This window comes from Polypterus senegalus, chromosome 16 (assembly GCF_016835505.1).
Source record: "Polypterus senegalus isolate Bchr_013 chromosome 16, ASM1683550v1, whole genome shotgun sequence".
Lineage (NCBI taxonomy): Eukaryota > Metazoa > Chordata > Cladistia > Polypteriformes > Polypteridae > Polypterus > Polypterus senegalus.
Window position 1 is genome coordinate 15,168,010 of NC_053169.1, and position 552,491 is coordinate 15,720,500.

Below are 552,491 nucleotides of genomic sequence, written 5' to 3' on the forward strand. Positions count from 1 at the left end.
TTCTCTGTACCCTAATAAGCTTTCATATGACACTCAGACAGTGGGCTACAACTCGGCTTTCCACAGCAACTTTGATATGCGACTTCTTTTTTATTTCCGACACGTGCGATTTTGTGAACGTGAGCTTTCAAGTTTCTCCAACACGCTATATCACCCGATCAACTTCCTTTTGTTGATTACACCACGGTTTCATTAAACAAATAGTATGTTTTTCCTTTGCCGCCATTTGGTATTCGCTGAAATTCTTATATTTTCCCCGTGCTTTTCCCATTGTCTTTTCACAGAAGGCTGAGTTTAAGGGCGATTTATGTTGATTTCTGGGAGGAGTTGGGGCGTTACATAAAGCGTGTGCACGAGAGTTACTTTTCACGCTGATCGGGAGCGTAAGAACGTGGAAGTTGGAGTACGCGCAGATTCCTGCATCTGGATTTTTCTGTGTGTAAGCACATTTCGGCTTTTGTGCTTACGCCATGTTATAGTGCGAGTTCTACGCACGGCGTAATACATGAGGCCCCAGGTGATCCAGAATCTTTAGTGATACACACAAAACCAACGCACACTCGTCGTCACTGCTTTAAAAGCAACAATAAACACCCAAGCGAATGAATTATCAAACTAAAGAGACGGGACTTCTGCTACATCATACACGTCAACATCCACGATAGTGCACAACAATGTCACTGTGGCCTGAGACAGAACAGCGCCTGTGTGTGTAAAACGGAAGTAATTCAGTTACAGCGGCGAAGTCAATCCATTATCCACGTGCCCTGTACAACAAACATACTACTCAACGTCAAGCTCAAGGATGTCGGCGTCGGCTCTCCTTTGTCTTTGAGAAGCGTGCCGCTGCCGGCCCCCTTTGACAAGCGTGCTCCACACGACACGAGCACGACATCTACTTGTGTGGAGCGTGTGGCTATTAAAACACTCGCTTGTATTGTTGTAAGCTAAATGATTTAACTTTTCTATTACATGTAACTTGAATAATTGTCCGAATAACTGAGTGCAGTTTGGGGTTCTTCAAATCCAGTATGATTAGTCTGTTTCAACGACTCACGTATTGCGATTCAATCCCTGCCTGACGAACTTCGACTCTGTGTTTTGTAGAAAGTCTCTTCTTTCCGCGCATTGGACTGGCGCTCTAGCCTGACATTTTTTTTCTGTCTTGCGCCTGCTACTTGCTGTCATTCCCCGTGACCCTGTTCTTGATACGCGGGTTTAGAATGCGGTGATCGGCATTTGGAGTTTTTTTTTTTTTGTTTTGTTTTTTCTGTCCACCCTGGCCATCGGACCTTACTTATTCTATGTTAATTAATGTTGACTTATGTTTATTTTTTATTGTGTCTTCTATTTTTCTATTCATTTTGTAAAGCACTTTGAGCTACATTTTTTTGTATGAATATGTGCTATATAAATAAATGTTGATTGATTGATTGATGAGAGCTAAAGCGCGTGCAGAAGGAACTCCGAGTCCAGCTCAGGGCGGTGAAGGTGCAGTACAGGAGAAAGCTGGAGCAGAAGTTGCAGAATAACAGCATGAAGGAAGTGTGGGATGGGATGAAGATCATCACTCGCTGCAGCTCAAAGCAGGTGCCTCCATCGAGAGAGACATTGAGAAAGCAAACCAAATGAACAACTTCTTTAATAGGTTTGACCACCCTAACCTACTCTCACCTCAGAGTATTGCACCCTTCACTCATCCTCCTTCTGATACCAGCATAGGTGAGACATCCCCACCCACAATTACAGCAGCACAGGTGAGCAGAGAGCTGAGGAGACTTCGTGCCAGCAAAGCAGTGGGTCCAGATGGAGTATCGCCATGACTGTTGAAGGCCTGTGCGCTGGAGCTGGGGAGTCCTCTACAGCACATCTTCAACCTGAGCCTGGAACAGGGGAGAGTGACGAGGCTTTGGAAAACATCTTGTATCACCCCAGTCCCAAAGGTATCACGTCCTGGTGAGCTGAATGACTTCCGGCCTGTTGCTCTGACGTCACATGTGATGAAGACCATGGAGCGGCTGCCGCTTCACCGCCTGAGGCCACAGGTCCACCACGCCCTCGACCCTCTGAAGTTCGCATGCCAGGAGAAGGTGGGAGCGGAGGATGCCATCATCTACATGCTACACTGATCCCTCTCCCACTTGGACAGAGACAGCGGTGCTGTAAGAATTATGTTTCTGGACTTCTCTAGCGCCTTCAGCGCCATCCAACCTCTGCTCCTTAGGGACAAACTGACATAGATGGGAGTAGACTCACACCTGGTGGCATGGATCGTGGACTATCTTACAGACAGACCTCAGTATGTGCGTCTTGGGAACTGCAGGTCTGACATTGTGGTCAGCAACACAAGAGCGCCGCAGGTGACTGTACTTTCTCCAGTCCTGTTCAGCCAACATACATCAGACTTCCAATACAACTCAGAGTTCTGCCACGAGCAAAAGTTCTCTGACGACACTGCTATCGTGGGCTGCATCAGGAGTGGGCAGGAGGAGGAGTACAGGAAACTAATCAAGGACTTTGTTAAATGGTGCGACACCAGTTGTTTTGGCTCATTTTGTATCTCATTATTGTTTGGCTGCTAATGAAGGAAAAAGAAACAATTAAGTGGTATGAGAGTTCAAGAGAAGTTAATTAGCAGCAAAAACAGGTCACTCGTTAAGAAAAGGGTTAGAATGAAAACCTGCAGCCACGGTGGTCCTCCAGGACCAGACTTGGTGACCCCTGATCTAAGGTGACCTTGGATTTTAGGCTTTGATGTTACCTTTTTGTAATGGGCGCATGTATTTTAAAATGGACTGAAGTAGGCCTCCGTTTAAACCACAGCATCTCGGACTCAAAACTTGATAAAAGGACTTTGTTAAATTAGGAACCTAATCAAGGACTTTGTTAAATGGTGCAACTCAAACCACCTACAACTGAACACCAGCAAAACAAAGGAGGCCCAGGCACTTGCTAGACCCTGTGATCATCAGAGGTGACTGTGCAGAGGGTACAGACCTGTAAGTACCTGGGAGTGCAGCTGGATGATAAATTGGACTGGACTGCCAATACTGATGATCTGTGCAAGAGAGGACAGAGCCGACTATACTTCATTAGAAGACTGGCGTCCTTCAACATCTTCAATAAGATACTGTAGATGTTCTACCAGACAGGTGTGACGAGCGCCCTCTTCTATGCAGTGGGGAAGGGCAGCATAAAGAGGGATGCCTCACGCATGGACAAACTGGTGAGGAAGGCAGGCTCTATTGTAGGCACGATGCTGGACAGTTTGACAGGAGTCTGCTCAGCGCCCATCGCTCTGCCACGGATGTCAATCATGGAGAATCCACTGCATCCACTGAACAGGATCATCTCCAGACAGAGGAGCAGCTTCAGCGACAGACTGCTGTCACCATCCTGCTCCACTGACAGACTGAGGAGACCCCACACTATGCGACTCCTCAATTCCACCCGGGGGGGTAAACGTTAACATTATACAAAGTTATTGTCTGTTATACCTGCATTGTTATCACTCTTTAATTTAATATTGTTCTTTATCAGTATGCTGCTGCCGGAGTATGGGAATTTCCCCTTGGGATTTATAAAGTATCTATCTATCTATCATATAGTGCATTTCTTCTATCTATCTATCTATCTATCTGAAGACATGCCAGTTTCTTTTCTTTCAGTTTGTTTACTGCTGGATTCTTTTTCTTTTATACTATTATTTGTCTTACTTTTAATTTTTATGCCATTCAATTTTACTGCCAGTGATGCTATACAGGGTGTCCATATAGTCCGTGTGCAATTTAAAATAGTTGTAACTTTGTAAATATATGTGATACAATTAGTAAAGAGGTTTAGAAAGCTTGATGTATCTAGCTTTTTTTTTTTGTCTTTAGAAGTTTTATTTTTGCTGTGTTTGGGAACTGAAAATCTACACGGGTCTGTTAAATGTGAAAGAGATTCGCCCAAAGTTAATGTGTGGTGTGCTTTGAGGAAAAAAATTGAGTCATCGGGCCATTCTTGTTTGATGGGCATGTTGTTAATGGTGAGAGCTATTTATTTAAAAATGCTGTAAAATGACTTTATTCCTTAATTTGAACAATTAGGACTGATAGACAATACCGTGTTTCAACAAGATGGTGCCCCTTGTCACTTTGCTTTGCACGTTTAACAGTTTCTACACGAGAAACTCGCTAACAGATGGATTGGAAGAGGTGGACCATTTTTTTGGCCTCCTCCACGTTCGCCAGATTTGACTCCATTGGATTTCTTTTTATGGGGACGTGTGAAGACGAATGTTTATTCAATGATAACTGATGTGATTGGTGGTATTACTGAAAATCAGCTTGAAAATGAACTACAGCATCGCAATGATGGTGGACATGTTGAAAATTAACAAGAACAATACAAAATGTAAGTGTTTCTTCTTTCTAATCCTTTTTTCAGATTCTATCACATATACTTACAAAGTTACAACTATTTTAAATTGCACACGGACTTTATGGACACCCTGTATTTCAACCTTGTATGTAAACCCAATGTAGGATTGCGCCTGGGGAAACTGGCTGTTTAGTTTATTCTTTTGTTTTTTTCATATGTAAAAAATGAAAGAATATATGTTGTGTTCTTGCACAATTGCTTGTTGTATGGTTTCCCATTGCAACCGTCATTATCGGGGTTATAAACGGCCGTAATAAATGATTTGTATTTTATACCCCTGGAAATGCTCTGGCCAGAATGATTAGTTAATTTTGAACCCACCTTTCCGTATTTTGAATGCCCTTGTCATTTTATATTTTAATTTTCATTGTTTCTCTTGGTCACCAAAACTTTAGACGGCCACGCCTCTTAAAAGGGAGGGTTTTTTGGAGGCGTGGTTTTCTTTGGCCGGTGAGAGATTCCCGCGTCTCCCCGATCTTTTCGCAAGCCTTCGAGAAACAAACGAAAGAACTCGGAGAGGGATTAGTGAGAAACGCACGTGTGAGACTCCCACTGTTCGTTATCGAGAAACCGTGCCCTTTTTGTCAACATGCGGCCGTAATCGGGGGCGACTGGCATCCCTTCCAGGCTTTCTTTCTTGCCTGTATGCCCCCGTATTTAACGTTGCGTCATATTCCGGATGACCGAATAACAATCTCATGTGCGTCATTCAGGACGTACTGTAGTTTGCATTCTCCATCCGTGGTGTACTTTGCTAATTTAATATCCTTCCGGATGTTTCACGCGTGTCTGTTTAAAGTTAACCGACGCCTCTAATTTGGGCCGACGGGAGTGCGCTTGCTTGTGTAACCCAGCGCGTCCTTCTGCGCTCTTAAAATTAAACGGCGATGCCTCGCGGGAAAACATTTTTGGTTTCTAGGAGAACTACTTCTATGAAGGCGGATAGATAGAATATTTATTTATTTTCAGTAAATAAATTATAACAGATTTGTGGAATTCCAATAGGTTCAGGATCTTCAATGGTCCTTGCTGCGCAATAGCACTGTTTGGATTTTCTTTATATGTTAGTATCCTGCCAGCGTACTGGAATTGAAGATCTCTGTTTTCTGCAGATTTTAGAAACATTTTCAAAGCCCAAGGACCCAATTTCATATGCAAATGACTTTATCCAAACTTAAATGTTCTTTGTCAAGCCACTCAACCCAGGAAAGTGCCATTATGGGACCGTTATTTTTAAGAGTGTTTCGGGTCCTGCGATTGAATCCTGTATTATAGGTTTTTATTATTTTTTTTTTGTTTGACAAATAAGAATGCAGTGTTCAGGTAATGGCTGGAGGATTACTTCATTATTTATTAATCTGCCCAGGTATCCGCTCACACAATTTGGGCCACAGACAGGCAGACATTATCCCCCAGAGGTTTGGAGCATGCGCTGATAGAGCGTTGCCGCACCCAACAAACCCGAGCGCAGCGGGTGGACACTTCAACACCACACTGGAACGGTGTGTGTGTGGTTTTTTTTTTTGGTTTTTTGGGTGCCAATCCTGCCACCAACTCCCAAGTTTTCCCGGTAAATTGGAGGAGTGGCTTGCAGGGCTCCACGCAAATTAACGTCATATCCAGCCTTACTTATGGACCCACCGTTCTGTCGTTTACGAGATTCGAACCGGTAACCTTCTGTTTTTTTTTTTTTTTTTTTTTTGATGGCCGGCGCAGATCCCTAGCCTCACTCCGGGTAGCACTGGGTGCAAAGCTGGAATCAGCCATGCGTGAGGAACATCTTGGTCATGTAGCACACGAGCGAACTGCACCAGTTAAAAGTTGACCCAGTGGCTCAAGTGCCAGGCCGTGGGGTGTTGTGGTTGAGACTTTGGACTTCAGACCCTGAAGTTGTGGGTTCAGATCCTACCACTGACCTAGTGGGACCCTGAGCAGGTCACTTCACCTGCCTGTGCCCTAACCAATCGTATCTCTCAAATGTAGGTCGCCTTAAAAGACATCAGACAAATAATTTTTAATAATAAATTGATTAACTTTAAGTTAAATTAGGCCCCGTCACGTGACATTAAAAATATTTTTGAAAATAACTTTTCAGTGGGTTGGAAATGAAAATAACTTTGCATATAATCACGTCGAACTTATACAACTAAACTAGGAGAGAAAAGGGGAAAAAATATAAAAAAAAGAAAGCAGGAACAAAAAGAGAGAAAACAGAATTAAACTCCCCAATCAATACATACATAATAAATTACACTTTTAAAATGACCACCATCAAGATTAGTCACGTCAAATGTCGCAGTAGACACAATTAAGCTTTATGGAGTTGAGGGAATGATAACACCATTAACCTTGTCATTCCGATGTCAGATAGGCAAGCGTGTTGATAATAAAGCCGTGAGACACAACTACCGCCCATAGTGACAGCGCGACCGCCACCACGTGCACTCTTAAAAGTTCAGGTCTTTCCAGTCTTTGTGGTGTCTCGACACGGTTTTTCTCATCCCAGTGTTTTCCCGATCTAACACATGGGGTGAGTGGGGGTGCCCCTCGGTAAATCAAGAGCGATTGTCAAAGAGGAGGGTTGGGTCCCTTGGGGTCCCTCTCGATGCGCGATCATCAATGCTTTTTACTCCTTGGTAAATCGATCAAGATCGTCATGGCGGAAGTTTTTTGGGTTCTTCCAGGATCGGCCGCCATCCGTCTGAGGTGCTGTCGATCTGAAGGTTGCACGGTCGTCGGAGCTGGTTTTTTTTGGGGGTCGTCTGGTCCCACAGATTGCGAAACGCTACCATAGAGGGTCCATTTTTGGTTCCCAAAAGACCCATACGCATGAAGGTTCCAGTATTTATTTCGGGCTCCATACGTCAGTAAAGAAAGAGGACTTGACGGTAACAGATCTGTGACATGCCAATGACTTTAAGGACTTTAGTCCTCTAGTGTTTTAATGTTTTGTGTTCTCCTGGGTAGCGCACCATACATTAAAGCTTTCAGGTTTGGGTTTTCTTGTTTTACATATCAGGAAGTTTTTCAAAGCACAAAGAAAGCTGTTGATTTTTTTTCTCCTATTCTAAGACCGCCGTCAAAATGTTTTGTGGACCTGAGCAGATCGACTTCACTGAAACCTTCAACTTCTGTAGCTGCGTTTACCCTAAATGACCAAAATTTCTGAAGCTTCAGTTTGCTTCGTGGGATTCTGGCAATAGTGTGACAATGTTGAAATCATTCCACAGACCAACTATCTTCGCTTTAGTAAAAGTTCAAGGCAAAACGGTTCACACAAAAAAAAGAGAAAATGTTGGTATTGCAAAGTGAAGTCCTTCTTTTAAACAAGAAAATTAAGACAATTATTTTTCATGAATCTTGAAGAAAATGCTGTTTATGACTTTTATCTGCTTTCATTTCTCTAAGCTTGTTCCTACAGTCAAATCATTTCTAACGGTCATAAAACTGTATGCCATCCCATGTAAACTGTAAAGGAGTCTATCAGTCCATGCTGGCAATGAGACGAATTCCAGACTGACTCGCTCTATTACGGGTATAACCAAGAAGGTTCTGTTTCACGTTAGCTAGAGGGGTTAAAGGCTGTACCATTATCTATAGTTATGAAAGAAAATTCCATTCTATTCATCTGACCATCCATCCATTATCCAACCTGCTATATCCTAACTACAGAGTCACAGTGGGGTCTGCTGGAGCCAATCGCCAGCACAGGACGCAAGGCAGGAAACAAACCCTGGGCAGGGCACACATACCCCCACACCAAACACACACTAGGGACGATTTAGGATCACCAATGCATCTAACCTGCATGTCTTTGGACTGTGAGAGGAAATCCATGCAGACACCGGGAGAACATGCAAACTCCACTTAGGGAGGACCCGGGAAGCGAACCCAGACGGGTCTCCTTACTGTGAGGCAGCTGAAGTAGCTGCAGCCTTTCATTATTCCGTGTTATCTGCCTGGGTATCCATTCCACTCATTGTTAAATGACATTAAGATACAATTAAGGGGGCAAACTACAGATAAAGGGAAAGTTAAACGCAAGAGTGTTAAGCATGTAAAGCTATGATATACATTCAAATATTTCTAAATGTCTTATAAATAGGAACATCACAATGCTGTACTTTTTTTCTCAATGTAGAAAAAAGAAAGAAGAACAAGATCAGCCAATGAAATGAGATCAACCAGAGGTAAAATGACTGGCAAACTGTGAAACTGATTTGAACAAAAACCTGCAGCCATCCAAGGGATGGAGTTTGAGAGCCGAAGTTGACCACACCTTAAAGATTTTTGTTTTGGCCCAACATTTTTCAAAGCCCAAAGAACGCTTCACAGAGTGAACTATAGCTCGGGGATCCTGGCAACCCAGTAAAGTGTTATTTTAGAGCCAGTATTTTCAAGCTCTTTCGTCCTTACTGGTAAGTCTTGCCAATTGAAAAGGCGCTATATAAATATTTATTATTATTAGTCCCGGTGTAATCAGGGGGCCGCGGTCTCATCTCTGCTTTCAATTTTGAACGTCGCCCTCCGCTAATTATAAGTGCCTCTCAGATCTTGCGGCAAGGCGTATTTGTCCAGCTGCCCAATCCGATGTTTAAATGAGGACGAATCGCGAATGCAGCTGCCAAAGGGTCTCTTCGTAGTATTGAACCCCTTTCTATTTTACAAACTGTGCGGAAAGTATAATATGATATTCTAAAGATGGTTTACAAAACACAAAGCAGATATCCCAGTAAGTTGGCAATGCGCAATTTGTAGATAAGCCGTGTTGTGTGTGTGTGTGTGCGCGCGCGTGTTTGTGTGTGTCAGTCTGCGGACCGCGCGACTTGCTGTGCGGTTGACGTCTGGGTAGCCGCGAAGCTCCGAAACTGCAAAACGAGTCGTCGGGAGATTCGTTAAATCTCATAACGAGATCGCTACCCTCTTATTAAAGTGAGAGCCGAAGAGCAGGACCGGCACTCGGACGAGCTGCGCCGACGAGGCTACTGACTTCCCCTATCAGTGTATTTGAGTGAGTGAGTGAGTGAGTGGGAGGGTCAAACTCGATGACTAATAAGGAGAGGAAGCCAAGCGAGGGAGCCCATTCTTACTTTTTGATTTGCAGACGACTTTTGAATCACTGCTGCCGGCTAAACATTATGCACGTTTGCTCTTGGATTATAATAAAAGGCAAAGTTTGATTCTGAATGTGAGTATGAATTACTTGAGTAGAATGACGCTTTTTAAAATATGGTTTAACTTAAAACCTTGTAGTGTAACAAATCTTCATAAAAGGCATACCTTTATATTACAAAGAAGGTTTGCAGGTGTAATGGTATATATGGTTTAACCTAAAGTACTTTTAAAGAAGAGTTTTCTTACGTTTATAAAAGAAAAACTTTCTGTGTGATTTACTTTAATAGAATGACGCCTTTTAAAAGTGTTATCACCTAAAACCTTAAAGTGCGTGCCTTTTAGCAGAGCTTCATTACCTTTATATAATAAAGCTTGCAGCTTTAATGGTATATGGTTTAACCTAAAATCTTGTAGAAGAGTTTTATTGCCTTTATGTGATAAAGTTTGCAGTTGTAATATATTTTCTTTAACCTACAGTCTTGTAGTGTATGTCTTTTATAAGGGTTTTATTACCTTTTATACAACAAAGGAAGTTTCAGGTGTAATATGGCTATTCCATGTAAAACATACATTTGCTTAGTTCTAATGCAGTATAGTTTGCTAATGGCTATCATTGCATTATGTGCTAATTGGCTGTTTGGAATTTTAGTAAAACATTTTATTCTAGAATTCCTTATGACAAGAAAAAGGATTTGTGTGTTTTGGTACTAACAAACCTGCATATTATAATTGTAAAAGTGATATACCGGTGAAATTTTGCATCAAGACAGTTGCTGGGGGGGCGCTATGTATGGCAATCTTTAGGTTGGAAGCATACACTGATAGCAATCTTGAAACGTGTTTTAAATTCAGTAAATGCAAGTTCTACGACACTTAGAGGGTCTAATCAGTGTGATTTGCGTATTGCTCATAACTGCGTCAGTCAATGCTCATGTATTTATATTTTTCAAAAATAGTGCGGGCGGGCGCACGTTAAAAAAAAAAGTTGCCGGACGCGCCGCTATCGCTTTATGTGTGGCGCTGTGGGATTACCGAATAACACACCCGCCTTGACCCCCATTCCCCACCATTCCCCTACCGATCTCGGGTGTTGTGTAGGCATTTGGAGGTGGCGGCATTTAACACCGTTGGGCAGGACGCCAGGCCAACCCGTGACAAGTACAACAACACCGGGCTGACGGCGAGGCGACTTGCAACATTTAAGATACAATTGCTACTATTAATTAATTAATTTATTTATATATTTTGTTTCCTTCCCCGAATGAAGCACAGGCAGGTGAATTGACTTGCTCAGAGTCACACAGTGTCAGTAGCGGGATTTAAACCTACAATTTTAGGTCGTTTAGCCCAAAGCCCTAATCACCACGCCACACTGCCTTCCACGAAAGTAACGAACATGAATCTGTAAGTTCCATATATGTCATCTCTCATTTTGAATTAAAAAAAAAAAAAAAAAAAAAAAAACGGAATATCAAAAGGAAGACATCGATACTGCCATGTATTTACTTAGTAAAGGGGAAATGTACGTGTTAGGTTAAAAGCTGGCGCTTCAGTTCAGATTGATTTCAGCGAGGAATAATTAGCTAAAAAGGAAACTTATCCTTGGCCGGGGTAGGATGGTTAGACACGTTATTGGAATTTTTTGGCTTCTTTCCACATGAGCCCCCCATGTTAGGCTGGAGACTTCACGTGATCCTGCTAATCACCATTTATTAATGGGATCGGGTTTACACAGAGGAACTGAGACGGATTATATCACAGCGTGTTCGCGTTTCAGGTTCAAGTTCACCAGGCAGGTCAACAACTTCTGCATGTGACAAACTCGGCCAGACGGAGGATGACTAGGAATGACTGATAGCTTTTCAAGTTTGAACCGTGCTAAATTTGGTTAAGGGATTATTATTATTATTATTATTATTATAGTTGCGCAGTACTGCGGTTATTAAAGTGAAACTCGAAGTAAGTTTAAATCCATTGTTCTCTTTCAGCCGCAGGCGGCGTAGTGGTTAGCGTTGATGCCTCCGATCTTTTAAACACTGGGATCGCGGACCGCATCTGCAAGGGGTCCCGAGGGGGTTATGTTAGACGATAACTGCTAAAGAACTCGGTTTTACAGGTGAAAACACGGGTACCGATAAGTGATTATATTACAAATGCGATTCAAAGCCGAATTTAAATGTGCTGCAAATCAAGACGCATCCTGAAATCGGAACAGCCTCCTCATTTTAATATATGGGAATAAATTCCTATCACACTTAAAAATATTGGTCCATTTAATGGTACTTCACTGGGTTGTGTGTGGTTCCTCGCTTGACACTGAACCATTTCATACTGCGAGCGAGTTCTTTGCGTATTAATTTGTTCTATGGGCTTTGAAAAGGTTCATAATATGTGCACAAAATCCGTTTTCATTTCCGTATCTTTAATGTACAGCAAAGTAATCTATCTAGCAGGATACAACAGCGGAAGAAGACTTCGACCGTGTTACTGTATGCACTAAGAGGTCTTTTAAAATCAGGAATCCAGTTCATAAATTTATTGTTTTCTATTCATAAGAATGTATGGAACCTGTTACAGATCTAAATAAAAAGTTTCAGTTTTGGAACCTTCAGTGTCGATTGGGGTTTTTGGGAACCAAAAATGGTTTCCCCATGCAAGGCCGGCTAGGTGCATAGTACGAGTAGGGATGGGTGCCATGCCCTGGGGGGCGCCAAAGCGTTGTTTCACATGCGATCGCGTCGATCCCTACGGGGGACTAACAGCTTGTCGTTTTCAAATGCAATCGAGTCAAGGGGGTGTCAAAGCGGTCCAGGGACCCCCAAACCGATATCAATTACGGATCTAAAAAGGGAGTCGTATCTTTTTTTTTTTCGCTTGCAATCATCTCTGTCTATAGGGGTGCAGTGTACCCTTAAGCCGGCCCTGCCCCAATGGCATCGACCTTAACAATCACTCTTGACACTTATTTTCAAATGTATACTAACAAGAAATAGTAAAAGTTGCAACGGCGTCCTCGGTCGTTGTCTTTCTGTCTTCCTCTCAGCAAGAGGGACTCGGCATGAACTATTAAATAATAAAAAATCGTGCATTATTGTTTCATCAGGGCTTAGTTCTATTGCATTATTTCCTCACATTTTATTTCATCATGCGTGCGCACAACATGCCACATGTAACGCTAAGTGCTCTTTGATAGTAAAGATAGGCAGGTGGACAATAGCTTCTGTTTTTTAAATTCCCAAAATACAGGAATTTGCTTTTACAAAGTATGTCGTCAGATTATTTCAGATGTATCGTCAGGTATACAAAGCACACTGGAATTCATATTTGCACATGGCGATTCTAAATTGGCTCTGATGTTTGTGTGTTCGTCCTGCGATAGACTAGGGCCCTGTCCAGGGTTTCTTCGTGCCATGTGCCCAGTGCTGACTGGGACAGGCTCCAGCTGACCGCCCCACAGCCCTGGAAAATGACTGACTGACGCAGCAACTGTACTGGATTCCGAATCTCAATTCAACGGTTCCATAAAAATAACCTCACAAAATATAATCACTAGTAATGAGGGAGATAAGTTTCGCTTCTCGTACCGCCTCGCGAAGTTTACGCTAAAATTCATTGCACATTTTTTTTTTATCCAAAGCGGTTGATTTGAAAAAATAAAATAAAATAAAACACACGCTACAGCCACGATCTTCCGATTTCACCTTTACATGCGGCGCGCTGTCCTCCCATCAGCCTCCGCGCAATTCTTATGCCTGATGGGAATTGTAGTCTCTGTGTCGGCACTATTAAAAGGCGCCGTTTTGTTGAATAAAAGTTTGCATGTACTTCCCGATTCAATGGTGAATCTTTCTGGCGTGCTGAATGGGGCGTGGCGCTCCTGGATTATGGGTGGAGTTAAACATTTTATTACGTGAAGGAGATCCCGTTTTTAACTCAGCCCGTGTTTTAAAGCGCACCATTACACAAACAGGCAAGAGGCGGTGCTGTCCACTGGAGGGCGAGCTCGCGCCCTTGAATACCGGGTCTCCCCCATTTCCACTTCCATTTAAATGGAAGTTTGGTGACGCTGAAAATATTCGTCACACAGTTAACTTCAGATTCTGATTCGATTATGTTGAAAATGTCAAGACGATTTTAGCATGGCGTGTTTGTGGAAACTGCTGTGTAAAGATAAGTTCTGAAACAACTGCCTTGTGTTTTCTCTAAACAGGTTGCATTGTGCTTGCCTTTTTACGAGGTCAATTGTTTCTGGTCCAGCACTTGTCTCCATACACTTCAGAAACAGTCTGGCTTATGTCCAATGACAGCTGCCTTTAGAATTTTATTTATTTAAGCAGAATATTTTTGCACTCTTCTCAGTTTAGTCACAGGACCAGGTGTATTGATTTGATTTTGGAGACGTATGGTAGTTTTTGGTGGTGGGGGGTCGTGGGGGTGGGCTCAAGCCCATCTTAACAAGCACAGGGTGCAATGCAGGAACACACACTGGAGACAATTTAGCATCTCCAGTTTACCACCTGCATTGGACAATGGCAGCAAATTCACAGAGACACAGGGAGAACATGAAAACTCACACAAACAGCACAAACATACAGGCAGAAACTGTAATCCGAGGTGGGAATGTCATAATCCCATTGTGTGTGAGGTGCGTTAACAAACGAAAGGGTGATCACTGTGCCACCAAGCCTCCCATGAGCAGTTTTTGAGATGCTTAATTCACATTCTGTAAGAAATGAATAAATGATGATAACGGACAGCTCGTTTGCCCCACCGGAATGCATGCTGGGTGATGATGAGAAAGAAATAAACACGCCCACACCTCGATCTGTAAAAGTCGAAGTGCACACTGGCAATAAGCCACCTCATGTGCCAATCTGTCTGTCTGCGCAGCACGTCTACTTCATTTGACTCGACGCGTTTAGTTTCGAGTTAAATAATACTGAAGGTGGTTTACTTGATAGAATTTCCAGTTTATTATCCACAGTAAATATTATGTCTGTTAATACTCTTGATTGTTTATTAGTGTACAGTACTATCAGTTTTATTATATTCTAAAACAGGGTTGTCCAATTCCGGTCCTAGTGGGCTGCAGTGGCTGTCAGTTTTCATGCTAACCATCCTTTTAATCTAAGAGTGCAGATCGGATATTTGATCCTAAGACCCGTCTCGCTCGTGAGTGATTCTTTTCTGTCACGGAATCGGGCTTCACCTAGAAAAACCACACAGGGATGCAAATCCGTTCAGATGATTAAAAATGCATGCGGACATCCCGAGTTGTCGCGGCACATTAGGTGACATGCGGTTAAGCGCAGGGCAGAGTAAAATGGTGCTTGACAGATGAAAGCAAGCTAAAATACTGGCTTGAAATATTCATTCCCTCCCCGTGTACGCGACCGAATGTGAAGGTATTTGATTTGATGTTTTGAAAATAGCACTGACAATTCTAGAGGATTAGTTACGACACCACAAAATCCCTTTTGAAGAAGTAGTACAGTAAATAATGGGGAGGTGGAGCGTATCCTGCTTCTGTCGCCCTTCATGAAGCCGACATGTTCTCTTCGTGCTCCTTTGGGTTTCCTTTCCCATTGGGGAAAAAGCACCTACTGTGGACGCTCAATTTCTGTGTTTAACCCTTTAAACTCTGCCTAATTTTTTGCCATTTTCTGCTACTTTTAACTGGCTCTAGCTTCATCAACTTCATGTTTTGCCCTTCATAATAAAGGTCTGACGTTTCTCTTTCAGAATATTTAGAGAATTAGTTATGTCGTACACGTACTGTATGTTGCAAAAGTAAAGTTTTTACCTAAAAATGCACTTTGAACATCATTACTTACACATCTGAGGTGTCCACCTCTGGTCCTGGTGGGCCGCAGTGGCTGCAAGTTTTCATTCTAACCTTTTTACTAAATGGCCAGCAGTTTTTGGAATCCTAAAAACGGAAGGAAAAGAGTTGCAGAGCCAGAAAATTTGAAGAATAACCACAACCATAAAAAGCATCCAACTGCAATTCCCAAGGGCCTTTGCAGGCTCTGTCACTCAAACAAAATTGTAGCCCTGCCCCCTGGGGAACCACCCACAAAACACAAGCGACATGGTGAAGCAAACATCTACACATAGAAACCAAATGATAAAAGAAAATCATATAAATATCTATCTATATAATATATAATGTTTGGGCCAATTGGCACCTCAGGTGGGTTTCATGGCTTCATAATACACCCCAGCCTGCTTCTACCCTTTGGAGTCTGTCGCTGCCATTGTTCAATATGAGGACAAGAGGTGTGCCATTACGAGGCTGAAAAACAAGAATAAACCCATTGGAGACATCGGGAAAACCTGAGGATGACCAAAATGTCTGGAATATCATGAAGAAGAAAGCACACACTGGTGTGCTCAGGAATCACAAAGGGACTGCTAGGCCAAGGAAGACCTCCACTGCTGACGACTGAAGAATCCTCACTGTGGTAAAGCTAAAGCCCACGATGCCTGTGCGACAGATCAGAAACAGTCTTCAGGTGGCCGATGTGGACCTATCAGAGACGACTATCGGCAGAAGACGCCATGAACAGAAATACAGAGACCACACCGCAAGGTGCAGACCACAAAAACAGGGTGGCCAGATTACAGTTTGAGATAAAGGACCTCAAAGAGCCTGCACAATTCTGGGAAAAGATTTTGTGGACAGACGAGACAAAGATGAACCTCATCAGGGTGATGGCGAGAGCAAAGTGTGGAGATAACGACAAGGAACTGCCTGAGATCCCAAGCGGACCACCTCACCTGTTCAACTGTTCTGGCTTGGACATGTATGGCTGCCACAGGTCCTGGCACACTTGATGATGGAACTGCTGATGGCCGTCGCACAGTGAATTCTGAGGTGTGTAGAAACATCTGATCTGCACAAGTTTCCATCAATGTCTCCAAACTCACTGGATGGCACTTCATCCTACAACAAGATGATGAGCCAAACCGGCTGCTGAGGCAACACAGGAGTTTTACAAAGATAAAAAATGGAAAATTCTGGAATGGCCAAGCCAGTCGCCCGATTTCAATCCAACTGAGCAGGACTTCCATATGCTGAAGGGGACAAGGCCCCCAAAACAAGCAGGAGCTGAAGATGGCTGCATTAGCATCACAATCTATATATATATATATATATATATATATATATATATATATATATATATATATATATATATATATATATATATATATAAAGACAAGACACCCATGGAAAGCACGCCGGAAGGGGCGTGGATTCACTAAGCTGCCGACAAGTGAGACACCTATGGCGCACGCAGGAAGGAGCCACGCCCACCAACTCCAAGACCATTGGATACGATGACAACTCGCAGAGTCACGCCCACCAACTCGGACACGATGACACAGAAAAACCTGTGTCATTTATATTCGTCTGTTGTAGAGGCCCCATGCACCTCCGACCCACGCTGACTGTTCATAGAGGCATGTCTCTCGTGGAGGTGAATCGCCATATGCAGCGTGTAAAATGGTTTGCGAGGGGTATCCCATGGGATCCTTAAAACATTCCTTTACAACTGAGGTTAAAACACAATGAAGTGAGCAGTCTTTGAAAAACGAGTTTTCGGTTACGACGCACGACCGCGTGCAGCATAGCAAAGTGTTTTACACGCTACATACATCAATTCGCATCTGCGACAAACATGCGTCGTCTTAGATGCTCCTGCACTTTGTACACACCCCCCTCACACCTCGCTACTACCGTGGTCGGGTGTCATGGTGGATTATATATAGAAAGGCAGCCAAAACCGCACAGAGCAATGAAAAGTCTACATGAGTCACAGGTGCATCTGGACTGTGCAAAGACGACAACGACTCGAGTGACGAGTTGAAGGTGGGCACATGAGCAGGCAGTGTATACTGAACGAGAAATCAGCAGACTAGCATGACGGAGGGAGCGGAGTGGACGTCCTTCTCCTCTCCTCCCGTTCCACCCTGAGCGCCGCACGGACGATTTGTGTGTTGGTTCGTTCCGTGCATTGTTACATTGTTGCTTTTCTTGCTGATTTATTACATCACCGATTTTTTCAAATGTTACTTTTCTCCCTGTGTTTAAAAATCATTAAAAAACCGGCCTGATTATGCGGCGTATGGTACGCCGCGGGTTGGCTAGTAATATATAATACAATTTATTTTTTGTATAGCCCAAAATCACACAAGAAGTGCCGCAATGGGCTTTAACAGGCCTGCCTCTTGACTGCCCCCCCAGCCTTGACTCTCTAAGAAGACAAGGAAAAACTCCCAATAAAAACCCTTGTAGGGAAAAAATGGAAGAAAACTTGGGAAAGACAGTTCAAAAAGAGACCCCTTTCCAGATAGGCTGGGCATGCAGTGGGAGTCAAAAAGAAGGGAGTCATTACAATGCAATACACAGAACAGAACAACCCACTAATCTAATATATAAAGCAGAGTCGATGTACAGTATGTTTGTTTGTTTGTCCGCCATACAAATCTGCAAAGGGTGTCCGATCGGCACCAAACTGGGGATGGGGCTCCTTTGTGACCAGGATAAGGTCATGGGGTATTTTTGGTTCTGAAAAATGTTTCGTGGTGAACCGCAGGGCACCTTTTCAACGACACAACGTTCGGCACACGTTCCTGTACTTATCATCGACAAGGTGCCATCTAGCGGCAGCTTTGGTCCCTGCGAGTCTCTCTTTACCCATGTTTCTTTAAATTGCCAAGAGATGGCGGAAGTGTCTGAGTATGAGAAGGCCGACTGCTTTGATCGGGTGAAGGGGAACTGCCGTATGGATGTAAATAAAACATGAACAACCCAGTGTGCGTGACCGGCTGACACACCCGCGTTTCCGCACGTCACACTCCCACACACACTGATAGTGCTGTATTTCATTCACCAGCATCCGTTATATGGCAGCACGTTTTGAACTGAGACTCACCTTGAAAAGACAGTATCCTACCCTACCATTTTCCCCAAATGCAGCACCGGTTGTATGTCACTTCTCTCTGTAGTTGCCATCACCAGCGTCCGTTAGATGCCATCACGGTTCAACACAGACGCTCCTTACAAACAGTGCACCCCTCCCTGCCATTTTTCCCAGTTCGGTTTCAGTGCTACTCTTTCTCGCTGGCTTTCCATATTTGTGGTGCTATTTCTTCACTTTCCGACTCGCAGTATGATTTCAGTGTTGCTCTTTCTGACTGACTGGTGCTATTTGTTCATTTTCCGACATATTGTAAATAACGTAAATTCATCTCACTGTGGTGCTTATTCCGTACGTAATACCATATAACATATTATAATTGTCCTGCTTTTCGCTAATATACCCATGCCACCGAAAAAAAGACGTTGAATTGGAAGGTCCACTTCAGATGCCACAAGAAAGTCTATTTGAAGGGCATCTGAAACGCCACAGCAGACACCATCCAGAGTGGAGGAACTTACAACAAAATGTCAATCAGAAAAATGTTTCTTCTATTTCTGTGTTCTGTTTCTTTCATTTGGGAAATTCACCGGTTATAGATTCCTGGGCAACACCGGGTACTCCTGCAAGTTCAACATAAAAAATAAAAATTTTACAGGTAAGGACCAGAATTTAACAGTAGATGATATCCCATAGCAGTGGTAGCGCTGCTGCCTCGCAGTTAGGAGACTCGAGTTCGCTTCCCGGTTCCACCCTGCGTGGAGTTTGCATGTTCTCCCCGTGTCTGTGTGGGTTTCTTCCGGGCGCTCCGGTTTCCTCCCACAGTCCAAAGACATGCAGGTTAGGTGGATTGGTGGTTCTAAATTGGCCCTAGTGTGTGCTTGGTGTGTGGGTATGTGTGTCCTGCGGTGGGTTGGCACCCTGCCCCGGATTCGTTCCTGCCTTGTGCCCTGTGTTGGCGGGGATTGGCTCCAGCAGACCCCCGTGACCCTGTGTTCGGATTCAGCGGGTTGGAAAATGGATGGATGGATGGATGATATCCCATAATATGATTTGGATTTGTTTAGAGTCCTGGAGACCTCAGCCATCAAGCTGCCCCACCCCCCACCCCCCATTTGATCAGTGCTGGGCCACTTGGCGGCCGATGAATGGACCCCTCTACCCCACGATTCCTCCATTCCTCCATCAGGGATGACTTTACCTTAGGCAGGCAAAACAACTTGGCAGGTGGGCCGTGGCACCAAGTGCCACATTTGAGTACCGAATACAGTACAGAGTACAGTGAAGACCCTTGGCACCTGCTGATGTCTGTGAATCGCAGATGTCAAGCAGTCATTGCATTTGAGGGATACGCGACCAAGTGCTAAATGTGACAGTGGCTTTAACAGGCCTGCCATTGCTGTGTGTGCCCTGAAATTGGGGACGGACCGTACCATATAGAAGAAGTGTCATGTGACTGAAATGTCTGCAAATCCCCTTAAATTAAAGTGCACTTTAATCACGATGTCTGAATCTTTTGATTTGTAATTTTAAACTGTGGAGCAGAGGGGTCAATCAAGGAGAAGTGTGTCTTTGTCCCAGACATTAAGGAGGGCACAGCATTTAATTTGGAGCACAGGCGTAAATCAAAGTCTTTGCCCAGAAAATAAGGAGGGCACTGTACTGTATAGATAGATTTCCAGTGCTGCCTGATAGATAGATAGATAGATAGATACTTTATTAATCCCAAGGGGAAATTCACATAATCCAGCAGCAGTATACTGATACAAAGAAACAATATTAAATTAAATAGTAATAAAAATGAAAAAGAAAAAAAAAAGCCTGGCCAAGCTATCCTCTTTGTCTGGGGTCTCACCCTGTATTTGAATTCCTTTGTCTTATCGTAGCGACACTTCACACGATTGTTCCTCCAATGAGTGCGTGTTTTCTTGTCTATTACAGGACCAGTTGATACACACGGCTCCACACAGTTACAAAATTCTGAAAGCACACAGTCACCCACATGGGGTACAAGTGCCAGGACTGATGACAAAAATTTCTGTCAGGTGCACCATAGCAGACACTTACAGTGATGTGGATGTGTTGTGTTTAAATGGGGCCTTTAGAGTCCTCATTTCAGATGCCATTCTTGCTTATTGCCTTTGTGGAATTTGCCCGTCTGTGTAACCCACTTCATCCCAGAGATTTCTCTGTGTGCTTATTTGACACCTCTGATTTGACCCTCCAATGGAGTGGCACCCTGTCCAAAATTCATTCTCACCTTGTGGTCGCCTCTTCCCATGACCTGTTGATGGAGTTGTTAAATGGACTGGTCATTATTTATTTATTTAATGCGGTGTATTTTCTAACCTGCTTAATCCAGACAAAGGTCACGGAAGTTGCCGGAGCCCATCCCAGCTGGCACAGGGGGCAAGGCAGGAACAAACCTTCGACAGGACGCCAGTACATCCCAGGGTGCACCTGACTTGCATGTCTTTGGACTGTGGGAGGAAACGGGAGCACCGGGTCAAAATGCACAGAGACACGGGGAGAACACGCAAACTCCACTGAGGGCGGACCTGAGACGTTGAAGCCAGGTCTCCTTACTGCAAGTCAGCAGCATTACCACTGTGCCAACTTGCCACCCGCATTATTTCATTTTATCATAAAAAAATGATAGTGTGCCATGGTGCATTTAAGTTAATAGATTAAATCACATAAGACATTTAGGCATTGAGAAATCTGCTTCACCACTAAAGGGAAACGGAATAAAATAAAAAGAGGAAATGTACATAAATAGGATCAATAATTGGTTTGGGTACTGCAGGTACAGAGTTTGTAAAGAGATGCCAAATCATAGGATGAGCTTTGCTGGGTAAATGGACTTTTTAAATTGCCGTGTGGTGACCCATCCAGGGTTTGTTCCTGCCTTGCGTCTGATGCTCCAGCTCCTGTGACCCTGAATTGTATTAAGTGACCTTTACGCTAAAGTTAAAATATGTCGTCTATATAATCAAACACTAAAGGTCTGTGTATCCAGGCCCTCGGAGCAATATGATTGGTCAGTTGTGGCTTGAGCGCCTAATTGGTCAGTTGTGGCTTGAGCACCTGATTGGTCAGATGTGGCTTGAGCGCCTGATTGGTCAGATGTGGCTTGAGCGCCTGATTGGTCAGATGTGGCTTGAGTGATGTGAAGACAGTAAGTGTGAGTTGTATGAGGAGTCACCGCCTTCAAAGGCTGAAAGTATAAAACTGGATGAGGGGGATGGAAAGGAGCTTTGAAAATAAGAGAGAGACAGATTATTAATCCAAAGGGGAAATTCACCTACTCCAGCAGCAGCATACTGGTAAAAAACAATATTAAATTAAAGAGTGATAACAATGAAGGTATAACAGACAATAACTTTGTATAATGTTAACATTTACCCCCCCGGGTGGAACAGAAGAGTCGCATAGTGTGGGGTCTCCTCAGTCTGTCAGTGGAGCAGGACGGTGACAGCAGTCTGTCTGTGAAGCTGCTCCTCTGTCTGGAGATGATCCTGTTCAGTGGATGCAGTGGATTCTCCATGATTGACAGGAGCCTGCTCAGCGCCCGTCGCTCTGCCACAGATGGCAAACTGTCCAGCTCTGTGCCTACTATAGAGCCTGCCTTCCTCACCAGTTTGTCCAGGCGTGAGGCGTCCTTCTTCTTTATTCTGCCGCCCCAGCACACCACCACGTAGAAGAGGGCGCTCACCACAACCGTCTGATAGAATATCTGCAGCATCTTATTGCAGATGTTGAAGGACGCCAGTCTTCTAAGGAAGTATAGTCGGCTCTGTCCTCTCTTACACAGAGCATCAGTATTGGCAGTCCGGTCCAGTTTATCATCCAGCTGCACTCCCAGGTATTTATAGGTCTGCACTCTCTGTACAGTCACCTCTGATGATCACGGGGTCCATGAGGGGCCTGGGCCTCCTAAAATCCACCACCAGCTCCTTAGTTTTGCTGGTGTTCAGGTGTAGGTGGTTTGAGTCGCACCATTTAACAAAGTCCCTTAATTAGTTTCCTATACTCCGCCTCCTGCCCACTCCTGATGCAGCCCACCATAGCAGTGTCGTCAGCGAACTTTTGCACGTGGCAGGACTCCGACTTGTATTGGAAGTCTGATGTATGTTGGCTGAACAGGACCAGAGAAAGTCCAGTCCCCTGCGGTGCTCCTGACCACAATGTCAGACCTGCAGTTCTCGAGACGCACATACTGAGGTCTGTCTGTAAGATAGTCCACGATCCATGGCACCAGGTGTGAATCTACTCCCATCTCTGTCAGCTTGTCCATAAGGAGCAGAGGTTGGATGGTGTTGAAGGCCCTAGAGAAGTCCAGAAACATAATTCTTACAGCACCACTGCCTCTGTCCAAGTGGGAGAGGGATCGGTGTAGCATATAGATGATGGCATCCTCCGCTTCCACCTTCTCCTGGTATGCGAACTGCAGAGGGTCGAGGGCGTGGTGGACCTGTGGCCTCGGGTGGTGAAGCAGCAGCCGCTCCATGGTCTTCATCACATGTGACGTCAGAGCGACAAGCCAGAAGTTGTTCAGCTCACCAGGACGTGATACCATTGGGACTGGGGTGATGCAAGATGTTTTCCAAAGCCTCGGGACTCTCCTCTGTTCCAGGCTCAGGTTGAAGATGTGCTGTAGAGGACTCCCCAGTTCCAACGCACAGGCCTTCAGCAGTCATGGCGATACTCCATCTGGACCCGCTGCTTTTCTGGCACAAAGTCTGAGAAGCAGGCATTACAGGAACGTGGTCAAGACTGTGGAGCGCTTGGATACATGCGGATACTGAGGAATGGTGCTAAAGGTACACAAAGAGCAAGAGTTAGCAAATCATTTTTAAATTCTTCTGTTACCTGTCCGGTACCACAGCTAGTCTTAATGACCTGTTCATGTTTTAAAGTCACCTCCAATATCTATTGGGACTTTATGGGAGGAGTGGAGATCTTCTGTTTGATCTTTTTTAAGACTTAATCATATAGTTGCAAGTGTGGGGAGTACTCCATCTGGCAAAAAACAGTAGCTAGCCCTGGATGGGACCCCCTGCATATCTCTGGGCACACTCGAGCATCGTCTTAAATACGGTCATTTTTGCATAGCCCACAAATACTTCAAGCCAAAAAAAAACAATCCATCTGTTAAATATGAGTAGGTGGTCTTCAAACTGAATGCTGGATTTTTGAGCAATAATGCGACCCCTCATGCCACAGGAAAATGATCACCTGAGTAGATTTGTTAATCTATACTCTTCCATACATTAGTCACCAGAAGGAATGATTGGCTCAAACAAGAATAAAGCTTGGGGTGCCAACTCGGCCACCCACATTTACTCGATCAATTAAAAGCAACTCTCGAAACGAGAACTGCGGCCACCAGAATGAAATGGCTGGTATCCTAATGGCTGCTTTGTCTGCCATCATGGAGTTGAGGGGCTCCTAAGTGCTGCCTCCCTCCGGGTGGTCCTGTTTTCTTGGCCCAGGGAATAGAAGGGGCAGAGTCTGTTGCCCTCATTGGGCACTGTGGAGGAAAAAAAAGATGAGAAGGTTAGCAGCAGTGCCCCCTCTTGGCCCTGGGTGGGCTCCACACACCTGAGAAGAACTTGGAGGGTGACCCTCTGATGTGCATGTGTGACAATACAGAGCTCTGTTGTACCCCCCCAGTGACCCCCAAAAAGTAAGACGTGTGCCTGTTGGATTGTACTTTACTGGGTTGGGAGGGTCACTCTTGGAAACCATTGCTTGACAGAGCCATTTAATTCTGTGGACGGTCCTGTGCATGCAAAATAGTTTATTGGGGGCTTTGAAGCTCTTCCTAACGTGCGGACAAAACGGAAATCTTTACTGCATGGTAGGCTACCTGGCACATGGCTAGCAGAGTAAGAAAACCTGAACGTGGCCATTTCATTCTGTGCCTTAAAGTCGTGTTTAAAATGAATAACCCGCTGGTATTTTACAAGAATTCTGATCTGTTCGTGGTTAGCTACCAAACCTGTTGCAGATCTAAAATAATGCAAATTTTTTCTCAAACCTTCGTGTGGATGGTTCTCTGGCATTGCTCCCAAGAGCCACTTTGGTCTGTTTTTATTTTTAAGTGTGCAGCAGGTCGCACTCACATGCACAGGCAGGCTCGTTGATGCCGTCCAAAATTAAAATCGCCGGTTAATTTTAACCAGAGATGCCCAAACTAGGGCCCGCGGGCCAAAGTTGGCCCGTGGTAATGTTTGATTTGGCCCGCCACACCTTCCGAGAAGATGGGGGGGTTGGGGGGGGTGCCTTCGACACAGATCGTCATTTGTAGTTTGACATAACATTTTTGTTTTGTTTTATTGTTGAACTACAAAAGAGTACACTGATATTAAATGTTTAAATTAAATGTAAATTAATTAGATTTTTTTTTTTCGTGCATGCGCAATTCAAGGTGCAGCACCGCCTGCTTTGCGACACTCCACGTCAATTAACATCAACAAATTAACAAACGCAATAATGGAGGTATCAAGGCGGTGGCACACAGACAAGAGAAATTTTAAAAAGGTTTGGCAAGACGAGTTTTTATTCACTGAAGTCCAATCAAAGGCAGTATGTCTAGTTCTGTTTCTCACCCCACATGCAGGAAATTTAGCCCATTTTCCCTGTCTTGGAGAGGTAGGCATGGTGAAAGAGAAGGTCCATGAATATGATGCTGTTCTCAGCAACCTTATCCAGGAGTTTGACATTCGCTTTGAGGACTTCAGACACAACACTGCTGACTTTGAGTTGTTTGCTCAACCCTTCACCATCCGTGTGGATGCAGTCAGAGATGATCTTCAGATGGAACTAATTGATCTTCAGTGTGATTCAGAACTGAAACACAAGTTTACATCGCTTCCTTTGACAGACTTCTACAAATGTGTCCCAGCAAACAGGTACCCAAAGATGTGCAAGCAGGCACAAGTGATGCTGTCTCTGTTTGGCAGTACCTACCTCTGCGAGCAGACTTTCAGTCTGATGAACTTGAAACTCAGAAGCAAACTAACTGACTCTCACCTACAAACTATCTTGTCTTTGTCTGTAAGTCAGCTACAGCCCAGTCTTGAAAAACTTCTGAAAAATTAGGACCCGTTTCATATCTCTCATTAGTTCACGGACATTGCAACCGAATGGTTTTATTATTGCTTACAGCTTGACTAGTGTGTCTGGCATTGAACTGTATTGTACATTGAACACGTGCAGATTGTTTGTTTGTTTTTACTGTAATAAGTTCATTTAAATGCAAAACTTTACAAATAAAATTGCATTAGTTAATCAGATTAAAGTTTTTTTTATATATTTATTTTAAATATTATGAAATAAATAAGGGGAAACCATAGCAACTTTAATGTAATGCAGTTTGATATATGACGCAAAATTTACTTTTGGCCCATGGCACCTCAGTCAAGTTTGATTTTTGGCCCTTCATAGGAATAAGTTTGGGCACCCCTGAATTATTAACAAACGAATATGCAACTTCTGGAAGAAATGGTGCTAGTTTGGTCATTACTCCTAAGTACTGTTTATAAGGTTGGAGAAACCTGCAGTCAACTGAAACTGAGGAAGTCACTTGGTTGAGTGATGAAACGTATCGGGGAAGAAAACGATGTCCAGATGAACAGAATCAACTTTTTAGGATTATCGAGCATGCATCGAGACATTAAATCGTTAACAGTATTTTCAACTTCGTCTTCATTCTACTTTTCCTGGTGTTCCGTTTCTTTAATTGATTATTTACTAATCAGCGGGTCTGACACTGAAGTCGTTGCTGGGTGTCTGCTAAGCTGCCTGTTAATTGTCACTATTAGGGTTAAATCAGCGTTTCCCGATTCATTTTACCCTCGCACACCCTGTGACAGACGATCCCAATTTCGCACCCCCTTGGTTTGAGAAGAAGTATGAAAAAATATGAGGTTAACGCAGAAAAACAGATCACCAATTGAAGCTTTATGAATAACTAGCCTAATCAGGCCGCTTTTTAAATGATTTTTAAGCACAGAGGAAAAAATAAACATTTGAAAAATCCGTAATTTAATAAACCACCAAGAAAAGTAACATTGCAACAATGTACGCTACGAAGCAACATACAATTGTCCGTGACTGAAAACCGGAGGAGCGCCTTCTCCTTCCAAAGTGAAGGACGGGGTTGAACGGCGCTCGTTCAGTACGCGCTGCCCGCTTATGTGCCCGCCCGCAACTCCCTACCTGAGTCGCTTTCGTCTGTGTACAGTCCACACGCACCTGTGAGTCACGTTGACTGGTAATTTTCCAAACACCGCCTCCGTCGGTTTCCACGTTGACTTTTCATTGTTCTTTGCGGTTCTGGGTGCTTTTTTATATATAATCCACCAAGTCACCTGACCTTGGTGATGGGTTACAAAGGGCAGGAACGTAATCAGTGCGAGCGTATGACCCGCACGTACTGGGAATTTCTCGTTCGTGGGGAACAATTGCAAGCCACGGTCTCCATCACGAATGGGGTTAAATGGCTTACTCACGCCGGGTAGACACACGTTGATCCATTCAGTGTAGCGTGCGTGCAGTACCGGACATACAAGTGCATCACAGACCTGTTAATGCTCAATCTCACGTGGCTGAAAGCCACTTGTCCCTCTAAGAATTTGGACGCCGACCGCTTATTTGTTTGTATTAAAAGTGGTAACCCTACCTGTGACTCACGTAGACTTTTCATTGCTCTGTGCGGTTTTGGCTGCCTTTCTATATATAATCCACCAAGACACCCGACCACGGTGGGAGGGCGGTGTGTACAAAGTGCAGGAGCATCTAAGAAGACGCATGTTTGTCGCGGATGCGAATTGCTGTATGTAGCGTGTAAAACAGTTTGCTATGAGCAACAGTTTCGTCAATGACATTTCTCCAAAAAAACCCGACTGACAGAAACAAACAGTTACCTGAAGCAGGAATTTCTATAACATTGAAAGAAGTGTTGTTTCCATGAAATACATTTGAAGCGGCAGCCATGGAGGGCAAAAGAATAGTCAACGTGGCTCACAGCTGGGTTTGGACCGCAGCACAGACCAAAGCGAGTGAGTGCGTGTTTGATGAGCTGTTTGATTTGGCGGGCAGTGGTCTTGCGTTCCTGAGCACGTGGGAGGAGGGGTAGAGTTTGTGGGCGGGGCTTCGTTGTTCCTTTCGCATGGTTTTTCATGGTGGACGCGGTCGGGTGTCGAAACCGAAAAGAATAATGAAAAGTCAAGCGTGGCTTAGGCGTGCATGTGGACTCCTAGCACAGACGAAAGGGGCTAACTGGGTGGTCGGTGAGTTTTTGCGTCCGGGCACATGGGCAGGCAGTGTGAATGTCTAGAGATCGAGGGTAGACGCGGGCCGGTGAAAAAGGAGTGTTGGTGGGCAGGAAAAGTCTTCCGTGTTCCTGCAGGAGCATCTAAGATGACGCATGTTTGTCGCGGATGGGAATTGCTGTATGTAGTGTGTAAAACAGCTTGCTATGGTGCAAGCGGTCATGCGTCGTAACCGAAAACTCGTAGACTGCTTACTTCATTGTGTTTTAACCTCAGTTGTAAAGGATTGTTTTAAAGATCCCATGAGATACCCCTCGCAAACCGTTTCATACGCTGCATATGGCGATTCACCTCCGCGAGAAACATGCCTCTATGAACAGTCAACGTAGCTCAGAGGTGCATGACATGCACATGACATTAACCTGACCTGCACCGCATGTGGCCTCCACGACAGACGAATATAAATGACGCCACTTTTTCTGTGTCCTCGCGTCCGACTTGGTGGGCGTGGACCTGCGAGTTGTCGTCATATCCAATGGGCTTGGAGTTGGTGGGCGTGGCTCCTTCCTGCGTGCGCCATAGGTGTCTCACTTGTCGGCTGCTTAGTGAATCCACGCCCCTTCCGGCGTGCTTTTCATGGTTGTCTTGCCTTAGTGAATTATATATATAGATGGATAGTTTATTCTCTATTAATAATTGTTGTGGTAAAGCCATACTCGGTGTAATTCTCCTTCCATTTTCTAATTTTTTCACGACTAGCCATGATTAAATGAACGGTAAAAAAGTAAGAGCGAAGCGACGGTGACTTATTGAGGCAGGCAGGCTAGAGCACAATAGCACGCGGGCTCGATGTAGTGCACGTCAAGTCGATCTAAAATGCGCAATCAGATTCGAAAAAACATATCTTTTCAATTTCTATTTGGATATAAGTAGGTTCTATTTAGTCAACAGAAATATCTTTGGTAGGAATGGAAGTTGAATTTAGTCTTTAAATTTCTATGGTGAAGAAAAATTTATGCAATGATGACTAAATTTAACTTGCATTCCTACCAAAGATATTTCTGTCGACTAAATAAAAATTAATTATATTTAAAATTTAAATAGAACTTGAACAGATACGATAGTTCATCGTACCCACGCAGCACTAAGTGCACGTAAGAGCGGGAGTCATCCATTTTAAAAAGCAGCGTATTGCACTGATACGAAATAGCCTGCCCATTTAATTATTTAGGAATGGATAGATAAATTAAGATTTTGTACAAATAATGTTTTTCATTTTTCTTCCTCGATGGATTCTGCGAGCACACCCAATCAGGAAGCGCTGGGTTAAATGAAGGGAGCAAACTACACAGGAAAACAACAAAAGAGAGTTAAGCATTTATAGCTTTAGAAAAAAATAGAAATGTTTACTGTCTTTTTCTGAATGCAGAATAAGAGAAGAGTAAAAAAGAGTAAAAAAAAAAAAAAAAAAGACCAGCTAATTAAATGAGATCATTTGTTATCGATTATTATCAGCGATTTGTGAATCTGGTTGGAACAAAAACCTGCAGCCACAGGGGGTCGGTCCCCAATCCCGAGCTTGGGAACCCCTGCTATAGCACATTTCTTACACATGATGCAACTCAAAGAAATTGATGTCAAATAAGTAATGTGACAGATAGGGGGCACTGTCGTCCCCTTGAACCCTCAGACCAGACACCAGATAAAAGTCCAATAATTTGACTTTAATATTTTCAAATGTGCACAAAGCACCCTCCACCACACAATACTCATAAACTAATAAACAATACAATTCTCAATAATCAATACTACAATAACAATCCTCCTCTCCCAGACGCGTTGTTCACTTCCTCCCAACTCGGCTCCACCCTGGGATCTCCCACAGTCCTTTTTAAAGTCCTTGACCCAGAAGTGTTTCTCTCTCTCTCTCTCTCTCTCTCTCTCTCTGTCCATGTGACTGGTAGCACTTCCGGGTCAGATTAAAAACTCCCTTTCTTCAACCTAGAAGCACGTCATTTCCTCTGTCCACGTGACTAGGGCGTACTTCCGGGTTGTCGGGAAAATCATCGTTTCCTTCTTGCAGCGCCTTCTAGTGGTCCCCATGGTATCCAGCAGGGCTGTAAATATAAACTCCATTGACCATGATTCCCTGCTGGCATTTGGGGCACCTACATGCTGCAGGGAGGGCTCCATCTGACGGTCTTGGGGGTATTGACCGGGATGACTGGCTGGCCATATATTACAGTAATTACATGCAAAGGAAAACAAATTAAAACTAGATCAGTAAAATAATGCATAAATAGTATGCAAAAAGTGAATAATGCACAATTGCATAAGACAGATATATAATTTTAAATATAGAATTGTTTTTTTGTAAGTTTCTAAATGATGGTCCAATGATAAGGCCAGCTGGCTAGGGTGGACAAAAAGAAAAACTCCCAAAATAAAAAAAAAAAACACTCTGTGGGGGTTCCAGCCCCAAAAGACCACCCAGCTCTCCCTCACTGGGCATTCTGCCGAACGTAAATATTCTCAAGTTGTTCTTTATTGTTTTATTTTAAGGCCTTATCTTAGAGAGAAAAAGACGCAGTGAGTCTCACAGCAGGTTGGAGTATCTGCTTTTATTCAAACATCACAGGGGGGCTACACAGGACTTTGATTGGGTGCCACCACAGAAAAACTGGAAGAGAAAGCCGAGAAGAGTCAAGATTGACAGAGATTGCAAGTTATTTGAAGTGTACGATAATTCTGTACATGTTGAGTTTAATGTGGAGAGAACTAAATTGTAGTTTATGGAAAGGTCAGTCAGTCATTGTTCAAATTTCTACCACAACCATGGGACGGCAGGGACCCGGGATTGCGGAAGGTCGGCTGCGTTTGTCAGTAGGGCGACTCCTCTGCTGCACAGCCCATATGGGATAAGCAGTGCCAGTGAGGAAGAAGGCATCCATTTTTTTTATTTTTAGTAAAGACAGTTTCCTGGCAGTTGCTTTTAACCTCATTAGTCAGTCAGTCATCGTCCAACCCGCCAAATCCTAACTACAGGGTCACGGGGATCCGCTGGAGCCAATCCCAGCTAGCACAGGGCATGAGGCAGGAACAAACCGCGGGCAGGACGCCAGCCCACCGCAGGGTTTATGGAAAGGTAAAAATCCAAAAAGTACTTTTTAATAATTACACTTTGTTTTTTGTTTTTAACTCTATTTATTAAGAATTTCAAAAACAAATGACATCACTTTTCTACATAGTCGCCTTCCTTTGCAATTCGATTTTCCCAGCGTCGTACCATTTACAACGTTCACCATTTACAACAAAAATATAAAAGTGCGGAATCTTTTTGAACGTCCCTCGTAATAGTAATATATTCATATAGCACCTTTTTAGGAGCTTTTTAAAATGATCTACAGTGTTAACCTGGCCTATCTCTATTGGTCACGTATTCCAGGTTTTTGGTACACAAAAGCAGAAGGCCGCCTCACCACTTTTATGATTTGGCTTTTGGAATCGTAAGCAGACCACCAGTAGAAGATGTTAGGTTATGACTTGGAATGCAGGGGGACAGACCCTCCAAAATACAAGATGGAGCAAGATCATCAAAATCTGTCTAAACCATTTGTAGTATTTGAAAGTCAATTCTAAAATTAACGGGCAACCAGTGTACTGATGCTAAGACTGGTGTCAAGGGCATTCTTAGCAGTTTGGGGGCCCTACACGGTTCAGAAATGTGCAGGCCCCGTTTGGGCGGGGGGTTCCAGGGGGGCGAAGACCCCCTATAGCTCAGGAAGGTGTCCTAATGAAATGTCTGGAAAAGGCCTTAGATGACCAGTAGGCCTACATGAACGCTTGTGTGTATGCAGAGTGGTAAAATATTGATTTTGTTCTGCATCTGGTAATGGCCGGTAATATAGGGATATTTCATGATTTTATGCGGATCTCTCTGAATGAATCCGAAACGAATCTCTAAAAATGTTGCGATAAAATTTAGGATGAGGAGGGTATCGTGACACACGAAATGTGGGACTGGCACAGACGGCCACAGTGCCAGGGGCATGACAGGGGCCCCAAGCCCACAGCCCGACAACAAAAAAAAAAATTGTAAGTCGGGGTCGGGGCCCTATGCGGATGCGTAGTTCGCGTACGCCTAAGAACATCCCTGCTGGTGTGATGTGCTCGGATTTTTGCTGCTGTATTCTGGGCTCGCTGCAACTGGTAGATGTCTTTACAGTATTAGATAGACCAGTTAAGGAGTGCACTACAGTATTCGAGTCGACTTAAAACAAAAGCGAGAACTAATTTCTTAGCATCTTTCAATGTTACATGAGGTCTAACTTTTCTAAAGTTCCTTTACATGGAAGAAATGCAGTGATATGGTGTGATTTAAGGTTTAATTAGGAGTCTGGACTAAGATGAAGCACTAAATACTCAAGAAAGAAACCGAAAGAAAGAAAGACGCTACATCAATTCAAGAATCCAATTAAGTAGGTTTAGAAAAGGGACTGATGGATGGACACAAAGCCAGCATTAGCTTACAAGGTGTTCACAGTGAACATTGCAGCAGTACCGTGACAAACTGTTCTAATCTACAAATCGACATATAGACATACATTGATAACAAGTGCAAACAGAATGGAGGATTTATTACGAAGCATCAAGCTGGAAAGCTCAAACATGGGACTGCTACTTAACACAAAGACGACAAAGCCATTGACTACTGCTTGATACGAGCAGGACACATTTGAGATGGACGGCGATGAATTGAAAGTTGTAAAGGGCTTCAACCTACTCGGATCTATGATCACTCAAGATGCAGCAATGACACCGGAAGTCAAATGGAAAACAGCTATGGGCAAATTAACAATGAAGTTACTGAACAAGGTCTTCAAATCAAGGAACATTTCACAATTGCTGAAGACGCGGCTCGTACGTAGTTTGGTCTTTTCTATGGTTACATACGGATGCGAAACCTGGACGATAAAGAAACAAGATAGAAGAGGAATCAACGCCTTCGAAATGTGGTGCTGGAGAAGGATGTTCTTCAATACCAGAAGAATGGACAAATAAATTTTGAAGCAAATGAGGCCGGATATATCACTCTAATCAAGGATCACCAAGCTACGACTTGCATACGTTGGACATATCATACAAAGAGAGAAATCACTGGAGAAGGATATCCTGGTTGGAAGAACAGAAGGAACAAGGCAAAGAGGAAGACCAGCAACCTGATAGCGCGACACAATCACAGTAACAGGCGGAGAAGACCCTGGTGGACCTATCTAGACCTGCACATGATCAATCTTCCAACAGATCGTTCATCAAGTCGCCATGACTCGGGATCGAGCTGAAGGCCGCTAATAAAATATATAGATAGATAGAGAGAGAAAATTCAATATCTGGTTTTCACGAATGAACTACTTAATGGATTTAGATCGTTTTTTTAATTTTTTTCTATCATTTGCTTGAACATTCCGGTTGATTTTGCGACTTCTCTCATCGCACTAAGTATCATAGTTTGCTTGCAGGGGCGATATATTTGTGCCAATCCTAGAGAGAGACACGGGGCTCCACATGTTGGAGTGCAACTTGCCTCCACTTTCCTAGCGCTACCCATTTCTTCAGTACATATTATCATCTACAGATTGTTAAGGAGTAACGTTTGACGTTTTTTGAGAGAGATCACAGCTACTTGTGCTTTAGAGGGTACCTGCTAATTCCCAGAGACGTCACAGCCACTTGCTCTTCTCCCCATGCAGGGGATGCTCTCCTGTCAGAGCTGAACACGATCAGATAGAGTGGCAATGTTTGACGTTGGAGTGTATCTACCTTCTGCTTGGCCAAAATAATTTTTTTTTTATTTTTTCAATTGAATTTTTTAAGTTTGTCCTGTTTCACTGCTGTGTGGAGTCACGGGGAACAGCTAGTAAGAAATAAATTTATAGAACTTGTATAAAGAATGCATGCTTCTATTCCTTAGACACTAGTCAGAAAAAAGGGTAGTCGGGTTTTGAGTTGAAGGAACACGGAAACAAGGACGATCATGTCCAGAGAAGTCGGACTTGCCGAGTCTTACCGGCGTGTTTTTCCCCCTAATGGCTTAGGCCCCCCTTCCTTTTACTTTGCAGTTTTCCAAAGTGAGCCTCTCCACTTAGAAGTAGCTTTGCATTTGATAGATTAGTGAGGCACGAGAGCAGGAACTATTTGAACTTTTCAGACTGTGTGGATCACATGTCGTTGGCTGTCATTTATCTTTCAGAGCTGCACCGTTATGCACAGCGTGTCGGCTTCTGTCTCTGTCAGGCGTAACTTAATCACAGTGTATCATTACCCACAAAACATTACTCACTGCTTAGTCGGGCGCATCGATGGATAGAATACAATATAATATAATAGATGTGTTATATTTCACATACAAAAATCAATGCTGCTTTTCATTACTGAAATGAATTAACTCTGGTGGGAGGAAAATAAAGGGCATCAGAGCTGCAGAAAATAACCCGCTCACGTCTCCTGTTCTGTCTCTCCTCTTTTCCACAGATATCTGGGAATACTGTTCACATGAGTCAAAGAAGAAATGAGACACTCTGTAGCTGTATGGGCAGTTTTGTTTTGGGTGGCAAATGTCAGTGATCTCAGCAATGGCATGGCAGTCACTGACAGAGCAGGTACAGTACTATTGCTGGCACAGACCGATGCTTGGCTTGGTCTGAAGTAGCTCTCTCTCTCTCTCTCTCTCTCTCTCTCTCTCTCTCTCCCTCCCTCCTCACCTACTCTTGACTATAAATTGTATTTGCCTTCATTTTCTTCCCTTGCAATGACACAACATTCACATACCCACTTAAACCAGTTCAGGGTCCCAAGGTACTGGTGTCAATAGCAGCACTGGGTAAAAAGCAAGAGCCAACCCTGGATGGGGCGCCGGTCCACCGCATCGCCCACTTAAACCCACCTTGCTTCTGGGATGAGTTGCTGCTGAATTAAATCATTAATGAAAACACTGGCAGAACTGACTGTTACTGGGATTCTGGCCCATTGGCTAAAAGTCTCAGTTGTAAAGCACAAGAAGGCCAGTTTAATGCTGCCTTAACACTCGACAAGTCAGTTAGCCTGTTTGTTCTCCAACACATTTACTGTATATACTCTGTGTGTGTGTGTGTGTGGATAAATATATAGATATAGATGTACTGTATATTGATAGATATTATAAATATATACTGTATATAAATACATATTAGTGTGTGTTATATGTATGATATATCTATATACTGTATTTAAATATTCTGTGTTTGTATAGATATATGTATATATATATATATAGATATATAGTGTAGCTATAGATAGATATTTAGGTATATATATTCGTGTGTGTGTATATTATATATTATACAGCATATAATACACACACAGTATATTTAGAATATCTATATGTGTATTTAGATATATTTATTTAGTGTGTGTATGTGTGCATAGATATATAGATATAGATGTACTGTATATTGACAGATGCATATACATATATTATAAATATATACTGTATATAAATACATATACATGTGTGTTATTAATGATATATCTATATACTGTATTTATATATACTGTGTTTGTGTATATATATATATATATATATATATATATATATATATATAGTGTAGCTATAGATATTTAGGTATATATTACGTATATGTGTGTGTATATTATATATAATACACACACACACAGTATATTTATAATATATATGTATGTGTGTGTGTATATATATATATATATATACAGTACAGGCCAACAGTTTGGACCCACCTCCTCATTCGATGTGTTTGCTTTATTTTCATGACCATTTCCAGCACTCCATCACTCTCCTTCTTGGTCAAATAGCCCTTACACAGCCTGGAGGTGTGTTTGAGGTCATTGTCCTGTTGAAAAATAAATGATCATCCAACTAACCCGACTTCTGCACAACACAACTGCTGGTCCAAACCCCATTGATAAAGCAAGAAATTCCACTAAATAACCCTGATAAGGCACACTTGTGAAGTGAAAATCATTTCAGGTGACTACCTGTTGAAGCTCATCGAGAGAATGCCAAGAGTGTGCAAAGCAGTAATCAGAGCAAAGGGTGGCTGTTGTGAAGAAACTAGAATAGAAAACATGTTTTCAGTCATTTCACCTTTTTTTGTTAAGTACAGAACTCCACATGTGTTCATTCATAGTTTTGATGCCTTCAGTCATGAAAATAAAGAAAACACATTGAATGAGGAGGTGGGTCCAAACTTTTGGCCTGTACTGTGTGTGTGTGTGTGTGTGTATGTGTGCATAGATATATAGATATAGATGTGTGTGTATATAAATATATACACACAGTATATTTATAATAAATATATATATATATATACTGTATATGTATATATGTATATGTATAATATATATATATATATATATGTATATATATATATATATATATATATATATATATATATATATATATATATATATATATATATATATATATATAATGTATTTAGATATATCTATTTAGTGTGTGTGTCCATATATAACCTGAACCCCAAACACGAAGACATATCCAAACCAGAGAGTCATGGGTTCAGAGAAAATATATTTTTATTAAGCAAAATATCTTTTCCAGATTTTTATCACCTGGTAAATCACTCATTACTCCTTTTATTTCCATTTCCACCTTCACTCCCTTGTCCACCTCTTCCTCTTCCTGACTCTGACTTTCCAGTTGAGGCAAATTGGCTGCTTTTCAAAAGGAACCCAGTAGTACATCCAATGCTGCAGGACTGCCACCTGGAAGCACTTCCAGGTCCAGTGGATCCTTTTCGTAATAAGGGGGGCTGCTTAGCAAAAACCACATGGTCCCATGCAGCCCTACAGGTATCCAAAACAGAAGGCATACCATTGCCACCCAGTGTACTGAGGGAACAAATAACCCCAGTAGAGAATCTCCTTCTGTTCTCCCCTCATAAATGGTCTCCAAACTGGGAAGTCAGGATGCCTATTCATCCATTTCCTTCCTTTACCAAGCCCTGTGGGCTGGTTATCAGCCAACCAGTGTCTTCTATCACAATAAATAAAATATAAGTGACTGGTTTAAAAGACCCCAAGGAGTCAGGGAGAGCATTGGGGCACCAACTGGGCAACCCCATTTAATTGGCAAGAAGAAAAAAAACTCTAAATGTAGGGCAAAAAATGTGGTCTACTTATATCAGCATGCTGAAGATTTCTCTTAGACAAAGTTTCTTTCACCGGCAACTTTGTCCTCAGTGAGGGTACAGTCAAAGTGAGACACCATCATCCTTGGACGGGTCTGCCCATTTTTTTATGGCGTCTGGAACAGAAAGGGCGGAGCCTGCTCTAGGCACCTTGGGCGGGGCTAGGCATCTTCTTTGGGCATCTTCTCAGAACTGTAGGTGAAAGATGTAATCAGCGACACGGCGCCCGCTCCTCATACTAGACTGGTGTCACCTCAGCAGAGCAAGGGAGATGCACAAGTGTGACTCGTATGATGTGTGAATACAGTATATGTATGCCTATATATTTATATGTATGAATATAAAATATATAAAAACAGTTAGTGCTCTGTAGGGGTCTGGTATAAGGGCTCAGGTGGATTGGTGGCTCTGAGGCTACGGATCTGCACTGGCAATCTGAAGGTTGCCGGTTCGATTCCCATAAATGCCAAAAGGGACTCTGCTCTGTTGGGCCCTTAACTTGCAATTGCTGAGCGGTATGAGTAGTGAGAAAAATGCTATATAAATGCAAATAATTATTATTATTATAGATAGTGATGTATGGGGTCCGGTATAAGAGCTCATTCCTCCATTAGAGGATACTCAGGTAAACACACTGCAGTATATATAATGTGTGCATACAGTATATGTATGTATATCTATATATTTATTTATGTGTATGTGTGCGTGTGTATAGAGATATAGATTATGGATATAAATATAGATAGTGATGTATGGGGGTCTGGTATAAGAGCTCATTCCTTCCAGTACCCTCTGCTGAACGCATTATGGAAATGGTTTTGGTGGCAAAGGCCATCAGATGGCAGGACCTCACCCAGTCTTCTGTGATCATCTAATCAATGGCAGTGAATGCCTGTGCAGTTCTGCTTTCATTTCTTATACATAAAATTAAAATAAGATTTTGCTTTTTGCTTGCTTTGCTATTCTTTTTCTTTGCTCCTCATCGTTGCAGTGCATATTTGGCCATTGAAGCATTTCAGCAATCTGCTGCTGCTCAAGTTACCAAGTTTAGAGCAGGAGGTCAGCGGGCCGCTCTTCAGAGTTTTTTAACACATGTGTCAGTATTTTCAGCACTTCTAATTACCTCTGCCGTACCCTTCTGGTTCAAAACCCAATTGTGCCAATTAACTCATTCTAATGATTGGCAGGATGTCATTTGCAGTTCCTTTCGTAGGCCACGTTAAACAAAAAGAAGTAGACGGTGAATCCCTCCATCCATCCATTTGTTCATTTTGGAATTTGCTTATTGAAGTTCAGGGATGTGGGTGTCCGATCATATCTCAGCAACTTTGGGTATATATAAATATCAAACCAGCCCCTAAACTGTGCATCGGACCATCCCGGAGTTCATTCAAAAGGCACAGGTTTAGAGCAACAGAATGTAATCTCAAGTATTTATTAATTTGATAGTCCATTCATCCATTTTGACAACCTGACTTGACCATTAACAAGTTATGAGAAGACAGGAGCCATCTTGGCATCATGGGAGGCAAAGCCGAAAAATAACCCCGGCTGGGACACAACTACAACCATTTGAACACTAAAAGTTATGAGATGCTTCCTGCTTTATGTCTGATTCTGCCAGCACAAGCTGAAGCTTCTCACAAGTGTAATGGAGAAGCCAAATGGATGAAGAGTGTGTTCTAATGATTAACTAACTGTGATTGTATTCAGTTGCTCCAAATTCATCCCATATAAATGAAGCTTCTTCTGGACTGCTGGTCAGGTTAGGGTTGATTCCTACCCCTCATGCTCATTGCTGCTGGGATTGACTCTGGCCAGTGTGGCCCTGAAATGAACAAAATGGGTCCAGTTAATTGACACCCAGAATGCTTTTATAGAGTAGCTGCAGTTGCTGGCTCCCCTCTCCTTCTTCTTGGGTGGGAGTTGATTTTTGCTTTGATCTGTTAAATTTGACTTGACTGAATGGAATGTATAGATATAACATAAAAGATGATGGGGCGGCATGGTGGTAGTGCAGCTGCCTCGCAGTTCGGAGACCCGTCTGGGTTCACTTCCCGGGTCCTCCCAGCGTGGAGTTTGCATGTTCTCTCCATGTCTGCGTGGGTTTCCTCCGGGCGCTCTGGTTTCCTCCCACAGTCCAAAGACAAGCGATTCTAAATTGGCCCTAGTGTGTGCTTGGTGTGTGGGTGTGTTGGTTGTGTGTCCTGCGGTGGGGTGGCACCCTGCCCGGGATTGGTTCCTGCCTTGTGCCCAGTGTCGGGCTGGGATTGGCTCCAGCAGACCCCCGTGACCCTGTGTTCGAATTCAGCGGGTTGGAAAATGATTGGTTGGTTGTGTGTCCTGTGGTTGGTTGGCACCCTGCCCAGGATTTGTTCCTGCCTTGCGTCCTGTGTTGGCTGGGAATGGCTCCAGCAGACCCCCCGTAACCCTGTAGTTAGGATGTAGCAGGTTGGAGAATATAATAATTGATATAAAAAATCAAGAAACAAAATCGGGAGTGATCTTCTCTAGAGTTTCTCTTATACTCAGATATTAGGATGGATATTTGAGGAGTAAACCACAAGACAATGATTCTGTTTTTATATGATGTACATTAAAGAACCATCAATAACAAATCAAATTAAAAATATATTGAACAATTAATATAAAAGTAAAGTTGAATAAATCGGACTCTGCATGAATAAAAGGTAAAGTACCACTTCAGGTTAACAGAAGTAGCCCAAAAGTTGATAGCAATGTACATTTTGTACCTAATACTTGTATGTAAAATTTGGTTGACCTAACTGAAAGCTAACTGAAGTTATCATGTTTATACACACACAGACACACACACACACATAAATGGTATCATTAATGGTATTTTTAGACTCGGGGTCTAAAATCTCGAAATGGAATAATCGAGGATTCCAATACTTTCCCTATACTTGGTATACAAGAAAGTGAGGGAGGTCTAAAATGTTGAGATTCATGACAATCCTGAAATCGAATCTTTGGACGATTCTAATATTTTCCCTATACTGGAATTCGTACACGAGAAAGTAAATGGATACCCAGAATCCATCCACTCAGGTAATGGGCCTGTCTAGTCCAATGTGGTGGTATGAAGAGCTGAAGCGTCTCCTGGTCTCATCAAAGCAAAGTAGGAATAATCACAAATATTAACTACCGTATATACTCGCGGATACGTTCTCCCACTTTTACCGTATAATTTCGGGTATTCTATAATGTCAGTCGTAAAAGTCGAATGCGGGAAACTCAAGCTATTGGTCCAAGAGATTACGATATGCTAACGCCAACCCGAGAGAGTAACCGCGGAGCAAACGGCCTTTTTTGCTCCTACGTATTGTGCCTACGTCAGCGTTTCTCAACCTTTAAGTATTTGTGACCCGAGTTTTCATAACAGTTTTAGTCGCACCCCCCCTAACATTTTTTTTGAAATGTAGATGCATATTTTATTATACCTACTTAACTTTTATCGACATTTATCTAAGTCTATATTTATTTTTCTAGTATCAGAATGTAGTTTAAGTTAATTTGTTTTGGTTTCAACAGATGTATTTTTCATATTTTTGATTCTTGTTTTCTTTTTTTTCACATCTTCGCGTTTTGTTACTTGCCTCCTAGGGCCCCCACAGGTTGGGAACCACTGGCCTACGTGACCACATTGTAATACCCGCACTATTCTGAAGCGACGTTTGCACTGATTTGTGTTTTTTGTAGCTCACACCCTCATACACCTTTATCATAAGAGCATCATATCTACGATGGAGTGTTCGATCAGAAGAAAATATGAAGCTGGTTTTAAATCAAAAGTCGATGAAGTAGCAACAGAAATTGTTAAGTGTGTTCCTGCAACAAAATTCAATGCATCTGAAAAACTGATTAGAGGTTGGAAGAGGCAAGAAGATGAAAAAAAAAAAAATTTAAAATTAAGTGTCGTATTTTTGAACGGGCGTATAAGTTTGGGGTGAAATTTTATGATCGATTTTTTCTTGTTTCAAGACCTGACTTATACATATGGTATCTATACAAAAGCTTGTGTTTATTATCTAGATCTGCTTAGTGCAATAGAGGGTGGCCAAAGATCAGTTTGATAGCATCCTCAAAAGTCAGGAATTAATTCCTAATTAAAATGATCTAATTATTATTAGGATTTACAACAATAACTTATCAAATGCCATCCATTTCTGAAATGATCACAGGGTTATTAGGGTTAGGGATAATCTACCCGAATCTAGGCATGCAAAGCGTGTAGAGCAAAGCTGCTATTGCTGCCAAAGGGGTTTCTACAAAGTACTGAATTTAGGCTCTGAATACTTTACTGAATGAGAAATTATAGTTTTTGATTTTTAATAAATTTCCTCAAAACCTGTTTACATTTTGTCGTTCTAAGATATCAAGTGTAAGTTAATGGATAAAAATATCAAATGCATCCATTTAAAAAGTACACAATGAGAAAATGTCTGAAAACGTTGTGAATCCACAGTAGGTTTGACAAACTGTACTTCAGCTAATGCATTAAAGATCTGGTATTAAGGAAGTAGGGTGGCACAGTGGTTAGTGGAACCAGTGATTTGGATTCCAATCCACTCCACTACTTGTGTGGATTCTGCATGTTCTCCATGTGCCCGCTGCAAAACCGAATGACGAGCAGGTTAAGTTAATGGGCACCTCTAAAACTGGAGCGGTGCGGCTGTGTGAGTGAGTGGGACTTTTGATGGCCTCCCTTTCCAGGCTTGGTTTCTGCTTGTCATATTTTGCTCATGTGAGTCTTGGATTCCCATCTAACCCCGAAAGTAAGAAATCAAGATGAATGATAATTATGGATCTGCCCCAAAAAAATACCCCTTTGATTTAAAGCCTGCTTGTCAATGCATCCCTCCTTACAGAACGCTCATTCATTTTAAGGAGTAGATGTGACATTTTATTTAATTTTACTATAGTGACAGTACTGAATATTCCAAGTCCATCAATGCAGTTTATTCATAAGCCTCATTCTTAATAATACTTTTCTAGTTCCTCCTTAGTTTTGTTAGTAAGGATTGCCCGCTTCAAAACATCCATTTCATATTTCAGCGTTGAAGAAGATGAAGAACGCGCTGACCTCTGGGCTCTCTTTAATTACATTTGCTGTCATTATTTTAAATGACATTCGCTGATTCCAAATCAGATTAACTTCAGACAGAAACAGACCGCCTGCCCTTAATGGAGATTACAGAATGAGAGAAGCCCCCGCTAGTGTGAGGAGATGGATTCCAGATTCAAGCACATTGGCCACCGAGAAATGTGAAACAAAATGATTTAATTATTACTGTCAGGACTAGCCCACCTTTTATGTAGGAAAATTAAAATTGCATAAAATGATGATTTATTTATTTACAGCACAGTCCAAAGACATGCAGGTTAGGTGCATTGCCGATCCTAAATTGTCCCTAGTGTGTGCTTGGTGTGTGTGCCCTGCGGTGGGTTGGCACCCTGCCCGGGATTTGTTTCTGCCTTGTGCACTGCGCTGGCTGGGATTGACTCTGGCAGACCCCCGTGACCCTGTAGTTAGGATATATAGCGGGTTGGATAATGACTGACTGACTGACTGACCTTCAGAAAGTATTCAGACCACTTCATTTTTCACATTTTATGTTGCAGCCTTGTGCTAAAACACTTACATTCAATTTTTCCCCTCATCAAGTTAACACTTAATACTCTAAAATAACAGAGTGAGATATATATATATATATATATATATATAGGGTCGCACAGTTGTAGCGCTGCTGCCTCGCAGTTCGGAGACCCGTCTAGGTTCACTTCCCGGGTCCTCCCAGCGTGGAGTTTGCATGTTCTCCCCGTGTCTGCGTGGGTTTCCTCCGGGCGCTCTGGTTTCCTCCCACAGTCCAAAGACATGGCGGTTAGGTGGATTGCCGATTCTAAATTGGCCCTAGTGTGTGTGCTTGGTGTGTGGGTGTGTCCTGTGGTGGGTTGGCACCCTGCCCAGGATTGGTTCCTGCCTTGTGCCCTGTGTTGGCTGGGATTGGCTCCAGCAGACCCCCGTGACCCTGTGTTCGGATTCAGCGGGTTGTAAAATGGATATATATATATATATATATATATATATATATATATATATATATATATATATATATTGTCAACGGCACCCGAGCACAGACAGGCAGACATCTTGTTTTTCGCAACCACCACACGTTTATTTACACTATTTACAGTTCTTTGGTCACAAAGACCCCCAAATAATGGTCACAAAGACCCAGTTCAGTGCACAAACCCCAAATAACACAAAGTCCTGGCCACAATGCCTTCTTCGGGCCGCTCCACTCTCCACTGCTTCGTCCTCCTTCCACCCGACTCCAGCCCTGAATGAAGGGAGACGGCCCTTTATAGCTGACCCGGATGAGCACCTGGTGTTCCCGGCATTCTTCACCACGCCCCAGCGTGGCGGAAGTGCCGGCTGTCCTCCCGCTGCTCTCCGGGCGGCGCGATAAATCTTCCCCAGCACTTCCTGGTGTGGCGGGAGTGCTGGGGAAACAAGTCCCAAGGCATTGGGGCCTCCTGGCGGTGACCACGGGCTCCTACAGGAAAGGCTTCCATGCCCTTGACCCGTGGTCCCCAAAGCAACCCGGAAGGCGAACCCCACGTGATCCAGGCAGGGCTCTGACCCTCTTCCGTCCCTCCTGGCGCCCCGGCCGGGTCATGGCCCCTGGCATCCCTGACAGTGCCCCACAGCCAGCAAAGACCACTCGTGGGAAAGAGCGACCCGCCCGCGAGGGCAGCAGAGCCCCGAAACGGGTCCCACTCGAGGATAGCCGGGGTCCGGCCCCGCACTCCTAGCAGGGACGGGGCGGAGACACAATCCGAGCACCAGCCCTTGGTGCATCCCTGGGCCTCGCACAGGTTGTGCTCCCCTTTACCGGCACCCGGGCCTCCTCGATCGGCACCCTCCGAGACCTCCAGCGCCTTTGTTCCGAGCCACTCGTTCCCCGTAGGCTCCTCCAGCTGTGAGCGCAGCTGCGCACCGGCAGAGAGATCATTCCGCTGACGGCCCGACATCAGAGGGCTGTTCCGCCACAAAGGGGTTCTTTCAGCCCGCCCGGGGTCCGTCCCTACAAAAGAGAACACAGGGCAGAACCGCTGCCAGCACCCAGCTCGTGCCATGCACGGCAGCGCCCTCCAATCACCCCGCACTTGCCTGATTGGCACCTCTCCGCGCTTCCGTGTCCCTCTCGATGATGGAGTCGCCGGCACCGCCTGCTCTCTCTCTGCCTGCCTCAGGGATTCCCTCTGCTCCCCCAGAGGGCAGCCAGCCATATGCGTGCACCCAGCAACGCGTCTCACCATATTGGAGGAAGCAGCACCCAGCCGCTTAATCCTCCCTTCGCTCTTGGACGCCTTGACGGTACGCGACTTTGTATTAACAAACACAAGCCCTTTCCCGTCTGCGTCCCTACAGTACAGCGCGAGGCCGCAGCCAACTCGGGGCGGAGGGCGCTAGGACCCGGGGCACTTAGCAGCCCGTGACCACTCAGCGCCTCTCGGACTCCCCTCGCGCGATACAGCCCATGGCGCCGCACTCCTGTCGGAGGGCTGCTTACTCGGAACGGATCATTATCATCACAGCCTTTTTCAACAGACCCTCCCGCATGCTGTACGGAGTCGGCTGCACTCACCGTCTCCGCTGTAACTCTCCGGCTGGAGATTCCAGCGTCGCGCCGTCCCGTTGGTGATCGAAACAGTCTCAGCGCCGCAAACGCCTTCCTCTCCAGTTCCAGCACCTCAGCCCGGAGGTTACAAAGCACCTGCAACACACGCTGCCCGGTGGGCTGAAGGGACACCCCCAGCTCCGCCAAAGCAGCCGGCAAAGACGGGAAGTGAAGCGGCCCGGAGCCTACCTTTCTGTCAGCCTCCAGCGCCGGCCACTTCCTGTGGGCCTTCTCCTCCGGCCCAATCGGGTCTCCCCTGCCCGTGATGGACATTCCTTGGTCCCGCCTCTGCAGTCATCGGCGGGCCCGCAAGACACACCGTCCAATCGCGTGCCTATCAGGGGGAGGGACTTCTGGTCCGCGGCCAACTTGCCTCCCCTTCTGCGGTCGCGACGTGCCCGCCGGCAGCCCTGCTGTTGCCAGCGCCGAGCTGCAGCGCCCTCCTCCACAGCCCTCGCGGCTGCCGCCACGCTGCCGGAGCCCTGCAGACCAGCATGCGCCTGCCACCGACGTGGATCCGGAGGTCCCTGCCTGCAAAAGAGAAAACACGCCCGGTCCGCATGGGCCGGCTGCCGCTAGGCAGGGAACTCACCTTCCCGGACTCGCCAAACCGAGGACACTTCCTCGGCGTGGCCTTTCTTGACGCCATGCGGTCCCGGGCGCCCCAGCAACGGCCTGCTCGTAGGAGATCGCTGCACTCGTTGTAGGCACGCCACCCGCCCGCATCAGGGAAACATGGCCTTCCTGCGGACCCCTGGCGGTCCGGGGTCCCTTTACCCGCGGGCTGTGTGCACGCAGCACCCGCGGCACGGGGGTGGGTTCCCTGCTGTGCCGGGCCGTCCACAACGAATTTGTTTGTTGCAGGTCCCCGCCTTGCAACAGGCGGAGCATCCTGCCGACTACGCCAGATGTCAACGGCACCCGAGCACAGACAGGCAGACATCTTGTTTTTCGCAACCACCACACGTTTATTTACACTATTTACAGTTCTTTGGTCACAAAGACCCCCAAATAATGGTCACAAAGACCCCCAAATAATGGTCACAAAGACCCAGTTCAGTGCACAAACCCCAAATAACACAAAGTCCTGGCCACAATGCCTTTCTTCGGGCCGCCTCCACTCTCCACTGCTTCGTCCTCCTTCCACCCGACTCCAGCTCTGAATGAAGGGAGACGGCCCCTTTATAGCTGACCCGGATGAGCACCTGGTGTTCCCGGCATTCTTCATAGCCACGCCCAGCGTGGCGGAAGTGCCGGCTGTCCTCCCGGCTGCTCTCGGGCGGCGAAATCTTCCCCCAGCACTTCCTGGTGTGGCAGGAGTGCTGGGGAAACAAGTCCCAAGGCATTGGGCGCCTCCTGGCGGTGACCCCGGCTCCTACAGGGAAAGGCTTCCATGCCCTTGACCCGTGGTCCCCAAAGCAACCCGAAGGCTAACCCCACGTGATCCAGGCAGGGCTCTGACCCTCTTCCGTCCCTCCTGGCATCCCGGCCGGGTCATGGCCCCTGGCATCCCTGACAATATATATATATATATAGATATAGATATAGATAGATATATAGATATAGATATATATAGATATATAGATATATATATAATAGATAGATATAGATAGATATAGATATAGATAGATATAGATATAGATAGATATAGATAGATATATATAGATATATATAGATAGATAGATATATATAAAAGGCACTAATATATATAAATATTGTGAAGGACAGCAGGGTCCCATGCCCGGCAGGGACGCCCCTGCTGCTTATGTTCTGGGGGAGCCACCATGGGCACTCCAGTACCTCCCCCGGGATGCTTGGTGGCAGCCTCCATGGCTGACGGTGATTCCCCAACCACCCGCAGGGCTCCGTGGGAGATGGAGTCCTCCACAGCCTGGTTGGGGGCTCGGATGGCCGCTAGGGGGAGCTGCATGGACTCAGCAGCCTGGCTGGACGAATCTTCAGCCCCACCCGGAGGTGCAATTAGGACAAGGTGGTCAAGCACCTGGAACACTTCCGGGTGGGTTATAGAAAGGGCCAGCCACCACCACTCAAGGGGCCAGGGTCGGGAGGACGAGGACTAAGCTTGAGGAGGAGTGGTGGAAGAGGAAGAAGGATTGTTGGTTGTGTTTGTTGTGCTTTGGGACTGTGTTTGGGCTGTGTGGCACGGGGAAGACGTGTCCCACAGCTGAAGAAACAATAAAAGTCTTTGTGTTTTTATACGTGCCTTCTTGTCTATCTGTGTCGGGTCAGACGCCTATATAGCGCCTTTGTTAATATATATATATATATAATATAGATAGAGAGATAAAAGGCACTAATAATAGATAAAAGGCACTAACATATACTCGCTTCGTTCGTCAGCCCCCTCGGCCTGCGCTACACACCATCCACTTCACGTCCCTGTCACTCGCTTGTATGGGTTTCCCTTTCACCAAACTCTTTTAATTCCCATAGATAGGCCTCTTCATTGGGAGGAATCACTACTTTTCCCTGATGGCAACACGAATTAGACGATCTACAAAATCTCAGACTTAAAGTTTAAAGCCTTACAATATCTACATACTTCTGTCATATCATCCATGTCCATATATTCCATCTCTTTTCGCTGTTCCGTTATTTCACCGTGTAATAATTTGTTTGTTTGCACTAATGTGATCATTTTTTGAAACTTTCGAATTTTCGTACTTCCATTTTCTCTAATCTTCTCTGCATGTGTATTGCGCCAACATTTTTGAATTCTTCACGATGTTCTACAGTAATCTCTCCTCGATCGCGGGGATTGCGTTCCAGACCCCCCCTCGATAGGTGAAAATTCGCAAAGTAAAAACCATATGTTTGTATGGTTATTTTTATATACTTTAAGCCCTTATAAACTCTCCCACACTCTTATAAACATTTCCTGCACAGTTATACAGCATAAACCTTTTGTGTTCTCTTAGATATTAGGTAAGATTCGTTGAAATTATGTATAAAAACACACTTTTTATATACAGAAAACCTAAATGTTATTTTAAAGATATCGAGCGTCTCCGCTATCACATACTGTATGTTACAGCCATTACGATAGACAGGCCACCTGTAATAAATACGTACAATGCAAGAAACATTGTATACAGTAAAATGCATGTATAATGTACTAAGTACTGTACGTAGAGAATTAATTATGGTTACTCACCAACAATGACACGACGACTAATCTGATAACGATGAGTTTAGTTTTACTGCACAACAACAGCTCTTCTAAAGGAGCCTCTTCATGGCGACTGTGTAGCACCGCCGTTGTTCTTCTTCCGGCAGTCTTCAATCCAAATCCCTAAAGCAGATTCCATCCAGACTACCGCCTTATTACGTCCACTTACAACTCGGTTTGCGCCCTGGTTAAAGGACACTGCGGCCGTAGATCTTATATTCTTTTCCTCCTTTTTAAATAAAAAGAATCATGGACTCATTGATGCCGTAATTACGTCCTACAGCGGTGTAGCTTTTCCCTTCCTTCAACATATCCAAAACTTTTACCTTTTTGGCAATCGTTAGCATCTTCCGTTGGTGCTTGGGCACGGCCCCTGAAGCAGTAGCAGGAGCAGATCGTTTTGGAGCCATAATGAAGGGCTTGACTACGCACAAAGATAAACACAACAGTTAACTCTTTACACAGCGAAACACGTTGATGCTGAATGAGCGAGACGAGACTTCCTGGTTAACGCAGCGGAATCGAATTCGGCGCTTCGTTGCTGAGCCAGTCAGCACACAGGAGCTTAACTGCTTGCTCTGATTGGGTAGCTTCTCAGCCATCCGCCAATAGCATCCCTTGTATAAAATCAACTGGGCAAACCAACTGAGGAAGCATGTACCGGAAATAAAATGACCCATTGTCTGCAGAAACCTGCGAAGCAGCGAAAAATCTGCATTATATATTTAGATATGCTTACATATAAAATCCAAGATAGAGTGAAGCTGCGAAAGTCGAAGTGCGATACAGCGAGGGATTACTGGACTTTGTCATCTACTCTTTGCCTTTTATTTCCGTGGTTAAATCTCTTGGCACAAAGTCTCATCTCGCGGGACATGAAAGTGTCTCTCTGAAAAAGTCACATATTGTCCCAGGCTAAAAAGTTTTGTCTCGCCCCAGGTGTTTTTTATTATAATAGATACAGTATAAATTGTAAAGGTGAGCCCAGACACAGACAGACGTAGGACACAGGTTCAAAGCACACAGGGCTTTTATTTTCTTTATTCCCCCCCTTGTGGAAACGTCAACCCCGTTCCCACAAGCACAACACCACAGTCCCAACACCAAAACACCTTTCTTTCTTTCTTTCTTTCTTTCTTTCTTTCTTTCTTTCTTTCTTTCTTTCTTTCTTTCTTTCTTTCTTTCTTTCTTTCTTTCTTTCTTTCTTTCTTTCTTTCTTTCTTTCTTTCTTTCTTTCTTTCTTTCTTCAGCCCTCCTATGGCAAGCTTTGTCTCCCTCCTCCCAACTCTGGCTCCCTTTATAAGCCATCTGGAAGTGCTTCAGGTGCTTGATTGCTCGTTTCTGGCTGCACTTCCCGGCGTGGCGGAAGAACTGCCCACACAGGCTCAGGAGCCACTGCAGTGCCCCCTTTAGGCACCACTGGACCCCAACAGGGCTGAAGAGAACTCCATTTCCCATGGGGCCCTGTGGGTATTCAAAGCACCGCTGCCATCCAGGGGGCTGCCATCTTGTGTCCTGGGGAGGTATTGTACAGCCCATGCCTATTCCCTCGGACCATATGCAGAAGAGGCGTGCCAGCTGGGCAAGGGCCCTGGCTGTCTGTCACAAGATATAGATATAGAAATAGATATATAGATAGACTAGCAAAATACCCAGAGCTGGGGCACAGTGGTGTAGTCGGCAGGATCCTCTACCTGGTACAAGGCAGCGACCTGCTATAAAACATTTTACTGTGGAACATGCCCAGGACACAGACAGACAGATATTGTTGTTTCTCCCAACACACGTTTATTCTCACACTACTATTTACAATATTTACAAGTTTAGTGCAGCAACCCAGTGCCTCCAGCACCGATTCCCCAAAAGTCCAGGCCTCTTACACAGTCACTCGTGCCTTTCTTCTGGCCGCCTCCAGTCCTCTCTCCAGCTCCGTCCACTTCCACCTGACTTCCGCTCTCGAATACAGGGAAGTGGCCCCTTTTATACCACCCTGGATGGGCTTCAGCTGCTTCCCGACACTCCTCCTTAGACACGCCCCCGTGTGGCGGAAGTGCCGGCTGCGCAACCGGAAGCCCTCCGGGTCTCCCCATTCTTCTTCTTCCCCCCAGCACTTCCTGGTGTGGCGGAAGTGCTGGGCTCCAGGGATCCTCAGGCACCGGGGCACCGTCTGGCGGTGGCCACGGGCCCCTACAGGGTTGGGCTTCTAAGCCCCCTACCTGAGGCCACCAACAAAACCAGGGCGGTCGCCCCCTCATGGTAGGGAGGAGGCACCAGCCCTCCTCCGGTCCTCTCGGTTGTCCCGGCTGGGCTCCACCCCCAGCATATATATATATAGTAACAAGAAGAGACACGAGGCATGCCAAGGTTTGGGGCAGCCACCCGTTTAATGCGGTTTCCTGGCTGCAAAAGCAAATGATTCATGTAAGTCAAGTTTACATGACAGAGTCCAAAACAGAACTGCCTCCCAGAGCAAAGGCGGGAGGCTTTATAGGCCGCTGGGCGGAAGTGACGTCGTCCTCGGGGTCGGGACCGGAAATGATGTGTCCCGCTTCGAGGTGGTGGCTCCTGGTGGGATTTCCCGGGAAAGGCCTGTAGGGAACTTAGAAAGAGCGTCAGCATAATGGGGCAGATGTATAATCAGTCCTCTCTAAGCCCTTCAGCTGCCTCCTATGCACACGTGTGTGACAATATATATATATATATATCTCGAGAGATAGATAAAGGCACTATATAATAGGGAGACAAAGAGATGGAAATTTAGACTGTAGATAGTAATAAGGGTTGATTTTTAATGCACTTTCTTTTTATCTCTTTATGCTTTTCAGGTCACACATGCCCAGTACTGAGGGCTGATGAAAACCAGTTTAAGCAAAGCCAGAAGACTCTGGAGCTGACTGGTGAGTATTTGTAGATTTACTAAAGATCTGGTTTGGCGTGTTGGCACGATGGGTCGTTCTGCTGCCTGAAGAGTGCAGGAGAGTCGAATCTCCTGTGAAACTCTGATGACTGCAATGCACTCCCTAAGAAGTTGGGACACTCGCGCATTCACCACTGTGTCCCATCACCACTTCTTTTCTTAAGGCCACCTATCAAGAGTTTGGGCACTGAAGACATGAGTTGATTAAGTTTGACAAGTAGGATTTCCCCCATTCTTCCGTCGTGCAGGTCTTCAATTGTACAGGTTTTTGTTGCCGTATTTTGAGCTTCTTAGTGTGCCACACAGGTCTGGACTGCCAGTCTCGTACCTGCACTCTCTACTTAAGTAGCCATGTTCTTGTAATCCGAGCACAAAGTGGTTCAGCATTGTCCTGCTGGAAAATGCTGGTACGACCCTTGAAAAGATGCCATCTTGATCGGCAGCATGTGCAGCTGCAATGAATGCTTTCTGCATTAATGGTGCCCTCACAGATTCCATGGGCAACAACGCACCCCCATGACATGACAGATGCTGCCTTTTGGGCCAGATGCTGATAGGCACTTGGATGGCCCAGTGCACATGATGATGGTTGTTTCTTCCAAACATGAAATGCTGACTTGTCAGACCACAAAACACCATCCCGCTGTGCGACTTCACCTCTGACGGCACTGAGCCCAGAGAAGTTGGCAGCACTTCTGGACGGCTACCAATGTATGGCTTCTGCGTTGCATAGTAAATGTTTAATTCACATCTATGGATTCAACGTTGAATGGTGTTGACTGACCAAGATTTACCAAAGTATTCCTGAGCCCATGTCGTGATGTCCATTATAGACCCATGACAGGTTTTAAAGCTGTTCTGAGGGATCAAAGATCACGTACATGCTGAACCAGTTGTCAACCTTGCACTTTATGCACCGAGATTTAACCGGATTCCTTGATTCTTTTGATGTCATTGTAGAGGGTGAAATCCCCAAATTCCTACCGATTAGTCTTTGTAGAACTTTGGTCTCAAAGTGCTGGATTACTCATAGACACATCTCTTAGTAAATTGATGAGCCTCCACTCACTTGCTCTTGGAGGACTAGGCCATTTCTGGAAGCTCCTGATATAACAGAACATGTTTGTTTCACATCACCTTGATATTAATACTCTGGCATGTCACCTCATTATTAGTCCTAAACGACTCCGCCCCGACTTTTTTTGTAACGTGTTGCATCCGTTTCAGAATAAATTTATATCATCACAAAACAATGCTGTGAAAACATGAAGTACCTTGTCTTTATATGCTGTTTGCGTGGGGAAGTGCATTTAAAAGTGAAGCCAGGAAGGAGTTGTGGGACTCTGGAACAAACTAACGGGACATGGAGTTGAAGCAAAACTTGACAACGTTCAAGAAGAATCTGGATGAGCGGTTGGGACAACTTTGCTATTTACTAAACCAGCGGGCCCGATGGACGGAATGGTCTCCCCATCGTTTGTCAAATTTCTTCTGTTCCCATGCGAGTCAAAGTAAATTTTTTCGGAATTGGATAGATATAACTAGTCTGTCTAAAGTTTGTCCAGAGACCACCTTGAATTTTAACAAGGAGTTAATAGAGCAGAGCAGGGAGACCAACTCCAGCCCACTTCGCCGCTGCTACAAATTAGCCGCCGGTGGCGTCAGTTACGGGAAGTTCATTTCATTTCATCCCATAGATCACGGGTGTCCAACTCCTGGTCCTGGTGGGCCGCAGTGGCTGCAGGTGTTCATTCAAACCATCTTCTTCATTAGTGAGCTGTTTTTAGCTGAAAATTAACTTGTTCTGCCTTAGTTTTAATTGACGTGACTCAGACCCCTTAGTCCATGGGTGACAAACTCCGATCATGGTGGGCCGCAGTGGCTCATTAGTGACCACTTTTTGCTGCTAATTAACTTCTTTTGCCTTAGTTTTAATTAACTTGACTCAGGCCCCTTAGCTGTTTTCTTTTTCCTTAATGAGCAGCCAAACAATAAGGGGACACACAACAAGCTGCTACGTCACTAGCCAACCTGAAATTAAAGAAAGGTGAAGGTCTCGGTCATGTTGATCTGCTCAGGTCACCAAAACATCTTGATGGTGGTCTTAGAAGAAACAGAATCTCAACAGTCTGCTGTGGCAGAATGAGAGCAGCGACAAGTCCTGATAGTGAATGACGGCTTTAATTAACAGCAAGAACTGGCTTCTCATTAAGGAACTGGTTGGAGTGAAATTGGCTGGAGTTTGAAATCACAGTTTAGCTGGTTATCTGTAGTCTCGTTTCACATCTCATTTCTGTTTGGCTGCCATTTAATGAAGAAACGAATCAATTCAGAGGACTGACTCCTTAAAAACAGGGCTATTAAAATGAAGGGAAAAGGAGTTAATTAGCAGTGAAAACTGATCACTGATTAGGAAAAGGGTTAGAATGAAAACCTGCAGCCACTGCGACCCACCAGGATGGGAGTTGGACACCTCTGCCATAGATGCTCCAATGGATTGCAATCTGACGACTGGAGATTCTGCTGTCTTATTCACTTCGAACAATTTCATGAATTTCCCATTTGCTTATTAGAGGATACCAGTGCAGTGAAAAAACACTCCAGATCAGCAATGATATTTAGATATGTGTTGTGTCATCGAGTGGGGGAAATGACACGGTCCAGGGAAACAAAGCCGGGTCGTCCCATTTCATTTCAACAAAATACAAATAAAACCAGTACGCAGTGGTGCAATCAGAATAGCTTGTGGTAAATGAAAAGAAAATTAGCCTTGCTAGGAAAAGGTTAGTCATCCTTTGGCGTATGTCTTGGTCAACTCAGTCCAATGACAGACCCCCTCTTTTCACAGAGCCCGGACGGAAGGGTTAGAGTCAGTTGTCCTCATGGGGCATCTTCTCAGTGCCCCCTTTCATCCCAGGGTGGTATGACACCCCACTGATGAGCCCAGAAGGTTCTCCTCCGACGTACATGCGTGACATTTGGTATTAAACATTGCTGTACTCGGCTCAAAGGACCTTATTAATTCCACAAAAAATGTTTTAATTGATGTGGTTCAGCAACGGGATCAGTCAGCGAGTCAAGAAGTTCTCTAAGGCAGGGGTGGCCAAGTACCATGGCTGCAGGTTTTCATTCTAACCCTTTTTTTTTTTTTTTTTTAATGAGTACCCCGTTTGTGCTACTAATTAACTTGTTCTGAATTCATTGTAATTGAATTGCTTTTTCAAGATTAGTTCCCCAATTTCTTCATCGTTCCCGTGAATTGCTTTGTTTCTTTCCTTAAATAGCACCTGTGAGAGCCGGCCCGACCACAGACTGACAGACAGACACCATTGTTAAGACCACCACACACAATTTATTTATAAGGTCCCACACGGCACACAGTGCTCCAGCACCAAACACCATTTTCTTGGGCCTCTCAGTGGTCCTCTTCGGGCCACCTTCTCTCACTCTTCACTCTCTGGAGCCTTGTCTGCTTCCTCCCGACTCCCACTCCTCGACTGTTGGAAGGCGGCCCCCTTTATGCTCACCCGGGTATGCTCCAGGTGCCCCTTGATGAACCTCCGCCGGCACTTCCTGGTGTGGCAGAAGTGCCACACAAGCACCCGGAAGCACTCCGGGTGACCCTGGAATTCCTTCTGCCAGCACTTCCTGGTGTGGCGGAAGTGCTGGCTTCCAGGGCTCTAGGATCTAGCAGGCACCCCCTGGTGGTGGCCACGGGCCCCTATAGGGTTGCGCGTCCCAGCTCAGCTCCCATGACCCCATAGCAACCAGGGTGGTTGTCCTCTTGTTGCCCAGGGCAGGTATAATCCCTCTCCCGGTCCTTCCAGGCGTCCCGGCTGGGCCTGCGACACACCCAAAAAGAAATGAAATATGAAGTGAGGGAGCCAACAGAAGACCAACTAAGTCAGGGCCTCAAACGCCAACCAATTTCACTCCAACCAGCTACTTAATGAGGCGCTGAGTCTTGTCGTTAATTAAACCCGTTCTTTAATTCCTTGGCTTTGTTGCTGCTCTCATTGTGCAATAGCAGACATTTCTGAAACTGTTGATTTTCTCTTTCTAAGAGCAGCGCTGTCAAAATGTTTTGTGGACCTGAGCAAGATATTCTCAGATATTGTAAGATATTGTATTATGGACACCAGTTGTTTTGGCTCACTTTCTATCTCATTATTGTTTGACTGCTAATGAAGGAAAAAGAAACAATTGAGGGGTCTGAGTCTTCAAGAGCAAGTCAGTTACAATTACAGTGGACCCTTGACTTACGAACTCAATTCGCTCACGAGGGCTGGTTGTACCTCAAGTTGGTTGTAAGTCAAGACTATTTTTCCCATAAGAAATAATGGAAATACCCATAATGCGCTCTGAACCTCCCACAGCAACACTTACTTAACCTTTTCATAATAAAAAAGGGTTGTGTAATGCGCATAATTTACCAAAACACCAATAATTTTTTTAATGTACTAACCAAAAACTTATAAAAAGTGCCTAGCCTACCAGAAACAACAATTTCATACTGTACTCACCATTTAATTTGACATCATTGGGCTGCAGGAAAGGAGGAGGAGGAGAAAGAAACGGAAGGTGGTTATTGTTTAGAAGGAGCCTCCTTATTTAAATCTTTTCTTTGTAAAATTGTCGAGATGGTGGATTTCAACATGCTGTACATATTAGCGAAATCGATCACACGAACACCACTCTCATATTTCCGTACAATTTCCTTCTTCGTTTCGATTGCGATCGCTGTTTCTCAAGTTAATAATGACAGTAGTCGAGCACTCTGTTCAAAGCTGGTCGTGTTGTGAACTGCTGTAATAATACACTCCAAAGCAAGCCGGTGCTGACTCAGCCTGATGACATCATCATGTGCCGCGCCAGCCTACTAGCTAACATCCCTTAACGATCGCTTTACCTTCGTTACCTTCTCTTCCTTCCTTGGCAATTATGCGTCTTGCTTGCCATGGTCTTAGTGAATTATATATACAGATAAATCACTGCACTGACCGAAATTACATCCACAAACACATGTATCTGGGCTCCGACTGACGCTTATGAACGCTCTCGGCTGGCTGTTTGCAATCGCACAAGCGGATACATGTGACCACATTCGGGTCGTAACGCAAGATGTTGGTCGTAAATCAAAACAAAAATTTTGGTCGTAGATCAAGTTGTTTGCATGTCAGGCCGGTCGTATATCAAGGGTCGACTGTAGTTCAAAAGAAGTTAATTAGCAGCAAAAAACAGGTCACTCATTAAGAAAAGGGTTAGAATGAAAACCTGCAGCCACGGTGGTCCTCCAGGACTGGAGTTGGGGACCCCTGATCTAAGGTGACCTTGGATTTTAGGCTTTGATGTTGCCTCTGTGTAATGGGTACATGTATTTTAAAATGGACTGAAGTAGGCCTCTGTTTAAACCACAGCATCTCAGACTCCATCTATCCATCCATTATCCAACCTGCTATATCCTAATTACAGGGTCATGGGGGGTCTGCTGGAGCCAATCCCTGCCAGCATAGGGCGCAAGGCAGGAAACAAACCCCAGGCAGGGCGCCAGCCAACTGCAGGGCACACACACACACACACACCAAATACAATTTAGGATTGCCAATGCACCTGACCTGCATGTCTTTGGACTGTGAGGAGGAAACCCACATGCAAACTCCACGCAGGGAGGACCCAGGAAGTGAATCTGAGTCTCCTAACTGTGAGGCAGCAGCGCCACCCACTGCACCACCGTGCCACCCATTTCAGACTCGAAACTTGATAAACAGCAAAGAATAATGCATTTATCCATCAGGTAAGTCAAGTGACTTTGGCAGAATTTGAACATTATAAGGGCTTAAAATAAACCAGGACTAGGCTAATTCTACTTAAATTAATCCACACTAAACAACTGACTTTCTGAGATGTTGCTTAAGTTTGGATTAACTAGTTCTAGACTACAGAGTCTCAGATTAAGGTAATCAAGGACAAGTGAGATCATCTTTTGGAAACCCGATTAGATTAATGGCATGCACATGTGGCTAAGGAGAGGTTGCTATAAAAACCTGGTATGGAATACTTGTAATTCATTAGTCTTAAGGAGTGTGTGGAACAGGAGTCATTACACTTAACCAAAAAATGGATAAAGACAAAAGAAAACGCTCAAAAACTTCAGTGAATTTGAGAAGACCCTTTTTAAACAAATTGTATCAAACTATCCTGTAATTGAAAACAAACAGCATGATTCAGGTACAGAAAACAAGAAGAAGAAAGCATGGATTTCCATATTGAATGAATTCAACTCAAATGAAAAAGTAACCAAACGGACACTCCAACAAGTTCAGGTATGATTTATTGTTGCCCCATTCTTACAAATCAGTAAATTATAAATGTTTTCATCAATGAAATGTAAAAAGAAAACAATATTATGTAGAACTCCAACTTCAGAGTGTATATTATCTTGTAAAGGTCCTGTGGAAAAACATAAAAATAAACCTGAAAAACAACTGCTGCTACGCGTCAAGAGCGTTTCAAGACAGGTGGGGACTTCCAGTTCCACCAGACACAGAGGAGTTGGGGACTTGTTGGCTGGGATTATTGAAAGTCAGCAACCCCTGGAAGGTATTCCAGATGATGACCATTTGGACAGTTCAGGTGAGGAATCTTTCAAAGACTCATTTGATAGGACATGTCTCATTTACAGTAACATGTGTTATCCCATCCAACATACAGTAATTAAATGCAAGTCATGTCTTGTAACAAAAATGACGTAATGACCTTTATTGTTGAAGTCAAATGTAATACTAGATTTTTCTTCCATACAAAGATGACCTGATCTTCACCCAGGACTTGGGGGGCGCAGGGAACAGTCAAGAGGCTCAAATGAATCCATCAGCAGCCAGCACCAACATGCAGCAGCATCCAGTCTCCTCGGTAGCATTAGTCAGCATCCAGCAGTCTCTAATCCAGGCAGCAGGTCAAGAGGGAAAAGGATGACCATTCATGAGAAACTTGCCATAGAGTTCCATGAATGTAAATTAAAATATTTAAAAGAAGAACATGAAGTCAAAATGAAAATTCTTCATCTTGAGTTGTCTATGAAAGAGAGAGAGATGAAGCAGCAGCAGTGTCAATTGTCTTTGGAACCAAACCTCAGTTAAATAAAAAACATTTCCTGAAATTTTTACCTGTCTATGCCAATCATTTATGTATCATTCAAGGCACATTTATGAGAAGTGCTGCAAAGCAAAAGCATCTCTGTAAGCAAGTCCATTTCTGTCATTGGCTAGCTCAGGGATGGGGACATGTTGGTCATCATCATCTTCAATATCAGGGTCTGGGCAGCCGCACGTTTAAGAAAATTATGAAGCACTGCTGTTGCAATAATAACAATGCAGCACCTCCTAGGTTCAAACCGCAGTGTATTTCGGAGACACTGGAAACGATTCTTCCATACACCAAACATGCGCTCTATTAGCCCTCTGGTGAGAATGTGAGCTTGGTTATAGCGCTGTTGCTCTGGTCTGACTGGATGGGGATAAGGGGTGAACAAGAAGTTTGTCTCGCATACCCACTGTCACCAAGTAGAATTCCAGAGTGTTGTCTTGCTTCAAACTGAGTATATAAAGAGGAGTTGTGGAAAATCCTTGAGTCATGAGTTGAACCTTTCCAGCGTGCAACAATATTGGAGAACTGCATAGTGGGAGTGCACACTCCTTGTACATTTATTGAAAACCAGTTTTTACGATTTCTGAATTCCTCAGCATCTGCTGTAGAGGGACACTTGATGGGAATGTGGCAGCCATCGATACAACCAATGACTCCAGGGAAGTTCCCATATTCATAGAAATCTACCTTGCAGGTGGCCTGTTCAGCAGCATTTGGGAACTTGATGAAATCCTTTTCAGTTCACATATAGCACTGCAGACTTTGTGTACTATTTTGCACACTGTTGATTCACCTACACCACACAAATCCCCAGTTTCCGATGGTAGGTTCCACATGCCAAAACCTTAAGGTAATTAATATTTGTAAGGAAGGAGAAATAGGGGTGCCTCTGACTAAGTCACCTGTAAGCTTGGGCTGCAGCAAACCAATTATTTCTGTTGCATTTTCCTTTGACATACGGAAACGGTCAAGAAAATGTAAATCATCAAAATCATTTAGTGGGTTGCTCCTGTCTTTTAGCAACCTTCTTTCTGGTCTTGGTGGTGGTCTCTTACTGTCATTGAAATAGTCAAGGTAATCCATTTTTTGCTACTGTGGACGTGAGCCTTGAGGCAAGCAGTTTTAATCTGAGGTTAAACCTGCTTCTGACCAGGTTTAATTTAAGACTTAATTTAGATCTGGATTAGGTCTAATTCTACTTTATAAGTATCAGTTTCTGACATTCACCTAAAATCAGTTGCAGCCACGCAAGTCGAGTTCCTAACCTAAGATCATACTTAAAAGGTTTAGTACCTTCTAAAGAATTATTCGGCATCCCACTTTCAAAATGGCCATGCAGCTAAATTATAAGAAGATAATCAAATTACAGAACTGCTTCTCATTCCAATGACCGAAGAAACAATTTCATGTGCTTTGTGAAGTCAATAAAGAAACATATTAGAATGATAATGCAATGAAGACTCTGCCACACCGCTTAGATGAACCCAGAACTACGTGTCACTCAGAAAAAGAGTCTTGGCATGGCCAAGCGGGTAAAGAATGGACTTGACATCATGGAAGAGTGACATGTCCTGTCGGAGTGTTCTTGCTGATTTTCTGCTCAGTGACTTTTTTTCTTGGACCTCTGCACACCCTTTTCGCTTTTCTTTTGTTACAGTTAAACAGGGATTACCCCAAACCCCTGCTCTGATCTGGTTCCCTGCCGCCAGTCACACTGGTTATAACCTACAATTTTTTTAATGTCATTTTTGTCTGGAGAAATTAGTCAGCAAATTAATCTTCCCACATATTTGTTGCCCAATATAAGGCAGGTGCTGTCACGGGTCAAGGATACGGTTATTCTGCTTGCATTTTATCAGCCTACCAATGCCATCACGTTATGGGGAATGTATTATCAAACCACTAATAAACTTGGAATCAAGTCATTCAATTACAGCAACTTTAAATGACGATCAATGAAAAATGTAAAAGCTCACGGCTGACAGCAGGTCCCTCTCTTTAACTGGTCTTGTCAGGATAAGACGGGCGTCAATGAAATCGATACAAACTCAGGTTTTCCAGCGTTCTGCTCACCATACAAATGGTTGATTTCTATTTATTTATATATTTTTTCTCTTTACAGGATTTGACCTGACAGAGAAGTTTTTACTGAGGAAGGCGAGTGGAGGAGATGATCGGCCGTCCTTTAGACTGGGAACCTCTCCGCTAATAAAGCCAACAGAGTAAGTGGATTCTGCGCTGGGATGTTTGATGCCTGTTTGCATGTGAATCGTCTTCATCAAAGATCCCTGAATTCATTCTTTGGGGTTTCCTGAAGTTTCAGAATTGTGCTGTTTTGAATCTTTCAGTGCTCAATCTGTTTCAGGTATCACTGGTTCCAAAAGCCTATGCTAGCAGTGATGGGTAAAAGACATGGTTGGGATGCCAGTCCATCACAGGGCACACACAATGGGAACATTTAGACTCTCCAATCATCCTAAAAGCAGGTCTTTAGGCTCAAATGCAGGATCCAGGCCTGCATGGGTTAAAATTAGACAAGAGGTCCTGATGGAAACCGGGCAACATAACGAAAATTTAATTTACGCACATGGCAAAAATAAAGTTATCTTAAAGGTTTAGTTATGGAATCTCACAACAATCCATCCCATTCCAGACATGTGAACTGTGGCATCTTCCAGCCAGCCATTAAGCTGTGATAACAGGAGTACACATTTTAGAAGCTCCTTATCTATGCTGTGAGCTCTTCTGCTGATGGCATCTCTAAGTACTTCTTGTTGACGTCAGATGAGCTTCCTTCACTCGGCCTCCCACCTTTGTACACCGCAGTGCCAGTATACGTCCACTACACTTCACTTATCCACAGTGCAAATCCTGCCAACTACGGCAAATGTTTTGGTGTGGATTAGGTTGCAAACAGCCCATTCTCTGCCAGTCTGGACAACTGCAGTATGGTAACTACCGGTGGCCAGTGATGAACCCACAATATCATAGGATGTTAATATTGTCTGATAAAAAATATTTGTGTGCCAGCTTTTGAAAATTCAATTCAAGTCAAATGGTTTTTATTGTCGTACCTTCTATACATAGTATTGCAGCTGTGAGGGATGGCCTCCATACCTACCTGGCCAAGATGCCCTTGCAATGGAAGAACGGGGGGTTTTTGGGGGGATTTGGGGGCGCACTGTCTCAACCGGAAAACGCTAGATGGTAGTGAATCCAGACTGGGTTTCCTGCATGGGTGCCCACCGGGCATGTCACGTATTGTACGTCCCTGTTGGGTCCCATGGGGGATACTGGGGGGAGCTGTGGGATTTGGAAGTCCCTACGCTGTAAGGTTCCAGCTTCAGCTGTAAATACTTCAGGGCCACAGCTTCACGTTACCAGAAGCACTTCCGGGTGCTAGGTAAAAGGAGCTGCCTGTCTCGTATCGATGAGCAAGAGTCGGGAAGAGGAGGACGACAGTGTTTGTGAGGAGTGGAGGAGGCACTGAAAGATGGATAGAAGGAAGAAGAGGGTTGCTGTGTGCTATATTGTGCTTTTTGTACTTTTGGCCGTGGTGGGAAACACTTGGTTTAAAGTGTTTCCCACAATATAAGAGTCTCTTTGCCTTTTATACTCCTGTCTTGCTTGTGTTGGGTGTCTAGGGAGCTGGAGTACCCCTTGGTGTCTATGCAGCATATGGTGGCACGACATAACATTACCTAGGACTGTGGTGCAACATATACACGCAGTAAACACTGGACAAGTGCAAGACAATTATTTATAGAATAGCATGTTCTTTACTTATTAGTTAAATGAATAGATAGTAATACATTGGAATGGTCATTAATAAATATATAATAACTAGACATAAAAACAACAGTTCTGCATGTAAGTAAGCTACCAGGAGCAGATCTGAGGGGAAGCCGGCAGCACAGAGTTCAGAGTTCTGGACAGTCAAGGTGCAGAAGCTGTTGCAGAATCTGGTAAAACTAGTTTAGATGCTCCAGAACCTTCTACCAGATGGGAGTTGGAGAATAAGACCATAGGAAGGGTTCGGCCGTCATCCAGGCTTTATGGATGCAGTGCTTGATAAAGCACGAAGTATCATAGTTCGCTTGCAGGATCGATTTATTCGTGTGAATCCGAGGCAGAGGGGAGGGGGAAGCATTACATTGTGAAACAAAACTTAACTGCTTCAAGCTACAAAGGGTTAAAAGCTATTTTGTTATAACAGCAGGTTCTTCATACAGGCGTCAGTCATAAGACAGGCTGCAGTAAGCTGACCTAAGACAACTTCTTTATTTAGAACACGTCCTCCTTTAGACACAGGAAAGATGATTTTTCCTTCTTTAGGGCCCCATCTGCAATGTACACAAAATAGAACCGGTTAGCCGTTTTTGTGCAATATAAAATGAAATGTATTGGTAAATTAAATTTTGCTTTTTTTTCTAAAGGGAAGGGGGAGGCGAAATTATAAAAAGTGGAACTTTGCTCTTCTGTCTTGCAACATGGAATCCATGTACTCATCTGTGACTGAATAAAGACTGATTGATTGAACTATTCCTGTCTTCCTCGGGAGTTACTTCTACAATGTCAAGAGTGAGGAGCCGGGCGATGCCCTCCACACTCACGCACCGGCCTCCATTCGTATTGGTCTACCTCTGGCCACGTTTTGGAGAGCACCTTACCTCTGCTTAACTAGCGATGCCTGTTTGTTTATTGATTTTTTTTTTTTGTCCTGTTTTACTACAACGTGGGGGACGGTTAGTCTTGTATATAAATGTCTACGCGTGGAAATGTGTGTGTCTGTCTGTTTGGCCTGGAAGTGAGAGGTGGAGTCGGGGTAAGGGCTCCACCTCTGAGAACATAGAAGGTAACTTAGTCGCTAATATCACAAGAGAGGTGAGCAGGTCGGCCAATTGAAATCTCCAAAGAAAGACAGTCGCTTAGCCGCTAATGCACAAACGAGGCAAACACGTCGACAAAACGAAACCTCCAAAGACTTACAGTCACTTAGCCGCTAATGCACAAGTGAGGTGAATACATCGACCAAATGGTATCCCTTTTATTTTTCCTCCCGTTGCTAATAGAGAAGCGAGGTGAGCATGTTGGCAAAACGAAACCTCCGAATAAAAGACGGTCGCTTAGCCACTAATACACAAACGAGGCGAGCACGCCGACAAAATGAAACCTCCAAAGAAAGACAGTTGCTTAGCCGCTAATGCATAAGCAAGGTGAACACATTGACAAAACGAAACCTCCAAAGAAAGAAACACTCACTTAGCAGTTAATACAGAAGCAAGACGAACACATCGACAAAACGGTATCCCTTTTACTTTTCCTCCCGTCACTAATACAGAAGCAAGGTGAGCACATCGACAAAACGAAACCTCAGGAGAAAGACAGTCGTTTAGCCGCTAATGCACAAACCAGGCGAACACGTTGACAAAACAAAACCTCCAAAGACATACAGTCACGTAGCCGCTAATGCACAAGTGATCGACAAAACAAAACCTCCGAAGAAAGACACTCTCTTAGCCGTTAATACAGAAGCAAGACAAACACTGACAAAACGGTATCCCTTTTACTTTTTCTCCCGTCGCTAATACAGAAGCGAGGTGAGCACGTCGGCACAACGAAACCTTTGAAGAAAGACAGTTGCTTAGTCGCAAATACACAAATGAGGCGAACACGTCGACAAAACGAAACCTCCAAAGACATACAGTCACTTAGCCGCTAATGCACAAGTGAGGCGAATACATCGACAAAATGGTATCCCTTTTATTTTTCCTCCGGTTGCTAATACAGAAGCGAGGTGAGCATGTCGGCAAAACGAAACCTCCGAATAAAAGACTTTCGCTTAGCCACTAATACACAAACGAGGCGAGCACGTCGACAAAATGAAACCTCCAAAGAAAGACAGTCGCTTAGCCGCTAATGCACAAGTGAGGCGAATACATTGACAAAACGAAACCTCCAAAGAAAGAAACACTCGCTTAGCAGTTAATACAGAAGCGAGGCGAACACATCGACAAAACGGTATCCCTTTTACTTTTCCTCCCGTCACTAATACAGAAGCGAGGTGAGCACATCGACAAAACGAAACCTCAGGAGAAAGACAGTCGCTTAGCCGCTAATGCACAAACCAGGCGAACACGTTGACAAAACAAAACCTCCAAAGACATACAGTCACGTAGCCGCTAATGCACAAGTGAGGCAAACACATCGACAAAACAAAACCTCCGAAGAAAGAGACACTCGCTTAGCTGTTAATACAGAAGCAAGGCGAACACTGACAAAACGGTATCCCTTTTACTTTTCCTCCCGTCGCTAATACAGAAGCGAGGTGAGCACGAAACCTTTGAAGAAAGCACTTAATCGCTAAACCTTTGAAGAAAGACAGTCGCTTAGCCGCTAATGCACAAGTGAGGCGAATACATTGACAAAACGAAACCTCCAAAGAAAGAAACACTCGCTTAGCAGTTAATACAGAAGCGAGGCGAACACATCGACAAAACATTATCCCTTTTACTTTTCTTCCCGTCACTAATACAGAAGCGAGGTGAGCACGTCAGCAAAACGAAACCTCCAAAGAAAGACAGTCGCTTAGCCGCTAATGCACAAGTGAGGTGAACACATCGACAAAACAAAACCTCCAAAGAAAGAAACACTCGCTTAGCAGTTAATACAGAAGCGAGGCAAACACATCTACAAAACGATATCCCGTTTACTTATCCTCCCGTTGCTAATACACAAGTGAGGCAAGCACGTCGGCAAATCAAAACCTCCTAGGAGAGAGACGTCCAGAGTAGACATCTCGACATTTCAATTTTTTTCTCTGTTGATTTCAATAGTTTCTAGGACCCCGGGCTTACACAGCTAGTATAATATAAATCAACAACCTTCTCAACAGAGTGGAGCTCTGGAGGTCCACAGCTGGAGTCTACTGGGGGATGCTGCTGCACCTTCTTGTCGATGGCGGTGCTGTTAATTGACTAAGTAAGGTCAGCTGCCAGGTGCACACAAAGGAGTTTGGTGCTCTTGACCAATTCCACCACAGAATTTTCGATGTGCAGTGAGGTGTGGACAGCATGGCACAGCTTCCTGCAAGTCAACAATCCTCTCTTTGGTCTTGTCCACATTAAGAAATAGATTGGCGCACTTGCAGCAGCCCACCAGTCGTCGTTTCTCCATTCTGTAAGCCAACACATCCCCATTGCTAACGAGACCCACCACCGTTGTGTCCGCAGCAAACTTAACGATGGTGTCAGTTGTAAGCCTGACTGAAAGTGGACTATGGAGTTAGAACTTGTTGTGTTTGTTCAACTTTAATTATTAGTTTTCATTTTGAGATTTGACTTTTTTTATTAATTTCCAGTAATTTTGCTTCCTGCTCATCTCTGATAAATTAACATGTTCTTCATCTTCTGGTCCTTACACATTGTTAGCCTTTTCAACTAGCCAGAAGAGAATTCATCATCATCATCATCATCATCATCATCATCATCATCATTCTGAATCAGGCTAAATGAACTAATAGACTGATAGATAAAATGTTGCTTTCCTAAAATTCCACAACAGTTGGCATTGCTCCGCTCAATTCTTCATGTCCCAGAGGAGGAGCAGACAGGATTCTCCTGTAAAACTTATTAAAATTGGAACGCCAGGGCTTTCTGTCAGCACCAGGTGTTGCGCTTTGAGGGTCCATGAAATGGGCAAATTTGAAATCTTTACTGTTTCATTTGAGACCACCAAGAAGGCTTCAGTTTCGAGTCCTCGGACGAGGGGTGGCGGGACGAAATCCTGCACCCGTGACTGCTTTCAGCAGCCAGTTTACATGACACACTGCAACCCGAACAGCATCAGCCGGCTGCAAATACCACAAAAAAAGTGTAAATATTGAAAGTCTGCCAGCAGAATATTACGTTTCACATCAGCAAATGAACGTTTTCTCAGGGTGTACTCTTTCTTACAGTTCATCAATACGCGGAAGAAAATGACACATGGCAATGTCATGACTCACATGCTGAAAATGCTTAACGCTCGTGTCATTTGATTAGCTGGTGCCAAAGTCATGGGGCCGTGAGTTATTTCATTTTCTAGGCCGATCGTTTCTAAATTACGCAAACATATTGAGGTGTGTCGTTTCTGAAATTGTGAGAAAGTTTTACTGAGACCTGACTGACTAACCGTCAGTGGTGCTGTGTAGAAATGAGGTGGCGATGGGGGGATTTGAAATAAAAGTATAAATGAAAAATTGAAGGTCAGGTTACAGTTTACTGTCGCATGTGCAGAGTTTGAGGAAATTCATACTTGCATATCTGAGCCCAATTGAAACCCATCACTAAAGTGCTGAAATGGAAGAATAAATGAAAATTGAAGATCAAGTTTCAGTTTACTGTCCGGTGTGCAGACTTTGGGGAAATTTATACTTGCATATCTGACCCCAAATGAAACCCATGACTAAACATCCGCATCATGAATATGTCACTTTGACTTATCATAAGGGGTTGTAGCAAACCAACCACAGGTGACATACAGTCATATGAAAAAGTTTGGGACCCCCTCTTAATTCCTTGGATTTTTGTTTCTCATTGGCTGAGCTTTCAAAGCAGCAACTTCCTTTTAATAAATGACATGCCTTATGGAGACAGTAGGATTTCAGCAGTGACATTAAGTTTATTAGATTCACAGAAAATATGCAATATGCATCATAACAAAATTAGACAGGTGCAAAAATGTGGGCACCCCAACAGAGATATGACATCAATACTTAGCTGAGCCTCCTTTTGCTCCTTTGAGCCTCCAGACGCTGTCCTCCTATAGCCTGTGATGAGTGTCTGGATTCTGGATGGAGGTATTTCTGACCATTCTTCATACAAAATCTCTCCAGTTCAGTTCAATTTGATGGACAGCCTGCTTCAAATCATCCCATAGATTTCCGATGATATTCAAGTCAGGGACTGTGACGGCCATTCAAGAACATTGTACTTCTCCCTCATGAATGCCTTTGTAGATTTTGAACTGTGTTTTGGCTCGTTGTCTTGTTGGAATATCCAACCCCTGCGTACCTTCAACTTTGTGACTGATGCTTGAACATTATCCTGAAGAATTTGTTGATATTGGGTTGAATTCATGCGACCCTCGACTTTAACAAGGGCCCCAGTCCCTGAACTAGACACACAGCCCCACAGCATGATGGGACCTCCACCAAATGTGACAGGAGGTAGCAGGTGTTTTTCTTGGAATGCGATGTTCTTCTTCTGCCATGCAAAGTGCTTTTTGTTCTGACCAAATAACTCCATTTTTGTCTCATCAGTCCAAAGCACTTTGTTCCAAAATTAATCTGGCCTGTCTAAATGAGCATTTGATACAACAAGCGACTCTATTTGTGGTGCGAGTGCAGAAAGGGCTTCTTTCTCATCACCCTGCCATACTGATGTTCTTTGTGCAAATTGCGCTGAATTGTGGAACGATGTACAGATACACCATCTACAGCAAGATGATCTTGCAGGTCTTTGGAGGTTATCTGGGGATTGTCTAACCCATTCTCACATTCCTGCTCATATGCCACTCCTGTATTTTTCTTGGCCTGCCAGACCTGCTGGGTTTAACAGCAACTGTGCCTGTGGCCTTCCATTTCCTGATTCCATTCCTTACAGTTGAAACTGACACTTTAAACCTCTGAGATCGCTTTGTGTAGCCTTCCCCTAAACCAGCGATTCCCAAACTTTTGTATTTTGTGCACCCCCTTTTCTACCTGGAATAATTCTGCACCCCCTGCATAATATAAAATAGATGCGAATAACCCCTGATACAACTAACAAAGGTATGATACTCGTGCGGTGTCACGGCATCCTATCATTTTTACTTCCATAAGATTTGCATGTGTTCGGCTAACTTCGATGAAATATTTGCAATTTATTTTTTTTCAAAGTGCTTTAATAACTGTTAAAATGCCTTGTGTGGTTTTTGGTAGTAATTCTAATCCCAAAAACAAAGAATACATTATTTATTCTTATTTAATTTTAGTTTCTTTATTTTTTTATGTAAAGAAATGATTAAATATGTTTTAATTTTTAAAAATCTCATAAACGAGGACACCGATGAAGTCTGATCTGCGCGAGACAAACGTATTTTCGTCCGACGAATATTATACCGCTGTTAGTTGTATCATGAAAATAACCCAATGTGCAGCAAATTATTGAATTCAGTTTGGCAATATTGGCCACGCTACCAATGTGGTGCAGTCACCTGATCTACCATTACCCGAATGTTTGCGACAGACACCGATACGTCTCAGACTTTCTGGATTGAAAATACGCGACTATAAAAGCAGCAGCAGTGGCGCCGCTCATCAGTTAGTCATTAGATCTATGCCTTTTAAAGTTTTGCTTTAATTTTTGTTATAATGCACTCGTTGCGATTATATGCTTACAAATTAAAATTTGAAATAAAAATGTAAAAAATTTATTTTGATGTCTTGTTCATTTTTTCGGAGGGGGGCGCTCCCCACAGTTTGAGAACCGCTGCCCTAAACCAGGAGACTGAACAATCTTTGTTTTCAGATCTTTGGAGAGTTGCTTTGAGGATCCCATGCTGTCTGTGACTCTTCAGAGGAGAGTCAAAGGGATGGAAGCACAACTTGCAGTTGACCACCTTAAATACCTTTGACCACTCATGATTGGACACTCCTGTCTATGAAGTTCAAGGCTTATCGAGCTCATCCAACCAAGTAATCAGCATTGAGCAGTGACAGGCATTCAAATCAGCACAATGACAAGGGGACCCACATTTGTGCACAGCCAGTTTTTCACATTTGATTTAATTTCATACAACTAAATACTGTGTCACTAAAATTCGGAAAACACCCCAGAACTCAGATGTTCCTAGGAAATGAAAGACATACCACTGTTATCTTTTTGTTGAAAGGAAAGTCAATTATTATGCAGGCTGAGAAGGGTTCCCAAACTTTTTCATATGACTGTATATCTGTAATCGGGGAGAAGTTCCTACTCTATTGTTCCAGCATGGCTTTGTGAGAAGAAGATCTTGCCAAAACGATTTTTTTGAACAAGCGAATCTACAGTCGTTGAGAAAAACAAAGCCAACAACGTAACTTACTTAGACTTTCAAAAAGCCATTGACTCGGTCGTCCTACACCAGAAGCTGTCGGCATCAGAGGTGACCTCCCGAACTGGACCTCAAGTTCGTTAACCGACAGTAAATAAAGATTACAAAGAAGAGGAGAATGAAGTGAGGTCTCTCCGTGGACCCACCTTGCTTTTTCTGATTTCTATTAATGCCATAGATTGTGTTGCCATCTGGTAAATATGTGAAATTCGCAGGCGATACTAAAATTGGAGCAATGGCAGACACGAAACAACCTGAAAAGACTTTGCACTTTTCTACATTAAACTGTGTTTCCCAAGTGTCCGTCCAATTCGGAAGTCGAGCAAAGTGCTGCTCGCAGGCAAAAGGAACGTCACTTATAAATACAAGATGGGAGACGCTGCTGTACAGGAAGGGACCTCTGAAATGGGTTTATGTTGAAACAGCGTTCTCATCGAAGCAATTAAAATGGCAAATAAAACGGTAGCTTATTTCGTAAGAACCATTGATTGATCAATTGAGGGACATTATGCTTAGACTATAGGGTGGTCCAGATCTAATTATGCAGATCCAGATCATCTGGATGACTTTGATTTATGCGGGGATGATTCCAGTTCGGCGAAAAGACGATTCTTCATGTCGTCAGTTCGCAAACTTCTCGATGGTCCGGGATTTTTCAGGTGATTTTCTATGTAATAAACTTAAGTTATAGTGTAATGAAAATTGCATAATTAGATCTGGACCACCCTATATACAGTATAACGCAGTAGTGAAAGCACGTCTGGAGAACCGTGTGAAGCTGTGGTTACCACACTGCAGAAAAAGACATAGCTGTGTAGATGAGAGCAACCAAAATGTAAGGACAAGTGGGACAAACTCGGAGAATGAAACCGGTTTAGTCACAAGCAGAGCTAGACTGAGTGGTGACCGTAGCCAGGTCTTCAAAAAATCGATAAAGTAAATCCAGCAGAATTGTTTAAGCTTGATAGTGAATCACGTACGTAGTGGGAATCATGGGGAAGGGCATTTAAGACTGAAGCCAGGAAGATTTTCGTTACACAGACAGTGGCGTGCAGAGGAAGCGATGGCCCTGGACATCCATCGGGGTAGTGTGCATCCAATCCAAAAAGTGTTGCTGTTTAGGAGAGCCCAGTTTCAAAAATAATTTGAATTAAATACGAACAAATTTTAATTATTTTAGCTCATTCTCCGTGAAGCACTATGACTTCTAAGCACTAGAAGTGCTCACACCAGGCCTGACCGAGCCAGACTGGGCCCCACAGAGTGAAAAGAGGCCTTCTCTTGAAAACATTTTGAAAACTATGTTTAGTGGACATTAGGGGTCCCTGTTGCCCCTCTAACCCCAAAAGACAGACGCACAGGACACAGGGTAAAAGTAATGAGAAGAATGTGCGGAGTCTTCACAGTCCATGACCCAGCTGGAAAATGAGGCCTACAGAGGAGTAAGGTCATCACTGTTCTGCCTTCATTTAGACCCATCCTTAGCAATCACCTTCTTGCATAAGGAATGTGGACAGTTCCTAAAAAAAGTATTCACCCCATTGGATGTGTTCACATTTTATTGGTAGAACATTAGAAGAATCTAAATGAGAACAGGCCATTCAGCCCAACAAAGCTCGCCAGTCCTATTCACTTATTTCTTCCATAAAGTCGAGTTTTGAAAGTCCCTAAAGTCCTCCTGTCTACCACACTACTTGGTCACTCATTCCAAGTATCTGCGGTTCTCTGTGTGAAGAAACACTTCCTAATATTTTGTGAAATTTACCCTTAAGTTTCCAACTATGTTTCCGTGTTCTGGATGAACTCATTTTAAAGTCACCATCACAATCCACTGCACTAATTCCCTTTATAATCTTAAATACTTCAGTCAGGTCTCTTCTTCATCTCCTTAAGGCTCAGCTCTTTTAATCTTTCCTCATAACTCATCCCCTGTAGCCCTGAATCAGCCTAGTCGCTCTTCTCTGGACCTTCTCTTGTGCTGTTATGTCGTTTTTGTAGCCTGGAGACCAAAACTGCACCCAGGACTCCAGATGAGGCCTCACCAGTGTGTTATAAAGCTTGAGCAGAACCTCCTGTGACTTGTACTGCACACATCAAGGCACTATATAACCTGACATTCTGTTAGTTTTCCTAGTGGCTTCTAAACACTGACTGAAAGTCGATAGCTTAGAGTCTACTATGACTCCTCAGTCCTTCTCATATGGTGACCTTTACATGTGTCCCTGTGTTCTTGTTGAACTCAATTTAAAGTCACCGTCTTGATCAACTGGACGAATGCCCTTCATGATCTTAAACACTTCAGTCAGGTCTCCTCTTCAACTCCTCTTTTTGTAGTCTGGAGACCCAAACTGCACACAGGACTCCAGATGAGGCCTCACCAGTGTGTTATAAAGCTTGAGCAGAACCTCTTGTGACTTGTACTCCACACATCAAGGCGCTATATAACCTGACATTCTGTTAGTCTTCTTAATGGCTCCTGAACACTGTCTGGCTGTTGATCATGTCAAGTCCACTATGACTCCTAAGTCCTTCTCATGAGATTGACTCTCGATTTTCAGACCTCACATTGTATTTTCAGACCTCACATTTCTGCTTCCTCCTTTACATACTTCTCATTTACTGACATTAAATTTCATCTGCCACAAATCTGTCCAAGCCTGTCTGCTCTCTAAGTCCCTCTGTAATGGCTCAACAGATTCTCGATTATCTGCCAATCCACCAATCTTGTTATCATCTGTGGGTGGCTGGTGATTTTTTACATTTTATTTCAAATTTAAGTTTGCAAGCATATAATCACAACGAATGTATTATAACTAAATTTAAAATAAAACATTTCTAAGGCATAGATCTGATGACTAATACGTGCCTGCTTTGAAGTACACAGCCTGTCCAGGTTTGGTTTGATATTCGGGAGACACTCTGAGCTCCGTTTCTATTTGAAGTTTGTTTCTATGATGAGCGGTGTTGTTGTTGCTGCTGCTTTTATAGTCGCGTATTTCCAATCCAGAAAGTTCGAGACGTATCGGTGTCTGTCACGAACATTCGAGTACCAGTAGATCAGGTGATAATGCGGCGCGACTGCACCACATTGGCAGCGTAGCCAATATTGCCAACTTGAGTTAAATAATTTACTGGGTGTTGGGTTATTTTTATGATACAACTAACAGTGGTATAATATTTGTCGGGCGAAAATACGTTCGTCTCGCGCAGCTTTACTTCATTGGTGTCCTTGTTTACGAGATTTTTAAAAATTACAACATATTTAATCATTTCTTTACATAAAAAAAATAAATAAGAATAAATAATTCTTTGTTTTTGGGATTAGAATTACTACCAAAAACCACACAAGGCATTTTAACAGTTATTAAAGCACTTTAAAAAAAATAAATTGCAAATCTTATGGAAGTAAAAATGATAGGATACTCCGACACCGCACGAGTATAACACCTTTGTTAGTTGTATCATGGGTTATTCGCATCTATCTTCTATTATGCAGGGGGCACAGAATTATTCCAGGTAGAAAAGGGAGGGTGTGAAATACGAAAGTTTGAGAACCGCTGCCCTAAGGAGACTTGGTTGCAAGCCCCCCCAAAAAGAGACCTCCACAAGAGTGTCCCTCTAATATATCCATGAGGTCAGATCCATCAACAAGAGTTGTCCTCTTTGGAGATCGCATATCAAATGACTCTTTGGTGCCACCTGCCCCCTTGGGCATAGCACCCCTAGGGTGGTGCCTATTGTGCTGATACCTAGAGGTGGGAACCAACTCTGTATGGGATGCCAGTCCATCACAGTCACTCATACCGGACCAGTTTAGAGTCGCCAGTCAAGTCACCTGGTGAGGAAACAAGGCCACAGTATGTAAAGAAAGAGGGAGGAGGTGCAGAATTCCACTTTTGAATGAAATAACTTTTAACACATATTTAAAGTTCAACTATGCGTGTGTCTAGCAAAACACATACCCTGCCCTAACCAAGGGTGACTGTTTTGGTATATTTAGGCCATTGGCTAACTGTTAACACGGACGTCTGACAGGAAAACGTGTACCGAGTTATCGGATCGGCCTCTTTGTGGTCTATTTTTCATAAAGTACAAATCCCTGCTGCATATCATCTTTGCCCGACATCGCACTGCTCATTAGCCTCCGTATTCTTTGCACGTCGGTCTGCCAAAAAGCCCGGCTGCCTGAAGTCCCAGCCCAAGATCTTCTCCGAGTGTCTGACTGTTTCCGCAGTCTTGACAGGTGATGTTAGACGTCAGCTGAGGGGGAAAAAAAAAAAGGAGTCCCTGCCACAAGCCCTCCAAGCATCTCTCACTTTACTCTCAGGAAATGCAGCTCAGATTATCTTTCTCAGGCAGGCAGGATAGTGTTCGGAGAGGCGAGGGGCCCGTTGACACTTACACTGCTCCGGGGAAGTTCAAGTTAGAGCTCGCATTTGGAGAGACCAAGGATTAGTTCAGTTCCTGGGATGTAAATAGACCTTCCATATGCTTTCCGTTCATAAATTTAATTTTGTCGTTCGTTAGCAAACACATCCTCGCATATAGGTGCCGTAACCCTGCAGTCAGCACTTATTCTGTGTGTGGACAAGTCACCCGTACGGTTTTAAGCACCATTAAGGGTCACATACCAGCAGGATTTCATCCTCATAACTGATATACAGAGCCCCCCATAATGCTTGTGACAGAGACACATTTCTCCTTGATTTCCTCCTCTGCTCCACAGTTTTAAAATTAGAATTCCAACCTTTCAGACATTGTGATTTAAAGTGCACATTGTACACTTTCATTTAAGGGGATTTGCAGACATTTCAGTCACATGACACTTTTTCTACACGGTCCCCACAATTCAGGGCACACAGCAATTAAAGCCGCTGTCATATTTTGCCCTTAGTCACGTAACTTTGTCGACTTTCATTTAAGGGCTTTGTGTACATTTTGATCACACTGAAACAATTGTTCTACACGGCCCCCCCATTTCAGGGCACCTTAATGTTTGGGAAAATTTTGTGATTCCTCAGGTGGGTTTCATGGCTTTATAAGACACCTCGACCTGCTTCTACCCTTTGCAGTCTGTAGTCGCTGTTGTTCAACATGAGGACCAGAGCTGTGCCAATGAAAGTCAAAGAAGCCATTATGAGGCTGAACAACAGGAATAAAACCATTGGAGACCTCGGTAAGACCTGAGGATGACCAAAATCAACAGTCTGGAGTATCATGAAGAAGAAAGAACACACTGGTGAGTCTCAGTAATCACAAAGGGACTTGTAGGCCAAGGAAGACCTCCACTGCTGATGACAGAACAATTCTCACTATGGTCAAGAAAAAGCCCCCAAATGCCTGTGCGAAAGATCAGAAACAGTCTTCAGGGGGGCCGATGTAGACCTGTCAGAGACGACTATCAGCAGAAGACTTCATGAACAGAAATACAGAGGACACACTGGGAGATGTAAACCACAAGAACCAGATAACCAGATGACAGTTTGAGATAAAGGACTTCAAAAAGCCTGCAGAATTCTGGGAAAAGGTCTTGTGGACAGCTGAGACAAAGATGAACCTCATCAGAGTGATGACAAGAGCAAAGTGTGAAGATAACCTGGAACTGCCTGAGATCCAAAGAAGACCACCTCATCTGTTACATACTGTATGGTGCTAGGGGTGTTACGGCTTAGACATGTACGGCTGCCACAGGTCCTGGCACACCTGATGATGCAACTGCTGACGGCAGTGTGTAGAAACATCTGACCTGCTCAAGTTCCAGTCAATGCCTCCAAACCCATCCTAAAACAACTTAATGACCCCAAACATATTGCTAAAGGCAACACAGGAATTTATCAAAGCTAAAAAATGGAAAATTCTTGAATGGCCAAGTCAGTCACACAATTTCATTCCAATTGTGCAGGCCTTCCATATGCTGAAGAGAAAATTTAAGGGGAAAACAAGCAGAAGCTGAAGAGGCTTGGCAGAGCATCACCAGAGAAGACTTTCAGCACCTGCTGATGTCTGTGAATCACAGACTTCAAGCTGTGATTGCATGCTGAGATATTGTATGTGACAAAGTCCTAAATATGTCAACGGCTTTGACAGACCTGCTATTGCTGTGTGCCCTAAAATGTGGGAACCATGTACGAAAAGTGTCATGTCACCAAAATGTCCACAGATCCCCTTCAATGAAAGTCTGCAGTGTGCACTTTAATCACAATGTTGGAATTGTCTGATTTGTAATTTTAAACTGTGATGTTTGCTGATGACATTGTGATCTGTAGTGAGAGTAGGGAGCAGGTTGAGGAGACCCTGGAGAGGTGGAGATATGCTCTAGAGAGGAGAGGAATGAAGGTCAGTAGGACCACCAAGACAGAATACATGTGTGTGAATGAGAGGAAGGTCAGTGGGATGGTGAGGATGCAGGGAGTAGAGTTGGTGAAGGTGGAGGAGTTTAAATACTTGGGATCAACAGTACAGAGTAATGAAGAGTGTGGAAGAGAAGTGAAGAAGAGAGTGCAGGCAGGGTGGGATGGGTGGAGAAGAGTGTCAGGAGTGATTTGTGATAGACGGGTATCAGCAAGAGTGAAAGGGAAGGTCTACAGGACGGTAGTGAGACCAGCTATGTTATATGGGCTGGAGACGGTGCCACAGGAGACAGAGCTGGAGGTGGCAGAGTTAAAGATGCTAAGATTTGCACCGAGTGTGACGAGGATGGACAGGATTAGAAATGAGGACATTTGAGGGTCAGCTCAGATGGGACAGTTTGGTGACAAAGTCAAAGAGGCGAGATTGCATTGGTTTGGACATGTGCAGAGGAGAGATGCTGAGTATATTGGGAGAAGGGTAGTAAGGATAGAGCTGCCAGGCAAGGGGAGCAGAGGAAGACCTATGAGAAGGTTTATGGATGTGGTGAGAGAGGACATGCAGGTGATGGGGGTGACACAGCAAGATGACAAGGACAGGAAGATATGGAAGAAGAAGATCTGCTCTGGCGACCCCTAACAGGAGCAGCCAAAAGAAGAAGAGGAAGTAATTTTAAACTGTGGGGCAGAGGGGCAAATCAAGGAAAAAAAAGTGTCTGTCCCAAACATTATGGAGGGCACTGTATATTTCAAAAATGTCTGTCTGCATAGTGGGGAAAGTCAAATAGACGGGAAGTTAGCAAACATAACACTGTTTTATAGAAAGGGGGACTCCAGTGACTACTGTTCAGTAAGCTTAATGTGTATCATTGGATGCAATGAGAAGTCAAACACAGTGACTTACTGAAGAGATTACGATACGCAAGGGTCAGGCCTCTCCTTCAGGTAGGTTTAATCATATTATTGGTAAATTAATGGAAGGAATGATAAGTAGAAAGTAACCTGTGTAACTGTGTATGCAAGGTCCCATAATCCTCATTGCATGTCAGGACAAAAGAACAAACCATAAAGTCCAAGAAACTGTCTGAGGAGCTCCGTGCCCAAATTGTGGTGAGCCATCACTCAGGGAACATGTTATTAGCTAAAATATTCTCAAGTGTGGACACCAAGAGAGAACTGGAGAAGCTGGGCAGATTAAGGATCCTGACCTTTAAATAGAAAAGTAGGCATGTTGAGGGGATTTCATATGTAATGTTCAAGCACATTATTAATATCAAGATCTGTGAAGTTCGAGATAAATGACGTCCTCCATGTATCAAATGCTGTGTAATTAAAGGAGGGCTCAAATGCAGAATTATCTTTTAGAGCTTCAGAGAATGGCATCTTAGCCTTAAAGCGTTTGATGCATTGGTCCCATATTTAAAAGTAAGTGAAGCACAATCTGATTTATTAATAAACTGACAATATTGATTCACACAGCAAGGATAATCAAGAAGAATTTGTGCGATGCTCTCTTCCTATTTGTGCTTTAAGATGCTGCCTTTGAGGGAAACCTTTAACAAGTGTTGCCAAAGAACAAATGTGGAGATTGGCAGCCCGGTTGTGTTAAATGATAAATGAGACATATGGCATATTCATGCTGAAGGGACAGAACTGTTGTTTAACTGGGGGTCTTGACCTGTTTAACCCCTGGACCTCCAACAGAATTTCAAACAGCCTCGGTGGACTTGAGCTTTCAAAGCAAGTCAAAGCAATGGCCAGAGGTCTCTGAATGTGTTATCAGCTCCGAGTGACCTGTGATTCCTTTCCTTGAATTTTAATGTCTAAATTTTCACTACTTGTCAGTTTCTATCATAATTGCCCCCCTTCGGCTTCATGAAAGAGATGCCACAGGGCCCTCAGGGTAGCAATGGTGACAAATGGTGAGGACTGTACAAGAGTATGGGTGATGATTTTTACATTTTTTTGCATGTTCAGATGTGCTGTGAAGTTCCAGCCTGTGGTGGATTTAGGTATGGGTGACATTGGCAGCAAACGAGGGTCGGCATCTTGCTGGGGGTGGCATGGGGCACTTGTGCTAAAACAGTGGTTGTCAAACTGTGGGGCGGGCCAGCATAGCGGGGCACGAAGTAACAAAAAGGGGGGCGCGAAGATGTGAAAAAAAGAAAACAAGAATCGAAAATATGAAAAATACATCTATTGAAACCAAAACAAATTAACTTAAACTACATTCTGATACTAGAAAAATAAATATAGAGTTAGGTAAATGTTGATAAAAGTTAAGTAGGTATAATAAAAAATGCATCTATCATATATCATTAATTAAAAAAGAACAAATTGGTATTAGTGGGCTCCTTTTAAAAAAACGTTAGGGGGGGGGCAATTAAAACTGTTATAAAAACTCGGCTTGCAAATACGTAAAGGTTGAGAATTGCTGCGCTAAAATATTCAGAATGGTGACTGCAGACTGAGCCAGTCAATCCAATAGGGGCAGCATTTCTGAAAGTTAAAGGGCATGCCCTCCATAAAGTTTGTAAAGAGGGGCAGCAATAATATAACTAAAGGAAACGCACACCTCGAGGGGAACCCCACCCCAGCTGTCAAATTCTAATAATACTGTTTGTACACCGTCACTTGAGGGGCACCATTTATGAGAGCTCAGAGTCGCACACTCTGTAAATTCAGGCAGTATGTACTCGGAGGGGCTGTTTGTGTAACTTAAGGGGTGCACACTCTGGATAATGAAGGGGATCCCCCTCCCTGGTCAACAAACTCCAGTAGAAATGTTTCCTTGCTGTCACCCTGAGGGGCACCATTTATGAAAGCTAAAAGACACACGCTGTGGTACATACACAGAGGGTCTGTTAATGTAAATAAGGGGGCACACACTCCAGACACCTTGGGGGAACTCTAATTATAGTGGAACCTCGGGTCATGACCATAATTCATTCCAAAACTCTGGTCGTGACCCGAAGTAATTTCCCCCACAGGATTGTATGTAAATACAATTAATCCGTTCCGGACCGTACGAGCTGTATGTAAATATAGATTTTTTTAAAGATTCTTTTAAGCACAAAAATAGTTAATTATACCATAGAATGCACAGTGTAACAGTAAACTAAATGTAAAAACATTGAATAACACTGAGAAAACCTTGAACAGAGAAAAGTAACCTTGCAGTCTCTTTAAAAACAAGCCCGGTGCATTCATTCTTTAACTGCCTCTCTCTCTCTCTCTCTCTCTCTCTCTCTCTCTCACTGCACAGCGAATGCACAGGCGCGTACAAACCAGAAGGGAAACTGGCTTGTTCACAACCACACACTCGGGTGACGAACAGATGCAAAAGTTTGCCGAACTTTTTGGTCGTAACCCAATTTTTACGTGTTCAGAGACTTCGTGACCCGAGGTTTCACTGTATACTTTATATCTGCCGTCACTTGAGGGGCACCATTTACAAAAACTAAGAGACGCATGTTCCATAAATTTCAGTGTGTATACAGGGGAACCATTTAAGTAACTGAAGTGGTACACGTGCCGGACACTGAAAGGGACCCCCTCTGGTCATCAAAGTCTACTAATACTGTTCATGCACCTGAGGGGCACCTTTAATGAGAGAAAAAGAGGCGCACGCTGCATAAATTCTGTAGTATGTACACAGAGGGGCTGCTAATGTAAATGAAGGGGCGTACACGCTGGATATTGGGGAGGCTCCCGCAGTTGGTCCTCAAACTCTAATTATACCATTTCTTTGCCATCTCTTGAGGGGGCACCATTGATGAAAGCTATGAGAAATGTGCTCCATAAATTTCTTGGTATGTACACAGAAGGGTCTTTTAAGCAATTGAAGGCGTGCATGTGCCAGACACCGAAGGGGAACCCCCCCCCTTCTGGTTGTGATAGTCTAGTAATGCAGTTTGCATACCATCACAACTTGGGGGGCACCTTTTATGAAAGCTAAGAGACACGCGCCGCATAAAGTCTGCGATATGTACGCAGAGGGTCCATTTATATAACTGAAGAGGCGTGCGCGCTGGACACCGAGGGGGACCCTACCCCCAGGTCATTGAAGTCTAATACAGTCTATGTGCTACAGACACGGGGGGGCGCACCACCCCCAATGGCCAGCAGCTCCAAATACACTTCTTTGAGTGTATTTATTTATTTATTTTCCTTTTTTTTATTGAGCATCTGTAAAAAAAGCCAAAGTACCCCTTGGTGCAAATAACTTCTTTCTTTCTTTCTTTCTTTCTTTCTTTCTTTCAACCTGCCTTGAAAGCTTGGATATTGTATTCTCTTCAGTGAGTCACTGTGCGCGACTTCTCATTGCATCGAATGATATACGTTAAGCTTACTGGACAGTAATTACTGGAGTCCCCCTTTCTATAAAGCACCGTTATATTTACTAACCTCCCGTCTGTATGGCTTTCCCCACTATGCAGACAGACAGTTTTAAAATAGACGGTGCCCTCCATAATGTTTGGGACAAAGACACTTTTTTTTTTTTGTTGTTCCCCTCTGCCCCACAGTTTAAAATTACAAATCAGACAATTTCTGACATTGTGATTAAAGTGCACACTGCAGACTTTCATTGAAGGGGATCTGTGGACATTTTGGTCACATGACACTTTTCGTACATGGTTCCCACATTTCAGGGAACACAGCAATAGCACGTCTATCAAAGCTGTTGACATATTTAGGACTTTGTCACATACAATATCTCAGCATGCAATCACAGCTTGAAGTCTGTGATTCACAGACATCACCAGGTGCTGAGGGTCTTCTCTGGTGATGCTCTGCCAAGCCTCTAATGACGCCATCTTCAGCTTCTGCTTGTTGTCCCCTTAAGTTTTCTCTTCAACATATGGAAGGCCTGCTCAATAGGATTTAAATGGGATGACTGGCTCAGCTATTCAGTTTTCCATTTTTTAGCTTTTTCACCTCAGCAGTCTGTTTGGCCCATTATCTTGTGGTAGGATGACGTGCCATCAAGTGAGTTTGGTGGCCTTTACTAGAACTCGAGCAGATCAGATGTTTCTACACACCTCAGAATTCCCATCATCAAGTGTGCCTGGACCTGTGGCAGCCATACATGGCCACCTCATAACACCCCAAGTGCCATGTTGAACAGATGAGGGGGTCTGCTTTGGATCGCAGGCATTTCCTTCTCATCTCCACACTTTGCTCTCACCATCACTCTGATGAGGTTCATCTTTGTCTCGTCGGTCCACAAGACCTTTTCCCAGAATTCTGCAGGCTCTTTGAAGTCCTTTATCTCAAACTGTAATCTGGCTGTCCTGTTCTTGTGGTTTACATCTTGCAGTGTGGTCTCTGTGTTTGTGTTCATGAAGTCTGCTGCTGATAGTCATCTCTGACAGGTCCACATCGGCCCCCTGAAGACTGTCTCTGATCTGTCACACAGGCGTTGGGGGCTTTTTCTTGACCATAGTTAGGATTCTTCTGTCATCAGCAGTGTTGGTCTTCCATGGCCTACTAGTCCCTTTGTGGTTCCTGAGCTCACCAGTGTGTTGTTTCTTCTTTATGATGTTCCTGATAGTTGATTTTGGTCATCCTCAGGTCTTACAGATGTCTCTTGATTTTCAGCCTCATAATACAGCGTTTCTCAACCTTTACGTATTTGCGACCCGAGTTTTCATAACAGTTTTAATCGCGCCCCCCTAACGTTTTTTTGAAAGGAGCCCACTAATATCAATTTGCTCTTCTTTAATTAATGATATATCATAGATGCATATTTTATTATACCTACATAACTTTTATCGACATTTATGTAACTCTATATTTACTAGCCATGTGCGCCCAACTACGTTGCGCGTGTTAAAGTTGTCTGTGAACGGCTCCCTGTTTAAACGCGGCTGCCAGTCGTGCACTGGGCCCTTCGTCGCACAGCATTATGATTTTTTATAAGGGAAACAAAATTACAAAAGAAAACCCTTGGACAGTGATTCGATAGGAACGGCCTACTTGGAATCACTGTCCGAATAGTAATTATGTGGTGCTGTAGGAGCATTTCTGCTTCTGTCCGTTCACAGTCCATCTCATTTTCATGACGCTATCATTTCCTCTCACGATGTCTTCTCAACCTTTCTCCAATCTCGCAGGTTGCTTTGTGGCAATCCAAAGAGTAAGGCAATATACACGGAGCAATGGTTATAAAAAGGGGACACATAGATATCCAGGCTCTTTAAAGCATAAATAGGGATCACTTCACTGACATGTGAGCAAGCCACGGTACAACTGTGAGACGCGCAGCACTCGCCGGCTACAACGTAACAATAATAATTTCCAGAACGTGCTGTTACGTTGTCATTCATTTTACCCACTGTCTTTCTTTCATTCATATGTTACGTAGTCACGTACCTTTTATCTTCGGCAATCTCATTCTCTAACCAGGCCTCAGGAGCTAACCAGCGTAACACTGTCCACCACCCCTTTCGTTATTCCAGCACATTTTTGACATCCGTGAGTAACAACAACGTACTAAACTGGAAGGTGGTCTACGCATGCGTGGAATTTGCAGACAAACAAAGATCAAGATCTAAATGAAGATCTCTTTAGTTAATTTAAAGCACAACAATTTGTTTAGTTTGAATGTCTGTGTTTTGAGGTGTGACTGGCGTACTACAGTCGTCAGTAGTATAAGCCTGGAGGAGATTCTTAATGCAATGCCAATGTTTTAGCTGTCTCTCTACTGCCATCTAGTGCTCCTTCTGCTAATTCATTCGAGGACAAACAAAGATCAAGATCCAAATGAAGATTATATATAGAGATTTTTCTAGTATCAGAATGTAGTTTAAGTTCATTTGTTTTGGTTTCAATAGATGTATTTTTCATATTTTCGATTCTTGTTTTCTTTATATCACATCATCGCGCCCCCCTTTTTGTTACTTCGTGCCCCCCACAGGTTGAGAACCACTGTCATAATGGCACCCTTGACTTTCACTGGCACAGCTCTGGTCCTCATGTTGAACAATAGCAGCTCCAGAACTCCAAAGGGCAGAAGCAGGCCGAGGTGTCTTATGAAGCCATGAAACACACCCGAGGAGTCACAAACACTTGGGACACCAATTGTCCCAAACATTATGGTGGCCTTGTAATTGGACAGTGCAGAAAAATAATTTCGGTGTGACCGAAATGTACACAAATCCCTTAAATGAAAGTCGACAATGTGCACAATGTCTGAATTATTTTAAACTGTGGAGCAGAAGAGTATCATAGAGAAATGTGTCTCCGTCACTAGCATTATGAGGGGGGGCACTGTATATCAGTTATGCAGATGAAGACCCTTAAGGGTGGTTAAAACTGCATGGTGCCCTGAAATGGGGGGAGCGTGTAGACAAAGTGCTGTCATTTCTATATGCTGGGACTGAAATGTCTGCAAATCCCCCTAAAGGAACGTCTGCATTGTCCACTTTAATCACAATGTCTGAATTGTGGCATTTTTAATTTTAAACTGTGGAGCAGAGGAGGAAATCAAGGAGAAACGTGTCTTTGGTGGGCACAGTATGTATTTTTATAACATCCATGACATGACATTTGAACCTAAGACGTGTGAGACAGCAGCATAACCTCCATGTTACTCTGCAGCCACCAGAAGAGCAGCATTCTCTCTTTTTACGGATACTGTAACAGGCAAGTAATCCATTCATTCGTCCCTTATTGCAATTGCTTACAGCAGTTCGGGGTCTCAGGCTATCCTGAAAATATCGGACACACGAGATAAGTTATCTCAGGATGGTGTGCCAGTACAGACAAAAAGAAATCCTACGATTATATAAGAGAATGAGCGCGTACATAATCAGCCACTCTGCCACTTAGATCTTTACCCAATATAATACAGAAAGGCATCTTTAGCTCCAGTAATCCAAGCATCCATGCGTCCAACAAACCGTTCAGAGTCGGCTTTCCCAAATCCTTTCTAGACCGTTATCTCCGTCGACCAGGCAGGTGGTACCCGAAGTGAAGTGTTACGTGCATAATGAAACGTGAAGAGGATTATGATTATTACAGTCCTAAGCTGGAACTGTGCAGTTTGGTGTGGAATTCAGCTTATCAGTAGAGGAGACAAAAAGGCGAGTCTCAAACTGATTGGCACTGTGACAGGCGGTGCAGCCCTTTGGCTCCTCTTCTGTCTGAGCGGCTCTACTAGTTAATACCGAAACTGACACTGACAGCTCACTTTTGAATGTCTCCGAACTTTTTGGTTGTTACATAATGAAACCAAATGGGGAGCAAACTCTCTGCTGCTGCACAGGCAGCCTGGCTCAGCAGTTAAACGTAATGGAAATGAAACAAAATGGCCAGTTGTGGCTGATAGGGGCACTCTTGAGCAGACTATAAACCCACTCAAACAAACAGGATTTACTGAAGAGTAAGAAGGTCTAAGGCGACAAGGATATACTGTACCTAAACAAAACCGCCATGTGAGGGCCTGACTCTAACACGATAGCTCTGCACCTTCCTTCTTTCCTTCCTCATCCTCCTACACCTCTCATGTCAGATGACCCCTTGCCTTTACTCCAGTGGCCACTGGAAACGCTTCTGACGTTTAAGGGATAACTTGGGAGTATTTCCTTGCTTGACCCAGATTCTCAAAAAGTACTCCAGTCATCCAAAGACACCTTACAGAAGTGTGGCTTTATGACAGGAACTCCCCCTAGTGGCTTCAGGTGTTATTGCCTTTCCAGTCGGCCAAACCTCTGAGGAGCAGTACAGGTTTTGACAGAGTTCTCTTTGGGCTCGCTTTGTGTTGTCTTTCTTAGGGTATTTTCCAAAGGTGGGAGTAACAATGGGAGTAGCACAGGGACTTAAATTAGAGAGGTGGTTTCTAATGAACAGCACAGTTCAGGGCCACTAGCTCACTAGTCAACACTTTTTCTTTGCGCCTCAGGTCATTGCAATATTTTTCACAAAGTGCCTGTAATTAAAATAATCTGATAATCGTGACACAGAATTTGTGGTAATGAGTGGCTGTGAACCATAGCTGGACCTCCATATCTTTGGTTTTGACAAAGTGTTCCTCAGTATAAACGACTTTGAGAACCATTGTCCTAGAGGAATGAGTCATCTTGGCCAAGAAGAGTTCCAGGTAACTTCTCAACAACATCTGTCTAGTGGAAAACTTGTAGTCTTTATCAAGAAGAGATCCAAGTAGCTTCTCAGCAACCTCTATCTAGCAGAATAACTTGTAGTCTTGGCCAGGAAGAGTTCAGAGTAACTTCTCAATAACATCTGCCTAGCTAAACAGCTTGTAGTCTTGGCCAAGAAGAGTTCAGAGTAACTTCTCAATAACATCTGCTGCCACCACCATGCTTCACTGTAGGGATGGTATTGGCCTGGTGATGAGCGGTGCCTGGTTTCCTCCAAACGTGACACGTGGCATTCACACCAAAGAGTTCAATCTTTGCTTCATCAGACCAGAGAATTTTGTTTCTCATGGTCTGAGAGTCCTTCAGGTGCCTTTTGGCAAACTCCAGGCGGGCTGCCATGTGCCTTTTACTAAGGAGTGGCTTCCGTCTGGCCACTCTACCATACAGGCCTGATTGGTGGATTGCTGCAGAGATGGTTGTCCTTCTGGAAGGTTCTCCTCTCTCCACAGAGGACCTCTAGAGCTCTGACAGAGTGACCATCGGGTTCTTGGTCACCTCCCTGACTAAAGCCCTTCTCCCCCGATCGCTCAGTTTAGATGGCCAGCCAGCTCTAGGAAGAGTCCTGGTGGTTTCGAACTTCTTCCACTTACGGATGATGGAGGCCACTGTGCTCATTGGGACCTTCAAAGCAGCAGAAATCTTTCTGTAACCTTCCCCAGATTTGTGCCTGGAGACAATCCTGTCTCGGAGGTCTACAGACAATTCCTTTGACTTCATACTTGGTTTGTGCTCTGACATGAGCTGTCAACTGTGGGACCTTCTATAGACAGGTGTGTGCCTTTCCAAATCAGGTCACATCAACTGAATTTACCACAGGTGGACTCCAATGAAGCTGCAGAAACATCTCAAGGATGATCAGGAGAGACAGGATGCACCTGAGCTCAATTTGGAGCTTCATGGCAAAGGCTGTGAATACTTATGTACATGTGCTTTCTCAATTTTTTTATTTTTAATAAATTTGCAAAAACCTCAAGTGAACATTTTTCACATTGTCATTATGGGGTGTTGTGTGTAGAATTCTGAGGATAAAATGAATTTAATCCATTTTGGAATAAGGCTGTAACATAACAAAATGTGGAAATAGTGATGCGATGTGAATACTTTCCGGATGCACTGTATCTATCTATCCTATAGTGCCTTTAATCTATCTATCTATCTATCTATCTATCTATCTATCTATCTATCTATCTGATCACGACTCTGACTTGCCAGGTGGAGATCGAGTGGCTTCTTTTATCTATGACCAGGGAGTACTTCTGGTGCTAGAGCATTGCCCATTAGAAGCACTTCTGGATTGAACAGAAGTCCTTGAAATTAGGAACTATGAATCCCAACAGCTTCCCCTGGTGGCACCCACATAACCCAGCAGGGCTGCCCCTTGGGACTACAGATCCCAGCATGCCCTACTGGTGTGTACTGGCGGAGAAAATGTTCAGCATTGTTCATCTTTCCTGGTCCTTCCATTTTAGTGGCATCTCAGCTGGGTAAGAATCTCTGCACCTGATGCCAGTCCTTGTGTGCCATCCATAATTGAATACTTTGTTAAAAATATATAGATACAGTATAGCCCCTGACTGTTGATCTTGTGGAGTGGGCACGTTCTCCCAGTGTCAGTTCATCATTCCCAAAGATGTGTGTGTTGGGTTAATGGGGCCCAATTAGAGTGTGCATGTACTGCTACCTTGTCTGGGGTGGTTTCCTTGGACCTTGAACTGGATAAGCAAGTTTGAGAATGTGTGAATGTTCTGTATGTACGCATGTACTATGAATCAACACTTGTGAGGTGTTCTGAGCGTGGCCAAGGGCCCTTCATAATAAGATGTATTTTACTGCTACTATTAGACTTCCTGTTCTAAATGGCCGCTTTATTACAGGCTTGTGTTTCCAAATGGGCTTCCCGACGAGTATTCATTAGTATCCACATTTCGATTGAGAAGGACCACCAAGAAAGACCGCTGGTACCTATGGCAAATTGCTGATCAGAATGGCAGCCCACAGGTAAGAAGTTTTATTTTTACTCTGATCTCATTGGCAAGGAGGTAATGGGGCCGAACCAGCAGTTGGTTTACATACGCCAGGGTGTCAAACCTTTGAATTCGGGTGGCTACAAGTCAAACGTCCGCTCAAGTGATCTTGTGATTCTTTCATTGAGGATGGTGGGAGGTTAACTTTAAGTGTAGCTGCTGGTGAGTAAGGCAGGAACACACACGGGTGGTCAAACACGTGCCAACAGAAATCTCTCAGTCTAACAGATGACACTTGCAATGGAATATGCAGTTTAAGTTTAAGCAGTCAGTCATTATCCAACCTGCTATATCCTAAAACAGGGTCACGGGGGTCTGCTGGAGCCAATCCCAGGGTGCAAGGCAGGAACAAATCCCCTGGCACACACACACAGACCAAGCACAATTTAGGATTGCCAATGCACCTAACCTGCATGTCTTTGGACTGTAGGAGGAAACCCACGCAGACACGGGGAGAACATGCAAACTCCACACAGGGAGGACCTGGGAAGTGAACCCGGGTCTCCTAACTGCGAGGCAGCAGCGCTACCACTGCACCACCGTGCCGCCCTTAAGTTTAAATATCTTATCTGTTTTTACTGGTATGAGGTTCAATGTGTACGTCTCTGGCAATTCAGTAAGTATCTTTTCTTCTAACCCTAACTCTGATAAAACTGAACATTTTACTAGTTTCTGTTTTTTTACTTTGTCCCTTTCTACAGTGCTTATGTATATGGACTTGAGCCTTAGTTCCAGGAAGATTTAACTGCTCCTGCAAGCTTTCTATGCAAAATGTAGCTGTGCTGCCAGGGTCTATTAAAGCACATCTTTCACTTACTTAGACTTTTCTTGAACTGGGACCACAGCTAAGACACACACTCTTTAATGGTCCCAGTGGCAGATCACGTCTCTAGTGGTTCCACAGAAACATATCAAGATGAAATGTTCTACTTTTCCAACTTAGCGCGCTCCTTTTGGGCAGGGGTGACTTTATCATTGGTACCTTATTCATATACAAAATGACTGGATGTAAATGACAGCATATTTGGCATTTCATTTTTTCTACACAGTCTTTACTAAGATGTTGATACTTAAGGCACTTAAAGCATAAGCCCTTAGATTTTATAAAGTCAGCAGCTTGGATGTGCGGAATTATCACTTGGAAATGCTGCTACATGTGATTTAGTCTTGAATGAGAACACACATTTGGGGACAACTCGCTAAAAAGTTTGAAGAAGAAATCCATCCATTTCTTAAAAACCCGCCCCCAATCTCCTCCTGTCTGTGCACTTTTTAAACGTTTGGGGTTGCAGTTTGCCATTTCTACTCTTGGGATAGACAAACACGTTACATAACAATTGAAGTATTAAGGGAGCAGCAGAAACAGAAAAGAAAATAGAAGGAAATAGAAAGGTGAAACTGCCATTATCAGTTCAAGAGTTCAGTACCTGACGCTTAATGATTTGCATATCTTGTTGACATTTACAGTCCTTTGAAAAAGTTTGGGAACCCCTCTTAACTCTTTGGATTTTTGTTTCATTGGCTAAGCTTTCAAAGTAGCAACTTCCTTTTAATATCTGACATGCCTTATGGTGACATTAAGTTTATTGGATTAACAGAAAATATGCATCATAACAGAATTACACAGGTGCATAAATGTGGGCACCCCAACAGAGATATGACATCAATACTTAGTTGAGCCTCCTTTTGCTCCTTTGAGCCTCCAGACGCTGTCCTCCTATAGCCTGTGATGAGTGTCTGGATTCTGGATGGAGGTATTTCTGACCATTCTTCATACAAAATCTCTCCAGTTCAGTTCAATTTGATGGACAGCCTGCTTCAAAACATCCCATAGATTGTCGATGATATTCAAGTCAGAGGACTGTGACGGCCATTCCAGAACATTGTACTTCACCCTCATGAATGCCTTTGTAGATTTCCAACTGTGTTTTGGGTCATTGTCTTGTTGGAATATCCAACCCCTGCGTAACTTCAATGTTGTGACTGATGCTTGAACATTATCCTGAAGAATGTGTTGATATTGGGTTGAATTCATGCGACCCTCGACTTTAACAAGGGCCCCAGTCCCTGAATGAGCCACACAGCCCCACAGCATGATGGGACCTGCATTAAATTTGACAGAAGGTAGCAGGTGTTCTTCTTGGAATGCGGTGTTCTTCTTCCACAATGCAAAGCACTTTTTGCTCTGACCAAATAACTCCATTTGTGTCTCGTCGGTTCAAAGCCATTTGTTCCAAAATGAATCTGGCTTGTCTAAATGAGCATTTGATACAACAAGCGACTCTGTTTGTGGTGTGAGTGCAGAAAGGGCTTCTTTCTCATCATCCTGCCATACTGATGTTCTTTGTGCAAATTGCGCTGAATTGTAGAACGATGTACAGATACGCCATCAGCAGCGAGATGTTCTTGCAGGTCTTTGGAGGTGATCTGTGTGTTGTCTGTCACCATTCTCACAATCCTGCTCATATGCCACTCCTGTATGTTTCATGGCCTGCCAGACCTGCTGGGTTTAACAGCAACTGTGCCTGTGGCCTTCCATTTCCTGATTCCATTCCTTACAGTTGAAACTGACAGTTTAAACCTCTGAGATGGCTTTTTGTAGCCTTCCCCTAAACCAGGAGACTGAACAATCTTTGTTTTCAGATCTTTTGAGAGTTGCTTTGAGGATCCCATGCTGTCTGTCACTCTTCAGAGGAGAGTCAAAGGGAAGGAAGCACAACTTACAGTTGACCACCTTAAATACTTTTTACCACTCATGATTGGACACTCCTGTCTATGAAGTTCAAGGCTTATCGAGCTCATCCAACCAAGTAATCAGCATTGAGCAGTGACAGGCATTCAGATCAGCACAATGACAAGGGGACCCACATTTTTGCACAGCCAGTTTTTCACATTTGATTTAATTTCATACAACTAAATACTGCGTCACTAAAAACACCCCAGATGTTCCTAGGAAATGAAAGACATACCACTGTTATCTATTTGTTGAAAGGAGAGTCAATTATTATGCAGGCTGAGAGGGGTTCCCAAACTTTTTCATATGCCTGTATGAGTATCACAACACAACAAAGTCAAACAGCAGCAAATAGTGTTTGGTGAAGCCTTGTTGTCTAATGTATACCATGTGTATAAACACCATAACCATATTCAGGCTTGGCATGTTGGGCGTCTCTAATTAGAACAATCGAGACGAGAACAGCCATTCAGCTCCACAAAGCTTGCCAGTCCTCTCCATTTAATTCTTCCAAATTAACATCAAGTTTTTGAAAGTCCCTAAAGTCTTACTGTCTGCCACACTACTTAGTCACTTATTCCAAGTGTCTGTGGTTCTCTGCATAAAGAAAAACTTCCAAAAGTTTGTGTGAAATTTACCATTAACAAGTGATTGCATTCACTACACTGTTGGCACGCAGACTTATTCTGATAAACTGGAAGAACCCAAACTCTCCTCTTTTAAGTCAGTGGGAAACCAATGTGTTATATTATTTGAAATTGGAAAAAATCAAATACTCAGTTAGAGGATCCGTACAGACTTTTTTCAAAACATGGCAGGATCTAATCAGTAATATTTTAAAATAAGCTCATAAAGCACAGAGAATTTATTAACTTAGGTATGTTTACAAGCCTTAAATTTCACGCCGTTTGGCTTGCTCTCTCTCTCTCAGGGGTGGGGATCGATCTGTTCTCAACTCAATTTTTCTTTTTGTAAAAACTTGATTGCTTTGTATGGATTGCAATAAAATTAATAAAAAGGAAAAAAAAATGTTTCCAACTGTGTTCTTAAATGGTAATGTTAACTTACTTTAGAAATTCATTTAGACGAGTCAACTATAATCAATTCATTCATAATTAACCGTTCATCCATCCATCCATTTTCTAAATTTCTTATAATTGCACAGGTTACTGGTGCCAACCCTGAACAGGGCACCAATCCATAACAGAGCATGTGCTGACCCTCATGCCCACCAGCATCACCTATTAACCCAATATAAGGGGCAAAATCCCAAGTACCCTGATTACAAACCTACACAGACATGGGAAGAATGTGCAGCATCCTCCCAGTCCATGGCCCAGCTGGAAAATGAATTACTAAGGTCACCATTGTGCCGCCTTCTTAGCTAACACCTTCTTGCATTATGAATACGTGCAGTTCACGGGGAGGGCATGGAAGTGGTACAGAGACCACCAGGGGGTCCACATAAACAACAAACTAGATTCGTCTGACAACCCAAGAAGGGTCAGAGCAGATTGGTCTTCCTAAGGAGACTCCCGGGTCTTTTGATGAGTGCAGCAAACTCCAGGAAATGTTCTACCAGTCCATAGTAGCCAGTGTGGTGTTCAATTCTGCAGCTTCTTGGGGAAGTAACTTGAGCTCAAAAGAAGCACAACATCTGAACAAACTTATCAAGGATGCCTACGCCATCACAGGGCCAACCATGGACACACTGGAAACTGTTGGGGAAAAGAAGATGTTGGCAAAATTAGATGCCATCATGAAAAATCCCCTCCATCCCCTCTCTAGGACCACTTTTAACCACAGGCTCATTCCACCACGGTGTGCTTAGGAGCACCTCTGGGGGTCTTTTCTGCCCACCGCTGTCAGGCAATTCAATGCTTCCTCTCGGGGGAATTAATTAAGTTTATTTTTGTTTATTTAATAGCTGCCCCCCACAAATTTACCCGCGTAGTAGTGAAACAGGACAAACTTCAAAGGTCAATAACATTTTTTTTTTTTAAAGTTGATGCACAATATTTAGGGTTTTGCTATCATGGGCAAGAATGTAGCTGTGATCTCTTTGCCAAAAATGTAAAAAGTTGGCAAAGTATCCCTGGCCAAGTGGAAGGTAGGTACGCTACCATGTCAAATGTTGGCACTGTAACCAATCATGTTCAGCTCTGACAGGAAGAGCGTCCCCCGAGTGAGGAGTAAAGCACGTGGCCATGATATCTCTGCCAATGAGCAGCTACCCTCTAAAACACGTGTAGCTCTCTCTTTCAAAAACGTCAAACGTTACTCCGTAACAATCTCTACTTGATAATGTCTGCTGAACAAACAGGTATTGTTAGCTAAGCGGAGGTAAGATGGCAAGAAGTAGAGCAACTCGAGCGGAGGCTGGAGCATGAGTGAGGAGGTCCCTGCATGGCTCCCCACTCCTGAAGTCCTGCCTCCCCATCCCCTCTGCCCGCAGTCTGTCTCTCAGATTTACGGGAATCAATCGGTGCTGCGGCCAAACTGTGACATGAGAGAAGTCCCAAAAATCGACGGGAATGTTCAAGCAAATTATAGAAAAACACCCAATCTAAATCCGTTAATTAGTTCTCTCGTGAAAAGCGGACAGACAGACAAACGGGATTTTTTTTATGTATATTGTCACACACGTGCAACTGGGAGGGAGCTGAGTGGACCAAGTGGAGATAATTACCTGCCAGGCCAGTGGGTGGTGGGGTGCACTAAACCTACCTCAGTTATCTCTGCAGGCCAAATACGGGAAAACCTGCCTGATGCAACATCACTTCCGGTTCTGGAGCCCAGAATGACATCATTTTCAGTCACACATCAGCTCAATAGTACGGACGGCCTTTTTTCATCTTCGCCACATTGCTTATCTGCATTCTTTCCTCAGTGTGAAAGATACGGAGTCACTCATTCACGCTTTCATCACTACCCGTCTGGAGTATTGCAATGCTTTGTTTTACATCAATAGATTATAATATGTTCAGAAATCTGCAGCTCGTTTACTTACGCACACTACAAAATCTGCTCACATCACTCCTGTCCTCTATGAGTTACATCGGTTACCAGTTTCTTCACGAATCAAATACAAAATTATCCTTCTCACTTTTAAAGCCCGTCATGCTTTAGCCCCTCATTATCTGTCTGAGCTGCTGCTTCCTTACACTCCTGCCTGCGCATTACGATCATTGGACGATAAGTTACTCACCGTACCTAAATACAGGTTAATAACTATGGGTGGGAGAGCTTTCAGAGTGATAGCCCCTAAAATTTTGGAATTCTCTCCCTTTCAACCTTTGAATGGAAAAATCTATTATTAATTTCAAACATCTCTTCTATGAGTATTATTCTTCTTCGTGTGTGTAATTTCTACTATCTTGTATTGAATTGTGAAGTGTCCTTGAGTGTATGAAAGGCGCTACATAAATAAAACTTATTATTATTATTATTATTTCTGGTTTTGGCGGCCAGACAGACGTCACTTCCGGTTCTGGCCAAATGACATCACTTCTTCTTTTCTGCTTATAAAGCTGCCATCTTCACTTAACATGATCAGTTCCGTTTGAGAACACATCTCATCCTGTTTCTATACCCTTTTGTAGCCAAGGACAATACAGTAATCCCTCGCTATATCGCGCTTTGACTTTCGCGGTTTCACTCTATCGCGGATTTTAAATGTAAGCATATCTAAATATATATCATGGATTTTTCGCTGGTTCGCCGCTTTCTGCGGACAATGGGTCTTTTAATTTAGGTTACATGCTTCCTCAGTTTGATTGCCCAGTTGATTTCATACAAGGGACGCTATTGGCGGATGGCTTAGAAGCTACCCAATCAGAGCATGTATTACATATTAACTAAAAGTCCTCAATGCTATAAGATATGCTTCCTGTGTGGCGCTTGTTTTGTTTGCTTCTCTCTGTCTCTCTCACTCTCTCTCCCTGACGGAGGGGGTGTGAGCAGAGGGGCTGTTTGCACAGAGGACACGGACGCTCCTCTACAAAATGCCGCTTTATCGCGGTGCTTCTGTATACTTAAAAGCATGTATTGATTTTTTGATTGTTTGCTTTTCTTTGCGAGCGCTCTCTCTGACATTCTCTGCTCCTGACGCGCTCCTTTATGACGGCGTTCCTTTGAAGATAAGATATGTTTGCTTTCTTTTAATTGTGAGAAAGAACTGTCATCTATGTCTTGTCATGGAGCACAGTTTAAACGTTTGACTAAAGGGTGTTATTTCATGTCTAGATGGCTCTAATAATGTTAACAGGGTGGGAGAGTTTATAAGGGCTTAAAATATATAAAAATAACTACACAAACATATGGTTTCTACTTTGCGGATTTTCACCTATCGCGGGGGGGTCTGGAACGCAACCCCCGCGATCGAGGAGGGATTACTGTATACGGGTGGCTGCGCCCAAACCTTTTTCGTATTTTGAGACTCTAATTCTTTCACAATATATACAGTGGGTACGGAAAGTATTCAGACCCCTTCAATTTTTCACTCTTTGTTATATTGCAGCCATTTGTTAAAATCATTTAAATTAATTTTTTTCCTCATTAATGTACACACAGCACCCCATATTGACCGACAAAAAAAAAGAATTTTTGAAATTGTTGCAGATTTATTAAAAAAGAAAAACTGAAATATCACCTGGTCCTAAGTATTCAGACCCTTTGCTCAGTATTTAGTAGAAGCCCCCTTTTGAGCTAATACAGCCATGAGTCTTCTTGGGAAAGATGCAACAAGTTTTTCACACCTGGATTTGGGGATCCTCTGCCATTCCTCCTTGCAGATCCTCTCCAGTTCTGTCAGGTTGGATGGTAAACGTTGGTGGACAGCCATTTTTAGGTCGCTCCAGAGATGCTCAATTGGGTTTAAGTCAGGGCTCTGGCTGGGCCATTCAAGAACAGTCGCAGAGTGACTAAGCGATATGTGTGGAGACAACCAGGCACTGCTCATCACTTGTCCAATACAGTCCTCACAGTGAAGGATGGCGGTGGCAGCATCATGCTGTGGGGGTGTTTTTCAGCTGCAGGGACAGGACGACTGGTTGCAATCGAGGGAAAGATGAATGTGGCCAAGTACAGGGATATCCTGGACAAAAACTTTCTCCAGCGTGCTAAGGACCTCAGACTGGGCTGAAGGTTTACCTTCCAACAAGACAATGACCCTAAGCACACAGCTAAAATAACGAAGGAGTGGCTTCACAACACCTCTGTGACTGTTCTTGAATGGCCCAGCCAGAGCCCTGACTTAAACCTAATTGAGCATCTCTGGAGAGACCTAAAAATGGCTGTCCACCAACATTTACCATCCAACCTGACAGAACTGGAGAGGATCTGCAAGGAGGAATGGCAGAGGATCCAAAAATCCAGGTGTGAAAAACTTGTTGCATCTTTCCCAAGAAGACTCCTGGCTGTATTAGCTCAAAAGGGTGCTTCTACTAAATACTGAGCAAAGGGTCTGAATACTTAGGACCATGTGATATTTCAGTTTTTCTTTTTTAATAAATCTGCAACAATTTCAAAAATTCTTTTTTTTGTCTGTCAATATGGGGTGCTGTGTGTACATTAATGAGGGAAAAAAAAAAATTAGCAAATGGCTGCCATATAACAGAGTGAAAAATTGAAGGGGGTCTGAATACTTTCCGTACTCACTGTATATAGAGACTTACTTCTCAGTTGATTGATTGGCTTTATTCTTTGTCCTGTTAGTCTGTATCCTTGACTTTTTAATATTTCTCTTGCTGTATGTCTCTGAATTTACCCATGGGATGACTAAAGCTTATCTAGTCTAATCTTTTATAAAAGTAAAATATGGAAATGAGTCCAAGCCTGTTAGACACGAGCAGGACATAACGCTTGATTCCCAGCTATAATATGGACTGTTATTGTCCCATAGTTGCACATTTCTCATAGCCATTGACTGGTTTGCTCCAACTGGTTGTAAACTCTCTCGAGAAGTTGGCTGAGAGTAACTAACCCAGCGTTGCCCTCCTAGCGTGTTGCCACACCCACCACACAACAACATTTATTTCTACAGCACATTTTCATACAAATGGTGTAGCTCAAAGTGCTTTGCATGATAAAGAAAAAAGACAAAATATAAAAAACGAAATTAGGCAATACTAATTAACACAGAATAAAAGCAAGGTCAGATGGCCAGGGAGGACAGAACAAACAAAAAAAAAAAAAAAAAAAATCTGCAGGGGTTCCGAGGCCACAAGACCACCCAGCCCCCTCTAGGCATTCTACCTAACATCAATGACCTCAATCAGTCCTCATGGTATTCAGGGTTCACATGGAAGAACTTGAAGATGACGGTCATGTGGACTTCTGGCCTTTAATCCTTCATTATAAGGACATCAAGGTTCTTTGATCAAGTGGTGGGGGAGCAGATCGCCACTCCAGAAAACTGTAAAAAGAACAGTAGAGAAAGTAAGGGTTAGAACGGATTACGGAGCCACCATGAATGATAATGATAATTAAATGCATATACAGAGTATCAGGATTAAACTAAAATTAAGCTCTGAGAAAGCCATGCTACAGTAATGAGTGTTTAGCAGTTTTTTAAAGTGCTCCACTGTATTAGCCTGGCGAATTTCTATCAGTCCGCTATTCCAGATTTTAGGTGTATAACTGCAAAAGGCCGCCTGCCTCACCACTTCTTTTAAGTTTTGCTCTTGGAATTTTAAGCAGACCCTGATTTGAAGATCTAAGGTTACGATTTGGAGTGTAAGGTGAGAGGGATTCAGAGATATGCGTGGATAGAGTGAGATTATTGAAGGCTTTGTAAACCATCAGCAGTATTTTAAAGTCAGTTCTAAATGACACGGGTAACCAGTGTAGTGACGCTAAGACTGGGGTGATGTGCCCAGGTTTTCTTTTCATAGTTAATATTCTGGCAGCTGCATTCTGCACTCGTTGCAGTCAATTGATGTCTTATTTGGGTGGTCCTGAGAGGAGTGCGTTACAGTAATCTAGTCGACTGAAAAAAAAATTAATTTTAAAATTAATTAATTAAAATGAATTAATTTTTCAGCATCTTGCAATGTTATAAGACGTCTAATTTTTGTTATATTTCTCAAGTGGAAAAAATGCTGTCCTAGTAATCTGATTGATATGCGATTTAAAATTCAGGTCAGAGTCAATAGTTACCCCTAAATTCTTTACTTCCGTCTTGACTTTTAACCCTAATGTATCAAGTTCATTTCTAATACCCTCATTATATCCATTTTTGCCAATCACTAAAATTTCTTTTTTCTCCTTATTTAGTTTGAGAAAATTGCTACTCATCCATTCAGAAACACAAGTAAGATATTAGGGTCAGTGAATCAAGAGAGTCGGGCTCATCAGGCGCCATTGATAAATACAGTTGTGTTTTGTCAGCATAGCTGTGGTAGCTCACATTATGCCCCGAACTACCACATGACAAACCCTCTGAATTGGGACTCGAGGGCAGCGAGTGACCCTCAGAACCACACTAGAACAGTGTGAGGGTTGTTTTTTTACGGTGGCTACAGTGCCAATCCTGCCACCAACCCCCAAATTTTCCCTTGCAAATTGGACGACCAGCTTGCAGGTCTGGATGCCAGTTAATGTCATTCCCAGAGTGAAGCAATTGCAGGTTAAGGGCCTTGCTCAAGGAGTACTCCCAACGGCGTAGCGCAGTGGTTCTCAGTCTGTGGGGCGGGCCCCCCTAGGGGGCGCGAAGATGAGAAAAAAGAAAACAAGAATCAAAAATATGAAGAATACATCTATTGAAACCAAAACAAATTAACTTAAACTACATTCTGATACTAGACAAATAAATACAGAGTTCGATAAATGTCGATAAAAGTTAAGTAGGTTTAATAAAATATGCATCTATGATATCTCATTAATTAAAAAAGAACAAATTGGTATTAGTGGGCTCCTTTCAAAAAAAATGTTAGGGGGGCGCGATTAAAACTGTTATGAAAACTCGGGTCGCAAATACTTAAAGGTTGAGAAACGCTGGCGTAGCGTTTTATGGAACCAGCAACCTTCTGAATACTGGTGCAGTACTAGCCTCAGAGCCACAAATCCGCCCCGTAAATCAAAACGAGAGACGGAAATCGAAGTCGGGAATCCAAAACAAGTCAAAACCTATTGCAGCTGTACAAAAATGATTTTATTGTTGACAACCTGTCGCCCCTGTTGTCTCAGATCTTCTTTGTTTTCAAATTTGAATTCCAGATAGCCATTGTAATAGATGGGAATAAAAGAGTGGTGGAATTGGCAGTGAGAGGTCTTCTGAAGAACACTCTTTATTACACTTTCAAGAGTCGGGATCTTCACACTTTGTTCGACCGCCAGTGGCACAAACTGAGCTTCAGCTTTCAGTCCAAAATTGTCTCCCTCTACATGGACTGCAAGCTGATTGAGAGAAGACTCATCGATGAAAAGGACGCCATCGACTCTGCGGGCCGCATGCTCATCACCACTCGTGTAGAAGATGGCAGGCCGATCGATGTGAGTATCCTCCAAGTCTAAATATTATTAGATCAGATTTATCAAAGTCGAGGCTACTCATACATTCGTTTACTGTGTGATACTCTGGCGTGACGGTCTGTGCGTTACATGTTGTCTTACAGATTGAACTTCAGAAGTTAACGGTCTACTGTGATCCGCTAATGCCTGAGCTGGAGGCCTGCTGTGAAATTCCCAATACTTTGGTAAGACACTCAACGGCATCCTTTTTTTTTTTTTTTCTTCAAATAACGGTTGTTTTAAATCAGAAATTTTTTAAACAGGAATTGCTCTTGTCTGATTACAGTTTCTGACAGAACATAAGCATATTATGAAATGTGACAAACGAGAGGAGACCGATGAGTCATTAGGCTCGTTTGTTTAGCTCATAGCTGAGCTGTCCCAGTATCTCCTCCAGACCCTTCAGCTCCACATAGATGTTTTTGATTTTTATTTGGTGTGCTGTCCAGGGTTGGCCACCATAGATTGAGATTCAAGATGTTTCTCTGTCATCATTGCACTTTATTTAATGGAATACTTGGCTCCCTTTATGAAAGCCACTATATAAACCAAGTGGACTGGATGGTAAACTGGTGCAATAAAAACTCTCTCACTGTGAATGCAAAAAAGACCAAAGAAATGATATTTGACTTTAAGAGACAGAAATCTGTATGCCGGCACGGTGGCGCAGTGGTAGCGCTGCTGCCTCGCAGTAAGGAGACCTGGGTTTGCTTCCCGGGTCCTCCCTGCGTGGAGTTTGCATGTTCTCACCGTGTCTGCGTGGGTTTCCTCCCACAGTCCAACGACATGCAGGTTAGGTGCATTGGCGATCCTAAATTGGCCCTAGTGTGTGCTTGGTGTGTTTGTGTTGGCACCCTGCCTTGGATTGGTTCCTGCCTTGTACCCTGTGTTGGTTGGGATTGGCTCTAGTAGACCCCCGTGACCCTGTGTTCGGATTCAGCGGGTTGGAGAATGGATGGATGGAAATCTGTATGTTCACCTATTGTAGTTCTGGGAGAGTAGCTAGAAATAGTGACTTGTGAACTTGGAACCGGACACAGACAGACGGACATCGTTGGCTCCACCTCACGCTGTTTATTTACAATAATTATTTACAAATTTAACGTGCACACAAACCCCAGTGCCTTCTGCACCGATTCCCCAAAGTCCAGGGCTCACAGTTCCTGTGCCTTTCTTTCCTGGCCGCCTCCAGTCCTCTCTCCAGCTCTGTCCACTTCCACCCGACATCCACTGCTGACTGGAGGGAGGCGACCCCTTTTATAGGAACTCGGATGGGCTCCAGCTGCTTCCCGGCAATCTCCCGCAGACACACCCCCGTGTGGCAGAAGTGCCGGGTGCCGTCCGGGTGTCCCCTGTCGTCTTCCCCCCGGCACTTCCTGGTGTGGCGGAAGTGCCGGGCTCCTGGGATAATCAGGCACTGGGGCGCCGCCTGGCGGTGGCCACGGGTCCCTACAGGGCTGGGCTTCCAAGCCCTCTACCCGAGGCCTCCAGTATAACCAGGACGGACGCCCCCTCTCGGTCTGGAGGAGGCACAAGCCCTCCTCTGGTCCTCCTGGGTGTCCCGGCCCACAGACTGAATATAAATTCTTAGGAACTTACCTAGATAACAATCTTAACTATTCCCTAAATGCAACCAGCGCGTATTTCTCATCCATAAACTCAAACTATTTAAAGTAGACAAGGTGCTCATGTTGTCCTTTTGTCGCAGTCTGATCCAGTCAGTGATCACTTTCAGTTTCGTTGTCTGGTTTAATAGTCTGACAAACCAAAACTCAAAAAAGCTCCAGCAGATTACGAAGTATGCAGCTAAAGTTACAGGTGCTGGTCATAAAATTAGAATATCATGACAAAGTTGATTAATTTCAGTAATTCCATTCAAAAAGTGAAACTTGTATATTAGATTCATTCATTACACACAGACTGATGTATTTCAAATGTTTATTTCTTTTAATTTTGATGATTATAACTGACAACTAATGAAAGTCCCAAATTCAGTATCTTGGAAAATTAGAATATTGTGAAAAGGTTCAATATTGAAGACACCTGGTGCCACACTCTAATCAGCTAATTAACTCCAAACACCTGCAAAAGCCTTTAAATGGTCTCTCAGTCGAGTTCTGTAGGCTACACAATCATGTCAGTTGTCCAAAAGATGACCATTGACACCTTGCACAAGGAGGGCAAGACACAAAAGGTCATTGCTAAAGAGGCTGGCTGTTCACAGAGCTCTGTGTCCAAGCACATTAATAGAGAGGTGAAGGGTAGGACAAGATGTGGTAGAAAAAAGTGTACAAGCAATAGGGATAACCGCACCCTGGAGAGGATTGTGAAACAAAACTGTGGGGGAGATTCACAAAGAGTGGACTGCAGCTGGAGTCAGTGCTTCAAGAACCACCAGGCACAGACGTATGCAAGACATGGGCTTCAGCTGTCGCATTCCTTGTGTCAAGCCACTCTTGAACAAGAGACAGCGTCAGAAGCGTCTCGCCTGGGCTAAAGACAAAAAGGACTGGACTGCTGCTGAGTGGTCCAAAGTTTTGTTGTATTTCCTTTGGAAATCAAGGTCCCAGAGTCTGGAGGAAGAGAGGAGAGGCACAGAATCCACGTTGCTTGAGGTCCAGTGTAAAGTTTCCACAGTCAGTGATGGTTTGGGGTGCCATGTCATCTGCTGGTGTTGGTCCATTGTGTTTTCTGAGGTCCAAGGTCAACGTAGCCGTCTACCAGGAAGTTTTAGAGCACTTCATGCTTCCTGCTGCTGACGAACTTTATGGAGATGCAGATTTCATTTTCCAACAGGACCTGGCACCTGCACACAGTGCCAAAGCTACCAGTACCTGGTTTAAGGACCATGGTATCCCTGTTCTTGATTGGCCAGCAAACTCGCCTGACCTTAACCCCATAGAAAATCTATGGGGTATTGTGAAGAGGAAGATGCAATACGCCAGAGCCAACAATTCAGAAGAGCTGAAGGCCACTATCAGAGCAACATGGGCTCTCATAACACCTGAGCAGTGCCACAGACTGATCGACTCCATGCCACACCGCATTGCTGCAGTAATCCAGGCCAAAGGAGCCCCAACTAAATACTGAGTGCTATATGGGCTCATACTTTTCATGTTCATACCTTACAGTTGGCCAACATTTCTAAGAATCCTTTTTTTGCATTGGTCTTAATTGATATTCTAATTTTCCGAGATACTGAATTTGGGACTTTCATTAGTTGTCAGTTATAATCATCAAAATTAAAAGAAATAAACATTTGAAATACATCAGTCTGTGTGTAATGAATGAATCTAATATACAAGTTTCACTTTTTGAATGGAATTACTGAAATAAATCAACTTTGTCATGATATTCTAATTTTATGACCAGCACCTGTATTGGGGCGGATGTAGATGATTTGACTGGTGTGTGTGTGTGTGTGTGTGTCAGAGGGTAAGCAATGTTAAAGGAACTGAAAATCATCTCAACTGATAACAGACATCCATTACATGTACAACTAAACTTCAGTAAATCAGGAAGGATGGTCGCTTTGAAAAGCCACACAAATCGCTCCACAAACTCCTTTCTTCCTTGTGCCATTCGACTTTTTAACAAGAAATACCGGAGATAATGATTAAGGTGGCGGCATGGTGGTGCAGTGGGTAGCGCTGCTGCCTCGCAGTTAGGAGACCTGGGTTCACTTCCCAGGTCCTCCCTGCGTGGAGTTTGCATGTTCTCCCCGTGTCTACGTGGGTTTCCTCCCACAGTCCAAAGACATGCAGGTTAGGTGCATTGGCGTTTCTACATTGGCCCTAGTGTGGGTGTGTGTGTGTGTGTGGCCTGCGGTGGGTTGGTGCCTTGCCCGGGATTAATTCCAGCCTTGCACCCTGTGTTGGCTGAGATTGGCTCCAGCAGACCTCCGTGACCCTGCGTTTGGATTCAGCAGGTTAATAAATGGATGGATGGATGATTAAGGTTTTGATATATATCCTGTAACCTTTTTTTGTTTTTGGTGTAAATATGCCTTATCTAACTGCCTTACCGTAACCTTTCTTGTTTCATTTGTTTGTTTTACTTCATTCTGTCTGTTATTAGATGCAACCGAGAAGGCAAATTTCATGTTTTCTTGTGTAAACATGACTAAATAATGGAACCTTAAACCTTTGGGTGGGAGTGCAAGTTCTCTAATGGCTATTCAGATACTTACTTGAAAAGTATGCCTGGGCTGCGGTTCATAAATCTGCCAGTCAGTTCTGGTTGTGGAAATATTTAATATTTATTTTTAGGCGGCGGTCCACCTGTGGTTTGATTGTGGTAGGCACCAATAGGATGGTGTAGAAACCAGAGGCGCATGTGCTGACCAGACCTGAGACAAAGAGGCAGAGACACCAGTTCTGTTCAACAAAAGCCCCTTTATTTAGGGAAAGGAATCCGTAGCAGCCTCCAAGGACTGATGCCCCCGAGTCATAAGTATTATAATACCACTGTCCCTTTCTTCTAGAGCCTTGCAGTCCACTTCCTTCTCTCCATCCACCTCCTCCCCATTCACGCTCACTTCTAGGAGGTAGCTGGCTGCTTTTCAAGCCACACCCGGGAGAACTTTAGGTGGCTTGTTAGCGAGACTTGAAAGTAGGGCTCTGTAGCTCCCCCTCGTGGCATCCCTCGAGCCCAGCAGGACTGAGCCAACCAATACCAAGTCTCATACAACCCTATGAGACTCCAAGGGGCCCTTACACCCCAGAGGGACTGCCAAACAGCAGTTTGGCGGAGATAACGCCTTTCATAAATCATCTCCCCCTGTCCTCGCATTACAGAGGCATCCCGATCAGGTAACGGCAATGGCTGCCATCTGTCAGAATGTGTAAAAATGAAGCCCATGCAAGACTCTGGCTCATGGGCCATTCAGAATGCATATCTGGCTAAGTGGGCTCATAAAATGGAGCATTTGGTAGCATCACATTCTTAACACTATTTAGAAAACTCTGGTCTTTAGTTTGAATATGAATGCCAACACCAAAAGTACCCTCTGAATATAACCCACCACCTTTGTATACACAAACGCTCTTCTTTTACCAACTAACAGACCAACATGTGTTTCACAGTGCACACCGAAGGAGCTGTTACCTGCCACCTTCCCGTCTCTGATCACCAGCCATCAGCCTAGAACAACATCTCAGCACCCTGTGCCAGCAAGCGAGAGATGCCAGTGTTCAGCAATTAAGGTACGAAACGCTTGTGGGTTTTATGCCATTCTTATTCTAATTAGAATGCAACAACAATGATGTGGATGGCCTAAATGTAAATGACCTGAGCTTCACCAAAGGAATTCTGAAAACACAGCCGCTTATGCATAATAATCCTCTAATACAAAATACTGTAGGCCAGTGTTGCTCAACCTTTCTGTGTTTTACGAGCCGATGCGAGTGTCCTCAGACGTGTACCAAATGTCTTTGTTTTACATCATTTTTCATTTTCTGTAATTTGTCATTTTGTCCCCCCATGTCTCTCCTCTGTAGCTCCCCCTGTCTCCCCCAGTCCCTTTGGCCACTAGCTTGCAGTGGTGGCCTTCAGGTGTGATCAATTTAAATCATTTGATACCCATAAGTCTTTGCTCTCTGATACTGGCTGCTCCCCATTATCTCTCTTTTGCGTTGCCCTCTTGTTCCTTGTGCACTGACTGCTGGTGGTTAGTAAAAGTTTTTTTTTTTTTTTAGATGAATAGTCAGGGCGGCACAGTGGCACAGTGGTACCGCTGCTGCCTCGCAGTTAGGAGTCCTGGGTTCGCTTCCCGGGACCTCCCTGTGTGGAGTTTGCATGTTCTCTCCGTGTCTGCGTGGGTTTCCTCCGGGTACTCCTGTTTCTTCATACAGTCCAAAGACATGCAGGTTAGGTGTGAGTGTGTGCTCGGTGTGTGTGTGGGTGTGCGCGCCCTGCCCGGGGTTTGTTTCCCTGTAGTTAGGATATAGCGGATTGGATAATGGATGGATGGATGAATAGTCCGGGAGAAAAGAAATGGATGCGTAGGTCAAAACCGGAATGTGGAAACGCAATCGGCACTAACCAGAAATCAAAGTCAAAAAGAAATACACAAGAAGTCCAGTTTTAAAAGAAACGTGAAGATTGTATGTAAAAAGAAGTCGTTTTTATCCAATCTTTAATATCGAGGAATGGTTTGAGAAGCCTTTATTTATACTGGTGTGCCAGTGTAGACATCACCTCACCAGCCATAATGCATTGTGGGATTGATTTCGGTGGAAACGGGAGATGCAGAAACCCCAACGTGACAGCGGCCATCAGCGGGACAACTTTGATGACATCACCGCTGCTCCGTTTCCAATGCATTATGGGATTGGAACTGGGTGATGTGAAAACTCGAACACAGCAGCGCCCATCGGCAAAACTAATGGGGTATAAACTTTCAAATAATGTTTTTCTATTAAGAAATGATTCTCAGCTAAGACGTGTATAACAATTTAAAACGCACGGAGGATCCAGGAAAAACGATGACAGGGGATCTGAGATTTTGTTCTGAGTCTTATTTCAATCGCCCAGTCGCCATAACACTTTGCTGTGGTGTTAGTTGTTTTCTCCGTGCTCTTTGGCTCTCTTTTGTCCATCCCTCCTGTTTCTTGTGTTCTGACTGGAACATTTTTAGGAGAAAAGACCAGAAAGAAAGGCGTAGTTCAAGAAACAATGTGTAGGTTAAAATTGGGATGCAGTTACGCGATTGGCTGGAAACTGGAAATCAAAATCAAGTACCAAAAAAATGACAATCCTGGATATCGAGGAATAGCCTGGGTGACCTTTTATACCAGCATTTTGGTGAAGTCATCACTGTGCTGTTCCCAGTGCATTATGGGATTGGAATTGGGCAATGTGAAAACTTGAACACAGTGGCGCACAGAAATGAACACAGTTTCATTTCCCTGGACACTCACCTCCATTACGTGTACATGAACATATGTAAGGAACGTAAACATGTCAATTTAAGTAAGCATTTTGAATGTATCTTGAATTTTTAATTCACCTTGGATATTTATTGACTCGGAAAGACACCATTTTTTTACGGAATGAACATTGCCAGTCAGAACACAACCGGAAGTCAAAACCGATCTGTTGTCAAAGACGCTAATAAGAAAACCAAAAACCAGATCTAGAATTCTTAAAGTCAATAAAAGAAAGATTTTAGTTTGCACGTAATATAAGAAGTTACTGTATCCGTAATCTCAGATAGTCCAGAAATGCCCACGCTGACCGTTTGAAGCAGTCACTCCAATGACGTCACATGCACTGCAGATTCCCAGAATTCTCGGTAGGATTGTTATGGATACGCCAGAAACATTTGATCTGAAATAGCGGCACCCATAGAAAAATGAGAATCGGCATTGGTGCTGTAACACTCCAAATATTTAACTTTTCCAGTTTGTTATCGATCAAAAACTAACATTCAATTCAAAATCTCTGGGTCTCTAAAGACTGATAAAATGTAGAATTTGTAAATATTGTAATGACCCGGCAGTCAGCGCTGGCGGCATGGTGCATTGTGGGTATTTCTGTAACGTTACTGTTTGTACTGGGCAAGCAAGGCAATTGATTTCCTGTTGTACTATAAATGTTATATGTGTTTGTGTTGCAGTTGCTTGGGTGGGCTTGGGTCATTTGCAGCCCAGGAGTGGTAAGTGTAACAGTTACCATCATGGAGAAGGATGTCTTTCTGAATGACCTTGGCAATGGCCTTGCAATATGTTGAGCATTGTTTCTGACTATCTGCTCTAATAAAGAGATACAAAAGGACAGAGCTGTGTGTTGCTAGATTCCATCTATGCAATTATGTACGGAGACACTCGGGGTCGTGCGGTGTATGGGACACGAGTGTTCGCTTGCTTTATGAGCTGGGCACAGCTGCGTGCATGGCGCTGGCATTCCGCTGGCCGACCAGCTTGGGGGAAGTGCGCAGTAGAGTTCGGCTCCGAGAACTTCAATACTCAACCACCGGTTGTTATAATATGAATGCAGGGAAACTCTCAAAAAAAAATTAAAAACTACAGGTCATAACGGGTCAAAGCATTAGCCGAACGTAGAATAATAATAAATAGATTTGCATTTACATTTGGTTGGATGTAAATTCGTCTTTGACTTTTGACTTTGCAGGGTGAACAAGGCTTGCCTGGAACAGCAGGAGACCCCGGACAGAAAGGAGAGAAAGGTGATAAGGTATGAACCATCTTTAGATTTTTTTTTTTTAGATCTCTTCTTTTTCCTGTCTAGTAACTGTGAGATCTTTTTGGGTGCTTTCAAGCTTTATTTTTAGTCCAAGACTATTTTCCTTGCTTGATCCTGAATTATCTTATTATCCCTTACTAGCTGTGCTACCCCTCTAAGACTGGTTGAAATCTTAGTAATCAATGCAGAACTTCACATTAAAAAGTGCAGTACACCATCTGTTGGAATATATTTTGTAATGCATGCTGTAATAAAATGCATTTCATGTATTATTCCACCTGATGGCACATCACAAACATGGTAGTAATAAAATGCATTATTACATATATTGGTGATGTGCCATCTGTTGGAATGACAAATGCAAAGCATATGTCTCTGCTATATGCCATTTAGAATGGGATTTGTAAAAGCAGTGTTAAGGTTGTGATGAGCCGTCTATTAAAATGATGAATGCGATTCATTTTATTAGTACAAATGTTTTTGATGTACCATCTGCTGGAATGTATTTTGTAATGCATGTAGTAATAAAATGCATTTCTTGATATCATTCCACCAGACAGCACATCACAAACATTTCTATTAAGAAAACAAGCCTTAAAGGATCCTTAGGGGTTCAAACGACCACAAGTGGAATAAACAAGTGCAGTCAGAGATGGGGAAAAAATATCACATAACACTGTCAAGGGGGGAGGGGGTGGTGTCAGCACATCTCATTAGGTGAAATGACACTTGCTATTTGTAGTGGCTGCTGCATTTTTAATGTGGTAATGTGCTGGAGAAATGGCATTACTGCAGGTGATGCCAACAGAATAAAGAACCTAAATAAAATGTCTGGCTCAGTCTTGGGAGTCAGGCATGAGGTCACTCAACAAGCTGCTTACCATCCTGGACAGTGACTGTCACCAGCAGTTTTTAGGCATTTGGTACACCGTATTAATCCCTGAGGGGAATGTGTGTAAAAGGCTTTGGCTAAACAGAGGACCACCTTCAGTAAAAGACTGAGACAACTGCATCACTCCAAGGGGCGCCATGTGTGGTCGCTTCTACGATCAGCCGTCAGGCTCTATAATGAGTCACCAATCAGGTTAGGTGGTCTTCTTCCCTGTGTGTTGAATTGTCTGGTCTAGCGTTATATAGTTCTATCTATCTATCTATCTATCTATCTATCTATCTATCTATCTATCTATCTATCTATTATATTGTATTTTACATATATATCTATCTATTATACAGTACATTACATCTGTCTATGTATTATATAGTGCCTTTCCTATCTATCTATCTATCTATCTATCTATCTATCTATCATATAGTGCCTTTCACATATCTATCTATCTATCTATCTATCTATCTATCTATCTATCTATCTATCTATCTATCTATTATATAGTGGCTTTCATATCTATCTATCTATCCCATCTGTTTGTCTGTCTATCATATAGTGCCTTTCATATCTATCTATCTATCTATCTATCTATCTATCTATCTATATCTATCTATCTATCTATTATATAGTGCCTAACACCTTTCTATCTATTTTTTACAAGTGAAAGCTTTGCCTGTTGCCTCTGCCTTGACCTTTGCCAGTTAATTTCATTCTGCTAAACACTTTAAACGCCGCAATGGCCGCACTATGGCATACTGTGTGCCGGTTCAGTTTCAGACTAATGTAATAAAGTTTGCTTTATGGATTTCAGCTGAAATGCCGCCTTCTTATTGCCTGCTGCGAGGAGAGCCATTTGCAGAGACGAGATTGATTTGATGCACCTTTTCAGAGTTTTACAAGTGAAAGTGTATCACTGAGCTGCTCAGATTCCTTTGGTGAGAAGCGTCAATTACTCATCCGCTGTGTGTGTGCAGATAAGAATGAGAGGAATGTGTCTGGTCAGACAGGTGCTGATGTGCACATGTTAACGCCATATGGTCATTTGGGTCCCTTGTGTGGTCCTGGCATAAAATCATTTGTCACGAGCTGGTTTTATGAGCCTGCTGTTTGGGTGTTCTTGACCAGCGTTGTGCATATTGGGTTACAACTCTCCGGGGATTAAGATAACAAAGCAGTGGCCGGTTAAATTCACTTTTTTTTTCCCTGAGTGAGGAGAGACATGCCTCCATTGTTACTATTCATTTATCTAAGTGGATTCTTCACATATGGGGTGTTAGTTTATGATGCTATCGATCCAAAATGTGATCTGACACCTTGTTGAATCCATGCTTTGAAGAATGCAAGCTGTATTGGAGGTAAACCGGGGTCCATACCTGGCGGAGTGGTGTCTCGGAGGCTGATGATCTGCGCTGGTATCTGGAAGGTTGCTAATTCAAATCTCGTTACTGCCAGAAGGGATCCTACTCTGTGGGGCCCTTGAGCAAGACCCTTTACCTGAAAATTGGTGCCAGGGCGCATGCTGTATAATGGCTGATTCTGTACTCTGACTCCCTAAGGTCATCCAAAAGGACAGTTTCCCCTCAGAGATTAATAGTTTATTAAATATCAAAACAAACAATGCTAGAGAGGTGGACCTTAAAAAGTGACCATGGAGTGTACAGTATGTATGCATATATATTTGAAATAATCTTAAAATTTCAATTTATATATACAGTACAATATACACCAATCAGCTGCTCATTCAAACCACCTGACAAATACTCTGTAGGTCCTCTTATGATGACCTTTGTGGACTCCATAAGACCCCTGAAGGTGTCCTGTGTTATCTGCACAAAACATTAGCAGCAGACCCTTTAAGTTTTGAGGTGGGGCCTCCATGGATCGGACTTGTTTTTCCAGCACATCCCACAGTCGCTCGATCAGATTAAGGTCTTGGGTATTTGGAGGCCAAGTCAACACGTTGAACTCTTTGTCATGTTCCTCTAATCATTCCTGAACATTTTTTGCAGTGTGTCAGGGGCACATCATCCTAACGAAAGAAGCCACCATCGTTGCCATGAAAGGGTGTAGGTGGTCTGCAACAGTCTTTAGGGTTAGGCGGTACGTGTCAATGTGACATCGAGATGAATGTCAGTACCCAAGGTTTCTCCGCAGAACATCACGCTGCCTTCTTCCCACAGTGACATCTTTTCTCCACGTAAATGACACACACACCCCCGCCGGTCCACGAGATCTAAAAAAGTAAATGAGACTCATCAGACCAGGTCATCTCCTTCTGATGCTTCCTGGTTCCGTTCCGGTGCTCGTGTGATGATTGTGGGCTCCTTTTGGAGGTGGACAGAGGTCCGCATGGGCCATCTGACCAGTCTAGAGCTACACAGATTGTTAAGATGCACTGTGTGTTCAGACACCTTTCCTTCATGTTAAGTCTATCAACAATTTGTGCGACAGTAGCTGTGGGATTGGACCATGGGGTCTTGACTTCTTTCTCCATGCCCATCAGTTTATTTTTAAGAGGTAATGCTGAGAAAAATCAGGTTGATAAAGAACAAGAGCAGTGGTGGGCCATTAGCGCTGATTTAAATTTAGATGGAGACCCACATGTAGACATGAGGTGCTTCACATTGAGGCCCAAGACGGTGAGAAGAAGAGGCATCTTAGATAGATAGATAGATAGATAGATATACACTGTGTGCACAATTATTAGGCAAGTTGTATTTTTGAGGATTAATTTTAATATGGAACAAACACAGTGCTATCAGTCAATCCAAAATGTTAATAAACCTGAAACCTGAATGTTTCACAACGGAAATGTGAGTGTGAACATCATCAGGGGAATACATATGTGCGCACGATTATTAGGCAACTATTAGTGTGCAGATTTATTATGCAACTAAAGGAAAAATGAAAATTTTCCCATCTCACTTGTTTATTTTCATCTGTTATAGTGAGAATAATAAACAAACACCTCAAAATTTACAAATAAACATCTCTGACATTTCAAAAAAAATCAATCAATCAATCAATGACCAATATAGCCACCCTTCTTTCCAATAACAGTCATAAGCCTTTCCATTCATGGAGTCTGTCAGTTTCTTGATCTGTTGACGATCAGCTTTTTGTGGAGCAGTGACTACAGCCTCCCAGACACTCTTCAGAGAGGTGTATTGTTTTTCTCCCCCGTAAATCTAGCGTTTAAGAAGTGCCCACAAGTTCTCGATAGGGTTTAGGTCAGATGAGGAAGGGGCCATGTCATTATTCCTTCATCTTTAAGGCCTTTACTGGCTGGCCACGCAGTGGAGAACTTCGATGCAAGTGATGGAGCATTGGCCTGCATAAAAATCATGGTCTTCTTCCTGTATCACTGTTTGAAGAAAGTGTCTTCGAAAAACTGGCAGTAGGTTTGGGAGTTGATTTTGAGTTCATCTTCAATGCAAAAAGGTCCAACTAGCTCATCTTTAAAAATACCAGCTCATACCAGTACCCCACCTCCACGTTGGAGTGGAGCTCTGTGCCCATTACTGATCCACAGGTCCATCAAGAGTCACTCTCATCTCATCGGTCCATAAAACCTTTGAAAAAAATCTGTCTTCAGATATTTCTTGGCCCAGTTTTGACGTTTCAACTTATGTTTCTTGTTCAGTGGTGGTTGGGTTTCAGCCCTCCTTACCTTGGCCATGTCTTTGAGCACTGAACACCTTGTACTTCTGGGCACTCCAGGTAGGTTGCAGCTCTGGAATATGAAAGTACTGGAGGATAATGGGTTCCTGGTAGCTTCACGTTTGATTCTTCTCAAATCTTTGGCAGCTAATTTGCGTCTTTTGTTCTCAACACGTTTCTTGCGACCCTGTTGACTATTTGCAACAAAATGTTTGATGGTTCTGTGATCACACACCAATATCTTAGCAATTCCAAAAGTGCTGCATCCCTCTGAAAGACTTTTACAATTTTTGACTTTTCAGAGTCAGTTAAATCTTTTTTGGCCCATTTTGCCTGAGGAAAACTAGCTGCCTAATAATTCTGCACACCTTGATATAGGGTGTTGATCTCCTTAGGCCACACCCTCCCTCATTACACAAATACACATCACCTGACGTGCTTAAATCCAATAAGCATTCAAGTTAATACAGCTTGGAGTTGGAATATACGCATTAAAAATGATGATATGGTCAAAATACTCACTTGCCTAATAATTGTGCACACAGTGTAAAAGGAACTATATTACAGATAGATAGATAGATACTTTATTAATTCCAAGGGGAAATTCACATACTCAAGCAGCAGCATACTGAAGTCCCACTGTCTCCGAAGGAGTTCCACATTGACCAGAACAGAACTTGGTGACCTCCCATCAGCCCCAGTGCACCCCTATGGCCTGATGGGAACTGTAGTTCCGGCCTCAGTGCTGTTTTTTAGGTTGCATGCCCTCCCATTAGACAACTAGATAGATACTTTATTAATCCCAAGGGGAAATTCACCTACTCTAGCAGCAGCATACTGATAAAAAACAATATTAAATCAAAGAGTGATAGCAATGGAGGTATAACAGACAATAACTTTGTATAATGTTAACGTTTAAGGTAGAACTGAAGAGTCGCATAGTGTGGGGTCTCCTCAGTCTGTCAGTGGAGCAGGACGGTGACCGCAGTCTGTCGCTGAAGCTGCTCCTCTGTCTGGAGATGATCCTGTTCAGTGGATGCAGTGGATTCTCCATGATTGACAGGAGTCTGCTCAGCGCCCGTCGCTCTGCCACGGATGTCAAACTGTCCAGCTCTGTGCCTACAATAGAGCCTGCCTTCCTCACCAGTTTGTCCAGGCGTGAGACATTCTTTATGCTGCCTCCCCAGCACACCACCGTATAGAAGAGGGCGCTCGCCACAACCGTCTGATAGAAGATCTGCAGCATCTTATTGGTCATCTCTTGGGCTTATAGAGCGTAAGCAGCATCGACATGGATATTTAGGTGTTATCACCAAGAGCTCTGTAAATTAATCGTGTAGTTTTATAGATATATATATATGAATGATTTGGAAGGGAATAGAAGAAACAAGCTGGTTAAGTTTGCAGATAACACCAAGATAGGTGGATTAGCAGATATTTTGGAATCCGATACATCATTACAGAAGGACTTGGGCAGATTTGAAATTTAATTTTAGCAAATGTGAAGTGTTACAAATAGTAAAAATGTGAGGTCTGAATACACAATGGGCGGTCTGGAAATCGGGAGTTCAACTTATGAGAAGGATTTAGGAGTCGTAGTGAACTTCCAGACAGTGTTCAGCAGCCATTAAGAAGGTTAACAGACTCTCAGGTTATATAGCGCCTTGATGTGTGGAGTACAAGTCACTGGAGGTTCTGCTCAAGTTTTATAAGACACTGGTGAGGCCTCATCTGGAGTCCTGTGTGCAGTTTTGGTCTCCAGGCTACAAAAAGGACATAACAGCACAAGAGAAAGTCCAGAGAAGAGCGACTAGGGTGATTCAGGGCTACAGGGGATGAGTTAGGAGGAAAGATTAAAAGAGCTAAGCCTTAAGGAGATGAAGAGGAGACCTGACTGAGGTGTTTAAAATGATGAAGTTGAATTAGTCCAGTGGATCGAGACGGTGACTTGAAAATGAGTTCATCAAAGAACACGGGGACACAGCTGGAATCTTGTGAAGGGGAAATTTCACCCAAACATTAGGAGGTTTTTCTTTATGCGGAGGACCACAGACACTTGGAATAAGCGACCAAGTAGTGTAGTAGACAGGAGGACTTTAGGAACATTGAAAACTTGACTTGATGTTTTTTTGAAAGAAATAAGTGGACAGGACTGGCAAGCTTTGTTGGGCTGAATGGCCCGTTCTCATCTAGAGTGTTCTGATGTTCATACCGGTAACAGCGTTTGACATAACCGGCCCCGCACACACCTAAGACCACCTCTGGGTTATCTACACACCTTTTTGAGCAGACAACTGGATACGTGAATTCTGCGACATGAGTAGCATAACGTACAGCATTCGTCAACCGCTACGTTCTATTCTATCAAACCAATGTCTTTCCATTTTGAAAGAAAACATATTAGATTTTTTAATGTCGGTCATCACTACAAACTACATGGGGTAAGTAACGTATTAAAAAAGCCATTGTTGGGTGGAGTGTTCCTTAAACTTGCCAGATGGAGCCATCATTCATGCATTGGTCCTCCGCTCTACAGAGGTGTACACTTGGTGGCCCATTCCGAAGTTGAGCTTCAGCCTCGCATTTTCCGTTCCTCAGTCGCAGAGCTTTATTTGAGTGTGCAAGTGTGTGTGTGTGTGACAGTGGGAATATTTATCTGATGACGAAAAGAGCTCAAGCAGGTGCAAAACGCAGAATGAAAGACGGGCTGAGGGTTACTTCATAATGATGCTCCTCTTGAGGAGAGCTGACAAAAACACATAAAACTGCCTGCCAGAGGCAGCTGGAGCAGCCGTTTAAAATTGTTGGGACGCCATTATTTACAGCATTATCCAAAAACAAAAAAACTGAAGGGTTACGAGGCTGTAATCACGGGCTCCGCTCCATCCGTATTTATAGTTCCTTTTGGGTTAGAAATAGCTGCGTGACATTTGATATTGGATAAATTTATTCCTAGGAAGCCTTTTAAAGAGTCACTAACATTACTGTGACGGTGACTACGGTCATATATAATTATCGGTGTTCCTATCAAATATTCGAGTAAATGTTTATAAGGGTGGTTGTGCATTCAGACTATTTGGCACGGTTCTCTTTGGACAGGGTTTTAGTTGGCTGTGACTTTGTAGATGACAATTAAGGTGGTCATTTTAAGGAAAAGACTGAAGATGTGTACGGGTTAGAAGAAGGTGCACATCCGCACCAGCCATGACTCTGATCCGGGCCGGGGAAAGGATTATAAGTAGTGACGAAGAGGAGCCTGCAGGGGGCCCTACTAGGCCTTGGAACGCTGAAGAAAAGACAGTGAGGGACCCTCGGCTAATATATGAAGAGTCATGTCTGGGGTTCACCAGGGGTCTGTTCTGCTCCTACTCTGTTCAGTGCTTGAATGGTATGGATGATGGGCAGGGTCGAAGGGCCCAGCGGCTGTGGGGCGTCTGTTGGTGAAGAAAGACTCACTGATCTTGACTTTGTTGATGATGCTGTGATCTTCACAGAGTCAATGGAGGCTCAGATTGGGGTTCTCGAGAGACTGAATGAGGAGTCTGAGTGTCTGGGCTTGTGAGGGTCCCGATAAAAACTAAAGAGCCAGGCCTTTAATGACCTCTTGGGCACGACCATCAGCAGCGTGTCTGTCTGTGGAGAGAGTGTCGACCTCGTCAGTGACATTCAGTAGACAGATTGGGAGAGCACGGGGGGTCATGAGGTCACTAGACAGGGGTGTGTGGCGCTCCTGATATCTCAGCAAAAGGACGAAGGTCCAAGTCTTTAGAGTCCTGGTGCTCTCTCTTTGTGAGACATGGACGCTATCCAGTGACCTGAGATGAAGACTCGACTCCTTAAGTACTGCGTCTCTTCAGAGAATCCTTGGGTGCCGCTGGTTTGACTTTGTGTTGCTCTTGGAGTCCCAAATGACGCACATGACCAGCATTGTGAGGGAGTGTCAGTTACGGCACTACAGCCACGTGGCACCATTACCTGAGGATGATCCAGCTCATAGTTGAGGACCCGAGTGGCTGGACCAGGCCAAGGGGATGCACACGTAACACCTGGCTGCGGCAGATAGAGGGTCATTTCTGGGGTGGGGGGGACTGGACCGCATGTCTGCCTGGGGGGTTGCCAACCAGGACCCTGAGCTGTTGTGTCATGTGGTGGGTGCATCAACACGCTGTACCAATGCATACTCCCTGACTTTCCAAATCACTAGGGGGGGGGGACATGCAATCCCATTTGGGTGTACTGTATAAGGGCGCATGTGAGCAGCCAGGGAGGAGAGATCATCTGGGGGTTCAGCTTTTTATTGCTTTGGTGGTCAGGATATTTGAAGTGGGCAGGAATGGATGGCACTGCCATTCCGCTACTTCTTACATTTTAATTGGACTATTCCCTCACTATCTATAATGTCTGTTTATCTGTCTATCATATAGTCCACTTAATATCTATCTATCTATCTATCTATCTATCTATCTATCTATATAATATAGTGTCTTTCATATCTATCTATCTATCTATCTATCTATCTATCTATCTATCTATCTATCTATCTATCTATCTATATAATATAGTGTCTTTCATATCTATCTATCTATCTATCTATCTATCTATCTATCTATCTATCTATCTATCTATCTATCTATCTAATATAGTGTCTTTCATATCTATCTATCTATCTATCTATCTATCTATCTATCTATCTATCTATCTATCTATCTATCTATAATATAGTCCCTTTAATATCTATCTATCTATCTATCTATCTATCTATCTATCTATCTATATAATATAGTGTCTTTCATATCTATCTATCTATCTATCTATCTATCTATCTATCTATCTATCTATCTATCTATCTATCTATCTATCTATCTATCTATCTATCTATCTATCTATCTATCTATCTATAATATAGTCCCTTTAATATCTATCTATCTATCTATCTATATATCTATCTATCTATCTATCTATCTATCTATCTATCTATCTATCTATCTATCTATCTATCTATCTATATAATATAGTGTCTTTCATATCTATCTATCTATCTATCTATCTATAATATAGTCCCTTTAATATCTATCTATCTATCTATCTATCTATCTATCTATCTATATAATATAGTGCCTTTCATATCTATTAGTCTATCTGTATCAGATATCTTTTAAACTTCTCCTTGAGTGGTTTGCTCAGGTGTAAGTTTTACTTTTACTTGAGTTACTTTCCGTAATGGCAGGTCTACTTCGGTTCAGTCAGTATTTCATTGGTCTGTTTTGTGTTAAACATGCTGCTACATCTGACAGCTCTTGATCCGTTCTTCACCATCTAAACAACTTCAATCTCAATCGTTTCAGTAAAACATTTGGAAATGCATCTCTGACAGGGTGAACCACTGGTGGCGAGCAGAGTCCACCGTGCCCGCGTCCAGACCTGGATTTACTTCTCGGTCTCTTGAGTTCCAGGGCGGTGATGCTGATTGGCTGATGCCACCATCCTCTCTGAGAGTTTCAAGTAACATACAAGACAGATGGAAAAGCAGGTTATTTTTAAACAAAACGTCCAAAAACGCACAGCTTGTACCGTTGTAACCAATTAACTGGGCCGTGTTATCAGGCGAGGGACCGCGTCCGTTAAATTACCTCATAACACGACTCTTAATGAAATAAAACAACGGTGAGTGGCAGTGATGACCTCCACGCTGGAGTTGGATTCATCTCGTTTGGTATATGAGTCGTAATTACACCAATTTGGAGTCACGCATGCACACACCTCATTTCTTAACCCTGTAAATTTCCTGCTGAAGTTTGCCTGAAAAGTGACAGAAGAGCTTCATCATCTCCACTTTAATCAGCCCACATTTAATTCTGCCAATTTCTGACTCGAGAAATGACGACGCTCTCAGAAGTTTAGCCGTGCTCCTGTGTGGGGCATATTTAACATCTCCTAGTTGAATTTATTGATTAAATGTTCTGCGCTATAATTGCATTGGCCCGTATAAATTCTGAACCCTGGTACACTAGCAGCTGTGGACAATATTGATTTGTAGTCAAGGTGAAATTAAATTTATATTTTCAAACAGGCTGAAAGTGGATGAAAACAACATCATGGAATTATATATATAAAAAAAAAAAAATAGCGGAAATGCCTGTGACATTCACTGACACAAAATCTTTTAATTAAATTGAAAAAGCCACTTAGGGAGAACATAAGGAGAGTAAAGTTTGACTTCGGGCTTTGACATTTTTGAGAATAAGGCTGTTAAAGATAGCAGGATGGAATAATAAAAAATTCTCAAGGGTGGCCATTTTACGTGTCATGTAAAACAAACTGGAGGGGAGACACGTTGTCTAAGTATTTAGATTGTGAAATGATACAAAAGACCCCACAAAAAGGTTCGAGGAAGTCAAAAAAGGTAAAATAATAGGGAATAGGTCTTTAAAGACTTGAGTCCAAAACAGAACTGACTTGCAACAGACAAAAAAAGCCGGTCAGAGGAAATGACATCGTCGGGACGGGAAACTGGAAGTGATGTCATCAGAGCCTGAACCGGAAGTGACGTCATTGGGCCCTCGCACAATTTCCAGTAGTTGGTCTGCAGAGGAAAAGGAGAAAGGATCAGTGCGCTCTGCCGCCCTCCCCTGGTCCACCATGGAATGACCCCCTTTGAGCCCTTCAGCTGCTTCCCATGCGCACGTGTGTGACCAGGTTTAACATGCAGCAGCGTTGCGTCGCCCTTTGGCACAGCAGAATATATGAAACTAGACAAAGTATTTGGCATTGGTCCAGTATAATAAATGAAGGGGTGGGGGTCTACCTTTTGGAAATTCAACATGGCTAAACACAACCCATGATGAGACAAAAAGACAAACTCTTTAGCAAAAGTTGTAATCCAGCGAAGCAATGAAGTCATTAAATTAGTTCAAAGTGCTGACCCTGCAGTCTTCGAAGGAGTACATTTGCCAGAACAGAACTTTGTGACCTCCCATCAGCCCCAGTGCACCCCTATGGCCTGATGGGAACTGTAGTTCCGGCCTCAGTGCTGTTTTTTAGGTTGCACGCCCTCCCATTAGATAGCTAGATAGATAGATAGATAGATACTTTATTAATCCCAAGGGGAAATTCACATACTCCAGCAGCAGCATACTGATAAAGAACAATATTAAATTAAAGAGTGATAACAATGCAGGTATAACAGACAATAACTTTGTATAATGTTAACGTTTAAGGTGGAATTAAAGAGTCGCATAGTGTGGGGTCTCCTCAGTCTGTCAATGGAGCAGGACGGTGACTGCAGTCTGTCACTGAAGCTGCTCCTCTGTCTGGAGATGATCCTGTTCAGTGGATGCAGTGGATTCTCCATGATTGACAGGAGCCTGCTCAGCGCCCGTCGCTCTGCCATGGATGTCAAACTGTCCAGCTCCGTGCCTACAATAAAGCCTGTCTTCCTCACCAGTTTGTCCAGGCGTGAGGCGTCCCTCTTCTTTATGCTGCCTCCCCAGCACACCACCGCATAGAAGGAGGCGCCACAACCGTCTGATAGAACATCTGCAGCATCTTATTGCAGATGTTGAAGGACGCCAGCCTTCTAATGAAGTATAGTCGGCTCTGTCCTCTCTTACACAGAGCATCAGTATTGGCAGTCCAGTCCAGTTTATCATCCAGCTGCACTCCCAGGTATTTACAGGTCTGGACCCTCTGCACAGTCACCTCTGATGATCACGGGGTCCATGAGGGGCCTGGGCCTCCTAAAATCCACCACCAGCTCATTGATTTTGCTGATGTTCAGTTGTAGGTGGTTTGAGTCGCACCATTTAACAAAGTCCTTGATTAGGTTCCTAAATCTAAATTTTACAGCTTTATGTAGCGTAGGTATGTGCCAGACTTGTAATTCTTTTTTTTTTTTTTATTTTTGTTAGTAATGAGACTAAAAATTGAAGCTAAGAGAGAGAGATGTGTGAATTAATCCAAATGTGGATGAGAAAGCGAGGATTTCTCTGTAGATTATCATAAAAAGGACTGCAGTGTGTGTGTGTATCAAAAGAGTACCTCCTAGAAACGCATATCTATAATTAGAGTGCACGTCTGGCCCTTCCGTATTCATCCGGCCTTTCAACAGCACTTATCTTCCTCTCACCATTACCGTTGCTGTGAAATCATAGAAGGCTCTCATTAAACTCTGAGTTCACTGTTAAGTGTCCCTCTGAATATGTTAAAATAAAGAAGTTAGCAGATCTTCTACTCTCCAAGCTAATTCTCAGATTCATCCTTTGAGTCGTTCTCCTCCTCCTTCTTACTCACCTTGTACAATACAATATTTATTTATATAGCACACTAGCTGTACCCTGTGGCTGCAACCTCATAGTAATAAAACAGGACAAACTTTAAAAATCAATAGACGTTGGCACTGCGTTTACCGTGTCAGGAGAAAAGCACATGGCCGTGATATCTCTGGCAATCAGCAGCTACCTTGTAAAACACACGGAGCTCTGATCTTTCTCTCAGCAACATCAAGCGTTACTGTAAGAGCCATTTGCTAGTTACATAAGATGCATAAATGTTTTACTAAATGTTACTGCATAATCTATGGGAGGTTCCTATAACCCCCATAGGTTGAATTGTACTGGTATATTCTATGATTAATAAAGTATCTATCTATCTATCTATCTATCTATCTATCTATCTATCTATTATATAGTGCCTTTCCTATCTATCTATCTATTATATAGTGCCTTTCATATCTATCTATCTATCTATTATATCGTGCCTTTCCTATCTATCTATCTATCTATCTATCTATCTATCTATCTATCTATCTATCTATCTATCTATCTATCTATCTATCTATCTATATAATGTCTTTCCTATCTATCTATCTATCTATCTATCTATCTATCTATCTATCTATCTATCTATCTATCTATCTATCTATCTATTATATCGTGCCTTTCCTATCTCTATCTATCTATCTATCTATCTATTATATAGTGCCTTTCATATCTATCTATCTATCTATCTATCTATCTATTCTCAGTTAATGATCAGCCTTGCCACGTGCAAGGCATGGAGGGCACACGGTTTTAAATCGGGCCTTTTGTGCCTTGTGTGCAAGTAACATGTAAGACAAAGCACTTAATTGAATGTGCTGCACCATACGTTTAAAGCGTACAGAAGAAGTAAAGAATCTTTATGTATAGAAACAACTAAAGTTTTACAAGAAAAGCCAAGTTTAGAGAAGATACATTTTTTTTCACATTTTTTTGCCTTTTATTCTATTTTCTTTTTTCTTGTGTGGATTATTTGCTTTGTATTTTCACTAGATATTTTAAAACGAACACTTAGACAGAGAGATTTCTTTCGGCACGCATTTTGCTTGTGCTTGAACTCACCTTACACTCCTGCGGCTACAGTTACTCCTTAACAATCACAAGATGATATGGCTAGCTAAGCAGAGGCAAGGTGCACTCCAACACATGGCATGACGTGGACCGACTCAACCAGAGGCTGGCATGTGAATGAGGAAGGCCCTGCCACCTCAACCCACTGCTCTCAGCCCACAGCCACACTCTTGGATTTGCATAAATACAATGGTACAACAAATGAACTCTGGTACTTGATGAGAGAAGTTGCAAAAACAACCGGAAAGTTCAAGCAAATTATCGAAAACAACCTGATGTAAATCCGTTAAGTAATTCTCTCATGATAAGCGAACAGACATACAGACAGAATGCGCTTGGACCACAAAAATTTTTAAACCGTTTCTTAGAGAGCACCTATGGGCCGAGGGTAACCTGCATTCCAAATTTCAAGTACCAAGACCTGATGGTTAGGGAGATTTTGTAGGGAGTGAGTCAGTGGTATTTGGCTTTTATATATATGCACTGGTACCTTGGTATACGTCCACTTTGGAATAAGTCCAACTTGGTATACGTCCTGTTTGGATGCGAAAAATTTTGCTTGTTATATAACCTCGGTTTGGAATACGACTCGTGCTAGAACCCCGCGCGCTACCCTTGTTTACCTCTCTCGAGACAAAGCCACAGCTGCCCACGAGCGTCAGTACGCGCTATAACTCTCTGTGAATTTTCACGTGATTTTGAGTGTTGTCGCATAAATTTGAATTGATTGTTGAAAAGTTTGAAGGTGGCATGTATATCTGGGACGTGGCTGCTGCATACCGTATGCTGAGAATGACGGTATCTACGATTGTGAAAAACAAAGACGATATTAAAAAGTAAAGTGAGGTTAAATTTTCATTAATTTCATCTAATTGCTTTTGTATTTATATATTTTAGTATTAAGCAGTGTTTAAATTATTTTTAAATGCAACCCCATCAATGTATAATATGCCAATAACAATAGGATTTTTTTTCATGGGAACGGATTAATCATTTTCCCTTTATTTCTTATGGGAAAAATTTGTTTGGTATACGTCCTGTTTGGTATAAATCAAAGGATCTGAAACGGATTAAGGACGTACACCGAGGCACCACTGTATATAGATTCTGTGGTGGGCTGGCGCCCTGCCCTGCCCGGGGTTTGTTTCCTGCCTTGTGCCCTGTGTTGGCTGGGATTGTCTCCAGCAGACCCCTGTGACCCTGTAGTTAGGATATAGTGGGTTGGATAATAGATGGATGAATATATATAGATTTTCATCCAAATGATGTAGCTCAAAGTGCTTTACAGGATAAAGAAAGATGGTCATGTGGACTTCTGGCCTTTAATCCATCAATGTTGGGAGATCACGGTGCTTTGAATCGGGTGGTGGTTTAAAGTCAATTCTAAATGACACGGGTAACCAGTGTAGTGACGCTAAGACTGGCGTGATGTGCTCAGGTTTTCTTTTCCTTGTTAAGATTCGGGCAGCTCCATTCTACACTTGTTGCAGTCGATTGATGTCTTTTTCGGGTGGTCCTGAGAGGAGTGCGTTACGGTAATCTAGCCGACTGAAAACAAAAGCGTGAATTAATCTCTTGGCATCTTGCAATGTTATAAAAGGTCTAAGATTTGCTATATTTCTTAAGTGAAAAAATGCTGTCGTAGTAATCTGATTAATATTATACCCACCTTGCCTAGAACTGCTGTCATTTTCTTCATTAAAATTACAATATGAGTGGCCTGTGTTGCTTTAGGTTCAGGGGGCCAATTGCTCGATCCTGTTTACCCTACCTGAAGGTCAAGGGACATATCCACCAAACCGTTAACCATTTGGGTTTCTACTGGGCAAATGACCACTGTAAAGGAGAAGTTACCACTCTGATGATGGAGCATAGTGGTGGTGACAGCTGAAAAGCTGTGGAAAGCTGAATGGGTCAAAGTAAAGGGGGGCATCTTGATAGCCTGCTTAGAGTGATCCGGACCTCAGCCTGGGCCAACAGGACACAAAGCAAAGTTGACACAGGAGGACCTTTAGGAAGTTCCTTGAGTGGCCCAGCCAAAATGAACTTAATCCCAAAAACCCCATTTCCACTGCATGTCAGCCCTGCCACAGAATGACCTGCTGACGTCATTTCAGTGAACCTCTTGTTAACTCAGGTGAGAGTGTCGATGAAGACAAGGCTGGAGATCACTCTGTCATGCTGATCGAGTCAGAATAGAGAGGTGCAATTGTGGTGATGAAGGCTTCAGGGTGCCCAAGAAAGTCCAGAAAGAGCCAGGACCGTCTCCTAAAGTTGATTCAGCTGAGGGAACCACCAGTGCAGAGTTGGCTCAGGAATGGCAGCAAGCAGGTGCAAGGGAGGCGAAGACTTTTGGAAGATGGCCTGGTGGGTGTCAAGAAGGGCAGCAAAGAAGCCAAGAAAAAACATCAGGGACAGATTGATATTCTGCAGAAGGAACAGGGATTGGACTGCTGGGGGAAAGTCATTTTCTCAGATGAATCTCCTTTCCCAGAAAAAGAAAAGGTGAGCAGCGCTACCATCAGTCTTGTGTCAGGCCAACAGTAAAGCATCCCGAGTCCATTCATGTCACGTCGGGTTGCTTCTCACTCACAATTTGGCCTAGGAACACAGCCATGAATAAAGAATGGGACCAAAACATCCTCCGAGATCAACTTCTCAAAAACATTCATGAACAGTTTGGTGACCAACATGATGGAGCACCGGGCCATAAGGCAAAAGGGAGAAATAAGTGGCTTGAGGAACAAAACATCAAAATTTGGGGTCCATGGCCAGGAAACTCCCCAAACCTTTAATCCCACTGAGAACTTGAGGTCAATCCTCAAGAGGTGTGTGGACAAACAAAAACCCACCAATTCTGACAAACGCTAAGCATTGATTATGGGCTGCCATCAGTCAGGATTTGGTCCAGAAGTTGATTGCCAGAATGCTAGGGCAAATTGCAGAGGTCTTGACCAATCAGATGCAGTGTTCTATGTTTATGAAGCTTACAAACTGCCCATTTCAAGGTGCTTAGCTCTTGTTTTATCCACGTGCTTTGTCCGTCAGCATGACTACGAGTCTGTGCTCGGTCATCATAGAACATCAGGGTGAATTTAAATTCCTGAAGAAGATGTATTTGGTTCCAAGAATAAGAAACCGATAGGCCAAAAGTGTGGAGGACTCAGATTTTTTACTCATTGCTATCAGTTATTGGGCAGAGTGGTGGCTCTGAGGGTAGGGATTTGCACTGGTAATCGGAAGGTTGCCAGTTCGAATCCTATAAACGCGGAAAGTGACTCTTGAGCAAGGCAAGGCCCTTAACCTGCAATCGCTCCGTTCTGGGTATGACATTAATCTGCATCCAGCTCTGCATGTAGGCCCTCCAACCTGCAGGGAAAAACCTGGCACACCAGCCACCATATAGAAAATTCTCACATTGGTTCCATTCCATCTGAACTCGTGTGGTGCTGAGGTGTCACCCGTCGCATGGTTACACTCGGGTCCTAATCTGGGATCATGAGTTGGTCATGTGGTGGCAATGTGCTGTATCAGCAGTTCCTGCTCCTAACCTCTATCAATGCCAAAAAGAGGTAGGCCAGGATGTGAAGCAGACACAATTTATTAAAGCATATGGCTGTTTGGATATCTTATATATAAATGTGTGGAAGTGTGTGTGTGTGTGTGTGTGTGTCCGTCTGTCTGGCCTGGAAGTGAAAGGTGGAGTCAGGGTAAGGGCTCCGCCTCCGAGGAAACAGAAAACTCGCCTACCTGCTAATAACACAAGTGAGGCCAGCACGTCGGCAAAACAAAACCTCAGAAGACAAAGTTGCTTAGCTGCTAATACACAAGCGGGGCCAGCATATTGGCAAAACGAAACCATCCGAAGAAAGAGACACATGCTTAGCTGCTAATTCACAAGTGAGGCGAGCACGTCTGCAAAATGAAACCTCAGAAGAAAGACAAAGTCGCTTAGCCGCTAATACAGAAGCGAGGCGAGCACATCGGCAAAACAAAACCTCCTTGGGGAGAGAGAGACCCCCAGAGTAGCTCCTTTCAATTTCCTGACATCTCTACATTTCAATTTTTTTTCTTATGGTTTCAGTAGTTTCTAGGACCCCTGAGCTTTTTAAAGCACGGGCTTACACAGCTAGTCTACAGGGTGGTCCAGATCTAATTATGCAATTTTCATTATTTATTAAGTTTATTACATAGAAAATCACCCGAAAAATCCTGGAACATCGAGAAGTGTGCGAACTGACAACATGAAGAATCGTCTTTGCGCCGAACTGGAATCGTCCCCGCATTAATTAAAGTCATCCAGACAATCTGGATCTGGATAATTAGATCTGGACCACCCTGTATATATAAATAGAAGAGAATGTCTGTCAGTCTGTTTGTCTGTTCCCTATTCCATTTGACCAATCAGGACCAAATTTTGCATACTTGCTCCCTAGGTCCATACGGATAAGAGAGACTATTTTGAAACCCCAAATTTTAATCTTGGGGGTCCCATTTTTTTCCCTGTGTACTACAGTTTGTACACCAGTGCCACCTACTAGTTGAGAGCAACTGAAACATCAGAACATTAGAACACTCTAGACGAGAACAGGCCATTCAGCCCAACAAAGCTCGCCAGTCCTATCCACTTGTTTCCTCCAAGAAAACATCAAGTCGAGTTTTGAAAGTCCCTAACGTCTTACTGTCTACCAGACTACTTGGTCGCTTATTCCAAGTGTCTATCGTTCTATGTGTAAAGAAAAACTTCCTAATGTTCCTACAGTTTCCAACTGTGTCCCCGTGTTCTTGATGAACTCATTTTAAAATACAAGTCTCGATCCACTGGACTAATTCCCTTCATAATTTTAAACACTTCAATCATGTCACCTCTTAATCTTCTTTTGCTTTAACTGTAAAGGCTCAGCTCTTTTAATCTTTCCTCCTAACTCATCCCCTGTAGCCCCTCAATCAGCCTAGTCGCTCTTCTTTGGACCTTCTCTTGTGCTGTTATGTCCTTTTTGTAGCCTGGAGACCAAAACTGCACACAGTACTCCAGATGAGGCCTCACCAGTGCATTATAAAGGTTGAGCATAACCTCCTTGGACTTGTACTCCACAGATCAAGGCGCTATATAACCTGACATTCTGTTAGCCTTCTTAATGGCTTCTGAACACTGTTGGGAAGTTGATAGCTCAGAGTCCACTACGACTCCTAAATCCTTCTAATAAGGTGTACTCTCGATTTTCCGACCTCCCATTGTGTATTCAGAACTAACATTTTTACTTCCTATGTGTAATACTTTACATTTACTGACATTAATTTTCATCTGCCACAAATCTGCCCAAGCCTCAATGCTATCCAAGTCCTTCTGTAATGATATAACGGATTTCAAATTATCTGCTTAATCCACCTATCTTGGTAAACAACTGAATGACTGGAGCCAGACTAGCAGACAAATTGACCAGAGCTTCACATTTCATACCTGGGCAACACCACGTGCTGCTCCTTATCTACTCTAATATAAAAAGGAGTCGGGGGTGCAGGGGGTGTTGGGTGAGGCGTGATTGAGAGTGGAAGTGCAGCGCAACACAAGGAATCAAAGGATTCTTGATTAGCTCCTGCTTTGTTGGCACCGTGAACTGCCCACCTTGACCTAAGAGGACATGTCAGACATGTGTTCTTGGATACAACCCAACAAGGGGTTTCTGTAATTCAATCTGACCCAAAAAGAACAAATACTTGACTCACGCTAGCAGAGACACTGACACAGAGGCAGTGCAGATGACAGATGGGACAGGGTCACCATTTGATAAATAAGACATAAACCTCTGTATTCTTTCTTTAACCCATTCTACAAATATACCCGGGCAATGCCAGGCACTTCTGCTAGTCATAAATAAAATACAGATTGAGTGGCTGTATAGGGCTTTCTAATTCAGTGGAGTTGTTGGATATGCTGACGGTGCTCAAGCAGTTGTAGACAGAATTGTAACACAACAAGATGTTGTTTAAAGTACAGAAGTAATAAAGTCCCTTATTATATGGGCAGCTCAGAGGACTGGATTTTTTTGATTTTGTTCTTTAGAGTTGTGGTGTGTATGAGCAGTGTAAACATATTTACAGTACATAGCACAACTCTCCTGGTCCAGGCTTTGGTCTTATTACATCTGGGATACTGCAACTCTATGCTGGTAGGAGTACTGGCATGTGTCACCATGCCACTGCAGATGATTCAAAATGCAGAGCACGTCTTATGTTCAACCAGCTGTGGCGGGCACATGTCACTTCCTTTTCAGATCACTCCGTGCACATATTAAGTTCAAATTGTTAATGCTGGTCTATACAAAGTGGCAGTAGGTCAGAACATATATAGAGGAAACTTTTGTGAAGTTCTATGCTCCTTCTGGTCTTCTGATGAGCTGCATATGATGATGCCACCTCCGCGTCCCATCAAATCTCAATTCATACTCTTCGTGTGTGGCTCATATCTGGTGGAACGAGCTGTCCACCTCCATTTGAAATTCTGACATCCTCAGTATGTTTAAGACGTGTCTAAGGACTCTCTTGTTAGGTGAATTTCTGTCTAGCTGATATCAGTCAGGTGTTTGTAAACTTGGAAGTGCAATTTGCTTGCATTTTGTTCTGAGCTCTTCTCTTCTGATGGTCGATTTTGTAACCTTTTCCTGTAACACTTTTACCCAAACACTCCTCCAGGACTCTTTTCTCGATTATGGTGACCTGTTTTGTGAGTCACTTTGGATTAAAGTATTTGTTAAGCAAATAAATGTAAATGTAGGTAGCATTGCACAGCTGCAAAACCTCCAGTCTCTGATCCTCAAGTATTCCCTGCTTCCCCAAAACAACAACCACCATATTTTTTGAGGAGAATCTGGTCGCCCCAACTCTTTCACACACCTCCACTGGTCCCACTTACAATCACCAATTAACCTAAACTGACTGTCTTTGAGAAGGTGGAAGAAAAAAGCAGAGTTTGCAGAGGCAAAGCTTCTCAAAGGGAAGGCTGCCAGGGGCCAATTTCCTCCTACTCGAACTCCCAAATCTACAATCCATCTTCAGTCACACATAAAAGTAAAAATAGATAATATAAAATTATTTAAATAAAGAGGCATGCAAAACTCTTACTTTTAGTCAACATGAAATCTAAAACACCGATGGCGCAATGGTAGCACTGCTGCATCACGGTAAGGAGACCTAGGTTCGCTTCCGGGGTCCTCCCTGCGTGGAGTTTGCATGTTCTCCCCGTGTCTGCGTGGGTTTCCTCCCACAGTCCAAAGACATGCAGGTTAGGTGCATTGATGATCCTAAATTGTCCCTAGTGTGTGCTTGGTGTGTGGGTGTGTGTGCCCTGCGGTGGGCTGGCACTCTGCCCGGGGATTTTCCTGCCTTGCACCCTGTGTTGGCTGGGATTGGCTCCAGCAGACCCCCTTGACCCTGTGTTCGGATATAGCGGGTTGGATAATGGATGGATGGATGAAATCTAAAATTAGTGACAGAGCAAATGCATTATTCAAAAATTGGAGGCACAACCATTCCACATTAACTGCTCCATCAGTCAATCACAAGATAAAAGTTATTATGGAATTCAGAATAACTAAGCTCAGTGACAGCACTGCTGTGCCATAACAAGGAGGCCATGATTCATGTCCTTGGACCTCCCTGCATGGACTTTGTGTGTTCTTCCTGTGTCCATACGAGTTTCTTTTGTGCGCTCCCACATGCAGGTTAGGTGGATTGGTAACTCTAAATTGGTCCCTCTCTGTGTGGTGTGTGTGTCTGTTCACCCTGCAATGATCTGGCTACCATGTTCAGGAATTGTTCCTGCCTTGTGCCCTGTACTTGCTTGGATAGACTGTGATCTTCATGGAGTTAATGGAAGCTCTGATCGGGTGCTCTCGGAAGACTGAGCGAGGAGTCTGAGTGTCTGGGCTTGCAAGTGTCTTGATAAAAACCAAGATCAGGCCTTTAATGACCTCTTAGGCACAGCCATCGGCAGTGTGTGTGTCTGCGGAGAGAGTGTCGACCTCGTCGAGAGGTTTACTTACCTTGGCAGTGACATTCAAGGTGGCTCTTCCTATGAAGTCAGTAGACGGATTGGGAGAGCATGGGGGGTCATGAGGTCAATGGAAAGGGGTGTGTGGCGCTCCTACAAAAGGACGAAGGTCCAAGTCTTTAGAGTCCTGGTGCTTCCTGTTTGTGAGACATGGACACTATCCAGTGACCTGAGACGAAGACTGGACTCCTTCAGTACTGTGTCTCTTCAAAGAATCCTTGGGTACCACTGGTGTGACTTTGTGTTGCTCAAGGAGTTCTGAATGAGGCCCATTACCTGCATTGTGAGGGGCCGTCAGTTATGACAGCTATGTGGTAAAATTCCCAGAGGGTGATCCAGCTCGCAGGATCCTAATTGTTGAGGGCCTGAGTGGTTGGACCAGGCCAAAGGGACACCCATGTTAACACCTGGCTGCGGCAGATAGAGGGTTATTTCCAGGGGGTGAGACTGGTCTACCTGTGGGGTTGCCAATCAGAATCCTAAGCTGTTTCATCATGTGGTGGGTACGGCAACACGCTGTATCGATGCATGCTCCCCAACCTGACCTGACCTGACTCCCACTCCCCCCATGCAATATCAATCCCACCCTGAACCCCACTTATTCCTGCCGAGAGGAACACCTAAACAGACATGGGCTAGAACTGGCAAACTGCACGCACATACATTGACTAGGCACAGGATTTGATCCCAGGACGCTGTGGAATATTAATATGGCAGTGGCGCTAATCCCCCCTGCACTACGTTTCAAATCATGAATTGGTAAATGATGTGGCCACACTAATTTAGTCTTCCATCTTGCCAGCTTTTACAGTGCATGTTTATTCAGAATGGGAGCGTCAACTGATTAGATCCTTCCAACTAAAAGAATAAACTTTGACTGTAGGGCAGACAATTAAGCAGGCAGGCCTTCTTCATGCAATTTTTCTCCCCAAGAAAGTGGCGTCTGCATGTGTCATGCTACAAAATGGCACACGTGGGCTAGTGTTACACATCAGCGCAGCTGTTAGGCTCTCCGTTACACACAAACTGGCTGGCAACAGCTGCAGTTAAAGATGCCTAGAAATGTGTTATTAGAAATGCTTTATTAGGCAGACTGTAGGAAGGACATGCTGCTAAAGAGTGATTTCGAGCCCAGTGCATGATGGGAAAGACGGACAGCTATATCGTGTGGGATTATCATCTCTGCTAGCAAACTAACACCCCCGAACACATTTTTTAATAGATTTTCCCACCCACTGCCACCTTCTTCCAATGACCAGACTCTCCCCACACCATTATTACTACATCAACAACGCCTACCACGTCACCCTCCGAACATCTCATAGCTGAAGACCAAGTGAGAAGACAACTAAAGAAGCTACCCACAGGAATTGCTGATTGAATCAGTCCTCGAGTTCTAAAGGCCTGTGCTGACCAACTTTGTGACATCTTCTGCCACCTGTTCAGTTTGTCCCTAAACCTCCAGAAAGTGGTCCTGCTGTGGAAACATCCTGCATTGTTCCAGTTACAAAGAAGTAAGGCTCCCCTTCAGGTAATGACTACACACCACTGGCACTTACACCGCACATCATGAAGACCTCTGAGAGGCTGGTCCTGGACTATACAAGTCCTCTTGTGGTAGACCACCTGATCTCACTGCAGTTTGCCTAGCAAACAAAGACTGGAGTGGGAGACACAATTGTATATCTTCTCCATTAGGCTTATTCTCACCTGGACAAAGCTGGCAGCACTGTGAGGATGATGCATTTTGATTTCTCCAGTGCCTTTAGTACCATCCAGCCATCCCTGTTAAAATCAGAGACATGCAGGTGGATGAACCTGTGGTGTCCTGGATGACGGACCATCTGTCAGGCAGTCCCCAGTTTGTGAGACTCAGGAACTGTGTGAGCAACACTGGAGCACCAATGGGAACAGGCCTGTCTGCTCTTCTCTTCATTCTGTGCACCTCCGACTATAAATATAATAGCAGGTCACATCACTTGTGGGATTTCTCAGAAGATTCCACACTTATGGGGGTATTGATAAGGGGGGTAAGACAATGGAGAGGAGTCAGGGGGAAGATCTTTGTTTCTTGGTGCAAAGAGAATTGTCTTCATCTTAACATCAGCAAAATCAACAAATGACTTTCGCTGCAACAAAGAGCTTCTACGTCTAGCACTATTCACAGAGTGGATGAAGAGGTGGCTCATTCCTACAAGTACTTGGGGGGCATCCACATCCATGACAGGTTGGACTGGTCTCGGAACACAGAAGAACTATATAAGAAATGGCACAGCAGGCTTTTCTTCCTTAGGAGACTGTGTTCCTTAAATGAGGGAAGTAACACCCTTCACATCTTCTACAACTCTTCTGATGGCCAGTGCAATGTTCAGCGCTGTGGTGTACTGGGATGGTATCATTCAGGAGAGGCCCACCAAATCAACAAGCTAATTAAAATGTTCAGGGTCCGTTATGGGACACACTCTGGATCCCCTGGAGGTTGTAGCCAAGGAGAGGATTAAAGCAAATCTGAGTGCCATTATGGACAATGCTGCACATCTGCTCTCTGACACACCAACACTGAGGACTTTCAGACAGTGGATCATTCAGCAGAAGTGTGTCAAGAAATGAAATTGTGGGCATCCACATCCATGATAGGTGGGACTAGTCTCGGAACACAGAGAAACTATAGGAGAAAGGGCAGAGCAGGTTCTTCTTCCTAAGGAGACTGTGCTTCTTCATTGTGGGAGGCGACATCAATTAACATCTCTCTGTGATGGCCAGTGTGGTGGGCTGTGCTGGTAACATCACTTCTGGAGAGACCCACCAAATCAACAGGCTTATGTAAAGGGCAGGGTCACTTACTGGACACACTCTACACCCCCTGGAGTTCATAGCAAAGGAGAGAATGGAAATAAAACTGAGTGTTCTTAAGAACAACGCTGCACATCCTCTCTCTGACACACCAAGGACTTTCAGACGGTGGATCATTCAGCAGAAGTGTGTCAAGAAATGCAATTGGGGACATCCACATCCATTACAGGTTGGACTGGTCTCGGAACACAGAAGAACTACATAAGAAATAGCAGAGCAGGCTTTTCTTCCATAGGAGACTGTGTTCCTTTAATATGGAAAGTGACATCCTTCACATCTTCTACAACTCTTCTGATTTCCAGTGCTGTGTTCTCCGCTGTGATGTACTGGGCTGGTATCATTCAGGAGTGACCCACCGAATCAACAAGCTCATTAAAATGTTCAGGCTCGGTTATGGGACACACTCTGCATCCCCTGGAGGTCGTAGCAAAGGAGAGGATTAAAGCAAATCCGCGTGACATTATGGACAATGCTGCACATCCGCTCTCTGACACACCAACACTGAGGACTTTCAGGCAGTGAATCAGTCAGCAGAAGTGTGTCAAGAAATGCAATTGGGGGGCTCCTTTATACCCATAGAAATATGTCTGTATAGCGCCTCGATGGGACAGGGACTGCCAAGTCTGACGTTTTTCTTTCTTTCCATTATTCTTCCTTTGTAATCAGTCTGGAGTGTATACAGACCAAAGTGTGTGTGTGTTTAATTATGTATTTGCTTACCTATTTAGCAACCTATTTATGTATTTATTTATTTAAAGTGTCTGCGTGGGTTTTCTGCAGTGGGTTGGCACCCTGCCCGGGGTTTGTTTCCCACCTTGCGCCCTGTGTTGGTTGGGATTGCCTCCAGCAGACGCCCGTGACCCTGTAGTTAGGATAGTCTGCTGGAGCCAATCCCAGCCAACACAGGGCGCAAGGCAGAAACAAACCCCGGGCAGGGCTCCAGCCCACCGCAGGGCACATACACACCCACACACCAAGCACACATTAGAGACAATTTAGGATTGCCAATGCACCTAACCTGCATGTCTTTGGACTGTGGGAGGAAACCGGAGCACCAGGAGGAAATCCACACAGACACAAGGAGAACATGCAAACTCCACGCAGGGAGGACCCAGGAAGCGAACCCGGGTCTCTTAACTGTGAGGCAGCGCCACTACCCACTGAAAAAGACAAATTTAAATCAATAATCATTTATTCTCAATAATTTTTATCAATATTAAAATCAAAGGGGAATAAGAAGATTTCTCCCCGAGAAAGAGATGAGACTCTGAAAGTGTCTGTTGTTTTAAGTGACAGGAGCTCAGCCTCTCTTTTTTGCCCGATGTGCATGTAAGACGAGACAACCGGACTCAGCTTCTCATTCGAGCTAGCGGGGCACCCTGATATTTCACCACTTTCTCAAAAGTACATTGAAAGTACTGCATGTGCAAAAACCAAAATGAAGAAAATGTTACCAAACATCATTATCACTTGTAAAATAAGAACACAGAAACAAAAAAGAAGAGGTTTTGGGGCTCCACCCCGTGTGCTGTCGATAGATCTGTAGAGTGACCTCAAAAGACCGAGTCCAGAGTGCAACTGACTGGCTTTATAGGTGGTGGAAAGGAAGAGGAGGGTCCAACAGTGAGGAAGTGAGGTCAGCGGGGGGGGCGTGGTCTGGAGAGGGAAGTGCAAGTTGGTTAGACTGTAGCTGGTCTTCCCTTCTGGGGTTATGCAGAGGAGGGAGAGAAGACATTAGTGCACTTCGTTAACCCCGGACCCTGCATTTTTACTCTTTGTTAAGCCCAAAGACTCTCTCCCATTTTTATGTGTGTGACACCCTCAAGCTCATTAGTGGTAAACTCATCATACGCCCAGCTCAAGGTTAGTTACTTGGGACGTGGAGAATATAAACAGTTTGACTGTGCAAAATATTCCCATCATGCACTGCTCTTCTGTTCAGCATGAAGTGAATGTTCTTCTGCTCCAATATTAACAGCTGAATCTTTCTCTCTAGGGTGACAAGGGCATAGATGGCACACCGGGGACAGATGGCTCACCCGGATCCCCAGTAAGTGTACTTTTTTTATTCTCAATTCATTATTGGATTCTTTTGATTTGTTTCGTTTCCATTTTAGAATAACCTGCCAGACTGTGTTTTTCTTCTTGCTTTGGATTTGCTTTTCATTGCACAGCTGCTGGAAGCTGTACTCATGTACATTGGCCTTTAAATTTTCCTTTTTGTGTGTCATTGCTGAATTAACTGTGTTTGATTTAAGTGCATGTCACTCATTTTCTTTTTTGCTTTAATGGCGCTTGCTGCAAGAGAAGGACGGCCATGCCTTTTGCACCTCACAACTTGTCAGTGTTTCTCACTCACTGCTGGATTCTGGTCTGTCATGGACTACAAGATGCCCAGAGTTTAATCTGTGCAGGAGTTCAAGAACATGGGTCATCACACAGCCGCATGGTGAATTATCAGGGCAGAGAGGCACACGGGGCCCACATCCACTGACCTTTCAGAACGTGGTGTACCAGTCCATTCCATTTTGTTTGTGTTTCCCAATGCTGCGTGTTTACGAGTTAGCTGTCAGATGGATTTTTTTTTAGATATCGTTGTGCCATAGATATACAGTGCTGAACATGAGAACTGTGGCTTCTCACAGTTTACTGTGGTTGGCAAGTGAGTCTAATCCACATCTACTCCAAATATTTTTAAAACCTCATAAAACGCCAGCCTTCACCCTTAAATAGAACAGGATTTGTGGCCTTTATTAGCGAGGAGGGGTAATGAAATATGAAACGAAGAGATGCTTGTGTATGGAACTCTTGACTCCTAAAGGCATTAATAACAATATTTCAAAACGTATATTTCAAAAAATCAAAACTCGAAATACAGCCAAGCTACCTTAAATATCAGCAGGCTCATTAATGGAGATGCTCAGTGCAAAGTCATCTTGGTGCCTTCAATTCTCTGCTCTTTTATGAATGAGGAATTCTCCTGAGACTTGCTACCTCCTTACGAGCCATTGAGGTCTTACAAGAGCCTTACACGGGACTTGAAAGGTGACAAATTATTGCTAGGGTCACAGCGTAACTATAGTAACTACAGTTGATGACAACACACTTCAACCACACTGGGGGTCAGCAGGAAAGTAAAACATTGTCAGAGTTTCCATCACCAGGGTGTCCAAGCTTGTGACCTTCATTTGGTTAAAGTACAGCGAAGGCACCAATTGAAATAGCGAGGGGTGGCTGGCATCAGTTACCACAGTCTGGATATCCCAGTGGTATGAGGTTGTGTGAGACCCCAATCCCAAAAACAGTTGGGACAGCATGGACAAGGCTATGAACTTCTATACTAACAAAAAAAGTGTGAAGATCAGTTCTGTCTGTCTATCTATCTATCTATCTATCTATCTATCTATCTATCTATCTATCTATCTATCTATCTATCTATCTATCTATCTATCTATCTATCTATCTATCTATCTATCTATCTATGCATTATATAGTGCCTTTCACTATCTATCTATCTATCATATAGAGCCTTTCATATCTATCTATTTATCTATCTATGCATTATATAGTGGCCTTTCACATCTATCTATCTATCTATCTATCTATGCATTATATAGTGAATTTATATCTATCTATATATCTGTTATATAGTGCCTTTCTTATCTATCTATCTATCTATCTATCTATGCATTATATAGTGCCTTTCACATCTATCTATGCATTATACAGTGAATTTATATCTATCTATTGTGACAGGTAGGGGGCAGTATCGCTCCCTTTAACCCCTGTCCAAGACTCCATACACCAGGAAAAAGTCCAAAAATTTACTTTATTTTTACACAACAGTGCCCAAAGCACCCTCCTATCCACAATACTCATTAATAAACCAATACAATAACAATAAACTCTCCACCACTCCCAGAGCTGTCACAGTTCTTTTAAAGTCCCTGACCCGGAAGTGTTCCAATCCCCAGTTCATGTGATCCTTATCACTTCCAGGTCAGATAAAAAGTCCTTTTCTTCATCCCGGAAGTACGTCACTTCTGCTGTCGCTCTGCCTATGACGTATGACGCACTTCCGGGTTATAGGGCAAATATGACACTCTATGCCTCTCTGCAGCGTCCTCTGTTGGCTCCTGGGGTATCCAGCAGGTTTGCAGTGGAAAACTCCAAAGTCCATGATTCCCTGCTGGCACCCGGGGCACCTCCATGCTGCAGGGAGAGTTCCATCTTGCGGCCTGGGGGTATTGGCCGTGATGACAAGCCGGCCATAGACCACTGTACTCTCCACCCAGTGAATTACCGTGTTTTGAAGCGTCCAGTCCAGCGAGGGTCGTCTTCCTCCAGGTAGGACTTCTGAACGGACCTTGGCTCTGCCTTCTGTAGTATTCCCTGGAGAACCTAGGGGGAATTTCATAACGGTAATCCACCTTATCCCTGTCCTCCAGGGACAGTTGTGCCAAATATGGCCCGGCCGTCAGCATCCGTAACATTGCCTTTGTCCTCCCGGAATTCTCCCTATGCGACGCTGGAAACACTTGGGGAACTCTGTCTCTGTCCCTTTTCTCGCTGAGGAGGGTTCCCCAGCCGCCTCTATGTTTTTTACGCCCTTCTCCTTCTTGTCAGAAGATCCCTGCTTTATTTTTGGGATCTCCTGCTTACTCTGGGGTTTGTCGACAGTTTGGATCTCTCTATGAGAGAAAGAACGCCCCTTTCCTGTCTGCACCCCTTTAGATTTATTAATTACACGTGTCGGGATCTTTAGGACTGAATTGTTCCCAGAGACAGAACCATCCAGCTGCTCCGGCTCGATCGGCCCTTGCCCCGACTATTCTGTAGGGCACGCATCCACTTGGCACTCGCTATGGATTAGACGCGGGCCCGTGTCACTCTGCATCCCTATGTCCTTATATACGGCACAGGCTTTACCTACCTGTACCGCCAAATCATTTAAGTCGGGAGGCTGTCGTCCTAACCGCCACAAGAATTCATCCACTTCCAGATGGGCACTTCGGCCGTCTCTCCCAGTTCTCCGACAATCTTTTTAATCGCCGTCAGCATCTGCAAAATACTTTTGACGGGCTCGATAAATTTTTCGAGTTCCCGTACATTTATAACACTATTTAATTCGGCCGGAGGTAGACTTACTTCCTTGTTCGCCTTTCCATCCAGCTGGGAGCCAATGAACACGCCCGCTGTCGTCACATGTTCTGACGGGCTTTGCGGAGGCTTCTGGGATTTGGAGTTCTTTATATCGGAGGACCGGGGTCACCTCCTTCGGCGGACTGCGGTCTGTCTCTATTAATTTGTTAACCGACCAATCAGCCATTTCCCGGCCCTCCTTACCTTCTTGTAGGGTGAGTGGTGCTTCGCTCACCTCCCCCTTCCCCTTCAGAATGTCCGAGTCCGTCTTCTTGCGGGCAAAGGTAGAAACAACGGGACACGGACCTTCTCCTTCCCACAATGCACCAGGTTGGATCGCGTGTCCCTCGCCAGCACCCGACATGCGGAAGTCTTTTGTATTCCCCACATGCTCGACTGAGAGCGTACCGCCGTCTTCGGAAGAGTTACCTGCTTCCCGCAGAGCCTTCGGATGACGTTCTCCGAGGTATGTGCATGGCACTAAATAAGATGTTTTAAAAATATGTTCGTTAAATATGCCGGCACATACCTCGGTGTTTTTCTCTTCCTCCGGATGTTTCTCCTGTGCTGCGCAGCCGCTCTGTACTCCCTCCCAGTTGTCGACCATGGTGAGTAGATCTCCTCCGCTGGTGCTGCTACTTGGCTTCAGCTTCTTCTTTCCCATGACGTAGTTGAAGAAAAGGGTTTCAGGCGATGTTGCTGCGTGTTCTGACGCTGTTGTCTTGGGGTTCTCTGCCCACAGAAAATTTTTGTACAGGTCCCCTGCCAAAAGGACGGCCAAAGAATCCTGCCGGCTACGCCACTGTGGCAGATAGGGGGCAGTATCGCTCCCTTGAACCCCTGTCCAAGACTCCAGACACCAGGTAAAAGTCCTTTTCTTCATCCCGGAAGTACGTCACTTCTGCTGTCGCTCTGCCTATGTCGCACGTCCGGGTTATAGGGCACATATGACTCTCTATGCCTCCCTGCAGCGTCCTCTGTTGGCCCCTGGAGTATCCAGCAGGTTTGCAGGGGAAAACTCCAAAGTCCATGATTCCCTGCTGGCACCCGGAGCACCTCCATGCTGCAGAGAGAGTTCCATCTTGCGGCCTGGGGGTATTGGCCATTATGACAAGCCGGCCATAGACCACACTATCTATCTGTTATATAGTGCCTTTCATATCCATCTATCTATCTATGCATTATATAGAGCCTTTCATAGCTGTCTGTCTATCTATCTATCTATCATATAGTGCCTTTTATATCTATCTATCTATCTATCTATCTATCTATCTATCTATCTATCTATCTATCTATCTATCTATCGATCGTTCTTTTCATAATATCTTTCTGTATATGTCTGTCTATCGTAATACCTTTCCTATTTGTGTGCCTGTCAGCACAAATTTATATGCATTTATTTAAAACATAATTTAAGTTTATTTGTATTTGTAGGGAGCTGCTGGGCCTCTAGGACTTGATGGTGACAAAGTGAGTTTTTTTTTTTTTTCTCTCTTTTCCATATATTTTTTAAATTATGAAAGAGGCAATAAATATTACACTGCAGCCTTTGCTTGTATTGTGTATTTTTTTTAAAGCTTTTGAAAAATGCTGACTGATACTCGGAGTTTACGGTTGTACATTTTCTTACCCCCAGGGCTGCTGGAAATTGATGTTGCAGTGACTTTTGATTTGTTGTGGGATTTATAGTAGGAAAAGGCGAAATGTGTTTGTAATGATAGGTCAGGAAAATCATAGCTCAGCCAGAAGTGTACCATGGCGCGCCATTAATACCCGGGCCTATCATCTTTATGACGGCAGGTAGCGCGGCCTCCAGCGATATGTCTGAAGTGCACCATGAGACCTTTCTAGAAGTACAAGCCCCTGAGACATGAATCCAATTGCTGATATTATTTTCATTTCTGAAACTTCTTTGTTTGTGAAGGAATAGAACATGGGAATGGGAAGTTCAAAGGACTCAGTTCTTAAGCAGTTAATTATGTGCCCTGGAATGGCTATTTGCTTTTTTTATTTTATACGTATTTACTTCAGTGATTACTGTTTATTATTCTGTATTTGGTACGATGTCCACTTTAAATAATTAAGCCTTTTGTCAACTCCTCTGTGTTCCTGTCTAATGTCATAGAGACTTTCTGAGGTCATTATGTTAGCTGATCTTGATTAATGATTATTAGAACGTTTTGAGTTTTTATTTTATTTTTTTTTTTTCTTAATGATTGTCTATGGAAAAGAGGATTCACCAGTTCTCTCTGATGCTTCCCATTTTAAACACAGCATTAAATCAGACGGGCCACCATTTTATTTTGAAACCTGAGATGCTGCCATCAATGAGTGTTGGCACAGTCCCCTTGGCATTCCCTCACCCTTCCCTATCTCAGGTGTAGTGGAGGGTCTACAGAAGTGAACAGATTTGTTGGCACCCTGACCTGATATGTCATTGAGTCACACAAAGCAAGTGTGACAAGAGATCAAGTGTTGCTTCTTCTAAAAAGAGCTTCTAAAATGGCCTGGACACTTTTGTTGGTACCTGAATAACTGGATTCAGGGAATTTTTCAAACTTGCTGTTTTCTTGAATTCGTATTACACTCATCCCTAATCATGCAGTCAGTCGCTCAACCGATTTAAATGGAGAAATGTCATCACGTCATCATGTGTCCAACACTGAACACAGACCAGAGAAACTCAAGGAGAGAGTTGTCTGAGGAGATCAGAAAGAAAATGATAGACAAGCATGTTAATGGTAAAGACCATCTCCTAGCAGCTTGATGCTCCTGTTGTAACAGTTGCAAATATTATGAAGAAGTTTAAGGTCCATGGGACGATAACTGACCTCTCTGGATGCCGGGCCAGAATGAACAAGAAGGATAGTGAGAATGGCAGACAAAAAGCCAAGGACAATGTCCAAAGAGACACAAGCTTATCTCCAAGGTTGAGGTCCATCACTTTTTTGAGTGTCAGTGGGCTCAACGGAAGAAGATCCAGGAGGACTCCACATAAAAAACATTGGAAGTGGTCTCCCCTTGACTTTCTTGTATCCTCAGATATGGGGATGGATATTTGAGGAGTAAACCACAAGACAATGATTATATTTTTATATTATGTACGTTAAAGAACCATCAACAACAAATCAAATTAATAAAATATTGAACAATTATTATAAAAGTTAAGTTGAATAAATTGGACTGTGCAGCCGAATGAATAAAAGGTAAAGTACCACTCCAGTTAGTGGAAATAGTCCAAAAGTTGATAGAAATCTACATTTTGTACCTAATACTTGTATGCTAAATATGGTTGATCTAAGTGATAGTGTATTCAAGTTATCGTGTTTACGCACAGACATAATTCCAAAAATGATATTTTCAGACTAAGGGATGTCTAAAACGTCGAGATTAATCAAAATCTTGAAATGAAATTTTTGGAGGATTCCTAATCTTTTTCTTATACTCAATATACAAGAAAATCAGGGAGGTCTAAAATGTCGAAATTCATCAAAATTTCAACATCGAATTTTTGGACAATTACAATAATTTCCCCATACTTCATATATGAGAAAGTCAAGGAGGTCGAGATTCATCAAAATCTCTACATTTAATTTTTGGATCATTCCAATACTTTCCCTAAACTTTGTATACCAGAAAGTCAGGAAGGTCTAACATGTCGAGATTAATGAAAATATTGGCAATGAATCTTTGGACAATTACAATACTTTCCCTATACTTCGTAAACGAGACAGTCATCCATCCATCCATTATCCAACCCGCTATATCCTATCTACAGGGTCACGGGGGTCTGCTGGAGCCAATCCCAGCTAACACAGGGCGCAAGGCAGGAAGCAAACCCAAGGCAGGGCGCAAGCCCACCACAGTACGAGACAGTCAGGGATGTCTAAAATGCCAAAATTCATCAAAGTTTCGACATCAAATTTTTGGACGATTACAATCCTTTCCCTATACTTAGTGTATGAGAAAGTTAGGGAGGTTTAAAATGTCGAGATTCATCAAAATTTCGACATTAAATTTTTGGACGATTAAAATCCTTTCCCTATACTTAGTATACGAGAAAGTTAGGGAGGTTTATCAAAATCTTGACATTGAAATTTTTGGCCGATTACAATACTTTTTCTTATACTCAATATACAAGAAAATCAGGGAGGTCTAAAATGTCGAGATTCATCAAAATTTTGACATCGAATTTTTGGACAATTACAATACTTTCCCTATATTTCATATATGAGAAAGTCAAGGAGGTCGAGATTCATCAAAATCTCTACATTTAATTTTTGGATCATTCCAATACTTTCCCTAAACTTTGTATACCAGAAAGTCGGAAAGGTCTAACATGTCGAGATTAATTAAAATATTGGCAATGAATCTTTGGACAATTACAATACTTTCCCTATACTTCGTATACGAGACATTCATCCATCCATCCATTATCCAACCCGCTATATCCTAACTACAGGGTCACGGGGGTCTGCTGGAGCCAATCCCAGCTAACACAGGGCGCAAGGCAGGAAGCAAACCCAAGGCAGGGCGCCAGCCCACCACAGTACGAGACAGTCAGGGATGTCTAAAATGCCAAAATTCATCAAAGTTTCGACATCAAATTTTTGGACGATTACAATCCTTTCCCTATACTTAGTGTATGAGAAAGTTAGGGAGGTTTAAAATGTCGAGATTCATCAAAATTTCGACATTAAATTTTTGGACGATTAAAATCCTTTCCCTATACTTAGTATACAAGAAAGTTAGGGAGGTTTATCAAAATCTTGACATTGAAATTTTTGGCCGATTACAATACTTTCATATATGAGAAACTAAAAACAGACTGGAATTTGCTAAAATACATCTTGACAAACCTCAGTGCTTCTGGGAGAATGTCCCTGGGACAGATGGGACCAACCTGGAGATTTTTTTTGGCAAGTCACATCAGCCCCATGTCGACAGATGATTAAATGAAGCTTTCAAAGAAAAGAATTCCATAGCTGCTGTGAAACATGCAGGAGGCTCGCTTATGTTCTGAAGCTGCTTTGCTGTGTCTGTAATGGGGTGCCTTGAGTCTGTGCAGGGAACAATGAAATCTCAAGACTATTGAGACATTTAGGAGTGAAATGACCTGCCCAGTGTCAGTGCGCTCTGTCTCAGTCATATATAAGGAGTCGAAACACTCAGTGAAAAGCACCCAAGAATGGCTGAGAATAAACATTGGACTGTTCTGAAGTGGCCTTCTGTGAGTCCTGACTTGAATCCTATGGAACATCTGTGGAAAGATCTTGAAACATGCAATCTGGAGAAAGACCCCCTCCAAATCTGACCCAGCTGGAGCAGTTTACTCGGGACGAGTGGGCCAAATACAACCTGTGGACCAGCGCAGAAGTCTCATGGAGACCTCGAGGGAGCAGTTGTTGGCAGTGACTGCAAACTCTAAGAGTTGTGCAACAAAATATGAGGTGAAGGGTCCCATCATTTGTGTCCATGCCATTGTAATTTGAAATATTCAGTTGAATCAAAACTCTAAACCAAAGTCTGATTGTTGTTAAATATGGAATAAACAATGATGGGTGCCAATTACTTTGGTCATTTTCAAGTTGTTTTCGAGACAATTGTCAGGTTAATTGGACAATTGTGCCCACCTTTGTAGTTGGCAAAAAAAAAAAAGAGATACATGGCAAGTAAAGTTGTCACTTTAAGTCATCTTTTTTGTGAAACCTCTTTCCTGGTAAAGGTCATAGTGGCAGCAGGCCAAGCAGGTTAGCCCACATATTCTTGTCATCAATTACAGATTCCAGCTCTTCCTGAGGAATTTCCAGGTTTCCCCAAACCAACACAGAAATCTGAACCCCACCAGCATGTTCAGAGCAATTCTAGGGACAGTCACCTAGGGGACATCCTTGTGACAAGCCCAAACCACTTCAACTGGCTGTTCTCAAACTGCAGTAGCTGCGACTCCCCTCTCAGGCTCTCTCGAATAGCTGACCTTCTCACCCTATCAGCCCACCCATCCTACAAAAAAGTTAATTTCTGGGGCTTGTACTTACAATCTCATTCTTCGGTCCTTACCCACAGCTCATGACCATCACTGGGGACAGGGATGTAGATCATCCGGTAAACGGAGAGTTTTGTCTTCGGTCTCTGTTCCTACTTCACCAACGTGGACTGGTACAGCTTCCACAAAATGGCTGCTGTTGCTCCAATTGCATTCCCTTTTTCCATGAATCATGAACAAGATCTTGAGATTTGTGATGGGTCCTCCACTAAGGGCAGCTGTTCTCCTTGCACCTGGAAAGCATAACCCACACATTTCTAACAGTGAACTATGACCTCATCCCTGACACTTCACGTTCATCGGTGAATCGCTCGAGTGTGTGCCAAAGTTCACAGTCCAATGAGGCAAAGAGGATAACCTCATCTGCGTGAAGCAACGATGCTACCTCTAGTCTAACGAACTGGACCTTCTCACATCCTCTGCTGTGATTTGATATTCATATCAACCACAGACAGGAGTGGCGACCACACACACCACCTTGATGGAGTCCGACATCCTCAGTGAACAAATTCGACTTCGCTCCAAGTATTCAGCTCTCGCTGCACTCATTTAGGGAGTGAATAGCATGCGTGAGCGGCCCTGTTACCCCATAATCCTGCAGGATGTCATCCAACACACGTTGCAGGGGCACGGTCAGAGGCTTTTTCCAAATCTACATAACGCATGTAGACTGGTTTATCATACCACCCGTGCACCCTCCAGCAACTGCACCAGAGATTCGACCGTGCCTACTATTTCATGGTCAGGATGGAATCCGCTTTGTTCCTCTTTAGACTTAAACACCGCAGAGGTTCCAGCTATTGTATCAGGTCAGTTGCGGACCTCCATTTCCAGGTTCTGCCACTATTATGTGGGCACCTTTGGAACTAGCAACGAGATCTGTGTAACCCCTTCTTTAATGGGGTTTTCTATGACAAATCATCACAAATGACAGATCAGCACAAATTAAATTGTAACCCTTACATCTTAAAATTTCATTAAAATTGCCATACTGAATTACATTATGTATATTTTTTATATACTTTGTTAATCCCAGAGGGGGTCAGACTGCAGGGTCAGCCATTGTAGAGCACCCCTGGATCAATTTCCAGGTTGAGAGCCTTGATCCAGGGCCCAACAGGGTAGGATCCCTGCTGGCAGTAATGTGATTTGAACCAGCAACCATCCAGATACCAGCGCAGATCCTTGGCCCCCAAGCCACCATATTAATTACAGTGGTGTCTCGTAGTCCAAACTTAAATCGTTTCGGGGGGCCATTTGAAATCTGAATTGTTCAAAGTCCGAATCAGCTTTGCCCATTGGAAATAATGGAAAGTGAATTAATCTGTCCCCAGTTCCCATTTCGATAACCTTAAACAGCAAATGCACATAATGTAAGGTAAAAATAACAGAGTTAAATTCCCTAAATAATAAATTAAAACAGTCAGTCAGTCATTCTCCAACCCGCTATATCCTAACACAGGGTTACGGGGGGTCTGCTGGAGCCAATCCCAGCCAACACAGGGCGCAAGGCAGGAAACAAACCCCCGGGCAGGGTGCCAGCCCACCGCAGGACAAATTAAAATATGATTAAAATATGAAAGCAATAAATAAAATATGTAAATACTGTATAATAAAATCTCCCCGTGTCTGCGTGGGTTTCCTCCGGGCGCTCCGGTTTCCTCCCACAATCCAAAGACATGCAGGTTAGGTGGATTGGCGATTATCAATTGGCCCTAGTGTGTGTGTGGATGTGTTTGTGTGTGTGTCCTGCGGTGGGTTGGCACCCTGCCCAGGATTGGTTCCTGCCTTGTGCCCTGTGTTGGCTGGGATTGGCTCCAGCAGACCCCCGTGACCCTGTATTCGGATTCAGCGGGTTAGACAATGGATGGATGGATGTATAATAAAATGAAAATTGCATTTACTGTACCTTAATGAGGAGTGCTGATATCCCATGTGGCTGGTGGAGAGGAAGAGAATGGTTACCGTTTGGAAGGGGAGTCACCTTTCATAAACACACCAAATGACTGCGCGCATTAAGTTCCTTTATCACATTAATCATCGATACTACAACCTTCCTCTTAGGCTTCATTGCTTGCACACTCTTCTTGGATGCCGTGGTTAATTGATAGGGGTTTTATAGAAATATATATTCAAACGCACAAAAAAATAAAGCGAAAAATCATCAAAGACCCGTAAGCGTCACACATGAGATGCTTTCACAGCAAGAGCGAAAGACGACTTGGGCGCATAACAGATCACGTTTACGCTCGCCACATAAGCGCTATATGCCACTGTTTCGTTTTCACTGAGCACGCAGATCGAACGTAGGAGCATCTTTAAAGCAACAGATCACATTTCTCTTGACTTTAGCGTTCAAACTCTGGAACGTTCAGAGTTAGAATCGTTCAAAGTATGAGGCAACTCTATTTTTATATATATATATATATATATATATATATATATATATATATATTATATAAAATTCTTTTCGTGTTTGAAACGGAAATTGCATATGACCACAACAGTCAGGTTACACAGAGAAAGTTAGACAGAAGCAGATCGAGGGAGAAGGCTCACAGTCTCGCTGATCAGCGTATACGACAATCACAATTGACGGCCTCCCAAACACCCGAACAACGTGCTGAACAGAATCGAATTCGACGGATGCGGTATTCACAGGCTACCACGTCACACAGACATCAGGGTCTGTATATGGATTACTGCCTACATCCAAAAGTTACAATAGGAGAAATGGACATCATGTGTGAGTACTGCCAAGCACAGAGGGTTACATCTGAATCATGTGGGATGTGCTGTTCAGATGGCAAGGTGAAATGAACACCTTTAAGCCATCCACCTGAACCGTTGTTGTCTCTTATTTCTGGCTCAAATCCACATTCAACTCATTTCCTACAGAACATTAGGAAATACAATTCGTGTATTCAGATGACATCGTTTCGCACCACACCTGCTACCTAGGAGTCTGGCTTTATGCCGACATTTAAAATGCGGGGACAAATCGATCATTGAATTGGGTGCCATTGCCTCATTAGAGCCACAAATCTTTCCTTTCCGCTCTGTGAGCGAAGCCACTGGGTAATCTGCTAGTATCCTTTTTAATAAAACCCCTGTGTGCCTCCAGGTGTCTGTGTGTGTGTGTCTTCTGGTGAAGTGTGCATGCGTGGGGCCACACGGCACGTGTTCAGTCTCTCCCTGTGCAGAGAGAGAGAGATACACACACACACACACACACACAGGCACGAGAGAGACACACACACACAGAGGAGGGCGTGAGAGAGACACATACACACACACACACAGAGGTGTGCACGAGAGAGAGGCACACACACAGGCACGCGAGAGAGACAGACACACACACACAGAGGCGGGCACGAGAGAGAGACACACACACAGGCGCGAGACACACACACACCCACACAGCCGCACGTGTGCATTGTTGCAATGTTACTTTTCTTGGTGGTTTATTAAATTACGGATTTTTCAAATGTTCATTTTTTTCCCTGTTCTTAAAACTCATTAAAAAAAAAAAAGTGTTTTTAGCGAGCGGGTCGTAAGGCTATAGCGCGAACTCTTGCAGTGTTAGTTTTCTCTGCTGTTCAAGGTTTTCTTAGTGTTATTCAATGTTTTTACATTTAGTTTACTATTACGCTGTGCATTCTATGGTATAGTTAACTATATTTGTACTTAAAAAATATATATTTACATAGAGTTCATACGGTCTGGAACCGATTAATTGTATTTACGTACAATCCTATGGGGGAAATTACTTCGGTTCACGACCAAATCGGGTTACAACCAGAGTTTTGGAATGAATTATGGTCGTGAGCCGAGGTTCCACTGTTATTACTGTCAGACAAAATTACAGGCATTTTACGGAAATACAAACCAGTATTACTGAGAGAGAAAATTAAAGGCACACAATCCAGTGACGCATATTACAGCCACATACAAGGTCCCTTGCCATTTAATACAAACTGTCCCTACTAATGTTTATGCACTACTGTTCTAACGCCCGTCATTGTAACGGGCTTAATGTCTAGTATAATATAATTGGATTAAAATCGAGACTATTGCCAAGAGATTTTTTCAAGTCCCGCCCTCCTCTCTACTATTTCCGGCCAACGGTCCTCTCACTGGTGTGAATGCTTTTGTCAGACACAGTTCGTTCCTGCAATCTCAGCTCTTATAAATTTTCAGTTTTTCCTCACTTTAAGTACCCAATAAAAGATGACTTATTATGTCGAAATTTTAATAAAGAATTTTATCACGAAGGGTTGTGAACAGAAGAAATGAGTACACGGGCAATCCTAGCACTGAGAAACTATTAAAGTCAAATAAATTAATTAACACGAAAATCGTTAACACGGCAAATTGGTTAAATGCGTATCAATAGACTCTGCTGAAACAGTTGGTGGTGATGGTGCAGAAAATGAAAACATCAACTTACACCATCATGAAGAATATCTACAACCATTAACACTGTCCGGTCTTCCACTGGCTGAATTGCTGTTGAAAGAAGGATGTCTTGTAATTTTATTGCGTAATTTATGTCTGAGTGATGGGCTGTGCAGTAGGACAAGATTAGTTGTATTCAAAATTGGTCGAACAATTCTGACATGTCAAATTTTAACAGGCGACAAGAAAGGTAATGTAGAACATCGTCCGCAGATAACATTAGACACTAAAGGAGATCTTGATATGCCATTCGCATTAAAATGTTAACAGTTTCCCGCTATGACAGTTAACAAATTACAGGGACAAACATTCAAAAAAGTTGGTTTATTTATTAAAGAGAAAGAAACGAGATTCATTCACAGGCAGTTATACGTTGCATTGTCACGATGTAAGTCCAAACACGGAATCAAAATTCAATGCGATATTGACGAATTAATTCCAAATATTGTTTTCACTGAAGTTTTATAGTAAACGTGTAAGTTTAAAAAGTATTTACGTGTTAATTTCAAAGCCAAACACAACGAAAACATATAATGCAACGAATACCTCTAACGCAACATGAAACATAATTTACTTTCAATTTATTACGTTTTACTATTTTTTACTACGGTTAATTACTCGATGTAATGTAAAACCGTTAGGTCTATTATGCATATGTAACAATTCCCATGAAAATAACAATCTGTTTAAATTGTACATCCGCTTCCCCATACGCAAGCGGCAGAGCCGTGAAGTGGCTAGCGTGTAGCGTCCACACGGGTGTCGGCGAGTGAAGTGAGCAGGGGGCAGAGCCCCCTAGTATTCCAAAAAAAAAAAACTTCTTTTCGTACAGTAGACACCCAAAATGTTTGAGCAATGTGGACCAAGGTCACTTTTGGGGCCCCTCCAGGATTAGAGGCCCTGAACTTCATCAGCTTCATTAGCTTCATAGTAGATCTGCCTCTGTGTCTGGCCGGGTTGTTGAGGCTGGAAAAATTCTCTCCACACGTCCCTCAAATTGCCCCCAACTCCACCACCAGGGCTGATGCTACCAGCGAGTCTGTGGGGAGGGGGGGGGTTGGCAGCAGGAGTTGGGCTCAACCATTTGGCAGGTAAGGATGGAACAGAGGTGGCACATCCAACATTGGCATCTACAGCTCTGTGATGTCATGCTTACTTGGCAAAGCATCATGGGGTATTGGAGGACGTTTGCCAAAGCTGGCACATTTTCATGGAGAATTTGTTGACTTTCTGAAAACACGTTTCGTTCTGGGGTGTCGAGTGCATATTGATGGACAAATATGGCAAATGTGTCCATTTCAAATGAAATCTAGAACAGAATAAAGTGTGCAGAAAGAGAAAAGGGGTCCGAATACTTTCTGAATGCCCTGCGTATCAGAATCGGGGGAGTCGTGTATGATTTACGGTGCAGACATCGCCTCGTAATGCCTTTGTTAAGCCGTCTGACTGACCTTGTCAGTTGACTGCCGATAACGGCAATGTTCCCAGCTGCGACGTGTTGTTTCCGGTAATTTCTTCTTACCGAGTTAAATGTCTGGCCTTTACAGATCTCCACGCTTGCACAGCATATTAAAGTGAGCCCAAATGCACTGCCTGTCGTTCATTTAGCTTGTTTCGCACGCGGCCAAATCCTCCAATCCGAGGAATTTGTCTCCAATTCCGAGACCTCACAGCAGTAATTGAAGTCACCGAGAAGACTCTGCTGCTGTGGCCGCCCACATAATTATCTTGAAATTAACACATTTTAACAAGTTGGGATGTTGGTGTATAATGTGATTTTAATTTTTATTCATTTCCGTTCAGAAGTTATATCTAGCTACTTTTTATAGCTCGGAGTTTTTCCATATCCAGTGTTGGCGTCTTCAAAAACTGCATTGTTTAATGCGTAACAAAATTTAGAAAAAGTTTGCTTTTTTCCTTGTTTTCCTTCAGCTGTATTAGATATTCTTACCTAATTATTGGGTTACATTCATATTGAAATGTAGATGATCTTCACACCCCTGTAACACGTGAGGATGTGGGAGGAATTCATGTCTTTCAGAACAACTGTTTGTAATCCGCTGCTTGCCCCGGCTAATTGCTTTCAATTTTTAGAGATGTGATTGGATTAAACTTTTGACACGCGGAGAACAGGTGGGTTAGATCTTGACAAAAGATGCTAGTCGACAAAAGACAAATCACCGGCTTGGAGCACAAAAACGTGTTGTCAGAACTTCATGGATGTTCTCAGACTGCACTAGTGGACAGTAAGAAAGCGGGAGACCGCCGGGGTCAAAACAGAAATGGCGAGGTGCTTAAATACTGGAAAGAGGTTTCTGCTTTTTACCTTTTTGATAGTGAAAAGGAGTTACAACTATAAGAAAAGAAACGTTTTAAAGCTGAAAAAGAGTTTTAAGAGATTTAGGGAGCTTAAGCACTTGGCAGGTACAAGAAACAGCATGAAGATCTGCCACTTACAGGGTCATCAATGCCACAAAAAACATCTACACAATACTCCTTCTTATTAAGATCATTTCAACAGGAATGCAGCACAATGTCACTTACGTATATAATATATAATATAATATAAGTAGGGGCTTCACCCCCTGCTTGCTTTGCTTGCCAACCCCTCCTCCCCCATTGTGAAGAGGGGGGATGAATGCGTCCCAAGGAGACGCGGTCCGAAACCCCCTCTTGAAAACCAATAGGGTTTTTTTTTTTTTTTTACCTCCTCTTTGCTCGATCAGCTGCTGGCTTGCCATGTGATCTCCATCTCGTGCAGCATTACGTTTAAAAGCCTGTACAGCACCTGAATGTTTGATCTCTTTTCGCTGTTCCGTTATTTCACCGAGTAATATTTTCCATTGGTTAGAGCTAATGTGATCTTCACTGTCATTTCTTAAGACTTTGGAGCTTTCCTACTTCCATTATCTCTAACCTGCTCTGCATGCGTATCACGGGACTTGCTTCCGAAGGCTGTAAGTATGACGTGACTTGTCCGTCTCGTGGGAGGTGAAAGTGTCTCTCTGTCTTTCTTCAGCAGATGACGTCTTGTCACAGGAAAAAAGTCTTATATCATTGCAAGATTTTTTTTTTATAATAGATATAATATCCATCCATCCATCCATTTTCCAACTCGCTGAATCCGAACACAGGGTCATGGGGGTCTGCTGGAGCCAATCCCAGCCAACACAGGGCACAAGGCAGGAAACAATTCCAGGCAGGGTGCCAACCCACCGCAGGACACACACAAACACACCCACACACCAAGCACACACTAGGGCCAATTTAGAATCGCCAATGCACCTGACCTGCATGTCTTTGGACTGTGGGAGGAACCCGGAGCTCCCGGAGGAAACCCACACAGACACGGGGAGAACATACAAACTCCACACAGGGAGGACGATATAATATCTCTCTATTATAATAAAAAAAAAACTTGGGTCGAGACATGATCTTCTCGGAAGACACTTTGACATCCCACGAGAGACACTTTAATGTCTCGCGAGACAAAAGGACAGCTGCTGTACAGGCTTTTAAATGGTCGACACTCAGTGCGACAAGCAGAACACGCAGCTCTGCAGCAGCAAGCCAGCAGCTGATCCATCCGTATCTCCTTAGCGTCCTTTCTTCTCCCCCACCCCACTTTCACAACGCAAATGGCAGAGATGCAAAGTGGCTGGCGCAAAGGGTTCCCTGGGGGAAGGGGTGTGTGGTTGAGCGAAGTGAGCAGGGGGCTTTGCCCCCTAGTATTATATTATATTATTTGTGCTACCTATCTAAGATGGATTGAAATCAATGTAGACCTCAACATTTGCAGTGAATGTTCTGTATTTTGTAATGAATGTAGTCATGTGTCACTCCAACAAATGGCACATCACAAACGTTTGTAGTAATAAAATGCATCACTACAAATGTTTGTGATGAGCCATCTGTTGGAATGCAAAAATGCAATTTGTGTGTTTCTGTTGTATGCCTTTTGGTATGGGATTTGAAAAAGCACTGTTAATGTTTGTGATGCACCATCTGGTGGAATGACAAAAACAATGCATATCCATCCATCCATCCATTTTCCAATCCGCTGAACCCGAACATAAGGGTCATGGGGGTCTGCCGGAGCCAGTCCTAGCCAACACAGGGCACAAGGCAGGAATCCAGTCCCGGGCAGGGTGCCAACCCACCGCAGGACACACACAAACACACCCACACACCAAACACACACTAGGGCCAATTTAGAATCGCCAATTCACCTAACCGGCATGTCTTTGGACTGTGGGAGGAAACCAGAGCGCACAATGCATATATCTCTGTTATATGTCATTTGGTATGGGATTTGTTAAAGCAGTATTAATGTTGGTTATGTGCCATCTGTTGGAATGTGAAATGTGGTGCATTTGATTATTGCAGATATTTATTATAATAATAATAATAATGCATTTTATTTGTGATACACCATCTGCTGGAATGACAGAGCCAGCAACCAGATGGACACAAATACCGACACACAGACAATTGCAATGCATGTGTCTCTGTTATATGTCATTTGGTATGGCATTCAATAAAGCAGTGTTAATATTTGTTGTGTGCCAGATGTTGCTGATGTGCCATCTGTTGGATTGACAGAGACGTAGCAACCAAATGGTCGCAAAGATACAGACACACAGACAAATTATTCTTTTACTATATTGCATTATATTATGTCATGTCATTTTCCAACTCACTTCTGTTGGAATGACAAATGCAATGCGTATGTCTATGTTATATGCCATTTGGTCTAGGATTTGTAAAAGCAGTGTTAATGCTTGTGATCTGTCACCTGTTGTAATGTCAAATGCAGTGCATTTGATTACTACACATGTTCGTGATGCACCATCTTTTGGAATGACAAATGCAATACGTATGTCTGTGTTAAATGCCATCTGCTATGGGATTTGTAAAATCAGTGTTAATGTTTGTGATGCACCATCAGTTGGAATGACAAACGCAATTCATATTTCTCTGTTAGTGTTCCATTTAGTATGAGGTTCGTAAAAGCAGTGTTAATGTTAGTGATGCACCATCTGTTGGAATGACAGAGACATAGCAACCACATGGACACACAGACAACTATCCTTTTATTAGATTGAATTGCATTATAAGACGCCATGTCATTTTCCATCTCTCTCTATCCAGACCAGGGTCACGGTTGCAGGAGCCTATTCCCGCTAGCACAGGGTGAAGGCAGGACAGGATGCCAGTCCATCGCAATGCAGACACACAGACACACACACCAACCACACTCACTAGGTCCAATTTAAAGTTGTCAGTTCACTTAATTTGCATGTCTTTGGAGAGACATTTGGGTGGAAGCCATAACCTCCAGTATGAAAGCCACGCAGACACTGGGAGAAGATGCCAACTGGGATGCTGTCTCTTTTGTATTCTGAATGGATGGAAGGGGCAAAGAGGGCGTGCAGTCCAGTCTAGCAGACATTTTCTTTTGGCTCCTAAGTGATGATATACAGTAACTATGGGATGCATCAGAAGCTAAACTGCTAAAGGAAGCCATGAAAATAGAGTGACCAGGCTTACAAGTGTGTGTGTCTTGCCTGTTATGTACACACAAGTTGACTAAATAAATGAATAAACGGATAAAGAGAGCCGAAGAGGTTTCATTTTCCAACAGTGACTTTGTACACAAGTGTTACCAGTAGAATTGTAATCATTAACGTCTTTTGTTCTTTTTTTAACTTCCTCAGGGTGAAAAAGGAGATAAAGGAGATGTCGGTCCTGAGGGGCAACCAGGAAGAGAAGTAAGATATTTTCCTGCTTCTGATGTGTGTCTAAAAGTTGGTGTCACATGTAAAGCAATTAAAGTGCTCATTGCTAAGCTCCAATTAATAGAAACTGTAATCAGAAAAAAATGGTAAGCTACTTACCGTGTATCATAAGTCATTTGCTGAGTGAGCACGAGTGGAAGACCCTGCCAGACCAAAACTGTTAGACAAGCTTAGCAAACGGGCCACGGGAGCAGTACATGGCTGTAAAGTGGGGTGAAGGAGGCTGAGGGCAGACGGGCATCCCGGCTAAGTGGTAACCCATTGCACGCCCAGCCTACCTGGAAGTGAAGGGGGCGGAGGTCTCTCTCGCAATTACCTTTCCCATGATTTGTCCATTTTTCTTTCCAATTCAAGGCTTTTTCTATGGGTGCTGTCAAAAAGCAGAGCCTGTTAAAGCCCCTTGAGACATCACTTGTGTGGTTTTTGGATTATCCAAGAAATCCATTGTTGTTGTTGTTAGTGGTAACTTTCCTGGCCAGGGTGCCATTATAGCAGAAGGACACAGGGAGACTGCCACACGGAGCGAATGCGTCTCCCTAATACAATGGCTGGCAGCATCCCTCTGGCATGGCTCTCATTTGGACACTCGTAGTGCTGCATGGATGTTGTAGTTCTGGTGGGCAGCCTTGTCGCGGTGCCGCCGGAGGAAGCTGCTGGGGGGCAAGGCTCCCCTGTGCGACGATGTGGGTTCTACCCCATGCTCCCGTTTAGGCTTCTGGGCAGCTCTCGAATGCCGACACCGTCGGTAATGTCCCTGATGAGCTAGACAGTGAAGACATCAACAACACAGCATGGGGATGGCGCAAAAAGTGCAGAGCGCTTTTATTTAAAAACAACCCCCGTGACCCTGTGTTCGGATTCAGCGGGTCGGAAAATGGATGGATGGAAAACCGAAAAACAGTGTCCAAATAAACAGTGCAGTGTCCAGGATTAAGACGAAACTGGGCAACTGATGCTGCAGCGCAAAAATGGTCTTATTTGTTCTCGGCATTCGACATTCACCGTTAACACCCGCACTCGGACCGACCAAGGAGCCTTGATTGCTTGCGACGCCACCAGCCAGCCTTTATTGAACGTGAATAATAATAACGACGTAGTGTCGTAACAACTCGAGATTAACATCAAACTATGTGACATCAACATTCAATAGCAATTGTGTGAAAAGTGCGCTTAATGCAGAAAACCTAACAATGAAATACACAACATTTCGCAATTCTCTTACGAAACAGAGTAAGAAAAAAATGAATTTGCAGCAGACATTGAATCAAAGTGACTCAAGTTCAGGATCTTGAGGGTAAAAATTTGTCCACGATTTAAATTTCATAATAGACCAGAATCCTGTCGAGGATTTTAAAAATTCTAAACATCCATGCCGGGCCCGGGGTCCGGGTTTTAGTTTTACCTTTACAGATAACCATTTAAATAGCCATCGATTTTTACTGTATAACTAACTTCCATCCATCCATTTTCTAACCCGCTGAATCCGAATACAGGGCCATGGGGGTCTGCTGGAGCCAATCCCAGCCGACACTGGGCACAAGGCAGGAACCAATCCTGGGCAGGGTGCCAACCCACCGCAGGACACACGCAAACACACCCACACACCAAGCACACACTAGGGCCAATTAAGAATCGCCAATCCACCTAACCGGCATGTCTTTGGACTGTGGGAGGAAACCGGAGCGCACAATGCATATATCTCTGTTATATGTCATTTGGTATGGGATTTGTTAAAGCAGTATTAATGTTGGTTATGTGCCATCTGTTGGAATGTGAAATGTGGTGCATTTGATTATTGCAGATATTTATTATAATAATAATGCATTTTATTTGTGATACACCATCTGCTGGAATGACAGAGACAGCAACCAGATGGACACAGATACCGACACACAGACAATCCAGGGCAGGGTGCTAACCCACCGCAGGACACACACAAACACACACTAGGGCCAATTAAGAATCGCCAATCCACCTAACCTGCATGTCTTTGGACTGTGGGAGGAAACCGGAGCTCCCGGAGGAAACCCACACAGACACGGGGAGAACATGGAAACTCCACGCAGGGAGGACCCGGGAAGCGAACCCAGGTCTCCTAACTGCGAGGCAGCAGCGCTACCACTGCGCCACCGTGCCGCCTATAACTAACTTCCAAGGTGAAAAATTGACTACGTGGCACTTACTGAACAAGAATAAAGTGGCAAGAATCCCCAAGATATTGCAAAAAACAGTAAACTGTTTAACGTAAAATTGATAGCATTAACTTGAAATCTTCGGTTAACAATAAACACAACGACGTTACAGTTACGTCACAGCACAAAGAACAATAGTAACCGTATAATAAGTAACGCTGTGTCTAGGCGTCCGAGAGACGGACTCCAAATTTCATTCTAAGAATTATTTTGAGGTTAATATAGCAAAGGAAAACTGTTCAGCTTCCGGAAAATTCTCGTCTGTTTTCATCTGGGCCAATTTCAGGAGTGGGCCTAATGCTGCAGCGTCAATAGCACCCACCTTAATCTGGCCCTGGCAGTGTCTCAAATAGTGCAGACCAGAAACACAGCACAGCCACATTGCAGTTTGTGACAAAGGACTTCAAAGAACCTGCAGAATTCTGGGAAAAGGTCTTTTGGACTGACGAGTCAAAGATGAACCTCATCAGAGTGATGACAAGAGCAAAGTGTAGGGATGAAAAAGAACTGCCTGAGATCCAAAGCAGACCACCTCATCTGTTAAACATGGTGCTGGGGGTGTTATGGGGTGGGCATGTATGGCTGTCACAGGTATCTGGCACACTTGATGATGGGACTGCTGATGGCAGTGGCAAAATGAATTCTGAGGTGTGTAGAAACATCTGATCTGCTCGAGTTCCATTAATAGCCTCCAAACCCACTGGATGACACCAGATGATGAGCCAAACAGACTGCTGGGGCAACACAGGAGCTTTACAGAGATAAACAATGGAAAATTCTGGAATGGCCAAACCATTCACCCGATTTCAATCCAGCTGAGCAGGACTTCGATATGCTGAAGGGGACAAGCAGGAGCTGAAGATGGCTGCATTAGCATCACCAGAGAAGACCCTCTGCACCTGCTGATGTCGCAGACTTCAAGCAGTCATTGCATGTGAGGGATATGCGACTAAAAACTAAATATGACAACGGCTCTAATATGTGGGCACAAAGTAGAAAAAGTGTTGTGTGACCCTATAATGTACAGAAGTCTGCAGAGTGCACTTCACAATTACAAATCAGACAGTTCAGCTCTGAATAAACTGTGGAGCAGACGGCCAAATCAATGAAAATGAGACTTTATGGAGGGCACTGTATGTGGTAACAGCCCATACATACCAGCTTGTAGCAAAATGCCATTTGCTTGATGCATTTTTTTTTTTTTTTGAGAAGTGAAACCCTAATTTTTACATGAATTGTTTTATTCACAAGTAGTCTGAATCATTAGAAGACCACTGAGCAATCATCACGAGCAACATCCCCCATGTCCCTCTGATTCCTCCCCCCATCTCTCCGCGTGGATCCCCAAAACAATCTGGTCACCTTAATTACCACTTTATATCTTTATATAATCGCACCAAAAAATAAAAAAATAAATCGCAAAAGTCTGTTACTTTAAATTCTCTTAAATTGGAAGCACTTATAGATGCGTTGCTGACTGGCCTCCTTTCAGCCTACAAATATCCTTCCAGCCTAACCTCCATCTGTGAAGGTACACAGTGGACATGCTAAAGATTTAACGCTGACAGCATGGAAAAGAAGAGAAATGCGTTTCCTTCCGTAACCCAGAAAGTATTTCTCAGCTGGCCTCTCAGACATCTCCGTTACTTGACGGGATCCTGTTCCAGGGGCTTTTGATGGATCAGGGGTGCGAAGGTGAATACCTTGAGCAGTTTCTGAGACAGGCCTGACCTAAAAAATAAAACCAACAGTCACTTCAGTGGTTTTTCATATCTGGGGAGACATTCCATGCTGATTTTAGGAACTGCAAACATAAAGTGATCTGCAAGTGTTAAAAAAGAATGTAGCATATAGATAGATATGAAAGACACTATAATATAGATAGATAGAAATGAAAGGCACTATATAATAGATAGATAGATAGATAGATAGATAGAATGAAAGGCACTATATAATAGATAGATAGATAGACATGAAAGACACTATATAATAGATAGATAGATAGACATGAAAGACACTATATAATAGATAGATATGAAAGGCACTATATAATAGATAGATAGATATGAAAGACACTATATAATAGATAGATAGACATGAAAGGCACTATATAATAGATAGATAGATAGACAGATATGAAAGGCACTATATAATAGATATATTAGGCACTATATAATAGATAGATAGATAGACATGAAAGACACTATAAGATAGACAGATAGACAGATATGAAAGGCACTATATAATAGATATATTAGGCACTATATAATAGATAGATAGATATGAAAGGCACTATATGATAGATAGATGTGAAAGGCACTATATAATAGTTATATTAGGCACTATATGAGAGATAGATAGAAAGATAGATAGATATACATGAAAGGCACTATATAATAGATATGTATGGCAGTATGTAACAGGGTGTGTGTGTGTCCTGCCCGGGGTTTGTTCCTGCCTTGTACCCTCTGCTGGCTGGGATTGGCTCCAGCAGACCCCCTTGACCCTGTGTTAGGATATAGCAGATTGGGAAATGACTGACTAACAGATAAATAAACAGATAGATATACATGAAAGGCACTGTATAATAGACAGATAGATATGTAAGGCACTATATAATAGATAGATAGATATGTAAGGCGCGCAAAAATACCCTCAACATGAAAACAGGACGTGAATGTCATGAAGCAGTGGTAGCATTAATGGCGGTTTATACAACACGCTAAGAACGCATATGTGCACGCATCATGGCTGCCGTGTTCTCCCGGCGTTCGTTTGACACGTCCTCTAAGCACATCCTCAGAAATTAACATGATGCGTGTTTGAGTTGCAGTACCAGCAAAAATATGGGTGGCATGTGCATGTGCAGGTTTTGGTGCGTGACGTCAGCATCGTTGTTTACTACCAGCGTGTGGCAGCAGCTCCAACAGGATCGATGTGCGTGTTTCGATGTTTGATGGATGGTTCGATGCGGTGAAGCAAATCATCAGACTTAAATGCTGACATACAAATGTCTTCATGGTGCTTTCCTTCATCCATTTCTCACATTAGGCCATGCAAGTGTCGCACAATCGTAATGACGCAAGACGTACAGTATAAAGGTATCACATCCTGTCTCAACATTCTCTATCGCTGTTGCTGTCTTTTTTCTTTTTTTCTGTACCTCCAAAACAGCATCAGAATGCAAATAATTTTTATTTTCTAACATCTTCCTTCCCTCAACTCACAACACAGTGAAACTGGACGTTGTTTTCTCTCCACAATGATTTCTCACTCTGCCACCTGCTGGAATCCCCCAGATTTACTTTCAGTACGGCACACGTTTCGACAGCACACTGCTTGTGTAGCAGCAGCGTCCTCAAGCTCATGTGTCACGTAGTGTTCAGTATGTCCCCGGCCTTACGATGCATTTGTAACAGTTGCCATCAGACCAACCCATTTAAACTTTTTTCTTATTGTAGAAAATCGTTGAACATACTAACAAGTACATTTATCACAGAACATTAATAACAATGAAATTATCATAAATTGAAAATGAGCACACAAAGCCTCCTTAGGCTTTTAGTGCACTTGTCGGAATGAAATTATTCATTCAGCAAAGGGTTGTAAGTGCGTTGTGTGCCTCGAGCTTATGGGTGCAATGGTTTCCATAAACCACCAGATGTCGCTGTTTTCGAAGCTCTAAAAACTCTAGAATCAGGAAAAAGCCTCAAATGCTTCGCCGGGGACTTCATCCTCCCATCACTACTATTTTCAGTGCTTTCATTTGGCCATGCCTGGCCACTCTTATGTTGTTTTACTTTCCAAGGATGGCATCTGAATGATAGGTGGCATGAAGCAGGTGGCTAATTCTCAGTCCTTCACTTTTTCCTCTTAGATTTCCCTCTAAATAAACTGCTCAGTAAAATTTTAAATATTCAAGTGGAAAATCTTTACTGAGCGATATCGTATAAGTCACTGAGAAAAAAATGAGAAAACAACGGTTATTGGAAATGAAAATCACCAACTCACTGAGGGCTGATTGAACATCACACTGAAAGTCAGAAATGTGTGGCCCCCACGTGGCTGTATGCACTCCCAACCATGTCTGGGCCTGCTCCCGATGAGATGGCAGATGGTGACCTGGGGGATCTCCTCCCAGACCTGGACCAGGGCGCTAGTGACCTCCTGAACAGTCTCTGGCAATACATAGTGGTGTTGGATACACTGAAACATAACGTCCCTGAGGTTCTCAATTAGATTCAGGTCTGGTGAATGTGTGGGCCAGTCAACGGCATCAATGCCTTCATCATCCAGGAACTGCCTACGCACTCTAGTTATATGAGGCCGGGCATTGTCCTGCACCAGGAGGAACCCAAGGCACACTGCACCCAGCATACGGTCTGACAATCACTCTTGATTTCATGCTGATACCTAACAGCAGTCAGGGTACAGCTGCCCAGCACATGAAAGTCTGTGTGTGACACTCCAAGGACATGCATTCCCAGACCACCAATGACTCACCACAAAACTGGTCGTACTGGATGCTGAATCAGTCTGCATAATGTTCACCATGACGTCTCCAGACTCTTTCACCTCTGTCACATGTGCTCAGTGTGAACCTCCTCTCATCTGTGAAGAGAATGGGGCACCAATGGCCGAGCTGCCAATTGTGGTATTCTCTGGTGAATGCCAATCGAGCTGCATGGTGATGAACTGTGAGCACAGCTCCCACTACAGGACTCTGGTCCCTCATGCCACCCTCATGGAGTCTGTTTTTGACAGTTTGGTGGTCTTCTTCCCTGTGTGTTGAATGGTACTGATCTGGTCTGGGATCTGTTATATAGTGCATTTCATATCTATCTATCTATCTATCTATCTATCTATCTATCTATCTATCTATCTATCTATTATATAGTGCCTTCACATCATCTCTATCTATCTATCTATCTATCTATCTATCTGTCTATCTATTATATAGTGCCTTTCACATCATCTATCTATCTGTCTGTCTGTCTGTCTGTCTGTCTGTCTTTCTATTATATAGTGCTCTATCTATCTATCTATCTATCTATCTATCTATCTATCTATCTATCTATCTATCTATCTATCTATCTATCTATCTATCTATCTATCTATCTATCTATCTATCTATCTATCCCTAATAAGCCTTGTGGAGAAATGATTCTACAAGCCACGACTCTTTGCATTGGTTTGTGGACCACCCTTCCGTCACCCTGGACTTAGTTGGTTCATTCTGTTCATTGGAGTCCTGTGATCCTGAATCGAATAAACGAGTTAGACAATTGATGGATTGTTCTTCTAGTAGATTAGCAGAACACACATCTGGCTTGTGCATCCATTTGTGGTTTCTTACAATCTGGCATTGTCTCCAAAATTTGAATCTGTAAGCACAATAGTTAAAGAGAAACACAGCAGAAGTTAATTAATGCATCTTCCTCTATGTGTCACACATCTATTGTTTCATGATATCCATGGCAACGTGTTTTCTTTGTTAATTTAATAAGAAGTCTACCTGCTGTAGTTGCCATAGTAAGTCTAATTAGGTGGAAGGCAGTATGATTTGAAATTATAAAGCAGATTTAAACAAAGACAATGTGTAGAAAAGACAAAATACTGGACACTGAATAAAATCAGAAAGCCTAGATTGAAATTACAGGACTGTTTAGGGAGAGAGGGGTACATGTCTGAACACTCCAAATTCTGAAATAGTACAGCTTTTAGAGGAAACATCGAGTGATTGGCCTTCAGGGGGATTTTCTTATGTTAAAAGTAGAGGGTAAGGTGGTGGCGGTGAATGTGAATTCAAAACGGTGATGAGTCCATATACAGAGAAGAGGTGGAAAATCTGACATTGTGGCACAGCCTTAATAATTTTTTTGCTGGGTTCATAACCAAATGTCTGTTGATGGCATTTTCATTTAATAGGCATGTTTCATATATATTTATAAAATCCAATGTCTGTCTGTCTCTCTGTCTGCCTGCTTTTCATGAGAGAACTACTTAACAGATTTAGATCAGGTTTTTTCTAGAACTTGCTTGAATATTCTGGTTGATTTTGCGACTTCTCTCATCGCACTAAGAATCATAGTTTGCTTGCAGGAGTGATATATCTGTGCTAATCCAAGACAGAGGCTGCGGGCTGAGGCGAGGGGAATGCGTGATGTCACATGCCAGCTTCCGTTCCAGTCGGTGTACCTCTGCGTTTTGGAGTGTACCTTGTCTCCATTCAGCTAGTGATACCTGTTTGTTTATTGATTTCTCAAGTTTGACCAGTTTCAGTACTACACGGGCAGAGCCGCTGGGGACCGCTAGAATATATATACTGTATATGTGTGTGTGTGTGTGTATATTGTCAAAAGAATGAGTTGGAGACATCATAAAGAGTTGGGGCAGCCAAGTTAAGTCAAGTTTAGGGGCAGGCACGTTGCCGCACCCACCACACGTCAAAACAGCTCAGGATCCCGGTTGGCAACCCCCCAGGCAGACACGCAGTCCAATCCTACCCTCCGGAAATGACCCTCTATCTGCCGCAGCCAGGTGTTACGTGGGCGACCCCTTGGCCTGGTCCAGCCACTCGGGTCCCCAACAATGAGAATCTTATGAGCCGGATCACCCTCGGGGAAACGTGCCACATGGCTGTAGTGCCGGAACAGACACTCCCTCACAATGCAGGTAATGTGCCTCATTTGGGACTCCATAAGCAACACAAAGTCAAACCAGTGGGACCCAAGGATTCTCCGAAGAGACACAGTACTGAAGGAGTCCAGTTTTCGTCTCGGGTCACTGAATGGCGTCCATGTCTCGCAAGCAGGAAGCACCACGATTCTAAAGACTTGGACCTTCGTCCTTTTACAGAGATATCGGGAGCGCCACACACCCCTTTCAATCGACCTCATGACCCCCCATGCTCTCCCAATCCTTCTACTGACTTCACAGGAAGAGTCACCGGACACATGAATGTCACTGACGAAGTAAGTAAACCTCTCGACACTCTCTCCGCAGACAGACACACTGCTGATGGCCGTGCCCAAGAGGTCATTAAAGGCCTGGATGTTGGTTTTTATCAGGACCCTCTCAAGCCCAGACACTCAGACTCCTCACTCAGTCTCTCGAGTGCCCCGATCAGAGCCTCCATTGGGGCAGCCACCCGTATATTATTTTCTCGGCGGCAAAAGTCACTTTTTATGATAGCACGATGTGCCTACAACAGAGTCCAAAACAGAACTGACTGTACTGAGACAAGATTGCAGTTTTAAAGGCCTAGAGGGGAAATGACGTCATCAGTGCGGGAACTGGGAGTGGAATCCTTGTGTCCAGAAGTGACATCATCATTGGGGCCGGCAACAGGCGGAATTTCCCAGGAAAGGTGTGCAAGGGTCAGAGAGAGACAGTCAGTACACTCCATCAACCCCTGGCCTGGCATAGAATTACTAGTGTTTAGGCCCTTCAGCTGTTTCCCATGTGTACGTGTGTGACAATAGATATATATATATATATATACAGTATATAGTGAAATAAACGACTGGACGCATAACAAAGGTTTGGGGCAGCCAGCCGTATAGTTTCCTCGGCTGTAAAGTGCTTTTAGTTGAGTACAATGTGTACAGGTTCGAGTCCAAAGTAGAACTGATTATATATGAAGGATGAGGGGTTTTTATAGTCTGTTCCCAGGAAGTGACGTCCTTGGGGCCCGGGACAGGAAGTGACGTCCTTGGGGCCGGGACAGGAAGTGACGTCCTCGGGGCCGGGACAGAAAGTGACGTCCTCGGGGCCGGGACTGGAAGGATTTCTCGTATTTGGTCTGCTGAGAGAAAATAGAGAGGTTTAGCGCAACCCGCCGCCCCATGGCCTGGTGTGGGATTGATGTTTTCTGGTCCCTTTGGTTGACTCCCAAGTGCACGTGTGTGAAAATAAATATATATATTGTAGCGACCCGTGGTTGAGTCTTAAAGTTTTCAGAGCCGTACTCAGCCGTGCACTTCCCCCAAGCTGGTCGGCCAGCGGAATGCCAGCGCCATGCACGCAGCTGTACCTAGCTCATAAAGCCAGCGAGCACTCGTGTCCCATACACCGCACGACTCCGAGTGTCTCGGCAATCATTGCTTAGATGAAATTTTAGCAATAACACAGCTCTGTCCTGTTGTATCTCTTTATTAAGCAGATAGTCAGAAAACAAAGCTCAATCTCATTGCATAGCCATTGCCAGGGTCATTAACGAAGCCAACTTTCTCATTGATGGTAACTATTTACAATTTAGTAACCCCGGACGGCAATAACCCAAACCCACCCTACCAGTTGAACACAAACACATACAACAATTACAACAGGAACAATAATTCGATTGCCTTGCTAATTTAACACAACCGTAAACTTTACATAAATTACCCACAATGCCTCATGCCGCCAGCGCTGGCTGCCGGGTCACTACAATATATATAAATATATAATGGCAGACCTGGATGGCAGTGGTGCCTCGGATACCCTCAGGGCCCCATGGGAGATGGAGTTCTCTTTGGCCCTGTTGGGGTCCGGGGGTGCCACAAGAGGGTGCTGCAGTGGCTCCTGAACCTGTGTGGGCAGTTCATCTGCCACACCCAGAAGTGCAGCCGGAAATGAGCAATCAAGCACCTGAAGCAATTCCGGGTGGTTTATAAAGGGAGCCAGCAGCCACTGTTCCGGGAGCCAGAGTCGGGAGGACGGGGACGAAGCTTGCAAGGAGGAGTGCAGAAAGAGAATGAGAAAGAAAGAAAGAGGGAGAGAGAGAAGAGAAAAAATTGTGTTTTGGTGTTGGGACTGTGTTGTTGTGCTTGTGGGAACGGGGAGGACGTTTCCACAAGGGGGGAAAAAAGAAAATAAAAGGCCTGTGTGCTTTGAACCTGTGTCCTATGTCTGTCTGTGTCAGGGCTCACTTTTATAATATATATAAAACCTTAACATTCAAAAAACTTGGGAGATGATGAGTGATTTCAGGAAACAGCCACCTGCTCACCTATCACTTGCTATTAATGGCTCAGCCATTGGGATGGTCGAATCGTTTGTTTCTGCACACCCTGCTGTCACAGAACCTTACGGGTGACAATGACATCCCATGTTATTATTAAGAAAACCCATCCGGGAATGTCCCTTTTGTGTCAAGCAGAGGAAATTCAATCCCCCTCAGCCAATACGGGTCCAGTCCTACAGTCCATTCTGACCTCGTCTATGACTGTCTGGTTTGGTGGCTGCCTCTGTTCAGGCGAAGGCCAATCATTAGAACCGGTGAGAAGATCACCGACTGTTAACTTACCGCACATTGAAGTCCAGTAAGAGTCCAGAGTAAGGAAGCGGGCTGTGAAGATCGCTGCTGATCCGACCCACCCAGGGCACCACCTGCTGCAAAGACTTCCCTCTGGCAAGCGAAGCGCAAACAGCACGTCCCCTGAACGGTTCAGCTATTCTGACTGATCAGGTCTGAGTTTCTGCTCTGCCTATGTAGACCTGCACACTGGGCTTCCACTTCACAGAGGGGCATTCATCTCACGGACTGCAGCTTGTGCTCCCTTAAATCCCTTAATTCTTAATTCAGGCTGCTCGCTCCTGTTGAATTCTTATTCATTCCATCGTAGCGAGCCAACAGGAAGCTATTTTAAGACGACACCTGTCTGGGCTTCCTCTGCATAATCCGGCGGGGCCGCACTGCCTCCCTCCTCAAAGGAGCTGCCTCTCCCCTGCCTTGGCTGGCGACCTGGCTCCATTCAAGCGATCTGCCGCCCCTGAGCTCTTCGGCACAGCTGCCCACAGCAGGTCTCCAAACGGCCAATCTAGCTCTGCCCCGTGCCAGTCTGCATTAGCTGGGCATAGCATTGGTATCGGGTTACCATCACTGCTGTGTGTAGAGAAAATATAAATAGAATGTTTTTTAAAATATGTGCATGTCAATAGGGTGGGTCAGATTATGTGACTGGAGAAAGAGGAAACCACACAAATCCAAAGCTGGTCGGGTTAATTGGGGCACACAAATTTGTGTGATAGACTGGCATCCCACGCAGGGTGGGTCCTGCTGCAATCGACTGGAGGGGTCCTAGTGAACTAAAATTGGCACACACAGGTTAAAGAAGTGTATGGATGGTTTTATCTACCCAGGAACGCGGGCCTTGCACAGATACACAGTGTGAAGCTGGGGGGGGGGTCCCTAAGGTAGGATCTAGGACGTGAATTATTTCAATAGAGTCGTCACTTTGGATTAGTCACGGGCACCTGCTGCCACCAAACGTGTAATCCACCGTTGGTAATGCAGTCTTGTAAATAGTATGCGGCCGGGACTAATCTGTTCAAACGAACACACCGGGAGAAAAGAAAGTAACACAAGTGCGCTACGGATTCTGTGTGTCATGTAACTTGAGCAGAAAGGAGCAAAAAAAATCATGTAACTGCTCGGCAAGCGTTCATACGCTGACACGTCTTAAAGGAACCATAACCAGAGTGTGCAATATTTGGTCAATAAACCCTAAAAGCCTGAAAATCAAAATGGTGGTGGGTGGTCCCTAAAGGCATTTAAAAAAAAATGCATTACAGACAGGGCAGCGCCACAGTGGGTAGCACTGCTGCCTCGCAGTAAGGAGACCAGGGTTCGCTTCCCGGGTTCTCCCCGTGTCTGCGTGGGTTTCCTCCCACAGTCCAAAGACATGCAGGTTAGGTGCATTGGTGATCCTAAATTGTCCCTAGTGTGTGTGTGTGTGTGTGTGCCCTGCGGTGGGCTGGCACCCTGCCCGGGGTTTGCTCCTGCCTTGCGGCCTTGTGCTGGCTGGAATTGGCTCCAGCAGAACCCCCTTAGCCCTGTGTTAGGATATAGCGGGTTGGACAATGACTGACTGACTGACATTACAGACACAAATAGATGTGTTGGGGCCACTCAGTGAGAAAAAAGAAGACGCCCCCCGACAATTGTCTTTGAAATAACTTGAAACTGACAAAAGTCACTATTTGTTCCATATCATTTAACAAAATACATTCTTTGCTTTCGAGTTTTGATTCAGCAGAAAATTTCAAATTACGACAAAAATGGAAATGGCGTGGACAAAAAAAATGATGCGGGACCCTTCATCTTGAATTTCCTTTAGAAGCCATTGCCGCAAATTCCTAGAGCTCTCCATGAGACTTCTGCACCTGTCCACAGGTTGTTGGGCCTACTCGTCCTGAGCAAACTTCTCCGGCTGGATCAGGTTTGGAGGGGATCTTCTCCAGATGGCACGTTTCAGTTCTTTCCATAAATGTTTGATGGGATTCAAATCAAGGCTCACAGAAGGCCAATCCACAACAGTCCAATGTTTTGTTCTCAGCTATTCTTGGGTGCTTTTCACTGTGTGTTTCTGCTCCTTCTTCTGTTAGATGATCCATGACCTGCAATTGAGATGGAGCTTTCTGACACTGGGCAGGACATTTCATTCCAGAATGTCTTGATAGTCTTGAGATTTCATTGTTCTCTGCACAGACTCAAGTCACCTCATGCCAGACACAGAAACACAGTCCCTAAACATAAGCAGGCCTCCTCCATGGTTCACAGCATCTATGGTGTTCCTTGCTTTGAAAGCTTCATTTTGTTGTCTGCGGACATGGAGCTGATGTGACTTGACAAAAAGCTATCTATCTATCTATCTATCTATCTATCTATCTATCTATCTATCTATCTATTGATTATATATTGCCTTACTTTCTATCTATCTATCTATTGATTATATATTGCCTTACTTATCTATCTATCTATCTATTGATTATATATTGCCTTACTTATCTATCTATCTATCTATTGATTATATATCTATCTATCTATCTATCTATCTATCTATCTATCTATCTATCTATCTATCTATCCAAGAAGCACTGTGGCCTATCAATATGCAATTTGGAAAACTCCAGTCTGGCTTTTTTTTATTAGTTTCTTTCAACATTGGAGTCTGGGTCTTCTTCCATTGAGCCCCAAAAAGTGACGGATGGTGGCCGTGGAGTTCAGCTTGAGTCTCTTTGACACCATGCCATATTTGAAACATTGTACATGTTTTACATAAGATTAACTCAAATAACTTTCTTGTTTTTATCTTTGGGAGGCATGGTGGCACAGTGGGTAGCACTGCTGCCTCGCAGTTAGGAGACCTGAGTTCACTTCCCAGGTCCTCCCTGTGTGGAGTTTGCATGTTCTCCCCGTGTCAGCGTGGGTTTCCTCCCACAGTCCAAAGACATGCAGGTTAGGTGGACTGGCGATCCTAAATTGTCCTTAGTGTGTGCTTGGTGTGTGTGTGTGCCCTGTGGTGGGCTAGTGCCCTGCCCGGGGTTTGTTTTCTGCCTTGTGTTGGCTGGGATTGGCTCCAGCAGACCCCCGTGACCCTGTGTTAGGATATAGCGGGTTGGATAATGGATGGATGGAAGAATATAAAACAAGAAAAGTAGCAATTGTACAAATGCAGAAAATGATGGATTTACGGTAAATATAAAATGAAAACTAAAGCCTCGATTTTAGGGTTCGCGCCAGACCCCTGAATGGGGTCATTTGTTCACAATATTTCTTCAAGTTTATTCCGTGTAACTGTTTGAGGCTCATTTTTCTTTTTCTTTTTTTTTTGTGCTTAATGAACATTTTAAAGGGCCTAAAGTGAGATAATTGCTTTCAGCTGCAGACTTGCGACTCTACCGTCACTTCCCTGGCACACAGCTACTTTACTCAAAGCTCTTCAACATTCATTTCAAAAAGCGCTTCAATCAGCAAAGGCTTCCCTGAAATTTTGGTAAGTTAGGCTAAGCTGGCGTGAGGGGCTGGAACTGCGCGATTAATTGTGCTATAAATATTGACAGAGAGTTATAAAACAGGACAGCAATACACCAGGGACACGGAAAACAAACAATTTCTGTTAGAAATGCCAGCGTGCTTTATATTAATTGCCATGGCTCAGGTGGTGCGGCACACTTGTGCGCCTCTGTACTCCGGATGTGTGAAAATGAAATGCTCCTTCTGACTGAAATAAATCTGAAGGCAGTAGATGTTAGTGGGTGACATGGTTTGGCTGGCATCCTAGGAGGTATGGACAGGTCATTACCTGGCCCTTTGATTGGAAGAAATCGGGCTGACGGGCATCCTGACCTGGTTGGCTAGTTGTACTTTTCCTGGTTGGATGGTCGGGGTGGGGTCTGCCTCCCAGGGCCATTTGCTTCCCCATTACAATGGGTGGTGACATCCCTCTGGCGTGTATCCCGTTTGGACACCCGCAGGGGCAGCATGGGAGTTGTAGTTTTGGTGGGCAGCTCTGTTGGGGTTCTAGTGGGTACTGCTAGAGGCAGACTCCCCTATCATGGGCGAGGTTCCCTCTGACCGAGCAGGGCTTCCTGGATGTAATGTGATAGCACCGGAATACTCCTGGGGTCTGGTATAAAGGAAGCTGCTCTGCTTCATCCGGGGGAAGAGGAGATGAACGAAGCTCGCCTAGGTGGAGGAGTAGAGTGGATAAGTGAAGAGTCTTAGGGCTGGAAGTTTGGAATACATTAAGGGATTTGTGGCAATAAATCTCTTTATTGGAATCTGACACTGCGTTGGTGCAATTGTGCCTGGGGTTTGGGGCGCTGCAACGCCCCCTAGTGGTTTACAAAGTAGGCTTTATATGGATGGAAACCCGTACACGTTATTCCAAGTAGGACAGACGACTTTTACAATGCAGCACACGTAATTTAGTCCCAGCTACTTGACTAACTGGAAACGTCCTGCTGTTATGATAGTAGAGTTGGTTAGAAGGCAGGACCCCAGAATAAGGACCAACATAAAGGGACTGGCAGTCAAAAAGCATCAGATACGGCCTGAGAATATTTCCTAAAAAACCAAAAACAGTAAATTGGAAACTTAGTCAGTCGGTCATTTTCTAACCCACACTTGTCAGGTCTCATTCAGGATTGCTCCCCTGGCTGGAGTTCAAATGTAATTTTTATGTCTCTTTTGTTCATTTTTGGATTGTTCATGTTGATTACATCTGGGCGGAGTGGTGGCTCCTGAAGGTTGCCGGTTCGAATCCCCGTCACTGCCAAAAGAGAGCCTACTCTGCTGGGCCCTTGAGCAAGACCTCTAACTTTGAACTGCTCCAGGGGCGCTGTACAATGGCTGACCCTGCGCTCTGACCCCAAGGGGTATGCGAAAACTAACAAATTCCTAATACGAGAAATTGTCTAAGGTGAAGTAAAGAACAAAAAAAAAAAAATGACATTAACGTTACTATTGTTGATTATGCGGATTATTCAGTTTTCTTTATGTATGCAAGCTGTATTATGTTCCATGTGTTTTGTGGGTGGTTCCCCTCAAGAGGCGGGGCCACCTGCCAATCATCTTTAGGAACTGCCCTCCACCCCTTATAAATCCAAAGGGTCTCCCGCAGTTCCTGGCGGTTCATTTCAGATGTGCCTGGGAGTGTTGGGTTCCCTTGTGATTCTTGCACAGTCTGTTTAATTTGGATCCTTGACATTTCTGCTTTCTGATTTGTTTTTGTTTTTTTTTTTTACCTTGCCTTTGGGATCAGTTTTGGGGCTTGTTTGATTTGGATTGCCTTTGTGTTTTCAGAGCTTCCATTTTGCCTTTGTGCTCCAGGGAGCTTTGTTGCAATTGGAAAACTTCTTGTGAAGAATAAATTCTTCTATTTTATAAATATCCTGTGCTTGCCCTTATTGCTAGCTGGGTTTGATGGTGATATCCCCCCAGTAAAAGATTAGAGCATTCTAGCTGAGAACGGGCCATTTAACCCAACAAAGCTTGCCAGTCTTGTCCATTTAATACCTCCAAAATAACATCAAGTTGAGTTTTGAAGGTCCCTAAAGTCTAAGTGTAAAGAACAACTTCCTAATGTTAGTGAGAAATTTACCCTTAACAAATTTCAAACTGTGTCCCCATGTTCTTGATGAACGCATTTTAAAGTCACCGTCTTGATCCACTGGACTAATTCCCTTCATCATTTTAAACACTTCAGTCAGGTCTCCTCTTCATCTCCTTAAGGCTCAGCTCTTTTCATCTTTCCTCATAACTCATCCACTGTAGCCCTGAATCAGCCTAGTTGCTCTTCTCTGGACCTTCTCTTGTGCTGTTATGTCCTTTTTGTAGCCTGGAGACCCAAACTGCAAACTGCCTGGGGTTTGTTTCCTGCCTTGCGCCCTGTGTTGGCTGGGATTGGCTCCAGCAGACCCCCGTGACCCTGTGTTAGGATATAGCGGGTTGGATAATGGAAGGATGGAAGTTTCCAACCATGTCCCCAGTCATGTCAACTCTTTAATTTTCTTTTGCTTAAACTATAAAGGCTCAGCTCTTTTAATCTTTCCTCCTAACTCATCCCCTGTAGTCCCTGAGTCACCCTAGTCGCTCTTCTCTGGACCTTCTCTAGTGCTGCTATGTCCTTTTTGTAGCCTGAACACCCAAGTGCCCACAGGACTCCAGATGAGGCCTCACCAGTGTGTTATAAAGTTTGAGAAGAACCTCCTGTAACTTGTACTGCACACGTCAAGGCGCTATATAACCTGACAGTCTGTTAGCCTTCTTAATGGCTGCTGATCACTGTCTGGCAGTCGATAGCTTAGAGTCCACTACGACTCCTAAATCCTAAATGGACTTTCAATTTTCAGATCTCCCATTGCATATTCAAATCTCACATTTTTACTTCCTATGTGTAATTCTTTTACTGACATTAAATTTCATCTGCCACATATCTGCCCAAGCCTGTATGCTATCCAAGTCCTCCTGTGATGATATAACAGATTCCAGATTATCTGCTAATCCACCTGTCTTAGTATCATCTGCAAATTTAACCAGCTTGTTACTTATATTCCTATCTAATTCATTTATAAATATTAAAAATAGCAGCAGCCTCGGCACTGCCCCCTGCTGGTCACCACTCTTAACGTCACCCAATTCTGATGAGGTTCCTCACACCATCACCCTCTGCTTCCTATGTCTGAGCCAATTCTGCTTCCATCTACACACCGCACCCTGAACTCCCACTTAAAGTCACCGTCACAATCCACTGCACTAATTCCCTTTATAATCTTAAACACTTCAGTCAGGTCTCTTCTTCATCTCCTTAAGGCTCAGCTCTTTTCATCTTTCCTCCTAACTCATCCACTGTAGCCCTGAATCAGCCTCGTCGCTCTTCTCTGGACCTTCTCTTATGCTGTTGTGTCTTTTTTGTAGCCTGGAGACCCAAACTGCACACAGGACTCCAGATGAGGCCTCACCAGTGTGTTATAAAGCTTGAGCAGAACTTCCGGTGACTTGTACTCCACACATCAAGGCGCTATATAACCTGACAGTCTGTTAGCCTTCTTAATGGCTTGTGAACACTGTCTGGCAGTTGATCATGTCGATTCCACTATGACTCCTAAATCCTCCTCATAAGGGGTACTTTCAATTCGAGGTCATGTAAGTTGACAAGATCAGCAGCTGAATTCGGCAAGTGTGACGTACCCTACGACTAGCGGTCACTTAATGTGACAGCAGCTTAAGACAGTTCTGCATTCTCTGAAGATTACAGAGCCAAGCTTATCTATGCAGAAATCGCCAAGAACTTGGGTTTTAATTTTTTTTTTTGTTTTTGTTTTTTCTGTCCTCCCTGGCCATCCGACCTTACTTTTTATTCTATGTTGATTAGTATTGCCTAATTTTATTTTTATATATATATATATTTTTCCTTTCTTCATCCTGTAAATCACTTTGAATTGCATAATTTGTATGAAAACATGCTATAGAAATAAATGTTGTTGTTGAATGAGGCCTCACCAGTGCGTTATAAAGATTGAACATAACGTCCTGTGACTTGTACTCTACACATCATGGCGCTATATAACCTGACATTCTGAGCACTGCCTGGCAGTTGATAGCATTGAGTCCAATGAGACTCTAAAATCCTTATCATAAGGAGTTCTTGTAGTTTAAGGTCATGTAAATAGACGAGGTCTGGAAACAACAACAGCATCTGAGATCGGCAAGTCTGACGTACCCTACGACTAGAAGTCCCATAATGTGACATCAGCTTCAGACGGTTCCACGTTCTGTGCAGATCTCAGAGCCAAGCTTGTTTATCCATCCACCCATTATCCAACCCACTATATCCTAACTACAGGGTCACGGGGGTCAGTTCATGAGCCAATCCCAGCCAGCACAGGGTGCAAGGCAGGAACAAATCCCTGACAGGGCGATACACACACCAAGCACACACTAGGGACAATTTAGGATCGCAGCCACTGGAGGAAACCCACACAGACACGGGGAGAACATGAAAACTCCACGCAGGGAGGACCTGGGAAGCTAACCACATGTCTCCTAACTGTGAGGCAGCAGCACTACTCACTGCGCCACTGTGTCGCCCTAGCCAAGCTTGTGCGCCCTAATGTTTGTGTGAAATTTGCCCTTAACAAGTTTCTAACCGTGCCCCAGTCATGTCACTTCTTAATCTTCTTTTGCTTAAACTGTAAAGGCTCAGCTCTTTTAATCTTCTCATAACTCATCCCCTGTAGCCCTAGACTCAGTCTAGTTGCTCTTCTCTGGACCTTCTCTAGCGCTGTTATGTCGTTTTTGTAGACTGGAGACCCAAACTGCACACAGGACTCCAGATGAGGCCTCACCAGTGTGTTATAAAGACTTGAACAGAACCTCCTGTGACTTGTACTCCACACATCAAGGCGCTATATAACCTGACATTCTGTTAGCCTTCTTAATGGCTTCTAAACACTGTCTGGCAGTTGATAGCTTAGAGTCCACTACGACTCCTAAATCCTAAATGGACTTTCAATTTTCAGATCTCCCATTGCATATTCAAATCTCACATTTTTACTTCCTATGTGTAATTCTTTTACTGACATTAAATTTCATCTGCCACATATCTGCCCAAGCCTGTATGCTATCCAAGTCCTTCTGTGATGATATAACAGATTCCAGATTATCTGCTAATCCACCTGTCTTAGTATCATCTGCAAATTTAACCAGCTTGTTACTTATATTCCTATCTAATTCATTTATAAATATTAAAAATAGCAGCAGCCCCGGCACTGCCCCCTGCTGGTCACCACTCTTAATGTCACCCAATTCTGATGAGGTTCCTCACACCATCACCCTCTGCTTCCTATGTCTGAGCCAATTCTGCTTCCATCTACACACCGCACCCTGAACTCCCACTTAAAGTCACCATCACAATCCACTGGACTAATTCCCTTTATAATCTTAAACACTTCAGTCAGGTCTCCTCTTCATCTCCTTAAGGCTCAGCTCTTTTAATCTTTCCTCATAACTCATCCCCTGTAGCCCCTCAATCAGCCTAGTCGCTCTTCTCTGGACCTTCTCTTGTGCTGTTATGTCCTTTTTGTAGCCTGGAGACCCAAACTGCACACAGGACTTCAGATGAGGCCTCACCAGTGTGTTATAAAGCTTGAGCAGAACCTCTTGTGACTTGTACTCCAAACATCAAGGCGCTATATAACCTGACAGTCTGTTAGCCTTCTTAATGGCTTGTGAACACTGTCTGGCAGTTGATCATGTCGATTCCACTATGACTCCTAAATCCTCCTCATAAGGGGTACTTTCAATTCGAGGTCATGTAAGTTGACAAGATCAGCAGCTGAATTCGGCAAGTGTGACGTACCCTACGACTAGGGGTCACTTAATGTGACAGCAGCTTAAGACAGTTCTGCATTCTCTGAAGATTACAGAGCCAAGCTTATCTATGCAGAAATCGCCAAGAACTTGGGTTTTAATTTTTTTTTTTGTTTTTGTTTTTTCTGTCCTCCCTGGCCATCCGACCTTACTTTTTATTCTATGTTGATTAGTATTGCCTAATTTTATTTTTATATATATATATATTTTTCCTTTCTTCATCCTGTAAATCACTTTGAATTGCATAATTTGTATGAAAACATGCTATAGAAATAAATGTTGTTGTTGAATGAGGCCTCACCAGTGCGTTATAAAGATTGAACATAACGTCCTGTGACTTGTACTCTACACATCATGGCGCTATATAACCTGACATTCTGAGCACTGCCTGGCAGTTGATAGCATTGAGTCCAATGAGACTCTAAAATCCTTATCATAAGGAGTTCTTGTAGTTTAAGGTCATGTAAATAGACGAGGTCTGGAAACAACAGCAGCATCTGAGATCGGCAAGTCTGACGTACCCTACGACTAGAAGTCCCATAATGTGACATCAGCTTCAGACGGTTCCACGTTCTGTGCAGATCTCAGAGCCAAGCTTGTTTATCCATCCATCCATTATCCAACCCACTATATCCTAACTACAGTTCATGAGCCAATCCCAGCCAGCACAGGGCGCAAGGCAGGAACAAATCCCTGACAGGGCGATACACACACCAAGCACACACTAGGGACAATTTAGGATCGCCAATGCACCTAACCTGCATGTCTCCGGAGCCACTGGAGGAAACCCACACAGACACGGGGAGAACATGCAGACTCCACGCAGGGAGGACCTGGGAAGCGAACCACATGTCTCCTAACTGTGAGGCAGCAGCACTACTCTCTGCGCCACTGTGTCGCCCTAGCCAAGCTTGTGCGCCCTAATGTTTGTGTGAAATTTGCCCTTAACAAGTTTCTAACCGTGCCCCAGTCATGTCAACTCTTAATTTTCTTTTGCTTAAACTGTAAAGGCTCAGCTCTTTTAATCTTCTCACAACTCACCCCCTGTAGCCCTGGACTCAGCCTAGTCGCTCTTCTCTGGACCTTCTCTTATGCTGTTATGTCCTTTTTGTAGACTGGAGACCAAAACTGCACACAGGACTCCAGCTGAGGCCTCACCAGTGTGTTATAAAGGTTGAGCAGAACCTCCTGTGACTTGTACTCCACACATCAAGGCGCTATATAACCTGACATTCTGTTAGCCTTCTTAATGGCTTCTAAACACTGTCTGGCAGTTGATAATGTCGAGTCCACTACGACTCCTAAATCCTTCTCATAAGGTGTACTTTTGATTTTCAGACCCCACATTGTGTATTAACAGGGCACACACACACCAAGCACACACTAGGGACAATTTAGGATTACCAATGCACCTAACCTGCATGTCTTTGGACTGTGGGAGGAAACCCACGCAGACACGGGGAGAACATGCAAACTTCACGCAGGGAGGACCTGGGAAGCGAACCACAGGTCTCCTAACTGTGAGGCAGCAGCGCTACCCACTGCGCCACCGTGCCGCCCTAGCCAAGCTTGTGCACCCGGAAACTAGCGAGCACTCAGATTACTGTATCAAATGTAGACCATAAGAATAGCTTAATGATTCTCAATACCTTACACTGAACGTTTTCAAGGCTCCATTAGGCTTATGTCGTACACAATCCCCAAAAGCGGGTGGGCCACCAAACTGTAAGTGAGCCAGCCTGACCTCGTGGCCAATGCCGTGCTGTAAGCCACCAAGGCCCCATATCGAAAGCCTGACCTCTCATGCAAGGCATACACCGATAATCCGGTCGGGAAAATTTGTGGGTCTGTTGGAAACTTTACACCGGGGTCGTGACGTCGATTGGGGGAATGTGTCATTAAGTACAGTTTTCCATTTCACAAAAATCCGGAAAGAAATCGTGTGCTCTTCTGCGCTTTCCATTAACTGCTGCGTCCTCTCAAAGGGTACGCTTCTCGTGTCAAGCCAGCCGGCCTGTCGCTGCGGCTTGCTGTTAAATCAGGCGCTAGCTCGTACATGACTAATTGACTTGTGCGCTTTATTCACCGTATTTATTTCAGCTGTATGTTTCCCACTTCTTAGTATTTGACAGAGCTCTTCTAGCAATGCTCTTGAAGTAGCAGCTGATCAAGTGTCTTATCGGCAGGGACTTATTCTGGCATTTTTTTTTTTCCTGAAATGAATACCACAACTGCTTTGGCATGTAATATGTTTACTGTTTGGGAGAAGGGTATAAATATGACACCACTCAACAAGTTTATTTTCTAGGGCTAGACTGGCGGGCTAGGAGGGATCATGTCTTCAGATGTTAAATTACTAGTGGATGTAGTAACAGTGGTGACATGTTCAATGGCTGCTTTCATTGAAGATTCATGCGTGTGTCTCGTCTTGTTTTTTTTCTTTTATGTGTTTTATGCAGGGTTTAAAAGGCGACCCTGGATCTCCCGGTTTAAGTGGACCCAAGGGTGACAAAGTAAGTACAAACTCCGAAATCCTTTACTCGTCGGTAGTCAAGAAGGGGAACGTGCAGTGCCTTTATGAAATATTGAGACCCCCAATCTCATTTTTCTTATGTTGCAGCCTTTTGTTCAAATCATTTCAATTTTTTTTTTCTCCACATCAAGCAACGTGGCTGCAGGTTTTCATTCTAACCATCTTCTTAATTAGTGACCAGTTTTTGCTGCCAATTACTTCTTTTTAATTAATTTGACTCAGGCCCTTTAGTTGTTTCTTTTTTCCTTAATTAGCAGCCAGACAATAATGAGACACAAAACAAGCCGCCACATCACACAATATCTGAAAATAAAGAAAGGTGACAGTCTCAGTAAGGTTGATCTCTCAACTCACCACAACACTTTGACGATATTCTTATGAAAAACAGAAAATTAACAGTTTTGGAAATGTCTGCTGTGGCAGAACGAGAGCAACAACAAGCCGTGGAATTAAATAACGGGTTTAATTAACAGCAAGAATTGGCTTCTCATTAAGAAACTGGTTGGAGTTTGAAGCCCCAGTTTAGCTGCTCATCTGTTGGCTCGCTTCACGTCTCATTTCTGTTTGGCTGCATTTTAATGAGGAAACAAATCAATTCAGAGGACCGAATCCTTCTAACAGGGCTATTAAAATGGGAATTAGCAGTGAAAACAGGTCACTGATTAGGAAAAGGGTTAGAATGAAAACCTGTAGCCGCTGCGGCCCTCTAGGCCTGGAGTTCGACACCCTGGGCTATAAGAAGATGAGGAAAAAACTCTGAAAAAACCTTTGTAGGGAAAAAATGGAAGAAACCTTGGGAAAGGCAGTTCAAAGAGAGACCCCCTTCCTGTTAGATTGGGCGTGCAGTGGGTGTCAAAGCAAAGGGGGTCAATACAATCCAATACACAGAAGAGAGCACAAGTCATCCTCAATACAATATAAGAGTGCAATAGGAATATTACAAGTACAGAGCAGAATTCAACAGTACAGGGTGGTCCAGATCTAATTAGGCAATTTTCATTACGCTATAACTTATTAAGTTTATTACATAGAGAATTCACAACTGAATGGAGGACAAGTGGGACATCCATCCATCCATTTTCTAACCCGCTGAATCCAAATACAGAGTCACGGGGATCCGCTGGAGCCAAACCCAGCCAACACAGGGCAGGAACCAATCCTGGGCAGGGTGCCAACCCACCACAGGACACACACAAACACACCAAGCACACACTAGGGCCAATTTAGAATCACCAATCCACCTAACCTGCATGTCTTTGGACTGTGGGAGGAAACCCACACAGACACGGGGAGAACATGCAAACTCCACGCAGGGAGGACCCGGGAAACGAACCCGGGCCTCCTAACTGCGAGGCAGCAGCGCTACCACTGCGCCACCATGCCGCCCACAAGTGGGACATTACATGGAAAATCAGTGAATTAATTCACTGTACTTCCATTTTCATTTATTACAAGATTTTTCAAACAATTCTTTTGTCTTGCATTGTTTTCCTGCATTGCATTAAAAGTTGCATAATTAGGTCTGGACCACCCTATAGATTACGGGTGTCGAACTCCAGGCCTGGTGGGCTGCAGTGGCTACAGGTTTTCATTCTAATCACCTTCTTCATTAGTGACCAGTTTTTGCTGCTAATTAACTTCTTTCGCTTTAGTTTTAATTAACTTGACTCAGGCCCCTTAGTTGTCTCTTTTTTTTAATTAGCAGCCAAACAATAATGAGACACAAAACGAGCCGCCACGTGACCAGCTCACCTGTGCCCGTCACACAATATCTGAAAATAAAGAAAAGTGAAGGTCTCCGTAAGGTTGATCTCTCAGGTCACCAAAACAGAAAATCGACCAGTTTTGGAAATGTCCGCTGTGGCAGAATGAGAGCAGCAACAGGCCAGAAAATTAAATAACAGGCTTAATTAACAGCGAGAATCAGCTTCTCATTAATAGATTGGTTGGAGTTTGAACTCCCAGTTTAGCTGCTCATCTGTTGGCTCGTTTCACATCTCATTTCTGTTTGGCTGCCATTTCATGAAGAAACGAATCAATTCAGAGGACTGAATCCTTATAAACAGGGCTATTAAAATGAAGGGAAAGGGAGTTAATTAGCAGTAAAAATTGATTAGGAAAAGGGTTAGGGAATGAAAACCTGCAGCCACTACGGCCCTCCAGGCCTGGAGTTTGACACCCATGCTATAGATGATATCCCCTAATACGATTTGGATCAAACCTAACTTGTCTTCCAGTCCCAACAACTGAAAAACAACCCCATATCATGACGTCGCTACCACCGTGCCTCAACAGTGGAAATGGTATTGTACTGGTGATTTTGGTTGTGGTAGAAATTTAACAACTTATTAAAGAAAGAAGCGTCCTCTAGCAGGAAACATCAGTTATCAGGCAGGAGAAAAGCTGTTCATGGTATCTTTTAATTACTCCTCAGCTAAATGCCTTGGAAGGAGCATTCTTCAAAAGCAGTCTGGTACAGCCTGGTCAGGATGGTCAGAGAAACAAAGAATTTTTATAAACTACTCAATTTACATACAGTGTCAGAGAGGTGAAATAGAGAGTGCAGGCAGAGTGGAGAAGAGTGTCAGGAGTGATTTGTGACAGACGGGTATCAGCAAGAGCGAAAGGGAAGGTCTACAGGACGGTAGTGAGGCCAGCTGTGTGATATGGGTGGGAGACGGTGGCACTGACCAGAAAGCAGGGGACAGAGCTGGAGGTGGCAGAGTTAAAGATGTTAAAATCTGCATTGGGTGAGACGAGGATGGATAGGGTTAGAAATGAGAACATCAGAGGGTCAGCTCAGGTTGGATGGTTTGGAGACAAAGCCAGAGAGGTGAGATCGTGTTGGTTTGGACCTGTGCAGATGAGAGATGAGGGGTATATTGGGAGAAGGCTACTAAGGATAGAACTGACAGGAATGAGGAACAGAGGAAGGCCTAAATGAAAGGTTTATGGATGTGCTGAGAGAGGACATGCAGGTGATGGGGGTAACAGAGCAAGATGACGAGGACAGGAAGATATGGAAGAAGATGATCCGCTGTGGCAACCCCTAACTGGAGCAGTCGAAAGAAGAACAAAACCTGAGTTGTAAGGAATAGGAAAAATGTGGCAAATAGAATCAATATCATTTGAACGTAAGATATGCATACTTGCCAAGGGAGGAGAGAAGGAGAAAACCTCCAGCCGACTGGAGAACAGAAACTTCTAGATGTCCCATGGGGCTTTGGAATGCAGAAATTCAAAATCTGGTCAGGTCAAGTCAAGTGGCTTTATTGTCCTACCTTCCAAACACGTATTGCAGCATACAGTGTGGCACGAAATAACGACACCGGACGAGTGTGAGATAAATGAAGATATTATAATAGATAAATAAATAAGTAAATAGGTAGTAATTATTGAAATAGAAATAAATAATACACTAACGTTAGTAATAATAAATAGTAGCAGGAAACAAATGTACTGCATATATAAATTCACTACTAGGGGCAGATCTGAGGCCAGGGGGGCAGCGCAGAGTTCAGAGTCTGGGCAGCCAAGGGGTAGAAGCTGTTGGAGTGCCTGGTAGAAATGTTTTGTAAGCTACAGAACCTTCTGCCAGATGGAAGTGGGATAAAGAGACCATGGGAGTGACCCTTCACAATGTGGATATAAAACGATTTACAAAATGGAGAGCAGAGCCGAGAGGAGCCAACAATCCATTGTAGGACCTTATGGTTGCAGTTATTGTCTGGTTGCTATACCATCTGACCACCATTCCCTTCCTGAGCCCCTTACAATATTCTAATTGTAGTACAAGAAGATGGTGGTCCAAATTCTTCAGCTTCCCAAGCATTCTTGACACACAAAATGAAAGTCAATATACCTGGAAAGCCAAGGGCATGTCTAGGGACTCTGAGGGCCCCGAGGCCCTCTAACTCATCCTCTCCCCAGTCTCGACATGGTAAAATCTATTAGCGATATTTTACCGTAAAACATGATAAAGAGCAGCAGCCATAAGCAATGGCACCCCTGTTGGTTCTCCAACTCTCTCACCATAAGAGTTCAGCTTTCCAGTCCAATGCCTTAGCAAAACTCGACAACACAGCCTGAGCTCGGCTACGCGGGAAGAGCAGCAAAATGATTTGCTTCTTTGTGAAACACTGTAAATCCTCGGTTTGATTGATCTTTTTTTTTGTTTTATTTCACAGGGTGATGAAGGAAGACCGGGCCCACCTGGCTTAACCGTAAGTAAATTTATTGATTGTGTGCTTTGGAGTCTGCCGACAGATGCAAAAATTCAATTCATCGTGACAGTGAATATTCTGCAAGCATTTCAGCCTTATGTGTAATTCATGTTAATATCTTGGAGCTCCACACACACAATACTGGAGCATAGGGGTCGACTGTATCTACTGTATATATAATGGTGGCTTGGTGTCACTGAGCATGTGTATCGCCCTGTCTTCCTCCCAGTAAGTTAGCCCATGTCAACACCATTCTTTCCCAGTTCTAAGCTCCCCTATCCTGTGGTTGTAGAAATGATTTTCAGGGCAGACACAGAAATTTGCTGGGGATTCAGGACTGTCTAAGGGAATTCCTGAGGGAACTCCCACGTGTCCCAGCATTTGTGTCCATCAGCTTCCTCTTAAAATCCTAAACCATCACACAAGGTAGCAGGAATCTACAATATGTGTAAACTGATGGGCCTCCACGCTGCTTCTTAGGCAGATGAATTGACTTTCTCTTGGTGTCAGTAGTGGGATCTGAACCCACAAAGCCCAAAATCTTAACCACTATGCCACAACTTTCCTTTAGGAATGACTGTAATCTAATTGGAGCACAGCGCTATAACTTAAAGCAACTAAGAGTATCATTCAGATGCAAGGACTACAGTTTCGTAATCATAGCAGTGTTTTCTTGTCACAAATAGCCGGCCATACGTTTCACTAAATATTACTCAGCACTTTCAAATAGCAAAAAGAAAAAAATGTCGAGACACTACTAGTTGAGATCTCTGCTGAAACTCTGTGGAAGAAAATTATTTGAAACAGACACCCACCACCATGACAATGCTCCGATTTAAACAATAAAACACAGGCAGGAGAAAGTGTCAATCATTATTCTTAATCTAAATCTCGCAAGAGGAAAAACTTCATATTAGCGTTTTTGCAAAGAAAAAAGTGTTCTCTGCGCTCTATTTATACAAATCATTGATTAGGTCACCACTCAAAAAAGGAATTCATTACGTGATCAGAAAACTTTTCACATGGTTGGCTACACACAGTTGCTAACGGGACATGAGAAACATTGATACCTTAAATAACTACAATCAACCACAACAACTAGGTTGATTTATAGTCCTTTTAGCTTGTGGTGTATGTGACTTATTAAATGTATTATTTTTATTTTAGGAGACATGTAATTTTCTGCTATCTGTTATCCTGTTTTCTAAAAAAAAAAAAAAAGAACAATGGCCTAATTTTCTTTTAATCCAGCTGGATACAAAAACAGGAAACTTAATATAAATCTATATATACTCAGCAAAAAAAGAAACGTCCCTTTTTCAGGACTGTGTATTTCAACAATAATGTTTTAAAAATCCAAATAACTTTCCAGATCTTCATTGTAAAGGGTTTAAACAATGTTTTCCATGCATGTTCAATTAACCATAATCAATTAATTAACATGTACCTGTGGAATGGTCGTTAAGACCTTAACAGTTTACAGAAAGTAGGCATTTAAGGTCACAGTTCTAAAAACGCAGGACACTAAAGAGACTTGTCTACCGACTGTGAAAGATGCCCAGGGTCCCTGCTCATCTGCGTGAACGTGCATTAGGCATGCTGCAGGGAGGCATGAGGACTGCTGATGTGGCTAGGGCAATAAATTGCCATGTCCGCACTGTGAGACGCCTAAGACAGCGCTACAGGGAGACAGGAAGGACAGCTGATCATCCTCGCAGTGGAAGACCACGTGTAACAACACCTGCACAGGATCGGTACATCCGAATATCACACCTGCGTGACAGGTACAGGATGGCCACAACAACTGCCGAGTCACACCAGGAACACACAATCCCTCCATCAGTGCTCAGACTGTCCGCAATAGGCTGAGAGAGGCTGGACTGAGGGCTTGTAGGCCTGTTGTAAGGCAGGTCCTTACCAGACATCACCAGCAACAACGCCGCCTATGGGCACAAACCCACCTTCGCTGGACCAGACAGGAGTGTCAAAAAGTGCTCTTCACTGATGAGTCCCGGTTTTGTCTCACCAGGGGTGATGGACGGATTCGTGTTTATCGTCGAAGGAATTGAGCACGTCTGGGACCTGTTGGATCGCAGGGTGAGGGCTAGGGCCATTCCCCCCAGAAATGTCCAGGAACTTGCATGTGCCTTGGTGGAAGAGTGGGGTAACATCTCACAGCAAGAACTGACAAATCTGGTCCAGTCCATGAGGAGGAGATGCACTGCAGTACTTCAAGCAGCTGGTGGCCACACCACATACTGACTGGTACTTTTGATTTTGAGCCTCCCTTCATTCAGGGACACATTGTGAAACATTTTTAGTTTATGTCTTATGGTGTTGACTCTTTTAGTGTTCATACAAATATTTACACATTAAGTTTACTGAAAGTTAAAATAGTTGAAAGTCAGAGGACATTTCTTTTTTTGCTGAGTATATATAAATATAAATTTATATATATATATATGTGTGTATATATATATATATACTGTATATGTATATATGCTGTATATATATATATATATATATATATATATATATATATATATATATATATATATATATATATATATATATATATATAGTGACACTAGGGGTTGCTGTTGCCCCGTGAAACCCCCTAGACAAATGTCCAGACACCAGGTAAAAGTATCAGAAATAATTTCTTCTTTCTGATATTGTGCCACAGTAGACGCCACAATCACCACCTTAAGCCAATAAATCAATAATAATACAATAATAATAACAATAAAGATCCTCCTCTTCTCCCAGCAGCTCCGTCACTCCACCTCCCAACTCCTGCTCAGCTTGCTGGGTTTCCTGTAGTCTTTTAAATAGTCCATGACCCGGAAGTGCTCCTGTCCTTCAGTCAGTTGAAGATTCATATTTTTCTTCAGCCCAGAAGTACTTCTGTTCTTCCATCCTCGTGACTTGGGAGTACTTCCGGGCTATGGGGAAAATAGAAATCCTTGTTTAAAAGAGACCGGTGGTTGTTGGAGACCGGCTTTTATTTGCCTCGCAGACGGAATGGTGATGGGTAAACAGGGTTCATTTGGCAATAAAATACGGTATGGTACCGTATTTACGGTCACAAAATGTAGGCAACAACACTGGATGAACATTTCAGGATTTAATGAAATTTTTAGTACAGCAGTACGGTCTTATTAAAGCAGTATGCAGTACGGTACTACCGTAAGCATGAAAAACAGGTACGGTAGACGTCAACTTTCTTTCCAGTGATGCCACCAGCACTGGCCTGCACCAGTACGAATTTCGCACGAAAGCGCTCATCAGCCCGACAAGTCCCCTGCGTTACATAAGGGAATGCAATAAGCTACAAACTCACACATATACGTATACATTACGACATGAGACTGGATAAGATACAATAAAGTACTTACCATCTACTCGTCGTCTGAATAGGTAATGATTGCTTCGTTATTTGCGAGTTCTTCTTCATCTTCCTCTTCTTGTGATGGCAATACAGGTACTCCCATTGCTTGTTGTCGTGCAGTAATCAGTTTTATCAGGATTAACGTGTCGAAGATGGCATTTTCATGTTCTTCCCGCTACCTCTGCCCTCCCTGTGGGGTTATGATTGACGTGGAGACGAAAGGGCAAAATGTACACAAAGAAATTTCTTTTTGACTTTCTCGCTTCCTCGATAGCATCCAACAAAAAAACATTTTTAACACGAAAAGGTACTTACCGTATGATTCACTGCAGGAGGGCGGTAGCCCAGGTGGTACGAAAAGAGGATTAGCGTACGAAAAAGGCGGTGGGTCATTGGAGATCGGCGTTTACTACAGACAGGCGCTTAAAGGAGACCGGCTACTATTAGAGACCGGCGTCTATTTGTCGCGACATCTCTTCAAACCCGGCGTTTATTGGAAACAGGCGTCAATAAGAAGCCGGCCACTACTAGACGATATATGGTATACTGAGTATATATATATATGGAAGTGAAGGTCTGTGATACGGTTTGCATATTTGCAGCTGGAGATCCACAAAGGGAGAAAATGAATCACGTATCATAAAGCAGTTTTTATTCCTGAGCTTATTATTACTATTATTATTGTTATCTATCTATCTATCTATCTATCTATCTATCTATCTATCTATCTATCTATCTATCTATCTATCTATCTATCTAAAGTAGGTTTTATTCCTGAGCTTTCAGCCCCTGCCAGGAGCCTTCATCAGAGGATAATGCTTAGATATACAAGAAGGTCAGTGTGTTCAGGGGGGTGGGTATTGGTCGTAATGTTTTATTTATTATGAATATGTTCTTCTTAAGTTCGCATACGCTGGGTTTATGTCCAAATGTCTGTTAATGGCATTTTCGTCTGAGAGCCAATATTCAGCCAGTTCTCTGGCACTTTTAATACTGGCCTTAAATCTTACTTGTACATTGCAAACATATGCAAACTTAAGAAGAGGAACATCCTCATATATATATATATATATAATTCACTAAGGCAAGACACCCATGGAAAACACGCCGGAAGGGGCGTGGATTCACTAATCTGCCAACAAGTAAGACACCTATGGCGCATGCAGAGAGGAGCCACGCCCACCAACTCCAAGACCATTGGATACGACGACAACTCGCAGAGCCACGCCACAATTCATGCGCGACACAGAAAGAACAGCGTCATTTATATTCATCTGTCGCGGAGGCCTCATGTACTTCTGAGCCACCTTGACTTTTCATAGAGGCATGTTTCTCGCGGAGGTGAGTCGCCATATGCAGCGTGTGAAACGGTTTGCGAGGGGTATCCCATGGAATCCTTAAAACAATCCTTTACAACTGAGGTTAAAACACAATGAAGTGAGCAGTCTTTAAAAACCGACTTTTCGGTTACGACGCACAACCTCGTGCACCATAGCAAACTGTTTTACACGCTACATACAGCAATTCGCATCCAAGACAAACGTGTCTTCTTCACTCATGGACAGTTATATGTTGCTCTCTCCAGAGTTCTATCTTTTCATTCACTTTCTGTTGTATCCTCAAACCCTCCCTTTTTAGACAACTGTGTCTTTCCAGAAGTGTTCAACCATCAATAAATAATTATGCGACGTTTGTTATGCCGCGGGTTCACTATTGTGTTGTATTTTGCTCTCTCCAGAGTTCCATCTTTTCATTCACTTACTGTTGTATTCTCACACTAACCTGTTTTAGACAACCATGTCTTTCCAGAAGTGTTTACCATTCAATAAATAATTATGCATGAGATTGAGCGTGTGTCTACCCGGCGTGGGTAAGCCGTTGAACCCCATTCGGGCTGCAAACCATGGAATTCCCACTAAGTGCGACTCATACGCTCCCACTGTTTTCGTCCCTACCCTTTGTACACACCGCCCTCCCACCTCGCTACTACCGTGGTCGGGTGTCTTGGTGGATTATATTTAGAAAAGCAGCCAAAACCGCACAGAGCAATGAAATGTCTACGTGAGTCACAGGTGCTTAAGTGACAAGTTGGAGGTGGACACTTGAGCGGGCAGTGCATACTGAACGAGAAATCAGCAGACTAGCATGACGGACAGAGCTGAATGGACGTCCTTCTCTCCTCCCGTTCCACACTCCGCGACTAAGTGCCGTGCACCCCCATCCCTCCGTCTAGCAGGAGAAGTTGTGAAGGCGGTCCGCCAGTTTTCAGTCACGGACGATTGTGTGTTGGTTCGTTCCGTGCATTGTTATAAAGTGTTGCTTTTCTTGCTGATTTATTACATTACCGATTTTTCAAATGTTAATTTTCTCCCTGTGCTTAAAAATCATTAAAAAAAACGGCCTGATTATGCGGCGTATGGTACGCCGCAGGTTGGCTAGTAATAAATAAAACTTTACAACCAACACCCTCCTAACCCCACCTCATTACCTTCACCTCCCCCTGTACACACTCACCTACCCCCCCAACCCGCCTTATTTTGCTATATATTGCTTTTGATTCTTGTATGTCTAATCATTATCCTCTGGTAATAATAATAATAGTAATAATAAGCTCAGGAATAAAAACTGCTTTATGATATGTGATTCATTCTCTCCCTTTGTGGATCTCCAGCTGCAAATATGCAAACCGTATCACAGACCTTCGCTTCCATATATATATATATATATATACTGTATGTATATATATTATATATATATATAGTACATATATTCTGTGTATATATATATATATATATATATATATATATATATATATATATATATATATACTGTATATAAATTGTCACAAATATCAAGATGCTGCTTGGAAAACCTCAGCCTATTGTGTTCATTTGCTGAGATTTCTGCTGGAACCCAAGAGAAGACCCTTGTGAGACCACCAGGGTGTTTTTTTCATCGGTTGAAAAAAATCTGAGAAGCAGGAGACAAAGAACACGTCGCCATTTCATTTCTTTCTGATCTCGTCGTCTAGGAGAAACCATAAAGATATGAAGGAGATGGCTTTTCTGATTTTTTTTATTCCGATGGTCTGTCTTGGCTGTTTTCCGGTGGTGCTTTGTGCCCTGTTCACTCCAATGGAAAGCGCCAGAGGGGGCACGATTATTTTTTAAAATTCATAGTAAATGCTAAACTTTGGAGGACAATTTCGCATGACATGTTTGTGAAGCGATAACTTGGACTTGAAAAATACCAAACGTATCCTTTAACTTATGCTTAGCGTTTGAATTTCCCTGTAACACGCAATTCTTTTTTATTATGGTTTCTACGTGTGAAGAATTCCCATTTATTTTCATAATATTGTTTTTGTTTATGTGTATGTCTTGAAAATGCTGCCAGGAAATGTCGGCTTTTAATGGGAGCTGCCATAGCTGTTATGATTGCTAGAGGGCTCGAAGTCTCACCGGGTGACGTCACTGGTATTTCAACTGCTGCTGCACATCCTTCTTTGTACAACTTTGTTCTGTCGTCCATCCAGACTTTCTCAGTTACGCCAGTTTACAAGGATTAGGAATGTGAGAGCCAAATAAAGAAAGAATGTGACAACATAAAATGGAGAGTCCAAAAGAATGAACTTGACACTTTTGTTGATTTATCTGTGGGGCTGCTTTTCATTCTCGGTGTCATACCCGCGGTGCTCTTTCTTCTCTGATGACTCTCTTCTCCTCTGCCTTTTCCAGTTTTACCTTTCTTCTTTGGCAACCCTCAAGATGCTTGTGACTTTATGTCATGGCCCTGTTATAATACAGCCGTCCCTTTATAACTAGTAGGGTCACACAGAGATGACACTTTAGCTTGAGATATCTTTGGCTTTCTTGTGTTAGGGCGTTACTAGTTTGTTTCTTTTGACACCTTTTGTGGTCCAAGTCACCTTAACAGCATCATAAGCCCCTGGGTAAATTAGTGTGCTGAGACCCCAGAAATGTACATAGGCATCAGAAATGTCATGGGCCCCTATGCTCCCAGGACCCCCGGCCAGTGCCCATATGTTAAGACAGCCCTGTTTGAGGTCATTTTATGGTTCGGATTTTGCTCTTTTGTCTATTTCACATTCTGATCTCAGCCTTTGTCAGATATTTGTCTCTTGTACAGTCAAGAAGATTGGGTCACGCTAGATTAAAAAGTGAGGTGATGATTAGTGAGCAGCAGGATGGTTTCATTCCAAGAAAGAGCACCACAGATGTGATGTTTGCTCTGAGGATGTTGATGGAGACGTTTAGAGAAGGCCAGAAGGAGTTGCATTGCGTCTTTGTGGACCTGGAGAAAGCAAATGACAGGGTGAATAGAGAGGAGCTGTGGTATTGAATGAGGAAGTCGGGAGTGGCAGAGAAGTATGTAAGAGTTGAAAAGGATATGAACGAGGGAAGTGTGAGATCTGCGGTAGGAGTGACGGATGCATTCAAGGTGGAGGTAGGATTATATCAGGGATCAGCTCTGAGCCCTTTCTTATTTGTAATGGTGATGGACAGGTTGACAGACGAGATTAGACAGTCCCGTGGACTGTGATGTTTGCTGATGACATTGTGAATTGATAGTGAGGGTAGGGAGCAGGTTGAGGAGACCCTGGAGAGGTAGAGATCTGCTCTAAAGAGGAGAGGAATGAAGGTCAGTAGGACCACCAAGACAGAATACATGTGTGTAAATGAGAGGGAGGTCAGTGGAATGGTGAGGATGAAGGGAGTAGAGTTGGCGAAGGTGGAGTTTAAATACTTGGGATCAACAGTTCAGAGTAACAGGGATTGTGGAAGAGAGGTGAAGAAGAGAGTGCAGGCAGGGTGGAGTGGGTGGAGAAGAGTGTCAGGAGTGATTTGTGACAGACGGGTATCAGCAAGAGTGAAAGGGAAGGTCTATATGACGGTAGTGAGACCAGCTGTGTTATATGGATTGGAGATGGTGGCACTGACAAGACAGCAGGAAACAGAGCTTGAGGTGGCAGAGTTAAAGATGTTAAGATCTTCATTGGGTGAGATGAGGATGGACAAGATTAGAAATGAGAACATTAGAGGGTCAGCTCAGGTTGGATGGTTTGGAGACAAAGTCAGAGAGGCGAGATCATGTTGGTTTGGACATGTGCAGAGGAGAGATGCTGGGTATATTGGGAGAAGGGTGCTAAGGATAGAGCTGCCAGGGTAGGAGAGAAGAGGAAGGCCCAAGAGAAGGTTTATGGATGTGGTGAGAGAGGACATGCAGGTGATGGGGGTGACAGAACAAAATGCAGAGGACAGAAAGGTATGGAAGAACATGATCCACTGTGGTGACCCCTAACAGGGGCAGCTGAAAGAAGAAGGAGAAGACAACAGTCAGGTCCATAGCTATTTGGACAGTGACACAATATTTACACTTTTTGCCTCTGTACGCCACCATAATGAATTTAGAATGAAAAAATCATTATGTGAATGTGATGTGCAGACTTTCAGCTTTAATTTAACGGGTGTTTTGTTTTGTTCTCCATTACTCTCCTTTCCCCTTTTGTATTATTAATGTGTAGCCTTTGTCAGAATGCCTCAAATCTCACAGACTTACCACTCTTTATAAGGTACTCGCTGAAATACCCGGCATTGCCCAGGTGGAAAATAACGTTTTTTTTTTTTTTAAATTGTTTAAGAAAAATATAATTTAAAAAAAACACATCTTTACAGATTAAGTTTTGTTTTGTGGTGTAGTAGTAAGTTTTTACGTGCAGAATTTTTGATGACGATGAAGAAAGCCAATTAAATTAATATTATTATTAGGTTGATTTTATTCTGTTACCACTACAACATTGTTACAATATGAATAATGCAAGATAAAAATATAGTTAACAAAAACAAATATTAAACGACAAACAAATAATATTATGGATTTTTCATGATAAAACTGTCGGTTGCTTTTACAGAGCGCACCAGAAACGTTCCAAGCGTCAACTGGGTGATCACATACATACATACAAGACCGCCAGACTGTCTGCTTTATATATAAGATTGTGGCTAATTGTTGGAGAGGTGTTCATTGGAAGGTGCTTTGTGGAATACAAACTCTTTATTGTATTTACAGTATATTCTTATATTGTGGACTGGCATGTATTGCTGTGTCTGTGGCTCTCTGGCGCCCACTTGTGGTTACTAAGCGTTAACTGGATTATAACATACAAGACCGCCAGATTGTTACACTCTGCTTTATATATAAGATTGTAGTATATAATTTCTCCCCATCTTCCCTTCTGCATTTACAGCCTCAGGCAATCACATGGAGTAAAGAACAAGCAGGAGTTAAGTTACAACTTTAAATAATGTACCGTATATCTTCCAATAGTAGCCCCGGCGTTTATTCAAAAAATTATTCGGACGGCCCAGCATTTAAAAGAGACCGGCAGTTGTTGGAGACCGGCTATTACTCGCCTCGCAGACGGAATGGTGATGGGTAAACGGGGTTCATTTGGCAGTAAAATACGGTATGGTACCGTATTTACGGTCACAAAATGTAGGCAACAACACCGGATGAACATTTCAGGATTTAATTAAATTATCAGTACAGCAGTACGGTCTTATTAAAGCAGTATGCAGTATGGTACTACCGTAAGCATGAAAAACAGGTACGGTAGACGTCAACTTTCTTGCCAATGATGCCACCAGCACTGGCCTGCACCAGTACGAATTTTGAACGAAAGCGCTCATCAGCCCGACAAGTCCCCTGCGGAACATAAGGAAATGCAATAAGCTCCAAACTCACGCATACACGTATATACGTATACATTACGACATGAGACTGGATAAGATACAATAAAGTACAGTACTTACCATCTACTCGTCGTCTGAATAGGTAATGATTGCTTCGTTATTTGCGAGTTCTTCTTCATCTTCCTCTTCTTGTGATGGCAATACAGGTACTCCCATTGCTTGTTGTCGCGCAGTAATCAGTTTTATCAGGATTCACGTGTCAAAGATGGCATTTTCGTGTTCTTCCCACCACCTCTGCCCTCCCTGTGGGGTTATGATTGACGTGGAGACGAAAGGGCAAAATGTACACAAAGAAATTTCTTTTTGACTTTCTCGCTTCCTCGATAGCATCCGACGACAAATCATTTTTGACACGAAAAGGTACTTACCGGATGATTCACTGCAGGAGGGCGGTAGCCCAGGTGGTATGAAAAGAGGATTAGCGTACGAAAAAGGCGGTGGGTCATTGGAGATCGGCGTTTACTACAGACACTTAAAGGAGACCGGCTACTATTAGAGACTATTTGTCTCGACATCTCTTCAAACCCGGCGTTTATTGGAAACAGGCGTCAATAAGAAGCCGGCCACTACTAGAAGATATACGGTATTATTAATACTATTCATAAAATACCATAAACACTCGTGTTTAAGTCCGGTCCTGAAACCTGAAAAATCGATCGAAAATCAGACCCCGATTTCTACGCCCGTTCAAAAATACGACACTTAATTTTTTTATTTTTTTTTTACATCTTCTTGCTCATACACATCGAATTTTGTTGCAGCAGCGCAGTTACCAATTTCTTTCGACACTTCAATGACTTTTAATTTAAAAGCAGCTTCATATTTTCTTCTGATTGAACGCTCCATCGTAGATAAGGGATGCTCTTACGATAAAGGTGTATGAGGGTGTGAGATACAAAAAACACAAATCAGTGCAAACGTAGCTTCGGAATAGTTCGGGTTTTACCGTGTGGTCACGTTGGCACAATACACAGAAATAAAAAAGGCCGTGTGCTCCGTGGTTACTCTCTCAGGTGGGCGTCAGCATATCATAATCTCTTGGACCAATAGCGGGAGTTTTCTGCATTCGACTTATACGACCGACATTATAAAATACTGGAAATTATACGATAAAATCAAGCCCCGACTTATCCACGGGAGAATGTAAACTTGAGTATATACAGTAATAATAATAAGCAAAGAATATGTGAATATTGGCAACCATACAACCTGATCAATGCTGATGTGTATTTTCAGGCGTCACACACACTTGTCCGTTACTTTAAATGTCTCCAGTTGAGTCCTCATTTTTTGGTCAGCTTTCTTCAGAACAGGCCGCATGCCTGTCTCAATATGGCTGCCGAGCTGTGCTCTTCATTGTGTTGTCCTTTTCAGTTCATGGTGTGTGTGAGACGCTCCTTCATGGCGATGGTGTGTGTGTGTGTGTGTGTGAGAGACAGAGGGGAGGGGTAAAGCAGCCAATTTATAGACTCTCTGTCCAAACCCTACAGCCAATAGGGCATCATGGTACTTAATGGCTTCAGGCAACTTCAGACCAATAGAATTCTGGTGCGACACAATGGGTTCCACACCTGCCCTCAGTACCATTTGTGAAGGTGAAGCTTGCCAGTGTGCTAGTTGGCATCCATGGGGGTTGATTGAGAGGGTCCTGCAGAGAATCACTTGCCAAACTGACCCTGTCATAAAATTACAAAGACTCAGTCCTAATGACTTGGGGGGGTGCTCTTAACCATCAAACCATTGCTGTTCTTATCAAGTTATCTAAGTTACAAATAAAGACATGCTAAATATTTATCAACTTATATACAAACTTTCACACCACAGCAATGAGTTTATGAAAAATTCAGGGTGAGTCAAAATTATGTTAACACTAATGGAATATTTTTATCTCGCCCACACCTTTCCAGGTCGATCGATAGGTCATGGTGGACCACTGCCATGGCCTCCACACTCCCCTGATTTTGACACCCTGTGATTTCTGGTTATGGGGTGTGGTGAACGAGCGTGTGAGTATAGCAGGAAAGTCTGTGATATCAATGACCTGAAGGACAGAATACGGACTGTGGTCTCGTCTATTCCCCGCAAAATGTGTGTCCGGGCATTTAAATGGTACTGCTGCTCATTGGTTTTTGTGTGTTGAACATGATGGCGAACAGGTTGAAACATTCCTGTAAATCATCTTGCACATATGAAGTATGTTTTGTGAATAAATTGTTTCCGCCATTCAAATGTTAACATAATTTTGACTCACCCTGTATTGTATGAACTGTTTAGGAATGACAGCCATTTTTCAGCATAGGTCCCCCATTTCTAGAGACTCAAAAGTATTTGGACATTTGACTGACAAGCTGTTCCGTAGCTGGGTGGGAGCAGGTCCCTCATTAACTATCAAGCAGGTAGAAGATCTGGAGTTGATTCCAAGTGTAAAATTTGCATTTGGACACTGTCACTGATCCAGGCATTTAATGACCTCTTAGGCACGCACATCAGCAGTGTGTCTGTCTGCGGAGAGAGTGTTGACCTCGTCGAGAGGTTTGCTTACCTCAGCCGTGACATTCATGTGTCTGGTGACTCTCCCTATGAAGTCAGTAGACAAGATTGGGAGAGTATGGGGGGTCATGAGGTCGCTGGAAAGGGTATCTGCAAAAGGATGAAGGTCCAAGTCTTTAGAGTCCTGGTGCTTCCTGTTTGTGAGACATGGACGCTATCCAGTGACCTGAGATGAAGACTGGACTCCTTCGGTACTGTGTCTCTCCAGAAAGTCCTTGGGTACTGTTGGTTTGACTTTGTGTTGCTTATGGAGTCCCGAATGAGGCACTGAGACCATTGTGAGAGAGCATTAGTTACAGCACTACGGCCATGTGTTGCGTTTTCCCCGAGGGTGATCCGGCTCATGAGATTCTCACTGTTGGGGACCAGAGTGGCTGGACCAGGCCAAGGGGTCGCCCATGTAACACCTGGCTGCAGCAGATAGATGGTCATTTCCGGAGGGTGGGACTGGACCACGTGTCTGCCTGGGGTGTTGCAATCCCGAGTTGCTTTGTCGTGTAGTGGGTGCGGCAACACGCTGTACCAGTGCATGCTCCCCAACTTGACTTGACATGACTGTGAACTCTGAAGAAAGAGCTGTCCATGCAAGTAAAAACAGGTCATCATTAGGCCAAGAAAACAAAACAAATCCTTTAGAGCAGGGGACGAACTCCAGGCCAGGAGGGCCACAGTGGCTGCAGGTTTTTCATTCTAACCCTTTTCCTAATCAGTTTTCACTCCTAATTAACTCCTTTTCCCTTCATTTTCATAGCCCTGTTTTTAAGGATTCAGTCCTCTGAATTGATTCCTTTCTTCATTAAATGGCAGCCAAACAGAAATGAGATGTGAAATAAGCCAATGGAAGACCAGCTAAATTGAGATTTCAAACTCCAACCAATCTCTTAATGAGAAGCTGATTCTTGCTGTTAATTAACCCCGTTATTTAATCCCATGGCTTGTTGCTGCTCTCATTCTGCCATAGCAGACATTTCCAAAGTTGTTGAGTTTTCTGTTTTTTCTAAGAACACCGTCAAGAAGTTTTGGTCAACCTGACCGAGACCATCACCTTCCTTTCTTTTCAGATATTGTGTGATGGGCATAGATGAGCTGGTCATGTGGTGGCTTGTTTTATGTCTTATTATTGTTTGGCTGCTAATTTAGGAAAAAGAGACAACAAAGGGGTCTGAGTCACGTCAATTAAAATTAAGTTAAAAGAAGTTAGTTAGCAGCAAAAACTGGTCACTAATGAAGAAGATGGTTAGAATGAAAACCTGCAGCCACTGTGGCCCTCCAGGACCAGAGTCTGACGCCCATGCTTTAGAGAGATAGTAGAAACACCAGAAGTGGGCAAATCAACCATTTGGTTCATTCTTAAAAAGAAGGAACACACTGGTGAGCTCAGCAACACCAGAAGGCCTGGACAATCATGGAAGACAACTGTGTTGGATGGTCACAGAATTCTGTCCTTGGCCTAAATCCCTTCACAACATTTAGGCAATTCAAGACCACTCTCCTGGAGGTAGACCTATCATTGTCAACATCTACAGTCAAGAGAAGACTTCATGAAAGTAAAGAGAGCAAGTTTACCACAAGGTGCAAACCACTCTTTAAGCCTCAAGCATATGAAGGACAGATTAGACTTTACCAGAGAACATTTTTAAAAGCCTGTCCAGTTCTGGAACAATTTTCTTTGGGAAACAAAGGAAACTAAGATCAATATGGGCTAGAGTGATGGGTAGAGAAGAGTATGGAGAAGAGAAGGAGTGGCTCATGACCCAATGAATACCTCATCATCTATGAGACATGGTGGAGCAGTGTTATGGCCTGATCATGCGTGGCTGCCAGTGGACGTCGGTCTCTGGTGTTTACTAATGACTGCTGGCAGAAGTAGCAGGATGATTTATGAAGTGTCCAGGGTGCCATACTGTCTTCTCAGAGTCTGATAGGATGACACTTCACAGTACAGATGGACGATGAGCCAAAACATCCTGGGACAGCAAACCAAGTGCTTTTCAACACATAGAAGTGGAATATTCATCACTCAACTGACCTCAACCCAACTGGACATGCAGTTCACCAAATGATGGCAGAAAGTCCAACGAACGAGCAGCACCAGAAGATGGCGGCAGTAAAGGCCTGGCAAACAACAACAATATTTATTTCTATAGCACATTTTCATACAAATAATGTAACTCAAAGTGCTTTACATGATGAAGAAAGAGAAAAAAAATAAGACAAAATTCATTAACATAGAATAAAAGTAAGGTCCAATGGCTAGGGAGGACAGAAAAAACAAAACAAATTCCAGACGGCTGGAGAAAAAATAAAATCTGCTGGGGTTCCAGACCATGAGACCGCCCAGCCCCCTCAGGGCAAAGCATCAGGAAGGTGGAAACCCAACCCTTGGAGAAGACCGTGGGCTCAGACTTCAGGCAGTCATTAACTGTTAAGAATTTTCAACCAAATATTGACAATGATCATTATATTCATGATTATGTTAGTTTGCCTAAATACATTTGAGGCCCTGAAAATAAGGGTATGAAAATGTCCGTCTTTCTTAAACGATTCCTACGATATTTTTGTTAAACCCCTTGAATTAAAGCTGAAAGTCTTCACCTTCATTGCTTCATTTCAAATCCATTGTGTTTCCGTACAGATCCAATATTATGAAAATGGCGTCACTGTCCAAATACTTGTGAACCTGGCTCTATTCATGTCCAGGTAGTAATTTGTTGTGGAGTGCGGTCATCCAAAGGATGACAAGTTCATACAATTGCAGCACTTTAGGGTGCCAAGCTGGCTGTCCCCTTTTACTGGACAATTGGACAAAGAAATAAAGCCATCTCATTGTAAACAGGTGGACGGATCTTCTTTCTGCATTGTTAATGTGCATAACATTTACTTGAATGGCTTGGCAGACATTTTTACCCAAAGCGACTTACTAAAAAGGTAAATTTAATCGAGTATCATTAGGCCTGGGCCTGTTTGTTCAGCAAGTGCAGTAGGACAGGTAACAAAAATGATTGCCACAAGTGAAAAGATGTAATAACTCATAAGTTTACAATCATAGATTAACAATCGAAAAAGCAATTCGACATAATGTAACATTAAATCACCCAACAAATTTTAATTTTTTTTTTCAGTCATTCAGACACATATTCACAAAAGAGATGGGTCTTCAGTTGCTTCTTAACTCTTTCAGGAGTGATGTCGACTTTTATCAAAAGGAGGAGTTGACGATGGTAATCGAATGTAAAATGTGACAGAACCAACCGTTATGTTTTAGTTGGACTCTCATTGCTAGAAGGAAAGTTAGATTCATTGGTTTTGACCAAGATTCCCTGCGCTTACGTGAGTATCAAGGCAAACAACAGCAGAAATGGCACTGACATCTGTCGAGAGAATAAAGAGAATGCGTAAAGTAAAATACTCCGTGGATGACGTCTTGTCTATTATCTCTGAACTGGACTATAACTTGTCGGACTCAGATTTTGATACAAGCGATCGAAAACGAATGTGAGGTTCCAGCTTCAGCTGACTGGTCCCCAGCTAGTCGTGGTACTGACATTGTTTGCCAGGGTGGACTGCCATTTAACAATGATAAGAGGTGGAAACCAGATTGTAATGCACTGTGACCATGTCCCAGACAAGCAGAGACAGCCTGGCAGCAAGCCTGCCACTCATTCTTGGCAAACTGGCAGCCACAGCATGCAACAACAGACATTTGATGTTGATTTCTGTGTGAAACCTTTGCTTTTCGGAAACTGTGTTTTTTGGAAAAAATATTCAGCCCTGAAAGAGTTAAATCCATTGAAGGAGTCAGTTGTACTGATGGAGGCGGGCAACTCGTTCCGCCAACTAGGAACTACACAGGAAAAGGGCCTGCATTGAGACCTGACACCACACAGAGGTGGCATCACCAGATGCTGTTCACTGGCAGACCTGAGTGGGCGAACAGGAGCAAAGCAACCCACTAGTGTCTCCATATATACGCAGATGCTGACCCACCAACCACCCTGTAGGCAAGTGTCAGGGATTTGAACTTAGAGGAGTGACGTGTGCCCGTCTAGGCTGGTTAAATACAAGACGGGATGTTACATTATGGACCATCTGCAGTGACACGATGGCACATGCAGATACCCCCGTCTGGAGTGAGTTGCAGTAGTCCAGACGCGTCAAGACCAAAGCCTGGACCAGAGGTGGTGCTACATATTCCATCAGATAAGGTCTGATCGTACAGCCTGAACCTGCATGAATTAGAAACATTAGAAATGTGGTTAGAAAAAGATGGCCGCTCAGCAATCGCCAACCCCAAAGTTACATACTGACATGGCAGCTGTTAGCGACAGTAGGCCACGCTTTACAGAGAAGGGGAGTTGAACAGACTGGCTGGCCGGGATCACAAGAAGCTTGGTTTATGCCAGTTTGAGCTATAGATGGTGGTCCTTCATCCAGCTCCTCTACTTGGTCGCTTTTACGCCTCAACTGATATTTTCCACACAACAGTCTTGAATTTCTAGCCCCGAGCACAGAGTTAGTTGCCCTCACTTGGGTGCTGGTGAGACAGACAGTAGTTACTGGGTGAAGTGCCCCTTCACAGCTGGGAGTGGTATCACCTACTTGGGCGATGACCCTCAGACGCATGTGCGTGACAGGAGTTGGTACTAAAGGTGTAGGGCGTGTTTTTATTTGAAGACATCCACCCGTGGATATCCCATGGATAGCTGGTTTCGTGCGTCTTTGGGTGCTGATCCTTGAAGTTAAAAGCCAACATCCTCGGTGGTGGCAGCTAGTGAGGAGTTTTGAGAAGTTACCTCAAAACTTTGTTTTCACTGTCATTTTACCACACGCTTATTAACTTCACCTGTTTGTTGTGTGGTACAAATCTTGTAATCGATATTTACAGTATGTCATTTTATAATGTTTCACTAATTGATCAATTAATGTATGTTATGAAATTTTCATATGAAGAATAGTTCAAGATTTCACCAATAGATGGCGCTAGTAACGAAACGGATAGAAATATTATCCAATAGAAACAAACTAAACAGACTAAAAAGTTGTAAATAATATATATATATATATATATATATATATATATATATATATATATATATATATATATATATATATATATATATATCTAGATAAAATACTTTTTAAAAACCATGCTTATATTAAGATAAAAAGTGTACTAAAAAGTAAAAAATATGTCTGTCATACATCACTCGTAAAAAAAAAATAAAAGCGTTGGAGCTTTTCATCAATCAACATTCAAAAAGTGCCCACGCTTTTATTCTTTTTTATGAGTGATGTATGAGAGACTTATTTTTTACTTTTTAGTACACTTTTTAACTTAATATAAGCGTGGTTTTAAAAGTTATATATATATATATATATATATATATATATTTTGCAATTGAGAAACTCACTAAAATGAAGTTTTTGTGTTGGAAGGCGAGGGATATTGCTCTCTGCTGCCAAGGCTGATGTTTCTTTCCTCCATTACCCGTCAATGCCACTCACTCAAGGTTCAATGCCATGCAGCTCCACACTCTCTCATCTCACCCGCTGCCTGCCTTGTATATTCACGCACCAGTTGTGGCCTGCGCCACTCGTTTGGCTCGGAGGTAACATCATCTGCGCTCATTCGCTCCAACTCTGTAAGCCGATCCAACTCACCGGCAGCCACATACCCAGACGAATGTATTTTGGCTAAGGAGAAGTAGGGTTTGCAGGTATGTGTTCTGCCCACTTCCATAACAACTTGTGCCAGGCTTTTGCTCATGAAGAACACGTAGATTGCAGACGAGATGTAAATGTATGTGCTAATGGCGTGCGTTGCTCTTCTGGAGAAAAACGATTTGTTTGGCATATTTGCTTTGTAAAGTGAGACTCTATGATTCACGGGAAATTCAATTTCACACCATCACTAATGGTGGCAATCTATTGAATTATTGGTCTTCCCCTTCAGTTGTTCTAACGCTCGGCACCTCCTCCAATAAGCCAGGGTCGTCATCATTTAACCTTCACCTTGAAGTACTCTCAGCGCTACTCTAATGTCGAGTGGATTCAGAAAATATTCAGGATGACTCACCTTTCTTGTGTTGTTGATTTCATTTTAAGTAGATATGTTGGCAATGTTTGCCTATCAGTCTACACTGCTTACCTCAGCAGTGACATTCATGTGTCTGGCGACTCTTCCTATGAAGTCAGTAGACAAGATTGGGAGAGCATGTGAGGGTTCATGGGGTCCCTGGAAAGGGGTGTGTGGCGCTCCTGATATCTCAGCAAAAGGACGAAGGTCCAAGTCTTTAGAGTCCTGGTGCTCCCTGTTTGTGAGACATGGACACTATCCAGTGACCTGAGATGAAGACTCGACTCCTTCAGTACTGCGTCTCCTCAGAGAATCCTTGGCTCCCGTTGGTTTGACTTTGTGTTGCTCACAGAGCCCTGAATGAGGCACATGACCTGCATTGGTAGGGAGTGTCACTTACGGCAGCACAGCCATGTGGCGCCATTACCCAAGGGTGATCCGGCTCACAGGATCCTCATTGCAGGACCAGGCCAAGGGGGCGCCCAGATAGAGGGTCATTACCTGGGGGTGCAGCAATGTGCTGTACCAGTGCATGCGCCCCAACCTGACTTGACTGACTTATGTATTTATCTATTATAGTGAGAAGTCAAGCAAAATGACACCCTTTTATTGGCTAACTTAAAAGATTACAATATGCAAGCTTTCGAGGGCAACTCAGGCCCTTTTCTTCAGTTTGAGTTGCCTCGAAAGCTTGCATATTGCATTTGACTTCTCACTACATTCATAATGGCCAGCATGGTACAACACCCTAGTTCTATCTATTATATAGTGCTATATAGTGCCTTTCCTACCTATCTATCTATCTATCTATCTATCTATCTATCTATCTATCTATCTATCTATCTATCTATCTATCTTAATCTATGTTATAATCTCACAAGGCAGGTAATATGCCCATTTGGGACTCCATAAGCAATCGCTCATTAGACACAAAGTCAAACCTGTGGTACCCAAGGATTCTCTGAAGAGACACAGTACTGAAGGAGTTCAGTCTTCATCTCAGGTCAATGGATAGCGTCCATGTCTCACAACCATATAGCAAGACAGGAAGCACCAGAACCCTGAAGACTTAGACCTTTGTCCTCTCGCCAGTGGCGTAGCGTAGTGGGGGCGGCCCGCCCCGGGTGGCACTTTTAGGGGGCGGCAAAGAATTACTGTATATTTTAGTCTTTTAAATTGAAATACCTAAATAAGGGGGCAGCGAAATTTTCCTCCGCTCCGGGCGGCTGACATCCACGCTACGCCACTGCCTCTTGCGGAGATATCAGTAGCACCACACACACATTTCTAGCAACCTCATGACCTCCCCCCATAGGTAGGAATGGCACTATAGAAGAGCCAAATAGATAAATAGATAGGGAAGGCACTATATAATAGATAGATAGACAGATAGACAGGGGTGTGTCGGCGGAAGCTCCTCAGGAAGCACCTGGAGCCCATCCGGGCGTACATAAAAGGGGCCGCCTCCCTCCAGTCGACGGCAAGAGTTGGGTGGAAGTGGACGGAGCTCGGAGGAGAGGAGTGGAGGCGGTGTGAGGACTGAGCAAGGCATTGTCGTGCGGCCAGAACTTGAAGGGGTGATTGGTGCTGCGGCACTGGGTTTGTGCACTTTACTTGTATTATAGTGTTGTAAATAAACACGTGTGTGGCAAAACAACATGTCTGCCTGTCTGTGTCCTGGCTGTACCCCACAATAGATAGGAAAGGCAATATATATTAGAGAGATAGATAGATATGAAAGGCACTATATAATAGATAGATAGATAGATAGGCAAGGCACTATATAACAGATAGCTGAAAAGCACTATATGATGGATAGATAGATAGATAGATAGATATGAATGCATTATATGATAGACAGACAGATTGCGCCACGCATGAGCATCTGATGATCACCCTCTGGGCTCGGCTAAAGCAGGTAATACCACCCCGGGCTAAGAGAGGGCGCTCACACTAACCTCCTCCTCTTCTTTTCCCTCCGTAGCAGCGAGAAGAAACCCAGTAGGGCGACTGACTCCACCTCTTCCAGTTTCCAGCTCTTAAAGCCTGCAGCTGCTGGAAAGAGGCGGTCAATTCTGATTCAACCGACCAATAAAACGGAGGTCCAAAAATCCTAGCTAAGGCTGCTGAAAAACACCAGCTTACTGGCTTTGTTGTGTGGTGGCTTTATTATAGAGCCATGCATTGCAGCCCTTTTTGTTTATTTATATGACTGTATTAAATGGGGACAACTCAACATTTTCATGTGGGAACCGGGATCACCTTTGTCAAGCACAGTAGATAGATAGATAGAGAGAGGGCTCATGCACTGGTACAGCGCGTTGCCACATCCGCCACATGACGAACTACCTCAGGATCCCAAATTCGGACCCAAGTGCAGCTGTGCAACCAGTGACTGTTTCACTTATGTTAGGTAGATTGCCCAGAGGGGACTGGGCGGTCTCTTGGTCTGGAACCCCTACAGATTTTATTTTTTCTCCAGCCTTTGGAGTTTTTTTTTGTTTTTTCTGTCCACCCTGGCCATTGGACCTTACTCTTATTCTATGTTAATTAATGTTGACTTATGTTTATCTTTTATTGTGTCTTCTATTTCTCTATTCATTTTGTAAAGCACTTTGAGCTACATTTTTTTTGTATGAATATGTGCTATATAAATAAATGTTGATTGATGTTGACCTCAGCACCACACCAGTTCGAATGGAGTGGAGCAGTGTGAGGTTCTTTTATTGTGATAGATCGATAGATAGTACTTTATTTGTTCTCCAAGGGAACTTCACATTTTACTTTCTGAGTCGACTGTAAATGGAATAAGCAGCTCCAGCAAATGAATGAGTGCTGCCCTCTCACGCTTTACTCTTTTTAAAGAATCGGATCAACCCTACCAGTCCTATTTTCCCAGTTTTTCCGTAATAAAAGTCAAGTCCTTACCAGTTGACAGTTTATTTATTTATTAGTTTTTTCAGATACGGTAAGTACAGTTGGGAGGCAGTAGGGTCGTCTACTCTGCGAGTATTTTTGTGCCTTTTCTCCAGATGCCTGATCTTCTGCTATTTGGCTCTCAAGTAACCAGCCATCCATCTTTATGTTCTTGTAGGCCAATCCCTTTCCAGAGGTCTAAAATACCCTCCCAGATGGCACTGAGTGTTTACACAGAAGCGTGAAGTTAAGTCCGGAGCAAGCAGAAGCAGCTTCTAACTGCTTACTCGACAGATGATTGCCATAGCTTTTCTTTAAAGACTTGTTAAAGGAAGCTCGAGGCGACAGGGTGATATAGAGCCCAACACTGGGATTTTAAATGGGTGCTGGCATAGGCTCATGTGCGCTAGAAACGCCACACCCTTGTGTTGGAGACATGTGCTGACACTGGCAATGCCGGTCTTATATATACTGCTCAAAGGAACACTTTTGAATGAGAGTATAGCGTCAAGTCAATTAAATTTGTGGGCTATTGATGTGGTCAGTTATGTAGCAGAGGGGCTTGTTCATCAGTTTCAGCTGCTTTGGTGCACAAGAGGGGCAAGAATGAGACGACCCCCCAAAACAGGAATGAATGGGTTAGCAGGTGGAGGGAGCCCACTGACATTTTCCCCTCCTCGTCTGTTTTTTCACTCGGTTTGCATGTGGCTACGGTCAGTGTCACTACTGGTGGCATGAGGCCATACCTGGACCCTACAGAGCTGGCACAGGTAGTCCAACTTCTCCAGGATACGCGGCATTGCCAGAAGGTTTGCTGTGTCTCCCAGCACAGTCTCAAGGACATGGAGGAGAGTCCAGGAGACAGGCAGTTACTCGAGGAGAGCTGGACAGGGCCCCTCGTAGAAGGTCCTTAACCCATCATCAGGACCCACCGGTATCTGCTCCTTTGGACAAGGAGGAACAGGATGAGCACTGGCAGGGCCTACAAAATGACCTCCAGCAGGCAGGCAGGCAGAACACTGGTGTGAATGTCTCTGACCAAACAATCAGAAACAGACTTCATGAGGATGGCCTGAGGGCCCATTGTCCTCTAGTTGGCACTGTGATCACTGCCCTCCCAGCACTGTGGAGATCCATTGGCATTTGCCATAGAATACCAGAATTGGCAGGTCCACCACTGGCGCCCTGTGCTTTTCACAGATGAGAGCATGTTCAACCTGAGCACATGTGAAAGGGTCTGGAGAAGCTGTGGAGAACGTTATGCTGCCTATAACATCGTTCAACATGACCGCTTTGGTGGTGGGTCAGTGATGGTCTTGGGAGGCATATCCATGGAAGGACGCACAGACCTCTACAGTCTAGACAACGGCACCTTGACTGCCATTAGGTATCGGGATGAAATCCTTGGACCCATTATCAGACCCTATGTTGGTGCAGTGGCTCCTGGGTGTCTCCTGGTGCACGACAATGCCCGGCCTCATGTGGCGAGAGGATGAAGGATTTGATACCATTGACTGGCCCCCATGCTCTGCCCGCCTGTCCTCAATCCAACAGAAGACCTCTGGGTGGGACATTAGGTTTCAGTCCGATTCATTTGATTATGATAAATGTTTGTCATGCGCCATCATTTGGAAGGACAGTGTTGCATACGATACGAGAGCGTACAGGTGCAGTTTTTCTCAGAAAGGCGTTTATTTCCGAACCCCAATCCGCCACACGCTCAACCTCTCACCCCAAACACTTTACGGCCAACAAGAATACACTGTCGTAAAATGTACATATTGCAGACATAACATTTCCCCCCTCCCCCACCAAATACAGTGACTCCCAGAAAAACCTAACATAAGGCTTGAACTTTCAGAAGTAATTGAAATAGTACAGAAGTATTTTTTTTTCTTTTTGTGCGCTTCTTCCAAAACCCAAAGGTCATTCTAAAGTCTGCTTAACTGTGAAAATCAGTAAGGAAATCTTTGAATCTGGCTGGCCGAGTTCTGACGCGTTCAGGTCTGGAGATGGTTTCAGTCAGAGGTTGTAACACCTCAGGATCCACATTCTGCATAGGGACCAATGATCCTGCAGTTGAATCGAGCCACTCTGGTGTAAAACCTGAAGAGTCACAGCTTGGCACTGGTGGTGCAGGTACCTTGCGGAGGCGGCTTGCATGCCATCGGGAACCATCAGCCAGACAAAATGTGGCAGGTCCTAGTTGGCTTATTACTTGTAAAGGAGAAGACCAAAAAGATTTCAACTTATGTTCTCGATGTGGCCTCCACACCCTGACCCAATCTGATACAATTATGTCTGGCATTTTAACCCTGCGTGACCTGTCAAAATGTTGCTTCATTTTATTCTGGCTTTTGTACACCCTGTTGTGTGTATGCATTGCAGTGGGCAAAGCTGGTTGGGCACGCAGACGATCCAGTGGAAGCTGAAGTTCACGACCAATCATAAGAGCTGCAGGTGAACTGCCTGTAGTTGAGTGCTGTGTAGCTCTGTAGTGAAGAAGTGTCTGGAGAAGTGCAGAGAGAAATGTGCATCCATCTGCCAAATGTGCTCTAATGCCATTTTTTAAAGTTTTATTTAGACGCTCTACCCCCCCATTGGCCTGAGGGTGGTAGAATGCTGTGCGGTGGTGGCGAATTCCTTTACTCATCAAAAAGCTTGTAAATTCAACAGAAGTGAATTGTGGACCATTATCTGTTGAAACAGCCACTGGCAACCCCCAGCGAGCAAAAATGGACTCCAAAAACTCGATCACAGCTCTGGTTGTAACTGATCCAACTGAGGCTACTTCTGGCCACTTAGAGTGTAAGTCATATGCCACAATAAGAAAACGCTGATGATGTGGAACACCATGTAACTCACCGCAGATGTCTAGCTGTATGTGTTCCCAAGGCTTAACAGGCCACTGAACTGGCTGCAATGGGGGTGTGGATGGAGGACCCATTTTACCGCTAAGAAGGCAAGCAGGGCATTCCTTGACCAGAGCTTCAATATCAGCATCAATCCCTGGCCACCACACAAGGTTGCGACATCGTTGCTTAACACGGACAATACCCAAATGGCCCTCATGTGCCATAGCCAGGACTCGTGCCTGAGAGACCTTGGAACTACTGTGCAGAGACCACGAGCAACACAGCTTTCATTCCAGCAAGTGAGTTCATCCTTGACACGATGGAATGGCGTCACCTCAGCCGGTACTTGAGTAGGCCACCCTTGCCTGATAAAAGTACGAAGCTGAGTGAGCACAGGGTCTTGCTCTGAGGCCTGCTGCAGCTCCTGGAGTGACACCGTGGCCTCTAGAGGTGTGTGAAGAAGCTGAACAAGTTCAGGCTCAGCAGAATCAGGGCAGGGAGTCATGACTGGAGGAGCTGAGAACCGAGACAGTAGGTCAGCCACCACATTGTGGCCCGGGAGTATACTGGAGTTTAAAATTGTACTGCTGGAGACGCTCTGACCAGCGGTGCAGTCTTAGTGGCCTGTGACCAGAACCAGATATAGAAAGCAGTGCAGTGAGAGCTTGGTGGTCAGTTCTGAGTGTAAATGCACGGCCATACAGATACATGTGCCACCGTTCAGCAAGCCCAGATACATGCCAGTGCTTCTCGCTCACTAACTGAGTATTTCTGTTCACCTGGGCTAAGAGCTCTAGAAGCAAATGCCACAGGTTTCTCAGTTCCCTCCTGAATCTGAGACAGTACAGCCCCAAGAGCAGCTCCAGATGCATCACATGTGACTAAGGTGGGACTATTGAGGTCAAAGTGTGCCAGCACAGGCGGTGAAACAAGCTGAGCCTTTAGTAACTGAAAAGCCTCTGTGCAGGCTGGAGTCCATGCCCAGGGAGCATCTTTCTTCAAAAGTTGACGTAAGGGTGCAGTAGTGGAGGAGTATTGCGGCAGAAAACGTAGATAGTATGCAGTCATACCCAAAAATGAAGCAACCTGTGCTACTGATGTGGGCTCTGGAATTCTCTGAATTGCCTCTGTGTTAGACTGGAGTGGGGTTAAACCATCTGCAGATAGTTGGAAACCCACAAATTCAATTGAAGGTGCAGAAAATACACATTTATCACCATTAAGAGTGAGATTATGCCTGGCCAGAGCTGAAAACACTCTTTGAGACGCTCATCATGGGTAGAGGTTGTGGGACCATGCACAACTATATCATCAAGATAAATGACAACCCCTGGAATCCCTGCCAAGATGGTTGACATTATCTTCTGAAAGCAACTCGGGCCTGAACTGAGTCCAAATGGCATTCTAGTATATCGGAAAACCCCAATGTGAGTGACAAATGCAGTCAGGTCTCGACTGCTGGGGTGGAGTGGCACCTGCAGATATCCTTGACGGAGATCTAACTTTGTAAACAAACGAGATCCATAAAATTGTGTAGTTAGCTCCTCTGAAGTTGGCAGAGGGTATTTGTCAGGAATGATTGCCTTGTTTACTGCTCTTAGATCGACACAGACTCGTAGTTCCCCTGACTTTTTTTTGCAACAACCAAATTGGAAATCCATGGGGCAGCATTAACAGGTTCTACAATTCCAGCCTCTAGGAGGCGTTGCAGTTCAGCAGATACCCGTCACGAAAAGCCAGTGGGATGCGGCGTGGTGGCTGGATGACAGGAGGCACAGTGAGATCTAGCAAAGGCTGGTGATGAAAGGCAGAGAAACAGCAAAGTCCATCAAAAAGTGATGGCCACTTCTGTTGCCAAGGGGAGCAGACATTAAGAATTACAGATCCACTAGTGTCAACAAGGGTAAAACCAAGGCTGTTAAAAAGATCCAGGCCTAAGAGGTTGGCACCATGGCGGGGACATGAAATGTGAATTGCGGAAGAAACTTTGAACCATAGCGTACTGACAGCTCAACTGAACCCACAATGTCAATCTTAGAGCTGGCATAGCCACAAAGAGTGGTGACTGGAGCAGATAGCTGGAGATCTGGGAAAAACTTCTTCTTAGTCTTTAGATTTAACAGAGACACTGTTGCCCCAGTATCTAGCAAAAGCGGAAGACATACGTTGTCTAGTTCTACTGTGCAGGTTTTAAAAGATGTATGCCTAGATGTCACATTATGAATTGTCACAGGCTTTGACGATGCCGGAGGGGAACGGCAAACTTTCGCGAAGTGATTGGCCTTCTTGCAGCGATGGCATATCTGACCCCTGGCAGGGCAGCTCTGCGCTCTCGTGGAGTGTGATTTAGAGCCACAATTTCCGCAAAAACGCTGGGGTCTTGGGGGAAGCTGTCGCGTAAGCTGCACACTGGGATCCTCGTTGCAGTTGTCCGAGTCTTCTGTGCATTGCAGTGCTTGAGCGCGTCTCCTGTCACTGCTGAGGAAGCAGGAGATGTGTCGAGTTTGGCGGCGAACTCCGCGGCAGACTCGATCTGAAATGCAATGTGGATTGCCCGTGATAGACTTAAATCATCTGATTCTAGCAAGAGCTTTTCGCGGACTTTTGGATTGTTCGTGTTCTCAGCCAATTGATCCCTAATAAATTCATCTTGCATGTCTCCGAACTTGCATAAACTGGCTAAACCTCTTAAGTTGGCCACGTATTGGTGAACCGATTCGCCTGCCTGCTGTCGTCGTTTACGAAAAAGAATTCGGCGGAGAATAACACTTTGCGAGCAGGAGAAGTGCGTCTCCAGGAGAGTCACAGCAGCTGAGTATGTGGCTGCGTTCCCCAAAGTCTTAAACACGCGCTGTCCCTCCGTTCCCAGACAGTGTAGGAGCAAAGCTCTTTTGCGCGCATCACTTACATTTTGCAAGTCAAGAGCCAGGAGGTAAGTTTCAAAAGACTCCAGCCATCGGGACCAAGGCACTGGGGGCTCTCCAGGCAGGGAAAGAAAGGGAGATGGTGGTGGAAGTGAAAATTCAGCCATCCTCGTTGCCAAAATGTTGCATACGATACGAGAGCGTACAGGTGCAGTTTTTCTCAGAAAGGCGTTTATTTCCGAACCCCCAATCCCGCCACACGCTCAACCTCTCACCCCAAACACTTTACGGCCAACAAGAATACACTGTCGTAAAATGTACATATTGCAGACATAACAGACAGATGCGGTGCATATGTCTCTGTTATATGCCATTTGTATGGCAATGCATTTTATTACTATAAATGTTTGTGATGCGCCATCTGTTGGAATATCAAATACAATTCATTTGATTACTATAAATGTTTGTGATGCGCCATCTGTTGAAATAACAAATGCAGTGCATTTCTGTTATGTGCCGTTTGGCATGAGATCCATAAATCAGTGTTAATGTTTGTGATGTGCCATCTGTTGGAATGGTAAATGTAACTAATTTTATTACAATACGTTTGTGATGCACCATCTGTTGGAATGGCAGAGACATAGCAACCGGAAGGACACACAGACACTTATTCTTCTATTAAAGTGGCTATTTTAACAGAGTGATAGCGCAGAGCTTCTATTTCTTCCTTTCAGTGCCAGGGTGAGTGCTAAATAGCACTGGAGCCTGTCTCAGCTGACGCAGGGTGCAAGGCAGGAACAAACCCTGAACTGAGTGCCAGTCCATCACAGGGCAAAAATCACACACACTAGGGCCAGTTTAGTGTTGCCAATTCACCTCTCCTGCATGGCTTTGGACAGTGGGATTTAACTGGAATACATGGAGGAAACCCACACAGACACGGGGAGAACATGCAAACTCCATGCAGGGAGGACCAGGAGGCAAATCTGGGTCTCCAAACTACCACTGGGCCACCATGCTGCCCAAAAATAATAATAATAATAATAAACTTTTTTCCCCAAGGGAGAGAGAGCAACAACAAAACCCAACCAGTGAGAAAAAACATAATTCCTCACAAACAAATTAAAATTTAACCATATCCGGGAAAAGAGATGAGTTTTACAAACTGACATTTCACGACAAAATTAAGCCAAGACTAATATGACTGACAGGAATGATAACTGAGCAGCCCACAAGATAAGCTTGTGGATGTTTAATAAATTTATTGAGAAGATTAAGAGCCGTTTGGGATTTTTAGCAACTTAAACGCCCGACCTGATGATAAGAAGCAGAGGGTGAGTTCTATCTGAGAAGATCCATTCTGCTTTCTGCCATACCTGCTTAATAAATAGACCTGTCAGATTTGACTGGTGGGACATAATTACTTTATTGCTCCATTTTAAAATTTGATTTATGCTATTTTTGTTGCTCATATTAAGATTTCCAAACCTGATGACAGTGGCACTAGAAATAAATGTCATTGCTCAAGCATTCAGCTGGGCACTCGCCAATCAAACACGCCCCCAGAAGTGCCAGGTTTCCTGCTCAATCTAAAATAATGTGGTATTGAATCAACACTGGATGCTGCTCTAGTCCATGGCAAGACTAACTCACACACTCACACACACACACACACACTTTTACACGCACACAGGTCCAATTCACCTTAATCTAACACACACACACACATTTACGGGACGTGACATTTGACCGTGAGACAGCAGTGCCAACCCCTGCTCGAATGTGTTTATCATTCTACATCCTCCACCACAAATACTTAAGCAGTCCAAAATGCCTCAACATCTGAAGGTCACTTCGGTGAAATGGGACTTTTTTGAGGAAGGCCATTTCAGCTGGACATGCTGTCTCCAGCTAACCCCATTGTACTTTTGAGTATAGTCCACCGAGTCCTTCCAAGGTGCCATTTCCTCTTGTGTGCTGCTCACCGCACGTCAACATGTTGCTCAAGATAGCCCCCAGTGACTGTCATTTGAGTTGCTGACGTGACCTTATCTGGGGATGAATCCATTTTGTAATTCCGAATAGACACTGAGTTATGTAGCCATTAATACATATTGCTATTACAGTCGTGGCTGTGCGGCTCTGTCCTTGGTCTCCAGGAGTCCTTGGGATGAACCTTCTTGACCTCAGATGACCAACTCCCTCTTGTTTTAAACATGTCAAAAAAATCGATCTGATCTCTAAATGATGAACAAAGACTTGGCCCACAATTTGAACCGAGGACTCCTGGGTGTAAGGTGAGGGTGCAGCACTAACCACTGCGCCAGCGTGACTCTCACTACAGTCACGCAAAATAAAGAGTTTACAGATGTTAGTCTTCTCTTACAACCTCTGAGCCATTTGTTGGAAAATTAATGTTGATTATAATACTCTTGAAGCATGTAGCCCAACTTAGAAATGTGTAAATATGAACTGTAGCCCAGGATGCTGGGCCTAGATGAGAAATACAGGGGGTCCTGAAGGGTCTAGAACCTTTAATTAATTGTTTGCCCCCAAAAAAAAAAACCTAAAACTCCTAATCACATATGTGGAGTCTCTGGAAATGAATTTGAAAAACATGTTATGATGTTATAAATCACTGAGCACTCCTCACTTCTATGTTTCTATTATGTGTGTGGAGGATTGCCGGCTTTCCATGCCGGTCTGCACCCCCAGGCCGCCAGGAGGAGCTCTCCCGACAGCAGGATCATGCCCCGAGGTCCAGCAGGGCATTATGGACCTTGTAGTATTTTTACACAACCCTGCTGGATACCTTGGGGACCACCAGGAGTCGCTGTGGGGGGACTTGTGGGATCTGTTGTGCCTTATGACCCGGGAGTACGTCACAGTCACATGACGGGAAGGAATGGCGTGCTCCCGGGGTGAAGTAAAAGACTGATTGCCTTGACCCGGAAGGAATAAGGAACTGTGGACTGCTGGGACAGGAACACCTCCGGGTCAGGGGCTATAAAAGGACGGTGCCTCAGTCCAGACACTGAGCTGAGCTGGGAGGTAGAGGAGCAAGTGTCTGGGCGAGGAGGAGTGTTTATTATAGTCGAGTATTGGATGAGTAGTGTGGAAGGTGCTTGGTGCACTGGGAGTCAAAATAAAAAGTATTGGACTTTTACCCATTGTTTGGAGTCATCCCTGAGGGTTCAAGGGCGCTATATAGCGCCTTTTTCACATGTGCCATTTGGTATGAGATCTGTAAAGCAATGTTGATGTTTGTCGGCGGTTCTCAACCTGTGGGGCGCGCCCCCTAACAAAAATGTTGGCGCAAAGATGTAAAAAAAAAAAAGAAAACAAGAATCGAAAATATGAAAAATACATCTATTGAAACCAAAACAAATTAACTTAAGCTACATTCTGATACTAGAAAAATAAATAGAAGAGTTAGATAAATGTCGATAAAAGTTAAGTAGGTATAATAAAACTGTAGCGGTGTATCGGCAGCAAAAAAATAGGAATACATTTTATTAGGGTTTCAAAAAAATGTTATAGGTGCGCGATTAAAACTGTTATGAAAACTCAGGTCGCAGAAGGTTGAGAAACGCTGATGTTTGTGGTGTGCCATCTGTTGGAATGATATATGTAAGGAATTTTATTACTATACGTTTGAGATGCACCATCTGTTGAAATAACCAATGCAGTGCTTATGTTTCTGTTATGTGCCATTTGGTATGAGATCTGTAAAGTAGTGTTGATGTTTGTGATGCGCCATCTGTTGGAATGAAAAATATAAGGAATTTTATTACTATACGTTTGAGATGCACCATCTGTTGGAGTGGCAGAGACATAGCAACAGGAAGGACACACAGACACTCATCCTTCTATTAAAGTGGCTATTTTAACAGTGATAGGGCAGAGCTAATATTTCTTCCTTTCAGTGCCGGGGTCTGCATGAGGCTTGCATGTTCTTCAAAAGAGCACTGGAGCCTGTCCCAGCTGGCGCAGGGTGCAAGGCAGAAACAAACCCTGTACAGAGTGCCGGTCCATCACAGGGCAAAAATACACACGCACCAAACACACACTAGAGCCAGTTTAGCGTTGCCAATTAACCTCTCCTGCATGTCTTTGGACAGGGGGATGAAACTGGAACACGTGGAGGAAACCCACACAGACACGGGGACAACATTCAAATTCCATGCAGGGAAGACCCGGGAGGCAAATCCGGGTCTCCAAACTACCACTGGGCCACCATGCTGCCCAATAATAATGATGATAAACTTTTTTCTCTAAGGAAGAGATAACAATGCCAATTGTTTAACAATTACTTACTTGGTTTGTGAGAAAATATTATAACAGTCAACAGTCAGCTCTTCATTGACAGCTTGAGCATTTTATTCATTTTTCTTGAGCTTTCCCTGAAGTATCAAAATGCTCTTGGTTATCGTTTGTGGGCTTTTTCTACTCAGGGAATCGAATTACCTTTTTATTCTCCGGATTAGAGCCTCCGTTTAAATAACTGTACTTTTATTTTGCATCTTTTTTGACGCCATTTGGTTTTCTCTTTAGGTTGTGGGCTTTGTGTTGGATGTTTCCATGACAATTTGTCCCAGAATGCTTAGGGACAGTGCAGCAGTGAAGTCATTGGGGTGACCCTTTAAAGTTCCTGTCTGTGGATAGTTTGGATAGTATTCTAGTTTACTTCGCGACTCTCCATTTACTTTCACGTATCTTTGACTACGATATTCGATTTTGCACTTGTATTTTGTCTATTTAGTCTTTTGATTTTGACTTGTGCTTTGCTTTGTCGTCTCTCTTCACTCTCTAAATTTCCTTACCTCGGCAAGCATTACATCTGCTGTAGCGTTTGGAAACCTTCTATATGTATTTTTATACATATAAAAATACAAATATTATAATATTATTACATATAAATATCTGATTTATCTCACAAAGTGGTCAAAAGTGGTGTGAGGCATCCCAAAACAGCGAACGATAGTAGGCCTGAATCCCACTTGGTGATGACATGTGCAATAGAAGGCACCCTAACTTCCTCTAGAGGGCCCAACACCAAACCAAAATGCACTTCAAAAAATAAAAATTAAAACAATATATTATTAAATGTCCCAAAAAATACTCCTCAAGAGAGGGGATTACCGTCAATCACAGGATGGTGTGTACTGACGCTCACTCACCCTGGGGCCGACTTTAGAGTTGCTAACTAATGTTATCTTGGTTGAGTTTGTTAAATCCACTAATATTCATTCATTTCTTCATTCATTGTCCACCGTATATCTGAAGCCGGGTTCCAGGGGTGACGGTCTTAGCAGTGAGGCCTATACAGCCTTTTCTCTGGTCAAACTTGCCAACTCATACTGTAGGATTCCTAAGGTGTTCCCAGGCCATTTGAGAGATTTAATCCTCCCAACGAGCCCTTGGTCTCATCCCTGGGGTCTCTTCTCAGGTGGTCATGCCCATAAAACTCCACAGGTAGGCGTCTAAGAGTCATCCCTATCAGATGTCTCTACCACCTGTCCATGCGGAGGGTCAGCGCTCTACTCAGGGCCTCTCTCGAATGTCTCCGCTTCTCAACCTCAGTCTCTAAGGGAGAGCCCAGCCACTCTGCGGAGAAAGCTCACTTCGGCTGCTTGTACCCACAATCTCATTCTTACGGTCATTGACCAAAGCTCATGAGCGTAGGTGAGGGTAAGGATGTACGAGTAACTCGACTGGTAAATCGAGAGCTTTGCCTTTTGGTTCAACTCCTTTCTTCACCACCGTGGATCGGTATAGCAGCCACATAACTGCATTTGCGCCCCAATCCTTCTGTCGATCTCACCATCCCTTGACCCCAATTTACTTCCACCTGAGGAAGTAACTCACCTCCCACCTGGAGAGGACATTCCCCACCTTTACTTACTGAGGACCATGGCCTCCGATTCGGTGGTGCTGATCCTCATACATACCGCTTCACACTCGGTTGCAGACTGTCCCAATGCGTGTTGGAGTTCACAGCCCGATGAAGCCAACAGGACCACCTCATGTGTATAAAGCAGTGGTCCGATAATATTTTCTATTCTATGTGGGAAAATAAATAGCGAATTATGGATTTGACATGCTGTAGTCCGAATGGACTTGGGGCACCAAAGCAGCATTTAGGCTTTCATTCAGAAGCTTAGGGACCTGCGCTTCCCTGAGCATCACACATAGTGCAATAGCAATATGACCTGCTACTGTTTCTATTAAATAAAAATGAAGTTATGTATTTTAATAGTTCATAAATTATCACGGTGGTGCATTGTGGCAACATGTCGCATGATGGTCGGACATGTGAATCATGACATTAGAACACTCTGGACGAGAACAGGCCATTCAGCCCAACAAAGCTCACCAGTCCTATCCACTTATTTCTTCTTAAAAAAACATCAAGTGGAATTTTGAAAGTCCCTAACGTCTTACTGTCCACCACACTACTTGGTCGCTTATTCCAAGTGTCTATTGTTCTCTGTGTAAAAGAAAACTTCCTAATGTTTGGGCAAAATTTACCCTTCAAGTTTCCAACTGTGTCCCCGTGTTCTTGATGAACTCATTTCAATGTCACCGTCTCAATCCGCTGGACTAATTCCCTTCATAATATTAAACACTTCAATCAGGTCACCTCTTCATCTTCTTCTCCTTAAACTGCAAAGGCTCAGCTCTTCTAATCTTTCCTCCTAACTCATCCCCTGTAGACCTGGACTCAGCCTAGTCGCTCTTCTCTGGACCTTCTCTTGTGCTGCTCTGTCCTTTTTGTAGCCTGGAGACCCAAACTGCCCACGGGACTCCAGATGAGGCTTCACCAGTGTGTTATAAAGCTTGAGCTGAGCCTCCTGGGACTTGTACTCCACACATCAAGGCACTATATAACCTGACATTCTGTTAGCCTTCTTAATGGCTTCTGAACACTGTCTGGAAGTCCATAGTCCACTGTGACTCCTAAATCCTTCTCATAAGGTGTCCTCTCGAATTTTCCGACTGCCCAGTGTGTATTCAGACCTAACAGTTTTACTTCCTACGTGTAATTCTTTACATTTGCTGACATTAAATATCATCTGCCACAAATCTGCCCAAGCCTGTCTGCTATCCAAGTCGTCCTGTGATGATATAACGAATTCCAAATTATCTGCTAATCCACCTATCTTAGTATCATCTGTAAACTTTATCGTCTTGTTATTTATATTCCTATCTAAATCATTTATAGATATATATTAAAAACAGCAGCGGCCCTAACACTGCCCCCTGCTGGTCACCACTCTTAACATCGGCCAATTCTGAAGGTTTCTCTCATCATCACCCTCTGCTTCTTGTTTCTGAGCCAATTCTACACCCATCAAAAAACATCACCCTGAACTCCCACTTCTTTTAATTTGATGCCCAACCTCTCATGTGGCACCTTATCAAATGCTTTCTGAAAGTCCAGATAAATAATATCATAAGCTCCACTTTGATCGTATCCTTTTGTTTCCTCCTCATAGAAGTCCAGCATGTTAGTAAAACACGACCTTCCTCTTCTGAACCCCTGCTGACTGTTCCTCATAACTCCTGTCCTTGCCATGTGTTGCTCAATCTTATCCTTAATAATTCCTTCCATTAATTTTTCTGTGATGCATGTTAGGCTTACTGGCCTATAGTTGCTTGATCTGCCCTGTCACCCTTTTTATATAATGGGATGATATCTGCCATTTTCCAGTCCTTTGGAATCTCTCCAGTGCGCAGTGACTTCCTAAAAATATGTGTCAAGGGTTTATATGTGAACTCGCTGAACCTCCTTAAGAACTCGAGGATAAATATTATCTGGGCCTGGTGATTTGTTTGATTTCAACTTATTTAATCTGAGCAGCTCTTCTCCCTCTACAATTTCCAAATCCGTCCGTCCCTCTAACTACTCTAACTAGTACGACTACTTCAAATACCCAGCGGCTCAGCCTGTGCTCTGTGACCGAGGAGGGACATTCTGAGAAGAAGGCCCAACAAAGCTCCTGGTGTCTCAGTTTGGGGCTAATGTGACCTCCGCCCAGAAATATTGCGGCAAGCATAGCTTCGGCTTATTTTTAGACATCTTTCAGAATCCTTGCTAGTAACTTTTTCTCATAGTCCAAATTCGACATGTCAGCTGGATCTTGCTTAAAAAAAGAAATGAATATTATCTTAAGTAGCTCGTGGTCTTTGAAGTGCTGCACGCTTTCCTATTACCTCCATTCCCTAATTTGGCTGCTGCCCTTTGCGACTGGCGCTTCTTCGGTAATCCGACGTTTCGTTTCAAAACATTTTGGTAACACTTTAGTTTAGTCTTATGAAAGTATTCTTTTTTTCAACGCTATTATATTATTATTTATAAAGCATAAACTTGGAAAAATCTTCTTCTTCTTTCTTATGTCGTATTAGAAACAGCTAGGTTGTACTATATACCAATAATTTATTTATTATAATTCATCCTGGTAACAAGTATATACAAGTTGTAATAAGATATGCTACTGGGGCGGCACAGTGGTGCAGTGATTAGCGCTGCTGCCTCACAGTAAGGAGACCCAGGTTCGCTTCCCGGGTCCTCCCTGCGTGGAGTTTGCATGTTCTCCCCGTGTCTACGTGGGTTTCCTCCCACAGTCCAAAGACATGCAGGTTAGGTGCATTGGCGATCCTAAATTGTCCTTGGTGGGTGTGTGTGTGCCCTGCGGTGGGCTGGTGCCCTGCCCAGGGTTTGTTTCCTGACTTACGCCCTGGGCTGGCTGGGATTGGCTCCAACAGACCCCTGTGACCCTGTAGTTAGGATATAGCGGGTTGGATAATGGATGGATGGATGTGCTTTGTGAAGATTTATGTTTCAGAGTTTCTAGGTTGTAAGCCACTAGGGGGCGAGGAGTCGCCTTAACCCCTGGACACAGACAGGCAGGTTCAACTCACCACCCATATTTATTTACAATTTGTGCACACATTACCAACACCACACTAATGTACAGTCCATTCCCTTCCTTGCTGCCAGTCTCTCCACTCTTCCTCAGGCTTTGCCCAGTCCTTCCTCCCGACTCTGGCCCCTCGATGGAGTGAGGTGGCTCCTTTTTACAGGGCACCTGGAGGAGCTTTTTCCGGCCACACTTCCCGGTGTGGCGGAAGTGTGACCAAATAAGGCCCTGGAAAAGTCCATGCGCCTCCTGGCGGTGGCCACGGGTTCCAACAGGATTGAGCTCCCATGCTCATAACCCGTGGCACCACTGGAAACCAAGGGGGCTGCCCTCTATCAGTCCGGGGGAGAACCTGTCCCACAAATCTTCTCTCCCCCTGTCCTTCCACACTCTTGACTATCCAGGCGGGTAAGGATTCCGGCCACCCGCCACACAGTTTATGTTTTCCAACATGCCACCAACTGCACTTTTTATTTTCCTGGTTCCTCCCGTCCGTGACCATCTAACCATAGCTTGTAATAAAGCTGGACCTTATGATTCTCACTCTTCTAAATAACCAATTTTTCATTTTTATATTCTTTTGTAACTTTGTTTAGCTGTTATTATGGTAAAGAACTTTAAGCTACTTCCACGTACGGAAAATGTGCTATAGAAACAGTTTGTCTGGATATACAGTTCATTTGGAGACAATATATTAAAGGCCTCTGCTTATTCTGAAGACAAGTTAATCTCTTCCATGATATTCACGCTAGGTGGTGTCATGCTTACAGAGGTGGCAGTGCGACTGTTTTACCCATACAAAGGTTTATAGTCCATAATAAAAGCCGAAATGTGAAGGCAATGATTATGCACTTCAGACCAGGTCATCCATCTGAAGCTAACCATGTTCAGGACCGGCCAGGACTTTGAATGGGAGACCATCTAGGAAAAGCTTGGGTTGCTGATAGAAGAGGATTTGGTGAGTCCAGCAGGGGACGCTGACTCTCTGTGATCATTAAAGATCTCTTGGGCATCCTTCATAAAGACTAGGATGGATCCCAATGTCCTGGCTAAATTACCCACCACGGTTTGGTCATTCTTGAGACAGTTAGGTAGGGTAATCCTGCATTGAGGGCACCAATAGCCATACCAACCGGAACTTCAGAGATGCCATCCACCTGAAGCAAACAAAGCAGGATCAGGCCCGGCTAGTACTTGGATGGGAGACCAATCAGGAAAAGCTTGGGTTGCTGATGGAAGAGGTGTTGGTGTAGCCAGCAGGCTTTAGATTTGTCAAAAATTTCGATCTCCGGTTTTCGACGGAGTAGGGTCCCCTGATACTGAAAACCTCGATATATCTCGATGATGGGTGTGTGTGTGTCTGTCTCTGTCTGTGTGACAAGTTTCTTGAGGACGGTCTAGACCTGAAACAGCTGAACGGAAAAATCCCAAACTCGAAACTTAAGCCTGTTATGAGCTGACGATGTGCTGATTAGTTTGGGAGCCAAATCGTGCAAGAGAAAGAGGACCCTCAAATACCGTAATTACCGTAATTCTGCAATTAATTCTGAATTAATCTTGTCAATTGCTATCGTAATGACTTATTTTATGATCAGAAAGATCAGCATCAGAGCAGTAAATGATTATTGAAATGTTAGAGAAGAGTTTGGATAACTTGGTTCCTAAGCCTACTGATGCTCACATGCAATTTTTTTAAATTAATTTGGCACAAATGGCAGTCCATATATTGGCCTCTTAAAATCACCTACATATTTCAGGACTATATGTGATATATAAACGTCTACGCGTGGAAGTGTGTGTGTGAAGTGTGAGGCTACTACAGCATGAAGCTTAGAGAGCCGGCGAGGCGGCCCCAAGTTAACCAGTCAAGTCAAAGCGAACTTTATTGTCATCTCAGCCATATAAGAGTATACAGACAGACAAAATTATGACGCTCAGGGTCCACAGTGTAATAACATGAAGTGCAAATAATAAAAATAAATTAAAAATAGAATTTAAATTTAAAATTAAAACACAGACAAGACAAAGAAGTAGCAGCAATTTTGACGTGTAGTAAGCAATATGAACATTGATGCAATGTATGGTATTTGCAATCTGGATACATAAATATAGTCAATAGATATTGTGGACTATGGTCGGCCGTTCATCCCGGCCAATACCCCCACGCCACTAGACGAAGCCCTTCCGGCAGCATGGAGGTGCCCTGAATTCCAGCAGGGCATCATGGATATTGGAGTTTTCTTTCACAGCCCTGCTGGATACCATGGGGGCCGCTGCAGGGAGGCTCAAAGACTTGTATTTGCACTATAACCCGGAAGTACGTCCTAGTCACATGGACAGAGGAAATGACATGTTTCCGGGATGAAAAAGAAGAGTTTTTGATCTGACCCGGAAGTGCTGGGAAATCACATGGACTGAGGGTTCAGAAGCACTTCCGGGTCGAGAACTATAAAGGATTGTGGGAAATCCCAGACAGACGAGCTGAGCTGGGTGGCAGGGTGCCAACGCGTCTGGGAGAGTGGAGGATTATTGGTTTTGTTTATGAATATAGTGGAGTGAAGGGTGCTTGTGCACTGTATTTGTCCGAACAAAAATTATTATTGGACTTTTACCTGGTGTCTGGTGTCTAGTCCGAGGGTTCAAGGGGACGACAGTGCCCCCAATCTGTCACAATATGTAATATAATAAATAAATAATTAATTCGATAGATATAGATACCGTATATCTTCCAATAGTAGCCCCGGCGTTTATTCAAAAAATCATTCGGACGGCCCGGCGGTTGTTGGAGACCGGCTATTATTCGCCTCGCAGACGGAATGGTGATGGGTAAACGGGGTTCATTTGGCAGTAAAATACGGTATGGTACCGTATTTACGGTCACAAAATGTAGGCAACAACACCGGATGAACATTTCAGGATTTAATGAAATTATCAGTACAGCAGTACGGTCTTATTAAAGCAGTATGCAGTACGGTACTACCGTAAGCATGAAAATCAGGTACGGTAGACGTCAAATTTCTTGCCAATGATGCCACCAGCACTGGCCTGCACCAGTCCAATTTTCGCACGAAAGCGCTCATCAGCCCGACAAGTCCCCTGCGGAACCTAAGGAAATGCAATAAGCTCCAAACTCACGCCTACACGTATACATTACGACATGAGACTGGATAAGATACAATAAAGTTGCCTCCACCAGGCAATCGTTTACTTCCAGCACCTTTTTCTGTCGCCGTTTTCTCAATATCAGTCATCTGCTTGCGCCATTCTCGGATACGTTTTGAATCCACCCCAAAATGTCGTGCAGCTTCTTCGCCTGAATGTTTGAATGCTAAATCAAGTGACCGTTTCCTTCCCATCGCTCACACTACAAACACGGGCCACAAGAACACAGTGACACGAACAGACACCCACACAACCCTTCCGAAGGCAAAAGTGTTAGTGGAGGTAAAGGTTAACAGGTCACCGAGGAAGAGGGCGCAGAGTTTTTCACGTCCTCATGTGCTGTCTGTCCGGCCACAATGCATCCCCTTCTTCCCTGGTCAAAGGAGAGGATTAACGTGTCGAAGATGGCATTTTCGTGTTCTTCCCGCCACCTCTGCCCACCTTGTGGGATTATAATTGACGTGGAGACGAAAGGTCAAAATTTCTTTTTGACTTTCTCGCTTCCTCGATAGCATCCGACGACAAAACATTTTTGACATTTTTACCGTATGATTCACTGCAGGAGGGCGGTTGCCCAGGTGGTACGAAAAGAGGATTAGCGTACGAAAAAGGCGGTGGGTCATTGGAGGTTGGCGTTTACTACAGACCGGCGCTTAAAGGAGACCGGCTACTATTAGAGATCCGCGTCGATTTGTCGCGACATCTCTTCAAACCCGGCGTTTATTGGAAACGGGCGTCAATAAGAAGCCGACCACTACTAGAAGATATACGGTATTACAGAAATGATCAGTGTACGATAATAGTTGTTCAAGACGCGTAAACAATGACAGGTCAGAATGTTTCAGAGCAGAAGGATATCAAGAATGTCCAAATCCTTAAAGGTCAGTATGAGATTTTCAGTTCTTCTCTACCTGCACACTCGTCTTTGCAGGACAGTGGCTTGCATGTATAAAAGTTCTGTTTTTAGAGGTGGTTGAGGCCGTGTGGAAGATCTCAGAGGGGCAGCATGGTGTTAAGGAGTCTGACAGCTTGGGGGTAAAGAAGTCAGAAGAAGAAAGCGACTCTGTTGCCGAAGTAAAACCACCGAGAAAAGAGAGAAACTGTTACACAAGCGAGACGACACATCGCCAGGGGTCGCTTGGACCTTTCCAGGGCCTTATTTGGTCACACTTCCGCCACACTGGGGAGTGTGGCCAGAAAAAGCTGCTCCAGGTGCCCTATAAAAAGGAGCCACCTCACTCCATTGAGAGGCCAGAGTTGGGAGGAAGGAGTGGACAAAGCCTGAGGAAGAGTGGAGGCGGATAGACTGGCAGCAAGGAAGGGAATGGACTGTACATTAGTGTGGTGTTGGTAATGTGTGCACAAATTGTAAATAAACACGGTGGTGAGTTGAACCTGCCTGTCTGTGTCCAGGGGTTAGGGCGACTCCATGCCCCCTAGTGGCTTACAACCTATAAACTCTGAAACATAAATCTTCACAAAGCACATCCATCTCTCCATTATCCAACCTGCTACATCCTAACACAGGGTCACAGGGGTCTGCTGGAGCCAATCCCGGCCAGCACAGGGCACAAGGCAGGAAGCCAGCCCACCATTGGGCACACACACAATCACAAAATCACAAAACACACACTAGGGACAATTTAGGATTGCCAATGCACCTAACCTGCATGTCTTTGGGAAGCGAACCCAGGTCTCCTTACTGCAAGGCAGCTGTACTACCCACTGCACCACCGTGCTGCCCTGAGAGGATAATTCACATCATAAAACATAACCGTTCAGAGCGTGAATAACTTACTTTATAAGGAGTTGAATTCCTTCCATTGACCATTTACTATGGACAATAGTGAGAAGTCAAGCTAAATGACCCCTTTTATTGGCTAAAAAGATTACAATATGCAGGCTTTCGAGGAAACTCAGGCCTCAATACGTCTTTGCATGAAGAAGGGGCCTGAGTTGCCTTGAAAGCCTGCATATTGTTTATCTGTTCAGTTCGCCAGTAAAAGGGGTGATTTTGCTTAACGTCTCAGTACATTCATATAACACCGTAGTACTATGGACAATAGCATAATTAATAGAATCATTACAGACTTTAAATAGCTGCTTCTACTGAATCCCGAAAGTGCTAACATGATTTGTTACGTTTTCAAAGACATGTCCTTCTTGACACCCATCACACACACACACATGCTCTGAACGGTTATTTTTGTAGCCATTCCTCCCGAAAGTCAGCAGGTTTCCAGAGACGCAGCGAGAAATTGGATGCCCATGTAATCAAGTGCTTTCTGCAACACGATAGTCTTTAAGTTGGACGGTGAGCTTCAACGTTGCACATTGTCCAGTCAATACCAAATGCAGATGTTTCGGCCCAGTCCAGAGTTCAATAACGAAAGCCACCTTTGACCTCGAGTGGCATAACGCATACTTAACCTTTAGACGTCCCCCATAAGAAAGTGAGTCTTAAAAACTGCTGTCGGGAGGCTTGAAATCATAAATCCCTTCAGTCATAGCTGAACATTTCAGGGGGTTTCTTTCACAAGTCATATTTTCAAGATGCTTCTCCTTATACTTCTGTAAATTGTTTAATCGATGTCAAGAACACACTCACTGCCAGTATTTATGGACACTACATGATTGAAGGGATTTAAAACCAAAGTTCAAGTTCAATAATTGGGTTTGTGTGAGCTGGCACTACAGGGCACAGACTGGTAGCTCAGTCATACGTGATGGAGTAGCCTGGCAGCCATGTGACGGTCAGGCCCATTGGAATGAAAAAGCCATCTCCTTCATATCTTTTTTGGATTCTCCTACACAACAATGAGATCGGGAAAGAAATGAAATGACGACATGTTCTTTTGTCTCCTGCTTCTCAGATTTTTCTCCTGAGGAAAAAATATACGCCAGTGGTCTCCTCTTGAGTTTCGGCAGAGATCTCAGTAAAGTCACCCCAGGGGCTCAGATTTTCCAAGCTGTGTCTTCATATTCCATCCATCCGTTATCCAGCCCACTATATCCTAACTACAGGGTCACGGGGGGTCTGCTGGAGTCAATCCCAGCCAACACAGGGCGCTAGGTAGGAAACAAACCCCGAGCATGGTGCCAGCCCACCACAGGGCACACACACACCAAGCACAATTTAGGATCGCCAATGCACCTAACCTGCATGTCTTTGGACTGTGAGAGGAAACCCACGCAGGCACGGGGAGAACATGCAAACTCCACGCAGGGAGGACCCGGGAAGTGAACCCTGTTCACCTAACTGCGAGGCAGGAGCGCTACGTACTGCGCCACCGTGCCACCCATGTCTTGATATTATTTTTTGCAAGTAATAATTAAGCAACTGGGTTGGAACAAAAACCTTACAGCCACTGCGGCCCTCCAGGACTGACTTTGCCCACTCCGTCAATATTCATCAAAATATCGACATCAAATTTTTCATATATAAGTAAGAAAGGAAGCCATTTGTTATGTAAATGACACATTTCTAAGCAAATTTAAATTAAAAATTAATTTTATTCGGCCTATTTCAAGAATGTCCCCTAGATCTATAAACCTTACCTGAACAAACTTATGACATTTCTGCCTTTTACTGTGCAATTCAGCATATTCAGTCCCCAGCAAGAGGTCAGAGCCAAAACCAGAACACACACATATAATGTAATAGTTTCAAAAATATATTTTACAACATTCTCAATTTTTTAATATATTAAGAAACATATTCTGCAGTGGGCCCGGTGCCCTGCCCAGGGTTTGTTTCCTGCCTTGTGCCCTGTGTTGGCTGGGATTGGCTCCAGCTGACCCCCGTGACCCTGTAGTTAGGATATAGCAGGTTGGATAATGGATGGATGAAATATAAAGACACAGCTTGATATACATATTTTTATATTTTTGAGAATATATTGCAATGTAAAAAAAAATGATGGTTAATATAGTTATTTTATAATGCATCTCAGTATACTGCAAGATATTGTAATATATTTATCCTTAGTTTATAACATATTTTAAAATATATTCATAAAGGTCGCAATATGTTTTGTTAAAAATACAGGGTACGTCAGTTATGTTAGCATTTGAATGGAGGAAACAATTGGATTGGTTTGGATATTCATCATGATTGGCTACAATCCGCCAGCATTCCACACGAACACGTGTGACAAAAGGCGCTATACGAGCGCTCAACTCGACACAGACAGACACGGGAGGCACACTTATAAATGCACAAGCTTTTCATTTTTCTTCCCTCGTGGATAACGTCTTCCCCATTCCCACGAGCCCACAACACAGTCCAAAACACAAATCCAAATCCCAATCACACTACTTTGCTTCTTCTTCTTCTTCTTCTTTCTCCTCCACTCCAATCTGGCAAGCTTTGTCTCCCTCCTCTCGACTCTGGCTCCCGGAGTGGTAACTGTTGGCTCCTTTTATAATGCCCCCCAGAAGTGCTCCAAGGGGCTCGTTGACCTACTTCCGGCAGCACTTCCGGGTGTGGTGGAAATCCTGCCCAAGAGGGCTCAGCAGCTGTTGCAGCACCCCTTGGTGCCCATCCTGGATCCCAACAGGGGTGCACCAAATTCTAACTCCGATGAAGCCATGCGGGAGTCCTAGCCATTGCTGCAATCCATGGGGGGGCTGCCATCTAGCATTCCTGACCAGGATTGCTCCCCTGGTCCATACAATGAAGAGGCGTCCCTGGCCGGCCATCTGTGACAACACTTTTGCACTACAGTCAAAGCTTGGACAATGTGGATGTGGTACGGGGGAATCCCGAGGTCTTGCGTCAAGATTTGCCACATTGCTTTTTGCGGAATCCCAGTTTCCAATCTGCACCGATTTTGATGGGCTCCGCAATATAGCTTGCTGCACAACAGTAACGTTCATTTCACTTCTGCCTGTTCTGGGCCATCCCACATTTCCTCTGTAATTGTCTGCTACCGATCCAGTCTTCACAAACTTTGCGTAGACACGACAAATCGTTAAACGGCTTGGTGGGTCTCGTCCAGCAAATCGTTCCGCAAACTTTTGACGAACTACAGTCAGCGGACAATAACAACAACAACATTTATTTATATAGCACATTTTCATACAAAAAGTAGCTCAAAGTGCTTTACATAATGAAGAAAAGAAAATAAAAGACAAAATAAGAAATTAAAATAAGACGACATTAGTTAACATAGAAAAGGAGTACGGTCTGATGGCCAGGGTGGACAGAAAAAACAAAAAAAAACTCCAGACTTCTGGAGAAAAAAATAAAATCTGCAGGGGTTCCAGGCCACGAGACCGGCCAGTCCCCTCTGGGCATTCCACCTAACATAAATGAAACAGTCCGCTTTGTAGTTAGGGTTCTCATGGAGTCACTTGATGTTGATGGTCATACAGACTTCTGGCTTTTAATCCATGCATCATTATTGGAACATCACGGTGCCTTGAGTAGATGGTGGGACCAAAAGGACACCGGAAAAGGAAACAGAAGAGAGAGTAGGAGTTAGTACAGATTTTAGAGCCACCATGAATAGTTATGATAATGAATTGGATATACAGAGTATCAGGATTTTAATTACAGTGAAGTTATGAGAAGGCCATGTTAAAGTAATGTGTTTTCAGCAGTGTTTTAAAGTGCTCCACTGTATCAGCCTGGTGAATTCCTATTGGCAGGCTATTCCAGATTTTAGGTGCATAGCAGCAGAAGGGCCGCCTCACCACTTCTTTTAAGTTTTGTTCTTGGAATTCTAAGGAGACACTCATTTGAGGATCTGAGGTTACGATTTGGAATATAAGGTGTCAGACATTCCGATGTCTAAGATGGGGCGAGATTATTTAAGGCTTTGTAAACCATAAGCAGAATTTTAAAGTCAATACACTTCAGTCAAGCTCTTCTTTGCTCTAGTGTTAATCTGCCAGAAGAAAAATGATCCATTAGTGTTAACATCATTTTGACTCACACTGTACGTATATTTTAGGTGTATTTCATTTTTGTAAGAGGATGTCAATAATGCATTGTTAACAATATTTTTAATGTCTTTAAATTAACTTTACAAATACAAAGCACATTAACCCTTTGTTTTACTGTATGTTTCAGATTGAAGTGAAAGGCCAGAAGGGCGAATTGGTAAGTAATGAAATGCTTCACCAGTCTTCTTCATAGTCCTCATTTTTAATGTCCGGTTTTATCCATGCCTATTTCCACAAGCCTTATCAGTCACTCTCTCCTGATTGCCACACCACTTATTTTCTTTTCATTTATTACTTTTCCTTTCCTTGCCCTCCAGTTGACTGTCCTCCCTTCTCATTGCTCAGGTGTTTACACACAGCAATGTTTTATCATTTTATTTTCGGTTGGCTGTACAGCTTTCCCTGTACACATTTAGTGTGTCGTCACAGTGTGTGATAATAAAGAGTTCAAGACATCATAAAGATTTGGGGTAGCCACCCTTATAAAGTTGAATTAAGTAGCATGATGAGCATAGAACAGAGTCCAAAACAGAACTACTCACAAGAGACAAAAGATGGAGGCTTTAAAGGCCCATATAGGAAGTGACGTCATCAAAAGGGCCGGAATGAGAAGTGACGTCATCTGGACGGGAAGTGAAGTCAGATTGTCTGCTACCTTTGTTAGGCAGCGGGCTCCCTTTTAAAGGTTCCCGTGCCATGCCAAGTCTTCCAGGAAGCACTTCCGGGCCATAAACAAAAGTGGGGAGGTCCTCACCCATCAGCGCCCTCTATTGGTACGTGGGGACGCTGACAGGGCTGCACTTACAGACTCTCATCTCCCAAGCACCCCTGTGGCAGTCCCGACTGAGTTGTCATTCGAGGACAAGTACCACTTGGCAGATGAGAGATGGAACAGCTCACGACTCCATCTGTTATCACATACCAGCCGGGCACAAAGTCATTTCTCCATCCCGTCAGACAATTCACTTGTTGTTTCGCACTGGCATTCTGCCTGGGTAATAAATCATCCTCCTTCCCAGCCGGGATGCCCATTCTCCTCCTATATTTTGTTGAATACATTTTCCTTACTTTTTTTTCCTTCAAGTATATTACCTTTATTTCTAGACTACATTTGCATGAAGATCTTCTGTTTGCCTGTTCAAACATGGGGTGCACTTACTTTCTCACAAGACCTTTTGTGGTAATAGCGCAGATTTAATTTGTGGCAAAAATATCATTTCTCTGCAATTTTAGGTTTGTGAAGTGAAACTCTGTGATTGACTGCAGACTCAATTTTGCTCAAATCGCTTCGCTCATCACCCATCGAGACCCCGTGGGCAACCAGTTGGCTTGGCATACAAGCAGGAGAGAAATTCTGTACAGAATAGGGCATCACAGGTTTATTTGTGATTTTAAACTGCCACATTAGTTTCCTCCAGATAGGGCATGTAGAATTTTGGGATTGGTACACCTTTAGTGCTAACCAGGCCCGTCGCGACAAGGCAGGCAAACCAAGCAATTGCTTGGGGCCCCGAGCTGGCCTGGGGCCCCAAGACAACGACTGGTTAAGAATAAAATGCAGCGACAAACTGTGTGAGCGCCCCATTGATAGTGAATGCAGTAAAGTGCAATGACACTGTTATCGGGATCCACCTCAAGGGTGGCCCCCCTCGCTGACAGCAGCCAGCCAACCACGCGATCTCTGCTGCTGGCAAAATACAAAACTTCCTCGGCAGTCATGAAGCGGAATTATGCTTCAGGAAGCCAAAAAAGAAAGAAGAGAAAGCATGGAGGACATTGTGATTGCCTTTGCAGAAAACAAGGCTCGCAAACAGCAGTTTTAGATAATTTGCACATGTTTGAGAGAACTGAAAAATGTTAATGTGAGTATGTATGTGTGTGTGTGTTTTTAAGTATGTTGGATTTAGTTATTGTGCACTTTTTTAATGTATATTTGATTTTATGGTACAGTGGTGTTTTTTGCAAATGTTCAATTGTTGAAAATGTTCAAATTTTATGCACTTTATATGCAACAGCAGTATTTGCACTCTAAACATTTTTTTTATTTATGCACAGTATATGCAACAGCAGTATTTGCACTGTAAACCTTTTTTATTTATATAAAGTGTGAGTGAATTTAAACTGTATGGCTATGCTGTGGTTCCTTTGCGTGCGTGCGGGGGCCTCCATGTCCATTTTGCTTGAGGCCCCCAAATTCCTTCAAACGGCCCTGGTGCTAACTAGATCTGTTCCTCTTTTACAGGGTCCACCTGGTGTAGTGGGAGAAAAGGTAGGTCTAATAAATTTTATAAGACCCTTGGTTTCACTGTTGCGTTATCCACTAGCAGATCTATTGGCTAATATTCTTATTGTATAATTACAGGGTTCAGAAGGTCACCAAGGAGAACCAGGAAAAGAAGGTCCAAGAGTAAGTAAGCCTTCCAAGTGTAAATGATCCTCTCCTGTTTTGTTAATCTGTCTAAATGACAGGGCTTGGCACTTCATTTGCAGTGAGAAAAGAACTTCCTAAAATATCATTTAATTATTTATACTCCCTCGAGTAAAAAAAAAAAATTCTTTTTTTGTGATTGACAGCGCATGTGGCTGCCTCGATAGGTCAAACAGATAATGGATCACATCAGCCCAATGTGGCGTAATAGAAATGTAATCCCAAAGAGTTAACATCGGCCACAAATCAAGCCACATGGGAAGCCGACAGGTGGTGTTGCCTTACCAAGGGGGTCGTCTTTATACTCGCTTGAATGAGACGCACGCTAGACATAACCTCGCGGGTGACCACCAGCACCCCTCAACTGCACGATGGGTTTCAGGAATGCACGTACGTCATGTGGCCTTAACTTGTGCAGGGCCCCTTTGACAGCTTTCACTTGGCAGATGTTGTGCCTGTCAGATACTCCGTGACGCGTCTTTCTTGATTTAATACGTGAGCTTTAGAGAAGAAGACCAGTGGATTCAGAAAGCATTGAGACCCCTTCACTTTTTACACATTTTGTTATGTTGTAGCATTGTGCAAATTCCATTTTTTTCCCCTTAATTAAGCAACACTCAGTGTTTTAGGAATATTTACAGTTTTATTCAAAATAAAAAAAAACTGAACTATCCAATTGACATGAGTACAGTATTTGTATTTCCCCTTGGGATTAATAAAGTATCTATCTATCTATCTATCTATCTATCTATCTATCTATCTATCTATCTATCTATCTATCTATCTATCTATTATATAGTGCCTTACATATCTATCTATCTATCTATCTATCTATTAAATTAGTGCCTTTCCTATCTATCTATCTATCTATCTATCTATCTATCTATCTATCTATCTATCTATCTATCTATCTATTCAGAACCTTTACTCAGTACTTCATTTAAGCCTCTTTGGCAGCAATTCCAGCTGGGAGTTTTCTTGGGTTTGACACGACGAGCTTCACACCCCTGGATTTGGTGATCTCCTGCCTTTCTTCTCTGCAGATCCTCTCAAGCTCTGTCAGGGTGGCTAGAGACCATCAGTGGACTGCTATTGTCAGGTCTCACCAGAGATATCCGGTTGGGTTCAAGTCTGGGTTCTGGCTGGGCCACTCTGGGATATTCCCGGAGTTGTCTCTAAGCCACTCTTGTGTTGTCTTTGCTTTGTGCTTAGGGTCCTTGTCCTGTTAGAAGGTGATACGTTTGGCCCAGTCTGAGGTCCACAGCACTCTGGAGCAGGTTTTCACTGAGGATATCTCTTTGTACTTTGCTCTGTTCAACCTTCTCTCAAATCTCTCAGTCTCTGCCACATGATTCTGATATGACCGTGTTTCACTGTTGGATACTCCAGAGATGTTTGATTGGGTTCAGATCTACAGGATCTGATTGTGCCATTCAAGGATTTCTCCAGAGTTGTCTCTAAGCCACTCTTGTGTTGTCCTTGCTTTGTGCTTAGGGTCCTTGTCCTGTTAGAAGGTGAATGTTTGGCCCAGTCTGAGGTCCTCAGCACTCTGGTGCAGGTTTTCATTAAGAATATCTCTCTGCTCTTTGCTCTGTTCAGCCTTGTCTCAAACCTCTCAGTCCCTGCCACATGATGCTGACATGACTGTGTTTCACTGTAGGAATGATATTCCAGAGATGTTTGATGTGAGGCCGTCTGTCCGAAAGTGAAAATTGAACCAGATATGGACGTTTCAACACTTTAATGATCCAAAGCATGCTATCAAATCTACCAAGGAATGGCTCAAAAAGGAAACGTTTGGTTGTATTTAAGTCCAAGATCCAGCTGGGCCACTCAAGGATATTCATAGAGTTGTCCCTCAGCCACTCTTGTGTTGTTTTTGCTTTGTGTTTAGGGTCCTTGTCTTGTTAGAAGGTGAACGTGTGGCCCAGTCTTAGGTCTGCAGCACTCTGGAGCAGGTTTTCATTGAGGATATTTCTCTGTACTTTGCTTTGTTCTGTCTTTTCTCAAACCTCTCAGTCCCTGCCACATGATTCTGACATGACCATGTTTCACTTTAGGAAAGATATTCCAGAGATATTTGATGTGAGGCCATCTGTCTGAAAGTGAAAACTGAACCAGATATGGACGTTTCAACACTTTAATTATCCAACGCATGCTATCAAATCTACCAAGGAATGGCTAAAAAGGAAATGTTTGGTTGTATGCAAGTCTAAGATCCAGCTGGGCCACTCATCGAGTTGTCACTTAGCCACTAGAGTGTTGTCTTTGATTTGTGCTTTGCATTGTTCTGTCAGAAGGTGAATGTTTGGCCCAGTCTGAGGTCCAGAATGCACTGCATCAGGTTTTCATGAAGGATATCCCTGTACTTTACTTTTTTCAGCATTCCCTCAAACCTCTCATTCCCAGCCACATGTTGCTGACATGACTGTGTGTCACTGTTGGAATGACACTCCAGAGATGTTTATATTGGGTTTAAGTCCACGGGATCTGACTGTGCCACTCAAGGATTCCCTCAGGGTTGTCCCTAAGCCACTCCTGTGTTGTCTTTGAACCTTCTGCCCAGTGTGAGGTCCAGAGAGCTCTTTGGCAGGTTTCCATTAAGGATATCTCCGTACTTTATTCCGTTCAGCTTTTTCACAACCTTCCTTAGTCTTCCAGCCCCTGATACTAAAAGAACAACCCCAGAGCCTGATGCTTCCACCACCACACTTCATCGTTGGGATGGTATTGCAAGAGTGATGAGTTGTACCTGGTTTCCTCAAGACATACCACTAATTATGGTTTCCTTACACCAGAGAATCTTATTCTTTACAGTCTGAGAGCCCTTCAGGGACCTTTTTGCAAACTCCAATTGGGCTTTCATGCGTCCTTTAGTGAGGAGAGGCTTCTGTCTGGCCATTTTGCCCTAAGGCCCAGATCATTGGAGCTTTGTAAGGGAACGCATCTGCCGATGTGGCAGCATGGCCAAAAAATGAAGTTCAAGCCCTGGAAGTCAAGAAGCATGACGATCAGAAGTGGGAATCAGCAAGTTCCTGCTCTGAATCCAGTGGGTGACCATACCGCCAACTGTGGAAACCCCAAGGAAATGCCTAGAAGTAGTGGTATGACGCCTCTCTCACCGATCAAAGCACCTTATCCAGAGCAGAGAAGCAGGCAGATAAATGGCTGGGAAAGATTGATGGTTTAGGCTTACCAGGAAAGTTCAAGGCCTGACTCTTTCATTGTGGTCTGCTCCCTGGACTCGCATGGCTGTTGAAGATTGATGAAGTGTCTATGACTTCAGTGAATGGTTTGTTAACAAACACCTCCACGGTGATTAGGGAAAGGCACACAGCTGTCTGTTAGAGGCCCCACAGTTGAGGAAACACCAAGCCATGTGGTCGGAGGAATTGCCTGCAGAGCGTTAGGACAGGATTGTGTTGAAGTTCAGATCTGGGGAAGGCTACAAAGAAATTCTTGCTGCATCGGAGGTTCACAAGCGCACACTATGGCTTCCATAATTCTTCAATAGAATACATTTCAAGCAACCATAACTCTTCCTAGAGTTGGCAACCTGGCTAAAGTAAGCAATCGTGGTACATGATAAGCAAGATTACCGATGGTCACTCAGGTTCTCTGGAGCTCAGACAATCTGGAGATGAAAGGAACTTCCAGAAGGACAACTGTCACCGCCACACTACACCGATCTGGTTTTTATGGAAGGGTGACCACAAGGTTCAGTTAAAGACACATGGAAGCATGCTTGACTGTGAGAAACAAGATATTCTGGTCTAATGAAACCAAGATTCACATTGTGTCTGGAGGAAACCTGCATTTATACCATTCCAGTGGGGAAGCTTGGTGGATGGACCATCATGCTGTGGGGTTGCTTTTTGGCAGCAGGGATTGAGAAACCAGACAGGGTTGAGGAAAAGCTGAATGGAAATACATACAAACCTGCTCCATGAATGCTCTGGACCTCAGACTGGGCCAAAGGTTCAATGACCCTTAGCACAAAGGGACAAATCTGGAAATGTCCTTGAGTTGCCTAGCTTGAGTCCAGACTTGAACCCAGTTGAACATCTCTGCTCATCTATCCAGAGGTTTATTCCATCTTTCTATCCACACTGTTGTTGAATTTGCTTTTGAAGTCACCAACATTGAGAACCAATGCCATCAGGATCAGTCACTAGATTGGAAACAATCACTGGGCTGAATAGCAGACCATCACAAGGCCCGCTCACTCCTATCAGGACAGTTTTCAGCAAATAAACAACTTGCTCACCATTGTGATGTGTGGGAGGACAGCAGTACAAACCCAGATGGACTCTGGAAGGTCATCCAGACTCCAAGCACAAGCAAGAACAAGGCAAATCAACAAGCCCGGGCCAATGGACCTGTGAATCAAGAGTGCTGGCCACCATACCACATTGGTGTATTAATGCCGATAACATGAATCTGTGACATCACATCAATAATCATCTGAGCATCCAATCAGGAGATAAAGAAATGATCTGAATGTGTAAGAACAGACAGCACAGCAGAATAAGCCGCCATACCGGAGCCATGGTAGGGGGAGTAGTAAAGGGGCAGAGGAACGGTGTGGGGCTTGTGGAGAGACCTGAACCTTATGATCAATGAAGACACACTTTGGGTTCACGGTATTACACATAATTAAGTGTGAGTCTTCAGTGTGCGGCTCTTTAATTTGATCTTCATTTATGTCAGATGATGGATGGTACTTATACTTTGTGATCATTAATTGCATGGTTTCTGTAAAGGTTGTACGCCAAGTCTGGTGGGACGTGCAATTGACATGATTAAAAAAGTGAGGAGACCTCTTGGAGAGACTGCCACAATAAATCATGTAGCCAGCCATGTCCCAAAATACACCTAAATAGCTTATGTATTTTCCTGCCTCATATAAGGTAACCCATCAGTCCATTTTACTTCAGAGTTGAGGCAAAAGTGTACACTGGCAGCTTTAGGAAATGAGGCAGGGGCCAACTTTGAATGAAGCACTGGCGTACCACTGGGCACACAAACCCACATCCGTACTGGCTTATTTGACCATTTTAATAACTAAAAGGTACTTTACTCTCACCATGAGGTCCACCCTATTGGGGTGACCCCTTCAACCTGCTAACCCATTAGGAAAAGAGAAAATGCCAATCATTCCTACACCAGGTGCTCTGAATTAACTTTAGCACTTCAATCACTCTGGATATTGTAACCAATAGGGGGCACCACTGAGCCCCAAACCACAGGTCAGGCTGGGGAGCAGACACTGGTACAGCACATTGCCGCACAACCACATGGGATCCTGGTTGGCAACCTTCCAGGCAGACCAGTCCCATCCTCTGGAAATGACAATCTATCTGCCACAGCCAGGTGTTACATGGGCATCACCTTGAGCTGGTCCTGCTACTCACGTCCTTAACAATGAGGGTCCTGCGAGCCGGATCACTCCTCAGGGATATTGCACCACATAGCCGTAGTGCCATATCTGACGCTCCCTCACAATGCAGGTAATGTGCCTCATTCGGGACTCCATGAGCAACTGCTCGTTCAACATAAAGGTTCATTCCCTTAAGAGACACAGTACCAAAGGAGTCCAGCCTTCATCTCGGGTCACTGGATAGCATCCATGTTTCTCAAACATATAGCAAGACAGATAGTCCCAGGACTCTGCCGCAGCTGGGTGTTACGTGGGCGTCCCCTTGGACTGGTCCAGCCACTTGGGTCCTCAGCAGTGAACCTGATCACCCTGTGGGAATCGTGCCACATGGCCATAGTGCTGTAACTGATGTTCCCTCACAATACAAGTCATGTGCCTCATTCGAGACTCCGTGAGCAACACAAAGTCAAACCAGCGGTACTCAAAGATTCATTCAACATAAAGGCTCATTTTCCGAAGAGACACAATACCAAAAGAGTCCAGTCTTCGTCTCAGGTCACTGGATAGCGTCCATGTCTCTCAAACATATAGCAAGACAGAAAGTCCCAGGACTCTGCCACAGCTGGGTGTTACGTGGGCGTCCCCTTGGCCTGGTCCAGCCTGTTCAGGTCCTTAACAATGAGCTGGATCATCCTCGGGTAATCGTGCCACATGGCCATAGTGCCATAACTGACGCTCCCTCACAATTCAAGTCATGTGCCTCATTCAGGACTTCATGAGCAACAGAAAGTCAAACCGGAGGTGCGCAAGCATTCTCTGAAGAGACACAGTATCGAAAGAATCCAGTCTTCATCTCAGGTCACTGGATAGTGTCCATGTCTCTCAAACATATAGCAAGACAGGAAGCACCAGGACTCTAAAGACTTGGACCTTCGTCCTTTCACATAGATATGGACATGACCCCCCCAATGCTCTCCTAATCTGTCTACTGACTTCATAGGAAGAGTTACCAGAGACATGAATGTCACTTCCGAGGTAAAACCACAGACAACACAGCAATGCCCAACAGGTTCAAATACAGGATTTTTATTTGACAAAGTGCCCTCCACATACAATTAACAGGAACGATAAACCATCCATAATTTTTCCTTCCTCCTCCAAAAGAGTTTTGAATTTAGAGCTAGAATGATTAAGCCATGGCTCTTCCCTTCCCATATGCTATGTTTTTGGGGGTCAGCAACACTCTGGATGACCTGTCTAGAAGATTGGAAGCAGTTCACAGGGTCCAGTTTCAAAGAAATCCCACTGCCTCTGGACTCTGACTCCATTAAAGTGAGGACCCTTTTAAACTGGGCCCTGGGAACTGCTTCCAATCTTCTGGCCAGGTCATCCAGAGTGTTGCTGACCCCCAAAAACATAGCATATGAGAAGGGAAGAGCCATGGCTTAATCATTCTAGCTCTAAATTTAGCATGGCCATCATTTTCCATTCACTTTTAGGACGTGCATTCTGAAAGGCATTAGCACACGGATAAATGAGTGGGACTCCAGAGGAATGTCTGGCGTATGCTGATGTTTTATTGATACGGCCCTTGAGTGCCAGCCACGCACATTTAAACAGGCAGTTCACGTCACCGGGCTGCTGCTGCTCATTTTGTGTAGCGGGTGATACCGCTGGCTTTAAACCGAGTCTTATTTGGATACCATGGGGCAATGGTCTTCATTAGTGAATAATTTATCTAAGCATTTTAGCAAATGTGAATAATTAAAAATACCCGATTTCTTTTAACGTATTGTGGAAGTCTTCATTGTTTCTGGCTATGAGGAAAATAGGGCAAAAAAGAATAAAGGGAGGGGGATAAAGCTGTGGGGATGTGCGGCCTTCACTGCTTCTTGATTTGTCGTGGAAAATCTCCGTTAACACTACAGGCCATGATTGTTCTCTGCACGTTGAGGGGATTGGGCGCTTCCTGGGGAATTTTTATTTTCCAGAGTTTTCTTGTGTTTTGCAAAAAAAAAAAAAAACAACTTGTTACTCTCTTAAGAATTAACAGAACTTTTGCCACATTATGAGGCTGCTCTTTTCATATCGAGTAGACCCGAGCAGATGAGCGTACCATTGTTGTGCATGAACTCGTCCAAAAGAGTGCAGCGTTCATTGAACAAGCTCATTTTTCTAAGAACGGTGAACTTAACATTAACGTATTTGCGAGTGGCCCTACCTAACTTTCAGTTTTACTACTGGGCAGGAAACATACAACATATAAAAACCTGGACATTGGCACAAATAGGTGGACATATAAAGGCTTGGTCTGCAATAGAAATAAAATCCTGCAGTTCCTCTTTATATTCCTTGCTTTGCGCCCCAATAAATGCAAATTATCGCCAATATACTAATAACCCAAAAGTGCTTAACTCACTCAGAATATGGAACCAATGCAGGAAGCATTTCAAGATGGAGAATCTTTTATCTGTGGCACCTCTGCACGAGAACCACCTTTTTCAACCCTCGCAAACATATACAGTTTTTAATATCTGGAAAATCTATCTAATAATTATATAGTGCCTTTCATATCTATCTATCTATCTATCTATCTATCTATCTATCTGTTATATAGTGCCTTTCATATCTATCTATCTATCTATCTATCTATCTGTTATATAGTGCCTTTCATATCTATCTATCTATCTATCTATCTGTTATATAGTGCCTTATCTATCTATCTATCTATCTATCTATCATATAGTGCCTTATCTATCTATATCTATCTATCTACCCTGTTTCCCCGATGATAAGACACTGTCTTATATTTTTTGAAATGCCAAAATATGCCCAGGTCTTATTTTCAGGGGGTGGCTTATTTTTCCATGAAGAAGACTACAATACACATTTGTTAAAAAAAAGGAAATTTATTACCTGTATATGGTACAGTAATAACGGTAGTTGTCATCACAAACCAGCATAACCAGACTTGTAAACATAAACAAGCATAAACAAACAATTTCTTGTTACTACGGTATTGTTTCTACCGTATGTAAAACAATCTATGGTATTGTACAGTGCATTTACACATTTATTCAATGACAACCAAGTCATTACCTTCTGGAACATCCTCATAACAATCACCACTCTGAATTTCCAGGTGAAATACTTCTGACTCCATTTCTTTTAGAACCAGTGGACCAAATCTCTCATGTTTAGCAATGGCACTGTCCTTAAATGAGTACTTCTTATCAAGGTAGCCTGCTCGTACCGGTATCGACAATGCAAAGTCTTCCTACCAGCACTGCAGCAGGAGTACTTAGCTCTTTTCCAGGGTCAGTGGATGGCAGAAGAGAGGGCACGCTCTCCTCCAGTTGCACGGATGGGTGGGAGGTTCTTATATGTCTATATAGGTTTGTTGTTGACACTGCTCTAATGGATATTTTCATATTACAAATTCTGCACTTAGCTTTGCAGTTCCCAGTATCACTGAAATGCAGACAGATGCTGCTTCTTTTTCGGCTTTCACTCATTTCTTCACTCTTCTTTTTTTCTTCTTGCATTTAAATCTGGCTCCTCGTCTGTCGCAGCAACAGGTACACAGAGCGACAGTGTTGCTCTGTGTACCTGGCCTGTACCAACAATCGCTGTCTTCGGAGCGTCTGTCCCCCTTCCTTCCTTCACATAATGGTACGATCCTTTTCCGATGTGTCGTTCGTGAACGAGCCGGCATTATGAGCCAATGTTCTGTGTGCCCATATAAATATAGTTCCGCCCCTCCCGAATGGATTTTCAGCAGAGCTGAGCAGGAGCGGCTGAAGCTTCGGCTCTTCTCGATGGGCATCAGCTCCTCTCGCTCGCTTCAAAGCATCGGCTCTTAGAGCCGGCTCGTTCGCGAACGACACATCACTAGCGCACTGCAGTCGGAGGCATCACACGCATCTCCCCACAGCTCCCCCACCATACCAGCCAAAGAGAGCCGAATACCAGCCACAAGCAAAGGTATCGGTGGGGGGCCTTAGTGGGCCTAATTTGCGGGGGGTGCCTTATTCTGACCAATTTTTAAAAAATGGGGGTGCCCTAATTGTTGGGGATGCCCTATAATCGGGGAAACACGGTATCTATCTATCTATCTATTAGATAGCTAGATATGAAAGGCACTATATAATTATCTATCTTACTATTGTGAACGATAGGGGCGCCCTCGCTCCCTTGAACCCCTGTCTACGACTCCAGACACCAGGTAAAAGTCCTCAAATTGACTTTATTTTCTTGCCACAGTGCACAAAGCACACTCTCCTCCACAATACTCATAAATTACTAATAAACCAATCCTCCAGCTCCCAGACGCGTTGCCACCCTTCCACCCAGCTCAGCTCATTGTCTGTGAGTTTCCATAGTCCTTTTATAATCCCTGACCCGGAAGTGTTCTAAATCCCCAGTCCATGTGATCCTCAATCACTTCCGGGTCAGGTAAAATTCTTTCTTCAACCCGAAGTCCGTTGCTCTTCCTGTGACGAACCTCCGGGTCACAGGGCACGAAGAAGCCCTCGGTCCTCCCTGCAGCTCCCTCCTGTGGCCCCACGGCATCCAGCAGGGCTTTGCATAAAAACTCCAATGTCCATGATGCCCTGCTGGTCTTCTGGGGACCTCCACGCTGCAAGGAGGGCTCCACCTGGCGGCTTGGGGTATTGGCGGGATAAATGGCCGCCATCCATTACAGTATTCCCCAGCACTAATTATTATTGGGAGGCTGCTGCCCCGAGAGGGAAGTCTTCCTTCAAGAGGACGTCCTGGTTGAGCCTTGATTAAAACGAACATCTTGGTCCCTGGAGAACCTAGGGGGAATATTATTCCAAATTGACATCTTGTCCCCCTCTCTCCAAGGACAGTTCCGCCAAATATGGCCCAACCTTCGGCACCCGTAACACTGCCTCTGTCCTCCTGGTATTCTTCCCCTACAGGACTGAAAACAATAAGGAACTGTTAGGTCCGCCCTTTTGCTGGGAGAGAAACCCCTGCCGCCTCTACTGGTGCTTTTCTCTTTTGCTTCTTTCCTTTCTTGTCAGGAGACCCCCGGTTTATTTTCGGGATCTCCTGCTTGATCTGGGGCTTGTCCACAGTCTGAGTCTCGCTACTAAATGAAGAGAGCCCCTTTACTGTCTGCACCCCTCTTGATTTACAAATTACCGGTGGCGGGCGTCTTCAGGGCTGCCTCGCTCCGGGAGTCAGCACTGTCTAGCTGCCCCGGATCGATTAGCCCTTCCGCCACCACTCGGTTAACGCATACCACCTCTCTTGTAGGGTACGCGTGTATTGGCACCCGCTACTTATTAACGCGGGCCCGGATCACACGCGTCCCTCTATTATGTACGATACGGGTCTCGCTTACCTGTATCGCGCATCATTCATTACGGAGGCTCCCACCAAATCGCCGCATGTAGGCCCTCACCTTCTCCAACGGCTCTCTGGCTGCCGCTCCCAAATCCCCGACGATCTTTTCAATGGTCGTCAGGACCTGCAAGACACTCGCTACGGGCTCGATTAATTTTTCAAGCTCCCGCAAGTTTATATAATTATTCATTTCGACCGGCAGAACACTCACTTCCTCATTCGTGTTACCTGCCGACCGGGAGCCAATGAGCACGCCCGCTTCAGGCACGTGCTCTGACAGGTCTCGCGGAGGCTTCTGGGATTTGGAGTTCTCAGAGGGTCGAGTTGCCTTCTTCGCAAACTGCTGTCTGTCTTTAATACTTTAGCGACATCCCGATCAGCTACTTCCCGACCCTCCTTACCTTCTTGTGGTTTGAGCGATGCCTCGCTCGCCTCCCCTTCCCCTTCGGAAAGACCAAGTCCGTTCTTCGGGCTCGAAGGTGCAAACAGCAGGACGCGGAGCTCCTCCTTCCCAGAATGCACCGGGTTTGCTACCGTGTCCCTCGTCGGCTGCCATCATGCGGAAGTCGATTTCTAGGTGCTCTGGCTTCGACAAGAGAAGGCCGTCGTCTTCGGGGCAGTCTCCTTTTCCCCTCGGAGCCTCCAGGTGGTCATCTCCAAGGTACATGCACGGGACAAGGTGAGAAACAATAAAAGGATTTTAAAGTCGCTCCCGCACGTACCTTAGAGGGATCATTGCTTCCTGGAGGTTTCTCCGACTTGTAAGGCCTCTCCTTAACTCCTCCCGAGCGTCGGCCATTGCACCTACGGCACTCCCGCTGGCGTTGTCGCTTTGCTTGCCCTTCTTTTTTCCCCATTTTGCACTCGGTTTTTTCGGGTTTTGGCGATGCTGTGGTGATTCCTGATTCCGTCGTCTGTTCAGGGTTTGTTTCCCACAGAAATTTTTGTTTCAGGTCCTCTGCAAATGACGCTAGAGTATCCTGCCGGCTACGCCACTGTGAATGATAGGGGGCGCCCTCGCTCCCTTGAACCCCTGTCCATGACTCCAGACACCAGGTAAAAGTCCTCAAGTTGACTTTATTTTCTTGCCACAGTGCACAAAGCACACTCTCCTCCACAATACTCATAAATTACTAATAAACCACAATAATAAACAAATAAACCAATCCTCCAGCTCCCAGACGCGTTGCCACCCTTCCACCCAGCTCAGCTCATTGTCTGTGAGTTTCCATAGTCCTTTTATAATCTCTGACCCGGAAGTGTTCTCAATCCCCAGTCCATGTGATCCTCAATCACTTCCGGGTCAGGTAAAAGTTCTTTTCTTCAACCTGGAAGTCCGTCGCTCTTCCTGTGACGAACCTCCGGGTCACAGGGCACGAAGAAGCCCTCGGTCCTCCCTGCAGCTCCCTCCTGTGGCCCCACGGCATCCAGCAGGGCTTTGCATAAAACTCCAATGTCCATGATGCCCTGCTGGTCTTCTGGGGACCTCCACGCTGCAAGGAGGGCTCCACCTGGCGGCTTGGGGTATTGGCCGGGATAAATGGCCGGCCATCCATTACACAATCTATCTATTGATTATATATTGCCTTATCTATCTATCTATCTATCTATCTATATTCTAAATTTAACTTTCCAGCAACACATTTCTTTCACTATCTTCAAATTAGAAAATTTGTTAAACAGAACCTGCCCTAATATTCCTCACCTCCTACTTCCCTCTATGCTGGAATAAATATTGCTCAGTTTCAAGGACTTAGACTCCATCTCTGTAATATATAACACCATTTTACAGTCTCTTCCTTTCAAAGATCCAGGAGGACAGTGGGGAAAGGATCTCTTACTCAACATATCAGAAAAAGAGTGGAAGGTAGCAATGCAGAGAATTCACTCGAGCTCCATATGGTGCAAAGCATACAATTCAACTCAAAATTATATATCGAGCACATCTGTCTCGCTTAAAATTGTCCAAAATGTTTCCAGGGAGGAGAGCCAACCTGTGAACATTGCAATCAAGTCCCAGCCTCACTGGGTCACATGTTCTGGACTTGCACCAAGTTAACATCATTCTGGACCAACATTTTTAAAAGCCTCTCAGACAGCCTCGGTGTCACAGTCCCTCCTAATCCATTAACAGCTGTGTTTGGTGGGATACCAGAGGGGCTTACAGTGGAGAAGGACAAACAAACTGTGATTGCCTTTACTTCACTATTGGCACGCAGACTTGTCTCGCTCAACTGGAAGAATCCTAACTCTCCTCTCTTAAGTCAGCGGGTAACTGATGTTTTATATTATTTGAAATTGGAAAAAAATCGAATTCTCACTTAGAGGATCTGTGCAGAAATTTTTCAAAACCTGGCAGGATCTGATCAATAACATTTTGAAGCTTTTAAAGCACCGAGGAAGCAGATTCTCTCCCAATTCCTTTTTTTCATTTTTATTTCTCTTCTCCACTCATCTATATTCACTTATTAATGTATCTATTTCCTTATTTTTACTAGGTTTAAGTTTTATTCTGCTGCCCATGCTCTCTATCTCAAGGGTGGGGGTTGATTTGTTTTCAATCCTATTTTTGTAAAATTGATCTATTTGTATGGAATGTTGTGCGATTTCAATAAAATCATCCATCCATCCATCCATTTACCAGCCCGCTGAATCTGAACACAGAGTCACGGGGGGTCTGCTGAAGCCAATCCCAGCCAACACAGGGCACAAGGCAGGAACCAATCCCGGGCAGGACACACACAAACACACTCGCACACCAAGCACACACACCAGGGCCAATTTAGGATCGCCAATGCACCTAACCTGCATGTCTTTGGACTGCGGGAGGAAACCCACGCAGACACGGCGAGAACATGCAAACTCCACGCAGGGAGGACCCGGAAGCGAACCCGGTTTCCTAACTGCAAGGCAGCAGTGCTACCACTGCGCCACCGTGCCGCCTTCAATAAAATCAATAAAATTTAAATATATTAATAAAAATGTATTTGCATTTTCATACAAATAATGCAGCTCAAAGTGCTTTACATGATGAAGAAAAGAGAAATAAAAGACATAATAAATAAGAATTAAAATTAGGGAACACTAATTAACTTAAAATAAAAGTAAAATCCGATGGCCAGGGAGGACAGAAAAAACTCCAGATGGCTGGAGAAAAAATAAAATCTAAAGGGGGTCCGAGGCCACGAGACCACGCAGCCCCCACTGGGCATTCTACCTAACATCAATAACCTGAATCAGTCTTCATTGACGGTCATGTGGACTTCTGGCCTTTAATCCATCAATGTAGGAACATCACAGTGCTTTGATCAGGTGGTGGTGGCGCAAACCGGAAAAAGAAAAGAAGAGAATGTGAGCCAGTTCAGTTTTATGTGACATTCTGGATCTGGTTTGGGTCCAGATTAAACAATAATAATAATAATAACACATTCTGTTTATTCATAGGCGCCTTACTAAACACTCAAGGACCCCGAACAATACATACAACACACAATATAAACAAAACTAAAAACACAAAATTTACTCTCAGACAGAGCAATTGTATTCAAAGTGAAAAAGCAGTTTAAAACAAATGAGTTTTAAGTTTTGATTTGTAAAGTGAGAATGATTCAATATTTCTAAGCTCAGATGGTAGTGAGTTCCAGAGCTGAGGAGCAGAGCACCTGAATGTTTTGCCTTACCTTGTAATGTAGGGGCGGAGCTGAATCTGAATACGGTATTCAGATAAGCACAGATAGTGGATTTTTACAAATATTTATTTAGTGTGAAATTTTTGCCATTTATTTGTATTCGGAAAAAATAATGTGAAATCAAATCGGCCCTGTCTCTGTCTGTCTGCTTGTGCTTAAGCTGCAGCCCTGCTGACACAAGCATACGGTGAAGCTCTGCTTCCACTTTTAGGAAAATGTTGGACTTCGCGAGGCCACTTTATATTTTTCCCCGTTGGGCATGATATATGTGACGCAAATTTTGACCGGCAGCGTAATAGGTCAGTTCACCTACACGCTGGTTCCACAGTCACCATTTGTGTCACATGGTTGGAAATAGAGCGCCCATTTATATGGATACTTGCATCTATTTTATTTCCTTTTGACCGAGAGGATATTAGCATGGGGTGGCATGGTGGCACAGTGGTAGCGCTGCTGCCTCGCAGTTAGGAGACCTGGGGGTACATTGGTGATCCTAAATTGTCCCTGGTGTGTGCTTGGTGTGTGGGTATGTGTGTGCGCGCCCTGCGGTGGGCTGGCGTCCTGCCCGGGGTTTGTTTCCTGCCTTGCGCCCTGTGGTGGCTGGGATTGGCTCCAGCTGACCCCGTGACCCAGTAGTTAGGATATAGCAGGTTGGATAATGGATGGATGGATGGATGGATTTTTAAAAACAAAAATAGTTACTTATAGCATAGAATGCACAGTGTAATAGTAAACTAAATGTAAAAACATTGAATCGCTCGCTCGCTCTCTCTCTCTCTCTCACTTGCTCTCGCTCTTTCTCTCTCTCTCTCTCTCTCTCTCTCTCTCACTCACTCTCGCTCTCTCTCACTCGCTTCCTCTCTTTCTCATTCGCTCTCGCTCTCTCTCTCTCACTCGCTCTCTCTTTCTCTCTCTCACTCGCTCTCACTCTTGCTCACTCTCTCTCTCTCACTCGCTCTCTCTCTCTCACTCGCTCTCACTCTTGCTCACTCTCGCTCTCTCTCTCTCTCTCTCTCTCTCAATTGCTCTCTCGCTCTCACTCTTGCTCACTCTCACTCTCTCTCTCTCTCACTCGCTTGCTCTCGCTCTCTCTCTCTCACTCTCACGCTCGCTCTCTCTCTCATTCGCTCTTGCTCTCTCTCTCTCTCTCTCTCGCTCACTCGCTCTCTCTCTCTCTCTCTCTCTCTCTCTCTCTCTCTCTCCAGCACCGGCTTTCTCCGCCTTCTTCCTGCCTTCTCCTGCAACCTCCCGTTCTTTCCTGTTCTCTTCTTTTTCCCCATTTAGCCGACTTGCGCTTCTATTTATGAAGAGGACATGGTAGTCGTGGCAATCGGCAGCTCCTGAGAACAATTAACGTATGCGGACCGCTTCTCACCTGTGCACTTAGGTGAGAAACGCCCACATCATGAACTCCTCAGGAACCGTTTCAGCCACACTCCACCATGCCCTCTCACTACGCCACAAGTGCGGTGATTATTTATTAAAACTGTCCTTTATGACGGGAGCTGCGGACCCGCTATACCACAGGAGAATGCTGGGTTGAGAGGAGGTTACAGTTTTCAGGGGGAGTCCCTCTGCGTGATGCACCGACAACAATGTACAATACAGGGAGAGACTGAACACTGGCAGAAATCATCGGCACGTACGAACCAGAAAGGGAAACTGGCTTGTTCGTCACCCGAGTGTGTGGTCGCAAACAGATGCAAAAGTTTGGTGAACTTTTTGGTCGTGAGCCGATTTGTACGTGGTCCGAGACGTCCGTGACCCGAGGTTCCATTGTACGCAGATTCCCAAAACCCTCTTGTTGATGCATTTCTTAAAAAGTCTTTTTGATTGTTACATTTCTGAGAGTCTTTTGACCTTTTTCTGACTGCAGATTTTGTCTTTGGTCACTGCTACTTCTGCCCTTCACTTTGTTTTTTTTGACGTCACCTCTTTTCCCACCTGGTTGCTAATAAAATCATAGAGCTTTTTGAAAAAAGCACAATAACACTATCTGCCTGCATACCTGTACTCCATGTTTCCTGCCCATTCATTCAAAATTCGAATTCATAAGCAACTTTTGATGTTGATTGCTTAAGGCGTTAGAACTCATCTTCAGCACATGACTATTTCAAATTACTTGTTGGAAAGTCTCAGTAACCTTGATTTGGAGGAGTAACTTCACACTCACTCCAGCAGAATATCAGGCCAGGGTTCAAGCACTGTGACGCTATTGTCCCTTCTCAGTTAGTGAGACTTTGTTTTGTCTGCCTGTCAATGGCTCCGTGTAGGACGCCTCTGTCTGCCACCTACGTGAGGAATGATCTCCAGTATTTGTAGAGATGTCAAGACCAAAGCACGAGCCTAAGATAGTGTTTACCTGCACAGCTACTCATTTCCTTTGGTGATCCTCCAGACATGAGGTTTTTTTTTTTACAGTACCACCCATTAAGGTCCCTTGCACATCTCTATGGAAACCATTAAACTGTTATTGCCGTTATGAGGAGGCCAAACGGAACGAGGCAAATTCATGTTTGCCACATTCTGAAATTATCAGTGACCTCTGCAGTGAGGGTCTTGCTTCCAAGTTTTAGAAAACTTTTAATTACTCTGCCTGACGTGTGACATGGCCAGGTGTGAAAACGTGACGGGAGTTTCATTAACTCTTTTTCTTGGCTCATTCTATCCGAAGCTCAGTCTTCCTCTGTGAGTTGCCTGCCAAGAATCTCTTAATGGAAAGAGGAATACAGAAGAACTCATCTGCTGGTTATGTTTCCTTAGTCAGAAAAAGGGGCACATCATATTATTCTCACCTACCTTGTAGGACATCAGGCGGTCGTTAGAGGTGTTGGATGGGAATTATAGACTGACCTGGGGAGCAACCGCAGTTGGTTTTAGACATTTGGGCCTCTTTAGGGCAGGTGGGGAGAGAGGGATACGTTAGGGTATTTGTACCATCTCTGTATCTCAGAGTGGGGGGTCACTGATCATGATGATAATAATAATAATAATAATGCATTTTATTTATATGAGACTCTCTCTCTCTATATATATATATATTGTGAACTTGACCCGGACACAGACAGGCAGACATCTTGTTTAAAACACCACCACACGTTTATTTACAATATTTACACAATAATAATGGTCACTCAGACCCAGTCCAAAGTCCATAAAGTGCACAAACCCCAAAATGACACTCAGTCCTGGCCACAATGCCTTCTTCTCGGGCCGCCTCCACTCTCTTCTGCCTCGTCCTTCTTCCACCCGACTCTAGCCTCGAATGAATGGAGACGGCCCCTTTTATAGAGGACCCGGATGAGCCCCAGGTGTTCCCGGCAATCTTCTTCTGGCCACGCCCAAGTGTGGCGGAAGTGCCGGCTGTCCTCCCGACTGCTCTCCGGCATCCTCCAGTCTTCCCCAGCACTTCCTGGTGTGGCGGGAGTGCTGGGGAAACAAGTCCCAAGGCATTGGGCGCCTCCTGGCGGTGACCACGGGCTCCTACAGGAAGGGCTTCCATGCCCTTGACCTGTGGCCCCCAAAGCAACCCGGAAGGCAAACCCCACGTGATCCAGGCAGGGCTCTGACCCTCTTCCGGTCCCTCCTGGCGTCCCGGCCGGGTCATGGCCCCTGGCATCCCTGACAATATATTTATATATATACATACATAGTGTGATAAGAATGAGTCGGAGACATCATAAAGATTTGGGGCAGCCTCCCGTATAATTGAATCGGCTGCAAAAGTAGCTGTAAGTAGCACGATGTGCTTAGTTCAGAGTCCAGAACAGAACTGCCTGTACTGAGGCAAAATGGCAGTTTTAAAGGGCTGGAAGGGAAGTGACGTCACCTATGCCGGAACTGGGAGTGGTGTCCTTGTGCCCGGAAGTGACATCATCCTTGGGGCCGGCAACAGGCGGGATTTCCCGGGAAAAGGTCTGCAAGGGACTGAGAGAGACAGTCAGTACACTCCGCCACCCCCTGGCCTGGCGTAGAATTACTAGTGTTTAGGCCCTTCAGCTGGTTCCCATGCGCACGTGTGTGACAATAGATATACTGTTATATATATATAGTGATAAATAACGTTCACAACACGTTGCAAAGGTTTGGGGTTTTGCCCCATATAATCTCAGTTCTCAAAATTGGTCAAATTGTAATGGAAAAATACATCAAAAACATTCCACCTCAGTCATGGCATGAGGCTTGTTTTTATACAGAGGACAAAATGGCTACAGGAAATAATGTGGCAGGAAGTTGGCTGAGACCGGAAGTGACATCATTATAGCAGGACCGGAAGTGATGTCATCGGGATTGGCCACAGGTGGCGTCTTTTTTTTTTATTATTATTATTTTACTGGACTGGAAGTGACGTCATCAGTATTTGGCCGGAAGTGATGTCATCGCTGAGGGACTGGAAGTGACGTCATCTGCGGGAGACGGAAGTGGCCATGAATCTGTAGGAGTTGAAGTTGGAGCCCTTTTCCATTATTGGTATTGTTGATGTTGATTGTGTGTTATTATTTGTCCACTTTGGTTCTGTAAAGGTAGAGAGAGAGATATCAATACCACAATTCAACCCCCCGTCGGGCAATATTTCACTCACCTCCAGGCTTGTTGACTGCCTCCTAAGCGCACGTGTGTGACAAAATATATATATACAGTGATGCCTCGCTATATCGTGCCTCGACTTTCGCAGCTTCACTCCATCGCGGATTTTAAATGTAAGCATATCTAAATATATATCACGGATTTTTCGCTGGTTCGCGGATTTCTGCAGACAATGGGTCTTCAGTTTGTTTGCCCAGTTGATTTCATACAAGGGACGCTATTGGCAGATGGCTGAGAGGCTACCCAATCAGAGCATGTATTACGTATTAACTAAAACTCCTCAATGATATACAATGTGCTTCCCTAGTGGTGCTTGATTGTTTGCTTTTCTCTGTCTCTCTCAATCTCTCTGACATTCTCTGTGCCTAACGGAGGAGGTGTAAGCAGAGGGGCTGTTTGCACAGAGGATACGGACGCCACTCTAAAAAATCCCTTCATTACAGCTGCTTTATCACGGTGCTTCACATATATAAAAGCCTGAACAGCTCTATTGATTTTTGATTGTTTGCTTTTCTCTGTCTCTCTCACTCTCTCTGACGTTCTCTGCTCCTGAAGGAGGGGGTGTGAGCAGAGGGGCTGTTTGTTTAGGAGATACGGAGGCTACTCTAAAAAAATGCTGAAAGACTACCTTCACATTGCTCCCTTCTTTGCGGCTGCTTTATCGCAGTGCGCATACTTAAAAGCTCAACAGCACGTATTGATTTTTTGATTGTTTGCTTTTCTGTCACGCTTGCTCTCTCTCTCTGACATTCTCTACTCCTGACGGCACTCCTTTGAAGAGGAAGATATGTTTGCATTCTTTTAATTGTGAGAAAGAACTGCCATCTCTGTCTTGTAATGAAGCACAGTTTAAACGTTTGATTAAAGGGTGTTATTTCATGTCTAGAGGGTTCTAATAATGTTAAGTGTGGGAGAGTTTATAAGGGCTTAAAATATATAAAAATAACCATACAAACATATGGTTTCTACTTCGCGGATTTTCACCTATCGCGGGGGGTTCTGGAACGCAACCCCTACGATTGAGGAGGGATTACTGTATATATATATTTATATATATATATATATATATATATATATAAATATATATGCAGGTAATAGTGCCATCATCTACCACACGTGTGGGCAAAGCTAGTCCTGGAGGGTCGCAGGTTTTTGTTCAAACCCAGTCCCTTTAATTAAAAAATAATTCTTGCCAATCATTTAATTTCATGGCTTCTTAGTTTCTTTAACTCTGCTATTTCAGGTAATTCTCGTATCCTAGATTTTCTTTCCCCTTTCTAAGGATATCATTCAAATGATTTGAAGTCTAAAATAGATGAGTAATTCCCAGTGCTTCACTTTTTTCTCTTCACTTTCCTTCCAGGGCGGCGCTGTTGCTCAGTGGTTAGCGCTGCTGCCTCACAGTTAGGAGACCCGGTTTGCTTCCCGGGTCCTCCCTCCCTGTGTGGAGTTTGCATGTTCTCCCCGTGTCTGCGTTGGTTTCATCCCACAGTCCAAAAACATGCAGGTTAGGTACATTGGCGATCCTAAATTGTCCCTAGTGAGTGTGTGTTTGTGTGTGTGTGTGTGTGTCCTGTGGTGGGCTGGCGCGCAGTTTGTTTCCTGCCTTGCGCCCTGTGTTGGCTGGGATTGGCTCCAGCGGACCCCCGTGACCCTGTGTTAGGATATAGCGGGCTGGATGATGGATGGATGGATGGACTTTCCTTCCAAGCATTTAATGAAACCCAATAGTGCATGACAAATACACCCAGACGTAAATGGTAACAAGCTAAATGGAGAAATGCTGGCTTCTTTTGTAATTTGTACATTCAAATGAAAAAGTTTGAGAACCCCTCTCAGCCTGCATAATAATTGACTCTCCTTTCATCAATAAAGATAGCAGTGGTGTGTCTTTCATTTCCTAGGAACATCTGAGTACTGCGGTGTTTTCTGAACAAAGATTTTTAGTGATGCAGTATTTAGTATGAAATTAAATCAAATGTGAAAAACTGGCTGTGCCCAAATGTGGGTCCCCTTGTCATTTGGCTGATTTGAATGCCTCCTGAACATCTCCTGATCTTTAAGCAGAGTTCTTTTGGTGTTGGAGTAGGAGTTTTAATTCCATAGTTAGGTGAGAGTGTGTGTGGGGTCAGTTGTTTGCCCACTCATGGCTCGTGTTTAAGCACTTTGGCCACAGCATTCCTATATTGTTTTAAATGTGCTATATAAATAAATTGACATTGACATGCCTGTCACTGCTCAATGCTGATTACTTGGTTGGATGAGCTCATTCAGCCTTGAACTTCATAGACAGGAGTGTCCAATCATATGTGGTCAAAGGTATTTAAGGTGGTCAACTGCAAGTTGTGCTTCCTTCCCTTTGACTCTCCTCTGAAGAGTGACAGACAGCATGGGATCCTCAAAGCAACTCTCCAAAGATCTGAACACAAAGATTGTTGAGTCTCGTGGTTTAGGTGAAGGCTACAAAAAGCCATCTCAGAGGTTTAAACTGTCAGTTTCAAGTGTAAGCAATGGAATCAGGAAATGGAAGGCCACAGGCACAGTTGCTGTTAAACCAGCAGGTCTGGCAGGCCATGAAACATACAGGAGCGTCATATGAGCAGGATTGTGAGAATGGTGACAGACAACCCACAGATCACCTCCAAAGACCTGCAAGAACATCTCGCTGCAGATGGTGTCTCTGTACATCATTCTACAATTCAGCGCAATTTGCACAAAGAACATCAGTATGGCAGAGTGATGAGAAAGAAGCCCTTTCTGCACTCACGCCACAAACAGAGTCGCTTGTTGTATCAAATGCTCATTTAAATGAGCCAGATTAATTTTGGAACAAAGTGCTTTGGACTGATGAGACAAAAATTGAGTTATTTGGTCAGAACAAAAAGCGCTTTGCATGGCGGAAGAAGAACACCGCATTCCAAGAAAACACCTGCTACCTGCTGTCAAATTTGGTGGAGGTCCCATCATGCTGTGGGGTGGGCTGTGTGTCTAGTTCAGGGACTGGGGCCCTTGTTAAAGTCGAGGGTCAGATGAATTCAACTCAATATCAACAAATTCTTCAGGATAATGTTTAAGCATCAGTCACAAAGTTACGCAGGGGTTGGATATTCCAACAAGACGATGACCAAAAACACAGTTCAAAATATACAAAGGCATTCATGCAGAGGGAGAAGTACAATGTTCTGGAATGGCCGTCACAGTCCCCTGACTTGAATATCATTGAAAATCTATGGGATGATTTGAAGCAGGCTGTCCATCAAATTGAACTGAACTGGAGAGATTTTGTATGAAGAATGGTCAGAAATACCTCCATTCAGAATCCAGACACTCATCACAGGCTGTAGGAGGACAGCGTCTGGAGGGTCAAAGGAGCAAAAGGAGGCTCAGCTAAGTATTGAGGTCATATCTCTGTTGGGGTGCCCACATTTATGCACCTGTCTAATTCTGTTATGATGCATATTGGATGTTTTCTGTTAATCCAATAAACTTAATGTCGCTGCTTAAATACTAATGTCTTTATAAGGCATGTCATCATATATTAAAAGGAAGTTACTACTTTGATAAACACCGATGTTTGATAAAAAAAATCCAAAGAATTAAGAGGGGTTCCCAAACTTTTTCATATGACTGTATCTTATTACTAATAAGGAGCGATTTTAAAAAACACTACAGCTGTTTAGGACTGAAATAAGCAATAAGGGTTCAAATTCTTAACGAGCGAGACAACTAAAACGAAGCAAAAGTGTTACTTGAGCAATAAGAGCTTCTTATTAAGCAACTGGGTTGGAACAAAAACCTACAACAACTGCGGCCCTCCAGGAATGACTTTGCCCACCACTGATCTACCAGGAACCCCCAGAGTTGTACCATCTAGAAGGGACATGGCTTAGCTGAGTTGGGGGGAGCGTGACTGGGGTGCCCTCCTAAGGCAGTTTCTCTGAGATATGGGGAAGAAAAGAGATGGTATGGTTAGTGTTGGTGTATCCTGCAGGGGGTGCTATCTCCCTGGCTGGAATAAGTTCTTTTGTAATTGCAGCATGTTACATAACCCAAAACTATATAGATATACTATAAAAAGGCGATACCCTTTGCTTAGTGATACAGCGGTAAGAAATCACATAGGAGAAACAACTTAACTTTCTTTAATGACGGTTTGCATGGCATAACAGACGAGGAAGCCATGACAAGCCCTTTCGGGTAGTGGGAGCCCGATGTGTACAGTCTGCCATTTTCATCGCTGCGTTGGAAGGGTTCTCTGGCTCAGATGACGGTATCTCCCATCCGTCCATCAGCTTCAAAGGTGTGCCGGGCAATGTTCCAAGGCTTTATACAGTACTCTTTCTCCATGTGCAGGCCGCCACTTAGGTGAATCATGCCATTCCAAACAAGGCAAAGAGGATCCAAAGTCATGCTGACTCTGACACACAGAAATAGTACAATGCCCATTTCACAGTTTGTCCTTAACTTGTCTTGTCTTAAAAAACTTGCCTAGCAGTTCTTATATGGTGAACTCCTATGTGCTAAATCTGGCTTTGTGTTAGCTGTACATGTGATTAGAAAGGAAAGTAGATTTAAAATATTTGCACAGAGCACAGTGACATATTAAACTTATATTCTGATTACAGTTGGCGCCCCCTTTTGTCCTGGCAGAATATTGCATACCTCATTCCGAGCCTGGAAGGTGGCTCCCCAGATACCCATGCAGGTATAAGTTGTAACTAAGAGACTAAGAATGTCTTTTTTTTATGATAACATCCATCCATCCATTATCCAACCCGCTATATCCTAACTACAGGGTCACAGGGGTCTGCTGGAGCCAACACAGGGCGCAAGGCAGGAACAAACCCCGGGCAGGGCGCCAGCCCACCGCAGTTTATGATAACACTGTTGCTCTTTTCCAAATGTGTTATCACACTTGATCTTTACCCAAGTAATGCAAATACACGGCCATGTCAGTATTTAATTAAGCCTTTCAGAGGACGCATCACCACCCCGAATAGAAAGCCGGGCCGACATGAAATCGGATCACAGTTGGCAAACCTGCAGACAGAAGCCAAGCAATGGCAAATAAAGAAACGGCCATTAAAAAATGAAGGAAGCACGGCCACAGGTTGCATTTTCATTAGAGATCAACTGAACAATCCGCTGATCAGTGAATGACATTATCCACCTGCCATTGAACGGATTGACACGAAAGCCTTCTGCTGGGACCCGGACTAATTTAATTTATTGATGAATTCATCTCGCTTCACCTGCTCAGCTGCTTCTTAGCTCAGGGTCTTTAACCCCATCGTCGTCTCCTGATCTTTAAGCAGAGTTCGTTTGGTGTTGGAGTAGGAGTTTTAGTTCCATAGTTAGGTGAGAGTGTGTGTGGGGTAAGCTGTTTGCCCACTCATGGTTCGTGTTGAAGTTTGCCCACTTTACCAGTACCCCATCTTCCTAACTGAGATCCCCAAGATGTGAATCTTAGGATAAGGACGAGTCATATGAGCAAGTGGAATGGCATCCCATCTAGGAATAGCTCCTGCTGCGTGCCCATTACTGCTGGGACAGGCTTTGGCTGCCTGGGACCCTACCGTTGGAGTAGATGAACGGACTGATTTACTCTTGCTCTGCAGCAAAAAAAATTATGTCAAATCTAAAAAAGAATGCGTAAAGTGAATGGCACATGAAGATATCATAGAGGATGAGAGAGAAGGACGCAGCAATTTGTCACAGATGTAGCTTCTTCAGCCAGGTTTGAACTTTGAAAGCGAAGAAGAATTAGGGGGACCTCCATGAAGTGGTAGGGTCAACCATCTGAATGTACTTTAGCACAGGGAGTAAAGCAAGGCTCTGTAGTAGTGTCACAGCGCCACCCAGAGGCTCCCCAGAGCACAAATACAACCGGCCACTAATAAATTGACATTGTGCAGCTGAAGTAGGTTGGCATTGCTAAATTGGCTTCTGATGTGTGTGTGTTTCAGTTACCAGTCGACAGCGAAATGAGAACAACACCAGCTTCCACCTGTTCAATGAGACGGCAGATCTTCTGCCTTATCAACTCCGTCTTTAGCGCTGGGTGGACACACTTGGGATTGGAATGACTGTCAGATGCCCCTTTGCCCATCTTTGGACACTGATTGGTGATTTGATTAGATTCAGTTTTGGCATGCTAAATGTGTGGCCTGGAATCGAAATGCAATGAACTCGCATCAGCCGCTAAACAAAATGAAATTCATTTCCTTTGCTTTAATTTATGACATGTGATCTATAGACACAAATTAAAATGCAATGCGCTTTTGTATTACATTTTAAACTGACATGAAAATTGCGTGCCATCGTGTAAAGCAATCACTCATTTTGTTGATATGTTTCTAATTATGACACAATAAGAACATGACAAAATGAAATGCATGGCGATGTAGGCCATACATTCACACGATTCAGAGCAGGCCCACCCAGTCTGACCACAAAGAGGGTGTCATACGAATAGACAGGAGCCATAAAAAGGTTTGGGGCAGCCACATGTATATTGTTTTCTGGCTGCAAAATTGGTTGAAATGGTGTAAAGTTGTGTATGGGCTTTTGAGTCCAAAACAGAACGGCTTGGATGAGGCAAAGATGATGATTTTAAGGGATGGCAGAGGAAGTGACGTCAGAGGGACCAGAACCGGAAGTTGCCTCATTTGGAACCAGAAGTGCAGTCTTTGGAGGCTGGAAGTGACGTCACTGGGACCATGACTGGAAGTGGAGTCTTTGGGGACCGGCAGTGGCGTCATTGGCACCATGGTCGGAAGTGCAGATTTTGGGGGCCAGAAGTGACATCATCGGGACCATGGCCGGAAGTGGAGTCTTTGGAGACTGGAAGTGACGTCATTAGGACCATGGTCGGAAGTGCAGTCTTTAGGGACCGGAAGTGATGTCATCGGGACCGTGACTGGAAGTGGAGTCTTTGGGGACCGGAAGTGACGTCATTGGGACCATGACTGGAAGTGGAGTCTTTGGGGACCGGCAGTGGCGTCATTGGGACCATGGTCAGAAGTGGAGTCTTTGGGGACTGGAAGTGACGTCATTGGGACCATGACTGGAAGTGGAGTCTTTAGGGACCGGCAGTGGCGTCATTGGGACCGTTATCAGAAGTGTCATCATCAAGGCCAGGCAGGATTTCCCGTAACTGGCCTGTAGTGGAAATAGAGAAAGTATTAGTGCACTTCGCCAACCCCTGGTCTGGTGTGGAATTATCCTCATTTGAGCCCTTTAGCTGCCTCACATTTGCACGTGTGTGACAAGGGACAAAGAGGGAGCAAGCCAGCCAGCCAGCTCAAAGAGTTAGGGAAATAAAACAAAGAACTGTTGTGTGTGTAAGAGACGTTGTCCACCATTATTATCGTGGATTTGGTGAGACTTACCAGGAATGTTTATTGGGTTCATCTACTCCCACCCTCGAAGATTAACACACACACACACACAGATCCAATCCAGACAAACTCTCAAGTGGTACATTGCCAGTCACTCCACAATATTCCACACAAGATTCTCGACACGGTGACTCAATATCACCAACGCTAACAAACATGGCATCATGATACATATTGTGATCGACGGTAGTGAAAAGACCAAGGAAAAAATGTCGGGGCACCATCTCGGTTGTCCCATTTACTTCTTTCACACAAAAAAATGAAAAAATCCGCGATGGCGGTGCAGACTGGAAACATAAACGGTTGCCTTTCCCTTTTAAAAGTGATCTTTGCTTGTCTGAGCAATTCCTTCTTGTCTCTGCGGTTAGCTCTGGTTAGTCGGACGTCCTCCTCCGTGGAACTGTGACTTTACAGGAATTCCCACAGAAGGGGTGGTGTCAGTTGCTCTTAGTGGGAGTTTCCTCAGAGCTGTGGAGGTAGAAAAGGGTGACAAAGTTAGTGACAGCGCCCACTCTCATTTTGGGGGTGGTACTCCATACCTCAAGAGAGCCTGGAAGGTGACCCACTGAGGCTCATGGGTGACAACATAAAAGCTCAATTTTCATTTCAGTTGGAAATACTGAGGAATGACCTTGCAGTTTTGGTATGTCGGCATTTTGCTTCACGACATTGAACCATTAATCAAACATCAAAGCGCACACATCGATCCCGTAGGCTTTCTGTCACATGTAGGTAGTAACGAGAGATTCTGATGTCACTTTTATCATACTGTGCGCCCCGACTTTTTGCTGGTACCGGATTCACGCACGTGTCGCGTTCATTTCTGAGGACCTGCTCAGAGGACGCATCAAATGAACGCTGGGAATGATGCCATGATGCGGGCACGTACGCGTTCTGAGCGTGAAGTATAAACGAGCCCTTAGACTTGTTGACTTGACGTTGAATTCCTGTGTGCGCTTCAGTAACGTAGAGCAAATAACGTCTAGAATGGCATCGACATCAACAACAACAACAACATTTATTTCTATAGCACATTTTCATACAAACAGTAGCTCAAAGTGCTTTACATATTAAAGAATAGAAAAATGACAGACATAATTATAAAAAATAAATCAACATTAACATCGAATAAGAGTAAGGTTCAATGGCCAGGGGACAGAAAAACAAAAACTCCAGACGGCTGGAGAAAAATAAAATCTGTAGGGATTCCAGGCCATGAGACCACCCAGTCCCCTCTGGGCATTCTACCTAACATAAATGAAACCGTCCTCTTTGGATTTAGGATTCTCACGGAAGGGCTTGATGATGATGATGGTCACGTAGACTTCTTCCTTTTAATCCGTCCATCATTGTTGGAGCATCATGAAGCTTTGAGTAGGTGGAGGTGGCGCAGGCCACCACCACAAAGAAACCGGAAAAAGAAACAGAAAAGAGAGTAGGGGTCAGTACCGATTTTAGAGCCACCATGAATAGTTGTTATGATGAATTGAACATACAGAGTATCAGGATTAAGTTAAATTACGATTAAAATGAAGTTATAAAAGGCCATGTTAAAGTAATGTGTTTTCAGCAGTGTTTTAAAGTGCTCTACTGTATCAGCCTGGCGAATTCCTATTGGCAGGCTATTCCAGATTTTAGGTGCATAACAGCAGAAGGCCGCCCGCCTCACCACTTCTTTTAAGTTTCGCTCTTGGAATTCTAAGGAGACACTCATTTGAGGATCTGAGGTTACGATTTGGAATATAAGGTGTCAGACATTCCGATATATAAGATGGGGCGAGATTATTTAAGGCTTTATAAACCATAAGCAGAATTTTAAAGTCAATCCTGAATGACACAGGTAACCAGTGTAGTGACGCTAAGACTGGTGTGATGTGTTCTGATTTTCTTTTCCTAGTTGGGATTCTAGCAGCTGCATTCTGCACTCGTTGCAAACGATTTATATCTTTTTTGAGTAGTCCTGAGAGGAGTGCGTTACAGTAATCTAGTCGACTGAAAACAAACGCGTGAACTAATTTCTCAGCATCTTTCAGTGATATAAGCGGTCTAACTTTACTTATGTTTCTTAAGTGAAAAATGCTGTCCTAATGATCTGATTAATATGTGATTTAAAATTCAGATTACAGTCAACAATCACCCCTAAGCTTTTTACCTCCGTCTTGACTTTTAATCCTAATGTATCCAGTTTATTTCTAATAGCCTCATTGTATCCATTATTGCTGATCACTAAAATTTCAGTTTTCTCTTTATTTAACTTGAGAAAATTACTATTCATCCATTCTGAGATACAGTCAGACATTGTGTTAGTGAATCAAGCGAGAGAGTGAAGAGAATGAGCAAAGCAAAATACTCTGTGTATATTATTTGTTTATTTATTTATTTATTTATTTGCATGTTATTGCTGAACCGGACTCCCACTTTTCAAACTCCGATTTTGATGCAAGTGATCTGAAGATCTTGGTTTTTAATCCAGGCTTTTAATGGGCTCGGTCATCAGCAGTGTGTCTGTCTGTGGAGAGAGTGTCAACCTCGTCGAGAGGTTTACTTACATCGGCAGTGACATTCACCTCTCTGGTGACTCTTCCTATGAAGTTAGTAGATGGATTGGGAGAGCAAGGGGGGGCCATGAGGTCACTGGAAAGGAGTGTGTGGTGCTCCCGATATCTCTCAAAAAAGACGAAGGTCCAAGTCCTTTAGAGTCCTGGTGCTCCCTGTTTGTGAGACATGGACGCTTATCCAATGACCTGAGATGAAGACTGGACTCCTTCAGTTCTGTGTCTCTTCGGAGAATCCTTGGGTACCGCTGGTTTGACTTTGTGTTGCTCATGGAGTCCTGAATGAGGCACATGACCTGCATTGTGAGGGGCCGTCAGTTACGGCACTACAGCCATGTGGCGCCATTACCCGAGTGTGATCCGGCTCGGAAGATCCTAATTGTTGGGGACCAGGCCAAGGGGTCGTCCCTGTAACACCTGGCTGTGACAGATAGAGGGTCATTTCTGGAGGGTGGGACTGGACCGCGTGTCTGCGGTCTGGGGGGTTGCCAACTGGGATCCTGAGTTGTTTCGTCGTGTAGTGGGTGCGGCAACGCGCTGTACCAGTGCCTGCACCCCAACCTGACTGAACTTGACTTGATCTGGGGATCAAAAACAAAAGTCAGGCTCCTGCATCAGGTGTTCGAACCCGAGCTGATTGCATAGCTGACCCACCTAGGGTAACGTTCACCTGGCAGGACTAAACAAACACTTATCGGATTCTGATTTTGATACAAACGATCTGGAAATCGAAAATGAAAGACAGGTATCTGCATCAGCTGATCAGTTCCCAGTTAATTGTAGTGCTGAATACGCTCGTGTAGCTGACGTGCCTACCCTGGCAGGACTACACAGACAGAGAGCGGTGGGAGGCAAGCTGGCTATTGTACTTCATCCTACAACACTGCGTTCTAGTTGGCACTACGAAAAGTGCCTTTCGGTTTATGGGTGACAAGACAAACAGATATATAATAGTACGTAATAAGTAGGGGAATGTACATATTGTAGAGATTCATGGGACATAAAACATTTGTCTTAAGTATTTTAGGTTGATTTATCCATCCATCCATCCATTATCCAACCTGCTATATCCTAACTACAGGGTCACGGAGGTCTGCTGGAGCCAATCCCAGCCAACACAGGGCGCAAGGCAGGAAACAAACCCTGGGCAGGGTGCCACCCCACCGCAGAGGTTGATTTATGGGTGAAACCATTGCTTTGTGTGCATTTTGGAAAAAAATATTCAGCTCTGGGACAAAAAAAAAAAAATAATTAGCCCTAAAAGGGTTAAACAGGCGTTTACTCAATGTTGAATAGTTCCTGTTTATTTTATTTTTATTTTTATTTTATTTTAATTTTTTTAATTTTTTTATTTTATTTTTTTTTTTGTATTACTATTTAATTTAATATTGTTTCTTGGTATCAGTATACTGCTGCTGGATTATGTGAATTTCCCCTTGGGATTAATAAAGTATCTATCTATCTATTATATAGTGCCTTTCCTATCTATCTATCTATCTATCATATAGTGCCTTTCATATCTATTTATCTATCTATCTATCTATCTATCTATCTATTATATAGTGCCTTTCATATCTATCTATCTCTATCTATCTATCTATTATTTTTATTGGTTTTGTTTTAATTGTTGTATTTGCTGTTCAGCGCTCTGTGACCTTTTGTCTGTGAAGGGCGCTATATAAATAAACTACTCAGGGGTGGGGGTTGATTTGTTTTCAATCCTATTTTTGTAAAAATTGATCTATTTGTATGGAATGATTACAATAAAATTAATAAATAAACAAAGTACTAACCCCTACTACATACCTGTAACAGCGTTTGACATAACCGGCCCCGCTTGGCCCTGCACACCCCTAAGGCCACCTCTGCTGCCAGGCTCCCAACATGCTTAGCTTCAGGTGGATTTTCGAAGTGCAGGTGGTATGGCTGCTGTTGCCACCCTTCTTATGGTCCCTCAGATGATCCAAACTGATGTTGAAATGTGCCAGTGGGGGGTTTTTCTGGTCTTGTGACGTTAGACACATTTGATTGGCTGGCTGTCTTTGTAATAAATGACCCTGCTCAAAGCCTTTGATCTTTTTTGACGAGGCTCAGACTTCATTCATATAAGCCAGTGGTTCTCAGCCTGTGGGGCGGGACCCCCAAGAGGGGCGCGAAGATGTGAAAAAAAAGAAAACAAGAATCAAAAATATGAAAAATACATCTATTGAAACCAAAACAAATTAACTTAAACTACATTCTGATACTAGAAAAATAAATATAGAGTTAGATAAATGTCGATAAAAGTTAAGTAGGTATAATAAAATATGCATCTATGATAAATCATTAATTAAAAAAGAACAAATTGGTATTAGTGGGCTCCTTTCAAAAAAACCTTAGGGGGGCGCGATTAAAACTGTTGTAAAAACTCGGGTCACAAATACTTAAAGGTTGAGAAATGCTGATATAAACTAACTGAAACAGGTAACTAGCCCTGAGGTGTCCATTGTGAACCTCGTACCCGGGCACAGACAGACGCGGAGGCCAAAAATCCAAAACACACACAGTTTATTACACGACACAACACACAGTGCCCAAATCACCACTATAAAGTTTTTTCTCTCGCTGCTTCTTCATCCGCCTCCACTCCTCACCCTCTGCCTCCCGACTCCAATTCCCCGACTGGAGTGAGGCGGCCATTTTTATACAGCAACTGGGGGCTCCTCAATTAACATCCGGCAGCATTTCCGGGTGTGACCGAAGCACTGCATACCCCAGTTCCGGCGCTGCCCACATCGCCCCACAGGGTTGGGTTCCCCAGGTCCGTGGCCCCCATACAATCCAGGGAGGCTGCCCTTCTCACGGTCCTTCCCTTCTCGTGGCATCCCGGTGGGGCAAGGTCCCTGGCCGTCTGTCACACTATAATATTTTATCTTTCCCAGGTTCTAAACTAATTGAAAGAGCTGCTGTTATAAACCAACTGGTGCAATATGGGAAGAACGTGCTCGAGAAGATGCTTGCTATTAAAATCCCTGACTCATTTGAACAAAATGCTAAAACTTAATTCAATTCAATCCTTTATTGTCATGTGTACAAGTACCATGTACAATGAAATGCCTGCTTGCATCTGATCCTGCAGACAGTGAACATAGACAAAAAATTAATAAATGAATATAAATAAATACATAAAACCAGAATCCTAGGAATAAATAGAGACAGAAGCAGAAGTATATGTGCAGGTAGCAGTCGAGGTGACACAAGGTTACCGATTGTTCATGAGTCTGGTTGCAGTTGGGTTAGAAACTGTTCCTGAACCTGGAGGTGCGCGTCCCCAGATGGGAGAAGGGTGGCTGGGGTCCCGCCCGATACGGTTCACTTTCCTGAGACAGCGTCTAGTGTGGAAGTCATGGATCGCAGGGAGCTGTGTGCCCGTGATCTGCTCTGCTGTGTTCACCACCCGCTGCAGAGCTCTGCAGTCCTGAACTGAGCAGTTGCTGTACCAGGATGTGTGGCCTCCTGTCAGGATGGAGTCCACAGTACACTTGTAGAATCTGCACAGGGTTGTAGGGGACATCCAGTCTTTACTCAGTCTCCTAAGGAAGTAGAGGCATTGTTGGGCTTTCTTGACCACTGCCACAGTGTGACTTGACCATTTAAGGTCACCAGTGAGGATGACACCGAGGAACCTAAAGCTGCTGACCTGTTCCACAGCCTCACCTCCGATGTACAGTAGATGGGGCTGTGCCCTGTTGCCTGTTTGCGGTAATTCACAATCATCTCCTTAGTTTTGCTAACGTTGAAGGTGAGGTTATGGTCCTGACACCATTCTGCCAGGAGTCTGTCCTCCTCACTGTAGGCCGTCTCATCGTCCTCGCTGATCAGACCTATTACAGTCAACTTGAGGATGGTGTTAGAGCTGTACTTAGCTACGCAGTCATGGGTGTAGAGAGAGTAAAGCAGGGGGCTCAGCACGCTGCCCTGCGGGGTGCCAGTGTTGATGGTGGTGGTGATGGAAGAGGTTTTTCCACCAATATGCACTTGCTTAGGTCTGTCGGTGAAGAAGTCCAGTACCCAGTTGCACAGTGAAGAGCTCAGCCCCTGATCATTAGTTGGGCTGGGATGGAATGACGGTGTTAAATGCAGAGGTGTAGTCCACAAACAGCAGCCTGGCATAACAGTTCTTGTTCTCCAGATGAGACAGGGTGGTTTGAAGTGTTTGGGAGATGGCATCCCCAGTGGACCTGTTGCAACGGTAGGCAAACTAGAGGGGGTCCAGACTGTCACGAATGGTGTCCTTGGTGTGTTCTACCACATCCCAGCAGTCTGCAGGTTTCACAAAAGGAAGAGTTTGCACTCCAGGACAGCACCTGGACTTACAAGTAAATGATTTTCCTAAAGCGTACGGCTCAATGAAAAGTCAAGGTGACTGAAGAAGGCCTTCCCGAAGTGCGCAGTACGCAGGATCTTTCCTAATGACGCTCTCCAGCCTTTGACATTTGCATCCCTCCGGTGTCTTAAACAGCAGCACTTTATGAGGTCCAATTTGGAGGGCGATAAAGTAAAAGCTGTAACTCTGGCATTTTGCGTCGTGACATTTATAGCGGTGGCTTCCAAAGCCGGAGACACGTGGCCGTATATCAGAGTTAACAGACAGTCCGGTATTTCACAGAGACGGGAAATGTAAATATGCTAAACCTGAAGGATATACACGCAGGAGCAGGAGATGCATGTGCCTATTAAGGCATATCGAGATGACAAATGAGGAAGAATTACACATCTCCGCGTTTAGCAGCTGCTAATGGATTTATAGCCATATGATTTACGAGGCTCGACAAAATGACCGTTTTGCGTTGTGTTCAATTTAGAGATTATATATACTTTACATTTATTCTGTAATTTTTATAACAGAAGGAACTGTGAGGGAATGACCTTCAATTTAGTTGTTTGTCAGCGATTATTAGTATTGGTTTATTATGGTGTTGTGAATGGATGCCTGGCTGGCAAGAAGCACAACTAGGATGGCACAGGGCTGGCTAGACTCCCTCATGAAGCAGCATCACTTGGGGTGGCACACTGCTTTGGATCTTTCCAAATCAGGTCTGCTCGGGTCAGGTTGGGGATCAGGCACTGGTAAAGGCTCGGTTGGTTAAAGTGAAAACCGGCAGCCACAGTGGACCTCCAGGACTGTAACTGAGGACCTCTGATCTACAGGTCAGGTCAGGTTAGGGAGCAGGCACTGGTACAGCAACTCCACCATCTCGGTGAAACAGCTTGGGATCCCGGTTGACAACCCGCCGAGCAGACATGCAGTCCTGTCCCACGCTCCTGAAATGACCATCTATCTGTCCCAGCCAGGTGTTACATGGGCATCCCATTGGCCTGCTCCACTCACTCGGGTCCTCAACAATGAGGATTTTACGAGCTGGATCACCCTCAGGTAATGGCACCACATGGCCATAGTGCCATAACTGACGTTCCCACACAATGCAGGTCACGTGCCTCATTCGGGACTCCATGAGCAACACAAAGTCATACCAGCGGTACCCAAGGAGATGGAGTCCAGTCTTCATCTCAGGTCATTGGATAGCGTCCACGTCTCGCAGTCAGGGAGCACCAGGACTCTAAAGGACTTGGACCTTCGTCCTTTTGCAGAGAGATCAGGAGCGCCACACACCCCTTTCCAGTGACCTCATGATCTCCCAATTCATCTACTGACTTTATAGGAAGAGTCACCAGAGACGTGAATGTCACTGCCGAGGTAAGTAAACCTCTCGACGAGGTTGGCACTCTCTCCACAGACAGACACACTTTATTATCATTTTATTTTCATTCCACTTTAACGATTTGGACTGTAACGTTATAACCATTCCATGAAATTCAAAAGAAAGATTGCTGATGCGACAAAACAGGACAAACTCCGAGGAGGATGAATGCTTTCACAAGGCACTGTACCAGTAAATCCACCAGGGACGAAATGGAGGGTTCTGGAATGGCCAGGTCAAAGCCCAGATCCAAATCCCATTGAGATGTTATTTTGAAATGGGCTGTGCATGCAAGACACCCTGCCCAAATCACAAATTTGGAATCATTTTGCATGGAAGAGTTGGGAAAAAAATATTCTCCCAAGTTGATTTGACGGATTGCTAGGCAGTTAGAGGAAACAAAGGGGCAATACCTGCTGTGAGAGCCGAGGAGGGGGCTTACCTTTTCGATAGGTGGTAATGGCATACCTGGTCATTTTTCATTGAATACATTCTTGCAAGTTCAAATTTTCATTTTTTAACCAGAAAGACGCATCCATGCTTAAATGAAGATCAAATCTTGATATGTCCACATATGTTAAAGAAGAAAAAGAACATTTCACGGGGTGCTCTTACTTTTTCACATGACTGTGACTGTGTCCAGTGTGGTTTCTTCTCACCAGGAGAGGCTCCACCCACAACTCTGAACTGGTTTGAGCAGGTTTGGCAAGGGCAGGATGGAAGTTCTGAAGTGTGACTGCTCTGCTTTCTTCAGTCCGTGTGTCTCACGTGTGCTGTAACGCCGATTGTGCGCCACCTAGTGGAAACTTTCAGCAATTCTGCTCTGAATGAGTGGAACAATGCCTGGTGTTTGGCAGGAGCGGGACTGAAGACCATTAACCTGTCGAGTCTTCATCCTCTCCCGCTGAAATTTTTCTAAATATTTAGACATGCCGGACTAAAGTGTATATTGTGTAACACTGAAGTTCTGCTAAGCTGCCCTTGATATGTCGCCAAGCAGCTGTCAGCTTTATGGCTTCTTTTCTGGTCTCACTGCTACTTCTAACCCCCAGTAAACAACTGGAACAAATCCGATTTTATTATGGCTCTTGGAATACGAGGGATCTTGTACAGCCTTAAGCCTTGGTATTTTAAAACAAACATATGGATATCCCAGGAGTCATTGAGGGGATTTGGTGCAGATTTATGACAGCATATGCCAATCCGTCCACAAGCGTTGTAACAAAGATAACTTTTATCTTGTTATCCCAGTCATTGAGGAGCAGAGTGCTGGATTTTAGGAGGGGAGATTTAAAGCAGGTGTCCCAACCAGGACTGGATTTAGAAATGGAAGGAATGGTGGATGGGAGAAGTCACGCAGGGTATTGCATTTCATTAGTTCTTAACTAGTTGTTCATTACTTAAATAATGAGTTGGGTCTCTTTTTGCAGTTTATTTGTCTCGCTAGTGAAAAATGTTTTTTTTTTTAGGTAAAGATGTTATAAAAATGGGTGGTCTGGTGGCTAGACCACTCTATGTGCTGAACTTGTGAGTTCTCCCCATGTACGTCTGCTCCAGTTTTCCTCCCACATTCCCAAAAGTTGAATGTTAGTTTAATTTGTGACACTAAATTGGGTATTGTGGCCTTGCGATGGACTGGCATCCCACCCAGGGTTGATTCCTGCCTTGCACCTGATGCTGCTTGGGTGGACTTCAGCTCCTCATACGCAGCCGTTGCACGATGTGAGTGCAAACGATGAATGGATACTCAGTAGAGGTGACAAATACCAATTATTCTAAAAGCATGCGGCGAAACAAAACGATAGTGATTGGAATCGGTGTCATAAAGTGGCTATGGCCTCGTACACGTCTTTCACTTTATATATAAATACACTGTCACACACGTGTGCATGGGAAACAGCTAAAGGGCCTAAATACAGTACAATCCCTCTTAACTGGCCTCGCATTAACAGGCTGATGGATTAACTGGCCTGTTAAAATAAAATAAAATTTAAACAAAAATTTTAATCCTGAGTTCTTCTTTATATTACGTATGTATGCACTTCCTTCTTTCCTGATTCTTTTCCTCATCTCTTGCTATATTCTTCTGTCTTGTTAAAAAATGTATTACAATGCCTAACTTCATGGCCTGTGATTGAATCTTTATTAACTTTTATTAACATTTAAATAGCAGTTATCAATAGATTGATAACTGTAAAGGCACTATATAATAGATATATAAGAAAGACACAACATAATAGATGACAGGAAAGGCACTATATAATAGATGGATGGATGTGAAGGCACTAGATAGATAGATAGATGGAGATGAAAGGCAGTATATGATAGATAGGTAATATGAAAGGCACTATATAATAGATAGATACCTAGATATGAAAGGCACTATATAATAGATAGATAGGTAATAAAAGGCACTATATAATAGATAGATAATATGAAAGGCGATCGATAGATATGAAAGGCACTATATATCAGATAGATAGAAAGATATGAAAGTCACTATATAATAGATAGATAATATGAAAGGCACTATATAAGAAATAGATAGATAATATGAAAGGAGAGATAGATAGATATGAAAGGCAGTATAAGAGATAGATACTGTAGATAGATAGATATGATGCTTTTCGTATCTATCTAAGAATAACAAACAATCAAAATAATATTCATTAACTAAATTAGCCCATTGCTTTACCAAAGCCAAGTAAATCACACTTCCTCTTTCCTGAGTATAACACCTTTCAATGTGAACATCATCCCCAGACACGCTGAAGTACTGATCTAAGATGTAGCTGCACATTTCCAGCTTGTGTCAAGCAGGCACTTTACTGTACAGAATCTCTTAGATGTTTACTGTAGAATTGCAATGTGAGTGCTGGCAGGTGAGGAGATTCCTTATGTGTCACACAGTGGTGGAGATCGGGGTAAAACAAATGACCAAAGAGAACGCTGTTACTGAACCCGTCTGCTGCATGTCTCATTTGACACGCATTACAGAAGGAGAGTCATGTCGCATGTCAGAAAAAGATCTGCGATGACCTTTGCTTAAAGACATTCATTTTTCAGAAGCCATTGGGAGGGCACCCACAAGTATGGCCTTAAACCAATAATTGCAAGGCACTATATGAAAACAATAGTTGTTCTTTTTAAAATGGAGTACTTTCTACACTTGAAACTGTCTTCATTGTATACTGTATGTTATGTCATTCAGCTACAACTTCTAGTATGGATATCAGTGAGATGACTGGTAGCTTTTCCTGATAATATAGTCAGAGCGACTGGACACATAAACCTTAGTGTATTATTATGCAATAGACAGATATATTTAATAGGGTTCTGTTAAATGCCAAATTGAGCCCTGGGGACAAATAAAATTCTATCTATCTATCTATCTATCTATCTATCTATCTATCTATCTATCTATCTATCTATCTATCTATCTATCTATCTATCTATCCCAAACAGAAGCTCAATAAATAAATAAGCACATACATTTCTGAATAGGCTAAAGATAAAAAGAGCTGTCACAGTCACGCCATTATGCAGCCATGTTACCGTTGATATAAAAGTGCCCCCATATGTCTGCTGAATGATTGCACTCAGTTTAGTTTTCATTTTCTCCTTCACTCCCTCCAGCAGTTCCAAAGTGTGTACTGTGTGCCATAACTGGGCCGCTCTCGAAGTGATGGTACCAGCTTGGCACACCACAGCGGCCATCACAGAGTTGTTGAAGACCTGAAGGATTTCACTTCCCACATTCAAGGAACGCAGTCTCCTAAGTAAAAAGCGAGACTGCTCTGCCCTTTCTTCTGTAATTCCTCGGTGTCATTGATATGGACTCCCCCCCTACTAAGTACTTGTAGGAGTGGGCCACCTCCCCTCCCTGATTAGTGACCAGACATAGAGGATCTTGGGTACGTTGAAAGGTCAATGAGAAGTTCCTCATTTTTGCTGATGTTAAGATGCAGACAATTCTAACCAAGTTCTCCATCTGACTCCTCTCCTCTTCCTCATCTCCCCGATTGACGGCGATCCTTAGAGAAAGTTGGGGGATTGAAAAAGATCATCAGAGCAACCGTCAACCCCTTCGTAAACCATACACAACCCTTTCACATTAAATACAAGAGTGACTCGCGACCTACACTTGCGAGTCCACATAAACTCCAAAGTCCTTTTGCTTCCTGCAGCCCAGTGTCTCCCATTTGATATTTATAATTGGTGTTCTTTTATGCCCACATTTAAGCCCCTTGCACTTTTCCACATTAAACTGCATTTTCCAAGCATTTGTCCAGTTCTAAAGCTTCTCCAAGTCTTCTTAAATTGTTTTTCCTGCCTCCTCACTGTCGGCCGTGGCTCCAACTTCAGGATCATCTGCACGTTTCTCAAGCTTATTAACTACACCAGAATGTCTGTCATTAATATAAATCAGAAAAAGTTCATGTGGGCCCGAGGACAGGACCCTGGGGGCCCCCCACAGAGGACCTCACTGCACGCTGCGTGTTCACCTCGTACCTGTAGTCTTTGTCTCCTGGTAGTTAGCCATCTTGTAGATATCCCAAAAAAATGAAGCAATTCAGAGGATCGAGCCTTAAAAAAGCAAGCGAATTAAAGAGAAGGTGAAAGGAGTTAATTAGCAGCAAAAACTAAGAAAATGTTTGAATGAAAACCTGCAGCCACAGTGGCTCTCCAGGAGCCTAAATGTACAAATGGTGCGTACGCCCGTTTCCTCGCACACTTTGAGATGTATAAAAACTAAACTTGGCGTAAAGCCCCTCGCATTTTCACGGTAGCCCCCTAACTTGTGTATGCAGTCTCTGGTTAGTTTTGCAGACTGGCGGCACCCAGCAGTGCTACTGTTTCTGTGTCATTTACCTTACTTTTTCATATTCGCGTCAATGACGCGGGATTTATACGATTAATTTCGGAGTATTTGACGATGTTTACAAATTGAATTCACTTGATTGTAATCGTTCTGTAACAATATAATGATGCATGGAATGGCCACACTATTCCAACTGCCATAGCTGCTTTAGCATCATTACAAGACATCGCAAATTGAAGAATTAGAAGAGAGAACGTATTTATAGGTGAGGGCGACTGGCTTCTAAGTCGATTTCGATTTCCAAGAGCTCTCCTCTTGGCGCGGTGTGCTGGCACCGACTTTACTTTGAGGAATTGCGCTCTACCTGCTCCTTTGCAAGTTCTGTCCACTCTCGGGTTTTTAGCTACAGGAGCTTTTCAACATGACCTTGCTGACCACTTGGGTATTTCACAACCATCATGGAGTCAAACCATGCCAACTGGTATGATAGATAGATAGATACTTTATTAATCTAAAGGGGAAGTTCACAACACAACAGACTGCATTTTTCACCAGTGCAGCCAGTTCGTCGGTCTTACAGTATTTGGTAGTGAGTTCACATTTCCCAGGATCACAGAAGGCACCGAAGGCTTGTAGCGCCACTTTCTCGCTAGCCTCTTAGCCTTTAGCTTAGCGCCGGCTCTGCTGCCACGATATGACCCTCTTACCTCGTCGGGTAAATAGGGAACCACACTGCACAGACCTTTGTTCTCAGCACTTGACTGTTGACTGCCTGAATAGACGAGTCTTGGCTTTGTAAATCCATGTCCAAGTAGTAAAAAGTAGTAAAAAAGTAAAAAGTGTCCAGGGAACGAGTCCACATAAAAGAAAGTAGTAGGAGTGTTCAGTGAAACAGAGAAAAAGGTAGAAAGATAAAGTCATACACGGAGCTGCTTGAGGCGCCTGAGTCATGGTATCATCTGCTTGTGTGACGATGCGGGTTCCGCTCTATGCTCCCGTCTTGCTTCTGGGAGCTCTGAACCCGACACCATCGGTAATGTCACCGATGAGCTGGACAGTGAGGCACAACAATGAAGCAAAGGGGATGGTGCAAAAATGCAAAGTGCTTTTGTTAAAAACAACAAAACTCAAAACAAAGTGTTCAAATAAATACAGTAATCCCTCGCTATATCGCGCTTCGACTTTTGAGGCTTCACTCTATCGCGGATTTTATATGTAAGCATACCTTAAATATATAACGCAGATTTTTCGCTGCTTCGCAGGTTTCTGCAGACAATGGGTCTTTTAATTTAAAGTACATTCTTCCTCAGTTGGTTTGCCCAGTTGATTTCATACAAGGGACGCTATTGGCGGATGGCTGAGAAGCAACCCAATCAGAGCCCGCAGTTAAGCTCCTGTGTGCTGACTGGCTCAGCGACGAAGCGCCGAATTCGATTCCGCTGCGTTAACCAGGAAGTCTCGTCTCGCTCATTCAGCATCAACGTGTTTCGCTGTGTAAAGAGTTAACTGTTGTGTTCATCTTTGTGCGTAGTCAAGCCCTTCATTATGGCTCCAAAACGATCTGCTCCTGCTACTGCTTCAGGGGCCGTGCCCAAGCGCCAATGGAAGATGCTAACGATTGCCGAAAAGGTAAAAGTTTTGGATATGTTGAAGGAAGGGAATGGCTACACCGCTGTAGGACGCCATTACGGCATCAATGAGTCCACGATTCTTTTTATTTAAAAAGTAGGAAAGGAATATAAGATCTACGGCCTCAGTGTCCAGGGCGCAAACCGAGTTGTAAGTGGACGTAATAAGGCGGTAGTGCAGATGGAATCTGCTTTAGGGATTTGGATTGAAGACTGCCGGAAGAAGAACAACGGCGGTGCTGCACAGTCGCCTGAAGAGGCTCCTTTAGAAGAGCTGTTTTTGTGCAGTAAAACTAAACTCATCGTTATCAGACTAGTCATCGTGTCATTGTTGGTGAGTAACCATAATTAATTTTCTACGTACAGTACTTAGTACATGTATGTACGTTTAGTGTCGCCGTACACACATTTTACTGTATGCAATTTTTCTTGCATTGTACGTATTTATTGCTGGTGGCCTGTCTGTCGTAATGGCTGTAACATATGTGACATCGGAGACACTCGATATCTTTAAAATAATATTTAGATTTTACTGTATATAAACAGTGTGTTTACATACACAATTTCAATGAATCTTACCTAATATCTAAGAGAACACAAAATGTTTATGCTGTATAACTGTGCAGGAAATGTTTCGAGTGTGGGAGAGTTTATAAGGGCTTAAAATATATAAAAATAACAATACAAACATATGGTTTCTACTTCACGGATTTTCAGCTTTCGTGGGGGGTTGTGGAACGCAACCCCCGCGATTGAGGAGGGATTACTGTAGTGCAGTGCTTCAAGAATCTTCAAATAAATAATCCAGTAAAACGAGTGAACTGGTGGAGGTTAAAATCCAATAAAAAAAAAATCCTTTTAAAACCGAGGTTAAAACAATGGCTGGAAGGAGTCTTTTAAAACAAAGCCTGGTGCATTCTTTTACTGGTGACTCCCCTACTTCTCTCTTCCAGGCTATGCACCAGGGGAGTCACCTGTGGACACTTTTTCTCTAGTGTCGTTTCTTGTGCCTGAAGACAGAGAGATATAATTAAAGTTAGTAAAAAATCTTTTATTAATACACACCAGGCAAGGGTAAGATGACAGACAAGCACAGTCCTAGGACACCTGCCCTTCATCTGCCTCGAGGGGTCGGTGTCCCAAATCTTTTATAGAGCCTTTGTCTTATGACTTTAGTTGCACAAGAATTTCAAACCATTACATCTTACAACATTTTGCTTGGATCAGCATTTACCACATCCTTTAAGTTCATCAGTTGGTCACTTGTGGTTTTTTGTTCGTTAGGAGAAACAAGAAGTTGCACTTGCACTATAGACAAAACAAGGCCTGCGTGGCTTTTGTTACATACACCAGATTGATCAATACTGATCAACTTTTTATTATTTTTCCACACACCCTACATGCAGCTGAGCTTCTACACCATACTGGTCTGGTGGCCTTTCCCGATCCCTGGCTCCGGTTCTGCTCACCCAGACAGAGACTTGGGTCTCCCCAGCATCCAGGACACACACACTGGGGCTTCCACTTCCCAAGTCCCCGACTCCCTCTGCCTTCACTGTGGCGGGCCAACCTTCTCCCAGTCACTCCTGCTCCACACAAGCGCTCAGCAGAAGCGACCACTACCGTCGGCCCTCGGGTTCCGGCCAAACACCCCACTCAGGCTCGCCGCTCCCCGCTTTCCGCTGCCTGAAATCAGTGCGGGTCTGCACTCGCTCTCCTGCACCGGCTTCCTCCTTCTTGCTTCCTTCTCCATTAACCTCCCTTCACGTTCTTTTTTTCATTCCTTCTTCTTTCCCCCATTACTAGCCGCCTCTCGCTTCTATTATATGATCCGGGGACGTGGATCAGGTGTGGCAATCGGCAGCTCCCGACAACAATTACGGATGCGGACGACTCCTCATCTGTGCACTTAAGCGAGGACCGCCCGCATCGCGAAGGTGCCGATTATTTATTTAAAAAGTGGACCCGCTACACCACAGCTTGTCGCCCGGATAAACCGTATAAGATTTCCTTACACTGTGTTTGAACTGCGAAATATCAAAGTGCAATTCGCAACAACGTCTGGTTTTCCAAATGTAATCGGAGTGGTCACCCACATGCACATTGCTATTGCCACGGCACTGGACAAGTTACATCGGCAAGGGGTCTGAAAATTCAACAGGTAACCCCCTGCTTTCACTTTTGAAGGGGCTGCATTTCTTGAATAGAGTGAAGGAGTACACGTACAGTTATTATTCAGTTTTAGATAGATAGATAGATAGATACTGTATTAATCCCAAGGGAAAATTCACATAATCCAGCAGCAGTATACTGATACAAAGAAACAATATTAAATTAAATAGTAATAAAAATAAAAATAAAATTAAAATTAGCATTTACTCCCCCGGGTGGAATTGAAGAATTTTATTCAGAAGGTTGCCATTTTATTTTCATTCATGACTCCCAAGGTGGTTACTTCAGCTAATCTTTAACTTCTTTTTTTGTTCTTTTTAGAAATTCAGTGTGTTGAATAATATTAAGAAACATCACGCCATCCTAATCTGAGCTCCTAGAAACATTGGTTATGACGATAATAAGCTTTAAGCGCAGATCTGGAGCCGCCCGTCTGTCTTGTGATGAGCTTATTATCTCCCGATCGGTAGGCTTGTTCACCAGATGATGACTTTGGCTGATCATTTGCACAGCTCTGGTGATCGTCCCTCTTTACAAGATTAGGAAATTAGAGATTGGAATGCATTTTAATGTCATATGAGTCTTGGTCATCTGCAAGTATCGCCTCGTAGTCTGCTTCGTTTGTTGGAAGTAATTGCCAGTCTTTCACTCTCTGTTACTTAATGAATAATTCATCGTGCTGTTGCTGTATTATGCGAGCCATCTTGCTGTAACGTTGCCACAGGGGTGAGAAGTTGGGTGTCTTCAGTAGTCCCAGGGTGGGATTCGAACCCAGGACGTCCGTATTGTTTTCAGCCCTCCAGCAGATTTATTATTTCAGTTTAACTCGCAGTTAATATTTATGACTTGTTAATAAAAGAGACCACAAGTTATATCGGGTTGGGGCACCAAGGTGAACCCCCACATAACTAACAGTTGAAGAATTGGAGATAACCGCACGCTATCTGCTGTGGACACTAGGGGTCACTATTGCCCCATTGAACCCACCAGACAGACGTCCAGGACACACTTGTAAAAGCACCAAGATTTCTTTATTATTTTCTTCAATAAACTGCACAAAGCACCGCACACTCCACAATTCTCCAACAACAATAATAATAATAAACAATAAATCAATAGAAATAATCGTCCTCTCCACCCAGCAGGTCCATCACTCTACCACCCAACTCCAGCTCGATCTGCTGGGTTTCCCACAGTCCTTTTATAGTCCATGACCCGGAAGTGTTACTCCTTCTTCTGGGTCAAACGCCACATCATCCTTCCTCAAGTGTCCCGGAAGTATCAAGTACTTCCAACATTTATTTCTATAGCACATTTTCATACAAACAGTAGCTCAAAGTGCTTTACATATTAAAGAATAGAAAAATGAAAGACACAATAAGAAAACAAAATAAATCAACATTAATTAACATCGAATAAGAGTAAGGTTCAATAGGGGACCCGGGGACTTCTTGGTTAGCATAACAGTAATAGTCCCCGGGTTCTTGGTGAGCTCCCCCTGGTGGCACCCACGGTACCCAACAGGGCTGAAGAGACAGACTCCAAGTCTCATGCTGCCCTGTGGTAATCCGGGGAACCATCTCTATCCAGGGGAGTTGCCATCTAGCGTCCCGGGGGATGTAATGTCCTGAAAAGTCTGTTTTCTTCTGTTGAGGGGCGTCCCGGCCTTGACTGAAACGCCGGCCGTCCATCACACTGCACAGACAAGAGGCCTAGTAGGACTTGACTCCAAGATGGCTTTCAGGAAGATGAGGCAGGTTCAGGAGGCTGGAAGATGGAAGTGATGTCATAGGTGGATTCGCTGTCAATCATCCGTTCTGCAGAGGGAAGAAGAGAAAAGTCAATAAGTGACAGTGCCACCCACAGGCTTGAAGTGTAACTACCAGTGGACGAGCCCTGAACTTGTCTCCCATTTGCACTGTTAGGGTAGTGGAGGGTGGGTTTTTTCATCGTTTTCCATCTCATCATGGAAGCATTCTCGGCCCCCATTTCTAACAAAAAACTATTGACTGTCACCCTCTTCTAACAACCGCTATTGTGTGGGCCATCACGAAATACAAATGGAAGTGGCACTTCCAGGTCATCGTCCAGACCTTTTGCTACATACTGTGCTGGATGGCCACTCACTACTCCACGGGCTTTCCTTCAATCCTACATTTGCAGAGTTGCGTCATAGTCCGATGCAATGTCGTATGAAGTCAAAGGCTAAACAAGTAGACGTTGAAGTACACCGATAAAGAAGACTTATTGTTTCATTTCTAGTGTGACTGTGTGTTCTGGAGGAGGACCAAGTCAGGATTTGAGGGGACATGTTAATTACATTGTGAGCTGGCTGAGTTGTCCTGTTTAAATCCCTGCTTTTCTTCTATAAAGTTAAACAAGTGCCTTCTGGTAGTAGCTCACAAAACAGTAAAGAAAATCAAGCTTTTAGCTTTAGCCGTTGCAACAAATAGAGGTCTACAGTAGAGCTCGTCGGGAATCGGCCTTTAATAACAGGAGGGGCGGAAGAGGCGGAGCTAGTTTCTCTCATTGGGAGGTTTCTGGGAGCTGCGGGGAGAAATGGAGACAACACAGTTTAGCGACAGCGCCCCCTCTCGCACCGGTGGGTTACCATCTCCCTCGAATGAGCCAGCAAGGAGAGTTTGCTACATTTAATGATGTGTGTAGGACAGTGGTTCTCAAACTGTGGGGCAGGCCCCCCTAGTGGGGACGAGGATGTGCGAAAAGTCGAAAATAGGAAAAATACATCTATTGAAACCAAAATAAATTAACTTAAACTACATTCTGATACTAGAAAAATAAATATAGAGTTAGATAAATGTCAATAAAAGTTAAGTAGGAATAATAAAATATGCATCTATGATATATCATTATTTAAAAAATAACAAATTGATATTAGTGGGCTCCTTTCAAAAAAATGTTAGGGGGGGCGCAAATAAAACTGTTATGAAAACTCGGGTCGCAAATACTTAAAAGTTGAGAAACGCTGGTGTAGAATGAGGCTAGGGAGCACAATGCCATTGAACTGTACAAGGTGATCTGAAAGGAACAGGGAATCCCACCGAGGAGAGTGCGGAACTGGTACCCTAGTGGCTTTCCTAGTTTAGTCAGTCCGTATCCAACCAGCTGTATCCGAACACAGGTTCACAGGGGTCTGCTGGAGCCAATCCTAGCCAACACAGGGTGCAAGGCAGGAACAAACCCTGGGCAGGGCGCCAGCCCACCACAGGACACACACACACCAAGGGACAATTTAGGATCGCCAGTCCACCTAACCTGCATGTCTTTGGACTGTGGGAGGAAACCCACGCAGACACGGAGAGAACATGCAAACTCCACGCAGGGAGGACCCAGGAACAAACCCAGGTCTCCTAACTGCAAGGCAGCAGCGCTACCCACTGCGCCACCGTGCCGCCCTACCTAGTTTAGTGTTATGATTAATTTGTTTTTGTGCATTTCCAGTGTTATTATTTTGTGCATTTTAGTTTATTTTTTCAACAGTTATCATTATATTAACTAGTATGAGAAACGTAAAGTGGGCTATGTTTAAAATTCACATACGGCACAAAGAGGATTAATAGTAATAATAATTCCTTTAAATTGATTTTGGCTACATCATTTGCTCAAACTATAATGCTTTAGAACTTCAATTGTAACTTGTCTTTATTTTCTTAATAAAGAATTTAATTTCTTATTATTTTTATATGTAGGGACGAAGAGGAAAACCAGGCCTTCCCGGCAGCCCTGGACCCCCAGGCCCAATAGTAAGTAAACCTTTAATATTCCTTCTCGATTTCAAAGACTTTTTGCTTTTTTTTTTTTTTGTATACACAATACAGTACAGTAGGCATTCTTTGATTTACTTATTTATTTATTTTTTAGATTAGATAGCCTGCAGCATGAATATAAATAAACTGACCAAAATGGTTTCCTGAGGAAAGTGAATTTTCAAAAAGGTCCTCGGGAGTGGCGCATCAAATATGAAGGCAAATTAATATAAATGACTCTGAAAAGCGCTTAGCTGGCCTTTAAGGATCATCATTTGTGCCCCTTAAATTCATTTGTATGTATGAGACTGAAATTCATATTTAAACATAAAACAGACATCATTTCATTAGTATTGACAGATACCAAGCGCAGCACAATAAGGGCGATATAAAACGGGGACAGATTATTGACTAGCTACTCCATATTGAAACATCGATAAACATTCGCGAGAATGACTTGGGAGTGCATTAGAGCTCCCGGGGCTTCTTTTAGCCGGGATGAAGACATTGACGTTTCTCTGTGACACTTTAAAGGTTTTGTCCATCATGTTAATTTGGGTTTCTAAACTTACAGCACATCGTTAAATCTCGTCTGGTTCTTTTAATGGCTTGGGCTCTTTCTCATCCTAATATGTCTATTACCGAAGTACAGGACTTTCAGGCAGAAGCTTCCTTCCTACATTTCCATTAAAGAGTCAATGCAAGGACGTTATTTTCTAAATTGACCCTGAAAAGCACGGATGTTCTTGCGTCACTGCTCAGAGCTTAGACGTCTTTTGTCAACGGCTCCCAGAAGCAACCAGGGAGAGTGGAGCCGACCTGGACCAACACAGCCAGATGTCAGACCCCTTTGAAGTCAAGATTGGAGTGTGATAGGGATGTCATCTGTCACCTTTTGTGCTCCACCTGGTGTTCGACTGGATCACAAAGACAGCTAGAGCAAGGGGATACAGCAGACCCTGTGGAAGCAACTAGCAAAGTACAGGATGTTCAGGCAGAAGCTTCCTTCCTACATTTCCATTAAAGAGTCAATGCAAAGACGTTCTTTTCCAAATTGACCCTGAAAAGCATGGATGTTCTTGCGTCACTGCTCAGAGCTTAGACATTTTGGTTCAAGAGATGCTGGAAGTGCCTTGAACTGGAGACAGACTGGGAGATTTTATAAAGAAGAAATTGGATTTTGTTACTTTGTATGCTTTAGTCTTAGGCAACTGGGTGGCCTACCTTGTTACCTGAGATGGGCTCTGGCAGGTTAGGATAAGACCCCCGTAGCGCTCGTGGTGGATCATTGCGGAGCAGTCACGTTAACTGAAGTCTTTCCTCTATGTCAACTTTAATGACTATGAGAAGGCATTAGGCAGTGTGGATGTGCGGAAACTTTGTGGGAATTCCTGAGACACTATGGAGCGCTGGGGAAAAAAAATCATTTCACTCATACAGAGCACTTAGGGAGAACATGTCTTGCAAGGTGGTCCATGTAGGCCAGAGTGATAAGTGGTCCATCATTTTTAGATAAATAATCAAGTCCCGTGAGCATGCAGGCTCCGAAATGGTGCCAGTGTGCACATGACGGCGCCACTCCGGGGTTGATTGCAGTGATTGGCTAATGGCACACTAATGTGACGATGCGAGTGGATCAGTCAGCTGCCGCGTTCACACCTCGGAGTGGGCAGAGGGGGTCATGTCTGCACTCAGTCAAGCCAATTTAAGAGGAGAAAATGGAGGGAGATCAATGAAAGATGGAGATGGGAAGAAGTGCGGTAAAGCCGAGGCAGGCAGCCAAGGGAAGAGCCTCCTTGGAGGAGAGAATGGCGGGTGCTCAAAGGAGCTGAAGAGGGACACTCCGACTGAGCGATTTAGGTTAGCTGATGTGACCCCTCAGATGGAAGTTGCAGAAGTGAGGCTCGGAGCGATGCCCTGCCGGGGGTCTTGGATGACAGCAGGGATCTGAACCTGGAGTAGAAGGTTGGCTGTGCCTGTCGGTCGGACGTCTCCTTGTGCTGCAGGATCTGAAGAGGGTAAGCTGGGGAGATGTCGGGTTTTAGAAGGAGGTACCAGGGCTTGTGAAGTTTTAAAGTACAGTTCCCTGCCATGGATTGTAACCTCATTTTAATGGACAAATTTATTATGTTATTATTGTTTATTATGCAGATCCATGGATTTGCACCAGTTTTGTGAAATTCTGTTTTTGATTTGATTGAAGAACTGCATTAACACGGTTTTTGATTGATTGTAATGAAAGCGCTGACACTTTTGCACCGACGTAGCCCTTGGCTAGACGTGTTTGTCCTCATTTGCCCGACTCATCTCGATACATGAATGTCAACGGCTCCCAGAAGCAACCAGGGAGAGTGGAGCCGACATGGACCATCACAACCAGATGTCAGACTTCTTTGAAGGGATGTCATCTGTCACCTTTTGTGCGCCACCTGGTGTTTGACTGGATCACAGCTAGAGCAAGGGGATACAGCAGACCCTGTGGAAGCAACTAGATGACCTGCGGCATCATTTGTAAAGCTTGTGTATGCCCAAAAAGAGACTCGAAATGTCTTTATGTAACTTTCTGTTGTAAAGGGTGAAGCACCTGGGTGGCTGTTCAAGCCGGGATGGGGTAAGGTTCCTTACCTGGATGCAAGGCCAGTGCCTTGGAAGCTGAGGAAGAAAGACTGGATACTCCTTACCCTTGCCAGGATAATGGCAGAAGATGCCAGTTTGGAGCATGTACTGGCGTCCCACCAGATTCATATCGAGTAACAATACCTGACCGAGAGGCCACTGAGACAGAGCAGCCAGGGTAGAAAACCGGTCATGGCTACATTCTCTCTGATATGTTAGGTGGCAGCATCCCTGGGCGATGTTACCTGTATCGACACCCACAAGGCATGTTGGGAATTCTAGTCCCATGGGGCAGCCTTATTGTGTTCCAGAGGTGCCACCAGAGGGTCGTGAAGAACTTTTTTTGGTTGTTCGTCAGCTTATAGTGTGTGCCCTGTGGTGGGCTGGCGCCCTGCCCGGGGTTTGTTCCTGCCTGGCGCCCTGTGCTGGCTGGGATTGTCTCCAGCAGTCCCCCGTGATCCTGTGTGACAATGACTGACTGTCTTTTTCTACTCACATGCACAGTTGATACAGAGCCACATTTAGCACAGGGGTTCACCATATAAGAACTGCTAGGCAAGCATTATAAGACAAGGCAATTAGGGACCACTGCGAAATGGACAGTCAGACTGATGACCATTGTATACTATTTCTGTGTGTCAAAATCAGCATGAAGTTGTATCCTCTGCGCCTTGTTTGGAATGGCATGATTCACCTAAGTGGGGGCCTGCACATGAAAAAAAGAGTGCCTTGGCACATTGCCCGGCACACCTTTGAAACCGACGGACGGATGGAAGATAACATCATCCGATCCGGAAAATCCTTCCAATGTAGCGACAAAAATGGTAGACTCTACACATCGGGCCCCCACTCCCAAACTGGGTTCTTTCCACTGGCTTCCTTCTTCTGATATGTAGTGTAAGCCATCATTAAACAAAGCTGTAACAAAAGTTATTTCTCCTATGTGATTTCTTACCGCCGTATCACTAAGGGAGGGGTATCGCCTTTTAATATCATATCTATACAGATTCAGTTATGTAGCACGCCGCAATTACAAAAGAACTCATTTCAATAAAGGAGATAATGCCCCCTGCTGGATGCAGGACAGAACCCCTCATTGCTGCACACCAGCGGCCATTTTGAACCACCCAGTTGAGATTCAGTTGAGATTCTTTGTATGTGTTCTTGATTAGCGTGATCAGCTTCTCCGGCATTCCGTACAATTTACGTTCTGTCCAGAGAGAAGGCCCATGTACCGACCACTCGTGTATTTTCAGAGTTTCCTAAGTAAAGTTTATGGCAGCAACCATTTAACTCTTTCCCATTTTATTCCATTGTGCAGAATTGAGTAATAAAAAGACAGGCCGCAGTGCAGCCTTTTAGAATGAAGCCCTCGGGGGGGATTCATCTCTTCCTTCAAGCCAGACACTTATTACTGCTTGTTTCATTTAGCACTTGCAACTCGACAAGGTTAACAGGTTAAATTCTCATCACGGTGAATGACATCTAGACGGGTTAGGTTAGAAATTTGCCTAAGGGCAAAAAGCCTTTCTTTCTAAATGTAAAACAGTGTAAGTCATACAGGTTAAATATCTTCATTTTTTTCTTCATTTGTTGTTATTCCCAGCACCTTCCTTTTATATAGGATAAAATATATAAAAAATAATTTTAAGTAAAACAATCTCTTATATATATATATATATATATTTCTCTTCTGGTTCGTCCTGCTTCCTCTTCAAACCCCGTCACATCATGTCACGTCGCCGCCCTATATCTAGCTTGACCGCGTGACCTTTCACTTCGGTGGTGACGTGATACCAATGGGGTCATGAGAGAGGAGCGGGGAACGCGGTAGTCCGAAGGAGGAATAGGAATCAAGTAAAGCAGCGTGGGGGTGTATGGGAGGCCACAACCAGAGTGGGGAAGGGTTTGGAAGAGGAGGAATAGGAATCGAGAAATGCCGTGTGGGCTGCAAGTTGGGGGGACCGGTTTTGAAGAGGAAGCAGAACGAACCAATAGGAATTCAGAAATGCCGTGTGGGCTGCGTGTTTTGTAGAGGAAGCAGGACAAACCAGAAGAGAAATATACTATCAACAAGTCCCAAGGACAAACGTTTGCAAAGATTTGCGTTAATCTACAACAACCAGTCTTCAGCCACGGTCAGTTGTACGTGGCTTTTTCTAGGGTTAGATCTTTCGACTCATTATCTGTCATCTCCAGCAAAACACCTATTCACAACTGCGTCTTTCAAGAAGTATTTCTTTCTTCTTGATTTCTGGATTCCTTTCTCACCGTTTTCCGTTCCTATTTTTACACCTCCGTATGCTACGGTGGGCGTTGGCTAGTTTTATTTATTTAGTTATAAATGCACTAAAAGGCAAAAAAATATATTTTTCTTTAATAGCAATTTTCGTGGTTATAAGTGACAAAATAAAATCGTAGGGCACACATAAATTAACTGATTCAAACAATTTTTGACACTTGTTTAGCATGCTGGGGAATTACAACGTTGTTGTTTTTTATATATATTTTATGATGAAAGTAGCTATTCTATTAATTGATTAAATGAATTAATTTATGTGCACCCCACGATTTTATTTTGTCACATATAACCACGAAAATTGTGCTTAAATCACCCTCAGAAGACCGGCTGGCCAGGGTGTAGGGACAGTCTTAAAAAAGCATGCAAATGGCCACCTCACTAATTATTTTCCATGCCCAACAATGGGTGAGTTGTTCCTAACTTGGTCAATTGGCACTGACAGAATTTGACTTTTCTCTCCTTCCTTTAATTGTAACTGCCACGTAGATCTGCCATTCCTCCCGATTACTTCCTCCTCCCCATTTGAGTTTTGGCAGTCATACCCATCATTGGTTAATAACTGTAACAACTTCAGACAGACATTTCAAGATCCCACCCACAAAGGGCAATACCATCAATCGCCTTGCAGCTCACCGTCCTGTCCTGCGAAGAGGCGAGGCAGTGATGAGCAGCCCAGAAGAAACAGATAATGTATAATACAAAGCACACAGGTGTAATATACTATGACATTATTGCTACAATATGCTACTTCATGTGGCAGTGCTACAGCATCGACGGGACTAGTGAACTGCATTGTATGGCCAAAGCATCGTGATGTGCCAGGTGAATTTGGTAGGGTGTGACAAAAAGGCAAAATGATTTTGATCAAATGGAAGGACAGCACAGGTGTGGTCACCTCTTTATCTGGCAGCCAATCTCGTGTTGTTTGTTGGAGCCGGAGCTGTACGAAGGGTCAGCAGGTACAACGAGTTCCTTCACTATCTTTCTCCTTTTTTTTTGTGTTTTCTTGCCATCATGTTACATGAAACTCGAGCCATCAGACAAATATGGCATATTCTATGTGTTGTAATTCTGAGTCAGCTCTGATTGGTGGTCCGCTCTCACGCACACAGAACTGCCCCCTATGACTAAAGACAAAAGCAAACCTGTGTTTCTGTGATTTTTGCCAAACTTGATGTGAAGTGAAGTTTACTGGTCACCACCCTCTGGTTCATCATGGCAGAACAGGTCCCATCTTGAATGAATATTTTAAATATAATAACACTAGGATCCTTGAAGCCTATGGAAAAACTCGCAATCCTGGCCCACCTTAAATTCCTTTGCACCTATCTGTTAGCGTCTTTTGTGTTGTAAATGTGTCGATCAGCACAGGCAGCAAGCAGCCTGCTATCCCATCCACTCCACTGAAACAGAAAGGGCAAAAAGCTCTCTCAGCTCAAGCCTTGTTAATTGTGGTGTGAGGTGCCTGGAGCTGTAGAGGGTGAATAATATATCATTACTAGCTGATTACCCAGTGGCTTCGCTCACTGAGTGCAAGGGAAAAAAAAAGTAGTATTTATAAAATAAGTTATTAAGTAGTAAAACATTTTGATAAAAGAATTTGAAGAACATATAAGAAGCATATAAACTATTCAACAGTAAAACATTTCCATAAGAGAATTTGAATGAGGGCAGCACGGTGGCGCAGTGGTAGCGCTGCTGCCTCGCAGTTAGGAGACCCGGGTTCGCTTCCCGGGTCCTCCCTGCGTGGAGTTTGCATGTTCTCCCGTGTCTGCGTGGGTTTCCTCCGGCGCTCGGTTTCCTCCCACAATCCAAAGACATGCAGGTTAGGTGGATTGGCGATTCTAAATTGGCCCTAGTGTGTGCTTGGTGTGTGGGTGTGTTTGTGTGTGTCCTGCGGTGGGTTGGCACCCTGCCCAGGATTGGTTCCTGCCTTGTGCCCTGTGTTGGCTGGGATTGGCTCCAGCAGACCCCCGTGACCCTGTATTCGGATTCAGCGGGTTAGAAAATGGATGGATGGAATTTTAATGATATATAAGAAATGTATAAATTATTAAACAGTAAAACATTAACATTTAAGAAGTAAAGATACATTGAGTATTACTGTAGTGTTTTCGATGGCACCGATTACACTCATTCGCAAAGATTTCCACTGTTGAAGGAGCCGATGGGGCACTTGAAGTGTCACAAACAGCGCGAGACGAGAGGACGCTGCCCGAAACTGCGAAGCTGTCGACCTGGCGGAGCAGCCCAACATTCCACGCCTCCGAGCGTCCATTTTGCTGTCACGACCCCTCGCCGCTGAAGGCGGTTCGTCTTCACATTGTTTACAGCTCGACGCAGTTAAAAAGTAGAAAGACACAAAGCTGTTTTCTTCATCTCTTCTACTATCAAGTACTGCCAATTAAAAAAAAGTTACAATGTGGCAGCTTCTGCAACAGTCACTTGGACAAATAAATAAAACTTCTCTGTCAGAACGTGGCTGATGGCTCAGCGGTGGAGTTCAGAGAGGAGGGCTGGGAGAGGGCGACGCAGGGGACACTTCTATGGGATAGATCGGCGTGTTTGTGTTTACTTCTTTTCGATATCAGTAAAATAACTCTCACACAAATAATAACAATTCGTAAGGACGATATAAAAATGACGTCCACAAATGAAGTGATTGGTTCCTGTATTATAATATGTTCTGTGGTCATACGCAATTTCCGTTTCAAACGCGAAAAGAATTTTATATATATAGATTTGGAATACACTTTTTTTGTTATGTGTTCATTTATTTGATATTTGGACTTCAGTCTTGACACATCATACACTCCATGTCAAAGTTTTGTCTTTAGTAATATAACATGAACTTTCTATTTTAGGTATTTCTTCAACATTTCTTGAGTTTCTCACATTTCCTGTCATCCTACACTTACCCAGATCGTTGTAGACACGGAATACACATGAAATGCATGTGTTCCAAATAATGAGATATTATTTACCCAATGCAACTCACAGGAGCTCACACACAGATAAAGAAGACTTCAGCTGGGAGAATGTTTTGCCCGAAATGAGCTCCATCAAGGGAGGCAGATGGGACAGCAGATTGCTTGTGCTGATTGACGCATTTACGAAACAAAAGACGCCGATGGAGAGGTGCAAAGGAATTTAAGGTGGGCCAGGATTGCGAGTTTTGTCATAGGCTTCAAGGATTCTAGTGTTAACCCTTAAACTGCCACATACTTAGGGGTTAATGCACTCCCACACGCCACATACTTCTTTGTTGCACTTTTTCAGGAAACATTCACCAAGAAAAAGTGAAATTTTAATGGAACACAGATTTTTTTTTTTCATGCAAAGAGCACCACAATTACTGCAATGATCGTTTTACACACTGCCAATGAACTGTAAAAATTATAAAAAAAAAAATGCTACTGCAACAATCTATTATTATATGTACAAGGTTCAACTGAGACCATTTTTGAAATTCAGTAAATCACTGAGCCAACTGCACTTGAAGGGTGCAGGTAAACGCTGACGCTTACAGGCTAGTCTAGTGCAGCAGCTGAATCCCAGGGACAGTGATGCCGATTCGCTAGGGGGCAGCAGTGGTCCTGAGGTGGACGTTCAACGAATGCACATCTCTCAATACACTCCGCTCAGGTGTGCTGGCAAATTGCATTGGCAAGCGACTATAGCTGGTTACTGGTTCTGGCGGTTAAGGGGTTAATATATTTAAAATGTTAATGAAAGATGGGACCTGTTCTGCCATGGTGGGTTACATTTGAACCAGAGGGTAGTGACCAGTAAACTTCACCTCTAACTTGGCAAAAAACACGGAAACACAGGTTTGCTTTTGTCTTTAGTCGTAAGGGCGGTTCTGTGGGCATGAGAGCAGACAACCAATCAGAGCTTAGTCAGAATTACAACGCATAGAATATACAGATGAGTGTTTTGGAGCCCGATGTCTCATGTTTCACGTACCATTTCGTAGGCTTCAGGGATTCTAATCTTCTGGAAAGTGAATGTTGTTTGAGCACAGGATAACGAAATAAGAGTTCACTAAATGAAGCATCTGACTGACTTGTAGCGAGTAGTCGATATCAGCTTCCTCATTATCGGACCCTGTCAGCCCAACTCCATTACAACTAAAATATCACCGCACCCCTCAGAATTTCCAAAGCCCCTTTACAGATTTTACCGGGGGTGTGCAAGGCCCTACTGCTGTAGTTTTGCCCCAATGTCTTTCCTCGAATTAGCCTCCCGTTCTCATAGCAGCCTTCATAGTGCTGGCAACGCTAAGAGCAGATTGGTGTTTGGGGCTTTAGAAGCTGGTCAGCATTTTATAATCTAAAAAGACAACACAAAAAGATGCAACAAATTACTTCAATTGTGTTTAAGAGAATAAATGAGGCTTGGAAAGCTACCCAATTAAAATGGAAAAGAGAGAACGCGTGCGGCCAGGCCAGGCCATGCATCACGAGAGGGAAAGTCAAATGGCACTCACACTCAATTGAGCGCAGTTCCTGACAAGCGGCAGCGATTTTACAGAAGCCTCCTTATTAGATTTTGGCAGCAGAATGTTATTCTCACAGCATGGGTCATTAAGAGCTACCAGACACAAGCCATTGCTTTCAGTTGACAGCATTGTCAGGTAAAAGAACTGCGCTTTGCGTCTGATGCGCCAGCATCTCCACGGCTTCATCTCCCCCCACGAGACTCTTCTTTCGTTCTGCTGGCTAAAGACTCTTCTAAAATTTTTTTCTATTTATATCCCCAAGTCAGAAGTACTGATTTCTTTTTTGATTTGTGCGCTGTGTCAGTTCTATAACCTGCAGCCTGGCAACATGAAAGGCATTGAGACTGCTGAACGGACTGGCAGTGCCCGTCTGCCATGGCTGCTGTGCTTCCATAACCGGATATGAATTTGATCTGCCACATTTGGCGCTTGACAGCTTTCAACCTTGAGAAATATTTGTCCTGACTTCAACAATCCAGCATTTCAGTAAATCGGAAAAGAAAGCCTTCACTACGCTTCACTAGACATTTGCCATTCTTCTTTGGGTGACGCAGTAGGAGGTCTGGGTTGGCAGCATGTGAAGATTACAGAGCGTTGTCGCACCCACTACATGGCACGGCAGACCACCTGGATTGAGATCCGAGTGCAACGGCTGAACGGTGTGAGGTTTTCTACGGTGGCTGGAGTGCCAATCCTGCCCAACAACCCCCAAATTTTCCCTTGCAGGGCTGGGTGCAGATTAGTGTCATCCCCATGTTAAGGGTTCTTGCTCAGGGGCCCAATGGAGTGGAGTCACTTCTGGGGTTTATGGGATTCGAACCTGCCAGCACAGATCCCTAGCCTCAGAGCCGCCGCTCCACCCAGTGATGTCTAGACGACAAAGACATATCTGAGTTGGACCCCCAAAATACTCTGTTTACAAATTTATGGTAAGCACGTTTGAGTGAGGCAGCACGGTGGCGCAGTAGGTAGCACTGCTGCCTCACAGTAAGGAGGCCTGGCTTCGCTTCCCGGGTCCTCCCTGCGTGGAGTTTGCATGTTCTCCCCGTGTTTGCGTGGGTTTCCTCCCACAGTCCAAAGACATGCAGGTTAGGTGCATTGGCAATCCTAAATTGTCCCTAGTGTGTAGGTATGTAGGTGTGTGTGCCCTGCGGCCTGTTGGTACCCTGCCCTGGATTTGCTCCTGCCTTTCGCCCTGTGCTGGCTGGGATTGGCTCCAGCGGACCCCCGTGACTTTGTGTTAGGATATATCAGGTTGAAGAATGACTGACTGACTGATGTTTGAGTGATATCAGAATCGTCGTACATACGTCTTTACATGTGGGACATGCACAAGTATACTGCATCGGAAAAGGAAGCTGCAGTGACCGGTGTCTGTGTACAAGGCTTTCGGGTGAAGGTGGGTATAGGAGGGCATTGTTTTTTACGGCGCGATATACTTGATTCTACACGAGTCATACGCTTGCAAATACTGCTCTACTGACTATACTTGCATGTTTAGTTTCTGTAAATCTGGAGGATTCCACTAGGTGGCAGTGTGAGAAATCATCACGGTGAGAAGACAACGTCCAATTTCGCTGTGTTGTGAGTTGAGGGAAGAAAGATGTTAAAGGTAAAAATTCTTTGCATTCTGATGCAAAGGTGCAGGAAAAAGATGGCAACAGTGACACAGAAGATGGTACGTGAGACCTTTAAACATATCGCCTCATTATGATGGGGAGTATGCGATGCTTGTATTGCCTATGCGGGAAATGGATGAAGAAAAGCACCAGGAATACTTTTGTACATCAGCCATTTAAGTTTGATGATTTGCTTCACCGCATCGAACCGTTCATCAAACATCAAAGCACACACACGGAACCTGTTGGAGCTGCAGTGCGGCTCATAATAGGTATGAGTCTCCGCGCATTAGGAGCCAGCTACATGCCATGTTGATAGTAAACAACAAAGCTGACATAACGTAACAAAACTTGAACACGCTGACCACCCACATTTTTGCTGGTATTGCAACTCGCACACACGTCGCATTCATTTTTGATGATGTGTTAAAAGAGTGCTGACAACGGGCGGCAGCCATGATGTGTGAGCGGAAGCGTTCTGACTGTCAAGTATTTACCGGCCTTAAAGCTGAACCTTTGTCTGCTACTCACGTTACAATTAACACCAATGAAACATGCGCATCGGAATGAAATAAGAGAAATAGGCACACCCCCCCGGCCCCAGCCCGCCAATATCATTTCAAGCCCCCCCTCATCTAAGCTGTCAGGTGTACTTTTCCTGTTGGATTTTGTTGGAATTTCATCACCCCCTTAGTATTTCAGATGACCGCTTTAACATTCTTATCAGGGGTTAGGGGGCCACTTTAGGATTCCACTTTTAAACTCCTTGGATTATTTGTGTTCTGCTTTGTGTCTCGTATTTACACCCTTTTTTTGACATCCATTGTACACCCACCCTACCTGGAAAAGGGGTCTCTCTCTCTCTCTCTGTCTGTGTCTTTCTCTCTTTCTGCCTCTCCACCTCTTTCTCTCTTTCTCTCTCTCCATCCCTTTCTATCCCTTTCATTGTCTCTCTCTCTCTGTATCTCTCTGTCTATCTCTCCCTTTCCCTCTCTCTCCCTCTCTCTATACCTCTCTCCTTCTCTATTGCTCTCTCTCTCTCTCTGTTTCTCTCTTTCTCTCTCTGTCTCTCCCCCTCTCTCTCTCCCTTTCTCTCCATCTCTCTATCTCTCCTCCTCTCTCTCTATCCCTCTCTCTCTCTTTCTCTCTATCTCTCTCTCTCTCTCTTTCTCTGTCTCTCCTCCTCTCTCTCTATCCTTCTCTCTCTCTTTCTCTGTCTTCCCTCTCTCTCTCTCTCTTTCTCTCTCTCTCTCTCCTCCTTTCTCTCTCTCTGAATTTTCTTTCCCAAGATTTCATCCATTTTGTTCCCTCCAAGGGAGTCAAGGCCAGAGGGGGGCTGTCAAAAACCAGGGCCTGCTAAAGCCCACTGAGGCATTCCTTGTGTGATTGTGGGCTGTACAAGAAATCGATTGTTGTTCGTAACCTCAAGCACCTCTCTCGCTCAGAATAAAAACTGATTTATTTTCCCTGTGATGGAGCACCTTAGGGGGCAGTGATCGTAGTACCGGGGTTACCAGCTTTGGTCCTGGAGGGCCCCAGTGGCTGCTGGTTTTCATTCTCACCCTTTTCCTAATTAGTGACCCATTTTTGTTGCTAATTAACTCCTTCTCTCTTCATTTTAAGTGTTTTTTAAAGACTCAGTCTTCTGAACGGCTTCATTTTTTTCCTTAAATGGCACCCAAACAGAAATGAGACGTGAAGTCAGTGAGCCAACAGATGACCTCTTAAGTCTGCGCCTCAAACTCCAACCACTTTCCTAATCAGAAGCCGACTCTTCTTGCTAACTAAACCCGTTCTTTAACTTCCGCCACAGCAGACAGTTCCAAAACCGTTGATTTTCTTTTTTCTAAGAGCACCGTCAAAATGAGCAGATCAACACCACTGAGACCTTCACTGCTCTTCATTTTGAGATATTTTAGGATGAACACAGGTTAGCTGGTCATGTGCTTTTTCATTTAAGCTCCTTGGCGTTAGCCTCAAGCATCTTTCAGGCTTGGAATTCCATGTCACAACGGTTAACCCCGAGTCTCTCTTTGATTAAACCAAGGGTCTCAAACGCAGGTCCAGAAACGCTAAACGAAAAAAAGTGTAAAGCCAGTTTTAGAACAAAGAGGAAGTGAACCATTAGTAGAGTCAAGTGATGGAGACGACAAGATGAATCAGTCGTTAGATGTTGACGCAGATAGTGAAACTGATGCATATGGCACTGACTTAAAGACTAAACTGCCATGCTATTTTTTGAGATGAAATTGACATCCCGTCCAGCACTTGTCCTTACTCTGTGACGTGAGATTAGATACATAACATTAACGGTTATTTTTTCTTTTCTTTTTAACTCTTTAGTGAGACCCAGTAGTGTAGTTCAGCGGTCAGCTTGGCCATTGTGCATGTGTGATGTCTGCTCGATCTCTCCATGTCCACAAAGATTGGTGTTCCCCTAAATAATGGGCCCTCTGTTAACAATTGTGGACTGGCATTTGGTCTAGTGCAGTTTCTGGGCTTATGTCTACTGTTTCGTGGATAGACCTGAGTATCCTACGATGCTGGAATCGCCGGGATAGACAATCCAAAATTTCTGTTTTTACTTTCTCGTATACAAAGTATAGGGAAAGTGTTATAATCATCCAAAAATTCGATGTCAAGATTTTGATGAATCTCAACATTTTAGACCTCCCTGACTTTCTTGTATATGACGTAGAGGAAAAGTATTGTAATCTTCCAAAAATTCGATATCGAGATTTTGATGAATCGCAACGTTTTAGACCTTCCCGACTTTCTCGTATATGACGTATAGGGAAAGTATTGTAATCATCCAAAAATTCGATGTCAAGATTTTGATGAATCTCAATGTTTTAGACCTCCCTGACTTTCTTGTATATAAAGTTTAGGGAAATTATTCTAATCATCCAAAAATTCCATTTTGAGATTTTGATATATCTTAATGTTTTAGACCTCCCTGAGTCCGAAAATACCATTTTTGGAATTATGTCTGTGTGTCTGACTCTGTGTGTGTGTGTGCAAACACGATAACTTAGGTTCGCTTTCACTTAGGTCAACCAAATTTTGCATACAAATATTAGGTACCAAACATAAATTTATATCAACTTTTGGGCTATTTCCGCTAACTGGAAGTGGTACTTTACTTTTTATTCATGCAGCTGCAGAGTCCAATTTATTCAACTTTACTTTTATAATAATTGTTCACTATATTATTGATTTGATTTGATTTGTTGTTGATGGTTCTTTAATGTACATAATATAAAAATATAATCATTGTCTTGCGGTTTACTCCTCAAATATCCAACTCCATTCCAGAGTATACCAGAAAGTCAAGGGGAGACCACTTCCGATTTTTTTGTAATGCGTTACTCTGACCTCTTTGCCATTCCTGGCAGCCTTTTGTTTCCTGGCACCCGAGTTCAGTTGTGTTTTCTCCTGCACTCCATTCCCCCACCAACACCCAAAAATCATAACGTTTTAAAGGTTAATTAAGGTTATAATGTATAAAGGTTAATTATCCCTTCCAAACCCAATGTGGCTATGCGTAACCCGCAGAGAACTGGCATCTTATCCAGGGTTGCTTTCTGCCCTTGGCACCTGATGCTCTGTGTGACCCTAACATTGAATGAGAGCGGATGAATCGTTCAATGAGACTAGCGAAGTTAAACTGTAAAAAAAAAAAAAAGGAAAGATTTTCAATATCCTGAGGTATAAAGAAAATCTAGAAAGGGCGCTACTGCCATCTAGTGGCCCAGAGACTGACGCTAATTCCTGAGCCACAGGAAAAGCCCACCTAGAGGGTTAAAAGCCTTTCAGAAACACCAGGCTTTGCGACATCAAGGCGTGTCATTATCTCATTTGAGCACAAACTTTGCATCCATCCCTACGTGTAAATATTTCTGTTACCATGGCACCAGCTTCACTCCAGTATTCAAAGAACAGAAAATGCCCTTTTGGCTTTAAACAGGCGGCTTTAAAAGCAATGGGATTCTCCAGTGAGTGAGAGTGCGGTTAAAAAAAATAATGCACATCTGCACGACGGCCCGGTGTTAAAGGGCAACTGCTACTGCAGCTACTGATGGCTGCCCTGCTGCGCTCACGGCAGCTCCGTCGTCACGAAGATTTTCTACTTTCTATGCCAATCGAATGTTCCTCCTCTGAGAGATTCATTATCAGTCCTACTTAAATAAGAATATACTGTGGGAGAAACTCCTTTGATCTGCAGTGCATTATGGCTCCTTCAGTGGTAAAGATTTCATCATACTAATGACTTCCATCATGTCCGGCTTGTAGATGCCAGCTCCTTTTAATCTCAGATTACACTCACCTGTCCTCGCCTGAGAAGAATGCCAAAGAGGTGATGCCACGATGCTGGGTAGAGTGGAGTCTTTGGAGGCAACCACAGCAGATACAGTGCATCTGGAAAGTATTCACAGCGCATCACTTTTTCCACATTTTGTTATGTTACAGCCTTATTCCAAATTCAATCAATCAATCAATCAACATTTATTTATATAGCACATATTCATACAAAAAAATGTAGCTCAAAGTGCTTTACAAAATGAATAGAAAAATAGAAGACACAATAAAAAATAAACATAAGTCAACATTAATTAACATAGAATAAGAGTAAGGTCCGATGGCCAGGGTGGACAGAAAAAACAAAAAAAAACTCCAAAAGCTGGAGAAAAAAATAAAATCTGTAGTGGTTCCAGACCACGAGACCTCCCAGTCCCCTCTGGGCAATCTACCTAACAAAAGTCAAACAGTCCTCTTTGTATTTAGGGTTTTCATGGAAGGACCTGATGATGATGGTCACGTAGACTTCTGGCTTTCAGTCCATCAATGTTGGTGCATCATGAAGCTTTGAGTAGGTGGTGGTGGCGCAGGCCGCCACCAAAAGAAACCGGAAAAGAAACAGAAGAGAGAGTTGGGGTCAGTACGGATTTTGGAGCCACTGTGAATAGTTATTATGAAGAATTGAACATACAGAGTATCAGGATTAAGTTAAAGTGAAGTTATAAAAAGGCCATGTTAAAGTCATGTGTTTTCAGCAGTGTTTTAAAGTGCTCTACTGTATTTGCCTGGATTAAATTCATTTTTTTCCTCAGAATTCTACACACAACACCCCATAATGACAACGTGAAAAAGGTTTACTTGAAGTTTCTGTAAATTTATTAAAAATAAAAAAACTGAGAAAGCACATGTACATAAGTATTCACAGCCTTTACCATGAAGCTCCAAATTGAGCTCAGGTGCCTCCTGTTTCCCCTGATCATCCTTGAGATGTTTCTGCAGCTTCATTGGAGTCCACCTGTGGTAAATTCAGTTGATGTGACGTGATTTGGAAAGGCACACACCTGTCTATAGAAGGTCCCACAGTTGACAGTTCACGTCAGGACACAAACCAAGCATGAAGTCAAAGGAATTGTCTGTAGACCTCCGAGACAGGATTGTCTTGAGGCACAAATCTGGGGACGGTTACGGAAAAAATGTCTGCTGCTTTGAAGGTCCCAATGAGCACAGTGGCCTCCATCATCCGTAAGTGGAAGAAGTTCGAAACCACTAGGACTCTTCCTAGAGCTGGCTGGCCATCTAAACTGAGCGATCGGGGGAGAAGGGCTTTAGTCAGGGAGGTGACCAAGAACCCGATGGTCACTCTGTCAGAGCTTCAGAGGTCCTCTGTGGAGAGAGGAGAACCTTCCAGAAGGACAACCATCTCTGCAGCAATCCACCAATCAGGCCTGTATGGTATTGTGGCCAGACGGAAGCCACTCCTTGGTAAAAGGCACATGCTAGCCCGTCAGGAGTTTGCCAAAAGGCACCTGAAGGACACTCTGACCATGAGAAACAAAATTCTCTGGTCTGATGAGACAAAGATTGAACTCTTTGGTGTGAATGCCAGGTATCACATTTAGATAGATAGATAGATAGATAGATACTTTATTAATCCCAAGGGGAAATTCACAAGTCACATTTGAAGGAAACCAGGCACCGCTCATCACCAGGCCAATACCATCCCTACAGTGAAGCATGGTGGTGGTAGCATCATGCTGTGGGGATGTTTTTCAGCAGCAGGAACTGGGAAACTAGTCAGGATAAAGGGAAAGATGACTGCAGCAATGTACAGAGACATCCTGGATGAAAACCTGCTCCAGAGCGCTCTTGACCTCAGACTGGGGCGACGGTTCATCTTTCAGCAGGATAACGACCCTAAGCACACAGCCGAGATATCAAAGGAGTGGCTTCAGGACAACTCTGTGAATGTCCTTGAGTGGCCCAGCCAGAGCCCAGACTTGAATCCGATTGAACATCTCTGGAGAGATCTTAAAATGGCTGTGCACCGACGCTTCCCATCCAACCTGATGGAGCTTGAGAGGTGCTGCAAAGAGGAATGGGCGAAACTGGCCAAGGATAGGTGTGCCAAGCTTGTGGCATCATATTCAAAAAGACTTGAGGCTGGAATTGCTGCCAAAGGTGCATCGACAAAGTATTGAGGCTGTGAATACTTATGTACATGGGATTTCTCAGTTTGTTTATTTCTAATAAATTTGCAAAAACCTCAAGTAAACTTTTTTCACGTTGTCATTATGGGGTGTTGTGTGTAGAATTCTGAGGAAAAAAATGAATTTAATCCATTTTGGAATAAAGCTGTAACATAACAAAACGTGGAAAAAGTGATGCGCTGTGAATACTTTCCGGATGCACTGTAGGTCAGTCAAGGCTCTCAAACCTACTCAGGGTCCGGAGACCTGGAGCCCACCCTGCCAAATCTGGACACAAGGCAGGAACCAGCCCTGGACATCACATAGTGCCAGTTTGGATTTGATCCTTAAATGACTTCAGCTCCCCACAACCCAATACTGTGGTCAGCAGGTTTGAATGAGCAGGCAGTCGGACCACCCAACCAGAAGGATGGATGGAAGGATTGAAAGTTAAAGGAGTTATGCAAAGAGATTGATGGATTCATTAGTGTTGGTGCCTAAGCTCTGGAAGGATGGATGATCAGTTGGTTAGGTTATGAAGACAGATGGATGAATAGATGGCTGGAAGATGGGTTGATTGAGTTAAGCAGATGGATACATGGATGATGTTTTTGTGGTTGAGTTAAAAAGGCAGAGAGAGAGAAGCCTGGTGGAGTTTAAACAAGTTAAGAAGACGAATGGATGGTTGGGTTAAGAAGATTGATGGATGAATGGATGGAAGAGTGGATGGTTGGGCTAATGAATGATATTTTGTGGTTGAGTTAAAAGATTGAGAGATAGAAGCATGGTTGAGTTTAAGCAAAGGCTAGATGGAAAAGTTAAGAACCTGGGTGAATGGATGGATGGATTGGTTGGTTAGATGAGTGGACAGATAGAGGGCTAGAAGAAGGGATGGTTGGATTGAGCAAATGGGATAGGTGGATGGCATTTGTGTGGTTGACTTAAAAAGATAGAGAGATAAAAGCATAGATGAATGAGTTTAATCAAATTGACGGATGAGTAGAACTTTGGATGGACAAGTTAAGGTTGTGTTAAATAGATGGATAAATGGATGGCATTTGTGGGATTGAGTTTAAGCAGATTGATGGATGGATTGGTTAGGTTAAGAAGATGAATGGATGGATAGATAGAAGATTGGATGGTTGGGTTAAGTAGATTGATAAAAGGATGATATTTGTGTGAACTGAGACAGGGAGAAAAGATGCATGGTTGAGTTTAAGCAGATTGATGGATGGATTGGATTCAAGAATGGATGGATAAGTTAAGAAGATGGATGGATGGGTGGGCATGTAATTGCATGGTTAGAATGGATGGGTGGGTGATTAGGTTAAGAAAATGAATGGGTAGTTGGATGGATAGATGGCTAGATGATTGGATGGTTGGGTTAAGCAGATGGGAAACATAGACGACATTTGTGTGGTGGTGTTATAAAGACAGAGAGATAGAAGTATAGTTTAATCAAATTGATGGATGAGTAGAACCTTGGATAGACAAGCTAAGAAGATTAATGAATGGAGACATGGATAAAAGACTGGATGGTTGGGTCAAGCAGATGGATAAATGGATGACATTTGTATAATTGAGATAGGAAGAACAGATGTATGGTTGAGTTTAAGCAGATTGATGGATGGATTCAAGATAAGAAGAGAACCATTCAGGGACCAGTGGGTCAAGACATGAGTTTTGAACTGGATATCCACAGTCATAGGAAGCTGGCAGAGAAATGGAAGTAGAGGAGTCGTAGGAGTAAAATGAGGAATGGAGACCACCAGTCAAGTAAGAGGTGATGAAGAGGTCTGAGAGCAGATGAAGAATGGAAACTTCTTGTAGGAGCAATAGGGAGAGAGCAAACCTTGGAGATATGGAAGAGCAGAACCGTTCAGAGACCGGTGGGTCAAGACACGAGCTTTGAGCTGGATCACCACAACAACAGGAAGCCAGCAGAGAGATGGAAGTAGAGGAGTCGTAGGAGTAAAATGAGGAGCGGAGACCACCAGTCAAGTGGGAGGAGATGAAGAGGTCTGAGAGCAGATGAAGGAAGTCTCACCAGCAGAGAGTTGTAGCAGTCCAGTTGAGAGAAAATCAGTTATGTATCATAATGAGTGAGGAATTACTTGAATATTACAAAGGAAAGAGAATGAAGATATCTGTTCGATGAGTGAAAGTGAAGGAGTCCAGAGTTGCACCAAGACTCATGCAAAGTATCATCTAAGCTCCCTCAGCTTGTATCCTCAGCTCCTCTGTCACATGACAAGGTTTTCAGCAACATGGGATGGCCAAGGTCTTAAGATAATCATAGGGAAGGGTGTGAAGGAGAGTTTACAGTCACAAGGTCCACTTTGCTTCCATCATTCCGGTCCCCCTCACTTTCTTGAAGAAATGTGTGTAATGGCGTAAAGAAATCGGCAAAAGCTTGGATTCATTTCTTGCAATTTTTCAACTGTTGCTAATAAAGTCAAAGGGCACAGCAAGTGCGAAAATCAGCGAAATTCAGGGAAAAAAAAGAAGGGTATTGTTTTAACAGAAAACAATATCCAAGGCACGGGGGCCATCGCCGGCGCAGCAGCTTCATTTGCAAAGCCAATCCATATTTGTGCAGCATGAGGCGAGCCTAACATGCTGCGACCCAACATATTTATTTATTTATTTATTTTTGAAAGTCATGTACAAAATTCATTTCAAGTTTGCTTTTTTTTTATCTCACTTCCAACTGAGCCTATTTCATTTAAATTCACTTTAAACAGATTCACTGTGCCTGGCAAAGAAGAAAGATCAATACCGTCGAGAAGTTATTAAGTCACATTAGCCAGAGGCTTCCCTAACTTGCTGATCACACGGCCCAGCGTACACTGCAGTCCAGAAAAAATAAATAAATAAATAAACGTTTATGGAGTACAGAATTGATCGCAGTAAAAAATATTTTGCTGAGCTGGCTTGAACAGGTTTCTAATTTAAATTTGAGACTAAATTAAGCAGCAATGCCTGCTGGCGTACGCAACCTTACAGTCATAAAGAAAGGGAGAAGGGGGCCCAATCGCTACTTAAAGATGGTGCCTCGAAGGTGTTGGGGGGACGGAGCGGTCGCTTGAGAGGCGAGGGGTTCATTAAATCAAATCTTGAGGATGACAACTGTGTGATTGGTAAAGACTGTGGGGTGAGCTGTGTTCTTTCTCAAGTGCATTTGTTTATAGCGCCTTTCACCTCATAACTTGTACACCTACAGCCCCTTCAGGAAGTCTTCAGACCCCTTCATGCTTTACACATTTGTTGTTGCCGCCTTGTGCTAAAATCCTTTCAATGCATTTTATCTCCCCTCATCAAGCAGCACACAATACCCCAGAATAACAAAGCGAAAACGGGATTTTAGGACGTTTTGTAAATTTATCTTCCTTCTTCTTCTTTCGGTTGCTCCCATTAGGGGTTGTCACAGCAGATTATCTTTTTCCATATCTTCCTGTCCTCGTCATCTTGCTCTGTCACCCCCATCATCTGCATGTCCTCTCTCACCACATCCATAAACCACCTCTTAGGCCTTCCTTTGTTCCCCTTGCCTGGCAGCTCTATCCTTAGTGCCCTTCACCCAATTTACCCAGCATCTCTCCTCTGCACATGTCCAAACCAACACAATCTCGCCTCTCTGGCAAATCTATTAAAAATTTTAAAAAAAACTGAAGTGTCCCCTTGACACTCTGTTCGCTTGGGACTTTGTGGAAGCCCCCTTGGCAGCGATTCCAGTCTGGAGTCTTCTTGTGTATAACACGACAAGCTTCACACACCTGGATTTGGGGATCTTCTGCCATTTTTCTCTGCAGGTCCTCTCAAGCTCTGTCAGGTTGGATGGAGACCACCAGTGGACGACTGTTTTTTGGTTTCCCCAGGGATGTTTGATTGGGCTCTGTCAGGGCCACTCAAGGACTTCCCTGGAGTTCTCTCTCTCTCTCTCTTTCTGCCACTCCTGTGTTGTCTTTCCTTTCGGTTAAGTGTCATGGTACTGTTGGAAGGTGAACCTTCATCCCCGTCTGAAGCTCAGAGTGCTCTAGAGCAGGTTTTCATTAAAGATATCTCTGTACTTTCCTCCAGTCAGCTTTTCCTCAACCCTGTCTAGTCTCCCAGTCCCTAATCCCACGCTATGATGTTGCCATCACCATGCTTCAACTGTTGGAAGGGTACTACACAGGTGGTTCCCTCCAGACATGATAACCATCTTAGTTCCATTAGACCAGTGAATCTTGTTCCTCTGAAACGACTCTGAAAGTCCTTTGGGTGTCTCTTTGCAAACTCCAAGTGGGCTTCCATGTGTCTTTTACTGACAAGAGGCTTCTCTCTGCTCACTCAAAGCCCAGATCAGTGGAAAATTGCAGGGATGGTTTTCCTTCGGAATGTTTCTCCCGTCTCCACGCAGGTTCTCTTGAGCTCAGCCAGAGTGACCATTAAGTTTTTGGTCACCTCGCTTACCAAAGCCCTTCTCCCATAAAGGGGCAGCACTCCACCCATGCCCTAACACTGTCACACCCCCTTTGCTGCACGCAACCTGCAAGTCCAGAAACAAGACGGGAATCCCCATCTCCCCTCCTGCTCAGCCGAGGTCGGCTTCTCTCTCCACTGTGACGCGTGAGTCCCTGTCTTGCACCCCATAAACACGAGACTGAGTCTCAGTACTTTATCAAAACCAGCTTTATTCAGCTTGTAACAAGAACAGCAGGGCTATTGATTGTAGCGTGATCTACCACTCTCCGATACACGGACACAGTAGTCAGGCGTAGTCATGGCCAACTTATACTGTTACCTGCATTTATAAAGTTCCTTGCATCATCCATCAACGACAGGAGCTTATAGCACGAACGCAATCGGCTCGGAGTTTCTTCCGCGGTGAGCCGCTACAGCGCTGTGAGCCAGTGGTTGCCCCGGAAACCGATAAGCAGTCCTCCACACACACGGCAATCGTACTTCGGGACGTTCTTCGGTGTGTTGTCCGGTTTGTGGGGTGGGGGGGAGTCCCAAAAGAGTTTAGAAACCTCACACCACGCATCACTCACTCGCTGAATTACCGTATATACTCGCATTTAAGTTCTCCCACAGATAAGTCTGGACTTGATCTTACCGTATAATTCCCGGTATTTTATAATGTCGGTCGTACAAGTCGAATGCAGAAAACTCGTGCTATTGGTCCAAGAGATTATCATATGCTAACGCACTCCTGAGAGAGTGACCACGTGACCACACGGTAATACCCAAACTATTCTGAAGCGTCGTTTGCGCTGATTTGTCTTTTTTGTATCTCACACCCTCATACACCTTTATCGTAAGAGTATCCCTTATCTACGATGGAGCATTTGATCAGATGACAATATGAAGCTGGTTTTAAATTAAAAGTCATTGAAGTGGTGAAAGAAATTGGTAACCACGCTGCTGCAACAAAATTCGATGAGTCTGAGAAACTGATGCGAGACTGGAGGAGGCACGAAGATGTAAAATAAATACTAATTATTATTTTTGAACGGGCATATAAGTCGGGGTCTGATGTTATGATCGATTTTTCAGGTTTCAAAACCTAACTTATACGAGAGTATATATACGGTATCAGGAGACCTGATCTTTCCTGGAGCCAACAAACTCCAAGTCCCATGATGCCCTGTGGGAATCCGTGGTGCTGCTGCAACCCAGGGGGGCTCTCAGCCTTCCCTCACAGCGTGAGCATAATGTCCCTCTATTTATATTCAAGTTTTTTCGATATAACCCAACATTTTATTTGCCTTTTTAAATTGCTTTTACACATTGCTTAGAGGGCGGCACGGTGGCGCAGTGGGTAGCGCTGCTGCCTTGCAGTTAGGACACCCGGATTCACTTCCCGTGTGTGGAGTTTGCATGTTCTCCCCATGTCTGCGTTGGTTTCCTCCCACCGTCCAAAGACAGGCAGGTTAGGTGCATTGGCGATCCTAAATTGTCCCTAGTGTGTGCCTGGTTTGTGGGTGTGCGCGCCCTGTGGTGGGCTGGCGCCCTGCCCGGGGTTTGTTTCCCGCCTTGCACCCTGTGTTCGCTGGGATTGGCTCCAGCAGACCGCCGTGACCCTGTAGTTAGGATATAGCAGGTTGGATAATGGATGGATGGACATTGCTTAGATGATGAAAATGTTGTGTCTTCATACCTTTGTACTCTGTAACTCTGTACACCGGCTCTTTTTATGCCTCAGTCTCAAAATACTGAGCAATCCAGAGTTAGAGGATCTAAGATTATGATTAGGAAAGTAGGGAGACAAGCCCTCCAAAAATATAAGGAGGTGCGAGAGTACTCAGAGCCTTACATACAATTAAAAGTACAGCCATGTGCCAACTTATGGCTCCATTTGGAACTGTCCAAAGTCAAACTGGCCATATGTTCAGTCACAAAGATGCAATTGAGGCTCTGAGGGTCTGTTGTGGGTCACCGGTACACATACGGAGAAGCACAAATTGCTTGTTTCAGGCGATCAATTAATAATTCATGGGGGACCCCAAACCTGTCCTTCACTTATTGGTGCTTCGCAGTGAGCGACCGATACTTCATGGGGAAATGCTTGAGTAGTGTAGTGTGATTGAAGAAATCGTCAAAAAAGGAAGCAATCAGCTCATCTATTATTCACACCCGCTCATTAGTTAAAAAATTAAGGGGAATGATGGCCAAAAGTATGAATGGGCAGGGTGCATATTGGTGCATCACTGTATTTTAAAATCGGTCCTAAAAGACACGGGCAACCAGTGTAGTGATGCTAAGACTGGGTGAAATGTGCTCATGTTTTCTCTTTTTAGTTAAAATTCTTGCTGCTGCCTTTTGTACTAATTGCACCCGAGTTCGGTCTCTTTCCCCAGTGGCTAAAGACAAAGGCACGGGTCAACTTTTCAGCATCTTGCAGTGATATAAAAGATCAAACTCGTGCAACGTTTCCTAAGTGATAAAATGCAGCCTTAGTAATATGCTTATCGTGCGATTTGACGTTCAGCCCTGAAGATTCTTTTTCTTCTGGCCTTACATGTAAAGACAGATAGCTAAGTTTAGTCATTGCTTTTTCATTTGCTGCCAATAATTAAAATTTGTTTTTTTTCTCTTGTTATGTTGTTATTACCCTTCCATTCGGTGACGCTAGGAAGACACTGAGTCAGATGAGTTAGAGCCTCAGGGTCATCCGGTGCTGCCGACAAATAAAATCTGTGTGCCGTCTGTAGGACTCTGGTAATTCATTTTATATTTTGAAATGATCAGGCCTAATGGGGGCCATGAAGACTGAGGACTACTGTATAAGGAACCAGAAATACATCCCTGACCGTGGCAGATCATCATGGACCTCTTGTGATATAAGAATGAAATGAATTGAAGGCACTGTCATGAAAGGCCAACCCCTCTGTCTTGGGCGGTCAATACAAACTGTGGTAGTTCAGCCCGGACACAAACAGGCAGACACAGAATGTCCCGAATCACACACATTTTTTTTACAGTTCCCGCACACAACACAGTGCCCATGCACCAAACACCCTTCAAAAGTCTGTCTCTTGCTCCCTCGGACTTCCTTCTGCCGCCTTTACTCCTCTCCTCCCAAGCTTTGCCCTCTTCCTCCCGACTCCGGGCCGTCTACTCGAGGGAGGTGGCCTCTTTTATAGCCACCTGGATGTGCTCCAGGTGCTCTGTGACAGACTTTTTGGTGTGGCGGAAGTGCCGCATGAGCCACCCGGGAGCACTCCGGGTGTCCCTGGTATTCCTTTCGGCAGCACTTCCGGGGTTTACACTCCTCCTGGCACACCCTTGTGGTGGCCACGGGCCCCAGTAGGGTTGAACTTCCATGCCCGGTTCCCGCGGCCCCCATACAGACCAGGGTGGCTGCCCTCTCTTGGACCAGGGAACGTATGGACCCTCTCCCGGTCCTTCCAGGCGTCCCGGCTGGGCACAACCCCCAGCCATCCACCACAGAACGCTGGGGTCAAGGGTATCAAATGGTAAATTTAGATCTAATAGAACAAGAACTGAACGGCCATTAAGAGGCGAATGTTTTCAGTCTGTTTGTGTGTCTAAATAAGGTAAATATTTTAGCCTTATGTTCTCTGCTGACTTGTCTGAATCTTTGTTTTCTTTGTCCTCCATATCAAATTTCCTTTCCTGGCACACTTTCACAATATGAAGTCAGCTTGCTGTGTCCCATACAGCTCTTATAATCCCATGTTTGAAGATATCCACCCCTAGGCCCACACAGACATGCACATCTTGAACTTTTGCCGGATTATATCTCTCATTGAAATTCGCCAAAGTCATTGACACATGCTTGGCGGACAAGTCAAGAAACTGTCGGCGGGCTTTATAAAAATGTTGATTAAATATTCTCCATAAAACACACAACTACAGCATTGTCACCGCAACTCTTCCATCATTTTAGAAATTCAAAAAAGCCAGATGGTGATTATATACTTTCACTGGGAAAGGCTTGTAATCATCTTCATTGAACCCAAGGGGCTTGTAGTTCATGCAACACAAAAGATAAAACACTCGGAGTTGATTATGCACATATATAGTAAGGCGGAATGACAAAGGAAGATGACATTGGGTTCACAGTTAATATTGAATTTATGGGCTGACACCACGCCAGAGGTGTGTCAGGGTATTAAGGTGGTCACTGAACTATTGGCTCATGGCTTTTCTTCAGAAAACCTGAGGATTTGTGTGGTGGGGTCCAGACTGGAATCAATCAAACATCCTGACCAAGACACAACAGGTACTGTGACCTCCAGGGGGCATTGCAGCACCCTAAAGTCTCGACACAACGGGTTCAAGTGCAATCATTTTAATTCTTTCCAGTACCTTTTATAGGCCCTCCTGTCGGACTACAAATCCCAACATGCCCTGCAAGTGTCCATATGGGTGCCGTAGACCATTTGTTCAGGGGAGCGAATAGTTCATATATGATATCTCTCCCTGCCCTTCCAGTGTCATGGTCTCCCAGCCAAACAAGGGTCCTCTACTGAGCCCTTCTGTTGATATCTGCATCTCAGCCGCATCATTGACACCTTTTACCCATCTCTTGGTTCAAGCAGTAAATGTCCTGCCTTGGTTCTTCTGGTTGGGCAAGGGTCCACGTACCATCCCGGACAGGTCGCCAGCCCATGCTTGCCATCTTTTACAATACTTAGTGACCACTTTATTAAGTCAGCCTATTGACTACCAGGTGAGACCAGCCCTTTGCCCACAGAACAGCCTGCATTCTTTTAAATGCACAGATTACAAAAGGACTTGGTCAGGATGCAGGCATGGGCATAACTGTGGCATATGAAATTTATTGTAAGATACTGTATTACACATTGTTGTTAAATTGGGAGGATGACACAGCCCAGAAATATGAGAAGTTGGGATGCCAGCAGGGTCGTCCTGTTTAATTTCAACAAAACAAAACCAAAAAATGGCGCATGATGGCACAATCTCAGTAACGAGCCTCAAATAAAAAGAAAATACCATCAATACATGAAAGTTAGTCATCCTTGACGCACGCCACTGTCAAAAAGGGGAGCTCGGTCTCTCAGTTAGCTCCGTCCAATAAGAGACGCCCTCTCTCTCTCTGGAGGGCTGGGTTTTATAGGGGGCGGAGTCAGTTGCCATCACAGACTGTCTTTTTGGAGCTGTGGAGGGAAAAGGAGATGACATGGCTAGCGACAGCGCCACCTCTCATTCAGGGGTGGTATGACATATTTGCTTTTTTAATTTTTATTGAATTTATTAAAAGAAAGTAACATTCCAGGCAAACAAGTCAAACCTTAACAAAACTAAATTCAAATCAACCTCCACTCAAGAGAAAAACAGGAAGGCCAACAGCCAGAGGAAAACTTTTAAGAGTAGAAAAGAGGGAGAAGAATCCTTTTCCCCAATATGAAGGTTTATTCTAAACTGTTATTGATCAGATCCTGCCAGGTTATAAAAAACAAGTTTTGCACAGATCCTCTAAGTGAGAATTTGACTTTCTTCCAATTTCAAATAGTACATCACATCAGTTACTGACTGACTTAACAGAGGTGAGTTAGGATTCTTCCAGTTGAGCAGGACAAGTCTACGCGCCAATAGTGAAGTAAAGGCAATTCTGGTTTGTTTGTCCTTCTCCACTGTAAGCCCCTCTGGTAGCCCACCACAAAGAGCTGTTAAAGGGTCAGGAGTGATTGTGACACCAAGGCTGTCAGATAGGCGTTTAAAGATTTTGGTCCAGGATGATGTTAATGTGGTGCAGGCCCAAAACATGTGGCCCAGTGAGGCTGGAGCTCGACTGCAACGTTCACAGGTTGGACAAACTTCTGATGAGCCCAGATAGGTGAATCTCCGACACAACCACACGTGACAACGTACAGTGCGTTAAGATTTAATCTTGCAACGGGAACTTTGAAACTTTACAGGAAGGACCTGCGAGTACAATACGATACAATTTATTTCTGTATAGCCCAAAATAACACAAAGAGTGCCGCAATGGACTAAATTTTCCATCCTTGTCCATCAGTCTACACTTAATGACCCATTAATGGCAAAGCAAAAATCTGTTTTCAGAAAGGGTTGCCATTTTAAAAAAAAAATCAAAAACTGAAAATTCTCATTCATAGAAGTATTCAGACTCTCTTCTGTGGCACTCAATTATGGTGGTCAGGTGCATCCAGTTTGCTTGAATTCTCCTAGAGATGTGTCTAGAGCCAGGGCCGGTGCCACCTTTAAAGTGAATTAGGCATTCGCGAAAGGGGCAGATCATAAGGGGTGTGAGGGGGGCAGAACACAGCCGCACGGTTTAGCTACCAAATAGCCAGTTGTCACACTAATAATATAATACAATACAATTTATTTTTGTATAGCCCAAAATTACACAGTGGGCTTTAACAGGCCCAGCCTTTTCACAGCCCCCCAGCCTTGACTCTCTAAGAAGACAAGGAAAAACTCCCAAAAAAGACCCTTGTAAGGAAAAAAATGGATGAAACCTTAGGAAAGGCAGTTCAAAGAGAGACCCCCTTTCCAGGTAGGTTGGGTGTGCAGTGGGTGTCAATAAAGGGGGTCAATACAATACAATACACAGAACAGAACACAAGTCATCCTCAATACAACATAAGAGTGCAATAGAAATATTACAAGTACAGAGCAGAATTAAACAGTAGATGATATCCCATAATATGATTTGGATTTGTTTAGCGTCCTGGAGACCTCAGCCATCAAGCTGCCTCCTCCTATTGGCCATTCCACAGCTGAGTCAGCCCTGGGCCAGCCAATCCGATGACAGGACCCCTCTACCCGACGATTCCTGCGATCCTCCATCAGAGATGATTTTACCTTAGGCAGGAGGAACAACCTGGCAGGTGGGCACCAAGTGCCACATTTGAGTACCACCGAGTCGTAGTGGACTCCTTTCTATCAACATGTGGACATTACACAGAAGAAGCCATTCTGAAGGCTAATTGGCTGTTCGGTTACAGAGCGTGATGCGTGGAGTACAAGTCAAGCGGGGTTATATTTAAGCCGTGTAACACACTACACATTCCTTCTTTGGAAAAAATCTGTGCACCACTGGTCTGCATAGTATAAGAAGGTACAAAATGTACACATTTACATTCAGGTGCTTTTGGCGACTAAGTTAACTGATGTGAAATCTGAAGAATTTCACATTTTTTTACTTCATCCAAGGGTCAGTTATAACATGTTTGATTATTACATGTTTTTGTAACAAAGAGTCATATTCAGAAAAATCATTGATAATAGAACACAATTACATTTGGCATTTGACTACACTGAGTACGGGATTTTTAACCTCCTCGACGTTAACCCAGAGTGTGACTAGGCCTCGGAGGTCTATGCATTTGCGGTTAAACCTGAGCTTTCTTTCTTCATCTTGTAAAGTATCTTTGAGCTACCTCATTTGTATGAAAACGTGCTCTAGAAATAAATGTTGTCATTGAGGTTAAAGAAAACCTGCTCCAGTGTTCCTGTCACCTCAGAGTGGGGCAACAGTCCAACTTTCAGCATGACAGTAACCTGAAGCATGCAGTCAAGACAACACTGGAGTGCTTTCAGGGCAAGTCCCCGAGTGTATCTGAGTGGCCCAGACTTAAACGTGACATGTGTGAAGACATTGAAGGTGGCAGTTTAGAGAGACTTCCCATCCAGTCTAATGGAGCTTGAGAGGATCTCCCAGGAAGAAGGGGATAAACTGCCCAATTCCAGGTGTTGCAAAGCTTGTAGAGACTTACCCTAGGAGACTCAAAGCCTGGAATTGCTGCCAAAGTGGCTTCTGCTAAGTACTGAAATAATGGTCTGTGTACTTCTCTGAAGGTGAGAGGTCAGTTTTTGATTCTCAAAACATGTCCTTCCTTTGTCATTCTGTGTTATTAGGTGTAGACTGTGTGGAACGGCAGCCCCCGGACACAGACAGACAGACACCAGAATGTCCGAAAGCCCACTCCTTTATTACTTTAAACACCACAATGCCTTGTGACCAACAGTCTTGTCTCTTTCTCTTTCTCTTTGACCTCCACTCTCCTCCTCACAAGCTCCGTCTCCTTCCTCCCAACTCCGGCTCGTCTACTGGAGGGAGGCGGCCCCTTTTATAATAACCCGGATGGGCTCCAGGTGCTCCATCTGATGATGCTTCCTGGTGTGGTGGAAGTGTCAGGAGAGAGCACCCGGAAGCATGCCCCTGGGATTTTCTTCCAGCAGCACTTCCTGGTGTGGCAGAAGTGCTGCCATCCAGGGTTCCATAACCGTCCGGGCGCCCCTAGGTGGTGACCACGTCCTCCCATAGGGGATGAGCTTCCCAGCTCCATTCCAGTGGCCCCCAAGCAGACCCGAGCGGCTGCCCTCTCATGGCCCAGGGAAGGTATTGTCCCTCTCGTGGACCATTCAGGCGTCCCGGCTGTGTAGGGTCCCCAGCCGTCTGGCACAACTGATATGCACAAATGGCAGATTTATGCATTGAATAGTAGGAAATCTAGAACACAACGAAGCGTGCAGAAGGTGAAGGGGTCCAAACACTTTCTGAGTACACATTGCAGGTGCAGATTTATGGCAGCAGCATATCCAAAGTGCTCCAAGAACCTTCTTCCGGAATTTGTCTCTGTCACAAATGTAGATCAGGGATCAAATACGCCATCGGCGATGAGCAAAAAGATCTGGATGAATATGTAAAACATGAATTAGCACAAATTTAAATAAAGAAAGGTAGTAAAGATGCCCACATTAGTGGCTCTCTGGGCGGCCTAGAGCACAAGGACACCATGCAGTAAATTGCAGGATGGGGTTTAATGTTTAATTATTAAGATGATATTCATTTAATTATTCCGGCCTAGAAAATCACCTGTGCCGACCTGAAGCTAATTAGCTCAGATTAATGCAGCTCAGGCGCTTTCTATATAGAAGAGCAATGGGGGGCTAATTTATGAAGACATATTCACCTGAAACTTGGAGACTTCTGTGGAGGGCCTACAATTCACAAGCAGCAGCAGCAATTCAGAAAAGCAGCCATCCAGTTCGGTGTTACAGCATTTAGGATTCTGCACGGCGCATACAGTAGATGGACGTTTGAAAGGGGAACACAGTCTGGAAAACACTGATGGAGAAAGCTTAAGAAGGCAATCCACAGTACTGACTGTACTTACAATACACACAGGGTCATTTGAGCAATCTACTGGGGCCTGTGGTTGAAGAAGAACTTTCACACAAAATACAATTAAAAAGTCACAGCCGCAGTTGTACATCGCATTACTTGATCCTTACCTGCACATTTTGCTAAGAAATGGTTTGTGAATTTTAACGCACTTGTTGTCCACATCTACAATTCAGGAACAATGAATTCCATGAAAAGGTGGTACAGATAATGAGAGGTTTGGCACAAGGAAAGAAATGGAGGTGACCAGCAGAAGAAACATCGAGAAGACTGACTACTAAGGTTATTAACCGAGGGTCCATCAACACTTTCATTACACCAAAAACGGTAACTGAAACTCGTAATTTTTTACCCGAAATAAACAATCTAAACCAAAAAAGTAAATCCTAACCTAATACTAATCACACCCATATGGAGAACATTTTGTTTTAAATTCACAAACTCGGATGGCCAGGAAGTGTAAGGCGCTGACCTTTTATCCCGTTGTGTGAATAACATTAGTACTGCACACCACCGGGTCAGGTTGTGTAGCGACCGCAGCTCAAAAGTCCTCACAAATGCGTTATGGTTGTGTATATTTTATTTAAAAGCAGCAGAGATATGAACCACCCAAAAAGACTACTTAGGAGAGTCGAAAACCGAAACGTGTCATGAAATGGGGGTGTGAGAACTCCAAAAACAAGTACAGGAGCAGCCCAGAATCCTAACTGAGGATTACAGGCTCACCTGAACTCGCCAGAACTCCTAATATTACCTGCTGAAATCATCTGGAGCAGGCCCCAAAAATGAGGAGCTGGCAAAACAGCTATTCAAAATTTACAAAAATTTAACAAAAGCCCCCAAGAGGAGGGATGACCATAAACCCTCAGCTTGTATAAAAAGAGGCAAACAGAAAAGCAGTAGAAATCAATGACTTGCTTATCAAAAAATACAAAGTAAAGCTGAACAGAGCAAAAAGAGGCACAGGACTTGCCTCAATAAGTCCTCAAAACAAAATCCAAAGTCAAAATCTGATACAGTGCACGAATAATAATTAAAAAGAAAAAAAAAAACTCAAAATCCAATTATAATAAAGGCAATGCAGACGATTCCCACAGTAAATGAATGATCTCCTGGTGCAGAGCCTTCTCAGCTCACTTATATAGCTAGAGGGAAGACTCTGAAGCAGTGACTCGGGTGGCCCCGCCTTCTGGGGTGCTCCATCCACAAAGATCAAAACATTCAAAGAGGCAGAACATAATTACGGAAAAATAAATAAAATGAGTAGAAATCACAAAAAGACATTATAACGTAATAATTCAAAATTAACAAAAAACAGAAGCCATTAAAGAAGGCTAACAGAATGTCAGGTTATATAGCGCCTTGATATGTGCAGTACAAGTCACAGAAGTTTCTATTCAAGTCTTTATAACACACTTGTGAGGCCCCATCTCATGTCCTGTGTGCAGTTTGGGTCTCCAGGCTACAAAAAGGACATAGCAGCACCAGAAAAAGGTCCAGAGAAGAGCGACTAGGCTGATTCCAGGGCTACAGGGGATGAGTTAGGAGGAAAGATTAAAAGAGCTGAGCCTTAAGGAGATGAAGAGGAGACCTGACTGAAATGTTTAAAATGATAAAGGGAATTAGTCCAGTGGATCGAGACGGTGACTTTAAAATGAGTTCATCCAGAACACGGGGACACAGTTGGAAACTTGTTAAGGGGAAATTTCACAGAAACATTAGGAAGTTTTTTTTTTTTTTACTCAGAGAACCACAGACACTTGGAATAAGTGAGAATAGTAGGACTTTAGGAACTTTTGTTTTGAAGGAATTAAGTGAATAAGACTGGCGTGCTTTGTTAGGCTGAATGGCCTGTTCTTGTCTAAATCTTTCTAATGTTCTGACACTAATGTCCTTCAAGCTGATATATAGTAACTCTTTAATTCCTGTGTGGCCAGTGTGGAGGCCTAGGGGCACACCTGCAGCCCCAACCCGACACAGACAGGTAGAGACACAGGTTCCGTACAATAAAAGACCTTTTATTCTAGGTAACGTTCTTCAGGCCCAGAGCTTATTGTTCTCCAAGGAGCAATAAGCCCTGTCCATTTCCTCACCAATGGGTGCTTAAACATTCCAAGCGTATATGTTGCCAAAACTGGTACCAGCGACAAGACAAATATACAAACTCCACAAACCTTATGCCACACTTAAGTATAAATAACCTTATTTTCAAGCAGTTTTAACTGTTGCAACATCACAGATAGACTTTAAGACATTTGTGTACAGCCTTAGAAACAATCGGCCTGAGGTCATGTGGGACTTGACTATAGCGTCTTGGCCCACACTTGTTTGCCCCTTCATCCCACTCAATATAAGCAGCACAGTGCCAATGCTGGTCCTCTAAAAATGGCACCAAGACTGAAATCTTCTCAGAGCAGAGCCTTCCTCCCTGTGTTCAAACCTGCCCGAGAATAATCTAACGATGAAGCGTCCTTCATGATGGGCTACACAGCATGGCAGCCGTTTCCATAGCAGCACGATCAGCCATGCAGCTCTCGTGGTGGGACTTAATTTGTTTGATTCAGAAATTACTCAATGTATTCAAAAGCTCTACTTGTGAATTGTGTTCTTCTCCCGCAGCTGTTTGATCTCTAGACAAGATGTTGCTTCCTTGTAGATGTTATTAGAAAAAGGACGCATTTGCCTGCAATGGTTGGATTGTATGCCTGATTTTAACAGATAACATACTGTAGGTGAATGGCCTCCACCAGGCCTGGGGTATTCCCTCAGATGCTTCCGCTTTCTTTGTGTAGGAGCGCGTGTGTGTGTGTGTGTATATACAGTCATATGAAAAAGTTTGGGAACCCCTCTTAATTTATTGGATTTTTCTTTCTCATTGGCTGAGCTTTCAAAGTAGCAACTTCCTTTTAATATCTGACATGCCTTATGGAGACAGGAGTATTTCAGCAGTGACATTAAGTTTATTGGATTAACAGAAAATATACATCATAACAAAATTAGACAGGTGCATAAATGTGGGCACCCCAACAGAGGTATGACATCAATACTTAGTTGAGCCTCCTTTTGCACATATATTAGCCTCTTTGATGAGTGTCTGGATTCTGGATGGAGGTATTTCTGACCTTCTTCATTACAAAATCTCTCCAGTTAAATTCAATTTGATGGAGAGCCTGCTTTAAATCATCCCATAGATTTCCAATGATATTCAAGTCAGGGACTGTGATGGCCGTTACAGAACATTGTACTTCTCCCTCTGCATGAATGCCTTTGTAGATTTCTAACTGTGTTTTGGATCGTTGTCTTGTTGGAATATCCAACCCCTGCATAACTTCAACTTTGTGACTGATGCTTGAACATTACCCTGAAGAATCTGTTAATATTGGGTTGAATTCATTCGACCCTCGACTTTAACAAGGGCCCCAGTCCCTGAACTAGACACACAGCCCAACAGCATGATAGGACCTCCACCAGATTTGACAGTAGGTAGCAGGTGTTTTTCTTAGAATGCGATGTTCTTCTTCCACCATGCAAAGCGCTTTTTGTTCTGACCAAATAACTCCATTTTTGTCTCATCAGTCCAAAGCACTTTGTTCCAAAATTAATCTGGCTTGTCTGAATGAGCATTTGATACAACAAGCGACTCTGTTTGTGGCGTGAGTGCAGAAAGGGCTTCTTTCTCATCACCCTGCCATACTGATGTTCTTTGTGCAAATTGCGCTGAATTGTAGAACGATGTACAGATACACCATCTGCAGCGAGATGTTCTTGCAGGTCTTTGGAGGTGATCTGTGGTTGTCTGTAACCATTCTCACAATCCTGCTCATATGCCACTCCTGTATTTCTCTTGGCCTGCCAGACCTGCTGAGTTGGTTTAACAGCAACTGTGCCTGTGGCCTTCCATTTCCTGATTCCATTCCTTACACTTGAAACTGACAGTTTAAACATCTGAGATGGCTTTGTGTAGCCTTCCCCTAAACCACGAGACTGAACAATCTTTGTTTCAGATCTTTGAGAGTTGCTTTGAGGATCCCATGCTGTCTGTCACTCTTCAGAGGAGAGTCAAAGGGAAGCACAACTTGCAATTGACCACCTTAAATACCTTTGACCACTCATGACTGGACACTCCTGTCTATGAAGTTCAAGGCTTAAAAAGCTCATCCAACCAACTAATCAGCATTGAGCAGTGACAGGCATTCAAATCAGCACAATGACAAGGGGACCCACATTTGTGCACAGCCAGTTTTTCACATTTGATTTAATTTCATACTAAATACAGCTTCACTAAAAACACCCCAGAACTCAGATGTTCCTAGGAAATGAAAGACATAGCACTGTTATCTTTTTTGTTGGAAGGAGAGTCAATTATTATGCAGGCTGAGAGGGGTTCCCAAACTTTTTCATATGACTGTATATATTAAAATATATATATTAAATTAAAAGATATATATATTAAAAATATTAATGCTCCAAAAATAAATAAATAAAATGAAGTCACTCTTCATTCTACTGCCATTGTTTGTCAATGGAGATTGCATGGCTGTGCGCTGAGTTAACAATGAAACAACAACATTGTTAAGGCTTTGGACTTCAAACCTTGAGGCGGCTGTGGGTTCAGATCTTGCTACTGACACTGTGTGACTCTAACAACAACATTTATTTCTGTAACACGCTTTCATACAAATGATGTAGCCCAAAGTGCTTTACAAGATGAAGAGAGAAAAAAAAAAGAAACAATATATGAAAATAAAATTAGGCAATGCTAATTAACAAAGAATAAAAGTAAGGTCTGATGGCCAAGACGGACAGAAAAACCAAAAATCAAATCTTCAGAGGGATGGAGAAAAAAAGAAACAAAATCTGCAGGGGTTCCAAGGCCATGAGACCACCTGGCCAGCCCCCACTGGACATTCTACCTCACATACATGATCTCAATCAGTCCTCGTGGTGTTCAGGCTTCACATGGACGAATTAGATGATGATGGTCATGTGGACCTCTGGCCTTCAATCCATCAATGGAGGGACTTCACGGTGCCCTGATCAGGTGGTGGTGCCACAGATTGGCAACACAGAAAACTGGAAAAAGAACAGAAGAGAAAGAAGGGGTTAGTATGGAGCCATGAAAAAAAAAAGACTGTATATATTCCATTTATAAGTTGAAACCCGAAAAATCGTTCATAAAATCAAACCCCAAAATATACGCCCGTATTTTTTTCCATCTTCTTGCCTCCTCCAGTCTCGCATCAGTTTCTCAGACATATTGAATTTTGTTGCAGCAGCGCAGTTTCCAATTTCTTTCACCACTTCAACAACTTTTAATTTAAAACCAGCTTCGTATTTTCTTCTGATCGAACGCTCCATCATAGATAAGGGATGCTCTTACGATGAAGGTGTATGAGCGTGTGAGATACAAAAAACACAAATCAGTGCAAGCGTCCCTTCAGAATAGTTCGTGTATTACCGTGCGGTCACGTAGGCACAATAGAGAGAAGAAAAAGGCCATGTGCTCTGTGGTTACTCTCTCAGGTGGGCGTTAGCATATCGTAATCTCTTGGACCAATAGCGCGAGTTTTCTGCATTTGAGTTATACGACCAACATTATAAAATCCCAGAAATTCTACGGTAAAATCAAACCCCAACTCATCAGCGGGAGAACTTAAATGTGAGTATATACGGTATAATTAAATTATAAATAATAGAATTATTATTATAAACACCTGAATTCACTCACCTGGGGCCTCATATATAACGCCATGCGTAGAACTCACACTATAACATGGCGTAAGCAGAAAAGCGGGAATGTGCGTATGCACAGAAAAATCCAGATGCAGGAATCTGTGCGTACGCAAACTTCCACTTTCTTCCGCTCCATAAATCCCGGTCAGCGTGAAAAGTAACGCACATGCCTTCTGTCCCGCCCCAACTCCCCCCAGAATTGCCCCTCTTTGAATATGTAAGTCAATATTAATAGCCCTTAAGCTCAGCGTTCTGTGAAAAGACAATGGCAAAACCACGAGGAAAAATAGAACAATTTTAGCGAATACCAAGTGGAGGCAAGGGAAAACATACTATTTGTTGGTTTAAACAGTGGTATAAACAAGAAAAGGAAGCTGATCGAGTGACATAGCGTGTCGGAGAAACTCGAAAGCTCAAGTTCACAAAGTCGCAGAGTGCCCGAAATAAAAAAGAAGTTGTCACATATCAAAGTAGCCATGAAAAGACGAGTCGTAGCCCACCGAGTGTCATATGAAAGCTTATTAGGGTACAGAGAAAAAAAAAGGCACACAGTGGGGAAAAAGCACGAAATGTCAACTTTAACCTCGAAATTTCCACTTTAATCACGTAGTTTATTTTGTCATTAAAGTAGAACATCATAAACTTAATCTTAAAATCGTTTAATTTACCAGTCTCTCAAATCACATCATAATTAAAGTAGTACGTTAAATGCTTTGTTTTGTATGTGATCTTCTACAGTATGTGCTCTATGTGTGGGATTCACTACGTGCTTCTTAAACCGGCTTTCTCTTCTGCCGACAGGACACAGAATCCATTACATTCATGATATTACAGCTCTCTGAATAACTAAAATACTGAGATGTATACGTGATATCATTGTCACGATGATAGGAGTTAAAGCACGTTATTAAACATGGGAACACGGTGGAGCAGTGATTGTGCGCGACCTTCGATAAAATAATTTATTGCAGCAGTACTGTGTCTTTCAAACGTACTAACCTCCAATTCCTGTCCTTTTCTTTCTCCAAATACCCAATTGCCATACAATCAGCTCTGTAATAGATGTTAAGCCATTTGTAAGCTTATAACGCAGATTCTTCAAACATTCAAATATATTCATAGTACATGTTTAATTATTCTATCCTTCACGCCAGTCCCAGTGAAACATACAGTGCAAGGCATGCAGGAACAATCCGTGAGCGGAGCGCCAGATCCTTGCTAGCGTAGCGACACCGTGTCCTTTAATTATTAACAATAGAGATTATTTAAATAAAGTTAAAGTTTTATCTGTATAATATAATAAACATATTTTGCTGTATTTCGTCCTAAAAATGATATCGTCATCAAATGTAAATACTCGCTTTATAAAGTAGATCAGGTTGTATAATAATTTAGTGCAAGTTAACAGTGAGGTGATTGTACTTATAAGTACAAACAGTTCTACAAGGAGCAATTGATGGACTGATTGAGTGCGTTTAGAGCTCTTGGGATGAAACTGTTTCTGAACCGCGAGGTCCGTACAGGAAAGGTTTTGAAACGTTTGCCGTGTGAGAAGCAGTTAAAATAGGAAGTATGGCTGAGGCAGCGTGTGCTGGTTCCTTTATACCGATAATTCTCTTTCCGATCAGCTGCTCCGAGTGGTGCAGTGGGAGTAATATGGAAAAAGATGACCCGCTATGGCAACTCCTAACGGGAGCAGCTGAAAGAAGAAGAAGAAGGTGCAGTGAGAGTAACAATGCTAAAGCAGCTATTGTATTTAGAATAGTTTGACCATTCTGTGGACCATTATATTGTTACAGGTTAATTACAATCAGATGCCTTAAAATAATCTATACTAATAAAAGGCAAAGCCCTCACTGACTGACTGACTCACTCACTCACTCACTGACTGACTCACTCATCACTAATTCTCCAACTTCCCGTGTAGGTAGAAGGCTGAAATTTGGCAGGCTCATTCCTTACAGCTTACTTACAAAAGTTGGGCAGGTTTCATTTCGAAATTCTACACGTAATGGACATAACTGGAACCTATTTTCGGCCATATACTGTAAAAGACTGCAGCTCGATGGCCATGTGAGGCGGAGTTGCGTCCTTCATCGTCACACCTCCCATGTAATTGACTGCCTGCCCATATAAGGCCATCCATCAGCGGCAATCCAATAGACACGCTGCCGCTAAATATTTGTGGATGAAGGACTGTGCTTATGCAAATGGAGATGAGGTGGTCAGGTAAAGCCGTGGACATCGCAAGATCGCACAAGAGAGTGGCTCACGTGAACTGACTGTGAACGCAGTACGTAGAGAACAAGGAAGAGCTCCAAAGAGCGCTGAACAAAAAACGCATTACACAATTGAGAAGGCAGCAAAAGAATATGAAGCGAGTGACGCATACAAGCATATTCATAAGTGCAGCTACTGCGAAACAATGCACACGTGTAAACCTTAAGTTTAAATTAAGTTTATAGACACGCTGCCGCTGGCGTTTGTCATGCCTACGACGAATACGATATTCGCGAGATACAAGTTTAATGAGAGGACGCCGGGTATAAACGAGACTTTGGATCACGTTGTAATGGAGTATAACAGAGTTAAACTTGTGGGTAAAAGGATATTTGTAAAGATCACGCTGCTGGCGTAATGGAGTTAAAATTGCTGACATTTGATCACTTTGTAACAGTTAAAATTGCTGGTGAAGGACTGTGCTTATGCAAACGAAGATGAGATGGTCAGAGATAGACTAGTGTTTGGCACAAACTCAGCAAAAGTGCGAGAAAAACTTTTAAGTGCCGGGTCTTAGCTAACATTAAATAATTGCTGGTGAAGGACTGTGCTTATGCAAACGAATAGGAAAGCAAGGTGTAAAGCTTAAATTAAAATTAAGGTCACAGACACCCTGCCGCTGGCATTTGTCATGCCTAGGTCGAATACAATATTCGTGAGATACAAGTGAAGGACTGTGCTTATGCAAACGAATAGAAAGCAAATGTTATGTTATTTTTAAAATGTTTCCTTTTCTTTTTCATAACTTCTTTAACACACTTCTTCTCTGCTGCGAAGTGCGGGTATTTTGCTAGTAAACAATATGCGGTTAATTTCAGTGTATTTATAAAGCCATGTCAGTAATGTGGATCTGAAAAAGAAAGATAAACCACACAGGAACAGTAGCACTGCTTTGACGCTGAGTGCCGCCAGTCTGTAAAAGTTGAGGTTTTATACATCGCGATTTGAACGTGGAAACATTCTTACGCAACATTTCTGTGTGTACGCGCCATTTATACATGAGGCTCCTGGAGGGGTGTCCACATACTTTTGGACATACGGTGCATATTATTGACATTAATTTTGATACACAGTCAGGTCAGGTCAGTTTGGGGAGTATGCACTATTACAGAGCACTGCTGCCCCACCACATGACAAAACAGCTCGGTATCCCAGTTGGCATCAGCCCTTCCCCCACCCCAGGCAGACAAGTGGTCCAATCCCACCCTCTAGAAATGGCCACCTATCTGCAGCACCCAGGTGTAACATGGGCATTCCCTTGGCCTGGTCCAGCCTCTTGGGTCCTCAACAATGAGCCGGATCACCCTCGGGTGATGGCGCCACATGGCTGTGCTGCCGTAAGTGACACTCCCTCACAATGCAGGTCATGTGCCTCATTCAGGACTCCGTGAGCAACACAAAGTCAAACCAGCGGTACCCAAGGATTCTCTGAAGAGACACAGTACTGAAGGAGTCCAGTCTTCATCTCAGGTCACTGGATATACTTTGATACACCGTGCTGTGAAAAAGTATTTGCACCCTTCCTGATGCCATCCAAGTCTAACATTAGATGAAGGGAACTTGAGTGAACAAATAAAATATTTTTAATGCATTTCATTTATCTAATGAACAAACGTTATTCAGCACAAACTGGCACTGTGTTCAAAAATAAATGTTCCCCTAGTTAAGTCAAGCCAATTAAAGGATGATTAGAGTCAGCTGATTAAACACAGGCAGCCCTGCTCATTATAAGCCTCAGTCACTTTGACCCTTTTCATCAGAGTCAAGTGGCCAGCATAAACACTGAATAAGCTCATCATGCTGCCATCAAAGGAGAGTCCTGAAGGCATAAGAAAAACATTGAGGTGGAAATAACTACAAAAAGACTTTTTTTGGGTTTCATGGTGAGATCCACAACCTCCACATGATAAACATTTATAGCAGAAGTAAATCCTCCCAGACGTGGCTAAAATGATGCCAAGGTCCCACAGTAAAATCACCCAGGATGCCACAAAGGATCCCAAAAAAAAAGCAGTACGGACTTCTCTTATGTCTGCCCAGGGCAGTGTGGTGTAGTGGTTAAGGCTTTGAACTTCAAACCATCAGGCGGCTGTGGGTTCAAATCCTGCTACTTGACACTGTGTGACCCTCACAACAACAACATTTATTTCTCTAGCATGTTTTCATACAAATGATGGAGCTCAAAATGCTTTACAAGACGAAGAGAAAAAAAAGAAAAAATATATAAAAATAAAATTAGGCAATACTAATTAACAAATAATAAAAGTAAGGTCTTATGGCCTCCAGAGGGCTATAGAAAAAAAAATCTGCAGGGGTTCCAAGGCCACGTGACCACCCAGCCCCCTCTAGGCATTCTACCTAACATTAATGACCTCAATCAGTCCTCATGGTATTCAGGCTTTACGTGGAAGAATTAGATGATGATGGTCATGTGGACTTCTGGCTTTCAGTTCATCAATGCTGGGACATCACGATGCTCTGATCAGGTGGTGGGGGCACAGATCGGCAACACAAAAAACCTGAAAAAAGAACAGCAGAGAAAGTAGGGGTTAGTACGGATTGCGGAGGCATGAAAAAACAATACTAATTCAATGCATATACAGAACATCAGGGTTACACTAAAACGTAGCTCTGAGGAAGCCATATTATGGTAATGAGTTTTTAGCAGTTTTTTAAAGTGCTCCACTGTATTAGCCTGGTGAAGTTCTATCGGTCAGCTATTCCAGATTTTAGGTGCATAACAGCAGAAGGCCGCCTGCCTCACCACTTCTGTTAAGTTTAGCTCTTGGACTTCTAGGCAGACCCTCATCTGAAGATCTAAGGTTACGATTTGGAGTGTAAGGTGAGAGGCATTCAGAGATATACGACAGAGTGAGATTACTGAAGGCTTTGTAAACCATCAGCAGTATTTTAAAGTCAGTTCTAAATGACACGGGTAACCAGTGTAGTGACGCTAAGACTGGCGTGATGTGCTCAGGTTTTCATTTCCTAGTTAAGATTCTGGCTGCTCCATTCTGCACTCGTTGAAATCGATTGATGTCTTTCTTGGATGGCCCTGTTAGGAGTGCGTTACAATAATCTAGTCGACTAAAAATAAAAGCGTGAACTCATTTGTCAGCATCTTGCAAAGTTATAAGAGGTCTAACTTTTACTATATTTCTTAGGTGAAAAAAATGCTGTCCTGGTAATCTGATTAATATGTGATTTAAAATTGAGGTCAGAGTCAATAATGACCTCTAAATTCTTTACCTCTGTCTGGACTTTTAACCCTAATGCATCAAGTTTATTTCTAATACCCTCATTATATCCATTTTTGCCAATCACTAAAATTTCTGTTTTCTCCTTATTTAGTTTGAGAAAATTACTTGTGTTTCTGAACAGATAAGTAGTAAGATATTGGGGTCAGTGAATCAAGAGAGTCGGGGTCATCAGGCGCTGTTGATAAAACACAGTTGTGTGTCACCAGCATAGCTGCGGTAGCTCACATTATGCCCCGAGATAACCTGACCTCATGGAAGCACGGAGATTGAAAAGAGCAGTGGACTCAGGATAGAGCCTTGTGGGAAACCATATAGCAAGAAAGTCTCTTGACCCGCCTGGGCTCCAAATGGAAAACAAAAAGAAATCCATCCATCCATTATCCAACCCGCTATATCCCAACCACAGGGTCACAGGGGTCTGCTGGAGCCAATCCCAGCCAACACAGGGCGCAAGGCAGGAAACAAACACCGGGCAGGGTGCCAGCCCACCGCAGAACCAAAAGAAATGGAACCAATAAATGTTTTAAGACGCCTTCAGTGTAGCCACTCCTCTATGTTTTTCTACACAGATCCGTATTTCTGGTCCTGTCCATGTTTCTGTTTTTGACTTCAGAATCTAGGTTTTTATCGTCCCAATCAGTGATTCTTTTAATACAATTTTTAAACTAATATTTCTTTTGTAATACAATTTCTTGTGTAAATCACTTGATGGGCTCAAACATTACCAACTGTGCGCATCACTAAATTATATTTAGCATGTTGTGACGTCACATCACGACTCAATCACGTGACTTTGTCTCGTCCTGTCAACGCCCGCGTTGCTGCGTAGTGCACACCATCAATGTGTCCTTCAGACGCCATTTTGTTGAAGTTCATCGTACTGGAAATCGTTTGATAAAAGAATGTGAGCATTCTAAGGTCTTATTGATTTTTGCAATATGGCAGGATATGTGCCAGTAGTGTACCGCTGTCGTATTTAGTTATGACATTTTGTATGTTTAAATTATTTAATGTGTCTGTTTTTCTATGTTTTTCTGGTTTCATGATCTAAGATTTTGTTGAAAGTTTAGGTGTGGCAACACTGGTCGCCTTGGATAAAGGTGTCAGCCAAACAAGTGAATGTAAATGCAAGGACACTTTGGCCAGTAGGGCAGCAGCAAAGCGGAAACCTCCGCTGCAAATAAGATCATAAATATCTGCCTCTCTCATTTAACAACTGTTTTGGGAGAGTGTTCGGTGGAAGATCTGGGCTCCATTGCACAGAAAGTGCAGTGAAACGCAGTGGAGGACATGTTAGGGTGTGGAATGCTGTGCCGCCTCAAGAAATGAAAAACTCATCTTAGTTTTTAGGGACCATGATAGATAGATAGATAGATATGAAAGGCACTATATGATAGATAGATAGATAGATAGATAGATAGATATGAAAGGCACTATATGATAGATAGATAGATAGATAGATAGATAGATAGAAGGGCACTATATGATTGATAGATAGATAGATAGATAGATATGAAAGGCACTATATGATAGATAGATATGAAAGGCACTATATGATAGATAGATATGAAAGGCACTATATGATAGATAGACATGAAAGGCACTATATGATAGATAGATAGATAGATAGATATGAAAGGCACTATATAATAGATAGATAGATATGAAAGGCACTATATGATAGATAGATATGAAAGGCACTATATGATAGATAGATAGATATGAAAGGCACTATATGATAGATAGATAGATAGATAGATAGATACTTTATTAATCCCAAGGGGAAAATCACATACTCCAGCAGCAGCATACTGCTAAAAAACAATATTAAATTAAAGAGTGATAAAAATGAAGGTATAACGGACAGACAATAATTTTGTATAATATTAACGTTTACCCCCCTGGGTGGAATTGAAGAGTTTCATAGTGTGGGGGAGGAACGATCTCCTCAGTCTGTCAGTGAATTTTGCTCTGTGGTCATAAAAGATCCTTGGGCATCTTTTGGGAAGAAGAGGATGTTCCCCAATGTCCTGGCAAAATTGCCCACCACAGCTTGGTCATTTTCCCTACCCAAACATCCCCTGCCCCTTGTTGGCTATCACCCCTTCACCACCTAACAGCTATTGTGATGTAAAATTAGCCGCAGTCACCTCATCCAGGTGGATGGTACACTTTGGTGGTGGCCCAGTGGAGGCTGGGAGGTCTTTTGGCCTTGGAACCCCTGCAGATTTTTTTTTATTTTCTCCACCCTTACTATAGAGTTTTTTTGTTTATTTTTTTTTTTTTTTTGTTCTCTTGGCCATCCAATCTTTCCTGTTCTTTGTTACATACTGTATAATATTACTGCCAATTGTGTGTTTATCTTTTATTTTAACTTCCTTTTATTTAATTTCGTAAAGCACTTTGAGCTACATTGTTGTATGAAAACGCGCTATATGAATACATGTTGTTGAAGTGGCTCCCCACTGTCTAAGTAAAGGGCTTTCAGCAGGTTAGGAAAGTACTATACAGTATAATTGTAGTTAATTATTACTATTGTCCTGGGTGGGTACAGAATGCACAGTACCAGTTCTTTTCATAGTGCTACACTGCCAGCACACTCATGGCTTTACTTATTTCTGGATTAATCCAAATCGTATTATGTAACATCATCCATCCATCCATTATCCAACCTGCTACATCCTAACTTCAGGGTCACGGGGGTCTGCTGGAGCCAATCCCAGCCAACACAGGGTGCAAGGCAGCAAACAAACCCCAGGAAGGGTGCCAGCCCACTGCAGTCTGTAACATCATCTACTGTTGAATTCTGCTCTGTACTTGTATTTTTTCTATATTGTATTGAGGATTACTTGTGCTCTCTTCTGTGCATTGTATTGACCCTCCACTACGTGCCCAACCTATCTGGAAAGGGGTCTCTCTTTGAACTGCCTTTCCCAAGGTTTCTTCTTTTTTTTTTTCCTAGTAGGGTTTTTTTGTGAGTTTTTTCTTGTCCTCTTAGAGAGGCAGGGCTGACAAGGCCTGTGAAAGCCCATTGCGGCACTTCCTGTGTGATTTAGGGTTATACAAAAATAAATTGCACTTAAATTATTTTAATTTAATCTCTTTTAGGGCAATTCTCTGGACCAGGGGGATGGCAGAAGTCGACCCAGCAAGGTAATTTACATCTCAGGTACATTTGTGTAAAGGACCTGCCTGATCAGAGTAGCGGGGCTCAATGGGGACACCTTGCAAGGTCACAAGCCGCCCGATGAGTGGCTCGACGGCGGTTGATCTCCTGCTCCCCATGCGTTTTGAGGGCCTCAATTCACGTTTCGCGTGCCCAATACGGAGCGGCGGCTGTGCAGAGAGGACGTGTCGGTAAACAAACCGTAAAGCAATGAATGTCGAGACTTTTTTAATTAAAAACTGGCTTAAAGCTGAACGGCTGTTCACTTCGATATGATTTTACTTATAAATGACGAGCGTAACGCATGGGGCCTCTTTTTAACATTCCGTGTTCAAGTCTGACCTCATAAAATATATATTAAACTGTTCACACCAAAGGTTACCTGTTCATTCTGTATATTTGCCGGTTATGTGCATGTGGCAGGGGTTTATTATAAGGTGCAGCCACTCAGTTCAGGGCCATTTCCATTCGTTCATTCCCGTTTTACTTCTTTACACGCTGCAGCTGTTTGTTATGTTGCGTTAGGAGCAACGGGACTGAAGCCAGACGTGTACCCATTAACACTAAATGAGGCATTCCCCCTACCCCCACCAAAAATATTTCCAACTCATTTAAGATATTGTTAATTACTGTATTACTCGCTGGAGGCTGCGTAAGCACTTCTGGCCGTCCATTCATATGCAAAGGTGATAACGAGAAGCGGTAAAGCACAGAGTGGCCTGGAGAGAGCGTTAGCCATACGGAAGATCTACACTGCCATCTGCAGGCGGACCTGAAAACGACACTTTCTACAACGCCGACGCACAGTCTCCCAATCCTCAATATGAAGAATGAAACTGCTCTTTCATAGCATCATGCACAGCTGCTTAGTTTTATTATTTATGTTATGTTTTGCTACAAAAAAAATGTAAATGGGCAACCAAATAAATAGAAAAGGCAGCTTCCAAGGGGTTGTACCTACAGTACATAAGTCACTCTGTTTCAAGGGTACTCGATTACAACGAGGGCCGGATTAAGGTGGGTGCTATTGATGCCGCATCATTAGTCCCATTCCTGAAATTGGCCCAGATGAAAACAGACGAGAATTTTACGGGAGCTGAACAGTTTTCCTTTGCTATATTAACCTCAAAATAATTCTTAGAATGAAATTTGGAGTCCGACTTTCGGACGCCTAGACACAGCGTTACTTATTATACAGTTACTATTGTTCTTTGCGCTGTGACGTAACTATAACATCGTTGTGTTTATTGTTAACCGAAGATTTCAAGTTAATGCTATCAATTTTACGTTAAACAGTTTACTTAGTAATTTAGCTGCGTTTTTTTAAATATCTTGGGGATTCTTGCCACTTTATTCTTGTTCGGTAAGTGCCACGTAGTCAATTTTTCACCTTGAAAGTTAGTTGTACTGTAAAAATTGCTATTTAAATGGTTATCTGTAAAGGTAAAACTAAAAGCCGGCCCGCGAGCCCGGAATGGATGTTTAGAATTTTTTAAATCCTCGACAGGATTCTGATCTATTATGAAATTTAAATCGTGGACAAATTTTTACCCTCAAGAGCCTGAACTGAGTCACTTTGACCCAATGTCTCTGCAAATTCATTTTTTCTTACTCTGTTTCGTAAGAGAATTGAGAAATTGTGTATTTCATTGTTAGGTGTTCTGCATTAAGTGCACTTTTCAGACAGTTGCTATTGAATGTTGATGTTACATAGTTTGATGTTAATCTCGAGTTGTTACGACACTACGTCGTTATTATTATTAATGTTCAATAAAGGTTGCCTGGTGGTGTCGCAAGCAATCAAGGCTCCTTGGTTGGTCCAAGTGCGCGTGTACGGTGAGTGTCGAATGCACAGGCGCCAATGCCGAGAAAGAATAGGCCTTTATTTGTGCTGCAGCATCAGGCCCAATTTCATCTTAATCCGGCCCTGATTACAACCCTGGAGGTCCACGGTGGCTACGGGTTTACACTTTTCACCAGTTTCTTAATTCGAACCTGTTTATTTACTAATAAAGCAATATTTTTGGTTTTTTTGTAGTTATTTTTTCTTATTACAGTTCAGAACCTTTACTTGTCCTTTTTAGTTTCAAACTGCTGCATTAAGACTTTTGATTGTTGCCTTTTCTATCAGCCAGCCATCAGTCAATGAAGAAGTGAAAATGACAAAGGAACTGGTGACTCTCGCGCTGACGTACCTCCATTTAAATCTGTGTACGTTGTAAGAAGACGCTATATAGCGCCTGACCCGACACAGATTGGACGCGGGAGGCACGTGTAAAATTAAAAGATTTTTATTCTTCTTCAGCTGGAGGGCACGTCTTCCCCGTAATTCCCCCAGCCACAATACGGTCCCAAGCACTAGTAACCACAAGTATTTTCTCCTCCTTGGCACCACCACTCCTCCCCAAGCAACCTTGTCCTCCTCCGCTCCACTTCTGGCCGATGAGTGGTGGTCACTGGCTCCTTTTATAGGTCACCTGGAAGTGCTCCAGATGTTTGATCACCAAGATCCGGTGGCACTTCCAGGTGTGATGAAACCGTTGCCCACACGGGCTCAGGAGTCTCAAACACAGCAGCCCCTGGCGGTAACTGCGGGACCCAACAGGGCTGCCCCCAACTCCAATTCCCAGGGAGCCCTGTGGGAAACTGAGGCACTACTCCAGCCCAGGGGGGCGGCCATCTAGCATCCAGGAGGAAGTATTACACTGTCCAGGGTTGCTCGCCCTGAACGTAGTGTGCAGAGGCGTCCCGGCTGGGCATGGACGCCAGCCGCCTGCCACCACGTGCATCATGAAGTCATGTCATTTCCTGTCCCTCTTAATCCACATCATGGGCGCGTCGTGTAGCCTATCCCAGCTAGCCAAAAGTTTTGAGAACGACACAAGTGTTGGTTTTCACAAACTTTACTGCTTCAGTGTTTTTAGATCTTTCTGTCAGATGTTTCTCTGGCGTTCTGAAGTAGAATTACAAGCATTTCAGAAGTTTCAAAGGCTTTTTAATGACATGAAGTTTATGCACAGAGTCAATATTTGCAGTGTTGGCCCTTCTTTCTTTTTCAAGATGTCTGCAATTCATCCTGGCAGGCTGGCAATCAACCTCTGGGCCCAATCCTGACTGATGGTAGCCCATAATCAATACTGGGAGTTTGTCAGAATTGGTGGGTTTTTGTTTGTCCAACCCACCTCTTTAGGATTGACCACAAGATCTCAATGGGATTAAAGGTCTGTGGAGTTTCCTGGCCACGGACCCCAAATGTCGATGTTTTGTTCCCTGAGCCACTTAGTTCTCCCTTTTGCCTTATGGCCCGGTGCTCCATCATGTTGGTCACCAAACTGTTCCTGAATGTTAGGGAAGAAGTTGCTCTCAGAGGATGTTTTGGTCCCGTTCTTAATTCATGGCTCAGTTCTTAGGCCAATTTGTGATTGAGAAGCAACCCCACGTGACATGAATGGACTCGGGATGCCTTACTGTTGGCCTGGCACAGGACTGATGGTAGCGCCGCTCACTTTTTCTTTTTTTCCGGAAAGAGGATTCATCAGAGACAATGACTTTCCCCCAGCAGTCCTCAGCAGTCCAATCCCTGTGCCTTCTGCAGAATACCAGTCTCTCCTTGACCTGTTTCTTGGCTTCTTTGCTGCCCTTCTTGACACCCACCAGGCCATCCTCCAGATGTCTTTGCCTCACTAACACCTGCCTGCTGCCATTCCTGAGCCAGCTCTGCCCTGGTGGTGCCCGCAGCTGAATCGACTTTAGGAGACAGTCCTGGCACTTGCTGTACTTTCTTGTGTGCCCTGAAGCCTTCTTCACCACAATTGGACCTCTCTATTCTGACTCAATCAGCGTGACAGAGTGATCTCCAGCCTTGTCCTCGTCACACTCTCACCATTGCTAACAAGAGGTTCACTGAAATGACGTCAGCAGGTACGGAGGTTTTTGGGATTAACTTCATTGTCATGGCAAAGATGGACTTTACAATTAACTGCAGTTCATCTGATCACCCTTCAGAACATTCTGGAGGATATGCAAAATGCCATCATAAAAACAGAGGCAGCAAATTTTGTGAAAATTCATATTTGTGTCATTCTCAAAAGTTTTGGCCGCGACTGTAGAGCAGAACAAACTCTGGACAGGGTGCCAGTCCATTGCAGGGCACATACACACACTAAACACAATAAAACACACACTAGTGCCAAATTAGCATTGCCGATTCACCTAATTCACCTTCAATTATCGGCACCTTTTCAAAATTGTGGGTAAATCGTTTAATTTCAAGCAATATGATAAGCAATCGTTTGAGCTCGCCCGTGGTAAGAAACAGGTGCTGGCAATATGGCAATCACACCTGAAGCCAGTTAAAATGGAGACAAGTTGACTGAACCTTTCTGCTGTGTGTCTGAGTGGGCCACACTAAGCATGGAGAACAGAAAAAAGAGCAGAGAATTGTCTGAGGACTTAAGAACAAACATTTTGGAAAAATATCAATAATCTCAAGGCTACAAGTCCATCTCCAGAGATCTTTATGTTCCTTTGTCCACTGAACAAGTTCACAACAACAGCATTTATTTACAGTGGTGTGAAAAACTATTTGCCCCCTTCCTGATATCTTATTCTTTTGCATGTTTGTCACACAACATGTTTCTGATCATCAAACACATTTAACCATTAGTCAAATATAACACAAGTAAACACAAAATGCAGTTTTTAAATGTCATTGCTGGAGTGAAACGTTGCCATGTCTTCACGGAATGAACTAATTGAAGGGCAGTGGATGTCTCTTAGTAGTTTTACTCTTTCAAAGTGCAAATCCGACAGAGGCAGCTTGAGGATTTCCACTTTTTTCATCTCTGTGTCTGATATTTCTCTCTGTTCCTCTACGAGCACAGACGTTTGTTGGTGGTTTTTCCTCCCTTTTTGTGACATGTGCATTCCCTCATCGTGAAGGATAATTACATGTCGGCGGATCTAAATCCACAAATGTTATTCCATGGCTGGTGTGAAACCATCACCACTCATTAAGGAGAGTTTTCAACAGATGGCGTCTGAAGAGTAGAATTCAATGGGGGAAACAGCAATGAGATTTGTGTGACAGAGAAAAAAAAAATAATGTTCTTTGGTGTTCTTTCACACCACCGTGGCATTGAGACGGGTCCGTGCCCTCGGATGGGCTTCCCTGCAGAAAGCCTGGTCACTTTATTGTTTTAAATCTAAAATAATAGAAAAGCAGGGAGTGTAATTCATCTCTTAATAAAGAAGAAGTTGGCTTGGGCTATCAGTGACGGAGGGGCAGAAGATGAGCGTCATAACTAATGTCGTTTTTTTGGGGTTGAAATACTGATGGGGCCACAATGAACTGACAGAGAGAGAGACCCCTGTATGATGGGGTAAAGCCATTCAAAGGAGGTATATGTGTGAGAGGGAAGGAGAGAGAATCCAAATCCTAGGGGGGCCACAATGAACTGGGCGAGGGAGAGAGAAAGAGGGAGCCCCCCCCCCATAAAGCCAAGCAAAGGGTGTATAGGTGTGAGCCAGAAATAGAGATGACCCTATTCTGGTGGGGCCACAATGAACTGGGCGAGGGAGAGAGAAAGAGAGAGACCCCCCCTGCAAAACAATGCAAAGGGTGTTATATGTGTGAGCTAGAAATAGAGATGACCCAATTCTGGTGGGACCACAATGAACTGAGAGAGAGAGACACCTGTAAGGTGGGATAAATCCATGTAAAGGGTGTATATGTGTGAGAGAAAAATAGAGATTATCCAAATCCTAGGGGGGGCACAATAAACTGGGCGAGGGAGAGAGAGAGAGACCCCCCCCCATAAAGCCATGCAAAGGGTGTATAGGTGTGAGCCAGAAATAGAGATGACCCAATTCTGGTGGGGCCACAATGAACTGGGAGAGAGAAAGAGAGAGAGAGACCCCCCTGTAAAGCCATGCAATGGGGTTATATGTGTGAACTAGAAATAGAGATGACCCAATTCTGGTGGGACCACAATGAACTGAGAGAGAAAGACACCTGTAAGGTGGGATAAATCCATTAAAGAGTGTATATGTGGGAGAGGAAAATAGAGATTATCCAAATCCTGGGGGCACAATAAACTGGGCGAGGGAGAGAGAGAGAGAGAGAGACCCCCCTGTAAAGCCATGCAATGGGTGTATATGTGTGAAAGGGAAAGAGAAATCAAAATTGAATTGAAAAAGCAGAACTTAGACTATCAAAGGCAGTTTTATATCAGCCTGGGTGGCCCCCTCCCCTTGGGTTCAAATTCTTATTTTATGTCTTTTTCATTCATTTAAGTCTTTTAATTATGTTACTATTAGTTTTGTTAATTATTTGCTCTATTCCTTATGCCTTTATTATTATGTTCCTTATGTTTTATGGGTGGTTCCCCAGGAGGCGGGGCCACCTGCCCATCATCACAACAGTTTTCCAAAATAACGCTTTCTTTACTTTTTTTTTTTTGAGCGAGGTTCTAGCACACTGACCACCAAGTATTCTCTTGAGTGATGTGATTATTTTATAGAAAGGAGCCTTTCTGCTGTTTGCCATCCTAATTTTTTTTATTTATTTTTTTGGCAGGGTGAAAAGGGAGACTCCGGTCCCGTGGGACAGCCAGGAACAAAAGGAGACCAAGGCGATTCAGTATGGCTGGAATTCTCATTAATTTTTCCTCATACATAATGTGACATTGTGATTGAGAATTGATTATCTTTGTATAAATATTTCTCTTTTTAGGGTCCTCCAGGCATAGACGGCACTATGGGAATGAAAGGAGAAAAGGTAATCAAGTGAAAATCTTGCAACATTTTTAAAGTGGGTTGCAGCCCACAGCCGTTGGCACAAATTTCACGTGTGTGTGGCAGCGGCTGCTTGTTGATTTTCTTTTCTTGTTTTGTGCATTCTTTAAATATCGCCTGTTATTTACACCACGTCAGGGGTCCCATTTGGAAACCAGGCTGCTTTCTTAAACAGATGAAGTCCTTCCAGGCATAAGGGAGTGATACACGTCAGTAGAAGTGACCTTTACGAGACATGAGACGGGTACCTCAGGCAATGTCAGTCCAGGCAGACAAAGCTAGAGTTAATCACAGATGGAGATAAAAAGTTCTAATGGCAGTAAAAATAACGGCGAGTGAAGGAGGCTGCCATGTGTATTCCACTGGTGTGATAAAATACGAAAGATATGGAAAAACGGTAAAAAGGGAAAGCTCCATGTGATGAAAGACGACAAAATACAAAAAACAATGATAAGCCCATGGAGGTGCAGGTTCCACAAAATGAATGCCGAATTCTGGTATTGGGGTCCTTTATAGGAAGAGGCGGGCTTTCAGTTTGTGGCCAAAGGAAATGACATCAGTATTCTTGGGAGGGTCCAGTCCTGGAAGTAAACGAGAAGAAGTTCTTACTGAGAGCACCCTCTCCTGCTCAAAGATGGTATCAAACTTCAAATACCTCTGTAGCTGCCCCCTGCATGAATATGTCTGACATTTTTCTTCTTATGGATTTTAACCCACTGCACACAGTGTTCAAAAGCTTTTAAGAAGTCCAACAGAATGTCCGGTTATATAGCACCTTGATGTGTGGAGTACAAGTCCAAGGAGATGATATTGAAGCTTTATAACACACTGGTGAGGCCTCATCTGGAATCCTGTGTGCAGTTTTGGACTTCAGGCTACATAAAGGACATAACAGCGCTAGAAAAGGTCCAGAGAAGAGCGACTAGGCTGATTAGAGGGCTACAGGGGATGAGTTAGGAGGAAATGATTAAAAGAGCTGAGCCTTTACAGTTAAAGCTAAAGCAGATTAACAGGAGACTTGACTGAAGTGTTTAAAATTATGATACCCATGATGCAATCGGGACAGTTTTGTTCATTGTTCTTCTAATATTTTTCCTTTTACTTGCACACGAGTAGGTCGAATTTCAGGGCCTGATCCATGCGATTGACACATCCCTTGAGTTATCATAGGCTGCCACAGGCCTCGTGACTCCCAGATTTCCCCTGACACAAACACTGACAGTGTCTTTCTTGTTCTTCCACTCGATCGTAATCATTTTGTCTACTTGCATCACAGTGAGGCGTCACCCGATTGAATCCACCAGGCATATCACATCAATTCGGCCATACTGTGCCCGATGCATCGGTTTCACTATCCATGTCAACATCTGTAGCCAATTCACATTAGCGTCACTAACGCCTGATTCGACTAATGGTTCAGTTTGTTCTAAAACTGGCTTTACAGCTTCTCGTTTACACCGCACTGCATTTTGTTAAAGGCTCCGTCCATCTCATGAATATTGATTAGTCATTGTGTCTGCTGACCCTTCATACAGCTCCGGCTCCAACAGGCAGCATGGGATTGGCTGTCAGATAAAATGTGAGCGTGCCTGTGCTGGACGGTCATTTTGTTCTTCCATTTGATCTCAATCATTTTAGCTTTTTATCACACTTAAGCTTCACACCACCAAATTCACCTGGCATATCACGGTTGTTTGGCCGTACAGTGCAGTTCACTCTCCGCGTTGACGTCTCATGACCAAGCCACATTGTCATCACTATCACTTGATTCAACTTCAGTTTCCGTTTGTTCTACAGCATGGCTTTCCTTTTTAAATGATTTTATTGAACTTGACTCCTCTGTCTGTCTGTTTGTCTGGGTCAGATCTTGCAACTGATTGTAAACCCACTTTTGGCAAAGCGGATTTCTTCAAATTTTGCATACGTACTTAGTATTGATGACAAAACAATAATCTGTCAAAACCAATGTGATTACATAACAGATTTCGCCATAATCAATGGTTACGCAATTCCAATTAACGCACACACAAGAATGCCGGAGAGAGAATATAGTGCGATATAGGGGCATAGAAGTGAGAGACGCATCGGATTGCCCCCACTTGCCCCTTCCAGTTAGTGGAGTCGGTGAACACGACTTGACTTCTTTACTCTTGCGAAGGAGTAGCCTTGATGATCACGGTGAGGAAGTATTGCCGTAAGCCTGCCGTTCTGTCATCGATATATTTTTTTTTCACAGCAACCGAACCTGAACAGAAAAATAGAAACCAAATTAGAATTCTTTTTAGTATTCAAATAATTCTGCAAAGAAGATATATTATGTAATACCTTAAATGAAGCTTCCCGTTCCTGAAAAATGATTAAAGAAAAATCATTTGCAAAATCTCTCTATTATAAAAGAATATCTTGAGTCGAGACAAGACTGTTGCCGAGAGATTTTTTCAAGTCCTGCCCTCCTCTCCACCATTTCCGGTTCACGGCCCACGCCCGCGGTCCTCTCACCTCTTATTGGTGTGAATGCTTTTGTCAGACACACTTCCTGCACTCTCACAATTTTTACGTTTTCCTCACTTTAAGTTCCCAATTAACTCTTTTAGGGCTAATTTGTGTTTTTTTTCTTATCTCCCAGGGTTGAATATTTTTCCAAAAGCTAACATTTTTTTAAAAAAGAATACAAAGCAATTGTTTAACATATCAAATCAACAAAAAATATTTACTTTTGATAAATGTTCCTGTCTTGCATGTTGTATGAGCCTGCATACTCTATGATTTCACATTCATATTACATACATTTTACACAGCAAAGTCTGATGTCGCTCAAAGCAGCCAATTTCAGTCATTGCCACATTGCACTGCTTACAATACGTGTTGCTTTGGTGCCTACTTGTCAATTGTCTGTTGCTGCACTTTCTCACATATATTGTTAGTGTGTACTGTAGAGAGACAAGTCACCCTTTTGCCATCGTGCCATTCCACTGCCACCAAGTTTTCTGCCCACATGAAAACCGTATTGTCACCTCTTTTCATCTTCTGAAACTTTATGAACTTTATGCATGGCATTATAGCCTGGCTCACCCCATGGGATTTGCTTCTGTTTATTACAGAAGTGAATAAAACTTTGCAGCAGTAGCACGTACCTATCACCATGCTGCATAACCTGTCCAAAGCCACCAGGAGACAAAGCAAGTTTGGACCAATGCTCCCTGAAGTTATATCACCAGTTCTGTCCCATCTCTATTTGTAATACCACAGCACGCTTCATCTCGTCTTTTGTTGTGTGTTTACACTTTGAAAAATGAGAATGTGATGCAAACGCAGCCCGCGATTGAAAAAATTTCTCTGCCTACCTGTTTATCTCGTCTGACGGTAGCTGAAAAGCAGCATCAGGAGAGAGCAGCCTGAAGTACAGCAGCTGGTGATCTGTTGTGTCCAACAGCAAGCCATGCCGTCTTGTGAAGTTCAGTCGCCAGATCGGCTCTCAACGGATCAATGTCTGTGTATTTATCCCACACGAACCTTGCTGTAGATGCATCGGCTGCGCGAAATCGCTCAACTGGCAGCAGATCTGCTGGCGCGGCATCGGCTGGTGTTTGAATAGCTGATGACGGCTTCTCACTCTCTTGTTCGATCTCCTGATCACTGTCAGTAAAATCTGATTCTGAAAAATCAGAGTCCGACTCCGCGATAATGCGCAAAACATTGTCTGCCGAGTGTTTTCTTTTCTGCACTCGCTTCGCTCCCTTGTCACATGTCAATGCCATCTTGCCATTGTTTACATTTCGCAACTCACGCACACGCTAGGATTAGTTGCCGAGTCAACGAGTCTAGCATTCCTCCAAGCACAGAGGGAATGCCTGTGACGTGACAGTGAGATTTGTCGCCATTAACAGCTGATTATCGCCCTCTATCCCTGGATGTCGACTTTAGTCGACATTCGCCCTCAACCCCTCCTGTCGACAAAAGTCGACATCCGCCCTAAAAGAGTTAAAGAAGATGTATTATGTCCAAATCTTATTGAAGAATTTCATCTCAAAGGGTTATCAACAGAAGAAATGAGTACACGGGCAATCCTAGCACTGAGAAACGATGAAGTCAAACGAATTAGTCCAAAATTGTTGATCGGTTACACGGTAAATTGGTTAAATGCTTATCAATAGACAACGCTGAAACAGTTAGTGGTGATGGTGCGGAAGATTCCGAAGAATATCTAGAACCGTTAACACCTTACGGTCTTCCACTGGCCGAATTACAGTTGAAAGAAGGATGTTTCGTAATGTTATTGCGTAATTTATGTCTGAGTGATGGGCTATGCAGTAGGACAAAATTAGTTGTATTCAAAATTAGTCGAACAATTCTGACATGTCAAATTTTAACAGGCGACAAGAAAGGTAAAGTAGGACATCGTCCGCGGACAACATTAGACACCAAAGGAGATCTTGATATGCCATTCGTATTAAAACGTTTACAGTTTCCTGTCAGAATAGCTTTTGCTATGACAATTAACAAATCACAGGAACAAACATTCAAAAAAGTCGGTTTATTTATTAGAGAGAAAGAAACGATATTTACTCACAGGCAGGTATACGTTGCATGTCACGATGTAAGTCCAAACACGGAATCAAAATTTAAAGTGATATTAACAAAAATTTAATTCCAAAAATTGTTTTTACTGAAGTATTACAGTAAAAGTGTAAGTTTAAAAAGTATTTGCGTGTTAATTTCAAAGTCAAACAGAACAAAAATGTATAACGCAACAAATACCTCTCATACAACATGAAACATAATTTACTTTCAATTTATTACGTTTTGATATTTTTTACTACGGTTAATTACTCGCTGTAATGTAAAATAGTTAGTTCTATTTTGCATATGTAACAATTCCCATGAAAATAACAATCTGTTTAAATTGTTCATCAGCTTCCCCATACGCGAGCGGCAGATCCGCGAAGTGGCTAGTGTGTAGTGTCCACCTGGAGGTAGACACCCTAGTACTCAAAAACTAAAAAGTAAAAAATAAAATATATAAAAAAAAAATAAGTAAAATGATTTTATTTACTTTACCTATAAATGCACCAAAAAGCATAAAATAAGTTTTTCCTGAATTATAATTTTCGTGGTTATATGTGACTAAATAAAATCATGGGGTGCACATAAATTAATGAAATCATTCAATTAATAGAATAGCTACTTTCATCATAAAATGTAAAAAAAAAATACAACATTGTAATTCCCCAGCATGCTTAACAAGTTTCAAAAATTGTTTGAATCAATTCATTTATGTGTGCATCCCATAATTTTATTTAGTCACATATAACCATGAAAATAATTTTTTGCTTTTTAGTGCATTTATAACTCAAGTAAATAAAATCGTTTTACTTTAATAAAAAAAAGTACCTATTTTTTGTGTATTTTCATTGAAAGCTCCACCCAACTCATGAATATTGATGAGTTACCATCGAGTGGTAGAAAACATTGTGGTTGTTTGTGCAGTTTGCTGTTATCTTATCTACAAGATGGCAGTCGAGTTCTCTTCTTAGCATTATTCAGGCTTAATGTACCTTATTAAAATCGATTAAATCAAGTATTACTCGGGATTAACCATATTTACATAGAAATCCAAGCTCAGGAAATATTAGAATTTAACACCAAGTAGAATAAAGTGTCACCATAGCGTTGTCTGCTTTAAAACAATCGAGTTTCCTTCAGAAGAAAAGCTGCTCAGTTCTCTTAACTGATTTGCTCAATACTAAGAAGAAAGGTCAGCCTTTTATCAATGATTCTCCCTTAATATTAATAGTACCCCATCAAAACTGGCTTTACATTTTTTTCATCTACACGCCTTCTGTGTTTTGGTTGATGGCTCCGCCCCACTCATGAATATTGATGAGTTACCATGGAGTGGCAAAACGACTATAAATTTTCATGATTTTGCACTAGATGGCAACAGAATACTGTATATCAAATCACACTCGGGCTTGACCGTCTTTACATAGAATTCAAAGCCCAAAAAGACACTCAGGGTTAACACCTTGGCCTCCCTTTTCTAGCATGGCCTCCATAATGTCATGGATCACAAGGTGATGCACACACACACACACACACATCACTTGCCTATCAAATGTGTGGCATCATAGCAAGTCAAAGTTCTAAAATGGCAGCATCTTTAAATACAAGATGGTGGCACCTGTAAAAAAAGTAAATGCACAAATTAGTGACTAAATCATGTTACTGAAATGTCAAGTTATAAATACAAATATAAAAAGAAAAATGGAATATTACCTACACAATTATGACAGCTGTCACACGGCATCAAGTTTGTTTTGTGTGCTTTGGTTGCCACTTTTTTGATGTTACCGTATCAGCTGCGCAGTTCTCCTGATGGCTCTTCTTGATCTGTCTTCTTGAAATAGTCATGGCCTACTCCGTGTGTGCTGTTAATAGTTTAAATCATCACAAAAACTGGAGTATCTTTTCAGTGTATCCAACCGCCAAGTTTATAGTGAGACCAACCTCAAAGGACAGAACTGGAGCCTGCATGGCCTTGGGAAAGTTCCAATTAGTGACACCGATGACACATTCATTACACCTGGTTCACCCTTAACTCTGCTACTCAGTGAAAAATTCTTCATTTATGAGACTAAAATCACAGGTTTATACTGCAGCCCCCTTGGATTCAGATCTATGACTCTGATCAATCCAAGTCCACAGAGACAAAGACCACTGAGCTGAAAGGAACATCTCTGAAACCCAAAACACTGCTACTGCTCCATCCATCCATCCATTATCCTACCCGCTATATCCTAACTACAGGGTCACGGGGGTCTGCTGGAGCCAATCCCAGCCAAAACAGGGCACAAGGCAGGGCGCTAGCCCACCGCAGGGCACACACACACCAAGCACATACTTGGGACAATTTAAGATCACCAATGCACCTTTGGACTGTGGGAGGAAACCAGAGCACCCAGAGGAACCCCACTCAGACATGAGGAGAACATACAAACTCCACACAGGGAGGACCTGGGAAGCGAACCTGGATCTCCTAACTGTGAGGCAGCAGCGCTACCCACTGCACCACCATGCTGCCCACTACTGCTCCTGTTCACATAAATATGAAAATGGATAGCATATGAATGAATGTATAAGTGAATACCTGTCTCTGTTTTGTGTTTTAGGGTGAAATGGGACCAAGAGGGCCCCCTGGACCTGTAAGTCAGACTTTCTTTTACATTCTTATGTTTACCAAGCTGTGCTAGCAGTCTACAATGACTTGACATCTAAGTAAATGATGTTTGCAGTGCACCATCTATTGGAATGTATTTTGTAATGTATGTGGTAATAAAATGCACTGTATTTTTCATTCCAACAGATGGTGCTTGATATTCATTTCTAGTAATGAAATGCATCACTACAAATGTTTGTGATGTGCCATCTATTGGAATGACAAATGCAATGTATATGTCTCTGTTATATTTTAGTAAAATATTTGTAAAAGTATTGTTGATATTTGTGATGCACCTTCTGTTGAAATTACAGATGGCGTCCATTTTATTACGACAAATGATTGTGATGCACCATCTGTTGGAATGACAGAGGCATAGCACCCGAATGGACACAAACTCACTTTACTTTTATTATTTGTTAAATGTTGGGTTGCGTTTTTTATTTTTTTGGGGTTTCTTTTTCTTTTATTTTTTTTTGTATGTCAGATTAAAAATGGGGGCAGTGCTTCAGTCTCACAGATTTAACATCCTGGGTTTGGATCTTACATTTAATCATTGTCTATGAGGAGTTTGCACATTCTTCCCATGTCTACATAGGCTTTCTCTTCACTCCCCAAAGCCTTATGCCAATGGGATAATTGGCAACTCCAAACTGGTCCTATGGGTGAGGGTGGTATACATGAGCGGACCCTGTAATGGACTGGTGCCGCGCCCACAGCTGTTTCTTACACTGTGCTTAGTGTTGCCTGGATAGACTCCACATGACCCTGACCCTCAATTAGATTCAACTTCAATTCAATTCAATTTATTTTTTATAGCTCTCTTCACTAAGTGCAGGTGCAGGCCCCGTAACAATTTCTATGATAAAATGCAAGTATGGATTTTACCATCCATTATCCAACCTGCTTTATCCTAACTACAGGGTCATGGGGGTCTGCTGGAGCCAATCCCAGCCAACACAGGGCACTAGGCAGGTACCAATCCCAGGCAGGGTGCCAACCCACCACAGGACACACACAAACACACCCACACACCAAGCAGTACACACCAGGGCCAATTTAGAATCGCCAATGCACCCGACCTGCATGTCTTTGGACTGTGGGAGGAAACCCACGCAGACACGGGGAGAACATGCAAACTCCATGCAGGGAGGACCCGGGAAGCGAACCCAGATGGGTCTCCTAACTGCGAGGCAGCAGCGCTACCACTGCGCCGCCGTGCCGCCCAGTATGGATTTTACAAATTACAAAATACAGATTTAGTAGACAATTTATTTAAACACTCAGGTAACAAGTAGAAGCTCTGTGGCAAAGGTGCTATGTAGGCATCGACCCGACACAGACTGACAACGGAGGTACGTAAAAATGAAACAAAGGATTTATTTTTCTTCAGCTGTGGGGCACGTCTTCCTCGTGTCCCACACACAAAAAGAAAAACACCCACAAAAATCGCTCTCCTCTTCCTCTACTCCTCCCAGATAGCTTTGTCCTCCTCCTCCTCCAGACTCTGACTCTGGAGTGGTGGCTGCAGGCTCCTGTTATAGCCCACCCAGAAGTGCTTCAGGTGATAATTAACCTAATTCAGGCTGCATTCCAGCCCACAGGGGCACGTTAAGCCATGCAGCTCCTCCCAGTGGTGGTCTTGGATCCCAACAGGGCTGAGCCCTGAAGTCCGATGCCTGTGGCCCCGACGTAACCCAGGAGGGCTGCCACCATGCATTCCAGGAGATGTAGTGTGCATCCCATGGCTACTCCCCCGGACCCAGTGTCAAAGGGGTGTCCTGGCCGGGCACAGGTCCCGGCCGTCCGCCGCCGCTGAAAAACATAAACAGAATCCAACAGCATCTGTGTGTTAAATAATTGTTGAACTGGTGCATGTTGACAACAGAGGAGGGGAAAGCAAAAACTCCAGACAGCAGCAACCCTGTAGAAAATAAACCCCTGGAGATATGACGACCAGTTATAAGAGAGAAAGTGAACGACAAAGTCCGACACAGTCACAGTCCTGGAGAACTCAGCCAACTGGCCACCCACACCATCCTGGTCATACTACAGGACGACTTACAAAAGTTTTCCATCTAATGACTTCAATGCTCCCAGTGTCTCAGATGCTCTTTACAGTGGCAGGAGAGCACTAGCACTACATAAATGCCTCAAAAAGACACAGAGAAGAGAAACAGAATGGAGGAGAGTTAGTAAACAGTTCAGAAGTATTGTATGACTTATATTTCTGTACAAATGACTGACAAACAGAGATGCAGTATGCACCGCTAGTCAGCACCTCTTGGCGGGGTATACTGGACTGCAGTCAAGAGTGCACTCAGCCATCCATCCATCATCCAACCTGCTATATCCTAACTACAGGGTCACGGGGGTCCGCTGGAGCCAACACAGGGCACAAGGCAGGAAACAAACCCTGGGCAAGCGCCAGCCCACCACAGGTAGTCAAGAGTCTTCAGCCTGATTATATTAGCAGGAGGGTCATTCCACAGCTTCGTGGCCCTATAGCTACCGAAGGAGCACTCAAATCCTTTTCTTAACCAGTTTTTGCTGCTGATTAACTTCTTTGGCCTTGATTTTAGTTGACTTGCTATTTATGACTATCCATCCATCCATCATCCAACCTGCTATATCCTAACTACAGGGTCATGGGGGGTCTGCTGGAGCCAATCCCAGCCAACACAGGGCACAAGGCAGGAAACAAACCAGCCCACCGCACACACACCCCCACACACTAGGGACAATTTAGGATCGCCAATGCACCTAACCTGCGTGTCTTTGGACTGTGGGAGGAAATCCACACAGACACGGGGAGAACATGCAAACTCCACGCAGGGAGGACCCGGGAAGCGAACCCGGGTCTCCTAACTGCGAGGCAGCAGCGCTACCACTGCGCCACCGTGCCGCCCTATTTATGACTAAGACCCCTTAATTATTTTTTTCCTTAATTAGCAGCCAACCAATAATGAGACACAAAACAGCTCACCTGAAAATAAAGAGAGGTGAAGGTCTCGGTCATGTTGGTCTGCTCAGGTCACCATCACATCTTGACGGTGATCTTTGAAAAAATAGAAAATCAAGAGTCTGCAGAGAGCATCAACAAGTCCTGATATTCAATAACAGCAAGAACTGGCTTCTCATTAAGGAACTTGTTGGAGTGAAATTGGCTGGAGTTTGAAATCCCAGTTTATCTGGTCATCTGTTGGCTCGTCTCACATCTCATTTCTGTTTGACTGCCATTTAACTCTTTCACGGCGGATGTTGACTTTTGTCAAAATTCAGGGGTAGAGGACGGTAATCAGCTGTAAACTGTGACAAAACTCGCCATTATGTTTTAGTTCGACTCTCTTTAAAGTTAGCTCCGTTGATCTAACCGAAATTACCTGCACATGTTCATGAGTAGTGAAGAGCAAACAACAACCCCTCAAATGGCATCGACATCTGGTGAAAAACCAAAGCAAATGCGCAAAGCCAAATACTCTGTGGGTGGCGTTTTGTGTGTCAGAGTTGTCAAACTTTGATGTAAGTGATCTGGAGATCAAATGGCAAAAGTGAGGGTCCAGCATCAGCTGATTGTGGTGCTGAACATGTCTGTGTAGCTAATGCACCTACGCCAACATTCACCCGGTAGGTGACAAGCGGTACAAACCAGATTGCGCCACACTGCGACTCCTACTGCTGTGTGAAGACTGCCAGGCAGGCCGACCAATCGCGTATTCCTGCTGGTCATTGAGCTGCCCCTGTGCAGCCGCTGCTTCCAAAGTCGCCAAACGGGCGCCGACGTCAGCAAAAGATATTTTATATTGATTTACAGTGCATCCGGAAAGTATTCACAGCGCATCACTTTTTCCACATTTTGTTATGTTACAGCCTTATTCCAAAATGGATTAAATTCATTTTTTTCCTCAGAATTCTACACACAACACCCCATAATGACAACGTGAAAAAAGCTTACTTGAGATCTTTGCAAATTTATCCAAAATTAAAAAAACTGAGAAATCCCATGTCCATAAGTATTCACAGCCTTTGCTCAATACTTTGTCGATGCACCTTTGGCAGCAATTCCAGCCTCAAGTCTTTTTGAATGTGATGCCACAAGCTTGGCACACCTATCCTTGGCCAGTTTCGCCCATTCCTCTTTGCAGCACCTCTCAAGCTCCATCAGGTTGGATAGGAAGTGTCGGTGCACAGCCATTTTAAGATCTCTCCAGAGATGTTCAATCGGATTCAAGTCTGGGCTCTGGCTGGGCCACTCAAGGACATTCACAGAGTTGTCCTGAAGCCACTCCTTTGATATCTTGGCTGTGTGCTTAGGGTTGTTGTCCTGCTGAAAGATGAACCGTCGCCCCAGTCTGAGGTCAAGAGCGCTCTGCAACAGGTTTTCATCCAGGATGTGTCTGTACATTGCTGCAGTCATCTTTCCCTTTATCCTGACTAGTCTCCCAGTTCCATCCCCACAGCATGATGCTGCCACCACCATGCTTCACTGTAGGGATGGTATTGGCCTGGTGATGAGCGGTGCCTGGTTTCCTCCAAACATGACGCTTGCCATTCACACCAAAGAGTTCAATCTTTGTCTCATCAGACCAGAGAATTTTGTTTCTCATGGTCTGAGAGTCCTTCAGGTGCCTTTTGGCAAACTCCTGGCGGGCTGCCATGTGCCTTTTACTAAGGAGTGGCTTCCGTCTGGCTACTCTACCATACAGGCCTGATTGGTGGATTGCTGTGAGATGGTTGTCCTTCTGGAAGGTTCTCCTGTTTCCACAGAGGACCTCTGGAGCTCTGACAGAGTGACCATCGGGTTCTTGGTCACCTCCCTGACTAAAGCCCTTCACCCCCGATCGCTCAGTTTAGATGGCCGGCCAGCTCTAGGAAGAGTCCTGGTGGTTTCGAACTTCTTCCAGTTACAGATGATGGAGGCCACTGTGCTCATTGGGACCTTCAAAGCAGCAGACATTTTTCTGTAACCTTCCCCAGATTTGTGCCTCGAGACAATCCAGTGTCGGAGGTCTACAGACAATTCCTTTGACTTCATGCTTGGTTTGTGCTCTGACATGAACTGTCAACTGTGGGACCTTCTATAGACAGGTGTGTGCCTTTCCAAATCATGTCACATCAACTGAATTTACCACAGGTGGACTCCAATGAAGCTGCAGAAACATCTCAAGGATGATCAGGGGAAACAGGATGCACCTGAGCTCAACTTGGAGCTTCATGGCAAAGGCTGTGAATACTTATGTACATGTGCTTTCTCAGTTTTTTTTATTTTTAATAAATTTGCAAAAATTTCAAGTAAACTTTTTTCACGTTGTCATTATGGGGTGATGTGTGAAGAATTCTGAGGAAAAAAATGAATTTAATCCATTTTGGAATAAGGCTGTAACATAACAATATGTGGAAAAAGTGATGCACTGTGAATACTTTCCAGATGCACTGTATGTGTGAAACCATTGCTTTGTGTGCTTTTCTGAAAACTGGAAAAAATATTCAGCCCTCAAAGAGTTAATGAAGAAGCAAATCAATTCAGAGGAAATACAAAACCTGCGGTGGGCTGGCGCCCTGCCTGGGGTTTGTTTCCTGCCTTGCGCCCTGTGTTGGCTGGGATTGGCTCCAGCAGACCCCCGTGACCCTGTAGTTAGGATATAGCAGGTTGGATAATGGATGGATGGTCAGGTGAAATACAAGAATCAGCTTCTCATTAAGAGATTGGTTGGAGTTTGAATTCCCAATTTAGCTGGTCATCTGTTGTCTCGTTTCACATCTCATTTCTGTTTGGCTGTCATTTAATGAAGAGAGGAATCAATTCAGAGGACTGAATCCTTAAAAACAGGGCTATTTAAATGAAGGGAAAAGAAGTTAATTAGCAGTGAAAACTGATTAGGAAAAGGGTTAGAATGAAAACCTGAAGCCACTGCGGCCCTCCAGGACCCGAGTTGGACACCCCTGGACTAAAGGGTCTGAGTCACATCAATTAAAACTAAAGGCAAAAAAAGTTAATCAGCAGCAAAAACGGCTCACTGACTAAGAAGATTCTTAGAATGCAAACCTGCAGCCACTGCAGCCCACCAGGACCCGCGTTGGACACCCCTGATCTAGACCGTACCAGATAGGTGGACTTACTAAAACAGACAGCGCCTGTTTAACAATGAGCAGGAATGTTAATTTAAATATTTAAATAAGCACCTGACCTCTGCTTACACACCCGTTCAACATGAAGTCCACCGTCACTGCATCCCCTCCAGACGTCGTCTGCAGAAGACGAGAGATTCGTTGGATTATTTGCTATCACGGTTGTTATTGGCTTGTTCTCGTGTTTCTAATTCCCTCCAGAAATTATGTAAATTATTAGCACGTTGTCATTTGTGTTGACCTTTTTTCATCCCTTCATCTATTCCGAGGCAGACTTGCTAATTAAGAAGAGAAGTCATTTGTACTTTTTTTTTTTTTTTGCAAATGCATCTGTTATTAGACACCATGTCTGAGATCCACGCATGGGGAATTTGCCCAGCACAGTTGGCTTCGGCAGTCTTGCATGTATTAAGATAATGTTAGCACTGGTGTTGGCCTACGGTGTTGAAGCAGTTTAACTGTTCTTTTTATAATTGCTAATCTTGTAAGCATTTGGGGGTCTCTTTTTTTTTTCGTCTGATTGGCATAAACGATTGCCTGCTTGGCAAGGGATTGACAGGATCAAATTTGACACTATGGCAGGAGACAGCCATAGGGGGAGAAAAGACAAACTCATATGCACACATTCTGGGACTAGTCGAAGGCCCATTCCTGCCTGTGTGAGCAGTGAGGGGCTTCTTCTACCAGGATGTGCTATGCTATGGTGGTCCAGATCTAATTATGCAATTTTCATTACGCTTTAACTTAATAAGTTTATTACATAGAAAATCACCTGAAAAATCACAGAAGTGTGCAAACTGACGACATGAAGAATCGTCTTCGCGCCAACCTGGAATCGTCCATCCATCCATTATCCAACCTCCTATATCCTAACTACAGGGTTACGGGGGTCTGCTGGAGCCAATCCCAGCCAACACAGGGAGCAAGGCAGGAAACAAACCCTGGGCGGGGTGCCAGCCCACCGCAGGGCACACACACACACCAAGCACACACTAGGGACAATTTAGGATCACCAAGGCACCTAACCTGCATGTCTTTGGACTGTGGGAGGAGACCGGAGATACTGGAGGAAACCCACTCAGACACGGGGAGAACATGCAAACTCCACGCAGGGTGGACCCGGGAAGTGAACCCAGACGGGTCTCCTAACTGTGAGGCAGCAGCACTACCCACTGCGCCACCGTGCCGCCTGAACTGGAAACGCCCCCGCATAAATCAAAGTCATCCAAACGATCTGGATCTGCATAATTAGATCTGGACCACCCTGTACAATTGGCAGATTAAAGGAATTTAAAAATAGTTAGCAGGGATGGAACATATACTGTAGGCTGTTTTATATAGCGTCTTAACCTCAAATTACTTATTTTATTTATTTATTTATTTGTTTGTTTGTTTGTTTGTTTATAAATTATCCATCTGGGCAAAATTGTGTTCAGCAAGCAGAAAGAAAGAAAGAGAAAGAAAGAAAGAAAGGAAGGATTATCCTAATATTAGGCAGTCGTGTGAATACCAAAAAAGGGTGCACACTAACTTCATGTCTCATTTCTGTTTGGGTGCCATTTAAGGATAAAAAATGAAGCAATTCAGATCTTATAAAACAAGTAAAATGAAGAGTAAAGGAGTTAATTAGCAGCAAAAACGGGTCACTAATTGAAGGGTTAGAATAAAAACCTGCAGCCACTGTGGTCCTCCAGGACTAGAGTTGGAGACCCCTGGCCTGGAGATTGAAGAGACTGGGGTGATGAACCCCAAACTATCAATGAAGCGGCAGTTCTGTGGGTGAAAAATGAGAGGTGAGACAAGGAAGCCAAACCCGTTCACACTAACAGAATAAGCTGCCACAAATGTTGAGGGCAAAAGGACATATGCAAACACACAACACTCATCGGACCCTGACGCAGATGGGTCATATTTGCTTAAAATTATATTGATTTCCTCTCCGTGTCTGAAAAACTGAAAAAGCCCGATCACCTCTAAGTTTGCATCGTTCCTTAGGAACAAATAAAAGTATCTGGTCTGCTGACCTGAGAGGGGTGAGACGGTACATACGGGTGCAGCAGTTCCGACAGATAAAATGGGGCACAAAGCATTAAAGGATGTAAAAACAAATACAAGAATCTTAAAATGGATTTGAAAGTGAGCTGGAATCCAGTGAAAGTCCAGGTGCAGGAATCTGTGCGTACTCCAACTTTCACGTTCTTCCTCTACATAAATCCCGATCAGCGTGAAAACTAACGCTCGTGCACGCGCATTTTGTAACGCCCCAAATCCTCCCAGAATTACGCTTCTTTGAATATGCAAATCAATATAAATCGCCCTTAAGCGCAGCCTTCTGTGAAAAGACAATGGGAAAAGCACGGGGAAAATATAAGAATTTCAGCGAATACCAAGTGGAGGCAAAGGAAAAACATACTATTTGTTCAAATAAACGGTGGTGTAATCAACAAAAGGAAGTTGATCGAGTGACATAGCGTGTTGGAGAAAGTTGAAAGCTCACATTCACAAATCGCACAGTGCCGGAAATAAAAAAGAAGTCACATATCAAAGTCGCCGTGAAAAGCCAAGTTGTAAGCCCACTGTCTGAGTGTCATATGAAAGTTTATTAGGGTACAGAGAAAAAAGGCACACGGTGGGGAAAAAGCACGAAATGTCAACTTCAATCTCGACATTTCCACTTTAATCACGTAGTTTATTTTGTCATTTAGTAGAACATCATAAACTTCATCTTAAAATCATTTAATTAACCAGTTTCTCAAATCACATCGTAATTAAAGTAGCACGTTAAATGCTTTGTTTTGTATTTGATCTTCTATGTGCTTTGTGTGTGTGAATCACTACTTGCTTCTTAAACCGGCTCTCTTCCTCCAACTGGACACAGAGTCCATTACATTCGTGATATTACAGCTCTCTGAATAACTAAAATACTGAGATGTATACGTGATATCATTTTCATGATGATAGGAGTTAAAGCACCTTATTAAACATGTGTTTCACTTCGATGAAATAATTTATTGCAGCAGTACTCGGGGGCGGCTCTAGGCTTGTGTTGGCACTGGGCAGAGGAAGAATCGGTGGCTCCTTAAGCCCGCCAATGTCAGTAAAGTAGCTTATGCACGGTGGATGGCCACGTCCGTTGCAGACACTGCATAGCCGCCTCGTGCTCATGACACAAGCATTTAACTTTTGCCGAAATTTGTCGCTGCGTTTTTAGCTGTGTTGTTATTTTCTCTTTCTGTTTTATATTCAATATATATTGGCGTAGCCGCCACTGCAGTCCTTGCTTTTCTTTCCCCAAGTAACCGATCGCCACACAATCATCTCTGTAATAGACGTTAAGCCATCTGTAAGCTTAGTGCTGATTCTTCAAAACGTTTAAAGAACATTGAAATATCTTCATAGTACACGTTTAATTATTCTATTCTTCACGCCAGTCCCAGTGAAGAATATAGATTATTTAAATGAAGTTAAAGTTTTATGTGTATAATTTAATAAACGTATTTTGCTGCATTTCACCTAAAAAATGATATCGTCATCATATGTAAATACGCGCTTTATAAAGTGACTCAGGTTGTGCGATATTATAACTGTAGTACAAGTTTACAGTGAGATAATTGTATTTAGAAGTACAGACAGTTCTACAAAGAGCACTTGATTGGCTGCGTTTAAAGTTCTTGGGATGAAACTGCTTCTGAACCACGAGGTCCGTACAGGAAAGGCTTTAAAACGTTTTGTAGTGGCTGAGACAGTGTGTCCTTGAAGCTGTATACCGATAATTCTCTTTCCGATCAGCTGCTGCTGTGATTCACACTCAGATACAGTGATATAAATACTCCGAGTGGTGCAGTGAGAGTAATATGGAAAAAGATGATTCGCTGTGGCAACTCCTAACGGGAGGAGCTGAAAGACGAAGACGAAGGTGCAGTGAGAGTAACAACGCTAAGGCAGTTCTGGTATTTGGAATACTATGGCTGTTCCCTCTACCATTATATTGTTACAAGTTAATTACAATCAGATGCGTTACACTAATAAACAATATGCGGTTAGTTTCAGTGTATTTATAAAGCCTCGTCAGGAAAATAAGGAGTAACCACACAGGAACAGTAGCACTGCTTTGATGCTTGGTGCCGCCAGTCTGCAAAACCGAGCGGAGAACTTGCGTACGACAAGGTATGAGGTACCGTGGAAAAGTGCGTGGATTTACGCCAAGTGTAGGTTTTATATATCGCGATTTGAACGTGGAAAAGTTCTTATGCAACATTTCTGTGCGTACGCACCATTTATACATGAGGCCCCTGGTGAACTGATGACTGGAGATGGTACTAAAGTAAAAATTCTTTACACTATAATGAAATATTTTGGTGCTGTATAAAGGTAAAATTTGATTTTGTCTCTGTTAGACATTACATTTCCAATAGCTTGTTTTATTGCAGAGGGGGTGTTCGCCCAGGGCACCAAACAGGCTAGGACCGCCCCTGGGTACGGCAACTCGCTGTACCAGTGTACCAACCTGACCTGACCTGGAAAGCCAGGAATATGGCTCACTAGGGTTTATTCCACAGGCAAAACCTCATTAGCCTTCCTCTGCCACTGTCCAACGTTGTCCAGATCTTCAGTGAGTCCTTCATCCAAATTGTGGATATCCACTTCTCACATGGGCCTGGTGTTTGTGGTCCAAATGCAAACCTAAATTTGAGTGAAATGAACCTTAGGAGATGCTGTAGGCATTTATGTAAAGAGTCTGGTAAGCATTAGGGAGTCCATTTTCGCAAGGTTTCTTTGCAGGATTTGATTTAAGATCCAATCAGGTGTACGGATGAGGTATCTGCCTTTCTCCTCTTTGACACGATGCTCCAAAAATAATAAAAGTGACATGTTAAATATTTTTAAGAATTTCTAATTTATTGCCCTGATGGTGTATTATTAAGGAGGCCCCCTCGTCAGTAGGAATTTGAACGGTAACGTTGTAAAATGTACGTTTAGTTTATGTCTTTCATTTTGGAAGGCAGACTGCCAGCAGCAGGATCTACGAGAGCCTCAAATGCGGCGTTAGGCAGCGGCTTACATGTAGGAATTTAAAATGAAAAGAGCTGCTTAAAAAAAAACTGTGGAGTTAAGAGAGACAGAAAGCTAATTCATGTTGTCAGGAGCTTCAGTGGGTGAAGCAGAAAGGAAAACAAAAGCAGCAGGACACCTGCCTACTGTGGACTTCTTTATTTATTGAAACTAAATCAAGAAATTGATTAACGCCAATACAACAGACAAGACAAATGACGTAAAAATAAATAAATAAATAAATAAAAGTAACCCGTCAGAGCAGCACGTGCTGTTGGCATGCCTTGTTTCCTGGATTGCAGCCATTGCCAGCGTGAATTGCTCCGCATTTCCCAAGAGTCATCCTAATGGGGGATTGAGTTGGTTCCCTGGCAGCAAGACTTGGCCGCTTTTGTGTTCACCATCAGCCTAGAAACAAGTCGAAAGGTTCCTACACTCTGTGCTGTACAGCTTAAATTACAAATTAAGGATTCAAATGTACAACAGCCACTTAGTGGCTGCTTCATTAGGTCCATCTCCATAGCAGCAGGCAGCCATTTCACCTTCAGATCAGCCTGAATTCCCCCAGGCATGGATTCACCAAGGTGTACCGGTACCGATTGTTAAGAATAAGGGGGATATGCAGGACTGTAGTAACTACAAGGGGATAAAATTGATGAGCCACAGCATGAAGTTATGGGAAAGAGTAGTGGAAGCTCGATTAAGAAGGGAGGTGACGATTAGTGAGCAGCAGTGTGCTTTCATGCCAGGATGTGATGCTCGCTCTGAGGATGTTGATGGAGAAGTTTAGAGAAGGTCAGAAAGAGTTGCATTGTGTGTTTATAGACCGGGAGAAAGCTTATGACAGGGTGACTGAGAGGAGCTGTGGTATTGTATGAGGGAGTCGGGAGTGGCAGAGAAGTACATAAGAGTTGTACAGGATATGAACAAGGAAAGTGAGACCATGGTGAGGTCTGCGGTAGGAGCGGCAGATGCATTCAAGGTGGAGGTGAGATCTCATCAGGGATCGGCTCTGAGCCCCTTGTTATTTGCAATGGTGATGGACAGGTTGACAGACGAAATTAGACAGGAGTCCCCGTGGACTGTGATGTTTGCTGATGACATTGTGATCTGCAGTGATAGTAGGGAGCAGGTTGAGGAGACCCTGGAGAGGTAGAGATCTGCTCTAGAGAGGAGAGGAATGAAGGTCAGTAGGACCACCAAGATAGAATACATGTGTGTAAATGAGAGGGAGGTTAGAGGAATGGTGAGGATGCAGGGAGTAGAGTTGGCGAAGGTGGATGAGTTTGAATACTTGGGATCAACAGTACAGAGTAATGAAGAGTGTGGAAGAGAAGTGAAGAAGAGAGTGCAGGCAGGGTGGAGTGGGTGGAGAAGAGTGTCAGGAGTAATTTGTGATAGACAGATACCAGCAAGAGTGAAAGGGAAGGTCTACAGGACGGTAGTGAGACCAGCTATGTTATATGGATGGAGACGGTGGCACTGACCAGAAAGCAGGAGACAGAGCTGGAGGTGGCAGAGTTAAAGACGGTAAGTTTTGCATTGGGTGTGACGAGGATGGACAGGATTAGAAATGAGGACATTTTAAGGTCAGCTCAGGTTGGATGGTTGGGAGACAAAGTCAGAGAGGCGAGATTGCGTTGGTTTGGACATGTGCAGAGGAGAGATGCTGGGTATATGAGATGAAAACATGGATAAGCATTTCCATCGCAGCCCCAGTAACAGAGCTTGGATAAATCTCTCTATTATAAAAAAAAACTTTTGGAAGGAGACGGTACGTGATTTTCTCGGAGACACTTTAACATCCCACGAGACAAGGCAGTGAGACAAAAGGACAGCTGCTGTACAGGCCTTTAAATGGTCGCCGAGCAGTGCATTAAGCAGAACGCACAGCTCAGCAGCAAGCCAGCAGCTGATCTGACCGCATCTCCTTAGCATCCGTTCAGCCCCCCTCTTCACAACGCGAGCAACAGAGATGCGAAGTGGCTGGCATGTGGCGCACCCTCGAGCAAAGCCCCCTAGTTTCTTAAATCAAAAGTAACACATGCTGGGCATGCAATAAAACCTTCACTTTGACAAATGAGTATCACAAAAAATAGCTCCACTTTCTCTAAATATTGGAAACTTTGCCACCATCTGGCCACACTACTCCCAGAATCTTAAACATATTCCTCCCGTTCTTAGTTTAAGAGGGTCTGACTGTTAACATATTAAAGTGCCCTGTTTTAAGGACATGTTCAACAGTTCCTAGTAGTCTATTGTAAAATATTAGCCTGTTTAAAGAATAAACTTTAAATTTCTGCAACTGTAATATAATATAATGTATGGAGGGGCTGACTGATTCAAGCATTTTTTTTTTGGTTCGGTTTACTTTCCAGTCTATCTTACAGAATTGCTCTGCCATTGTATAATTCTGTACTCCCACTGTAGGCATGCGTGTGTGTAATTGTAAGAAATGTTCATTTTCTATCTCCAGATATTTCTTTTCCAAGATGGAATAAAAATTTCATTTTGGAGGAAGCTTCAAGCACTTTGAGCTACATTTTTTGAATGAAAATGTGTTATATAAATGAATGTTGTTGTTGTTAAATGGGGGAAAAAAAACTAAAACAGAGGGGACTGGGTGGTCTCATGGCCTGGAATCCCTACAGATTTTATATTTTTTCTCCAGCTTTTGGAGTTCTTTTTAGTTTTTTCTGTCCACCCTGGCCATCGGACCTTACTTATTCTATGTTAATTAATGTTGACTTATGTTTATTTTTGTGTCTTCGATTTTTCTATTCATTTTGTAAAGCACTTTGAGCTACATTTTTTGTATGAATATGTGCTATATAAATAAATGTTGGTTGATTGATTGATTGATTGATTGATTGATTGATTGATTGATAAAAGCAACAACCACTGAGACTCCTAACATGTGCATCAAAACTCAGACATTGATCAGATACCCAAATTACAGAGAGATGTATGAGGAGAGGTGGAGATAGCAGAAGATAACTGCTGGGTGCAGATCAGGAGGGGCAAAGATTAAAACTTCAGTTTTCTGAGCTTTTAACTTTACGTAGTTGGCTAGTAGGCAATTATTGCCCTCCTTCAGATAGTTGACTTGTGTAATTGATTTGGCTTAAAAAGACAATAAAGCCAAACAGGAATTAGCCGGACGCTGATGCTGTGTAGAGCAGGGGTCTCGAACTCCAGTCCAGGATGGACTAACCCTTTTCTTAATTACTGACCTGTTTTTTGCTACTAATTAACTTCTTTTGAATTCATTTTAATGGACTTGTTGCCCTGAATTTCTTCATCGTTCCTCTGAATTACTTCATTTCTTTCCTGAAACAGAAATGAAACGTGAAGCGAGTGGGCCAACAGACGACCAAGTCAGGGCCTCAAACTCCAACCAATTTCATTCTAACCAGTTGCTTCATTAGGCGCAGAGTCTTGTTGTTAATTAAACTCGTTCTTTAACTCCATGGCTTGTTGCTGCTCTCATTGTGCAATAGCAGACATTTCCGAATGTGTTCTCTTTTCTAAGAGCACTGGTAAAATGTTTCATGGACCTGAGCAGATCGACATTTCTCAGACCCTCACCTTTCTTTATTCTCAGATATTGTATGATGGGCACAGTTTGCTGGTCGTGTTTTGGCTCGTTTTCTAGCTCACTATTGTTTGGTAGCTAATTAAGGAAACCGAAACAATTAAGGGGTCTGAATCTTCAAGAGCAAGTCATCTACAATGAAAGGAAAAGGAGTGAATTAACAACAAAAACAGGGCACTAATTAAGAATAGGGTTAGAATGAAAACTTGCAGCTACTGCGGCCCTCCAGGACCGGAGTTGGAGGCCCTTATTTAGTTGGTCTTCTGTTGGCTCCCTCACTTCACATTTCATTTCTGTTTGGGTGCCGTGTAAGGAAAGAAATGAAGCAATTCAGAGCAATGATGAAGAAATTCAGGGAAATAAATCTTAAAAAACAAGTCAATTAGAATGAACTCAAAAGAAGTTAATTAGGAGCCAAAACGGGTCAGTAATTAAGAAAAGGGTGAGAATGAAAACCCTGCAGCCACTGCAGCCCTCCAGAACCGGGGTGTGAGACCCCCAGTGTAGCGGATCAGTGCCATGTCTACTTTCTATTTTTTTATATCAGTTCAGTTGGACCACCGGTGGTTTACGTGACACACTCAAGGACACCCATTGAGTCAGAGGTGTGTGAACTGATCCAGGACCTTGGAGTTCCCAGTTCCATCCCTTAATCACTTGGCCTTACTGCCCACAGGCTTGTGATATTCTGACGTTTGCTCTCAGACTACTTAAGGATTCAGGCCCGAGTCTAACGTGACAACAGTAATGTGATGCACTCATTGTTTTTCTGGTATTAACGTGAACATCTTTCACCAAACGCTGTCCCAACGGGTGAGGATGAGAGAGCTGCCGCCATTGAACTCCTCTGTCCCTTTCAATTCGATTACATTAAATTAGGATTTCTGTTGGCGGCACCTGTTGTAGGCTTTCCCTGAGAATGAGAATAAATAATTCATATGGAGATTGTGTGTGTCTTCGATGGAAGCTCAGCTCAGATTTGCTCCCCTCTGTAATAAGGAGATATCCTCCATTAAGTACACCTTACCGTTGTTTTTTTCTTTTTTCTTTCTTACTTTCTTCTTCCTGAAATTGTCAGTCTAGACAGGCTGCTCTGGTGCACTTGTGTGCCTTAAGGCTCTGTAGTTGAGCAACATCATACAGCGGCAAAGAAAGGACCTGCTGATTACTGCAGTGCCATCCACGCAGGTGTCTTTCCTGACTGTTGTTATAGGAGACGACTTGCAGTCCGACTCTTTGGGTATTTCATGTGGATCAGAGAGTGACACCGAGAATATGAAAGGGTCACTCGAACAATCAGCCGTTGCTCTGCTTCCGAAGTGCTTCGTCTCCGTTGTAAAGCTGGGATTTGATTGCGCTCAGAGGGCATTCTGAGATCCCACCTCATGATTGCTCACCGCAGTCAGAGCCCTCTCTCCGGGGGAGAGCGGTGCAGAGTGCTGTCTGCCGAGGGTAAACTCGGATAATTAGGAGCATTCCTTCTTCATCGACTCCAAGGCTCAGTGCTGCCAGAAGAAATGAAAGCTGCAGCTACGGGGTCTGTTTGTAGGCCCTGAGGGTACAGAATGAGTCAGATTCATTGAAGTCAGGAACTGCTTCCTGATTGTGCCTGACACTTAAAATATTCTAGCCTTTAACTGATATCTTTACATTGCCTATTTTTATACATCTAACTGGTTCAGAATCGTAACTGTGCAATATATTCTATTATATATTAGACACAACAAGCTGGGTCTGCTGTATTCAAATGTTAAAGTCTTTTAAATGTAAACCTGTGGTAGATCTGGGTGGGTCTCACCATCTTAGTGCCACCTACAAGTCTGTTAATGACAGCAGCAGATCTTCAGTATCCGGGCCAGATGTTCGTGTGTGTTTGGGAATTTGTTATTGCTTTATTATAATACAGTATACTGTATATGTGTGAGTGTGTGTTATTTTATATATATATGTATATATATATATACTGTGGGGAACAGCTGGAGTCCATGACTGGCCGGGATGCCCCTTCATTATATGCTCAGGGGGAACAGCCATGGACTGTGCAATACCTCTCACTGAATGCTAGATGCCCGCCCCCTGGGTTGGAGCGGTGCCTTGGTTTCCCGCAGGGCTTCATGGGCATTAGAGTTGGGTGCAGCCCTGTTGGGTCCCGTAGGCACTGCCAGGGAGTGCTGCAGCTGGAACTCCTGAGCCCTTATGGGCAGTGTTTTCACCACACCCGGAAGTGTAGCCATAACTCAACAGTCAAGCACCTGAGCACTTCCGGGTGAACTATAAAAGAGGCCAGCAGCCACTACTCTGGGAGCCAGACTCGGGAGGAGTGGTGGAGGAAGAAGAAGAAGTATATGTATATATGTATGGAGTATATATATGTATAGAGTATATATATGTGTGTGTGTGTATATGTATATATATATATATATATATATATATATATATGTATATATATATGTGTATATATATATTTATACACATACACTCACCTAAAGGATTATTAGGAACACCTGTTCAATTTCTCATTAATTCAATTATCTAAATCAACCAATCACATGGCAGTTACTTCAATGCATTTAGGGGTGTGGTCCTGGTCAAGACAATCTCCTGAACTCCAAACTGAATGTCAGAATGTCAGAAATCCTTCTGCTTTTTTGCCTCCCATTTGGGACAAGATGGCCAGGACCTCCAAACTTTGCAGCCCCACGTGCAGCAGGACAACACTACAAGTTGACTTCTCCTTTCTGTTTTGCAGGCAGCAATCAGTCATGGACTTGGGCACCTCAGTGAATCAGTAAGTTTATCCTCGGTTTTTTTCATCCTGCTTAAAATTGTTTTCAAAGCTGCTGGTGGTGAGGAGTTTACTGCACTGCTGATTCCACTGATGCTGCCATTGATGTTTTCAATTAAACTGATATCGTTATTATATAGTAGTTGTGCTACCCGTCTAATCAGTGTAGACCTCAGCGTTAACATTTGCAATGCATATGTCCCTGTTATATGCCATTTGGTATGGGATTCATAAAAGTAGTGTTAATGTTGGTGATACGCCGTCTGTTGGAATGACAAACGCAGTGCATTTTATTACCACAAATATTTGTAATGCGCCGTCTTTTGGAATCACAGAGATATAGTGACTGGATGGACACATATAAAGGTGGATGATCGAATGTTTTGTTATTTAAAGGTTCCCCTTGCTAGCATATGAATGGTTCTTTGGGTTTATACTGAAAAGGTGCCTTGCAGAGAGTCAGCACCTTAACGTGGCAGAGTTTGCATGATCAGCGATCCCTTGAGTGATGCCATTAGGAGTCGTGTACCCCCTGGTAGGGCCAACCACACCGGTGAGGTCTGACATGAGGTTCCGACTAAGGCTGACATCCCCGTCTTACCAAAGTGGTGCAGCTTCCTGCCATCCTTCGTCATCCTGCACACGGCTTGGCACGTGGAGTCCTGACTGAGTGTGACTGAGGATTGTGCACCCCTCACGACTCCCGATATCAAAGACTCCCTTGTGCAGTCTCTTCATTCTGCCCATCTACCTCATCCTTTATCTTTTATCAAAGTCCTACGGCGAGGGGCAACAGATGGAAACTTGGAGACTCTCCTTTATACCTTTGTGGGTGAGGAGCTCTAAATACCCACAGTACCACCCACAGGGTGCCAATGTAGAACAGCTGAACTAATTAAGCAATCAGCTCCTCTCCACAATGCATACTATGTATCCACCCAACTCCACAACCATGCACACCCACAGAACCTGAGCCTGAGCACACTGGCATAAAAAAAAATAAAACGGACCCAAAAACATTCATTGTCACAGATACATTAAATGTGTCGATACATTGGAAATACTATTGATCATATTATTTATATACTAGGCATGCTATCTGTCAAAGAGAGGTAATAGAATCATTTAAAAGTATTTTCTATTTCTGGCCCTACGTGTACCTTCAGCACCTTCAGCGTGCGCCCTGAACCTCTCTGGACCGGCACTCCATTCTCTCAATCGCGTATCCGTTAAGTCTGCTTCTCAAACTCGATTGTTATTTTCAAGGTGGTTTTCTCCTCTCCTGTCTGCTTTAATATTTCCCATCTTTGAAGGCGACCCTCAGTGTGCCTCCTGTTCCGGTTTCTGCTCCTTGTGTATTTCGCACTCGCGCTTCCTCTTTCAATCGCCACACCAAAGCCAAAGTGACCAATCACATCAAAGCCAAATTGACCAATCAGATTGCTCTGATGGACTAGACACACACATTACATTTAGTGGTTTGTTTTATTGTCTAGAAGTATAATAAAAATTTTTGCTTCCCTTTGAATTTTCCATTACCATCTTCCTCTGTTCTATCATTTAAGGCGACTACATAACCAAAGTCCCTTGAGAAATCAACACCGCCACCTCCATTTCTAAATACCCTGCGTTGTTCTTTATGAGTTGACGTGTCTGACCTGCTCCTGCTCAATTATTCAGCCAATCTGACAAATGAGAGGAGACCTTGAGGAGACCATCAGGCTGATTTCTTCAGCTCATATCTACGCTGTCCCAATACCTCATCAGGCTTCTTCTTAAAAGTCATCAGGGTTCCTGCTTCAACTTCATGACTTGGTAGTTTGTTCCAAAGCCCCACAACTCTTTTAGCCCTAAATGCACTTCCCCTTATTTTCCACTGGTGTCCTCGCGTATGTGGTCTGCCATTTTGTCGAAAGAGTTCTGCAGGATCGATGTTATCGATCAGATTGGGTCCTCACACACCGTCCTCTGCTTCAGACTGATTCTCGCTTTCTAAATGCCACCAGTCAGTGTGGCATTGCAGCCATCAAGCTAAATGCCTGAGCAGGCCATTCAGGGGTTAAATGAATGTGTTTTTCAGTGTCTGACGATGACTTGTTCACTAATACGCTGTTTCTGTTTGAGAAGGGGGACCCTGGAGAGAAAGGACAAAAGGGGGACAAAGGAGACACAGTAAGTACCAGAGGGCCGCCGTCTTCAATTCTTTGGTGTATTTGTCTGTCCACTTTTATTTATAGGTGCATTATTTGTGATTCAGGCCATTCAGGTCTCATCTCTGTACTCTCCATTTAGGAATAACTGGGGCTGGCATTGAGGATTTCTGAATGGATTTAAATCTCTGTAGCCGACATCACGGAGCAGCCATTCCTGTGTTTTCAGTCTTCACACACTGCTTTTTTGGGGATTTTCAGTCACCAGTATCAATGCAGACCTCTAAGTAAAAAAAAAATCAGGAGTCCCCTCGACTCCCCTCGACTTTCTCATATACTCAGATATGGGGATGGATATTTGAGGAGTAAACCGCAAGACAATGATTATATTTTTATATTATGTATGTTAAAGAACCATCAACAACAAATCAAATTAAATTAATAATATATTGAACAATTATTATAATAAATCGGACTGTACAGCTGCATGAATAACAGGTAAAGTACCACTTCTGGTTAGAGGAAATAGACCAAAAGTTAATAGAAATCCATGTTTTGTACCTAATACTTGTAGGCAAAATTTGGTTGACCGAAGTGAAAGCGTATTCAAGCTATCGTGTTTACATACACACACACAGACAGACACACAGACATAATTCTAAAAATGGCAGGGAGGTCTAAGTCGTTGAGATTCATCAAAATTTCAAAATGGAATCTTTGGGCGATTCCAGTACTTCCCCTACACTTCATGTATGAGTAAGTCAGGAAGGTCTAAAACGTCGAGATTCTTCAAAATTTAGACATCGAATTTTTGGATGAATCCAATACTTTCCCTGTACTTCATATACGAAAAAGTCAGGAAGGTCTAAAACGGTGAGATTCATCAAAACCTCAACATCGAATATTTGGATGATTTCAATACTTTCCCTGTACTTCATATACGAAAAAGTCAGGGAGGTCTAAAACGTTGAGATTCTTCAAAACCTCAACATCGAATTTTTGGATGATTTCAATATTTTTCCTATACTTCATGTACGAAAAAGTCAGGGAGGTCTAAAGCGTTGAGATTCTTCAAAATCTTGACATCAGATCTTTGGACGATTCCAATACTTTCCCTGTACTTCGTATACGAAAAAGTCAGGGAGGTCTAAAACGTTGAGATTCTTCAAAATCTTGACATCAAATTTTTGGACGAATCCAATACTTTCCCCATACTTTGCATATGACAAAGTAAAAAGAGCAGTAAACCAGGGGTCTTTTGTGGGGTGAAGTGCTGCAGGGTGGCTTCCTATGGGTTTTACTTAGCTCACTTATACCAGTAAAATGTCAAAGATGTAATACAGAAAAAGTATTCCAAAAGTACTCAGACCCCTTCACTTTCTGCCCAGTTCATTGTGTTGCAGATTTCATTTTAAATGGACCAATTTGCCGTTTTTACCCATCAGTCTACACTCAGTAACCCATAATGACAAAGTGAAAACAGGTACTCAAAAATGTTTACCCATTTATTACAAATCAGAATGTCAGAAGGACTCTACTCAGAACTTGCTGGAAGGACAACCAACCATCAACCGTCTGAGCATCACTCCATTTACCCGACATGTCTGGTAGAGTGGTTAGATGGGCACCACTCTTACCAAAAGGCATTTAGCAGACTCAGGGAGCATAAGAGAAAAGATCTTTTGGTCTGATGAGACAAAAATGGAATGCTTTGGGCAGAACTCCAAGCATTATGCTTGGTGAATACCAGAGTGCTGCTCATCACCTGCCCTAATACCATCCTTATGGGGGAGCATGATGATTTTCTTTTCCTTTTTGGTGTTTTTAATCCTTTATTAGGTCAGGTCAGTTTTGGGAGTATGCACTGGTATAGGTACCAGTGGTACCCACCACATGACGAAACAGCTCGGGATCTTGGTTGGCAACCCCCCCAGGCAGACACGCGGTCCAGTCCCACCCTCCAGAAATGACCCTCTATCTGCCACAGCCAGGTGTTACGTGGGCATCCCCTTGCCCAACACAATTAAGTGTGCAGAAAGTGAAGGGGTCCACTGTATCCCCAATCCAACTATATACCCCCGTTCTGCTTTCCCATTGTGGCTGCTTGTCACCATCCATCCATTCTCCTCTGCCATTTTGTAACATTTGTCTTCCTCTTTTGTAGGGTGAATCCGGCATTCAGGGACCACCCGGCTTAAAGGTAAAGAACAACTACTCCGCTGCTGTCTCTTGTATATCTGTGTGTAATTCACTCCACTCATTTTGCTTTTATTTCTTAGGGTGATGCTGGGGACCCAGGCTTGCCAGGCCCTTCAGGACCACCCGGATCTGAGGTAAATGGTTTATGGTTTTAGTTAACTTTGGACAACCTGCTGGAATATCTTCTGGAATGCGGCCATGTTGAAAAGAATGAGCTGTCTCTAATAATTGTTTTGCTCTTGTTACATTGATCCATTCTTGTGAATATCGCTTTTCATCTGCCTGCTGCCATGAACGACCTACTCATTTATTTGATGGAACGTGTTCATCGCAGAACATAAATGTGAAATAAACAACCAGCGGGTATCAATGTGCCATCATTATTAGTGTAGAATGCTTATCTGCAGAGCCATTGAAGCCAGGGGGTTAAAGCAGACAGATGCCCTTCGTGTGCAGCATGGAGTGTGTGTGATGGTGTTGGTGGCCTTTAAGTCAAAGGTTTACATTTTGGTGGTCTATTAATTTCCAGTGGGTAGCGATGCTGCCTCGCAGTAAGGAGACCCAGGTTCGCTTCCCGGGTCCTCCCTGCGTGGAGTTTGCATGTTCTTCCGGTGTCTGCACGGGTTTTCTCCCACAGTCCAAAGACATGCAGGTTAGGTGCATTGGTGATCCTAAATTGTCCCTAGTATGTGCTGGGTGTGTGTGTGCCCTGTGGTGGACTGGCACCCTGCCCAGGGTTTGTTTCCTGCCTTGCACCCTATGTTGGCTGGGTTTGGCTCCAGCAGACCCCCATGACCCTTTAGTTAGGATATAGCGGGTTGGAAAATGACTGGCTGGTATATTAATTTATTAATACAGGGTGGCGCAGGGAAACAGAGCTAGGTGTTGGCGACCCTGGGGCATCGGCAGTTGTTTGGTGACCAATGTGACCTCATTTAGAACCCCTTGTCGTTAGTTATAATGGAGCAATGGAGTGGTGCGCAACGAGCGTTCGCTGGGAAAGCCTTTTATAAGAATGGTGATAGTGTGACTGCTGCACAAAGGGAATTTCAGCATCACTACCAGTTAGGACGTCATCATCATGTCCCGTCTGCTCATACAATTACAACATGGGTGCGTAATTTCGAAGAAACAGGTTCAGCCCCCAGGTGAAGCCTATTCACATACTGCCCGACAATCGATGGCAGCTATTCGACGATTGTTTGGCAGGCGCGTCATTTCACGCAACGGTGACATTCCATGGCCTCTGAGATCCCCAGATCTCACAGTTTGTGATTTTCTTCTGTGGGGAACATCTTAAAAGTCAAGTGTGCCACACAAGTCCTGCAACCACTGCTGAACTTAAAAGGAGGACTGAAGAGGAAATCGTTGGCATTCCTCTTGACATGTTATGTCGAGCAATGCAGAATTTTCACAACAGGCTGTCAGAATGTGGAGGGAGAAATGGAGAACACCTTCATGAGGTTTTCTTTAAACCATAAAGCGAATATTGAATGAATATTGATTACCATCATTAGCTGCATATCCTGTACAATATGTTTCATCTTTAAATTAATTTTTTAATGTCTTTATCTGTGCATTGAACGTCAATTAAAAATTTACCATTTCCCTGCGTCACCCTGTATAATAATCCTAACGTCACTCTCAGGTACACTGGCAATGACAAATTATCCTCTGCCAGGCGGCATCTAATGATCGAGGCATGGGGGGGATTTGTATGGACGTTGTTTGGAAAAAGAAAGGATTTGCTGGGATTGAATTCACCCCTTCACTTAATGGTGTTCTGAAGAGCCAGCTGAGTCTTCCATTCATCCGATTTCTCAACATGTTCTCCCGTTACAAGTTTGGAGACTCCTGGAGCGTGTCCGGGGGCTTCATCGTTGTTTTATTGTGGAACGACTCTCGTCAAACTCTGCTCGAAATATAAGCTCCTTTTATCAAAAGCACAGATTCTTTTTAACGGGGACCCTCAGTATGATGTCTGGTCCTCTTTTAACTCTTGTTACGTAGCCGCTGTAAAATAAGCGGAACAAACGCAGCCAAAGAAAGGTTTGGGGTACCCACCCAGTATACTTGGCAATCAGGTTCAATATGAGAAATCAATACAAGATGCCTTTACAGAACCGAACTGAAGTACAAAATAAAAACATGGCTGTTATAAGGTCAGGTGACAGGAAGAGGTGGGTACAGAGGGACTGGAAGTGGAAGTGACATCTTTAGGAGGCGGGGTTGACAGGACTGGAAGTGGAAGTGATGTCTCTGAAGAAGAAAAGGAGAAAGCTTTAGAGGACAGCGCTGACCCCTGGCCCAGTGGAAAAACACAATTATTGAAACCCTTAAACCAGGGACACCTGATGTACTCTTCTGGCATCCCACCCTGTAGAGAAATCAAGTAGAGGATGGCAGGGAGCAATTAATCCCCCACTTTAATAGGGGGCAGTGTCCCTCATACAGAGTCCCAGTTTGGACACTCACAGGAAGCTGTATGGGAGTTGGAGTCCGGTGGAGCAGCCCTGTAGGGGTCCCTGGTGGACAATTACAGCAGGGGTCCCCAACTCTAGTCCTGGAGGGCCGCAGTGGCTGCAGGTTTTCATTCTAACCCTTTTCGTAATGAGTGACCTGTTTTTGCTGCTCATTAACTTCTTTTGAATTCATTTTAACTGACTTGCGCTTGAAGACTCAGACCCCTTAATTGTTTCTTTTTCCTTAAGTAACAGCTAAACAATTAGTGAGATACAAAATGAACCAAAATATGACCAGCAGACTGTGACCATCACACAATATCTGAAAATAAAGAAAGGTGAAGGTCTGAGGAATGCTGATCTTCTCAAGTCCACAAAACATTTTAACGGTGCTCTTAGCAAAGAGAAAGTCAACAATTTTGGAAATTAGAACATTAGAACACTCTATAGGGTGGTCCACATCTAATTATGCAATTTTCATTATGCTATAACTTAAGTTTATTACATAGAAAATCATCCGAAAAATCCCGGACCATCGAGAAGTGTGCGAACTGACGACATGAAGAATCGCCTGGCGCCTAACTGGAATTGTTCTCACATAAATCAAAGTCATCCAGATGATCTGGACCTGCATAATTAGATCTGGACCACCCTGTAGACAAGAACAGGCCATTCGGCCCAACAAAGCTCACCAGTCCTATCCACTTAATTCTTTTAAATAAACATCAAGTTGAGTTTTGAAAGTCCCTAAAGTCTTACTGTCTACCACACTACTTGGTAGCTTATTCCAAGTGCCTATCGTTCTTTGTGTCAAGAAAAACTTCCTAATGTTTGTGTGAAATTTACCCTTAACAAGTTTCCAACTGTGTCCCCGTGTTCTTGATGAACTCATTTTGAAGTCACCGTCTCGATCCACTGGACTAACTCCCTTCATCATTTTAAACACTTCAGTCAGGTCTCCTCTTCTTCTCCTTAAGGCTCAGCTCTTTTAATCTTTCTTCATAATTCATCCCCTATGGCCCTGAACTCAGCCTTGTTGCCCTTCTCTGGACCTTTTCTAATGCTGCCCTGTCCTTTTTGTAGCCTGGAGACCAAAACTGACAAATTATTGCACAATGAGAGCAGCAACAAGCCATGGAATTAAAGAACGGATTTAATTAGCGACAAGACTCAGCATCTCATTAAGCAGCTGGTTGGAGTGAAATTGGTTGGAGTTTGAGGCCCTGACTTAGGTGGTCTTCTGTTGACTCCCTCACTTCACATTTCACTTCTGTTTGGGTGCCATTTAAGGAAAGAAATGAAGCAATTCAGAGGAACGATGAAGACATTCAGGAAAACAAATCTGAAAAACAAGTCAGTTAAAATGAATTAAAAAGAAGTTAATAAGCAGCAAAAACAGGTAACTAATTAGGAATAGGGTTAGAATGAAAACCTGCAGCCACTTGGGCCCTCCAGGACTGGAGTTGGGGACCCCTGTCTTAAACTGCCACACATACGCACTTTGTGACAACATCTTTATCTATCTATCTATCTATCTATCTATCTATCTATCTATCTATCTATCTATCTATCTATCTATCTATCTATCTATCATATAGTGCCTTTCACATCTATCTATCTATCTATCTATCTATCTATCATATAGTGTCTTTCTATCTATCTATCTATCTATCTATCTATCTATCTATCTATCTATCTATCTATCTATCTATCTATCTATCTATCTATCTATCAATCATATAGTGCCTTTCACATCTATCTATCTATCTATCTATCTATCTATATTGTTGTGTATTTTATGTTTTGTTTTGTTTTTTTTTTGTTTTGTTGGTTGGAATTTTTTTTTTTATTTGTATTCTATTTCAACGGATTTAGTTTATTCAATGTCATGACGAACAGAGATGTATCCCAACTCAAATGAAATCGGATTATTTACTCAGCCGGTAGGCCGTCATAGTCAGATGTGGATGGCCAGGCCGGGTTGTTTGCTGGACCCTATAGACCATCCTCCCATTTAGGGGTTCTTCCTTCCAGAAATTCAAAGCTGCCGGAACTCCATGAATCATAACTGGGGAATAAAGTCCTTTCAGAGAATTAGTTAGACGAGTAGATGGCCGACTGGATTAGCAATGCTGATTATTTCAAAAGGTTCCAGGAGTTAATGTGGCTGGATCATGCAGTAGCCAGGGGGCTAAATGTTTAAATTTAGACTGTGGATCAATCTGGGATTCACAGGTTAGAAGAACACCAGAAGACAGCCCAGTGCTAAATTCATTTTGATTTATTATTAGTGCAGAGAAAAATTCTTTGATTTATTACTCCTTTCACTGCTACTGTGAGATATTTTATCTATAGTTTGTGCTCATCCAGGGACCAGAAATGATAGATCACACTACGTTGAGAAAGCATCACTTGGTTTGAGTAAAAATATGGAAAATGCATTACAAGATAGGGAGCCCCCCAGTGGTGGAGAGTGAAACAGTGATTGTCCATCATGTGGAAGATTACAGTTTTGAGAGTGACACAAGTTTTGATTTTCACAAACGTTGCTGCTTCGGTGTTTTTAGATCTTTTTGTCAGATGACTGATAGTCAGCTTCTCAGAGGTCTTCATGATGTCAGGTGTAAGTACCACTGGTCTGTAGTCATTAGGTGAGGAGACACCTGCCATCTCAATGCAGGATGTTTTCCACAGCAGCAACACTTTCTCAAGCCTTAGGGACAAACTGAACAGTTGACCGAGGACGTCATAAAGTTGGTCAGCACAGGCCTTAACAACTTGAGGACTGACTCCATGGGAGCCTACAGCTTTTCCTGTGTGTAGCTTCCTCACTTGTCTCCTTATTTGGTCTTCAGTTATGAAAAGACCACACTGATGGTCAGACTCCTCACTGGGCATTCCAGTTGACGTGGCAGGAGTTGTTGATGTACAGTCGTGGCCAAAACTTTAGAGAATGACACAAGTGTTGTTTTCACAAACTTTACTGCTTCAGTGTTTTTAGATATTTTTGTCAGATGTTTCTCTGGTATCCTGAAGTAGAATTACAAGCATTTCAGAAGTTTCAAGGCTTTTATTGACAATGACATGAAGTTTATGCACAGAGTCAATATTTGCAGTGTTCTTTATTTTTCAAAATGTCTGCATTTCACCCTGGCAGGCTGGCAATCAACTTCTGGGCCCAATCCTGACTGATGGCAGCCCATAATCAATGCTTGGAGTTTCTCAGAATTGGTGGGTTTTGTTTGCCCACCTGCCTCTGGAGGATTCTCAGTGGGATTAAAGGTCTGAGGAGTTTCCTGGCCATAGACCCCAAATTTTGATGTTTTGTTCCCCAAGCCACTTAGTTCTCACTTTTACCTTTTGGCCTGGTGCTCCACCATGCAGGAAAAGGCAAACTGTTCTTGGATGGTTGGAAGAAGATGATCTCGCAGAATGTTTTGGTCCCGTTCTTTATTCATGGCTGTGTTCGCAGGCCAAATTGTGAGTGTGAAGCAACCCCACGAGACATGAATCGTCCTTAGGATGCTTTACTGTTGGCCTGACACAGGACTGATGGTAACATCGCTCACCAATTCTTTTTTACGGAAAGGGTTTCATCAGAGAAAGTGACTTTCCCCCAGCAGTCCTCAGCAGTCCAATCCCCGTACCTTTCGCAGAATACCAGTCTGTCCCTGACGGCTTCCTTGCTGCCCTTCTTGACACCCACCAGACCATCCTCCAAAAGCCTTCGCATCACTCACACCTGCCTGCTGCCATTCCTGAGCCAGCTCTGCCCTGGTGGTGCCCACAGCTGAACTAACTTTAGGAGACAGTCCTGGCACTTGCTGGACTTTATTGTGTGCCCTGAAGCCTTCTTCACCACAACTGGACCTCTCTATTCTTTTTTTCCTTTTTTTTTTTTTTATTTTATTTTATTAATTTTATTACAATCAATACATAGCAATCAAGTTTTTACAAAAAAAACAATTATGTTAAGAACAGATCGATCCCCACCCCTGAGAGAGAGAGCAAGCCAAACGGCATAAAATGTAAGGCTTGTAAACATACCTAAATTAATAAATTCTCTGTGCTTTATGAACTTATTTTAAAATATTACTGATTAGATCCTGCCATGTTTTGAAAAAGTCTGTACGGATCCTCTAACTGAGTATTTGATTTTTTCCAATTTCAAATAATATAACACATCAGTTTCCCACTGACTTAAAAGAGGAGAGTTTGGGTTCTTCCAGTTTATCAGAATAAGTCTGCGTGCCAACAGTGTAGTGAATGCAATCACAGTTTGTTTGTCTTTCTCCACTTTAAGCCCTCTGGAAGAACCCCAAACACAGCTGTTAATGGGTTAGGAGGGATTGTGAGTCCAAGGCTGTCTGAGAGGTAATTAAAATTTTTGTCCAGAATAATGTTAATTTGGTGCAGGCCCAGAACATGTGACCCAGTGAGGCTGGGGCTTGGTTGCAACGTTCGCAGGTTGGATCATGCCCTGGAAACATTTTGAGAGTTTTAGTCGAGACAGATGTGCTCGATATATAATTTTGAGTTGTATAATTGTATGCTTTGCGCATATGGAGCTCGAGTGAATTCTCTGCATTGCTACTTTCCACTCCTTTTCTGATATATTAATTGAGAGATCCTTTTCCCAGTGTCCTCTTGGATCTTTGAAAGGAAGGGATTGTAAAATGATTTTATATATTGTAGAGATGGAGTCTAAGTCCTTGAGATTGAGCAATATTTTTCCAGCGTGGATGAGGGTGCAAGATGAGGAAAATCTGGAAGGTTCTGTTTAACAAAGTTCCTGATTTGAAGATAGTGAAAGAAATGTGTAGCTGGAATGTTAAATTTGGAATGTAATTGTTCATAGGATGCAAAGACGTTGTCTATATAAAGATCTCTAAGCAAGTTAATTCCAAATTTTTCCAGATATTAAAAACTGCATATGTTTGTGAAGGTTGAAAGAGGTGGTTCTCTTGCAGAGGTGCCACAGATAGAAGCTTCTCCGTCTTAAAATGCTTTCTACATTGGTTCCAGATTCTAAGTGAGTGGAGCACAATTGGGTTATTAGTGTATTGCCGATAACGTGTGTTTATTGGAGCGCAGAGCAGGAATACAAAGAAGTACTGCAGGATTTTACTTCTATTGCGGTCCAAGCCTGTGTATGTTCTTCTATTTGTGTCCAGGTTCTTATCGCCTGTATATTTGCCATCTAGTAATAAAACTGGAAGTTAGGTAGAGCCATGCCACCTTCTGCCTTTTGTCTTTGTAGGGTCGCTCTTTTGATGCGTGGATGTTTTGAATTCCAAATAAATGAGGTTATTGTTGAATCTAATTGCTTAAAGAATGATTTATTAATGTATATTGGGATGTTTTGAAATAAAAAGGAGCTTAGGAAGAATATTCATCTTAACAGTGTTAATTCTTCCAGCTAGTGTGAGATGAAGGGTTGACCATCTATGCAAGTCTTGTTTAATTTTTTCCATGCAGAAGACGAAATTTTGTTGATAAAGAGCTTTATGTTTACTTGTGATGTTTACCCCGAGGTATTTAAACTGTTCTGCAATGATAAAAGGTAGGGTGTCTAATCTAATATTATATGCTTGAGAATTCACTGGAAAGAGTACACTTTTATTCAGATTAATTCTGAGACCAGAGAGCTTTTGAAATTCTGTGAGTGCTGCTAAGACTGCAGGCACAGAATTTTCTGGGTCCGATATATACAGTACCATGTCATCTGCATATAATGAGATTTTCTGTTCCAGTCCTTCTCTGCTAATCCCCTTTATCTGATCAGTATTTCGACAATGTATTGCCAGTGGTTCAATGGCAATTGCAAACAGCAGCGGTGACAAAGGGCATCCTTGTCTTGTGCCACGTTCTAGTTTAAAGTAGTCTGAGCAAATGTTGTTGATGCAAACTGAAGCTTCTGGGTTAGTATACAGTAATTTAATCCATGCACAAATGTTTGGGCCAAACCCAAACTTCTCCAATGTAGTAAAAAGGTATTTCCATTCAATCATGTCGAATGCTTTTTCTGCATCCAATGATAATAATATTTCTGGGGTTTTTGATTTAGTTGGTGAGTATATTACATTAAACAGGCGTTGAAGATTTGAAGATAAGTGTCGGCCCCTAATAAATCCAGTTTGGTCTTGTGATATTACGAGGGAGCACTTTCTCCATCCTTCTAGCTATGATTTTAGAGAGTATTTTAACGTCGTTATTCAGAAGTGAAATTGGTCTGTATGATGCACATTGTAATAAGTCCTTATTTTGTTTTGGAAAGACAGTGATTAATGCTTGGCGAAAGGTTTGTGGAAGAAATTGGTTATCTCTGGCTTCTGTAAATGTTGCCTCTCTATTCTAACTCAATCAGCGTGACAGAATGATCTCCAGCCTTGTTCTCGTCGACACTCTCATCCGTGTTAATGAGAGGATCTCTGAAATGACGTCAGCAGGTCCTTCTGTGGCAGGGCAGACATGTAGTGGAAATGGGTGTTTTTGGGATTAAGTTCATTTTCATGGCAAAGAGGGACTTTGAAATTAATTGCAGTTCATCTCATCACTCTTCAGAACATGCTGGAGTTTATGCAAAATGCCATCATAAAAACTGAGACAGCAAACTTTGTGAAAATTCATATCTGTGTTCTCAAAACTTTTGGCCACAGCCGTACAGCCCATGCAGTGGCGAGACACGTCTCAAAATGATAATTCTATGCCCATATATTCTATTGGGAATACAATTAAAATTAGGGTTAGGGTTCGTGTTAGTTAGGGTTAGGGTAGGGGATATTGGCCAATTAGCCACACACTGGTACAATAATCCAAGTCTTGTTCTCATAATTAACCTTGTTCCTAACTTAATTACATGAGGGGGAAAAAAAGACAAAGACACTTAAAATTTTTCATTTAGGCCATTAGGGCAAACAGTATCCAAGGCCTTAATCCAATGCATTTCTTTTTTAATCCAACTAATCTTATTCCAATAACCCTGATGTTCCAATCCAAAAAATAAAGGCATGTGTTCTGCTTGTGCAAAGTGTCTATATAACTGTATTTTTATTCTGACTTTCTATGAGACAGAGATGTTGTATACAGCGGGCTTTAATTGAATTCTTAGTCTCCCCTACGTAAATTTTCCCGCAATGTTTACATTGTATGGCATAAATACAGTTTGTGGAGTTCATCATAAAATCCTGGAAAATTGGGGCCTCCTTTTGGGTAAAGGGATTTCTAATGGTTTTTTTTATTTTTGAAAGGGATATACCATGCACATTTGTTTTTCTTTTTCTTTTTTGCGCAGGACGCCCTAACCACCAAATCTCTCAAGGTCTTATTTTTCCTATAGGCCACCACCAATTTCCATTCCTTCAGACCCTCATCTATTATCTGAGCTTTCAAATAATTCTCCCGTAATATTCTTACTGTATTTTGGGCCTGCGCTTAGAAAGTAAAACTCAAAGGTAGCACTTTTGATTGTATCCTACCTCTCCTTCCATTATTTCTACCACCACCCTCCTGTATGTCTCCCATAACCGTATTCTTCCCGTCACCCACTCAGTCTCGTCCCTCCAATCGTTCCCTCCTCCCAAACCATTCCTTCAATCCGTTCACTTCACTCCAGTCACCCACCTCTAATCTCTGTTCCATCAACTATTCCTGCATTAATAGCCCTCCGTATTGTTTATCTAGGGGTCTGTGAGAAAGCCACAATAAAATAATAATGAGTTTTTAGCATCTTTTTAAAATGTTCCACAGAGTTAGCTTGGCGAATGTACAGCTAGTATGAACAGTAGCTCTAGGCAGGGTAGGCCAGTCGTGAGTCTTCAGCCTCATTTAAAAGCCGAGACAGGTGGCACATCTCTTACAAAGAATTCAGAACATATTCAGAGATATTCACTTTCTACACACTTTAGCGTGTTGTAGATTTAATTTGAAAGAGATACATTTGCCATTTTCTTTGTCTATCAACCTACATTAAGTAACCCATCGTGATAAAGTGAAAACGTCTTCAGAAAGGTTTCCAAATTTATTAATCATCAAAAAAATGAAATCTCTCCTTCAGACCCTTTACTGTTGTGATCAGATGCAATCTGTTTGCGTGAATCCTCCTTGAGATGTGTCTCAGATGTGACTGAAGTCCAACTGTGGCCCACTGAATTGCTTGGACCCCCATTTAGAAGGTCACTCTGGATTGGGTTTTCTTCAAAGTCAAGGCAGGAGCTCAAAAACTAAAGAAGAACACAGAGAACCTTTCTTTTACAAAATTACCCACCAATGGAGATAACATATGGCTGCCAGTCCTGACAGAGAAACCCTGTGTCACACATGTGCGTATGGGAGGCGGCTAAAGGGCTTGAATGAAAGTAATACCATGCCAGACCAAGGGGAGGCGATGTGCATTGATTCAGCCCCCCTCATTTTTCTACAGACCACTTACAGGAAATTCTGCCTGGCCCTGATGAAGTCACTTCCAGTTCCCACCCCCATGGATGACTTCACTTCCAGTTCCGGCCCCATGGATGATGTCACATCCAGTTCTGGCCCCACGGATGATGTCATTTCCTCTGGTCTGCCTTAAAACCGCCATCTTTTCCACACCTAATCAGTTCTGTGTTGGACTTGATCCTGTACACATCAGTGTGCCTACCAATCCATTTGTAGTCAGGAATAATATACGAGTGGGTGCCCCAAACCTTTTTCTTGACTCCTTGTCTTGTCATTGACACCTGTCATGTTAATGGCATCCCTGTCACATCACTCTTGGCAACCCAGGACTACCATCTTGCCAAGGGGATTCACAAATTGGCTTCCCAACTTCAAAACAAGCTGTTCAATAATATAACTTCCTTCAAAACAACAACCATGAAGGTATTAGCCATCCCAAAATGTTCCTTGAAAACCCAAAGTTTGGTAAAAAATAGAATCCAAAGAGAAGAAAAAAATTGTAATGAGCCCTAAGCATTGCTTGTGATGGTTCATCTTGAATGCCCAGCAAAAGAACATACTTCCTCCTGTGCCAGCCAGCCACTGCAACTCTACCAAGTTTGAATGTTTTCGCCAGGATGTGATAAAGGATGCCAGCCCAGCTCTTCTTGGTGTAACCTCGCCCAAGTCAGTTATGGTGCAGTCTCACTTCTTCTTGCTGGACTTCCTCGGCAGCCTCCCATTTCCTGCCTCTCCTTACATAAACCCCAACATTGGTCAACTTTGAGTTCGCTGACTGCTGGTACTGGCAACACTTCCCTGGTCTTCATCAATTTAAGCTCTTCTTCCAAAGATTTCAGTTGGAGTTGCAGTTTGTTGATTAGAACATTAGAACAATCTGGATGAGAACAGGCCATCCATCCTAACAAAGCTCGCCAGTCCTATCCAAGTCGAGTTTTGAAAATCCCTAAAGTCCTCCTGTCCACCACACCACTTGGTCGCTTATTCCAAGTGTCTATCGTTCTTTGTGCAAAGAAAAACTTCCTAATGTTTGTGCAAAATTTACACTTTACAAGTTTAAGGGTATGAGCACAAAGTTTGATGAGCACAAGTCTGATGTTGCCATATGGTGGCACCTTGGTAGCCTCAGCCACCTACTGGACCCTAAATTGATCTTTGATCCCTGGTGGTTTTATGGCAACACAAACCTCTCCACTGACCAACAGAGTTCACCACAACTAATGTTAAAGCGTTCCCATGATGGCATATCTTTAGGAAACAAACTGCCCCTTTCATGGTGCCTTCTTGTTCTTCTTTTCTCTGTGTGACAAGCAGGATGTTTTTCTGAGATGATGTGTAATTGCTGATGCTGAACTTTTTAACTTACAGGGAAAAGAAGGACCACCGGGACCAGTGGGCCCAAGAGGCTTCCCAGGAGAAAGGGTAAGAACATCCTTCCATCTCTCTACAAAATCCCTGTCAGGTTTGCAAGGTGTTCCTCCATCTGGTCTGATATTTTAACTTGTATGGACACCAAGTCAGTAGGATTGGGAGAGCATGCTTGGGGGTCATGAGGTCGCTGGAAAGAGGTGTGTGGCGCTCCTGATATCTCTGCAAAAGGACAAAGGTCCAAGTCTTTCGAGTCCTGGTGCTCCCTGTTTGTGAGACATGGGCGCTATCCAGTGACCTGAGATGAAGACTGGACTCTTTTGATATTGTGTCTCTTCAGAGAATCCTCGAATACTGCTGGTTTGACTTTGTGTTGCTCATGGAGTACTGAATGAGGCACATGACCTGCATTGTGAGGGAGCATCAGTTACAACACTACGGCCATGTGGCACCATTACCTGAGGGTGATCTTCATTGTTGAGGACCCGAGTGGTTGGACTAGGCCAAGGGGAGACCCACATAACACCTGCCTGTGGCAGATAGAGGGTCATTTCCGGAGGGTGGGACTGGATCACATGTCTGCCTGGGGGGGTGGGTCGCCAACCAGGATCCCAAGCTGTTTTGTTGCATGGTGGGTGCGGCAACGTGCTGTACCAGTGCCTGCTCCCCAACCTGACCTGACCTGCCTGGTAGCCAAGCTGAAGTGATCAGTGCAGATGATAAATAAGAGGTGAGGGGATGGCGGTTTTTTAAATTATTACAGGCTGTTACTTTAAAATGAATTCATCAAGAACACGGGGACACGATTGTAAACACAGTGGTAGGCAGTAGAACTTCAGGGACCTTCAAAACTCGACTTGGTGTTATTTTGGAGAAATTGGGTTGCACTGCTTTCTTGGGCTGTATGGTCTGATCTTGTCAAGATTTTCCTAATGTTCAATGATCAGGTTTTGGTGGACAACCACTGTGCTGTACAGACTAAAACTTTAGTATTTACAAGACCAAAGAAATCATGCATATTGTATTAATGTGATATTAAGTGGGCCAGTAAAGGATACTTGTTACTGTAGAAACTGGAGGAGAAAAATTAGGGGGCAGCCAGCTACCCAGGGAAAACCTGGAGAAGGTCTGTTAAAAGCAGTGATGATGGCCATTGAAGCCTCACCTGGTCCATGTTATGAGTGTCCTGTTGTTGGATTGGTCCTACGTGACCCAATGTCACACATTCATTTAAATGCAGTATGAGCACTTCTTATCAGCTTAAGAGCTCACATGTGCTTGATTGTTATTTATTCTTCTGATCTTACAGGGGTTAAGTGGTGAGCCTGGAGAACCTGGAAACAGCGGGATGAAAGGTGAAAAGGTAATTTATCTTTTCATTTATTTGCTTACCAGGCATTTTTTATATAATGCGACTTACAAAAGGGGTCTGGGGGACCGTTTAGGAACAAGTGTGTCAGGACAAGGTGACAAAATCAGAACCAAATGCAAGCAAGTTACTCTGCCATACTTACAAGAACCTCACTGATAATAACTCGACAAACATGAGGGTCTTCAAATGCTTGAAGTGAGTCAACAGTTTGGCTGGAGGTGGGAAGCCTGTTCCACCAGGTTGGAGCAACACATGAAAAGAGCCTGGATTGAGACTTAACCCCATGCAGAGGTGACATCTTCACCAGACGGCATTCATCAGCAGACCTGAGTGGTCAAGAAGGACCTCATGAGCGTCGCCATACGTATATACAGGTGATGGCACACTGACCAGCATCGAGGAATGGAATGCTTCCTGTTCTACAGCGTCTGTCTGTCAGGCATCAATAATTTATTTAGTAAAATGTTGTATTCGTCCCACTGTTTGGCTTGGTTTGGATTTTTGTCTTACTTGTAATACAAACTGAGGAAAAATAACATTCAGTCTTTGGTGTACTTGACTATGGTCATCTAACCTAGGAGTTCATTATGGAGAAGCCAGGCATGCAGAACACAGGAGTCAACTCATGGATCTCATGGGGGAAGAGAGAGAGATTTGTGTTCATGTTGACGTTAAAGATGTTTTTTTTCTTCAGTGTAAAAACAAACTTAGATCAGTTTGGTTCGATGTTTATTATATAGTGCCTTACATCTATCTATCTATCTATCTATCTATCTATCTATCTATCTATCTATCTATCTATCTATCTATCTATCTATTATATAGTGCCTTACATCCGATCGAGTGTTGCTCCACATCCTCCCAGCTCAGACTCGCTTGGGTAAGGGAGTGCCCGGGCCACTGCCCAATGAAAGTACTTCCTGATCATATGGAAGTCACGTATTTTGGGGAGTGAATCTTCCTGCAGCGCCCCCTTGCAACACCCACAGACCCCAGCAGGACTGTGCTGCTGGACTACAACTCCAAGCATTCCTTGTTGTTTCCTGAATGGGCACCAATACAGAGGGCTGCTGCCATTCAGCTCCTAGGGGAACTAAACATCTCCCAGGGAGGGTCCTTTCCTGTCCTCTTCTGTCGTAGCCAGGGAAGGTATGAAGTCTATGTCCAGTTAGGGCACCTGTCTATTTATTCAGGGCCTCCCATTTGGGTAAAGGATCTTCTGGACTCCTGGCCAGGCTGCTTGTCCATCTTCTGTGCCTCCTACACTATCTATCTATCTATCTATCTATCTATCTATCTATCTATCTATCTATCTATCTATTATATAGTGCCTTTCACATCTATCTATCTATCTATCTATCTATCTATCTATCTATCTATTATATAGTGCCTTTCATATCTATCTATCTATCTATCTATCTATCTATCTATCTATCTATCTATCTATTATATAGTGCCTTTCATATCTATCTATCTATCTATCTATCTATCTATCTATCTATCTATCTATCTATCTATTATATAGTGCCATTCATATCTATCTATCTATCTATCTATCTATCTATCTATCTATCTATCTATCTATCTATTATATAGTGCCTTTCATATCTATCTATCTATCTATCTATATATCTATCCATCTATCTATCTATCTATTATATAGTGCCATTCATATCTATCTATCTATCTATCTATCTATCTATCTATCTATCTATCTATCTATCTATCTATCTATTATATAGTGCCATTCATATCTATCTATCTATCTATCTATCTATCTATTATATAGTGCCATTCATATCTATCTATCTATCTATCTATCTATCTATCTATCTATCTATCTATCTATCTATCTATCTATCTATATAGTGCCATTCATATCTATCTATCTATCTATCTATCTATCTATCTATTATATAGTGCCATTCATATCTATCTATCTATCTATCTATCTATCTATCTATTATATAGTGCCTTTCATATCTATCTATCTATCTATCTATCTATCTATCTATCTATCTATTATATAGTGCCATTCATATCTGTCTATCTATCTATCTATCTATCTATCTATCTATATAGTATCTATCTATCTATCTATCTATTATATAGTGCCATTCATATCTATCTATCTATCTATCTATCTATCTATCTATCTATCTATTATATAGTGCCATTCATATCTATCTATCTATCTATCTATTATATAGTGCCATTCATATCTATCTATCTATCTATCTATCTATCTATCTATCTATCTATCTATCTATCTATCTATCTATTATATAGTGCCATTCATATCTATCTATCTATCTATCTATCTATCTATCTATATCTATCTATCTATCTATCTATCTATCTATCTATTCTATCATTCTATCTATCTATCTATCTATCTATCTATCTATCTATTATTATAGTGCCATTCTATATCTATCTATCTATCTATCTATCTATCTATCTATCTATCTATCTATCTATCTATCTATCTATCTATCTATCTATCTATATCTATCTATCTATCTATCTATCTATTATATAGTGCCATTCATATCTATCTATCTATCTATCTATCTATCTATCTATCTATCTATCTATCTATCTATCTATCTATCTATCTATCTATCTATCTATCTATCTATCTATCTATCTATCTATCTATCTATCTATCTATTATATAGTGCTTTTTATCTATCAGTTTTTTTAGATGACTGTGCTTCTGATCTTTATAGCATTGTTGTGTTGTTGTTGTTTTTTTAATTAAGCTCCATTTTAATTTGAATTCTGACACAGTCATCAGTATTTTCCTACATGTCAGCGGCAGCCCCTGGTTTTCATGCCAGCTTTAGTTATAGCCGTAGCATAATTTGGCTTCATTCTTTATGAAGAGGAAGCTCTTGGTTCATTCCCAAAAATGGCTTAGCTTCTTTTACTTCTTTATTGCACTGATTTTATGTAACACACTGACTGCTATTCAAATAGAAATCAAATACCCTCGGTCTCTGAAAATATTTTTTTGTCTTGATGGGATGTTGAGTTGTGTGATTGCATTGCCCCCTAGTGGGTAAGAAAACCTGAGAATTAGAGTATTTTTGCATTGAGACCAGGCTGGAAAAGAGAAGAAAGGCAAAATGAGCCCATTAGCAGATCTCAGGTGTTTCATATTTGCATGTTAAATAGTAACTTAAAAGAGCCAAACTGAAAGCATTTTTTTTTTAATTATGAGACCATCTAAATCATATAAAATGATATTTTTTTCAGACCGTTTTCCACCAGCACTGAATGAAGCACTTTGAAGCTGGGGCAGTTTGGACTGCAGTGATGAAGCAATTTGTTTAACTGGTCACTTATGATTGTGCGTGCGTGTGTGTGTGTGTGTGTGTGTGTGTGTTCAGTGCTATGCTAAGTGACTTATATAAAAACTGAGTTTGTGTAAGACTGTGTCAGCGTACGTCTGCAGAGGATAATAATGTTAAAGGTTATTTCTACGCTAAGACCCAACATTTTGGCCGTAGAGCCTTCATTAGGCGAGGAACTGAAAAGGAAAGTGCAGGTGACACATATAGAAGGGGAGGAAGGGACCAAAGCCTGGGTAGTGAGTGAAATGAGACAAGATGAGAGTAGGTGAGGAAAACGCTGCCATTGGAGAAGATGATGGAAAAATTAAAAGGTTAGTCAGTCATTAAGACCCGGAGAGACGTGTGGTCCCAGGCTGAGAGTGAGCTGAGCTTCTTCTGATGTTCTTTGTAGAGTGTCTTTAAAGCGCAAAAAAGTGTGAGTGCTTTTATTAAAAGGATTCCAGAACAAAGTGAAACCAATAATGAAATTCCATAAAACAAGTGCTGAAGTGGAGGTTAAAAAGTCCAATAAATAAGCCATAAATAATCCATAAAATCAAGGTTACAATCCCAGGCGGGAGGCTGTCCTTTAAAAACACATAAACTCCAAAGCTTCCTTCTAAAACCCAACGTCTTCTGTGCTTACCCCAAATGGGACCTTGTAGCCAGAGGGGACGTCCTGCCAACAGGTGCAGACCAACCTAAATACCAGGCTCTAGTCCCCTTTGGCAATAATGGGGTGCTGCAGTGAGCCACACAACACATCTCCTGCCACCAATCCTTTGGGAGACGCCACATACTGGACCGTCCCTGCTCCCCAGTATCGTTCAACACATGTGCCCCTTCTTCAGCCCCAGGCTCCTCTCCCTCGAGTCTCGCCTCCATTCCTCTGTAGTATGGACTCTCCCGATGCTGCCTCTCACTCTCTCTTTCTTTCTCTCCTTCGCTTTAAGCTCCATTTCTCTTTCTCCCCTTTCCCTCTGCCCTCTGATTGGGTGCAGACGTGACTCTTCGTCTTCTCCGAGGTGTGATATGACTGATCTACTCTCATTTGCGTGTGAGTGCGCGATCAGCCAAGCACTGCAATCAACCCATGGAGTGGTGCCATCATAGGCACATCCCATACCAGTTCTGAGCTCACAAGCACTCGGGACGCGTGGCACTGTGCCACAGAGCTCTTATCACACAGATGTGCAGAGACTTTAGGCGATAACTGTATTGTCCTCAACAGGGATAGACAAGCACAGGCATCGATATATGAGAAGCCATGGGAGGTGGTGTAGAGAGAGAAGAGTAGTAGAGCCAGCACCGATCCTTGGGTCACCCCGGTACATGTCTAATGGACGCTTGACATCTCTCCTCGCAAAGATACACAGAGGGATCCGCCCAAAAATGTAGGGATCAAACCGAGTGAGAGAACTTCAGAGAGTGGCAGGAAGGATCACGTGCTGGACTATGGAAAAATCTACAGGGAGATTCACTCGAAAGAGACCCCGAATATTCTGTTGTAACTGCTGTGAGAATGAAGCAATGGGAACCAAACAAATACGTTCTGTACCTTGACATATGTGGAATCCATTGCATTACATACGATGCTGGAAGTGGTTTCCATTTTCTGCGAGGCACATTTTGACGCGGCTCTCCATGTTCCTGAACATATCGGGTCTTGGGGAGGAATAGCAGCAATTTCACGTTGAATATTTTCCTTCAAATCTTCCACAATGCAAGAGCTTGTTCCGATTAGACTTTTCCTTTGAGCAGACCCTAAGGAAGAAGTCTGGTGGTGTCAGATCTGACAAACCGTGATGGCCAAAGCCCCTGTTACTGAAGAAGGACTCGATTTTTGCTATGCTCCTTGCTGATGTGTGACACGTTGCTCCATCTTGCTGGAAGTAACCTTCCGTCAACTCACGATCATCCAAATAATTCTGACATCACTTAAACGAATTGGTGTCCCAATAGGTTCACACCATTATGGCAAGCTGAATTAACATTTAGAGATATCTCAACATGAATTTCAGATATCTTAAAATGCCATTACTTTTTAAGATACCTGAAACTCGCTTTGAGATATCTTAAAATAATTTCCTTTACGTTTTAAGATATCTGCAATGCATTTTGAGACATTTCAATTGGATTTCAAGACATCTCAAATACCTTTTCAAATATCTCAAAATAACCGTGCCTGCACTTCAAGATGTCTTCAAATGAATTCAATTAACCTATCATGCATTTTAAGGTATCTCAAATGCATTTCAAGATCGTTCAGAGGCAACTGGGCAACAGACAGCTCAGCGAAAGACAACTCGGCGAAAAGACAACTCAGCGAAAGACAACTCGGCGAAAAGACAACTTGGCGACATCCTTTACCAGTTAGGTAATAGTTAGGTTCAAAGAGATGTTTTAATGATATTTAAATGACAACATAGGGTGCAGGAAAATCCACAAAATCACCTGCTTTATGAGAGTCCCAATACGTTGAGAGTAAAGATATTCCTTAAGTCGTACTCGCAGGTCACCTTTTGTATTCTAAATAACGTTATCATACGATTGCAATCAATACAATTTAGATAAAGGATTAGCAACTTTGGTTGCAGAAGATAATGTAAGATAGAGTTTGTTCCATCTGCAGAATAAAGTTCATTCATCAATTATATAAATTTATTTTCAACATTTTAAATCACTTTGTCATTTAAATTTTAATTAAAAATAATTAAATTATTAATAATATTTTTTATTTTAAATAATAATTAAAAAATCTCTTTGAACCTATTACCTAACTGGTAAAGGATGTCATGAGTTGCCTTTCACCGACTTGTCTTTTCACCGGGTTGTCTTTCACTGACTTGTCTTTTCGCCGAGTTGTCTTTTCGCTGAGTTGTCTTTTCGCTGAGTTGTCTTTTCTCCGACTTGTCTTTTCGCCGGGTTGTCTTTCACTGACTTGTCTTTTCACGGAGTTGTCTTTTTGCCGACTTGTCTTTTCTCCGACTTGTCTTTTCGCCGGGATGTCTTTCACTGAGTTGTCTTTCACCGAGTTGTCTTTTTGCCAACTTGTCTTTTTGCTGAGTTGTCTTTTCACCGAGTTGTCTTTCGCCGGGTTGTCTTTCGCGGAGTTGTCTTTCGCTGAGTTGTCTTTTCGCGGAGTTGCGATTCACCAAGTTGTCTTTTTGTAGAGTTGTCTTTTCACCAAGTTGACTGTCGCCCAGTTGCCACCGAACCTTTCAAGATATCTTAAATTCATTTCCTGTAAAAATGCCTATTCTTTCAATGGGACTTCCTGTTTATTATAAGATATCTTAAAATGTATTTGGAATATCTGAAAATAGACAGGAAGCTGTTTTGGGATATCTGGAAATGTATTTCAGATATCTTTAATTGTGTTGAAGATCTGAAAATGCTTTTGAGATATCTTGAAACGATTAAGTGTCTTTTTAAAGAAATCTTAAAATGTATTTTAGATATCTTGACATACAACTTGAGATATCTAGAAATGTATTGTAAGATATCTGAAATGGAGCAAAGGCTCATTTTAAGATACCATGAAATGAATTTTATATATCTTAAAATGTATTTTAGATATCTCAAACAACAGTGAATTTTTAAGTTATCTTAAATGCTTTTTAAGATATCTTAATTATATTTTGAGATATCCTAAAATAACTTCTAACTCATTTTCAGATATCTCAAATACATTTTCAGATATCTTAAAATAGACAGGAAGCTTCATTGAAAGAACAGGAAATTTTTCAGGAAGTTATTTCAAGATATCTTGAAATGCACAAGACGTTACTTTAAGATATCTCAAAATGTAGAGCATATCAGTTCAAGATGTCTTGAAATCTATTTGAGATATCATACAATGCTTTTTAGATATCTTAAACTAGATTTTTTTTTTTTAGATATTTGTGATTCAATTTGAGGTATTTACAATGCATTTCCAGATATCTTAAAGTTCATTTTGAGATATCTCTAAATGTTAATTCGGTTTGCCATACACCTTGAAGACGACACGCTTATCGATACTGTACACCACCATCCTGGTGAGAAGTCGAGTGACTGAGTGACGGGGTACGGGCAGTATGCACCCAGAAGTTGCAAATGGAGGGTAAAGGTCGCGACGGCTGTCCGGCACCCACCTCATTGCTCCGACGCAGGGGCATCCCGGCTTGTTCGAAGCTCCATATACTGAGGAGCACATTTCATGTTGCTTCGTCCTAGCGAGAGTTATGACAGAATATTTGGCACCTCTTTCGAGTGAATCTCCCCGTAGAAGGATCAGGACTGATGACATGTCGGTAGCTCTAACTAACTGTAGCTGGTCGACCTCAGTCAGCAGAGTTGTCTTAGAAGAATGGGCAAAGCTTTACTGAAAAATGTCAAAGGGTACAACTGCCCATCAGGTCAATTTACACGTTGTCACAATAAGACACAGGAAACATCAAAGGTTTGGGGCAGCCACCCGTATAATAATATCCCTGGCTGCAAAATGGGAATTTTTTCATGAGTAGTGAATGGTACAACATCCAAAACAGAACTGATTTGCGGGTGAGAACGTGGCGGCTTTAAAGGTCAGTACAGGAAGTGATGTCATCGGGACCAAAAGTGACGTCCTCAATAGCGCAAGACCTGGAAGTGACATCTTCAGGACTGGAAGTGATGTCTTTAATGGCGCGGGTGCTGGAAGTGATGTCGTCAATGGCGCCAGTACCTAGCCAGAATTTTTCTTTGGATGGTCTGTAGAAGATTGAGAGAAAGAGAGAGTTATTGCAGCTCGCCACCCCCTGGTCTGGTGTGGTACTGCTATTATTCAGGCCCTCTAGCTGCCTCCCAATCGCACATGTGTGACAATGTATAGTCCAAGCACTCATGTCATGGCAGTCAATCAGACCAAACGTACTTATGCAGTCCAAGCACAAATACGACTGGCAACTCTATTGAGCAGTGTGAGTAGTCGCTTGACCGCAATTTCTAAAAATACCTGGCATGGGAACTGATGGGACTTCCAGTTGGTGGTGGATGTGATCTTCGGTGATCCTCTGGTCAATGATCCTCAGATATGAGGGCAAGGGATGGAGATGATGTGAGCAACAGTGTTATGTTGGGAAGCCGACAAGATTTTTAAAGAGCAAACAAACCAGGAGAGAGAGACATGAAAGAGAAAAGTCTCCAAAAATGGAAATCAAAAAAAATTCCCAAAACAACAAAGCAAAAATCAAAATTCAGAAGAACAAAACCAAAGTGGGGAACCCAAGAGATCATTTCAGAAAGCAAGAAATTTCTGTGATAAGTTGAGCAAAAGGGGTTGGAAACAAAAAAACACAGTGAAGTGGACGGCTATTGAAACTGCAGTTACCAGCGGGTAATGAACTTGGAAGCCACACCCCCAATGATGGGAAAAGGTTACCCTGGCAACTGCAACAAGCTGTGATGCACTCAAGGCACATGACATGGCCGCCTGAAGAAATAAAATTCTAAGTACCGGGGTGGCATTACATGATTTGCATGTGTCCAGAAGATGTCCCCTACACAGTATACACTCACTGGCCACTTTATTAGGTACGCCTGTTCAACTCTTGTTAATGCAAATATCTAAGCAGACAATCACATAGCAGCAGCTTGATGCATTTCGACCTGTAGACATTTTCAAGACCACCTGCTAAAGTGGGCATCAGAAAGGGGATTGAAGTGACTTTGAGCATGACAGGGGTGTTGGTACCAGTCGGGCTGCTCTGAGTATTTCAGAAATTGCTGATCTGCTGGGATTTTCACACACAACCATCTCCAGGTTTTACAGAGAATGGTCTGAAAAATGGGAAATATCCAGTGAGTGGCAATGCCTTGTTGATGCCAGGGGTCAGAGGTGAATGGCCAGACTGGTCTAAGCTGACAGAAAGGCAACAGCAACTTAAATAAGCACTCGTTACAAGTGAGGTATGCAGAAGAGCATCTCTGAACACACAACATGGTGAACCTTGAAGCAGGGGGGCTACAGCAGCAGGAGACCACACTCCTGTCAGCTAAGAACAGGCAACTGAGGCTACAATCCACACGGGCTCAGCAAAACTGGACAATAGAAGATGGGAGAAACGTCACCTGGTCTGATGAGTCTCAATTTCTGCTGCGACATTTGGATGGCAGGGTCAGAACTTGGCATCAACAACATGAAAGCAGGAATCCATCCTGCCTTCTATCAATAGTTCAGGCTGCTGGTGGTGGTGTGATGGTGTGGGGGGTATTTTCTTGGCCCACTTTGGGCCCCTTAGTACCAAAATGAGCATCATTTAAATGTGACAGCCTACCTGAGTGTTGTTGCTGACCATGTCCATCCCTTTATGATCTTCTGATGGCCACTTCCAGTAGGATAACACGCCATGTCGGAAAGCTCACATCATCTCCAACTGGTTTCTTGAACATAACGATGAGTTCACTGGACTCAAATGGGCTTCACAGTCTCCAGATCTCAACCCAGTAGAGCACCTTTGGGATGTGGTGGAATGGGAGATTTGCATCGTGGATGTTCGGCCGACTGCGTGATGCCATCATGTCAATATGGATGACCAAAATCCCCGAGGAATGTTTCCGGCACCTTATTGAATCTGTGCCATGAAGAATTAGGCGAAAGGGGGTCCAACCCGACACAAGCAAGGCGTACCTAATAAAGTGGCCAGTGAGTGTATATGATGCGTGTAAACCCCTGGGGTGTATTTCAGGAAAGTGCAAAGATTTATTTTACGCATACTTTCCAAACAATTAATCATGAACTCCATCACTATCTCTGTTTTTTTTTTTTTTTTTTAGGGGGAGTCTGGAGGAGTGATGGGACCCCCTGGACCCCCTGGTCTTAAAGGAGAGCCTGGAGAACCAGGACTGGGACTTCCTGGCAAATCTGTAAGTTGAAATGCTTGTTCTTGTTTCTCAAATGACTGCATGCTATGGACGAGGTGGTCTCCAGATCGGCTTTGCTCCGTACTCCGTTCTTGTAATTTTATTTAATTTTATCTTTTAGCACAGGTTTTATTTTAACCATTAATAGCCAAACCGTATTTTATTAGCCCAAGATTTGTGTAAGCAGAGGTGTGAGGATGCATTTGAGGGAGGCCACAGGAGTCCTCCTGAGCGATTAAAAGTGCAATAACAGCAGGGGGGGGCTCTGCTTCGTCTGGTTGGTTATTTATAATGGCTGAATGCACAGCAGAAGGATTACCCACGGTCCATTGCATTTGTCTTAATGGCAACTTCCTCAACCTGTTTTTGATCCTCCTGAAGGCTGCGCACAGCAGGTACCACCTGATTACAGCCATGAATAGGGAAAGTCATTCTGTACATGTTGAACCCACGGGGGGATTCTTCTAATTGTCTTAAGTAAAAGCAGTGAGTGTGAGAAAAACAAATAAAAAAAAAAACACACACACACACACCGTGATAAAGTTTGGTCATTTCAGATTACCTTACCATGCGCTCAGGGGCTACACAATAGACGGACCCCTCCACACTTTATTCGTGCTGCACTATTTTACAGGGCTGCTCTCCGGTCAGATGAACAATTGGACTTTTTTCTTTCTCCGTCATTATGATGAGCGGGTGGCTGTTTTGCTCCGCCTGAGTATATTAATTTCGCATTCCACCCCCCACGTCGCAGGAATGATGTTCGAGCTTTGAGGCCACAGCGATGTACATACATTAGCGGGCGCCTTTATCCATGTCCCTCTTCCTCTACAATTTATGCAGTGTTGTTCATGAACGGGGCCACCTCTGCTGAGTGAGAGGCTTCCCTGTTGCCATTCTGCCCAACTCTGCTTACGGAGCCACATCTGTATAGAAAGGGCTCCAAAAAATGAAAGGAACACTCTGAAAACACATCAGATCTCAATGGGGAAAACAAAATCCTGCTTGATATCTATTGTGGGAAATAGCCCGGACACAGACAGACAGACATTGTATGAAGTCCAACACACGTTTATTTACAAGTCCCAAACAGTAAGCACAAACCCAGTGCCGCAGCACCAATCACCCCACAAGTCCAGGCCAACACACACTGCCTTTCCTCTCCCAGACCTCATCCTCTTCTACCCGACTCCAGCCCCTGAACGGAGGGAGGCGGCTCCTTTTATAGTCACCCGGATGTGCTCCAAGAAGCACGCCGGGTGTCCCCTAATTTCTCTTCCTCCCATCACTTCCGGGTGTGGTGGAAGTGCTGAGGTCCAGGCTCCCAAGGCATTGGGGCGCCCCCTGGTGGTGACCACAGGCCCCTAAGCTCTGTATCTGTGGCCCACAAAAGTACCAGGGCAGTCATCCCCACGTGATCTGAGGAAGGCTTAAGCCCTCCTCCTGTCCTCCTGGGCGTCCCGGGTTGTCAGTAGCCCCAGCCACTCACCACACCATACTGATATGGACTGACATGGTGATGTGTTAGGAACGAGAGGATGGCAGCCACATCGTTTGATGGAAATGATAATGATCAGCCTACAGAGGGCTGAATTCAAAGACACCACAAATATCAAAGGGAAACAATGATGCGGCAGGCAGGCAGGCGAGTCCATTTGGACGAAATTTTATTGCAGAAACTCCAAATCACGCTCAGTAGTTTGTACGCCCAATGCCTGACAACGTCCTAATGAGATGACAGAAGATGTCCTGAGGGATCTCCTCCCAGATCTGGACCAGGGCATCACTGAGCTCCTGGACAGTCTGAGGTGTCTGATGGACCGAAACATAATGTCCCACCCAGAGGTCTTCTATTGGATTGAGGTCAGGCAAGCAGAGCGTGGGGGCCAATCAATGGTATCAATTCTTTCATCCTCTCGCCACATGAGGCCGGGCATTGTCGTGCACCAGGAGGAACCCAGGAGCCACTGCACCAGCATAGGGTCTGACAATGGCTCCAAGGATTTCATTCCAATACCTAATGGTAGTCAAGGTGCCATTGTCTAGCCTGTAGAGGTGTGTGCATCTCTCCATGGATATGCCTCCCCAGACATACCATCACTGACCCACCACCAAACCAGTCATGCTGAACGATGTCACAGGCAGCATAACGTTCTCCACGGCTTCTCCATACCCTTTCACGTATGTCACATGTGCTCAGGGTGAACCTTCTCTCATCTGCAAAAAGCACAGGATGCCAGTGGTGGACCTGCCAATTCTGGTATTCTATGGCAAATGCCAATCGAGCTCCATGGTGTCCACTAAAGGATGTCAGGCCCTCAGGCCACCCTCATGAAGTCTGTTTCTGATTGTTTGCTCAGAGACATTCTCACCAGTGGCCTGCCTGCCAGCTGGAGGTCATTTTGTAGGTTCTGCCAGTGCTCATCCTGTTCCTCCTTGCCCAAAGAAGCAGATACCGGTGGGTCCTGCTGATGGGTTAAGGACCTTCTACAAGGGCCCTGTCCAGCTCTCCTAGAGTAACTACCTGTCTCCTGGAATCTCCTCCATGCTCTTGAGACTGTGCTGGGAGACACAGAAAACCTTTTGGCAATGCCACGTATTAATGTGCCTGCCATCTTTGAGAAGTTGGACTACCTGTGCCAGATGTGTAGGGTCCAGGTATCGCCTCATAGTACCAGTAGTGACACTGACCGTAGCCAAATGCAAAACGAGTGAAAAAACAAATGAGGAGAGGAAAATGTCAGCGGGCTCTCGCCACCTGCTAACCCATTCATTCCTGTTTTGGGGGACGTCTCATTGTTGCCCCTCTAGTGCACCAAAGCAGCTGAAACTGATGAACAAGCCCCTCTGCTACTTAACTGACCACATCAATAGCACAGAAGTTTCATTGACTTGATGCTATACTCTCATTCAAAAGTGTTCCTTTAATTGTTTTGAGCAGTATATAATCAGGCCTCTGGGACCCACCATTGGAGTCGGTGCGTTTAGAACATGAATTGAAGAACCGAGCCGGGCCATCATCCGCTAGAAGGATTTTCCTTCCTCAGATTTGAATCTAGAAGGGAGACTGTTCTGCTCTCGGCCAGTTCTTCTGGCAGTTTGTGTATGGAGCCATCAGCACAAATCTCCTCTGGTCTGGGTTTGTTGGGAGCTGAAAGAACAGAAGATGTTGTTGGGCCACCCCAGGGATGTAAGTCTGGAGGGTAGAGTCCATCGAGGCTGGGAGAAAAGAGATAAAAGGAATAGGGCATTCCATTCAAAGACGGAGGAATGGGTTTGAAGGAAGAGGGGCAAGCTCATTTTTTTGCCCCACCCAAATACAAAATTAATGTTGGGGTTGGATGTCAGTCTATTACAGTTGATCAATCACAGGGGTTGGTTTTGGTGCTGATTGGTTGTGTTAGATGGAGTTGTTCTAATACTGAACTGTTGTGTTGAATGGTTTCTTGGGGGTTGAGTTAGATGATTCATGGGCCTTTCATTTTGGTGGGGACCGGGGCAAGCATAGCACACAAAACAGATAGCTCTCCCACTAATTGAAGGGTACGCAGATAGGAAACACCAGGGGGCAGTAGAACCTACCTTTGTAAGTGTGCCCCACAAGAGAATCCACAAGGAATATCCAAGACGGAAACGTGCAGCAGACCACTGAAATGGCCAAACTGTGAATGTAAGGCCATGAAGGATTAGTGGGAGACAAGCCCACCTTCCCCAGACAGCTCCTAACTCCTGAACAGTAAATTGGCAACCCTACCCATTGCTTTACAGGTCTGGTCCTTTAGGGTAATGCAAGGCTTGGGGTTGAATGAAAGCAGGCACTGCTGTAGGCCACTCTAAACTGGTGGTCCTGTAGAGAAATAGAAAGATAAAAGCACTAGATAGATAGACAGATAGATGTGAAAGGCACTATATGATAGATAGATAGATATGAAAGGCACTATATAATACATAGATAGATAGATAGATATGAAAGGCACTATATAATAGATAGATAGATAGATAGATATGAAAGGCACTATATAATAGATAGATAGATAGATATAAAAGGCACTATATGATAGATAGATAGATATGAAAGGCACTATATAATAGATAGATAAATGGATAAATCGATAGAAAGGGACTACATGATAGATAGATGTGAAAGGCACTATATAATAGGTAGATAGATGGATGGATGGATGCAGTACACTGTCAATGTTTTTGAATTTTACCTTTTTTTTTTTGTATCCAGGGAGAAGGTCCTCCTGGAGCGAGAGGATCGCGGGGTCCCAAGGTAAATAAAAATGAATCCCAATCAGAATGTTTGCTTGCTTTGTAAGAGTAAATCCAAAAGGGTCTCCAGAACATTTAAAAACTGATTGTGTAAAGAGTTGACTTGATGATATTTTAGAAGACTGAAGTGGACAGGACTGGCAGGCTCTGCTGGGCTGTTCTCATTCTGATTGTTCTCATGTTCTAAGGACGATTAGCAGATTTAAAGGGTTGACCAGGACAGGAAATGTAAGATGAGCAAAGAACTGAAACTGTACCCTAAATTCAGCAAAGTTCTGCAGCTTCAGTTTGCTTCATGGGATTCTTGCAAAAGCTTGATGCGTTGTAATAATTCTACAGACAAAATATCTTTGTTTTAAAAACCTTAAGTAAAATTTCAAAGTGAAACAGTTCACACAAAAATAGAGGAAATTTGATACAGCAAAGAAAAGAAGAGCTCTTGTCTAAGTAGAGTTCTGTTTAAGGTTTATATGTCTTGTTTCATTTCTTTACGTCCTCTCATACAGCTGAATCATGTCTGAACGGTCAGAAAACTGTACGCTTCTGCCATTTTCATGCTTTAAACGGGTCTTTCGGTCCCTGCTAGCGATGGGACCAACGTTTTCTGAACAACAGCTGACTTCATTAACACACAGCATGACAGATTTAGCTAAGAAGGTTCTATCTCACCTGTGGTGGGCTGGCGCCCTGCCTGGGAATTGGTTCCTGCCTTGTGCCCTGTGTTGGCTGGGATTGGCTCCAGCAGACCCCCGTGACCCTGTGTTCGGATTCAGCGGGTTGGAAAATGGATAGATGGTTCTATCTCATGTTAACTTACAGGGTTGGGGGGGGGGAGGCTAAACCATAATCTATAGCTATGAAAGAAAATTATAAGTCCCCAGTGAAGTCCTCATCCCCGGTGGGACAGGGGCCCAGTTTCGTTGCTTGAAGTCCACAAAAAGAATGTTTTTCCACAACTGCTTAAAGTGAATGTCAAGGGAAACAGGAGGTGTGGGGTGGGGTGGGATCTCAAAGGTCTTCATGATGTGAGATGTAAGTGCCACATGTCTGCAGTCATTAGGTGATAAGCTGCCTGCCCTCTTTCTTTGGAGCAGAAACAGTGCGGGGTGTTAGTCATTTCCCCCCCATCTCAGGCAACCAAGACAGGCTTTCTAAAATTAGACTTCACGTTCAATAAATGGATGGATTATTTATTTTATTTTCATTTGTTACTTTTCATAGCAGTTACATCTTAATCTGATAAAAAAATAAATGGCCATTTTGGACTGGTGTCCTGTCCAGGTATTGTCCCAGCCAAGCGCCCTATAATTGCTCCATCTGCCCTGCAACCCTGCCCTGGATAAGCAGGTTAGGAGGACGAATGGATCATTTGGACGTTTCTGTTAGATCACATGAGCCTTTACGTCACCCACTACTGCTGCGGGCCGCATAGCAGGAGAGCTTCCAGGCCAAATTGGTCCCTGACAAAGTCTCCCTGTAGGTGACTTTGATAAGTCACTCAGCATTGCGATTGTCCGACTCTGTGGCTGAGACGCTGAAAACGAGATCCTGCTGATGCAGCCATGACACCTGAATCCCATTAAGACCCCTTTGAATGAAATGTAACACCGCACAGAAAACTAAAAAAAAAAAAAAACATTAACAGAGTCCACAGAGTCCATAAACTCCGAAAATAAAAGGTGGCAGAAATGACCAGCAGGACGCGTGGCTGCCTTCACTCCTGCTGACGCACCGTTCTCCTCATCCTGGGAAATGCGCAAATGAAACGTTAAACCAGAATCTATCCCAGCAGCACTGGGGGCAAAGCAGTTACGGGTTTTGTCAAAGGGCTCGCTCTTGTGGACACCCGTGGGTTAAACTCAATGCAGGGCTACTTTGGAATCGGCAACCAACTTGAGCAGCACGTTGGTGACGATGTGGGTGACAAACGGGAGCAACCAGAGATGCAAGGTTACAGACTGTAGGAGATGGGGACTTTGTGCTGTGGCACGTGCAGTGGATTTACAAAGCATTCAGACCCACTTCCCTTTTGTAGATTTAATTTTAAATAGATACATTTGCCAATTTTCTGCAGTGGGAGGGCACCCTGCCCGGGGTTTGTTTCCTGCTATGTGCCCTGTGTTGGCTGGGATTGGCTCCAGCAGACCCCCGTGACCCTATAGTTAGGATATAGCAGGTTGGATAATGGATGGATGGATGGATTTGCCAATTTTGCCCATCAGTCTACACTCAGTAATCCAGCATGACAGTGAAAAGATGTCTTCTGAAAGGTTAGCAAACTTATTAAAAATCCAAAACTGATATCTCTCATTTATATCAAGTATGCAGACCCTTAATTGAGTACTTTACAGAAGCCCCTTTGTGCCATTTTGGGGTAAACCTCTACAAGCTTTGCACACCTGGATTTGGGCACTTTACCCATAATCCCTGGCTGAACCTCTCAAGCTCCATTAGATTGCATGGGAAACATTTATAAGCTTCCATCGTTAGGTCTCTCAGCTGATGTTTTATGGGGTTTAAGTCTGAGCCACCTAAAGACTTGTCCCAGCGTTGTCTTGGCTTCATGCTTCTGGTCATTGCCATGTGGAAAGGTGAACCGTTGCCCCATTTTGGAGGAGGAATTTCTTCAAGGAACTCCCTGGGTGCTTTCATCCTTCCCTCAGAAGATGTGCATTACCAATTAAATTTAAAATAATATTAACCTGAGCATTATTGTTTAAATGGGTATAAGCATGCCAGTGTAAATGAAGGGCGCTTACCGTTTGAGTGTTAAAGGTGCTGCCAGGGAACATGGGGCCATCTCAATGGGTGCGCAATGTGAGGCACGGGATTTCCTGTCACATGTGGAGCCGTTTAATGGCCAGCACGAGCAAGAAGAGAAAGCCAGCAATCGCCTTTGTGATTTAAGTTGCCTCAGAGATGGGAATCCCATATTCTAAGTAAATAAAGTTTACTAACTGGAGTGTCGGCAACTGGTGTGGCCCGTGTCCATATCTCTAGAAATGTTTGATATTGAAATTGCCACACAAAGAGGGTCAAGTCCCACAAAACCATCGACCGCCTGTCCCACTTTGAGCTTCTACCAGCTACTGCCGCGTGTCAAGTCGGAGCAGGCGCTAGTCCATATGGCATTTGGAAGAGTTAAGCTGCCAGTTTTGGCATCAAAACAATTTACTATTCAACATTTCTATTGCCTAATTATATTGCTTTTAACCACAGGGGGAAAGGGGTGTCCCTGGTCTACCTGGCGATCCTGGAGAGAAAGGTCTCCCTGGAACTGGAATTCAAGTAAGTAAGACAAACTTTCACACTAGTGAGTGAAAGTTATTTTTCATTTGGCATTGTAAGTTATTTTACAGTAGTTAAAATTAAACATTTCTCATTCTAATTAAAATTATCCATTTCCAAATTCCCCAAACTAAATGCGGATAATCCACTTTAATAAAAGGATAAATGTCTGTCTATCTTGTGTATCTGTGTGTCCATTTGGTTGCTATGTCTCAGTCATTCCAACAGTTGGAACATCACACACACATTTGTAGCAATGAAATGCATTGCATTTGTCATTCCAACAGTTGGCGCATCATAAACATTCAGATGCTTTTACAAACCTCATACCAAATGGCATATACCAGACGCATATGCATTGAATTTGTCATTCCAACAGTTGGCGCATCATAAACATTCAGATGCTTTTACAAACCTCATACCAAATGGCATATAACACACACATATGCATTGAATTTGTCATTCCAACAGATGGTGCATCATAAACATTCAGATGCTTTTACAAACCTCATACCAAATGGCATATAACAGACACATATGCATTGAATTTGTCATTCCAACAGATGGCACATTGCAAGCATTTGTAGTAGTAAAATGTATTTAATTTGTCATTCCAACGGATTAAACTTAAATAGATTTTAATTCGAGTAGACAAATGTTATTGATCCCATGGGGAAATTCAGATGCATACAGGAAGATGACACATCTTAAACATTCACACTGTTTTTACGAGTCTCATACCAAACAACATTATGTAAAGCACTTTGAGCTACTGTTTGTATGAAAATGTGCTATATAAATAAATGTTGTTGTTGTTGACATATAACAGAGACACATGTATTGCATTTGTCATTTCAACAGATTAAATTAGAATACATTAAATTAGATTAAGATAAACGTTATTAATCCGATGGGGAAATTCAGATGCATACAGGAAGATGGCACTGCTTTTATGCATCTCATGCCAAACGACATATAACAGTGACACATGTATTGCATTTGTCATTCCGACGGATGGCGTATCATACACTTTCATACTGCTTTTATGAATCTCATACAAAACAGTATATTACTGAGACATATGCATTGCATTTGACATTCCAACAGTTGGCGCATCATAAACATTCAGGTGCTGTTACGAATCTCATACCAAATGGCATATAACAGAGGCATATGCATTGCATTTTTCATTCCAACAGATGGCACATTGCAAGCATTTGTAGCAGTAAAATGTATTGCATTTGTCATTTCAACAGATTAAATTAGAATACATTAAATTAGATTAAATAAAAATTATTAATCTGATGGGGAAATTCAGATGCATACAGGAAGATGGCACTGCTTTTATGCATCTCATGCCAAACAACATATAACAGAGATACATGTATTGCATTTGTCATTCCGACAGATAGCGTATCATACACTTTCATACTGCTTTTATGAATCTCATACCAAACAGTATATAACAGAGACATATGCATTGCATTTGACATTCCAACAGTTGGTGCATCATAAACATTCAAATGCTTTTATGAATCTCATACCAAATGGCATATAACAGAGATACAGTATAGTGTATGCATTACATTTGTCATTTCAACAGGTGGTACATTACAAACATTTATAGTAATGTCCCCTTGGCTCCTTAAAATAAAAGGAATGTAGGAGATTAAGATTACGCACAGAGAAACAAAATAGAACTGACATAGAATATTTGATTAGTCAACTAAATAACAATACACGTTAGTAATTACGGAACATGAATGACCAAATATCTAATCTCTCCTTAACCCACTCTGTCATACCACCATGTCCAACCTGTCTGAATGACTACCAGCTGGTTGCACTGATACCTGCAGCGATGAAGGATTACTGTACTTATGCTCATCCCTGCCCAGAGATCTAGATTCATTACACTTCACATATCGCTCCAGTAGGTCCACAGATGATGCTACACCTCGATGCTATATACAGTACTGGCCCACCTGCACAACAAGAAATGTTGCTGGATTTTAAACTTCTAGACAGACAGACAGACAGACCCCAGGTAGTTTGAGTGGGCAGCAACACCTCATCATTCCTCACCCTCAACACAAGGTCTCCACAGGGCTGTGTGCCGAGTCCTCTTCTGTACTCCCACTACACGTGTGACACAGCTGTGGTCGGCTTAATCTCAAATAACAATGAAGTGGAGAGTTTGTCACACTGGTGTCAGAACAACAGTCCACTCCTGAATTTTAGCAGGACAAAGGAGCTGATTGTGGACTTTGGAAGAAAAGAGCAGAGGCACAAACACACACAAACTCAGAAGGTGGGCACTTTGAGATTCTTCCATGTCCATATCACAGATGACCTGACCCGGTCCAAGCACATGGACCCCTTGGTGATGAAGGCACAAAAATGTTTTTACTACCTCAGTCATCTCAGGGTACAACCGACCACAATCTCCCCATATACTGTACCAGATACTTACCAAAGTCTACACATCTGCCATTGAAGCATCCAAACTGGAAGAATTCATGTCTTGTTTGGAAACCGCAAAACCCTGCAGAGTGCGGTGCGGTCAGGGTTGCACTCTCCAAATTCCAGGACATTCCAATTCTGACCGATGTCGGACCACGATAAAGAAAATTATGAAATAAACAAGCCAACCCAACAATGGCCTCTTCTCTGTGCTACGGTCAGGGACACGCTATGGCTGCATTTCTGCAGACCGGTGCAGAGAAACTGAGGAGGAGCTTCTGTCAGCACTTCATCCATAAACGAGGACAGTGCTCAGACCTACAGAAACCCTTATTATTAACCCTTTAACTATTCATTATATGCTTGTCTTAAGACGGGATGAAATCTAAGTAATCAATGTAGGCCTCAGTGTTAACGTTTGCAGTGCACCACCTACAGGAATGTACTTTGCTTTGCATGTAATTATAAATTGCATTATGTTTGTCATTCCAACAGATGGCGCATCCCAAACATTTCTAGTAATTAAATGCACTGCTGCCCATGTGTGTGATGCTCCATCTGTTGGAATGACAGATGCAGTAGTTTTTGTTACTACAGATGTGTGTGATGTGCCATCTGTTAGAATGACAGAGTCACAGCAACCAGACACACAGACACTTATCCTTTTATTAAGGTGGATTTGCATAATATTAATATAATGCACACTTCTGTGGCCATTGTTAATTTTTTTGATATGTAGAGAGTTCTGTGTATTGTTTATTGTCTGTTATTTCTTCTCTTAATGTACAGCCTTGGAGCTTAGTAGCTTAACAATTCATTACATTTTGTATGGTGTGTACATTTGTATGTGACAAATACAATTTGAAATGTGAAAAAGACAGTAAAATAAGTAAGTTAAGGAAGGGTCAATGGATAAAACTAGCAGAGTCAGCATAGCTTCTCTCCAAGAGGTGTTTGTCTCCACGTGTGTCAGTGGGCCCTGCAATGGACTGATGTCCTGTCCAGAGGTGCTTCCTGTCTTGTACGCCATGTTGCCAAGAGAGACCCCCAACTATATGTGGAAGTTTTGTGGAGAAAGTATTGTAAAAGAGGACAAAGTCAAAGAGTAAGGGTGACGCAGGACTCCGTATATGATAAGGCAGCTTTAACAGCTGAAAAGAAGAAAACGTTACTACAGATGCGAGGCTGAGATCAGACTGACTAAGTTGGTGACACGTCCGGCTAAGTAGAGGCCAGGCAGGAAGAGGCGGGTCCAGGGGGACGGACACTGGAAGTGACATCAGAGGTGGTCGGGTTGTCAATCATGCATTCTGTAGAGGGAGTAAGAGAAGAGGCATTAGTGCACAGTGCCACCTTGTGGATCGATGAATTATTACAACCACGAGGGCCTTTAAGCCGTCCCCAAGGCACACGTGTGTGACAACGTGTTAGGGAAGAGGGTGAGACTGGACTGCAAGTTAGACTCCATATTTAAAAAAGATTCGGGAAGTTGCTTTTATTAAGAGTGGAAATGGATGGCTTACTTGTCTACTGTCCTCTTTATCATATTTTTTATGATTAATTCATTTTTAACGTTTTAAAATTTACTAATGAGTTGTCTTTCTAGGGACCCCCAGGTTTAACTGGTGAACCAGGAATTCCGGTAAGACAACAGAAGAATTATTTTTTCTATATTTTGCCTTAATATTAGTATTTTAATTTAAAAATATTTTTACCCGCCCTGGAGGCTCAGTGGTGCAGTGGTGGCGCTATGGCCCCACAGAAAGGAGAGCTTGCGCCCCGGGACTGCCCTGCATGGAGACTGCATGCTCTTCCCATGTCTGCGTAGGTTTCCTGTACAAAGATCTGCCAGTTAGATGAACTGGTGACACTAAACTGGCCAGAAGTGAGTGTCTGGTGTCTGCGATGGTCTGATGCCCTCTCCAGGGTTCATCACTGCCTTGCACGTTATGTCTAGCTGGGGTGGGCCTCACCCGCGACCTTGGTCTGGATTAATCAGGTTAGGAAATGACATGCTGTTACCCGTCTCTGCTTCCTAAACTCGATAAACTCTAACGACATAAATGTGAAAATCTCATGAGCCTCGTTCAAATTCTACGTGTAAGAACGTTAAGCCAGCAGACATGGCAGTGCCATGCTTCATCATTAACACGGATGGCTGGTAGACCTGCAGCTTCAAAGAAATGGGAGAATTTCTTCTCAAGATCATTTCGATGTGATTATATGCCAGACGGAGACGGCGGAATGGCCGCTTTATATGATGTATAATGCAGTGTGTGAAATCCCGGCAAAATCCTGATGCGGACCTAATTAAAGCACGGCTGACGCTCTGTGCTCGCTTTCAGCTTGCTGCATGAGGTTTGAAACACTTTCTCACTTTTGATTGTTTCTTCTCCTTAACAGGGACCGAGAGGACCCCCAGGAGTCCCGGGACCGGTCGGACCCCCAGGCGCTGATGTAATTATGACATTTTGTCCCAGATCTTCATACTGTGTCAATTTTCCATGTTTCATTAGCCACATTGTTACAAGAAGATCCGTGCCACCTTTAAGTGCAAAATGATCTCTAATATTATTAGCCCTGTTTCCCAGTGTTAGACGCGGTATGGGGCCATTGTCAAGGTTTTTAGAGCTGCGTGTCGCAACTGGGGATAAAATTCTGGAGTGCCCTAAATGTGGATCTGCAAATTGCAATCAATTATGAAGCATTGCCTCATTCAGGGTGCTATTAATGCCATGAATAGATAATAAAATATGTACTCTGGCCAAAGATAAAATATTACAGTAAGTAATCAACATAGGCCTCGGTGTTAACGTTTGCAGTGCATCACCTACATTAATGTACTTTGTTTTGCATATAATAATAAACTGCAGTGTGTTTTTCATTCCAACAGATGCCGCACCCCAAACCTTTCTAGTAACGACATGCATTCTGTAAATGTGTGTGATGCGCCATCCATTGGAATGACGGATGCAATAGTTTTTGTTACTACAGATGTTTGCAATGCGCCATCTGTTGGAATGACAGAGACATAGCAACCAGACACACACACCTATCCTTTTATTAAGGTGGATTTGCATAATATTGATATAATGCACACTCCTGCAGCCATTATTGATTTTTGTTGCTATGTAGAGAGTTCTGTTTATTGTTTATTGTCATTTATTTCTTGTCTTAATGTACAGTCTTGGAGCTTAGCAACTTAGCATTTCATTACATTTTATGCTGTGTGCACATTTGTGTGTGACAAATCCAAAAAGACATTCAAATAAGTTAAGGAAGGGCCAATAGCTAAAACTAGCAGAGTCAGCATGCTTTGCATGTAATAATAAACTGCATTGTGTTTGTCATTCCAACAGATGGCACATCCCAAACCTTTCTACTGTAGTAATAAAATGCATTGCTGTAAAAGTGTGTGATGCGCCATCCGTTGGAATGACGGATGCAATAGTTTTTGCTACTAGAGATATTTGCAATGCGCCATCTGTTGGAATGACAGAGACATAGCAACCAGACACACAGACACTTATCCTTTTATTAAGGTGGATTTGCATAATATTAATATAATGCACACTCCTGCAGCCATTATTGGTTTTTGTTGCTATGTAGAGAGTTCTGTTTATTGTTTATTGTCATTTTTTTTTGTCTTAATGTACAGTCTTGGAGCTTAGCAACTTAGCATTTCATTACATTTTATGCTGTGTGCACATTTGTATGTGACAAATACAAAAAGGCATTCAAATAAGTTAAGGAAGGGTCAATAGCTAAAACTAGCAGAGTCAGCATGGCGTCTCTCCAAGAGGTGTCTATCTCCTCGTGTGTCAGTGGGCCCTGCAATGGACTGGTGTCCTGTCCAGAGGTGCTTTCTGTCTTGTACCTCATGTTGCCAAGAGAGACCCCCAACTGTGTGTGGAAGTGTTGTGGAGAAAGCGTTGTAAACAGGGACAAAGATAAAGATTTGGGGTGACACAGGACTCCGTATATTATAAGGCAGCTAAAAAAAAAAAGAAACAAAGGAAACGTTACTACAGATGCAAGGCTAAGATCAGACTGACTAAAAGTTGGCGACACTTCCAGTTAAGTACAGGCCAGACAGGAAGAGGCGGGTCCAGGAGGACAGACACTGGAAGTGACATCAGAGGTGGTTGGGTTGTCAATCACGCGGTCTGTAGAGGGAGGAAGAGAAGAGGCATTTAGTGCACAGTGCCATCTTGTGGATCAGCGAAGAATTACAACCACCACAACCTTTAAGCCATACCCAAGGCACACATGTGTGACAACGTGTTAGAGAAGAGGGCGAGTGTGGAAGTGTTGTGGAGAAAGTGTTGTGAAAGAGGACAAAGACCAAGATAAGGAGTTGGGATGACACGGGACTCCATATATTATAAGGCAGCTAAAAATAAAAGAAACAAAGGAAACGTTACTACAGGTGCAAGTCTAAGATCAGACTGACTAAGATGGCGACGCTTCCGGTTAAAGTACAGGCCAGCCAGGAAGAGGCGGATCCAGGGGGACAGACACTGGAAGTGACATCAGAGGTGGTTGGGTTGTCAATCATGCGGTCTGTAGAGGAAGGAAGAGAAGAGGCGTTTAGTGCATAGTGCCATCTTGTGGATCGGAGAAGAATTACAACCACCAGAGCCTTTAAGCCACCCCCAAATTATGCTCTCTGGCCAAAGATAAAATATTGCAGTTGCACTTATAATGCTCCGCTCATCTTCATTAGGTGGGAGTGTCTTTAATGACCTGTCTGTGTCTACATCACTATACCGATCTGTAGTGGTGAAGAAGGAGCTGAATCAGAAGGCCAAGCCCTCCAGTTACCAGTCAATCTATGTCTCTATTCCTAACCTCACCTAAGGTCATGGACTTTGGGTAATGACCAAAAGGACAAGGTCACGGGTGCATTCTTCATGGGCTGGCTGTCCTCTCCCTTAGAAATAGCCCAGATAAGTTGTGAGAGGCTCGGATTAGAGACACTGACCCACAACATCGAGAAGAACCAATTGAGGAGGTTCAGACATTTGATATGGAGGCATCCTGGATGCCACCCTGTGGAGTTTTTATGGGCACAACCAACTGGAAGGAAACCCCGGGGAAGACCCAGGGCTCGCTGGGAGGATTATATCTACCAGTTGGCCAGGGAATGCCTTGAGATCCCACAGTACGAGTTGGCAAGTGTGGCTGGAGAAAGGGACGTGTGGGCCTCACTAATAAAACTGTTGCCCTCCACGACCCAGTTTTCGATAAGCAGTCAAAAATGGATAAATGACCCGTCTGAATAACATAACTAGAAGGGTGTCCTGTGGTTACCTTGTAATTGACCGATGCTCCCATATGTGATCACCAAATGAAGATGCGGTTCACTAGAAAAAGAGACAATTCTAAGTTATTGTTTGATTAAACAAACTAACGTCATGCAGCTTGTAATCAATGAGGAATATGAATTCACATTCCTCGACAGTCTCATACCAAATGATGGCAACCTGGAAAGGGACACGAAATGTTGGATTGGTAAGGTGACTGATGTGTTCTGGCATTTATACCGCACGTGGTCGTCCTCGTCTGTTAGTGCAGCATTAAAAATTCAACTGTACACCACAATTGTCATCCCAACTGCCATCTATGCCAACGAAACCTGAAGGAACACGAAACGTAGCTCAGTGTCTTTCACCAGCAGTGCCTCCGACGAATACTTGGCATCTCATACAGAGAGAAAGAACGCTACGAATGATGAGGTCTTGAAGCAGAGTAGCCTGAGGTTACTGGAAGACATCAAGGAAGACGCAGGGTGCGCTTAGCCGGACACGTACTACGTCTTCCCACTCAACGCATTCCGAAAGCTCGCCATGTGCTGGATACCACCAAAGAGGACATGAAAATCAGGCTGGCCACATACCACTTGGAGGTGAAATTTTTGGGGAGACCCTGAAAACTGTTGACGCACCACTGGATACCACCAAAGAAGACATGAAAACCAGCCTGGCCTCATACCACTTGGAGGCCAACTGTTTGGGTGGACCTGGAAACTGTTGACATACTGGTGGATGAAGCTGATCGAGTCCATTGGAGAACAGCTGCTGCCCGATGTGCCGAGGACCGTGGGAGCACCTAACTAACAAACAAACTGAAGTCTCCATTTTGCTTCTGCCTGTCAGTCTGCTGCCTGTCCCTCCTGTTGCCAGATGTGCCAAGACTACACAGTGCTTCTCCATTCTTGCTCCAAAGCTGTGGAATGATCTCCATGCACCCAATTGTGTTTACTTGTGTTGTGTTTTGGAAACGCACCTCTTCCATAAATATTTTGGATGCGCTTAGCTTCTCTCCTAAAGGATTGTGGGCCTCACAAACAGTTTAGGATTCTGATGTGTGTCTTTGTGTCTTGGTCTAGCTGAAGGTATCATCATGTCGTAGTTCTTCTCCCTTTTGCTCCCTTTCTTGTCTTGTTCTTTGTTGCTTTGATGCTCACACCTTCATTCTTGTATGTATTATAATTCGCTTTGTAAGTTGCCTTGGATAAAGGCATCTGCTAAATAAATAATTTAGTTTGTCGATCACATGGACATGTCAACATTTCCACATTTTTTTCTTCTTGTATCTTCTAGGGGATACCAGGAAGAGATGGTAAACCAGGCCTGCCAGGTCCACCAGGAGAACCAGTAAGACCTTAATCATCTTTTGTCATTTATAAAATAATAATAATGGACTGCACTAATAATGGAGGTGAGTCGGAGTACAGGAATGTTGTGGAGGACTTCAACATCAGCGAGACAAAAGAGCTGGTGGTGAACTTCCAGCATGTCAAGGAGCCTCTGAGACCAGGAACCATCCAGGGGGAGGACGTGGAAGTGGTGCAGAGCTACAAGTACCTGGGGGTCCACATAAACAACAAACTGGACTGGTCTGACAACACAAGAACGACCACAGCTAGAAATGTTCTACCAGTCCTTAGTAGCCAGTGTGGTGTTCTATTCTGTGGTCACCTGGAGAAGCAACCTGAGCACAAAAGAAGCACAATGCCTGTCCAAACTTCTCAGGAAAGCCTGCGTCATCACCAGGCCAACCCTGGGCAACACTGGAAACTGATATGGAAAAGAGGATGAGGGCAAAATCAGATGCCCTCATGAAAACTCCTCTCCATCCCCTCCAGGAGGCGCTCCCTCTAGGAGTCTTTTATCCACAGGCTCATTCCACCACAGTGTACTAAGAAGAGTCTCTGGAGGTCTTTCTGCCCATTGCTATCAGGCAATCCAATGCCTTCACCCAATATGCTCATTAAATTTATTTTTATTATTATCGATTGATCAATTGATTGGCTGTATTATCTGCCCTGTGGGTTTGTATCCTTGTTGTTTAAGTTTCTGCTGCTGTATGCTTCTGAATTTTAACTAATTTAATCTACCACACCTTTCCCACAATGACAAAGCATCCCTGACAATAGCTTATCATCTTAGAATATGAAACGTATTTTCATAAATAGGTTCAAAAAAGCATTTAGAGATGACTGTGGTCTGATGACTCCTTCTGTTTATTCTCATTGCAGACTGCCCTACCAATTGTTCGAGACATGGGTGCCTTCTTAAAGGTAAAGTATCTTTTTTACGGCTATTTCTTTAAGAACTGCCCCCTGAGGGGTTCCAGTATAAAATACTAAAGGGGATTTCATGTATACTGTAGAGATGGGGGAACAGGAGGACACAAATGTACCAAATAAATAAAAATTAAATCAACGAAAATCCCCAGTCCAACTGGTCCTGCCTTAACGAGGTATGAAAGCCTGGCTAATGATTTCAGACGAAATGAGTGAACAGGTTAATCCTGGGTTCAGGAGGTTTGCATTTTAGAGATCCGATTATCTGCGTTTTAGTCTTATGGGGGTCGGACGTGATTGTGAAAGAGGATACACGTCTATGGGGAACCCTTAAATGTTTGTAGTGAACAGCAGCAAAATCTGTCTGATGAAAAGGCTCCGCCCACAGGGTTTCTGCTGTAAAAACCCCGCCCCCTGATTTCCTGCAGTCTCCGCACTGTAAACGTTCAGGGGTTGCAGTGTCTCATTTCTTCTCCTCCTGTATTTGACAAAGTTATAAAGTAACTTTGGGAAAGCAGAGGCAGAGATGGAGAGAAAAAGAAACTGACTTGATGCTGAGATGAAACAGAAAGGTAAAATAACTTACAGCAGTTCAAGAGCTCAGCACCTGAGGTTTAATGTTTCACTTGCATATCTTACTGTGGTGCATTATGGTCAGGGGTGTTCAGCTCCGGTCCTGATGGGCTGCATGTTTTCATTCTAACCATCTTCTTAATCTGTGAGCCATTTCTGCTGCTGATTGACTTGTTTTGCCTTCATTTTAATTGATGTGACTCAGACCCTTTAGTTGTTTCTTCTTCCTTTAATGAGCAGCCAAACAATAAGGAGGCACAAAATGAGCTGCCACATGACCAGCAAACCTGAAAATAATGAAAGGTGAAGGTCTCGGTCATGTTTGTCTGCTCAGGTCCCAAAAACATCTTGACGGTGATCTTAGAAAAAACAGAAACTCAACAGAGCAGCGACAAGTCCTGATCGTCAATAACAGGAAGAATTAAGGAGCTGGTTGGAGTGAAATTGGCTGGAGTTTGACATCCCAGTTTAGCTGGTCATCTGTCAGCTCGTTTCACATCTCTTTTCTGTTTGGTTGCCATTAAATGAAGAAAAGAATCAATTTAGAGGACTTAATTCTTAAAATCAGGGCTATTAAAATGAAGGGGGAAAGAGTTAACTCTTTTATGGCTGATGTCGACTTTTGTCAAAAGGAGGAGTTGACGATGGTAATCAACTGTAAAGTGTGACAAAACCAACCGTTATGTATTAGTTGGATTCTCGTTGGTAGAAGGAAAGTTAGCTTCATTGGTTTGACCGAGATTTCCTGTGCTCGTGTGAGTAGTAAGGCAAAAAACTAGAGCAAAAATTGCACTGACATAATGGCGAGAGATCAAAACGAATGCGAAAAGCAAAATACTCCATGAATAACGTTTATCTCTGAATTGGACTATAACTTGCCAGACTCCGATTTTGATACAAGTGATCGAAAACGAATGCGAGGTTCCAGCTTCAGCTGACTGGTCCACAGCTAATCGTGGACCTGACACACCTATGACAATGTTCTCCAGGGGGACTGCCACTTAATAATGATAAGACGTAGAAACCAGATGGCAATGCACTGCAACCGTGACTGCTGCTGCCCGAGCCATGCAAAGACAGCCTGGCAGCCTGCCCATTCTTGGCAAACTGGCAGCCGCTGCATGCAGCAATAGGCGTTTTATGTTGATTTCTGTGTGAAATCATTGCTTTTCAGAAACTATGGTTTTTGGAAAAAACATTCAGCCCTCAAAGAGTTAATTAGCAGTGAAAACTGATTATTGATTAGAAAAAGGGTTAGAATGAAAACCTGCAGCTACTGCGGGGACCCCTGGTCTACAGTATATACAGGGTGAGTCAAAATTAAGTACCCCATTTCTCAAGGTTATTGCGTGAGGTAGAGGTGTCCAAGTGGGTTGGGGTGGGGGAGTCCTTTGCTAGGTGATACCTTAGCGTTTTCAGTTGGCCACATGCCTTGGTCCGGTGCACACCATGTTTTCACTGCTGAGGCATTCTTCAAACACAACAAATCCATCATCACTACACAACGTGTCTTCTGAATGCACTTCATCATTCCTCCTGACGGTGACATCCCAAATCTGAAAACAATTCTTCAGTGGGGGGCTAAATTTACACAGACGGGTCCAACATTGAACAGCAAATCTCCAGGCCGTCCTCGGACTGTACGAACCCCTGAAAACATCCAAGCTGTAAGGACATCAGTTCTGCAGTCTCCTAGATGCTCAGCACACTTCTGCCTCAGGCATTTCCAACACGACCTTAATTTCCATCCATACAAAATGACGGTAGTGCAGGAACTCGCTGAGAGAGACTGGGAGAGCCGTAGAGAGTTGTGCGCCGACATTCTGCAAATCGTTGTTCGAGATGCCATCGTCATCTGAGGCGATGAGGCACATTTCCATTTGAATGGTTGCGTAAATAAGCAAAACTTTTGCTATTGGGCTGAAACCAACCCTCGTGACCCCTAGGCAGTGAGTGTGTTACAGTTTGGTGCACCATTGCAGAATTGGGCATTGTAGACCCTTACTTTATAAAATAACAATAATAATGACCCCCCTATACCCGAGACATGCCACACTAAAACAGTCCCGGGTGCAAAATAAATGTTTTTATTTTACAAAAGACCTTTTTTCACAGTCCATTCCACAATCTTCCAATGAATAATCCTCCTTTTCCTCCTCCAGGTGAACTTTGCCTTCTGCATCCTGTCTCTGACTCAGCTGAAGGAGGCTTGACGGCTTCCTGTTATGTTAGACCGTTAAATACCCACTGGCACCGGGGCATAGCCCAACGGAAGCACTTCCAGGTCAGATGGAAGCCTCCCGAAACAGTGAGTCCTTCTTCTGGGACCCTGACAGAGTTGTCCCTCAGGACCATGATTCCCATGGATCCCTGCGGGAGTCCCATCCTGGGTCCACACCAGTGGAGCACTGCCATCTATCGTACTGGAAAGGGAACTGCTTTTAATACCCAACCTCCTCCCGTCCATCCATTAATCTTTCCATTTGAGTGGGATAGCAGTCCAGGCCCGTCCCAGCTGGGTTATGTCACCTACCACGCTGGGGGCAAAGGTTCACCTGAGCACTTACACTCCCTTCTTGAATCTGGAGGGTATTTTCAGTATCACTCGTCTGCATAAAGCCGGTTTAAATTGTAAATGCTGAAGGTTCTAATTGATGATAAATGGCAAATTTTATTACATACTAGGCTGACCCGTCTTTTAAGGCGACCGACTTTTAAGTTGACCACTTCTTAAGGCAATTCAATATGTAGATCAATTTGATATTTTATACAAACTAATTAATTATATTGCATTTGAGCAGTATTACTTTAATACTCGTAGTTTCTGTTATTTTTGTGATGAAATTTGAACTTTTTTTCTATATTGAGGTCGCCCTTTTGAACCCCCCTGATATTTACTACGCGGTGAGGTGTTTGTACTCCATCAACATGAATTATTTCCAGAGACATAATTTTGTCTATTTTTCCAGCGCATCGCGCACAAAAACAAGGGAACGATGGGAGCACCAGAACTCTGCTCACATCATGTCGCTTCGTGCCGCAAGCTGCAAGTAGTAAGTCTGTGATAAGCGGAGTACCGCTACGCTCTCCACTCACGGGACGGAAGGACAATCCCGACCGCTTTTATATAGTAAGAAAGAAGAAGAAGATATTGCACAGTCTGGAGTAGAAAATCATCTTTTACCTGGAAAAACGAAACTACAAATCCCATCATGCATTGCAAAATGGACGGGGCGTGTGTGAAACTCTGCGCCTGCGTAGCACTCACGGGACGGAAGGACAATCCCGACTGCTTTTATATACAGTGATCCCTCGCTATATCACGCTTCGACTTTCGCGGCTTCACTCTATCGCGATTTTTTTCTCATACACGCTTACGTCACGCATGCGCTTTCTGAGAACTTTTATCTAAGCCCTATGATGGCTCCTAAACGTGCTGCTTTTTCTAAGCCTTCTGACAATAAAACTAAGCACCGGACGAAGATGCTTACTATCCAGGAGAAGGTGAAACTCTTGGATATGATTAAAGATGGCAATACCCTACAAAAGCCTCCTCACGCATATGAAAAGACAGCGCCAGCAACTGCCTTTCAAGATGTTCTTCAGCCGCGCACCCAGACACCCACTGCCTACTCCTCGTACTTCACTGAAGACAACAACGCACCTGCTGAAGATACTGCACCACCTCTGAAGACTCTCCTACTGAGGTCGTGCCTTCATAGGTTAGTGGTTGTGTGCAATTAAATGTACAGTACAATAATCTACTATATAAAAGTATTCGGGATTGTCCTTCCGTCCCGTGAGTGCAAAGCGTAGCGGTATTGCGCTTATTACAGACTTACTACTTGCGGCTTGAGGCAGCGGGTAGCGATGTGAGCAGAGTTCTGGTGCTGTCATCGTTCCCTTGCTTTTGTGCGCGATGCGCTGGAAAAATAGAAAAAATTATGTCTCTGGAAATAATTAATGTTGATGGAGTACAAATGCCTCACCGCGTAGTAAATATCAGGGAGATGGTGCTTGCTTATTCTCATCTATAGCTTATTTAGTGCATGAAACTCCGTCTTTAGCGGTACAGATTCGGGCTGACATTGTACGACTTTGGACAGGCACTCGAGGGGATAAAAAAACGTAGGTTTTCGGGAGATGTTATGAATGGGCACTTTGATGTTCTCATTCTCTACACTTACATGCCTGATGTACACATGAAGCGCACAGAAATTGAAGATAAAAGTTGGCCGCCTTAAAAGGCGAGTGCGCCTAGTAATATGATATTTGTAACGTCTAATATGTCTTATTTTCTCTTATTTTGTCTAATATATTGGGTAATACGAGTGTAATGGTGACTAAAGGGTGTTATTTCATGTCTAGAGGGCTCTAATAATGTTAAAAAATGTATTTAGAAGGTCGTAAACAGGTTTTCTATACTCTAACTGCGAAAATATTCGATTTATGACTAAAGAATCCTACTTCGCGAAAATTAATTTATCACGGTAGAGTCTGGAACGGATTAACCGTGATAAACGAGGGTTCACTGTAGTAAGAAAGAAGAAGAAGATATCGCACAGTCTGGAGTAGAAAATCATCTTTCACCTGGAAAAACGAAACTACAAATCCCATCATGCATTGCAAAATGAACGGGGCGTGTGTGAAACTCTGCGTCTGCGTAGCACTCACGGGACGGAAGGACAATCCCGACCGCTTTTATATAGAAGGATATATAAATAAACAAATAAAATGTGGCCCAGATAAGACATCGGAGTGGATGACAAGAAAATTCTGCTCCCAGACCACACTAAATGACCCTTTTCCTCCAACACAAATGGAATGCATATGTGAAAAGCAAAGACCACCAAGTGCAACTTTAAATCAGTTTGCAGGGCATTAAGAGCTGCGGCTCCCAGGGCTTCGTTTGGAGCTTTTAGCACATAAGCCGCACACTCCACATCAATTCTGAACCATTTTCAAAAGTTTACTGCTAAATGGAACAACAAAGCCAAAGCCACAGCCGTTATTTTCAGTAATTGCTGAGGTCTGCACACATTATTATTATTTTATTTTAGTTTTTTCCCACTGCTACATCCAGAATGTCCTCTAATTCCTGTGGTAGCCTGTCATATAAAGGAGGAACCTTCTGCATTGTCCACTCTGAGTAACCAATGTGGAAAAACAGCAGAAACTGGGACCCCTGGATTGTGGTCAATTTGGGGCATTTAGAAAATATTCACTTCCTGTGCGCTTTATTGTGCTGTTGATTTAACATTAAAAGGGTCAAGTGGCCATTTTTGCCCATCAATCCAAGCTTAACAACCCATAATGACGAAGTGAAAATGCGTTTATGGGACGTTTCACAAATTTATTTATTTATTTATAACTATATATTAGTTAGGTCCTCCATTGGCACATCGGGCAGCAGGTGCTCTTTAATGGACTCAATCAACTGTAGCGAGTTCAGCTTCATCCAGCAGTAGGTCGACAGTTTTGAGGGCAAAAGAAATTGGCATGATGACAAAGTAAAAACACGTTTATAGGAAATTTAACAAATGTATTTATTTATTTATCTATCTTTCTATAGAATGCGCTACTGTGGCTGTCTGTTTGTCTGTCCAGGATTTTAAATCACCTGTAGCACTCAAACCACTTGTGCTATTGACCTGAAATTTGGTACACATATACTACGTGACATCTACTATCGACTTTCGGGGTGATGATTGACCTCCAAGGTTTTTCCTCTTTTTATTTTTATTTTATTCTATTGTAGAATCAACTCTCAGCAGCTGGCAGCAGGGCTCCATTTTTGATTCCTACCACCTTTGCTGTCACTTCCTCTACCTCTTCATATCTTATATCATTATTGAGGCAGATTGAAGATTTAAGTGGCCTCTTAAGTGACAAATTAAAGAAAACTTACTAAGAAATTGCAACACAAACACTGACTTAATCTGTTTTAACGCAAAAAGATGCCGACGGAAGAAGAGAAGAAGCAGGCCGCTTAGGGTGGAGAAAAGAAGAGCTGCTCAGGAAGGAGTAGGTGCATCAACCTCTGAGCAAACGAATGCTAAATGTACAGAGAAAGAAAGAGAATGAAAACTATAAGTCAAGTGTATTCACTGCACGTTATCACGCAGTGTGCCGTTACTGCTTTATTCATAACTCTGTTAGTTAGGTCCTTCGTTGGCACATCGGGCAGCAGGTGCTCTTCAATGGACTCAATCCACTTCAGCTTCATCCAGCAGTAGGTGAACAGTTTTTAATAAAACGTTCACCTCCAAATGATACGTGGCCAGTCTGGTTTTTGTGTCCTCTTGGGTGGTATCCAGCAGCAGGTCAAACATTTTCAGGTCCCCTCAAAAAAGTTGACTTGCAAGTGGTACATGGCCAGCCTGGATTTCATGTCCTCTTGGGTGGTATCCAGCACATGGCGAGCTTTGGAGTGCGATGAGGCGGAAGACGTAGTACGTGTCTGGCTAAGCGTATGCTGTGTTCTGTAACGATGTCTCCCAGTGACCTCATGCCACTCTACTTCAGCACCTCATCATTGGTAACATTCTCTCTCTGTTTGAGATGCCGAGTATTCGTCAGAGGCACTGCCAGTGAAAGGCATTGAGCTTGTGATAAGTCTAAAGGCACTTTCAGTTACTTAGTGATTACTCAAATACACGTATATTTTATAGAATAATGTGGTCTGGTGCAGGAATGACAGGTCGGGCAGCACTGAAAAGTTGGGACACCAACTGGGTCATCCTGTTTAATGGCACAGGCACAATAAGAAACACAAGAATAAGCTCTTTTCGGCCTACGACCCCAAGGGTCGTTCCTGGGAGGTCCATCTGATGGGTCACTCTAAGTGGAAAGTGACGACTCCATTCAGACCACCGGGCTTCTTACAGTGCACCCTCACTGGCCGGTTTCTCTGTGCTGCAGGGAGAGAAGGAGAAGAGAACAGTAGCGATGACATCTACTATTACCCAGGCAGGTTATCACAAATCTCAATCAAGCCCGTGAGGAGACCCTCCAATGCACAGGCATGACAATAGTAACTGAAAAAATCAGGAGTGGTCTCCCCTAGACTTTCTTGTATACTCAGATATGGGGATGGATATTTGAGGTGTAAATCGCAAGATTTATATTTTTATAATATGTACATTAATGAACCATCAACATCAAATCAAATCAAATTAATGATATATTGAGCAATTATTAGAAATAAATCGGACTGTGCAACTGCATGAATTACAGGTAAAGTACCACTTCCAGTTAACGGAAATGGCCCAAAAGTTAATAGAAATCTACATTTTGTACCTAATACTTGTATGCAAAATTTGGTTGACCGAAGTGACGGTGTGCTCAAGTTATCGTGTTTACACACAGAGAGACAGACACACAGATATAATTCCAAAAATGGTATTTTCGGAGGTCCAGAACATCGAGATTCATCAAAATCTCAAAATGGAATTTTTGGAGGATTCCAATACTTTCCCTATACCTTGTATATGAGAAAGTCAGGGAGGTCAAACATGCCGAAATTCCTCAAAATCTCGACAATGTCTCTTTGGACGATTACAATAATTTCCCTACACTTCGTATACGAGAAAGTCAGGGAAGTGTAAAACATCAAGATTCATCAAAAAATCGATATTGAATTTTTGGATGACTACAATACTTTTTCTCTACTTCATATACGAGAAAGTCAGGAAGGTCTAAAACGTCGAGGTTCATCAGAATCTCAACATCAAATTTTTGGATGATTGTAATACTTTCCCTGTATTACGTATACGAGAAAGTCAGGGATGTCTAAAGCATCAAGATTCATCAAAATCTCGACATTGAATTTTTGGACGATTACAATACCTTCCCTTTCCTTCATATGCAAGAAAGTAAAAAATGGCCAAAATGGAAATAGAAGACGGAAAATGTCACATTAAAGATAGACCAAGTTGCAACGAGAATCTTCTATGCATTAACAAGACACGATATGACTCGTTCATATTTTAAAGGGTGCCGGGAATCAGTCTTTTTAGCGCTTCTTCTGCTCCATCGGGTGAACTAAAGATATAAAATTGCCCATCGACTGTTACCTTCAGCTTGGCTAAATACAAGAGGCTGGATCTGATTTCGGCTTTGCGCAAAACGTTGTTTGATCCTGTAAGAAAGCCGCTTGTTTGGCAGCTGCTGAAGGAGAGAAATCTGGGAAAATACAAATATAATCTCCTCTTTCCGTTTGAGAATTGACATCAAATTTTCTTTAACCTGTAGTTTGTCGAATCTCACGATCCAGCTTCTTAAACTTTGAGGCGCTCGATCCACATATGCAATAAGTCCCTGAGATCTCGATGTCCCATTTAAAGTCTTCTCCTGTTATTTTGGTGAACAGTTCCACTATGAATTTCACTGGGTGTGGACTTTCACGGTTTCCAGGAAGACCTTGATGTTGCTTCTTCTATGTCTGTCTTCCAACACCGCCAATTTATCACAAAGCGGTGGATGTCAATTGTGCTACTTCTTCAATACGAGTCTTAAATGCTTGCTTACGTTCTTCCAGGTGAGTACCAAGTACTCTGATTTTATTCTCAAATTTGAGCACAATCACAACTCAGCTACTCTTTGCATTCTTCTTCTTCTTCTTCTTTGTTGTCGTCGTCGTCTTCTTCTTCTCTCCCTCTCTCTCTCTCTCTGTCCTGGTCACTGCTTCCTCCACTTCTCCATCCAGACTCAGACACAAGTATAAAAGCACAAGGGAGTGTTTATTGTGGGAAACTCTTCCTCAAGCGTTTCCCACCACAGTCACAAGTACATTTCAGCACAACAGCAAGCGCTGAGCAATACTTTTGTCTTCTCTCTCTCTCTCTCTCTGTCTCTCTCTTGGTCACCGCCTCCTCCACTCCTCCATACAAGCTTCATCTCCTTCCTCCCACCTGTTGCTCCCAGAACAGTGGCAGGCAGCTGCTTTTATGTAACACTTGGGAGTATTTCCAGTGTCCCAAAAGCGTTGTCTGAAAGCATGTCTGGGTAAGGTGGAAGCCCAATGAAGTAGGGCTCCCCAGTCCCTGCAGCAAAACCCCTGGCGGCACCCATGGAACCCAACAGTTGGCAAACTCCAAGTCCCATGATGCCCTGTAGGAATGCAACCCAGGATCTGCTTTCTAGAGATCCAGGAAAGATAATACCCTGTGCACTCTCTCTGTCTCCCCCAGTCTTTCCATTGTAGAGGCGTCCCGGCTGGGTCAGGGCCCCGGCCATCCCTCACAGTGGATAGAAGCTGATGCAATACAACACAGTGTTTGTGACGGCTGATGGGTAGTTTGAGCATGCACAGCCCAGCGCTCTGCTGTTAGTCTAGTTGAAGCCAAGGTCAAATGAACATGGACTGTCTGCTGTGGGATTGCACCATTGTTGAACAACTTGCCGTAGTGAGATTTCTTTGGGCAGAGTGAGTGAAGTTGGTTTGTGTCAATCAATAAGCTGTTTGAATACTCGTCTTGTACAAACTTTACGGTACACCCAAGTCTTCCCGCACTGTGGCATGTGAAGATCCATTGCTGATAGCCAAATATGCAGCGGCAGTCTTCTCTGATGAAGGCATTCGCCGTGTCGATGTGAGCTTATATGTGCGTTGTTGATGGTCGACCAGATCGAGCCTCGTCGGTTACACTTGTTCTTCCTGCTTTAACCCTTCCTACCCATTCATAAACTTCTCCTGCTGTTTTCACTTCCGCACTAAGCAAACATTCTAATAATGTAAAGTAAAAAATAATGGAAAACAATGAACAATAATGAAAAAATGTAAAGATAAAAAGAATCAATTTATACATAAGCCAGAGAGGAACCCTGGTTTGATCATAACAAGTACAAACTGACATTGCAGATGGATGGAAAATACAATGTGTTAAGAATTCTAAAAATGAAAACGAGACCATAATGCAGTGCTTCTAAAGCTGGGCGGAGTGGTGGCTCTGAGGTTAGAGAATGAATCCCATGAACGCCAGAAGTACCTCTGAGCAAGGCCCTCAACCTGCAAGTTGCTCTGTCCTGGTGATGACGTTAGTCTGCATCCAGCCCTGCAGGCAGGTCCCCCAACTTGCAGGAAAAACTCAGGGGTTGGTGGCAGCAGGATTGGCACTTCAGCCATTGTAAACACCTCACACTGCTGACTGTGGTGCTGAGGTGCCACCCGCTGGACTTGGATCACCATGTGGAGGGTGCGTCAACGCACTGTAATCAGCGCATGCTCCCGTCCTCGCTCTCTCTCTCTCTGTAAAGCTTCCCCCTTGACCTTACTATCAGATTTATTTTAGAAATTCATACTTTATGAAACATTACAAAAATACAGAGCTGATGAATCGTGAAAGGGCGTCTACAAGATTTTTAATATTCCATTTCTTGTTCTGTGTTATTAGAATGCGTGCAGCCTGTGCCAGTCAAGATCTCATGGGTTACCTGGACAGAAAGGCGAAAAAGGAAACCCCGGCTTATCAGGCCCGGAAGGACTAGAAGGTGAGAAGGTAAGGAAGAGATCTCATTGTAAATATGGCGTTCAACACGCTCCAGCTTCTAGAGTAATAATGATCACCTTATGTTGACTCTTTCGTAAAACACTGGGACCGAGATGAGCTATTTCTTTTTTTGGAAAAATAAACTATTTTATTTTACTATTAGGGCAGCAGCACAGTGGTGCCACGGTAGCCTGTTGCCTCGTAGTAAAGAAGGCCACACTTGACATCCTGGTGTTCCCCCTCCATTGAGTTTGCATGTTCTCCCCGTGGTGTTGTGTCCGGGTGCTCCGGGGAACTGGTGACACTAAATTGGCCCTGATGTGTGTGTGTGTGTGCGTGTGTGCGTGTGTGTGTGTGTGTGTGTGTGTTCACCCTGCCATGTGCTTACGTCCCGTCCTGGGTTTGTTCCTGCCAATGCTTGATGGGTAAGACTCCGCTTACGATTAAGGGGGCTTAGGGAATGGTATTGTGTGGCATTCTATTGTTACACGTGAAGGGTCCCGATTGTCACTGACCTAGAGGCATGATGTGAAGAACATTCCACCAAAGAGTTGCCATAAGCATAAAAATTAAATTTTATTTGTCAATCCAGTTATTTAGTTGGGGGAAAAAATAAACAGAGTTATTGGTCATTTTGTCTCATATTTTATTTCATTGTTTTATTTATCTGTTGTAAGAAAGGCGCTATGTTGTGCCTGACCTGACACAGATTTGACACAGGAGGCACGTATAAAATAAAGAATCTTTTATTTTTCTTCAGCTGGAGGGCACGTCTTCCCCGTAATCCCTCCAGCTACAACACAGTCCCAAGCACCAAAACCACACTGCAACACTCCTTTCTCTATTCCACCACCACTTCTCCACAAGCTTTGTCCTCCACCTCCCGACTCTGGCCGTTGAGTGGTGGTTGCTGGTTCCTTTTATGGCCCACCCGGAAGTGCTCCAGGTGCTTGATCACCTGTTTCCGGTTGCACTCCTGGGTGGGGCTGTAGATTAGTCCAGCTGGGCTCAGGGACCCATGCCGTGCCCCCTGGAAGCCACCTCAGATCCCAACAGGGCTGTGAAGGACTCCATCTCCCATGAAGCCCTGTGAGACACTGAGGCACCACTCCAACCCAGGGGGGCAGCCATCCAGCGTCCAGGGGGAGGTACTGCACCCATCAAAGGGGTGTCCTGGCCGGGTATGGGACCTGGCCATCAGCCACACTGTATTTAGTGTTTTATGCAGATGTTATTTGCACCCAGTGCTGTATAGGCCCTGTGGTGAGTTTCTGTGAAGCACTTTGAGTGTCGGAAAGGTGGCTATTGAAATAAAATGTATTATTCTAAGTATTATTATTATTTGTGGTAGTACTTGGTCATGTGCATAAGCCCAGGGAGAAGGGCTGCCATGGCTAATTCTTGCCACAAGGGGACACTACAGTGACATAATGGGAGGTTCACTTTGATAACCAAGGTGCTATACAGTAGAAGTCATCAATCCACTCACTGTGTGCATGTCTCTAAACCTTACATCTGTGCACAGATTGTTCTAATGAAGTATCCACAGTGTCCATCTGCCCATTCGTCATCATCATCATCATCATCGCCTCAACCTGCTTTGTGCATCACAGGCTGCCCGTTCTGGCAAGCATCAAGTGAAAGAGAGGTACCGGTCATGCATGGGATGCCAGAGGCTTCCATTATTGTTCATTGCTGTTGAGAGTGACGGCTCCTCATGTGACATGCAATATCTTCTCTACAACAAAACAAAAAAAAAAAATATATTTTTGTTAGAGATGAAGCTCAGGCCATATAAAGTCAGTCATTATCCAACCTGCTATAACCTAACTACAGGGTCGCAGGGGTCTGCTGGAGCCAATCCCAGCCAAAACAGGGCACAAGGCAGGAACAAACCCCAGGCAGGGTGCCAGCCCACCGCAGGGCATACACACTAGGGACAATTTAGAATCGCCAATGCACCTAACCTGCATGCCTTTGGACTGTGGGAGGAAACCAGAGCACCTGGAGGAAACCCACACAGACACGGGGAGAACATGCAAACTCCACGCAGAGAGAACCTGGGAAGCGAACCCGGGTCTCCTTACTGCGAGGCAGCAGCGACACCACTGCACCACCGTGCCGCCCCCATATAAAGTGGAAACAGCCATTGCTTCACAGTCACTCTGTAAAGGTTCATCTATTGGTTGCTGTTTGAAATATGTCTATCATGTTAAATTCTAATCTCAATGACTGTTTCTTTTTTGTTTCTGTTTAAAGGGTGATCCAGGAGTTAGAGGTCCTCCTGGAAATCCTGGCGTTGAGGGGCCAAAGGTACTGTTTGACTGAGTGGTCTGGCGCTGCATGTGAAGCTTCAGTCCATCTGACAATCGCACTGTTTTTTTGTTTGTTTTTGTTTTTTTTTTATTTTGCCACATACAATTTCTTGTATTAGGAATTGGTTAGTTTTCACATACCCCTTGGGGTCAGAGCTCAGGGTCAGCCATTGTACAGCACCCGTGAAGCAATTAGTGGTTAAGGGCCTTTGCTCAAGAGCCCACCAGAATAGGATCTCTTTTAACCTGTGACAACTCTAGGGGGCGTACTAGCCACCCAGCCCAACACAGACAGACACAAGGGGTGCACTTGTAAAAGTACAAGCTTTTTAGTTTTTCTTTGCTTGTGGGCAACACCTTCCCCGTCCCCACAAGTACAACACAGTCTCAAGCACAAAGACAATACAATGCTATTCTTCTTCTGTATACTCATTCCTATCTCTTCTCCTCCATTCCTCCTCGGCGAGCTTCGTCCACCTTCCACCCGACTCTGGCTCGGCTCTGTGAGGTCTGTCCAGTTCTTTTATAATTGGCTAACCCGGAAGTACTTCTGTGTTTCCACTCACGTGGCCAATCAATCAACATGCGTCTTCCCGGTGCCAAGAGGTGCGGGTAAGCGTTTCATGAGTGGAACTGGGTTTTGCCATTGTTCCCTTCAAGTGAGAAATTTGTAATAAGTGCAGGTCATTAGCTTGCACTTATTAAGTCTCTGTTGCTTGTGTATTCCAGCAGTCACTACTGCCAATTGGATGGTTTAGTGAGGTCCACGGATCGGCACTGCAGAACTCCAATGAAACGATCAAAATCGATTATAGATCATTACTGAGTCTCGAGGGGTGTGAGTAGAGGACCACCAATTTCACCCTATCCCATCTTCCCCCAGCCTGCCCCCACTTTGGGTTTTATGTTGACATCAATTTTTGCAGTTTTCTTACAGCACAGGGAAATATTTCAGACATCATTATCATAAACTTGAGGTTAATTCTCCTAAATTCAAAGCTAAGTAAACAAAAAGTATTACAAAAAAAATTCTAAATTTCCAGATTCATATTTCAACTTCCCAGCATGCACTGCACTCCAATTCATCTTGACCTGACAAGACGTCTTGCGTGAACAATTTCAAATATCTCCTGTACATTTATATATTAACTAGTTGTGTGAGCCAGTGATGCCCTCCCCACGCTGGAACAAATCTACACCTCCCAATGCCATAAAAAAGCAATAGACATTTCACGGGATTCATCACATCCCGGTCATTGCCTCTTCCAGCTTTTGCCATCAGGCAAGAGATACAGAGCAATGAAAACCAGGACAAACCGCTTTAAAAACAGCTGTTATCCAAAAGCAATCATGGCCCTGAACTCAGAATAAAACTGCTCCATATCACTCTCTCCCAATGTGCAATATAAACCTTAAGTCAACCAGTGCAATTTGTATATTTTGTAAAGTACTTTTATTACTATTCGGTTTGTTATTATTTTCTCTCTTCTTGTCTTTTTAACTCTTATGCCTCACACTGAGTCGACTGCACCTTCAATTTCGTTGTTACTTTGTAAAAGTGGCAATGACAATAAAGATCTATCTATCTGTCTGTCTGTCTGTCTGTCTGTCTGTCTGTCTGTCTGTCTGTCTGTCTGTCTGTCTGTCTGTCCGTCTGTCTGTCTATCTATCTATCTATCTATCTATTATATAGTGTTATATAGTGCCTTTCATATCTATCTATCTATCTATCTATCTATCTATCTATCTATCTATCTATCTATCTATGTCATATAGTGCCTTTCACATCTATCTATCTATCTATCTATCTATCTATCTATCTATCTATCTATCTATCTGTCTGTCTGTCTGTCTGTCTGTCTGTCTGTCTGTCTATTATATAGTGTTATATAGTGCCTTTCATATCTATCTATCTATCTATCTATCTATCTATCTATCTATCTATCTATCTATCTATCTATCTATCTATCTATCTATCTATCTATGTTAAAAGCCCAGGCTTCTAGAAACCATAGATTCTGGCACTTCAATCAGTCAGTTGCATCGGTTGTGTATTAGCGGCTCCTTGTCGGTTTTGTTTCGCCGACATTCTCGCCTCCGTTGTCCATCAGTGGCTAAGCGAGCTTTTCTCTCTTTGGTGGTTTCGTTTGGCTGATGTGCTCGCCTCACTTGTGTATTAGTGGCTAAGCAAGTTTCTCTTTTGTCGGCGGTTTCACTTTGGCGACAGAGCCGATTTCTTTGGGCTTCACACTGTAGCCTCGTACTTCCAGGCTGGACAGGCAGACACACACACACTTCCATGCGTAGACGTTTATATGTGAGATTTTATTAAAAGTCAAAGATTTGGTTGGAATTGTTAGGAGTAGGGTTAGGCTTAGGGATGATGTTAATGTTAACAGGTTTTTAGGTTGATGTTAATGTTTCCATTAACAGGTTAATGTGACCCATAGGAGAGTGACTGGTCTTTATTATACATTTTATTGGTTAAATAAATATATCCTTATTGAAAACTGTTTGTTAGAACACTTTTGGGGTGCCTCTCCCTTCACTACAGAACAGGACATATTTTACAAACGCAGTGTCCACAAGGCCTGTAGCATTGTGCAGGACCCCTTAACCCCTCACATGGACTTTTCACACTTCTGCCATCCAAGAGAAGATACTGCAGCATCAGAGCCAAATCTGCCAGGCTGCAGGATAGTTTTTACCCCCAAGCTGTCAGACTCCTTGACACCAGGCTGCCCCCTGAGATCTTCCACACGGCCTTAACCACCTCTAAAAACAGAACTTTTATACTGTACATGCAAGACACTGTCCTGCAAAGACGAGTGAGCATGGAGAAAAGAACTGAAGATCTCATACTGACCTTTAAGTATTTTGACACTCTTGATATCCTTCTGCTGTGAAACATCCTAACCTGTCATTGTTTACACATCTTAAAAAACTATTATCATACACTTATAATTTCTGTATTATCTATATCTATGATTTAGTATTTATTTATTATATTACATATCTATTATATTTATGTATCTAGATTGCAAATACCATACATTGCATTAATGTTCATATTGCTAATTACACGTCAATATTGCTGCTACTTCTTTGTCTTGTCTTGTTTCTGTTTTAATTTTAAATTTTAATTTTTATTCTATTTTTAACTTATTATTTGCACATCATGTTGTTACTCTGTGGACCCTGACCTTCACAATTTCGTCTATCTGTGTACTTGTATATGGTTGAGATGACAATAAAGTTCGCTTCGACTTTGACTTTAGTAATCAGAGATATCCTCTGTCTTTCCTTTTTTTTTTTTTTAGGGAATTAAAGGGGAACGTGGATTTCCGGGCCCTCTGGGGGAGAAAGGAGATCAGGTGGGAAATTGAAATAAAATGTATGACTACAGATATTTTTCAATGTTTGTTCAGACATATTTGACTATTCTCTGTGCTTTGTTGCTGTAATTCAGAGACCTGGGTTCCAATCCCACTTCTCTTGCAATGTGTGGGTTTTCTCCAGGAGATGTGGTGGGCTTCCCCATTCAAAAGACATTCATGTTACTTTAATTGCGAAGTCCCAACTTGTAAGAATGAGTGTTCCTTGCAGTGTACTGGCGTCCCACCATGAAGCCAGTAGCAGAATACGTGCATGTAAAAAAAAGATAACTGAATTTTAACTAGGCCCACTGGCCACTTTATTAGATACCCCAGTTCCTCCAAACTGTCAGTCGTGCAGCTGCATTTCGGTCTCTGTAGGACACGAACACGGTCATGACGTTCAGTTGTCATTTAACTGAATTAAAATGACCCAAGACGTGTGATCTGAGGGACATTTGACTGCAATATGGTTGTTGTGGTGGTTCTCAGGCATCCAGCTGCTTTCCTGGGATTTCCACGCACTTTAGTTCTCTAAAGAGGACAGAGAATCGGGGTGGTGCACTTTGGTAATAACTGAGTGAGGTCAGAGGGGATCGAACACCCTCAAACCAGCAGAAAGACCCCCAATACTCAAATGAGAGCTCTTCACAATACTGGCATGCAGAAGGGACAACACTGAACACAAAAAAACATCAAACCTTAAGGAAATGAACTGTTATTCATCTGACGTGGCCATGGAAGTAAAATCTTTGGTAAGCCTGGAAGACTTTGTAGAATCACGCTAGATGCCGTCTACGGTCTACGATAAACCCTAAATTCCTAAAGAGCAGAGTCGGTATGGAATAGAGTTATAAAAACAAAACAGAGTGATTTGCAAATTTACTTTGACTTGTGTTCAAACAAAAACAGTACAAAGTCAAAGTTTCAATGTCTACAGCAGAGTTTTTTATTTTTTTTTTTTCCTCACAACCCAGTCTTACCCTTCTCAGTGTTTTCGAGACCCTGAATCGCCTCTGACAGTCATCCAATGTCCCCCATGCAGAATCGTCACCACTGACATCCTTGGACCCCATTCGAGATTCAGCAGAACAATGTTGAATGCTTAAACTGCCCATTGGCGACCCATAATGAGAAACTGCACAAAGAGCTCACGACCCTTCCCCATTAAATATAATCGTTAGTCACAATTCTGCACGATTGAATAACGGGCAACCTACATTATGGGTCACGACTTATAGTTTAAGAAACCATGCTTCTCAGTGCATAATATGATTAAATGATTTGAGGAATCTAGTCAAACCTTCGTCATAAAGTGTATCAAATTAACAGACAAATGCCACAGAAAAGGTTTGAGGCAGCCACCCATATGCTTGAAATCAGGCTGCAAAGTAGGCAATTAAATGTAAGTCGGTTACAGATTCGAGTCCAAAACAGAATTAACTGGATGAAACACAATGGCGGTTTCATGGTTAGGTATAGGAGGTAAGGTCAGCAAGAGTCTGAACTGGAAATGATGTCATCAGGCCTGGAACCGGAAGTGAGGTCATCGGGCCCTGAAGTGTCGTCATTAGGGCCAGGCAGAATTTCCCGTTAACTGGTCTGCAGAGGAAATCGAGAAAGGGTTAGTCCACTCTGCCACCCCCTGGTCTAGTGTGGAATTACCCTCATTTGGGCCCTTCAGCTGCCTCCCATGTGCACATGTGTTATAAGTGCAATGTTGAAAACCATTTCTGAATGTGTGTGATCTCCAATCCCTTAAAAGTTTTAAAAACCGTCACATGGATATCATGATATGCTCTCAGGGCACTTCAGTCAGCTTTTGTCAGTCAGGCACCATTTGCCGCTGCCGGTTAAGGATTTACTATGCAAAAGCAGAAGCCACACGTCAACACTGTCCAGATGTTCCACCGACTTCTCAGGGCTCAGACTCATCTGAGATGGAACACAGCACAGTAGAGTTCCGTTTTGTGGTCCAGTAAGTCAATGTTTGAAGTAGTTTTTGGGGAAAAAAACAGATGTTGTGTTCTCTGTGCTAAAGAGGAAAAAGATCACCCTAGCTATTATTGGCGTCACGTCCAAAAACCAGTGTCTGTCATGGCATTGGAGTGCATCAGTGCCCATGGAACAGATAACTTACACATGTGTGAGGGCACCATTAATGGAGCTACGTATGCTACCATCTAGACAGTGTCTTTTCCAGAGTCATCCTTGAATTTCCCAGCAGGACAACGCCAAGCCACATTGTACCCAGATTACTAGTGCATGAGAGTGCGGGTACAAGATTGGCCAGCATGTAGTCCTAACCTGTCTCCGATTGAGAATATGTGGTGCATTGTAAAGTGTAAAATACATCAGTGAAGACCTGCATAATGGATAAATGAGGGGAAAATTCTGCTTGTTAAACTTAACCAGCTTGTGTCTTTAGTGCCCAAGAGCTTCTTCTTCTTCTTCTTCTTTCAGGTGCTCCCATGTGGGGGTCGCCGCAGTGGATCATCCGTCTCCATCTGTCCCTATCATTTTCTGCCATACCCACTGCCTTCACGTTCACCCTCACCACATCCGTAAACCTCCTCTTTGCCCTTTCTCTTTTACTCTTACCTGACGGTTCTTTTCTCGAAATACCCCTCATCTCTCCTGTGTACAGGACCAAATCTGGCCTCTGTCACTTAGTCACCAAACTATCATACCCGTGTTGTCCCCTGTAATACCCTCATTCCTTATCCTGTCTTATCCTTGTTACTCCGAGCAAAAATCGTCGCATCTTCAACTCCGTCACTTCCAGCTCGGCCTCCTTACTTTTCGTCGGTGCCACCGTCCCCAAACTATACAACACAGCTGGTCTTACCACCATTTTCTAGACCTTGCCTTTCACTCATCTATCACAAATCACTCCTGCCACTCTTCTTCACCCAGTCTGCGCTCTCTTCTTCACCTCGTTGGTTTTCCAAGCATTTAATAAGAAACGGTGATGGGATACCCTGGTGAACACTCAATTGTCGTAACTTTTTTGGAGCGTGCTGCAGTCATCAGATCTGACACGAGTGTTTATTGACAAGAAAAACATAATGAACTTCGAAAGGTGAAACATCCGCTAATATGGTGTTGTAGTGTTTTCGAAATCATACCGGGTGAACAGATTTCACAAAAAAAATTATTTTTTTTTTGCAATTGAGTTTGTATCAGCAGTCGACTGCCTGTTAATCAGAGTATGTCCATGAAATTATATTACGTTTTGAGTTACTTGAATGTTTTGCAAATCAAAGGCTATTCTCTGGCGAACAAGATGAAGCCTTTGTATTCGTTGTCTCATGGTGGCGATTGATGGCTTTGTTCTTCATGATGATCTAACAGAAATCTTTCTCCATGTCTCTGTTGTATTTATTGCGTGTATTAATTTCACTTAGGAAAAGGCTTAATTGGCTTATTTTTCCTCTGAACACGGATGCAGTTTGCGTGCAAGTAGAAGTGCCGGAGGAACATTAAAAGCGAGCAAGCGGTAGCTTTGCATATTTAACGGTTTTGTTGGGCTCTCCCAGGCTTTTCGTGTAATTAATTGCTCATTTATTTCTTAATGTGGTTTTTCTGGCTACATTCCTTGAAGCTGCTGTGACTTCTCAGATCCTGGGAACGTAATTTGGAAGATTTGTCCACATTTCGTAACGCTGATTGGTCTAAATTCTTATTCTAGGGTACCCCGGGGGTTCCTGGATTCCCTGGCCCTATCGGTCGGACTGGCGCTCCGGTAAGTGGCCCTAATTTAAAAAAAAAAAAGAAAAAGTTTCATGTTTGTGGTACTTTTCTAAAGCGATGTCATTGAACTCATTCTCTGTAGGGTGTAATGGGGAGACCTGGACAACCTGGACAAGCGGGGTCCAAAGGAGAAAGGGTATGGATTTCTTCTGAGACTGTTTAAACTGACTCCGTGCTGTTTGCATTGGCTAAGCCAGTGACTTTGTTTATGAACTGACTTTTTTAGGGAGGTGAAGGACCACCTGGAAGACCAGGGCTTCCTGGACCCCCAGTAAGTAATACACTGTGCATGCTGTCAGATTTTTAAGGTTTTTATCAACATTAATTCACTCACAGATTGGAGCAGGGCTGCCGTATCCTGAACTCAAGAAGAGAGTGCACTTGTAAACCCCCATGGCAGAAAGGTTAAGAAGCAGTGTAATGCAGTCACAAAATACCGAAAAGGAGGCCATGCATCCAACATCGAGGCCCAGGCTTATCTTTGTAATCCATTTTGGATTGGAATTCAAAATTAGGACAAAGAGTAACAGAGCAAAGGAACAATTTTCATATGTAAATTTGGAAAAAACGGCGGCACGGTGGTGTAGTGGGTAGCGCTGCTGCCTCGCAGTTTGGAGACCCGGGTTCGCTTCCCGGGTCCTCCCTGTGTGGAGTTTGCATGTTCTCCCCGTGTCTGCGTGGGTTTCCTCCGGGTACTCCGGTTTCCTCCCACATTCTAAATCACCAATCACCAGCCCTGCGGTGGGCTGGCGCCCTGCCCGGGGTTTGTTTCCTGCCTTGCGCCCCGTGTTGGCTGGGATTGGTTCCAGCAGACCCCCGTGACCCTATAGTTAGGATATAGCGGGTTGAATAATGGATGGATGGAAAAAAAAAATCCAACCCCAAGAGATCATTGAAGGTCTGGATCTTGTTTTTTTTTCTAATGACCTCTTGGGTACAGACATCATCAGCAGTGTGTCTGTCTTGACGCCATCGAGAGGTTTACTTACCTCGACAGTGACTCTTCTATCCGCCACAACTACCTCGTAATTCAAACTGCCTTTACTGTTCGATTTACTCTCGTAATTAACAATAATCTCTTTATTTTTATTCACATTTTACCTGTTCCCCTGTCATCTTGTCCAGATCATTTAGAAGTGAAACTACATACTACTACTAACTGTGAATAGCTAGCATCAGTGGCGTAGCTAGCTGTCTGAAGACCCCTGTGAAGCGCCCTGAGGTGGGCCTCCTCCTGTCCAGCATAACTGTTCGTAGTTTATTCATAACTACAGGGTGGCCCACGAAACAGTAGCCCGCCTCCCTGGCGAAAAAAGGCGCCCTTCCATAAAGAAAGAACTTGAAATGCAAAAATCTTTACTCACTCTTTACAGAAAGTGCTGAAAATGATCTCCTTGTGCGTCAACACATGTCGCTCAGCTCGTACTCACACACGCACTACGTCTACACAGCTTTCGTGATGAGGCTAGTCGATCGGCGCGTCACTCTGGCAGGAAGGCGGGCTACTTTTTCGTGGGCCACCCTGTAGGTCCTAGGGGCCCTGCTGGGCAGTGGTGTCCAGGACCGCGTCACTATCAGATCACACGCTGGTGACAAACAAACAGGCTCTCTAATTGGAATTTGTATTAACCTTCTTAATCGCTTCATTATAGCAGCTGTAAGTTAGCAAAAATGAATTGCGGGAATAAAATGTGGGAGGTGTGGGTAATACAGGGTGGCCCAGATCTAATTATGCACTTCCAGGTCGTCTGGATGACTTTGATTTATGCGGGGACGATTCCAGTTCGGCACGAAGACGATTCTTCATGTTGTCAGTTCACACTGATTTTTGGGGTGATTTTCTATGTAATAAACTTAATGGTGGGTCTGAGGCTAAGGATCTGTGCTGGCATCCCGAAGGTTGGCGGTTCGAATCCCCGTCACTGCCAAAAGAGATCCTACTCTGCTAGGCCCGTGAGCAAGGCCATTAACCTGCAATTGCTCCAGGGGCGCTGTACAATGGCTGACCCTGTTCTCTGACCCCAAGGGTTATGCGAAAAAAACAAGTAAATTCCTTCGGGATTAATAAAGTATAATAAAATAAATAATAAAAATTAAAAACTAATGAAAATTGCATAATTAGATCTGGACCACCCTGTAGTAGTACATAAAAATATACTACTTTTCCAAGACCACTTTTTGAAGGAAGATGATTCAATTATAACATAAGCTAGAAAGTAGAAACTGCTCTGTGCTATAAATTGAAGCCATTTCAGTTTGTAACACATTAAAACGACAACACCGGCTGACAACAACACAATCGCCCTGTTTTACAGAAGTTCTGAGAAAATGGACATCATAAAGTGAGGTGTCGACGGTTCCAAAAAATGTGCCTTGTCAGTAGGAGATTTCTTGGTCATATATATTGCTTGTTGGTCTTTAGTAGTTTCTCCATTTTTAACGGTTTCAGGAGATGACACCTGATCTGAAGCCGTTGTATCGCTACTTCCAGACTCGGTAGTGCCAACCATTTCCCAGACTGCACTGTCTGCATAACCTGCTTGCGGCCGTTGCGACGATTCACCAGCATCAGCAGTCTCAGTTACCACTGCTGGCCTTTGCTCAGTTTTGAGAAAGGTAGAAATCTTGGTAAGCTCTGCGGTCTTCAATACCCATTGCTGGCGTGCAGCACCACTCTTATAATGTTTGCCGGATCTGCTGCTATTGGCCGACATGGTGTCATTTGTCCAGACTATAAAAAGAGTCAACTTGTTCTGTTATTCGCCGTTTGCCGACTAACGGGGACCACCACTTAACAGCAGAATTGCTATGATTTACCGTTTATGAGTTTGAAAACTGTTGACCTCAAATCAAAGAACAAAAGTAACAAGTATTTCCGATAATAATGTATTTTTACTCTATTCATGTGACGTCCTTCAAAACTTCTTCCGTTCACATCCGCTATGGCACGCCAAAGGTCGCCAAATTTGGGATTGTGCACTTTTCTGTAAGGCAGACTAGGACGTGTTGTGCCTCCAATTAGGCTTCGCGCCTCCGAACTCCTGAAACCTAAGTTTGTGTAAACTGTAGGCCTGCCAAATACGTAACATCCTCATGCATTGGATTGGACTAGATTAGACTTGCCTAATGATGATGCAAACTCGCCACGGAAACTGTGAATTATTAACACAAGGAACTGTGCAAGTGATTTAAGTTGTTCATTTTTGTTTTAATCTATACAGCCCTGAGTCGGCCCCTCTAAGCTCGTAGGCCCTTCTGCACAATCCATTGCTACGCCGCAGGCTAGCATTTCGGGGCCATGCTGCACCTGTCAGTGTCATCTTCACGCTAATGTATGGGGATTTTCATACTGCTGTCTGGGCACCTGCTGGTAATCGTCCAGTATCCTACCACAAGTCACAGATTTAATTTGTTTGTGTCTTTCAGGGCGCTCCATACATCGAGGGAAATGGCATGAGCAGCCTCTATAAGCTACAGGTAAAGTATCTGTTCCACTTCAGCGTGCAACAATTGGAAACAAAATCTTCCATCGGCAGAAAGCCCTTGCAATTCTAGAGCTACAATAGATGTTTCCATTAGAAGCTAATGGGTTTGCCATACATATGTAAATTCTCCGAACAACACCGCGCTGCTTGACTAACTCCTCCCGATTGGCAACAAGCCTTCTGTTGTAGTGAGTACGACATTACAGGATTGAAATGCACTTAACATGGCAAGTTCTTCCACTTGCAAATTCATCTAAATTGCAAATGTGTGCATGTGGCATAAGGACACATCGTGGTAATGCTTCCAGGCGTTTACTTCAAAGAGCTCATCTGTCTTCTGGATCAATCTGTTTATGTTAACAATGTTATTTTTTTTCAAGAGTCGTTCAATGACTCTTCCTAACTAAAGCCCTATAATCTCCCAGAGAAGCACTTGTGCGACACTGAAAATGTTTTGCAAGTTTCAAGCAAAGGGTTTTTCCATATATTGCCATAATTTCAGACTGTCACAATGTGATACTGACACGCAGATCAGTTTAACACTTACAGTCACGTCCAGTGATTCAATTTTCGTAATTTGGGCTCTGTGCGCCGCCACAAGGGATTTGAAACGAAGCAATCGAGATGTGATTGAGGTGTAGACTTTCAGCTTTAATTCAATGGGTTTACGAGATCTTGCTGATGCGGCTTGAACATCTTGTTGGGCTTAAAGGGGCCGCTCTTAACTGGTTTAGGTCACATCTAACTGGTAGACACTTTTCAGTGACTTTAAATTCCTTGTTTTCGTCTACTGCTCCTCTTAAATGTGGTGCTCCTCAGGGATCCATTTTGGGTCCTATCTTATTCTCTATTTACCTTCACCCTATTGGAGCTCTTTTTAAGAAATGTAACATTTCTTTTCACTGCTATGCTGATGATACTCAGGTTTATATTCCTGTCTGCAACTCTGCAATAAATCAGCTGCACAACTGTCTTTCTGGACTAAGATCCTGGATGGCTAACAATTTTCTTGATCTGCATCTAAATAAAATGGAGGTGCTTATAGTGGGTCCATCAGCTAAAGCCACAATTGGTCTTGGACTTCTCGGCTCTTTCTCTGTCTTTTGCAAACCTCAAGTCTGCAATCTTGGTGTTACTTTTGATAGTAACCTCTCTTTTGAGAAACAAGTTAATTCTGTAGTCAAGAGGTGGTAATAATAATTCTTTGCATTTATATAGCGCTTTTCTCACTACTCAAAGCGCTCAGCGATTGCAGGTTAAGGTCCCAAGAGAGCAGAGTCCCTTTTGGCATTTATGGGATTCGAACCTTCCGATTGCCAGTGCAGATCCCTAACCTCAGAGCCACCACTCCGCCTCCTTTGCTTTTTCCAGTTTTGTCTACTAGGTAAGATCAAGCCTTTTTTATCTTCTAGGGATCTTGAGAAAGCTACTCATACTTTTATCTTTTCTTGCCTTGATTACTGCAACTCGCTGTATTCTGGGATTAGCAAATCTCTGATACGCAGGTTACAGTTGGTCCAGTTTGGTTGGGGCAAAAAACTCTGACTCTGTTTCTCCAATATTAGCTTCTTTACGCTGGCTGCCTGTCAGTTTTCGAATTGATTTTAAAATCTTGTTGCTAGTTTTTAAATCTTTACATGGGCTCACTCCTGCCTATTCATCTGAATTGTGTGCTTTACACCAGCCATCCAGAGTGCTTAGATCTTCTGGTCAGTTGTCTCGTACCGAGTGTCACACTAAGGTGACAGACAGGACTTGTGCAGCTGCTGCTCCTCGCCTGTGGAGCTCTTCACCTCGTCACATAAAGGAGTCGTCGACAATTCAAAACGAGATTAAAGACTCATTTCTATTCACTTGCTTTCTATGACATTCAGTAATACTGATGGCTTCCTCATTGTGATCATGTAACATTACTTCTATTTACTATTTGTTTTATTTATGTTCATTTGCTTTATTTCTATTTATGTTATTCATCTTAATTGTATGTTTTTCTTTAATTCTATTATTGTAAAGCACTTTGGCCACAGCATTCCTATGTTGTTTTAAATGTGCTATATAAATAAAGTTGACATTGACATTTAACAAGAACATTGTATGAGCCTTTTAGAAATTGTATGAGCCTTTTAGAAAAGACAGCCATTTTTTATACATGGCCCCCTCATTTTCAGGGGCTCAAAAGTATTAGACAAACTAACGTAATCGTGAATTTAATGATCATTGTCAATATTTTGTTGAAAGTCCTTTACAGTCGATGACTGCCTGAAGTCTGAGCCCACGGCCTTCTCCAAGTGCTGATACCTTGCCAGGCAGTCCAGTTGGGCTGAGGTCAGTTGACTGACTCGGCCATTGAAGAATATTCCATTTCTTTGTGCTGAAGAGCCCTTGGTTTGCTGTCCCAATGTGTTTTGGCTCATCATCCGTCTGTACTGTGAAGTGTCGTCCTGTCAGTTTGGCAGCATTCGGCTGAATCTGAGCGGACAGTATAACACCCTGGACACTTCAGAATTCATCCTGCTACTTCTGCCAGCAGTCACTTCATCAATAAACACCAGCGACCAACTTTCATTGGCAGCCATGCATGATCAGGCCATAACACGACCTCCACCATGTCTCACAGGTGATGTGGTATTCTACACATCCTGAGTCGTTCCTTCTCTTCTCCATTCTCTTCTCTGTCCATCATTCTGGCCCATATTGATCTTAGTTTCTTTTGTCCAAAGAAAATTGTTCCAGAACTGGACAGGCTTTTAAAAAATGTTTTCTGGAAAAGTCTAATCTGCCCTTCATATGCTTGAGGCTTACCAGTGGTTGGCACCTTGTGGTAAACTCTCTGTCTTTACTTTCATGAAGTCTTCTCTAGACTTTGGCATGAACCTCCCGGTGAGAGTTCTTGGTTTGGCTAAATGTTGTGAAGGGGTTACAGTTCTCCAAGGAGAGAAGTCTGTAATCATCCAGGACAGTTGTCCAGACCTTCTGGCCTTGCTGAGCTCACCTTTTTAAGAATGGACCAAATGGTTGACTTGTCTTCTCCTGGTGTGTCTGCTGTCTCTCAGATGGGGTTGTTTTCTTTTGTCAGCCTAATGATGGCCTGTTTTTACTTGCATGGACAGCTCTTTGTTAAGAGTTCACAGTGACAGCGTCCAAATGCAAATCCCACACTTGCAATCCACTCCAGACCTTCTGCCTGTTTAATAGTTAATGAAATCATGAAGGACCTGCTCCCACCTGGCTATGGAACAGCTTCTCAGTAAAATGTCCAAATACTTTTGAGCCCCTGGAAATGAGGGACCATCTATAAAAATGGCTGTCATTCCTAAATGCAATATTTTTGGTAAGCCCCTTAAATGAAAGCTGAAAGTCTGCACTTCAATCACATACTGGCTGCTTTGTTTCAAATCCATTGTGGTGGCACACAGAGCCAGAATTATGAAAATTGCATCACTGTCCAAATACGTATGGACCTGGCTGTATATGGTTCATCCTTGTATAGTGGGACTGGCGTCCCCTGAAGGGCACCTTCCTGTCTGGCACTCCTTTGTTGTCAAGATGAACTCCAGGCCACCCATAACTGCAACTGTTGAAGAATTGCATTGAAAATTTGTGCAGGCACAAACGTTTTGGGCCAAAGCCCCTTTTAACCCTCTAAACTATTTAGTCATTAAACTCAAACTAGCTTTGGTTTAGAAGTCATGGGCTTCTGTGGCATCACTAAAACATCTGACCAGTGATTAACGCCCACTACTGGTGTCATACAAATAGAAATACAGTAATCCCTCCTCGATCGCGGGGGTTGCGTTCCAGAACCCCCCGCGATAGGTGAAAATCCGCGAAGTAGAAACCATATGTTTGTATGATTATTTTTATATATTTTAAGCCCTTAGAAACTCTCCCATACTGTTTATAAATATTCTCCGCACAGTTATACAGTAAACCCTTGTTTATCGCGGTTAATCCGCTCCAGACAGATAAATGAATTTCCACGAAGTAGGATTCTTTATTTATAAATCTAATATTTTCACAGTTAGAGCATAGAAAACATGTTTACGACCTTCTAAATATGTTTTTTAACATTATTAGAGCCCTCTAGACATGAAATAACACCCTTTAGTCAAAAGTTTAAACTGTGCTCCATGACAAGACAGAGATGACAGTTCTTTCTCACAATTAAAAGAATGCAAACATATCTTCTCCTCAAAGTGCGCGTAAGGAGCAGAGAATGTCAGAGAGAGAGTAAAGTAAACAATGAAAAATCAATAGGGCTGTTGCGCTTTTAAGTATGCAAGCACCGCGATAAAGCAGCGGCAATGAAGGGATCAATGTGAAGGTAGCCTTTCAGCATTTTTTACAGGAGCGTCCCTATCTTCTAAGCAAACAGCCTCTGTGCAAAAAGCCCCTCTGCTCACATCTCCTCCGTCAGGCGCAGAGAATGTCAGAGAGGTGAGAGAGAGGCAGAGACAAGCAAACAATCGAGCACCGCGCAGGAGGCATATCTTATAGCATTGAGGAGTTTTAGTTAATATGTAATACGTGCTCTGATTGGGTAGCTTCTAAGCCATCCGCCAATAGCGTCCCTTGTATGAAATCAACTGGGCAAACAAACTGAGGAAGCATGTACCATAAATTAAAAGACCAATTGTCCGCAGAAATCCGCGAATCAGCGAAAAATCCATAATATACATTTACATATGCTTACATATAAAATCCGCGATAGAGCAAAACCGCGAAAGTCAAAGCGCGATACAGCAAGGGATCACTGTACCTATAATCTAAATCTTTGTGTTTTTACAGGGAGGATCTGGAGCCATTGGTTATCCCGGACCACCTGGCCCCCCAGTAAGCTTGTTTTTCTTTTCTTTTCCTCAAAAGCTTTATAATGTGTCAAGTTGTATTCATTAGTATGTTACTGTATGGAGGGGGCGGACACAAGATGGTCTCAGGGATAGTGATGAGCGAACCCCTCTGATTACACTTCAATTCGAGAAAACACGGAAATAATCAGGAATTCCAGCAAACCAAATAAAATGCATCTGAGTCCATGGGGAAGGAGAACCTGAACTGAGTGGATTATAAAGGTGTGATGCTCTTTGAAGTGTTTCTGAGGGCTAAGGAAGCGTCTGCCAACTGTGCTGGACCGATTTCTTGTAGCCAAAGATATGACCTGAGCTGTGAGGCAGCTCCACCATGAGATACCCCTGAGATAAAGTTCTACTCCGAGTCTACAAAACTGCCAGTCCACAATCTCTCTCTGCATCTGCTGAGCGCCTATCACCATGCATGGGACCAGCGTTACAGTCTCGTAAATAAAGTGAATTTAACAGTAAAAATACTGTGAATGGTGAAAGTAAAATACCTATTCTGAAAAAAAGGAAGTTATCTTATCCATCCATCCAACCCACTATATCATAACTACAGGGTCACGGGGGTCTGCTGGAGCCAATCCCAGCCAACACAGGGCAGGAATCAAACCCTGGGCAGGGTGCCAGCCCACCGCAGGGCATGCACACACACACAGGACAATTTAGGATCGCCAATCCACCTAACCTGCATGTCTTTGGACTGTGGGAGGAAACCCACGCAGACACGGGGAGAACATGCAAACTGAATGCAGGGAGGACCCGGGAAGCGAACCCAGGTCTCCTAACTGTGAGGCAGCAGCGCTACGTACTGCGCCACCATGCTGCCCAAGTTACCTTATGTTCTACTGAAAATTACCTGTATATCTTAAACAACACATTTCATTATTTTTTAAATTCTGTAAAATCGATATTTTTCTACCTTCAAAATATGCTACATACCATTTTACATATCGTTTACTGATACATTACGGTTCACAAAAAATCGCTGTTAATTTTGCAGTGTAATCTGTTACATAGCGAAGCTAAACAAGTGCAAAATGTAAAATGGTAAAGCACTGTTTCAGTAACACTGAAGTTACGATATTGCCATAAGGACACGCCCCAGTAACACTAAAGTTACACTATTTCCATAAGGACACGCCCCCAGTAACACTAAAGTTACACTATTTCCATAAGGACACGCCCCCAGTAACACTAAAGTTACACTATTTCCATAAGGACACGCCCCCTTTTACCATATTGTTCCTGGTGAGCCACATACCTTTGCACAGTGGGGGTGAGAAAAAAGCTTAAACCAAGTTAGCAGACTTTGTTTTCCTTCCCTGCATGCTGAAGGTTTTTTGAGGCTATGGAAGCTGATCTATGGTGGGTTGCATTCGATAAGCTGGCACACCCGCAGGACACCACACACCACAAAAGCAAACTTTACTTCTCCACCAGACAGAGTGCCATAATTTCTTTAGCAATTGAAATCTTTTCAATGTGTGTAATTAAACAATACTACCGTACATATTTGGTATTGGTTGTTGTTATTTTACTCATGCAGGCTGTGTACTGGTATTTGATCCTGTCAGCATGTTCCACTGGTGTAATGATTGGTGTATTTATTACAGTGCATGGATTTCAGGTTATGGTTAAACGTTATCTATCCACCCATCCATTTTCTAACCCGCTGAATCCGAACACAGGGTCACGGGGGTCTGCTGGAGCCAATCCCAGCCAACACAAGGCACAAGGCAGGAACCAATCCCGGGCAGGGTGCCAACCCACCGCAGGGCACACACAAACACACACACCAGGCACACACTAGGGCCAATTTAAAATCACCAATCCACCTAACCTGCATGTCTTTGGACTGTGGGAGGAAACCCACGCAGACACGGGGAGAACATGCAAACTCCATGTGGGGAAAACCCGGGAAGAGAATCTGGGTCTCCAAACAGCGAGGCAGCAGCGCTACCCACTGCGCCACCGTGCTGCCCTAAACGTTATCTATATGTATACACTGTATATACTGTATATACTAGGGGCTGCGGTGGGCTGGCGTCCTGCCCAGGGTTTGTTTCCTGCCTTATGCCCTGTGTTGACTGGGTTTGGCTCCAACAGACCCCTGTGACCCTGTAGTTAGGATATAACGGGTTGAATAATGGATGGATGGATATACTAGGGGGTTCCCCCCTACTCGCTTCGCTCATCAACCCCCCGGCCTGCACTATGCACCAGCCACTTCGCATCTATGCCACTCATGTTGTGAAGAGGGGGGCTGAACGCACCCCAAGGAGACGCGGTCGCTCCTCCGAAACCCCCTCTTAAACGGCGATACAATGGGAAACAAATACAGTTTTTCTTTTACCTCCTCTTTGCTCGATCACCTGCTGGCTTGCTGCTGCTGCTGCCGTGCTGTGTGATCTGCATCTCGCATGGCGCTTCGAACATTTAAAAGCCTGTACAGCAGCTGTCCTACTCTTTTTCTGTTATTGCCTGGTTAAAACTCTTGGCACAAAGTCTCATGGCATGCGAGTTCTTGATATTTTTAAGTTTATAATTTAAAAAACAGAATAAGAATCATGCGGTGGGCTGGTGCCCTGCCAGTGTTTGTTTCCTGCCTTGTGCCCTGTGTTGGCTGGGATTGGCTCCAGCAGACCCCTGAGACCCTGTAGTTAGGATATAGCGGGTTGGATAATGGATGGATGGATGGATGGATGGTTGGTTGGAATAAGAATCTGAAAATCTAACATCACATTAAAGTTACAAGAAATTCTGAAAAAAATGATACCAGCCATATATTATGTAGGTTTTAAATATGCCCGATTTAAAGCGTGACATAAAAATGTCACTGTTGCATTTTTAGGCTTAGGATTTTATATAGAGAGAGTAAATTCCAACATGAAGAGCCGCAGCACGGTTAGGCTCCATCCAGCTCTCTGTGTCAGAATCAGCAGGTGTCTAAAATCAAGTAACAAATGAATGTCGTGTGCATTTTAGCATGCATGACATGATTTGTGCTAAATCTGAAAATGACTTCTGTTATCTTTGTGTTTTTTTAACCTTAGGGTCAGAAAGGCGACGAAGGTCTACCGGTAAGTACATTAAAAAGGGATTTGTGCTGATGAGAGCCGCACCTTATAATGACAAGTAAAAGAATCGGCCCGGGTTGGGAGTTCCTTGTCAGTTAATAAAGTTTGCCTCCGTAATGCACTCTGCAGTCCAACTCTGCTTACACAGCCTCTTTCATGTCGTTATTCACCGCTTTATCACCGCACGGCAGCGCTGAATCTATGCTGGGCACGCTTGCGTGTCCCATTGTTACTTTGTAATATTGACACAAAGCAATCTATTGTACAATTAAAATTAATGAAATGGCTTGCCTGTCATATTGCAGGTGGAGCCAAGTCAATGATTTTCATTTTCATCCCCGCCACCCTGAATGAAAACGGTTTCTTTCAAGGAGGCAATTGTGTTTCTGAAGACAAAAGAAAGGGACATCTGATAATTTTTGGCTGAGCGATGGTTATGAAAGAATGAGTTTAGTGAAAGGGGGGAAAAAAGACGTACATTAATACAGCATTTTATGCAGTCATTCCCACTCTTAGTTATTAAGTATTGTCAGCTGTGCACCAGGGTCTGATTTTCTGTTTTTTTGCGCACATCTCAGCTGGCGGGGCTTGGCGGTGGGGTCAAGGTGGTGGTGGGATATTTATCAAGAACATCAGGAAACACATTGCACTTTTTCAAAGGATCTTTTATGACCACAGAGAGTCAGGACCTCGGTCATCTGAACCATGCTGCCAATTTGTACACCATAGTGTCCTTGTCATTGCACCGGGGCATTGGGATCCACAGACACACCACGGGAATCTTGTCAGAATTGAAGGGACAATGGATGGACACAAATGGCGCCCCCAGCTGGCCTCACCAACACCTCTTCCACCAGCAACCCCGAAGCCTTTTATATAGTGGTGTGCAAAAGTATTCAAAAGTCATCATAATTTTCTGCGTGACGAAAGAATGGTACACCTTGTGATAAATCTTCTTAAATAAGAGTCTTCACAAAGCATAAAGGTTTGGGTCCCCATATAATGTCCAAAGGATAAAGAAAGACAAAAAACACGTTGGATCAAAAACAATAACTATTTGACAATCGTTTCATGTCAAGATGGCGTTTTTTTATACAGAGACAAAACAAAATGGAAACGGGAAGTGAGTTGGCAGGAGATGACGTCGAAGCTGTGGGACGGAAGCGACATCATCAATGATGAACTGGAAGTGATGTGGTATGGGGTGTGTTGTCATCAGGAGGAGCCAGAAGATACGTCATCTGGGTTGGACAGATGTGACGTTTTAGGCAGCCATCTTTAGAGTTCGTCTGATAGATAGATAGATAGATAGATAGAGAGGTGCTATATGATAGATAGATAGATAGATAGATAGATAGATAGATACTTTATTAATCCCAATGGGAAATTCCCATACTCCAGCAGCAGCATACTGATAAAAAACAATATTAAACAGTGATAACAATGCAGGTATAACAGACAATAACTTTGTATAATGTTAACGTTTACCCCCCGGGTGGAATTGAAGAGTCGCATAGTGTGGGGTCTCCTCAGTCTGTCAGTGGAGCAGGATGGTGACATCAGTCTGTCACTGAAGCTGCTCCTCTGTCTGGAGATGATCCTGTTCAGTGGATGCAGTGGATTCTCCATGATTGACAGGAGTCTGCTCAGTGCCCGTCGCTTTGCCACGGATGTTAAACTGTCCAGCTCCGTGCCTACAATAGAGCCTGCCTTCCTCACCAGTCTGCCCAGGCGTGAGGCGTCCCTCTTCTTTATGCTGCCTCCCCAGCACACCACCGCATAGAAGAGGGCGGTCGCTACAACCGTCTAATATAACATCTGTAGTATCTTATTGCAGATGTTGAAGGACGCCAGCCTTCTAAGGAAGTATAGTCGGCTCTGTCCTCTCTTACACAGAACATCAGTATTGGCAGTCCAGTCCAATTTATCATCCAGCTGCACTCCCAGGTATTTACAGGTCTGCACCCTCTGCACAGTCACCTCTGATGATCACGGGGTCCATGAGGGGCCTGGGCCTCCTAAAATCCACCACCAGCTCCTTGGTTTTGCTGGTGTTCAGGTGTAAGTGGTTTGAGTCGCACACTGTGTATGTTTACTACTCTTCTTTTTTTCTGACCGGAAGAAAAAGAGAGAGGCATTGCTACCGTATGTCCACCCGTTGCCTCGCGATGTTTCACTCACCTTTGAGCTTACCGACCTTCTCCTTAGCACACATGTGTGACAACCTATTTATCCATTTGGTATTTTGAAAGTGAACTCTTCTGCTGTAACAACACACTTCCAAAGTCCAAATCAACCATTTTCTGAAGACATTTAACTGAAGAAGATAAACTCCAAAGTTTTGTTTGCCCTATGCATTCATACTTTGTCAAGGACCCTTTCACTGCAATATCAGCCTTCGTTCTTTTGGCTATGTTAGTTATGTCCCAGTTTTGCACATTGTGATCCTTCCTCATTCTTCTTGGCAGAATTGATAGAGATCCTCCATGGTGGTGGTATAAACGCCTCTGTAGATACTTAACTGAAGAAGAAAATCTCCAAAGTTAGTGTCTGCACAAGTAACCTCCATGCTTTGGAAACTCCAAGTTTACACAAATGACAAACGAATCACAAATGACAAAAAAAGTGACAGTCATTTGACCAGAATTAAACATAATAAGGTCCTACTCGTGAGTCTCCCTGGATATACAGTTGCGCTTGAAAGTTTGTGAACCCTTTAGAATTTTCTAGATTTCTGCATAAATATGACCTAAAACATCATCAGATTTTCACTCAAGTCCTAAAAGTAGATAAAGAGAAACCAGTTAAACAAATGAGACAAAAATATTATACTTGGTCATTTATTTATTAAGGAAAATGATCGAATATTACATATTTGTGAGTGGCAAAAGTATGTGAACCTCTAGGATGATCAGTTAGTTTGAAAGTGAAATTCGAGTCTGGTGTTTTCAGTCAATGGGATGCCAATCAGGTGTGAGTGGGCACCCTGTGTTATTTAAAGAACAGGATCTATCAAAGTCTGCTCTTCACAACACATGTCTGTAGAAGTGTATCATGGCACAAACAGAGGAGATTTCTGAGGACCTCACAAAAAGAGTTGTTGATGCTTATCAGGCTGGAAAAGGTTACAAAACCATCTCTAAAGAGTTTGGACTCCACCAATCCACAGTCAGACAGATTGTGTACAAATGGAGGAAATTCAAGACCATTGTTACCCTCCCCAGGAGTGGTCGACCAACAAAGATCACTCCAAGAGCAAGGCGTGTAATAGTCAGCAAGGTCACAAAGGACCCCAACTGAAGGCCTCTCTCACATTGGCTAATGTTCATGTTCATGAGTCCACCATCAGGAGAACACTGAACAACAATGGTGTGCATGGCAGGGTTGCAAGGAGAAAGCCACTGCTCTCCAAAAACATTGCTGCTCATCTGCAGTTTGCTAAAGATCACGTGGACAAACCAGAAGGCTATTGGAAGAATGTTTTGTGGACGGATGAGACCAAAATAGAACTTTTGGTTTAAATGAAAAGCGTTATGTTTGGAGAGAGGAAACCACTGCATTCCAGCATAAGAACCTTATCCCATCTGTGAAACATGGTGGTGGTAGTATCATGGTTTGGACCTGTTATGCTGCATCTGGGCCAGGACAGCTTGCCTTCATTGATGAATTCTGAATTATATCAGAGAATTCTAAAGGAAAATGTCAGGACATCTGTCCATGAACTGAATCTCAAGAGAAGGTGGGTCATGCAGCAAGACAACGACCCTAAGCACACAAGTCGTTCTACCAAAGAATGGTTAAAGAAGAATAAAGTGAATGTTTTGGAATGGCCAAGTCAAAGTCCTGACCTTAATCCAATCGAAATGTTGTGGAAGGACCTGAAGTGAGCAGTTCATGTGAGGAAACCCACCAACATCCCAGAGTTGAAGCTGTTCTGTACAGAGGAATGGGCTAAAATTCCTCCAAGCCGTGTGCAGGAATGATCAAAGTTACCGGAAGCGTTTAGTTGCAGTTATTGGGGGGTCACACCAGATACTGAGAGCAAAGGTTCACATACTTTTGCCACTCACAAATATGTAATATTCGATCATTTTCCTTAATAAATAAATGACCAAGTATAATATTTTTGTCTCATTTGTTTAACTGGTTTCTCTTTATCTACTTTTAGGACTTGAGTGAAAATCTGATGATGTTTTAGATCATATTAATACAGAAATATAGAAAATTCTAAAGAGTTCACAAACTTTCAAGCACCATTGTTAAAAGCTCTCTTTGTAAGGGCGTAGTCTGCAAGAATGAAGACCAAGGAGCATCCTGCTGATGTGACAACCAAAGTCATTGAAATGCACAAGGCAGGAAATGACAACCAACAAATATCAAAGAGTTTGAATGTCCCGTTGCGCACTGCTGGATCCATCATCAGGAAATGGAAGGTCCATCACAGCTCGAACAGGCCACCCCTCGAAACGACACATCAGAGCGTGACGTCAACTGGTGACAGAGGCGACTAAACATCCAGCCGTCACTCTCAGGAGTCTGCAGTGGGCTTTGGCTGAAACTTGGAGTGAAGGTGCAGGGGGTCCACAATTTCAAGAGAGCTCCATAAAACAGGCCTCTATGGGAGGTTTGAAATAAATAACCTCGACACACAAAAAAGGTTTGGGGGCAGCCACCTCGTATACTTGAAGCCTGGCTGCAAAAAAGGCAAATAAGTAGCACAGATGTGTACAGAGTTGAGTCCAAAACAGAACTGAAGTTACAGCGGAAGGGGGGTCTTGAATTTAACTCTTTCAGGGCTGAATATTTTTTGCAGGCAACTCACTTTTCTGAAAAGCACACAAAGCAAAGGTTTCACATGTAAATCAACATAAAACGTCTCTTGCTGTGGCTGCTGTCGGCACCTGTTCAGGGTCTCTGGTGGCTGTGTAGGGGCAGCACGATGGCCAGTAGGAATGCGCAGCGGGCTAGCTGGCTTCGTATGGCAGTGCGACGCAACCTGGCTCGTACCTCTTGTCATCATACATGGTGGTCCTCCCAGGAGAACATTGCCGTAGGCGCATCAGCTACACAAGCGCGTTCAGCACCACGATTGGCTGAAGCCGGTACCTCGCTTTCGTTTTCGACCTCTACCTCCAGATCACTTGCCTGAAAATCGGAGTCCGACAAGTCAGAGTGCAATTCGGCAATAATAGGCAAGATGTCATCCACGGAGTATTTTGCTTTGTGTGTTCGCTTTGGTCTCTCGCCAGATGTCGATGCCATTTTAGAGGTCGTTTGCTCTTCGTTGCTCACACATGCGCAATCAAGGTCAAATCAACGAAGCTAACTTTCCTTCTAGCAAAGAGTGTCAATCTAAAACATAACAGAAACTTTTAAGGTGGATTACCGTCCTCCACCTCTGAATTTCGACAAAAGTCAACATCCGCCCTGAATGAGTTAAGGCAGGCAGGTGGAAATGACGTCATTGAGGCCCGGAACTGAAAGTGATGTCCTTGGGGAAAGAACCAGAAGTAACATCATCGGGCCTGAATCAGGCAGAACTTCCAATGTCTGGTCTACTGAGATAAAAGAGGAAGGTTTAATGCACCCTGCCACCCCCTGGCTTGGGGTGGAAATTCCTTCTTTAGGTCCATTTAGCTGCCTCCCACGCACACGTGTGTGACAGAGGGTAGCAAGAAAGAAGTCATTCCTTAAGAAGGTCCACATGAAAACACACATGGCGTATGCTACAAAGCATGAGAAAAACCCCAGTTAAGATGTGGAAGAAGGTTTTATGGTCAGATGAGAACTTTTTGGCCAGACATTACAGAAGTATGTGTGGCGTAAAACAAACACTGCCCCGGCTTCACGAAACACCAGCCTTACAGTGAAACATGGTGGCGGCAGCGTCATGCTATGGGAATGCTTTCCATTTCTGCGGACTGGGGATCTCATCAGAGTTGAAGTGACAATAGATGGACACCAACACTGCACAATATTGCAGGAGAACTAGAGTGTCAGCTCAAGTTGGACGGTTGGGAGACAAAGTCGGTTGGTTTGGACATGTACAGAGGAGAGATGCTGAGTATATTGGGAGAAGGGTACTAAGGATAGAGCTGTCAGGCAAGGGGAGAAGAGGAAGGCCTAAGAGAAGGGTTATGGATGTGGTGAGTGAGGACATGCAGGTTATGGAGGTGACAGAGCAAGATGACGAAAAAAGGAAGATATGGAACAAGATGATCCGCTGTGGCAACCCCTAAATGTGAGCAGCCGAAAGAAGAAGATGATTGCAGGAGAACTCGTCCCAGCCTGCTATGGCCCTACTGAGGCTTGGGAGAAGATTCACCTCTCAACATGTCAAAGACCCTCAGCATTAGGCCAAAGTGACAGACAGGTGAATGTTATTGAGGTGGCCGAGTCAAAGCCCTGGTGGAAACCCTGTTGAGAATCTGTGGTGATGTTTGAAAACTCCTGTCCAGACATGACACCCCACCATTCTCGAGGGTCTCGATCAATTCTGCCAAGAAGAACTGGGACATTCTCACGCACCCAAAAGAATAAAGGCAGTTACTACCACAAAAGGGTCCTCGACAAAGTAAGAATGTGTAGGCCTTGAACTGTTAGGCAAACACAAACTCTGTAGTTCATCTTCTTCACTTGAAATATCTACAGAAAATGGTTGATTTGGATTTTGGAAGTGTATTGTTACAGCCGAAGAGTTCACATTAAAAATGCTGAATGCGTTGAATTGAAGTCTTTTGTCATGCAAAAAATTAGGATGACTATCAAGGGGATTGAATACTTTTGCCCACCACTGTAGATGGTCTCCCATCCCAGCACTGGCTTAGCTTCAGGTGGATGGCCTCCTCTGAAATGCAATCAGTTCAGAAAGTGATGTCTGGCATTTATGATCAGTTTAGTAGTCGGCCATGAAATATCAGTCCGCCTTTACGAAACAAACAAGAAAAAAAAGACAAAAGCGCAGCACTGGAGCCATCGCAGTATCTCTTTATGTGTTGAGCTCTTGCTATAAAAGGAGTGCCGGGGGACGGCAGGGAGGTCCCGGGGGGTCTTCATGTCTTTCTCCAGCTTTATAGGTAGTCATTCTGAATGGTGAAACATTAATAAAATGTGAAGCGAACTGTTAATTTTAGATATAATGGTTTCAAAAATCTTTATAGATTTCATTTACGGCCTGATGACTAAAGCCTATTAATGGAGTATTAAAGCCGTAATGTCAAACGCGGCGCTCTGTGACTGATTTCGCATTGATAGGTCAAACACATCATAGATCACGTCGTGAACATCGTCTTTTTTTATTTTGCGGCTTTGGCATTTGTGACGTGAGGTTAAGCTCTTGGTTTTTGGTGTATATGAGTATTATTTTTTCTTCCTTGGTTGATATTTTATCATTTAAATATGAGATTAGAGTTTGTAAAGTTACGCACTGAACATCTTGCCATTTTGTTCTTTTAAACACGACTTCATTTTGACAATTCCTGCTTGGAAGTGGTGGCCCCCGTTTTATATTGAACAATCTGAAAGTAAATGAACTGGGAGAAACGAAAAAAAAAGTGGGACTTAAATTGCTCATTAAATTGCCATTTTCACTTCTATTCGAATGACAGAGGAATGCAATGGCAAGTAGTAAATGATGGCAATTTACCACTGAGCTTTAGGGGCGTCTTTACATTCAGCAGGGGTGTGCAGCTCAAGGCTGGGTCTGACCCGTGGGCCTTTTTAAAGCTGCTCACGTCATCAAAATATGTCACATGTGGCCTGCGATGACTATTGCTTTTCTCAAAGACCCCCTTTAAAGTGCATTTTGTATGTAGAGATTATACACCAGTCAGGCCCAACATGAATACCACCGTCAGGTGAAGTGAATACCATTGATGATCTCGTTACAATGGCGTCCATGAAGGGGTGGGATGTATTAGGCACTAAGTGAACAGTCAGTCCTTCAAACTGATGTATTGGAAGCATTAAGAATGGACAAGCGTAAGGATCTGAGCGACTTTGACTGTGACAGCTAGATGACTGGGTCAGAGCATCTCCAAAACGGCAGGTCTTGTGGGGTGTTCTCGGTACACAGAGGTTAGTACCTGCCAAAGGTGGTCCATGGAAGGACAAACGGTGAACCAGAGACACGCTGTCTGGTGGCCAAGGCTCAAATATGCTAAATATGTTTAGGCCGTCTGGTCCGATCCCACACAACAAGTAATGTAGCACAAATTACTAAAAAACTTTAAGCTGGCCATGAGAGAAAGGCGTCAGGACAAACAGTGCATCGCAGACCTGTCAGAGTGCCCATGCTGACCCCATCCACTGTCTACAAGGGGCACATCAGTATCAGAACTGGACCGCGGAGCAGTAGAAGAAGGTGGCCTGGTCTGATGAATCACGTTTTGTTTTAGATCATTTGGTGTATGTGTGCCGTTTAACTGATCCTGTTAAATACGCTATCTATCTTTCTATCTACCTAATAGTGCCTTTTATATCTATCTATCTATCTATCTATCTATCTATCTATCTATCTATCTATCTATCTATCTATCTATCTATCTATCTATCTATCTATCTATCATATAGTGCCTTTCATATCTATCTATCATATAGTGCATCTATCTATCTATCTATCTATCTATCTATCTATCTATCTATCTATCTATCATATAGTGCCTTTCACATCTATCTATCTATCTATCTATCTATCATATAGTGCCTTTCCTATCTATCTATCTATCTATCTATCTATCTATCTATCTATCTATTTTATGTGACTTTTTCAATATATCAGAAGAGGCCAACACTTGATCTTCATGCAAACGTCTACTGATAAAGTTGATATACTTGTCTGTGAATTTATCAATACAGTCCTTAGCCTAAAACATTTTGACTAGCACCAATAAAAATAATTATAAAATCCAAATAAAAAGGAAATTAGAAAATAGGTACAAAAATAGTCTCTGCACGATTAAAACCCCTAAGTTATAAAGTCGCTGATTGAATGACATTCAGGAGCCTTTTGTCACTCTGATTCCAGGTTGGGTGACCCTTAGCGACACTCAGTGCTACACTCAGTGCTACACTATAGTCTTCCCCCATAGCAGGTCAAAATGTCAGCAGGGGTTGTTATTAAAGCGATACATAAAGCCGGATCAAGACAGTGCTAAATCCATAACGTGCTCAGACATAATTGTTTTTATGCAATCTTGCCCCTGCATGCTGTGCTTTTAATTCCGATTCTATTAACTCATCAAGAACGTGACACAGCAGGTCAGTCCCAGTTCGTTGTCCCTCTCGTACTTAGCATCCTGCTGGGTGTGTTATCTGTGAGTGTGTAAGTTCCCAGAGCATCTCTTCTTTAGTAAAGAATTAATTGAAGTTTGCTCTGTGCACAGTCTAGTTGTCTTTTGCAAGACGCTCCTTCCTTTGTTTTTGCAGGGAGAGCCGGGACCGATGGGACTTCCAGGACTTGAAGGGCTTTCAGGAGCGAAGGTAGGTTGCCGAAATGTCTTTGTAGGGATGTCTTAATAGAGGCTGCCTTGAAAACGGACTCGGCGTGGAGATATGTCTTTCCACTTTGTTGTTATGAACTGTCGGCTGGGTTTCTTTCTTTGTACAGATAATGCCGGTAAGTCTAAATAAGTCGCATGTCGTTAATAACGCTGAAAGCAAACACTGCAGAACTTGAGTTGGGTGTATTAATCTCAGTTTGCGCCTGTAGGGCCATACGCTGGCTATTTCTTTGATTGTAAGCATTTAATGCTTTGTAAATTTCTAAAGCCTCTGGTCAGTTTGCAGTTTTACCTTTAAATACATCAAGTGGTCTCTGTCTCAAGTCTACTCATATTAAAGGCAGGTGGTCTTCTATTTGCTATCGTTTGAGAGTGGAGGTGAGGGGAAGACAAAACAACAACAACAACAACATTTATTTATATAGCACATTTTCATACAAACAGTAGCTCAAAGTGCTTTACATATTAAAGAATAGAAAAATGAAAGACATAATTATAAAAAATAAATCAACATTAACATCGAATAAGAGTAAGGTTCAATGGCCAGGGGACAGAAAAAACAAAAAAACTCCAGACGGCTGGAGAAAAAATAAAATCTGTAGGGAGTAAAAGTACAGTATACATGATGTCCAGCTTGGTGGGGGGGCTGATCGTTTCTGTCGGTAATCCCCTGATCTTTTTTGTTTATGCTATATGATTCAGCCCCTGATAATTCTGCAGAAGGGCAAAGGGCCCCCACATCCTCTTCAGTTTTATGTGTTAGATAGACGCTGGTGAAAGTTTACAGGGGTCTCCCCCACTCTTTTTGTTCAAGTAAAGTTATGTGCTAAAATCACAGAAGGGGCAAACAGGGTCGTCTTAATACATGGGCATGCTGGGCAGTTGCCCCGGGGCATAGAGGCCCCATGCTAATCTATGTATGTTGGGACTTGCTGAGTGGTGGTGTAGGTAGGGACCCCAGTGCACTGCTTTGCCAGGGGGCTTATAATCCTGTTAAGGTGGCCCTGGGGGCAAAAGGCTGATTTGTACTTCGGTGTCGACCCAAAGCAGTAGCTATGAAAGGAGGCTACGCTGTTGAAAACAGTTTATATTTTTGTGTCGCCTCGCGCCACAGGCACATGGCTGAACGCTAGTTGGCACTGTTTGTAGGCCGCAAGAAAAGTGAAATATCCATTAAAATGCAGGCAGTTTATGCATTCTGGGATCAATGCTCCTCTTTTCTTCAGTAGGAAAAATGTATTTGCTCCTCATGTTTTTCCATTTTTTCTTTCATTCGTCGACTTCCAAACCGGAAGACGAGTAGAAACTGTGACTCAGGAAATACATAGTTACCAAAACTGCCCAATCAGAGTCATAGGGGGGACTATGTGGGGTTCACGTCAGCATGGCGCATAGCCACATTTTTAAGGAGTCTACACCAGAGGCGACACATACTACGGCATGCGCCTGACGCAGAAGTCTAAATCATTCTTAAGACCCCGATTTCTGCAAGTCTTAGTGACGCCACTGACATAGTATTTTAACAATGACACGTTTTTTGGTCAGTACTTCATGGTTAATATAATAACGAAAATATTTCATTGCAATATGGTGCAGAATTGATCTCCAATACTTTCTTATATTGCAAACTTCACCAAAAACAATTCACAATTTGCTTCAGCGCTTTCTCATAACCTTAACCCTAACCCTAACCGGTATCTGCTTTCCATTCGAGTCTCATTAGCTAACAGACTTTCCCCCTCCTCTGCGTTGTGCTCCTCTGCGTGTTACTCTAAAAACCATAATTACCATCAGAAGTGGATCTGAAGTTAAGCTGTAATTTCACCTCAGGGCCCTGATGTTAAAACCCCTCTTTTTTTCTAAATGTATACGCCCTGCCTTCACCCCTACCCCTAATTTTAATAATCGTTGAACTGGGCCCTAAAGTTAAGCTGTAATCTCACCTCAGGGCCCTGATGTTAAAGTAGGATTTGAACTCTTGTTTTTAGATATTATAGGTTTTCTCTTGCCCCCCCCAATCCTAATCTGATAAAAAGGCCCTTATCTTAAGAAATAGATACTGCCCTGATGTTAAAAAATTAGACTCAGGGCGCTTATTTTAAAACCATTACAATAAAAACTTTGGATTGTGAATAACAAGTGTTTTGCAAGACAAGCTAAAACTTTTAGTAAATTTTGACTTGATAAACAAGCGAGGTCTTGCAATACGAGTAGTCCGTGTATGCTTTGTCTACCAAGTGTCACGTGATTACAACTGAGTCAATGGTTCTTGTCTCTCTCGCTGCGGGATTGTGGGTAACCGTCTCCCATGCTCAGTTTCAGTTGGCGTGCCTCACTCGTATAGTCAACATCCATACGAGCATATACTGCTTACGATAGCATTGTGACCTCGTGTGTGTGTGCTGTGACGTGTGAGTCCCTGTCACGCACCCCAAAACACGAGGCTGAGTCTCAGTACTTTAGCGACACCAGCTTTATTCAGCGTGAAACAGGAACAGCACGGTTATTTATTGTAGTGAGATCTGCCGCTTTCCTATACACAGACACAGCAGTTAGGCAGGGTCATGGCCAGGTTGGCAGCCAAGTAATCGTGTGCCCTGCATTTATAAGGTTCCTTGTATCACCCATCAACGGCAGGCGCTTATAGCATGTCCGCAATCTTTTCAGATTTGCTTTTGTGGCGAACTGCTACAGCGCTGGGAGCCTGCGGTTGCTTCGGGATGCTCTTCCATGTGTCATCCCGTTGGGTGGAATCCCAAAAGACTTTAGAAACCTTGCAGTGAGTAAAGCATTTTATTTATTTTGTGTCGAAGTGTAGTGACTCTTCAGGCAAAAGCAACTTTCATTGGGTGGGTTTCCTTGTTAAAGTCGCAAAAAAAGAAAAAGATTTCAGTGAGCCAACAGATAGCAGGGATTCCATTAGTTAGAGTGAAAGTCGTCCTACACAATAACCTTCCTCCTCCTCCTCCTCCTCCCTCTCGTCTCCCTCATACCAGCCACGATTCTTTTCAAAGGTAAAGTGCAGGTTAATTTGTGTTACGTATTTTTACTTTATATTTTGTATTAATCATTTTTATATGAATATTTTTGGGTTGTAGAACAAATCATCTGAGTTTCCATTATTTCTTACGAGGAAATTCGCTTTGATATATGAGTGCTTTGGATCACAAGCATGTTTCCGGAACGAATTACACTCGCAAACTGAAGCACCACTGTATTTATTTATTTTTTTTATATTTTTTATATTGTCTGATTTAAATTATTTTTGAACACTTGATGACCCAAATTTGATCTATCCATCCGTCCATTATCCAACCCACTATATCCAAAATACAGGGTCACGGGGGTCTGCTGGAGCCAATCCCAGCCAACACAGGAAGCAAAGCAGGAAACAAGCCCCGGGCAGGGTGCCAGCCCACCACAGGGCACACACACACACACACACACACACACACACCAAGCACACACCGGGGACAATTTAGAATCGCCAATGCACCTAACCTGCATGTGTTTGGACTGTGGGAGGAAACCCACGCAGGGAGGACCCAGGAAGCAAACCCGGGTCTCCTAACTCTGAAGTAGCAGCGCTACCACTGCGCCACCGTGCCACCCCCCCAAATTTGATGTCCTTTTAAAGTTCACATTTAATAGTATTTTTATTCATTATTTATTCCAATTTTAAAGCAGTTTTAAATTTGACCAGTAGAGGGCATCTTACTTGAACCCTCTATTTTTGTCAGTATTCTTACTGCTTAAATGATGGGATTTTATAGGAATATTTCAAAATTGAGGAGTGAACCTGTTTAGATTTAATTTTAGTGGGTTTTTAAAGTGTTTTTATTCACTTGGGAGGAGAGGGTGTTTATCTCTTTAAATAAGATGTTATTTTTGGAATTAAGTGTGCCAGAGCTTGCCATTCATGGCCATATCCCCTACCCTAATCCTAACTGGTATCTGCTTTCCATTCGCGTCTCATTAGCTAACAGACTTTCCCCCTCCTCTGTGTTGTGCTCCGTGTTGCTCTAAAACCCCTAATTACCATCAGGAGTGGATCTGCTAGGAAACGAATCGAGCTTAAGCTTCAGGGACCCCTAATCCAGGAAGGATCACAGAAGTCATTTTGATTTTGAATCTCCCAAAACTTTAAAAACTATAAAGCACAGGAAATTGTTATTCACATGGGGTGACTTTGACATGTGAGATAATCCAGTGCAGCCATTTAAATCAAAATCTGGGATGTAGTGGCTCCATTTTTACAAATAATAACCATATTGAAGAAGATAACAGTGGTTTGGCCCCCCCCTAATGGACTCAGTGCCCCAAAAATACAGATAGGCAAAGACTTAAAGCAGGTACAATTTATGCAAGTGTAGAGCTGCACATATATCGTAAATGAAATGCAATCTGATTGGCTATGTAGGATTTTCTAATTCAGTGGGGTTATCGTACGTGTAAGCAGAGTCAAAGTAGTCATAGATGGCATAGTGACATAGCAACACTGCCACATAAATGGTATTTGACGTTGCTTTTGTCTCTTGGCCGTCCTCAATGTCAACCCTGTAGCTGCCTAAGCACCCTTAGTATGGTGGGGGTTGAGAATAATCGGGCACTTTGGGCAGATGGTGGATCTGTTGCTGTGGTTTCCAAAAATTGTCATGGAGAAAGGATGCCAGGATCCAGTTAAAAAAGACCGCGAAAGTCAAGAAGGGGAAAATAGAAAAAGAAAAGAAAAAACATTTTCAACGTTTTTCAACACCCATGCGAAAGAGAGCCACAACAACAGAGTAAAACTAACTAAGCCTGCGTTCCTGCTTGCAGGTTTTGTTCTATTTTACCACCAGGAGTTGAGAAAATGAGTCCTATTCTCAGCTTTGTAAATTAAGGGTGTAAGGAATAAGCTACAGTGACCATCAGGGGGTGATGTTAGTCCTGGGTGCAAGCACACTGCAGATCTGAACTGCCTTTCCCAAGATTTCTTTCATTTTTTTTTTCATGTTTTTTTTGGGAGTTGTTCCTTGTCTTATTAGAGAGTCAAGGTTGGGGGGCTGTCAAGAGGCAGGGCTTGTTTAAGCCCATTGTAGCACTTCTTGTGTGATTTTGGGCTATACAAAAAATAAATTGCATTGTATTGCATTGTAATTGTATGTCTTTAAAGGTTGGTAAGTGTACGAATAAAGAAATGGGAGTCGCAACAGTAATGTGACATGTAACTGTAGTTGAGAGGGAAAGAATCTGTGCTTTTGATTAAAAAGGATTTAATGTTTTAAGGATAGGCATCCCACAATAAGACTGGCTCTATAACCTTACAAATCTCTATATATAATCTTCATTTGGATCTTGATCTTTGTTTGTCCGCGAATGAATTAGAAGAAGCAGCACTAGATGGCAGTAGAGAGACAGCTAAAACATAGGCATTGCATTAAGAATCTCCTCCAGGCTTATACTACTGAAGACTGTAGTACTCCAGTCACACCTCAAAACACAGACATTCAAACTAAACAAATTGTTGTGCTTTAAATTAACTAAAGAGATCTTCATTTAGATCTTGATCTTTGTTTGTCTGCGAATTCAACACATTTGTAGACCACCTTCCAGTTTAGTGCGTTGATGTTACTCACGGATGTCAACAATGTGCTGGAATAACGAAAGGGGTGGTGGACAGCGTTACGCTGGTTAGCTCCTGAGGCCTGGTTAGAGAATGAGATTGCCGAAGATAAAAGGTACGTGACTACGTAACATATTAGTGAAATAAAGACAGTGGGTAAAATGAATGACAACGTAACAGCACGTTCCGGAAATTATTATTGTTACGTTGTAGCCGGCGAGTGCTGTGTCTCACAGTTTTACCGTGGCTTGCTCACATGTCAGTGAAGTGATCCCTGTTTATGCTTTAATGAGCCTGGATACCTATGTGTCCCCTCTTTTATAACCATTGCTCCGTGTATATTGCCTTACTCTTTGGATTGCCACAAAGCAACCTGCGAGATTGGAGAAAGGTTGAGAAGACATCGTGAGAGGAAACGATAGCGTCGTGAAAATGAGACGGACTGTGAACGGACAGAAGCAGAAATGCTCCTACACCACCACATAATTACTATTCGGACAGTGATTCCGAGTAGGCCGTTCCTATCAAATCAATATCCAAGGGTTTTCTTTTGTAATTTTGTTTCCCTTATAAAAAATCATAATGCTGTGCGACGAAGGGCCCAGTTCACGACTGGTAGCCGCGTTTAAACAGGGAGCCGTTCACAGACAACTTTAACACGCACAACGTAGTTGGGCGCACATGGCTATAATAATATAATATTGTAACCATATGCTGGTCTTGGGGAGGTTGATGTAGCTTATGGAATCAAACAACATATCAACACATGCAGAAAGATTAACAAAAACTCTAGTCCTAATTCTTACATATATTTAAATGTAAATACTGTATATACTCACGTTTAAGATCTCCCGCTGATAAGACTGTGCTTGACTTTACCGTATAATTTCTGGCATTTTATAATGATGGTCATATAAGTCGAATGTGGAAAACTCCCACTATTGGTCCAGGAGATTATGATATGCTAACGCCCACCTGAGAGCACACGGCCTTTTACTCCTATGTATTGTGCCTACGTGACCACACGGTGATGCCCAAACTTTTCTGAAGTGACGTTTGCACTGTTTTGTGTTTTTTGTATCTCACACCCTCATACATCTTTATCATAAGAGCATCTCTTATCAACGATGCAGCGTTCGATCAGAAGAAAATATAAAGCTGCTTTTAAATTAAGTCATTGAAGTGGCAAAAGAAATTGGTAACCGTGCTGCTGCAACAAAATTTGATGTGTGTGAGAAACTGGTGTGAGATTGGAGGAGGCAAGAAGATAATTATCATATTTTTGAACGGGTGTATAAGTCGGGGATCTGATTTTATGATCGATTTTTTGGGTTTCAAGACCTGACTTATACGTGAGTATATAAAGTAATTACATAATTATTAAATCTAAATAGGCAGCTGTTATTGATTGTTAGAAACTTCTTTCATTCTTTTTTTAAATTTCTTAACAGATCTTTTTTTTTTTCTTTTATACTAGGGTGTTTTACCCCCTGCTCGCTTTGCTCGCCAACCCCCGGCCAGCATGACGCACTAGCCTCTTTGGGGTTCTGCTGCTCACGTATGGGGATATAGATGTACTATTTAAACGGATTTTAATTTTCATGTGAAGTGTTATATTTGTATCTACGTGATGTATAACTGCCCGTGATTGCAGTTTGTTTCTTTCTCTCTATTAAATAGAACGGCTTTTTTGAATGTTTGGCTCTGTGATTTGTTAACTGTCTTTGCAAAAGCTATTCTAACAGGAAACTGTTAACGTTTTAATACGAATGGCATATCAAGATCTCCTTTGTTGTCTGATGTTATCCCCTGAAGATGTACTACATTGCCTTTCTTGGATTGATCCTTCTTTCTACAGTAATTTTTCATTGTGATATTGTAAGTTGATGTTCTCATCTTCCGCACGATCACCACCAACTGTTTCAGCAGAGTCTATTGATACGCATTTAACCAATTTGCCGTGTAACGGATCGATATTTTTGGCGTTAATTTGACTTCCTCGTTTCTTGGTGCTAGGACTACCCGTGTACTCATTTTTACTGTCGATAACCCTTCAAGATGAAATTCAATAAGATTTGGACATAATACGTCGTCATTAATTGGGGACTTAAAATGAAGAAAACGTAAAAATATATAAGAGTTGAGAGCACAGGAAGTGTGTCTGACAAAAGCATTCACACCAATGAGAGGTGTGATTACCGTGGGTGTGTTTGAAAATGGTTGCTAGGAGGGTGGGAATTTTTAAAGTATCATGGGAATATTCTCATCTTTTCCAAAAAGTTTCGTCTCATCTCCTAAAAAGTCTCATCGCTTCGAAAGATTTTTTTCTATAATAGAGAGATATCGGGAGTAACATATATGGCTAAGTTTTCCGAAAACACGTTTTCAATTTGTCTTTCTGGGTCATTGAGTGTAGACTGATGGGTGAAAATGACAAATGTATCCATTTAAAATGAAATCTACGACAGAATGAAGTGTGCAGACAGCAAAGGGGTCCGAATGCTTTCTGAATCCACCATATGTGTTTACTCCTCAGGTTTAAAACATAACACAGACAAACATTTATTATTTTAAACGAGTTATGCCGCTCTTCTGTAATTTTTCCTGTATTGTGATCCAGGAATAAAATATATTTGTGTGTTTTTTTTGTTTGTAGGGTGAACCAGGAATCGCAGGTGCAACCGGAGTACCAGGAATTCCAGTAAGTCCGTGTTATGCAGTAATCTGCTCAAACCCCCTGCAAGTGAAGGGGAAATTGCATAAGGGTGACATTTTTGAACTTTGGTGTGGTCTTCTCAAGTCCCCATGACTTCATTAATCTGTCATTGATATTGAAATGGGTGGCTGTAATGGTCTGGCTTGGCATACTTGTCACCACTTGAATCATCAATAACACGACCAGGCAAATGAGAGGACACACAGTCAAGAGTAAGGTGCTAGTGCTTTCATTACACAAAAGTGTTTAGAAAGTGCAGTGCAACAATCCCAATTAATGACTCCATCAAGACAGTCACTTCTGCGGAGGGTAAAATCCATCCTTAAATAGTCCTTAAAATGCAGGCAGAATCTGTCCTTTCAAAAATCATCATGAGCTGTGGTGCTTCCTTCTTAAAACTGATGTCTCCTCTGCTTACCCCAGGTGGGATCCTTGCCACAAGAGGAGAAGTCCATCAACAAGCACTTGTCAGTCATTAATCCTGTCTCGGCCCATCGCCACCAGTCCTTCAGTGTCTACGGGGCATGAAGTTTAACTTCATCTCCCACTCCCACTCTGAGCGGTAGGCCACTTCTGCTCCCCGGTCTCCTCAGCAGGAATGATCTGTCCCTTGTGTGCCAACCACACACTCCTTTCGGGGCCATCTCTGACCATTCCATGAAGTTCCTTCACAATTCTTTCCATGCTTTACTTTCAGATCCTTTCTCTTTCAACCTCGGCTCACCACTCCTTATTTTCCTTTTCATTTTTCTTTCTGTTTCACCCCCTTGCTTCCTGTTCAGGTCCCCCTTTCATCCTTCCTTGGGCGCAGCATCTTAATTACAACCTGTGGAGAATCAATAAGGTGACTGAAACTCAACACACACTCATGTGCTAGTATGGCCAGCCCCAGTCACCCCATTAACTATGTGGGGTCACACAGAGCCTGAGCCACACTGTTTGTATTTTAACACTCCTGCCGCCATGGACCCCTCTCATCACAGTGGCATGGTGATACGTTAACTCCAAGTTAGGCTGAATGTGGACTGGCGTAGCTCCTGGATCACCGTTATAAAGGTTGTCATCCCTACTTCCTCTTTTTCTGTGGTGACGATCTGCGTCACCGCCACCTGATCAAAGCACCGTGCTGTCCCTACATTGATGGACTGAAGGCCTGAGGTCTACATGACCATCATCGTCTAATTCTTCCAGATGAAGCCTGAAAACCATGAGGACTGATTGAGATCATTGAAGTTAGGGGGACTGGGTGGTCTCGTGGCCTTGGAACCCCTGCAGATTTTGTTTTTTCAGTCTGCTGGCCATCAGGCCTTCCGTTATTCTTTGTTAATTAGTATTGCCTAATTTTATTTTTATATTTTCCTTTTTTCTTTCTTCATCTTGTAAAGCATTTTGCACTCCATCATTTATATGAAAACGTGCTGTAGAAATAAATGTGGATGTCTTCTTACAGGGAATGTTACTCTTTTCTTATTTGGATATTTGTGTCCTTTTAAACAGGGCTTACCAGGACCACCAGGGCCACAAGGATTACCAGGGGAACCCGTAAGTTTAAGTTTCCAAATGACTTTTTATTATTTATTGCCTCACAAATGTGACTAAAGGTCCTGCTTATTATTCTGAAGGGTGACAGAGGACCGGTGGGTGAAACTGGATTCCCAGGACCAGAAGGACCTCCCGGCCCTACGGTAAGTTTCACATTTGACTAAAACTAAACCGACGTTCAGTGCTAAGTTGTCCACTCATCTCATCTAGATTCTTCTTAAAGGTGGTCGAGGCTTCTGTTTCAACTCCATATTGTCTCCAGCAGGGGGCGCGAACTCCCTGAGAGTGTCTTCTTCATAGAAATGTGAATTTTCTGGAGATTTGTATTAAATGCAGGACATTCCTGAGCCTGTGTGTATCTATACCCCTTTAGTAACCCATGGCGGAAATAATCAGATGAGAGAAATATGGTACAGAAAGAGGTTATATTTATTTAATGAGCTTTACTAGGGTCTTGTACGGTGTTAGCCATTATGGATGTAATGAGACATCAAGCAAAGTGACCCCTTTTATTGGCTAACTGAAAAGATTACAATATGCAGGCTTTCGAGGCAACTCAGGCCCCTTCTTGAAGCCAGACGTCATACAGAGACTGGAGTTCCCTGTATTTATAAAGACACCAGGACAGATACACCATTGGAAAACCTTTACGTGAGACATCTTAAACGTAAAAAATTAATGGAGCTCTCCAGGCTAAGAGAGGAGAACTATGGATGGTCACGATCTTTAGATAAGATAACTGTCCAACAAAGTCTTTTGGAGTTTCTGATGAGTTTTTCCATACAATGTGAGTCTGTGGTCAGGTTGTCCGTCTGAGAGATGCAAACAACCCTCCTATCTGGCCATAAAACTCTTGTCTCTATTTACACCTTGTTGTAAAGTTGTCTCCAACTCCGGTCCTGGAGGGCCGCAGTGGCTGCAGGTTTTCATTCTAACCCATTTCTTAATTAGTGACCTGTTTTTACTTCTAATTAACTTAATTTGAACTAAATTTAATCCACTTGCTCTTGAAGACTCAGATCCCTCAATTGTTTCTTTTTCCTTAATTAGCAGCCAACCAATAACGAGATACAAAATGAGCCAAAACAACTGGTGTCCATCAAACAATATCTGAAAATAAAGAAAGGTGATGGTCTCAGGAATGTCGATCTACTCTTAGAAAAGAGAAAATCCACAGTTTTGAAAATGTCTGCTATTGCACAATGAGAGCAGCAACAAGCCATGGAATTAAAGAACGGGGTTAATTAACAAGACTTAGCGCCTAATGAAGCAACTGGTTGGAGTCTGAGGCCCTGACTTAGTTGGTCTTCTGTTGGCTCCCTCACTTCACGTTTCACTTCTGTTTGGGTGCCATTTAGGGAAAGAAATTAAGCGATTCAGAGGAATGATGAAGAAATTCAGGGAAACATTTCTTAAAAACCAAGTCAATTAAAATGAATTCAAATGAAGTTAATTAGCAGGAAAAACAGATCACTAATTAAGAAAAGGGTGGGAATGAATACCAGCCACCACTGCGGCCCTCCAGGACTGGAGTTGGGCACCCCTGTTGTAAAGTGTTAAAGGTTAGCATGAATTTAACTTGCCATTCTTCTCTTTCTTGCTGTGTTCTGAAGTTGCCCATAAGCCCATAATTCTCGCAGTGTCCATGGCTGCTGAAGCGATCTCCTACAGGCCTGTGCGACCCGTGTAAATGAATTGTTTGGCGGAGTGTTTGTCCAGTTTCTCCCACATAGAGGGCAGTGCCGGGACATTTCATACAGAGAATAAGGTGGACCACATTAGATGATGTGCTGAAGAATGAGCCCTTGATGTGATGTTCTAGTCAGCAGTGTGGTATAACTCTGGTGACTCTTCCTATGAAGCCAGTAGGTGGATTGGGAGAGCATGGGGGAGTTCATGAGATCGCTGGAAAGGGGTGTGTGGCGCTCCCGATATCTCTGTAAAAGGACGAAGATCCAAGTCTTTAGAATCCTGATGCTCTGTGTTTGTGAGACAGGGACGCTATCCAGTGACCTGAGATGAAGACCGGACTCCTTTGTGTGTCTCTTCAGAGAATCCTTAGGTGCCGCTGGTTTGACTTTGTGTTGCTCATGGAGTCCCGAATGAGGCACATGACCTGCATTGCGAGGGGCCGTCAGTTATGGCACAACGGCCATGTGGCGTGTTTCCCCGAGGGTGATCCGGCTCATAAGATCCTCATTGTCGGGGACCCGAGTGGCTGGACCAGGCCAAGGGTTCATCCACGTAACACCTGGCTGCAGCAGAGAGAGGGTCTTGTCCAGAGGGTGGGACTGGGCTGCGTGTCTGCTTGGGGGGATTCCAACAAGGATCCCAAGCCTTTGCATTATGTGGTGGGTGCATCAACACGCTGTACCAGTGCCTGCTCCCCAACCTGACCTGACCTGGAGTCAGCAATGTCACTGCTGCCACCACTGACCACTACGTTATAATTTACAGAGGCAGACTTTGAAAAGTCCATTCTTAGATGAAGGTGCTGGGCTCCATCTTTTCTGTCCAAAGGTTGTCTTTTGCTTTGAAGTGATTTTTCCTGGAATGCATGCTTGGTAGTAACCTGATGACATAGGAGCAATCATGGGGCATCTGATGGGACAAATCCTGTCTGTTTTGAGAAGAATTGATATGACTACGGATTAAATGTAAAGTACCAGTGTATAACTCGAAAGACACCATATGCCAAAATGTGTGTGGTGCTGCAAAGGCCAAATAAAGTGAGCAACGACTGAAAAAGGGGACAGATGAACCTTCTAGAAGGATAAGTCGGAACACCTGAGTCTGTCCTGGGAAATACAAGCCACCTGGTTACTCTACGTGTAGACTTAACAAGACCATACCTGAGAAAAATGTGCCAGGACCACCCTTATCCTGCACTAATCTGCAAGGTGCACTCTAACAGGATATGGGAACTCAGGATCAAAGGTTTTATAGGAACCTGACCCAAGACATTAAACAAAGCCAATTCCTTTTAATGGAATGAGAAAATACACTGCTGTTCCCGGTGGGCACCAAAGAGATGTGTACTCGAAGGACCCCCTCTGTGCGCCAATCCACTCAACCGCTTCTCTTACTCCAGCATCCAAGGACAAGTTGGCTCTTAGGGCTTATGGGAGTCTAAATTGCCGTGGACTGCCACCTCGAGCCATCTCAGTTCACAGAAGTGCACCACGCCACACAGCCACATGCACTAAACGCCCCTTTTAAATGCCATTTGGTAATGTTAAATAGTTTTTTACTGCACAGTGGTGTTACTCGAATCATTTTTGCCTTTTTGGAACTGAATGAGCTTCTTCTTTCACAAACGTCCTTCTCTAAAAGTGAATCTTGTGTACTTTAACAAGTCCATTTCTCTAATGTCTGGGTTTTCTCTCTTTTAGGGAAGACCTGGAAAAGATGGGATCCCAGGATACGAGGTAAGATCAAAATAATGAAAAGCACCAAGAGCTTAGTGTGCATCTTTGAATGGAGTCGCACTTCTGCATGAGGGGTTTGGACTGACAAAAAACTTGTACCCTTGTCTGAAAAGGAGGAGAAAATGTAAGAACATAAGAAATACTCAGGAGCCAAATGGAATCCTCAATTAATAGCCAAGGACAACTAGAAAAGAAAAGAAAAGAAAAGAAAAGATAGATAGATAGATAGATAGATATGAAAGGCACTATGCAGGTAGATAGATTTGAAAGGCACTATATAATAGATAGATAGATAGATGGGAACTATTAGACAGATACAGTAGATTGATAGATAGATAGTAACTATTAGATAGATAGATGGACAGATAGATTGATTGACAGATATTTATAAAATGCACTATATATTAGATAGATAGATAGATATGAAAGGCACTATATATTAGATAGATAGATATGAAAGGCACTATATATTAGATAGATAGATAGATAGATATGAAAGCCACTATATATTAGATAGATAAATAGATAGATATGAAAGGCACTATATATTAGATAGATAGATAGATAGATAGATATGAAAGGCACTATATATTAGATAGATAGATAGATAGATATGAAAGGCACTATATATTAGATAGATAGATAGATAGATAGATAGTTCCTATCTATCTAATAGATAGATAGATGGATAGATAGATATTTTATATCCATCTATCAATTAATCTAATATATAGTGCCTTTTATATCTATCTGTCAATCTATCTATCTGTCTATCTATCTATCTATGTAATAGTTACTATCTATCTATCAATCTATCTATCTATCTATCTATCTATTGTGGAATGAGCCCCGGACACAGACAGACGGACAACAACCCTGGCGGGTTTTTTTTGGTCTCACACCCCTCTATCTATCTATCTATCTAGTATATAGTGCCTTTTATATCTGTCTATCAATCTATCTATCAAATAGATAGAAACTATTAGATAGATAGATATGAAAGGCACTATATAATAGATTGATTGATAGATATAAAAGGTACTATATACTAGATTAGAATAATAGATAGATAGTAACTATTAGATAGATAGATAGATAGATAGAAAAGGCACTATATAATAGATTGATAGATAGATACTTTATTTGCCCCAAAGGGAAATATTGCCTCTTAGATCACTGTCAGGGCAGCATGGTGGCACAGTAGTCAAGCTACTGCCTCGCAGTAAAGAGACCAGGGTTCATGTCCCGGCTGCTTCCTACATGTAGTTTGCATGCTCTCCTTGTGTCCGTGAGGGTTTCCTGCATTCTCCTCTCATAGTGCAAAGGTATGCAGGTTAAGTGGACTGCAGTAGGCCTATTGTCCCTGATATATAGGTTTGTTTGTGTGTGTGTTTGCCCTGTGATGGGTTGGCACAGCCCCCCAGGTGGTGATCCTGGCTTGCGCCCTATGATTGCTTTGACAGGCCCCAGCTACCTCAGAACTCTGCCCTGGATAAGTGGTTGGAAAGATGGAAGGATGCCACACTATCAGACGCCTCCAATTATTATTTAGTATATATGGTGGTCCCTAGCAGTGATGGAACAGAATGGTCCTGCATCTTGGGGTTCCACTCCCAAAACACAGGGAATATAGTGAACATTTTAAAAAAAGGTACATTCATATTCTTAAACAAAGCAAAAACAATATTGAAATAAATATAGCTTGTAAATAATACCTGGACATAACACTTTTAACAAAAACTAGCATAACACATGAATGACAAAGACAGAAAAAGAAGTTTAAATGTAAGCCCTTTGAGTGGGTCCTGGATAAAGCATAGCAGCTGGACTTTCATCCCCAGGACATGGCCGCTTTTCAGTAACCCTACGCATGTCATCTTAGCAGCCAGTGTGACAGGTACAAAACATACACTCACTGGACAAATTATTAAGACCACCTGCTTCTATCGATGCAATGATCTAATCAGCCAATCATGTGGCAGCAGCACAAAGCAGATACAGGTCAGGAGCTTCAGTTCACGATCGTATCAAACACCAGAATGGGGATAAAATGGGCCCTCAGAGATTTCGACTGGCTGCTCTGAGAACTGCCAATCTCCTGGGTTATTCACACACAACACAACAGTCTCTGGAGTTTACTGAGAATGGTGCAAAAAAAAACATCCAGTGAGAATCCGTTCTGCAGATGGAATCACCTTGTGGACGGGAGAGGTCAGAGGAGAATGGCCAGACTTGTTTGAGCTGACAGAAAGGCCGCAGTAACTCAGATAACCAGTCTTTATGTCTGCGGAGAGCAGAAAACATCTCGGGATGCACAACGCTTCAAACCTTTAAGCAGATGGGCAACAACAGAAAAAGACCACGTCAGTTTCTACTCCTGTCAGCCAAGAGCAGTGGGCACGGACCACAAAAACCAGACAGTTGAATTCTGGAAAAACGCAGTCTGGAGAGATGAATCTCAAGGCACACAGATAGTTGGATCAGAATTTGGTGCCAACATAATGAATCCATGCAACCAATCTGCCTTGTGTCAACAGTCCAGGCTACTATTGGTGGTGCAATGGCACGGGGAATGCCATCTTGGCACACATTTGCCCTGTTAATACCAATCACTCATTGCTTGAAAACCACAGCAAATTTAAATATTGTTGCTGACCATGTGCATCCCTTCATGGCCATAAGTGACCCATAATCTAACGGCTATTTCCAGCACGGTAATGCACCATGTCACAAAGGGCATGTCATCTCAAACTGGTTTCATGAACCCGACAATTAATTCAGTATTCCTCGTAGTCCTTCCCTGTCACCGGATCTCAATCCAGAAAAACTCCTTTGAGGTGTGGTAGAACGGCCCTTGACAAACCTGCAGACATTGCGTGATGTAATCAGGTCAACATGGACCAGGAGCTCAAAGGAATGTTTCCATGCCATGAAGAACTGATGTTGTTTTGAGAGTTAAAGGAGACCCCAGCCAGTATGAGTTTAGTGGTCCTGCTAATTTGCACATTGAATGTATGTAAGCCCTGCCTTGCACTATAGCCGCATACTGGTGAGGTGCTATAGGGCAGCGTCCACTATAATAAGATGCTTTGTAAAATAAAGGTGTCTGCTTGTTGAGTCTTTGAGAACAATAAATAAATGTAATAGCCTGTTCTGTCAGCTGCTGAGTTTTCCGGCGTGCTGCCGGCCATTTCTTCCGTGTGTCTGTGCTGATGCGAGTGAAGCCTTTGCCGTCATTGTCAGGGCGGCTCATCCAGCCGCAGTACCACAGCGCCATCTAGCAGGCCCAGCTTTGTAAATTGCTGCTGATGCGCGGAAAAGAAAAATAAAAAGAAATCCTGTCACAAGGAGTTTAAGTTAAAATAAATAAACGATGGCTACACGAGCAGCTGAACTACACAAAGACGTCAAAAAGGTAACAAAAGAAAAAAAAAAATAAAATCTGATGTGTGTTTTTTTTGCTGGCGGTGCGTGTGGAACCGGAATAAAGCAGTAGACCGCAATGCAAATGGGACTTTGAGACCTTAACATCTTTGGCTCTGTCTTCCTAGAACGTTTCACATACACCACCCACCTCTGTTGTCGGGGGGCGGCTATGAAGGAGTGGGCGATGGGCCGAAAACAAATCAGTTGAATATTAAAATGAAGTCGTGGAGGGAGATTTTTTTTTTTATCATTTTCCTCCCGTCAGGGACTCGCGTTGCGGGGGTGGCAGTATGTCTTCCCTGAAGGAGCAATGATGGACACGCTGCTCGGCTGATTGCATTAGCCTTTCGCGACCACATCATTTCAATGGCACAATTAAAATTACAAGCTTCTGGCGACGCGAGCCTGCCGATTTCATCCTTGTTCCTAAGAGGAGCGCTTGAAAGATTTGGGAAGAGTAAGGTGTCTGGCCACAGGGGGCAATTAACTGGTGGAGTGACGTTCTGCCCAAGTGACAGACCCTGCCGCGGGGCCTTTTTTTCCTGCTTGGCTGTCTACAGTCCACCCACATGGTGTTGATCTAAAGCTTTAGGGTGCCAGCCGGTACTGGCAAGGTGGACGCAAGTCGTATTAAGCAGTGCATTCAATTCTAACTTTCGACGTGTTCTTTACTTTCTTCTTTTCCCTTGCAGGGTGCTACAGGTAGACCGGGAGAGAGGGGCTCAAAAGGGGAACGTGTAAGTTATATTTACTTATTCTAAATTATAGTGTTTTTGGTAAGAGGGGTGGCTGTAGGACCTGGTAATGGATAAAGACAGACCAGCGTGGACTCCAGGTGAAGACACGCATAATGGCATCGGAAGGCTTACTTGTTTCACGCTTACATTTCCAAAGCCTCTGTGACCTTCATCGACTGTGGGACTCTTTTCAGAGGTGATTTCCTCACCTCACACGCATGCGCAAGTGCACACGGGGATCAGCGGATGTCCATGCGGGCGGCACGGTGGCGCAGTGGTTGCGCTGCTGCCTCGCAGTAAGAGGACCCTGGTCCTCCCTGCGTGGAGTTTCCATGTTCTCCCCGTGTCTGCGTGGGTTTCCTCCCACAGTCCAAAGACATGCAGGTTAGGTGTCCCTAGTGTGTGTCTGGTGTGTGCCCTGCGGTGGGCTGGCACCCTGCCCGGGGTTTGTTCCTGCCTTGCACCCTGTGCTGGCTGGGATTGACCCTGGCAGACCCCCGTGACCTTGTAGTTAGGATATAGCGGGTTGTACGATGAATGGATGGATAGATGGATGTCCATGCTCAGCACTTCCATTGGCTTCATTTGACTAACTGGGACTTTAGGGCAAGTAGATGATAAAATGGCTGCTTCCAGTCTCATACTCATGCCCACCTCTAGACGAGAATAACTGTTCTTCTAATGTTTAAAAAGAGGACCTTTCCAAAGGGGGCGTATTTAACAAAGACGCTTTATTGTTTTCTGTTCTGAAACACAATGATGTGCGGTGAGGTTCATGGCTGGTGACTTTTTCAGAGTCAGATTTACAAATATATGGACCCCAAAGAGTATTCAACTGGCAGCCTTCACATGGACTACTGGTTATGTTTCATATCTCATCAGCATTTCTTTACACACTGTGGGGAACAGCCGGGCACAGACAGGCAGACATGATTTTATATCACCACACACATTTATTTACAAGCTATATACAACATAAAGTGCACACACAACCCAGTGCCGCAGCACCAATCACCCCAAAGTCCAGGCACTTTCACAATAGCTCGTCTCTCTTCTGGTCCGCCTCCTCTCCTCTCCTCCGAGCCCTGTCCTCTTCCACCCGACTCCAGCCATCGAATGAAGGGAGGCGGCCCCTTTAATAGTCCCCCGGATGTGCTCCAGGTGCCTCCCGACAATCTTCCGCCGGCACTCCCCAGTGTGGCAAAAGTGCCAGCTGTGCAACTCCGGGTGTCCCCAATCCTCTTCCCCACCGCACTTCCGGGTGTGGTGGAAGTGCTGAGGTCCAGGGCTCCAAAGGCATAGGGGCGCCCCCTGGTGGTGACCACCGGCCCCTACAGGGTTGAGCTTCACAGCTGTGTACCCGTGGCCCCCAAAGGCACCAGGGCAGTCGCACCCACGTGGTCTGAGGGAGGCGTAAGCCCTCCTCCGGTCCTCCTGGGCGTCCCGGCCGGGCTGCCCCACCAGTCATCTGTAACAACACCTACAGTAGGTGAAGGTTCATTTATAGCGGCGACAGACAGCGAAGAGAGCGCCTTTGCCATTACAATCCCACAATTCACACTCATTCAACACAAATGAAAGGTGTACAAAAAAAAAGGATATCAATTTTGAGCTTCATTGAAATATTTTGTTTTTCAAAGCTTTTAATTCGGATGCTTTTATCAATTTTAATACAGGATAACAAGAAAAACAAAAGAATATTTTATTTAAGGTCAAAATTTAGTTTTTAAATATTGGATTGTTTTTTTTTTTCTTAGTCTGATGCCATTATTTTATAAAATTGAAAACTGCTTCTGGTCTTACCTTTATTTGTAAATGAAGTCCATGCGCCTATCCTTCTCCATGAAAATCTCCGTCACTTTCTTGTAAAAGTCCTCCTTTAGTTTTAAAAATCTTAATCTTCCGTTTTGGCAGCGAGTTGGAACAGAAAATAAAAATAAACGTCCCGCTGCAGTGCACTTGACTTTCTGATGTCGCTAACTTATCGGCGTCTCTGAGTAGAAGAACAGCAGCAATGAGCAGCTGTTGGGCTCACATGCGCCCCCTTCAGGGCGGTACGGTACTGCCTGCCTCACTCACCTAATGTCTTTTCACTGCGGTTTTATGTCAGATCAGCAGGACTAAATATGTCACACACCTTCATTAAAGATATTAGACAGACTGTGGAAAGTCAGGTGGTATAATAAACGTGTCTGCAAACATTATATTGGCGACAGAGACAGCGACAGGTACGCGCCAATCACACGCATCAACCCAGTGTATATATATGTTGTGTCCTGGGTTTCGGTTCGCAACCGCGTGTGAAGTGGCTGGGAATCAGCACCTCCAAATCCTAGACTATGGTCCTCGGCCGGAAAAGGGTGGAGTGCCCTCTCAGGGTTGGGAGCGACATCCTGCCCCAAATGGAGGGGGTAAAGTATCTTGGGGTCTTGTTCACGAGTGAGGGAAGAATGGAGCATGAGATCGACGGGCGGATCGTGATGCGGGCTCTGCATCGGTCTGTCGTGGTGAAAAGGTAACTGAGCCGTAAGGCCAAGCTCTCAATTTACCCGTCGATCTTCGTTCCTACTCTCACTTATGGTCATGAGCTATGGGTAGTGACCGAAAGAACGAGATCGCGAATACAAGCGGCTGAAATGAGTTTCCTCCGCAGGGTGTCTGGGCTTTCCCTTAAAGATAAGGTGAGAAGCTCAGTCATCCAGGAGGGTCTCAGAGTAGAGCCGCTGCTCCTCCACATTGAAAGGAGTCAGATGAGGTGGCTCAGGCATCTGATCAGGATGCCTCCTGGATGCCTCCCTTTTGAGCTGTTCTGGGCACGTCAAACTGGGAGGAGGCCCTTGGGAAGACCCAGGACATGCTGGAGGGACTATGTCTCCCGGCTGGCCTGGGAACACCTCGGGATTCCCCCGGAAGAGCTAAGAGAAGTGGCTGGGGAGAGGGAAGTCTGGGCATTTCTGCTCAAGCTGCTGCCCCCTGTGACCCGATCTCTGATAAGCAGAAGAGGATGGATGGTTTGGGGTGCTGTAAATGTTTTTCCCTCATTTCCCACCTTATACAGCACAGTACAATAAGCATCATTACACAGTCTTCTTCTTCTGTCCTGTCTCTTGTCCAACTCCACTCCTCCTCCCATAAGCTTGTCATTCACCTCCTGACTTTGGTTTCCTGAATGGAGTGAGGAAGTGCTCCAGATGCTCCACAATCTCCTTCCACCTGCACTTCTGGGTGTGGCGGCAACCCTGCAGAGGAGGACGCGGCCATTCTCCATGCGTCCCCTTTTAGAGGCCACGGACCTCAGCAGGGTTGAGCTTCTGTGCTCTAAACCCATGGCACTGTTGCAAGCCAGGGGGGCTGCCCTCTGTTGTCCTTGGGGAGTTATTGCTACGAAAACTCCTTCCCCCCAGTCATTCCATTGCTGAGGCATACCGGCCAGTAGGAATCCAGGCTGTCCGTTACTATAGATAAATATATATAGATATAGATATATAGAGATACAGATAGATATATATATGTTTATTGTGGAGACCAGCCTCGACACAGACAGACAGACACCAATGGTGTGGCGGAAGTGCCGAATGAGAACCCAGAAGCACTCCTGGTGTTTCCGGTATTCCTTCCTCCAGCAACTTCGGGTGTGGCAGAAGTGCTGACGTCCAGGGCTTCATAATCTTCTGGGTGCCCCTTGGCGGTGACCACAGGCCCCTATAGGGTTGAGCTTCCAAGCTCAGTTCCCGTGGCCCCCATACAAACCAGGGCAGCTGCCCTCTCGTGTTCTGGGAGAGGCATAGTCCCTCTCTCGGTCCTTCTCGGCGTCCAGTCGCCCGCCACAATATATATATATATAGAGAGAGATGTCTTAATACAATTCTGCTCGATTTTTTAGGGTCTGTGATCCTTGCTGAATGAAAAAAATCAAAATGGCGGGGCAGTGATCCAAAACAAAGTACAAAATGGTGGAACAGTGTTGTCCTGAAAATAACAGTAAATGGTATCAACGTTTTGAAAAAAACAAAACTATTAAATACACAAAATTTAAGTAGATGGAAAAACATGGGGGGCTCAGACTAATATTCACAATTCAAGTGGCGTCCCCAGGCAAACCTCCAGGATGTTGCAGACTTCGAGGGTCTGTCCAGGGCTCGTGTTGGTTACCTCTAATATTTGTACTTGGTGAGCTATGCACTCTCATTTGCAGGTTTGCATTGGTTTTAGTCAACGGCATGTAATGAAAATTTACTGCAAGATGTCTGCAGCAGACGTCACGGAGCATCAAATATTCATTACACTCGTGGATGGAGCATCAGGATGGCAGGCTGAGTTCTTTTAACTTGTAATCCACTAACTGGGACAGCAGTCAGGCCAGCAGGGGGTTTCTGTTTAACCAGGCAGGAAAAATCTCAAGCCAAGTTGTACCTAAAGCTGATAGAACTCCGAGGTGTCTTACGCTTTCTTTGCCGTTGTCAGCCACCCTTGAGAGTTTCCTTTACATACCCTTGAACTTGGTTAGCATGTCTGTTCTTTTACTGGATAAGCCACTGGGAAATATCTGCTCGTTTCTAAGAATGGCAATGTGATGAGTTAGCTGAGTGCTCCATCATCAGGCGCCTTATTCATCGAGTATAATTGACTTTGATGTGGGGAGGAATTGGGTCTGGGCCAATAAATCTGATCAAACGACAGTGTGTCCTAATTCCACAGTAATCGGCCTGGGGCAAACTTCAGGGCTTCTCAGATGTGGGTGACGCCAACTAACACACTGAAGTTCAGCCTGTTTTCATAATTCAATCTAGGGGGATCCTGGGATTCCTGGAGAAAGAGGTCTTCAAGGAGAAAGGGGCAGACATGGAGAGAAAGGGGACCCTGGGCCTGAGGGACCATTAGGCCCCCCTGGAGACAGAGGAAATCCAGGACCACCTGGGCCATTTGGTTCTCCTGGTCCTCCAGGCCCTCAGGTGAGTTCCTAGCTTTTTTCAGTTGCTTTTATCTGCACCTCCTCACATCCACATGGTGTCCTTATGCTAGTACTCCTTTAATCTGAAAAAAAGTGAAATAAAATTGAACGTTTATGTACCTTACTACTTAAAAATTGGGGTGGTAATAAATTCTCAAAGTCTGAAAGAATGTCACTTCTCTAATACACCCCTTACACTGCTTCCTGGCCCACCAGCAGTGAGGACATTCAACCAACAAATCATTCAGCTGAAGTATGACAAGAAACGAGGGGGGCTTCCTCATACCAACAATAATACACCTTTATAGTGCCTTACCATGACCAGGACAGCTCTTTAGATCTTTAGACAACTCTGAAGTTTCTTCTTCTTTTCTTGTAGTTCTTGAGAGTATTAGAGGGGGTTGTTGTTGTTTATTAAAATACTTCTTGAGCTTCTGTAAAACTTGAATGTCCCCTTAGGACAAACAAAGTGCTCTCCATCTATCTGTCTATTATATAGTGCCTTTCACATCTATCTATTTATATATCTATCGATCTGTTATATAGTGCCTTTCACATCTATCTATCTATCTATCTATCTATCTATCTATCTGTTATATAGTGCCTTTCACATCTATCTATCTATCTATCTATCTATCTATCTATCTATCTATCTGTTATATAGTGCCTATCTTCTATCTATCTATCTATCTATCTTTCTATCTATCTATCTATCTATCTATCTGTTATATAGTGCCTTTCACATCTATCTATCTATCTATCTATCTATCTATCTATCTATCTATCTATTATATAGTGCCTTTCATATCTATCTATCTATCTATCTGTTATATAGTGCCTTTCACATCTATCTATCTATCTATCTATCTATCTATCTATCTATCTATCTATCTATCTATCTATCTATCTATCTATCTATCTGTCTGTTATATAGTGCCTTTCACATCTATCTATCTATCTATCTATCTATCTATCTATCTATCTATCTATCTATCTATCTATCTATCTATCTGTTATATAGTGCCTTTCATCTATCTATCTCTCTATCTATCTATATATCTATCTATCTATCTATCTATCTATCTATCTATCTATTATATAGTGCCTTTCACATCTATCTATCTATCTATCTATCTATCTATCTATCTATCTATCTATCTATCTATCTATCTATCTATCTATCTATCTATCTATCTATCTATCTACATTGCCTGTATAAAGTGTTCACCCCTTTGGAAGTTTTCACATTTTATTGTTATACCCCATTGAATCCCAGTGGATATAATTTGGCTTTTCTGGCACTGATCAACAGAAAAAGACCCCTTAATGTCAAAGGGAAAACAGATATCAGCTAAGTGGTGTAAATTATAATATAAATACAAATATAAAACACAGGTACTCACCCCATTAATATGACATCCCTAAACATTCCCCGGTGTAGCTGATTTGTTTTAGAAGACACAGAACGGAGGTCTGCGGGTTCAGTTGATTTGCAGTATAAATGCACCTGAATGTGAAAGGTCCAACTCGTGGGGAGTCAGTATGGTGGCTTAATGTACACAATGAAGACAAAAGAAAACTCTAAGCAACTCCACAAAAAGCACAAGTCAGACGATGGAGACAAGAAGATGTCCAAGTCACTGAACTTCCAGTTAGATCAACCATTGAGACATATGAAGAGTATGGCATAGCTGAAAATCTGCTAGAGCAGGCCATCCACAAAAAAACTGAGTGGTGGTGCTAGAAGACGATGAGTGAGGGAGGCCACCAAGAGACCCCAGAGAACTCTGAAGGAGTTACAAGCTACAGAATGGAGAGACAGTGTAGACAACAAGTGTTGCCCGGGTGCTTCACTAGTCACAGCTAATGGCAGAGTGGCAAAGAGAGAAAAAAAAAACACCAGACGGCACATTGGGGACTCTGAAGCTAGCTGGCCGAAGTCTTTGTGGTTTGATGAGATCAAAATTGAACTTTCAAGCCTTCAGCCTAAACACCATGTGTGATATAGCATCGATAAAGTAGATCCTGCCAAATTCTTTCAACTGAAGCATGAATCATGTATTTGAGGCCATTGGTGGAATGTAGGACTGAAGCCTGGAAGAACTTCTTAGTGAGAAAAATTGTGCGAATCCAGAATAAGCTACAGAGACATGGAGTTGAAGCAGACGCCATGACAACCTTTAAGAAGAGCTATTGGGACATCTTAAATATCACTAAACAAATAAGCATGACGGACTGAATGGTCTCCTCATGTTTGTCGACTTTCTTATGTTCTTATCATGCAATCTCATAAGTCATAGCGATATAACTGGAATTTAAATCTCTGAAATAAACTGACTATCCTGAAATGATCACAAAGCTCAAAGAGATATAAGTATAATAATTATCTTTGAACTTTCACACATGATTCCTGTTTATTGCTTTCCTCGTCAAAGTAGGTAAATAATACAATATCACCATCCAATCAGTGTCAGCGATAGACTATGGAGAGATTTATGGTATACTGGGAGTGAATCTGAAGCGTGAAATCTATCGAGTCATAGACGGTGGTGAACAACAGATGACGTGATTTTGTGGCGTTCTAACTTAACCAAATTTTGCCTACAAGTATTAGGTACAAACCGTAGATTTCTATCGACTTTTGGGTTATTTCTGCTAACAGGAAGTGGTACTTTTACCTTTTATTCATGCAGCTGCAGTGTCCGATTTATTCAACTTTACTTTTATAATAATTGTTCGCTATATTATTAATTTGAATTGTTTTTCTTTTTCATGGTTCTAATGTACATAATGTAAAAATATAACAATTGTCTTTCAGTTTACTCCTCAAATATCCATCCCCATATCTGAGTATAAGAGAAAGTCGAGGGGAGACCACTCCCGATTTTTAAAACATGGCTCTTGTTTCTGTTTCTACCCTGTAGTCTGACACCATATCATTTGAGGAAATCAAGAGATTCATTCGAGAAGAAGTGCTGCGGGTTTTTACCGGTAAGGCCTGACACCTTTTTTTGCCTGTCCGTTACCCGCATTTTCCATAAGTGTGTTAAATTAATTAAAAAGGGTCACATAAGTTCAGCTCTCCTACAATGAGGAACTTTCAGGTCAAATGAAATATACGGATTGCGGGGAATCGAATTAGACTTGAATAACATAGAAAGTCCATTCACATGACTGCACATGGAGACGTGACTGAGATGTTTAAGTGTTGTTCGACCAAGCGCTCAATCGAAACGGCATGACCGTTGGTGCCAGATGGCATGATTGTTGGGGTCTCCCCTGTGCGTCTGAAGCAGCTGCCCGCTGTGATTATCACACATTGCACTCTCTAAACTCTACAGAGAAGAACGAGGTGAACAAAGATCTCCACTGAGTAGAAGCTCAGTGGGCCAAAACATCTTGTCAGCGAGGTGAGAGGTCAGACGAGAGAGGCCACATTCATTCAAACCAGCAGAAAGATTAACACTTAAAAGGTGTCTCTTTCCAGTGGGGTGCCAAAGGGGCACCTCTGAACACACAGTGCCATGGACGTTGAAGCAGGTGGGCCCATGCAGCAGAAGACCACACCAGGTTCCACTAATAATAACAAAGTGAGGATGTGATTTAAAAAACTGGATTAGTGACGTTTCAATCTCATTTTCTTGCCGTGACATGCAGTAAGTAGGGTAAGCGTTTGGTGTGAACATCATAAATGCTTGGATGTTTTCTGGACGTGTATCTGTCCTCCTAATGCCGCCGTGGGCACAAAAGATGTGCCAGAGGATAATTCTGAGAATGAAAAAAGAACCAGGCGATGGTCAAAAAAGACAGAGATGTAGTCGGGCAACGCAAAAGCATGAGATCCATAACTGGAAATGGCCACACAGACGTTGGGGCAAAAACAAAGTCATAGGGGATGCCACCAAGATTGGGTTTCCTTATTCTCAGGGTGTGTGTGTGTCTGTGTTTGTGCACACTGTAGAGGCACTGCCTTCAAAATATTGAACCCAGGACTTGTGTTTGAGTATTTGTATCAAGGGTTTGGGGGTCTGAGATGCTCCCTAGCAGTCACTACAACATACAAACAAATATATATATAAATATATATATATATATATATATATATATATATATATGTGTGTGTGTGTGTGTGTGTGTGTGTGTGTGTGTATGATATATATATATTAAATAAAACATTAACGTTATTTTTGAACTGTATTTTAAAATAACCATAAACCATGCCAACAACAATACAATGCCATGTTTATTACACTCTAATGAGATCTGCCGATAGACATAAAAAGGGTGACAGCAAAATGGGGGCTTGGCGTGACCTCCGGACAGAGGATGGATGAAATGGAAACCTGATCATGGAATGGGGATGTACAGGAGAGTATACAGAGGAAGAGGTTGTCAAAGAAGAAGTGGGGTAATCGGGGAGATGCAGAAAGTAGACAGGAGTACGTGGAGATAAGGCGCAAGTTGAAGAGAGAGGTGGCGAAGGCGTATGAAAGGTTAGACACTAAGGAGGGAGAAGAGGACCTGTACCAATTGGCCAGACAAAGACGTGTAACAGGTTGGGGTGATAAAGACGGAAACGAACTCACAAGCGAGGAGTGACCCATTGAGGCACGGACTGCATAAGACCTCTGAAGGTGCCCTGTGGTATCTGCACTAAGGCGTCAGCAGCAGGTCCTGCAAGTCCTGTAAGTCGTGAGGTGAGGCCTTCATGGATCGGGCTTGTCCCACAGATGTTAGATCAGATTGGGACCGGGGCAATTCAAAGGCCAAGTCAACACCTTGAACTCTTTGTCATGTCCCTTAAGCCATCTTTTGCAGTATGGCAGGGTGCATTATGCTGATATATATTGCTACTGCCATCAGGGGATAAAGGGGTATATGAGGCAGGTGGCACACCTCAAAGTAACATCCTCATGAATGCCATGAAACAAGGTGTCCTGGAAGAGCATTGCTCATGGAATAAATGAACACTTAGTGTGTGACCAAGTTGTGGCCAAAAGTTTTGAGAATGACGGGGTGTGTTGACCAGATGGAAAGATTACTTTGAGAAGCTGATGAATGAAGAGAGTGAAAAGGTTGGATGACATGGCGTTAGTCAATCAGGAAGTGCAATGGATTAGCAAGGAGGAAGTAAGGACAGCTATGAAGAGATGAAGAATGGAAAGGAGGTTGGTCCAGATGACAGTTTAGGCGCACGTACTGATACAGCGCATTGCCGCACCCACCACATGACAAACCACCTCAGGATCCCAGATTAGGACCCCGAGTGCAGCCATGCAGTGCAGTTCAGATGGAATGGAACAGTGTGAGGTTTTTTATGGTGGCTGGAGTGCCAGTCCTGCTACCAACCCCCTGTTATTTCTCTGCAGGTTGGAGGGCCTACATGCAGAGCTGGATGCAGATTAACATCATACTCAGGATGGAGCAATTGCAGGTTAAGGGTCTTGCTCAAGGGCCCAACGAAGTAGAGTCACTTTTGACATTTACATAATTCGAACCAGAAACCTTCCGATTACCAGTGCAGATCCCTAGCCTCAGAGCCACCGCTCTGTCCTTAGGAGAGATGGCAGTGGAGTTTTTAATCAGATTGTTTAACTGAATCTTGGAAAATGAGAGGATGCCTGAGGAGTGGAGAAGAAGTTTACTGGTACTGATTTTTAAGAATAAGAGGTATGTGCAGAGTTGTAGTAACTACAGGGGGGTAAAACTGATGTACCACAGCATGAAGTTCTGAGAAAGGGTAGTGGCAGCTCGTTTAAGAAGTGAGGTGATGATTAGTGAGCAGCAGTATGGTTTGAGCACCACAGATGTGATGTTTGCGCTGAGGATGTTGATGGAGAAGTTTAGAGAAGGCCAGAAGGAGTTGCATTGCGTCTTTGTGGACCTGGAGAAAGCATATGACAGGGTGACAAGAGAGGAGCTGTGGTATTGTATGAGGAAGTCAGGAGTGGCAGAGCAGTACGTAAGAGTTGTACAGGATATGTACGAGGAAAGTGTGACAGCGTTGAGGTCTGCGGTAAGAGCAACGGATGCGTTCAAGTTGGAGGTGGGATTACATCAGAGATCGGCTCTGATCCCTTTCTTATTTGCAATGGTGATGGACAGGTGGACAGACGAGATTAGACAGGAGTCCCCGTGGACTGTGATGTTTGCTGATGGCATTGTGATCTGTAGCGAGAGTAGGGAGCAGGTCGAGGAGACCCTGGAGAGGTGGAGATCTGCTCTAGAGAGGAGAGGAATGAAGGTCAGTAGGACCACCAAGATAGAATACATGTGTGTGAATGAGAGGGAGATCAGTGGAATGGTGAGGATGCAGAGAGTAGAGTTGGGGAAGGTGGATGATTTTAAATACTTGGGATCAACAGTACAGAGTAATGAAGAGTGTGGAAGAGAAGTGAAGAAGAGAGTGCAGGCAGGGTGGGATGGGTGGATAAGAGTGTCAGGAGGGATTTGTGACAGACAGGTATCAGCAAGAGTGAAAGGGAAAGTCTATAATACAGACAGAGCTGGAGGTGACAGAGTTAAAGATGTTGAGATCTGCATTGGCAATTATGAGGATGAACAGGATTAGAAATGAGGACATAAGAGGGTCAGCTCAGGTTGGATGGTTGGGAGACAAACTCTGAGAGACGACATGTGCAGAGGAAACATGCTGGGTATATTGGGAGAAGGGTGCTAAGGATAGAGCTGCCAGGCATGGGGAACAGTGGAAGACTGAAGAGGAGGTTTATTGATATGGTGAGAGGGGACATGCAGGTGAGGGGGGTAACAGAGCAAGATGAAGAGGACAGAAAGATATGGAAGAAGATGATCCACTGTAGAAACCCCTAATGAGAGCAGCCAAAAGAAGATGAAGAGATCTGGAGGCTTTTGTGAAGCTCTGCACTGCTCTCACGTCACCCCAGTTAGATACAAGCACTCGGAGGAATCACCGCCTTTGCGCATTGAGCATGGGAAAGGTGCTATAATGAAAAAAAATGTATTATTATTATGAAGATGGAGCTCTTACTTGGTGTGAATGAAGAGGCCAAGCCATTGCCATGTCCCCTCAAAGCTGATGACAGTATTGAGTTGTGTGTGCCACTTGGATTTGTGTTAAGAGGAGATCTCGTCATAGCATCAGCCTGGCCGGTGGTCCTCCTTGCACATAAAGGTCACATTTCCAATATGTTTGTATCATTTGCAGCAGTTTACTTAACCAGTCTGCCTTTCTTTCCTGAATGAGTGCAGTTATCCGTTTACATTTTCATCTCATGAAAAGACGATTGTCTTATGTGAAATGTACGCGGTTTTTTTATTTTTTAGTTTGTTTCTTACCTCCATTCTGTCATTGCTGGTTGCTTTTGCTGAATATTTTTTTTCACAGAAACCTTTATTTTTTCTTTCAATGTAGAGAGAATGTCCAACTATGCATACCAGATGAAATCTCCAGCAGCGATCCTTTCTGCCCATGGTAGACCTGGACCACCTGGCCTTCCGGGCAGCGATGGATTACCTGGTCCACCCGGTGAAACCGGTCCACCCGGGCCTCAAGGTGAGTAGTGACGCTAAGAAATTCAGAAAACGTATTCAGGATCTACAGTGTAATGCCATCTACTGTACATGTACTGTAGGTGCACCATCACCATTGATGACCACTGATCACAAGGTGGAGTGAGAAACAATACAATTTATTTTTGTATAGCCCAAAATCACACAACAAGTGCCGCAATTGGCCCTGCCTCTTGACAGCCCCCCAGCCTTGACTCACTAAGAAAGCAGGAAAATCTCCCAAAAAACTCCAGTAGGGAAAAAAATGGAAGAAACCTCGGGAAAGGCAGTTCAAAGAGAGACCCCTTTCCAGGTAGGTTGGGCGTGTAGTGGGTGTCAAAAAGAAGGGGGTCAATACAATACAACACACAGAACAGAACAAATCCTCAATACAGTATAAAAATCAAAATTTTACAAGTACGGAGCAGAATTTAACAGTAGATGATATCCCATAATATGATTTGGATTGTTTAGAGTCCTGGAGACCTCAGCCATCAAACTGCTTCCCCCATTTGGTCAGCGCTGGGCAAGCCAATCCGATGAAAGGACCCCTCTACCCCATGATTCCTCCGATCCTCCATCAGAGATGACTTTACCTCAGGCAGGCAAAACAACTTGGCAGGTGGGCCGTGGCACCGAGTGCCACATTTGAGTACCGAGAAGAGAAACAGAATATGTGATGGTTAGTAACAGATTATAACTGTCATGTTACTTATGTTTTAGTGCTAATGACTAACAACAGAGATGCAGTCTGTACAGTTCATCAGCAGCTCTAGTCAGGGTGTGCTAAACTGAAGTAGTGGGATTTAAAAGCTGAGACCGAAGGAACATCTCTTATAGTAGCAGACAGACCAGTCCACAGTTTAGGGGCCCTGTAACTAAAAGCTCGACCTCCCACTGTTATTTTATTAATTCTTGGAATCATAAGCAGGCCGCCACCTTGAGATCTTAATGTGCACTCAGGTTTGTAAGTCATGATAAGTTCAGACAAGTAAGCTGGACCTTGGCCATTTAATGCTTTATATGTTAAAAGGAGGATTTTGAAAACTCCAGATGGGAATGCCAGTCCATTGCAGGGCACACTGAGACTCAACCCGTACGGCGCCAGTTTAGAGCTGCCAACCAGCCTAACAAACTCATCTTTGGGATGTGGGAGGGAAACTGGAGGAATGAAAGAAGTCCCACTTGGACACAAAGAGAAGAGGGTGCAGCGTGCGATGAGGTGGGGGGGGGGTCAATAAGGATGAGTCTCCATAAAAAATAAAAAAGATTTCATTTAATGCTGAAAAATGAGTATAAAAACGCTGATAAAAGAGAATTTCTAAAATGACAGCTTTAGTAATGTCTGTCCTTGTCATTTTAAGCTTTCATTTCACTGTTTCTCTTACATCCTGTTCACTTGTGTCTTTTACGCCCACAGTCCCTTCAACGGTATGTCACCAAAAAATGAAATCATAAGACAATCGGTGAAAACAAAACCAATTGTTTTCCTATAATTAACAAGCCTTCCAAATCTCTGCAGTTCTATTATCAGCGTTAGACGGCAAGTCCTAATTAAATCGGCCGCAGCCTTGTAATCTTAAACCATTCGAGGCTTCATTCATGCCGGAGCACAATGACACAGAAAGGCGGGGTGAGCTTCAAATAATTAGTTTGCAGCAATATGGAGAATAACTTGTCATCGGACAATTAGCACTCTTTGTTTTAAAATCATTTTTCAGTATTCTGGGTGACGCGTTTCTTCAGGCCGTCCGTCACGCTTCCTGATGCTCAAATCTTTGTGGTTCACTTCTGAAAATAAAAGGAGAAGTTTCAAAAAGTTCATGTGTACACTGATCAGCCATAGAGTTAAAGCCACTTGTCTAATATTGTGTTGGTCCCGTTCATGGTGACCCATTGAGGCACGGACTCCACAAGACCTCTGGAGGTGCCCTGTGGTATCTGCACTGTGACGTCAGCAGCAGATCCTGCAAGTCCTGTAAGTTGTGAGGTGGGGCCTTCATGGATTGGGCTTGTCCCACAGATCTCGGACTGAGGATCGGGGGAATTCAGAGGGCAAGTCAACACCTTGAACTCTTTGTCATGTCTTTTGCAGTATGGCAGGGTGCATTATCCTGACGAATGATGCCACAGCCAACAGGGGATAAAGGGGTATATGAGGCAGGTGGCACGCCTCAAAGTATAACATCCCCATGAATGCCATGAACCAAGGTTTCCTGGAAGAGCATTGCTCATGGAATAAATGACCACGTACTGTGTGACCAAGTCGTGGCCAAAAGTTTTGACAATGACCCAAGTATTAGTTTTCACAAAGTGTGCTACTTCAGTGTTTTTAGATCTTTTTGTCAGATGTTTCTCTGGTATCCTGAAGTAGAATTACAAGCATTTCAGAAGTTTCAAAGGCTTTTATTGACAATGACATTAAGTTTACGCAAAGTGTCAATATTTGCAGTGTTGGACCTTCTTTCTTCTTCCAGACCTTTGCAATTCACCCTGGCAGGCTGGCAATCAACTTCTGGGCCCAATCCTGACTGATGGCAGCCCATAATCAATGTTTGGAGTTTGTCAGAATTGTTGGGTTTTCCTTTATCCACCCGCCTCTTGAGGATTGACCACAAGTTTTCAGTGAGGAGTTTTCTGGCCATGGACCCCAAATGTCGATGTTTTGTTCCCCGGGCCACTTGGTTCTCACTTTTGCCTTATGACCCGGTTCTCCATCATGCTGGCAAAGGCATTGTGGGTCACCAAACTGTTCTCGGAGGATGTTTTGGTCCCGTTCTTTATTCATGGCTGTGTTCTTAGGCCAAATTGTGAGTGAGAAGAAACCCCACGTGACATGAGTGGACTCAGGATGCTTTACTGTTGGCCTGACACAGGACTAATGGAAGCGCTGCTCACCTTTTCTTTTTTCTGGATGCCCCAAACAATCAAAAAAGGGGATTCATCAGAGAAGATGACCTGGCCCCAGCAGTCCTCAGTAGTCCAATCCCTGTACCTTCTGCAGAATATCAGTCTGTCCCTGATGTGTGTCTTGGCTTCTTTGCTGCCCTTCTTGACACCCACCAGGCCATCTTCTAAAAGTCTTTGCCTCAATCACACTTGCCTGCTGCCATTCCTGAACCAGCTCTGCCCTGGTGGTACTCCAATCCTGCAGCTGAATCAACTTTAGGAGACGATCCTGGCGCTTGCTGGACTTTCTTGGGTGCCCTGAAGCCTTCTTCACCACAATTGGACCTCTCTACTGTATTATGACTCAATCAGTGTGACAGAGTGATCTTCAGCCTTGTCCTTGTCACACTCTCACCATTGTTAACGAGAGGATCACTGAAATGATGTCAGCAGGTCCTTCTTTAGCAGGGCTGACATGCAGTGGAAATGGGTGCTTTTGGGATTAACTTCACTTTCATGAACTTTGCAATTAATTGCAGTTCATCTGATCGCTCTTCAGAACATTCTGGAGTTTATGCAAATTGCCATCATAAAAACCGAGGCAGCAAACTTTGTGAAAATTCATATTTGTGTCATTCTCAAAACTTTTGGCCACAGCTGTACAGCCCATGCAGTGGCGAGACACGTCTCAATATGATCATTCTATGCCTATATACTGTATTCTATTGGGAATACAACTAAAATTAGGGGTAGGGTTCGTGTTAGTTAGGGTTAGGGTCTGCGAGAAATCCATAATAAAATAATAATGAGTTTTTAGCAGCTTTTTAAAATGTTCCACAGAGTTAGCTTAGTCAATATGTATAGCAGCTCTAGGCAGGGTAGGCCAGTCGTGAATCTTCAGCCTCATTTAAAAGCCGAGACAGAAGGCACATCTCTTACAAAGAATTCAGAACATATTCAGAGATCTTCACTTTCTACACACTTTACCGTGTTGTAGATTTAATTTGAAAGAGATACATTTGTCATTTTCTTTTTCTTTGTCTGAGGCAGCAAACTTTGTGAAAATTAACATTTAGGTCATTCTAAAAACGTTTGGCTACGACTGTACTCCCGTGCAATGGAAACACCTCGTAACTACCATTTTTATTCAAAATGGATTATTTTTTTTTAGTTTTTGGAGTTATAACATCAGGAAAGACCCCATAAGGTGGTGGTGATGACCAAATATGTCTTCATTCCAATCAAAACACAATAGAAGAAGCTCGTATGTGCACAGTATTTTACATAATGCAAGACAAAAATCAAGCAGCTCCACTGACCAATGAGGAAAGTCCGCCTACCAATGAAAATGTCAGATTACGATCATGTGATTTAAATGCTGCGACTGTGTGATTTAAATGGTAGGTGTTGTTGATTCATGAAAAGAAAAAACAAAATTGTGCACATGAAGCTCAGGAGAAATTAAATCTAGAGATCATTAAGTATAATTTGCCGAAAACTTGAAAGATGAGGTTTTTCCATCGTTGGTGAGAGTCGGACTTTAGGGGACCTTCAGATCTCGACTTGATGTTATTTTGGAGAGATTAGGTGGATACAAAGGGTGAGCTTGCGAAGGACAACTGTCCATTCTCATCGCAATTGTTTTTAACGTTCTAATTTCCATAACGTGATTTCAAATATGTCTTCCATGCAGGCTACCGAGGGCAGAAAGGAGAACGCGGACAGCCTGGAATTGGTCTTCCTGGTGACAAAGGTGCAGCTGGAGGTCCAGGTAGGCAGATTATTATTAAAGTTTGGATTGCTTTTCTTTTCACATGTAGCTTGTATCTAAAAGTTCTTATATCCCCTGATCAACCATAACATTAAAACCACCTGCCTAATACATAAGGGTAGTCTGTCAGTTCTGCGATCCAAATTCAAAGAGTTAGGTACCAAGCTGAGGAGCAGAACTGACAAGGTAGTCTTCTCCGAAGTTCTGCCTGTGCCACGCGCCAGTCCAGGTAAGATTGAGGAGATTAGAAGGCTTAACGCGTGGCTCAAATCTTGGTGCAGGGTAGAAGGGTATAGGTTTATGGGGCATTGGGACTCCTTTTGGAACAGATGGAACCTGCTCCGCCGTGATGGGTTACATCTGAACCGGAGGGGCACCAATGTATTGGGGAGGCGTATGTGTAGGCTAGTCGAGGATTGTTGAAACTAGGGAATGGGGGACAGGGAGTTTAGGACAGGCCAGGTTTAGATCTATACATGGAAGAACAAACAATGGTGTAGAAATAAAAATGCATAGTAATGTAAATTTTAAGCAAACACATAAAGTAGAAGGATTAACACATTAAAAATAGCTTGCCTTAATGCTAGAAGTATCAAAAATAAGGTAAGTGAGTTGGAGTTGTATGTAGCAGAGCATAATTATGATATTATAGCAATAACGGAAACCTGGCTAAATAACAAAGATGGGGATGAGTGTAACATAGAGGGATACACATTTTTTAGGAAGGATAGACAGAACAGAAAAGGAGGTGGGGTTGCTGTTAATGCCAAACAGGGATTAAATGTAAGTCCTCTTCAGTTGGATGATGAGCCCCATCTTAGTGAGGACATGTGGCTTCGCCTGGAAAATATTAGGGAAAAGGTCTTATTTTAGGAGTGTGTTATAGACCACCCAATTCAGACAGTAATTTCAACACACATCTTTTAGTAATATTAAAAAGGCAAGTTTACAGGGGATATTATAGTCATGGGGACTTTAATTATCCAAATATTAACTGGGATAACCTTACAGATGGAGGAGCACAAGAGCAGGAGTTTTAGAAGTAATCAGCGACTGTTTTTAACACAGCATGTTAAAGCACCAACAAGGGGTGAAGCCTGTCTGGATTTAGTATTCTGTAATAATCAGGATAGAATTGAGGGTGTAGAGGTGATTGAACCACTAGGGTCAAGTGACCATAATGTAATACAATTCTCAGTATTTTGTAAGAGTACAGATGCAAAGACTAAAATTGTTAAGTTGAACTTTAGTAGGGCTAATTTTGAGCAGATGCGACAAAGTCTAAGTAGGATAGACTGGGATAAGCTTTTAAATGTGGAGACAGTCGAGGAGCAGTGGAACAGGTTTAAAAATGTTTTACATGTAATGCAGGACAGATACATACCTAAATTTGGAAGTAATAGGAAACTAAAAAACTCCATGATGGATTAATAAAGATTTAAAAAGAAGTTGCAAAGGAAAAACTGCTGTATAAGGCATATAAGACTAATGACTGCAAAGAGAATCGTAGCACATATGAGAACATGAGGGCAACCATTAAGAAGGATATCAGAGAGGCTAAAAGACAGTTGGAGAGGAATATAGCAGATAAGGGGAAAGAAGACCCCAAGAGATTCTTTCAGTATTTTAGTAGTAAAAGAACAGTTAAGGAGGAGGTCAAGTTCATCAGGAATAGTAAAGGGAATTAAAAGATACAGACAATGAAATAGCAGATGCCCTAAACTTACATTTTTCTGAGGTGTTTACAAGTGAGCAAGTGGATAACCTCAGAGGTAAACAACTACTAAGGAGGTACTGAGGGATTTGGAAATTGTAGAGGGAGAAGTGCTGCTCAGATTAAATAAGATGAAATCAAACAAATCACCAGGCCCAGATAATATTTATCCTCGTGTTCTTAAGGAGGCTAGTGAGTACATATATAAACCCTTGACACATATTTTTAGGAAGTCACTGTGCACTGGAGAGATTCCAAAGGACTGGAAAATGGCAAATATCATCCCATTATATAAAAAGGGTGACAGGGCAGATCCAAGCAACTATAGGCCAGTAAGCTTAACAAGCATCACAGGAAAATTAATGGAAGGAATTATTAAGGATAAGATTGAGCAACACATGGACAGGAGTTATTCTGAACAGTCAGCATGGGTTCAGAAGAGGGAGGTCGTGTTTTACTAACATGTTGGAATTCTATGAGGAGGCAACAAAAGGATACGATCAAAGTGGAGCTTATGATATTATTTATCTGGACTTTCAGAAAGCATTTGATAAGGTGCCACATGAGAGGTTGGGCATCAAGTTAAAAGAAGTGGGTTCAGGGTGATGTTTTTAGATGGGTGCAGAATTGGCTCAGACACAGGAAGCAGAGGGTGATGGTGTGAGGAACCTCATCAGAACTGGCCGATGTTAAGAGTGGTGTTCCACAGGGGTCAGTGCTAGGGCGCTGCCATTTTTAATATATATAAATGATTTAGATAGGAATATAAGTAACAAGCTGGTTAAGTTTGCAGATGATACCAAGATAGGTGGATTAGCAGATAATTTGGAATCTGTTATATCATTACAGAAGGACTTGGATAGCATACAGGCTTGGGCAGATTTGTGGCAGATGAAATTTAATGTCAGTAAATGTAAAGTATTACACATAGGAAGTAAAAATATTAGGTTTGAATACACAATGGGGGTTGGAAAATCGAGAGTACACCTTATGAGAAGGATTTAGGAGTCATAGTGGACTCTAAGCTATCAACTTCCAACAGTGTTCAGAAGCCATTAAGAAGGCTAACAGAATGTTAGGTTATATAGCCGATCTGTGGAGTACAAGTCCAAGGAGGTTATGCTCAACCTTTATAATGCACTGGTGAGGCCTCATCTTGAGTACTGTGTGCAGTTTTGGTCTCCAGGCTACAAAAAGGACATAGCAGCACTAGAAAAGGTCCAGAGAAGAGCGACTAGGCTGATTCCAGGTCTACAGGGGTTGAATTATGAGGAAAGATTAAAAGAGCTGAGCCTTTACAGTTTAAGCAAAAGAAGATTAAGAGGTGACATGATTGAAGTGTTTAAAATTATGAAGGGAATTAGTACAGTGGATCGAGACTTGTATTTTAAAATGAGCTCATCAAGAACACGGGACACAGTTGGAAACTTGTTAAGGGTAAATTTCGCACAAACATTAGGACGTTTTTCTTTACACAAGTAACAATAGACACTTGGAATAAGCTACCAAGTAGTGTGGTGGACTAGGGCTCATTTATACTTCACGCTCAGAACGCGTACGCGCCTGCATCATGGCTGCCACGCGTTCCCAGCGTTCAATTCACGCGTCCTCTGAGCAGGTCCTCAGAAATGAACGCGACGTGTGCGAGTTGCAGTACCAGCAAAAAGTCGGGGGCGAGTGTGCTAAAAGTCGGAGCGGACGTCAGAGTCTCTGTTTACTATCTACATGTGACAGCAAGCCTCTATGGAGATCCTTCGGGATCGATGCGCACTTGCTGTTTGATGAATGGCTCAAATACAGCGCTATACATTATGTTGCCGATGTGAAGTTGCAAAAAAAAAATAGACGGCACAAAAGATGGTATGTGAGACTTTTAAAATGTATCGTGTCATTTATATATGTCTTTTTTATTTTTTAATTTTTTCAACTTAACAACAGCAACATAATGTATAGCGTTATATTTGAACCACTGAGAAAAAAAGAAAGGACACGGTGAAAACGTGTATTTTGTGATTAAAGTTGAAATTTCGGCTTTAATCTCGAAATGTCCACTTTAACCTCGTAGTTTACTTTATCATTAAAGCAGACCGTCAAAACGTCATCCCAGTTTTTCATCGCTACGAGCTTCTTGGACCTGACAGCAGGTAAAGTAAAACAATAAAAAATAGATGGCACAAAAGATGGTATGTGAGACTTTTAAAATGTATCGTGCCATTACGATCGGGAATATGCGACGCTTGAATATAAAAGCACCACGAATGCATCTGTATGTCGGCATTTTGCTTCAGCAGTGGAAAGCAGCAATAGATCGCCAAACAGAACAAATTAAATGTATGATATTCCAACTCTCTGCACATTTAGAATCTTTAGATTTATACTTGATATCACTTTCATGATGAAATGCATTAAAATGTGTATGTTACATTTTACATATAATTTCGTTTAAATAATGAATACTGTTAATAAATACACACACGGGGGTGTCACGGTGGCGGAGCGATAGCACTGCTGTCTTGCAGGGAGTTATGTTGCTGGTATTCCACACTGTGCTCCGGTTTCCTTCCAAAGATATGCAGATTTAGGGATTTGGTGCCGCTAAAATGACTCCAGTGTATGTGTGTGCTTGTATTCACCTTGCGATGAGCTGAGGCCTCGTCAAGGGATTGTTTCTCACTCGTGCCCAATGCTTCCTGGAATGGACACATCCCTGGATTTATGGATTTAATCAATAAACATCCTTTTCAGAGATATTACGGTAAGGTGTTATCGGAATTTAATAGGTGTTTTAGGCAATTCACAACACAGAGAAGCCGAACATGTTCTCACCGCGATAATATCTCGCACTGCCACCTGGTGGATTCCTCCAGATTTACGTAAAGAACGCGCGCAGGTATAAACACTACAACGCCTGCGTAGCAGGAGCGTCCGCTGCAGCATGCGTCGCGTCGCGTGAAGTATAACTCCAGCCTTAGACGTTAGGGACTTTCAAAACTCGACTTGATGTTTTCTTGAAGGAGACAAGTGGATAGGACTGGCGAGCTTTGTTGGGCGGAATGGCCTGTTCTCGTCTCGAGTGTTCTAATGTTCTACTGTGCAGGTCCCATTCGCGCTGACCCTTTGAGGTTTGGACCCCATAGGACCTCTGAAGGTGTCCTGTGGTATCTAACTGATTTTGCCCATCCACATCCACTGCACACAGTCTGTAGGTCCAGACTGTGATTGTGATGAACCAACAGACAGGGACATCGGCTCCTGTACGCCTTTAGCCCATAAAGAGTCTGAATTAGTGTAAGGCGCCCTGATTAGTGGTGTCCGTGACAAAAGTAACAATCTACGTCAAGGAGGTAGCAGTACGTAATAAATATGAATAGTTGTGTCGGATATTTGAAAGAGTAAAATGTGTGAATTAGTCTAAATTTTCTCAATTGGAATAAAAAGTTGTCCTTCTTAACCCTCTGATGGAGGTCCATAGTGGGCTGGGAAAGGATCAAAACGCAAAAATAAGAACATCTTCATAATCACCGGCCTTGAAATAGTTTAAAACGATACCCCACATGCTTATGTTTGTAATTTGTTATTTGTAACCTTCTTAGAGAGCTAGGACCACCGATAAAGGATGAAATATCAAAAATATAATCTGATTTGTGATCAGCAACCTCAAAATAGTGCAAAACAAAAACGACACTCTGAACGCTTATTTTACCAATCCTCATTATTTCAAACTTTTGTGAAAAGGAGAACCTTTGACCCCTTATATGGTGTTGGTTGATGTGTTCTGCAGAACTTTAAATCCTTCTCATTGTTTTTGCTGAATACACCTATTGGGTTACTCTTTATGGATCAAATGGGATCAAAAATAGGAGTGAACCCCAAAAAACTCAACCTCTTGTATAACTGGACATCAAGACGAGTCAAACAGTATATCATATTTGGGGGCTCTCTCTTACCGGAGAGTCAGGAGACAACGGACAGTAAAGACAGAAGTCATTAAAAAAATAGGTCAATAAATATCAAAGGCACTTTGTCATTGACAGACAGACATTAAAGGCACTATATAAGAGATAGATAGACAGATAAAAGGCACTATATAATAGACAGATAGATAGATAGATAGATAGATAGATAGATAGATAGATAGATAGATAGATATGTGAAAGGCACTATGGACTGCCTCATCCCCCTTATCGATATACCCCAAAAGTGCAGAATCATCTGAGAATTTGTGCAGGTGACATGACCAGTTGTTATATTTATAGTCCAAGGTGTACTGAGTGAAGATTTTAGTAGGTGAGTCAGACCCTAAAGTATATAATTACTCCTCTGTAATACTGTATATTCATTTTAAAACACATACTTACTGGAGACCAGCGTAGGCCAGGGGCTGGTCAGAGCCAATTCCAGCAGCATCAGGCAGAATGTACTGTAGGAAGCAACACTGGAAGGTTTTGCCAGCCCATCACTGGACCCATGACAAAAGATTTATTGTGTGCAATGATCCTAAAAGCATTTTAGCTCAAGAGCACCTACCACCTGGTGCAGCCGTGCACCAGCCTTCTTAACTCTAACTTTAACTTGTCTAGGATCGTCATCAATCAGACTTTTAGAGCACGAGGGTCACTGTGGCTGCTGTGAGGCTGCCTTCAGTATATCTGGGAAAATTAGCAAAACATAGATTTCCCACAAAGCATGACAGTTCACTAATGAGCTGTCCAGTAAGCCATTTCCTCTCTTAATTGATGTCATTATGTGCCTGGCAGAGAGGGGGGCTGGCAGATCCCTGCATTTGTGTGCAGTCGGGCTTTTGTGTTGTGTCACCGCAGCGAAGTACCCAATGATGAATGGAGCTGGGAGGTGATTTGCATATGAAAATACTTTGAATGTGCGCCGCTGAGACCTCAGAAAAACAGCCATTAAAACGTCTCAATTTGTAGGGTGTGCCTTTCCTATCTATCTATCTATCTATCCATCTATCTGTTATATAGTGCCTACATATCTATCTGTTGTAGAAGATCAGCCGAGCTAAAGACAGACACTCAGACCAACAATGTCCACAAACATGCATGTTTATTACTTTTTTGGCACAACACAATGCACAAACCCCAATAAACTCAGTCATTTCTTCTGCCACCTCTACTCCTCACTCACAAGCTCTGTCTTACTCCTCCTAACTCCAGCTCCCTGAGTGGAGTGAGACGGCCTCCTTTATACTGCACCCGGAAGTGCTCCAGGTGCTTCCTAATTAACATCTGGCAGCACTTCTGGGTGTGGCGGAAGTGCTGTATGCCAAGGCTCCGGAGCTGCCCAGGCACCCCCTGGTGGTGGCCTCTTGCACTCCAGGGAAGATATTGCAACTCCTTCCCTTCTCCAGGCATCCTGGTGGGGCAAGGTCCCTAGTCGTCTGCCACTCTATCTATCTATCTATCTATCTATCTATCTATCTATCTATCTATCTATCTATCTATCTATCTATCTATTATATAGTGCCTTTCACTATCTATCTATCTATCTATCTATCTATTGCCCTTAATAACTTTCTATCTATCTACAGTGCCTATTAAAACTATTCACACCCTTTGAAAGTTTTTACATTTTATTGTTATGCAACTTTGAATCTCATAGAATCTTTTTTGACACTGATCAATAGAAAAAAGACCCTTTAATGTCAGTGTGAAAGCAGAGCTCTGCAAAGTGGTCTAAATTAATTACAAATAAAAAACACAACAAGTCTAAAATAGCATCAGCTGCTTGTCTCTTTTGTTCATTTTTGATTCTTTTATTTATGTTGATTCTGTCCATCCTCCTTTATTTAAATTTTTTTTTGTGTATAAGTTGCCTTTCTTATGTTCCATATATTTTGTGGGTGGTCCCCCAAGAGCCGGGGCCAATCACAGGCAGAACTGCCCTCCACCCTATAAATCTGAAGGGTCTACCACAGTTCCTGGTGTTTCATTTCAGATTCATTTGGGAGTTTGGTGAGTGTTTCTTAGTTTAGTTCTGTGCTTGTTTCTGTGATTTACTGGACTTTTGACCATTTTGCTCGGCGTTTTGACTTTGCCGTTGGATTGTGTACTGGGATTTGTTCTACTTGGATTGCCCTTTCTGACCACTCCATTTTGCCTTGTGTGCTCTACGGAGCTTTGTGTACTTACAGTGCATTCTGTGAAAGAAATCTTTCTATTTTATGAAGATCTGGCTCTTGCCAAAGTTGCTGGATATCATGGCCGGCCTGTACACTGGTACTGTGAGTGCTGTGCAGAGTGGAGGCAGAACCTCCGTGTTTTTCCCATTTGATTCTGGGGTACGTCGGGGTTCTGTTTTTGCTCCTACTCTGTTCAGTGCTTGCCCGGACTGGGTGGTGGACAAGGTCGTGGGGTCCAGTGGCTGTGGGGCATCTGTTGGTGAAGAAAGACTCACTAATCTTGACTTTGCCGACGATGCTGTGATCTTCATTGAGTCAATGGAGGCTCTGATCAGGGTTCTCGAGAGACTGGTTTAGAAGTTCAGAAATGGGGGAAACCCCAAAAATCTTGGCGTCTTGCTTAACCGAACATGAAGACAAGTTGAACGAGATATCATATGAGGGGGTTTTCTCATACCGGTGAATCCACCAGACAAACAATATAAACTGAAGTGACCAAAGGAACTCTGACGAACACAACATAATTGATCTCGTAAGTCTTCACCCCCTTTAATGTGACTCACCTAAATTGTTCACGGTGCAGCCGGTTGGTCTTAAAGATCATAGAATTAGTCCAATGGAGGTCACCTGCCTGGGCTGTCAGCTGATTGTCCCATTCTGTAAATGCCCTGTGAGGTGTTAGGGGGGTTTTGTGCTTCAGACCCAATGGATCCCCTCTTTAGATCTACACGAAAAATGACATTGATTTTTAAAAACATAAATATATATTTTGATTTTAAATTTTTTTTAGGGTAAATAAAACCGCGTTGGTGTAACGTTATCAATTGCTCGGTGCTCATGAGCGAGGGTCCCGAGGACTGAAGGACGCTGGCCTGTGTGCACTTCACGTTCTGAACAGGGCGAGGTGACCGGCTGGCAGCCGACCACATCCTTTATATCAGGATGGTTCAAGAATGAGGGTGAAGACTTTATAATGAAATAAATAAATGGGAGAACCCAATGGCATTCGCTTATTGCTGTATGTAGTCAGTCATTTTCTGAGCCGCTTAGTCCTGAACAGGTCACGGGGGTCTGCTGGAGTCTAACCCAGCTAGCATAGGGTGCAATGCAGGAACAAACCCTGGGCAGGATGCCAGTCTATCGCAGGGCACACACACACGCCCACACACCAGGGCCAGTTTAGTATTACCAATCCACCTAACTTGCATGTCTGTGTAATGTGGGAGGAAACCCACGCAGACACGGGAAGAACATGCCAACCCCCACGCACGGAGGACCCAGGAAGTGAAGCCACTATGCTGCCCGCCATTAACATTAAAGCTTTATTTATAGAGACCAACATTTTATGTGGTTTCCTGCTGGTCGCCACCGTGCCCACTTGTATTAAGTCAGTGTGGTGGTCCAGTGCTCCTACTAATTTTACTTTGACCGTGCTTTTGTTTTTTATTTCTGTATTTTTAAGGATGGGTGAACTCCCCTTGAACATCTGAGGATTAGAGCAGGGTGAGATCATATGGAGGGGCAGAGTGGCTGCTCCAACATATCACTCATTAGCACCAATTTCATGAAAATCCTTTTGTGCTCTACCAGGCTGAAACCAAACCCCATAAAAGCGACACGCATGCTTTGTTAATTGACTTGTAAAGAAATGCCATAGCCAGACCTAAGCTTATTATCCCATTAGGAACGCTTAATGAGGTGTTTTGACGGAAACCCTCAGCCCGAGATGGTCTGCCCAGTCCTGTTAGCAGCACCTGCACCAGCTCAGCTATTGTGTTGGGTGACCCTTCTCAAAGTCCTCTGACCTCTGGTTTATGATGTCCAGCCGGAGGTCATCATCACGATCTCAGTGGGATTATGGAACGTCGGCTCCTTCTGGGTAGTGTTGTGTCCAGGGTCTCTATTGGGAGTTAGTGATCTGAGCCCCCTAATCCACACAGTTGTGTGAATAGCAGAACACCTCGCATTGACAGTTTTTCTTGTTCCTCTGAGTAGACCTGGCCTACAAATGCGAGGCTAAGTCAATACTTATCTGTGATCATTCTGTTTGGGTTGGCTCTACAGCTTTCTCTGTGCACGTGTGGACACCTGTGGTGTTTCTGTGGTCACAGTGGTCAAGTTTCGATATTCGATCAGTCAGTTTCGCTTGTCGTTTTCTAGGGCCCCTCCATTCTCCATTGGCAAGAAAGAGCAGCAGCAAGCAGTGATCTTCATTTTGTGGGCTGAAGGCTTACCGAGAGGCAAAAATTGTCATCGGTTCGTCACAATCAGTGCTTGCTCAGTGTTGGTGGGCACCTAACATGTTCTTAGCTGAACTTCTCAATCCATTCGTAACAACACTCTGCCATGGTAAAGCACCATCTTGAAATTGTGAAGAAAGCTGATCACTGCTCGCTGTTCTCCTTTGGCGTAAATGGAGAGCAGAGCGGCCAGGATTAGTCCTAGAAAACAACAAGAGAAACTGTGAATAAGAAAGTAACAATTTTGCCCACACTTGATGCCCTCTTGTTATTTCAGGCAAAGTATAGGAAATATAAAAGCAACGTGGTATTTATTAACGTATAGCAATACCAAATAGTAGAAAATAAAACAGACAGCAGCGTCCAGATATAAACTGTCTTAGCAGAGCTTACTGAAAATCAGAAATGTCAAAGAGTGGATGTTGTCCTGGGCGGCTTTTGATTTAGTGATCGGTATTATTCATAGGTTACGTTTTCTGACATTCACATGTAAAGGTCCCAATCTCTGACGTCGCTTCCTCTGTCACAGTTCTGTCGTCGTCCTCCTTGGTACCCCGGACGAGTGATATTCAGGTTAAAATACACATGTGGGGTTTCGGAACACGTACTCTTTATTTGGTAGACTTTATCAGGATGCCTCAAGCCCCATAAACTTACCCCTGTTTATAAGGCATTGTGTATTTTAGTATTTCTCCCTACATTCTCTTCTACATCTATAACCTCAGGAATTTAGATGAAGTAGGAGTTAAGGTACACATTATAACATTGCATTATTGTTAATATTCATCAAATAATAATAATAAGGATGCATGGTACATGTGAATATTGGCAAACCATACAGCTTGATAAATGCTGCTGTGTCATTTCAGGTGGCACACAGACTTGCAGTCACTCAGATGTCTCTGGTCAAGTCATCCTTTCTAGTCAGCTTTCTTCAGGACGGGCCACATGCCTGTCTCAATATGGCTGCTGAGTTGTGCTCCTCATTGCGTTCTCTTCATGGCCATGGTGTGTGTGATAGAGAGAGGGGAGTAAGGCGACCAACTTTATACATTCCTGTCCAAATCTTTACGCCAATAGGGCGTTGTGGTACAGAATGGCCTCTGATTCAAAACCAGTCCCAAACAGCCAGACTTCAGACCAATGGGGTGGCACACCCTGCCTTTCCACACCTGCCCTCAAGTAGTGAATAGGCTTATAGAATGCAACCAATTGGTTTAGCTGAAGCCTTTTATAGAATGTCCTATACTGCATCCCCCTTGCCAAACAGATTTGAAGTACCCCACCCACACCAACCCTGCAATAAATTTCACCTCCTGAGTCAGTCCTAAAGAGTCGGGACTGGTTACTTAGATGTGAACATACACCAAGCCTAATAAAACACTTACCGTATATACTCATGTATATGTCGGGTCTTGAAACCTGAAAAATCAATCAAAAAATGACCCCGACTTATACGCCCGTTCAAAACACGACACTTAATTTTTTTTTATTTTTTTTTTTACATCTTCTTGCCTCCTCCAATCTCGCATCAGTTTCTCAGACACATCGAATTTTGTTGCAGCAACGCAGTTACCAATTCCTTTTGCCGCTTCAACGACGTTTAATTTAAAACAAGCTTCATATTTTCTTCTGAGCGAACGCTCCATCATAGATAAGGGATGCTCTTACGATAAAGGTGTATGAGGGTGTGAACTTCAAAAAACACACAACAGTGCAAACGTCGCTTCGGAATAGTTTGGGTGTTACCGTGTGGTCACGTCGGCACAACAGAGAGGTTAGGAGCACACGCTGATACAGCGCATTGTTGCACCCACATAGAAGAAAAAGGCCGTGTGCTCCGTGGTTACTCTCTCAGGTGGGCGTTAGGATATCATAATCTCTTCTACCAAGAGCAGGAGTTTTCCACATTCAACTTATACGACCGACATTATAAAATACCCGAAATTATACGGTAAAATTAGGTCTCAACTTATTCGCAGGAGAACTTATCCACGAGTATATGCGGTATATTACAATTGGTACGTCTAGCTTACAAATAAAGACATGCAAAATATTTATCACCTTATATAAAAAATATCCCTCTACCGCACAAAAGATGTACAAATGTATTTTCAAACAAACAAGAAAGATGGGATATACAGGTAATTAAGTCATAAACTGGCCCACCCTGGTCAATTCTCGGACTCCCCGTCACAGCAAGAAATTCTTATCGGTGAGCACATTGTTCAAACTTTGGGAGGGAGAAATTACCATAACTTACTTCCAGAAAGCAGTTTCTTTCTTTTAAATATCCCAAAAGTCAATTTACAGATAATTGAATATTATTCTGCGTTACACTCGGCTGACTTTGATGTCATTTACTTACCATCTCCTATCACCTAGTCCTTTGTCCTGATTCATCATTTCTTTCTAATTTCCTCCTTAGGTCTTCCTGGGTTTGGACATCCTGGGCCACCTGGTCCACCGGGACCACAGGGCCCTCACGGCAAGTGTAACCCAGCCGACTGTGTGCATCCTGCCTCTAATGCCAGGAGGAGCGGATAGGAGCGAGCATCCTGTGATGTCGCCATTGTCACGTCTAATTCCTGGAGTGATGGCGAGCTTCACTGCGGTCTGTAGACCTTTACCAAAAGACATTTTTCCCATAATGCCTCACACTCAGTGTTTTTTGTTTTTCTTTTTTCTTTTCCTAAATCTGGGGAAAGAGTTTACAATTGTGTATAATAGTGTAATATACAATCACAAAACTTTGGTTCACCAGGCAGCATTCCATACTCCGGTTTGTATAACGTGTTCTTATTCTGTGAGGTCTACAGAAAAAATTTTGCTTTTCATGTAAATTTTGTTCTTTTTTTTTTCCATTTCATTATTTACTGACACTTTTAGATTGTTTACCAGTGTGCCAAATTGCCTAGCGTTCATATTTGTTTTTCAAGCAGGCAAAGAAATTTCATTTTTTTTAATTTTCACTGGCACTTGAATTGCACTGGTTATCTAATAGTAGTGAGAATATTTATACGATTTACCAGATTTTTTAAATTAATCAAAGAGGGGAAAAAAAAAACACAGTAATGTATGCCTTAAACCAGGGGTTGCCAACTTCGGCCCTGGAGAACCACCGTGACTGCAGGTTTTCATTCTGACCCTGATCTTATTATGAGTGACATGTTTGTGCTGCTAATTAACTCCTTTTCCCTTCATTTTATCTGATTTGCTCTTGAAGAGGGCAGCACGGTGGCGCAGTGGTAGCGCTGCTGCCTCGCAGTTAGGAGACCCGGGTTCGCTTCCCGTGTCCTGCCTGCGTGGAGTTTGCATGTTCTCCCCGTGTCTGCGTGGGTTTCCTCCGGCGCCCGGTTTCCTCCCACAATCCAAAGACATGCAGGTTAGGTGGATTGGCGATTCTAAATTGGCCCTGGTGTGTGTGCTTGGTGTGTGGGTGTGTTTGTGTGTGTCCTGCGGTGGGTTGGCACCCTGCCCAGGATTGGTTCCTGCCTTGTGCCCTGTGTTGGCTGGGATTGGCTCCAGCAGACCCCCGTGACCCTGTATTCGGATTCAGCGGGTTAGAAAATGGATGGATGGATGGATGCTCTTGAAGACTCAGACCTCTTAATTGTTTGTTTTTCCTTAATTAGCAACCAAACAATAATGAGATACAAAATGAGCCAAAACAACTGGTGTCTGTCATACAATATCTGAAAATAAAGAAAGATGAAGGTTTCAGGAATGTCGATCTGCTCAGGACCCCAAAACATTTGAAGAGAAAATCGAAAATCCACAATTTCAGAAATGTCTGCTAATGCACCACGAGAGCAGCAACAAGCCTTGAAATTAAAGAACGGGTTTAATTAATGACGAGACTCTGCACCTCATTAAGCAGCTGGTTGGAGTGAAATTGGTTAGAGTTCGAGGCCCTGGCTTAGGTGGTCTTCTGTTGGCTCCCTCACTTCACATTTCACTTCTGTTTGGGTGCCATTTAAGGAAAGAAATGAAGCGATTCAGAGGAACGATGAAGACATTCAGGGAAACAAATCTGAAAAAAGCAAGTCAATTAAAATGAATTCACAAGAAGTCCATTAGCAGCACAAACAGGACACTCGTTAATAGAAGGGTGACAATGAAAACCTGCAGCCACGGTGGTCCTCCAGGACGGGACTTTGCGACCCCTGCCTTAAACCACCCGTTGGAGACGCAGGTCGTCCTCTTTTCGCCGTCACCTGTAAATACGTGGATGCTGTGAACGATGAAGACGACGGCCTGTGGAAGTGGCGCACCGTAAGCGTCACCCTTCTCCCCACTTTCCGTTTGTTCCTTTTGCTTCCTTAACTCCGAGGTCGATTTGCTGTTTTTTTGTTTATTTTTTTTTTTAACGGACATTTTAGATGGAGATGCTTACGCCATCCATTTAACTCGGAGAAAACCGTGCTTCGGGAACGTTACAGAAACAGCTTTTCAGTCTGCATGCTCCCTCTTTCGATTTTATTGTATTTTTTGTACTCTTACTTCTGATGTCTGTAAGAATTGTACATACTGTTGTTTGAAAGGTGCTATGTGTATATTTTGAGTTTTAACACAATGAGATATTTAAACAATGAAGATGAGGATGTCTGATCCGTCATTGTGATTATTCATTTCATTCATTTTTTTTGATGTATCAATTTACTTGAATTGCATTGTTATATTTTTGTGTAAAAAGAACATTAGCCGGGTCACCATATCAAGGTACAGTAATGGAAGAGAAAAAAAATGTGCTCATCAATGACTTAGCAACTGCATTAGTAGACATTTTCTGTGCCTGTCTGGGCTGGCATCCCCTCCAATGGCAGCTCCTGCCCTGCGCCCATTGTCTCCACTCCACCGTTAGGGTGGGCTCTGTTGAGAAGACTGAGGAGCATTTCAGATTTGCTTCAGCCCTCGTTGTAACATTTTCATCACATATTGCAAGTGTACCTGCAGCGGGTCACTTCGCTTCGCTTTCCACCTCAGGCTTCTGATCCCTCAGGCCCCACTTCAGAGTGGACAATGGAGCAGCTTAGCCTGCCGAGCAACTGGCGCTCTTGTTTAGTGCATGGTGGGCTTATAACTATAACGCCCGTGTACAAGGATCTCTCCTCCCCTCTCACACCCCAAACCCTGTTGGTGGCTCAACATGTCAACCCTTATAACTCCGCACCTGTAAGAGGCTCACTCCTCAACTCGTAACCACCTTCCCCCTGGTTCCTGGGCTCATTCCTTACCTCTTATACCCATAATGCTAAAAGAGGCTCACTTCTCAAATCTAGCAACCCCATAGAAGACTCACTCCTCAGCTCACACACCCAAACCCCATATAGGAGACTTGCTCCTCAACTTTCATACTTCCACACCTGGAGGAGGCTCCCACCTCAACCCCTAAAAACTCTCATGTCCCCGTCCCCATTGGAGGCTCGCATCTCAGCATTCACACCTCAATCCCATTGGAGACTCCATCCTTATACTCCTACCCCTGTATAAAGCTCACTCCTCAACTCTCGAGCCCCTCCAATCCAATGTAGAAGACTTCCTTCTCAACTCTTACATCTATAACCCTACAAGAGACTCACTTCTCAATTCTCACACCCCCTAACCCCATTGGAGACTCCCCAACTTCCCTACCTTTCATAACTCCTGAACCCCTAACCCTAAAGGAGGCTTACTCAACATCCATCATGTCCCTCACCCCTGTAGGAAACTCAATCCTCAATTTTCACACCACAACCCCATAACCTTAACTTTAATACCCCCCACACCTGTATAAGGCTCATTCTAAAACTCTTATACCCATAATCCTTAATGAGACCCACTTCAACTCACAAAGCCAAACCCCATATAGGAGGCTCCCCCCTCAACTCTTACACCCCCATGTCTGTAGGGGGCTCCCTCTTCAACTCTTACACCCCCCATGCCTGTAGGGGGCTCCCTCTTCAACTCTTACACCCCCATGCCTGTAGGGGCTCCCTCCTCAACTCTTATACCCCCATGCCTGTAGGGGGCTCCCTCCTCAACTCTTACACCCCCATGCCCATAGCGGGTTCCCTCCTCCACTCTTACACCCCCATCAACTCTTACACCCCCATGCCATGCCAGTAGGGGCTCCCTCCACAACTCTTACACCCCCCCCATGCCCAGTAGCGAGGTTGCCCTCCTCCACTCTTACACCCACATGTCTGTAAGGGGCTCCCTCTTCAACTTTTACACCCCCATGCCAGTAGGGGCTCCCTCCACAACTCTTACACCCACACCCAATTGGACGCACACAGCTCAGCTCTTTGGTCTCCTGGCACCTTTATAGTTGCCCATCTCTAACACCAGTGTGATGCTTTCATGCCAAGTCCGCTGTATATCAGTTACCCTCCTAATCTTAAACTCAACAAGCTCGTGCAAAACAAAAAAATGGAAAGTAAAAATATAATATACTGCATAATAAAGATTAATGACGTGTGTTTGAAGTGGAGATTTATGTTTCTTTACTAAAGGAAGTCTTGGTGCCGCAGTATTTTGTGTCACCATAGCTGAATGGTGAGCGCCAATCTACCTGCACCAACGTCAGCAGGGCCCCTTCTACAGCTTGCGAGCCGAGCCAATAGGTGACCCTGAACTGGCCCATGTGACTCCCCCACCCCTTTAAAGTTGGACTGACAGCTGGCTCCCATCTGCACAGACACAAGCAGCTTCTGAAAGGATAAGCTAGCTGGACCCATGGCTGAAAGCAAACTACGGTGCTAAGAGATGCTGTTGTGTGCTGTAATTAATCAAAAGTAACAATGGTAGAATTTGTTCATAATTCAGAAAAACCACTGGACTTAAATAAGTGCAGCACGAATTTGAGCTGTTCTTAGTCCATGGGGTCATTTGTCCATTATATAAAGAGCAAAGACTCACCCAGGACACACCAAGGCTGACCCATCTGCGGTCCTCAAGCTCAGATGTGCGGACCCCATGGCTGCTCCCCTTTACCGTTCATAGTTGTTACCTTCTGTGTCTGTGCTGGTGGTCTGGGTTTGTATGCCATTAAGGGAGATAACTCCACAGAAAAGGTGAATTAAAAAGAAAATGAAAAAAGAATTTTAAGCTTAAGTAAACATCGTAAATAATATTTTTTTTTCTAAAAACTATTATATCAGTGAGCTTTTCTCAATGTAAAAGTAGAGAAGATTAAAAAGCAAGATACTTAAGCAATTCAATCCATTAGACAGGGAGAGTGACCCACTGATTTGTCAAAATGGTTGGAATAAGAGAGGTGCCAGCCACAGGAGTGCCGCGGGGACCGAGGTGCTCAAGGCTTAGCCTTCCAGTGCCAGGCTTGTAGGAAGCCATGGAGGGAGGTGCGTTCCTGCAGTTCATTTGGAGTTTGACACGTAATGCAGATCTGTGATCCACATTCACACTTTACGGTATTCCCTTCCCAGGCTGTTACAAAGTTGAAAAGTGGGCTCGAAGAGAAGTTACACAAATGTCACCCACCATTCCCATCTCCCTATAGAGAAGTAGTAGAAGTCGGTCAGTTTCATTCCAGCTCTCCATTTTCATCTTCAGTCCTTCCTTACTGCTTTGTTTTATTTTCCCTGGTGACCTGGTGTCGTGTTGGGTTCTCTTGAAACTCTGCATGTGTTCACATGAAGTCTCTCGCTACGCTCGACTGCCTCGCTCAGTGCAGCTGGCTTTGTTAAAATTTCTTCAGTCTCATACCTCCCGTCCCCCACCAAGGACGTCTGCATGACCGATTTATTTTGTGCTGTTGATAGACGTAAGAATTTTTGAGATTTACATTCCCAGGAAGTTAAGGGGTGAAATATACTTTACATAATAAACATACGCTTAACAAAACGTCTCGATTCTTATAAAACGATTTCCACCCTACTCTAATCTAGTCTAGTGGCTAAGGGCTGAAATCACCAGGTTGTGTTTGTGACCCCCAAAGATGTCACCTGAGCTGCCAGGACTTTCATCCTATTACAATGTAATTTTGTAAATATCGTTCTGTTTGGTGAAGTGTAAGGGTTTCAAACGATAATATCATTGTTGACCAATGATAATACAGTACATCGGTCGTTTTCGCCGCACTTAACTGATCAAGCCAGTCCGCTGTTGTCTTTAAATTCCTTTTTGTAATGAATCCCTGCCCAGCTCAGGAACGGACAAAACCAAGAAATGCCACTTAATTTGTTGAGCTAAAGAAGAACAACCATAGGGCAAGGTTGGTGGTGCAGTGGCGCCATCGATGAACTGGAAAATCACACCCAAAGAGTGGAAAAAATAGCAAATAAAAAGGTAAGGATCAGGAGAAAGCATGTAGTTGAGAAGCAAGCAAGGATCGTAACCAGGGGACAACAATTTGATTGACAAAACTTCTAACCGAAAATCAGAGTCGGAAAGGCATGCCAAAAAAATCATCCAAAAGCCCAAAAAATAAATACTATTAAGAATTGCTGGAGTAAGTGGTGTTATCCGTTATCTCGGGTAACGATGAGACCAAAGAGATGACCTTCTATCCCGATGTACTGTCTGTTATGATTGGTATGAGAGTGAGCAAGAGGACCAAAGCCAAAAAGGCTCAGTACCGGGAAATCAAAAAGAGTGAGTGCCAAAGCCAAAACGAGAGACAAAAGTCACAGTCAAAAAACAAAAGCAAAGAAGTCGCTAGCTTACAAGAGTTGAAAGATCGACTACAATTGGGTTTTGAATCCAGAGCTTGGATGGGGAAGCGATCTGCGGGAGGACCTTTTAACCTGTCGCGTCATGTCATAACCTCTGAGGACACAACACTAAAAACAAATGTATTTGTCCGAACGAAGAAAAAACAAAACAAAAATGGCAGACAAAACAGTCAAAAAAAAATCACTAACCATCAAAATGGAGGAGAATCGCCACAATTAGATGAAGGAATCAAACTCAGTGAATCAAGAAACTTCCGGAATAATTGTCTGATTACCAGAATTGACACAGAAAAAGTCAGAGAAAGGAACTCAGTCCTAACAGCAGTTGCCCTGATGACGTCACACACCATGCAATCCTGGGTCATCGCTAATGGCGGTGGTCATCAGCAAATAAAAATCGAGTCCAAGTCGTTACCGAGCTAAACTTCTCATGTCTTTCGTTTTCATTTCTTTTTCGCTGGTTGTGTTAGCGCGAGGCTAACGGGAATCTTTATTTTTGGAAGATCAAAAAGTTCAGATGTGAGGGAGTGTGCACCGCCATCTCTGATTGTGTGTCCTGTATCTAGCAATGAGTGTCATAACAACACAACATGTGCCATAATAATAAAACAATAAAAATGAATAACAATAATATGTAAACAATAAACAAGATCCAAAAGGGAACTGCAAGAAATCAGGATGTTTCAAAAAAACAATATCAATATGAATCATGGCCGCCTTCCATCTTCAAATCCAGTTCTGGTCTACTGTGTGTAAGTAACTACTTAAGCTAACACAAGGAACAACCTTCTGTTTGTCATGATCTGGTGTTTACCTTTTAAAGGTTTACAGTTTCTCCTTTGCCTCTAAAATTCAAACTTTATTTTTGGATGCTTTTTTGAGATCAAGGAATCCAGTCGTCACCTTAGGTTTTGAAACGTACACATTTTTGAAGCCTTTTAACAGTAAACACATTTTCGTTATGGGTGCTGGTATCCTGAGCACACATAATTAGGAATGAATTCCCAGGTGGCTGGGCGATGTCCCTCCTAGAGGTTGCACCAAGTGACGACTCTTAACCTGGCTTTCATCGTCCAGGTTTGTGGATACTTCCAAATGCCTAGCGTTGTTGTTTAAGTGTTTAAAGCAATCTCTGGTTTTGAACTCTCTTCTATCCCTCGACTAAGATTTACGTCCAACATTTTGGCTTTGAAACGTACACATTTTTGAAGCCTTTAAACAGTAAACACATTTCCTCACAGCACCATCTAATTTTCGTTATGGGCACCGGTATATTGAGCACACCTAATTAGGGACGAATTCCCAGTTGGCTGGGCGATGTTTCTCCTAGAGGTTTCACCGAGTGACGACTCTTAACCTGGCGTTCATCGTCCAGGTTTGTAGATACTACCGAGTGCTTAGCGTTTTTGTTTAAGCATTTAAAAGAATCTCTGGTTTTGAACTCCCTTCTATCCCTTGACTAAGATTTACGTCTATCGTTTTGGCTTTGGATCTAGTCACTGTTTATGGATTCTAACTTTCTTGCTACAGTTTTCTACTTGTGGTCCTGATCTCACATCCTGGACGGTGTTGTCTCCCTGGTTTTGACCTTGTCCAGTCATTTTTTTACGATCCATCACCTGATTCCAACTCTGTTCAAAATGGCGGCTGCTCTGTGGCGTCAGTATATTATTTTTGACATAGCTGATGATATAAATAATTAGTAAAACTCCACATACAACTTTTCTGTGTTTCTTACAAACGTGAAACACTTTGCGATTTCGGACTGCAGGGAGGTAAATTCAATGCTAAAATATAGAAGGAGTTTGTCTGAAGGGCAACCGTAACCTCTGCTTGAGGTGTGTCGGAATTAAATCAGCCAGCTAAGTGAAGCGTAAAACACTAATCGGGTTGTCTCATTTGGCTTTGATCTGTGGGCAGTTGTGGGCTGAACCCACCCAGATTGAGACCCTGGCTGTGCCTCTTTTGGGGAGATGGGACGTTCACCCCATTACCTGTGGAGGGTCGTGTTGATACCTCAGAAAATGATGTGAAGTGCGGGAGATTTTAAAGTAGGCCTTGACATTATTCCTGGTTGTGATGAAAAGCCCAGGTGAGTGGTCACTGAGGGGCATTAGAGTGTCGGGGTAGCGCCGTTTGTATGCTTTGACTTTTTGATAGGTTTGCTGCCTGGGGTCTTAGATGGGCCGTCTGGTTTTTAAAGATTTTCACGACTCCTTCAATACTTTTGGAGTTTCTACTTATTTGCTATTGTCTTTTACTATTTTATTCATTTTTTTCTGCACTTTAACCTCGTTTCATTGCATTTTTATACTAATATGATTTTTTTGTGTAATTCAGTTACCACTTGTGGAGGGCCGAGGGATTGAGGAGCTCTTCCTGTAAGCCGAGCAGCTGCAGACAGCACCGCTCTGTAATGGGTTCATCGTAATTAGGCCTGCACGTGCACTTTGCTTATTATTATACAAATTTCACCACCCTCATTATTTTTTTTTCTGTTTGTTTTTAAAATGTGGTCTTTCATAAGTCGGAAAAAAAAAGAAAAAACACTTTTTACTCAGCGTGCCTTTCATGAAATAATTTAACAAAGGTGCACTGAAGGTCAAGCAGATGACATTTTCCTTACATCTGTTCATACAAAGTGAGCGCTGACGTGGGGCATTTTTGAGACGCGGCCTGGAAATCGCATCGCTGGTTGATGTGCTGAGATTGCCATCTTGTGGGAATGCGCTAGTAGGCTGCGGCCAGGCTTTAATTCCGAAACTTATTCTGGAAAAGGGAAATTTAAGGTGAGAGGACGTGGAAAGTGAAAGATATGAGAACAGAAAAAAATACAACGGCTGCAGCTGGAAACTTTACTACTTCAATGGGGTCAATGGTGGTAATTACAGCTTTATAAATTACAATACTCAATTGGAAATAATAAAAATCTAAGCGCTCGCTACTGAATAATTAGTGTTGCCATAGCAGCGCCGATGGACCCCGAGACTTTCTGTGAAGGAGCCCTTTCATTATCTGTGGCCTCCCAACTCTTGATTCGTTTTTCGGTTGCTCGTTTTCTCTTTGTTTTCCTGTTTTGTTGAATTTTCACACCCATGGATGAACGTTTTAATGCAAGTTAGGAGTTTTCATTGAAGATCACGTCTAATTTTGAATCGATTTTCAACTTTCATTCACTTAAGCCTCTGGTTAACGGTTTGGCTATTCTTCTTGTATTTTGTTGTATTTTAGTTATCATTTTTATTATTTGGATACAAATATGTTACACTGTAGTCTGGAGGTGACGTCCTCAGCACTGCTACTGTTTGACCGATGACCTGCCGCTTCTAGTCGGCGAGACCTGCAGTACCTTACCAGCTTTAGAAAGTTGAGGTGATTAGATAGATATGAAAGGCACTATATACTAGATAGATAAAGATAAAAAGCACTAAAATAGATAGATAGATAGATGATACTTTGCCACATAGGTTAAATTAAGACTTTACAGAAGCTCAAGAAAAATATCAAAATGATAACAGACCACAACCCCTCCTACCAGTGAGCCATGGCACAGTGGTGCAACTTTTTTGTTCTTTATTTCACTTTATACAATTTCTTGTATTACTTTCCGCATACCCCTTGGAGTCAGATTAAGGGCCCAGCAGAGTAGGATTTCTTTCGGCAGTAATAGGAATTTGAATCTGCAACCTTCCGGATACTGGTGCAGATCCTTAGCCTCAGCTACCTTGGCGTGGCATTAGAAATAACAGTGTAGGCACACCTGGGTCTGAACCAGAGAGGGGTGACCACCAAAGGTGGTCGAGACCGGTCTGAGGAGGACAGGACTACCTGGATAAGCTGACATCAAAGTAGCTGTGTGATCGCAGTGTTTTGGTCACAGCACTTTGGACGGGTCTCCCGACTTCTAGAATTCATCTGCCTGGCATGCAGTCAACAACGAGTATCACAGGGACAGTGGGTAGTGGGTATAGGAGTTGCCCCCGAGGCAGAGAGGGGCAAGGAAAGGGATGAAGTAACTGAGAGATGCCACTAAAGTGCTTACTTAAGTGTGAACGCTGATCTCGGAGCTGCTTTTTTACCAGCTTCTCTGGTAGTCCTGCCCCTTTGGACAGTTGAACACATGTCTGACATTTAATGGGTTTGAGGGGTTAATAGAGTAGTGGTATACCGTGGGATGTTTGTGGTTATAAAAAGTGTGCCACCACAGAGAAAAGGTTGAGAAACACTGCAACAAACACACAAGAACTTCTGGCTTGGAAGATGGTAAGCGCCTTGTAGGTGGTAGTGAGATGTGGTCAGATGTGCCCGGTTGTACCACAGGTTTATATCTCAAGGCATTAAAGACTTGGATAAAGCAGGTCCAACATGTCGAGTCCACATATGCTGATTGAAGTTGGAGTCACCAGCATTCCAGGGTCAGAATGATTTATCATTAGTGTGTTGCTAACAGATTCAAGCATTTCTGTTGCTGAGTTAATATAATATTCATCAGGGTGTTGTGACTTATCATCCTAGGCAGTAGCTTGGATAAATCTGGTCAACATTTCAATGTTTGGATTGCACATTTCAGTTCTAATTATAATGTACTCACCTTTTCCTAATGATTTCCTGTCCCCCTCCTGCTTTTTCAATTCTGTGTGATCATATCAGATGAAACTCATCCAGTATTAAAATTACAACTAAAATAAGATGTTGAAGCTGGTTCTCCACAACACCCAAAATGCCATGGTACCTGAACTCGCCAGGACTCGCTATGAGATGTGACAGTCCGTTCAACTTGCTTAAAAGTAATCGTACATCCTTCGATGTAGACAGGCCAAGTTCTGAAAACTTTCCACCTTACTTTCATTTTCGCTTTTCATCTTTGGATGATAACGTGTAGCAGAGCTCCTTGGACATTAGTGATTGCACTGCTACCAGCTGAGTGTGGGACTATTTTATACTAGTGACTTGGAGCCCAATCAAATCGGGCTACAAATTCTACGTTTGTCAAATCCATACTTTCTCTGCAAAGAATTATTTGTTTTTTTTAAGTCCTTGAAATGATTTTGTTATCATGGCACTGATTTGTGCTTAAAATAGACCGATGTAATGAAGAGCTTCCTGTTTAAACGGGGCTGCGAGACGTGAACTCGGCTCTTCTGCGCACCTCATTTGAGTTTTTCCAGCAAACAAATTTTCAAAACAAACTGTATTTTACGACTCTAATCAGAGTCGGAGTAATAATTATGTTGCCGTGTTCATTTTAGATCTGAGATCGGCTAAAATTTAAACAATGACCGTTGTTAATACCCAGCCGTCATTACTCAGTTTGCCAATAGATGTCAGAAGGACGGATGCCAAAACCGAACTGCCCAAAGATAGATTTCGATGTACCAAGCAAATGGCGATACGTTCTAAATTACTTACGGTTCTGGAGCTGTGAAAGGGTTTAAGTCAGTCGATGATGTTAGTCCTGGAAGGTACACCCCACCAAACCAACGTTCCAAAAAGCAACCGAACTTACTGTTATCTGCTCGAACCAACACCGACTTACTATACTCGGCCGTGCAGCGGCGTCACTGAAGCATTCGAACATTCTTAGCCAATCATGCAATACTGCGTCCGCGTTTGCCACGTTATGTTCTAACTACAGAGGCAGAGTCCCATTGGAGGGTTCTAACTTGTATTGAGTCGAGGTATTGACGCGTACACCATACATACGGATAGTATCAAATTATATATAAGGATACTCCACGGTCTCAGAGTCTCTTATAGTCTCAGGTGTTGTCGACATAATGTAGCCGTCAGATCTTCTGTCCTCACCCTGTGCCATATCCGAAAGTAGGTTGATATGAGCCGACACTCGGGTCCGCAATGAGAGCCTCATATCTTTAATTTAAAAATATATAGCAACAACCCCCGGGGAAAATCTTAACATTAAAAATAATAATTGTAAACAAAAAAAAAAAAAAAGTTTATCAAAAAACTGAAGAAAAAGGTGCCAGGTGCACTTTTTGAGCACCATAGGATCCTTCAAACTTGACTTTTAGGCTCGAAATGCCTGCAAAGTGTTTAGGGAGGCCAAAGCGTTGATTCACAGATAAACCGTAAGCGTAAGTGAATTTCCATAGAGTCGTTTTAGATTGCCAGAATTCTCAGTAACGTTTACCCTCCATAAAAGCAAGCGATCAGAAGTATAAGGTGGTCCACATCTAATTATGCAATTTTCATTACACTATAACTTATTAAGTTTATTACATAGAAAATCACCCGAAAAATCACGGACCATCGAGAAGTGTGCGAACTGACGACATGAAGAATCGTCTTTACGCCGAACTGAAATCGTCCCTGCATAAATCAAAGTCATCCAGATGATCTGGATCTGCGTAATTAGGTCTGGACCACCCTGTAAAAACAAACAGCCACAGGGATAATTACACACAAAACTCAACAGTGCTAGAAAAGACCGAATATGATAAAGAATACAATGTACAAAATTCAGCGCTCTTTTGGAATGCTTGAGAATTTGGCTCATTGGAGATCCTGAAAATCCTGAATTAGTCGATGCGGATTATGGGAAGCGAGTGTCGCTACCTGTCAGCCAAGACGACACGCCAACCAAACCCCACCAGCATCACCTCCTCCGGTATGATCATCAGATTTCCTTTCTTTGAGTTCCTCCTTACTGTGAGTTATTTTTAATGACAACTTTCACGACCAAAAATGTTTGCTACGCAACCACACTGTTTTTCATTATTTCGCACACCCTTTTGCACATTGAAAAAAGACAATGCGTGTTAGGAGAAGTAACAGACAAATACAGAAAAAATTTAACACATTCTTAGCAAGTGGGGGATTTTATGGGTTCTAAATTTGGAAACCCTGACCTCCACGTCCAGATCTACTTTATTTTTCAACCCTTGATGCTAAAATCTCTTCATCAATGTATCCTCCGCAGGTTCTTCAGGTGATGAGGTTTAAAGACGGGTCAGGAAATGAAGTCTGTAGAGTCTCCTGATTGGATGAGCACATCTAAAAACCCACTTTGCTCTCCACTGGTGTCCAAGGCTTGGTAATCGTGGTCAATAATACCACAGAGAACGCAGGTGGGCATCTGTTTGTCTCATTAAATAGACATAAAACTCCACACCGAACAAAAAAAGCACTGCGAGGAGGAGCAAGGCACAAAATATCGACATCTTAGATGAGAAGATTTTCACGTTTCTTGTTTGTTTTGGTTTTCTAACAAGCATCTGAACAAATTCATCTTGATAAAACCCAACAATATGGGCCTGGGCAGTCAATTGACTTGGGCTGCTTGATTTTCATTTTGCTTTATTTTATTTTTTTTGTCAAGGGTCCCCTTGGACCTCAAAATGTTCAGATGAAGTTTTATTTCCTCTTCTCCGTTGTCTGTTGGCCTTAACGCTGTTAGGAACCGTAAACACCAAGACAATGGTGAGGACATCAGAAGTGTTGCGTCAGTATTGATATATTCATAGTAGTGATGAGCAAACCAGGCCAGTTTTATTTCACACATAGTTCTGAGACACTGACGGTAAAATACGTTTCGCATGTGACTTGGGAAAATTCACTAAAAAGAGTTGTAAATGTTTTTGGAGGTGAAAAAGACTAATATTTTCCCCCTGAATCCTCTTTCGCACATACCTGTGTCGTTCTTTGCAACTGTGAAAAATATGTAATCAGTCAACCTCGAATAAAAACTATTCAATGTATGCCTCTCGTTCAGCGTTTTTTTTTTTTTTTAACGTGACATGCTACATATTTTTCCCCCCATGAAGACACCATTGTGCACATTGCTGGATTTTTTGTTACAGGAAAATCTCACTACACTTGAAAAGGGTTTCGATTCCTGAGGACTTCCGCTCTGGAGCTTCAAGTTTCTCTTCTGTCTCCAGTGCATCTTTAGGATTACACTCACCAAGGTTATCATGAGAAGTGGCAAAGCTGGGTATCGTACTACCAAAACACATCGAAAACGTGAAAATGAGTCTAGTGATTTTTTTTTCTTCTTCACTACGGAGCTTTTATTAAAGGAGTAAATGATAGGCAGGCAGAGGCCTTCAGAATTAACAGCTCTAGCCGGGACAAAAACATGTGAAGCGCTTGATACAAAATTTGTTTTGGTTTTTCTTTTGCGAAGTGAAACGTTGAATTTCACTGTATGTTTAATTTTTCACAAATTGTTTCATTCGTCGCTAATCCAGCATATGTATGCTTGCACCTCACCAGATCTTTTCACAGAACAGCAACCACCCGGATGGCCAAGGCCCAAAGTCGATGTTCAGTGAGTAGGTGGCAAGTCCTTTGTAATTTTTAGGATTGCCTTCGCTGTCCTTCCAGATTCATCAGACCAAATGGCCAAGTTCAGTGTTGCCTAAGATATGTGGTGACGTGGCAGACTATAATGTCACGGTGGTGTCAAGGCCAGTCCACAACCTTAAAAACTGATCTTGGGCTCACTAATTAACCATCATGTGCTCTGTAAGAGGACACAGCTGTTTGTACTTGACATGTCCACGCTGGTCAAAAGGGTGAAGTCAAACGCAGAGACATGGCCCCCTCGCAGAGACATGGCCCCCTCACATGATTCGATCACGCTGGGATTCGGCCTGAATTTTTCCTGTGTTAAAATGGGGAATTTCGAGGAGGGCCTAGTGGCAGAAATAAGGCGAAGATTGGCATCTGAATAATTCCTGTCTCTCCGTGACCACAAGGATAACCAATTTATGGAAGGGAATTGCAGATAGCACAAAGTGGTATGTGAGAAGATGTGGAAAAATTTAAGGGCCACAAAGGCTCAAAGCTACAAAAAAAAGAAAACAAATGGGCAAAAATGGAGTTGCTGGGTGTAAGAAGAATATCTCCACCTCTTCTATATGAGTTGGGCTGGGTGTCCACCTTCATTAGAGCCAGTAATAACAGGCGCAACTCTTGTTCCATCAGTAGAGTCTCCTCACGTGTGGCCATCTTTCAATGGACCAACAATTCCTTTCGTCTGCAGTGAAAATGTTACGTATGCAACATCGACCATGCTGACTAGAATGATACGGACATGCGATCACAAGTATAAATACACTTTTGGACACTGAGATTGCACACACAGGAAAGTTTAACGTAGTAAATAGAAATGGGGCTTCACATAACGTCTTCTTATATACTGCCAAGTGTACAACAAGAATAACCTGGCAGCTCCTTTTGCCCATTTTACCTTTATGTATCAAAGTTACTGAAGAAGGTTTGACCCAGTTTGTCCAAAGCAATGTAGAAAAAAAACCGGAAAAGAAGTTCAGCAGTTCTTAAATGATTGACAGGCAAGAATCAGAGGTGCGTGTTGCAAACGGTCGTAGCAGTTTTGAGGACGTTGCCTGAATATAACGGGTAGTATCTCAATGCATGCTCAATAATCCAGGTAAGGAAATTCTAGAAAGTTGATTCATTTCATCTGGACATAGTTCTTTTCCAGGGAGATAAGTCACTTGGATGAGTGATGTAACGTATCCCCCTGGAAATGAACTATGTTCAACTTTCTAGAATAACGTGTAGTACTTGTGTTAATTTGGTACAATTGCGCATGATGAAGCGTGGCCTGGATTTTCAGGATGAGGGCTGTAGACCATGAGACTTCAGATTCACTTCCAAACTCTCCTGTATAGGCTCAGATTATGCTCTGACAGTATCACTCTGGGCTGGCATTCGTTGTAAAAAGGAATCACACAAGTAGAGTTGGCAGGATCCAGGGCTGCAAGTGTGGTGGTATAGTCAGCAGGATCCAGGGCTGTAAGTGTGGCGGTATAGTCGGCAGGATCCAGGGCAGGAAGTGTGGCGGTATAGTCGGCAGGATCCAGGGCTGTAAGTGTGGCAGAATAGCCGGCAGTATCCAGGGCTAAGTGTGGTGGTATAGTCAGCAGGATCCAGGGCTGTAAGTGTGGCGGTATAGTCGGCAGGATCCAGGGCTGTAAGTGTGGCGGTATAGTCAGCAGGATCCAGGGCTGTAAGTGTGGCAGAATAGCCGGCAGGATCCAGTGCAGGAAGTGTTTAGGTTTTTCCACTTGTACTCTACCTCTAAAGTGCCATGGGATAGTGTTCACTAGAGAAAGGTGCTATATAGGTCAGGTTTGTCCTTATAGCATATAAAACGAGTCGACTGATCGAGTGACTAAATCACAGACTATGCCTGTAACATACCTCACGTGTCTAGCATTTGTTTTATAGCTGCCAAAGTTGTTTATCTACAAACGAATACAAAATGGTGAAACTGAAACCTCTGAAGGCATTGGCATACAGAAACGGCAGGGCCGAATTTGAAAAATGTTGTTGATGCAATTTATATTTTGTCTTTTTTTTTTGTTCATTTTTGATTGTTTGACTTCACTGACAGTATTTTGATTATTGCTTATTTCCTCACGTGTTTCACTTTGGAGCCGACTGTCATTGTGAAAGGGGTGCCAAAATGGGAAGAGGTTGCTAGGGATGGGGTCAACAAGGAAGGAAGGGGGGGGGGTGTGTTAGTACCCCAGAACAGATCACCAGCAGGAAGTTCACTCTGTGTAGGTACCCTGCAGCGGTCAGGTGGTCAATTAAAAATGGTCTCATCCAACCCTGCCAACTGGCATTCTGGGAGATGTTACACATTTACACCCAGATGGCTGCTCTCTCAAATTCTTGTCCAGTAGACATAAGAGTAACCAGATGAATAGTCAAAAAACTGGCAGAGGTTTTAAAACCGAAGAAACAAAAGATTGAGTCACCAAACACAAAGCATGAACCAAAAATCAAAGTCAAAAAAGTCAAGCCAAACTTCAAAAATCAAAGCATGAGACGATAAGCACGAGCTCCACAATTCATCATGTTTGAAAGCCTGGATGCTAACCGCACTGTGGCGCCATGTTTAATGCACGTGGCAAGGTGACATCACGCACAGTGTAGTCCAAGTCACGTGCCTGACAACCACTGTGGCCGTTTAAAACAAAAAAAAAAATAATAAGACAGGGACGCCTGGAGAAAACAAAATGGCGATAAAAACAACACGATAATTAAATGACTTTACAGGTGACCAGAGAAAAGTCCTAAATGGATCACAACAAACAGGCTTGATGCAGGCCCGTCTCATGCCACCTCATACCAACTTGGCACCCTTTCACATCGTGTTTACGGCACATTGTATTCATAATGGAGTAAAAAAAATGTTTGTTTTGGTGCTCATTGAGAAAGAAAGGGATCAGAAAAGAAACGTCATAAGGTTCTACCTGAGCGGTGGATGCCATCTCTTAACAGAGACTTCCGCTCCCGCCGCCAGTGGGCACCTCTTTTCTGCAGAACTCAGTTTGAACTCTTTCTTCATTTCTGAAAAACAAGCCTTTGTGATTTGATTTATTTAAGAGGTGAATTGTTGTGTGCCTCACAACTAAAGTTATGACATTTGTTACTTCAGTCCAATGTCTTCATTTTCAAATATAAATGAGTAGGTTATGTTTCTATACGTATGCCTAGCTTTGCTTATATGCTGTTAATGATATCATTTTATGAACTGAAAAAAATAAAGTGCCCGTGTCTAACAATGTGTCGTGGTGTTGCTGTTGAATGCAGTGTTAATAGGCACATCAAACCAATAATCCTGTCCTTTCTCAAACTGGTAAAGGGGGACAAGTCATGTCTCCTAATAGTGAAAAGTGACCCCTGTAACTGCAGAAGGCCAAAACCACAGAAAGCTGGAAACGTCAGAGGAAGTGCTGACATGTTCTGCTGCATCTTTTAAGAAACGTCAAGGTCTAACGGACACATGCATAAAAAAAGCAGAGCTCTTGAGCCACCGAATACTTTAAATTCTTAAACGCGTACATGTGTGGTCTGCCAAAATGACAATGGACAGAGATGAGCCCGGGGTGTTCACCCTTTAAACATGTAGCTTCAAGCAGAACAGGAGGCAGCAGCAGAAACGGTCACCAAGACCACCCACGTCGGGGTACGATGTCACAGGTGCAGCCACGTACGTAATCTAAAGGGCCCGACATTGTCTATGGCAGCTGGTAAAGCATTCAGGCTGTATGGCGGTTTATCAAATCCATTTGCTTTGTTTCTCCTTTTGGCACATTAAGAAAGTTAAAGAGAACGAATAAAGTCATCCACACCTTAGCTGGCACGGGTGCTCCAGCTTTCTGTCTGAGGTTTCAAAATAGGTGACAAGGGGGAAAGGGAGCCACTATAGCAGTCGACTATGGGTGAAACCAGACTGGAGTCCCACAGGTAAGTCGTCTCCTTCCCAGCCAGGAAAGCACAGGGATATGAAGACAAGAATTTGGGATGGACAACATAATAGAGTTAGTATAGGGTCACCCCAAAATCCTTCCAGGAGGAAACAGCAGGCTAACTGCTCTTACTAGATTTCATACAGCGAGTTGAGAAGGTACCATCACGTAACAACTCAGAAGATACTGGAAACAAGACTACCTACACATCATCTCTTGGAGAGCTACCATCTGTTCAGGAGAAATTTTCCACTTCAAAACTCAGACTTCCCATATTTCCTACAGCAGATTAACTCAGCAGAATTTGTAAAAGTTTATCACGTGAGTTATCATTCTGTAGTCCAAAATGCTGTAGTTTAATTTCACTTACTTTGTTTTACACAGATAGATAGATAGATAGATAGATAGATATGAAAGGCACGATATGATAGATAGATAGATAGATAGATAGATAGATATGAAAGGCACTATATAATAGATAGATATGAAAGGCGCTATATAATAATAGATAGATAGATAGATATGAAAGGCACGATATGATAGATAGATAGATAGATAGATAGATAGATAGATATGAAAGGCACTCTATCAGTGGTAGGCAAAGTCATTCCTGGAGGGCCACAGTGGCCGCAGGTTTTTGTTCCAACCCAGTTGCTTAATTAGAAAACAATCCTTGCCAATAATTACATTTCATGGCTTGTTGGTGCTTTAACTCTGCTATGTCAGGCCATTCTCATATCTTAGATTTTTTTTCCATTCTAAGGATATCATCCAAATACTTTGAAGTGTAAAACGGATGGGTAATTCTCAATCTTTCACTTTTTTCTCTTCTCTTTCCTTCCAAGTATTTAACTAAACCAAATAGTGCACGATAAATACACACAGGTGTAAAGGGTAACACACAAAATGGATAACTGCTGGTTTCTTTTGTCATTTGCATCTTATTGTTAATAAGGAGCAATTAAAAACTGAGAATGCAGCTGTTTAAGACTAAAATAAGCAATAAGGGTTCAAAATCTTAATGAGGGAGATAACTAAAGTGAAGCAGAAGTGTTTGTAAAGCTTCTTATTAAGCAATTGGGTTGGAACAAAAACCTGCAGCCACTGCGGCCCACCAGAAATGACTTTGCCCACCCCTGCACTATATGATAAATCGAGGTGAAAGACTATATAATACATAGATATGAAAGGCACTATGTAATAGACAGATAGATAGATGTGAAAGGCACTATATTATAGATAGATTGATAGATATGAAAGGCACTATATAAGATAGATAGAGTTGAAAAGCACTATATTATAGAGATAGACATGAAAGGCACTATATAATAGATATAGAGTTGAAAGGCACTATATGACAAGACAGACAGATAGATGTGAAAGGCACTACATATTAGAGTTAGATAGATGTGAATGGACACTATATAAATGATAGATACTTTGTTTCCTAGAGGAAATTCAAACTTTACAGATACAATGATACAAATATTAAGGTTCATTAATGTGTGATTTCTCTACCCCCCTCGCTAATATGTTTTTAAAAATCTGGAAAACATCTTTTGAGATTTCTAGTACTTCTTTCTATTTTGATCCAAATATCAGTTGTTTCATTTTGGACCCAATGCTGATTTTCACAATGGCCTACTAACCTGGGACTTTTCTGTCCATTTTGTTTGGTCACCAGCAAGAATTCACTTGTGCTGACATGGAGAGGCTGGACACAAATCCTGGGCTTCAGTGTCAGCATGTGGCCGCATATCCAGCTGTGCTAAAGGAGAACTCTGATGTTCTGTAATCCAAAGGTCCCAAGTTCAAGTCACTGTTGTCATCTCAGGGTGAGTTGCTGACAGGTCTGTGGCAGGACTACATTTTGTTTAAATGTTAGTTGTATGATCCTCTGTGCAGTTTTATGGACTCTCCACGTAGGGATTGCCTCTTTAAATGTGTTTCCATTCAAGGTGGAGAGAAGTGAAGAGGGTTGCTATACAGACAGGAAGTCATTGCTTTTTTGATGTTTAAAGGGAATCTGGGAAGTAATCCAAGTATATACAGTATCTCTGCATGCCGGAGCCTCCACCCTGGAGCTCCAAGTAGGGGAAGTTGACCAAGAGATTTCTCACCAGTGTAACGTGTCACTGACCATTGGGAGGATTTTGGGGGGTGATGGATTGCTTGATGAGAATGCATTCTCTATCTAGGTTTCAAAGTGGTTCTTCAGAGCCTTACCATTTTGGGTTCCCAAAAGGACCAACAACACGATGGACTTCTTTAGATTCATAGTGGGTTCGATAAATAACCATGAATAGGTGACAGCAGATTTGTGAAGTTCTAAGTGGCTCTTGCTACAAACAATGACAGAGACGACGTTCAGGTTTTCTTGCTCTGTCAGTATCCTGCTAGGCCAGGGGTGTCCAACTCTGGTCCTAGTGGGCCACAGCGGCTGCAGGTTTTCATTCTAACGCTCTTCTCAATTAGGGGCCACTTTTGGCTGCTAATTAACTTCATTTCTCTTAACTTTAATCGACTTGACTCCGACATCTGAAGCGTTTCTTTTTTTCCGTAATTAGCGGCCAAACAATAACGAGACACAAAACGAGCCGAAACATGACGCTAAACTGCGTCCATCACACCATATCTGTACATAAAGAAAGGTGAAGGTCTCAGTAAGGCTGATCTCTCAGGTCACCAAAACATTTTGACGGTGGTCTTAGAAAAAAACAGAAAATGAACACTTTTAGAAATGTCTGGTGTGACAGAATGAGAGCAGGAACAGGCCAAGGGATTAAATAACAGGGTTCATTAGCAACACAAGTCTGCTTCACATTAAGAAACTGGTTAGAGTCTGAAGCCCCGATTTAGTTGGTCGTCTGTTGGCTCATTTCACATCTCTTTTCTGTTTAGCTACCATTTAATGAAGAAACGAATCAATTCAGAGAGCTGAATCCTTAAAAAGAGGGCTATGAAAATGAAGGGGAAAGGAGTTAATTAGCAGAGAAAACTGATTAGGAAAAGGCTTAGAATGAAGACCTGCAGCCCTCCAGGACTGGAGCTGGACACCTCAGAGCTAAGCTCATCCCTAACCTTTTTTCCCAAGTTGTCATGAATGACTCACTTGTTAACCCCTCTGTTCATCTTCCTCTTCTCAAATGTCAGCTTTTTGTCACCTGTTCCCATCTTTCCTCTATTTATCTGACCTGACTTTGTTCCTCCTCACCCTCCTATATATGTGACCTGCTCTTTAAGAAGATCTAATAATGGATGGATTAGCCTCTTGAAGGCCAAGAAGACAACCAAGTAATGTTTTCAAGGAAATTCACCTACAAAGGAGTAATAACTTAGAAAATTAACTGAGCTAAAGTGAAGGTGGAGAGTAGAGAGTGTAGTCACCAGCAAGGAGATGAGAATGTGGAACATACAACCACTGTGACGGACGGCGGGGGCTCTTGCCTGGCCGGGACACCCCTTCTGCATATAATCCGGGGGAACAGTCGTGGGCTGCACAATACCTTCCCCCCAGGTCGCTAGATGGCAGCCCCCCCCCCGGGTGGCAGGGGTGCCTCAGATTCCTGCAAGGCTCCATGGGAGATGGAGTCCTCCATAACTCTGTTGGGACCAGGGGTGGCCACCAGGAGGTGCTGCAAGGCTTCCTGAGCCCATCTGGGTGTTTCTTCAGCCACACCTGGAACTGCAACCGGAAACAGGTGATCAAGCACCTGGAAACCTTCTGGGTGGACTATAAAAGGAACCAGCAGCCACCACTCCGGGAGCCAGAGTCAGGAGAAGGAGGAGGACAAGGACAACGACGCTTGCAGAGAGGAGGAGGAGGAGGAGTGGTGGTGAAGAAGAGTGTGTTTTTGTTTTGGTTTGTGGGACTGTGCTTTGCCTGTGGGCAGCAACAGGCCAAGGGGTTAAATAATGAGTTTAATTAACAACACAAGTCTGCTTCTCATTAAGAAACTGGTTGGAGTCTGAAGCCCCACTTTAGCTGGTCATCTGTCGGCTCGTTTCACATCTCATTTCTCTTTGGCTGCCATTTAATTAAAGAAACGAATCAAATCACAGAACTAAATTCTTAAAAACAGGGCTACGAAAATGGAGGGGAAAGGAGTTAGAAAAGGGTTAGGGAATGAAAACCTGCAGCCACTGCGGCCCACCAGGACTGGAGCTGGACCACCTCTGTGCTAGGTAGCTCAGTACACTTTAAGGATTTCTATTTCTTCCACACGTTAGAAAACCGTTTCAAATCCCAAAGACCCAATTTCATATGCAAAGAACGCTTCTCAGAATGCAATGACAGCCAAGTAAATGGATCTACACGAACCAGTAAAATGTCACAGAAGGCCCACCCAGTATTTTCAGGGGGTACTCACTGGTGGATCTTCGTTCTTATCCTTGGCTTTATTTGTACTTTTACTGCTACACACAGAAATGTTAATCAGCAAACAGAAACCAACAACAGATATGTAATACAAGATTAACCAATCATTGGATTTATTTGTCATTCAAACACCTGAAGCCATAAAAATGAGCTGCTTATATTACACAGTAAGTTAAACATTTCACACCATTTCAAATTGCTGTGTCTGTATCTCTGTTGTGTTTCGCTCGTCTCATCCGCTGAATCTCCAAGCTGACCTTTTTAAACGTTAAGATTTATGTATCGATTTTGATAAAATGCCTTATAAAGTTCCTTATCTAAAATAAAGCAAGCTCAGCTCATCCTGGAATGGCACCCCTAACTATCGGGGCATCTTCCCAGAATTCAGTGGGAGCTGTCGGCACAAACTCCGGTTCTATTGGAGCCGATCGTTTTTTACTTTTCTATCCTGTACAAAATGAAGGTCCTCTGTTACCCTTGTCTTTTTAGTGTTATGAAAGGACACGAGACTTCGACATGTTTTGGTTGTTTCATGAAGACAGCCTTAAACTTGAATAAATGAGAGGATTCTCACCCACAGAAGAACCGCACTCAGACTTCTTGCGCCATTTAAGTTAACCATCCCAGGCCAGTGGAGCTCTGCCTCCATTAAAATTAACGACTTACGTTAAATCTCTCCCGGGCCGCTCCGAGATGAGCATGAGATTAGCTTGTGCCTTTTTACGGGTTGTCCCTTTCAATCTCTACAGCTTTTCTTAATCACGGCAGGGCTTCATTTTGTTTGGCTGCTGCTATCGAGCGTTTTTGGGGTTTTTTTGGCTTTGATTTCTATTTTTCTGGCATTTTCTGTCATTACCTCTGCTGTTCCTACCTAACTAGCTTCAGGGTGCATTTGGGATTTGCATAAATGAAATTAAATATATTTTGCATCTAAATATGCTCCTAGTGCATCACACGCCATGACTCCTATATTGACTCCCCATGTTAAAATTTTATATTAAACTGTGTTTTTTATTTTATTTTTTTTTCATTCCCTTTCTGAAACAAACTCTCAAACAGTCTTGATCTTGGCAATACCTCTAGTAGAGTATGAGGGGTCAGCTTAGAGGAGCTACATCACATTTACAGATCACTCTCGCCATACAGGGCTGTTGAAAAAGAGCTGTAATCCAAGGCCCCTGGCACTTTTCCTGGGCCGGTGTAAGCGGGCATCCTCGTGATGCAGTACTGGGCCTGCTCTGGAGGCAGCTCTCGACGGAGCTCTTCTGCCAGGATGTAAGGCTGTGGAGACAACAGGACAGTCGTTCATTAACACTGCAGGACAGCCGTTCACAGTCCCCTCATACAGTACAATTGAATGTGTCTGTCTGTCTGAGCTGCTAGACGGCCAATGTAAGCTCAAAGGAAAAGCCCATCTGACACTGTGGGCACCGTATCATTACGGCCATTTAACTAAAGGCAGTGCCTCCAGTGGTATCCACCCACTCAATTCCCTACCCATCTACATGAGACCCCCTCAAGCTGACCAACCGGTCGATTTCATTAATAACTTCTCAACTCTACATAATCTCTACATAATCTGAATGGCACCAAACTGGCAAGAAGGTGGTACTGACAGATGGATGGAGTCAACTCATTTACATTTTATTGAGCTGGCTGACACTTTTACACTCTGTTGTTTTTCCAGCTGGAGCACAGGCAGGAGTAGTAACTCACTCCAGTGGCGGAAGTGGGATTTGATCCCACAACCTCCGGGTTTATGGTCCAAACCCTTAACAACCAGGCCCTACTCTCTGCCTGCCTCAGTTAAAGTGTTAAATTTAGGGCAAGACATGGCCTGAGAGATAAGGAAGGCACTATATAAATAGAGAAAGAGGAATAAATATCAAAGGCACTATATAATATAGTGTACCAAATACCAAACAAATACCAAATGTAATAGACAGACAGATGTTAAAAGTCATATATAACAAATAGATGTAAAACGCACTACATGGAACGATACACAGATAGTTAGATAAAAAAAAGAAATATATAAAAGATAGATAAATACATATAAAATGCACTATATCATAGATAGGAAGAAAAGATGGTTTATATACATTGAGATAGATAAGAAATACACCATATAATAGATAAATATATATTATATAGTGCATTTCAATTTTTATCTAGAAAGAAAAGTTGAAATTTATATGAAGTAATGTGGTTGAATACAGATAAGAAAGGCACTATAAAATAGATAAATAAGTATGAAATGCACAATGTAATAGATACAAAGATGTGAAAGGTCCTACATAACAGGAAGATATGAAAGGTACTATATGATAGATAGATAGATAGATAGATATGAAAGGTACTATATGATAGATAGATAGATAGATGTGAAAGGCACTATATGATAGATAGATAGATAGATAGATGTACTGTATGATAGATAGATAGATAGATGTGAAAGGCACTATATGATAGATAGATAGATAGATAGATAGATAGATAGATAGATAGATAGATAGATAGATGTGAAAGGCACTATATGATAGATAGAAGTACTATATGATAGATAGATAGATAGATGTGAAAGGCACTATATGATAGATAGATAGATAGATAGATATGAAAGGTACTATATGATAGATAGATGAAGTAAATAACAGATAAATCCACTATAAAGTATAATATATTGGTTTCTATACAGTATGATAAAATGATGGATAAACATGGAAGGCACAATATTATAGATGGGGACCAATATGGTTTATAAGCAGATAGATAAAAAAATGAACTTTATAACATGTAATAAATAAGGAGAAAAATGACTGAAATACAGCAGAAGATATATATACTGTAGATGTGAATGGCACTATATAATTAATTGATAGTCTTTTTAATATTTATTTCTCTCTTAAATAGAACCTATCTTCTTATATAATGCCCTACCGTGGCTATCCATTTGTCTGTCCAGGATTTTAAATCACCTGCAGCTTGCAAACCGTTTGACCGATTGACCTGAAATTTGGTACTCATATACTACGTGACCTCTACTATCCGCTGTCAGAGTGATGATTGACCTCCAAGGTTATGTTACTCTTTTTGTTTTTATTTTATTCTATTGTAGAATCAACTCTCAGCAGCTGCCAGCAGGGTGACCGTGTGGCACATGTGTGCAGGCGCCGTCCTCATCCCTACCACCTTCGCCATCACTTCCCCTACTTCTTTATATCTTAAATCATTCTTCAGGTAGATTGAACGTTTAAATGCCAGCTTAAGTGAAAAATTAAGTAAAACATTCTAAGTAATTGCAAAACAAACACTGACATAATCAGTTTTAACGTGAAAAGATGCCGATGAAAGAAGAGAAGAAGCCGGCCGCTAGGGTGGAGAAAAGAAGAGCTGCTTAGGAAGGAGCAAGATGATCAATCTCTGAGCAAATGAATGATAAATGTACAGAGAAAGAAAGAGGGTGAAAACTAGGAATACTCCGGTCCAGAGCAGTGCACCATTAAAGGTATATTACATATGCAGAAGGATGACTTCTACACAGAATAAAGGAGACAGACTGATAGACAGATATGAAATGAAATGACCCAGTCTGTATTTTGTGCGTTTCCTTACCTTATCTCCAGCGAGTATTCTGAACGAAGCTATGACCTGCTCAGCCGTGTCGGTGTCTGCTGTTTCTCTGGTCATGAAGTCAATGAAGGACTGGAAGGACACGATGCCTGATCCATTGGGGTCCACAAGTGTCATTATTCGTGCAAACTCCACCTCACCCTGTCAGCAGACGAGACGGTATAACAGCTTTATGTTTTTTTGTTTTTTTTTTAAGTAAGCTGATTAATGTTGCCTTTCAATATGCTGATCATATATACAGTCAATCTATCTTTTGAATACATTCATTAATATATAAGGTGGTGCATTCCTTTAAAACACTTTGTAAATCAAATGTCGTTTCTTGTTTAAAACTTGATAATATCAATGGTGTAAATGGAGTACTCTGAACCTGATGGTTGTCCATAGCGCAGCACACATTACGTCTGCACAGCAGGCTCCTTGCCTGTTCTTTATTGCGGTATTTTTACTTTGTTCTTTATCTGTAAAAAAGGCACCTAAAGGACCCTCAGACTGCGAGAAAAGGATTCTCCAGTCTGAAGAAACCAAGAGTAGCATAATGTCTGGAGTGAAGCAGATTGGTGGTGGCAGCATTGTGCTGCGGGTTTGTATTTTAGCAGCAGGGACTGGGAAGCTGGACAAGGTTGTGGGAAAGCTGAACGGAGCAAAGTATTGAGAGAGACCTAATGAAAACCTGCCCCAGAGTGCTGTGGACTTCAGACTGGGCTGAACATTCATCTTGCAACAGGACAACGATCCTACGTACAAAGCAACAACAACACAGGAGTGGCTTATGGGCAACTCTGGGAATGTCCTCAAGTGGCCCAGCCAGTGCCCAAATTAGAACCAATGGGACCACCAATGTTCTCCATCCAACATGACAAAGCCTGAGAGGACCAGTGTACAAGAAGAGCAGACAACCCCCAAATCCAGGTGTGCAAAGCTTGTCACGTCATACCAAGAAGACTCCTGGCTGCAATCGCCGTCAAAGGGACTTCAACAAAGGTCTGAATCTTTGTGCTAATGGTTGTGGTATAACAGTAAAAATAAATCACTTTCTAGGGAAGACTTGGGTCACAAAATAAATGTCAAAAATGAACTCCTTGGCTATTAAAACCTCGTCAATGACATATAATATGGCCAAAACATTTCAAGGAGGTGCTAGAAAAATGAAATAAAGGACCCAATCACAACAACCTACCTCTACACTTTCTCACTCTTGTTTTATTTCTTTTATTGTTCGTATAGTTCGTGGATACAGCCGACTTGAACTGCATGGATTTGGCTTAATATTTACAGATTTTATGGACTCTATGTTGACTGGGAATAGCCGAGTCTGTGGATCGCGGGACGAGACCTACGAACATTTCTTTGTACCTGGCGATCTATGACCTCGGGATGATCTGTCTCTGTGATTATATTGGCTATGACCCGATTCATTTTACAGTACTGTACGACTGGGATCTGATCTGATGCTCATACTAACCTGGTTTATGGCTCCGGGGCGATCACGCATGACATTACCAAGCGTTACTGTTTGTGGCTGTGGATTGGAACGTCTAAATCCTGCTACCTCCTCCCGCCCGCTATGCTTTCTGCTGCTTTGCTATCGCCGTTCATCTCATCTGCTCCAAATTGGTTCCGCTATGCTGTGCTGCTTCTCCACTGCTTTTCAGATAAGTATTGCCAAGTATCATGCTAAAATACTCTCATGACAAACTCCTTCTTATTAAACAGTTCGTCCAGAGCAAATGGTCTGATTGGAACATCCTAAAAGACGCCGGTATTTTGCAGCGCCCGAAATATATACATCGCGGGTCAGGTCGCCGCCACCGCCGGGCTGCGAATGAAAAGACAGCCGGCAGCATTTGCTCAGGAATAAGCCTTCCTTCTCATGGCCCTGGAAATACAAGTGTCAGTGTGCCAAATTTACATTGTGTGGAAATAAACCCTGATCACGGCTCTGTGCAAAAAGATGCCTCATTAACTAATATTGCTCTGTTTAACTCGATTTTAAGTGCCTTGAGCATGGGAAAGGCGCTATATAAATAAAATGCATTATTATTTATTATTAAGGCCTCCTTGAAAATCAAACTAACTAGAACCAAAGAGAGGAAGCCTATGCATGTGCTATATAAATGCAAAGAATTATTATTATTATTATTATGATGCATCCAATAAGAGAGAACTTGAAAGTGCAAACACCACCATATTTGTACGCAACTTCCTGTGACGTCAGAAGCACAGCAGCGAGGACAAAGTATAAATCAAGATGGTAAAAAAATAAAACATTTTGAATTCAATTCCGAATGCAAAACAGGCATCAGAATAGGAGCCTATATGTATAAAAACTCAAACAACACAAAATACTGCATTTTTATGAGGTGGCATCACCAGACCTGGGTGGGTGAGACGGAGAACAGGCACTCATGAGTGCCACCATATATGTTCTGTAGGTGCTGAGCCGTTGACTACTCTGAAGAAAAGCATTCTGACCTAAACGTAACACATGCTCCTACAGGGACCTGAAAAGAAGAGGGACATACTCCCCAAAAGTGTGTAACTGCAGACCGCAGTACCTATGAGGTTAGTCACGTAACGCCCCAGCATCACGAAACGCCTTCAATGTCAGTCATGAAGTGCCCATCCCATCAGACTATGGTTAACATTAGGGCCCTGTTACACTGTGGTTAAGATTAGGGTTATCTGACTCAAGGGGGCCATTTTGTGACTGACGTTGTGGGCATTACCTGACGTACGTCATAGGCACTGCAGGCTGCAGTAAGACCCTTCTTTTGCTTCCATCTTGGCTGTTGAATGCAAGATGTGCTGCTGCATTTTGAAGCAGCTGCGGTGGCCTGGTAGCACTAGATGGTTGCAGTAGGCCTGACTTGACAAGACCAACTCCGGGGCCTGACGAGACCTACTCCATCAGATTACCGTCTGATCTTGCCGATGTTATCGAGTTAATCTGCGTGAATGAGAGATGGCTGCAGTGTAGTCAATGAAGAGCATCTGGTGATCGATCTTCCCTTCAATATTTTGATTAACAAAACGTTACCAAGAAATGCACCACTGTGGTAGGTAAGCAAAGGAATACCTGAAAGGTAGGCAGTATCAAAAATAAAGCATGAGCACCTGCTTTGATATTATTTTTTATTCTTAGGAAATGCAATGTCACTTTTATATGTTAGAAAATGTCTATCTATGTTCATCTTTTCTTCTGCCCAATCCTCATTAGACAGGACCTAACCTTCAATGGGATTATGCGCCCACCACACCTTTCACTCACTACGTTTTACAGCAGAACGTTGATTTTGAAGTTAAGTGCACATCCTCAGATATGGGCACTCTCAAGAATGGGCACTCCACAGTGACAGATCTAAACTAAACCTCTCATCTGCCTTGATTTATAAACCAAAAAGGAAAAATAATGCACACATGCTTTGTTTCCATACCAGGTCATAGCCCATGGAGATAAGGCATGCCCTAAAATCATCTGTCTCCATCCCTCCCTTCTTCTTCTGCAGGGGGAGGATGAGAACATAGGGAGGTTGTAGCCACGGAGGCCATGAGGTGTAGGAGGAGAGGTGGAATCCAGGAGTGGCAGAGTTCCCCCATCACAGCAGGTAAAGCATAAGATCCAGAGGGTGAAGAAGAAGAAGAAGAACAAGGAGGCAGTGGCTGGCCCAGGGACAATCAGGACAGGGCGAGGAAATGAAAAAGGAGGGGAAAGATACCAGACAGAGACATACAGAGAAGCAGCCACAGAACATAGACAGGTAAAATAAAGAAAAGAAACACAATTAGCGAGGAAAACTCAGAATTGGTGTACAAAAATGCAGATGCCACATACAGTAAGTAAGTCTACCTGAAATTGGGAACTTGCCATTTGCTTTGTTTCTCACTTGTTATAACAAAGCCATAGCATAGTGAGACAAACTCTTAATTAACACTAATGGCATCCATCGTGCCCGTTACTTAGGTATACACAGGCAGACCCAGAGTGTACTCTACTCCATAACTTGAAGTTAAAACCGGTTTGAAATGAGGACATATTTATCAATCATTTCTGACCAATCATTTCTTAATACACATACTATATGTGGCATTTGCATTGGATGGCACTTAAGCTCACTGCATACATAAGGTGCCAGCTTGAGCTCTACCTGCTGGTCATTTCCAACTTGGCCAAGACTGATGAGACAGGCTTTGAACTCTTCTGGTCGAAGTTTACCTGACTCATCCTGTTTTGAAATGTAACATCATTCACAAACATGCAGCATGTATGAAAACAAAATAAGAACAGGAGTTCGTTAAAAAAAACAACAACATGTAAGTGCCACAATATTTCTCATTGTATATTAGAACTGTTTGTCAGTGTGTTTACAGGGCAGATTTTGCTTCCTTGGCAGCACTAAATGCACACTTGCAGTCCAAGTAAGAATATTCTGGGGAGCACCGATCATTTCTACATAGGGACCCCCCTGTGCTTCTTGAGCCAGTTTCTTTGTTCTTGAAGCCCACTGAACTCTTTACGTGATTTGCACAGTAATAGCAAAAATGTAAAATTCCAGCCTCTAAAGTTTTAAAACACCTCACTTTTTTCAGTTTTTATGAAAATGCACGCAGTTTAATGTCTTAATGTTTCAAGAAATCAAAGCACAGAACAAGTAAACAATGGCAAATAAAAATAAGTCAAGGAATCCTTAAGTGTACAGAATTGTATTCAAATTTTAGATTCATCAAAGTAGCCTGCACCTTTTGCTGATATAACAGCCAAACTGGGGTAACTCTTTTGATTCCGAATGCCAGTCACTCTGTGCCAGTCACCAACTCTGCCTCCAGCAAAAGAACCCGAGACCATCACACTTGGTCCTTCATGTTTGACAGTTGGTGTCACACACTGAGGAACCATCCTGTGACCAACTCAATGGCTTACAAACACCCTGAGTGATGAACCAAAGATTTGGATTCATCGGTCCATGAGACTTTCTTCCAGTCTGCAGTAGTCTCCAGCTGGTATTTCAAGGCCCCATTTTGTCCTTTAAGAAATGGCTCTCTTCCTGCCACTTGCCCGGCCAAACCTGCAGCACAAAGTCCATCCATCCATCATCCAACCCGCTATACCCTAACTACAGGATCACGGGGGGGTCTGCTGGAGCCAATCCCAGCCAACACAGGGCGCAAGGCAGGAAACAAACCTTGGGCAGGGCGCCAGCCCACCGCAGGGCACACACACACCCACACACTAGGGGCAATTTAGAATTGCCAATGTACCTATCCTGCATGTCTTTGGACTGTGGGAGGAAACCCATGCAGACACGGAGAGGACCCGGGAAGCAAACCTGGGTCCCCTAACTGCGAGGCAGCAGTGCTACCCACTGCACCACCGTGCAGCCCAGCACAAAGTCTCCTCTTCACAATAGAAATTGAGACTTGCGTTTGTCGACCTGCACTGTTAGGCTGTTGTGCTATGAGGCACCTGTGATCACACAAGCTGGGGACCGTCAGAAACTCATCTTCTGATTGGCTGGTGACTTTGGTTCTGCCACATCTCCTCCTATCAGAGTTTCTTCCAGTTTCCAATTACCTTTGGATGGTGTAGGACACCACTGGACTGACTCACTGACACTTTGATTTTTTAATGCAGTTTCTCTAAATGGGAGGCCTACACTTCTAAGTGTAATAATGCCCTGTTCTCATTTCATTTGTTAATGCCAGTTTCCTTGTCATTGTCACTGGAATTGTGTCCAAGTAGGACTTTAGAGTGTGTAGTGCTTTAAGACACGCCGAGGGTTTTAAGTAATCGACAGAAGTTGGGACACCTGTGCAAATTGTTTGCTTCAACTCGGAAGGCTTAGATTTGCCTTAATTGCTGCAGGACATCTGGAGGTTGTGATCTGTTAGTTGTTCCCTGTAATATTCTGAAATTTCCTTTTTTTCAGTTTTTGCTAACCTAAACTTTACATTTAAACCTCTGGCAGTTTACCGCTTACCATTTTTTAGATCATTCATTGCATTTCAACTGATTAAATCTAAAGAAAAACTGGAAAAACTGAGGTGTTCTAAAACTACTGACCAATAGCGTAAATGAAATGAGTGGGTAGAGACGTGAGTGACATTTTAGGATTACCATTGTGTGCAGGCAGTGCTGGCCTATACCACTCAACTAAAAACCATGAAGATGTCACTTCAGACCCCACCACCGACTCACTTTATAAAATACTGTATTGTGGAGATTTGGAAACAACTGCACTATTCTTGAGAGAGTGTTCACTATGAAGAGACACTATATAACAACTAGCTGATGCCCGCCGTAGCATACTGCGGTGTAAGAATAGGAACGGAAAACGGTGAGAAAGGAATTCAGAAATCCTTCTTGAAAAGACGCAGTTGTGAATAGGTGTATTGCTGGAGACGACAGATAATGAGTCGACAGATCTAATCTTGGAAATAGCTTGAATTTCAGCTTCACCGCCATAAACTCCAGATGTTGCCATGTATTGATAGTACTCATGAGTTGTTGTGATAACTCGACTTGCGTTGGAAAAAACAACAGGAAGAACGTCTCCAAATCTGTTCCAATGTGATGCAACGAAATCTATTGCCCCATGTCGTAGTGAGAGTGCATTGCGTTTGTCAACCATTTGTGCCAAGAAATAACCCACTGATAGGAACAGGCAGTTGCCAGATCCCGGAATAGAGATGACGTTGTACAAAAACACGTCAACAGAGACGATACTGTGGTTCATTTTGTAACAAAGGCTTGGGAAACAACCGTCGCAGTGTAACAATAATAGCAAGGAGCGAAACCAATGCCAATGGTCGAGAGAGTACCTTCCTGTAGCAGGCTACGGAAAAGACTCCCAGGTGCAGACATGGCCGAAGTGAAAGGTCATGCGGTCAGGCTAGATATCAGGCGGGGACGTGACGCCAATGAGGTCATGAGAGGGGAGTGGGGAACACGGTAGTCCGAAGGAAGAATAGGACTCGAGAAAAGCGGAGTGGGGGTGTACGGGAGGCCGCAGGCAGCGTGGGGAAGGGTTTGGAAGAGGACGAATAGGAATCGAGAAATGTCGTGTGGGCGGGACCGGTTTTGAAGAGGAAGCAGGACGAACCAGAAGAGAAATATATATAAGAGATATTTGGGCCTATATGGTGAAGTGGCATCATGTTCATTATGGCAAGGTGCTACATAAAGTGAAATTGCTCCCTAGTAAGTAAGGTACAGGAATGTAAACCAAGAAAGTGGCAGTTCAGCCCCTGTCACCGAGTCACTAGGAGTGGCTGGCAGATGAATGCTGGGGCAGCGCTCATTATGAAGAGATGTTATATAAAATGACGTTTGTTTAAATGGTTCATTTTGGGCTATATGCTCTAGTAAATAATTACTATGTCCACACTACTACCTTTTCATTTAAAATCACAGACGCTAGTCTCAGTTTTTGCCTTTCGTCCGCAGTATCCTGGTATTTTTAAAACCCTAAAAATGGCAAATTTTGAAAACGCTCTCCAGAGCCTTACACTTCAGAAATCTCCAGCTCGGCATTACCATGTGGTAATGAGTTGTGAAAACACAGACTGTAATCGTACTCGGATTTATCTAATTATGACATAGACCTTCAGCGATTGGATCCTGCTTATTACAACATCTCATTCTCTGATTGGTCCCCCTTCATGGAAGAAGGCCGCATTCTAACAAAGCAGACGCAGAGGAGTTGCTTTCCATGACGCCTGTCGTGTTGCTTCGCTATATGCATCTAAACTGTGATATGTTAAGTCTGAATACTGCAAACATGTACAAAAGTTAAATAACTCACCGGTGGCTACATTTTTGCAATAAATCCTGCGGCCGGTGGCATTACCATCCCTTTGAAGATTTTGTTGCTGAAATGTTCCTGTCCAGTGTTGGCAAATGAGCACACCATACGCTTTTTAATTTTTTTTTAGTGTGGGAAGAAATACAAAAACAATGTAAAAATGCTAGTGTGGGCAACAACAACAACTGCTTGTATAGGCCAAAACCACACAAGGAAGGTCTCAATGGGCTTTAGCAGGCCCTCTCTTTTCTTGACAGCCTTGACCCCCTAAGAAGACAAGAATAAAAAAAAATCTCCTAAAAAAACCTTGAAGGAAAGAAAAACAGAAGAAATCTTGAACAGAGCAATTCAAGAGAAAAACCCCCTTCCAGGTTGGCCATGCAACGGGTGTCAAATAAATGGGGTAAATACGACGCACCTTACAGAACACAAGCGATCCTCTCCACAGAGCTCGATGGCCAACCTGTCATGGCCACCTTAGAAATGCAACACAACAGTACAAACGACTTTGTTCTCGCACAGCATGGAGGGCACCGCAACAACTCTCAAGGCAACATGCAGGAGCAGATTATACCACGTATGTTTAGCGAGTTTTATAGTCTATCTATAAAGAGACAGAAATCATTTTCATGTTTTCAGACATGCGCCTTTGGGAGACGGTTTACGGGCTCAAATAGATGTAGTTACCCACCGAACCAGCGGCTGGCGCTGCCCTCTAACTCTTTTTCCTCTCACCTGGCAGAACAACTGAAGAATCCACACAGCAACATCACTTCTGGTTCCAAACCCCCACGATCCCACCTCTTCACGACGTTACTCCCAGTTCCAGAATGCCATCACTTCCTGCAAACCTAGTGAATATACTGCCTTCATTTCCTTTTCGTCAGTTCCAATTTGAACTCTGTCTGTGAAGACGTCATTTCCTTTGCTTGCGCTATAGTATATGGGGGATCCCCCCAAACCTTTGATGGTGTTTGTGTCCTGACTTTACAAAGTAGAAACACAGTTTTTAAAAGCAAACATAGTAGGGTGGACATGGACTCGGGCATTGGACTGTGAGTCACTGTAAGGGCGGAGTGGTGGCTCTGAGGTTAGGGATCTGCCCTGACAATCGGAAGGTTGCCGGTTCGAATCCCGTAAATGCCAAAAGGGACTCTGCTCTGAGGCCCTTAACGTGCAATTGCTGAGCGCTTTGAGTAGTGAGAAAGGCGCTGTATAAATGTAAAGAATTTATTATTATTATTATTATTAAGACTGCAGGTTCAAGCACCGCCACCACCTTACTGAATAACCTGTAAAGCCGCTTTTCCACTGCATAGTACGGCACGACACGGTTCAGTACAGCTCACCTTGGTTTGGCTCAGTTCGGCTCGGTTTGCGTTTCGACTGCAGTTTAGTACCGCTTTAGAGTGGGCGGGATTATTCACGTGTCGTTAGAGTTGCACCACCTCTACTGCCGTGACACCGTGGAACTTTTACAACAACACGCAGACAACGACAACACTTTAGTTTGATGACGCGCAAGGTTAAGCATCTAAAAAAAGCACATCACTAGCTAACTTTTATCACTGTTGCAAAGCATAAAATGAACTTAACTGCCAGTGTAACATTAAAATGCTGATTCTCTATATTACAGATCTTCCACATTTTGCAAAAAAGTCGCCGCAACAGACCATCTGTTTGGACATTTAACCGTGCTTCAGAGTGGTGGGATGTGATTGTTCCCGGTTTTACAAACACTCAGTGGCTGGAGAACTTTCGAAACTTCCGCGTGTCTGTACCTTTAAAGAAAAGAATAGCCAGTGACGCAGTCATGACGATTTTCTCCAGCCAATCAGTGAGCAGCAGAGTTTACACGTCACATTTTGGTAACGGTTCGGCACGCTTGGAACCTCGGCTGAGGTGGTACTAAAAAAAGGACCAGGTACCAGGTACTGTTCCCAGTGGAAAGCCCCGCAAAAGTGAGCTGAACTGAACCGTGTCGTGCCGTACTATGCAGTGGAAAAGCGGCATAAGAGCGTTTGAGGACAACAATCATTATGTAGAATAGATGTTGTGAAGAATGTCACACGGGAACTGGCATCCCAGCCAGAGCTGAACTATGAACCTTACCCAGCTGAGAAGCCAGTATGAAGAACAGGGGAAGACAATTTATTCAGGTTATTGTCTCCCCCAACGCGCTAGGTGGTAACATCCCTGGGTTACGGTACCTCTGCAGATACCCACAGGGCTCCAGGGGGCACTGTGGGGATTAGTGAGCCCTACTTTCTGGGGTTTCAGCCTTACCCAGAAGTAGTCCCAAGTCAAAATCTCAGGATATCAGAACTACCCCTGGGTTTTACATAAAAGGAGCAGCTGGAGCCAGAGACGGGTGGCGGTGGACGAAGCTTGCCTGGAGGAGTGGTGAAGTGATGGAAGGATTGTGGCGACTTTAATTGGTGTTCTTTGAAGCCATTTGTATAAGGTATTCATGGGATTTAACTTTGAAATAACACTGGAGCTCGAGTCTGTGCCATTGTGACACAAGTTAGGGGTGCAGCAGTGCCACCTGCTGGCCACAGCACAAATGTATATTTAATTTAACGGATAGTCTGTTCGCTTTGGCCCTCTAGTTCAATCCCCCACTTACTCCTCAATTAGTGTAGTGGCGTTCCAGATGGAAGAAATGACACTACAGTTGTGTAAAGGTGTGGACTGACATGACCATAAGCTTACGGAGTAAAAAAGGTAGTTATAAACCAGACGATGAAACAATCTCAGATATCTTCTTTCTTTGAGGAGGTGGGGCACAAAGTGACATTTTACAGTCCTAATAGTTAGAGTAGATGGTGCAAAGAGGTCTTCTCTCTTGGTGGCGTCTACACATCAGCGCAGCGGCTACAGCACTACTTATCTACACTTCTCACATTTCTAAAGCCTATCATCGCAAGACATATCAAATTTCCATTACCCCTCTTTCCTTTCGCAGCTTCTAAAATAATTTGGTAGGGAAAACATAAAATTAAAAAAAAAATATTAGTCATTAAAATGAATAACTTTCCAGTGATTTTTTTCTGTTCATGTGGCACGTCCCTCCTCATAGTTGATCGCTGTTTGACGTGGGACTGAGCAACCTTTGGCTGCAAGGACCACAATGGTCTTCATTACCACCAAACTCCTCCATAAACACGTGTGTTTGTGCTAAAATATTATTAAACAGATACTTCTTGAAAACTCAGCACACATCATAAACTTTAATATTTAATATACATTTTAGGGCATGGAGTCTAACTCTCATGAGATGATGTATTTTTTTCACTGATCGGCCAGTGTAAATTTACTCTGGTTATTCATACAGTTATTCTATCATATTATTCATAATATTATTATTCTTTCAGTTATTATATCCTTCATATAATTATTCTATCATAGTATTCATTATTCATATTATTCTTTCAGTTATTATATCATTCATACAATTTTTCTATCATATATTTCATTATACATATTATTCTTTCAGTTGTTATATCATTCATACAATTTTTCTATCATTTTATTCATATTCATATAATTCATTATTTATATTATTCTTTCAGTTATTATATCATCCATCCATCCATCCATTCTCCAACCCGCAATATCCTAACCACAGGGTCACGGGGGTCTGCTGGAGCCAATCCCAGCCAACACTGGGCACAAGGCAGGAAACAAACCCCGGGCAGGGCGCCAGCCCACCGCAGATATTATATAATTCATACAGTTATTCTATCATATAATTCATTATTCATATTATTCTTTCAGTTATTATATCATGCATACAGTTATTCTATCCTTAGATAATACAACAGACAATACAATTAAAGTGAATTTGGTAGAAACAGGCTCGTACTTTAACATTATAGATGATTCTGTGTTGAGGACTGGCACACTATCTGATGTAAATAAATTACTTTTATATTAAACCATAATTCATAGTAAAACAATATATGGGAGGAAAGACAATATTAATAGGATAAAAAAAAGAATTGCCAGTTTAGAAGCTGAAGGTTTTGATTTTCTGTAACTAAATCAAGCAGCATCACCAGTCTAAAGGCTCAGCCCCCGGATTACTGTACCCTGTCAAAGTGGTTGAAAGAAGCTCGGAATTCATTCATCTGCTCCTGGCTGATGCCCTTGGCATCTCTGGTCAGAATCTGGGTTTCAATTTCATTCATGGTCCTGGCAATGGTGGTGAGCAGGAGTTCCCATCCAACTCGAATGTGCTTCAGAAGTCAATTTGAAAGAAAAAAGAATAAAGAACACGTTAACATAGTGTGGACACCAGGGGTGCGTAAAGCCGTCCTAACCCCGACACAAGAATAAATTTGCAGGTCCCTGCCTTGCAGACAGCCGGGGATCCTGCCCACTACGCCACTTGTGGAAACCAGGAGCGTAAGGATCAAACCTTAGGTATGGTCACCATCTATGATCAGAGAGTATAATGACTAGAGGGAATTAAATCTTCAAAACGCTTTCTATTGTACAGTGGTGTGAAAAACTATTTGCCCCCTTCCTGATTTCTTATTCTTTTGCATGTTTGTCACACAAAATGTTTCTGATCATCAAATACATTTAACCATTAGTCAAGTATAACACAAGTAAACACAAAATGCAGTTTTTAAATGATGGTTTTCATTATTTAGGGAGAAAAAAAATCCAAACCTACATGGCCCTGTGTGAAAAAGTAATTGCCCCCTGAACCTAATAACTGGTTGGGCCACCCTTAGCAGCAATAACTGCAATCAAGCGTTTGCGATAACTTGCAATGAGTCTTTTACGGCGCTCTGGAGGAACTTTGGCCCACTCATCTTTGCAGAATTGTTGTAATTCAGCTTTATTTGAGGGTTTTCTAGCATGAACCGCCTTTTTAAGGCCATGCCATAGCATCTCAATTGGATTCAGGTCAGGACTTTGACTAGGCCACTCCAAAGTCTTCATTTTGTTTTTCTTCAGCCATTCAGAGGTGGATTTGCTGCTGTGTTTTGGGTCATTGTCCTGTTGCAGCACCCAAGATCGCTTCAGCTTGAGTTGACGAACAGATGGCCAGACATTCTCCTTCAGGATTTTTTGGTAGACAGTAGAATTCATGGTTCCATCTATCACAGCAAGCCTTCCAGGTCCTGAAGCAGCAAAACAACCCCAGACCATCACACTACAACCACCATATTTTACTGTTGGTATGATGTTCTTTTTCTGAAATGCTGTGTTCCTTTTACGCCAGATGTAACGGGACATTTGCCTTCCAAAAAGTTCAACTTTTGTCTCATCAGTCCACAAGGTATTTTCCCAAAAGTCTTGGCAATCATTGAGATGTTTCTTAGCAAAATTGAGACAAGCCCTAATGTTCTTTTGCTTAACAGTGGTTTGCGTCTTGGAAATCTGCCATGCAGGCCGTTTTTGCCCAGTTTCTTTCTTATGTTGGAGTCGTGAACACTGACCTTAATTGAGGCAAGTGAGGCCTGCAGTTCTTTAGACGTTGTCCTGGGGTCTTTTGTGACCTCTCGGATGAGTCGTCTCTGCGCTCTTGGGGTAATTTTGGTCGGCCGGCCACTCCTGGGAAGGTTCACCACTGTTCCATGTTTTTGTCATTTGTGGAAAATGGCTCTCACTGTGGTTCACTGGAGTCCCAAAGCTTTAGAAATGGCTTTATAACCTTTACCAGACTGATAGATCTCAATTACTTCTGTTCTCATTTGTTCCTGAATTTCTTTGGATCTTGGCATGATGTCTAGCTTTTGAGGTGCTTTTGGTCTACTTCTCTGTGTCAGGCAGCTCCTATTTAAGTGATTTCTTGATTGAAACAGGTGTGGCAGTAATCAGGCCTGGGGGTGGCTACGGAAATTGAACTCAGGTGTGATACACCACAGGTAGGTTATTTTTGAACAAGGGGGCAATTACTTTTTCACACAGGGCCATGTAGGTTTGGATTTTTTCTCCCTAAATAATAAAAACCATCATTTAAAAACTGCATTTTGTGTTTACTTGTGTTATATTTGACTAATGGTTAAATGTGTTTGATGATCAGAAACGTTTTGTGTGACAAACATGCAAAAGAATAAGAAATCAGGAAGGGGGCAAATAGTTTTTCACACTACTGTATGTATAATCAAGAAATTGCCACCATTGGCTCCTTAATTGATTGTTGAAAGAATCTAAATCAGAACTTCCTTGTCAGCCTGAATTAGGATAGTCAGGTCCAAAAACGGATGGAAGAAGTTGCACTTCAAAAATAATGATACAATACAATGATATTAATACAAAATGACTGCTCCATGTCCAAGATGGCTATTACAATATTTATCATGAAGATAAAGGAAAGATCACCCTTACCTCCATTGTGTAGTTGGTGTGCTTGTTGTCAAAGATAAGCGACTCCTGTATCAACTGGTGGTCTCCTTCCAGCTTGTCTATGTTGGGTTTGTAGTTGACAATGACGTGTTCATACTGCTTTAACTGGGTCATCTGATCTTCTAAAGTTCCGCTCATTTCTATGGAGCTATGAGCAATTTCCTAAAACATTTAAAGGAGACAAAAACATTTCAGGATTAGTTTTAATTAGATTTCATTTTATTTGATTGGTTGAATGAAATTATGTGATAGTTGGATGTTGGACTACACCAATTTACCTGCCCCTGCTGCTGTTGTAAAAGTATGGAAACAAATGGACTCAAGTGAAAACTGCACTGGGATGAAAAATGCTATTATAAAATAAAACATATTTAAATACTTAATTTACAGTCCGGTGGCATGGTTGCTAAGCTGTATAGAAGACAGCTACTAGTTTGGTGCCACCATTGACTTAGCATGTGACAATGAGTACATCATTTCATTTGTCAAGGCACCATCTGTAGAAATGCAGAAAAAAGATGGGAGATCTTGAACTACCAGAAACAAACTCTATAAAGGATTCAAGAGCTTACATCAAGGCCGGGTAAGCTGCATTAGCATTACAAGGGCTATTAAAATGCTAGATTTTAAAAGCTGATTTGTATTAATATTGAAGAACTTTATGCACGGACTGCACTAGTAATTGTCCTTCTGGGGTACTGTGTGCAGCTTAATAACCTGGAATAAGAATAATAATAATAATTCTTTACGTTTATATACCACTTTTCTACCTACTCAAAGCGCTTTTGCATACCGTATATACTTGCGTTTAAGTTCTCCCGTGGATAAGTCGGGACTTAATTTTACCGTATAATTTCCAGTACAGTAATCCCTCCTCGATCGCGGGGGTTGCATTCCAGAACCCCCCGCGATAGATGAAAATCCGCGAAGTAGAAACCATATGTTTGTATGGTTATTTTTATATATTTGAAGCCCTTATAAACTCTCCCACACTGTTAACATTATTAGAGCCCTCTAGACATGAAATAACACCCTTTAGTCAAAAGTTTAAACTGTCCTCCATAACAAGACAGAGATGGCAGTTCTTTCTCACAATTAAAAGAATGCAAACATATCTTCCTCTTCAAAGGAGCGCCGTCAGGAGCAGAGAATGTCAGATAGAGAGAGCGAGAGAAAAGCAAACAATGAAAAAATCAATACGTGCTTTTAAGTATGCGGGCATTTTGTAGAGGAGCGTCCGTATCCTCTAAGCAAACCGCTTCTGTGCAAACAGCCCCTCTGCTCACACCTCCTCCGTCAGGCGCAGAGAAAGACCGAGAAAAGCAAACAATCCGCTCGGGAAGCACATCGTATATCATTGAGGAGTTTTATCTATCTATCCATCCATTTTCTAACCCGCTGAATCCGAACACAGGGTCACGGGGGTCTGCTGGAGCCAATCCCAGCCAACACAGGGCACAAGGCAGGAACCAATCCTGGGCAGGGTGCCAACCCACCGCAGTGAGGAGTTTTAGTTAATATGTAATACATGCTCTGATTGGGTAGCTTCTAAGCCATCCACCAATAGCGTCCCTTGTATGAAATCAACTGGGCAAACAAACTGAGAAAGCATGTACCATAAATTAAAAGACCCATTGTCCGCAGAAATCCGCGAACCAGCGAAAAATCCGTGATATATATTTAGATATGCTTACATTTAAAATCCGCGATAGAGTGAAGCCGCGAAAGTCGAAGCGCGATATACCGAGGGATTACTGTATTTTATAATGTTGGTCGTACAAATCGAATCTGGAAAACTTCTGCTATTGGTCCATGAGATTACGATATGCTAACGCCCACCTGAGAGAGTAACCGCAGAGCACACTGCCTTTTTTTCCTATGTATTGTGCCTACGTGACCACACGGTAATACCCGTACAATTCTAAAGCGACGTTTGCACTGATTTGTGTTTTTTGTATCTCACACCCTCATATACTTTTATCATAAGAGCATCATATCTACGATGGTTTTAAATTAAACATCGTTGAAGTAGCGAAAGAAATTGGTGACTGCGCTGCTGCAATAAAATTCGATGCATCTGTGAAACTGGTGCGAGACTGGAGGAGGTAAGATGCTAAAAAAAAATTTAAAGGTCGCATTTTTGAACAGATGTATAAGTCAGGTCTGATTTTATGATCGACTTATATGCAAGTATATATGGTAGTGAGCGTGTAACCACTTCAGCCAACATGTAGCATCAACCGAGATGATGCGATAGACGCCATTTTTTTGCATCAGTACGTTTCCACATATTAGCTGTTAAGTGGTCAAGGTGTGAGAGATAGTTAGTCAATCAGAGACAGGGGCCGATTAGGGGGACAGAATGACCAGGCCATGGAGGAAAATTTAGCCAGGACCTCGGGATACACCCTGCTCTTTATGAAGGATGTCCAGGGATCTATTATGACCACAGAGAGTCGGGACCTCGGTTTAACGTCTCATCCGAAGGACAGTGCCATTTTGACAGCACAGTGTCCCCATCACTGCACTGGGGCCCCCACACAGATCACAGGGTAAGCCCCAACCCCGCTTGGTGGCCTTGCCAACACTTCTTCCATCAGCAGCCCACACTTTTTCCTGGTTGGTCTCCCATCCAAACATGCTAAGCTTCAGGTAGATGCCTGCTTCGGAAGTACATGTGCCATGGCTGCTGACATGAAAAGAAGAGCATCCAAGTGCACAAGCAGCCTAAAGGGCGAGTCCTGTTCGAATTGATTAAGAAAACTGAACGGAAATGGCTACTGGGGGGCTTAATCTAGAGCTTTCAGACTTTCAGAGGAATCAAAAAAATTGATCTGTCATATTATGTTCAGTTGAAAATTGAATCATATGCTTGAGCAACCCCTATTGGACGGTGTGAGGAATTGCATTCAGGACAAAATCAAGCAAGCATTTCTTCACACAAAGGGTCATTGTAAGCTAGCTAGCTAGCTGCAGAGTTGAAACTAAAACCCTGACAACTTTTACAAAGTGTTTGCGTAACGCCTGTACACCCGCTTATCTGTGCAGTTATCTAATCAGCCAATCAAGTGGCAGCAGCAGCACAATGCATACAATCATGCAGACACAGGTCAGGAGGTTCAGTTGATTTTCAAATCCAACACTGAATTGGGGCAAAAAAAGTGTGATTACAGTTGTTTCAACTGCTGCATTATTCTTGGTGCCTGACGGAGTATTTCTGTAACTGCTGATCTCCTGGGATTTTCACACACAGCAGTCTCTATAGTTTACTAACCTGTTGGAAACCCGCAAGGGGAAATTTCGCACCAACATTAGGAAGTTTCTTTACGCAAAGGACCACAGACACGCAGAATAAGCGACCAAGTAGTGTGGTAGACAGTAGGACTTTAGGGACTTTCAAAATTGCACTTGATGTTTTCTTAGAAGAATTAGGTGGACAGGACTGGCGACCTTTGTGGGGCTGAATGGCCCGTCCTGGTCCAGAGTGTTCTAATGTTCTAACAATCACTCTATACAACTGTGGCGAGCAGACAAGCAATTCAAGAATGCACAACGTGTTAAACTCTGAGGCAGATGGTCTACTGCAATGGAGGACCATGTTGGATTTCACTCCTGTTGGTCAACAACAGAAAGCTGAGGCTACAGTGTGCACAGGCTCACCAAAACTGGACATTTGAAGACTGGGAACAAAAACAAAGCCTGGTCTGATGAATCTCAGTTTCTGCTGCGGCACACAGATGGTAGGTGCCAACAGCATGAATCCATGCCTTGAGTCAACAGTCCAGGCTTGATGGTGGTGGTGTAATCATGTTGACATGGACCAGAATCTCCAAAGAACGTTTCCAGCATCTTGTGGAATACAACCACTAAGATGGTGTCGCAAACAACCAGGGATCTTGCCCCACCAGGACGCCTGGAAGAAGGTCGGACCACGAAAGGGGCACTGTTTTTCCCTGGGTGTAAGAGGGCAGCCCCGCTGGACTCCATCAGGGCCAACAAAGAAGGAGCTGGGGAGGCTAAACCCTGTTGGGACCTGTGCCCACCATCAGGGGGCACCAGAACGGTCCTGAAAACCTGGAGCCCATGCTTCCGGGTGGCCATGCAGCACTTCCGCCACACCAGGAAGTGCCGCAGGGAGATCATTGGGAACACCGGAAGCACATCTGGGTGCGTTATAAAAAGGGGCCGCCTCACCCCATTCAGGGAGCCGGAGTCGGGTGGAAGAGGACGGAGCTTACAAGAGAGGAGTGGAGGCGGCTGAAGGAAAGGACTGAGTACTGTGTGCGAGTTAGTGGAACTGGATTGTCCACTGTAAATATTGTAAATAAACCGTGTGTGTTGTGGACATCTGGTGTCGTGTCTGTTGGTGGCCGGGCTATCTTTTACAATGGCTGCTTTGAGGGTGAAAGGCAGCCCTGCCCCATATTAATATAGTGGTCCGAACCAAATATTAGCTAACCAAATGACTTTGATAGACTGAATGGCCTTCTCTCAAGTGTCAAATTTTACATATCTCTCTATTATAATAAAAATATCCTGAGACGAGACAAGACTTTTTAGTCTGGGACGAGACGTGACTTTTTCAGAGAGACACTTTCACGGCCCGCCAGACGAAACTTTCTGCCAAGAGATTTAACCATGGAAATAAAAGACAAATCTTTTGAATATCGTAAAGAATTCAAACACGTTGGCGCGATACACATGCAGAGCAGGTTAGAGATAATGGAAGTACAAAAATTCGAAAGTCTCAAAAAAATGATAGTAAAGATCGCATTAGCACAAACAAATGCAAATTATTTCTCGGTGAAATAACGGAACAGCGAAAAGAGATTGAATATATGGACAAAGGTGATATGACAGAAGTATGTAGATATTGTTCGGATTTAAACTTTAACTCGGAATCTTGTACATCGTCTAATTCGTGCTGCTATCAGTGAAAAGTAGTGTTTCTTCCCAAATCAAGAGGCGTATCCACGAGAATTAAAAGATTTGTTGTTTGGTGAAAGTGAAATCCCGCGAGAGAAAATTTCAAGCCCAGCGTGACAAGACTTTATGCAAAGAGATTTGGAAAAGTCCCACCCACATCTAAAACATTTACAACCACGCACACGGTTCAGTCATTTCTCATTTGTGTGAATGCTATTGGCAGATGCAGTTCATGTGGAGAGAAAGAGACGATATTCACTCACGGGCAGTTATGCGTTGCGTTGTCACGATGCAAATTCAGACTGGAATGGAATCAAAATTTAATGCGATATTGATGAAAATGTAAAAGCGAAAAGAGATTAAATATATGGTGTGACAGGCGCCTGGCGTCCATGCCCAGTCGGGACGCCCCTGCACACTGTATTCAGGGGGAGCAGCCCTGGACAGTGCAATACCTCCCCCTGGACGATAGATGGCCGCCCCCCTGGCCTGGTGAAGTGCCTCAGTTTCCCACAGGGCTCTCTGGGAATTGGAGTTGGGGGCAGCCCTGTTGGGTCCCGCACGTACCGCCAGGGGGTGCTGTGTTTGGGACTCCTGAGCCCATATGGACAGCAGCTTCATCACACCTGGAAGTGCCGTCAGATCTTGGTGATCAAACACCTGGAGCACTTCCAGGTGACCTATAAAAGGAGCCAGTGACCACCACTCATCGGCCAGAGTCGGGTGGAGGAAGACAAGGTTGTGAGGGAGGAGTGTTTGTGATTGTGCTGCACTGGTGGTTACTGGTGCTTGGGACTGTGTTGTGGCTGGGGGGATTACGGGGAAGACGTGCCCTCCAGCTGAAGAAGAATAAAAAAGAATTTTATTTTACACGTGCCTCCAGTGTCCAATCTGTGTCGGGTCAGGCGCTATATAGTGCCGTTTACATCTGGCGTAGTCGGCAGGATTCCGGTCCGTCTGTTTGGGTCAGAACCTGCAGTATAATTGGGTAAGGACCCGACACAGTAGCACGAGACACGTGCACAGCACAGCCACTCAGAAGGCGCGATCCCGAAGCGCGCACACGCGGCAAGGAAGCCTTTTGCCCTGAAGCCTCAAGGGATGCTGCGCTGATGAGGAAGAAACGGTCCAGGAGGGCGCAAAAGTCAGCCGTCCACTGCTGCCGCCACGGTGGCCAGCACCGCGGGTTGCAGCAGGAGGTAGCTAGCGGATTACGGGAATGTTACTCTGTCTTTTCGTCTACCTGCCTCCTAGACGCCGAGGGGCGAGATACCCGTTGGTGGCCGGAGGATGGGCTTCCGTGGCGGGTCGGCGGAGTGAGCCCCGGGGAGAGCGAGGTCGACCTGAGTACCTTCTTCGGCCTCGGGGACCCTGTGAAGGACGGAAGCCCGGACGATCTCCCCAGCACAGTGGCTCCAGCGGAGGAGCAGAAAAGCCTTCCCTTGATTGGTAAGGGGGTGGGAGACGCGCACCGATTCCCCGTCGAGAGAAGCGCCGAGACGGGGATGGCGAATCTCCACTCCGAACCCGAGAGACACCCGGAGGAGCCCCAGGGCGGAACGCCGGACGGGGGCAACTCGCGGTCGGGGACAAGAGGAACATAAGTCCACTGCCGACCGGAGAAACTGACCTGTGTCAGGCTGCACGGGGTGTGGAGGCTATCGTCCTACCCCTGCAGTCCCTTTTTCAGGTGTTCCAGGCCCTGCAAGAGGCGAAGGAAGGGCTGGAGAAGAAGCTCGGCGCGCCGATTGGAGACATCCTGCAGTGGGTGAAGCGGCGCGGGGCTGATTCTTTCAGTCCGACCAACGCAGCAGCACAGGTAAGCGAGGCCTGTTCTGTGGAAGGAGGGAGGCGGAGGGCTGCGGGCGCCGTGATTAACACAGCTAGCCAGGCAACTCCGCCTCCAACAAGAGACGCGGCCACAGAGACTGATATGGAGGAGGTGAGGGAGGGGAGGCAGCTGAATGACAATGGACATAGGTGATATGACAGAAGTATGTAGATATTGTTTGGATGTAAACTTTAAGTCGGAGACGTGTAGATTGTTTAATTCGTGTTGCCATCAGGGAAGAGTAGTGTTTTTTCCCAATGAAGAGGCGTATCCGCGAGAATTAAAAGATTTGTTGTTTGGTGAAAGTGAAATCCACATAGGCAAGCAGCAGAGATGCCAAGTGGCTGGCACAGAGTGCAGGCCAGGGGGTTGGCATGTGAAGTGAGCAACGGGCAAAGCCCCCTATTTTCTTTTATAAAATCACAAATTTGTCCTGTAAGGTTCACCTTTAGCACATTGTGTGACGGTGAACATGTCACTTGTCATTCTAGATCTTCACCTGACTTTCTATGTGTGAAGTACTTTGTGTTCACAACAGAAAGGCGATATATAAAATTAAGTTTATTGTTTTGTTGTGTTAGACTCATACGGGATATCAAAATGGTGCTTAATTTAAGATGTACAGCACATGCCTCTTTATAGAGGTTAAAACAAAGCATGACATGCTAGCAGGTAATTTACACATATGTGCCTAGGTTATTCGTGAAGCTGCGCCTCGTACCTCCATCTTCTTCTGTATCCATGGTCCTATAACATTTGCTTGGGCTGCAAACTGACGGCGTAATCGTTCGTTAGAGTGCTGACGTGCAAGTTCTTCTTGTAGTGCTTGGTCCCTCTGTGGAACAAGCTGCTTTACCTATAAAGAAAGAGAAAAACGCAGATCAGGCCCACTGCCTCTTTGTAGCTTGTGGAAAGACCCAATTGAAAATAGACGTCATTTGTGACATCACAGACCATACTTTGGTTCAACATAATCCTGTTGGGAGCTTTACCCTCTTTGTAAATCCCTTACTAGCTGGACAGACCCTTTTGACTGAACAAAGCAGAATATTAGCCATCAGCATGTTTGGTAGACAGCGAGGCCAGGCCTAAAGCTCCTTACTTACCTCTACTCCTAGCCTGGCTCTGCCACAGTTGATCGCAGGTCAACAAGTCATACATTTCCTTTAAGCATCAGATCAACTTTTCTGGCAAACAATAAAGATAGTGTTAATTCTCAAAAATCAGCTAGTCATCTAGTCGGAGGGTATGTCAGACTTCATGACTGCTACTGCTGGTCACGTCACCTAAAGATGTCAGATTTCATGAGTTGGAATCACAGGGGATGGCGTGGTGCACATTTTCTTGACAACATTCGAGCTCAGGTTCACATTTCCAAAGTACTGCAAGCTCACCCCTTCTCCTAACAGCCAATAATGAGCTGTCTGACCATCTTCTTCTTCTTTCGGCTGCTCCCGTTAGGGGTCGCCACAGCGGATCATCTTCTTCCACATCTTTCTGTCCTCGTCGTCTTGTTCTGTCACACCCATCACCTGCATGTCCTCTCCCAGCACATCCATAAATCTTCTCTTAGGCCTTCCTCTTTTCCTCTTCCCTGGCAGCTCCATCCTTGTGCCAGTGCTGTATGAAGGATTTCCTGATGCGGCAAGTTCAGCTGCAGTCTCTATCCTTTTTTTTTCTGTTCTGTCGTGTTACATAAACCACGAGATATCAGAAAGGCAAGACTCTCCTCTGTTTGTGAGATCCAAAACACATACGTTTAAGGAATGTCCTCGTAGTGGTGCTCTCATACACATACACACACAGGCACCCTCAAAAATTAAGGAAAAATCAAACCTGTTTGAGTTGGGGTGAGTCTCTGGTGACGTCAAACTACACAACTAAAGGTCAGAGAAGCATACCACGGCTGCCCCCAACTCACAAACGATTATGTGAATTAAGTCTCAGGTCAGATCAGGCCGGGGAGCATGCACTGGTACTGCGTATTGCCACACCCACCACACAACGAAACACTTCAAGATCCCGGTTGGCAACCCCCCAGGCAGACAGACAGTCCAGTCCCACCCTTCATAAGTGACCATGTATCTGGTGCAGCAAAGTATTACATGAGCATCCCCTTGGCCTGGTTTAGCTGTTTGGGTCCTCAACAATGAAGATCCTGTGAGCCAGATCACCCTCAGGGAAATCGTGCCACATGGCCATAGTGCCATAACTGACCCTCCCTCACAATGCAGGTCATGTGCCTCATTCGGGACTCCATGAGCAACACAAAGTCAAACCAGCGGCACCCAAGGATTCAAAGAGACACAGTACCAATGGAGTCCAGTCTTCATTTCAGGTCACTGGAGAGCGTCCATGTCTCGCACCAGGACTCTATAGACTTGGACCTTCGTCCTTTTGCAGAGATATCGGGAGCGCCACACCCCTTTCCAGTGACCTCATGACCCCCCCCATGCTCTCCCAATCCGTCTACTGACTTCATAGGAAGAGTCACCAGAGTCATGAATGTCACTGATGAGGTAAGTAAACCTCTTGACGAGGTCGACACTCTCTTCGCAGACAGACACGCTGCTGATGGCCGTGCCCAAGAGGTCATTAAAGGCCTGGCTCTTAGTTTTTATCAGGACCCTCGCACACTCAGACACTCAGACTCCTCGCTCAGTCTCTTGAGGGCCCTCAAATTAAGTCTGTGACTGGAAAAATCGTGACGTGTGTTTTACACAACCACTAAACTCAGTGAGGTTTTGCCAGACTGGTAAATGTCCAACTCATTAGCGCAATCACACAATTCAAAATGTGTGAAATGAGCAGTGATCGCTATTCAGTTTACATTTCACTCATTCCAATCACAGAATTATAGCGAAGATACAGTCCAACAACAGGACTGCACCCCTAATTTAAAATCTATAGATACTGTGAGAAACACAGACTTAACTATGAAGAGCAATATAGATTATTTTAATTAAAATTATATTGTGTCTCTGAAAGAAATCTCAAATAAATTCAAAATCTCCACAAGCATTAGTGATGCAAATTTTAAGCTTATTTGTGTGTTCTTGTACATAAATAAGATATGACTTATAACATTATAATCTGGAAACTCTGAGCCTGTCCTTATTGAAGAATGGTACAAAAAGCTGAATAAATTAAATATTACAAAAAGAGCCACTTCACAGAAAAAACTGCAATTAGTCATTAACATCCATCCATCATCCAACCCGCTATATGCTAACTACAGGGTCACGAGGGTCTGCTGGAGCCAATCCCAGCCAACCCAGGGTGCAAGGCAGGAAACAAACCCCAGGCAGGGTGCCAGCCCACCACAGGGCACACACACACCCACACCAAGCGCACACGAGGGACAATTTAGGATCGCCAATGCACCTAACCTGCATGTCTTTGGACTGTGGTAGGAAACCCACGCAGACACGGGGAGAACATGCAAACTCCACGCAGGGAGGACCCGGGAAGCAAACCTGGGGCTCCTTACTGCGAGGCAACAGCGCTACCCACTGCGCCACCGTGCTGCCCGACCATTAACATTAAAGCTTTATTTATAGAGCCCAACATTGTATTAGGGAGCCATAAGGAAAACTTACTCAAATGTACATAAAAATATAACTTTACCTTATCCCATTTGGCACTGATGTCCTCAGACTTGATTGTGCTGTATGGATTTGTTAGTGAGAGCACAATATTGTAACTGTGGGAGATCTTCTGGATCTCATTTTGAATTCCAAGTATGGCCTGCCTCTCGCTGTCTGCCTCTGGAAGAGTCGCTTTAAACTGTTCATGAGCAGAAATCAGACTCTAGAGAGAGGAAAAAAGAAGAAGTGCAATTCAGGCCTATGTTCAAAAGGGTGACAGGGACGCAAATGGGAAGCTACGTGTTGCATAAGGGGCAACCTGACCACTGAACCTGTCTATGGGGGGCAAGGGCAAAATGCCCACCATATCTTGGAACAATCCAAGAGAAAAGTTACAACAGTTAAAATGAGTGTAAAGTCCACACTGGCTGCTCCAGGCTATTAAGACCCCATTCACGTTGAAATTAAAAAAGTGATTTAATTGTGACTTTTGGCTCCAACCCAATTTTTTTGTTTGACTGTTCAAATTAATTTTGCAAGCAATTCAAATCCAATATGATTTTATATTTCTATCTATCTTGAATCCACAAAAAACAAATAAAAATTAATTCATCAGATAGAAGCAACCTAACAGACACCCAAGAATACCAGCAAATGACTAACAGACGTTTACAGTATCAGACGTCTGCGAATTTGACAGCTTGCAAGTGTCAAACATGCTATAAAGTGGAATCATCTTTGTGAAATCTGTACGTAGACATCAGAAAACACGAGAGAGGAGCCATGGCTGGTGGGAACAAGATGTGGTGAGGCTTCATGCAAAATAAGAAGTTTAACAACTTCAGAATGTTGAGGGGGACATTCAATTATGATGACGTCTAACTGCAAGACAGGAAAATGTGCAACATTCCATAAAATCTGCAGAAACTGGGAAGTATTGGAAGGCTTTCATTTTTACTTTCTCGTATACAAAGTATAGAAAAAGTATTGTAATCGTCCAAAGATTGGATGTTGAGATTTTGCTGAAACTCAATGTTTTTGACCTCTCCGACTTTCTCGTTTTCAAAGTATAGGGAAAGTATTAGAGTCCTCTTGAATTTCCATTTCGAAATTTTGATGAAACGTTTTAGACCATTTTTACCATTTTTGGAATTATGTCTGTGTGTGTATAACTTGAGGACACTTTCACTTCGGTCAACCAAATTTTGCATACAAGTATTAGGTACAAAAATGTAGATTTCTGTCAATTTCTGGGCTATTTCCGTTAACCGAAAGTGATACTTTCCCTTTTATTCATGCAGCAGCAGAGTCTTATTTATTCAGCTTCACCTTTTATAATTGTTCAATATATTATTAATGTGATTTGTTTCCCCATATCTGAGTACACGAGAAAGTCGAGGGAAGACCAGTCCCGATTTTTTTCTTTCTTTCTTAGCATTTTACATTGCTCTAAAACTATTGAATCTGTGTTCCAAGAATAATTGATTTTAAGCAGCTATATAAATGGAACTAGTTTTGGGTGGCTCTGTATTTAACTAACCCATACAAGCATAAAAGTCAGGAGCATGAAATTGTCCAAAATGACTTTGTATGCTGAAGCATTAAGAGTTCCTTTCACTGGAAGTAAGGGGCCAAGCCTGACCCCTGAAAAACAACCCCACCTCATAATCCCCCCTCCACCAGACTTTACAATTGGCACAATGCAGTCAGGTGAGTCCCGTTCTCCTGGCCAGACTCGTCCACCGGATTGCGTGATTTGTCACTCCAGACAACATGTCTGCACTGCTCTCAAGTTCAGTGGCGGGCGGTGGGCTTTACACCACTGCATCTGAAGCTTTGCATTGCACTTGGTGATGTCAGGCTTGGCTGCAGCTGCTCGGCCATGGAGACCCATTCCATGAAGCTCTCTGTACTGTTCTTGAGCTTCTGGAGGTCTGTAGTTGGTGACTCTGAAGAAAGTTGTCGACTCCTGCCCACCTCAGCATGTGCTGTGCCCGCTCTGTGATTTGACGTGGCCAACCACTTCATGGCTTCTTTGCTCCCAATTACTTCCACTTTGTTATAATACCACTGACAGTTGACCGTGGAATTTTTAGTATCGAGGAAATTTCACAAATGGACTTACTGCACAGGTGGCATCCTATCACGGTACCAGGCTTGAATTCACCGAGCTGCTCCTGAGAGCGACCTGTTCTGTCACAAATGTTTGTAGAGGCCGTCTGCATGCTGAGGTGCTCGATGTCATACACCTGTGGCCGTGGAAGTGATGGGAACACCTGAAGTCAATGACTTGGAGGGGGGTCCCAATACTATTGACATTATAGTGCTATCTGTGCTGGCTTTGTCAGCCTGCATTTGACAATGAAGTTAACGACACATCCTTAAGAGGATTTGTTCTGTGTGTTGTATTGTATTGACCCTCTTCTTTTATTGACCCACTGCACGCCCATCCTACCTGGAAAGGGGTCTCTCTTTGAACTGCCTTTCCCAAGGTTTCTTCCAATTTTTCCCTACTGGGTTTTTTTGGGAGTTTTTTTCCTTGTCTTCTTAGAGAGTCAAGGCTGGGGGGCTGTCAAAAGGCAGGGCCTGTTAAAGCCCATTGCGGCACTCCTTGTGTGATTTTGGGCTATACAAAAATAAATTGTATTGTATTGTAAATGGATGCAGACATGGAAATAACATGCAAATTCTTCTAAGTCTGGGTTCAAGGTATTGGGAGGTGACAAATACGTCCATCTGACATCAAACTCCAGATCACAAGAAGTTAAACTACAGGCTGAACACATTAGCGCTGAGTGAACTAACGACTGAACATCATAGACAACCAGGGAATTACCATGGAATGCAGAGTCTCAAGAAATTACTCATTTATAGCAGGAATCGGTTAAGTGAAAGTTTAGAGGCTGATCGTCAGGGATTAGAATTCCTTTCAGGAAAAGAAAAAATGCAACAAGCACACACCTGAATTTCTTCAACAGTATGAACAATGAACATATCTTGCAGGTCCTCCATTGCTCCTTCCATCCAGTTGTTGAAAGGTGCTGCTCTCTTGGCGAACTCCAGAAACAACTGGTCAATGGTTTCCAAAAGCTTCTCAGTCCTCTGTAAAATTCAAGACCCAAAAGACATCCATTTAACACATGAAATAAAGGGACGTCCACAAAGGGGTGGCTATGGTGGCTCAAACCTCTGCCGTTTTCCTTCATTGGCCCAGGGGCCCTTTTCTCCTGTAAAGAATGCAAACCTCCTGTTCGTTGTAAGAAATGGAGAAACACAGCAATAAGTGATAAGTCTTGCTAAAGCTAGGCAGGCTACTGTTTCCTATCCTCTCTCTATATATAATCTTCATTTGGATCTTGATCTTTGTTTGTCCGCGAATGAATTAGAAGAAGCAGCACTAGATGGCAGTAGAGAGACAGCTAAAACATAGGCATTGCATTAAGAATCTCCTCCAGGCTTATACTACTGACGACTGTAGTACGCCAGTCACACCTCAAAACACAGACATTCAAACTAAACAAATTGTTGTGCTTTAAATTAACTAAAGAGATCTTCATTTAGATCTTGATCTTTGTTTGTCTGCAAATTCCACGCATGCGTAGACCACCTTCCAGTTTAGTACGTTGTTGTTACTCACGGATGTCAACAATGTGCCGGAATAACGAAAGGGGTGGTGGACAGCGTTACGCTGGTTAGCTCCTGAGGCCTGGTTAGAGAATGAGATTGCCAAAGATAAAAGGTACGTGCCTACGTAACATATGAATGAAAGAAAGACAGTGAGTAAAATGAATGACAACGTAACAGCACGTTCCGGAAATTATTATTGTTACGTTGTAGCCGGCGAGTGCTGCGCGTCTCACAGTTGTACCGTGGCTTGCTCACATGTCAGTGAAGTGATCTCTATTTATGCTTTAAAGAGCCTGGATATCTATGTGTCCCCCTTTTATAACCATTGCTCCGTGTATATTGCCTTACTCTTTGGATTGCCACAAAGCAACCTGCGAGATTGGAGAAAGTCTGAGAAGACATCGTGAGAGGAAATGATAGCGTCATGAAAACGAGAGGGACTGTGAACGGACAGAAGCAGAAATGCTCCCACACCACCACATAATTACTATTCGGACAGTGATTCCGCGTAGGCCGTTCCTATCAAATCAATGTCCAAGGGTTTTCTTCTGTAATTTTGTTTCCCTTATAAAAAATCATAATGCTGTGCGACGAAGGGCCCAGTTCACGACTGGCAATCGCGTTTAAACAGGGAGCCGTTCACAGACAACTTTAAGGCCTTGTTCACACGGGCGTTAAGTTTTTGGATAAACGAACTTGCTCTGAACGTCCTAGACGTTTATGTTGCATTTTGTGGTGGCGATCGATTGACTTCTACACCGGCGTTCGTTTGTCTCTGTCTAACGCCAGCCTGCAGCCCAAATTGTAGTTTGTGTGTTAACCTGTGGAGGCAGTGTCGGGAACTGGATATGAAAGCCCTTGTCGTTTTATTTGAGGTGCCTCCTTTCAATATGGACCATTTTGCTATGTTAGATATTAATCTTCTTGTTTTAAAAATACTCGTAATACGGCGACGTAGGGAGAGAAAAATCGCCGCCACTACTGGGTTCATCCTCTGACTGCACAACGTCGGGTTAAAGGAAGTTTTTTTGTGCTTTATGAAGAAATGCGAAAATTTCCGCGCAAGTTTTTTAATTACTGTCGGATGTCGGTTTCCACTTTTGATTGTCTGCTGCAGCTGGTGCCATGCCACATTGCACGCCGATCAACCAACATGCGACTTGGTGTTAGCCCCGAAGAGAGACTACTTGTCACTTTGAGGTAAGGAAACAGTAGTCGAGTGTGCGCTTACACCGGTGTTATGCACTGAAATGCCCCCCGCTCCTCCAAAGCGTAAAATAAACGCGCAGAAAATGAACTAGAAGCGGTTTCCTTGCGTTCGTTGGGTTTTGAACGCCAAGAAAAAGCTGCATGCAACGTTTTTTTGATGCCGTAAAAACGCGCAGCCGGACAAACGCACGTCACCAAAGCCCGTGTGAACACTCTCATTGACTCCTACGTGTAGAAAACACTCGGCGCTTGATCCGCTCACTGGACGCACGAACGCAAAAACGCTCGATTTTAATGCCCGTGTGAACAAGGCCTAACACGCGCAACGTAGTTGGACGCACATGGCTAGTATGGAAATAAAATGTGGCCGTTAACACGGGGGGTCACTATGCTGGGATATTTTTATTTTTAACAAGCACATAGCAAGCTAAATAACAGCAGTTCTATCATATTAGGATATCCATTAAATAATGCTGTGCCTCCATTTTGACCATTTTCTAATTCAAGAGTACAGCACGCTTTTACATACATCCAGTTTGTACTTTTTATTTCATTTTAATTACAGCTGACCTTGTATTCGGATTCAGCGGGTTAGAAAATGGATGGATGGATGTATTTTTTGATAGTGGAACTTGAGAAATGTATACAGCATTTCCTGTGTATTTTTCTCCCTTATAAAAGAAAATCTTGAGACGAGACGAGACTATTACCAAGAGATTTTTTCAAGTCCTGCCCTCCTCTCAACCATTTCCAGTTCACGGCCCACGCCCTGCACACGGTCCTCTCACCTCTCATTCGTGTGAATGCTCTTGTCAGACACACTTCTTACGATCTCAGCTCTTATAAATTTTTACGTTTTCCTCACTTTATGTTCCCAATAAAAGAAGACGTATTATGTCCAAATCTTATTGAAGAATTTCATCCCAAAGGGTTATCAACAGAAGAAATGAGTACACAGGTAATCTTAACACCGAGAAACGATGGAGTGAAACGAATTAACGCGAAATTTGTCATTCGGTTACACGGGCAAATTGGTTAAATGTGTATCAATAGACTATACTGAAGCAGTTGGGGGTGATGGTGTGGAAGATAAAAACATCAACTTACAATATCACGTAGAATATCTACAACCATTAACACTGTCTGGTCTTCCATCGGCTGAATTACTGTTGAAAGAAGGATGTCTTGTAATGTTATTGCGTAATTTATGTTGAGTGATGGGCTATGCAGTAGGACAAGATTAGTTGTATTCAAAATTGGTCGAACAATTCTGACATGTCAAATTTTAACAGGCAACAAGAAAGGTAAAGTAGGACATCGTCCGCAGATAACATTAGACACCAAAGGAGATCTTGATATGCCATTCGTATTAAAATGTTTACAGTTTCCTGTTAGAATATCTTTTGCTATGACAATTAACAAATCACAAAGACTAACATTCAAAAAAGTCGGTTTATTTATTAGGGAGAAAGAAACAAAATTCACAGGCAGGTAAACGTGTTGTCATGATTCAAGTCCAAACACGGAATCAAATTCAAAGCGATATTGACAAAAAGTTAATTCCAAATATTGTTTTTATTGAAGTTTTACAGTACAAGTGTATGTTTTAAAAGTATTTGCATGTTAATTTCAAAGCCAAACAGAACAAAATCGTATAACGCAATGAATACCTCTAACGCAACATGAAACAATTTTCTTTCAATTTATTACGTTTTACTATTTTTTATTATGGTTAAATTACTCGCTGTAATGTAAAACAGTTAGTTCTACACTGCTCACAAAAATTAAAGAAACACATTAGATACATCAGATCTCAATATGAAGTTGGATATCTATACAAATAACGGCAGGGCAATGTCTTAGGAACAAAAGGATGCCAAGTCTTTTAATGGAAATAAAAGTTTTCTGCCTACAGAGGGCGCAATTGTGTAGACACCCTAAAATCAGAGTGAAATGAAGATGTGGCAGGCTAGTCCATTTTTTCAAAAACTTAATTTCTGCTACTCAAAATGCTTTTCAGTATCTTGTGTGGCCCCACGAGCTTGTATGCATGCTTGACAACGCCGGGCATGCTCCTAATGAGACGACGGATGGTGTCTTGTGGCATTTCCTCCCAGATCTGTATGAGGGCATCCCTGAGCTGTTGTACAGTCTGAGGAGCAACCTGGCGGCGCCTAATGGACCGAAACATAATGTCCCACAGATGTTCTATTGGGTTTAAGTCAGGGGATCGTGAAGGCCATTCAATTGTTTCAATTCCTTCATCCTCCAGGTACTGCCTGCATACTCTTGCCACATGAGGCCAGGCATTGTCGTGCATTAGGAGGAAACCAGGACCTACTGCACCAGCGTAGGGTCTGACAATGGGTCCAAGGATTTCATCCTGATACCTAATGGCAGTCAAGATGCCGTTGTCTAGCCTGTAGAGGTCTGTGAGTCGCTCCATGGATATGCCTCCAAGATCATCACTGACCCACCACCAAACCAGTCATGCTAAACGATGTTACAGGCAGCATAATATTCTCCACGGCTACTCCTGACCTTTTACGTCTTTCACATATACTCAGGGTGAACCTGCTCTCATCTGTGAAAAGCACAGGATGCCAGTGGTGGACCTGCCAATTCTGGTATTCTATGGCAAATGCCAATTGAGCTCCCGGGTGCTGTGCAGTGAGCACAGGGCACAGTAGACATTTGGGCCCTCAGGCAACCCTCATGAAGTCTGTTTCTGATTGTTTGGTCAGAGACATTCACACCAGTGGCCTACTGGAGGTCATTTTGTAGGGCTCTGGCAGTGCTCATCCTGTTCCTCCTTGCCCAAAGGAGCAGATACTGGTCCTGCTGATGGGTTATGGACCTTCTATGGCCCTCTCCAGCTCTCCTAGAGTAACTGCTTGTCTCCTAGAATCTCCTCCATGCCCTTGAGACTGTGCAGGGAGACACAGCAAACCTTCTGGCAATGACACGTATTGATGTGCCATCCTGGAGAAGTTGGACTACCTGTGCAACCTCTGTAGGGTCCAGGTATCACCTCATGCTACCAGTAGTGACACTGACTGTAGCCAAATGCAAAACTAGTGAAGAAACAGTCAGAAAAGATGAGGAGGGAAAAATGTCAGTGGCCTCCACCTGTTAAACCATTCCTGTTTTGGGGGTCATCTCATTGTTGCCCCTCTAGTGCATCTGTTGTTAATTTCATTAACACCACAGCAGCTGAAACTGATTAACAACCCCCTCTGCTACTTAACTGACCAGATTAATATCCCATAAGTTTCATTGACTTTATGCTATACTCTGATTAAAAAGTGTTCCTTTAATTTTTTTGAGCAGTATATTATGCATATGTAACAATCCATCCATCCATTATCCAACCCGGTATATCCTAACTACAGGGTCACGGGGGGTCTGCTGGAGCCAATCCCAGCCAACACAGGGTGCAAGGCAGGAAACAAACCCTGGGCAGGGCACCAGCCCACCGCAGGGCACACACACACTAGGGACAAATTGGAACTGCCAATGCACCTAAACCTGCATGTCTTTGGACTGTGGGAGGAAACCCACGCAGAAACGGGGAGAACATGCAAACTCCACACAGGGAGGACCCGGGAAGTGAACCTGGGTCTCCTAACTGCGAGGCAGCATCGCTACCCACTGCACATCGTAAATTGTACATCCACTTCCCCATACAGGAGCGGCAGATCCGTGAAGTGGCTAGCGCATAGCACCGACCCAAGGGTTGGCAAGCGAAGTGAGCAGGGGGCAGAGCCCCCTAGTAATCTATAGGTTTCTATTTTGCACAATTTACATTTTTTGATGCTATCCGTATCTGAGTAATTAACAATAGGACTGCATTGTTAAAAAGCTTAAGAACCCTCTGATTTAAGCGCATGTGTACTACTGAGAATATTTAGCAAGGGTGAGAGTGGAACATAGAGAAGGGTATATGACGTCAGAAATCACGCGTCATGGTGAAATGAAAGATTCTATCAGTAAGAGTAGAGAATTTACAAAAGGGTTTCCAAAGTATCCTCAAATCTTAACAAGGTTTAAGGTTCCTTTTTTTAGTCCTGTTTACACAAGAAAACATGAAATTTGCCTTCTCAATTGCATCTAATAACAGACAGAATGAAGTAAAACAAACAAATAGAAACAAGACAGGTTAAGGTAAGGCAGTTAGATAATTACACCAAGAAAAAAAAAGGTTACAGGATATATATCAAAACCTTAATCATTACCTCCGATACTTCTTATTGAAAAGTCAAATGGCACAAGGAAGAAAGAAATTTCTGGAGCGAGTTGTGTGGCTTTTTAAAGCGACCATCCTTCCTGATTTACTGAAGTTTAGTTCTACATGTAATGGATGTCTGTCATCAGTTGAGATGATTTCCACTTTCTTTAACATTGCCTGCCCTTTGACACACACACACACTCTAGTCAAATCATCTACATCAGCCCCAGCAACTTTAGCTGCATACTTCATAATCTGCTGGAGCTTTTTTGAGTTTTGGTTTGTCTGACTATTAAACCAGACAATGAAACTGAAAGTGATCACTGACTGGATCAGACTGCGACAAAAGGACAACATGAGCTCCTTGTCTACTTTAAATAGTTTGAGTTTATGGAGGAGAAATAAGCACTGGTTGCATGTAGAGAATATTTTTTTTTATTAGTATTCCAGCTAAGATTGTTATCTAGGTAAGTTCCTAAGTATTTATACTTGTTGTCTTCTTATTCTGCGTCCTGTGTTGGCTGGAATTGGCTCAAGCAGATGTCCGTGACCCTGTAGTTAGGATATAGTCGGTTGCATAATGGATGGATGGATGGATGTCTTCTTATTCACCAGCTACTTTGTATGGATTTTTCATTCCACCTTAAATTCTGTTGTACTTTGAATATTTAACCAGTAGATGTCACTAAAGACCTATTCTTGAACTTAATGCAACATTTTCACAGTGAAACAGTAAAATGACTATGTATGGCCTGATAATAATGACGCTGGTATATACAAATAAATGTGTTCCATTACATATCTGACACCACACATTCTGCTGTATTCACAGGAAATAATCTTTTCTTTTGAAAGATCAGGAATTTTCACAGAAAATGATTGTGAGATGTCTCAATATGCACTGCAGATACGTTAAAATGCGTACAACAACAATTTAAAAATCTCAAATCGTATTGAGGATATTTAAGAATTTTGATATATCCATCAATCCACCCATTATCCAACCTGCTAAATACTAAAACAGAGTCACGGGGGGGTCTGCTGGAGCCAATCCCAGCCAACGCAGGGCGCAAGGCAGGAACAAATCCCGGGCAGGGCGCTAGCCCACCGCAGAATTTTGATGTATGTTAAAATTCATTTCAAAAATTTGGGTGAAAATTTTGCCAAATTGGGGCACTGCTATGATTCGATAGAAAAACAATGCAAGGCAGCAGCTCACCTGTAGTTTTTTGGGGCTGTGTAATGGTGGGATACTCCCTTTAGCTGACCTAGGTAGTTTACAGTTTTCCTTTCTATGTGGTGAATGAGGAAATGGGCACACTCAGCTTTTCTTCTTTGAAATGAATATTGTTTTTTTAATTATATATTAACACGGTGGCACAGCGGTAGCACTGCTGCCTTGCAAATAGATAGAGAGATAGATAGAGAGACAGATTATTAATCCAAAGGGGAAATTCACATACTCCAGCAGCAGCATACTGATAAAGAACAATATTTAACAGACAATAACTTTGTATAATGTCGTGGGCTGCATCAGGAGTGGGCAGGAGGAGGAGTATAGGAACCTAATCAGGGACTTTGTTAAATGGTGTGACTCAAACCACTTACACCTGAACACCAGCAAAACCAAGGAGCTGGTGGTGGATTTTAGGAGGTCCAGGCCCCTCATGGACCCCGTGATCACCAGAGGTGACTGTGCAGAGGGTGCAGACCTTTAAATATCTGGGAGTGCAGCTGGATGATAAAATGGACTGGACTGCCAATACTGATGTTCTGTGTAAGAGAGGACAGAGCTGACTATACTTCATTAGAAGGCTGGCGTCCTTTAACATCTGCAATAAGATGCAGTAATGAGACCTGGGTTCGCTTCCCGGGTCCTCCCTGCGTGGAGTTTGCATGTTCTCCCCATGTCTGCGTGGGTTTCCTTCCACAGTCCAAAGACATGCAGGTTTGGTGCATTGGCGGTTCTAAATTGTCTCTAATGTGTGCTTGGTGTGTGGGTGTGTGTGCCCTGCCTGGGGTTTGTCCTGCCTTGCTCCCTGTGTTGGCTGAGATTGGCTCCCGCAGACCCCCATGACCCTGTAGTTAGGATATAGCGGGTTGGATAATGGATGGGTGGATGGATTATCTATTAATTGAATTTAACTCGTCAACGTGCATGGTGCATTGTGGCTGTGCAATGGCATATTTACTATAGGAAAATAAGGTGAAGTTAGTGTAAAGAAATGCAATCTCTAACACAGGGGTGGGCAGTGTCGGTCCTAGTGGGCCGCAGTGCCAACCCAGTTTCTCAATGAGAGTTCAATTATTGCTGATGAAGCACTTACTGCTCAAGTGACATCGTGATGCTTTCTTTTAGTGGGCTCGCTTGTTCAGGTTCCCCACCCTTAATTGCTTATTTCACTCCTATAAAGCTGTATTCAGTGTTTTTAATGGCTCCTTATTAGCAATAAGATGCAAATGACAAAGGAGCCAGCAGTTCTCTGTCCAACTTGTTTCCATTGACACCCATGTGGAATCACCAGGCACTATTTGGTTTAATAAAACACTTAAGTGGAAAATGTGACAGACTGAAAATTTAATATTTCAAATCATTTGGATGATATCCTTGGAATGGAAAAAAATCTACGATATAAGAACCTAACATTGTAGACTAACAAGGCATCAGATTAAATAAGGACTGAGATTGGCAAGGATTTGTTTCTAATTTAGTAACTGGGTTGGAACAAAAACCTGCAGCCACTGCGGCCCTCCAGGACAGACATTGCCCACCCCTGCTCTAACGTATAGAACAGGGGTCACCCACTCCGGTCCTGGAGAACCACCGTGGCTGCAGGTTTTCATTCTAACCCTAATCCTGGAGTAGTGAGGCAGCAGGAAAAAAATCACTCTTCTATTACAACACATGCCACCATTCGCAAGTAAACTTTTCAAGATTAAGCCAAAGAGTGTATGACAAGAATGTCTTTAGAAGGCTAAATGTGAGCTCTATATGTGCAAAGTATACAATTATTCAACTTAAAAGTATATATTGACCGCATCCGTCTTGTTTAAAATGTTTCCAACGAAAGATCCAACGGGTAGTTTAAGGCAGGGGTCGCAAAGTCCGGTCCTGGAGGACCACCGTGGCTGCAGGTTTTCATTCTAACACTTTTCTTAATGAGTGCCCTGTTTGTGCTGCTAATTAACTTCTTGTGAAGTCATTTTAATTGATTTGCTTTTTTAAGATTTCTCCTGAATTCTTCATCGTTCCTCTGAATTGCTTCATTTCTTTCCTTAAATGGCACCCAAACAGAAATGAAATGTGAAGTGAGGGAGGCAACAGAAGACCACCTAAGTCAGGGCCTCAAACGCCAACCAGTTGCTTAATGAGGCGCCAATTCTTGTCGTTAATTAAACCCGTTCTTTAATTTCATGGCTTGTCGCTGCTCTCGTTGTGCAGTAGCAGTCATTTCCAAAATTGTTGATTTTCTCTTTTCTAAGAGCTCTGTGAAAATGTTTTGGGGGTGTAAGTAGATCGACATTCCTGAGACCTTCATCTTTCTTTAGTTTCAGATATTGTATGATGGACGCCAGTTGTTTTGGCTCATTTTGCATCTCATTAATTGTTTGGCTGCTAATTAAGGAAAAAGAAACAATTAAGGGATCTGAGTCTTGAAGAGCAATCAATTAAAATTAGCTCAAAAGAAGTTAATTAGCAGCAAAAACAGGTCACTCATTAAGAAAAGGGTTAGAATGAAAACCTGCAGCCAACGGTGGTCCTCCAAGTCCGGAGTTGGCGACCCCTGGTATAGAAGACACAGCCTTTATGTTACTTTATGTTTTACTACTTGCTCTGACTGCTGGTCAATAAGTGTGCTGACTTGGTAATCTTTCAAGAAGTGATGCACAACTCCTGTAGCCTTGAGCACTTATTCATTCCAGTGGTTGCACCGAGTGCATCATTCACACGCAGTCAAAAAGCAGAACTCCAAAGAGATTTCAAGACATTTCAGAACAGGCCGGAAGTGGCCGCTTTCTGGAGAGCCAAAATATCACGGTGAGGACACCCTAAGAAGGCCTTACCTCGAGTGCTTCCCGTCTTTTTTGAGTCATCGTTCCCAGCTTGTCCCACAAGTCACAAATCCTTTGGCATCTCTCATTCACCTCAGCTACAGCATGATAATCCAGCTCACTGTGGACCACAAAGAAAAGTCAATTGCTGTTTAAAACGATTATTGAAAATTGACAAACTTAACAGAAGACAAGAAGAGTTTTATATGTCATTTGTGGTGCACCCTGCCAATCCACAGATCTATGGAGATGCGGCAGAAAATGTCAAATATGACAGTCTTGACTAAACACTTTATGACCAGTTGGGGGTGCCACTGAGTCCCACGCCCCAAACACACCAACAGTAATACTGGTTTTGGGTTTAAATAAAGATCTTATTTTTCGGTAAATGTCTCTCGTGGGCTTCTCTTAAACATTAGAAAATGCTCAAAACCCAAACTATAATCTTCTTCCCCCTCTTTGTCTTTCTTCTCCTTCCTCTCCTCCAGGTGAGTTTTGTCCCCTTCCACCCAACTCTGACTCCCTGGGTGAGGATGAGTGGCTTCCTTTATACCCAAGAGTACTTCCTGTGTCACCACATTGCACCCAAGATGCACTTCCAGGTCAGGCCGAACTTCCTCCCCACAGCTCCTTCTGGAGGCTCCCATGACACCCAGCAGGGCTGCCCATTGGAGCTCCAATTCCCATGAAGCTGTGCAGGAGTGTATATGGGAGACCAAGAGAGAGCTGATGCCATCTGTTGAACTGGGGGGAGCAAATGGCTCTGTGTGGTTGTCTCCTTTCATTAAACTGGCATCCCGGCCGAGTAAGGAACCTTGACCCATCCCGGCCAGGACACTTGTCCATGTTTGATCTTCCATGACAACTTATTAGGAGCATAGAGGACACCTGAGAGTTTATCACTAAAAAGTTTTGAGTTTAGAAACCGAATTGCTCAATTGCTAGTGCAACGGGGTCTTCAAATTACTTGAAAGGTTGGAAAGATGCATACCTCATGTGGAAGTAAAGCGAGGTATGGTACACATGACTGAAATGTAGCATCAAACCTAGAAACCTAGATTAGCTTTAACAGAGCTGATCACAGGAAGGAGAGACAGGAAGGGGAAAGCAAATCCATGAATGCTCTGACTCACTTCTGACACTTCAAGCAACGCAAGAAATGGGGCACCTGGACTCACTGAACATCTACGGTACCAGGTGGTATGGTGGTCACGCACTATTTTGCTTTGCTTTATGCCACTGTCTATTTGACTAATGCTTAATAAATGTGTGACTTCCCCTCCTGTCTGTTAGAACGTAAGAAATTGGACAAATATGAGGACGGCATTCAATCCAACAAGCCTGTTTGCTCAGCTAATAGCTACGATGTTCTGGTACTCCGTCTAATTCACTGGGGTTACAGATGTTGAGGAAGGGGGGGGGGTATTAACCCACCTGATCATGTGATAAGAGGAAGGGATTTGGGGTATTCTGTTAAGGTCTACGTAATAAAGAGTATCAAGGAGAATACTACCACAACAAAACAACAGCCAGCAGCCATACCACATGCACTTCAGAACAGGTCATCAGGAGACCATCTAGGAAAAAGCTTGGGGTGCTGCTGGAGGAGGAGGTGTTGGTGAGGCCAGCAGGGGGCGCTTACCCTGTGATCTGAATGTGGATCCCCATATCCTCAGTGCAGTGACTGGGGAACACTGTAAAACTAGACTCTCTGTGGTCATAAAAGATCCCTGGGCATCCTTCATAAAGATCAGGGTGTATTCCAATGTCCTGGTTAAATTGCCCACCATGGCCTGGTCATTCCGGCCCCCTAATCATCCCCTGTTCCATTTCATGAGGCATCACACCTCCACTTCAGAAGAAGTCGTCCACCTGAAGCTAAGCCTGTTCAGGCCCGGCCAGTACTTGGATAGG

At 43.3% G+C, this 552,491-nt stretch overlaps 2 protein-coding genes across 3 annotated transcripts in view; one reads left to right on the forward strand and one right to left on the reverse strand.

The window, feature by feature from the left end:
* The first annotated feature begins 9,194 nt into the window (after positions 1-9,194).
* Positions 9,195-487,247, forward strand: LOC120516453 (collagen alpha-1(XIX) chain). Of its 2 annotated transcripts, none has more exons than XM_039738131.1 (55): positions 9,195-9,613; positions 34,277-34,404; positions 50,694-50,765; positions 60,054-60,153; positions 86,432-86,555; positions 97,533-97,808; positions 97,931-98,011; positions 102,911-103,030; positions 105,960-106,022; positions 132,863-132,916; positions 137,443-137,478; positions 152,230-152,283; positions 175,602-175,655; positions 179,863-179,898; positions 225,486-225,515; positions 227,601-227,627; positions 227,721-227,765; positions 274,847-274,900; positions 320,441-320,485; positions 327,076-327,138; positions 327,232-327,276; positions 334,463-334,495; positions 352,035-352,073; positions 354,195-354,242; positions 356,385-356,420; positions 356,500-356,553; positions 368,689-368,742; positions 369,998-370,051; positions 380,197-380,286; positions 384,518-384,559; positions 387,778-387,846; positions 391,916-391,951; positions 392,713-392,766; positions 396,915-396,968; positions 397,853-397,894; positions 408,868-408,972; positions 411,223-411,276; positions 414,599-414,652; positions 418,344-418,397; positions 418,488-418,541; positions 418,632-418,676; positions 421,832-421,882; positions 426,679-426,723; positions 429,800-429,826; positions 439,250-439,303; positions 447,585-447,629; positions 449,142-449,186; positions 449,267-449,329; positions 452,579-452,614; positions 456,733-456,777; positions 461,568-461,729; positions 464,653-464,719; positions 469,122-469,262; positions 473,841-473,918; positions 486,440-487,247. In XM_039738131.1, the coding sequence occupies exons 2-55, from the start codon at positions 34,314-34,316 to the stop codon at positions 486,556-486,558; spliced, it is 3,519 nt and encodes a 1,172-aa protein (XP_039594065.1). In that variant the 5' UTR covers positions 9,195-9,613; positions 34,277-34,313; the 3' UTR covers positions 486,559-487,247. The 2 variants fall into 2 exon arrangements, with proteins under 2 accessions (XP_039594065.1, XP_039594066.1); XM_039738132.1 differs by having other exon boundaries at positions 354,198-354,242.
* A 22,152-nt stretch (positions 487,248-509,399) lies between these two features.
* The window catches only part of LOC120516954 (alpha-actinin-2), a 155,165-nt gene continuing 112,073 nt past the window's right edge, over positions 509,400-552,491 (reverse strand). Inside the window, exons 13-21 of the mRNA XM_039738993.1 lie at positions 550,590-550,698; positions 540,422-540,562; positions 537,501-537,683; positions 534,595-534,729; positions 527,099-527,278; positions 524,845-524,991; positions 516,386-516,451; positions 512,931-513,089; positions 509,400-510,596 (exon numbers count right to left, since the gene is read on the reverse strand). Coding sequence (XP_039594927.1) covers positions 510,438-510,596; positions 512,931-513,089; positions 516,386-516,451; positions 524,845-524,991; positions 527,099-527,278; positions 534,595-534,729; positions 537,501-537,683; positions 540,422-540,562; positions 550,590-550,698 — 1,279 coding nt within the window. The 3' untranslated portion in view covers positions 509,400-510,437. The remainder of the gene's footprint in view (positions 510,597-512,930; positions 513,090-516,385; positions 516,452-524,844; positions 524,992-527,098; positions 527,279-534,594; positions 534,730-537,500; positions 537,684-540,421; positions 540,563-550,589; positions 550,699-552,491) is intronic.

Excerpts from the sequence above, each read along its gene's own strand:
- LOC120516453 (XM_039738131.1), top strand. The coding sequence starts at position 34,314 with ATGAGACACTCTGTAGCTGTATGGGCAGTTTTGTTTTGGGTGGCAAAT. Across the intron at positions 414,653-418,343 it reads TGGGGGAGAAAGGAGATCAG|GGTACCCCGGGGGTTCCTGG; the intron begins GTGGGAAATTGA and ends TTCTTATTCTAG. Across the intron at positions 461,730-464,652 it reads CTGGTCCTCCAGGCCCTCAG|TCTGACACCATATCATTTGA; the intron begins GTGAGTTCCTAG and ends TCTACCCTGTAG.